Source organism: Vulpes vulpes, chromosome 11 (genome assembly GCF_048418805.1).
Source record: "Vulpes vulpes isolate BD-2025 chromosome 11, VulVul3, whole genome shotgun sequence".
Lineage (NCBI taxonomy): Eukaryota > Metazoa > Chordata > Mammalia > Carnivora > Canidae > Vulpes > Vulpes vulpes.
Window position 1 is genome coordinate 17,458,570 of NC_132790.1, and position 491,431 is coordinate 17,950,000.

The 491,431-nt window shown below is 43.7% G+C and overlaps 4 protein-coding genes and 2 non-coding genes across 29 annotated transcripts; 3 read left to right on the forward strand and 3 right to left on the reverse strand.

The window, feature by feature from the left end:
* The first annotated feature begins 21,970 nt into the window (after positions 1-21,970).
* Positions 21,971-169,464, forward strand: DENND2B (DENN domain containing 2B). 5 transcript variants are annotated; one of them, XM_072725688.1, is made up of 21 exons: positions 21,971-22,182; positions 67,733-67,821; positions 115,682-115,786; positions 134,412-135,656; positions 139,027-139,163; positions 146,778-146,929; positions 148,375-148,590; positions 149,528-149,624; positions 150,200-150,244; positions 151,249-151,433; positions 152,897-153,006; positions 153,222-153,291; positions 156,049-156,126; positions 156,704-156,844; positions 160,685-160,833; positions 164,546-164,723; positions 165,058-165,099; positions 166,038-166,149; positions 166,897-167,136; positions 167,997-168,083; positions 168,721-169,464. In XM_072725688.1, the coding sequence occupies exons 3-21, from the start codon at positions 115,707-115,709 to the stop codon at positions 168,753-168,755; spliced, it is 3,399 nt and encodes a 1,132-aa protein (XP_072581789.1). In that variant the 5' UTR covers positions 21,971-22,182; positions 67,733-67,821; positions 115,682-115,706; the 3' UTR covers positions 168,756-169,464. The 5 variants fall into 5 exon arrangements, with proteins under 5 accessions (XP_072581789.1, XP_072581788.1, XP_025864086.1 ...); XM_072725687.1 differs by having other exon boundaries at positions 22,144-22,577; positions 67,733-68,590; XM_026008301.2 differs by having other exon boundaries at positions 22,144-22,577.
* A 6,386-nt stretch (positions 169,465-175,850) lies between these two features.
* On the reverse strand, positions 175,851-178,959 carry RPL27A (ribosomal protein L27a). 2 transcript variants are annotated; one of them, XM_026008302.2, is made up of 5 exons: positions 178,768-178,959; positions 178,334-178,397; positions 177,824-177,899; positions 176,971-177,145; positions 175,851-176,019 (listed from the first exon to the last, which is right to left on the reverse strand). In XM_026008302.2, exons 1-5 carry the CDS (start codon positions 178,768-178,770, stop codon positions 175,891-175,893), a joined length of 447 nt encoding a protein of 148 aa, XP_025864087.2. In that variant the 5' UTR covers positions 178,771-178,959; the 3' UTR covers positions 175,851-175,890. The 2 variants fall into 2 exon arrangements, with proteins under 2 accessions (XP_025864087.2, XP_025864088.2); XM_026008303.2 differs by having other exon boundaries at positions 177,824-177,912; positions 178,768-178,792.
* On the reverse strand, positions 176,125-176,253 carry LOC112927119 (small nucleolar RNA SNORA3/SNORA45 family). Its single transcript, XR_003236464.1, has one exon. It is a non-coding gene; the product is annotated as a small nucleolar RNA SNORA3/SNORA45 family (small nucleolar RNA).
* LOC112927120 (small nucleolar RNA SNORA3/SNORA45 family) lies at positions 177,524-177,653 on the reverse strand. Its single transcript, XR_003236465.1, has one exon. It is a non-coding gene; the product is annotated as a small nucleolar RNA SNORA3/SNORA45 family (small nucleolar RNA).
* Positions 178,896-239,234, forward strand: TRIM66 (tripartite motif containing 66). Of its 10 annotated transcripts, XM_072725679.1 has the most exons (24): positions 178,896-179,326; positions 179,518-179,753; positions 181,428-181,612; positions 182,124-182,310; positions 187,030-187,336; positions 203,878-203,981; positions 205,547-205,694; positions 206,523-206,655; positions 206,967-207,083; positions 208,328-208,442; positions 209,011-209,157; positions 211,239-211,356; positions 212,817-213,721; positions 215,104-215,265; positions 226,882-227,403; positions 227,559-227,751; positions 229,683-229,740; positions 230,170-230,335; positions 230,616-230,905; positions 231,400-231,526; positions 231,847-231,921; positions 232,298-232,450; positions 232,864-233,082; positions 233,850-239,234. In XM_072725679.1, exons 4-24 carry the CDS (start codon positions 182,266-182,268, stop codon positions 233,907-233,909), a joined length of 4,164 nt encoding a protein of 1,387 aa, XP_072581780.1. In that variant the 5' UTR covers positions 178,896-179,326; positions 179,518-179,753; positions 181,428-181,612; positions 182,124-182,265; the 3' UTR covers positions 233,910-239,234. The 10 variants fall into 10 exon arrangements, with proteins under 10 accessions (XP_072581780.1, XP_072581781.1, XP_025864089.2 ...); XM_072725680.1 differs by having other exon boundaries at positions 178,907-179,326; positions 179,518-181,612; positions 227,604-227,751; XM_072725684.1 differs by lacking the exons at positions 178,896-179,326; positions 179,518-179,753; positions 181,428-181,612; positions 182,124-182,310; positions 187,030-187,336 and adding exons at positions 196,731-196,778; positions 197,312-197,478; positions 197,699-197,732; positions 198,019-198,067.
* A 14,412-nt stretch (positions 239,235-253,646) lies between these two features.
* On the forward strand, positions 253,647-399,327 carry STK33 (serine/threonine kinase 33). Of its 10 annotated transcripts, XM_072725720.1 has the most exons (14): positions 253,652-254,048; positions 254,962-255,066; positions 333,433-333,817; positions 334,909-335,022; positions 338,817-338,930; positions 343,006-343,110; positions 347,858-347,996; positions 350,766-350,854; positions 352,730-352,814; positions 359,787-359,862; positions 364,446-364,558; positions 364,995-365,080; positions 382,949-383,155; positions 398,520-399,327. In XM_072725720.1, exons 3-14 carry the CDS (start codon positions 333,593-333,595, stop codon positions 398,700-398,702), a joined length of 1,536 nt encoding a protein of 511 aa, XP_072581821.1. In that variant the 5' UTR covers positions 253,652-254,048; positions 254,962-255,066; positions 333,433-333,592; the 3' UTR covers positions 398,703-399,327. The 10 variants fall into 10 exon arrangements, with proteins under 10 accessions (XP_072581824.1, XP_072581823.1, XP_072581821.1 ...); XM_026008308.2 differs by lacking the exon at positions 254,962-255,066; XM_072725721.1 differs by lacking the exons at positions 253,652-254,048; positions 254,962-255,066 and adding an exon at positions 257,643-257,720.
* Positions 399,328-491,431: the final 92,104 nt, after the last annotated feature.

Sequence of the window (491,431 nt, forward strand, 5' to 3'; positions counted from 1 at the left end):
CAGGATCCCCTGGCTGTTACTATAAGACTGATATAAAGTGTTATGAAACTTAGAGGAGAAAGATCCATCTATGGTTCAGTTAGAGGGATCAAGAAAGGCTTTTTAGAGAAGGAGACATTTGAGCAAAGTCTTGAAGTATGGCCCAGGAATTAATAAGAGAAGAGATATTTAAAATACCTGATAACTGCTTTTATAATGAATGTGGTTGAGAGTGAGACAGAATTTGAATTGCTTTTTTTATTTATGGATTTCAAGATCCCGGCTCTATAATTTAGCTGAGTCTATATAACTATGAACAGATTATTTAACCATTCTCTACCTCAGTTTTGTCATCTTTAAAATGAGAATAATATTGTATTCCTCATAGGATTTTGAGGACCAAATAAATTAATACAAAAAGTGCTTTGAATAGTACTTGACACATAGTAAGTGCTCAATAAATATTAGCTAATATTATTTTAATGAGACCTCAGCCTTGTTTTTCAATATGTCCTCACTTGCCTGATACTACATCCATACCTCACGTTACTTGGCTCTCTTCCCCAGGACTCTATTACCACTTCCCATGCCCAATTCAATTTCAGTTGAAGCACTAGTTTCTTCTTGTCAAGTCAACTTTTTAAAACCTCTGTTTCCATGGCTTTTTTTTTTTTTTTAATATCGAGGTACTTATCCCAATCTGATTTAAATTATATGTAGTTATGGTTCATTTTTTCCTAACAGCTTATGAACTCCTTGAAGGTAGAAATAGTTCCTAATTTGTTCCTAAATATCCAGGGCTTGGTAAGCAGTAGGTGTTCAATAGACATTTATTGAATTTACTGACCTAATCTTTTATTTAAATAGATCCATGTAAAAAATAAATAAATAAATAAATAGATCCATGTTAGGTCAGCTCCGGTGGTGCAATGGTTTAGCGCGTTGCCTGCAGCCCGGAGCGTGATCCTGGAGATCTGGGATCGAGTCCCACATCGGGCTCCCTGCCTGGAGCCTGCTTCTCCCTCTGCCTCTCTCTGTCTCTATGAATAAATAAATAAAATCTTTAAAAAAATAAAAAAATAAATAGATACCTGTTAGACCAGATAAGAATTGTCTTCTTAAAAAAAAAGTCTACCTTTTTTTACTTTAGTGAATATAATGAATACTCACTTATAAATAATTTTCCAGAATTTAACATTAGAAATATTTGGGAAAAAAGATGCTTGGAATGGAACTAAAGCCTAAAGACTGACATGAAAGTAAATCATTGCATTTATTTTTACATTTGTATTTATACATGTCTCTTTTTTGGTATAATTTGAAGGATTGAACTGTAAACTACAGTGAGAATCTTTTTTCTCTTTTATAAGATTGGATGGGAATAATGATGGAAACTGCCTACCATCAAGTCCTTTGTGGATTAAACGCAGCCGAAGCCAGCTACTTCTTTAAATTTTTTTTGTCTTGTTTTTTTTTTTTTTTTTAGAGTGAGAGAGAGTGTGTGACTAGGGAGGGGCAGAGGGAGAAGGAGACAGAGTCTTAAGCAGGCTCCACACTCAGCGTGGAGCCTGATGTGGGGCTCGATTTCACAACCCTGAAATCATGACCTGAGCTGAAATCAAGTGTCTGATACTTAACTGAATGAATTACCCAGGTGCTCCCAAGCCAGGTACTCCTTAAAGCCACCAGTGAGACTTGGAAATGGAACAGCAAATAGAGGGAGGGCATATGATCAGAAATGTATCTGATCATCAATGGAGAAAGAAAACCGTTCCTCTAAGTCTTCCACAATTTCTCTCTTCCCCAGGATAGATATATTACAGAGAGCACATAGACGTTGTCTAGGTTATATTTTGGGGAATAAGTGGGTTGAAGGACATTTATATTCCTGAAATCTGAGGAAAGAGATTGGTGCTGTATTTGGACTTCTTGAAAAGAAAAAAAACAAAAACAAATTTAGTCTCTAGGGTCACAACCCCGGGCCGAAGGAGGCACCAAACTGCTGAGCCACCCGGGTTGTCCCAAAAAACAAATTTAGTAAAGAACAAATGCAAGTATTTTTCTCTACGTGAAGAGGGCAAGAAAGGGTTAAAAGCCTATGATGTAAAAGTGGGTATCATGCCAGAGTTAGACAATGATTTATACTGTACATACCAGAGAATGTATAAATCATTTCATTTGACAGGTGGTATTTTTATTTCTTCAGCAGACTTAGGGAGCTTTAGAATCATTACAGCTTTGTAAAGTAGTATTATAGACTGAGTCATTAGATCATTCATTTTGCCTGATTACATCAACTCATTGGGTTTTTGGGGAATGAAAGAAACTCATTATCAAAATTGTCATCTTGATTATATAGATTAAAGAAAATGGATCAAAGTACTGAGAATTAGCTTTCACAACCTGTTAAGAAATTGGAAGTTAAAAAATTGATTGCAGAGCAAGAATGATTAGGGAAAAGTTTTGTCATTTAAAAAACTATCAGAGATTAAAGGCATGACAATTTTGGTAGGTATAAATAGTAGGAATCCATGTGGAGTTTTTTTTTTTAAATGACTTTATTGAATTGAGGGATAATTTATATTACATTATACTTACCTGTTTTAAGTGTACAATTCAATAAATTTTAGTAAATTTATAGAATTTTGCAGACATCACCATGATCCAGTTTTGGAAGATTTTCATTAACTGAAAAAGATCCCTGTGCCTACCATATGCAGTTAGTCTCAGTTCCCACCTCTAGGTCCAGGCAACCGCTATTCTGTTCGCTATGTCTATAATTTTGCCTTTTCTAGGCAGTTTATATAAATGAATCACAATATGTGACCTTTTTTTGTCTGGCTTTCACTTACCATCATGTTTTTGAAGCTCATCCATATTGTAGCAGGTATCAGCAATTTATTCCTCTATACGACTGAATAATATTCCATTATATGAATATACTACATTTTGTTTATCCATTCACCAGTTGATAGCCATCTTAATTGTTTCCATTTGGGGACCATTATGAATAATGCTGCTATGAAAGATTGGATACAAGGCCTTGTGTGGATACAGGTTTTAATTTCTCTTGGGGAGATACTTAGGAGAGGAATTGATGAGTGATATGGTAAATGTATGTTTAACATTTTTAAGAAACTGCCAAACTGTTTTCTAAAGTGGCTGTACCATTTTACATTTCCACAAATGATGTCTGAAGGTTCCAGTTTTTTTTTTAAGATTTTATTTATTCATAACAGACACAGAGAGAGAGAGAGGCAGAGACACAGGCAGAGGGAGGAGCAGGCTCCATGCAGGGAGCCCGACGTGGGACTCGATCCAGGGTCTCCAGGATCACACCCCAGGCGGAAGTTGGCTCTAAACTGTTGGGCCACCAGGGCTGCCCGGTTCGTTTTTCCACTCCTCCTCAATGCTTGTTATTTTTTGTCATTTGAGTATAGTCATTCTAGTGGGTATGAAGTGCTATCTCGTGATTTTAATTTGCATTTTGTTAATGACTATTGATATTGAGCACGTTTTCTTGTAGTTATTAGCCATTCCTATTTCTTCTTTTGTGAAATGTTTATTCAAATCTTTTGTCCATTTAAAAAAAAGATTTTATTTATTTATTCACGAGAGACACACAGAAAGAGAGGCAGAGACACAGGCAGAGGAAGAAGCTGGCTCCATGCAGGGAGCCTGATGTGGGACTCGATCGTGGGTCTCCAGGATCACACCCTGGGCTGAAGGCTGCACTAAACCGGGGCTGCCCTCTTTTGTCCATTTTTAAATTGGCTTGCCTTTTTTTTTTTTTTTTTTTTGAGTTATAAGAATTCTTGTTCCAAACAAGAATTCTTTATCAGCTGTGTGCTCTATAAGTGTTTTCTCCTGGTTTCTCCTGGTCTGTGTCATGTCTTTCATTTTCTTATTTGTGTTTTTCAAAACATAAACATCTTACATTTCAATGAAGCCCATTTTATTAATTTTTTTCTTTTATGGATTGTGTTTTTGATAGGTAGGCAATCTTTGCCTAACCCAAGGTTATGTAAGAAGTTTGCCAAATGACCTGTGTACAGGTTGGGGAACACGACTTCAAGTCTGCCATTACCTTTATTTCTGTTGTGTGCAAGGTCTCGCATTCAGGCAGTGCACACCTAGGACATGTACATACTTTCCAGACCACCAAGGATATGTACATGTGAGTTTATCAAGGTCTGCTATGACTAGCTTGTTCCCTGGATCTTATTGTTAAATTTCTGGCTGGTCTGTTGCTCTTACCAACCACTACTGCACTCTCAGCCAGCTGTGATGTTGATTTTTCCTGATTGTTTACTGCTTGTTTTCTAAGGTCACTTGTTTCCGATCATACCCTGAGCACCAAATCAAGTCATTGCCCTCCAGCAGCAGAACTGCTGGTTTTCATGGCTTGTCTTGTCTTAACACAACTACCGTGTTATGGTTGAGGTCGGGTATAGGAAGTGGAAAAAGTCTCTGAGGTCCCAGATGCCCACTTTTCTCACTAGAGTTTCAGCAGTTTTATTATTCATTTATTTTAAAAATAAATGCTTTTCAATCTGGTCCATTTCTGCCCCCCTCACCTCTCAACATTGCTGAATGCTTATTTGACAATTTTGTATAGTTTTATTGTTGCTTTGGACAGATGATTTACCAACCTCCTTACTCCATCATTCTGGAATTATCCCCTATGTAGAATTTTAATGTCCTAAAAATTGACACAGTATATCCTGACAGATGCAACAGCTTTTTAAAAATTAATATTTAGATCTTACTGTTCCTTCCAATTTTATCCTTCCTAGCCTTTTAAAATACGACTCTTGACTCTCAAGTTTACTTTTTATGTATTCTTTTAGGATGAAATTTATATTTATTCTTTCTATCAGTATTTATTTGTTCAGTGGTCATTTATTAAGTCTTCGTTCTGTATTTCCATTTCAGGAAGCTCTCACAAGTCAAGTAGGAAGCCAGATTTCCAGGGTGAGAATTATAACAGTTTTAGAGTAAACTTTAGCTATATGCTCTGGTCTGTAGTAAGTTTTCCTAATTATAATTATAGGTGTATCCCATTTTAAGAAATAATAGAAATATATTTAAAAGTGTAAGAGATAATAGGGTGATTATATTACTTAAAATATGCTGTTTACACTCAGATATTTGTTATCCTTCAGTTTTGTGACTTTTTTTCCAGTCACACACCATCTTCTTCATATTGTGGAGAGAAGATAAAATGATATACACACAAAGTTTCTGTATGTTTTTTTCCCTGTGAGGTCTAATAGTAACTATGGCAAAGATGTCCTGTTTGGGTGGGAGGGAGCAAACTGGTGCGAAATTGGAAGTTAGGTCTGGTGGCTGTAGAATATTAAGAAGGACGCCAAAGTTGAGGTGGCTCACATTATTATCTGAACTTACTTGATTAAAGGGAAATGTGTTGCAGGGAGAGAGGTATGTCACCTTTCATATAACTTTGTTCCTTGGGTCACGGAAATTTCACTCTATCATGGACTGGGCAATATTGAACATAGGTGAGTGAGGCAGAGGATAACTTTCAGTATGAGAAAGGAGGAAAAGAAGATGGGTGGTTGAAATTGTAGCCAAATAGAACAAGCAGGCTTGTGGAGAGAGGAAGCACAACAGGGTCAACCAGGCTTGACACAGACCAGAGATTTCTCCAGCTAACCATAGGTGTTCTGAGTCAACAACTAGATCCTTATCATCCTTATTTTAAGAAAATAAAAGTCAGGTGAGGCCAAAGGATTATTTTAGTAAATATAATAATTGGATTTGGAAGTTCATTATCTGATGCATAGCACGGACAGAGGGAAATGTAGTAGAAAATGTTTCAGACTAATTGATTTTGGAGTGGTCCTCTGACTAATCTTCGAGCTAATTTTTGTACTAACATCTCATTTTATAAGTCCTAGCTTGGTCTCAATGCTAGCACTTATAAAATGAGATGTTAAAACAAAAATTAAGATAATGGATGTGAAATATTTTGAAAAGTGCATTGCTATATAAATGTAAGAAAATATCATTATATAATGCTAAAATACTAAGAGCTGCTGCTAAATGAAAATTTCTTGTAAACTAAAGCTTCACCAAAATCATAATGAAAATTAATGGAAAGATAAGGTTTAATATATCACAAATTTCAACAAAATTGTATTGAGTCTATGCTTGTTGAAGTGGTGAGGTTCATGTGTGTTAAAAGTGAAGACAGATCACTTCATTGCATAGATCCTATAGATACCATAATTTAAAAATCCTTTTCTGCTTATTGTGTTTATGATGCTAGTTTAAACTCAGCACATGTGCTTTGTAAGAATCTAAAGGAGAAGATTTTTCCAAAAAAAGATGATGGTCTGTTTATCTAGGCCCTCCAAAAGCATTTCCTGCCAGGCAGTTGACATGTAGCCTTGGCACAATTTCAGAAAACTATTTGCTTCTGTTTACTCTTCCAGATACAGCATCTCCTAGGAATTGAGATGAGGAATCTCCTTTAACTCTTTTAAATTTTAGAAGCATATTTTATATAACACTTTGAGTCTACTCTTAATACAATGAAAATTCTTGTGTCTTTAAATTCTTTTAAAAAAATGCATCTGTTTTAGTAATTCACTAGCAGAGACGTCAAAGCCTTAAAGTGAGTTAACCCAATGTAATTAGATATTCTTTTCCCATAAGATTAATCATGGAATAATTGTTAATATTTTCAAAATATTTCATTAAGAAACAGACCCACTGTTGAATTTCTTCTGAAGAGTATGTTCTACTTAGTTTACTTATAATATTTTTCTTTTTCTTTTCATATAACATTTTCGAAATATTTTGTGAAGTGAGGTAGATACTATATTTAAAAAATAAATTACTCAAAACTTTTATTTCTTTTAGGGACTAAATTTGTTTCTAAATGTTTTTAATACTCATTACATAGTTAGGAATACAGGAGCATATTATAGTTTTATTGTGATCCCAGAATGCATGTTATTTCAATTAAATATAAATATCTTTAAGAGAATGTGATGGCAAATGTATTAATTTAAAGGTGAGAAATCTAGAATACAGAAAGATACAATAACTTGAGATACTACAGTTAAGTGTGAGCGAATTTAAGTCTTCTTGTTCTGATCCAAAATCAGAACAAGGCTGTGGATCAGAACACGGTGACTTCTGAGTGGCAAGGATTAGAGTAAGCAACATATCAGAGACAAAGAGTAAAAGAGATTGTCATATAACACCAATGGAAAGGGTAGATAGGGAACGATAAGCACATGTCCAAGGTTTGGAGGCTCAAACTCAAGGTCTGCCATTAGAATTTGTCCCCTTGATACTCTGGGCAACATAGGTCCCTCATTTCCCACCCTCCCTTTCTCTCTGTAATTTACAAGGTTTCAGGCATAGTTGGAAGACATGGCCCTGCTTCTATTCAACTGATACTGAAGGCTTATGTGTTGAGATGAATGGCTCCCTGCATTAAGGGAATCAAAAGTCAACATAGTCCAGAGTCCAGAGAGTTCTGTCTTAGAGGCTGGAGTTATAAGGGCAAAATGATTCAGCAAAGCTGGGGTCACCACTGGTACCATGCACAAAGTGTTATCTTGGTCTTGTGAATTGGTGACATTGGTCCCTTCAATGACTTCTTATCTCTGTCTTGAAACCATGTTGACTCCAAGACTGCCTGGCCCAGAAACAATCTGATTACCAGCTGACGGCCTCAGCTCAATCCTGTGAATCTATACCAGCTTAGTTTTTAGGACTTCCAGCTATATATTCCAGAGGAGTAAAGAATAGGAAATCCAGAGTTGGGTTGAAACAAGCAGAATGACTGAGATAATTCTGTTAGGAAACTAGTAATACTGTCCTCGCAGAGACCTACCTCATCCTCACCTCCACTGCACTGCCTGTCACGGAGTAGGTCCTTAACAAATATTGGTTGAATATCTAGTTATTGCAGGGACCTGCAAGTGATGAAAGTAACTTGGTGGGAGAAGGAATGAGAGAGTTACTCCTGACATAGGCACAGAGCCTGAATGCAGCTTTCAGGTGTGAGAAAGATGGAAGTGCTCAGCTATTTGGGATGTCCTAGAAGTAAACCAAGGCACAAAGAAATTATTGACATATCCAGTTCTATAGAGCCATCTAGGGCAGCATTAGAAATTAACCAAGTGTCTTTGTTCTTAGATTTATGCTGTGCACACTAAACAAATGGTTTGTAAAGATTCAAAACAGTGCTTAGGCTAGCAAAAAAAAATTTCTTTAATTAATATAAAGTTTGAGTAAGTGAAATTTTAAAGATGATGGAATCTAATTGATAACTTCCTTACTCTTTAACCTGCAGATAATCTCCCTTTTTAAAGTGTTGATTATACTAGTGATTATGCAGAGAAGAAGCCTGTGATGAAAATGTGGTATAAAATTGTGTTCTTTGTTCAGCAAGTTAAAACAAGCTGGTCTGTAAGCAATTATTATCTTCATCAAAATTCCTAGCTCTAATGTTTTGGCTTCATTGGCCCAGCACGTATGCCTTCTCAAACAATTGGATGGATTTAAAACACTTATGAGATGTTTGTGCTTATATCTTAACATAGCATCAGTTCAACAGGAAAAGAAAAAAAAATGTAAGATTTGGCATTAGGGCATGGTTTTAAAAAGAAAATCAAACCAAAACTAAAGTAAACAAAAAGCCCATAACAGCGCTTAAATCCCTGTATACGAATGAACATTCTTTATTCAGCCTTGTAATGCCCTCAAGTAGCTGAGCAGTAGTTAGTATTCAGGAGTGTCTTTCTGCTCCTTTCTCTTTAATCACTTAACATTTCTGGAAAAAATTACCATTTTTATATGGATGATACATTTTAAATAAATCTCTTTTTGCCTTTTTTATTTTATTTTTGGTTATTCCAAACAACAACAAATATATTCTGTATTCTAAGGAACTGTTCAGGTGTCTGTTTGAGTTAGCAGATGATTTAAAAATAAATTAGCTTTTTAAATTCTGAATTTGCATATGTGTAAATGACTACAAAGAATGTGCCTTTGGATAAGATTTGGAATGTTTATTTAAAAAACAATCATCTTTTAAGATTAAAAGTATCCACAGGTGTGCTTATGTAACTTTTCCTAGTGGGTTAGGTTTCTGGTTACATTCTTTACTTAGCTAATGATTACATAGTCAAATATTTATGCTCTATATTCTTTTGAAATTACTGTTGGGGCGCCCCGGTGATTCAGTCGGTTAAGTGCTCAACTCTTGGTTTCAGCTGAGGTCAGAATCTCTGGGTCTTTGAGATTGAGCCCCAAGTAGGGCTCTGTGCTCAGTGGAGAGTCTACTTGTCCCTCTCCCTTTCCCTCTTTCCCTCCACCTCTCCCCACGCACTGCCCTTCTGCCCCTCTACTCTCATGCACTCTCTCTCTCTCTAAAATACATGAATGAATGAATGAATGAATAAATAAATAAATAAATAAATAAAATCTTTGTAAAAACCAAGAAATTTCTGTAATGTAACAGCTATTAATTGGGTAATTGCCATTTACTAGATGTTGAAGATGGGTACGCCTTCAAGAGATACGTATTCTAGAAGAATCAACAAATTGGGTTATGGTGAATAATACTCAGGAACAGGTGTTATGGGCTATGAATTGTGCCTTGCGTGTACAGAGAGGGAGTAATTCATTTTCCCTGGAGGTAGGAGAAGTCTTTACTGAAGAGGTGATAGGAGAAGTCTTTACTGAAGAGGTGACCTTCGAATTGGGTCTATCAAAAGTATTAACTTTCTTGACATTTTTGGGAAATGACAAGTTATTTATGAGATTGGAGCATAGACTGCCTGAAGCCAGTGATAAGATATAATGTTTGATAGAAGAGCTAGAAGGAAAAATATACAAGATTTCCCCCATCAGGTAGGAGAAAAGACAATGAGATGAACAATTAAGAGATCCAGGAGGTCTAACATATAAATAGGAGTTCTAGAAAGAGAAATTAGAGAAAATTAGGGGAGGAAATTGATAAATAAATAAGAACATTTATTGGAACTAAATAAAGGATATAAGCCTCCAGATCAAAAGGCCTACTATGTGCCTTAGAACAGTGTTAGAGGGCAGCCTGGGTGGCTCAGCAGTTTAGTGCCGCATTCAGCCCAGGACCTGATCCTGGAGACCTGGCCCGGGATAGAGTACCATGTCGGACTCCCTGGATGAAGCCTGCTTATCCCTCTGCCTATTTCTCTGCCTCTCTCTCTCTCTCTGTGTGTCTCTCATGAATAAATAAATAAAATCTAAAAAAGAAAGAAAGAAAGAAAGAGAGAAAGAAAGAAAGAAAGAAAGAAAGAAAGAAAGAAAGAAAGAACAGTGTTAGAAAAAGTACCCATAACCTAGGCACATCATCATGAAATTTTAGGTAAAAAAGATCCTAGATCCTATGAGCTTCCAGAGTAAAAAAAAAAAAAAAAAAAAGAAAAGAAAAAAAGGCATCCTTAGCTGCAATATTAGAAAGGATGTGTCCGATGCCTTCTAAAATCTGAATTGGGGGATCCCTGGGTGGCGCAGCGGTTTGGCGCCTGCCTTTGGCCCAGGGCGCGATCCTGGAGACCCGGGATCGAATCCCACATCAGGCTCCCGGTGCATGGAGCCTGCTTCTCCCTCCGCCTGTGTCTCTGCCTCTCTCTCTCTCTCAGTGACTATCATAAATAAATAAAAAATTAAAAAAAAAATAAAAAAAAAATAAAATCTGAATTGGGAGTGCCTGGGTGTACCAGTTGGTTGAGTGTCTAGCTCTTGGTTTTGGATCAGGTAATGATCTCAGGGTTGTGGGGTCAAGCCCCATGAAAGGCTCCACACTTAGTGCAGAGTTTGCTTGAGATTCTCTCCTTCTCCCTCCCCTTCTTCCCCTCTACCTACTAGCATGCTTATATGCTTATGTGTGCTCTCTCTCTCAAATAAGCATCTGAAAAAAAACTTTAAAAAGGCAAAATCTAAATCAAAAATATTTTTTAGGGGATCCCTGGGTGGCGCAGCGGTTTGGTGCCTGCCTTTGGCCCAGGGCGCGATCCTGGAGACCCGGGATCGAATCCCACATCGGGCTCCCTGCATGGAGCCTGCTTCTCCCTCTGCCTGTGTCTCTGCCTCTCTCTCTCTCTCTCTGTGACTATCATAAATAAATAAAAATAAAAAAAAATTTTTTTACCTAGAATTCTATATCCAGCTAAACTGTCAGTCCAGTGGGAGAATAGTTTGAAATCATTTTCAGCCTTGCCAAGTATCAAAACAATTTTTACATCCTATGCACCCTTTCTCAGAAAACTATTGGAGGAGGTGCTTACAAAAGGGATAGAAAGGGGGCGCCTGGGTGGCTCAGTCAGTTAAGTGTCTGACTTGATCTCAGAGTTGTGAGTTCAAGCCCCACATTGGACTCCATGCTGGGTGTGGAGGCTATTTAAAAAAAAGGGTAGAAAAAGAAAGAGGAAGACATGAGACACAGGAAACAGAAGATCCAACATAGTGGAGGTTATTCTTATAAAGGAATAGGGAAGAAAGCATAGGAAAGGACATAGGAGAGGAATGTTGAGGGAATCACACCTTTGCTTTTTCAGCAGTGAAGGCAAGCCACCTGGTGATAGTAATTAGTTAGAAGTTTTGAAAATATACAGGCTTGGAACAATTGCTATGGAAAGCAAGAAAAGAATCTAAATCACTAATAATAGTAAAAAGGATTGTTGAGCAGTAGTCAGGAGGGAGGAGGTTTGTAGTGAAGCCTGTCCCTTTGCTTTGCACCTTTCAGTAGGGTTTCAGAAATGATAAGGTACTTTTTGTCATTCAACTTCAATGCTATTTATCAGAGATATTTTTCCTGAGATACTCTGAAGATTTGTTTTTACAAAACTGAATTTTGATTGGCAAAAGATCTGTTTCTTCACAATATCAGAATCTGCATGCTACGGGTGCCTGGGTGGCTCAGTCAGTTAAGCATCTGCCTTCAGCTCAGGTCATGATCTCAGGGTCCTGGGATGGAGCCTCACGACAAGCTCCCTGCTCAGCCGGGAGCCTGCTTCTCCCTCTCCTTCTGCTCCTCCTCCTGGCTCATTCTCTCTCCCTCTCTTTCTCTCTCAAATAAATAAATAAAATCTTAAAAAAAAAAAAGAATCTGCATCATGGAAAGCTGAGGCTCTTAATAAATCATATTTGGTAGTAAATCACACACACAGACACACACACACACACACACACAGACACACACACACACACACAAGTTTAGAGTGACAGCTTCCAATGCATCTGTAACCCAGACTTTGAGCCCTTAAATCTTGGCTCTTGAAGTCTTGATGACTTGAAAGTTGGTTAATGAGTTAAATACTCAGTAAGGAGGAAGGAACTAAAGACAGACCGGAATGCAAGTTTATCCTGCAGGAAAAGAAAAGAGGAAAGAAAGGAGAATAAGATAAATGTGAGTGCTGGGAAGAAGTTGGCTGTCCCAGAGACTGAGGATGGCTTTGTCCTCTGACTCTAGTATGTCAGCCATGTTCCCTACCCTATTAGAGATGCTGGGGTAGGCTACCACTTAGCAATAGAGTAGACACATACAAACTGTCACTCCCATCTTTCTGATGTTCAAATTTTCAAAGTCATAGCTATGACTATTCAAATGTTAATATGAGTAACCTTTTCATAACTGACTATTTTAACAGAAACTCCCTAAATATTTATCATTACAATTGTCAAGAAAATATTATTTTTTAAAAAGATTTTATTTATTTATTCATGAGAGACACAAAGAGAGGCAGAGACATAGGCAGAGGGAGAAGCAGGCTCCATGCAGGGAGCTAATGTGGGATTCGATCTCAGGACTCCAGGATCATGCCCTGGGCCCAAAACAGGTGCTCAACTGCTGAGTCACCCAGGTATCCCAAGAAAATAATTATTCTACTATACTATTTATTTGAATCTGCTAAGTATGTAATATTGGTCATTTCTGAACTAGTTAGTAGACATCTTCTCCTTGACTCTAATCTGTAGTCTAGAATCTCCCAAGAACTTTTTTCAGTTATGAGTGTCTACACCCTACCTCTGGAGATGCTGAATCAGAATCTCTAGAGATATCCTGGACTACAGAATTGCATTTTTACAAACTCCTCAGATGATTTTTCTCCCAAGAACACATATTTTATTGTTTATAGAAATATAAATGAATTGAAAGATGACTAGAGTTCTCAGGTGATTTCTGATAAGCATCAAGGCTGAAGACTACCTTTGTTTCCAACTTACTCTGTGCACTGCATCCAGAATTATTTTCCTCAAATGCACATCATGTTACTCTTTTCCTCAAAAACATGGTCTCTCCATTCCCTTTAGAGTAAGATTCAAATTTCTTAGTATTGCTTTTCTGGTCTTCCTGTGTCAATCAGAATTGGTTTAGCTTACACTGCAGTAACAACCCCTGAAATTTCAGTGGCTTAAGACAATAAAGTCTATTTCTTACTCATACAACAAGTTTGGCATTAGTGGCCTATTCTGCCCCATTGTCTTACATGACTTTAGAGTTTTATGGTTAGAGAAGAGAGGCATACACATCTCTTATTCTTTTTTTTTAAGGTAGGCTCCACACCCAACATGGGGCTTATAATCAGACCCCAAGAGCAAGAGTCATATGCTCTACTGACTGAAGCAACCAGGAGCCCCTACATTCATTCTTAAATACTTTGGCCTGGAAGTGACACGTGTCATTTTTGTTCACAGCCTGTTGGTTAAAAAGTCATATGGCCCTGCCTAACTGCAGGGTGAGTGGAACATATAAACTCCTGGGACTGGGAAAAATATTAGTAAGCATTTGTTGTATCTACCACAGACCCATATCTACATTTTTTTAAAAAGTTGAGGTGGACTTCGTATAAGTTCATAAAAATTAACCATTTAAAAATTTACAGTTCAATGACATTAATTATATTCATGATGTTGTGCAACCATCACTTCTGTCTAGTTCCAAAATGTTTTCATCACCCTCAAAGGAGACCCCATACCCATTTCTCTCTCCCTCTAGCCCCTGGCAACCCTAATCTTTTTGGCTCTATGGATTTACCAATTTTGGATGGCACGTATAAATGGAATCACATAATATGTGATTTTTTGTGTCTGGCTTCTTTCACTTGTATAATGTTTTCCAAGTTCATCCATATTGTAGGATCTATCAGTACTTCATTCCTTTTTATAGCCAAATAATATTTCATTATCTGAATACACTACAATTTGTTTATCAAGTTGCCTGTTGATGGACACTTGGGTTGTTTCTACCTTTTGGTTATTGTGAATAGTGCTATGAAAATTCATATAGAATCTATCAAAAAAAAAAAAGAATCTGCATCATGGAAAGCTGAGGCTCTTAATAAATCACATTTGGTAGTAAATCACATACACACTCACACACACACACGCATACACACACACACAAGTTTAGAGTGACAGCTTCCAATACATCTGTAACCCAGACTTTGAGCCCTTAAATCTTGGCTCGTGAAGTCTTGATGACTTGAAAGTTGGATATATATCCAAATTATTTATTTGGATACCTGTTTTCAATCCTTGCGGTGTATACCTAGTACTGGAATTGTGGGGTTATATGGTAGTTCTATGTTTACCTTTTTGAGGAACCGCTAAATTGTTTTCCACCTAATCTGTCTTCTTAGCCTCTGTTACTCTAGTTAAATGAGGAGCAGTCATTATTCTTAAAGTTAGTATTTCATAGCTCAGACAACCCCTTTGCTTAAGTGACTTACTCTCTTTTATTCCACATGATGTCAAAACAGTTTTTTGCAAATGTTTAATAAATGTTTGTTGAGTGAATAAAGAAACAAAGAGCTATAGCTATTTTTTTTCTCATTTGCTATAGGTTCATTTTTTTTAAAATTAATTTTTATTGGTGTTCAATTTACCAACATGCAGAGAACCACCCAGTGCTCATCCCGTCAAGTGTCCGCCTCAGTGCCCGTCACCCATTCCCCTCCACCCCCTGCCCTCCTCCCCTTCCTAGGTTCATTTCTTTGGGAAGTAATATGGAAAATGATCGAAGGTATCACATTCTCACAATTCTTATTTCAGGGATGCTTTTTTGGGTGAAATTCAGTGAACTTTAGGGACAAAGATAAATCATCCTGTAATCTGGGGATATTTGATTAAAACTGATGTCATTTAAAAAAGATCAAGAACTAGTGTTTCAAATCAGCAAATATTTAGACCTTACTTTCTTCCAACCAAAAATTATCTTCAATCCTCTGAGAGAAGGAAAAAGGACCATTTGGCAATAGATAAACTGAGAAGACCTTCCAGCCTTCTGAGTCTTTTCTTGTTTCCCATCCATCTAAAGAGCAGCTGGCATCTCATCTTATTCTTTATTCTCTTCCAGGTCCAGCCTGCCTAGCATCATCCGTCAAGCTATCCTAATGTTTGCTTTAAATAAATAATAAATAGTCTGGTATTTGGAATAAAACCCCAAAAGGCATTACAGAGCAAAAAATAAATGGATCTAGGTCAGAGCAACCTGGGTGGCTCAGCGGTTTAGCGCCATCTTCAGGCGTGATCCTGGAGACCCGGGATTGAGTCCCACTTTGGGCTCCTTGCATGGAGCCCGTATCCTGTGTCTCTCATGAATAAATAAATAAAATCTTAAAAAAAAAAAAGGTCAGATTGGACCTTTTTGCAAGCTGATTATAGGAAAAAAAAAACTGATTTTATTTCTCTCTCATGCATTTAGGAAGGGGGGGTAGTGAAAGGCACTGCAAGGTATTCTGTGGAGGAAACAGAGTCTGCTCTGAACAAGAGGGTAAGTGAAACAGTTCAGTTCAGTTAGCCCTTCAATACTTTAACAACAACTTCTTCTTCTTCTTCTTCTTCTTCTTCTTCTTCTTCTTCTTCTTCTTCTTCTTCTTCTTCTTCTTTCATCTTCTTCTTTTCTTCTTCTTCTTCTTCTTCTTCTTCTTCTTCTTCTTTCATCTTCTTTCTTTCTTCTTCTTCTTCTTTCATCTTCTTCTTTCTTTTCTTTCTTTCTTTCTTTCTTTCTTCTTCTTCTTTCATCTTCTTCTTTCTTTCTTTCTTTCTTTCTTTCTTTCTTTCTTCTTCTTCTTTCATCTTCTTCTCTTCTTTCTTCTTCTTCTTCTTCTTCTTCTTCTTCTTCTTCTTCTTCTTCTTCTTCTTCTTCTTCTTCTTCTTCTCCAAGGGAGAGAGAGGGTAGAGAGGGGCAGAGGGAGAAGGAGAGAGAGAGTCTCAAGCAGGCTCCATGCCCAGCGCAGAGCCCAATGTGGGGCTTGATTTCACAATCTGGAGATCATGATCTGAGCTGAAATCAAGAGTTGGATGTTTAATGGACTGAGCCATCCTGGTGCCCCCTTTTTAATTTTTTTTTTGAGAGAGAGAAAGAAAAAGAATACTTTAATAAATTAATAACTTATTTGTAGCTTTATGTTAAAATCCTAATTATAACACTTAAGAAAATAATAATCACTGAAATTTATTTTTTTTAAGATTTTATTTATTTATTCATGAGAGACATAGAGGCAGATACATAGGCAGAGGGAGAAGCAGGCTCCCATGGGGAGCACAATGTGGGACTCTATCCCGGAACCCCAGGATCACGCCCTGAGGTGAACGAAGGTAAATGCTTAACCACTAAGCCACCCAGGTGTCCCAATCACTGCAATTCAAATGAGATTTACTATCTTGACAAAAATAAAATATATCTTAAAACATATGGTTCTTAAGGTCTTTATTAATAACTTTGTAATTTATATTAATTATTCCTATCAGGACTACTAAGTTACTTTTCCTTCTTAAATTCTATGCATATATAAATATAATCGTTCTTAGATTCCAAAAGAAAATTTTCAGGTTGTGAGAGAAAAATGTCTACTGTCTTTGGAGAGTTTCACTGTCAGTCTGTTAACACAGTAACAGAAGGAACTATTCATTGGAGGGTTTGTTTAAGAAAAACATAAAAAGGAAGTTATTTACAAACAGATGTGGCATTTCATAACCACATCTGCATGTTAACCAGCATTGTTTGCTGAAGCTATTTGTAGTCTGGAATTGTGCATCGTAATACTTGTAAGCATACTGAAGATTGCAATTCTGTTAATCCTACCAGTGGACTGGAGTAGAGGGTGAATCCTTAGCCTTGCTCTAGAGTGGTGATTCTTATCTTTTTTTGAGAATACAAATCTCTTTGATAATCTGTTACAGGGTAGGGACCTCTTCTCCCCAAAATGCATTGTGCACGTATAAATAATTGTGCATTCCCTTTGAATATCTCTGGAAGAATATACAAGAAACTATAGTGATTACCTGAAGAGAGGGCAATTGGAGGACAAGAGTGGCAAGGAAGACTCTATATATCTTTTATACTGTTTTTTGTTTCCAACCAGGTACATATCTTACATGTATATCTATATATTTTAATGTGTTTTTAAGGTCACAGTGTCAAAAAAATTTTGCACACAATTTGAGATTCTGTGCTTCTTATTCCCTACAATTAAAAAAACTAAGTAGCTTTTAACAAAATATACATTGAGCCAGTTGTTATGCATTATTTTACTTGATTACAAAAGATAGAAATGTAATCAATAGTTTCAGTAGCCTATTAGTACCGGCATTTTGTTATACCGTATTTGTATAACAAAACATGTTGATTCCTCAATAATATGTTTTAAAATCTTGTTAAACTTTGGTTAGTAGGAATTATTTTTTTAAACATTCAGTTTAAGGATTTTTTTTCTCTTAGAGGTGGGCTGTAAAGGCGACTGTGCCTAAGGAAGGTTGCTTATTATGAGGGGAAGAGCTATATTATGTCTCAATACATGTAATATCTTGCTTGATTCCTTTTGGGATGCCTGTGTGAGTGTGTGGTGAGAGAGGGGCTTTCCTCTAAGGGAAAATTGGCCTATGTAGAACTGACAGAAAGCTTACAATTAATTTAGTGTAGTGTTTCTTAACCTCGGAGATTCTAATTCAGTAGGTCTGGGACTAGAGCCAGAATCTGTATTTCTGACAAGCTTCTTAGATGATTTCCAAAGGGCTCTCAGCATCAGGAACTAGTGGTCCAGTACATGCTCTAAAGCTGTACTGATTGCAAAAACCAGTTACAAGCATTCATACTACTACTGTTACCTTTTTTTTTTTTTTAAAGATTTTATTTATTCATTCATGAGAGACACAGAGAGAGGCAGATACATAGGCAGAGGGAGAAGCAGACTCCCTGCAGGGAGCCTGATGCTGGACTCGATCTCAGGAGCCGGATCACGACCTGTGCCAAAGGTAGATGTTCAACTACGAGCCACCCAGGTGCCCCTACTGATGTTGCATCTATGTGACTGTAAGCCACATTTGCCTTTTGAGGGTCTTGGAAAAGAGGAAAGTAAAAAGCCAAAGGGAATGACAAGGTCATCCCTTTTTATTTTTTTTTTATTTTTTTATTTTTTTTTTATTTATGATAGTCATACAGAGAGAAAGAGAGAGAGGCAGAGACACAGGCAGAGGGAGAAGCAGGCTCCATGCGCCGGGAGCCTGATGTGGGATTCGATCCGGGGTCTCCAGGATCGCGCCCTGGGCCAAAGACAGGCGCCAAACCGCTGCGCCACCCAGGGATCCCAAGGTCATCCCTTTTAAGTCATGGTAGCTACTTCTGAGTCATGCTGGGCTTCTGGAGATTACAGATCAGAGTTGTTTTATGTTGAAGCTGGCCGTAAGTCTTAAAGGTTATAGAAAAAGTAAAAGGGTAAATATGGGGTGCTTTAGAAATGAGGTTCTCCCCAAAGTAGGGGGAATGAAAAGCAGGATTGGATTAAATAGTATTTGTTGAGGTTATGGATTAATAATTAGTAATTAGTTTCTCTAAAAGACATCTTAGGATAATTTCAATCTTTAGCACTTAAGGTTAGCTATTTAAGCAAAATGTACTATTTTTATTAATAATTTTAAAAAATGAAATGATATATGGAAAAGCTTGCCCTAGAAAACTTAAAGGTAATTTGGGCCACCATTCTTGCCCACTTGCCTACTTTAGAGAAACCTGGTTCTTTGGATCATGAAGCATAAATGAGCCCCCCATTGCCCCTTTGATTAAGACCACTTAGAATATTATAGGCAGAGTACATTACATGGGAGGAAATAACTGCTTCATGAGTACTAGACCTGCAAACCTGAAAGACTTCCTCAAAAATCTTAACCACTTTGTCCCTCAAAGAATAATAATATTAAAAAAAAAAACACCCAAGCAAAATCTATGAACCAGAAAACCCAAAGTACTCACTATGTTTAAGTGCAGGATTTAAAATAGAAAAAGGAAGTAAAGTCCATCTCTGTGATGTCAAGTGCTATTTTGGTATATAACAAAATAGTTGAATCATAAGTCCCTCAAAGTTAAAATATTAAACAGACTCTTAGCTATAAGATGTGTTGCCAGGCATCTGTATGGAATATAACCATGTAATCAGAGCATATTGTATTTCTCCACACAAAGAGAAGCAAAGCTACTGCTTCTAAAGATTAGGAAACTTTCATTAGACTGACAGAAGACAGTACAGAGGAAATGGCTTGGGGGTGGAGGAGATGTATGAGAGAGGATGAAAGGAACAGCATTCATACTCTCCAAATTAGAGCCAGGATGTTTATGCTCAAATCTTGTCTTGGCTCTGTGTTGAGGGGACTGCATAATGGGGACATGGGAATGTGTATCTGTGAGATCCCTAAATTAGGCACTAAATAGACCAAATTCCTCCTATAAACGCTTTTTATTTGTAGCAGTCTCTGAACATTTCTGAATATATACTGTGAGTAAAGCCCAAAGCCAGCTAATGCTAATTACCTCTTCCTCTTTTCTGTTGCTAGTATCCTTCCTTAAGGCTGTTATTTCATTCTGTTGTTTACAAGTCACATGCCTCTAAAGGATTGTAACCTTATGGGGAGTGGTTTTATTTACCTCTCATTTACTCAGGCAGCATCTATGTATTACTGTGCACCTATTTCATGCTGGGCACTGTGCTAGGCACATACGGTATAATTATTGGCAAGACAGACTGGTCCCAGGCATCACAGAGCTTACGTCTCCCTTGGCTTTGTCAAGTGATGTGGAATTAGATTAATGCAAATTACTTAATTAGCACCATTTAAAACAGCACTAAAAACGGTTCAGATGTCAGTGTCTCTAATAAAATTTTGGCCAGTATTAAGATTAATATATCAGTGGAGTTAGACTCAAGATAGTATTTAGGCTGTATTTAGAAAATTTAAGGGATGTTAATTTTCTTTCTGAAAGAGCAGATCTACTTAAAGTTTTTCTTAAGAATCAAACAAGTTCTATGCATAATTTGCAATAGTACTGGCAAGCAAAAGGAACCGCTATTTGCGACTTGTTATTGCTCTCTTACATTGCATTAGCGCACAGAAGGCAGTGGCAGCGGTTGTAGAGGTGAAAAGAGTTACTATCCTGGCTCTGCTGGAAAGAAAACCTTGATGCTTTCTTTACAGATGTCAGTCACAAGAAAAACAGGATTTTGATAGAATTTTAATAGTTTTGCAAGTGGGAAACTTATGAACGAACCTCCTTAAAGAGCTTAGGGAGCTGCAGGTGGAATTTGCCTGGAAGGTTGTTAAATTCTGTTGCTTGTGTTCCTTCAGGATTCTTCTCCATGAGTTCTCTTGTTGCTTGTGGAAGATAGAACCACCCTAATTTGAGACTGAAGATTGGAGAAGGCTGAGTCCATTTATATATGGCCTTGGTTTCCTGAAGGGGTTCAAGTGCTTCACTGAACTAGAGGAGAAACTCATTGCTAGATTTTGAATTTGGAGTAAAACTTGTTCTGATTTACCCCATTTCAGGTTGTCACCTGTATTTCTTTTCTTTTCTTTCTTTTTTTTTTTTTTTTAAGATTTTGTTTATTTATTTATGAGAGACACAGAGAGAAAGAGACATAGGCAGAGGGAGAAGCAGGCTCCCTGAGGGGAGCCCAATGCAGGCCTTGATCCCAGGATCCTGGGATCACGACCTGAGCCAAAGGCAGATGCTTAACCACTGAACTACCCAGGTGCACCATCACCTGTATTTCTCAGTGGGCCTCAACAACAGAAGTCTTGGGTTTTCCTAGTGGAGAACCAATTCACTTGGCCAAGTACTAATGTATTTTTCACACACAGACAACTGTGTCACGCGGTGTAAAAGGCCTTCTGCTAGAAAGGCCAAACGTATCCTCTGGTACCACTATTACTAAGATAAAGAGTTAGTACTAGTAATTTATGTTAATATCCTTTTTGGGCAAAGGAACAATAATAGCCTTTATGAGTTTGTTTCTTGCCACTATTTCTCTTCTATCATGAAGAAATTCAGTTATTTCCAGGTGTCTCTTAAAATCCCCATTATTTTTGATGCTTGTCCTGCAGCTGAGTAACTCCCTCTTTAGGATATGTGATAATTGGCCTGGCTTGGGCTTTGAAACATGTCTCGGCCATAGCCTGTTTATGTTCATTCACGCGCATTTGCTCCTTCAAATTGTAAACTAGGTTTGTGAAAGTCAATTTTATGCATTACAATATCAAGGTCTATTTTTAGTGGTTCATGGGATGAGAAATTGGGTTACATGGCTTCCTAACATCCCACCAAGTATGTCTGGGTTTGGATTTTAAGTGGTTTGCGTTATTCTTTTCCAAGTGGATTGTCACACTGAGTTAACGATGTCTTTCAGAATTCCACTAATAAATCACAGATTCTCACTGCTAGTATTCCATTGCTTATTTAATGACACCCTATTCTAGTTTTGGGTTTTGCGAGCTAAATGGAGTATTTAAAACAAAAGCTCCGAATGCCCTTGGAACTTTCGGTGCAGATCAGACTCCTCGGAACCCTGGCGCTTTCAGAGTGTCTCTGCCACTGCTGCAGTTCCAAACGTAGCTTCTCGTGATGTCTTTCTGGGTTTTGCAGGGCTCCCCCAGGCCGAGGGCTGGGAGAACGGAAAGAGCTCATCGGTTTGTTTGAAGGCAGGCAAGCTGTACAGGCAGCTTTTCCCAGACTCTCCCAACTCCGGCTTTTCATGCATACCAGCAGAGCCGCTTTTTTCCTCCAGTGATTGAAACCATCTGGACTGCAGGGGGGTCACGTGTGTATGAGAAAATGACATAAAGTTTCAGACCCCCTTGTGCTTTGCTCCAGATCCAGACAATTCTTGTTCGGATGGTGCCGAGGTGAGGGCCGTCCAGCTTGAGGCCAACTCCTCAGCCTGCCCCCCCACCCCCATTTCCCCAGCCCGGGTCGCCCCCCTCGCCCCCCTCGCCTCCCCTCCCCGCTCCGTACGCTCGGCGCGGTTTCCTTGTTCCCTCCAGGGCCTCGGAGCACACCCCTCCGCCGGCTCCGGCAGCCCACCCTCTCCGTCTCGGGTGGAGGCACACCCCCTCCACGCCCCCCTGCACTCGGATCCCTGCTCCCTCCCACCCGTCTCCCTGCAGCCCGGCCACAGCCCCGGGCGCGGATGCCTGCCCGACCACCGCCCTCTCTCCCGGAGCGGCTCCTCCCCCGGGCTGCGCGGCTCCAGACAAGCCCCCGTCGGTGCGAGCGCCCGGGCTGGCTGGGGGGCTCCGAGGTAGGTGCGCCCGGCCGCCGCCCCGGCTCTCCCAGACGGTCTTCCCGCGGGGGCGGGGGCGGGGGCGGGGGCGCAGGGGTCGGTGCCCTCTCCCCGGGAGGGGCGCCGGGGCCGCCGTGCCGCGCCCTCCCGCCGCTGCCGCCCCAGCCTTTCCCCGCCGTTGGGCGCTCGGGCCCCGGCCGAGGTCCAGCGCCGTGAGTATCCGCGCGGGGCGCCCACGCTCGGGGGGCCTGTGCGGGCGCCGGGGGCAGGGCGGGGGGCAGCGCCGCGGGGCTGCCGGGGACTGCCCCCCGGGCGGTGGGCCGCGGCGGGCTCGGCTTTCCGGCGGGCTGGGGCCACGCAGTTGGGGGTGGGGAGCAGCGAGCCCCGGGTCAGGGGAAGCGCAGGGCTGCGGGGCGCGGAGGCTGCGGGCGGGGCGGGCGCGGCGGGCGCGGCGGGCGGGCCTGGGACTCCCCGGGGTCCCCCGAGCTGCGCTGCCGCCGAGCCCTTACCTGGAGCCGGGCTAGCCTGTAGGCGGGCTCCTTGAGGGACGGACACACACACACACACACACGCACACACACGGAACTCAAACAAAGGAAAATTAACTTTGCATTCCATCACTTCAACAAATTAAACTGAGACTATTGGTGAACGATTAGCTCTCCTTTTTTTTTTTTTTTTTTTTTTTTGCCCTTCTCCTAAAGTGCACCAAATATTAAAGATCTATCTTTAAGGGACTCAAGACTAATGGAATACCCTTTAGCCAATGTTTGTGCTACCTTATCCAAGAATTTAGTAATTTAGTAGAATTCAAGAGACTGAACATTTTCAAGTGTTTCTGAAGAGATTACTTTCCCGGGGTCTTTGTATGAATGTGGTTTACAGTTACTTGAACATGAAGAAAACAACTTTGTCACCTTCTTCACGAAGTGAGAAAATTTGCCTGAAAGCTGCCTTAGTCTAGTTCTTGATTTGATCCCTATGCAGGTGTTTCTCTTGTTTGGGAAGTGGGTCTTGGGAATGGGAAAGAGGTCATTATCTCATCTACAGGACAATTTTGAGCTCTTACCTGCACACACTTGGACTGGCCATCTTGACCTGGCCACAAGATTAAAACCCAAATGACTACATTATTGTTTTTTCGTTTTTGTTTTTTTCCCTCCAAGTAATATTTTCAGAGGGTGACTCCATTCACAATAATGAGATTTTTCAGAAACGGGGGCTTCTAAAGAATCAGAAATGGTTTAGGTTCCGGAAAGCTGATCAGAGATAGAGACCCAATTGCTCCATAGTCTGTCTCCAGGGCTGCATTAAGGACCGCACAAAGCAAGAGCTCAAGAGGAGCCTGTTGAATGCAGGGAGTGAAGTAAAGGCCTCCTGGACTCTGCTGGCTTGTCTGAGAGTTGCCCTGTGACTATGTAGATACAAGCTTCCTTTTTCATTTATTCAGTAACGATTACCCTTGGGAAAAAAACTCCTCAAGATATGGGGGAGATTTGTCCAAGTGTATATGGGAAGTGGTATTATCTTCAAAGTATTTTTTTATGGAACACTTAGCGATTGGCTGATAATTAGTAAAAACTTTGCTCTTGGGTTTGTGGACTCATTGGAGATAGAGGAGTGGCACATAAGAGAAGAGTAACAATTTTAGATCTGTTGGCTTAGATTATCAGAATTAATTATAGAAGCTCAGAGGGGAAAATAATTACGAGCCAGAGTGGCTTCATGGTAGAGAAGGGATTTCAGTTAGGCCTTAGAGCAAAGTGTGGCCCTAAAACTGGCAGAGAGTTGCTGGGGAGAGTTTCCAGGAAGACAGAACAGATCATGTGGATTGGAGCTGGTGAGGAAAGCAATACGTTCTGAGCATCTTACTCTGTGCCACAAGCTGTGCTCTCTCTTTCATTCTCTAGTGATGCAAAGTAGGTGTTGTTATTCTTGTCTTCAAGAAAGAGAATTCTTGTTTTAAAGACAGAAAATCCAAAAGATGAGTAACCTGCTCAAGATCACATAAGTAGTGAGTGGAAGAGCTGGAATTCTGACTCCTGATTGCTTCTAAAGCTTGTGCTTCCACAGCTTTCTTCCAAAATGAGTAGTGGGTAGTTCAGTTGAAGCCAACTAGTGAGCTTGAATCCTGGCTCAGGAGCTGGAACTTTATCTTATACACATTGTCTGACTTTAAAAGGTTTTTGAGAAGAGGATGATGGACAAAGCAATGTTTTTAAGATCAGTGTGACATCAGGGTACAGCAATGTGATACGCTTAACATAGGTAAGGTACAAGATGTAGTTCTTAATTAAGGAAGGTTAAAAAAAAAAAAGTGAAGGTAGCAAAGATACTGGGTGTTTAAATTCCTGCTCCATATACCATACCCTCCAATAGCTTGGTTCACTGGGGAAGAACTCATTGCACTGACCACAGGGCTGTCGGGGATCTGGAAAAGAGCTGAGCCTGACCAGGCAAACATTGAACTGGAATGTGTATGCGGAGCAACATGGCTGGCAGTTTATATTCCCCACATGTGTTGCAATGCTTTGGTGAAAGTTTTTTGTTTTGTTTTGTTTTGTTTTGTTTTTTTTTCTTTTACGACTATCCCAGGACAGAGATCAATGTCGTAATTTGTTTAAGAGCCTTTACTAAATGGTGAAGTTAAGCTCCCAAACCAGGGTCTGCCCTAAAGATCTCATTTAAATTGAGGTGTCCTGATATCCTCCAATATTCATTTGTTTCTTTAAAAAGGCTGAATTTTAAAAATTTGGTACTGGCAAGATAAAAATGAGTTGAGGTTACCTTTCTTAGTAAGACCAGTTTAGAAAAAAATGCACATTTATTTCACTTATTGTTATGGAGGAGCAATAGATACCTTTGGGGATTTAACTGTGTAGGAATTTCGAAAGGATAGGAAAGCCCGGATTTAGAGATGTGCAGAGCTCTTCCACCGCCCTCTACATTTCTTACCAGTTAATTGTATTGTTCATATACACAACCAGGGAGCTTACAGGGCCTTTGAATACCCACATTTATAGCCAGACCCTTTGATTCTCTGCAGATAATGGGCTCAGGAAGGGCAGTGGTGGGTGGAGCCACTTTATTAGAATTGTCTCCCACTTTGAACACAATCTAGATGTCTGGTTCGTCCTTGTGCCACCTCTAGGCCTTTTCCTCTGAGCTTGTCAGTGCTCTGAAGATTGGGTTTTTAGGCAAGGAATATCAGATAGTGGGCGGGGAAGGTTGTGCCCCCCCCCCCCAAAAGGCAGAAAAATCAAGTTTGTCAACCAGAGAATTTTTATTTTAATTAATGTTAGAGTCAACCATAGTTTTTCGTAACATACAAAATATAAACCCAAAATATGATCTCCATTCTCTATACCCATTTTTACCTTAAAGAGCCTCTAACTGGAGAGTTTACTCCATTGAATGGGGCTTTGATAAGTAAAATTCTCACCAGCAGTTCTAATGGTGTGAGGACAGGACTCACACCGTTTGGATTTTGGATCTCGGAAGAATGTGACCTCTTAAATGTAAGGGATTTAGACTCCAGAGATGTAGGTTGAATAGTTCCAGCTTTGCCATTTTTATTTAGAAGTGTCTGGAGTTTGATGTCAGGGGGATCTCTTAGCTCAGTTACTTTAATTCTTCTAGATGAGGGTGATCCCCAGTCCAGGCAGAGTTCATGCCCTGATTAGTCCCTTAGTTCCTTCTCGTAGTTTGTTATCTTGTGTTACCTGAAAGCCATTTTGTTTTATCTGTAGCCTGTGGTTATAGATCAGAAAGGAAAATCAGTTAGGAATCCCTCTAGAGAATGGCAAATCTCCTTACTAGTTGACTGGTGATCTTTTCCTTGGAGTTTTTGTGAGAATGCTCTTAAAGGTTAGCTTTGAGAATTGGGGTCTCAAACAGTCACTTTGGCAGTGCTCTTATTTAAATGTCAGAGATGTTGGTTGCATTTTTTGGTTCATTGCTTACTCATATCGTTGTTAATGTTTTTATATGTGGTAAGCATTTGTTATTTTTATCGCTTATTAAAGGAGTGATTTAGGTTTTATAAGGTAGCTGAAAGCTTAGAAAAATAGGACTGGAATATCCTTTTGATACTCAGATATAATCTCCTAGTAGAGTAGAACCATTTGACCATTTTAACTTGCTCTGCCTTCAAATATCCTTAAATCTCTCTCAAGTGATTTGCTGTCTCTCAAGAGGTTTCACAGCCTCTCTAGGAAACATTTTCTGAGCTTTCCAGACTGATGATCACAGATTATCTCCTTGTAGTTAGGCTGAGTTTTCTTTTAATGTTTCTTACTTTCAGTTTTCCCATCCCTCTTCAACACACAGATGTTCACAAAGTGAACAAGTTGTCTTTCCTGGTCTCCAGTGGCAGCTACCAAATGTGCAGATTGCCCCTCTGGACCCATCCTTTCTTTCTCTTTGTCTGGCTAACCAAACTGAGCACTCTATATTTTTCTTTATACATCTCTCTTTTTAGACCTATGATTATACTTGTTGCTTTGTTTTTTGTTTTATGCAGGAAGTCAATATCAGATATGTTAGCAATTACAGCTTTCGGTGAAAGGAGCCTTTTGGAAATAAAATGTGCTTTCCCCCCTATCAGCATGAATCATTGTGTAACATATGTAAACTCTGGAGATGATTTAAAAAAATTATCAAAAGAATTTTGCCTAAGTTCTTTAAGAGCTTAAAAAGAATCTTACAAAAGCCTTTGTAAGACTATGCTAAAAGTAACAGACTAGCCCAATCAGGACCTTTCCAGAAGTGTGGGAATCATTTGTTTATACCAGAATTTAGGATCCCCAAGCAAATACGATAGAAAGAACCTACCTAACCCTTGTTAATAGCATAAGAAATAGCATAAGAAATAAAAACCCGTTTTAATGGTTAAAGGGCCGTGGTGATTAGAATATGCTGAGAACCCTGATTGTCAGTGTTCTGGAAACTACTTTGAGTGGATAGGTATAAATGTAGGTAGCTTTTTGTCTTTCTTTTGATGTGAAGTTGGCATCTTGGATGTTAATTTCGTTAAGGACAACTTTGAATCTAGATATTTATGGATGTCCCCCTCCCTTATCCCTATTCTTCCTCATGCCAAAGGCTAATTGGAGTGGAGCAGAAAGTACTTCTCATCAGGGAGTAAGCATCTTGGAATGTTTTGTCGGACACTCGTCTATATCGGTATCATTCATACACTCTTTCTTGTGTTCACCATTTATTGAATATCCACTGTGGAAAAAGCACCAGGTTAGTGCTTTCAAGCATCTGTTTGTTCTCTTACTACCCTTTTTTTTTGGTGAACATGCTTCATGTTAGGTGTTAGATGATGAATTAGTGAGTGGGTAAAATTAAGAAATCAGATGGGAAGTTATCTTTGGATATTGGATAATGGAGGTAGTGGGTACCTCCTGACTGGAATGTTGCTGTTGGGAAGTGGCTATTTGCATATCACTCTGCCCTTCCTTCTAGGTGCTGTGATGATCCTTGACTAGGAGGCTGAGCATGTGGGATATATTTTTTAGTGAGTAAACAGGGCCCAGTTACTTATTTTTGCTATCAGTTGTGTTAGATTATATATTTTTAAAAATTTATTTATTTATTTGACAGAGAGTGTGCATGCATGCACACAAGCAGGGGAGAAGGGCAGAGGGAGAGGGAGAAGCAGACTCACCACTGAGCTGGAAGCCTGGTGCAGGGCTCGATTCCAGGACCCTGGGATCGTGACCTGTGCTGAAATCAGACAGTTAACATACTGAGCCATCCAGGTGCCCCAGATTATATTTTCTGTTGCCGGGAACTCCACTTAGCATAATATTCCCTGCATTAGGAAGTACCTAGGAAAGGACTATCTGGAGAAGGTTTTCCTGAAGGTCTGGTTTGGCCAACGGTGGATTCTAGGTGCTTAGGCCCAAAGGGCTTCTACACAAACCAGAGTAATTCTAACACTGGGATACAAGGGGAATGGAAGTTCTCTTAAAACGTTGCACTAGTATGGGACAGATGTCAAAGCTTCGTTTCTCAGTGGACACCAAAATCTGTACAGAGACCTAGAGATGAAGAAAACCCAGCTTTCAAATAAATATTTAGTACTCTGTAGGGTTAGGGAGAGCATGGAAAAATGGAATTTAAGGCCAAAGTGTTCATTTGTGTCCATAATGTCAAAATAATCAGAAATATCAGTTGTGAGGGTTTTGTTTTGCTATTTTTTTCCACATCTGTGTTTTGACAGGTCATTGTCTTAAATTAGAATCATATTAGGACCAAAATGTTTTTTTTTTTAATTTTTTTTTTTTATTATTTATTTATGATAGTCACAGAGAGAGAGAGAGGCAGAGACACAGGCAGAGGGAGAAGCAGGCTCCATGCACCGGGAGCCCGATGTAGGATTCGATCCCGGGTCTCCAGGATCGCGCCCTGGGCCAAAGGCAGGCGCCGAACCGCTGCGCCACCCAGGGATCCCCAGGACCAAAATGTTTTTACAGAAAGTGATAGAGTTAAGGGAGGTGGGCAGAGGCTACCTTGTATCTTATTTCAGATGGACCATTTAAGAAATTCTCATGAGTAGCTCAGTGGTCAAATTAGTTTGAAATAACTTTGCTGAAAGGTATTGGTTAAAGAACATTTATCGGCTTTTGTTTAGTCCTGGTTTAGATATGAGCAAGAAAGACAATTTGGGAGCAGTATCACTTGCCCAGCCCTGCCCGCACTCAAGTTCCTACTTAATTCCCATGTATTTGTCACTGTTACTGATCCCTGGAGGGCCAGAGGTAGATCTCAGGACATGAGACTCAGACGTGGCATCAAGAGGTGCTTGGCTGGCTCAGTTTGTAGAGCATTTGATTCTTGATCTCAGGGTTGTGAGCTTGAGCCCCACATTGGGTGTAGAGATTGCTTAAAAATAAAATATATATTGAAAAAAAATGTTGGGCTTGGTAGGTCACTAGGATTATAGGTGTGGGGAGATGGGTGAATGGGACAGGGAAGAAAAACTGAAGAGCGTATAGTACTATGGAAATTGAATAAAGAGATGAAAAAGTTAGAATTCTTTTTTTCCCCCTCATTGACTTAGACTTTTGTTCCATTGGAAATGCTTTATCACTTGAGGTCATTTTATGAATATTCACTACAACTAGCTGAAGGCACTGTGACTCCTGTACATTGATGGGAAGAACCCTCCTAGATGATTCTCTGGATGTGTATTTGGATTATTTCTATTTTCTTTTTCTCTTTTTCTCCTAAGTTGTGATGCTACTTGTTTTGTTTTGTTTTTAAGGAATATTCTGGCTTTAGTGTCTGGACATTTTTAGGACTATGGGCACTGGGGGCAAGGGTCCCATGACATGTTGCCAGGTATGAGAGGCTTTTACCCAGGCAAATTCCTAGGAAAGAGGGAACAGAAAAGTTTATATACAAAGTCAGAAGGGAAAATGGCATGGTGGTGGTGTAACTGCTTTGGCCATTGTGACTGTCTCTGCTAAGATGAGGCTGATGGTTGGATGATGGAGTGGTACTGAGAATATTTTATAGTCCACATCATTCCTTGAAGATTTTTTTTCTTTTCTTTTTTTTTTTAAAGACATTATTTATTTATTCATGAGAAACACACACACACACACACACACAGAGAGAGAGAGAGAGAGAGAGAGGCAGAGACACAGGCAGAGGGAGAAGTAGGCTCCATGCAGGGAGCCCGATGTGGGACTCGATCCCAGGCCTCCAGGATCAGGCCCTAGGCTGTAGGCGGCGCTAAACCACTGAGCCACCGGGGCTGCCCGAAGATTTTTTTTTCTTTAAGAAAAAGCGTAGTGCATTATATTGATTTTGGTTTTGAAACTTAGATGACATATCCCTAAGTAAGCATACAGAGAAGTGAACTTCCTTGAGATCACATAGTTTAAAAGATGAAGAGCCAGGATGTGAATCTAGACCGTTAGAGACTGAAAGCCAAGCCCTTAACTGTGTATAGCCTCTAACTGGTCCTGACTCCTCTACTACTGCCCTTTATTTTATTTTAATTTTTTAAGGTTTTATTTATTTATTCATGGGAGACACAGAGAAAGAGAGACAGGTAGAGACACAGGCAGAGGGAGAAGCAGGCTCCATGCAAGAAGCCTGATGTGAGACTCGATCCCGGGACTCCAGGATCATGCCCTGGGCCAAAGGCAGGTGCTAAACCACTGAGCCACCCAGGGATCCCCTACTACTTCCCTTTAGAGTCTCTTCTTCACGTAGCAACCTATTATGCCTGTTCCCTACTTCAGCCCTCTCCTATGGGATCCCACCCATCACACTTAGAGTCCCACTTGCCAAGTCTTTAGGTGCTTTAGCCTCTAGTCCTCCGACCTGCTGTCCACTGTCCTCCCCATCTCTTGTGTCTCAGAGTCTTTGTCCTGTACCTGGGATACTCTTCTTGAATATTGCTAGTTTGTACCTTCCTTCATTCAGGTGTCAGCTCAAATGCATCTCCTTGAGGAGGCTTTCTCTGACCATCCAATGTAAACTGCTCTTGATAAACCTATAAATCCTTCCTTTGTTTTCCTTCCTAAAATTGTATTATGTATTTGTGTGTTTTTCCTGTTTGCTTTCACAAATAAATAAACTCCATGAGATGAGGGAGTTGGTCCATCTGTTTACTGATGTCTTTACTTTTTAGACAGTATGTGGTTAAGTTTTCTTTAAATATTTGTTAAATAAGTAAGTGGTGTCATTTGCTTTTGACTTTCATGTTTAACATAACTTCACCCGGATAAAAATAGCAGAGAAAAGGGATACACAGGTGATACATACCAGATCTGGGATATCTATCTATCTATCTATCTAATCTAAAAGATGTTATTTATTCATGAAAGACATAGAGAAGCGAAGCAGGCTCCTTGCAGGGAGCCCGATGTGGGACTCCATCCCTGAGCCAAAGGCAGATGGTCAACCACGGAGCCACCTAGGCACCCTTGGTTTTATATTTATTACCAAGGCTTTGCCATAATATTTGGCCAAGAAAATGCTTAGGAAAGCTGAGTTGAATGAATGTACTGTTTGATTTATTTTGGATTCCAGATAGGAGCTCAAAGAAGGGAGAGAATAGTGTGGACTGGAGTGCTTAGAGAAAATAACTGAGGGCCTTTAAGGCAAGATTGAATTTGGTTGCGAGTATAGGAATCGTAGAGGTGGGTTTGTTGTTTATTTTTTTAAAGATTGATTTATTTCAGAGAGCATGCAGGTGTGCATGTGCAAGTAGGGGAAGGGGCAGGATCTTCAGGCATATTCCCTGATGAGTGCAGAGCCTGATCCCAGGACCCCAAGATCATGACTTGAACCGAAATCAAGGGTTGGCTGCTCAATTGACTAAGCCACCCAAGTGCCCTGTTGTGTTTGAAAGCTGGAAGGATTATTAGGATGACCTAGTTCAATCTTCCTGGCTATAGACGGGGACACTGAGCTCAGAGGGGCAAAGGACTTGTCCAGAGGCACTTATGGTTTTGTTAGAACCATATCTGGAATCCAGGTATTTTGATTCCTGGGTCAGTTCTCTTTGCTCCATACAGTGCTGCCTTCAGAATCAAGGAAGAGCTTTGGGGATAGGAAGTGACTAGGAATAGCTCCAACAAAGGCCCAGATGCAGAAAAAAATGTTGGCTGTGTAGGATAGAAATTAGGATGGAAATTAGGTCATCCTAATTGAATCAGCAAGTTTATGAAAGAGATCCATGGGAGATAGAGTAGGCTGTAGAAGCTGGATAAGACCAGGTACTGGAGGATTCTTTTTTTTTTCCTTTTTTTTTTTTTTAAGATTTTATTTATTTATTAATGAGAGACGAACAGAGAGAGAGAGGCAGAGACACAGGCAGAGGGAGAAGCAGGCTCCATGCAGGGAGCCCTATGTGGGACTGGATCCCGGGTCTCCGGGATCAGGCCCCAGGCTGAAGGCGGAGCTAAACTGCTGAGCCACCCTGGCCATCCTCCTTTTTCTTTCTTAAGTAATTCCTATGCCCAATGTGGGGCTTGAAGTCACAACCTGGAGATCAAGAGTTACATGTTCTACTGACTGAGCCAGCCAGGTACCCCAGATTCTCAAGGATCTTGAATGTTATCTTGAAGACTTTAAATCTAGAATGACAAGGAGGCAGGCATGCTTGCTTGCCTGCCTGCCTTCTTTCTAGATTTATGTATGTATGTATGTATGTATGTGGGAGGAAGGGCAGAGAGAGAGAGAGAGAGAGAGAGAGAGAGAGAAAGCATCCCAAGCAGACTCGGGCTCCATCCCAGGATCCTGAGATCACAACCTGAGCCGAAACCAAGGGTTGGTTGTTCAACGACTGCACCACCCAGGCGCCTCATGTAGTCCACATGTTTTCAACTGGAGCTGATGAGAATAGATTGATACAACCCTTACCAGGCCAGTAAATTGGCATGGGGTATGATACTTTAAAAGTTTTTTCCATCCTCAGGAATCTTTTTCCATCTCTAAGGAAAAACTTCAAGTCAGTATGTAAGTGAGAACACAGACCTTTAAATAATATCTCCTACTGGATCTGAGAGTTTGGGTTGCAGAAAAAGCCTGGAGCATTTAGCATTCAACCAATACTTATTGAGCAGGACCTGTTAAATACCTAATACTGTGCCAAGTATTGGAGTTTTAATCTTTTGGTCATATTGCATCAAGTGTTACAGATAGGATATGAACATTTGGTTCTAGTTCATATTAAGTTCTTTTAGCACCTAAAGCTGTATAATGGGTCCATAAGCCCTCAGTTCAGCTGCTCACTTATGCCTGCATTCATTTGTTGAATGTTCACCACGTAAGAGGTGATATGCTGAATGCTGAGGTAGTTTTGAAAATGATTGAGGATTGGTGAGGGTCCTCAACTGGTCCGTTGGTAGGTCTGGTAGCTGACCAGTTTCCTTGGGTTCCTATATAAGAGGAGAGTGTATCAGCAGTAGTGCATCCGTCTTCACTTGTTCTGTCCACTGGGCTCTTGCCTCTGTTTCCTAACCCTATCTTGAAATTTAAGAGAAATAAAATTACCTTCTTTGCATTAAATTTGGGAAGTTCCACTAAGGGCGGCACTTCTCTGATAAAACCTTTTTTCTGTTGTTAGAGATTTTATTTATTTATAAATAAATAGAGGCAGAGACATAGGCAGAGTCATAGGCAGAGGGAGAAGCATGCTCCCTGAAGGGAGCCCAAAGCAGGACTTGATCCCAGGACCCCAGGATCATGACCCGAACCGAAGGCAGATGCTCAACCGCTGAACCACCCAGGTGCTCCTCTGATAAAACCTTTAATATAATTTGAAATCTTTCCAGGAAAATCTCTTCTGTCTGTGAAATCCCAAAGTAGAGGCTTCTCCATAAGAACTTTCCTCCTTCTGAAAGTTGCTTTGCCTACAGAATGGACACAGGGTATGCAGTATTCAGTATTTCTCAGGCTCTTCACTTCTGTCTGCTTCATTGGCTCTCTGTGGGGAATGCCAGGAGGGGCACGTTGTTTTGTTTTCTTAGAGTGAATGACACAAATGAGAGGGAGGCAATTATGCTAAATTTTCCCATCATTTGGAAAGGCAGCTGCTTAAACAAAAGAGGCAAAAGAAGATGGATACAGAAGAGTGTTACATTGAGCCTTTGCATTGCCAACTGGAGTGAGATTGCTTTCCCCTCCTTTGCTTGGCATCTGGAGCCAGCTTGTCTACTGTCTGAGATTTGCTCTGCTTATTCGTATCTGTGACCTCTTTTTTTTTTTTTCTGTGACCTCTTTTAATAGAAAATGACAAAATATAAAATTATCTTTCTCTTCAACTTTAAATTGGTTTTTTTAAAAAAATATATATATGGGCACCTGGGTGACGCAGGTGGTTACCCACATCATGATCCCAGGGTCTTGGGATTGAGTCCCATGTTGGGCTCTCTGCTCAGAGGGGAGTCTGCTTCTTCCTCTCCCTGTGTGCTCTCTCACTCTTTCTCTCTCTCAAATAAATAAATAAAATCTTAAAAAAACTAAAAAATATATATAATATGTACATTGTAGTACATATAAAAATATTAAAAGCTTCACTTCCCTATCACCTAGAGATCACCACTATTAATATCTTAGTGCACCACCTTCTTGAACTTTCTCCAGGCACATATGTACATATTTGTATTTTGTCTTTTGAGTAAAACCAGGTCGTACATACTGGTTTTCATTCTATTTTATTTTCAATTTCTTCTGCTTTTCCAGGTCAAGGCATTTTTATTTTAACCCAGACCATATTTCCCCTATTGCCCCTACATGTCTTCATCATCATTTAATCTAACCTAGTCTCTTTTGTATGATACCATTTTGTCAAAGAATTATCCTTAATAGGTTCCCTCAAGTGAATGCTGTCTCTGTTACCTGTGTATTGCTAAGAGGTTTGTAGGTGTCATCTCATTTAACCCTTGCAACAGCACTGAGCACATTTTATCATTCTAGTTTTTTGTATACTCTCTTCCTGTGGGATCTTAGCTATTTCCAGGGCTTCAACTATTTCCTTTATGGCAGAGATACATTACTTGTAGCTCAATGGTTACCCTGAGAGCATGAGTTCTTGAGCCAGATGGCCTGGGTTCAAATCCTTTTTTTTTTTTTAACCACTTACTATATGTGATCCTGGATAAGTCATTTAACCTTTCTGTGTTTCAGTTTCCTCATCTGTAAAAGGGCTAACAATAGTGCCTCCCTCCTAAGGTCTTCGTAAGGATAAATGAATTAATACATGTAAAGTACATAGATGACTTGGCATGCAGTTAGTGTGTATAATCATTGCTACTCAGCAGCTGGATGATCCGCAGGCCCCTCAAATTTTCCCTGTTCCATACTTACCTCTACAAAGCTGCTCTTTCTTCTTCTGTATTCACAAGCTTCTTTAATGATATCCGAATCATCTCTGATTTCTCCTTTTTTCTCAGTAATCAAACTGAAAGTCTTGTCAGTTGCATTTCCCAAAAACCCTCCTCACTGTCTCGTTTCCAACTGAGTTAGAGATTTTACCATCTTTTTTCTGGAATACATCCTCAGTGTCTCAGAATGCCTGCCCCTGGACGTTCCTGTCAGTTCCCGGCCTGCTCCCAAGAGTGATCATTCTAAAATAGTTTCATTATCATAGTTCTTTTGCTAAAAGCTTTTCCTTTTTTATGAGGAATAACATAGAGTAAAGTGCACAAATATTAAACATATAGCCTACTGGATTTCAACATTTGTATTCACCCATGTAACCCCTGCTCAGATCAAGATATAGAACACTTCCAGCACTCTGGATGGTTGCCTTATGTCTCTTCCAAGATAGTATCCACATTCCTACTCCCAACCACTCTGCTATTTGTTATTGTCTTTTTTTTTTTTTTAACATATCTTTACAACTACTTAAAATAGAATTCCTTTTTCTAGTTTTATTATGAAACCATTGCTATATGTCACTGTATGAGATTAAGGCATACAACATGATGGTTTGATTTGGGTATATTGAGAAATGATTACCATAGTAGTTCAGCTAACATCCATCATCTCATATAGATACAATAATAAAAAAAAAACAAAACACAAAGAGAAACATTTTTATCTCCTCCTGATGAGAACTCTTAGGATGTACTCTCTTAGCAACTTTCCTGTATGTCATGGAGTGGTGTTAGCTGTGGTCATCATATCATACATTATGTCCCCAGTGGTTATTTATCCTACCTTCTAGAAGTTTGTACCTACTCCTGACCACTCTTGTATATTCATTTGTTTTGCCTTTTCTTGATCTTTGTGTAAATGAATCATAAAAGCTCTTAATTGAATCTTCTTTGACAGGGTAATTCCAAGCTAACTTAATGTGACATTCAAAAATGTTTGTCATCTGGCTTTTACTTAAATCCTTCACACTTAGCCTTCCCTTCCTGCCATGCCAAAATTGCATGTAGTTTACTACACAATAGGCTCTTTTTCCCTTTCATTTCTTTGTACTTAATATTCTTTTGGCCTTCTACTTCATTCCCTGTAAATTCACCCTCAAAACTCAGCTCCAGGCCAAATCAAGCCCTTCTCTGTACTCTGGAAGCATGATTATTATTGTCAGTTACTTATTTACATGTCTTTCTCCTCTCTTCATTTTCAAGAGCCCATTGATGGACCATTTCCCCCCCTAATTTTACATAAGTAATTCATGTTCTCTCCAGGAAAATTAGAAAACAGAAGTAAAAAAATAACCCCAAATCCCACTATACAGAGATGACCATTACTTACACACACACACACACACACACACACACACACACACAATACCAGAATATATACACCAACACTGTACAACAAATAAACATATATTCACAAAATACTAAATAGTTGTTTAATCTATTACTTACATTTTGTCCCCCCCAACACACTTTTTGTTGTAAAAACTCTGTATTATGTCTGAATTTTAGTGCAGTTCCTTTCCCTCGTTATTTTTGGAGGATACATTTGTAGAAATAAGATGAGTAGATGAAAGAGATCAACATTTTAAGGGCTTTTGATATGCTTAGCCAAATCACTCTCCAAAAAATCTTTAAGCTTCATTTCTGCTAGGGTGACAGTGCCCATTTTTTAGCTGTCCCCGCCAAGCTAAAAAGAAGGAAAATAGTATTTGCAAATCTGATAAGATAAAAATGGTTTGTATCTCTGTTTTAATTTGCATTTCTTTGATTGTTACTGAGGTTGAGTATTTTCTCATATGCTTAATGGCATTTAATTTAAATTTATTATATAATCTGTATTTCTTTTGTGATTTACACGTTCATGTATTTTTATATTTTTACTGATTTTATCAATGTTTTTAAGATGAAAGATGTTAACTCACCATATATTTCCCTCACTTTATCACTTATCTTCTAACTTTATTGTTTTCCACATGTAAGCATTTTAAATAATTTGTTGTGCCAAAATTTATTAGTCTTTTAAATAATTTTCTTTACCTATGGTATTATTCTTAGATCTTTCCTTAGCAAGATTAGATAAATATCCATTATATATTCTTGTATCCCTTTTATAATGTCATTTTTTGCATTTAAATCTTTACTCAATCTGGAACTTCTTCTGTTATAAAATAGTAACACCAATAAAGCTAATATTTTGAGCGCATATTATATGACAGGCACATGCTTCATTTGTACTGACTTATTTAATACTTTGAACAAACCTGTGATGCAGGTACGATAACAACCAAAGGTTGCTCAGCTAGTAAATAGCAAAGATAGGATTCAAGTTCAGGTAGTTGATCCCTAGAGCCCATGTGCTTACCTACTCTGCTAACTTAATTTTTTCCCAGTGTTTTAATGTCATTTGTTAAGAAATCCATTATTTTCCCACTGTTTTGAAATTGCCAGTTTTAATCATATGCTAAATTTACATATACACCTAAGTATGTTACTAAACTTTTGTTCAACTGAGCTATCTGTCTGTTCCGGTGATAATGCCACACGGTTTTAATTTGTAGAGCTGAAAGATGGTATTCTTCTCCCGTGTGCATCCCCAGTGCCTAGCAGTGACTGTTGCCTTATAGGTATTTAATGAATATTTGCAGAATGATGTAACTCTTGGAGGTTCATGGATAGAATTCAGAGAGTCTGCAACTTGGTTAGGAAAAAATTACATCATCATTTTCATTGATCCCAGACTGAAATTTAATATTTCTTTCAATTATGAATATAGGCAATAAAGCATAGGAGTAATAGCACTACCTGTGACTTCGTCATGGATATTTGCCAGGGTGAACCTTATGTTAAAAACTCTTACTTTACTGCATTTCTTTCTGCAGGCCATCTTATCTTTGTGTCTAATACCTAGACAGTGCCTGATACTTGGTAGATGCCCAATAAGCCTACTAATTGGAAAAACTTTTAATTTTCTTTCTTTTTTTATTAATATTTAACCATTTATTTTATTTTTTTAAAAAGATTTTATTTATTTATTCATTCATGAGAGACACAGAGAGAGGCAGAGACATAGACAGAGGGAGAAGAAGCCTCCTTGCAGGGAGCCCGATGTGAGACTTGATCCCAGGACCCTGGGACCACACCCTGAGCCTAAGGCAGATGCCCAACCACTGAACCACCCAGGTGTCCCTACCCATTTATTTTAGAGAGAGAGTGTGCGTGTGCATGGACAGTGTGGGGAGGGACAGAAGGAAAGAATATTCTGGCTTGACTCCCTCCTGAGCACAGAGCCTGACTGGGGCTAGATCCCATGACCTGAGTGCAAACCAAGAGCTAGATGCTCAGCTGACTGAGCCATCCAGGTGCCCCTTAATTTTCACATATGCACAAAAATCAGAGAACTGTATAATGAACTCCTGTATATTCTTCTTCCAGCTTCAAATATTAGCATTTTGCCAGTTTTATCTATTTCCCTTCATTTCTAGATTATGTTATTTTACCCAATAATTTTTCAGAAAGCATAACTAACTGATAAAGACCTTAAAACATATAGCCACTCAGAACACATTTAGCAAAAGTAAAAAACAATTCCTCAATATCATCTGTTACGCAGGTGGTATTCAGATGTCCTCAATTGTCTCAAAGGTATCTTTTACTTAAATTGAATTTTTGGGAATTGGGATCCACATAATACCCACACTTTGATTTGGTGGGTATGCCTCTTCTTACATGTCAAAGATATTGTATAAATTACTTGTTAATTTATCTTCATGCTCTGATACTGCTCTTCTCCTGCTTCTCTATTGCCTCTTACTTTGGTATGTTTTTACTAGTAATTTACTCTTGAGAATTGTTCTTTTCCCTATTTAAAATTTTATTTATTATTTTAATAAGGAATTGTTGATTTTGGTTATTTGGTCTTATTTTTAAAACTTAAATACTTGTTCCATGTAAAGTTGTTCCTTCACCCATGTTTTGGACTGAAGTATGTGATGGTAAATTTCTTAAGATCAAAGCTCTAACAGATATTTCTTTTTCATTTTCTTAAGAAGTCTCACCTTGTAAAATACTTTGATGTAAAAAAGAATCTTTCTCTGAGATTTTTATATGCATCTCTTGGTCTTAATTGAATCATCTTCAAAACTGAAAGAAATTCAGATTTGGGTCTTTTTTATATGCAGAGGTTTTTTTTATATTTCAAGAATATGAGAATGTCATAGTGTTTATCTGTGTTTGTTGATTTTGTTCAGGATTCTATAAATCTTTTGTATTTAGACTAAAATCCTCTTTTCTGGACAGTTTTGCTTCCATTAGACTTTTAATTATAGACTTGAAGCCATTTGTTCAAAGACTTCTATTATTTGCAGGGTGGTTCTCTGAGCTGCATTCTTTCTTATGATTTTTCAGCTTGTACATTCTTGAATCTCTCTTTTTCTTTATTTGCTTTTGCATGTTATATCTTTTTCTTGATTAGTTTTTTCTGTAGCATCACTTCTGTTATACTCATATTTATTTATTACTGTAGGATGGACCTTCTATTTTTACATCCTGGACTTGTATAGTCATTATGATGGTCTGTTTCATCTCCTTGAGAATCAGTGCCAACTGCTCTGTAAATTTGATTGATTGATCAAGTGTTTACTGTGGGGGAGGCAATCCATTGCAGGGATTAGTTTTGTTTTTCTTTCCTACCATAAGGTTTTTTTTTTTCCCTTTCTTACATCCTTTACCTGTTTATTCATTTTTCTTTTTTTTTTATTTTTTTTTTATTTCTTATTTACTTATGATAGTCACAGAGAGAGATAGAGAGGCAGAGACATAGGCAGAGGGAGAAGCAGGCTCCATGCACCGGGAGCCCGACGTGGGATTCGATCCCAGGTCTCCAGGATCACGCCCTGGGCCAAAGGCAGGTGCTAAACCGCTGCGCCACCCAGGGATCCCTGTTTATTCATTTTTCTAAGTTTACTTGTTGATTCCCCTTTCATAGTTTCAGACTATTTTGCTTACACTGTATTTACTGAGATTCGTGAGGAGTCCTTTTCCATATATTGAGATTCCATTTCAGCCTCATTATAAAGGGTTAAGGAATTTAGGCATTTTCTATTTTGTGATGGTGAATTTAATAATCATCACCCAATTACAAATCCCCCATTTTGGAAAATGACTTTGTAAAAGAGAAACGACATTCCAAATTCCCAGTTCATCTTTGTTAAGGTGAACTTGAAGGAAAAGCCCTATGATGATGGGAGAAAGCTCTCTACCAAGACATGGTTTGTGCCTGAGAGACGCATGGTTTGGATATGCTTCTGGAGAGCTTGCTGACTGCAGTAGCCTCCCGGTCAGTGATGGCCCTGGTGCTCATGCTGTCCCCTTTCTCAGTCACTGTTCTCCCACTTGGCCATTACTGTTATTCATCTGACTCTTGCTATTTCTGTATCTGCTGTTTAAAAACTCTTGAGGGTACCAAGCAAAGGAACAATTGGAAATATTTTTTTTAAGAAAATGAATGACTCTTGAGTAACAAATCCTTTCTCCAATGAGATGGTTCCAGCTTTTGCTTTCAACAAAATTGAAAAAGTTTTCAGCTGGTAGAGGATTAAAAATAATTTTTGATAATTTTGGCATATAATTTGGAAGGAGTGCAAAGATTGATATTGCTACAACAAAATTTCTTTCTTTTTTTTTTTTTTTAAATTTTATTTATTCATGAGAGACAGAGAGTCAGAGACATAGGTAGAGGGAGAAGCAGGCTCCCTGTGGGGAGCGCAGTGTGGGACTCGATCCCAGGACCCTGGAATCACGCCCTGAGCCAAAGGCAGATGTCCAAACACTGAGCCACACAGGCGTCCCAACAAAATTTCTTTCATTCCTCTCTTGTTATTTATGTGAACAAAGTTTCTTGGCCCTTGCAACTAATAGTCTAATAATGGAAAAATTAATGCATTTTTAATAAAATTTTATTGTTTTATTTAATACAAATTCATAATATGATTGTTTTAATCAGTTGCATAATAGCAATAAAGATAATGAAAGCCCAACCCAAAGGAAAAGATTTTTTTGAACATTGAGAGTTTTTAATCATGGAATTAAAAAATATATGTATAAATATATTTATATGTAATAGTTATATTGCAGAGAAGTATCAAAATTTGATCAGAAAAGATTTCGAAGCAAAATATTAGGATAGAATTCTGAGAAGGAAGTAAAAAGGAAATAAGAGTTCACAGAGAAGAAGGAATGATACAAAATTTCATGTTTTTTTTAAAATGGATCATGATGGATTGTAAATCACTATGGTATTTAGACTTCATTGGATTAATTTGGACTCCTGTTAAAAAGAGAATAATATAGTAGTTTTATTTAAAAATGTCAATATTTACAAAATGCCAATATTTATAATATGCCGGAAAGTATATCTCTACTATTTATGATGCAAATATGTAATTTTTCATTTAAACATATGGGAAGAGGGATCCCTGGGTGGCGCAGCGGTTTGGCGCCTGCCTTTGGCCCGGGGCGCAATCCTGGAGTCCCGGGATCGAGTCCCACGTCGGGCTCCCGGCATGGAGCCTGCTTCTCTCTCCTCCTGTGTCTCTGCCTCTCTCTTTCTCTCTCACTCTCTCTCTCTCTCATAAATAAATTAAAACAATTAAATAAAAATAAACATATGGGAAGAGTACTTGTTTTGTAAAATTCATTTACTGCAATATGACAAACATTTATAGTAGAGTATGTAAGTGATTAACCAGAGGAAAAGGAAGAGTAATAAGGAAAAGATGTAAAGGATGCGTCAGGATTAGAGAAAGTAACCAGAGAAACTGCTATTGGAACTGAATCTTGAGCGACTATGGGAGTTGGCTAGCAAAATAGAGGTGGAGAAGAAGGGAGAGCAGTGTATGCAAAAGGCCTGGAGGTCTAAAGGAACATGGGGACCTTAGGGATGATGGCAGGATTGGCATGAGCAGGATGGCGATTTGCAGCCAGCCTGACAGTGTACTTTGATGGCCTGGAAAGGAGAGGCAACAGGGCAGGAAGTAGTTAGAAAAAGTGAGATCCATTATTTGTGGTTTTTCCCAGTGGATATATCTTCTGGACATTCTTACAACTGTAGAGATTTTTTTTTAAAGATTTCATTTATCTATTTGAGAGAGAAAGTGCATGCACACAAGTAGGGGGAAGGGCAAAGGGGCAAAGGGAGAGGGCCGGATGCAGGGCTCCATCTTAGGACCCTGGAATCATGACTTACCATGACCCATCATGACCTGAACCTAAGGCAGATGCTTAGCCAACTGAGCCACCCAGGTGCCCCAACTGTGGGATTCTTGTTTATATTCTGCTAGGGGAGAAAAGAGAGGCCCAGCCAGGGTCCATGCATCTTACAGGTTTTGTATCCCAGTAGTGATGGGCAGGCTGAGATTAGTGCTAGAGTCCAAGACTTCCTTCTACACACTGGCCACATGTTTGGTTGAGGCCTTCAGCTTGTCATTAAAAAGGGTAACTACATCCTTGGGCCCTGGAATTGAGATCCTTGGGCCAATAAAGGATCTCTCTCCCCCAATTTGTGAATCTATTTATTTTTTTATTTTTTTTAAATTTTTATTTATTTATGATAGTCACACACAGAGAGAGAGAGAGGGGCAGAGACATAGGCAGAGGGAGAAACAGGCTCCATGCACCGGGAGCCCGACGTGGGATTCGATCCCGGGTCTCCAGGATCGTGCCCTGGGCCAAAGGCAGGCACCAAACCTCTGCGCCACCCAGGGATCCCTATGAATCTGTTTATATGTGAAAAACTTTTACAAACTTCTGCAAGGTAAATTAAATTTAACATATAAATTTAACTAAATCACCCTTATTATAAAGAATTCAACCGTGTAAAGTTTCGCTGGTCCCAGAAAAAGTAGCACATAAGGTCATTATTCTGGCGGATCTGGTACTGGGAATTCTTTTGCTTTCATCATAGAGAGGCTTTCCATTATAGGGATCAAAGTATGAGCTCTGTAAGAGAAGACTATATAATAGTCCTGAAAAAAACTGATTATACTTTTTGCCTTTTTGGAATATTTGTTCCACAAAGTGGTAGAACCGTGATTCAGTATTTGGGTAGAACAGATTGAATGAATTCCAAAAGGAAATCATCAAAGGGTTGATTTGATACCACACAGAAACACGAGGTGGTGAGATGAGTGGTTTTTCCACATTTTAATATTTTCCAGGATGACACTGAAAGCCTTGCCCTTAGAGAACCCCGAGCCACCTAATCATTCTTCCAAGCTCTTGAAAAGGAGAAATGGAAGATTTATACCATTTAGTAGATGCCCTGGGCCTTTTGTAGGAGAGCCTGGAAAGGAATTGAGGACAGCCATGGGAGTATAACCAGCAAGGCCTTGCACTTGTTTTGGGTGCAGGGTGGGGGGCGGGTGTTGATAGGAGAGAATGCTGTCAAAGAAATACTAAGTCAGTTCAGGAGACCCATTCTGTGCCATTCCCTACTTAACACTTTCATAAATCTCACTGATTGTCTCAAAGAGGAGGAAGTCAGGACTTGGAGAAACCAAGTAATTTGCCCAACATTCAGAATTTGAATCCGGGTTCATTTCATTCCAAAACCCTTTCCACTGCACTCTGATGCTTCCTTGTGCTGAAATCATGGCAAATGAACAATATTCTGGATTGAATTAGGGAACTCATGGTGTCTGGCTCACTGTTCTGAAAAACTCTTAGCAGGCTTTAGTTGGAGGCATTTGGGAAGAGGCATAACACTGACTAGGAGAGAGGAATTGAGGGGCAATGCTAGGAGTTTCAAATGCAAAGGGATTTTGGGGTCGTGGTGTCTTGTCCTTGGCAGTGGCTTGGAGGAAGTGGCTCCTGAATTCATTTGCCACCAGTAAGCCCTATGAAAGCAAATGTGAGAAGACTAGCATACTCTAGGGATCTGGAATTTCACAAGACACAGTTTTCATCTGTTTGTTTGTTTGTTTTTTGAGACCAACATGAGATTCCCAGATTTAAATTTTTTTCTCAGGGAAAGAGGCTAGAAATAAACAAAAACCCCAAACCTAATATTTTCACATCATCTAAGAAAGGGCATTTGAAAACCAGAATAATGAATAAATTAAAAAACAAACAAGCAAATAAAATAGGATAAAAGGGCAGCCCTTTCCAAGAAAGTACCTCATACTCATCTTGTACAAAATTTGGTTAGATTTAAAATATTTTGAATTCAGAAAAATTACAACAGAAAATTTACTGATGTGTTTGTCAGTTTTGGAAGTTTTATTTGATGTACAGCATTAGGAGAAGCTTGACCAGTTGTTTCATACTTTTTTTTTTTTTTTTTGATCATAGTTACTGGTGATAGTCCATTTCAACAGGTATGTTGATGAAAACAGTTTTAGTAGTCAGTGTAATTCATTCGATATGGAATATTCTGGTGAATGGAGAGAAGAGGAGTAAGAACAGTTCTCAGCTTTCAGTTCTGTGGCCAGGCTAGGATGAAAGCACAGTGGTGGTTCTGGGTGAAGGCCTGGGGGAGAGTGCTGGCCTTCCCTTGCAGAGTGGGGGCGAGGGGTGTACTGGCCCCTCACTGCCCAGAATGGAACAGTTAGGAATTTATTTGAGAGAGATGCTGTAGAGATGGTAAAAAACTTATCAAGGCCTGGACCAGTATTTAAGAGAACCACTCCTCTAAAGGAATTATCCTGTTTGGTTCTCCATGATAATCTAAAAGCAGAGGCATAGACAAAGGCCCATTGTTTTCTCCAGGGCAGCTGTTTATTGCATTGGTGCTGAGGGGTGTGGGAAGCCCACAGGACTGTGGCCTAGGTGCTCAGATTTGGGGGTGGTCCTGCTCCTCTGCCTGGTTGTTTTCTTCTGAGTCTCTCTTGTGGGAACTTGCGGCAGACTGCATTTTCCCCCAGGCAGGATAGTCTTAAGAGCTTCACCTTCTACATGGTCTCCGTGCCCTGAAGTTCTTGTGAATACTGGGTGCCTGGGAGGAGGAAAAAAAGCCTAAAAGCAGCTTGGGAATTCCCCAACTCTCCTAGCCTTGCCTCTCTTGTCCAAGGGAATACTTACCTTCTGCATTTCCAAGGCCATGCTGGGGGAAGTGTGTGCTTTGGCCTCTCTGGAGAAGGGCACATGAGCTTCCCTGGCCTGTTTACATTAGTTTGGTCCTTTCTGCCTTTGATTACAAATGAGGCCTTGGATGGGGGACTTCCCTGCTTCCATGGAGGTCACTCCTTCCTTTTGTCTGCTTTCTCAATTTTTCCACCTGGAGAAGAGCTGCGGCCTACCCCCATCCTCCACCCTCGTTATTAAAATACTGTCCTTGGCTTAACTCTTTGTGTCATAGACTTGGCCCAGTGAGTGGGTCAGTTCACAATCAGGAAGCAATTAATCTGTCTCCTCAAATTCTCTTTTGCTGTGTTCTTTGACTTAATCAGATCTTTTTTCATTTGCCTGTCACTGAGTTGTCAGTACTCTGCCCTAAGAAAGGGTTGTCTTCCAAGCTCAGAGGCTGGACTGCTCATTGGTTCTTGTTGTATTGATGCAGGATTTCCTGGTTCTTTGGAATGTCTTGGCTGCTCTAGTAAAATGTAAACTCTTTCAGGTTAAGAGCTCCAGGTCCATTCTTTCCCTTTTCCCCAGTCTGTAGTATGGCATGTGAGAGGAGAGGTGGGCCCTTTGGGGAGGGTTACCACCAGTGACAGAATTGCCGGTGGGGCTACCTCACCCTTGCTCTCAGTGTCAGTCTTTCCACCCAGAGCACAGACACAGCAATACTCTCTCTGAGGCTGACTTCACTGTGTGCTAGTCTGTGGCTCACAATAGGTACATGTGAAAACGCTTTGGCCCTTAGGGGTGGTGGTAGAAGGTCTGCCTCAGACTTCTGTGTTCTTTTGTGCTAACTCCCCTTCTCTTCTTGTTCATTTGAACCATCCTGATTGCAGAGTTTCTGATATAACTAGGGGATCTTATCTGCCCATTGAAGCATTTTCTTTCTTAAAAAGTGCCCAGAAAGCTCAAGTGAATTTTACTTGGTGGTAATAACTTTTATACTCTGTTCATAGCTTTCACACTTTGGGAGACTTTCTCTCTTGGGTAGTTGGGGTAGGATTATTTTTTTAAATCAGTGGACCTTGTTCTGTATAGTGACTTCTGTTACCCCAAGTCTTTCTTCAGATTGATCTTGGGTCTTGTTCTCCTTTTGGAAGAATCTTGTTTGGGTCCCATGAGTCCCCTTCCAGTTCCACTAATGATGCTCTGTGCTAGTGTGGTTCTTTGGCTCTAGCCTGTTTCCCTCTCCATGAGGTCTCAGTTCCTATCTCACACGCAGAGATTCCTGTCTATACTGCTTGGTACTGTAATATATTTTTTTCTGGCTTCTGTTTGGTCAGTTATTAGATGACAGCCTATTTACATTCACATTTAGACCTAGGATCCTATTTTTAAAGCTCAACTTTTTGTTTTGTTTTGTTTTTTAAATCTGATTCCCTTGCCCCTAGTTTGTCTTCAGTTTAAGTTTGGGTTTTCTTCTTGTGCCACCCATCTGCTGGTCTAGCAGTGGTCTTCCCTTCAGTTTCCCTGTGTGCTGCGCCTACCTCACTCCCACAGTCTTCCCCTCTGGCGTAGATCACAAAGGAAATATTTAGTTAGTCTCTGCCAAACATTCTGGCTGTGTTGTTTTGCTTAAGAAGACATGCAGATAAACTGTTTTGATTCTTGGTCTTGGTGCTCTAGGGCAGATGTTCCTCCTAAAGCGGAGGTATTGTGGTCAGTGGAAAGAGTGGGGGACTAGAGTACAGAGAAGTGAATTCTAGTCCCTGCTGCACTGCTAATTTGTGGTGTGATATTGCGCAAGGAACATGTCTATGTCTCAATTTCCTTTTGTCAAAAGGGACCTTATGAAAAAGAAGATTGGAATCTGTGGACATGAGATGGGAACCCAGAGAGTAAGTGTGGGGGTTCAAGGAGAGAGTAGATAGGCTAGAGGTGGAGAATCATTACTATGAGTATCACTTGTGGAACCAGAAGGAAATGCAGATTCAAATGCAGATAAAATTATTGTATATAATCACTTTGAAAAAGTATAAAATGTGATAACAAAATGGTAGAAATTTCTTGATCAGGATGACTTCAGGAGATAATTGCCTTGTCCATCCCCAGGCTTGCTCTGGGTCCATCCCTATTGCTGTCACCCTTGGGATGTGGAAGGCTCAGCCTTTCTGCAGATTCAGGTCCAGAATTCCACCTCCCATCTTCTACCTCCTTTTATAACCCCAGGAATATTTGAAACTCAGCCCAGATCCTCACCTGGATTTGATTTCCTCATCATGTGGCAAATGGTCCTTGGAAGTTGTAGTTTCCAGAAACCTTCAATGTTTGCTAACATGTCCAACTTCTGCGTTTGTTGATCACTCCTTCTGTGCATGGCTGTGTTCCAGTTCTTGTGCCCTAAAGGTGATTCCAGCAAGGAAGGGGGAGCCTGGGGGATCCTATCACTAGGAACTAGGAAATAAAAGTAGACAAAAGAACTGAGAGATGGCCTCTTGGTGTTCATGAAAGGCGAGTGTTGAAGAAGAATCAAAGTGATTTAACATCTTCCTGTATAAATCATAGCGCCCAGGTACACAAACTCAGATAGGCTGAGCTACTTTTTTTTCTTATCTCTACCTGTCCCCCTCTGAAATAATTCTGGGATTTTATCAGACCTTGCCTCGTTTATACTTTTTGTTTGCAGTTAAAGGTTTGTACTGATTTCTTCCAGTGCAGAATGAGTTGGACGAAGACAGCCTCCAGAGTCTTTTGCTGTCCTGTGATCCTTTATCAGACATAATCAGCAGAAACTTTCCTAAAGGAGTACAGAAGATACTTGGCTCTGTGGGGTTAGTTAGTTGTAAGTCCCTGTACTCACTATTGCTGTGCCCAACACTGGGAGGTTCTTGGGCTGCTGAAACATAGTGGAATAGTTCTGGGAGTAGAGTTACTTAATTGACTCTGTACACTTTGAACTGGACCTTCTTTGCCCCTCTGCAGTTCTTTATTTATCTCCAAGTCCTTGTGTCATATACCGCAGTGCCCATCCCATATTTTTTTGTATTCTATAAGCTCTGACTCCATCTCGACCCTACACTGAGAATGAGGGTGTCTTCTATTTTACGGGGACTGTTAGAGGTGGATGACCTAAAACTCTGGGATAGTTTCTGTTCTTTAGATAGCTAGATACTCCAAATCATCCAGCTCCAGAGGAGCAAGCAGTAAGCATTTCCTGTAGACTGTAGACGTGTTCATTGTGAATGTCAACATTGTCTGGGCAAAATAATTGTTTGACTTTGGGCTTGATAAGGGTGGTGAGCCCGTGTTTGGCTATTTGGCTATTTGGTATTTTTACCCCATCCGGTTGGTCTGAAACCAAGTTGTCCAAGGCAGATGGGCCATCTGGTAGCTGTTAGTTGATGGCCTGATGTGTCCTCCCTTCCACCCCAGTTCTGGATCCTCATGAGCCCTTTTGGCTTCCATGTCTCTCACCAATCATAGCTCATACTATCACCCTTAGGCAGGTGTTTTTAAAAGCCTACTCATCCTCTTTAACCCTCTTCTATCCTCTTTCTCTCCTACCTATTTTACTTCATTATCTCAGGAAATACCCTCCTTGTCCCCTTGCCTCTTTGAGTGTGAGTAAAAGCCAGTTCTAATCAAAGCTGAGAAGCATGACATCAGTACACTTTACAAAGGAAAGTCAGACATTTGGGAATGAAATTAGATGGTGTGAAAAATCAGTGCTACACATCTTGTCCTTGTGAGTACCGTTTGAAATCCCCCAAATACCCATCTTGTAATTAACCTATCCTTTTTGTAGGACCACAATTTTGGATATGTAAAAATTAATTTTATTTCTCTTATGTTTTGTTTGATTCCTAGTATTTACACAGGTATTTTTTGTATGCTTATTATATATATCAGCAGTATTTTGGCCATATTATTTAGTAATGAGCTTATCTGGACATTCAACTACCATGTCTAATACTGTTTCTTTAGGAAAATGTCTTCAACTTATAAAAGTGACTGATAAAGGAGTGATCATAGTCTTCACTATTTAGCCCCTGCTGGAACTTGCCTTGGAAGGGGCTACCTCTATATTCCCATCCTATGGAGAGGAAGAAAGGTGCTGCCAAGGCATGCCTGGAGATGGATCAGGAAGATGTGGTCTTGGTCTTGCCTTTTATCTGAGTCTATAGGAGGTAACTAGAGGTGCCAGAGTGTCCATGCCTGCCTTCATGTAAGCTCTTTTTCTTCCCACCATGTGTCACTTCAGGAAATACTTTAGCTTGAAGACTGAAGAGGTACCCCTACTTAGAAAATCATGACCTAAGTATGACAGGACCACATTCTTTAAACATTGTTTGGTGGAATTAATTGAATCATCTCCTCCCATTTTTGAGTGGGAAATAATACATTCTTGTTGTGATGATGTATCAGGTCTTAAATGGAAGGCTTCTAGTTTGAAGCCCTGTACATTTCCAGTGGGAGAAATCTGCTGCCAATTTATGAAAACCGAAGACGTCCCTGTGTTGTATGTGTAAATTGCAGCATCTCCTTGTGGAATGAACACTTCAGGAAATGGAACAATTTTTTGAATAAAATTCCAAGCTCTACTAGGTTCCAAGTGACTGAGAATTTCCCATTAGAGTGGGAAAGCTTATCCATGTATTTTTGCTTGGGGACAGTGTGTATCACTTAGTTACAGAGAAGTTCATCCATAGCTGATTTCCTCTTTCTTTGTCCTTCTTTCTCTGGTGCCCAGGGGTGGTTTGAGCTCATCTCTAGTCTCATCTCTTAAAAAGCAGCATGCATTTTGATCATGGTTTGAGAATAAAATTTGTAGCCTCAGGGCAGGGTGAAACTAATGGTTCTTGTAAGCAACAAATCTTTCACCTTTGCTTCATTGGTACCAGGGTGTAAGTAACTGAACTAACCAGCTACAGACGCTTATTGTGCAATTTTGAGGTGAGTATGGGCAAAATCCCAGGGGCTGGGAGGCAGACATGTGGCTTCCAGAGAGATGACATCAGCAAGTTTACTGGTGCTGTGGAGGAAGGGGAGATTCCAGGTGCTCAGCTGCCTTCCCGCATGTGGGGGTGTCTCATGCCACCCCCAGTCCTGTCGGCGGCCAAAGCCTTTGCTTGGGAAAAGCCTTCATCTAATTCTTGCCCCACTCTTGTTCTGGTCAGGACCTGAAATTGGAAAGGGTCTTGCAGCCTTGGCTGTGGGAATAAAGCTTTGAGGAATGAATATGCACGTGTGCTTCTGTGTGTCAGTGCATTTTGTGTTAATGCTAACAACTGATGAGGGTTTCCAGACTGAGGGTTGGATATGAGATGGGGAAGCATTATCTGCATTTTTTAGAGTCTTTATTAGGAATTGTCCTTTTCTTGGAAGGGAAAGCATTTTATGATTTAACTTTTCGTATTAAAATTACCTATTTTCTTTTGATAATATGGACAGTGTACAACAGGAAGGCATTTCCAATTTCCAATTTCCTTTCTATGTTCTCCTTCCCCATGCTTATCCCGGAACAGACCCTCACAAAGCCATAATATGTGAAAATTGTAAAAAGTACTTCTACAAGAAAAATCTTTCTCTTTGCTTAGTGTTGCCTTGCATATGGGCTTCTGGGAACTGCGGTGGGGCTTCTTGGGAAGCCTGTACCTCACGGTAGGAATGAAAGAAGTTTTATGACCGCTGAAGCATGACAGAGAGGGTAGAGAACAGGGCCGGGAGCCATGGAGGCCTGTGAAGCCCATCGGCTTACTGGCTTTACTTTCCTGTCAAGATGTTGGGTCCTCAGTCTGGTTCCACTCTCCTCCCCTAAGATCGTGGGGAAAAATGAAGCCTCTACATGGAAAGCAGGTGATAAAGCCCTCAGCAAAAGCTTATACTAGGAGGTTTATACATCCCCACCCCAGGCCTGCCTTGGATTTCTTTGGGGCTGTCAGTAGCTTAGGGTTTGTTTCTAAGTCTCTTGTTTGCAGTCAAGTGTAGCCACTGCTTCCTTGAAGGCATCTGGGGCCAGCCCAGGCTTGTTGTATCTGGATGTCTTCCCACAGCTGTACATTTCTCTTTTTGGGGCTTTCAGATATGAGGACCTTCAAGGTCTCTGAGCTGCCAGAGTCTTTCTTCTGAGAGCCTGTATCCTCCCCTTCTGGGCCCAGGAAGCTGTGGTAAATTTTTGGTTTCCTTCTTAGCTGGGTACTTCTGGGAAGCTGTCTACATTCCTTTCTGCCCAACTCTCTGCCTCTGGGGCTCTGTGCAGTGCGGTTGCTTCAGGTCTCTGTGATGTGGAATACTAAGGCAGTTCCACTGAGGCCAGTCACTGGAGATAACCAGAAGCTTGAAAGTAGAACTGCCCTTTTTGGCCATCCTGGAAGTGGGAGCTCGCTTTTCATGGAATGAGGTATGATTCTGAGTCTTTTTAAAACTTTCTCCAACTTGCTTCCCTGTCTCCTTGTGACTCTCTAAGGGAGGGAGGGAGGAGGGAGATTGGTGCTGTTTCCTGTGATCTTGGTGTGGCACCGGAGATGGGTGCAGCAGATGTCTTTTGAGAGGAAGGAGCTTAGAAGCAGGTGAGAGAATCTGTCTTCTGGTTGCCATAGAGCTGGCTCTCTTCCCAGACAGGGTATCTTGACACTGAATGGTTTGTGTTAGTATTTCCTCATCCTTAAAGACAGGTGCCACCTTTACCTGATAAAATCCTTTACTTGTTAAAATCTTAACAGGGAACATCACCATCAGCTCCTATAAAGTAAAAAGGGCCCAAGAGAGCATTAAAAAGAATGAACATGCTGGCCAGAAGATGAGCCTGAGAGAGAGGCTCCTTGTCCAGTACTATCCAAGGAGAGCTGTGTGTGTGTGTGTGTGTGTGTGTGTGTGTGTGAGAGAGAGAGAGAGAGAGAGAGAGAGAGAGAGAGAGATGGCTGGAAGTAGAGGGTGGGAATGAATACTTCTAGTAAATAGGAAGGGGTGGTAAATCTGGAGAATCTGGAGAGGGAATGGAGGAAGCTGGCTGTAGTGAACATGAAAGTGGAGAATTTTTGCAGAGATGTGTTCCAGAGTAGCTGGAGGCCAGTAGTGGTGGGGAGGTGGTTGGGACATGCTCAGTTGTGATTGCGTTGCTGAATTCCTCGGGTATGATGGCCACAAATGCTTTCCTCTGGGAACAGAGCTGGTCCCACAATAGCCCTTCCCCACTCTGCATCTGTATTATACCCATGTGATTCTTGCCAATCATGGGTCCTGATCTAGAGTGTTGGGAGGAGCGGGGGAGGCGCTGGGTCTGAGAGTGGGCTGGCCAGTCAGAGTCTCTGCCTTCCAGTTTACTGGCTTCCTGAGAATGAGAAGAGCCTGTTTGTAGCTGCCAATCCTTTCTGGCACAGCTTGTAGAGGTGTCTGTGCTCTGGAAGGTTACAGAACCTTTTCATGGATGCCCTGCCTCTTTGGGATTTGAGAACAGATGGGCTTAATTTAAGCAGAACTACCTCAAGGGTCCAAATCTGAATTGCATATCATAAAATTATTTCTAGTCTTTGCTCTTCTTCCCTCTGTGTCTCTCTCTTCCCATCACTGTCAGGGATTGTGAGCAGCTGCTGCCGCACATGGACTGGTCAGGACGTTAAGAATGGAGCTGAATATAACCGTGCACACTGCCCTGATGTGCTCAGGCTCATCTTTAGAGAAGACGTTGATTTGAACCTGTGATGATAGAGAGAGCCTTTCCACCCCAGAGTGGGTGAAAGTAGGGAGGAAAAGATGGGAAGTACTACAGGAGTTGGGAGAGACTATTGCTTCTACCCCTTCCTTTTCCCCTCCTGTGCCCCCAACATTTCCTGTGAATGGTCAAGGGCAGGAAGAGAAAACCAGGATCTTCCTTTTCAGCCATTAGGCAGTCATCAAGTACTTGTGGAATTTTTCAGCTTAACCAGCATTGTGATGCAAATATATCATGCTTGTTTGCTGCCTGAAGGAACCTATAATCTCTGAGAGAGATAACATTTGTTAAACAATTAAAGGATATCATAGATCTTAACTGGGTTTGGTTACTAACTGACTAAATTTTATAGTTCAGGAAAGACAGTTGTGTCTTAAAACTATAGGAAAGTTTTCTTGAAGGAAGCAGAATCTTTTCTGGTCTTTGAAAGCTAGATGGACTTTTATATAAGCAGAGGAGAGGTGGGAAGTATGTATTCTGAATGCAGAGAAGAGCAAGAACATGGAAAGAATGCGGCATGGTCAGGGTTAGGGTCACTGTGATAATCTGCCTTGGGAGTGGTGGGTCTGGTGGAGCAGAGCTGGAAATTTGAACGCTGGAACTTCTGCATTGGTGCGTAGGAGATGGAATTGATGCAATGGAGGCGGGGTTTTATGGAGATCACTCTTGTAGAAGAAAGTAGGGTAATTTTGGAGAGGACAGAGACTGGCAGTAAGGAGACCTACTAAAAAGTATAGGACATTGACAACGAGAATAGAGAAGAAGGGGGTAAATCCTAGAGAATATATAGAACAAATAGGACCTAGACATGAGATGTGAAAGATGAAGTTGAGGGAAAAGCACAAGATGTTAGTTAAAATGTCTGCCCTCTCAGAGTGAACTGTTACTGGTAGCTTATGTTTATGAGATGCTTTGCAGTTTTCAAAGCACTTTTTCATTCAGTAAGTATCTCAAAATTATCTGGGCACTTACAGTTCATCCAGTCTGGCTTCATTTTCCAGATGGGGATTAGAACCAAGAAAGGGGAAAGTGCTGTTCAGAACTCACACAGCTATTTAGTGGTAGAACCTCCAGCCTCCAGTCTCAGCCTTCTATCTCCTGGGGAAATTTTAAGAGAAGAATACATGGAAGAAGGAGTATGGGATCAGGGAAAAGTCCTGTCTAGTTGGGTGACATTAGGTGATTTACTAATCTCTTAGCAAAATGAAGCTTACTCGGAATCATTCAGAAGATGAATGATGACTATTGAGAAGGTTTTTTTTTTTTTTTTTTTTTTTTTGAGAATTACTAGACAAGGAAGATGGATTCCTTGGGTCCTTCTGGTTCTGAGATTCTTTGTTTGTTTGTTTGTTTTGTTTGGTTCTGAGATTCTTAAGAGTGCACAAAAATGTTTTTTTTTTTTTTTTTTTTTTTTGTGTGTGTTCTATGCCCTCCCTCTAGTCATTTGGCAGTGTTAGCCAACAAGTTACAGGGGCTTTGGGCAATTGTTTTAACCCAGTGTAGGGAACCCTGACACTGAGGGAATAATAGGGATTCTGAATTTTTTTTTCCCCTTCAAAAGGCTAAGTGGTACTTACATATGTTCCTTGACATCCTTAGGAGTAATGCTCAGGAATTCCCCCAAATATGCTATTCTCAGACTTCCAAAGGAGCTTGCTCCTGTTTCTGTCCTTCAGGGATCTTAAATTGCTCTCTCCTCTCCCTTCACATTCCTCTGTTTTCCTTCTCACCATCTCATCTATCTTCCCTTCCTTGCATCCTGGAGTTTAACTTTTTTTCCCTGTGGCATAGGTCCCTCTACATTGATCTCTAAGTGAATGAACATTTGAAAGCACCTCTTTGTACACAAAAGGCAACCAGCTCTATTTTACATAAAAATGGGATGTACCAGTGCATGTATTGTTTTTTTTTTTTTAAAGATTTATTTATTTTAGAGAGAAAGAGAGAGAAGCAGACTGCCCACTGAGTGTGGAGCCCAAGGTGGGGCTTAATCTCACAACCCCAAAATCATGACCTGAGCTGAAATTAAGAGTTGGCAGGCATCCCTCCTAGTGCATGTATGGTTAAGGACCTATTCTTTCTAGAAACTTCTAGGTTCTTATTTTTGGGAAAAAGTGAATGGTTTAAAAAGTGGCATCTTGTACTATAGGATATTGAAGTTTATTTAGTATGACACTTATCTGCAGACCAGGGCCACCTTCCATGTTCCTAGGATAAGGACTGGGTTTTGAGGGGCCACTGCTCTTCTCTCTTGTTGATTCTTCTTAGGTACCTAGAAGAAGCATCGTAGTTTTCCATTATGGGAGATAAGCTGGTATGTTTATATCCCGGCAATACCTAATGGAGCTGAAATGCTGCATTCCTAATGTCTAATGTTTCAGTTAGAATAGTCAAACCCAAGTCCTTGTTCACCAACAGCTATCAGATGACAGCTTAGTATAGAAGGCCAAAGATCCACAAGAATTCATTCCGATAGTTAAAAATATCACTTTGCAATTCTGATCATGATGAACCATGATTTGGGGAGATGATGGGTAAGAATTGTTGAGATTCCTGAGCTTCTTTGTGTCCTTACTAAAGCTTGGGTGGTCAGAGCCCCAAATGGGAGGTTTCAGTGTGAGTAGCAACAAGGACAAAGGGCCAACCAGGCAGGGCTCAGCTGACCCTTCTTTCTGTGAACTTTCTTAACCTCATCTAGCCATGAGTCCCTTAAGGTGACTCCATAGGGATAAAAATGGTATCTTCCTGTTCTGCAGAAGGACTTGAGAACCTTACGAACCAGACATTTTAGCTTACTTCTCAGTTTAAGGGGCTCCATAGACTTGATTTTCTTTTTTTCCTTCAGTATACTTGCCTGAGATGTTATTAAGACTCCATTTATCCCTGGGACTGCAAATACACTGTGTGTTCCCCTGGATGTACTATTGTTCTAATGGGAATGGAGCAGAGTAAGACGTGGACCTCATTTGATCTGGGCTTTGTATTTCAGTCAGTGAACCTAAAAATCACATCGACTCATCAGTTGACTCATATTGAACCATTTCTTAAGTCTATCCTTCATGTCTATCGTCTTCATCCTATTGTTAATGTAGTTTTTTTCCCCCTAAACTTAAGAGTAAAATAGTATCTTTTGTCTTTTTAAAATGTCATCTTGTTGTATTTAACCTGTGGTTCCAGTTTGTGGAGGGCTTTCTTCCTTATTCTCTCTAATACATTAATTATCCCTCCCATTTTGTTTGTCATAGGCATTTTAGATAACTTTATCTTCCCCAAGTCATTGATAAAAATGGTGACCATGATAGGATCTGTAACAGATGGGAAGTGGCCAAACTTCTAGGAGTTCCTAGTTGATATTGATCCATTTTGCAGCATCGTTTGGGCCCAGCTGTCCAGAGTTACCAGATCATCCAGCTGCCAGTGTATTTCTGTTTTATCCTTAAGATCACAAGATGTTTTTCTGAAGTCCAGATAAATTGTGTCTCTGGCATTCTTTGATATATGTGTGCTCATATGTATGTGTTTATTTATGTGATTTATAACTTGTCATATACAAATACATATCATGGAAATATTATGCATATTATTTTTTAAACCCCAAACTATTATTTATAGACCACTTGCTATCTATCACAGCGTGTTTTACGTATATTGTCCCCTTTATTCTCCTTTATATTTTATTAAATGAAAGTAATAGTATATTTTAGTAGGGCTTATATATATTTTTAAGATTTTATTTATTTATTCATGAGAGACACAGAGAGGGAGAGGCAGAGACATAGGCAGAGAGAGAAGCAGGCTCCGTGCAGGGAGCCCGATGCGGGACTTCATCTTGGGACTCTAGGATCAGGCCTTGAGCCCAAGGTAGGCACTCAACTCCTGAGCAACCCAGGCGTCCCATATGACTTGTATTTAATCTCTGGTGGCTGGTACTTCCTTCTCCATTCCTTGCCACTTTTCATATTTCTTTGTTTTGGAGTTTTGCCCATGATATTGCTTATTTAATAAGTACTGACTACTTGCTATGTGTAAAGAAAGCACAACATTATAGCCTGTTGGAAATTCAAAGGTTAATAGGAAATGATCCCATTGCTCAGAAGAGTTTATACATAATCAAAAATATGAAGGGATGAATAATGGCTTGGTAGGGGAAGGAGGGAAGGCAAAAGAACTCAGAAAAGAGAGTCCTGAGTGTGAATGAAATGCTGAGCCTAGCCCACTTACCAAGCTCTGAATGGAAAACTCTGGAAACCGTAGTGGTGGTATGTTCCATGTCAGAACCTTTTCAGAAAGATGGAAGGTGTCCAGTTGACTGTTTTAAATCCTATCCCAGCACTTGAGTGTCTTCCTGAGTTTGAGGGTGGGAAGAGGCAGGCCTGGCAGGAGAAACCTTTTTTTTAAAGGTTTTTTGAAACCTTTCATTTAAAAAATATTATTAAAAATATAGAGTAGTTTTTTTATATGTACTGTTTAAATGTAAATATTCATATACCTATCACTCAGCTTAATAAAGAAAACATTACCATTAGTTTTGAAATCTCTTATGTGCCTTTAATTCTTCGGGTTTTAATTTAAGAAATATGTATGTTAAAGTGAGGAAGTAAAATAGGGTAGAGTATTTCAAACAGTGAAAAGGAAAAAATTGCTAACTTGTGATTATTGTTTTGGTATTATTTCCTTTTTCATTTGTGTCTGTTTTTGTATTTTAGTGTAGTTACAGCTTTGTTATGCACAATTAGCATTGTCTGATGCTGTTAAAGTCTTCACAGTCACCACTTAAAGTTAATTTTCAAATAAGTAATACATGTATGTGTTATAAATTCAAAAGATGCAAAAAAGTGTACCATGAAAGCAAGTCTTCCTCCCACCTTCTCTTCTCTTTGCTTAGAGCCAGTTGCGTTGCCAGTTGGGGATTGTAGTCATCTCTTTTAATGGTTGCACAATAGTCCGGTGCAGTGTTTCTCAGACTGCCCATCATAGTTAGTGGGTTGGAAAATCAATTTAGTGAGGGCTGAACAAGTTTTGTTTGCTTTCTTACGAAATAGATTAGTACAGAAAATAGCAGAGAGCATCCCTGAAGATAAATACCATTTTGAGAAAACTTTTTGGTTTAGTTTTATACACACACACACGTGTCCTCTCATGCATACACATGCTACACTTCTATGTTACATATATATTTTTTACTCTGGGTCTTTGTCAAAACATACTGGAAATTTACCAGTCTAGTAATGATTGACTTGGAGCTTGTTCCTAATTTTTCATTATTATAAATAATGCTGGGAGGAGGCATTTTCCCCCTCATACTTCGGAATATTTTTCTTAGGATAACTTCCTGAAAGTGAGGATACTAAATCAAAGGATATGAGCATATTTTTTAAAAGAATATGAGCATATTAATTGATCTAGCCAAGTTACTTTCTAAAAGCAGTGTCCCATTTACTATTTAATAAATGCTGTCTGTATTTTATTTAGTATAGGTTATTTTTGTTTTAACACAGACATTTTTCTATGTTATATATATATATATATATTTTAATAAAATGGGATAATTTATTTTTTCAAAGTAATGTAAAATGAACATTTTCCTATTTTACTAAATATTCTTCTATAGCCACAATTCTCATTCTGAGGGCAGCTTTTCTTGGATGTAGGGTGTGAGGGATGACTGCTCTAGTGCTTCTCAAACGAGCTATTCTTACCCATTCTTATAATTTGTATTACATATACTTTTTTTTTAAGAAGATTTTATTTTTAGAGAGAGAGGGAATGCACAAACAGAAGGAGGGGAAGAGGGAGTGGGAGAGAGAGAAACTCAAGCAGACTGCTTGCTGAGCACAGAGCCCAGTATGGGGCTGGATCCCACAACCCTGAGATCATGACCTGACCCAAAACTGAGTTGAATGCTCAATCAACTGAGCCACTGAGGTGCGCCTGTATATACTTTTACTTCCTGATCTTTATTTTTTTTTTTATTTTTTTTAAGATTTATTTATTTATTTATTCAGAGAGAGAGAGAGAGAGAGAGAGGCAGAGACACAAGTAGGCTCCATGCAGAGAGCCCAATGTGGGACTCAATCCTGGGTCTCCAGGATCACACCCCCGGCCACAGGTGGTGCTAAACCGCTGCAACACTGGGGCTGCCCACTTCCTGATCTTTAAATTGGCTTTTTTAGAGCTTTTTATTTTTAAATAGTTTTAAACTTACAGAAAAGCTGCAGAGACAATACAAGTTCCCCTAATCTTACAGAACTATGGCACATTTATCAACAAGAAGTTAATAGTAGTGTAATGTAAGCTATAGACTTAATTTGGATTTTATTAGTTTTTTCTATTCCAGGATCTAATTCTGGGAGAGATACTCTGAGGCTGTGCAAGTCTCCTATTTCTCCTTAAACTTATGCCCACTAATTTTAGCAAAACAAAATGAAAAGCAAACAAAAAAATACACAGCTGACCTTTGAACAACATGGGTTTGAACTCTGCAGATGCATTTATACATGGATTTTGGGATAAATAAAATATAATACTGTAGATGTATTCTCTTTTCCTGTGATTTTCTTTTTTTTTTTTCCTGTGATTTTTCTTAATAGGGTTTTCTTTTTTCTAGCTTACTTTATTGTAAGAATATGATATGTAATACATATAAAACATGCAAAATATGTGTTGACGACTATTTATGTTATCAATAAGGCTTCCAGTCTGCAAGAGGCTATTAGTAGGTAAGTTTTTGGGGAGTCAAAAGTTATAGGAAGATTTTCAACTGCACAGGAAACTAGCACCCCTAACTCCAAAATTGTTCATGGGCATTGATCTAATCAATAAGATCAGTGAAAATAGGGTTAATAACTGATTATGTTTTTTTCTTATGCATATTAAAATAAGTATTAACCATTTTTAAAGGTTTGTCCACATACCACTTATAATCCATCTTGTATACACAGCAGATCTTGGGAACCCTGGACCTGTCTGAAGTGCTAAGCACCAAATGGTTTAGGTTTTGTGGTAATATTTTTGATCCCTTATCAATTAAATTGATTAGTTGGTTGGTTGTTTCATTAGTTCTTTTTTTTTTAATTTTTATTTATTTATGATAGCCACACAAAGAGAGAGAGAGGCAGAGACACAGGCAGAGAGAGAAACAGGCTCCATGCACCGGGAGCCCAACATGGGATTAGATCCCGGGTCTCCAGGATCGCGCCCTGGGCCAAAGGCAGGCGCCAAACCGCTGCGCCACCCTGGGATCCCTTGCGCCACCCAGGGATCCCGGTTTCATTAGTTCTTATATTAAACATGTATTAATTGGCCTTGGTATAGAGTTCTAAACTAAAATTCAGAGTTAAGACATAATTCTTGCCCTAAAGAATATTATAGGTTTATTTTTTATGTATTTATTTTTTAAAGATTTTATTTATTCATGAGACACACACACACACACACAGAGAAAGAGAGAGAGAGAGACAGAGACATAGACATAGGGAGAAGCAGACTCCATGCAAGGAGTTTGATGCAGGACTTGATCCCTGGACCCAGGGATCACACCCTGAGACAAAGGCAGATGCTCAACCACTGAGCCACCTAGGCGTTCCAAGAATATTACAGGTTTATAGGCTAGTAGGAGAATTAAGTTGAATAAGCCTTGGTACACTAAAACACGAGGCAGTGAGCATGGCTAACAACAGAGCAATAGATGGTTTCAAGGAGTGTAGGGACTATGGGTAGAGAATCCAGTCCAGGGAGAGAAAATCAGGGGAGATAGCATTGAGGAGGTGACACAATCTGAGCCCACATTTCCCACAACTTGGCCCACATTTTATACTTGTTCTTTCAGGCTTAAGGTATTTTCTTGGTTATATTAGGGAAAAGCCATTTGAGTCCACATTCTCCTTATCCTCTCAACACCTTTCCCCCCACTTTGTCCTCTACCTCCCCTATCCTGAAGCTTCTGTCATGGCAGGTTAAGATCTTGGTTGAGCTTTGAGTTCTAAGGCAAGTAAGCATGAGAAGCTCATTCTGGAAAGGTAAAATGGTACTTTTAGAAGGGGTCTGGAATATTGCCTCTTCAGTCTGGTCTTTCCTGGCACCAGACTGTGTTTATGTGGCCCAGTGTTAAAATGCTCAGAATAACAAGGGACAGTAGTCAGTGTCTGTGGAAGTGAGAGATTCTAGGAAATTAGCCCATATATGAGCACTGTGACAGATACTCCAAGATACTGGATCAAGCCACTAAGTATGCCCTGGGGATCTGAATTTTGACTTTCATATTGAGGATTGTGAGTCGAGTAGAGGTGAACCAGGGCTGCAAGGCTGACCAAAGAAGAGTTGCCCAACCCAGTATGAAGATGTCCAGTAGTTGTTTCACCACAGGGCAGTGAGATCCAGGATAGTTACAGGCTGAATCCCACAGTCTATTAGTTTAGAGCCTTAGTGTTGGGTGGGAGGCAGGTGGGATAGGACAGAGTAAGGACCCCAGGATCCATAAAATGCCAGGACTTGAGCATAGAACGGCTGTTTCATCTGTGCAAGCAGAAGCAGAGTATGTGTAGCAGTGGCCAGCACACAGGAGGTCCTGCTGGATGTGGCTCCTGACAAAGGCAGAGGAGGACTGGGATTGCCATCTGGAGGGAGATACTTGTTTTGTTGGTTCAGAGGTGCTGTAGAGCCCTTGAGGAGACTGCTTGATTTGCAGTAGGCAGATTGCCTTTCAAGAGAATTAGATACTGCATATTCTTCTGCTTTGTAAAAGTGGCTTTGTCTCAGACCAGTGGCTAGGAATGAGTCCCTGGCAGAGGCTCAGTCTCCTTCCAAGGCACTTCCCAAGTCATTTCCAAGTTTCTCCATCCCGTGTTTGCCATCTTTCTTCTCTCTCCAGCCTTCTTTAAGCAAGAACCCTCAATCTCCCATCTTCTCCTCCAGGAAAGGCTGCCTTTCTGTTTAATCCCAGGCAGATGACTCCAGAGTCCCAAGCAAGGGGCTCTGCTGAAAGGGTTTGATGGAAACTCTGTAGCACAAGAATTCTTCCTACTGCTTTAGATGCTTCAGAAAGCAGTGGGACTAGGTGACTAGGATAGAACAATTGGACTTGGCGACTGCAACAGAACATTGAAGTTACAAGAACTCTTCGAGAACAGCTAGTTATATTCAGGGGAAAATAGAGGCCCTAAGCAGGGCAGGGAGTGGCTTAAGGTCTCACTACTCTGGAAACCAGGATCTTACTCCTTCTCTACTCCTGCATTTAAAATTTTCCCCTATTTAACTACATTACCATTCAGAGGTGGAAGAAGAAAGCTATAGAGCCCTAAAGGGCTCTTGTGTAAACCTGTCTGCCCACACAGCAGCCAGAGCTCAGTGTAGAACTGGGCAGGACACATGGTGGATTCCCCTGTTAATTGGGCAGAACTAGGTGTCCTCCGTGGATATGTGGCTGGACTCCACAGTTTGGTGGGCACTGGGAGCTCGGCTCCCAGAGGCAGCTGAAGTTACACTGTTATACTGCATCTCTTAGGCATTCTGAGATCCAACAAGCACTATCAAACAACAGCTTACTTTTCTTGAATTCCTTTGATCCCAAAGTAAGGACTAACTTTTTTGTTTGTTTGTTTGTTTATCTATTCGTGAGAGACACACAGAGAGAAAGGCAGAGGCACAGGCAGAGGGAGAAGCAGGCTCCATGCAGGGAGCCTGATGCGGGACTCGATCCCGGGACTCTAGGATCACGCCCTGGGCCGAAGGCAGGGCTAAACCGAGCCACCCGGGCTGCCCAAGGAGAAACTTTAAAAAGATTTACTATATGCTTCTGTATTTTTAGGTTTGGAATTCCAGTTGTTTTTATTTTTAATTTTATTACTATTAAATAGAGAGTTTATCTATTTAAGAGAGAGAGAGTGAGAGAGAGAGAGAATGAGCGGGCGTAGGGGCAGAGGGAGAAGGCATAGCAGACTCTCCTGCTGAGCATGGAACCGACATGGGCCTCAATCCCAGGACCCTGGGATCATGACCTGAGCTGAAGGCAGATGCTTAACCGACTGAGCCACCTGAGTGCCCCAGATTTTCAGTTGTTTTTAGAGACAAGAAAATATTATAAACTCTTCTAGTGACCAAATATAGAGTCTAATTATCACACACACACACTCACACACACACTCACATATTCTTGGTACAGTGTAAGTCTATACACTCAGATTCCTCATCTTATGGAGGGGATAGCTTCTTTCTTTCTCAAAGATTGATTTATCCCATGAACATGAATAGATTGCCCACTGTGAATGAAATAATAAAGTTGGTAGACCTCATGGGGCTCATGGCTGCTGGGGAGACAGGTATGAGTGATGGTGACAAAGTGCTATAAATACCATGAATAAAGCCATCTTTAAACTGCTGTGGGATTGCAGAGTAGACCAATAGATTTTGCTAAACGATCAAGAAACATTTCACAGGGGAGGTGATAAGTTGGCCCTCGAAAGCACTGAGATTTTGCTTGTTGGGGAGGAGGAGGTACTAGGAAAAAGGTAACAGCATGAGCAGTGGGGAGGGAGTGGTAGGAGAGGAGGAGTGCAGTTTTCAGGGTACCAGGTGGTGTGCTGTGGCTGTGCCTGTAAAGGGGTTGCGGCAGCAGGGGAAGCCAAAAAGGATTTCAGAGGTTGGTGCTAATGTTATCTTGTGAGGGGATTTAGTCACCCACTGCTATTGCTGTTCTTTAGACCTTCCATATTTTTCCCGCAAATAGTTATTTCCAATTTTTTTTAGTAATGAAAAATTTTATTTCAAAGCATTTTATACCCATCTCCAAATTATAAAACATAAGATGACTTTTTAAGGAAAAATGTATTTTTGTAAGCACAGTGACCTGCACGGTGGAGATAAGAGAAAGCGTTTTTGTTCCCAAATAGAGCTGACCTGAGAGAACCTTCTCATCTATGGGAGTTGGGCCATTCCTGCACCCCACTTGGTTTGGCAGTGATACTGGTGGGGGAGTGCCTGTAATGGGTAATGGGAGAGGCTATAAAACCCTGGAGCGCATCCCTAGAAGAGTGACCTTACGAGGAAATTTCTGGGAAACAAACCACAGGGAGACTTTACAGGAATTTTTGGTTGAGCCCACAGGCAAGACACATGAGGAGAAGGGATGTAATTATAGTTTAAAGTCTATGAAACGAAACAATGAGTGGCATGAAATAGCTGTTCTGAGTTTCTTCTTCCTGTAGGACAAGACGAAATGGGTTCTTTGCACTCATTCAGCAGATACTTAGAGTGCCAGCTGGGAGTTGGGCCCTATGCTAAATGCAGGGAATATGGTGGCAAAGCAGTCAAGGAACTCCTCAGGGAAGACTGGCATTAAGAAAAGGATAATGATGGGATCCCTGGGTGGCGCAGCGGTTTAGCGCCTGCCTTTGGCCCAGGGCGCGATCCTGGAGACCCAGGATCGAATCCCACGTCGGGCTCCCAGTGCATGGAGCCTGCTTCTCCCTCTGCCTGTGTCTCTGCCTCTCTCTCTCTCTCTCTGTGTGTGACTATCATAAAAAAAAAAAAAAAAAAAAAAAAAAGAAAGGAAAGGATAATGTGGGCAGCCCGGGTGGCTCAGCGGTTTGGCACCTGCCTTCCACCCAGGGTGTGATCCTGGAGACCGATCAAGTCCCTCATTGGGCTCCCTGCATGGAGCCTGCTTCTCCCTCTGCCTGTGTCTCTGTCTCTCTCTCTCTCCCTCTTTCTCTGTGTCTCTCATGAATAAATAAATAAAGTGGTTTTTTTTTTAAAGAAAAGGATAATGTATTTTGGTTGGAGATTATGACGGATGAATCCTCATTTTGACTTCTCTGAGGTGGTGAGAGGCAAGGCAAGAGCCGGTTAGGCAGACCAGGGGCAGACGGAGGGTGGGTGGGTGGGATGTCCCAGGATAATGGGAACAGCCTGGGAAAAATCTGGCCCTTTTGGAAAACTAAAAAAAGGCTGTGTAGCTAGCACATGCAGGTGGAGGGCAAGAAGTGTGCTGAGAGGAGGCTGGAGAAGGATCAAGCAGGGCCTTATAGGTCCTGGTAAGAATTTAGGTTTTGTCTGAAGTGCATTGGGAAGCCATTGAAGTGCATTAAGCAGGAAATGATAGGATCGGATGTAAAAGGGTGATTCAGACAGCTGCACAGAGAATGGAGCTGGGAGGGTAAGAGTGGAAGTGGGGGCCATCAGGAGGTTTTTCAGGAATCAAGGGAAGAGACTGAGGTGACAGTAGAGGGCAGAAAAGTAGACAGACACATTCTGGGAATAGAATTATTTGGAATCAGTAAATGGATTGGATATGGGGAGAGAGGCAGGAAGATGCAATGGTGTCTCCCAGATTTCTGGCACAAGTTTGCATGCATACCTTTCAGCAGATCCTAGACCACATAAGGCTGTAAAAGCGCTGTTGTTTGGGAAAGGTCGAGTAGGATTGATCTGAATCCAGCCTTGCAGAGGCAGCGGAGGGATGCAACTGTCCTCTTACCTTGCCTAGTTCAAAGAGCTTATTATACCCACAGCAGCACCCAAGCCAGGGATTCCAGTTCTCCCATCATGGGGCCCTTCCTGTCTCACTTCCCAGTGAGGACAAGGCTCTAAAAAATTCCAGTGTGCCACTAGGGGGAGCATGGCCTGCATTCTGTGCCTGGTCTGGAGGGCTTTTTGAAGTCTGGATTGTTTTAGAAACTGACTTGTATCTGCTTCAGTACTCAGCCCTGGCCCGTCATAGCGCTTAGAAGAATGCCTGACATATGGTAGGTGCTCAGTAAATATTAGTAGGTGCTAATATTGTAACTGTGAGTATTCTCTTGTTGTAGCCGTGAATTGGCATCACCTCTTCTTTCTCAGTATGGAAGTGGAGTGTGCATTTTCAGGGTCAGGAGGAGAAGAGAGGGATGTCTGTTGGAAATGCTAAGAGGGAGAAGTTTAGGGACCTGAAGATGTTGCACTTGCCATTTCATCCTTCTTCTTTTGCAGACGTGGGACACTAGGGCCTTTGAGGGATTCCTGAGGTGGTGGTTGGCATCTGGAGTGGGAGATTGAATCTCTGATTGCTTCACTCCGGCACCAGTGCCCACTACTTAGTGTCTATGCCATACCATTATTTTGTGTTGCATTTTCTTGGCACTTTTCCTACTTTAGCTCCTGACCTATATTTACCCCCCCCCCCTTTTTTTTTGTCATATTTACCTTTTAAACTCAAGTCAAAGTCTTGTTGTGAGAATTTTGTGATAGAGGTTAATATAAACGCAAGGATTCTGCAAGGGATCACTGCATTAAAGGTTCTACCAGGGCTGCTCTGGCACTGTTTTAGGAATCAGCATTGAAAAATGTCTTCCTCGAGCCCCGGTGTCCTCCTCTTGGAGAGATACCAACTGCCTTGGATTTTTGTTTGTTTGTATGTGGTAAAAAAAACAAAAACAAAAACAGCTGAGATGAATGAAGTTCTTAGCTCAGTGCCCAATTTTAGGAGAATGCTTTCCCACACATCATTTCTTTTTATGGCCATCCCAGCCCTATCATTTGACCACGGGATAGGTTTCATAGGTGGAAACTGGGAGGTTGGTTAGTGGTAGAGCCAGACACTGCCAAGGTCTTCTGACTCCTGCTCCATTGGTGCTCCTGCAGCTACTCTGCTTAATAAACAGAAGAGAGTTGAAAGGCCTCAGTACTATTTCTAGATCTGTTATTTTCTGCTTCTGTGACCTGGGGCAAGTCATTTGACCTCTCTTTGAGATTTTTCCTTAATTTGTTGAATTAGTATGATAGTACCAGCCCTAGCTTTTAGGTCAGTTGTGTTGAACAGATGAGCCAAGATTTATGAGAGAGCTTCAGAAAAGTACAAGGTAACTTATAGCTATGGGGCAGGACTTTTTCCTCTAATCTGTGCACCATTATCTTCCACATCTCATAGATGCTATGGTAAAGCCTTCAGACCAACAGGATGGTAGTCAGGTCTAACTCACGATGACTCAGAAGGATTCCCCACCTTCCCCTGGGAACTCAGCCTTGTACCTTGATACTGGCTATCAAAAAAAGTTGTTTGTTCTTAAAATCAGGTGGTAAGTATACGTTAGTGGAAAGTGCACCAGGCTAGAGGGTAGTCTTTAACTGTCTAGCTAGCTGTGTACCTGTGGACTAAACATTTGGTCTCTCTGGGCCTCAGTTTTCCCATCTGTAAAATGGTAAGACTGTTATCCAGTGTATTTCGAAAGGCTTGAGGATCAGACAAAATAATACATATATGAAGGTCACAAAGCAGAAATGTACATGGGGAGGATTGAGTCAAGAGGGCCTGCTGTGTCTCAGGCACCAGGCTAGCTCTTGGATAGGAGTGACAGTATTCCTGGCTGTGACAGCAGCTCGCAGACAGCCGGGGCTTTAGCTGCAGGCCCCGAGCAGGCCAGAGACATGAGGCTGTGTTTGTATCACAATTGTTGCTTGGGCTGTGACTCTGGACTTGCCCGGGACTCTTACTGGTCCTGACCTAGTGTCTTTCCTCTCCATTGCAGGAAGATGAGAGACTGCTTGGGCACCAGCAATAGTACCATGAGTCCCTGCACTGGTTAAAGGGATCGCCACAACCTGAGCAGGCAGCAAGGTAAGCAGAGGCCAGTCCAGGCGAGCTCCTGGGATGTGAATGCATTTCCGCCTCAAGTGCTGCCCGGAAAATCCCAAGTGCACAAACAAGTCAAGGCAATGCATCTGGGTCCTCCTACCCGCACGCCAGGACTCAGAGGAAGGGCTTGCTTCCCCTCCCAAGTGCTCCAGCTAGCTCCCTCCCCCCCTGGCCAGGATTCCTCCAAGTCAAGGGGAAAAAAAAAAAAGAGAGAGAGAGAGACACTGGAGGGGAGGAAAACAAGTCCACTCACTGTCTTTCCCTTCTCCCATCTGAACTGTTGAAGCAAGTTCCCAGGAGCTGCCCAGAGCCCTTGTTTGACTGGAAGGGAGGTAGGAGGAGTGGAATGTGTGCAAAACCCGAGCTGATCAAAAGACAGTGCTGTTTCATGGAAGCCTCCCAGAACTGAGAGCGGGAGAGAAGGGGGGTGGAGGGGGAGAGAGGGGAGAGGAGACAGAGAGAGAGAGAGAGAGAGAGAGAGAGAGCGCGAGCGCGAGCTTGAGCAGCGCAGGAGCACGCTGGCTGGCGAGAGCAGGGTCTCCATGACAACTGGCCTGGCCAGCTAGAAGTGCTCTGCTCATTTGGCTGGAAGGAGCGCCACGAAAGGTCAGAGGAAGGAGCTGTGGGAAGCTCGCAGCAGGTATCGGAGCTTAAGCGAGTGGATTTGGGGGCCCTGGGCTCCCTTACAGACTGTGGTGTGAGCCAAACTCTGCCGAGAATGGAGTGGGCAGGAAAGCACCGGGACTTTCAGGTAAGGTCAGCTCCGGCTTGGGTTGTTTTTTTCTCCTTTCCTGGCCATAGTCTTGGGCTGTTTTCTGGGAGGCAGGCAAATGTCTGTACTCTCTGCTCGGGGTTTGGGGCTCAGGAATGATGTCATGCTTCAACAGTTGGATTCTATTAGCTTAAGGAGGAGGGAAACAGCCAATTTTCTTGACTTTGCAAATCTAGCTGATCTCACTCTCGCTGAACCTGAGGTGTTTGGACTTTTCTGTAGAAATCATCATCTTTTATTTAGCACAAAGGCTTAGGATATTTTTACAGAAAGAATCTTTTATATGGAAAAGGCGAGTTATCATCACTCCAGTATTGTATTTGAAGTTCCTACACGGAAACTCCAGTGTCTTTTGAGTGGCTTGGTTTGTTCTAGTGAACACTGTCGGTTTTTGTCTCTTGGTGCTGCTGTGTCTGACCTATAGTGGGGGGGGGGGGGGGGGAAGCCAATTAACTTAGCTAGAAGCCTGTGGTGAGTTCCCAGTTTTTGAGCAGTTATTAGAACAGAGGGACCATCGTAGGGATATCTGAGCTAGGATCACACTCTTGATCTCTCAACTAGGTAACTTGGAAGGAAGCATGCTGTCCTGTGTTAATAAGGCCCATTGCAGGCTTTCGTAAAAAGCATATGGGGTGGAGGCTGACAGGTGTGTGTGTATGTATTTTGGGGTTGGAGGGCCTATGAAGAGGTTTACCCTACAGGTATCTCTGAGTGAGCTCTCAGTGGCTGCTGTTTAGAGCTAGCTTGCTCGTGGAGACACAAGGTACTGTGGTTGTGCCAGATGGCTACTCTGGGTTAATATTTTAACAAAATTTCAGGGCATGCACTGTCCACGCTGTGTACTCTAATTCTGTTTATCCTATGTTTTTGTAAAACTTGTTCTGACCTAGAGGAGTGGTGTGTGGTGATCTCAGCGTGGCCTATGAGAGGGAACCCTACCAGAAAGCCACTTTATAGGTGATAGGACAGCTAGGTTGTTAGTAATCTTATTTGGAGGGTTAATGCAGCAGACACCCCCTGCAGTGGGGACCCATCAGGAGATGTGCCTCTGCTTCAGCCATGTTATATCTCAAACTTACTCCTGGGCCTCAGGGAACATTGTGGATGCCTTTGGTTTCTCTGTAGGATGAGGGAACAGCTGCTGTCCTGGCTCTTTAGTTTTTCTTCTTGGACTTTCTGAACAGAATGTCTTTTGTATTCTGGCCGACAATGAGGGGGCCTTCTGATTAACTTTGGGTCAGCTTGCCAATAAAAGTACCGACCATGTCCCCAATTTAGGCTCACTGAATGTGTCCATAATGTATCAGTATTGTGGCCTGAGGGTCCACAGGGTGAACTCCGTGGCCCTGGACCTCAGATGGGCCACTGCTAAAGTGATACCCCCTTTTACTACCCTCCAACAATCCTCCGCTTGGTTGAAACCTCTGTTTTGTTGGGAGGATATGGAATTGCACTGTTGGTTGGGATTAAATTTGGGGGGTGTGAGGAGGAGCAGTGCAAATCCAGAATCTCGGTTCTTCTCTACTCAAGTGGCTGTGGTTGGGGCTCCTCTAGTTTTATCACCGCCCCCCCCCCCCCACATACATAAAGAGGGCTAGTAGGTGATAATTCTTTTGATACAATAGAGTAAACACTGGATTTTGGGTGAGGAGACTTGAGTCCATGGTCAGGTTCTCCTACTTGCCATCTAGGTGGCCATGGGCAAGACCATTATTAACCCCTGTGACCTTTGGATTTATTAGCTGTGAGATGGGAGGTAATGTTATAACTACTTCAACAGTTCTGTTGGGAGGACCAAAAATGTGATAATTTCCATGAAAGTTAATTTTAAGCATGTTCAGCGCTATATAATGTAAGATCTTGCAAATTAAAGCTTGGATGGCCCCACTCTCTTCTCAAAAGTCATTTTCCCCTCTGTTCTGGTTTCCCAATTTATAAAGTGCCTTTTTCTTTTGCGCATTTATAAATAAAAATGAGAAAAGCCTTAAAAAAAGGTCTTTAAGATACAAAAGGAAACAAAGCAAATAGTGCTTTCTTTGGGTTAGGAAATAGAGTGATGTTCACAGTAGGCGTTGAACCTCCTAAATGATCCTTCAGAGATGCAGCTTTCTTTCCCTTAGGTCACTTGACTTGTGTATTTAATATAGAAGAGAGGGATTCCAATAGACCCTTTGCTTTTCCAGTGTCCCACAGATAGCTACTTCGCAGTTCTGGTATCATAAATTTCAGTAGCTGGAAGAGAGGCTTCTGACTGTCAGTTTTGGCTCCTTCATTCTTCTAGGTTGTGCTGGGGAAACTGTTTTGAGTGGGCAGAGAGGCCTTTCTCCTGTTCTGGATTTGAAAGGGTATAACGGGCAGGAAGAGTTACTGCTCTGAAAGGCTCCTTGGGGGCTGGGCAGCTCTTTCAGGAACCTGTGTGGCTACAGCTTAGGGAAATAAGAAAGAAAGAAAGAAAGAAATGAGGAAGTGGGAATTTCAAGGGCAGAGATTCTTGATATGCAGTGGGACTGTGCCAAGGAACAGAATAGCAGGGATGGGGAGACTCCAGGTAAGGACACTGGATCTGTTCTCAGGGAGTGTATAGGGCTCGTGTGTGGTATGCTTGGTGGGAGAGAGGGACCCAGCACCCCACCTGCAGCCCCAGCTTTTGTCGTAGGACAGAGGAAGCTGCCTGCCATGCCCTAGTGTGGGATCTGGGAGAAACCCCTGGGAAGACCCTAAGGAGGCAGATTTGTTGTTGTAGTTCAAGAGTCCTTTTTCCAGGCGAATCCCATCCCAGCAGCCTCTATTGCCTGATGGCAAAGTAGTCCATAGCTTAGCTTGGGGCTGCAGCTGTTCCCCACTCCTCCTTAGACCAGCTTCCCAGAGCTGAGTCACACATTGGATGGATCCCTCCGTGTTCTTTAAGGATTAAAAAGTAACATTCCTGTTCTCACTCCCTCTCTCCCCCCTTCCTCTACTGCCCTTCCTGCACAGTCTCCCTCAGGGCTCCCTCTCTCTAAAATTAGAATAATAAGTTACCCAAGGAAGTTGAAATGTTGAAATGCCTTGGAGGACAGGCCGAGGGCATCCTGAATTCCACTGACCATACCCTGTGCCTGGAATGGAGGGCTTGGGTATAAAGTTTATAGGGGTACCCCAGACTCCAGGTGTTATGGCCACACCGCTAGCCTGGAAGGCAAGAGAGGCTGTGCTCCATTTCCCACCGAATTTGATTCTCATAAATGCTTTGGGGAGCACCACTGGGCACCTGGGGGCAGCGGGAGGGTCCAAATCTGGGACTGCCACAGCATCTCCCTCCAGGCAGGTGGGGCACAGAAGCTGAAGAGCATGTCTTCTTTTGCTTCTCTTGTTTTGTACCTGTCACTGCCCTGGAGTCTCCTGATTTCCAAAGTTGGACCCAAGAGAGTTTACTGAGGCAGCCAAGCAGAGGGAATGTGTATCTGAGCCTGGAGGAATAGAGGCAGCAGCCATGCAGAGCCCTGGCTTGGCCTCCCTTCTGGGCCTCTACATTAGCTTGGAAGAAGAGGATATTTAGGATGGGCAGGGAGAGAGAGAGGGGAAATCTGTCTGCAGATAATTGAGTTCTTTGAGTTAGAGGAACATGGAAAGTGGACAAGGGGCCAGGAGGGCATGAAAGAAAAAAATTACCATCTGGCATAGTTTGCAGAGATTTCGCTATAAACCCTGAGGGAGAACTTGCATTAGTGAGTGCCTTCTCCTTGGGGATAGGGAGAGACATTCTAAGCATCTATGTTTTTGCTGGGGAAATGGCATTGTGTGCGTCTGTCTCAGTAGGTGGGTGCAGTCAAATATTTGGAGCATCTGTCTTAGGGGAACATGCCACGGAATATTGCTTGATAGAAAAATCCCCTGTAAGACCTAGAAAACTTGACTATGTGTATATGTGTTAAGGGGAAAGGAGGATGTTAAATGAGTCTAGGCTACCTTATTATAGGATTTCTTCAAAGATCCCTTCTCTTATTATTTTTGGCTCCGATATACTGTTAAAATTATCACAATATTATTTTCATCTAAAAACTGTGTGTTAGATTGCACTGTCTCTATAAAGGGTCAATTATGTTCAATATCTTCTTAACCAAAGCTGACCTGTTTCTAAGGGTTTATCATGAAACCACCCATTTCTCAAGGATGCAGACTCTTCTTGTGCATGACTTGTCACTGAAGGGGTTTATAAGTGAGCTGGAGGTTGACTAATAGGAAGCAGCACAGTGAATGAAGGACTGTTTGACCCTGGGGAAAATGAGAAGAGGAGGGGGTTACGAGAGACTGGGAGGAAACAGGAGAAAGGCTCTGGACAAGGGGATGGTGTGTGTGTGTGTTTGTGTGTGTGTGTGTGGGGGTAGTTCTGAGGGACAGCAGGGGGGATAGGAGGTACCTGGGCTGCTCTAGACCTTCGCAATTTAGCAGAAGGCTGACCTGCCCCCAGAGAGCCTAAAGAGACAGCTTTGTGTAGGTTCTAACAACCCAGGAGGCCGGCATTGGAGTTGACACCCTATTTGCTCCTGGGCTTGGAGGCATCTCTGGTGCCCATGTGCCCTTTTGGTCTATTCACCCATTTTGCCAGTGAATATGAAGGGTCTGGGCCAAGAGCTGGGGAGGGCGTAATAGTACCAAGTATGAACTTAATGTTGTCACTAGGTGTTATATTGTAGTTATTTCCTTCCCAAAGTGAGCCCCTGTCTATGTAATTAAGAGAGAAGAAACATAGGCCTGCTAAAGTTAGGGTTTTGCAGGTAGGGTTAATGACCATCTCAGGCTTTAGGCTGGGAAGAAGGAGGAGGGTCCAACTCTTAGACTTTGATATAAGGCACTGTTTGAATGATGGAAGAGAGCCAACTCTAAAGGACTGGAAATTAGAGGGAGAGGGTTCTAGGTCTCTGTTGAAGCTTCTCTGAGAGCATCAATGGATAGGAAGAGGGAAAGGGGAAAATTGGAAAGGAAACGATATAGTCAGCTAGTTTTCAGAACTCTATAGCCCTGTCTGAGGAAGTGAATTTTGGTGTACTCACTTGTGTCTTGGAACACAGGCTCCCTTATGCAGTTCTGACAGCTGAGTTTTATAGATTGCTTTTAAATGAATCAATCTGTGTTTGTTCAGCCATCAGCGACTCTTGACACTCAGTGTGAGTATGATAGAGCGAACCATTTGCACTTACTGTGAGCGTCTCAGTGCTGTGCGGTGCACCTGCAAGGATCTGGCCCTTGCGGGTCTCACCCGTCTAGGTTTAGAACTCGACTTTACAGTCACTAGCTGTGTGACCCTGGGCAAACTGTTTAATCTCCCTGACCCTCTGAGGTATCTGTAAAATGGATATAATAACAGTACTTAGCTTGTGACAGTTGTGCTGAGGATTGAATGAAATGATATGTGGAAATCTCTCAGCCCAGTGCCTGGCACCTAGTAAATATTCAGTGCTTTTCCTTATTGTTATCAACTTAGAGCAGCATTTCAAAAAGTAAGGCTGGCATCTCTTAATCAATTTGGGATTACTACGCAGGAAAGTCAAGTCAGATTCTTCTTTTAGAAGCTTATATACTTTGTGTTTCATTCACCTTTCTGTCAAGACCTTAGGAGAGTCTCCAAGGTGATCCTTCTCAACCCAGGTTCAGAGGCTCAGCTTCACTGTCCTGTAGGATGCTTACCCCTCACTGTCATGGGAGACTAGAACTGCTTCCTATAGGCTGCTTTCCTGCAGGCCTACCCAGGCAGGGCCATAGGTCCTCCTTCAGCCAGCATTGGCCGCCCCTCACAGGCTCCTGTCGGTGCTCTGGGTGTAGGCTATCCCAACACTCCTCACCTCTTCTTCCATGAATTCTGTGTGTCATCCTCTAAGACCTGGCCTAGAGCTTAGGCTTTGCAGCCAGCTCTGGAAGTATGCAGTCCGGCTCTTCCTTTAATTATCTGTGGACTTGTGGCAATTTAACTTTTATCAACCTTAGTGTCTGCATCTGTAAATTGGGGGTAATGTTACCTCAAAGGTTTGTTGCAAGGGTTAAATGAGTTTATATAAAGCACTTAGCTTTATATAGCTGCTGGCACAGTATGCTCTCAGTAACTGCTAGCAGCAATTGTTGTTCGAGATCTCTCCCTCCTGTGAGTTGCTCTGCCTCTCCATACAGCAGTACAAAAGCCCTTGGCTAGGTAGTCAGCAGATCTGAGCTTTAGTCCAGGCTCTATCAGTGACTTGTCCGGTGACCTTGGGGAAGTAACCTTGGCTTCTCTAGACTTCAGTTTCCTCTTCTAGAAAGTGGGAGGTTTAGATTGTTTCCATTGACATTCTGACTTGACTCTTAAATACATGTGTCTTGTCTTTCCAACAGATTCCCTGAAGTTCTATAAAATTAAGTATAATATTTTATACATTTTATTTCCCCAAAGTGGCCAACATATGCTTGAAAAATATTTGAGTAGTTGTTTTTTTTTTTTTTTAAATCCTGTCAGCTGGATTCTAGGAAGTGTTTGACTTGATTCTTATAACTTGGAGCCTGGGATCTTGTTCTCAGATGCACGGGGCTTGGTTGTAACAACTTGCAGAGTCTCCAGCTGTTAGTAAGTTAGAAAGGCTACCAGGTTAGTAAGAAAGGGGATGGGTTTTACTTGGTGCCCGGGGAAGATTTTGGTTGACAGATGTTTGGGGTACTTCTTTGTTGTGCTGTGTAGGCTCAACTCAGCCTTGTGAATAAATACTGCCGTCACTGTTTCCTTCTCTCCGCAAAGAAAAATGGCAGTGTTTCCTGGCTGACCCTCTCTCTCCCTTAGAGTTTGAAGTGAGTCAGTGCTGCTCAAAGACAAACCCGTGTGTTAGGAGAAGAGCCGTCTAATGAAAGAGTGATATTTAGAGCCTGGCCTCTGGGGTCAGACAGTTGGGGTTCATATTCTGGCTCTGCCATTTAACTGCCTCTGAGAACTTGGGTAAATTGTGTAGGCTGTCCATGCCCCAGTTCCTTTTCTGTGAAACAGAGGTGCTATTAGTGCTATTTCATGTGTTGTGGTAAGGCCTAAGTGTCAAGTGCTTAGGGATAGTACCTCGTATCTGGTACTAAATGAAATGTGAGCAATGACTGTTATAGTTCTAATTCCCTTAGAAACCAAGCAGAGCTTGTTTCCAAGTGGCTGGTTGGTCTGGTTTGTTCTGCTGAGAAATGTGGGGCAATATCCCCTTCCTTCATGTCTTGGGCAGACATCTAGTGTCAGCAGAGTAGCAATAAGCGTCCTGCAAACAGTACATAGATCATAGCTCTTGTACTTTGCTTTTGTGAAGAAATATATAAACCATAAGGGGAATCTGAGCTAAAAGACCATGTAGGCTGAAAGGACCCTCTCTGATGAGTAACCTGTTATGTGGCACTGGAGTTAGGGACATGTTCTTTTACCCAGAATCCCTGGGTAAAGGAACAAGATGGAAAGTGGGCTGAGGGACAGTGTAAATTCAGAGATAGAACTTCGTAATGGAGAATGATGGGTATTTCTGAGCAAGTGGTAGTGGCTATGACAGTAAGCCCTATGGAGAAGCTCCTGGCACTTTATCTTCCCAAGGGGCACAGTTTCTTCCCAGCCCAGGTGAGACTTGCCCTTAAAGTGATCACTCAGACCAATCTCAGAGGAGTGGTGGATTGGGATGAGGTGATTCTAATCTGTTCCTGACCAGAATAAGTAACATAAGTAGCTTGGTGTATCTTATCTACAAGTGTAATTATAAAGAGATTTCCTTTTCCAACTGCAAGAAACAGGAACTTTTGCTGCCAAACTTAGCAGCATGTTTTAAGTCCCTCAAATCTCCTCTGAGTGCTACCAAAGCTCTCAGCTTTGTTGTTATCTCTTGTTGAAATATCGCCTGAAAAGGTCATATCAACAGTGCCAATTTATGGGCCTGCTGAACCCAGGCAGGCCTAGGGCAGAATGAGGAGTTCCTGGGAGTAGGTGCTTCACAGATTTTCCCTTTGAGTCAGGCTGTTTATAATTTAAGGTTCCTTTTGCTTTAGAAGACCAAACTCTGCAAAGTAGGGTCAAACATTTTATTTCTTCTGCAGTTTTACTCCTGTAGGCAGGAGCTCAGCTCAGACTCTACAGTAGCTCCCTGTACAGCTGGGAGAAGCTCAGCCTTGATGGTACTGATGGCTGCTCAAACTATGCCTGGCACTCCTTAATGGAGGTGAGTTTTCTTGGCACAAAATTATGCCAGGATCCTTCACCTCATTTAATTTATTAGGAGTTTTTGACCTACTATGTGCTCTCTGAAGGAATGATTAAAAGAGGCGAAGACTGCATGGTGTAGAAACCACACATAGGTATTTGCATTCATTCGTAAAGATCTGAGGAAAAGATTAGACCCGTGTGTACATATATAGTACTCTTTCACTTGCCAAAGCGGATGCAAATAGGGAGAGGAAACTAAAGAATGTAACCCATCCCAGCAACTATAAAGAAGTGTGGTGCTTGAGTGTGGGAGAAAATACCTGGGACAGCTGAGGTGAACTTGGCAATGGCAGTGACCTTGATTGGCAGTCCATGACTTGACTAACTCAGCTGCTGTGTTTGGAGAATTGAGGTTTTGGAAGCTAGGAAGGAAGGAAAGCATTGAAATTTTTTATTTTCTTTGCCTCCCTCTAACCCCCTGATTCACTCACCCGTCTGGGTTCAGACGTCCATGGAAAGACTGCCAGATAAATTGCTGTTTTTAAAGTGGTGTGGGCAGCACTGTCCTCTCCGGGTCTCTGTGTCTCTCAGTGTGAGTCCTCACTGCTGCCCAGGAGTGAGTTACTAGTCATTTGTGCCCAGAGAGCAGGCTGGGAGGAGACTGGTGGTAAGAAGGGCAGTGAGTTTAATGCTGAGGAAGTGCCCAAAGGGAAGTGGCAGGGATCATGTTAAAAAGAAAACAGTAAGGAACAACTGGGAATTTTTGTCTTATTTAAATCTCATCAAACAGAAATAGAAAAGCTCCCTCCATGCCCCCATCTCAAAACCCACATCTGTTTGGCAAACCCAGGTGGGTTTCAAAAACAGTGCTATCCAGGCTCCCTTTCACCTGAAGAACACCCAAGGTCAGATGTCTTACATGGCTTACTCAAAAAAGTTGAGCCCTGGGAAACTGTAGAAACTAAAGGGGAAAACCATAGAGTTATGTGTATTTACCACAATAAGAAAAAATCAGAGTTGGGGGTGGGGAGCAAGCCATGGAGACTGTAACACCTGTGACATCATCCCAGCCCCTGAGAGCAGTTCATGTTTTGTCACCAGGGGAGTTGGGGTGACTGTTTGCGTTCCCCAAGAGTTTATTTCTCCTCAGCCTTAAAATTTAAGTAATTAATTGAAGTGTAGTTAACGTACAGTGTTATATTATTTTCAGGTATACAACATAGTGATTCAACAACCCTATACATTACTCAGTGCTCCCCACGTTGTGCAGTCTACCATCTGTCCTCATACAACGTTATTACAATATTAGTGACCATATTCCCTATCTATTTTTATTCTGTGATGTATTTATTTTATCACTGGAAATTTGTGCCTCTTAAATCCCCTTTATCTATTTCACTCATACCCCCACCTGACGGTCAACCACCAGTTTGTTCTCAATATTCAAGACCTTTTGTTGTTGTTGTTGTTGTTGTATGTTTCTTCTTGTTTTGTTTTGTATATTCCACATATAAGTGAAATTGTATGTTATTTGTTTTTCTCAGACTTATTTTACATAGCATAATACCCTCTAGGTCTATTCATGTTGTCCCAAATGCCAAGGTCTCATTCTTCTTTATGGTATGTGTGTACCATATCTTTATCCATTCATCTATTTTTTAAAAAAGATTTTATTTATTTAAGTGAAAAAAGAGCACACAAGCAGGGGGGAGAGTCAGGGGGAGCATTAGGGGGAAGCAGACTCCCCACTGAGCAGGGAGCCTCACTTGGGTCTCCATCCCAGGACCCTGGGATCATGACCTGAGCTGAAGGCAGATGGTTAACCAACTGAGCCACTGAGGTTCCCCTATCCATTCATCTATTGATGGACACTTGGGTTGCTTCCATATCTCGGATATTATAAATCAGTGCAACCACTGTGGAAAACAATATGGAGGTTCCTCAAAAAATTAAAAATAGAAATACCATATGATTCAGTAATTCCACTACTGGGTATTTAAAAACACTCATTTGAAAAGATATATGCACCTCTACATTTATAGTAGCATTATTTACAATAGCCTTTCTCTTTTTACTTTACACTCTTTCCCTCAGATTCCATCTTCTGCTACTAGGTAGAGACGCAGGATGTGGGGGTGTCAAACTCTGCATCTGTTTTATAAACTTTTAATTAATTAATTAATTAATTAATTATTGAGAACCCTATTCTGGTCTAGGCACTGTTCCATATTACTGGGAATATGGAGATAACTAAGATAGCAAAGTCTGTATGTCATGGAACTTAAGAGTATTTGGGGTAGCAGTAAACAAGTAAACCAATAAATGAGATAAAGATAGTGTTATGAGCTATGAAGGAAATAGGAGTGATGTAAAAGAGGGAGAGTAATAGGAACTTGAAAGCTATTAAAAGAGAAATTACAGAAAGTGTCTCTGAGAATGTGACATTGAGCTGCAAGTTCAAGCCCAAGAAGAGCTGTGAATGTGTAGGTTTGGGGAATGTACATTTTTGGAGGAGGGAACAGTAGGGGCAAAGCCCCTGAGGTAGGAAAGAGCTTGGCATATTGAAAGAACATGAAGAAGTTATCATTGTTAGATTATAAGGAGCCAGTGGTTCTAAGGGTATAAGATATTGGTAGAGGTGAGGTCAGATACAGCCTTTTGGCTGCAGTAAAGAGTTTGGAGAACCAATGTGAGGGGCATATATTCTAGGCCTGTGTCACGACTAGGGAAAAGTCAACATGTGAGAGGGATGATTGGCTAAGAGCAACACTGAATTTGATTGGGAAGAAACAAGGAAAAAGAATATGGGGAAATAGAGGGGATCTGAAGTGGGGATAGGGATAGGCATAGCTAATTAGCTAAGAGAAGTGGAATAAGTATAATTCAATTCTGCATAATTCTTTGGATCAAGCAATGTATGCTTTAAAAATTGCTATAGATTTTAGGTTTGTGGTGTATCATTAAAGAATGCTTTCTGTGTTCCAGGCATTGTATTACACTAGGCATTTTCCCTTGCATCATTGGAGTAAATCCTCACAATAATCATTGAGTGAATTTATTGATATTCTGATGTCTACATGAGGAACTCAGAGTGGCTAACTTGCTTAAAACCCAAATCTAAGCTCTGTATGATTCCAAAGAATGTATTCCTTTTACATCTCCACTCTGATTGGTATACCAAATGAACTGTTTTAGATAACTAAGAGGAAGTACATGTGCATTCCCCCCCCCCATCGGGTTGTTATGTGTTATTGACTGTCATATTCTCCCTTCTATCCATTGGAAGCTAGAATAGATTTTAGATGTTTGTGGATTTGAATGAGTTCTTTCCAGCTTTCCTGAAAGGAGTGCATGGTTAAATATGAAGAAATGGATTTGGATGCCAGTCCAAATCAAAAACCGGTGTAGAGGAGGGTGGGTGGCGAGACTTGGAAATAGATAAACTGAATCACATCTCTGTCTGGGTAGGAAGAGTTATGGTATCATGTATTCTCATGAGTGATACTCTACAAGTAGCCAGATGTCTTAGACTATGATTCCTTCTGTTTTACGGTAAAAAGAGAGAATTTATTTTTGGAAAATTTGAGTAATTTTCAGTAAACTAGCATTTGTAAATAAACTATGATTTCTTAGTTTACAGATCTCTTTTAGAGTCTCAAAGTTTATTGGAAATGTTTGAGAAAAGAAATTTATCAGGCCACAACTTGGACTTGCTGGAAATTGAACACTGACTAGTTTCTATTGGTGGCTACTTCTTTTTTTGAGGGATTGATCCTGTCTGTAAAGGAAGGATCAGGATTCTGAAATAAAAATGTGTGGGCTGTTTGTAAACACTCATTCCTCGGTGTTCACGAGACCTGTGTTCAGCTTAGTCAGCCAGCTTAGATGGAATCGTTTGTGGAGGGCAGAGCAGGGTGAGATTAAATTTCAGATTTTGCATAGATTCTTGACGCACAGAGGAATTTCCTTTTGTAATGAGATTCTGCTTTCCTGTCTCCCCTGTCCCTGTCTGTTTTAGTAACTATTTTGCTAGGAAAGATTCCTTTAGATGGTGTTTTTATCCTTAGTACTGATTCAGTGAGAAGACCTGAGATGGTCACCTACAATGAGCAGGTCCGTACCATGAGCAGGGACATACGGATGAACTAGGGGTGCATGAACTAGGGGTGCGGCTGAGAAGATTGCTTCGGTCTTAATCTCAAAGGGCTTTGACCCCTCCAGGCACTGGGGCGGGGGAGGGGGGTCCTTCTTTTGAAAATAGAAAAGGAACACAATTGGATCTGATTGGTAGAAAAGACACCTGTGAGACCATGTGGAAGATAGATTAGGGGAAATGGGGAGAAAACTTCTGTTACCCGGTGTAACCAGTGAGGTGGTATTCCAGTCTCTCACAGTTCATTTAAAGCAGAGTATAGGGAAGTCTGGAGGGTCTGAACTCCAGGTTGCAGGTTTTCAGACCTGAGCAGGCCCTAGATTCACCTGGAGAGCTGGTTTCCAATTCAGTAGGTCTGAAGTGGGGCCTGAGAATCTGCATTTTAAATAAGTTCCTAAATGCTGTTGGTGGTTGGAAACTGCATAAGAGGCTCAGCAGCTGAGCTTCAAATAAGGATGTAGAGGGCCAGATGTAATCCATATGCCTTCTTTCAGTGACCTAGAATTTCATGTCTATACTTTGGAATCTCTTGGGTGGCTTACCACCACAATGTCAACAAAGCTCGGTAAAGGCCCGTGCCCATGGTCACAGTGACTCTTCTCACGATATTCATATCACTTCCGGATGAGGTTTCCAGCTGAGTGCTTGTCTCTAAACAGCTGTTTGATTTCTTCTTGGAAAATACCCTTCCTGGGCACTTGATTCTATTAAGGATAGCTGACATTTATGCCAGGATAAGCTCCCACCTGCCCTTTAGCACACCCCCTGGTTGACAGGACTGTTTCAGGGACTGCAGGCAGGCTGAGCACTGAGTGTGTTCTGTTGGTTAGTCAGGTTTACACAGGACATGCCTGGGAGATTATCTCTTTAGCCCAGGAGTTGAATTTCCAGGGCAAAGTCCACATTTGGCAGCTGAGAGGCTGAGAACACCTGGGAGAGAGGATTTCACTTGGCTTTCACTTAGCCAGACCTTAGTGCCTCTTCCTAGAGAGGTCAGGTGTTCTACTTGTCTGCTGCCCAAGCAGGTATCTTTGGGATGCTTCTCCCAGAGCAGTGTGGCTCCAGGCACTGCCCCCTTGCTCTGTAGTTCAGGACCCATGGCTTCAAGGTGAGACACTTGAGTGAATAAAACTTAAGCTGCCCTCTCTTCCTTGGTGGTCTCACTTCTTGAATCACTGTCTGTGCTTGTTTCTCTCCTTGGGGGAGGGTCTCCTAGGGCTCCCCTTTCCTTAGCTTCACTCATGGGTTCAGCACAGTTATAGAATTCTGTTTCAGTGTGGGAAGAGATACTATAGATTACCAGGAAAGAGTCACTATATCTGCACAGCTGTAACCCATTCTTGGCATTGTGGTTGGGAACTCTGGTCCTGTCCCAAGTGCGTCAGAGTTTAGAGGTGAGAAAACAGCGTGCCCAAGGTGGCAGAGCTAGGACAGGGAAGGAGGTCATTTCACTTTTGATTCAGGACCTTTCTGTAAGCATTTCACAAGGGCTGTAATGTGTTGCAATTTCAGATTAGTAAGCATGGCATGAAACTGTCTCAGGCTAATTTTTGTTTAAGATTTTTTACTTTTTTAATAACAAAAGTAATACATCTGTTCTATAAACTTTTATACAATAGGAAAATATATGTTGGAATATGAGCCTCTCCTATAAACCAGCGCCCCAGGAGCATAATCATTATTAACAGTTGGGTAACTGGATTTTTCCCCTTATAGTACATTTATATATACATTTATTTTATTTTTACAAAAAAAATTATAGTCTAATCAAAAATGGAAAACAAAAATTTGTGTTGGCAAGGATATGGAAAAATTAGGACCCTCATACACTGCTGGTGGGAATGTAAATGGTACAGCTGTTGGAGAACTAAATTCAAAAGCTAAAACTTACTGCATGACCCAGCAATTCCACTCCTAGGTATAAACCCCGCAAAATTGAAAACAGGTACTCAGATACCTATATGCCAATATTCATAGCAGCATTATTCATAGTAGCCAAAAGATGGAAACAACTCAAGTGTTCACCCACTAATGGATAAATAAACAAAATGTGGTGTATCCATACGATGGAATATTATTCAGCCATAAAAAGGGATAAAGTTCTGATACCTGCTACAATGTGGATGAACCTTGAAAACGTTGTGCCAATTGAAATACATCAGACGCAAAAGAACAGATACTGTGTGATTCTGCTTATATGCGATACCTCGATACCTCTATTTGGCGACTCATAGAGACAGAAATAAATTACAGGTTCCCAAGAGTTACTGGAGAGGGGAAAATGGGGAGCCATCGCATCATGGTGTTTAAGAGTTTCTGTTGGGGGTGATGAAAGAGTGTCAGAAATAGGTAGTAGTGATGGCTGCATAACATTGTGAATGTAATTAACATCACTGAATTGTAAACTAAAAAATGCTTAAAATGGCAGACTTTATATCTATTTTGCCATAATAACAAAATGAAAAAATAAAAAGCTTATACTCTCCTGAAAATGTTTTCACTTGGTCATTTACATAGGCTATTTTTCCTTGTCAGTAGTACATTACTTTTAACGGCAGCACTGGGTTTCTTCAGGTAGATGTAGTATAATTTATTTAACACAGCCACTATTGATGGACACTTGAGTTGTTTCCAGTTTCTCCTGTCCTGAGCCAGGCTGGGCTGCAGTAGCCAGCTGTATACAGCTGTCTCTGCCCAAGCTTTGTAGTACTTGTATTACCCTCGGCAAAATTCCTAGAAGGGAAGATTTGCTGATCAAAGGTATACTCATTTAGAATACATTTAGAATGTTAGTAAACATTGCCAAACCTCTTTCCAAAGAAGTTGCACCAATGTAATTCTCGTCAACAGTATGTGAAGGTGCCTGTTTCTCCTGCACCCTTGCCAACACGGCTGTTATAAATCTTAGAATTCATTGGAATCTTTGCCAGCCTGATAGGTGAAGAGGATTTCTTTTTTTTTTTTTTTTAATATTTATTTATTTATGATAGTCACACACACACACACACACACACACACACACACAGAGAGAGAGAGAGAGAGAGAGAGGCAGCGACACAGGCAGAGGGAGAAGCAGGCTCCATGCACCGGGAGCCCGACGTGGGATTCGATCCCGGGTCTCCAGGATCGCGCCCTGGGCCAAAGGCAGGCGCCAAACCACTGCGCCACCCAGGGATCCCGTGAAGAGGATTTCTTATTGTTACTTTATTTAGGATTTATTAGGGAATTGAACAACTTATATGCTTTCTGGCAGTTGTGCTTATTCTTTTGTGAATTTTTGTTTCAAATACTTTGTTCATTTTTCTGTTTGGTCATTGTTTTTTCTTGTAGATTTACATACCTGTTACATTAGAACTTTTTGCCATGTAAGTTGCTTATATTTTTTTTCTCTGTTCATTTTTCATTTTTGACTTTCTTAGGCTAATTATTTGCCTTCCACGCATTTAAAATTTTTCTTTAGGGATCCCTGGGTGGCTCAGCAGTTTAGTGCCTGCCTTTGGCCCAGGGTGTGATCCTGGGGTCCCGGGATCGAGTCCCACGTCAGGCTCCTGGCATGGAGCCTGCTTATCCCTCTGCCTGTGTCTCTGCCTCTTTCTCTCTATGTCTATCATAAATAATAATAAAAAATAAATCTTAAAAAAAATAAAAATAAAAAATAAAATTTTTCTTCAGGCAAATGTATGATATTTTCCTTCAGGGCTTGTTTCTTCTTCCCTTAACGACTTTTGAGTTGAATTTTATGTCATACTTTTCAAAATTTTCTTCACTTATCAGAATTATACAACTCATTGATTTTTTTTCTAGTGTTTTTATGGTTCCAATTTTTACATTTGAGCTGTAATTAAGTTTGTAATAAGGATTGAGATAAGAATTAAATTTTATTGGTAAAAAAACTAAAAGTAACTGTTCTATTAAATCGGCTCTTTATATAAAATTTGTTAATGTCTATTTGCTTTAGTGTTTTTCATGAATGAGGCTACCTATCTTTAAATTTTTGCAGAATAAAGGTCTTCAGTGAGAGAGACAGATCAAGATCAAGGAATTGTGTCCAAGTCTTCTGATTGCCAGTTGTGTTTTTTTGTTAGTTTTTTATTATCCTTACACAATGCAGCCGGATTCCTTTTCTTGATGTTTGGGGATAATTCTATCACTCCCCTCATGAAGAACTTGACAGTGAATCCTATGTGCTATTATATTTGACACATTAGACCTATGTCGTATGACATGAAAGCCTCTCTCTTATGCTATGCCTGGTGAGATGAGCTCAGCCTGGGTGAGGTGGGAGCAGAGAGGCAAATGCATGTTTGGTGCTGAGGAGACTCAGGGCCAAAGTCTGAAGGGATGGTAAGACAAGACCCAGGAAAGGTATGATTCTGGGGGAGGGGAACAGCGGAAAGAAGCGTGAAGAGACTTGGCTGCTTAGAAGATTAAGAAAGATTTTTGAACTGAGAGAAAGAAAAGGAATAATTATTTATGTCCCAATTACTAAACTAGCAGGTCCCACCTAATTGTATTTTAAAAGTGACTTTTCCTGAAATGCTGGGTCAGCCAAGTGTTACTGCTCCTAAGGGTAGTGAACCCAGAGGAGAAAGCCTTATTCAAGGGTCAGAGTAAGTAAAATCCTGCAATCAAAGAAGTTAGGGTTTGAAAGACCCAGGAGAGCAGCAGCGACCTGGCATCATTTCTGCTCTTGTCAGCCAGGAGCTTAGACGGAAATGTTTGTAGTGGGAATAGGCTAAATAAGGAAGCAGGAGAAACGACTTCAGACCAGCAGACATTCATTAGGCTCCTGTAGGACTGGCTGCATATATACATTCAATCTCTATCTTTAAGGAACTTAGTCAGTGGATAAAACACATAAAAAGACATGGTAGTGTGACTTGTGCCACCATATAAGTGGCAGCAGGAGGAAAGGGTTCGTTTTTGTCAGTGGTGGGAAGAGAGTGAGGAAGATGAGGGCAAGGTTTCACATGAAATAATGCTGATTCACATTTTGAAGGATAGATTGTGTGTGTGTATATATGTGTGTGTGTGTGTGTGTGTGTGTGTGTGTGTATGTTTAAGTTTGACCACCATGAATTATTTTTTCAGTGGCCAAACCAAAGGAAGGGCATTCCAGGTAAAGGGATCAGTATGTGCAAAGATAGAAGTGAAGCAATATGTGCCAAGTTATGTGCACATAACTACCAGTGGGTCATTTTGGCTCTGCATAGTAGGGCAGGATGAGAAGTGTCAAGATGATATTGTAGAGACAGGTCTCAGGAACTAGGCCTTCAAGGGTTGGATTACCCCAAACATAGTTGTTTAAACAACAATAATTTTATTATTATTATGTCTCATGGTTTTGGGGGTCTTGCTTGGGGTCTTCTTACATCATTTTAGTCAGATGGTGGTTGGCTCTAGAATCATCAGAAGACTCACTCCCTGCCTGAGCTGGGACAATTCAAGCCATTGGGGTTCCTCTGCTCTACTGCTCTCACTCCATCTTCCTCCCAATCCTCCATTATTACTCCTTGTGGTCACCCTAGCATGGTGGTCTCAGAGACTTCTTATTGGGTAGCTCAGGACTTGAAAGCCAGTGCCCCTCGAGAGGATGGAGGAGGTTGCGTGGCCTTTATCTTACCTGGCCTTGGAAGTTAAGCACCCTCACATAAGTTGCATCCTGTTCCTTGAGGTAGTTACAGGGGCTCTTCTGGTTCAAAGAGAGGAATATCAAACAGTCCACAAACTTGTTTTGAAATCACCACAGTCATACAAAGGAACTTGAATTTTATGCCATAGGGCAGTCTTTGCCAAACTTAATGTGTTACTTACCTTCTTCACAGTATTACCATGGCCTCCTAATACCTGAATTGATATTTACATAATGTTTAATTCAGCCCATGTTCACACTTAAATTGATTTTAAAAGGAAATGTTATCTTACTTTCTTAAAGTGGAAAACCAGTATTACTTGCCATACACACAAGATAACTTTTATTTATTTATTTATTATTTTATTTTATTTTATTTTATTTTATTTTATTTATTTATTTATTTATTTATTTATTTATTTATTTTTTACAAGGTAACTTTTAAAGTAAATACAGTGAGAACACAAACTTTTAGCCTGGTACTGCTACCTATGAAAGTCTCTCTTAAGAGATCAACTGTTAGAGCTAGAGACAGAAGCAAGTGGAGACTTTTTTTCTGAACTGAGTGAGAAGGTTTGAAAGGACTAACAGATCAAATACTTGATCACTTTGTAATTGCCTGCCTTGCAGTTTTTTACACCACATTCTGGGAAGCATCCTGGTGGGCCTTGGGCTGTGGAGCTGCTAAAAGAATGTGAGCCCTGGAGTCATCCAGAGAAATTTACACTGTAGCAGGATCGCTTTGGCTGAAGTGTAGAAAGTAGACTTGGAGAAATGCAAGTAGGAGCAAGGTGGTGGTTTCTTAGGAGATGATGGCTGTAAGTCAAGCAATTGATAATAAAATTGGGGTGAACAAGTGGCAGGGGAATGGAGGAGTTGAATCTGAGGCATTAAGGAGGCAGCGTTTTCAGGGCTTGGTGACTGTCTGACCTGGAGTGAGAAGGAGAAGGAAAAGTCAGAGGTGACTTGTAGAGCTGGGAAAAAGTGGAGAAAGTATGTGGAAAAATTATGAGGTGGGGGGAAGTTTTTATTAGACGTGGAGTGGAAATGATGAGTTCTGTTTTAGGCATTCCTTTTTCTTCAAATTTTAAAAAGATTTTTTTCCTTTTTCTTAAAATTTTTTAACATGAATTCACTTGGCACTCTGTGGATTTGTCTGATTGTTTCTTTGGGGTATCGTGTAGGTTATTCCCCTCTCCTCTGTATTTTCTGTGAACTGCAGATTAGATCTAGAGGCTTGATTAGATTTAGGGTAAGCCTTTTTTTGGGGGGAGGAAACCCCTTTATAAATGATGCAGCAGACCAGAGGCACATAATGTCTGGTTTTCCCACTAGTATTGATGCTAAATTTGGTCACAACTTAAGGTAGGGCCAGCCAAATTTCTCCATTGCAAAATTATAGTTTTCATTTTATAACCAGTAGATAATCTGTGGGTAACCTTTGGCACTATTCCCCATCAATCTTTCACTTAAGTGGTTTTACTTTTTTAAACTTTTTATTGTGGAAAATGTCAAACATACACAAAAGTAGAAAGATTCAAAGATGAACAGCCATATATCCATCATCCATCTTCAACTCTTACCAGTATTTGGCCTAGCTTGTTTTATCTCCATCCTTGTCCAGTACCCCTCCTTCCTCCTTCTTCTCCACTGGATTTTGGGAAGCAAATTCCAGGCATCATACCATTTCATATATAAAGACTTCACAATGTCTCTCTAAAAGACCTTTCAGACATGTTGATTTCTTTTCTTTTTTAAAGATTTATTTATTTATTCATTCATTCATTCATTCATTCATTCATTCATTCATTCATTCATGAGAGACACAAAGAGAGAGAGGCAGAGACACAGGCAGAGGGAGAAGCAGGCTCCATGCAGGGAGCCTGATGTGGGACTCGATCCTGGGTCTCCAGGATCATGCCCCTGGCTGAAGGTGGTGCTAAACCACTGAGCCACCAGGGCTGCCCGACATGTTGATTTCTGACCAGTAAATTGTAGCTGCCCTTATGAAAGAGGAAAGAGTGCTGATGGTTGAACTGATACAAAGTTAGGGCTTTAGGTAAGTACAGTGGAAGGGGAAGGGACTAGGGATTGGAGGGGGTGATGCATTGTGGATTCCTGGTTGGAAATTCATACTGTGAACCCTTCAGCCCTCAGTCTTCTTAGCCTTAAAGCCTTCATCTTCCATCCTCTTACGGTTTCATCTCGTAGTATGACCATGCCTTTGGCCTCATCACCTGGAGCTGTTACACTTTCAGGATCCTAAGCTCTGAAATTCCCTTCTCTCCCCCGTCTTCTGAATGTATATACCCCCCACTCTTCATTGTCCCCTCTAGACAGCTGATTCTCTGGCCTTTCCCTGCTTGTGGAGCCTCTTAGCAACCTCAGGACTGCCCACTTATTTTCCTATTCAGTCCATACCCAAAGACAAAAATTCCATTCATGCACTGGATTACCTGAATCCCTCCCCTCTCTTCTTCCTGTGCTCTTCTGTCCTGGCGGGCTCCATAATCAGATCTTATTGCTACAGCCCCTAGATTTCTGAAGGCTGCTTCATTTTTCAGAAGCACAGTTCCTGACCCATCATTCCTTTCTCAAAAAAATTTATATGATTTCCCAGAGAAAAGATAAGACCCTTAATTTGGTTCTCAAAGGCCTCTAAGATCTGACATTTCTGTCTTTCCACTTTTTTCTGGTCTACTTCCAGTTAAATTCCTATCAGACTCAACATCTTCATATGTCTTCTACTTCTCTGCCTCCAAGACTTGGCTCATGTAGTTCCATACACCCAGGATCGCTCCTTTATTTTTTGCCATTTGACCTTCCGTGCCCAGTGCAAGGGCAGCTTGCTCTATGAATCCCTCCTGCTTCTTCAGTTGGAAGTAATCCCTCTTTGTCTAAATCCACAGCATTTCATCTCTCCAGTGGCCCTTAAAATAGTCTTCCTGGTATTTATTATATTTACGTTTCTATTATATCCACCTTACTGGAATGTGAGCTCTTTGAGGATGGACCCATGCCTGAGGCATTTTGGTGTCCCAGCCAGCCCTAAGCACATTAATTTACACATGTTGGTGTTCATTTTGTATTAATTGAATGCACATATAAGTGCGAATGGAAGGAGAGACTATTCCCCTGGCTTACCAGAGACTGTACTTAAATTTTCCTACCCCTTCTTCTCTTCTAGTAAGTAAAGAATCGGACTTAGCTTGACCTGGCCCTGTGCAGGAATAGACCAAGCTCCTGACCCACATTACAATGGGTGAAGCACAAAGTTTGTCCCACTGTGGGATCAGGAGCCTCGAGTACCAAGAGTTCCAGCAGGATGTTTCGGGTTTAGGGAGTTAGACTGGCTTGGCTACATTCTGTGCACTGTAGGGGAGAGGATTTCAAAGTAGTACAGAAAAAGGAAACACTGAGAATGCTCTTGGCAGAGGTAGGAGCAGAGGGTTTGGAGAGCATGGTGACCCTGAGGTGAGGGTTTTATTTTCATCAAGTCAGGCCAGTCCTTTTCCTCTGTACCTCCCAGGGCTGAGCCTCAGTTGAATATGGGAAAACATGTGGGCATGATATTTGCCATTCTTCCTGCCTTGGGACCTTGAGTCATAGTCTAACTGTTCATCTCAAATAGCCTCCTGTCTCTTTCTGTCCAACTACTGTTTGTCCTTTAAGGTCTGGCTCACATTTCCTCTCCCACAGAAAACCTGTCTTGAGTTACTTACTCTAGCCCCTCCACTCCTACCCATTGTACTGTAGAGTACTTTTACTCTGTATCTCACATTTTAATTATTTCCTACTGTTACCTCGTCTCCCTAAGTTAGTCTGTGAGCTCCTTGAGTGCAAGAATCTCATCTCATGGTTTGCTTCTTTTTTCTCTGCTGAAAACAAAGCAATGATCAGTAATTACCATTGATTTTATTGAGTAGCCGGATTTCTGGAACTTGGAAGATTGGCAGTAGCAGAAAGACTGAAGATGGGAAAGGGCATGAATGTCAAACTTAGTCATGGGCTGGTTCTCCAGAGTTTGGGTCTAGGGAGGCATTGCCTGCTTATCTTTACAGTCACCTAGTGTACCAGAGAAGAGAATGGGTTTCCTGAATTCTGGCTTTTGAAGCTCTGAATTCGAATAGTATTCAGCATCCAGGCAGGTGAGGGCAGGAGGTGTTCAGGGGCCTGGTCTCCAGGGAAAAAGAAGGAAGGCTGATGGCTGAGGCCCTGCATAGCAGTGGCCAGCTTGGAGTAAGCTGGCACCATGCCAGTTCCCTTTGTCTGTAGGAGCTGTAGGCACACATGGTAGATTGGAGCTTGAAGGATCCTTCACCAGCCTTTTCCCTGAGCTGGAAGCAGAACAGGGAGCAGCAAGCCAGTTGGCTGACTTGCCTTTTCTGCCTGAAAGTACTTTGTTTCTGTTGCTAACAACAGACATGGGTAGTGTAAATAAAACACAGACACACAGGCACATAGACACATATGTAGAGACTGAAAATTTGAGTTGTCAGGGCCGGGAGGAGGGGCTGAGGTAGAAGGGGACTGGAAATGTGGAACTGAAGATACTTAGTGTGTGCTGGATCCTCTTCCAGCCTTTGGCAATAGGGTGGATGAGTTGGGGAGCCTGGGCAGTCGAGTAGGATAAGATACTCCTTGGATACCACAAGCATCAAAGACTAGGTGCTTGTTACACTTGGATGCAAAGCTTCACTCAGGCAGACACCCCTCCAAGTGAGATGCTGGTGATCTGAAGCCTGGTGGCAGCTTCTTCCTGTCTGTCCTGCCTTTCTTTTAAGGCTTTTTGCTCATTTGTCCCTTATAGTGCTATATCTGGTGTACATTGATCAGCAGTGGCTGTGGCCTTTCTGATCTTGACCTGTCAAAGCCCCCTGAGGTCTGCACACATAAATATGTGACTAGAGTTTTGGGTGATGTCCTGAAAGCTGTGATCTTCCTTAGAATGGACTGAGACCCATTCAGCCTTGCTGGGGAGGGTAGTCCTACCAGCAGGATGCTGAACGGTTAGTGCCGTAAGAACTTAACAGTTGTGTCTCATGTGAGATGAACTTTGACTCTTGAGGTCCAGAGAGATTGTGATGAGAATAGGTAATAAGGACTATGAGTCTCCATTGCTGGTAATGTAACTGGGGGTGGGTTAGGTGTTCTTTCTTCTTTATTCCTGGATCCAAAAGGTATCTAAGATTACATCCATAGAACATTTTCTGTTTCTGTTCAGGGGGGAAAAAAAAGACTGAATTGATATGATATATCTCATGGAGTTACTGCATTTGTTCCTACAGGAGCTAAAGGATCAAGGTACATGTGAATGAGCTACCCATTTTTAAATTTAGAAGATCTGCAAGATTATCCCTATAATAACAGCAATCTGACTTATATACTGATAGACTTTCTTGAATAGGAGAGAAAGGAATAGAGCTATGATTAGGGTCTGAGAATTGTAATTACCCTGAAAGGGCCTCAAGAGGATGCCTCCCATGTAACCTCCACTATCCGTGCAGTTCCTGTGGCATAGAGCCTACGAACTCTTGAGGAGACTTGGTCACTTTTTCTCCATTCCCTGGCTTAGAAGGGGTAGTCGACCAGGGCTATTATTGACTGGGGTTGTATTCAGCCTACCTCTGAAGCTGATAAAACCCCAAAGCAGGAGGCAGTACTACTCTAAGTAGTCAGACGGAATGATGGTTCTTGTAATAAAAACTGTGTTCTAGACCACCAAGCCTGAGTGGCTTCTTAGAGAGGCTCAAGGGGGAGGCATGAAGACCTCATCCAGCTGGACTTCATCTCTCACCCTCACCTCATCCCCCACGAATATCACAAGTTGCCAGTGAGGTCTGGTCATTGACTTCCCTACCTGCACAGTTGAAGTGAGCAGGGAGGTTTATGTTGAAGCCCCTCCCACCAGTTAGAAGCATGTAGGACTCATGTTGTTTCCTTACTGTGTCCTCAGTGTCTGGCTTAGTGCCTGGCACAGAGGAAGTGCATGGTCATTGTTTGTGGATTGAGTGGTTTCCCAACCTAAGCTTGAGAGGAACCTTTAGACTGGGCTTTGGAGCATGGATAGGATTTGGATAATAAACAGAGAGGAAGGAAAGTACTCCAGGCTGGAAGGGGTTTGAGCACAAACACATGGAGGCAGAAATGGACATGTTTGCAGCAGGAGGTATTCCCCTGGAGAGGGAGGTGCATGTGTGTGTGTGTCTGTGCAGGTCTGTGTATCTTTGCATGGAGGGGAATGGAGGGTGTGGTGGTGTGATGTGGGATGGTTTAAGAGGAAGAAGGAAGAAGAGACAAGTATGATTGGTCGGTAACATTTGACAAGGTTCTGGAGGACCTGGAAAATTCTGAATCTGGTATGATTGGCAAGTAAGGAGCGCAGAGGAATGACATGATGAAATTGATGTTCAGGATGCTTCGTCTGTCGTTTATGAGCAGGGAGGACTGGACATGGAAGTATAAAGGGAAACTAGTAATGATAAGAGTAATACTTCACATTTATTTAGTGTGAGGTGATAAGCTGGAGAAAAATTGCACAGAAGATGACATGTTAGCTTCTTAATATTTGGCTATATTTGGCTTTTATTTGGTTAAATACGAAATGGCTCCAAGGACATCTTCTTCCTGGGCTCTGCTTCCCAAAACATGTCCTTGAAGCTGCTGGAGCTGGGGCTCTTATCTGGCTCAGCTGGGCTGCTGAATTTCTACATACTCCCTGCCAGGAACTAATGTCCTTTGGCCTCAGCTGGGGTGTGTCCCCGCTCCAGCCATCTGGAAGGTCAGAGAAATTAGCCACTAGAATGTGCCCATTAGTGCTACGAGGGGTTACAACCTGTCACTGGAATCTTAAGCCTGGGAACTGCTTCTCTCACAGGGCTTTTCCAAGTTGGAACAGGCTTACTGTTCTAGCACTGACTGCTCCCTTATTTGGACACTAAATTTTCAGGGTGAGATTGGACTTCTTCTTCGGTTTAGGAGACTTTTTAAAGGATCTGATATCCTTGTGAGTGAGTTTCAGAGATAATGTGACATTGGAACCATACCTTTCTTCTCTTGGTTCTTTCCTTGGCCTCTAGCCCATCCGCTTATATTACCACTTTCCTCAGTCTTCCTAGAGGAAAAATAGATAACACATCATGAAGCCAAGAGGCAGTGTGACTGAGGCTTGAGAATCAGGGCTTAGGGGTGACTTCATGCCCAGCCTTAGGGCTTATCTCGTGGCTTTCGGGAACTTACTTTGTGCATTGACTTGGTAGATTTGACGTTTAGCAGCCCAGCTTCTTGTGGGGTCAAGGTGGGGAGCAAAGTACAGGGGAGGTATGGAAGTGGTGGTGGTGGTGGTGGTGGTGGTAATGGATGGTAGTGGTAGGTGTGGTAAGGTATGGGAGTGGTGGTGATGGGTGGTGGTGGTAGGTGTGGTGCTGCCGAGGGTAAAGAATCTTTTGTGGTAACTTGGAGAGCATACTTCTTTCCTGCCCACACACCATCGTGGACAGCTAATTATACTAAAGCTCAACCCCTTGAACTTCTGTGGTTGACCTCTGTGAGCCTCTGGAAAGTAACTGCGCTCATAAAGGTGACATTGGATCCCACTGGAAGAAGGAAAAGCCGGAAGGAGAAGAACTTGTTTCTTGTGGTGTGCTTTCACTAGTTGGAACACCCTGTGGGGCAGCCATCAGCCTTTGGGCTATTACTGTGGGCTCAAAGTGTAATACTGTATGTGGAAGAGGCTGTAACTCCTAGGGACAGGTATGCCTGTGGAGTGGAGGCAGGGCCTCCCACCCAACCCCCAGGTGGAGGCTGACTGAACTGAGAAACAGGGCCCGCCCAGAAAGAAAGCAGCTTGGGCAGCGGTGAATTCTTTTTGAGCAATGCCTATAAACTTCATCTGCACAGCCACACTTCATGGTGGGAACTGTCATCTCCATTTAATTGAGGAGGAGACCAAAGTTTCTTTTCTTTCTTTTTTTTTTTTAAGATTTTATTTATTCATGACACACACACACACACACACACACACACACACACACAGAGGCAGAGACACAGGCAGAGGGAGAAGCAGGCTCCATGCAGGGAGCCCAATGCGGGACTCGATCCTGGGTCTCCAGGATTACGCCCTGGGCTGCAGGCGGCGCTAAACCGCTGTGCCACCGGGGCTGCCCGAGACCAAAGTTTCAAGAGGTTAGGCAACTCCTAGCTAGTAGAGGCAGAGTTGGAATTTATATCCAAGACTATTCTTTTCCATTATTCCTTATAGAGGAAACCATGACAGGCCATTAATTTTAATACACTTTTTATTTTAGAATAGTTTTAGATTTACACAAAAGTTGTAAAGATAGTACAGAGAGTTCCTGTAGACCCTGCAAACTGTTAATTTTTTTTCTTCCCCTTCTGGTCCATTTTATGAGTATTCATGGGGTGGGGGAGTGGGGTAGTAGTACATATTTGGAGATTTGGAGTAAGGACATTTTTCCCAAAGATCCTAACTTGGAGATTTTTCAGCTAGGAGTTTTGAAAGCCCCATCAGAGTACATTATTTCTTCCCCAGTCCCACTGTGTTTCAGCTCTGCTGAACTAGGCTAGACCTGGCCTTGACATCTGGTATCGGAGTCAAATACCCTAATTTCTGATGCTCTCAGTAGAGAAATAGATAGCAGCTGGGTTTTGGAGTTAGGGAAGGTGGGTCACTATGGGGAGGAGGGTCCTTAGCAGCTTACCTCCTGGATATTCTTCTGTCTGATGGGGCTGTAGCAGTGGAGTGTTAACAGTTTGAGCTGGTGTTTCCTGGCCTGGAGCTAGAGCCCTCCTGAAGGACACAGGGAACATCAGTGTGGGGAGGCCCATTTGCCTGGATGCTCTCTTGAGTCTGTCCGTGCACAGTGCAGTGTTCTGTGGCCATTGCCTCTCTGGGCCCAGGCTTCAGTCTGCAAGCAGGCAGGCTGGCTGTGGGCAGGATATTGTCGTGGGCAGCTTGTGTGCTTTGTTTTGGGCCCCAGGCACATTCTCCATTTAAGGGAAAGGGGTCTGCAATCTCCTTGGCTCTGGGTGTGAATGGGCTGGCCCAGAGTTTGCTCATGGCCTTTGCTGGATGTGCTTTTTCAATGAGATCATTTCAGAATTACATTCCTATGAAATTATATTTCACTCAGGACGTGAAACTGGATTTGTGTAAAAGCATTGGCACTAAAACTCAGGGCTCAGAGCAGGGCAGAAACGAGAATAGGGATAAACAGCTCTTCTTTAGGAGGAGGAGAAGACAGAAAGAGAGAAAACAATTGTTAAAGGATTTTGCATTGAAAATTGGTACACTGTGAGCGTCCCTGGGGAGTTGGGTTTGTCCCTCAGACCCTGAAAGGCAGACGTGATATTTGTTATCCCAGCTGCCTGCCACCCCCAGGCAGTATGGGCTCCCCCCTCCCACGTTGTTCTCTCTCATAGCTTGTTCTGTCACTGTTTCTTTCTGTCTCCATCTCTGTTTGTGTCTCTCTCTGTCTCTGTCTCTCTCTGTCTCTCTCTCTCTCTCTCACACACACACACGCACTCATGCACACACAGTCCTTCCATGCTGACAGTATGAGATTATCATACTCTCTATGATTCTGATTTATATTTCTTTTTTTTTTGATTTATATTTCTATGTAAATACTGTTCTCTTTACTCAGAATACTCTTCTCTCCCCTTGTCTGCCTAGAAAAGTCCAGTCATTCTCTGAAACTCATTTCAGCCTTGCCTTCTCTGAACTCTGTTGTGCTGCCCTGAGACAGAGTTATTTTCTAGTACCTCTGTGCCATCATCCCCTCATGTGTCCCACTCTCCTGTACTTCTCATCTGGTGTATCTGGAGGGCAAGGGTATTTCCCCCAGTACTTCGTACTGTGCTTCATAAAGAGTAGGTGCTCCTTAAATGATTGTTGAAGGAAGGAAGTGAACAAATGAGGACTTGGATGCGAGTGAAAGTTGGGTACTGCGGGCAGGGTGAGCCACAGAGCGGTGGCTCAACATAGCACAAGTAATGTCAGAGGCCCTGAAACTATAGAGAGTCAGGTTTGCAGAAAAAGTGATGCATGTGTGTATGCACAAAAATATGGAGAAGTTTGAGGACTGGTAAGGTAGAGAGCCTAGTGAGTTCTAAGTTCCATAGGCAGATTATAAGGATTAGGTCTGGACTCACTCCAGGTTAGATGACGCTACTTCCAAGTGATCTGTGCAAAGCTACGACAGGATAGAGAGGAAAGAGCTCTAGATTTGGAAATGGGGATTCTAGTGATGGTGGGGATAATACTCATAATATTTATTAACAACAGCAATAATAATAACATAACGTAATGGCAACTTAATCCTTACTGTGGACTGAACACCCTTCCAGGCACTTCATACAGAAGTCCGTTTATCCTTACAATAAGCCCCATGAGGCAGCTGTAGTATTGATTGTTGACATATGAAGAACTAAGGTCACACAGCTACAAAGTAGTTCTAGACCTGCTTCTGCATTTACTAGCTGTGTGACCTTGGGACAAGACCACTTCCCTGAGCCTCCGTCTTCTTTGTAAAATGGAGAAAATACTGGTGCCTGCTGGCTTAGCCTGTAGAGCATGCAACTCTTGATCATGGCGTCTGGGTTTAAGTCCCACATTGGGTGTAGGGATTATTAAGTAAAAATGGAAAAATTACCTACTGCATTTAACCTCTGAGACTTGTATGGTAGGCTCCACTGAGATAACATGTGAAAGTGGTTTTGAAAAGTATAAAGCTCTCTACAGTCCTTTGGAGCCAGTCCTGGGGAAGAAGGAAGACCTGCACGGTAATTGTGGTGTAGATATTGGGCTCACACTTAACGTGTGTGCCGCTCTGAGTGTGGGGCTGCACTTGTGCTTCACAGCTGCCCTGGGCTGGCTGGTGGCAGTATCTCTGATTATATTTAGAATCAGGATTGAGCTGTCATTAATGAATCCAGAAACCAGTTTTTATTGCAGCCAAATGTATATATGAATAGTCACCAGAAACAGATTCTTAGGGCTAACCAGCCCTCCTTTCGTAGTCAGGGCAAGTAGTGTGGAAGCAGGGTGGCAGACATTTGCTCAGGGGGAGAGGTACTCTGTTAGGCCCTCAGGAGCAGCGAGACCACTTCAGCCAGTGGTAAAGAGGCTGGATCATAGAAGAGGCCTGTGTCAGCTCCGACAGTCCAGCTGCAGGTTTGTGACTGCAGGATTCTTTGGGCTGGTGGGTGTGACCTGGTTTTTTTCTCAGGAGAGAAATTTGTGGGGAGTTTTAGAAATTGATTTACATTGCTATTGCCTTGATAATGGAGACTGTGTCCAAGAAAATGGTCCATTTTTGTGGACAATTGGACCCACCAGTGTGCCAATACTTAGGCTTAAGAGTGAGCTGTGCTGAACCAGGCAGTAGATAAGGAAGAAGGGTGAAGGGTGAAGGGAATGGAGTAGAAATGTCTCCATGTGCAGCCAGGGAAGAGCAGTGTGGCCGCTCCAAAGCCTGTTGCTAACCATTATTCTCTGGACATCCTTAGAGCCAAGCGGCTTCCTCCATGAGGTCTGAGCTCAGAGTGCCTCCAGCCTAATAGCAGCCTGGTTGGGCCATGATGCCTGTGTGAATAATTATAGGTCACTGAACAGAACCACTAGTCAGCTACATCCCTCAAAAATGCATAATTGTAGGCTACACATATGAAAATACACAAGAGATTAGATACATGTCATACCTCATTACAGAGAGCAATGGCATGAGTCAGATGTGACTTGGGTGGCTGTTAGTATGTGAGAGCTGCTTGGTGAGCACACTGGCTGCCCCACAAGGATGCAGGCAGTGTATTCCCTGTGCCTCCCACAAGGAGCCTAGGGACTTAGAGAAAGGGTAGAGAATACATACTGGGCCATAGCTTACTCTTTGTATCTGCACTTAGGAATAAATGAATGTGACTGCCTGAAGGTAGATTTAATTCCTCTTTAGGAACTGTCTCCGGCACCAGTTTACAAACCACATTAGAAAATGTCACATTTGAGTCCCAGGACGCTTGGCATTTGTGAGTCTTTAACGTTTTTGGATTTAACCATATCTGACACTCCTGAAAGTCCGGTGAAGTATAGTAGTTTGTAGATTGTGAATTGTCAACCTTAAAACTCATTTTACCAGCAAAATGTTTTTTTTCCAGGAATAGCAGAGAATTGCAATTCAAGACAAGCAAGCTATGGTAAAACCGTAGACAACTCCAAAGGAAAAAGGAGAGGAACATTTTTTTTTTTTTTTTTTCTGAGAGAGAGAGAGCATGTCTTCACTCTGAGTAGGGGAAGGGCAGAAGGAGAGAGAGAAAGAATCCTAAGCAGTCTCCACTCCTGGCTCCATCTCACAACCCTGAGGTCATGACTTGAGCTGAAATCAAGAGTTGGAGGCTTAACCAACTGAGCCACCAGGCACCTGGATGCTCTTTTGAGAAAAAGATGAAGTTCAGGGCTATTATAAACAAAAAGTCCATTGAAGTAAACTGGGCAATCAAAGTATAGTGGCTTTTTATTGGCTGAATTGTGACAGTCTCTCACTGGCTGGGCTGTTGCTGGGGTAGGAGAAAAACCTTTTTTCCTCCTGCTGGGATAGTAAAATAGCTTAAGTAGTGGGGATTTCCTGTTGGGCCTGCAGTTGTGAGAGCTCCCCCTTCTGGCCTCCTGACTCCATTTTATTTTTTTTTATTTTAAATTTTTAAAAATTTTTTAAATTTATGATAGTCACACACACAGAGAGAGAGAGGCAGAGACGCAAGCAGAGTGAGAAGCAGGCTCCATGCACCCGGAGCCCGACGTGGGATTCGATCCCAGGTCTCCAGGATCGTGCCCTGGGCCAAAGGCAGGCGCTAAACCGCTGCGCCACCCAGGGATCCCCTCTCCTGACTCCATTTTAAATGAAGTTTCTTTTTATTAATTTTCACCCTGAAGTCTTGAGTTTGAAACAGGGTACTACAAGGACTTAGGAGAGAAGGGTACTTTATTGCAGGTGAGTCTTTCTTTGTGCCCAGCATTGGCATATCTGCTAAGTTCTGTAGATCTCCATTTAGAATTATTCTTGCATTTATGAGGAAGGTAAGATGGGTTAGGAGAAGGATTCATAAAATGAGTCTGTTGAGTAGCTTGTGAACCTCCTAAAAGAAAATCCCTAAAATGGTAAAAAGAAGTTTACATTCTTACAAGCTTTCCATGGAGATTCTTGGGGTTCATTAGATAATCAGGGCAGCCCGAGTAGCTCAGTGGTTTAGTGCCTGCCTTCGGCCCAGGGCCTGATCCTGGAGACCCGGGATTGAGTCCCACATCAGGCTCCCTGCATGGAGCCTGCTTCTCCCTCTCTCTCTCTCTCTCTCTCTCTCTGTGTGTGTGTCTCTCATGAATAAATAAATAAAATCTTAAAAAAAAAGAAAAAGAAAAAGATAATCATAGGGCTCTGGGACCTCAAAGTGAATAACTGCTATACTGTAAGAAGTGGAGATTTGGAACAGTTTCAATATGCATCCCCCTTGATATGAAGGCTCTATAGTATACTTGACAGTTACTGTTTATTCTGACCTAAGATGGTTTTCTCTAGTTTGTGGGGTTTTTTTTGTTTTTTTTTGGTCATATGGCTCTGAATGAGTTTTAGCACCCTTGAAGAATGCAAATTTTCCTTCAGAGAAGATTCAAATCATGGTTCCAAAGCCTCTAAGGGCAGTTTCCAAATGGGAGTTTCAGAAATGTTTTGAGAATGTATTGGAATAAACATTCAGGCCTCTAAAGACGACCTAGAAGAAGATAATGTCTGTATATTGTATATCTTTGTATCATTATTGTTAAATAATCTGCTTCATTACCTGTAGTTACAACTGTCTTGCCCTCAGCAGTTGGAACCAAGTCTCCAGCGCTAGTACAAGCTATGCAAAGATCTTAGAATTATTTCTTTGAAAATTGGTCTGTAGTAACTGTGTTGTCATTACTGGATGGATAATAAATTATCCTGCTGGATAAGTGCCTGAAGCTGATGGGGAAGTTTTAAGCTCCTTGAGGGAAGTGAAGGCATCTGAAAATACCTCATGTTACCTATCTGGACCATACTTACCTACTCCTGGGCTGAGGGAGCCCAGGGTTCACATAAGACCCTACTTTGTCTGGTGGGTGGATTGGGGCGGGGGGCTTACTAAATGCCCAGTCGGTTGCTCTGGTCTGGTCTGGTCCAGCATTCTACTACCTCAGCATGAGGCCTCTCTGTTGCTGAGAAGGCAGCCTGAGCTCTCTAGATTTCTAGGCTTGTAAGTAACAGTAGAGGTGGTAGGTGGGTAGGGTTCATCTGTGGCCTTTCCTCTCAGTTTCAATTGTTTTAGTCAACTCTAAAACCAAGGAATCTCAGTATGGAAGGGACTTTACATGCCATCTGTGTTAAACACAGAGGGAGAGGGGAAGTAGACTAACCTTTTCTACCTCATTCACTGCTGTTATCCCCAGTACCTTAACTGAGTGATGTGTGGGTAGGGATTCAAAAAACACTTTTTGGAAGAGTGAGCCCCTGTGAACACCAACAACTTCAGCAGACCATTGCTATTGCTTCATTTGTTCATTTATTTGACAACTATTAATAAGTACTGTGTGCTATTTACTATATGTTCTGGGATATACTGCAGCAAACAAGACTATGCTCTTGTCCTCAATAATGGAGAAACTGGGAATTACAAAGAACTTATAGTCTTTAATGGGAATTTAAGAATAACAAATTCTCCCTCATTTTGTCCATTCTGGATCTTCTTGTGTCTGAGATCTCTTTGGAGGCCACAGAAAACACATGTCCTTTTTTCACATGAGAGCCTTTCAGAATTCTCGAGGCGATCACCCGTTTCCTCCATCCCCAGCCTTGTCTTCTCCAGGGTAAACATTCTCCATTCCTTTAGTCATTTCTCTCATGGCATGCCTCTGAGTGCCCCCTCCATCCTAGTCTCTATCCTCCAGGATTCAGTCCAAACCAAGTCTGTCCCTTTGACAGCGTGGAGTCCAGAACTCAACACAGTATCTCAAACATTAAGTTCCAGGGAATGTTCCAGCCTAGAGCCTTTCCTGCGTTTCCGCTTTTCTCTGCTTGCTCTGGGCCCAAGCAGTGGATGATGGAAAAGAATAGGACTTGAAAAGGTCTTCATATTTGGCTGGCTAATCCTAACAGTGAAAACTCCTTTCTTTTGTCTCCTTTCTGCCTTCTCGCCCTTCACCCCTACCCCTCTCCCGTTGATACAGACAGTCCGCATACAGCCTTGCTGCCAGTGGCTTGCCTTTCCTTTTCTGAGTCACTGCTCTTCATTATGGGAGGGGGGGTAGGAGGGAGGAATTAGCATGAAAAAGCAAATTCCAGTTCTATAACTTTATTCTGTGCCAGACCTTTGTCACATTCTCTACCCCAGCCCCCACCGAAAATGACAAAACTTGAGTCTGTGACATCACAATAGTTAGCTATTGTATCAACCACAGTGATGTTACCAACAGAGGATTATGACTTCAGGGAAGATGGAGGGAGGGAATGTAGCAGGCAAGAGACTCCTTGGGAAGAAAGGAGTTATTTTCATGCAAATCTTCATCCAAAAAGCCCAGTTGGCCTTCCTGTGGATGGGCTGTCTAGTGGAAGCCCTCGCTCAGAATCCCATTGCTTCCTCCTCCTGTGGATTAATGGTTTGGTTTGTGGACATTGCCCAAGTCTGAGCATGTGTGGAAGTCCCCTGCCAGTGGCCGGCTGGCTTCTGAGCTGGCTTTGGGTTTTGTTCACAAGGTCAGTGCTGAATAGAGCTTTTTAGGGAGGGAGTTGAGAGGAGAGCCTGGGAAGCTGAGGTGAAGCTGACACAGATATGCATAGGCTCTCGACTGAGAGGGAGCTAGTGTGCAGTCACTTCTCTTCAGGCTAGGGGGCAGCTGTTCTGACAGCCTCTGTGTGCCTGAGTGTGCCCTCCATAGACCTGAGAGCTTGCTGCCCGCCTCCTTCTGCGGCCCAGTTGGACCTGCCCTGGGAATTCCTCTTTGGCTCCTTGATGCAGAGATGTAAAAACACCTGCTGCGGAGGTTCCCAAACTTTCTCTGTTCCTGGGCCCTTAGTGTTTCAGTAATTTTTTCACAGTGTCCATAGGCCAAAATAAATACCTACATTCCATTTGTGAAGCATTTTAAGTCTAAGCCATGTGGTAAGTGCTCATATCCTAACAACTGAATAGCCATTTGAAAAAATTATACACTTAAACTGAAAGGAAAAATATTTGTATTTCATTCTTAAATAGTCATAGTTATGACTATTGGGATGGACTGGACCCTTACAACATCTCACATCTTTGGTATGGGGACAGGTAGTAGTGACACTTATAGTGAACACAGCATACTGTAAGAATCAGTATGTTGTACACCTGAAAGTAATACAACTTTGGGTGTCAACTCTAGTCAAAAAACCCCCCTCACATCTTGGAATCAGAGTGAATATTGCCATCCTCATTTCCTGTTCTACATTGCTTCTCACGTGGTATTTGGTTTTGATCAACTGTAGCTGCTGAAAACCCATCTTCACCAAGAAATAACATCACTGAAAAGAACATAGTGCAATCTGATGTTAAAAGTGTGATCTAGTGGGGTGTCTGATAAATGTTGAAGATTGCTCTGTTTCTCTCAAAAAAGCAAACTATTTTGCAGCACCCCTGTGAGTTCACTGCAGTGCTCAAGGGTTGCTCGGCACACAGTTTGAGAACCGCAGACCTGCAGTCTCCAAGTAGCAGTTGCTTATTTAAAGCAGGAAAAAGAGGCAAATTCTGTCTCCATCATGACTCTTAAAGAAGTTGGACAGACAGATGGACAGAGTCCCCTTACTTGCAGAGACTACTCCAGCAGGACTGCATTTTTAGGGGAAGGCCTTTCTTTGACCAGGGTCTGTGTTTGTGAGAGCTTCCATCCCTAGGTGGTGAAGAATGATGAAGAGAAAAGGCCTAAAGAGCAGTGATAGAACAGCATCTCTGATATTTATTTCACGTTGATTCTGGGTTCTCCTCTAGTTCACTAGATGGCTTAAAGAAAAATGGGGTTTTAACACTAAGAATTTGGGGGCCATGCATGGGACCTCTGCTAAAATCCTTTTTTTAACTCTATCCAGTTAGAACTGGGCTGCAGGGATGCACTTGGGATGGAGGATGGTTTCCTGCCACAAGACACAACGAAGACCAAGGGGCTGATGTGCCCTGGTATCAATTATAGAGCTCAGTTGGCACTGAGTCTGGCACCTCCAGACTCTGGTGTCTGCCGCTTACTATGAAACCCTGGGCAAATTACTTAACTGAGCCTCAGTTTCTGCATCCATAAAATGGAGGTACTGACAGCTAGGTTAAATGAGATAGATGCATGGGGCACCTGGGTGGGTCCATTGGTTAAGTGTCTGACTTTGGCGCAGGTCGTGATCCTGGGATTCTGGGCTCAGCAGGGAGTCTGTTTCTCCCTCTGCCCCTACCCACCCCACTCATGCTGTCTCTCTCAAAAAATAAATAAAATCTTTTAAAAAATGAAATAAATGCATGGATAGAGCCAGCAGAGCCTGGCTGCATATGTGCACTTTCTTCTACTACCTTCCAAAATGAAGAAAAAGAGGGCTTTTCTCCAAAGGGAAATATAGCCCTAAAGATCTGGCCAAGATCTGCACTATGAGAGTGACTCTACTTCTTGGTAACTTTGTGTATCTAATGTTCTCAAATCTGCTGAACCCAGGTTACAACCTGTGTGCCCACTCTGTAGGTTCCTTTCTCACTCTCTAAATGGCATTTTTTTTGATGAACAGAGTTCTTACTTAATGTAGTCGAATTTATCAGTATTTTTTTTCATTAGGCTATTGCCTTTTGTGTCCTGTTCAAGAAATCTCAGCCTGCTCCAAGATGTGTCTCTTTGGCTTTTGCTTATGGTTTTTCTTCTGCTCTCAGCATTCCTCTTCTGCCTTCTTTATCTTTCCCAAAGGCCACAAGACTCAGCCCAGTGTCACTCCCTGTCTTTTCCGGAAGCCCTCCCCGAAATCCATTCTGTCCACCTGATTAGGTGTCTTTCTCCTTGCTCCCAGAGCTCTGTGTTCATGCTTCTTTCACAGCTTTTGTTACATTGTACTAGATCCTTTTTAGTCTAACTGGGGCAGGATGGGGAGCTGCTCAAGGGCAAGGACCAGAATAGAGGACTGTAGCATGGGGGCCTGGCTGAGAAGACGTTTTCAAAGGGTGCAAGGAGGTAAACCAGTGTAGGTGCCCACACCTGTCCCTCTTCTCTACCTCTCTGACAGTATTTCCTAGTGTTTCTCAACCTGTCCCCCCTTTTGATGAACATAAAGATCTTGTAGGCAGATTGTGAATCCCCCCATAGGTTGTGTTCCTGATTGAGAGTTAACTACATTACAGTGCTTCCGAGGGCTGATAAGTAGTATCCAAAACAGTAGACATCAGAAAAGGACCCACAGAAAGGACCCTTGCATTTTGCAGTTGGGAAATCATTGCAGTCTTTGCAGAGTGCAATTTCAGGTGAGTTCTTGGGCTAAAGCCACCCATGCCCTGAATTTTTTGGGTGCTCAGAAGGCTGGCCCCTTTTGAGTTTTCTAAGTGGGTGCGATTACTGCAGGTAGGTAAGACCTTGAACTGGGAAGACTGGTGGGGTTGGAAGATGGGCCTGGGTAATGGAGCCCAAAGCTGCTCACCCTGTCCAGGAAGGGCCACCCTAAGCTGGTGGCAAATGTTTTGTCATTCAAAAAATATTTATTGAGGGCCTGCTGTTTAGCCACTGAGGATACAGCTGTGAACAAATACAAAAATCCTTAGCTTATATAAACATAATAAGTGGAAAAGAAAAGTAGTATTTTAGGTGGTAGTAAATGATACGGAGAAAAACAAACCAGAAAAGGAGGAATAAGAGTGCTGAGGGCAGCAGGATGGAGGGAGGTTTTGTTTGTTTGTTTTCTTTTTGTTTGTTTGTTTGTTTGTTTTTTGAAGATTTATTTTAGAGAGAGCACAAGAGAGCATGGGAGAAGGAGGGGCAGCAGAAGACGTAGGGAGGGAGGCTATAGAGCAGACTCCTCACTGAGTGCAGAGCCCGATGCAGGGCTCAATGTGGGGCTCAGTGTGGGGCTTGATCTCATGACCCTGAAATATGACCTGAACTGAGATCAAGAATCAGATGCTTAACTGACTGAGCCATCCAGGTGCCCCTGGTCCTTTGGTTTTTCTTTCCCCAAAGATTTTATTTTTAAGTAATCTTTATATCCAATGTGGGGCTTAAACTCACAACCCCCAGATCAAAGGTTGTGTGCTCTGCTGACTGAGCCAGCCAAGCACCCTGAGGAAGGTTTTTTAATAGTAATTTTGTTAATACTATTTTTTTACAGTTGGTCAGGGAAGACCTCACTAAGAAGGTGATATCTGACCAAAGTCCAGGGAGAAGGGGGAGCAGGCTCTCTTAGAGGGTGTGCTTGAGTTACAGGTACAGCAGGTATAAAGGTCCTGCACTATACCTTGTGTGTTTGAGGAAGTAACGAGGAGACCATGTGATTGGTGTGGAAAGAGTAAAGGGAAGAGTAGTTGAAATGAGGTCAAAGAAATCATAGGGCCCCAGCTGATGAAGGCCCTTGTGAGTCATTGTAAAGACTTTGGCTTTTACTTGGAGTGACTGGGAGTCGTGTCAGGGTTTTTAGCAGAGAAGTGACAAGATCTGCACTAATGCCAGTGATAGCTTATTGAAGGTCTGTTCTGTTAGTTTCTGTTTTCTTAGTGAAACATGAAGCAAAGTCAGCTAGAAGAGTAAGGACAAGGGAAGAGGTTTCACAGTTGAGAGTTGGAGGGAAGCTAACCTGTTGGTTAGAGACCTCAAGTATGTTCCCTCTTGGTTCTGAGCATCCTCTGTTTTTTGTAGATGGCTTCTCATTGGTATCCATGTTCTCATTATAGAGGTGGGGTATTGTCCCTATACCACAGATAGGAGAATGGCGGCAAGGAGACTTACCCAGTTCCTTTGGCCCTTTCTATTTCCTAGTCCTTTTCTGAGAAAGTTGGCTTGTGGGCAGTGTGGTTTTTTAGAGGATGGGAGGCATCCTGTCATCGGTCAGGTTGAGTTCAGCTAGACTAGAGAGCATGGGAAGGGTGAGAAGAAGGTCAAGATTTAGGATCAGGAAAGGCTTCAGAAAGAAGTTGACATTTGAACTGAATATTTAAGAAAGAATGGGGGAGGAGGACATCAAGATACAAGGAATTGGTTGAACAAAACCTTGAAGGCATGAACATTCTTGGCATGTGCAGGAAATGGCAACTAGTCTGCTGTGGCTGGCCAGAGGGAAGGCACTGGTGTACAATAGGTCTGTGGCCTTTGAATCAGCATCATGATTACAGGAACCCCAGGCTCTTCTCACCAAAGCGAAAGAGGGCAGTGGTTAGCCCTCAGGGGCAGGACTCTTTGGGGGCAAGCCTCTGTTCTGCTTTCCTTCTCTCAGTGTTGCCAAGTCATTGGACAGAGCAGGCTCCATAGTCCTGGCAGAGCTAGGTTCAGCTGCTTGCTGAGAGGCCGAGTTTCCAGACCATGTCTGGGTTTTTAAAACTATCTTGGAAGCCACCAGATTTCCTTTGGCTTGGAATTGCCTAACAAGCCCTCACCCCTTTTCAGGCTTTCAGGAAACATTTAAACGCAGCTTCCAACCTCCACAGAATCTGTACTGAAGTAGAGAAGGACCATCTGGCAGGAAAAGGGATTGAAAATGATTGAGGTTGAAAACCCAAATTTATAGGCCTCTTTGAGGAGGAGGGTTGGGAAAAAGAATGTGGGAGTGATAAATGGACAGTGAAGAGATGGAAAGAGCTTGATTTTTTTTCCTGATTATTATTTAACAACAACAACAAAAAAAACCCTCTATCTTTTCCCATGGCTGGTTGAGGAGGATTTCAGCCTCATAGGGACCTGTTAAAACTGACTTCCCCGCAAAACAAATATCAGTTCCTCCCCACTTAATCAGGCTCATAATCCCCTGGATGTTTTTGCCTGAAGGGCTTTCTGAGCCTAGAATCTCAAAACCTGGGGCTGGAATAGAGAGGCTCTAAGGTATAAGGTATGTAGAAGTAGTGGCAGAGAAAAAGGGTCTGGCATTTTGGAGGGAAGTATGGGATTGAGTGGAGAAAATCATTCCTGGATCCCTTTCTAAAGCTCCTTTGCCCACCCACCCAACCCCTGAGCCCACTTGGTTGCTTGCCCTCAGAAAGCCTTGCTTTTAGGCACAACAGAGCCAAAGACAGGCTGTGGGCAGAGAACCAGAGAAAAAATGAATCGGGAAAGGAGGGGAGGAAAAGGGGGATGAAGAGGAGAAGCCAATGTGTGTCAAACTGTCCATGGCAGGCCTCTTCCTCCCACACTCTTCCTCCCACCCTCAGCCAATGTTGTGCACCTTGGGGCTTTTAGTCTTCTCACAAGCATCCCTATTATCTCCCGGCACGCTGCTGCGGTAACAGGTTCTCTCCCAACACACCCACAAGGAGAGGCTGTTCCTAGGAAACCTGCCTTCCTCTCCTTCCCACCTTACCTGGACTAGTAAAGCAGAGTGCTTGGCAGGGTCTGTATTTCCTCCACTTGGCAACTGGAACCCCAGCAGAATGGGTTCCTTCCAAATGCTTGCAACTGTTCCTTATCACTCTCAGCATTCAAATGTCTCCTCCTTCAGGGGCAAGGCATATTGTCATGTCCATGGTTAGGTCCGTGAAAAAATATCACACAGATGTTTAGAAATATCCACCTAAACAAGGGAGAATGGTTTTGTTTTGCTCTAGGATAGGAAGGTTCATTCTTAGAGGTTGGGCATCCCTCAGAAGGAGCTCCTTTCAAAGCCTGACCTGATGGGTCCCTTCTTGGACCTTAAGCAGAGTATTTGTGGTCAAAGGATTAGATTATAGAGAGAAGGAGTGGGAGACATTTGCAAGATGAAAGCTGGCCTGAGCAAAAGCTAGGAGCCTTTCAGAGGTCTTTCCTCCAGTGGCAGTGAGGAGAATAGATGGGGAGTTTCAAGTGGCTAAGAGGTGTTGCCTTGCCCCAGAATAGGCTCCTCTTCCTGGCACTGCACAGGTCCAGCTGTCTAGAGGCTTCATGTGGATTCTCATCCACAGCATCCTCTTAACCCTTCCTGTGGGGACTCAGGGCTGCAGCACTCACCTGCTGATGGAGAATCAGGTCAGAGAGCTGAGTAAAGCTGACCAGCTGCAGGCACTGGATGGGGAGGGACAGCTGCAAACTGGAAAGAACCTACTGCATCTAAATGGGCCACTTTCACTCAGTCTAGTCAACTGTGGCCGCACAGAAATGCAGACGGTGACGTCAGATTTTCTAATTTTTCAAAAGAAAGGCCAGAATCTGACTTTTTATTTGTATTTTATTTGTACCCACCCACTTTTTAAAATGTTTGATAACTAATACAAAAATTTTTAAGAAATAAAGGGATGGCCAGATGGGACATGTTTTTGCTCTTGCAAACCATCAGTTTATGTCTTCCAGTATGAAGTGTTTTTCCCAGGAGTTGAAAGTGAGGTGACAGTGAGGGAAGTAGATGTTAGCTACCAGAGGTGGGTGGCAGAAAGAGCTAGTCTGAGATACAGGAACACTAAGCACACCTGAGAATTGAGGAACTGTTTAGAGGAGACATTGATAATGCTTTCCCTGGACCTCACGCTATACTTGCTCCTTTGTCGTTGAGGGGCAGGGAAGAAGAAGCTGAGGGCTGGGAGGAGGAGGAATGAATGTGAATGAACATCCATCTTTTATTTGCTTACAGCTGGGCAAACTTTAGGAGAAGGGTCAGTAGTGACCCTTTGTACGTTTCCAAGTCCTCAGAAAGCAATAGGACACAAGTTTTCACACTTACAGGTATATAAACTAGCTTAAAATGTTGGGATCCCTGGGTGGCTCAGTGGTTTAGCACCTGCCTTTGGCCCAGGGCGTGATCCTGGAGTCCCGGGATCTCAGGCTTCCCGCATGAAGCCTGCTTCTCCCTCTGCCTGGGTCTCTGCTCTCTCTCTCTCTCTCTGTCTCATAAATAAATAAAATCTTTTTAAAAAATCCAAATTCCCAGTCCCCACCATTATAGATTCCCATCAGGAGGTGGAGGTGGGGCCTGGGACTCTATTTTTAACAAGCATCCCATTGACGTGAAGGAGAGGAAGTGGACAGTGGAGTCAGACAAAGCTGAGCCCACATTCCTGCTCCATTCTTTCACGGGGTGAGTGATCTTGGGCCAGTTATTTAATTTCTCTGAACCTAAATTTCCTGATCGGAAAAATGGGTCTGTATTGTTACTACCTTGTAGAAGAGCTGAATTAGAAGATGATTAGAGGTAATACAGAGTCCTGGCTCTGTGCTGGGGCACTGGTGCAGGCTAGCTGGGCTCAAATTCCCGCTGGGCCACTTTCCTCTAGCCAGGTGACTTGGGGCAAGCCATTTAACTGCTCTGTATCTTGGTTTCCTTGGTAACATGTAAATAATAATAGGACCTACTTCTTAGGCTTGTTTCTAGGATGAAATAATTTAATATATGTGAAGTGTTTATAACTTCAGCTATTATATAAAGAATGTGGGAACATGCCTTAATAAATGTACCTTCGCTTTTCCTTAAGTCCTCTTACTGTGGGTGACAAATAGGTTAAGGCTTACTTCAGATGTCACCTCTCTATGAGGCATTCCTGGGGTCTACTTTTTACTTGACTCTTCTCCCTTAATAGTTATATCCTCCAGGGCAGGGACTGTGTCTGTCTGCTTTTATATCCTAGTACCTTGCACAGTGCTTGCATAGAGCAAATGGATTGAATGACAGTAACAGGGAGTCTGAGAATGACTCAAGGCCGGGAATGGAGTGGTTGCTTTCCAGATACCTAGAGAAGCATGATCTGGATGAAAAACTATTTACTAAGCTTCAGTGTGCCAGGCAATCATGTGAGGTAGGTCATGCTATTATTATTGCTCTTAAAGTGAGAAATGAGTCTTTGAAACTCACTTGTGTAGTGTCACTTAACTATTGTTGATAGAGGCAGGGTTGGCATTAGTTATCTGACCCCGAGTCAGGTGTTCTTCCCACAGCACCTCAAGGACCTGGGACTGATTTCTTTGTCTCAATGTAGAGTTTGTAGAAAAATTCTAGAGATACCTTATTATAGTCCTTTCTCTGGATAGTCCTGACTCTTCAGATAGTTGCCTATTTGTCAGAGATGGGTTTTTTGAGCAACTCGTGATTGGTTGTAGATGCTAATTGAACAATTCCATTTTTTAAACATGCAGTTTCTGCCTGGACTTTGCCATCAATGAGCCTGGGAACTAAACTAGTGAAACAGCCTCTCAACCCAGTGGGTGTTTCTTCCTTTCTGCTCGATACCCAGTGGGTGTTTCCTCTAACTGGAGTATCTTCTCTCCTTGCAGCCAGACTAGCCAAAGGTGTCAGGGTGAAAGCGTAGATGAGAGCCTAGAGTTGTTCTTAGGGCCCTGGAAGAAGCAGTGCTCCCCAGGAAGCCAGCCATGTGGAATGCTCAAGTCTGTGCTTTAGGTGTAAAGGGTTAGCCTGGTCCTTAGTTCCTCAAGCCCCTAGATTATTCCCTGATCTGATAGACCTGGCGTAGAGAGAGCAGATAGGAGGAAGGATGATCAGTTGGCATCTGTGTTCTTCTGACTGAGTGGGCCTGTCTGGGGTTCTCAGCAGTGCCTGCCCAAGATGCCTGAACTCCTAGGCTACTTTTGAGAATAGCAGCTGTGCTCTTACAGACGCGTGATCAAGAGTCTTTGCCATGGGCCTCATAGAAATTTTGATCCATTCTTCTCTTGGTTACTTCTTCACAGGATTTTTCTTCTTGGCCCAAGCAAGTGTCAGAGTCATCTGACAATTTTCCTTCTTACTAAGTTGGCTCTGTTCTCATATTCAACTACATAAAAGCATTTCTGAGCAGCAGGCCCACCCTCCTTAGATCGGAAATTTGGGGAAAGAGAGAATATATTTTTTATCATGTTATTTTAATATCTTTCAGTTTCTGGTCTTTCCACAAATCTTTTGCCCTTTCCCTGAGGACTTGCCCTGGAGCTGCTAGAGCATGTCTAGTGTTGTTTTGATGGGTTATGATGGTTATTGTGACCATTGTTACCATGGGCACAGTTGAAAGCTAATGCTTAGCATGTTGATTCCTTGTAGCACTGTTCCCTGAGGACCCTGGGAACTGGCCTGGAAAAACTTCCAGAGGCTGCCTCTTTTCTTCCTTCTTTCGTTGCACATACAGCTATATGCCAAGCACTTAGCTTGGCACTGGGCTGGGGCGAATAAAGAATATCTCATGAGAGCCAGTGTGCACAGATGCTCTGGTGGTAGGATTGACTTCTCCTTCCCATCATCATCATCATCATCATCCATCACTAACATGCTGTATACTTAGGTATATAAAGATTTTTCCCCCCAGTGTGTAGAGAAGGCTTTTCTCTACTTTATGAAGGATAACAATGAGGCTTAGATCTGGTTTTCTTTTTCCAAAAGCGTCTTGTCATTGAGACCAATCACTTATTTGCACCAAGGTAATAAGTAAGATGGCCTCTAGGATTAAGGTCTTTAGTGGCTGTAAATAAATGTGTAACTTTCACATTCAAATATACTTCATTTTGGTCAGTGTGATGTAAATGCCAATCAGAGTGAGAACTACTGTTCAGCATCTGTGGAGGGGTGTTAGCCCAGGCCAGAGCGCACATACACGTTGGAAATACGCTTGGAGTATCCATTGTATTCTCTTTAACATCCACTCTCCATGGCACTTAAAAAATGTGTCTCTCATGAATAAATAAATAAAGTCCTTAAATAATGTTTTTTTTTGCCCTTAAGTTTTATTTTAACAGCTATATTGAGAGAATTCACATACCATAAAATTCACACATTTCAGTTGTTTTTAGTATATTCACAGAGTTGTGCAACCATCACCACTATCGAATTCCAGTACTTTTCTTTCACCCCAAAAAGAAACCCATACTCACTATAGCCATTCCCTGTTCTGTCACTCTCAACCCAGCCTAGGCAACCACTAATTTACTTTCTGTCTCTATAGATTTGCCTGATCTGGACATTTTGTAAAAATGGCGCCAGGGTTCATGCATATTCTAGAATGCATCAGTACTTCTCATTCCTTTTTATGTCAGAATTATAGTCCATTGTGTGGATATACCACATTTTGTTTATGCATCCATCCATTGATGGACATTTAGATTGTTTCTACTTTTTGGCTATCATGAATAATGCTGTTATGAACATCTGTGTACAGGTATTTGTGTGGACAGGATGCTTTTATTTCTCTTGGATATAAACCTAGGAGTGCATCATGCTGTGTCATATGGTAACTCTGTGAACAACTTTTCTGAACTGCCGAACTATTTTCCAAAATGGCTGCACATTGTACGTTCTCATTAGTGATAAGTGAAGGTTCTAGTTTCTCCACAGCCTCACTAACATTTGTTTTTCTGTGTCTGTTTCATTACAGTCATCCCTGTGGGTGTGAAGTGTAATAACTTATTGTAGTTTTGATTTCTAATTCCCTGATGACTAGTGATATTGAACATTGTTTCGTCAGCTTATTGGCCGATTTTATGTCTCTGGAGAAATGTCTATTCAAATCCTTTGTCTAGTTTTTAATTGGATTATTTGTCTTATTGAATTGAAAGAATTCTTTATACATTCTGGATACAAGCTCCTTAGCAGATACATGATTTGCAGATAATTTCCTCCCATTTGTGGGTGTCTTAAATTTCTTGGTGTTTTTTTTATAGCACAAAATTTTTAAATTTTGATATAATACAATTTATTTCTTTTTTCTTGCTGGTCATTTTGTTATATCTAAGAAACCATTGCCTAATCTGGTGTTATAAAGATTTACTCCTGTTTTCTTCTAGTCTTTAATTTGTAATTTTTAACTCTTATATTTAGGTCTGTGATCCATTTTTACTTATTTTTTTGTGTGGTATGAGGTAAGAGTCCTACTTTAGTTTTTGCATATGAATATCCAGTTATCCCAGCACCGTTGGTTGAGAAGATTTCTTTCCTATTGAATAGTCTTGGCATCCTTGTTGAAAATCAATTGATCGTGAATGTTTAGGTTTATTTCTAGACTATCAATTTTCTTCCCTTGATCTCTATTTCTATTCTTATTACTGTATACACTGTCTTGATTACTGTGATTTTGTAGTATGTTTTGAAATTAGTCTGAGTTCTCTAACTTTATTCTTCTTTTTCAACATTGTTTTGGCTATTCTGGATCCCTCAGATTGCAATGAAATTTTAGGACCAGGTTGTCAGTTTCTGCAGTTGATGGATGTTCTGTTCAATTTATAAATCAGTTTAGTGGATATTGCTGTCTTAACAGTTTTGAATTTTCTGATCCATGAACATGGGATGTCTATTTATTTATGTTTTCTTTAATTTCTTTCAATGATGTTTCATAGTTTGCAATATACAAGTTTTACACTTTTTTTGTTAAATTTTTTTTTAATTTTTTTTTTTTTTTAATTTATGATAGTCACATAGAGAGAGAGAGGCAGAGACACAGGCAGAGGGAGAAGCAGGCTCCATGCAGGGAGCCTGACGTGGGATTCGATCCCGGGTCTCCAGGATTGCGCCCTGGGCCAAAGGCAGGCGCCAAACCGCTGCACCACCCAGGGATCCCCTTTTTTTGTTAAATTTATTCCCAAGGGGATCCCTGGATGGCTCAGCAGTTTAGCTCCTGCCTTCGGCCCAGGGCTTGATCCTGGAGACCCGGGATCGAGTCCCACATCGGGCTCCCTGCATGGAGCCTGCTTCTCCCTCTGCCTGTGTCTCTGCCTCTCTCTCTGTGTCTCTCAGGAATAAATAAAATCTTTATTTAAAAAAAATGTATTCCCAAGTATTTTTCTAAGTATTCTTAAAAATACTAAAGGATTTTTTTTGCTACTATTAATAATGGAATTGTTTTTCTTAATTTCATTTTCAGATTTTTCATTGCCAGTGTTTAGAAGTAAAACTGATTTTTAAAATATTACTCTATCCTGCAAACTTGCCTGACTTTTATATATTAGTTTAAGAATTTTTTAGTGGAATCTTTTGGATTTTCTATATACAAGATCATATCATTTGCAAATAAGAGAATTCTATTTCTTAAGTTTTAACCTTTTTTTCCTTTTATTATTTTAACATAAAGTAATGCTCCCTAAAGGATGAATGATATATATGCTAACTCTATATGGTACATGAATGGACATTTTTCACTTCATCGGTACTTAAATACCATAATGTATATTAGTTTTATTTTAATGGGTATTAGAAAAAATATGATAGCTCATAATTTTATGGTATTGGCTCAAATATTACTTTATCAGGATATTCTTCCCTGAACCTTTCTATTTCAAATAACAGATCTTCACTCTCCCTTTACCTTGCTTCATTTTCTTCTTCATACCACTTATCATCACCCTATATATTAAACATAAATGTACACTGATGTATCCCATACATGTGACATGTACAGCCTTGTTGTCTGTTTTTTCTGAGATGTGATCTCTCTGAGGGCAGAGACTTTGTTTCATTCTTTGTTGGGTGGCAGTACCTAGGACATAAGTGCTCAGTAAATATTTGTTGAGTGACTAAATGATTAATTGTATAGAACAAGATTAAATCTTTTAAGACAAGCAAGTCAATTTCAAGTTGATTCAAGAAATATACTGAATAAATAGTTGTTCAGGAGGTATGCAAATTGGATGGAATTTGTCAAGGCTCTATGGCATACTAGAAGTTTGGAGAAGAGGTAGAATGGAAATGAGAAGAAATGAGAAGAGGTAGAATGGACATGAGAAGAAATGAGAAGAGGTAGAATGGAAATGGAGTTTTATGATTTTCTGTGAAGTGATAAGTTATCTGTTAGTTCATTGCCTAACCAGGATCAGGGGTCCCTCGAGGCTCTTAAACTATAACACATGGAATTAAATATATGTGGGAAAGTGGTTCCTGCCACCCGCCACAGAAACTCTCTTGGCAGTTTTGGAGGTCATCTGGAAATGTTTGAGGTACTTTTGGCTACCCATGGAAACTTGGCTAATAGGCCTTGTCTTTTTTGTAGGGCTCTGGGTTTGCAGAGAGCAGAAATGACCATGACTGCCAACAAGAATTCCAGCATCACCCACGGAGCTGGAGGCACTAAGGCCCCTCGAGGGACTCTGAGCAGGTGAGTAGGGGGAGCACTGCTGGGGGAATGGGGTTCACTGAAGGATGCCATCAAAGGACAGCCAGATGGCTTGGGTCCAGAATATAAGTGATTATCATCTTGACTCTGATGGTTATCCAGGTAAATGATGTGGTCCCTACTCATGCTGACTATGAGCAGAAGCCATCTCTAATATACATGCCGTTTTTTGCTTCTATAAGTGTCCATAGCAGAGAGCAAAGAGAGCCCAAAACAGACTTTGGTTTGTGCTATTGGAGGAGCCTAGAGCTCCAGGAATGAAGCCAGCATTTTCCTGGCTATATCCTTTTCCTAAGATGGGGACAGTTTGGGGCCTGTGCCTGAGCTAGGCTACACTGTAGTGAGGGAGGTTGACCACACTGAGGGTTGGGGTGGGGAGACAGTTACGCATATTAACACAGTTTGCAAGCAGAAGTCTAGGTTCTATAAAAATTTAGGCTGGGCTGTAAACAAAGCAGCTTGGGGATTTTCAGTCAATGTAAGCTATAATCCACTTTCCCGATTTTGTCTTTTTAAAAGTGGAATGTAGAATGATAGAAAAACCACAGATTTTGAAATCATATACAATTGGCTTCAAATCTAAGCCCTAACTACTAACTACCCTCCAAATAGTGAGATCTCAGGGCATTTTCCTAAGCCCTCCAAAATCTTGGATACTCCTCTATGAAATAATAATAATAGTAAGTATCTCACAGAGTTGCTGTGAGGATTAAATGAAATAATATATGTCAGTGCCTAGCATAGTGTCTGGCATAAAGCTTCTCAATAAATGTTAGCTCTCTTCCTGTGATGAGATAAAAGCTTCCAGAGCTGGAAGATCAATGTACAGCTCTCACCAGGGCTTCTCAAGTTTTAGTCAAGGCTGGATGCTGATGTCTTAGAAGAACCTCTGGGCTCTTTTATTAAAGCCATGTATGTACCTTTTCTAGCCCCTTCTGTTGAATCTAAGGTGGATAAATGTGGCTTTTGGGACCTTAGCCACTAGAATAGATAGCTTTGAGAAGGATGCTCAGCTTAGGTTGGGATAGGGCTATTCCTTTCTGGGTATCCGGGCTGTGCAGTGCCAGGCTGAGTCCGTGGGATGTGGCACACTCAGGTCCAGAGGTGGTAGTAGATGTTTGGTTCATTCAGAGCTGGAATCAACATATGGTTGACAGAATGGAGCTCTGCGCTGTGCTTCTGAGGAGTGAGTGGTGTGAATGAGGCACACATTCAGGAAACAGGAGGAATTTCCTACACCACACATTCCAGGTTTGGTCCTGGTGGAAATGGTCTGGATGGACTGTGTCAACCAGACAGAGGTTCTGAAGTGTTAAGTACTTAACATCTTAGAACTTAGGTAGACAAATTGGTTAACTACTCTGCAGCAGCAAGACCAACAGGAACAGTCCCTACCTCCTGCCCTTGGACCTCCTCTAACCTACAGTTTCTTGCATACTTGCTTCCCTGAACTGGGCAAAGCAGAGAATGGCAGGGACCAACAGCTTCTTGGGTAAAACAGGTAGAAAACCTGAACTCTCCCAGGGCATGTTGGTGGGCACAGCAGAAACAGATCTAGATCTCAGTCTTTGTCTCCCATTGTCTGCTTCTGGGAACCACTTTGCTGGGCTCTTACCAGTCTGATGGCATGTTTTACTGTGACTTACTTGGCAGATGGAGACTGGGAACTAAGGTTCCTTTTTTTTTTTTTTATAAATCTGAGATCACATGAGTAAAATAAGCATTATTTGTGATTGTATAGTTTTATTCTTTTTTTTTTTAATTTTATTTTATTTATTTATGATAGGCACACAGTGAGAGAGAGAGAGAGACAGAGACATAGGCAGAGGGAGAAGCAGGCTCCATGCACCGGGAGCCTGACGTGGGATTCGATCCCGAGTCTCCAGGATCGCGCCCTGGGCCAAAGGCAGGCGCCAAACCGCTGCGCCACCCAGGGATCCCTGTATAGTTTTATTCTTAATTGTAAAGAAATAGTATATTTAGAACCTGAATTAGAACTTACCATACTAGGGGCGCCTGGGTGGCTCAGTCAGTTGAGTGTCTTGCTTTTGGGTCAGGTCATGATCCCAGAGTCCCGCTTTGGGCTCCTTGCTCAGTGGGGAGCCTACATTTGCCTCTCCCTCTGCTATTCCCCCCCCCGCTTGTACTCTCTCTGTCTCTCTCTCAAATAAATAAAATCTTAAAAAACAACAACAAAAAAGAAATTACCATACCAGCAGCCCTCAACTCTTTTAAATATTCATTCCCCCTGCAATTTCCACTATTTGAGGGGGTAGAGTGAGAGATGCAAGTTTTACATCAAGTCACAAAGCTAAATCAGGTCCACCAATGGGTACCTGTTTTTATTTGGAATATGTACCTATGTGTTTTAAATATTTTTAGAAATTGCTCCTCCTTTAGCTTCCGAGTGATGTTTGTAAATATCTGAGCCTCTGATGTGCCTAAAAAAGCATCCTTCCAGCCTCCCCTTTAAGTCTTCACTTCCCTTGCTTTTTGCTATATTTCTGCTTCCCTTCTGTTCTTTCATGGGCTGGAGTCACAGGCCTCCAGGGATAGCTATACCTTCTCTCAGAGGCTACTGCTGTACTGTAGGTGTTATTTTGAAATTGTTATCTAGTGGGTTCACTGGCTGTCTTTACCCCAGCCATCTCTGGAGGGTGTTCTTTGAGCTGAGTAGGGTGGTAAATTAGTTCATTTACGAAGTCATTGTCAGTGGACTTTGGAGGCTTTCCTCCCAGATGCCAGGCTCTGTGAAAGACAATGGGGGAGAAAGAAGAAATATCCATTCTTTTTCTTCAAGGCATTTTACAACTTGGATTAATGACCTTGGCACCTGAATCTCTTAGACCTTTTAGTAGATGTTTGGCAATGACCTGAGGTCCCCCCCCCCCTTTTTTTTTATCATCACTAGCCCAGGGATCTCAGTGGGAAAAGACTCCTTGGTGTGTCAGGGAACTTTGGCTGAGGAGTGCAAGGGTGCTAGGGCCTGGAAAAGCCGAGTGTTTAATTCCTTGGCTGCTTTGGGGTCCCCCATGTCATCCATATAGAGACAGAGGAACCTAGTGATACTGAGGCATTTGTATCTCACTTGGAGGCGAGGAGGTCCTCTGGGGCATGGGAAAGGACAGCTGAGACCCTGTGGAACAGGCAAGATAGGTATTTGCAAGTTTGTGTCCTTAACTTGAATGAGACTTCACCTGAGCCAGTATGGGTTAAAGATCCTGGATTCCTTTTTTTTTTTTTTTTTTTTTTTTTTTGGTTCTTATGGCTATTTTGCTAATTTATTTCCTTATTTTTCCTCTGTAACCCAGTCTTGATTGGCAGGATATTTAGAAGGAGGAAATCTAAGCCTTTTCATTTAACCACCAAATGAATTTTATTCTTTGCTAGGTTTTGGTCTTTTGGAACAGGTTTCCCTTTCTCTCTATTGTTGAGGCAAAATGGGCACGTTGCTTCACCCTCAGCTGCCAGAGGTACCCTCCCTGAATATTGTTCCCACTCCAGCTCAGAAGATTTGGCTGCATCCAATTCTGGGGGTGGGAGGTGGAATTCTCAAAGCTCCCCTGGATTTCAGAGGTCGGGCTTTATGATGTTGTTGTTGATGACCTGGGGTGAGACTAGAAGTGGTCTGGTGTGGTGCCTTGCAAACAAGGAAGTGTTATGTTTAAAGCTAATTCAGCCACCTAAATGGGGCAAACTTCGCTGCTTCTTGCTCTCAGGAGATTAAACTTGTGCTGTGAGGCCTGGCAGGCAACAGGGCCTGTTCTCAGAAGACTCGTCATGCCTGCTGATTTCCTTGACAGCTTCTTCACTGTGAACCTCCAGCACTTGGGTCATTGCCCCATGGAAATACAGGCTATCAGTATCATGTTTGGGAAGCTTGCCTCTGGATGTAGGTGTGAGAAACTTGGGTGCCTATAAAAATGTAGACTTCTTAGGGTCACAGACTTTGACTTCTTTCCATCTCTCTTGAGCCTGGAATAATGCTTGGTATGTGGAAGATGATAACTATTTATTGGCCTTTTGATTAGATGTCTAAGAGATGAGTCTCTTCTAACATAGGCTGCTGTGCTAGTTGAGTCCTTGTAGTACTGTTCTAATAGGTCTTACCAACTTTGGGCTCCCTTTCCATTCAGTTCCCAAACTCTTAGAAAGGCAGAATTGAAAGAAATCTGAGAACTCATTCAGTCTAACCCACTTGTTTTGCGAAGTTGAGATGTAGAAAAAGAAGAGGTGCCCTTCCGAAATACAAAGCTAATGGGAGAAAGAACTCAAGCCTAGCTCTCTTGATCCTTCTGTCGTTTTATTGTACCACTACATTCACCTCCCTCTAAACATTCCTGGGATCTTCTTTCTCAGAAACTATTGTCAAGTGTGATATGGTCAAATTTGGCCTGGCTTGTAAGGCTTTTATAAAAGCTGTGGTCTTTCTTTCTACTCTTAACTCTTCACTGTTGTCTAATTCAAACCTGACATTTCTGCCAGTCTAGGTGCAAATATTACTTCCTTCCCAGTGCTTTTGTTAACCACCCAGTTAAGAAGGATTTCCCTCCTCTCTGTATTCACTCTTAGAACCTTTGGTTTGGAGCCTCCAAGTGGCACTTACCATATAGTACCTCATGGGGGGATTTTTGTGGGGGTCTTATTTCCCCTACTCAGTTGGAACTCTTTGGAGGCCCAGCACATACTCTTTTGGAATGTAAGAGTTGGAGGGGTCTTGGGATTCTTTTGGCTCAGTTACTTGTTGCATAGGAGGAAGCTAATACCCACGTAGCTAATTGACAGTGGAACCATAATTTCAACTCACATTTGCAGATTTCTGTGCAGAGGAAGGCATTGGTTTGTAATATGGTGAAATCCAGAGAGGTCTTGGGGTCCCATTGCTAAAGTGGACACAGATCTGGACCCTTTGCCCTAGATTTCAGGAGGAGGATAAGAGCTAGCAAATAGGGAAAAGCTCCTGGGAGTGGTGGCTGTGGGTAAAAGATAGTGGTGCAAAGCCTGCCCTTGTGTGGCAGGCCACCTCTCAGGAGGACCTGTGGCTTTAGCCCCCTGTTACCTGAGATTCTTCCTGGAGTCCAACCATAATGTCAGTAGTATATGGTTATTTATTGCTGCATAACAAACAGCCTTAAAGTTAGTGGCTTAAAATATTAATAGTCATTTATTTTGCTCACAAATTGCAATTTGGCTAGGGTTCATTAGGGAAAGCTTGTCTCTATTCCTTGAAGCCTTGGTGACTCAGTGGCTAAGGGCTGGAGTCATCTGAAGACTTGTTCACTTACATGTCTGACTGTTGATGCTGGCAGTCAGCCGGAACCTCAGCTGGAAAACACCTACATGTGGCCTCTGTGTTTGGTTGCACGCTTTTACAGCGTGATGTCTGGATTCCAAGAGTGAGCACCTCAAGAGATCTAGGCAGGAATGCATGACATTTTAATACCTAGCCTCAGAAGTTGCATGGTGCTGTTCTGTTTTACACTGTTGATGAAGGTGATAAAAGAGCTCTGCACCTAGTTCCAACTTGGTAGTGTGTGTGAGGGCGCTCCCCTGCACCACTAGGCAGTTCTCTGACCACAGCTCGGTGCCCTACAATTCAACTTGTCTGAGACTATCTACCAGAGATAGCATCAGATCCCACAGGTTAAGGATCTCTCAGTCCTACAGACTGCCCTTTGCCTCAGATGCTAATCTCAAGCCCAGGTTGTTACCTGTGTTTCTGACAGACTGGCTAAACATCAGAAATTCCCACGAACCCCTCCTTGGTTTCATGAATTTACTAGAGTGGCTCACAGAACTCAGGAAACCCATTTACTCATGAGAATATTAGTTTATTACAAAGGATATTAACGGATACAAATCAACAGCCAGATGAAGAGATACATAGGGTGAGGTCTCAAACAAAGGCTGTTCTGTCCCTGGGAGCTCGGGTCTGGCATAGTGGCATGTAGAAGCATTCTGATTCATCAATCTGAAACTTCTCTAACCCCTGTCCTTTTGGGTTTTCATGGAGGCTTCAGTTACATAGTCATGATTAATGAGATCATTGGCCATTAGTGGTTGATTCGACCTCCAGTCTATTTCCCCTCCCTGGAGTTCTGGGGAAGAGAACAACAGAAAGTTCTAACCCTCTAATTACAAGGTTGGTTTTCCTGGTAAACAGAGGCCAGGCTTAGGTGTAGTCCCACAAGTCACTTCATTTACATGACAAAAGACACCTTGATTGCTGTTATCACTTAGGCAATTCTAAGGGTTTTAGGAGACCTGTGCCAAAAATGGGTCTAAGACCAATTCTGTATTTCTTATTATAAATCACAATATCACACAAGAGGAGGGAAGATCAGTCCCACTTGATGAGAGGACTATCAACTTCACATTTAGTAGAAAGCCATGTGAGATGGGATAGGAGTTGTGGTCACTCTCTTTAGAAAATGCATTCTTAAAAAAGAAGAAAAGAAAAGAAAAGAAAATGCAGTCTGCCGTAGTCTGCCCTCTGATCACAAAAATTCACATCCTTCCCGAAGATGAAATACACTCAGTCTCTCCCCTAAGGTCCCAAGTCTATCTTATTAATGGCATCCATGTGAAGTCTAAGATCTCATCATGTATGTCTGGTTTGGGTGTGGATGGAAACTCTTTGGGTACAGTCCCTTTCTTTCAGTGCATGAAGCTCCTTGAGCACTATTCCTCTTGGTGTGAAGGTCTGTAAATGAAAGAGAATATGTACCTGCGCCCGGAATAGCTGGTGGGACAGGCCCAGAATAACTGTTGTAGATACTCCTTTTCAGAAAGGAAAACTGGAGACCACGCAGCTGTGACTGGCCCATTGTAATCCGTACATGCAGTGAGGCACAAGTTAGCAGCTCCTCGGTGAAGTCTTGGTTTTACAGCCCGGGAGGCATTTACCTTGTCTCTGGCTCCACCCTCAGGGCTTTTGGTTCTGTCCTGACTCTGACTCCCTTTCTCTCAAAAGTAGCCCATTCTTACAGGTGAGTACTTTTCTCCATCTGCTTCATGTCCATAATATTTCACGTGTCCAGATGGTCCGCACTTCATTTCAGACCACCTCTGTGCTTTCCAGTCCCAGCTGATATGCTCCATTTAAGAATTTGGTGGGTTTCTTCTGGATCACTTTATTATCCACCGCAGTAGACAGAAGGCACAGGTACAAATCACTTCACCGCGAGCCCCTTCCCGCTTTAGGTTCCCCGTGAGAACCCTCTGGGACCAGGGGTTCTTAAGAGTCTCCGAAGCCTATGCCTCTTAAGGCCACCCTTAAGATCATTAGAAGGCCTTTGGCCTGTCTCTCCGTACAACTCTCTGAGGCAATGCTTGAAACCATTTGTTTAGGTCTTGACAGAGGATTTTTTTTAGGACTAGACAGAGATCTAGTCCTACTCTAGATTTTTGTTAAAGAGATTTATTGAAGGATAATGAGAGTACAGTAAATGGAACAATTTAAAGTGTACCATCTGATTAGTTTACACACCAGCATGCACATACACACACAATAAAACTGCCACCACAGTCTGGAAGCCATTTCTTAATTTGAGAATTTTGTGCTGTCTAGAGAAACAGAAGCTAGTGTTTCTTTCTAACGCAGAAAGCCCTTTTTCATTGCTGTTTCCTTTCAGTGTTGCTTGACAACTAAACAGGCCTTTTTTGGCTCCTCCCTTCTCTCCTTTACTGCAGGCAGCTAAGATATCAGACAGCACCTGGAGTGCTCTGCTTTGAGGTGCTTTAAGCTGGGTCACTGAATTAGGTATATTTCCTATTTTCCATGTCACTACTGGTGACAAAATTACCAAACTTTTCAGCATTTATGAGGGTCCCCCTTCCTCTAGCTTCTACTGACATTCTCTTGATTTCCCTTAAGCCCCTCCTGACAGCCTGTCGCTCAGTCCCGAAGTCAGTGACTTAGGATTTTGTTTCAACAGCCCCCCCTATTCCTAAATGCCAAAAACTGTTCTACTTACCTAGTGCTACAGAACTACCCCAGAATTTATGGTGTCAATAACCACTTTATTATGCTCACAGACTCTGTAGCCTAGGCATTCAGAGAACACTGCAGAGATGGCTAGTCTTGCTCCACAGTGTCTGGCACCTTGCCTGGAAAGACTTGAAGGCATAGGATGACTCACTGACTAGGGGCCAGTATCACCTAGAGGTGTCTTGTCTCATGTCTGGGAGTTGATGTTGGCTATTTTTGGAACCTCAGCTGAGACTGTTAAACACCTATAGGTACCCTCTCTGCATGATCTGAGCTTCCTCACAGCTTGGGAGATAGGAGGTAGAAGCTGCCGGTTTCTTGAGGCTCGGGTCTGAAAACTGGCACAAATTCATTTCACTTGTGTTCTATTGGTCAAGCATTGAAGAAAAGGGATGATTTTTATAGGAGGCATGTCAAAGGATTGGGGGACCATTTTTTTTTTAAGATTTTATTTAAGAGAGAGAGAGAGAGAGAGAGAGAGAGAGAGGTGGGGAGGGGCAGAGGGAGTGATAGAGAAAAGCAGGCTCCCTGCTCAGCAGGGAGCCTGATGCAGGGCTCAATCCTAGGACCTTGGGATCATGATCTGAGCAAAAGGCAGATGCTTAACTGACTGAGCCACCCAGGCGCCTCCAGGAGACCATGTTTTAAAACCATCACAAGTATCTTTAGTATGGTTTCCTGGAACATTTCTCTCCCTGTTGGCTTCGCATAGTACCTGGTTCTGCTTTATAGAGCAGTCCCATTTTTACTGGACTAGGGTATTGGGGATATCCCTGGAAGGTATCATTTTTTTTTTTTTTTTACCAGCCTCAGGGAAGACTTCCATCTTTTAAATACTCTGAGTTCATTGTGGCTACTACTTAGAGGTCTCAGAGGACCCACAGAAGAGCTCACTCATCCTCTTTGTGCTTCCCTAGAAATCAGCGGGAAGGCAGGCAGGTATAGCTTTGGTAGATTCTTGTTTGGAAGTGGAAAGGTGACAATTTCTGCTCTGACCCTAGCTACCATACTACTTAATCTGACAAGCTATGCTTGACCTCAAGAGTCTCTGTAGATGGTGGCCCATAGGTAACCTCACTTGCAGGATGAGGTTATCCTGGATCCATCTGAGATGAGGTTGCTTTGGGAACAGGAAGGCCAAGTTGTGAGTGTCACCCCATCCTTTGGCTTTTTTTCAGGACTATCCCAGCATGGGATGTCAGTGGGAGTTTTTGAGCTGAGCCCCTCCTCTGGCCTGGGGAAAAAGCTTCTGGACTTGCCATGGGACTCCCGCAGCCTTCCTGTCCTTCTCCTTCTTGTGTGCCTCAGAGTACAGCCTTGAGGGAATGTAGTGAGAATGTTGGGTTCACTGTTGGGGCAGTCACTGTGTGGTGGGAGGATGCTGATGTCCACTGAGTCAGCAAGGGCCCATCTTCATTGAACAGCCTTAGAATGGTGAATGGCCAACTCCCAGGCAGTTTCCCCGGGGAACAGGCTAGACACCTGTTTAGTAGAGACTAAGCATATTGGAAGCTGGGCTCTGCGTAACCTCAATCTGCAGACAAGCTTGCTTCATGGCATCCACAGCCCATCTGGTTACCTCTGGGACTATTTCCTAGACCCATGGGAGCCTTCCCCAACTGGCCCCAACTTGGTCCTCTTCCTGATACTGACACACTCAGAAGCCCTGTCACCAGAGCATGGTGAGTTCAGAAACCTCTCATTACCAAGGACTAAAATAGTCTTCCTTCCCAGATAGTTTTTGGCTGTACTTGGCAGTATATGGGGCATCCCTTGGCATGAATGCTTACTGCTGTGGTCCTGATCACTAAGTGAAGGGTTGTGTTGTGTTCTTATGAAACAATACCAGAGGGAGGGGCACATACTTGGCATTTTAATTCTCACTTTCTATGTATACACATACTACACATGTTGCTTTTTCTTTAAATTTCTCTTTTCAGGGCAGTCCAGGTGGCTCAGCAGTTTGGCGCTGCCTTCAGCCCAGGGTGTGATCCTGGAGACCCGGGATCGAGTCCCACGTCGGGCTCCCTGCATGGGGCCTGCTTCTCCCTCTGCCTGTGTCTCTGCCTCTCTCTCTCTCTTTTCTCTATGTATTCTCATGAATAAATAAATAAAATCTTTAAAAAAATTTTTCTCTTTTCATACCCTTAGTTCATACTCTATTTCCTACTCACTTGTCTTATATATTTGTCTGTATGTGAGTGTTTATTCTCCTCTGTTTTACTTAAATTTCCTTTGCATTCTCCCCTCCCCCTTTCTCTTTTTATCTGTTTATCTTACCCGCCCCCCCTCCCCCACCTTTTTTTTTTATACCTTACTCCCTGTCCTATAAATGTTGATTTTGGCCAGTCACGTGCTGCAGTGTTGGCATCCATGCCTGTGCTGAGCAGCAGATCTGGCTGCATGCTGACAAGGCGGTGGTATGAGTGCCCAGTTTCAGAGTGTCTATTTCCCCAGAGGCAAGCCTGGGATTTTAGAATAAAGAGCAAAAGATGATCAGAGCACAGTTTTAGGTGTCTTTTCACTGTGCTATCTTTACTTTTATATTTCTTTTACCTGCCTGGAGCTATTTATGGTATTCAAGCACTTTTTAAATGTGTATCATTTTAGCCACACAGCTAGTATGTAAGAATACTCAGAGCAAGTGTTTTCCTGCTTTTATGGATAAAGAATTTGAGGCTCAGAGAATTGAGATGACTTTTCCATGAGGACATTCAGAAAGTGAGGGAACCAGGACCATAGGAAACCCAAGTTTCTAGACTCTTGGTCTGGTATATGAGTTTTGCCTTATGGGAGGGGGCTTTGGGAACCAACAGCCATGCTAGTCTGTACTAAGTGCTTTGTGTAACTTTTTGTGTTGTTCTTCAGGTCATATGTCACAGGGGGAGGCAGGGGAGTCTGAACAATATCCTGGGAAGGCATAAAGAGACCTAGGTCTTAACCATTTATTTTATTTTATTTTTTTAATTTTTATTTACTTATGATAGAGAGAGAGAGGCAGAGACACAGGCAGAGGGAGAAGCAGGCTCCATGCACCTGGAGCCCGACGTGGGACTCGATCCCGGGTCTCCAGGATCGCGCCCTGGGCCAAAGGCAGGCGCCAAACCGCTGCGCCACCCAGGGATCTCTAACCATTTATTTTTTATTCGTTCATTTAGCATTCAACATATTGATTCCTACTAAATTCTAGATGCAGTGCAAAGAGTAAGGGATATCAAGATTAATAAGACACCATCACCACCTTCAACTAGATCCACTCATAGCCTAGTAAGGGAGGCAAGTGAGGAAACAATATAGTCCAATAACATGTTACAAGTACTATAACAGACATTTTTCTTGGTGCAGTGGAGGCATCAAAACTTGGCCATCTCCACCTGGATGAAGGGGGTAGGGTCAAGAGAGATTCCAGAGCAGAGCTACAGAGATGTGTAAGTGAACAAGCCAAAATTCTAGGAAAAGGAAACAATGTGTGAAGGCCTAGAGGCATGAAAAACAAGGATTTTGATGTGGGTGGGTTTGGGGATTATATGTAGGAAAAGAATGAGATGACAAAGGAAAAATAGGGACCAGATCATGGGGAGCCCTATCCTTGCCAGAGAATTTGCACTTCCTTCTGTGATCAGTGGGAAGTTTCAAGCTTGAAGAGTTTTGTTTGTTTGTTTGTTTGTTTATTTATTTATTTTTGAGTTTTGTATTTTAAAAACATGTCAGAAGGTGAGAAGGTGAGAAGACTGACTAGAACTGGGTTAAGATTGAAGGTAGAGAAATTAAGAGATCATTTTAATAGTCCTGTTGAAAGATCAGATCTGAACCAAGGAAGTAGCAGTAGCAGTAGGTCCTCTTCCTGATACTGACACACTGACACACTGATGAGGAAGGGGACAGATCTGAGAGATGTGAAGGTTATAGAATTGGTAGGACTCAGTCATTAAGTAGATCAGTGTGTTTAGGGAAGGAGCTGAGTACAGATGCTTGAAGGAATGGGGAACCAAGAAGAAATCTGGACCTTTTCTCTCCTCTGTGGAACAAGTTGGAAAACATGAAGTAGGGGTATCTAGGTGGCACAGTCAGTTAAGCATCTGACTCTTGGTTTTGGCTCAGGTCATGATCTCAGATCATGGGATTGAGCCTCACATTGGGTTCCACACTCAGTGAGAAGTCTGCTTGGGTTTCTCTCTCCCTCTCCTTTTCTCCTCCCCATCCTGCTCTCTCTCTCTTTCTCTCTCAAATAAATAAATTTAAAAAAAGAAAAAGAAAACATGAAGCAGTAAAAGCCAATGGTGGAAGCATATGATGAGACCATGTGAGAAGACATTCAGCCCAGGTGAATGGGAATGAGAGCAAATGGGGTTCTTCTATCTAAGGCCAACCCTCTAGATGGGCATTGGATCCCCATCCCCTTTACCGCCTGCTTAAGGACATTGCTCCTACATTTGCTCTCTCTCATTCTGCATTGATAGCTTTTCTCTCTACTGGATCATTCCAGTCATCATTTAAGCATGCTGTATCATATCTCCTGGTTCAAGTTAACCAACAAAATGCTTCTATTGTACCACGTTCTCCTCTACCCCCCACCTCATTTCCTTGTTCCCCATTTTAGGAAAACCCTTTGAAAGAGATGCCTTGTCTCACCTTCTCATTCCACTTTCTTCAATTCCTTCCACGCAGGCTTCCCTTCCTACCTCTCTACCAGAATCTCTTTTCTCAAGGTCATGGCATCCTCTGTGTTGCTAAATGTAATGATCACCTGTTTCTCAGTCTTCCCCATACTCTATTGTTAGTAAATTTGACTCAGTTGATCACTCCCTATTTTTTAAAGGTCTCAGGGAATGAGTCTTTATGAATTTCATTCTTCCTTATTACGTGCCCTTCTCTGTCATTCTCCACTGGTTCCTCCTCCCTCTACCTGACTTTGAAGTACTGGAATGCTCTATTTCAGTCCTTGAGTTTCTGTAGCTCCTGACTCTAGATGAGATCATACAGTCATAGAGTTCCATAGTTCAGCTGTTGTGAATAATGCTGCAGTAAACATAAGAATATATATTTCTTTTTTTGAATTTTTGCTTTCATTTTTGTTGGGTAAATACCCAGTAGAATTACTACATCAGATGGTATTTCTACTTTTCATCTTTTGAGGAACCTCCATACTGTTTAACCATAGTAGTTGCACCAATTGACATTCCTACCAAAAGTGCACAAGGGTTCCCTTTTCTCCATATGCTTGCTAATGCTTGTTATTCTTTGTCTTTTGATATTAGTCATAGTCATATAGTTTTAAATAATATCTATATACTGTTGATGACTCCTAGGTGGAGATTTATAACCCTAACTCTATTATTTTACTACATGCTCAGGCTGAAAACCTTGACATCACCCTTGACTTCTCTTTGTCTCTCATCCTTTTATCTAATTCATCAGCAAATCCTATTGGCACAGCTCTCAAAATAGATTCATCTCTTCTGCTCCATTCTAATACAAGCCATAATAATCTCTTGCCTGGATTATTGCAGTACACTTTAGGTAGTCTCTTTGCTGCCATGCTTGCATCCCTGCACTTCGTTCTCTGATGTGACATCAGAGCATATCATTTTTCTGCTCATACATTTCAAGAACTTCCTTTCTCTCTCAGAGTAAAAGCCCAAGTCTTATTATTGGTCCATAGGGTCTTTTGGTGCCTCTCTGACTAATCCCCAACCCTCTCCTCTTCTCTCTCCACTCTGACCACACTAGGCTTTTTGCTGCCCTCAGAATACAGTAAGTATGTAGTTGCCTCAAGCTTTTGCCCTGCTGCTCCTTTGCCTGCAGCATTTCTCCCCTGAGTAAACACAGTGTTTACTTGCTTAAGGTTATATTCACATCATCCCTGGCAGAGGGGCCTGCCCTGATCTCCCTTACTGTGAATCTCTCTCCTTTTTCCCTGCTTTATTCTTCTGCATTGTCTCCATATCCATCTCTCAGTGTTGGTTTGTTTGTTGTCTGTTCACTGTAAACAAGTAAAGCCACACTGCCTCTCTCCACCAGACTATAACCTATAGAGAGACTTTGTCTAATTTTAGTCTCTGCTAATCCTTGATGCCTAAAATAGCACCTGGTATATATTTGGATCCAAGCACCACCATTCATGTGGCCACAGTTTCCCATTGCCCATCAAGGGGGCGGGATTATTTTACTTTCACTGCCAGGCTGCATTTGAGAAACTAGAAAGTAGTTAGCTGGGACTGGCTCCTACGAGTGAATGAGCACCCATTCCCATCCATGCCCAGGAGATGCCACCTGCCATGTAAACACTGCCACGAAGAACCATGCATCCTCATTGCCATGTCCCTCCTTAAGCCTCCTTGTTTTCTAGGTTAACAGGTTGTTCTGAGCCCTCCTTCAACTTGGGGCAAAGACTGATGGAAGCTGATTCTATTCTTGGGATTATGGAATTAGTTCCATTTGCAGGGAGTGCTTAGAGGAGATTCTCATGCCAGAGGTCCTAGTAGAGAGAGCGAGATCCAAATATCCAGACCATGGAAGCTAGTCTGTGGGGAAGCTGAAGAGACAGGCACTGGGGATAGAAGATCCAGGGCAGTGTGGTTCTGCAGTGGGATAGGGCAGGCCAATTATGCACAAGGCTGACCTTTCTCACCTGCATCATTTTACTATTACAGCATAGAAAACCACCCAAAAACTTAGTGGTTTAGAACACTTTATTACTTCTCATGCTTCTGTGCATTTACTGGGCACTCCCTCTACTGGTTTCCTCTGGAGTCTCTCATGTAGCCAAGTTCCGTTGGGTCCAAGGTGACCTCACTCCCCTGTCAAGCTTACACTGGGGCTGGCTTCTGGCTGCGGGGGCCTCAGTTTAACTCCACATGGCCTCTCATCCTTTAAAAGACTAGACTGGCTTCCTCACATGACAGTCTCAGGGGAGCATTCCAGGTATATGAAGGAGGATTCTGCAAGGCCTCTTGAGGCCTCAAATTTGAGATTTAGCTTAATTTCTACTTCATTCTGTTGGTCAAAGCAAATCACAAGGTCAACCTAGACTTGAAGGGCAGGAAAATAGAATCCACCTTTTGATACCATGAGCCACAAAGGATTTACAACCATTTTAAATTTATTCCTTTCTCCTTCCACCCCAGATGTTCAGAATCCAAGGACAAAGATAAGCTCTTTGTTCTAGGTGTTAGCCACCAAGGTCAACACTTGATGTGTTTTGTGCCTATTCCTTATAATAACCCCCTGAAATGTGTGTTCTTTTAACCTCCATTTTAACAGATGAAGATACTGAGGTTTAAAGAGCTAAAGTTATTTGCTCCAAGTCACAGAACTTGTTGGTGGCTACTCTGAAACGTGAACCCTAAGGCTTTATAATGTTCTTACCCTCTTTTGAGAACAAGTGGCTTAGCATTCCTGGTGAAAAACTTAATACTAATGATACTTAACAGTCATAGTGAGTTATAGTATATGATATCAGTTCACATCCATAGTCTCATTTGCTGATTATGACAACCCTGTGATGTAGTCAGAACAATTTTGAGGAATTGAAACTAAAGGCTTCAGGGCAGCCTGGGTGGCTCAGTGATTTAGCACTTGCCTTTGGCCCAGGGTGTGATCCTGGAGACCTGGGATCGAGTCCCACATCGGGCTCCCTGCATGGAGCCTGCTTCTCCCTCTGCCTGTGTCTCTGCCTCTCTCTCTGTCTCTCATGAATAAATAAATAAAATTAAAAAAAAAAAAAAAGAAACTAAAGACTTCAGAGTGAGTGGCTTTGTCTCTGGTCACATTCTTAAAAAGGTAGAATCAGAAACATGGAGAGAAAGTGGTGAGTTCTACCATCAACTGAGTATCACATGAGGGCTAGGCCTTATTTATGTTGTTTATGAATTTATCCCTAGGACCTTGGAGTGAGTGAATGCTGCCTCCTCTGTGAAGAACCTGGGGTTGCCTGGGCTCCGTGTCAGTCTGGCCAGGCCCGTTCTTCCCTCCCGAGCTGCTAGAGCACACTGGGCCTGGCCCATGTGGGGAGGTGGTGCAGGGAGCAGAGCACCTGTAGCCCTGGCCGCAAATCAGCCATGATACAAAGACCAGAAACTTTAAGGAGAAGGGCCAGGCTCTTCTCTTCATGAGAGGAGAGAATGTAAACTCCAGTTAAAGCAGGCTAGGTATTGAGGCATCGAGCGAATTTCTTACCCAGTGTAGATTTCTGCATGTTGGAACTACTAAGGGAAGTTAGAGAATCACTTGTTTTGAAAGCATGCTGGAATCAGACAGGCCTTACCATATTTCTTTCCCACCTGTGGGAGCCATGCCTTACATACCTGTCTCCCTCCCACCACATAAGTACAGTGCCTTCATGGCCTAGTGAATTCTCACCTTGGGGGTTGAGGAGACATGTTCCCAGGGGAACATATATCAAAATGTCTAGAGAGATGAGGCATATGCAGGAGGCTTCCTTTAGATGCCTGTGCTCGCCCACTAGCATTTCTGTTTCCTGAGGACATGAATTTTTGTCTCTTTTATTTATTCTTGTGTCTAGGGCCTAGAGCAGGCCCTGGCACATCGTAGGTGCTCACTAAATACCATTGAATGAATAAACACATGTTAAGGTTGTTTTCTATTAAAGGCATCTTCTCCCCCCTCCAAAAGAGAATAATGGAAATTTAGAGTCCTTTGTGGAGTCCAGACACTTCTGGCTTACAAGGCTGGACTAATGACCTTTGGCATCCATGTTTCTGTGAAGTAAATGAGGGACTTAAGGCCTCCCTTGATTGTGAGTAGGTTGGGATCTCCCCAGGCTCAAGTTTGGCGCATTGCCCTGTTGCTGCCTACCCTAGGGAGTGCTGAGGCTTATTCTTTTCACACATCCTTGCTAAGCAGAGTCTCTGGTCATCGGCTTGGCTGGGCACTGAATTTCTCTCATCTGTGCCCATGTACACGTGGGATGGCTCTTGTTTGACTTGCCCTTTTAAAAACAACTTAAGCATGTTGAGGTTTCCTGTTGATCGGGGGCAGCCAGAGGCTATGACCCAACAGGGAATTGTCGGCCAATCCCTGACTCACCCAAGCTCCAGTTTTCTGTGTGTGAGCAAGCAGTGACAGCAGGCTGGCTCAAGGGCAGCTGGCTGCCTTCCTGTGGGTGGCATGGCACTCGAGCCTGTGAGGCTACCGCCCAGCTTTAAGGGCCATAGCATTAGGGTCAGGTAGGCCTTTGTAGCATGCGGTGTTGGCAAGACCCTGCTGTCTTTGAACTGAAACTGTTCGAGAAGAGCACTGAAAGTTGACAGTGGTTACCCTGGCAGACAACTAGAAAAGTGCACTGCAAGGGAAGTCTGCTCATGGTTCTTGTCAATAAGCTCACCTTTACATTTTCCTTTCTTATTTATCCTTCATTCACTGAGCACCTTCTAGTTACTGAGGATGTGTCTGTCCTCCCACCTGGAAGAGACTGTGGACTAGTAAGGAAGAGGTCTAGAGGTCTCGAGGGGGAACAGTTCCCTGATACTTATAAATGCTACATTTGGGACAGGGCTGTGCAAAGTTCTCTGAGAACTTCTCCTGGGTTATGTCCAGGAGCTTAGACATTTCACAAAGATGGCAGAGGCCACTGCCCCCTCTTGAGAGGGGCAGCATAATACTCTGTAAGTTCCTGTCCTGGCTTCCCCACTCACCAGCTGAGGGACCTTGGATGAGGTATTTAGCCTTTCTGTGGCTCACTGGTTTTCATTTGTAACGTGGAGGCAGTGATAATAAACAATAATAATTGTGTAGAGTTTTTGTGAAGACTAAATGAGTTCATAATATGTGTAAAACCAGTTATTTAGAACTCTTCCGCATATGCACCAAGACCTATATGTGGATCTAGTGCTGAGAAGTGGCTGGTGCTCATTTGAAGGGGCGCTGCCACTGGAGGGTGGAGCCGCCTGAGGAGGTGGCCTCTGCTCCACAGAGGCATCTTTGCTGACAGGGCAGAGAGGACTCTTTGTTGAGGGACCCTTCTGATGCTTTTTGAGACCTTCAGGGATCTGAATTCTGGTCAAGACAGTATGTTGTGCTGCTAACAGAAGTTTCAGGGGAGATGGGGAATTAATTGTTCAGATCCAAGGGCTCAGGTGTATATTTGGGGTGCCTCGGGAAGTAGGTGTCAGAGATGCTCTCTAGCAGCTCCTGAGAACCCAACACCAGCATTCCTTCCCAGTGCCGTGTTCCTTGAGGCTACGTTGGAATATTTATACCGTGGAGTTTGGCGCATGGTACAGATCTGTGCTTTCTCTTTCAGAGGGCAGATCGCTAAACATTTCGCAGCACACCCCTGGCCTTACTGCTTCCCTAGCTGGCAGGGGTTGCTTGTTGGGCTTCTCTCACCTGACACAGAGCTGGCCTCTGTCCCACATGGGGCTCAGGGCCTCTGGGATTGAACTGGGCAGAGAGACCCATTGAGTTTGCCTTGCGGTGGATACAGAGCTGTTCCTCTCGTTGAGGATGGCTTCAAAAGGTGTATTACTTGGAGCTTGGGTGTCCTACAGGAAAGAGATATGGAGTGCTCCAGAAATAGAACACCAGGCCTCTGGCTGTCAGGCCACTCACTGCCATGTTCTCTTCTTTTCCTGTTTTCATTTTTGCTGCTTTTAGGTCTCAGTCAGTCTCTCCACCTCCAGTCCTGTCCCCACCGAGGAGTCCCATCTACCCGCTCAGTGATAGCGAGACGTCTGCCTGCAGGTACCCAAGCCGCTCCAGCTCCCGGCTGCTCCTCAAGGACTGGCACCCCCGTGATCTTTCACCCCCAGATCCTCAAGCTCCCTCCCCAGACACTTCACCACCCGTCTGTCCCCTCAAGACCACCAGCTTCAGTGATTTGGACAGAAGCCCTTCGGTGTGCAAGAGAGAGGACCAGAAGGACGGTGTCCCGGGGGCAGCCCAGGATGTAGAGGGAGTAGCTGCTTGCCTCCCCCTTGCCCAGAGCACCCCATCCCTAGGGCCAACAACCGGCCCACGGAGCTGCTTTCTGAACCGCACCGGCACCCGTGCCCACAGCCTGGGCATCCGGGAGAAGATCTCAGCATGGGAGGGGCGCCGAGAGGCTTCGCCCAGGATGAGTGTGTGCGGGGAGAAGCGGGAGGGCTCCGGGGGCGAGTGGGCGCTCAGTGAGGGTTGTCCCAGCGTGGCGCCATCCCCCTGCAGCTCAGAAAAAGCCTTCGATTTCAAGGGCCTCCGGAGGATGAGCAGGACCTTCTCAGAGTGCTCCTACCCTGAGACCGAGGAGGAGGGAGAGGCGCTCCCTGTCCGGGACTCTTTCTATCGGCTGGAGAGACGGGCAGGCCGGGGTGAGCCCGGCGCCTTCCTCAGGGGGCATGGCAGCAGGAGAGAGAGCTCCGCAGTGCTGAGTCGGATCCAGAAAATTGAACAGGCCCTGAAGGAGCAGCCGGGCCGGGGCCTGCCCCAGCTCCCCAGCAGCTGCTACAGTGTAGACCGAGGGAGAAGGAAGACTGGGACCTTGGGCACCTTGGAGGAACCGACGGGGAGCACGAGTGTGAGCACTGGCAGCCGGGCAGGAGGAGTGGCCGGAGTTGGGGGGGAGGCAGGCCCACCCCTGGAGAGGGAAGGCAGTGGCTCCACTAAGCCAGGGACCCCTGGAAATAGCCCGAGCTCTCAGCTGCTGCCATCCAAGAGCTCCCCTGATCCCGCTGTGAACCCTGTCCCCAAACCCAAGCGCACCTTTGAATATGAGGCTGACAAGAACCCCAAGAGTAAGCCAAGCAATGGTCTACCTCCTTCGCCCACACCTGCTGCTCCACCCCCACTGCCCTCCACCCCAGCCCCACCAGTCACTCGGAGACCCAAGAAGGACCTGCGTGGTCACCGCAAGTCCCAGAGCAGGTAACGAATGCTCCTCCAGTGTCTCAACAGACGGGCACAGTGGCTTTCTTTTCAATGGAAGATGCAGAAGCAGACTGTAACTGTGGGTCGCAGCCAGGACTGCTCCCTAGGTCCTGAAGCAGTGAATAATTGTCAGGTGGTAACATGAGTTAGGTGAAAAAGAGATCACTCTACCCTTGCAGGATAACGATACATAAATGTGAGTGCGAGGGTGAAAGCAGTTCTTTCAGATGCTGTCTACTGAAGGTGTGGGCTAGATTTGGCCTTTGGGGGATAGTCGGGCTGTGTCTTGAGCCCTGTTGGAATTTCCTTCGTCCCTGTGGGAGGGAGGGGTTGGGCCACCTTCCTTTTAGATAAAAGGACTACTAGTAGGATCTTAGCCTCATGACCACCTGAAATGCCAGCATTAGAAACTTATTTCTTTGAGGGAAGCACCATCCGAATACTGCATGTTGTCATTAACATGGTAGATTGATATATTTAAGGTGATTTTCTCTTTCCTGAGGGCTTCCTGGCATTTAGGGACCCTGGCCCTAGAGGGAGAGGGGATCCTTGGATCCTGAAAGGGGAGACTGGTGGAAAAAGGAGTCAAAGAACATTCTACTGGTTTCTTGCTCATGTCTGAGATGACTTGTCCTGACACTCTCATTGGCTTCCTGGTCAGTCTCAGCACTCCTGACCCTGGACTACCACAATTATAGCTGCTGGAGTTGGGAAAAGTTGACAGGTGTCTTTTTCTCTGAATTGAGGTAGGCTGGGGGCCTGCCTCCTTGGGAGAACCTATCCCCTTCTCCCTCACTGCCTTTCTCTTCTAAACCAAAGTCAGATGGCATTTGGGTTTATTTCACTTCTTGGGATTCTTCCATTGGACCCCAATTTCAGGCTGCATCCAGCATAACCCTTCTCATATAGATAACTGGAATGAGAAAAAGTTCAGCCATGAGAAGAAAACATCAGAAAGTTTCAGATCCATGGGCCAGAAGAGCCCTTGGCTAAGGGTAATCCGATGTTTTGGTTCACCCCAGTGTGCTCACTGGCTTTTAAGTCTTTAACAACCTGCCAAGAGTGTTTGCTTTGTTCTTATTTATCCATTTTTATAAACACCCATAGAAAGCCTGCCATGCACCAAACCTTGTACTGGTTAAGGGGACACAGGGTCAAATAAGATATGGTTTTTCCATTCTTCCATTCTTGATGTGGTACAGGAGATAGATACACAAATAAATCCTAGATGCTGCTCTGTGTGATGTGAATCCCTGTCAGCGTAGGGTGCTAAAGAGACCCAAAGGAAGAGGCAGCTAAATTAGGCTGGGGAGTGATGGAAGCCTCCGTATAGAGGGGGTTGCTGAGCTAAATTTAGAAAAGCAAAAAATTTGCACTTAGCTAGATGGAAAAAGGGAGTGCAGGAGAGTACATCAGCCTGAAGGTTTTATACATACTCCCCCACACATTACATTTATACATAACATACACACACACACACACACACACACACACACACCCCATATATGGTAGGGTCACTTCACATAAGAATTAACTTCGCAAATTGAAACATCTGTGCTCTTGGGGTGGGGGGAAGACCATTCAAAAAGTGCAGGGTATTTTATTTGCCTGTTCAAACAGTGGACATATTCCCTTGAGCATGAGATGGTGAGTTTGTTTCTATTGTGTAAGGTATGAATCTTATATTTAACATACCTTATTTTTAAAAATGCATGCCAAATGTTTCTTCAGGTATTCAACAGAAGGGAAAGAAATCTGTTAAAAAGTCCGGAGAAACTGACTGTATTAGTCTTAATCAAAGACACCGTGTTGGTCTTCAATGTGGTGCCTACCTAAGGGATTTTCAAGGGTAATTTGGCTGAACATGATTTGTATCTCATTTACTGACTCAAGAACTGTATGTATATCCATGAGAGCTTCATCTCAGACCAATAGTTTCTGTGGGCCCACATTCAGGAACCACTGCACTCAACCATTGGATATTTAACTCAGTGAGAAGTCTGGGTCAGAGACAGATTTGTGACCCATCATGGTAAGAATGGTAGATTCAGCGATGGCCATCAGTATTTGGCCCCCAAAAGTACATAGTGAGAAAGAGAATCCTGAAGACAGGACTCTGAGAGACCCTGGCATTTAAAAGACAAGTAGAAAAGGTGAATCTCTCTCAAGATCCTAAAAAGTAATTGCCAAAGAGGCTATTGACTATGTCATAGAGGCGAAGGAAGGAGAGTGCCAATATAGAGTGTTCAGCTGTGTCCAGTGCTCCAGAGTAGCCAGGCAAGCTGAGAACAGAATGTGGTTTTAGGACACCATTCGTCCTTGACTTGTACCCTAAGACTCTCGTGAAGTTTTCATTAAACAAGAGAGAAAGGCTGAAATGTCTAATGGTACCCAGAAGAGGAGGGAGGTGTTAGTGGGTGGGAGGAGGTCTTTAGTCCGTGCCTCTCCTTCCCCCCCCCCCTCCCCAGGAGCCTGCTGGCAGCTGCCTTGGAGAGAGAGAGAGGATGCAGCAGGGGTCAAGTCTTAAATAATGGAGGGGAGGAGTAGAGAGTACAGGGGGCTCAAGCTGTCTGAGGTGCTAACAAGCTGTGGTTTGGAAATTTCTGCAGTAGAGGGGATGGCCATTTGCAGTATGGAAAGGAGCAGGTGACTAGCTGAAGGGAAGCTGGGTCTTGGAAGTAGCTTGACTAAAAACAGTCCTCCTAGTTCCACCTCAGAAGCACTGTGATTTCTTTGGAGGTCTCAGCCTTTTTTTTGTCCAACAACCCATCTACCACTAGCTGCTTCCCGAACCCCAAACAGCCGTAGGCATCACCCGGCCACTGTTGAGCCCTTACCCCCTGTTTAGATCAAGAGCCCTTGCCAGGATGCAGGCATGATGGGGGAGTCCAGAGGCAGAATGGGTACTCCATTCTTGTGGTACTGGCAGGTGCTTCTCAAGGATGATATGCTCCAAGCCTTGGAGGCCCAGGTCAAAAGCTGACACCCTGGAGCCAGACAGCCTGGGTGAATCCTGCCTCTTATCACTTCATCTCCCTGAGCCTCCGTCTCCTCATTCATAAAATGGCACAAGAGCTCGTAGGAATATTGTGAAGATTAATGAGGTACATGTGTGTTTGCTACAGCATCTGACACATAACACCCTTCTTAGCTGTGGGAGTTGTTACTGGCATTATTTGCAGGCACCCAGTCTGGGGCTTCTCAGACCATTTTCTCCTCATTTGAATGGTAAGTTTTGGTCTGTCTTGATGCATTGCTTGGTATCTGGTTGATGAGGAGGACCTCTGGTCTTTGCTGTTGCCCACTCCCCCAACAAGGGAGTGGAATCTAGTTTTGATGGAATGACTCCTGCTCTTGTTATCCACAGAAAATCCTTTGAGTTTGAGGATGCATCCAGTCTCCAGTCCCTGTACCCCTCTTCTCCCACTGAGAATGGTACTGAGAGCCAACCCAAGTTTGGATCCAAAAGCACTTTAGAAGAGAATGCCTATGAAGATATTGTGGGTAAGCTGTGGCTGAGGTGGTGGGGTGGCTCATCTCTGGAGGCTGCAGGACAGGAACAGGAGGGACACTCCCAGCTTCCGCTTTATTCACCATAGGCAGATTTGGCCCAGCTTCTGGAACTTCTCGAGAAAATGGGCACCAGAGGAAGCAGCTTAGCAAAGACTGAGCAGCTAAGAAATTAAAACCTGACCTTGAATGAACTGAAACCCACAGGGCTTCTGGGACCACAAGAAAAGGGAAAAACCACACCATCCTTTTTTATTTTATTTTTTTTAATTTTTAGAAGGCTTCCTTAGTTGTGTGTCCTTCCTTAGCTGTGTGTCCTTAAGCAAATCACTTTTCTGAGGCCTTTGTCTTCTCTTACGAAGTGATGATGATGATGTTAGAGTGTTGGCGATAATGGTGATAATAGTAATAATACTTCAAAGGATTATTCTTAGGACTCAATGAAATAAAATGTTTATCCACATACCTAGCACAATGCCAGGTCCTTGGTATCTCTCTCTCCTACTTTCTCTTAAAGCAAGTGGTGTCGAGAAAGCATCTGCTTGCAAACAAGCTTAGACCTCCTCAGTTTCACAGATGCTGACAGAAGACACAAGACTCTTGGATTGGAGACAAAGGACTTTATTACTCACGACACAGCAGGCAGCATGAGCTCTGTGTTCACGTGGGTTCATGCCAGGTCACATGAGCACTGTGGAGGAGGTCCAGGTAGAGGCTGTACATGCATTGGGTCTGTGTCCAGCTGAGGAGCTCCAAGCTTAAGGAACCCAGTCTTTTCAGGGAGTGGCCAGCAAATGTGCCCAACCTTTGCCCCACAAAGAGACATTATCTTTGTCCTGGTCAGAAAACAGATCTGCCTCTACCCTGGAGAGAGACACTCTCTATGTCTTCTGAGGTCATTTGTTATACGTCTGTGAAATAGTATTGCAGATAGTTCATTCTTCTTACTCACAAGTCAGAAATGTAAGGTGCTGTGGAGGATTGTCCTTCAACAACTGGGAGGACTCAGTATTGGCAAACTTGTGTTCCAGAGTCCACGAAAAACCAACAGACTGGGGTGGGGTGCATTTATTTGGGGCTTTTATTTTAACCCTGGCCTCATTCTCTTCATGGGGTACTTCAGTTTTGTTCAAGTAATGTGTGTGTGTGAGTCGGTCACTGGAGAAGAGAAGCGATGTATTTGTGCACTTGACCCCTCCTTTCTCATCTCTGTGTTAGGCCTTGAGGCTGGAGATGGTAGTCTTAATGAACACATTAGAGAGAGAAATGGCCCTGTGGAGAACCTTTCAGATTTTCCTAAGACTGGGGAATCTTTGGAAGGAGAGATCATCTATTCCCTCATTTGCTCTGAGACACCAGTTTCATCATTTTCTCTTTATGACTTGCTGGGCCAGCATTTCTGGGGAAATAGCACTGCTTTCCCCAGGAACAGAGTGTAGGATATAGCCATCCAAAATGAGGTCATAACAGGAAGACTGTGGGAGTGGGATCCCTAGAATAGAAAAAGTGTTTAGGGAGGGAGGCATTTTCCCTTAACACTGGGAAAAAGCTTTGTACACATGGTCTCCAGAGTTGAGGTCAAGAGCCCTGGGGATGGATCCGAGGCACATCCTCATCTTCCTCCCCACTCTCGTTGCAGGGTACATTCCTGTTTCCTCTAGTTGAGAAGAAATTGGAATGTATTCTTGCTGCCCGGGGCCCTTGGGAGAACCTGGTGCAGCTGCTGCAGTGGACAGAGGAGGCTCTAGTTCTGAGCTCCTGCCCCCTCCCCGCAAGACAAGCTCTGCCCACGCTGTGAGCCTCTTCTCTGAGAAGGCTCTGCAGCCTGTCTGGGCTGTCCAGGGATTTCAGGTGGGGAGATGAATGTTTTTATATCAGCTGAACTTAAATAAGAGAAAGAGATGCTTCAGACATTATAGAAATGTTTCTCCCTGTCCAGAGTTCTGTGATCCCAGGCTCTGTTTGGGCTTGTTTGGGGACCATGTCTGGTGGGGTGGAGGGAGATGAGAATTGGGGAGGGCTCTGTCCTGGGCAACAGAGTTGTTCTCTGGGCCTTCTTTGGTCAAGTTAGAAGAAGAGGAGGGAGGCAAGGATATCTGGGTCTCATCCTCCAGACTCAGGAGAGGGGTCTTTCTACCATGTTGGGATGCTGCACGAGGAGGGAAGGAAATACCAGAGCAGCGTAGATGCTTCCTGAACGGATGAGCTAGAGCTAGGGGTAAGGGCTGGGATGGGATGAGGCTGCAGTGGGGGCGTGTTCCTTAGCTGCTCACCCAGCTTCTGGATCTTTGGACCATTGTGCAGAGAGTAGGGGAGGAGTACTCAGGAGGATGTTGGAAGGAGAGCAGAGGAGTGACCCAGGCATCTGGGTTTGCTTCAGCTTTGTGGGGTAGGGGTCTGGGGGTGTTCAGCATTTGTAGCTAGTTCAGTGCCTGGATACGGCTTCCTTCTTCATATCCCCCACAACAGTGCTGACTGAATTTCTAGACCAGGGATGCTAGAGGTAAATATAAGAGAGAATATCTCTTCCTCTTAGATTCCAGTTGATCTATCCCTTTCTCCTTCCCTGGAGATAGGCCCAAGAATTTGGACACCCCCACCCCCACCCCCAGAGGCTTCACAGGGCCCTTGTTGCTGAACTGTGAATGTCAGTTTCACTTTTGTCTGGGATTGACCAGTACCTCGGACTTCCCAGGAGCCTTCTTTTCTTTTCTTGGCTTAGCCTGTGCACTGTGAGGTTAAGGTTGCTTCTGGTTCTGTTTGGATTAACCAACTCTTATGCTGCCTTGCTTGCACAGGACAGACAAAGCTTTGTTTTGGGTGTGTGATAATAGGGCTGTGGGGGGCAGGGAGCACCCGGGTTAAATCTCCACCTTGGGGACCAGCTGATTGGATTGGAGTTTCTGGTCTCTTAGAGGCTGAGGATCATTTGGCCCAGAAACTAACATGTCTTCTCTGTGAGCAATGGACTTGAACGAGGGGCCCTGGGGAATTTGTTGGCTTCCTGCCTACACCAGGCATGACGCCTGGGGACCTGGGGTGGGATATTCCGAGACAGGCTGAGGTTTATCCTGCTAATTTGCAATAGAGGGGTTCAAATATAAAGTTACTGCTTTGCCACTTCCTGGGGGCTGTTAATTCTCGCCTGTCCAATTTGACATCTGCCCCTGGAAGATGCTGCTATCCTACAAAGCCTTATAATCATTTGCATTTTGAGCCTGACACTTAAAAATGCACCCGAGGAAGCAGCTTGTTAGGGAGTTATGTGGAGTGGCCTCGGCGCCTGACCAGGGAGCCTGGACTGCATTCCTGCAGAGATTCCCACTCCCATCAGCTAGTTGGGGCTGAGGGAGAGTTTCCAGGAACTTGAGCTGGATGGGAGCTGGGGACAGGGTCAGTCAGCCTGACTGCAAAGCTTTTTGAGCAGCTTGCTCTCTCTGGCTTCTCTCATTTGTCCCCAGGCCGGAAAGTAGTAAGGAACAGAGGGTACCTAACAACACTGAGGCTGCAGCCCAGAGGTGCAGCCCAGGGGACGGTGCCTGGGCAGTTGGAGAAAGGTGTTTAGGCTTGGAGGGTGGGGAATAGTTGACCCCTAAGAGCTCCCTATGTGATGTGCTGTGTGTCATGGAGGTTGGTGGGGGGGGTGGGAGTTGGGCCTTTATCCTGGCCCTCTCTCCAATGCTTGAAGGAGGGGAAGAGGCTGAGCACCGGCAGAAACAGCTGGATGGAACTGGGAGAAGTTTTGACAAGGAAGCTACAGACCGGGGTGGGGGTGGGGGGCTACCAGGGTGTGGCCAGGGAGCTTAGGATTCTGGTAAGAGAAGTTCTCAGAAAAACACCCAGTGCTCATGCCGTTTTCTGTATGTTGGTAAATTGAACACCAATAAAAATTAATTAAAAAAAAAAAAAGAAAGAAAAGAAACAAAACCCAAATAAAAAAAATAAAAAAAAAGAGAAGTTCTCAGTGTCTGTGCACACACACACCTTTCCTCCTAACTGGTTCTTCCAGTTGTGTGTGTGGTTAATGACCAAAAGAGCTGTGGGGAGGAGTGGAGGCAGGGCTGGTTTCTTCCTTCAAGAGGATCAGTGTGATAAGTTTGGGCTCTGACAAGCCCCTTTAAAAGAGTGCAAAGCAGAAATTCTTGGCGATGCCCTTGTTCCATATCTCATCAGCGAAGCTGGGAAGGGTTGAGACCTCTGGCTTCCCCAGCTGGGCTTGATGAGATGGGGCTGCTCAGGGTCAGGCTGCTGGAGAAGAGGGCCTACCTCTTCTCCCTCTCCTCAGGCAGCCAGTGTGGATCGCCCTCAAGGTATCTGTGCATGCGGGAATGCAGGTGACAGTCTGGTGGCCTGCCAGGCTTCTTGTCTCCCTCTCTGCCCCTGCTAAATCTTCACCATGTCTCTCCACTCACCTGTAGCTTCGCCAGCCTTGCTGTAGTCCTGCTTCCCCCCACCAAGCCCGATTCCCCAGCCCTCCTCCTCTCTTGACTCTGAGCCATTGCTTTGGGATTAATTTTCTCTTAGCAGGTTCAGGTGTGGTTCTCCTCAGGGCCCGCTTGGCCTCTGCCTATTATTCCCATCCCTTGGGCATCCTTATTTCCTGGAAGGATGACTGGGAGTATGTCCACGAGACAGCTCCAAAACGGTGGCCAAGAACAGGAGAGTAGCAGGTGAACTAGGGCTGTGAGGGCCTGGCTAAGGCTGCGGAGACAGGACTTGGGCTGGGGCCAGCAGTCATTTCCTGGAGCAGTGATGAGTGGCCTGGTTCTATCAGAGAAGATTTTAAACATTGCTGAAAAAGAAAGAGGCTGGTGTTGAGGCTGAGAAGCAGGGGAAACAGGCTTTTGAGGCTTTCCTGAATTTCATTGCCAGAGGCAATATAAGAGTTGAGATCCTGGTGTTCCCAACTGTTCTCTTTCAGGTTGTCATTGATGTGCCTCAGTGTTGCATATTTGTTACTTCCTGGGCCTCAGTCTCCTGCATCTGTTTCTTGGAGCTTTGGACTTTGTATCAGTGTTCAAAGGTCTGATTCTTGGGAAAGAAAGAAGGAAGAGAGAAGGTAGGAGGGAGAGAAAGGAAGGAAGGAAGAATGGAGGAAAGAGAGTTTGCCTTGGGAGTCATGTCACGGCACTCAGAATCTGTTAAGAAGTTTAGAAACATCTATCTAAAGCAGTGATTCTGAACAGGGCAGGGGGTAATTTCATCCATCCACCCATTTGTATTTCCTTCCTTCCTTCCTTCCTTCCTTCCTTCCTTCCTTCCCTCCCGCCCTCCCTCCCTCATTCCCCCCCCCCCCAACTCCATCTATGTATGCATTTATCCATCTGCTCAAGGGACATTTGACAGTGTCTGGAGACATTTTTGGTTATTACAACTGAGGGGATGCTACTATCATCTAGTAGATTGAGGCCAGGATTGCTGCTAAGTATCCTTGGAATGCACAGAAGAGCCCACCACAAGGAGAATCATCCCAACCCCAAATGTCAGTACTTTGGAGAAACTCTGATCTAAAGGAGTTGAGACAAGGTCATCCTGTTGGTTCAGGAATGATGATAAGGACTCTGGCTGGTCATCCAGCCCAAGGAAGTTTGGATTTGATGAGCTTGGAATAAATGTTCTTTCTGCCTTTCTCTGAACAATGATGCTCTAGTCCTATTTTCCAGGATCAGGAATATTGTGTCCTGGCACTCCTGATCCTCCCACCTCATCAGTACAGGTTCTATATTGGAGAGGGACCAAGAAGTACTGAGTCTATCCTGTATCGTCCCTAAGTACCCAGAGTGGGGTAGGCTGGCTGCCAGTTTTGTTGCTTGGCTTCTTGAGGCAGGGTTGCTAGGCCGGCTCTGCTTAGTCAGGACTCTGGAATGGAGACCAGTCATCTTTATAGCATGACTGTGTTACAGGAAAACGTCTGCTCAGTTGCTGGGGACTCTGCTCAGTGCTCGGAATCACTTCATCTAGTCCTAGTTCCAAATCCTATCTTGACCCATTCTTGACTCAGACCTTCAAGAGATTTATGTTGCTCCTCTGGCAGCCCGATGAGCTGTGACAGAAATTGTCCTTCACACCTTCTCCTTCCTCCTACCTCTGTGAATTTATTTCCTAAATTCAGTGTTTCTTTCCATGGTAGTAATGAGTAGATACTCCCAGTTTAGAGGGGAATCTTGACTCTGGAAATTGAGAATTCTGTAAGCATACAGGGGTTTGTTTTTCTCCTGTGTCCCATCCTAGGAAAGCCTACACTCCCAGTGGCCTTATTTCTAGTCCTGTAGCTCTTTCTTCTGCTTGTTCCCTGAGAACTAGTATCGGGATTCCTCTGGGGTACAAGGCACATCTAGGCGTCTGTAGGGCTCAGCAGCTACCAGGCTCCATCCTGCTGCTGAACGGAGAGAAGAGGAGTGAGCCCTGTTCTCTTTATGTATGCTGCCCCCGAGCAGAGGGTAGCATACATGTTGGCCACTGGTGCCTAGGTCCCACGTCCCAGACAGAGACATTGATTTGCAGGGAGGATATGGAAAGACAAGGGAAAGGGGAGCAGAGAGCTGTATTCACTCACAGTGCCCACAGATCTGCTGCAGGATTGAGCCAGGACTGCCTGGCACCTGGTGTTCCTGGTGTGTAGGGAAGTCCAGGTATGTGTTGCAGGGAAAGGGGCAGACAGGTACGGCTGTCTGGGAAGGAGTGGGAAGGAGTCTGATGGGAAGGAGTCGCTTTGACGAGCGGGGACCATGCCTTTGACTTCCTGAGGTTGGCTGGTAGTGCCCATCTAGTGTCTCCTGCCAGGCATTTTAGGAATCAGTCCCGAGAAGCAAAAACTCCCCTCCTCCCCTCTTTGGCCCTGATGGCTATCAGTCCTGTCACACAGCCCCCATGTCACAGCAGGAGGTCTAAGTCCAAAAGGGGAGCAAAGACTGGTCTCTTCTTGCAGAAGAGACCAGTGGTGGAGGAAACAGAGTGACACCTGGAGGAAACAGAGTGACACCGTAGTGAGAGTGGTTCATGGAGCAGATCATGACTGAGCTGTCACTGCTCCACTGACCCCTGGTCTGCTGTGGGGTTACCCGTGTGCCAGATAGCAGACCTGCCCTGAAAGAATGGGTGCACAGTACAGTAAGGGAGAGGGAGGCCCGGGAGTGCTCTTTGTAGTTGGTTAGTGTCCATCCATGCCCATCCCCCAGCGTGGGTCCTCAGGGAGCATCAGTAGCAGGACAGTGTGTGACCTCTGGAAGCCTTTCCTACCTTGTGCTGTATATCTCTGGGGTTTTCACAGCAGGAGGACTGGAGCCAAGGAATGAAGCCTGGTGCTGGCTTTGTCCCCTGGCTGGGCACAGGCAGGGGTAGCTGAGCCCGTCTTGTGCAATCTCTGAATTTATAAAGCAGAGGCCAGACGAGGCTGAACTGAACAAGGGGCGGGGGGTTTGCTTCTGGACTTGGAGCCGGGATCTGTTTGTAGCCTCCCCGCTGCAGACGGGCAGCTGTATGACTCACGGCCTGAAGGGCCAGGCAGAAGGCATTCTCTCTGGTTCACAGGAATTCTGCTTGTTTATTTGTGAGTGCGTGTATTTCCTCCTTCCCTTCTCTCAGTCTCTAACGTCGCCCCTTCTGCAGGAGATCTGCCCAAGGAGAATCCATATGAGGATGTGGACTTAAAGAGCCGAAGAGCAGGACGAAAATCACAGCAATTGTCCGAAAACTCCTTGGACTCTTTGCACAGGATGTGGGGTCCTCAGGACAGGAAGTACAACAACCCACCCACTCAGGTAATGGCAGCCCCGACGTGGGCCAGTGCGAGGGCCGCAGTGGAGGCCTGTCCTACTGGGGCTCTGGTCCGCTCCCACTCCCACTCCTTCCCTCACTAGTGCTTGGCAAAGGAGGTGACCTCAGGAAAGAGCTCTGCAGGCAGGGACTTCTCCCATGTTGAAATCCTTGTGGGCAAGCAAGATGTGCTCCTGGAGCACCCCGCCCCTGTTCTTCCCTTTACTACTCGAGCTCTACGCTGCAACACTGAGGCATGAGCCCTGGCTGCCTCCTGTCTTATCATTGCTCCTGCTCCCCTTCTGTGGGCATCAGGAAGATGGGGCCCTGCTCCGAGTCTTGGTATTCCTCAGCTCTGGCCCCACTTGGGGGCCAGGCCTAGGCCCAAGAACCAGATTTGGAGAGCTAGACAGGTGTCCACCAGACCTGGAGCCACTTGTATTGGAGGAAATAAGACTGAATCTTCAAGGAATGGACTGATAGAAAGAGTCCAAGGAGACCATTAGACTTCAGCTCATTCCAGCCTTGTCCAGGCTGGACAGGAGGCAGGAGAATGGAGGCGCTCTCTCCGACCTGCCCAGGCAACTCCACTTCTCTTTGCAAATGGGACCTGGACATTTTCTAACATTGGCTGGAGAATATAGAAATGATCTGGCTTTGGAATGATGTAACATTTTTATTTTTATAAGAGATTCACCTTTCTCATGCGCTATATTCAAACAGGCTTCTGCTGAATTTGTGTGGCCAGCGTCATTGGGAAGTGGGAAGAGGACTCTGGGGGACAGGAGGAAGGAGGGCTGGCCGAAGAGCGATGAGGGACGATGCCAGATGCAGACAGTGGGTGGGAGGTGGGCTGAGTTGGCAGGGGTGCTTCCTTTCTAGCAGGGAGCAGGATCTGTGGAGAGTAAGGTGCCTGTGCAGAAGGGTGCTGGTGCAGACCCAGGGAGCAGGTCAGGGCTAGGAAGGGGCAGCAGTGGCGAAGCAGCCACCTGGCTGAGAGGCCCGCCTTGCTGGGCTTTGGGAGTGAGAACCCAAAACCCTTATGTTCTGCCTGGAAGAGGTGAGCAGGGCCAGGCTGCCATGTGGTTATAGCCCCTGCCAAAGAAGTCTTTTAGGACTGGATTGGGGGCCAGGCTGAATAAGGAGTGAAGGCTAAGCCTAGTCTCAAAACTCAGGAAGAGCCCCCAGAATTCCCTCTTGTCCTTCTCTTTCCACTCAGATGAGAGCCCAGTTTTCTTAGCCTCTGTTTTCTGTTTTCTGGCAGAGGTGGTTCAGCTTCCTTTGTGGAAGCACGTATCTCATCTAGCCCTGACCTGCTGATTAGCAGTTGAGGTCTTAGGAGAGGAAACACAGGCAGAGGGAAATTCCAGGGTGGGATTCGGGGGAGCCAACGATGCCAGCCAAGGCATCTGTGCTGAAGCCCTCTCCCACATTTTCTCCCCCATGCCAGCTCTCTCTGAAGCCCAGCAGCCAGTCCTTGCGCAGTGGGAACTGGTCAGAGAGGAAGAGCCACAGACTGCCGCGATTACCCAAGAGGCACAGCCATGACGACATGCTGCTGCTGGCTCAGCTGAGCCTGCCGTCTTCACCCTCCAGCCTCAACGAGGACAGCCTTAGCACCACCAGCGAGTTGCTGTCCAGCCGCAGGGCCCGGCGCATTCCTAAGGTAGCCTCCCTGGAGGGGCCGCCCTGGGGCTGGCTGGGCAGGTGGGTGGGCAGGTGGGCAACTCCCTCTGGTCCGTCCTTCCCTCATCTGGGGCTGCTTCCTCAGTTCTCCTTGAATGAGTTTTGGATCCCTGCACTGGCCTTTCTTTTTCATCTGGTTAAGTCCCTGTCTTATTAGCAAAGATGGATTAAGTTATTCGTGGTTGCACAGATGTTAGGGAAAGGACAGGCTAGCCTCTCCCCCCAGGGAGCACTCCATGCCATTGAGCTACCAGAAACCAATCCATCAGGAGACTCCCCATTAGTGAGTGCGAGGTGTACGTGTGCAGGTCTCTCTGTGCCTACACAAATACTTCCAGGCTTTGAAGGACCTAGGACTCCAATTTGGGTCTTCCTTTCTCTGACTTTCAGAATTGAGTTTTCAGCAATGATTTGCACACACAGGCAGTCAGACCCAAATCCCCAGCCCAAAGTGGCAGGATTTAGCCAAATGGTATTTTTAGCCTACAAACAATGCTTGGGTATATTGGGAATTTAGCTCCTTCCTGTCGTGGCCCCGGGTTATAGCCTAGAGGGAAAGGCTCCAATCCTTGTTCCTGTTATTACGTCTGAGGAGCTCTTTGTCTCTGTTGGTTCAGTGACTCTGGGGACTCAGAAGCTCCCATCCTGTGTAGTTTGATCACAGTTCCTTCCTCTGGGGAGCTAAGTTTAACATCCTTGTTTTGGGGCAGGAGACCACTTAGGGGTGAGGGAGATAGCCACCAGCCAGTCTGTACTCTGGGGCAGTGCAGCATGGAGACTAGTACTGGGCCCAGTGTGTGTGTGGAGGACAGTTCTGCTTGCACCTTGAGGGAATGAATGGACTACTAATCAGCCTTCTTAGAAGTAGGGGCAGCTGGTGTTAGGGTTGCCTCACCCTTCCTGCTTTTCTCACCCAGCTTGTCCAAAGAATTAACTCCATCTACAATGCCAAGAGGGGAAAGAAGAGGTTAAAAAAGCTGTCTATGTCCAGCATTGAGACAGCATCACTAAGAGGTAGGCCTTGATGTCTGACCTGGTTCAGGTGTCTGGGGCCCTTGGGCAGTAGGAATGGGGAGAGGCACAGACTAGCCTCAGTTTACCCTTCTGTGGGCCAATCATAGGATCCTCCTGCCTTCTAGGAGAGGAGAGTCCTCTCAAGAAGTGGCACATGGAAGGGGAGGGCCAAAGAGGGAAGGGAGCCTGAGCTGTGAGGCCCTGATTAAGGAGGTGGGTGTGGGAATCTGCTTCTGGCAAAAGGAAAGGCCAGACTTACTGAGCACTGTGGTCTGTTTCCCATTTCAAATCTTGGCATCCTAGAGGCAGGCCCTATGATCCAGGCCTGTAGGCCTCACTGCTGGCTCAGCCTCCTGCTCCGGCCTTTAGCAGCTTCCCCCAGATCAGAAGTGGATGGATAGGGGTTTGTATAGTAATTAGCGCCTATGGTTTGAGCTCAGAGGGACCTTGGGCCCATGGGGGCCCAGAAGAGTTATGATCCATCCCTGGTGAGGAGACCTGGGAGGGGGGCACAAGAAATGTTGGGTGTGGGGCAGTGGCTCAGCAAGCATGCACTCCTGCTGTTACTTTTCCAGATGAGAATAGTGAGAGCGAGAGCGACTCTGACGACAGGTTCAAAGGTGAGGCGTGGCTCCCCAAGAGCACGGAACCCCTTCCCGGCCCTGGCTGTGGAGTTACCCCCTTCCTCTGCACATATAGTTCCAGTGTCCCCCATTGGCCTGCTCTGGAGAGGCAACAGGCAGGCGGGATAGCAGGCGATAGAGCAAGGAGCTGTAGGGGAATCCCCTCCTACTACATGCAGGGCAGCCTTGTGCAGGTTGGACTCACATGTCCCCCCCTCATTTGGACTTCCCCAAGGTGTTGTCCATGAGAATTGGGGGTTAGACTTGCCTGGTAAATGCTGCGAATCTGACAGGCCAGAGGTGGGTTTAGAAGATCACAAGTACCTCTTCTGGTTGTGAGAAATGTGCCACAGTCTGAGGAAACTGGTCCTCTGGAGGCCCTGAGGCCACTTACCCCCCATATCTCTAGAAAGGAGGACTGACCCCCTCCCTGAAAAGGTTTTGGGAACTTCCCATTCCAGCAGCCTTGGATAAATCTGTTGCTTCTCTACTGGGAAACCTACAGACTTTCCTGGATGGTTAACGTATGTGGGAGCTGGCTCCCTCCTTCCTTCTTCCACCAGTCCCCCAGGCAAGTGGGCAAATGGCCTTTGGGCCTGGGACAGGGACAATGAATCCAAGTCCAGGGATTCTGAGAGAGGCCCAGGATAAAGCCTTTGTGGAGGTTCTTATCTTCTCCTCCTGTTGGTACTACACAGGGGTAGGTGGGTGCCAGGCATCCATGTCTGGGTTTACCTGGCTTAGACAGTCCTGTCAGCCCCAGCCCAGCCTCCAGAAGCTCCTAGAAGGCCCAGTGCAGTAGCTTCCTGTGGCAGGGTAGAGCCTTCTCACAGGTGTAGACACCTTGCTCTTGCCACGTCAACCCCCAACCCAGCTGGGACCGGGCTTCAGCACTCAGAGGTGGTCCACAGTGGCAGAGCCTGAGACTGGGTGGAGGGAGGCTAATCTGGGGTCCGTGCAGATTCAGCCTGCCTGTCCCCTGACCTATGACCTGCCCCCAGCCCACACGCAGCGCCTGGTCCACATCCAGTCGATGTTGAAGCGTGCACCCAGCTATCGGACCCTGGAGCTGGAACTGCTCGAGTGGCAGGAGCGAGAGCTTTTTGAATACTTTGTGGTGGTGTCCCTCAAGAAGAAGCCATCTCGAAACACCTACCTCCCTGAAGTCTCCTACCAGTTTCCCAAGGTGAGGCCATCTTTCCCCATCCCACCCCTCCTCTGGCACATTCTGTCTGCCTGGCCCATTTGTGGAGCAAGAGAGATCCTTTACCTGCCACAGCCACTCACCTAGCTGTGGCAGCCTTGAGCTTGATGCCTGCTGGTTAGCAGGGAAGAAAGGGTTGGCTTCAGGGGCATGGGTTTGGGCCAGGGCTTATTCACAGAACGCCTCCCAGTAGGCTTAGAATAAAACCCAAATTGTTTATAAGGATGGCAATGGGCCTGCAGGAGGGCCCCCAGGTACTTCTACTTTTTTTTTTTCTCTTTTTTTAACAACTTTTTTTTGAGACCTGAGTCATATACTTTATAATTCAGCTATTTAAAGCGTACAATTCAATGACTTTAGTATATTCAGAGTTGTACAATCAATGTTAGAATGTTTTTAAAAAGGATTTTATTGGGGATCCCTGGGTGGCTCAGTGGTTTAGCGCCGCCTTCAGCCCAGGGTGTGATCTTGGAGACCCGGGATCGAGTCCCACATCAGGCTCCCTGCATGGAGCCTGCTTCTCCCTCTGCCTGTGTCTCTGCCTCTCACTCTCTCTGTGTCTCTCATGAATAAATAAATAAAATCTTTTTTTAAAAAAGGATTTATTTTCTAGAGAGAGTGTGCATGCAAGCAAGCAAGGGGAAGAACAGAGGGGAAGCCAGAGGGAGAGGGAGAGAGAATCTGAAGCAGACTCCATACTCAGCGTGGAGTCCGACACGGGGCTCAGTCTCATGACCATGAGATCATGACCAAGAGTCAGACGCTTAACTGACTGAGCCACTGAGGTGCCCCTAGAACATTTTTATCACCCAAAAGGAAACCCTGTACCCCGTTGGCTGTCACTCCCCATCCCCCCTCCTGCCTTCCCTCTTACCGCACTTTCCCTGCCCATCACCAGCCAGCCAACCTGGCCTCCTTGCTCTCTGCCTCTGCCTGGAATGTTCTTTCTTCAGCTCTGCACATGGCTGCCAGCTCTTTTTCATTCCTCGTTCTCTGCCCAGATAGTACCTCTTCCAGGAGATCTTTCCAGATACCTAAAGTATCCCTCCCCCTGCCCAGTTCTCTGTCATAGCACCCTGTTTATTCCCTTTGTGGTACCGTTGGAGATTTTGTTGTTGATTGTCTCACTCTCCTGACCAGAATGTGCAGGGACAGGGACCTCGCCCACTTTGTTTTCCATCAGCAGCCGCAGCGCATGACACAGGGCCAGGTGCCACATAGAAAGCACTCATTTGGCACATACTCAATGAATAAATGATGACTCAGCTCACACCCAGGCCTCTCTGTAAGAATCCAGAATGCGGACAGGATTGCTGAGAAGCATGCCAGTTGGTCGGATGCCATCTAGAGCTCTCAGGGGAGGAGATGCTTCTCAGCTACCCCCTCCCACCCCCAGAATCCATGTCTTCTCTCGTCTATTTCTTCCCATATTCCTCTCCCTGCAGCTGGACCGACCCACCAAGCAGATGCGGGAGGCAGAGGAGAGGCTCAAGGCCATTCCCCAGTTTTGCTTCCCTGATGCCAAGGACTGGCTTCCTGTGTCAGAGTATAGCAGGTGAGGCCTGGCCTGGTCTGGCTGGAGGCAGGAAGAGGGCATAGCTCCTTTACTCTCACAGCGGGAGCAACTGCATGGGACACACCCCAGTCTCTGCCTCTGCTTTTACAGCAACCTAGCCCTTCACCTCCTCCCTGGGAGGGATTCCCTCTCCTCGGGTGCTGTTTCCTGGGTTCTCTGATCCTTCTCTGATGCCAGACCCCTCCCCGTTCCAGTGAGACTTTCTCTTTCATGCTGACTGGGGAAGACGGCAGCAGACGCTTTGGCTACTGCAGGCGCTTACTGGTGAGTAGGGCCACTCAGTCTTTGGGGGGCTGGGCTGCAGAGCGTGTGAGTGTGTGTATGTGTGGGCGCACCTGCACTTTAACTCTAGCTTGTGTGAGATTCTACATTCTGCTTCCTTGTATGCTCTTTGAGGCCACCCTGACACATATACACGCACACATGCACACACGCGTGCACACACACACACACACACAGTTAAGGCACTCCTGGGATGGCAGGACTTAGAGTGACCCCTCTGATCAGGCCCCAGGATCTAAGATAATCTGCAATGAGAGGAGAGAGTGGATCATCTTCTACTGGGCTGTCATATGTGTTTAACTTTCCTACACGTTTTCATCTCATTCGTTTCTCTCGGACTTCTGGGCTCTGGTTGCTGATGCTGGATTGCAGGATCATATCACCCCAGCAGTACGTGTGTGCATCAGACAGGGGTAGAGGCCAGCCTTCCTCATGCCCTAGCCAGCTATGTAAAGGGGCATCCTGTCTGTGGTCTGCTAGTGTTGGAGGCTGAGGAGGGGCTGAGCAGTACCTTTTATGGGATTCTGGAAGACAGGCCTTGAACAGAGGGGAGTGGGAGGGTTTTGAAAATCTAAGCCATGTTATATAGAGAGGAGCCCTTCCTCATCTCCCTACCACTAGTCCTGGGCAATAGATTGAGGTAAGGTAAAGAGAGAGTCCTATTGCACTCTCCCCTGGAGTTCACTTGGGATGTTGTTGGTTTGGGGTGTGAGCAGTGTTTCAGGGCTCCCATGCCTTAGTGGGACAAGGACTCACTAGATGCCAGTCTAGGGACAGATGAAGCAGATCCTAGCTAGGCAAGGGTCATAGCAGGGATCCCAAATGAAGGATTCTGGGCCATTCATTCATTCATTCATTCATTCATTCTGAAACCCATACCATACTCCTATTTAGGGTCAGGCAACATGTTAAAGGCACATAAAGAGGAGTTAGACATGAATCCAATCCAATCCTCAAGGAATTTTCGATAGTCTAGTAGAGGAGGTTGGGCTTTGGATGTAGAAGGGAAAGCAAAGGGAATAAACTATTATTTAGGACGTATTATGTTCCAGGCTGGATGCTTTTAAGTATGTCATCTTCTTTAATCCTTGTAATGGTTTATGGAGTATTACTATGTCTGTTCTTTCTATAGAGTAAGAAACTAAGACTTGGATCACACAGCCAGTGAGAGACAGAGCCAGGATTGACTCTTAAGTTCTTTAACACCAAGTCTCATGGTGTTGGATCACCCCAAAGAGTAGTCTGGAGAGGAGGAATATTTGGATATTGAATGCCCAGGGAGTAGGGCCAAGGGAACATGGAGCAGGACGGACGCCAGGTGGAGAGCCAGGCAGAGGCCAGCAGCCCCCAGGTTAACCTGGGCCCAGAGAGGAGCATTCTGAAGGCTGGCGTTGCAGGAACAGTGATGGAACAGAGCTGCTCCTTTGCAGCGGGCCTGCTGCCCCCAGGGAAGAGCATGTTTGTCCTGGCGTGCTTGGAGAGGGCCTGGGCTGGGCCCCTGCCAAGGGGGCTGGCACTAGCTCGGCATTCCTGCAGATTGGACACAATGATTCTAACCCAAATCCCACATACTTGATTTAATCACTTGGGGCTTTAGGGGAGGCGGGGGAGAGGGAAAGAGAGAGGAGTGAGTTTCAGGCCTAATATGGACAAAACAGCCTTCTCTTTAGATCTGTGACGTGTGGCCAGCAGGTTTGGAAACTGAAATAGACCCATCTGCATTTGCTTAGCAGCCTGCATGAGGGGCCAGCACCTGCTGCTCTGCTCCCTCCCTACTCGGCCTTGCCAGGCACTCAGGCATCGGAGCCAGAGGCAGCCACAGGGCCCTGCCAGCCCCTGGCTGGAGAAGTAGACTCCTGTGGACTCACCCCAACCCGCATTTGGGGGCTCCAGGCCTGGGGAGCTCTCAGTGCACATCTCCTCCAGCCACTCACCTTTTCAATGCCCCTTCTCCTCTGTTCTGCGCTCCTAGCAAACCTCTGGTCTGTGTCTTTGCCTCCTTTTATCTTCTGTCCTGTTGGCAGGCAGCAGACTCTACCTGTAAGACAGCACATCAGAGTCCAAAACAGAGTCCTAGCTCCACGACTTTTAGATGCATGCCCTTGGGCAATGTCTTAATATTTTTGTGACTCAGTTTACTCACCTGTAAAATGCAGATGATAGTGTCTGTGCCTATCTCAGGCCGTTTGCAAAGTACCAAGCCCAGGACTCAGATATGATAAATATTCAATAAATAGTAGTTTGCTGTCCCTCTCTGTGTTCATTCTGTCTTACTAGAATGGGGTGGATCGAGGAAGGGAGACAAGGGGAACCTAGAATGGGAATGTTTTATAGAATGTCCCCTGTGAGTGACAGACTCCATGGCTTGCTCCAAGGAATGTGCACAAGGCCCTCTCGTTACCATTGCATCCCCTGGATTCCCAGCTTTAGCCATGTAAATCCACAAATCACCCTATAGCTTCTGCCTCTTTTGCCAGCCTCTGTCAGCATCCTCCTGGGAGGAGCTTGGCAGGAGCCTGGCACCTCGGGCGGGAAGACCCAGCAGAGGCTGACACCTGCCCCTGAAGAGTATCAGCCTTTCCTCTGGGGGGCCTGGTTGAGTTGCGATGTAGAAGGGGCTTGGAGTTGTCCACTAGAAGATCAGTCCTTAGTCCTCAGTTCCCAAGGAAGAGGAGCCAGGTGTGGTAATCATGCATTCTCTGTATCTGTCTGTTTCTCCTCTACCTCTTCCTGACCCAGCCAAGTGGGAAAGGGCCCCGGTTGCCAGAGGTATACTGTGTCATCAGCCGCCTTGGCTGCTTCGGCTTGTTTTCCAAGGTAAGAGGGCTCTGGCTTACTTCCCTCCCCTTTTTCCCAGCTGACAGCTCCCTTAGGATTATCTGTAGCCTGCTTAGATGAGAAAACCACCTGTGCGCACAAACGAGCAAGCGGGTGTGAGAGAGAGAATGCAAGAGCAAGTACAGGGAGCTCTTGGACTCCCTCCTATTCCCAAGCCTGACTCCCCATCTGGCCAGCTGGCAACTCCCCAACTCCTGCACCAGCATGGTCCGCCAATGTCACAGTCTACTCTGGGCCATGGGCAGAGCCAGAGTCCTTGGGGACAGAGACACCAGACCCCCTTGGAGAAGCCAAGTGCCCAGGGACCCAGCTCTCAACTAATGTTTCCTTTGCCCAGCTCCTGGGTGTGAGGCAAGGACGAGTTAGAGAGCAGAGCAGTCATCGAGTGCCAAGGGAAGCAGGCAGGGTAGAATGTAAAGCTGCTGGTGGGACAGTCCTCCTGTCCCCCTTGACCCTTGTTGGTCAGAGGCTAGGCCACCCTCTTCTTTGCCCAGGAGGGTAGGGAAGGGCAGTGCCCTGACACCCTTCCTCTTTGGGCTGCTGGTGGTGGGCACAGGTCCTAGATGAGGTGGAACGCCGGCGTGGGATCTCTGCTGCCTTGGTCTATCCCTTCATGAGAAGTCTAATGGAATCGCCCTTCCCTGCCCCTGGGAAAACCATCAAAGTGAAGACCTTTCTTCCAGGTGCTGGCAATGAGGTAGGGATTTCTGCTGCCTCTTCCCTCAGACTATGGATGGGGATTGGAGGAATGCCTGCCTCGCCAAGGCTGCAGCCCCTGGGAGGGGCAGAGCACGGCCCCTTCCTTGCTCACCATGTGTGTGTAGCTAATCAGTAGGGACTGGAAAAGCGAATGATAGAACTGTAACGGGGGCCCAACTCCCTGCAGCTCCTGGGGGGCCTTCCCTGACCCGCTTGGACTTAGCTGCTTTCCACCTGCCCTCCTTCATTCATTCATCGGGTATTTCCCAACAGTACTCACAGTCAGTCAGGGATGGCACCAGACCCCTGAGCAGGCATGAAGTTGCAGTGGGCCACAGCTGTTTTGTGGAGTTCACGATCTAGTGGGAGCAACCAATATTAAATACATATGTCTGCTTCTAAGTCGATAATTCCTAAATGCTTCAAGTGCCAGGTGTAGGCACGGGAATGAGAACATGAAACAGGGGATCTGCTTTAGGTTCGGGCCCCAGGAAGGTCTCCTCTGAGGAAGTGACTAGGGTTGAGTAGAGTCAGCTCAATGAAGAGGGGAGAGAGACTGAAAGAGGAGGGTTTAGATGGGAAACCGTTATTCCAGGTAGAGAGAGAACATGGCATAGTGACAAGCAGCTGAAGAAAGGCGACGATGGTTGAAAGGGGAGTGAAGCATGGTAGACAGCAAGGGCCACATCACGGTATGCCTGCTAGGCCAAGGTAAGGATTGTGGAGTTTATCTAAAGCAGGGTTAGAAGATGGGAGATGTAGTTTTAAAAACTCACTTGGACTGCTGTGGTGAAAACAGGGAGACTGGCTAGGCTCTCCTGCAGTAGTACAGGCAGGAGATGATAGTAGCTTGGATTAAGGTGTGCTGGGAAAGGTGAGGAGAAGTAGGTGGATTTGAGATGTAGTTTATTTATTTTATTTATTTTTTTAAATCTTTTTTTTAAAGATTTTAATTATTTATTCATGAGAGACAGAGAGGGAGGGGGGTAAAGACACAGGCGGATGGAGAAGCAGGCTCCATGCAGGAAGCCTGATGTGGGACTTGATCCTGGGACTCCAGGATCATGCCCTGGGCTGAAGGCAGGCGCTAAACTGCTGAGCCACCCAGGAGTCCCAGAGATGTAGTTTAGATAGAGGATCAGAAGCACTTTGTGTTGAGTGGAAATATGGAATAAGTGTTCGGGAGATTTTAGGGCTGGCTCCTAGCTTTCTGGCTTGAGCAATAGGATAGCTGCTGGAGCGCTGCCTGTAGAGGGAGCAGGCTCTGAGGAGGAGGTGGGGGAGGCGGATTTTGTATGTGTTATGTTTAAGATACCTGTGTGGCACCCAGGAGAAGACATGTAGTAGCAAAAGTGTAGCTGGGGAAGAGAAAAGAGCCTGGACCCAGTCCTCCTTGGACCTGGGGAACTCCAACATTGGAGGATCTTGCAGAAGAGGAGTAGCAACCCTCAGGAGTGAGAAGACAGAGGAATAGCAGGCTGTGGCTTGGAAGGCAAGGAAGGGGGCATTTTAAGAAGGAAGGGGTGATCAGGTGAGGTCAGAGTGAGAAACGGTAAGATGCCTTGGCAAGAGCGGATCTCAGTGGAGCGGGGACCAAGGTCCCCAGATACCTGAGTGGAGTGAGTTGAGAAGTGAATAGGGGTGAGAAAGTAGAAACAGCCTGTATGGACTTCTCTTCCAGAGCCTTGGTTGTGAAGAGAGCTAGGGAAAGGGGCAGTGGTTGAGAGGAGGGAGTTTGCTGAAGGTGATTGTCTGAAGGCTGGTGGGAGTGGTCTAGCCGAGGGTGAAAGAAGCAGGAGAGGGAGCGGAGGAGAGTCAGACGGTGGTCCAGCAGGCAGCAGGGTGTGGGATCCAGGGAGGGACTGGTTTCTGTTGGGAGAGACGGGCAGTTCCTTGTGTGATGGCAAGGAAGGGCCAGGGCTTCTCATCTGATAGCTTTGGCTTTCTCAAAATGGAAAAGAAGGTCATCCTCTGAGAGTGGGAGGTTGGTGCTGGGTTTTAGGAGAGGGAAGAAGAAAGGACTTGGTTGTGGCCGAGAGAGGGAGAGGGTCTGACTAAGGGGGCACTGGGGGTGCTGACATTGGCATGGTTGCCATTTCTGGGCTTTCTCTTGGTCTCTCGTCTCCCACCCTCCTTTGGAGGGACTTTAGTCTGCTTGAGAGGCCTGGTGCATGAGGGCTGGCCCTGCCTGAAAGCCCAGCAGCAACCTGGGGGCTCTTCGGGATGGCCCCACCCTCACCAGCCTCACTTCTCCTCACTCTGACTTGAATTACTTGCTCTCCTGGAACCCTGCTTCCTTTTGCCCCGAAGACTTTCCCCTTCTCTCCTCGGACAGCCCAAATGAAGCATCTTGTGCTCCAAGCCTCTGCCCCAGCCCCTCCCCGCCTCAGCTGGGGTTGCTGTCCTTCCTCTATGTGCTCGTGGCCCCCTGTGCAGATGTGAATCGTGGCTTCCCTGCCTGACATCAGTCTCACAGCTGTGGTTGCTTAGACTCAGGCAGCCCCACTGGACTGCGATCCTTGAGGGCAGGGATGAATGCAACGAGGCCCAAGTCTCACAGGCTGCTTCTGTGAATTCTCATACCTAAAGGGAGCCTGGACCCCAAGGGTAATAGGCATGTGGTGCTGTGCTGCAGAGCAGAGCCTGGTGGACTGCGGGCAGCCTGTTGGAGGTGGCGGGGTGTGAGGGAGCATCACTGTGACTTCTGGGGGCAAGGATGGGAGGGGGGACAGAGGCCTTTTGTGTCATTGTGGTATGGGTTTCCTTCAGGCCACATTCACTGAGTGTTTTGTGTGCACAGAGTACTGTGCTCATCACTGGGCCTTCTAGGAGTTTCCCACCAATGGCTGGGAAAGATAGTGTACACTGACTGTTAGGGCAACTTGTACCCATTTTGCTGCTTCTCCAGGAGCCAGAGGGATGAGTATTGAGCTAGGAGTTTGAACTTCTCTTACTTAAACTCTGAGGAATAAGTGAGATGATGTGGAGTAAAAGCCCCCAGAAAAGAACTCTAGGTAGGCTCCGATGACAGCTGCTTCGGGATGGCCTGAGCATCAGCAGTACCTCCTGCTCTCACTGCTACGGTCAGTTGCTACCCTTCACCCTCAGGACTGCCCCGGGGAAGTGGCTTTTGTGCCATAGCGCTGACCTTGGGAGTGGCCTTGCCACCCCTTTGGAGGGAGCACGGCTAGATCTGGCCCTGATAAAGTCCTGCGTCCTGGCACGGCTGTGGACTAGCCAGCCCTTTCCTTGTGTTTTCCTTGTCCCTGGCACAGAGATTAGACAGGCTGACAGAGATAGAGGTCAGAATGGTAGGACAAACACAACCTCTGGAAGGAAGCTCGAGCAGGAAAGGGAGAGGACACGGCAACAAGGGCACTGGCGTTGCCTCTCGAGAGATGGCAGTCAAGGGATACGGAGATGCTGCTCTTCCTATGGCCTGGGGAGCAGCAGTTATTTGTGGGGTCTGGTCAGTATGGGTGCCAAGACCTTTGCCCCGGGGAGATGGGCCAGGGGGCAGGGAGTACCCCATAGGCAAGCTGTGTGGTCTCCTCACCCTTGTGATGCAGATGGCTCATCGACTGCTTCCTTCTAGAGCCTCCCCCACATTCTGGTTACTCCTCTCACTCGTAGCCTAGGTGTCTGAGTGCTGTGGGCACAGGGCTGTGGTCTGAGGGGAGAGGGAGCCTGGGTCTCACAGCTGTGTAGGGTAGATTAGAAACCTGGGAAAGAGAGGGTGGGGAGAGAAGCCTATGGCCCGCCTGTCACTGTGTGTGGGACCCAGCAGTGATACCCATTTCGCCTGTCTTGACCCACTTCCCCCCTCGCTCTCCTGCAGGTGTTAGAGCTGCGGCGGCCTATGGATTCCCGACTGGAGCATGTGGACTTCGAGTGCCTTTTTACCTGCCTCAGTGTGCGCCAGCTCATCCGAATCTTTGCCTCGCTGCTGCTGGAGCGCCGGGTCATTTTTGTGGCAGATAAGCTCAGGTAAGGCCCAGCGGGGCAAGGTGAGGAGGGGGGAAGGCACGTCCACTAATTAGTCTGACATGTATTTATGAGCCCTGGTATGTGCCAGCTCCTGTAGTATTGGTGTGACAGGACTGAGAACCCAAGGGAGGACTTGGCCTGAAGGAAGACATGGGACATTTCTTCTTTCACTCCAACCGAGAGTGTGCAGATGCAAATATGTTGATGTGGAGAAAGGTGGAGTAAGATTTCTGGCTGATGGCTGCACTTCCTCTGGAGGGGGAGGCAAGGCCATCTGTGGGATGTTGAGTTCGAGGAGAGTGATGAACTCTAGGCAGAGCCACGTAAGGAAGGGGCAAGAGCACTGACTAGGGGTCAGAGGAGCACTGAGCCCCCAGGGAGGAGCCAGTCTGGGTATCACCTGGGGAAGGCACTGGGAGACTTGTGGAGAAGGACAAGGTGAGGCATTGAGGGTGCCGGGAGGAGACTGGTTGTGGGAACCTTGGCCAATCAAACTAGGAGAGGGAAAAGATGTCCAGGGACAGGAGGTGCCCATGAGGTACGGGAGCTGGTGTAAGAGGAATGAGAAAATCGCTGGCTGGATCACAAGTCTTGGTCCAAAACGTTGGCATTTATGACTTTAGAGGAGTCCCAGATGCCAAGATCTGGTTGTGGCTGTGAGAAGGGGGTAGAAGGGTCACAGAGCATGAGGTGTTGTGGGAGGTGTCGAGCTCTACTAGGCAGTCAAGATTTAAAAGAAAATGTCTCAGTCTCTTCAGGAAAATACCAGACTGGGTGGCTCGTAAGCAATAGAAATGTATTTCTCACAGTTCCAAAGGCTGGACATCCAAGATCAGGGTGCCAGCATGGATACATTCTGGTGAGGGCCCACTTCCTGGTTCATAGCCAGTGCCTTCTCGCTGTGGTGGAAGGGGTGAGCAGGTCGGAGGATCTGTTTCTTTTCTTTTCTTTTTTTTTAACATTTTATTTATTTATTCATGAGAGACACACAAAGAGAGGCAGAGACATAGGCAGAGGGAGAAGTAGGCTCCCTCCTGGCAGCCCGACGCGGAACACGATCCCAGACCCTGGGATCACACCCTGAGCCAAAGGCAGACAGAAACCCTCAACCACTGAGCCACCCAGGTGTCCCTCGGAGGATCTGTTTCATAAGAGCATGAATCCCATTTACAAGGGCCCCACCTTCATGACCTAAGAATCTCCCAAAGGCCACACGTCCTACTTGGGGTTTAGGATTTCAAGATAGGAATTTTGGAGGGCACGAGTATTTAAACTGTAGCATGGAGTATGTGTGGGGGGTGGATAGGCAGGTAGAGGATGAGCTCTTGGCAACATGTATATTTTTTTGGTCAAAGACTCCATCACAGGAAGAAGTGGTTTCTTTCAAGTGGTAGAATTAATTCAGTCATGTGGACATTCATTAGCCTGGCTGCTGTGTGCCAGGTGCTGATAGGAGGGGCAGAAAAGGAAAATCCTCTTTCAGGTTGGTCCTCAAAAGGCCCAGGCTCCCTGGAGTCTTTCTTTCTGTGTGAGGGGCTACTGAGAGGAGCAGAAGGTGACTCCTGAATGCTCTCACAGAGCACTGGGGTGGAATACCAGGCCCATCCTTGGCCAAGGAGAAGGAAGAGGAAGAAATGCCAAGGCTGCTTTTTCCAGAGAAGGCCAGCTTTAGAAATGAAAAGGGCCCCTTACTTCCCACCCCAGCCTCAATGTTTCTGTATCCCACAGTTCTGTGTATCTTGTGCTTCCTCAGGAAGGGGCCGAGCCTGGCAGCTGGAACCCGCCAGGTACAGCAGCTTCATGAGGCCCGTCTGCTGCCTCTCCTCCACCCGTGTTCACCATCCATCAGCAAGTGTGGCTCTGGTCTGACCAGACCATGGTGTCCCTACCAAAGCCTAAACCCTGAGGTTCCTTTTCTGGAAGGTTCCATTCCCTCACTCCTCTTTGCTACCCCCACCCATAGGCCAGCTCCAATAGGTCCCTTGATACAGCTGAGCACACTCTTGCACCACTCTGGAAAAAAAGTACCCCAGGGCTGTGTTCTTTGCTGGGCTTAGCATTCAAGTTCTGCCTCTTGTGGATCTTAGAAAAGATATCCACCCTGCTCAGGATCTGCCTGTGACTGGAGAGGGGCAGGGTGGGCACTTCAGTGATGGCACACAGGCCTGGACTGGGTCAGGGCTCTGCGAGTCTGGCCAGCCCATGTTCTGTTGCTCACGTTAGGTTGTCCACAAATCCCTTTGTCTCTCTAGGTCTAGCTTTGATGCCTGTGGGGAGTGCACCGTATATGTGTACAGGCTCTGCATTGACAGCCCTAGGGGTTATACAAAACTTCCTGTCTCCAAACAGCCAGGCCCATTGGAGGGGAAGGTGGAGATCAGTGTGTCCCTCAACCCTGAGACAGCCCTTTTCCAGATATTTTCCAGATGGCTGTCCTCTCAGTGTGGGGAGCTGCTGTTCCAGGGGAAGGGCTGTCAGAGCCAGGACATCTGTGTCTTTGCCTTAAGGCCCAGAACTATCTTAGGTGTCCATAGGGTGGCAGGACAGAAAGGGGGTTTGCTTCTGACATGGATTAAAACCATGTTCTCTGGCTGGTGGGGCATTAGTCAGGAAAGGGGGAGAATCCCTGCTGGAGCCGATCTAATAAAGTCTCCTATGGCTAATAGATGGGACCAATAGAGGCAGAGGGTCAGAGTGGGAAAGTTGAGCTTAAAACTAAACTTGACTATGGGCCCTGCTCCTCATCTGTAATATGGCCCCTAGGAGAGGGCCGTTGATTCTCCTCCCAACAGATGGGTTGTCCAAGCCGGGTGTGCCACCTGTTTGCCAGTGCCTCACACTGCCCTCAACACACGTGGGGAGTCTACATTCACTTCTGCACCTTCTAACCAGCACCCTAGAGGTCCTCCTCCCCTCTTGCACCGGTCATTCTGCCCAGATAGCCGGCACTGTAGTGCTGCTGGGTCTAGAGGCCTGGAGCCTCCTCTAGGCTGAGACACAGATGACCCCACTGAGACCTGAGGCTGTTTTTTGGAGCCTGAGAATAAATATGGGAGTGGGCACTTTTTTCAGCTTGATAGGAATGGTGCCAGGCTCCTCACCTTGGTCAGTGGTCCTTAGACCACTTTTGGGGAAATTACAGAGAGGAAAGGTTGGATAGAGGCTCAGAGTAATCAAGTCACACTGGGCTGGGACACAACTGGTTGTGTCCCAGGTCAGCCATTTATGAAACTGACCCTTCGTATCTGTGGCCCCAGCTATAAGATGTAGAATCGATAAGACGACCTCTGAGGGCCTTTCAGCTCTTACACACTACAAATTTGTGATCAGCTCTTGCTCACCTTACCTTCATATTTCCTGGCTTGAGCTGATGCTTCCCCACTAGGTTAGGCCTGTCTGTGCATGAGGGTGGCCCTTGGGGGTACATATGTGAGTTGTTTGTGAGTTAAAGTGTTGCTGTGTACCTTCATGTCTGTTCCTAGGTTGAGTCCCAAAGAAGGTTGGTACTAATGTCCTTGAGGCCCTGAGCAGTGGGAATGTGGGGGCTTCACCAGTCTGCAGGGTCAGATCCAGACCTGAACTCCAATAGCACTTTTGTTGTACTGGGAGGTGTAACCTATAAAAGGATGTTCTGAGGCCTCAGGGCTCTTACACCCCTTCCCCAGAGGTGCTGGGCCTGGGCTCAGGTGCTTTGTCTCTATCTATCTACCAGTACCCTTTCCAGCTGCTCCCATGCTGTGGTGGCCTTGCTCTACCCCTTCTCCTGGCAGCACACGTTCATTCCTGTCCTTCCGGCCTCCATGATTGACATCGTCTGCTGTCCCACACCCTTCCTGGTTGGCCTGCTCTCCAGCTCCCTCCCCAAACTGAAGGAGCTGCCTGTGGAGGAGGTGAGCCATTATCTGGGGGAACCAGGGGGGTGAGGGGTAGAAGAAGGAAGGAGGAATAGGTACTCCCGGGAGGCAGGGCCAGAGGGGGAAAGGAATGGACAAAGACCACTGGGATCTTCTCACTTATGGCCCCTGGGCCTCTCTACCCAGCTCTTACATTTTTCCCTGGGGGCTCTATGCCTGGGTAAGATTATTCCTGTTGTCTGACTCTGGGAATCAAGGAAATGTGGAGGCCTAGGGAGGTCACTGATGAACTAGATGTAGAAGAACAAGAAGCTGTAGCAGGTAAGGGCTCACCTCCTGCACCACTGCCACTAATGACTCTTTCTTGCAGGCACTGATGGTGAATCTAGGATCTGACCGATTCATCCGACAGGTAAGAGCAGGGCAGGACATCACAGAATATGGCCTGCCCTAGAGTAGGTACTTGTTCGATGCAGGCTCTGGAGCACCCGACACTATTATACACATTGCTCAACCTTCATAGTTGGTTTGGTGAGCTCTCTGGTTTCCATATTCACAAATAGACAAAGTTGGGGAGAAACTGATCTAAGAAGCCTGGACCCCAGCATGTTCTGCCTTTCTGCTTGGGATCATCTGTTGGGAGTGTAAAGAACACAGCCTGGAAGTCTGAACACTTGAGGTCTGGCTCTGCCACCTTTGAGCCACATGATGTCAGACAGGCCTCCAAACTTCTCTGAGCCAGAGTTCTCATCTCTAAACCAGACAACACCAGCCTTGAAATATTGCTGGGGGGCAGAATGTGATGGAGTGTCAAGTTTTGCAGTCATCATTGTCAACTGCAGGAAGCCTCTGTTAGTCATGGAAATCCTGCTGGGTCTCGACTAAGGAGCACAACCCACTGGTACCCTCTGGGAGTGTACATCATTGACAGGTGCCTTCCTGGGTACAAGGCATCAAGGTACAGACATAGAACCAGAACACAGAGACAGGAATGATAGCCCAGCCTCATCCCTGAGACACAGGCTGGGCCACAGTTTCCCTACCCTGAGCCAGCTCTGCTTTCCACCTTGGAGCTGGAGATGGAGGAGCTGGGGAGATTTCATCAGGGTGCTGGTCCTGGGCAGTCAATGCCATGGCCTCCACTGCTTATTATCTGTGTGACCTTGGACAAGTTTCTTAACCTCTCTCTGTGTTCAGCTTCTCATTGTAAAGTGAGGTTGATAATAGTATCAGGATTTTGGGGAGGAATGAATAGGATTATATACTGAAGGTCTTCAAACAGGGCCTGGTACACAGTAAGTGCTCAGTCAGTGTCACCTGTGATTATGATGACCGTGTGTTTGCCTGTAGATGGATGACGAGGACACGCTGTTACCGAGGAAGTTACAGGCAGCTCTGGAGCAGGCTCTAGAGAGGAAGAACGAACTGATCTCCCAGGACTCTGACAGTGACTCCGATGATGGTGAGTGAGGCTTGCTTCTGCCACAAATAGGTCTGGCCCTGACTCCCTCTACTCTGGGTCTGGGCCTCATGGTACCAGGACCCTGTTTCTACACACCAGACCCTTCTGGTTGACAGGGCTCCAGGTATAGAACTTTGGTCTCCGTCTAGCCTAGAATTCTCTTACCCCACTACTAGTGGGCTCAGGGAGTAATGGGTCTGAGGTATTGTGGTATTTTTGTCAGAGTGAGTTCAGAAAGATAAACAACATTGGGGGCACTTCTTTGGTGGCCCAGGCTATAAAGCTGCCTTCTTCCCTCTAATTCTTCTCTACTTCGGGAGGTTTGGGAAGGAAAACCCAAAGACATTTGACAACCACCAGACTCTTCCTGCTGATAGGAAACTAGTTATTCCTCCCTCAGGGGCCTTGCCATGAGCCCCTGCAGGAGATGGAGGAAACTTCCTCTTCTTGTGAAGCCAAGAAAACCACCAAGGGTGAGGGGTGTGGAGAAAGTGATCCTCTGGTCTTTGATTTCCACTCTCATTCACCCAGTGAATATTTGCCAGCTTCCATGTGCAGAGCACAGTTTCTGACCTTCCAGCTCGGAGGCTAGTTACCATGCCAGGAACACAAGAGAAAAAGTTTCGGTGTGGTTCTGCTAGAAGTTCTTGGGGGAGAGGGAGACTATACCAGCTAGAGGTTGGGGTTAGACATCGAAGATGACAGGTTCTTGACCTGAACCTCAAAGATTTGTCTTTTCTCTTCCAGAATGTAATACCCTCAATGGGCTGGTGTCGGAGGTGTTTATCCGATTCTTTGTGGAGACTGTTGGGCACTACTCCCTCTTCCTGACTCAGAGTGAGAAAGGAGAGAGGGCCTTTCAGCGAGAGGCCTTCCGCAAGTCTGTGGCCTCCAAGAGCATCCGCCGTTTTCTTGAGGTTTTTATGGAGTCTCAGATGTTTGCTGGCTTCATTCAAGACAGGGAGCTAAGAAAGTGTCGGGCAAAGGGTAAGGCCAGAAGAGCTTGGGTCTGGGAGCTCTGGGCCCTCTTCTATAAGTTGTCTGCTACTCGCAAGGCTGAATAACTAGGCACCGTGTAGAAGTTCATAGGTATTGGCTAGGGCCAAGGCCTCCTAATATCCCTTTCTTCTGATAGAAACTGCTGAGGGAGCTTTCTTCTCCTCTTGGCCCAATAACTGCCTTCACGAGGCTGTGCACAGGCTGGAGCCATGTGGCTGGTAGGGCTCATCTCCACCCAAGAGCAGCATGCCATTGGTTGCCAATCCCCTCCTCAGATGCGTTCTTATTCAGAGAAAAAGAGCAGACTTGAGAAACTTAGGGGGTTCTGAGAACCACAGGTTGGAGAAACCCTTGAGAAGACTGAGCCAGCTCTGAGGTTGGTGGAAGCCTCCATACAGAATAGAAGCTCACTTTGTCTCTAGTTATATCATCAGCTCAGCTCACTCTAGGACTGTTTTTTAAAAATCATATCAAGATCTTTTTGTCTAACCCAGGGTTATTATGTCTTCTGTCCACTAATACAGTCCATTTAGTCTAACAAACCTTTTGGAACAACATGATAGAGTGATCTCGGAGGAACTAGAGAAGGTGCCCAGCTCTGAAACAAGGAGTAGCATCTTTGCCTCAGTGAATGCAGCAGGGCCACACAGGGAGGCAGGGTGCTGAGGGCCTCTTGCTTTAGCAGTGAGCACGGTGAGATGTCTGATAAGACCATGAATTCTAATACGATGCTCCCATAAATTGTGACAACAGATCTTTGATTTCTCTGAGCCCATGGTCCCCTCCAATAGGCCTCCCCTTCCCTTCATGCGATAACTATTCTCTTCCCCCTTCCTCCTCTTCCCCAGGCCTCTTTGAGCAGCGAGTGGAACAGTATTTAGAGGAACTCCCAGACACTGAGCAGAGTGGGATGAATAAGTTTCTCCGAGGTTTGGGTAAGTCACATGGTCACTGATGAACTAGATGTAGAAGAACAAGAAGCTGTAGCTGAGGTATCTGTACCAAGACTACTCTCAACCAGTGCCACTGGGTATTTATATTGGGGCTGTAGACAGAACTGTAAGACATCCCCTGGTGAAGAGGTTCCCAGCTTAGTGCTCCAAGAGCATTTAGCACAGTATTTACCAAATTCCAGAACTATGAGAAACCACAGATCCTTACATAAATCAGATCTTTTTCTGTGTGCTCCTTCCTGAGTGAAGATGAGGATGCTAGGGGCAAGTGAGCTTTTCTCTAGGCATAAAGGGGTCTACAGAAATTGCGGTGCCAGAGTGCCTTTTTCTGAAAACCTCTACTCCCTTCAAAAAGCTCAGCCAGCTAAATCATGGAATCGTAGCATATCTCAGTTTAAAGGAAAATTGAGGCCAAAGAAGTTAAATAGCTTGCCCATAGCCCCAAAACGATTGATACCAGTCTCCTAATTAGAGCTCTAGCATAGTTCACTGCCTCAGATCAGATCTGTCACAGCTGAAATCCACTCTTTCTAACCCTGTCTCTCGCTGAGAGTAAGGTTAGGGCTGTTACAAGAGTTGATACTGAAACCTTCTCACTCTTGCCCTCTCTGACCCACAGGCAACAAAATGAAGTTCCTCCACAAGAAGAATTAAGCCCCTTTCCCAGTAACGGAGTCCAGTGCCTTGCAGAGCCTGGAGCCTGGGGAGGGGCCAGCTTGGAACCCTCTGGGCTGCTGTGGCTGCTCTGCCCCCACAGACCCCACCCTCCAAGCCAGCCCACCTCTGCCTTCACGATATCCCAGGATACTGTTTGTAAATAATCTGCTGTAAGCTTTCTTATCTCTTTTTGTAACAAGCAAAGAGAATCTGGTAAATATTTGTATATTCCCAAGGGGCTGGGTGCTGGCGACTGGCCAATTATGTGCAGCTGACTGTCTCAGCCGAACCACTGATCTTCCCCTGGAGGCTCCTGGCCTGCCTGCCTGAGGCCCCTGCTGCCAGTCTTGGGCCCTGGAGAGCAGATGCTGTCTTGTTATGTACAGGAGGACTATTTTTTTTTAAATCTTAGAGTTTCTATTTTTTTCTAGTAGTCCCCATCCCCTATCTCCCTGTTTTTGAAAGGCAAAGGCCAATCAATCCCCATGTGCAGCATGGTACCAGGCTTTCGGGCCTGGCCTCTTGTTCTTCCCACCTTTGTGATGGTCAGTGAGTCATGGGAAGCCCACTCCCCACCCCCAGCTGTGCCAGTGCTCTCCGGGCCCAGCTCCCAATCAGTGGTGGCCACGATGCGGTACAGGGCATCCCTCCTTCCCACCATCTACGGGTGTTCTCAATAAACAGTGTACAGTTGTTTGGGGCCAGAGCCCTGTGTGTTCCTTGGCTTCATTTTCTACAGTTCTCTCATCTGGGGGATGGGCTGAGATAGGCCAATCAGGAATGAAACATCATCATGCAGGGAATTGAGTACTTCATTAAGAGTTTAGCTTCAGTGTGAGTCACTTACCTCTCCTGAAATCAAGTTCTCCGCCTTGAACCGTATGACTGGTCTTAGAAGATACCTTGTCATTGTTCTTGTTCAGCTTGCCTCTTGTTCAGACTCTATGCAAGTGTTCCCAGCGATGGCAAGAATGCTCAGTGCTTTTGGCTCCACCATTAGGTGAACTTAACATTTGCCTGTTTAGTATGAAGCCCTTAAGATATCATTGGGTATCCTGACATTGGTGAGGTGAAACTCAGCAAAAGCCAACCCAGGCTTGCTCATAGCCCTGGCCCATTGCCGATAGGTCTTCTCTCATTCTGTGGATAGTCTTCTCCTGTTGGAACCCCAGGTTTGCACGCAGGAAGTTCTGCTATATTCCCGGGAAAAGCAAGAAGAGAAGCAGGGCAGGGAATATGGATAGTTTAGGTTTCTCACCTACCCAAGGCCTTCACAGAACAGAGACCTTGAATATTTCCAAGATGAGAGATGAAGCAATATGCTAGAACTCTCTTCATTGGAATTCAGTTTGGGGCTGGCAGGATTTGAACCTCTACAAGGAGTAAAGCTTTCCTATCCTTCCACCCTGGCCTACTTAAACAGTAGGATAAGAGTCTTATCCTGAGTTTCCTTCCCTCCTCCCCTCTTCCTGTTGAAGCCCATATAGGTCTCAGCCTGTCTGTGGTTTGGGATTGCTATCTGCCTCCTAAAGCAAAGTTAGAGGGCTTGTGTTCTGGGAAGACAAAGTCGTCTTCTCTTCTGAAAACGCCTGTTACATAGTTGGCTTTGGCATCTTCCAGGAATAGGGAGGTGGAGAGTGAGGCCTCAGGAGTCTGAGTTTTCAGCTGAGGTAGAGAGAGAAGACAGTGCTTATCACCAGGAAGTCCAGAGTTGTGTGTAGTTACCTCCAGGACTTATTACTGTTAACCCAGCCTGGGCTTCATGATAGTCATAGAAGTGGATTCCTTAACAATAAAATAATATAGTTTCCAGAAGATGACATTTCTTGCTCCTTTCCTTTTCCCACTCCCCCTCTCTTTTTAAACTTGACTTCAAAGAATCCTCACAGACATGTGATCAGATCACAAGAGAGATAGATATAAATTCTTTTTTAGTAAAATTTGAAAACTTTATGTATCTTTAAAATCTTAAGTTACCTAAGATTAACCCGAAGGACTCCTTCCTCCTATGGTGGCCACAGCTTTCATCCTAATTCAGAAAATCAGTACTGGCACAAAATGGGTCTGGTTGGGCTGCAAGGGTCCATACAGTGAGTACTATGGGTAAGGCACAGAAATCTTGGGGGGGAACATAAGAGGAGGGTGTGTTCAGGGGGCCTGGTATAGGGTTGACAAAAAGCAGTCAATACTTCTTTCCAAGTTCCATTTTACATGATCTCTCAACCTCTAAACAGTTCTCAAACGTATCAGATCCAACATTCTCCTTTTCCCTAGCAAATACTCTCACTCCCCGCTTTACTATCCTGAAATGAAATTTGTAGATAACATAACCTACCTAAGCATGCCTTAACTTTAATATAAATGGGGAGAAATAAAAGGAAGTATTTTGTTATAACATGCATTTAAATATGTAAATGCTTGGGTACAGCTATACTAGATGATATAATGAGGTCAGATGCTTACATTTGTACATAGAGTTACTGTGAATGCAGTAGCTACACATGCACAGATAAAAATGTGTTGTATTAGCAACTCAGATTCTCCTGAGTAGGTGTTACCATTGTTAAGAACGTTGAACAACTTTTTTGAGGGGTGGGGGCAGAGGGCAAGGGAGAGAAAATCTTAAGCAGACTCCACGCCCAGCATGGAGCCCGATGAGGGGCTCAATCTCACATTCCTGAGATCATGACCTGAGTTAAAATATGAGTCGGATGCTTAACGGGCTGAGCCACCCAGGTGACCCAGAGAACTGAACAACTGGCAATATTCTGAGCAAAACACAGTGAGCTTCCCCTGATTTAAACAGCATTTGGAATCCTGGAAAACTGAGAAGTATATGAAAACTGGGCCGGGGGGGGGGGGGGGTCGTTAATCATGTGTAAAATGGAGATAGATCTAGATTTTTTTGTTGTTGTTTAAAATCAACATATTGCAGGATGTCTAGCAACCTTGGTTGCTTCCCCTCCATGATTGTGACAAAAACTGCCCCATTCATTTCCAAACTACCCCCCCTAGAGGATGGTTTTGCAATCATTGAGAACAAGTGTCTAAAAACTGCGTTTCTGACATCCCTTGGGCCCATAGGGGCAACAATGCTGTCTCCTCTACCAGAAGCCCCACTGTCTATTGTCAGCCCGTCTCTATTCTGGAGTTAAGGCCTTCGGTTTTCTCCTTAATCCGTCTTGTAACTTAGAGCAGGGCAGGCTGCCCCATTACATCTTCCTAAATGCTTTTTAAACTAAATAACCATGCTCTGTTAAACTGTCCAAATGAAGAGCCTGGGCTTCTTGAAGGCAGTATTTTGAAAGAATGCCCTTGGAAAGCCATATTATGGAAAGCCATATTATATTATACAACTCCAGCTTATATTGGATGGTGTATGGAATTAGGGATCCCCCCCAAATCATTCTAATTATATTTACAGCTCAGTTAAATTTTTTGCTAAAAATAATATCCTTTATTTTACATGGAGACTTGTAACTTGTACCCAAAATGACTTCTTTATAAAGATACATAAACGGAGTCTTAAGAAAAGACCAAAGTGGGGATAAAAGTAAAACAAAAAACGCGCTGTAAAATAGAGCCAAGGGTGAAACATAACACCTGAACTTACATTCTAAGGGTGACGCACAGCACGTTTCTAGAGCCTAAGTGGTCGTATGCATTCCAACACATCTTAATTCATTTGCCTATGGAAGTGAGGGCAGAGTCACGTAAAAGGTCACGAAAACTCTAGATCAAGAGAAAATATTACTTTTTCGGTACTGGCAAATTACTGGTAAATTTGGAATTATTTTGTCTTTATATTCCCTTTTAATATAAAGTAATATGCATTTGGTTAAGCAAGAAACTCAAACTACAAGAACAGACATCTCCCTCACCTTGTTTTCCCTTCTTCCCGAACGTTTCCTTGTGTGTACGAGCAGGTGAACGCAGTTGGCGCTCATCTTCTTGACAAGGGAAGCTCATTCTGAGAAGTCTGGAAATTCCCCTTTTACGTGTGTATAAAGACCTCGTTTCCGTCAGCGCGGCCTAACAAGCACGACCTCGGGGCTGCAAGGTCCGCCCGGCCGCCAGTTCCGCAGCGGCCCACGCCCACGGCCGCCGGCCGAGTTGAACCTCCCGCCTCGCCGGGGAGTCTCTCCGCCTCCCGACCGGCCCCGCCCCTTGCCGGAAATGACTGAGCCCCAGGAGGGAGCCGGAGCCGAGCGTGCTTCCGGTCGCGGGAGTGGGCAAGGTCAGCGTGACCCCGGAACCAGAACCTCACACCCTCCGGAAGTGGCCCTCCGCGAGGACTGACCCGTGTGGCTATTGTGTGATTGCGTCCCGAGGTGGGGCCGGGATAGCGCCGCGCTCGGCGGGGTTCTGGCCGCTGCCGTCCTCGTGGTCTTCCTCTTCCTAGCGGAGGCCGACTAGGAAGCGGATGAGCCCTTAGGTTCGTCCAGGGCCGGGCTGCGTTTGGTCTAGCCGTCAAGTAAGAATGCGTGTATTTGAATTGAAACCCTAAGTTCGATTTAGCGGATTTTGATAATGGGGTCGGGTGCGATACCTCCAACTGCTGTTGCAGCTGCAGCTCCGAGGTTTGGATGAAAATTTAAAGCACATGTACATTAGGCCAGTTCTATCCTTAGCATTTCAAGCTTATAGAAAAGAAGCACGTCAGGCTGACGTGCTCAGTGACATTTTTCAGTTTGAAGAGGCAGGTAGACAAATGGTTGAGGACCACGGAGTTACGGGGAATCTAACAAAAGCTCCGCTTCCCATACGTGGGAGGACTTGCATTAACCCGGAGCACGTATCACCCACTAAGAGATGATATAGCACCGGCCTGTGCCTACAGGACAGACTACTCAAAGCTTGGCAGCTTCAACATTGGATTCCTAAGCGTGGACTGTCTCATCAGTGGCCCTTTCACCCAAATATATTAAGTTAAAATGTAAGGTTTGTGTTTGGTCCCATCAGACAAGCTAAGTGGTCACAAAAGATCTGTGCCCTTCATTTGCAGCATGGAAGTAGGGCTTTTCATCAGTCACCTGACTTCCCTGGCAATATTAACATGTGCATCAACGTGTGGGTCATATGAGCTATAGACCTGAGTGAGCAAACTGGAAAGAGGCTGCTCAAGCTGCCCTTCCCAGGCCAGGTGGGATGGCATCACATCTGGATTATCTTCTATTTAAAATGAGGGACTTCCACATTCAGCATGCCCAGCTACACCTTCATACAGGACAGGAATGTGTAGGATCCCACTCAACCCCATCCGGTTTATGGATACTCCTGCTACATGGTGGTAATGAATTCCTGGGAAAGAAAGTAGCTATTAAGGGGCTAGTTTTCACAAATGGTCCACTATACCCCACCTGTCCAGGCCTAACTATTTAGGCCTCAGCCACACCCCACTTCACCCAATTGCCAAGTCCTGTCCATTGAATCTCCTGAATCCTTTTGCTTTCTCCTTCCCATTTTGTTTTACTTCCCACTGTGGCCCAGTCCCTAACTATATTCTCCACAGGAAGTTTACCTCCCAAGTATAACTCTTCCAAATTGGTTATTAGCGTGTTTGCTCTTCCCTCTGCTTGGATCATTTTTACCTTGACTTAATCAGACCAAGGGGATTTTGTCTGCTCCCATATCACTCACAGTTAAGTCCAAATGGTTTAGTAAATGCTTCCAGTTTGCTTAATCCATACAATCTTCAATTTTTTAAAAAGAAAACCGGACTAAGGTTAAGCCACACACAACTGCGAAGGTTTCGATCAAAAAGCTCAAACCCCATCTGAATCTTAAGATACTCTATACCACTTATTCTCTCAATATCAACTATAACCCATTTCAGATCCAGGACCTCAGCTTCCATATTATGTCCTCCAAAGACTATAAGGACAACCCATTTTATCTTTCTCTGTCAGGACCATTAACAGAGATACAACTTCAAATGATCCAGTTGGGTATCCAACTGAGCAAAGCCTTCCTGGCACCTTCTTAACCCAATCAGCGAAGTTTGCTCTCCAGTTTCCTTATACTCGGATCTGCAAAATCCTCTAATGGTTGTCACAAGAAATTTGTCCAATAGAAAGCTATGATGCCTAGCCCATGATCACCCCAGAGCACAAAAGAAACACGCTGCCAAGCTAAACCTAGTCATATTTTTAGTGTCATCTTATTTCTTCGGCCAGGGTTCTAGACCGCAACTTTCATTTGGGGCCTAAAAAAAAATTTCGTAATTTTTGGTAAGAACTAGAAAAACTAGTAAACTGTAATTTACCCGGAGATCTGAAGGTCTTATCTGACACAAGCATGGATCATCATCAGTTTTGTAGGAGATAACAAACCCTAGAAAACCTGATTCCAGCCTTTTAGGTCTAAATTCTATGCTAGATACATTTCAGACTAAAATATTTAGCATTTCATGATGTATTTCTATGAACATTATGACTGCTATGCACAGGGATACATAAATCCTGACAAATGCTTTTTAGATTCCAAACCACTTTCACGTGTAAAAGCCCTGGTGTTTAACATTCAAACTGCTGGGCCCCATCTAAAATTTTTGGTTACGACTAGAATAGTATGATAAAAGATGGAGTCAAGGAGGAAAAACCTTCAGTTCAGGAATTACATCTTTCACAATTGCTTCAATCCTTCTCACTGTCCATCAGATCATAACCAAGTCTTCCATTTTGCGGCACCTGACTGGCTTAGTTGGTAGAGCTCTAACTTGATCTGGTTGAGTTCAAGCCCCATGAGCCCCATGTAAGGTACAGAGCTGTACAGCCACACATTGCAGTTAAGGGTGTATTCTCCTACTCATTGTATAGTCCGAATTTACAATGCAAACAGGCCTTTCAACTCTAAGATACATCCAAGTGCTATCACAGGTATCACTTTCACATTCTAAACGAAAATGTTCAAGTTAGGTACTGGGCCAAATCCTTTATGCGCTGGTGTCATCTCTCGCACACTTTGAGGGGAGCTGGTAGAGAAGCTCAGGCCCTCATATCCTTACTCCTAAAAATCTGTTTAGGCATGTTTCTGATGTATAGGTAGGGAGGTAGGGGTGCTAAAGAATTTATACTCAGACCACAAGAGAAAAGCACTTGTTAGCATTTAATGAACCTCCCCCTATGTGGCTTCAAGCTACTAGAACGCAGGCGCCCCCCACACCCTTTATCTTCTCCTCAGCTCTTCTACTGAAGAATTTGGCCTTCACGATGACAGGCTGTTTTGGGAGCTTTCCCTTTCCCAAAACTTTGTAGTAGCCCTAGAGGAATAGAAAAAGAGTTTATAATACACACCACAGCAGGTACCAACTCCTTGGTATGAAAAAAAAATGACTGCCAATCTACTCCATCTAGGAGCTGGGGGGACATGTTTCTGATCTGGGCACTACCGGGGGCACCAACTGCCCTCGCCAGTGAATCAAGACCAGCAGATTCTCTCTGAGGACTCTAGCACACCAGGACAAGAAATGTCAGGATGTGACTCTAGCCTCAAGAAAGCACAACCCCCGCAACCCCCACCATTCAATTACTACCTGATAAGCAAAAGACCACATTCCTAGCAATGTTCCAAGAAGTCCTACCAAAATTGCTCAAGGAATGTTACCTAGGCTGAGAAAAGGGATTTAAAACTTCACTGAAAGCCCCTTCAGGGTTTAAGACTACCTCCACACCCATGGGAGGTTAAACTGACACAGGACCAGAACTCCAAAGGATAGGCAAAAATGCTTTGTCGTCACTGCTTTGCAGGGGTGGGGAGTGGAAATCTCTTCCGATAATGCAGATCCACAATTAACAAACATATTAGTATTTTATTCTGTAAGGGACATAAAGGGCCAAGAGTGCCCATGTAAGCAGGGTTGTATTAAAAGAGACCAGAGCCAGCTGAGCTGAGATACTGCTCAAAAGCTCAGGCCAGAAATGCAAACCTGTACAAACCAAGACAGTTAAGAGTGGGAATGAGACTACTGATTGGAAAAACATTCAAGAAATAACAAAAGTAACTGAATGAATTAGAAACTGGAGAGAGCTGAATGCTTTGCATGAATCACAACTAGAATGCAATTTTGGTGAGTTACCTGTTGAAATTCTGTCAAGACAGTAGTCTGGTAGGTAACTAGCTATAAATTCTAGGAAGAGCATCAGTAGATCAGATTATCCAGAATTTTGAGAGACAAAGACCTTGTAAAGTCAACAAATATTCCTTCACTCACCGATCGCACCACATCGATAATAGGAGCAGCTCCAGTCTTGTTTTTGGCAGCATTTACCCGTGTCTGCTCACTGACTAAGGTCCACAGTTTATCAAGGTTGACAGTTGGGCAGAAGCTCTGGTTCCTCTTTAAGTGGTAATGTCTCATACCGACTTTTCCAAAGTAACCTGGGTGACTAGGAAGAGAAAGATAATCACTTTCATAACCTGATTCCAATTAAGAAGTGATGTTTATTGTCTTCATAGTTCACCTCCCCTAGTTATAGTGTAAATTGTTCATCAGTGCACAATAGTGACATAACCAGGACTCCATTCATTGTTGCATTAAAACAAGTCTTTAAAAAAAAAAAAAAGCCATGGAAGATGTTCAGGAGACTACCGTTACTTCATGGAACCAGGATAAATCACTGAAAAAAGTCAAGAGGCAGAGCCAAGACTAGAGATCTTCCGTATCACCTGACAGCCACTCTATGGAAATTCCACACATTCTTGTAGTAGAGATTTTCTAAACAAATTTGGGGGCACAGTGAAATCTAGCAGGTTATACACCTGACGCATGTCACTAACCTGGTGACTGACTATGCCATAAGGGTCACAGCCAGTGAATAAGGTCAGCAATTACTCTTCGAGGACTCTAGCACACTAAGGCAATAGCTGATACCCAAGCGTGACTCTAGCCTCGATGGCAAATTCTCGGTTCACATCAAATGTTAACTTGCTAAAACCCAGCAATATACAAAGGTTTTCGAGTGGTTAAGAGGCTTGCTTCCCACTGAAGGTGTCCTGAGCCAGCCCTTTACCCATCATTCCAAAACTGTCAGTGCTGGTGAAAGTACAGGTCAAGAAACACTCACTATTTGTCAAAGTTGATCCTGTGATGATGCATGCCACCAGCATTACCCCGGCCTCCTGGGTGCTTCCGGTGTTTGCCTGCAATACAAAGCTACATGGCTAACGTAGCCTTCTCCAGTTCAAGTCTTCTTGCAAAAGCATTTCCCCACACTTCTGCGTTTCATTTTTTCAGTCTACAAAACCTCTTTAAACACTGCTATTCCCTCAAGACTCTGGGTCAAACTTGTCTTTGCAATGTTCCACATCACAGCACTATCCACTGCTGGATAGTGTACATGCCTTCGACAAATGAACACTTTGTCCCAATTTAAACTACCCCCCCCCACTGATGTGAAAATGTCTTTAAATGGAGCACCGTAGAGAATTCTAAGGAAAAAACCAACAGCTAACAGCCAAGCTTACTCCGAATGACCGCACAAAGCTTACCCACTTCTACCCTACCCACTTCCCGGCTAGCTAAGCACCCGGCAGGGAGAGCTCCAAGCCGGCCAGGATGGGATGCCGGCACTTACCGATGCGGCCGTGGCCATGGCTCACGTGGCCCCGAAGTTTCCGGGTCTTCCTCAGTCTGGATGGCTGTATGGAAAAAGGTGCTTGGTGATAAAGCCAAAGGGAGGTGGGGCAGAGGGCGAACTTGGCCGTCTGAGAAGGGTCTGTAGGTCTGCGGGGTCAAGGATCTGCTTTGGGCCACATCAGCAAGGGTGATGTTACGGACCGGTCGGCCCGGGGCCCCGTGGCCTCATCAGGGCGGCGCCTGAGCGCGCAGGCCCGCGTGTCTCAGAGAGCCGAACCCTCGGGCCCACACTCGGGGGCCCACACGGGCCACCCTGCCCCGAGCGGCCTGGAAGGTCGGGCCGAGGCCGGGAGTTGGTGGTTGAGGTGCAAAGCGAGTACAGCTCGCGGCCTGAACTAGCAACGCAGCGGAGAAACGAAAAGAACCACCTACCATGTTGGCGGCCCAGAGGAAAAAGGGAGGCGTCCGCGAAATCTCGCGAGCTACCGACAACGGGGGCGGAGCCAAGAGACTCACTTCCGGCCGGATTAGGCCGGGCCTAGGGCGGGGTCTCTGGAGTCTCGCGGGGTTCGCGGGGCTCGCGTGACCGCCAGGCCGGGCGCCCTCCTTTTTCAGCTCGGTGTCCTCTCCTTCCACGGCGAGGCCGGGTGACGGCGGCCGCCCTAAAACTGCCTCCGCGTCACCTTCGTTCGCTCAGGCTCGAAGGCTGAGACCTGTCGCGGAGTCTGCGGCACGGGGAGCTCTGTGGTGCCCGCCGCCGCGGCCCCGTGTCCCCGGAACCCGCCGGGCTCCTGGCCGAACGCCCCGCTGCTGAGCCGACGCGCGCGCCTCGCTCGTCCTCGCGGTCGGCTCGGCCCCGGCGGTAGCGGCTGCAGTGAGGATCCGCGAGGCCCTGTTCGACCCGCCGCGAGCACCGGCGGTCTGGCTCTGCTCCCTTTGAAGCCCTTCCCTACGTGTCTGCCGCCCACCTGATCGCCCACACTCCGAGGAGGCGCTCGGTCTTTTTTTTTTTTTTTTTTTTAATTTTTATTTATTTATGATAGTCACAGAGAGAGAGAGAGGCAGAGACAGAAGCAGGCTCCATGCACCGGGAGCCCGATGTGGGATTCGATCCCGGGTCTCCAGGATCGCGCCCTGGGCCAAAGGCAGGCACCAAACCGCTGCGCCACCCAGGGATCCGAGGCGCTCGGTCTTAATTGCTCCTTTGCCCTTGTGCTGTCATCCTGGGCGTCCATAGTTTGAACAATCCAATATACTTCAGGGACCTGTATACCTGGTTGCTTTATGTTTTTTTTTTTTTAATCCAGACTCTAAATACTTTTTGTAACCACCAAATTTTTTCACCTGAACCTACTTGACAAGGCTGTGAACCCCTCTCCTGGACCAGAAAACCCCTGCTCAACCTCGATCTTTGCAATGCAAGTGTCTCCTTTCCCTGTGGGACTTCTCTGACCCATACGGCCATTGCTGCTTCCCCCCCTTGTGCCCCCCCACATTCTAGTACATAGCTCATATATAATTGTTGATCCACATTTGTCTCCCCTACTCGACCAAATTCCTTAATGGTTCAGGAGTATTTTATCCCTGTACTCCCAATTCCTGGCATGTAGTACATGTTCAACAAATCAAGTGGTTGAATGTACTTTCACATAGTGGAAGAGCCATCTCTCAAGTCTCAACCAGTGTCTAAACTCCCGTTCTTCCAATTACTCTGTGTGTTTATTTTCCTTGCCTCGTTCCTATCAGCTAAAATATATTTTACTAAAATGTCCTAGATTCTCCCTACTTTCTCCCTACCATCCTAGCTCTTTCCTTTACAGCCACGCTCCCCAAAAGAGTAGTCTGAATTCTATCCATTTGTTCATTTCCCATTCATGTTTAATCAGCCACACCACTCTTACTCAAATCATAAATGAATTGAATGGACTCTTCTCATTCCTTTTACCATGTGTTCTCTGTGGTACCTTACCTCTTTCACTTCTTCATAGAAACTCTTGCCTTCTTCCTACCTCTCTGGCCATTTGTCAGTTTTTCCAGGTTCTTCTAACTCTATACACCATTTAACTGTTGATGTTTTTTAGCCTCCACTTCTTGCCTCTTAACTTTTCACAGTGTGCAGTCTTCTTGGGTGAGCGTATGTTGGGAGGCTTCAATTCACATCTCTATTGCTGAGCTCCACATTCATGTACTTACTTAATTTCTGATTATTATCCCTGGGACATTCTACAGACAAACTTGGTAAACATATTCAAAGACTTCAATCTTCCTTGCTCACTGGTGCCTTCTCCTTTATACTATATCTTGGTGAGTGGCACCCTTGTCCACTTAGATAGTGATGTCATGGAGACCTGAAAATTGTTTCAAAGCCTTCATTTCTCCTAATATACTGTCACTGTCACCATAATCTTTTGTTCTGTATCTCAAATCTGCTTCCTCCTTTTAAGCCCCCATGCCACTGCCTTCCTTAGGATTCTCATCATGTCTCTTATCTTGAGTTCAACATCCTTCTCTAGTCATCCTGCCTGCATTCTAATCCTCATCCAATACTTTCATCCATCTCACCTCTGCCAGGTTAACCTTCCCAAAACATGACTTTCACCTTCACTTACTTGATCAAAAAGTTGGATAACTCCCTTTGACCAACAGAATACAGCCCACTTGCCTTTCCAAACCAACCTCAGCTTCTCGTTTTACACTAGCTTCCTACTGCCGCCAGACTTGATACATCCCTGCCTTTCTGCCTGTGCTGTGCCATTTCTCATGCCTGTAGCGCTCATCTTCCTATCAGATATCCTGAATTTTCCTCAACCTTTAAGGCCCACTTTATATTCTGCTTCTTCCCAGAACACTGCAATCCACAGTGATAATAGCCAAATATACCTTGAAGTTTACAAAATGCATTGGCCTGAGAAGTCAACAATACTAGCTCCATTTTATGAATAAGAATATGAGAACTGAGGCACAGAAGGTTGAGTGACTTGCCAGAGGCTATAAGTGCTGCCAAGATACAGGGCGTGGGCCTACCTAGTCTTCAGTCTTCTCTTTCCAGATCTGTTTTTACCTCAGTGACCACTCCCTTTCTGACCTCACAGCTTTATGGTCTTCATCAGTCCTTCAGTCCTTGATCATATACTGCCTGGGACCAGCGGAAAGAGGGGCTATGAGAGTGGGAGGCAAGGTCTAAGAAGAGATCACCCTCTATTTGATGTCAAAGCTGACCAATAAATGCACAAGAGATGAACTGAGCTACCCTTGGGAACATGGTCTGTGAATGGAGGTAAGCTGGGCAGAGCTTTGGGAATGAAAGGTAACCACTAAGTGTTTTGTAAGGAGGGTCTAGAGTAAGGACCAAGACTAAGACTGTTCAGAGGGTAGAGGTAGGGTTTTGGGTAATGGGCACTGCTTTTGAATAGTTTTGCCAACTTCCATGATTATAGAGGAACTTCATCCTATCCCTCAGGTCATCCATTGGAATGGAAATTCTCCCTGAGTGGACCAGTACTCTGTGTTGGGTTCTGTGTTCACCTAACATTCTTCTCATTGATGGTTTGATCTCCAGGGTAGAGGGAGTGCCCTGAGCAATTGTGGGCTCTGGTTTCTAGCAGCCTCCCTCATTCCCAGGACAATCATATGGGTTTAACATAAGGCTTATGTGTGGCTTGTCCGTGTAGGTCAGTTTCCCTAGGTTGACTAGCTCTGAGAGAGCAAACAAAGTTTGAGATCTGTATCTGCAAAGTTGAATAGTATCCTGACATTAGGCATTTGGTGACTTGTCCTTCTCCACTCAGGCACATGGAACATGACCCTGAGACATGACCTCTGAGAGGCCTGCTTCTCTGTGACATCTCTTCTGAAGTAGAGTGTGGCCTTGTGACATCTCAGGCTTTTGGGCTCCCCCAGAGAGTCAGGGCCTCAAAAAATACCTGTGAAATGAGCAGAAGGGAGATGATATCAGGCAGCAATCTGGCAAGACAGGTAAATGTGGTGCTGACCTTTTTGGTACCACACACCTTTCTCCAGGGGACCTTATGAACATACCCCCAACCCTGAAGAGGGCCCTGTGGTCCCTCTTTCTTCCTCTCCTCTCTGGGTTCCCAAGTTCCTCAGCAGTCCTTCATATAGCAATCCACATGGGTGGATCCAGCCTTGTTTGCTTGCTCTCCATCTTTAGGTTTGGGCATTTGGAAATAATATGTTGTTTTCATTTTTCAAGCAAAGGATTGTTAATTTGGGGTGGGAAGAGCCAGGGTTTCTGTTCTTTTTAAGTGAGAATTCTAGAAAAATTCTAGGAATCTAAATTTATTTCAGAAAGGATTTTAAAAATTGCATGTAATAGAAAAACAAGTGGAACATTAAAGAGAATGTTAAAAAAATATAAGTATAAACATCTCAAATCATAATACCTTGCAATGCTGTTTTTATGTCTGAATATTACTTTTCAGCTCTTGTCTACATGGAGATATAGCTACGTACAAAGCTAATGGTTATAGCAGATGCATCCTTTTTATTCTGCTTTTCATTTAATACCGTGACATTTTTTCTGTATCACTACCTAGTCATCATAATCATTTTTAACAGTTTAATACTAATTTGTTTTCAGCAGGTGCTATAATTTACTAAGCCAGTTTCTCCTGTATTTTGGGTTTTGTTGTTGTTGTTGTTGTTGTTAGTCCTATTGTGTCCTTTGCTAATTAGTGATGCAATGAGCATTTGTGTATATGTGTTTTTTTCCTTCTATTGAATAATGTGTCTAGGGTAAATTCCCAGGAGTGAGACTGCTGTATTATAAGGTATGAACATTTTTATGATTCATTTTATGCTGTTTTTCCACCCAAATCAATTGAACCAATTTATGCACAGCAGCATGTATAGTTACCACTTTCGACTATACCAGGTTCAGGGTTTATCGTTGTTATTGTTGTTGTTGTTGTTATTGATTTCATTTTCTTTTGTTTTTGTTGTGGTGGTTTTTTGCCTTTATCAGTAGTTGTTGATATATGGCAATATGGCATTTAGAGGAAAATCCACAGGGTTGTCTTCAGTACAAAGTAAAAATAACCTAATTTTCAGGAGTCTTTCCTCACTGTGTTGAATAGATTTTTAAAAATATCATGGTAGTACATGGAAAATGCATTCCTAGAAGTTTTGTTGGAAGCTAGGATGGAAAACCTTGCTGCCATTAAACTCAGAATAGCAAAATATGAAGAGAGGAATTCTCTGACCTTGGAGGGCAGTTTATCCAATAGCACCACAAGGAACGGCTTAAATATTTGGGTTTTCATTTAATTTCACAAGATAAAATTAGCAGAAAGAACACAGAAGTTTCGGTTCATTTCCCACTAGCCAAATGATACTGAACAAACAGCATATTCTTTTTTGATATTAGTTTTTTCTTGTTTGTATAATGAGAAATACCAAAAGTCACTCTTTTACTTTAGAAATATTTGTTTACGTTCCTGTCCTCCACCCCTTATCCTCAAATCAGAGACTCCATTGCTTGCCTGTGCCTTTAATTTAGCCTTTACCCTCATAGAGTTACTTTAGTTGCTCTTCTAAGACAGAAATGAAATATTTATTTATTTATTCATGAAAGACACACAGAGAGAGGCAGAGACATAGGCAGAGGGAGAAGCAGGCTCCTCGAGAGGAGCCCAATGCAGGACTCAGTCCCAGGACCCCAGGATCACAACCTGAGCCAAAGGGAGGTGCTCAACCACTGAGCCACCCAGGTGCCCAAAATATTTATTATTCATATATTCATCCTGAGTAGTTCCCACTGGTATCAGAAAGCCAGGCCACTTCCTTGAATCCCCAGAGTTGTTATTTAAAGCCTAATGGAGCAGTTCTCTAAGTGCTATCTGTAGACCTATGATCAGGGGTGGGGAAGGCCTGGGGATGGTTCCTGAGACTCTTTCACAAGTGTCCATCGGGTCACAAGTATCCACAGCATCATAAGCATCCACAGGGTCAAAACCATTTTCATAATCATACTAAGATGTTATCTGCCCGTTTCACTGAGTTGGCATTTGCCCTGGTGGTGCCAAAGCAAAAACCAAAGATGGTGTGTAAAAAACTGAAGATGCTGGTATAAGTCATTGTATTCTTCACTGCCAGGCATTTGCAGGAAAAGAGGAAGGGAGGGAAGAGAAGGAAAAGAAAAAAAAAAAAAAAAGGAAGGAAGGAAAAGCCTTAGAGCCTTAGTCTCACTTAGGAGTGTCTGTAATGAAGCAGTAAATATTTTATTACATTTCAGTCCTTGAATACACGTTATTAATATTCTGTATGAAGAAACTGGAAGTACGCATAAAGCACATCTACTTATCAAAGTAAGGAATTGCGTTTGTGCTCTTATTTGAGTTGCAAGCTGAACTAGCCTTTTTTTGTATGACACCAGTTTTACTTAAAAGAACAACTGACAGACTGAGGTTATTTATTCAGCCTTGGGAATTTGGCAGATATTTTTTCAACAATGAAATGAACCTGTCATTCCAAGGAAAAAACTGATAGTATTTGTTGCCAATGATTAAAATTAGAGTTTCCAGCAAAAATAGAATTCTGGTAAAGGTATAGCTGAGTTTGATGTCTTTGAGTCTGACATCTTCCTAATAATTTTCCAATGAGATTAGAGGTGATGATGTGAAAGAGTGTGATGTTTTATTATTGTCTAATGAAAGGTCAATGGTTGGAGCATCTGCATAAGTCCTTGAACGAATGTTTTCCAAATGGCAAATGCTTGGTGTTATAAAATGATGCCTGGGTAAAAAATCAGTACAAGATAGCCCAGTGGATTTTAATGTAACAGGGTAAGAAATGTTCACTGATATAGTTACAGATTCCACATTACAGCCAACCTTTAGGAAACTACCACTTGTAGTATCAAAAAATGTCCACTATAACCTAATACGACTATTAAAAATAGTCTTATCTTTTCCAACTGTACAACCCCATGAGGCTGTATTTTCTTAATTTACTAAAACAAAACAACATCGAGTGGATTGACTACAGAGGCAGGTTCAGGATTCCAGCTGTCTCCTATTATGACAGACATTAATGAGGTTTACAAAAAGGAAAAACAATGTCACTCTTTTTACTAAATTTATTTTTTTGAAAATAATTTTTTTCTAAAAAGTATGTTATTCAGGCTGACATGTAATAGGTTTATTGTTTTTTAATGAATTAATATTTTTAAATTATCTCAGTTTTCATTTTTAATATGGCAAATAGTAGTAGACAGAACCCACATTAATAAAATCTAAGGTCCTGAATAATTAAAAAATGTGAAGGATTTTGGGACCAAAGAGTTTGATATTCTCAAAGTCTAATGAAATAAACTCAGGCACACTTAAACCTTCTAAGACAGACTGCCCTTACCGCCACAGGGCTGCCATGCTGCCCTCTGGGAAATAAGTGCTCTCAGAGCTCCAGACTGAATTAGAGGTATAAGTCTATCCATTATTTCATTTAGTGGCATCTTGTTGGGCCCCCAAGCAGGCTGGCCTCTCCTAGCTTGTCACTCTTTGTCCCTAATGGGTTTGGCTCCCAGAGACCATGGACCAAAAGGAAAGTTCTCTCAAATCTGCATAATGATAGAACTCCAGATTTGATGAAATGATTTTTGTTTTCTTTCTTGACTACAAATATAAAACTAGATACATTTCTTTTGCTCTTATACAAGTATAAGACTGAATACAATTTACAAGGTATAAAAAAACCAAAACAATAAAATTAATGACATTAATTTCATTTGCAGATGATGTGTTGCTAAATTACTGGCATTAAACTGCTAGTACACCTTGAATGTGGTGTTCACCATTGGTCAGGTTTGGCCAACTTATGCCACTATGATCATGGCTTAATTTCCTTACCTCCTTCCTCTGTTCCAAGTGCCATGAAACAGGCAGTACCAGTGTGCCACATTGTTCTTGAGACTTCACGTGGCAAGAGTACATCGTTTACATTTAAGGCTGCCCCTTTCTCTTCTAATTAGCTCAAGACTAAGTAATACTGTATGGTGTGAATTGGATCCTGAACTCTTAGCACTGCCTCTAAAATCTCATTGTGGTGGATATGTTTTTGAACTTGAATTGATAGATTTAAAACTTCTTATTAGGATGAATATCAATTAAAAAATATTGGAGAGAACCCATGAAAATATGTGTGTGGACTTCAGCTTAAGAAATATTTCAGTAGTAATGGTATGAAGTCTGATTTTGAATTTGAATTTGAACTTTGCTATTTACCATTTGTCTTTGTACAATTACTCAGCCTCTCTGAGCCTCAGTTTCTTTAGCCTGTCCCTCATGGCTTTATTTAATTTGTAAAAGTATCATAATGCCTATCTTCAAGAGTAGCTGTGAAGACTGAGATAAAGCATAGAAAGCACGTGGCATACACTGGGCTTTAAACAAATTTCCTTCTCTTTTCCAAAATGAAATCTAGGTTCAAGCTTGTCCACTAATAAAGAGAAGCACAGGTAGATGTTGGACACTTTTGCAGGCAACAAACTCTGTAAGAAACACACAACCTCTGCAGCAGAGATGCTGGACTCCCTCTTTGGGCTCAAGTGAGAGTTTGAGGCTGAGGCCTGCTGGTTGCAGGGCCTGAGCCTCCAGTTCTCTGTGTCCTCTCTGGCCTTTCCAGGAACATCCACAACCCTAAAGGAATTAATCACTCTGTTTTGTGCTTCACTTACAGGGAGTGGAGCTTGCTCGATCTACACACTGCTGCACACCTGAGGATATCACGGGAAGAGCCCCGGTCCCGGTCACAAGCACTGCCACGGATACGGGCTTGAGATTTATGGGGCTGCCACTAGTTGACCAGAAACACAGGAATGGTCAGATGGAGGCCATGATATTGACCTGCTCATTGTGCCAACAAGACCTGCAAAATGTGGGTGCCCGGTTCCTACCCTGCCAGCATTTGCTCTGCAAGAACTGCTTCCAGGGCTTCATCCAGGAGCTGAGACAGGTTTCCAAAGCTCACAGGACCATTCCACCTGGTAAGTACAAAAGAACCACAGGTTCCCCTCCTTCCTTATAACACATCTCTTCCTTGTTCATAGGAACTGAATTTCAGGTAGAAAGAATCAGAATTAAAATGCCCAAGGGATACTCATTGCCAAACACAACTCTTTGGGGAATATGAGACAAAGCAAATCCTCTTGATGCCTCCTATATCTGGAAAGCTGGGACTTTCCATGTTTGGTATTTCCTTGAATTGGTGGCAAACTGAGAAACCTGGGAAGGTATTGATTCAAGGTTTCACAGACTCCCCAGATGGAGAGGACACTGTCCTGACTCTCTAAACTTCTGAGGCGAAGGGAAAGCTGCTGCCCCCATAGGAATGGTTGGGACCTGATTTTGAACAGACTCCTACTGACTAGTGAACCATTCACCATTTAAGTCCAGCCTGGTGGGAGGAGCTTGTGTCTTGCTGGTGAATGTCAGGTTTCCTAGGGAACAGTCTCATTGAGGACTGTGAGTCCATGGAGACATGAATCAGGTCCCTTTCAGCTCAGCATTCTAGCACAGACCTGTAACAGAGGTGCAATCTCTCTCTGTTGGATGAACTTGGAGGATGAGGTCAAGCAAGTTGAGAGCATTTAGAAATATCATGTCTGTTTGTTTTGTTGTCTGCAGTATTATTAAAGTGATCTGTAGCCCAAGGCTAGGTGCTTTGAGGCATTAGAGAAGTGCAGTTGTCCTTAGCTATGAATTTTGAGCTCTCTAAACCCTTGGGCAAGCTGTGTAACCTCTCTGAGCTCTTTTGTGAGTTTGGAGCACAGAAAAAATGATCTAGTTTGATTTTTAAAATTAATGTCTGATTTTTAAGCTTAAATTTAGTCCTTAAACTTTTAATTTTAACTTGTAAGTCTTACACTATTTATAAATGTAGCAAAATTTAGCAATTACTTCTAAAGGGGTTTTTATTAATATTTGAACATATTTGTAAACTTGGATAATATTTGCTTTTATAAATTGAATATATTTTATTTTCTTTTTAAGTGTTTCAGTTCTTTAACAAATAAATGTTCTTAAAGGACACTTGAAAATCTAGTTAAATTTACACACATGGTGGATCTTAAATATGTCTTAACAAGTTCCAGCATTGTTGGGTGAATATCCAGAATATATAAAGACCTTCTCCAACTCAACAATTAAAAAAACCCCTAATTTAAAAATGGGCAAAGGTGGGGATCCCTGGGTGGCTCAGTGTTTTAGCGCCTGCCTTTGGCCCAGGGCACGATCCTGGAGTCCCGGTTGAGTCCTGTGTCAGGCTCCCAGCATGGAGCCTGCTTCTCCCTCCTCCTGTGTTTCTACTTCTCTCTCTCTCTATGTCTATTATAAATAAATAAATAAATAAATCTTTAAAAATAATAAAAATGGGCAAAGGACTTGAATAGACATTTCTCCAAGCAAGATATACAAATGGCCAGTAAGTACACAGAAAGATGCTCAATATCACTAATCTTTAGGGAAATACAAATCAAAATAACAATGAGATACCACCTCAAACCCATTAGGATGGCTACTATTAAGAGAAAAGAACAGAAAATAACAAGTTTGGTGAGCATGTGGAGAAATTGGAATCCTATACATTGTTGGTGGGAATATAAAATGGTATAGCCTCTGTGGAAAACAGTACGGCCATTCCTTTAAAAATTTTAAAAATAAAATTACCATGTAATCCAGCAATTCCACTTCTGGGTATATGCCAGAGAGAATTAAGGAATTAAAATCAGGAACTCAAAGAGAGATTTGTACACCTGTGTTCATAACTACATTATTGACAAGGAGAAAAGGTGGAAGCAATCCAAGTGTCCATTGACAGATGAGTGGATAAACAAAATGTGGTATGTATATACAGTGGAATACTATTTAGCTTTAATAAGGTAGAAAATTCTGACACATGCTACAACATGAATGAACTTTGAGAACATGATGCTAAATAAAATAAGCCAGTTAACAAAAAAGACCAATAGTCTATGATTCTATTTACATGAGATACTCAGAGTAGTCAAATTCGTAGAGACCAAGAGTAGCATGGTGGTTGCCAGGAGTTGGGGGAGGAGTGGGAAATGGAGAGTTGTTGTATAATGGTATAGATTTTCAGTTTTGCCCACATTTTAATTGTTTTCTGTTATTGTTGCTGAGTTGTAGGAATATATATATATATATATATATATATATATATATATATATATATTAAGATATTATGCCCTTATCAGATATGGGATTTGTAGATATATTCTCCATTCCATGGGTTGTCTTTTTGTTCTCTTAATAGTGTTCTTTGATGCTCAAAAGTTTTTAATTCTGCTGAAGTCCGACTTACCTACTTTTGCTTCTGTTGCCTGTGCTTTTGGTGTACTAGCCATGAAATTATTGCCAAATCCATTGCCGTGAAGCTTTCCCCCTGTATTTTCTAAGAATTTTATAGGTTTAATTCTTATGTTTAAGTCTTTGATCCCATCTCGGCTTTTTAACATAAACTATGCATGTCTCAAGGCTTTGTATGGCTCTAAAAAATCAGAAAACTAAATCATACTAATGACAATTATTAGAATCATAGTGTTCAGGACGCCTGGGTGGCTCAGCGGTTGGGCGCCTGCCTTCGGCCCAGGATGTGATCCTGGAGTCCCCTGCATGGAGCCTGCTTCTCTCTCTGCTCATGTTTCTGCCTCTCTCTATGTGTCTCTCATGGGATAAATAAATAAAATCTTAAAAAAAAAAAAACAGTAGTGTTCGTTTGCCAAGTTATTCTGAGTGTAATGGAGAATGAAAACATACGCTTTAGTGTCAATATGTCTGGCCATCTGAGTGTGAGTTCTGTTGGGAGCCGCATGCCAGGAAGGGGTTAATGGATCGAGCAATGGCTCTCTGTTGACTCTTCCAACCACGGCCCACCTGTCTCACCCTTGTTGTTGAAGGCTTGTGGCTCAAGGACGCATACTATAGCTATCTATTCAAGGGCGCATACTGTTGCTGTCTACTGTGAAAGGACATGTCTGGAGAACTAAGCTTAAAATATCCTGCTTGTTAAACAACCCTGCTTTATAAAAGAGTGAATAATACAAATAAAGTTGGCATTGTGGCTGAATCCGGCCATATGTCCCTCCTGCTCCCACTCTGTTTATGTCTCTTTTCTTTTCCTCATTCCCTTACCCTCATCCCTGGACGGTTGTCGCCCCCAGCGCGCGCGACAGAGTTCTAATCTGCCTGCCACTTAGTAGTTGTATAGTCTGGGCAAGTCATCTCACCTATAATGTGGGGATGATGATAGTAGTAATTAGCTTATAGGATTGTTGTGAAGATTAAATGATGATGTACATGTAGAACATTCGGTACTGCTCATAGGAGGTAGTCAAAAGCTGAGAAACACACAAAAAATACTGTTATTTAGAACTTTTGAAACTGAAATGGAAAAAAAAATCTGTCAGATATGAACATGCTTGATTTGGAACAAGAGAGGTGATTTCTTAAATATGTGGCATCTTATATTCTTTAGTATGTCCTATGGCCTGGCTGGGCCATGTTTTTACCTTCCATATTTGCATTTATGGGTGAAGAGTAGAATCAGCTTCCATGACTACTTGGGGATTTTAGGACTCTGTGCTGTGTGGGTATTTGTTGGTTTGTGTGTCTGTATGTGTCTGTCTGTCTCCTTCAGACTATTTGACTTCTGTGTACCAGGATCTTTGGCATTTAGGGTACAGAGGCGAAAAGACAAGGCCCTTGCCTTCAAGGGATTCATGTTCTGTTGAAGGGCAGATAACTAGATAGATGATAATAATATGAGAATATGGTGTGGATGGATGTGAAGGCAAAGAAGGCAAAGAAGCAGTACCTTTGAGAGGTTCTCCGTGGACCAGGACTGGTGGATATCAGTTGCTGAATGCTTTTGGAAGTACTGAAAGAATGCTACCCAAGTGAGCTGTCTTATTAAAAGGAGAGCTGTCATCTATCTCTGGTAAGTCTGGTGAGAGACCTAATACCTGAACTTGATTTCTGGTCTAAATTTGAGAAGCCATGCTTTGGGATTCTGGTTCTTGGGAAAGAGATTTTAGTGCTGCCACTTTATCCAGCTGAGTAAGGGTGCAGACTTACCCCATTTCTGCCAATCTCAGGTTTTCAAAATTAAAATATGGGTGCAGCTAGAGGGAGATGAGTAGGGGCTAAAGAATAAATAGGGTCCCTGACATCAATGCCCCCAGCCAGGTGGGCCACCAGTGCATGGGGATAAGCCCATTTCCATAAATCTAGGTCCCAGTTGCTGGGCAGAGCTGAGCATGGCTGTGTTGAATAGGCTGTGTGCCTGGGCTCAGGGTCTGTCTAGCTGGTTTTCAACTTTGATCCTTTGGTGGAGCCTCCCCAGGCCTGCACTTCTGGTGCTCAGCACCATAGGAGGCATATGATTCAACTGGGCTGGAGGCCTTTCATCTCTACAGCCCTATAGCCCAACACAGAACCTGACACAGGATGGGGGTTTAAGTGAATATTTATTGAACAGATGATTTAACCAGTGAATCCACAGAGATCTCCATGGCTCTTACATGGAAGGAAGACTTGCATTTGTGACACTGCCCCTTTGTATTTCTCAAGCTGCAAGGTGCAAATATATTTATCAAGCACCTGTTGGTTCGCAGACACTGTACTGGGTACTTGTAGTTATCTTTTTAAAACTTGACAATCCTAAAATTAGCTATTATTCCCATTTTACAGTTGAAAAACCTGGGTATCAGGCAGCCCCGGTGGCACAGCGGTTTGGCGCCGCCTGCAGCCTGGGGTGTGATCCTGGATACCCATGATCGAGTCCCACATCGGGCTCCCTGCATGGAGCCTGCTTCTCCATCTGCCTGTGTCTCTGCCTCTCTCTCTGTGTCTATGAATAAATAAATTTAAAAAAAAAAAGAATCTTTAAAAAAAAGAAAAAGAAAAACCTGGGTATCGTGAATATGTAAGATCTAGGGCCCAAAACAACTCATAAGTGGCAGATTAGGTCAAACCTGTCTTCAAAGTTTCTGGTCTGCACTCTGCTCAGGGGAAGATTTCACCTGAAATGTCTGAACTGATGGGGAGACTCCATGGAGAATTTTTCAGGAAAGAACCCTTGCTGCAGCCTGAGTCATCAGGTGCACATCTTTAATGTGGCCACAGCTTAGCTGAGATTCTCCCCAGCAACTCCATCACACTTGGAAATGTGTCTGTGTTAGGTCTCTGCTTCTAACGAGACCAGCTGGGCAAGGTCTTCAAAAGCTAGTGGTGGGGACCAGAGCAAAGGCAGCAGTGTGCTGAGTACACAGTGGCTTAGCCATGCAATAGGATGACTGTGAAGCTGCAGGCTCTGTGCAGAAAGGTTGGATATTGGAAATGGATTTACTTAGCCAATAAGAATATATTCAGGGGATTGTTTGCTTTTAAGCCTAATTGAAAATTGTCCTAGGTCAAACTCTGAGAAATCGGCCAGTGAGTCACAAAGTGATACTTTAAGTTAGCAAGCTCTGAATGTGCTGCATTTGTCTTCAGAATTCTCTGGACTCCTCTGGCTCTAGTTGTTTTAGGGGAGAAGGGCCATTAATTGGATATTTCCTTTCCCATATATGTAAAAGGAACATTATTTTTTTCTTTTCAAATCTACTAAAAGACAAATCCTAGCTGGGAGACATTGATTCTGATATCAAAGTTTTACAATCTACCTGTTTAGTATTTTACTTTTCCCATTATCAGTGTGGGTGATTGATATGCAAGACGTGGGTGAAGGTCATGGCCCTTAGAGCTCAATCTGGACTCCAGCACTAATTGGGCAATCCCAGGTCTTCTCTGGCTTTCAGGACTGGACTTGAAGAGCTCTAAGAACACCAAATAACCACCATGGCCTCCTGCTTCCTGAAGCTACTAATGTGTGGCAGCCTATCCCTTGTAAACTACAGATGCTGAAAGGGGGAGCAATCTCTGTCCCTCAGTGGGCAGGCCTTGGGACTTTGGGAAGATCCAAAGAGAGGGAACTGATGCAAGATGCTACAACCTCAGAGTCAGAGAAAGAAATGAGGATCTTAATGAGAGCTCAGCTGGAGGGGCTCTAATGGCCTGGGCTGAAGGTGGGAGGTAGGGGGCTGGTGAGATCTCAGCTACAGGAGACTGGAAGGCGAGGTGACTGCTATTTGCTCAGTCCAGGTGCTGAACAGTGTGCCCACTCATCGTGGGGTCTGTTGTGGGCAGTGACCCAAGTATCCTAGGTGGAAGGCAGGCAACTAAGCTGGACTGAGCTGGGTGTGCAGCAGGTGCAGAAGCTGGAGCTCTGGAGCCCTATCAGCGGGATGGTTTTGTAGTTCATGAACAGTTTCCTCACCTTAATTGGCTCTCTGGGGCCCCGGGAGTAGCACTGGCACCTCAGAAAGGTACCCGTTACTGGGAGAGCAATTCCCCTGCTAATGGGAAGGAGGCAGGCTGTGTTTCTAGGGGGTGTACTAGCTGCTGCCAGTGCTTGGAAGGATATGGCTAGAGCAGATTTGCTAAAGCTTCCCTCAGTTCAAGGTGGCTATGATTGATGGACAGGGTCTTGGAGGGGTCCCTTGGCTACTGGAACTCTCTCATTCAAGGGGAACCAGTCATGGTTGACTGTTGTGGTGGCCAGAGAGCAGAAAAGACTCTTGGAGCTTATCTCTAATCCCTCACTGCATAAATGGAGCGTCAGGAATCCAGAAAGCCTTAGAATCCTGCTGAATGCCATAGTTATTACAGAGCCTGGAAAAGAAATTCATCTCCTTTGCCTGCCAATCCAGGGCTTGCCTGGGCTTGTGGGCCAATAGGAGCTGCAGACCTAGAGTAGGCTGCTGCCCTTGGTTGTCCCACTGTCTCTCTGTCCAGGAGCAGTTGGAAATGGGAACAAAGCAGTGGCTTTGCATAGAGTATGTCAGTGCAGTCCTTGAATTGACTCTTGAGATTTGATGTAAAAAAAATAGAGGTGCCAGTGTATCAGATGAGATGAGCCTAGATTCATCCTTAACTGTATCTTCTGCATTCCGCGCCAGGTTCTTTCTTGGTACCAAAAGCTTGTTTCACAGTCGGGTGGTCCTAGGAACATGGGCTCTGAAAGCTGTGGATCATCACCTGCCTCAGCCTATCACCTTGCTCTCATGCTCGATTTCTGACTTGGCTTCTGATGGGCCACCTGGCCCTGTCCCACACTCTCCAGATCTCCTTGCCTGACCTCACTTTACCTCTTGCCTCTGTACATTATGCTCCTGAATCCTCTAACTTCAGCCCTGATCTTTCTCTTCTGTGGTGGGCCTACAGTTCTAGCTACCTTAGAGGCTCTCAATTGCTTACCATTCAGAACAGAAACTTAGGCCTTCAAGGCCCTTCCCAATCTGACTCCAAACTAATTTTATTTTTTCTTTTTTAAAGATTTTATTTATTTATTCGTGAGACATACACACACACACACACACACACACACACACAGAGGCAGAGACACAGGCAGAGGGAGAAACAGACTCCATGCAGGTAGCCTGACGTGGGAATTGATCCCTGGCCTCCAGGATCACACCCTGGGCCAAAGGTGACACTAAACCGCTGAGCCACTCGGGCTGCCCCAAACTAATTTTAGAGCCTCATCTCTGTTACTCCTCTCCATGAATCAGCTTTACCAGTCTTTCCCCTAGAGGTCTCACAACTTGACATCTATAATCCTATAGTTTTGATGTTGCCTCCTCCTGGAATACCCTTTGCTTGTCTGAAACATCCGATCCCAAACTGGAGGTTGGCTCAAGTGTGACCAGCTAGAGCACAGATGGATGGGAGTTGACTTGGAAGTAAGCAGGATCCTCATTACTAGGATTGAACCCCAAAGGATGAGGCTAGAACAAGTGGAGTAGCCATTGCTTTAGGCCAGGGGCCAGCAAACTTTGTAAAGGTCTAGGTAGTTAATATTTTTGGCTTTGTGGGTCTTACAGCCTCTGTTACCACTACTCAGCACCGCCACTGCAGCACAGATAATATGGGAATTGATGGACGTGACTGTGTTACACAAAAATTTTATTTACAAAAACGGGCAGGCTGTGGTTTTCCAACCCCTGGTTTAGACTCTGCCTGGGGAAATTGGATAGTTTTGAACCTATGAATGGCATCAGGCAGGAATATCTGTGTAGGAACCAAGCAGGGCCAGACAAATACAGAAGGGAACTATAGGTAGGGAATAGTGTTAGGCTGAGGCATATGGAAGAAAGGGCAGGAGGAAGAGGATGGAGTTAATTTTTGGCTACAATATAGGATTGTTTGAAGGCAGGAAGTGGGAAGTCTGGAAGGGAAATTTGGGAACACACTGTGAAGGGTCATGACCAATTCAGGCTTTTCTGTAGGCAGTGGGGAGACATTGGATATTTTTGGCCAATGGAATACAATCAAATATGTATTTTTACAGAGTTATTCTGGCTAGTGAGAAGAATGATTGGAGGAGACAAGACTGGATGTAAAGAGCCCTGCTAGGAGGTTACTATAATTGTCTTGGCCACTGGTTCCAGCTTACTGGTCCTTGAGCCAGTGCTGGTCTGAATGCCTAAGAATCACTTGGGTAACTTGCTAAAAATATAGATTCTTGGTCCTATACCCATTCCCAAGAGATTAGGATTTGATAGATTCAGGATTTCTAACAAACCCTCCAGATTTGTGAATCACAGGTCCAGCAAAGCAGAACCTAAAGAGGCTATGGGTGTTAGAGAAAGTAGGACACATGTAAGATGGGATTTGGCAACCACCCTCTCTTCCCTCTTACCTCTGGTCCTGACAGCCCCTCCATTTAACTTTTTCTTCATACACCACCACTCCCTCCCACATCCTATTTTGGTCATGCCCTATCAGTTCTCTTTGAAACAACTCTTCTGTCCATTTCCATTGCTACCCTTGTTGGGGATTCCATTACTGCTAAACTGGACAAGCCTTCTCCCGGACTCCAGTCTCCAGTTCATGAAGATAATCATAAAGCCCAGCTCTGTCCCTCTCCAGAGCCTTTGATTTCAGGATATAGGTCAAGCTCCTTAGCTTAGTATTCAGGGCCCTTCAGGAGCTGACTCTCCTGCCAGTCTTTCCAAGTCTATTATACCCTGCTGCTCCCCATCCGTGCTTTTACAATTTCCCTGTGCTCTGTGCTTTTACCATTATCTTGCACTTGTAGTTTTGCCCCATCCTACTGTCTTCCCTTCAACTCAACTCTGCTTTTCCTTGCCTTTTCTCCCCCTGCTTGTGTTCGACTGTATCTCCCTGGGGGGCGGGGGAGGGGTAGAGTTAGCTGCCAAGGGGTACCTCCCAGGACCTTTGTGCATCATAAATGTGTGTCTTCCCCATCTGAAGTCCTAATCCTCCACTTGTGACGGACAATTGGTCACTATGGCAACTGACTGTGACGTCACAGGATAAGGACTTCAGGTGAAGTGGCAGGAGCAGGTGAGTATGTAGGAGATAGATTTTAATGTCTGTCGAAGGTTCCCCCCCCACACCCTCCTTCAGTGCCGGGGGCATGGAGGGATATCTCGGGCTCCTGCTGATTTTTAAAATGATGCGGTGAGAGCGTGTGCCTGGCATCTGCGTGCTGCAGCAGTGTGGGGCTGACAGAGTGTGTCAACTTGAGCTCTGGTTGTGCAGGCACTGCTGCTGCGTGAGCCTGTTATTCCGTTCTGGATTGCTATTTTGATACCCAGATTGCATCATTCTTCCTACGTATAAACAGGGGGTCCCCAGGGCCCTGCAGCTACTCACTTCTCCACCAACACTGTTGTTGTGATGAGCTCTATTTAAATGAGCTGCCGGATCGGGGCAGATTCCAGCCATACATGAGCACTGTCATTTTGGGGAACATGGAGGGCTGAAGGATTTTTGGATCGAGTCCTAAAAGGCTGAGAGTGATGGCCTCCTGAGCTGTGCAGAGGGCGGCAGAGCTAGTTCCTGAAAGTTGAAAATCTCGTTTTCTTCCTTCTGAGCTTCTATTCCAAGGCACCCAGAGGATTAGGAAGGAGATGCAGCTAGGAAGAGAGTCGCCTCTTTGAGGTCTCCCTCTTGCTGTTCAGTTTGGGAAATTGCTGCAGAGCCTTCAAGATAAACAGGAACAGGAGGAGTCAACCAACCTTTTCTTGCAGGAGCGTCTCAGGTGAGCTGGAGAAATGCAGCCCTGGCTGAGGATGTATCAGAGAAAGGAGAGGACCCAGGGTGCTCCCCTTACCCTACCCAGGACCCAGTTCCCCAAGGGTTAGGCCCTGCAGCCCAGCCGGCTGCAGCACGCAGTGGGGGGTATTCCTGGGCACTTGGTAAGCACCATCCTCTGGGACCCGTGGTGGTCTCACCTGTCGCTCATCTGACTTCTCTCCCAGGTGTTGCTCTAATCACGGGGCAGCAGGGCCACAGGTAAGCGTACTGGCAGCCAGGGGCAGGAGCAGCATTCCCCTTAGTATCAAAGTCTGTCTTTCTATCAGGGACTAGGCATCTTGGAAGTGGGTGCAATGTGTTGTTGTTGGTGGTGGGGTGCTGCTTTGAGTTATGGGCTAGAGGAAGGCTGCAGGGGCTTGTGTGTTGGGGGGGGGTTACCAGATGCCTAGTACCCTGGGGCTGCCCTTGGGTGGGAGGGCAGGAATGGGTAGTGAGGATGGTCAACATGCCAGGTTTGTTTGTTTGTTTTTTCCTTCTTGTCTAGTGACTGACAGAGGCTAAGGAGGTAAAATGTCTTACTTGTGGATACAGAGGTAGGTAATCAGGGACTGCTCAGTGGTTCAAGGTAGCACCTGTATTTTATTAGGGCTCTGTGGTTTTCAGCTAAGTCCCTCCCTCTCCCTGGGCTTCCACGTCACAATCTGTATGGTGAGGGAATTGGCTACATGCAGGAAGCTAGGTCTGTTCAGCTTTGGTTTTACAGGTGATAGCTGGCAGAGGAGCATCAAGCTGCTTCAGAGGATGCCACTGCTCTGTGGGAGTCAGAGCTCGGGCCCCAGCTATAACGTTCCTTGGAGCCATGGACAAGAGCTGTAGAATGAAGGGCTTCTTAACCCCAGGGGGCTGCGTAGCCCTGGACTCCAGGCTTATGCACCGGTGGTTTATGTGTCCCTACCTGGTGGGCTGAGCTGACCCAATGCTGGCTTTCTTGAGACTTCCTTGGGATTTCTTTCCCACCCTAGCCTCCTGGTCCCCAGGTTGCCTTGGCGTTGCTGTTCATGTCTGAAGGGTGGACCACCCAGTCTTGACTCTCCCTCCCTTGCTGCCTCACTAAGGCCTGAGCTCAGCACACTCTAGACTCCAGTAGCGGTGGTTATAGTGCCAAAGCTCAAGCAGCACCCTAAGGATCCACCCTTAGCTCATGGGTCCTGCAGTGGAGCTGGGAGTTAGGGGAGGCAGGATGTGTCCTCCAGCTTACCACCAATCCCCAGGGTACCTAGGTATCAGAACACCCTGCTGTCTGCTGGGGATCTGTCCTCTTCTCTTCCCTGCCAGAGGGGAGATACATCATAGCTGCATTCAGTATGCATTCCTAACTTTGTGGACCCTCTTTAAAACTAGGTGATTCTGCCCTTTTCAGCTGTGTGGTACAGGGAAAGAGCTATCAGGCTCAGGCACAGGGGCAGGAGATGCTCTCTCCAAGGTGCTGGTTCTCAAACATGGTTGCATATTGTAATCACCTGGGGAATTTTTTTTTTTTTTTAAGATTTTATTCATGAGAGAGAGAGAGAGAGAGAGAGAGAGAGGCAGGCTCCATGCAAGGAGCCCAATGTGGTACTCGATCCTGGGTCTCCAGGATCAGGCCCTGGGCTGAAGGCGGCGCTAAACCGCTGAGCCACCGGGGCTGCCCTCACCTGGGGAATTTTAACAAATATTTATGCCTGGATTCCACCTCCTAAAACTTTGATTTAATTGATATGGAGTGGACATCAGGATGTTTAAAGTGCCCCATAGGATTCAAATATGTAACAAAGTTTGAGAACCACTAGCTCTACAATATGAAACTATCCCCAGATATATTACTGGACAGAAAAAGTCATCTTCACCTGCCTTTCCTCAAAGATCATATTTCCTAAAACTTGAAGCACAAATGAGGCTAGCTCCCAGCCTCTTCCTTCTGGATTCCCCTAATCCAAAGCTGGGTTCAGGGCATCATTAGAGTCTGATCATTATTATGGAATATTCTACTTATAATAAAATTATCTAATTAATTAAAACAAAATTACCTTGTTTACACTTGAATTAGGTATAGCATAATGGAAAGGGCTGGATTTTAGAGGCAGAGAGACTTGGATTCCAATCATAGCTCTGCCTCTGTTTTGTATGATCTTTGCCAGGGGCAACTTCTTGGAGCCTCAGTCTCCCCAGCTATCAAATGGGGATAATGCTTGCCTCGTAGAGGTAATTTGATGATTCAATGAGATAACATGCATAAAGGTCTGGTGCAGGGAGTGGTGTTAAGAGAATAATTTGCCCCATGCCTCCTAGGGACCAAAGTGCTCACTCTTATGACAGGTGGATTGAACACCTTAGACGTTTCAGAGCTTCTCTCCCAGGCTCATAGGTCCCCAGGAGAACCTCTGGTACCTGTGACTTCTTCATTCAGGAAGCAAAAGCCCCATTTCCCCTAGGGATGATCGTGTGTGACCTTTGGGTCCTGGATCTACATTGCTCAGAATTGGTATTCCTGTGTATGAAATAAAAACTTAAGGCTATTACTTGAATAATCCAAATACAAAAAAATGTATCTAAATATTTTATATAACATGTGACTTAAATATATATTAATAACTAGGTATTAAATATTAAATGTTAAGTATTATAAGCATATGTTTGGTTATTTTGTATATACATCTGCAGCCCTATGGGTTCATATATTTCAGTTGTCTAAAATAAAACTTTGGGTGTGCCTGGGTGCCTTAGTCAGTTGAGTGTCTGACTCTTGATCTCAGCTCAGGTCTTGATCTTGAGGTTGTGAGTTCAAGCCTGGCATTGGGCTCCATACTGGGCATGGAGTCTACTAAAAAGCAAAAAAATAAATAAAATGAAACTTTGTTTTGGTTTTCACATTGAAGAATGGGGGAACCCTCTTGGAATAGAAGTTCAAGGTTGACACAGCTTGATTTGGGCTAGGGACCTTCTGAGTGAAGATGAGAATTTCTGGACAAAGATGTTGTGACCCAAGGCACCTGGGTAGTGCAGTAAGTTAAGCATCCTACTCTTGGTTTCTGCATAGGTCATGATCTCAGGACCCTGAGATTGAGCACCGCATCGGGCTCCGTGCTCAGCATGGTGTCTACTTGAGACTCTCTCTCCTTTCTCTGTCTCTCCCGCTTGTACACTCTCTTTCACTCACTCTCTCTCTCTCTCTAATAAATAAATCTTAAAAACAAAACATATATTGTGACCCAAAGAGAGCACATGTCTTCTGTGTCTGCTCTGCACCCCACGGCCTCCCTCGGACCTGCTTGTGAGATTGCTGAGGTTTTCCATTTCTGTTGTCTGCCACAGCACCCCTTCTTCAGATGGGATGAGTTTTTAGATGGAGACCTCCTCTAGGCCATAAAGCTGTCCCCTAACTTGCTGGCAAAGGTGAGAGAGGCAAGTTACTGGCTATCTGCCCCATCCAGTCTTGATCAGGGGAATATTTCTGAAGCTTGGGTGCAGGAGGCAGAGGAAGAGGGTTGGATAATTAACACTTCCCTACTATTCCTTATTTCCCTCATTTTAAGGATCTAGAAAATAAGGTTCAGAGGGAAGGGGTCACTTATCTAAGGTTACACAGATAGTGCCATCCCTGGACCTGGAACCCACATTTCCCAATTCACAGCCTTTCCCAAGCACCATACCTCTGCTCTGGATCATACCTGATTCTTTTATCATCCTTTATCATTTTTTTCTCATCACACTGAAAACTTCCAGGTGACTTCTTACTACTGTTCAGTGGCTGTGAGTGCAAGGAATATGCATGGGATACCCAAACCCAAAGAAATTTAATTGTCCAATCTGCTAAAAATTATGCAACATCCTTTAGTGCCAATCGTGGATTATTTTTGTATGCAGGCATATGAACAGATAGTTAAAATGCAATGTGATATTTGTCATACTAGAAGGATGTTCGGGGTGTGTTGGGACCCAGAAGAGGGAATAATTAACTCATCCTGAGGGAAATCAACCCTGCTTCTCCAAGGTAGAACATTTAAACAGGTTTGAAAGGATGAATAGGAGTTGAAAAGGAGGGGAGTGAGAGTACTTCAGGAGAGGGGACAGCACTTTCACAAACAGAGGTTCGGTATTCAGAAGACAGCAGAGATATTTGCCCTGGCAAGGACACAGGGTGTGTGAGGCTGAAGGTGAGACTAAAGAGAGGTAAGGCCAGCTTGGAAGGAGATGTAAGGCTGAAGATGATAACTTTGGCATTTAAGGCCAGGAATAGTAGAGGATGTCCTATGAGGCCTTGTCTGATCTCCTCAGTTATTTCTCTTTTTTCATGATGATAATGAGACTAATGTTTGGGCATCTGTTGCTAGGGGCTTAGAAGCCTTGTGGAAATCATTTTCAACAATTAGAGAAGCATTTCTGACCTGGGGATAGATGAGAGGGTCTCTCCAGGATGAGTGAAGTGGAAGAGAGGGACAGTCCCCTGGATGGTGACACCTGTGAAGAGCATTCTTCTTCACCTCTGGCCACTGTGTTTGACAGGCAGGAAAATATTTAGGAGATTGCAGATCCATGGCTCTGTGAAGGCTGGGGGAGGGTTTCTTCAATGGGGGACTTGGCAGGGGGAGGGGAGAAAGAGTATTGAATTATTACTTTGCATGATGTTGTGGATTTTGATTTTTCCGAGATAGATCAGTTAGCTTTTGCTGCATTATAAGACACTCAAGACTTAGTAGTTTAAAAAAATTGTATTTTATTGATGATTCTATAGGTCAGCAATTTGGACTGGGACTCTCTGGGTGGTTCTTCAGGGCTTGGCTAGGCTTGGCTGGGCTTGGCTAACCTTAGCTGTGCTCACTCCTGTGAGCTGTGTTCAGCTAGGGTGTTAGCTGGGGCTAACTGGTTTATGATGGCTTCTAGTGAGCCCCTGAGACAATGAGGCATCGATCTGCATGGCCTTTCATCTTCCAGCAATGTAACTTGGGGTTGTTCATGTGGTGATCTTAGAGTTCTGAGAGCAGAGCGGAATCCTACAAAGCCACTTGAGGTCTAGGCTTGGAACTTGTTCATTGTCACTTCTGCTGCACTCTGTTGGCCAGAGCAGGTCATGAAAACAGCCTAGCTTCCGAGGGTGGAGAATAGACTCCACCTTTTAATGGTTAGGAATGCGAGAGCATGGATGCAGGGGCAGAAGAACTTGTGGCCATGTTCTCACTCTACCTCTCAGACTCTCTGACTTCCATCAGCTGGGAGAGCTGATAATTGAGATCGTTGCCTTGCTGTGAATGAGCTATGAGAAATCTTTTGAATTCAAAGTCAACATTCGTGGGGGATCAGGTGCTTTCTCAAGTATTATTTAATTGAAACCTCATGGCAACTCTTATTTTCCTTTCCTATTTTACATATGAAGAAACTGGAGGAGCATAGTGAGATTAAGAGACTTGCCCAACCCGGGTCACTGGGTGGTAAACCTGGTATTTAGACTGTGACTGGTCTGGCTGCAACTGCCATTGTATCATTTCGATGATATGAGGCTGAGAAGATTGTGTTGGTAGTGCTGCATTCATTGCCATAGCCACCACTTTGCAGGTGGCTCTTATGCTTGTGCACAGGCAGCCTCATTTTCCTGCATCCAGTGGGCTTCCTGCTCTTGGGGTGGGCCTGAAGAGCACTAGAGTCTTCAAGGTGGCAGTCTCATGATGCTTATGTTGTTCAGGAACCTCCTAGGCTAAGGAAAGTATTGGAGACTGTTACATTTCTCTCGGGAAAGGGTAAGACAATGTGGTCATGTTCACATGTGAGACATGTGCAGGGGATGCAACATGGATAGATGGAGAAGGCCCAGAAAAAGTTGAGTCCCATGGGCAGACTGGTATTGGCGGTAGTAAGAGAAAAATACCTCCTAGATGAGCAGGCAGGGAGGTTTTGCTTTCTCTGGGGAGAGTTTGCTTGAAGCTCTAGCTTTGAGGTCTTTAAAATAGTTTTGCTGTGTGATAACCTTAGTTCTACTGAATCTGTGCACTGGGCTAAACTCACCCCCTGGATCTTATCTGGTAGCAGGAACTGGGCTCTCAGACCCTGGGAATGAGGAGTGGGAGCAGCAAGAAGGCACCCAGTTATCAGAACCATAACAGGGTTGGGCCTTTGATGGCATGGCTTGTGAGGAGGGCAGGAAGGTAGGACCAGACCAGATGTGAGTAGGTCTGTAGGGCTGGCTCCCACTGGGATAGTTCTGTCCAGAGTACCTAGATGAAAAGTGCAGGCCATGACATCAGACGTAGTTCATTTTGACACAAGTGCTATTGACATGTACCTTGGTGTTGTGTATTAGGAAGTCTCATGTCTAGGCCTTTTGTATAATCTGCCATGTTGCCCTGACTCTGTTTTTTTGTCCCCCTCCCAGAGCTCATCTCCTGTCCTGGGTGTAAGCGAGTGTATCTTACCAGGGATGTAAATCAACATTTTTTTCTGCAGTGCTTCTCTACAGGGCGATCCAAGATGGCCAGGGTAAGTTAGGACAAAGAAACACCTGATCCTTTTCAGAGATCTGTGGGACCCCTGTCCATAAGTTCACCTGTTCACCCATCACTTCACCTGACTTGTTACTCCTTCATCAATTTGCCTAATCATCTATCCACCCACCCACCCATCCACCCACCTATCCATCCACTGACCTACCCACCCGTCCATTCATCCGTCCATCTGTTCATCCACCCATCCATCCACCCATTCTTCTGCCCTTCTATCCAAAAAGTATCAAAATATTTGAATTGGGGAAAGTAAAATGAAGGTATCTTTCTTATATCTTTTACTGGAAAATATCAGTACTTTTTTCTCCCCCTGAGTTGAAACATATAAACCAGCGTGAACTAAATGGGTTCATTGGTCTTGCTTGTATTTAGCAACTAATACCCTTTTCCTGAGTTTCTGAATCACTTTCTGACTAGCACCTCCGTTCCTCTCTTCTCTGGGGTACTCTGAGAGGTGCCACTGCATTTGATCCATTTGGCCAATGTATTTACCCAATCCTGTGTCTAATTCTTATTGAATGTCTGGCACATGCTGGGCCATCTGTTGGATGCTAGGGAGAGAGATACCCATGTTCTCTACTCTCAAGGAATTCATAGTTTAATTACTAAAACGTGTGTTTCTCTCCCCCCCCCAACCCCCACTGTGGGTTTGTCAGATGCCAGTAAGAGAACAATGCTGTCAGAATCCACATCATTTTCATGGCCTGTGATATTCAGGCACAGACAAACCAACTTTTTCCAAATCTCCTTTTTTACTCATGTTTTTACATTAGCCCTGCAAGATTTTTGCTGACCGAGTGAATGAACGTTTGGACCAGGAGAGGGCTAGGTTTCCTTGGGCCCAGCAAGGAAGCACGGCTCTGAGGATTGGTCTGGACTTGTCCTTTCTTGGCTGTATATCCTCCCATATCTGTGGCTTCTCCCTTTCTTCAGGCATACTGACTTTTCGGCTTTTGCCCGTGCTCTCCCATTTCACTCCCTACTTGTCATTCTACATCCAATCAGAAGTCACCTCCTTGTGAAATTTTTCCTGGCATCTCCTCGGCTGAGCCCCTGGAAGTCCCCCTCTCCTTCCTTAGCACCTGGTGTGGCCTTTTATCACAGGATCACCCTCTGAATGTTGACCACCCTGTGAGGGCTGTATGGGCCTGGGGAACATGCCTTTGCCTTACTCATTTGGGTGTCCTCATCTGTAGCATGGGACTTGGGGGAATAGTCCTTGAGGTCACTACTGTTTTATTTATTTATTTATTTATTTATTTATTTATTTATTTATTTATTTATTTAATATATTTTTATTGGAGTTCGATTTGCCAACATATAACACCCAGTGCTCATCCCATCAAGTGCCCCCATCAGTGCCTGTCACCCAGTCGCTACTGTTTTAGTCACAAAGGACGCTTTCCTTTGTAAGCCACCATGTGTCACTCCCAGGTGGCTCCCCAGAATTAATGGCCCTACAGGGAACACCCTATAGGATCTCCTATAGAGGCAGCTCCAAAGGAGGACATTATCAGTAACTCCAGACCTTTGTACTTTCAGAACTGCTCCGAGTGCAAGGAGAAGAGGGCAGCGCACATCCTGTGCACCTACTGCAACCGCTGGCTGTGCAGCTCATGCACAGAGGAGCACCGGCATGGCCCCGCCCCTGGGGGCCCACTCTTTCCCCGGGCCCACAAGGGACCACCAGGTACCTCTCCTGCCATCCTCACTAGCTCATGTGCACCAAAGTGGAGCTGGACCCTCAAAGTTCTGGAAAGCAACTCTTTCTGACCTTGTTTCCCTACTGGGGGTGAGGGTTGGGTGGTCTCAGAGCCTTTCCTGCAGGAAAAAACAGTTCATGCCAGGCTCTCCCTTATTGCGGTGCTTGGGGGGAGGCATGAGTGTGAGCCAGTTGTGCAGGGAGGAGTAGTTGTGAATTATCATGAGAGCTAGCTGAGTTCCCTACCTTCACCTCTAATTAGAGTAATCATGCCTGGCTTCTAGTTACTTACTTGCCTAATTAACCTAGATTAAGGCTCATCTCTGTGTCCATCCAGTGCCACTTCTTTTAAATGACAATCTGTTGACAGTCTTTGCCCCCAACTTGAACTATGGGAGGGGGTTAACCTTTGTCACACCCATAGGAACCAGAGTGAATGATCCATGTGATCTGGCCTGGAGCCCCCGTCCCCCTGCCAACAGCATCCTGGTTAATGAAGAGGTTTAGGTTGAATTTTAGAGGATTCAGCACTCTGTAGGAAATCCATGTGCTACAGCAGCAAGCACCCTCCTTAGCCTTGGGCAGGCAGTGTGTGATTTCTGGACAGCTGGACAAATCTAGCCAGGCTAAGCTCGTGTTCTTCCTTGTTCTCCTTAAGCCTCAGTGGTCCAGAGAAAGGCCTCTTCTATCTGTACTACCTTTCCTCCAAGCCCTGTGTCTCCCCTGTGTCCATTGAGGGCTGAGGGCTGCTCAGTGGAGCTTAGCTGAGAGTCTTCCTGAGCAAGAGAAGTCCACCTTCTCTCTCTTCTCTGACAGGAGTGAGCAGTGGTTCTGGGGACTTCGCCTTGTACTGTCCTCTACACACACAGGAAGTGCTCAAGCTATTCTGCGAGACCTGTGATGTGCTCACGTGCCATAGCTGCCTCATGGTGGAACACAAAGAACACAGGTGGGGCTGGGTGACTGCTCACAGGGTGCTGGGGTGGGCTCTGGACCCCGCTTTGCTAGCTCTGGGCTCCCAGTGTGTCAAAATCCTCTCTCTGCCCACGCCAGTCTGGGGCCCTGAGGCTGGAGATTTTCCTCTGCTCCCGCTGTGGGGCTTCTCTGGAGGTCTGAAGGGCCAAGACTGCACCTTTCCTATATATAATCCTATCTTCCTTGGGCCTGGCTGAGAAAATACACTGTGGGTGTTCTTGCTTGACTGGCTTGCTCAAAAGAAGACAGAGCCCTCCTCAGGTTATTCTCTGCTTCCTCCTTTAGGTGCAGACATCTTGAAGAAGTTTTGCAAAACCAGAGGATGCTTCTAGAAAGTGTGACTACACAGGTGGCTCATAAGAAATCTACTCTACAGACATCTGCAAAGCAAATTGAGGACAGGTAACACAGACTAGCCCCTTGCCAATGCTCGAGATGCTGTGTTTACTGACATCCTGGATCCTGATAACAGGCTATCAGATATAGTACTTATGAAAAACACTGGTTTTAAGCAGATGTAGGCATATGTCCTGGAACTTAGAAATCTTGTGGCCAGTGAAAGGGTTTTGGGTCATCACTTGGTAGATGGTACCAAGCTAGGTCAGGATAATCAGTGTGAGTTTGGGCCTAAGCACATACCTTCTGAAGATGGCCACAGCATGGCCAGAGGTAGGTGCTTGAGACCGGGGGCATAAAGCAGATCATGGGTTTATCATGAGGATGCAGTAAGTCAGTGGCAATCTGCCTTTTATACTGCTGTCCCAGTGTCTTCCATATAAGTCTACAAATGATATGGGATCATTGATATTTAACGTGGGAAGAGAAATTAGTAGGTATTAAGAACTCATCATGTGGCAGGCACTGGGTTAGGCATCTATATGCATTATTTTGTTCAATTCTTATAGTTCTTTGAGTTGGCTTATCTCCATTGTACTGATGAGGAAACTGAGATTCAGAGAGGTTAAGTGACTTGTCTAAGATCACACAGCTGGTCAGTGACTCAGCTGGATTTGGAAGTTAGGTCTGTGTGACTTCAAAACCCATTTTTAAAAAACTTTACTGAGGTATAATTTATATACCATAACCTTGCCCTTTTAAAATGTACAATTCAGTAATTTTCAATATATTCATAGAGTTGTGTAAATCATTATTATTGTCTACTCTTAGAACACTTTTATCATTCCCAAAAGAAACCCAATACACATTAGTAGTCATCCCCCATTCTCCCCAGTATCCCCAGCCCTTGGCAACCACTAGTCCACTTTCTGTCTCTACCCATGCTCTTTTTATTGCCTGGCATTGTTTAGGGGATATCCACCTTTCTAAGAGAACAGATTACATGACTCACTCTCTGTGCTACTTCCAGTGCTGTGTAACTGGTGAGCTGCTAGGTTGCCCTGATTATGGACCTGACGTTTCTCTAGAGAAAACCTGGCTAAGCTTTAGGCCCATTTAGATCAAGTGGGCTGGGTTGTCCAAAGGTTAGAGGGGTGGAGGAAGGTTCTCATTTTTTTTGTTTTTGGTGCCTACTGGGCCCTGATATTCATAGACAGCCTCTAAGTTGTTGGCTGTTATATTTGCTGTGTCTAGGGCCTCATGGACCTGGAGGGAGGGGTTCACCATGTTCTGTCCCCTTCTGTTTATAGGATTTTTGAGGTGAAGCATCAACACAGGAAGGTGGAAAACCAGATCAAGATGGCCAAGATGGTTCTGATGAATGAGCTGAACAAACAGGCCAACGGGCTCATAGAGGAGTTGGAGGTATATATGGACAAATGAATCACACGATGGGTCAGTGTTCTCTCTAAGTAAAAAACCAGGCACATATCAAACTAGTCCTAGCATTCAGAGCTGCCTGAGCTGGAATTAAGATATGTAGTTTCCTTAGCTTTCTACAGTTCCCTGTATCCTAAAATGTCCAGTCTATTTTGGGGAGTATGGCTCCTTAAGGGCTAGAAAGTCAGTTCAAACTCCTATCAATGCTATATGGCTTTAAGGCAATTGCCTTCCTGGACTGTGCAGGCTTATAGCCTTAGAAGAGAGGGTCATGAAACAAGTTATGCCTGAGAGATCTAGACATTTGTTTGTGTCCTCATTCATTTATCACCCATTCCCTGTTTGCACTATAAAATCCACCCACCTTCTCCCTCCCTCCCTGTGTCTCTGCCACCCATGGCAGCACTCTGTTGTTCTGTCATCCTCTTGGGGGCTCAGTCTCCTCTGACCCCATAAGGGTTCACACTGATACACGGGCCACCAGACTCCCCAAACAGGTGGCATCAAGTCCAAGAACAGGAAGAGGGACTCTTCCTTCTCTGTCCATACTCAGGGTATTACTAATGAGAGAAAGCGGAAGCTGGAACAGCAGTTACAGAGCATCATGGTTCTCAACCGTCAGTTTGAGCATGTGCAGAACTTCATCAACTGGGCTGTCTGCAGCAAGACCAGTGTCCCTTTCCTGTTCAGCAAAGAGCTGGTAAGAGCTCCAACTCATCAATCACTGCTTTGGGGTTAGTAAGTGAAAAGTATCTTCTACCAAACCCCACGTGCCAAGGACAGGTGCTGAAAGGGTCTTGCTTTCCTCTGGGCAAGTCAGGTGGGAAATTCTGTAGTTCTGTGTTAGGTCATGGATTCAGACATGAGCCTGGCCATTAGCAGTGTTCTAGACATCCCAGAGACACTTGTTTGGTTTTAAATGGGGTTGGAGGGAAGGAGTATGATGTTGAGGTATTGGGTTTGTGAGGATGGTGAAGACTAGGAGAAGGAGCAAGAATTTTGAAAGAAGTTAGTGGGGTTTATATTGTGATATGTTGAATCTAAGGTGCCTGTAGGGCATCGCAAAGGAGATGTCTAAAATTTCTATCAATTAATAGGTCTGGAAGTCAGAAGGAAAGTCAGGGTTGGAGATAGAGAGGGGGAGTCACTGAGGTATTGGTGGTATCACCTAGGAAGAGTTTGTGGAAGGAAGAAGAAGACATCTGAGACTGAGGAAAATACTATAATTCTCAACATAGACAGAGGAAGAAGAATGAAGGAGGGTGAGAAGCACAGTCCAAGATGGATTGCAGGAAAAGTAGGAGGGGGTGGTACACAGAAATTAGCAGTTTCAAATATCAAGTGATCAATTTTATCATTGCTATCTAGGTGAAAGAGGATGAGCAGTGAAGAGAATTCTTGAGATCTGGGAATCAGGAGGTCCCTGGTGATATTTTGAAAGAAATTCCAGCAAAATGGGAGGGTGAAAATCTAGAATGAGGGGAGGAGGGGAGGAAGTAGAAACAGAAGTGAAAAGAAGGGAAATGAGGTAGCTTGAGAAGAAAACAGAATTGGGAGATTGATTTTAAGTATGGAAGACATTTGCACAAGTTAATTTGGGAGAAGAGGTTGATGATAGAGATATGTGGTGGAGTGAGCATACTGAGAAGGCATAGAGATGTAGGATGGAGAGTGAACTAGCTGACCCTACACGTAAAAGGTACTTGCTCTGAGGAGGGAGGACAGGAAGGTCTCCATATGATGTTTGGAGGTAGGCAGCGTACCATTTTGCAGCAGTTTGTCTTTTGGATTCCTTTTATTCACTGAAGTAGGAGGTGATAAGAGAGCTAGGCACTAGGTAAGTGGAATTGAGAAGAGAAGTGAGGACTTTAGTCGTCAAGGACAGTGGAAGAGGAGGAAGCCAGGGAGAAAAGAAGTGATAAGAAAAAGAATGGTGCCCCCAAGGTTAGTGATCACTGAAGCAACTCCAGATAAAATGGCTTCGGGATGGCTGGATTGACTTTAGGCTACCAGACCACGGTGAGACAGAGGGGCTTAGGCCCTAGTGATACTGTTACAGCTCATCAGGCCCCAGGGGGCTTGGGGAGTTCTGTAAGGCTGGAGAGTGCACTCAGAAAGAGCAAGAGCTAGTTGGAGCTGGGGGCAGTCGTTGCAGACGAAGGTCTCTAGATGAAGCAAAGGTCTGGGTATGGTACCTGAACTGGAAAGGGAGATGAAGGTGATTGACACTAAGGAGATGCAGGAAGGAGAGGCCAAGATGGTGACCAGGACATTGGTAAACTAGGCTGATGGCAGGGTGAGTTGGATGCTTGCCAAAGTCCTAGATACAAGGGAGAGTTCATGATAGGAGATGGATGCAACTGATGAGGGAGGAAGAGAGTGGTGGATGACAAGGGCAGTTTTACATGTGGGCAGAAGGACGGAAGTGGGGAGTTCTGAGAATGTCTACCACCGTAGGCTTTTACACTAAGGTTTTGGTAGAATGAATGGAACTCCTGAGAGGGCTGCCAGGTGATAGCCTGAGAATTATAGACCATTCAAGGCCCCAAAAAGATAAGGGTCTAAACCTGGCTAAGAGGAAGGGGATCACCTGGTGGGAGGAGGGGCAAGAGCAGGGGAAAGGATGTGAAGCTACCAAGGTGCAAAGAAATGAACATATGAGGGACCTGAGGCTAAAGACCCGTGGCTCTGAGCCCTTCAACCTGCCTGAAGAGTGAGGGAGAGGGAGTTGTCATTCAGGTGCAAGATGCCCAAAGAAATGACCTTTGGTGCTGTTATCAGATTGTGTTTCAGATGCAGCGATTGCTGGAGGCAAACTGTAACACAGATCCTGGCTCCCCCTGGAGTATCAGATTCACCTGGGAGCCTAACTTCTGGACCAAGCAGCTGGCTTCCCTTGGTGAGCCAGAGCCCACCCTGTGGGCTTTTACATAATTGCAAAAAATGAATAAAGCGTGTCTGCTTAGCTCACTGGGTGGGTCAGCATATGCCCAAGAGAAAACACCCCCTGAGACTCCCAGTGGTCATGGAGTCATTCCTGTGTGTGTGTGTGTATGTGTGTGCATGCATGTGTGGGGGGCGGGGGGTTCGGAAGGAGGGGACAACTTAAATAGCAATGGCAACACAGGACTTTTGTAACAGGACCAGTTGAAATCTGAGCTTTCCATTCTGCATGAATGCCCTGTTACCTTGGTTTCATTGCTGGAGAGGAAACAAGATAGAGGCCCTGCTCTCCAGAATGCTGGATGGCAGTGCAGGTGAATCTGTGTCTCTGTGGTCCTACAAGGGTATTCGTGTGTGTAGGCACAAAATGGATATCAGCATTGGGGTGTGGAGTGGGGAGGGAGGCAGAGGGGCAGTGTCAACATCTCTTCTCTGCCCGAAGCTCAGATGCAAGCACATAATTCCTGAGCTACCCTGCTGCAGTGATTTCCTGGTGTTCAGTCTTCAGGTGGAGTGTAGACAACTTGTGGCTGTGCCTGTGTTGATGGCCCCATGTAGGTTTGTTAAGCTAATGACCAACTGCTGCCTTGGTCTGTGTTGTTAAGGTCTAGGAAAGCTTTTTGAACTTGACAGAGTGAAGAATAAAATTTAGGTTGAGGTTTTGCTCCCCTTTTCCCTTTAATTTAATTCAATAGACTTTTGGTGGGCCCCTGCTGGGGGTCAGCACCCCATGCTGGCCACTGAGGGACTTAGGTGAACAGAACACACCTCTGGCTCTCGAGCTGCTGAGTCTTTCCCTCAGTAAGCCTCATCAAAACAAGCAGCTGAAGAAGCTGTGAGACTGAGCTAGGGATAGATATTGTCTACTCATAGGCCAGGGTCTGGAGACCTCAGGACAGTGCTAGTATTGCCCCTGACCTGATGTTGGAGCTCCCTTACTCCTTACATCCTCCTGGTCCAAAACACAACGCCTCACACATATGTTTGGAGACTTGGTCATTTATCCCAGGGCCGGCTCTCTTTCCTTTGTGACACTCCAGCATGCTACCTCCCCACACCCAATGTTGATTTTTTTTTTTTGGTCTGAGTCTGTGTTTGAAAGCAGTGGGTACTATTTAAAGGAGCCTATGATTTCTCTAGTGGGATACAAACAGTGAGGACTAAGCATCTGGAGAAAGCTGAGCTAATTTCTCAAATGTCTCTGGTCCCCAAAGGTCCATGCGAGTTCTATTGCTGGTTCAGCGTTCTAGACTGAATCTTGGAGATCAGGGGTGGGATTTCCCAGTCAGGAGTTGAATTGCTAATCGTAACACACCTGGTAAAGGTTTATTGCATGGTGTCCTTTGGTCCCAGGAGCAGGAAGTGGGGAACAGCTGCAGATACCTTTGGAAAACACTCTCTCTTCTGAATTTTCAGGCTGTATAACTACTGAAGGTGGACAGCTGTCCCGGGCAGACACTCCTGCTTATGGAGGCTTACAGGGACCATCATCCTTTTATCAAAGCCACCAGTCCCCAGTGGCTCAGCAAGAGACTCTTAGCCACCCCTCACATAAGTTCCAGTCTCCAGCACTGTGTTCTTCATCTGTGTGCTGCTCCCACTGCTCCCCAGCCTCGCCTTCCCTCAAAGGCCAGGTCCCCCCACCCAGCATACACTCAGCCCACAGCTTTAGGCAGCACTCAGAGATGGCACCCCAACAGCTAGGCTCTCTGCAGTGCTCTACTCTCCTGCCCAGGGAGAAGGAGCTGGCTTGCAATCCGCAGCCACCAAAGCTGATGCAGCCCTGGCTGGAAACCCAGCCCCCCGTGGAGCAGGAGAACACATCCCAACGGCTGGGGCAACAGCCGACTTCCCAGCCAGTATGCATTGTGCCCCCGCAGGATGTTCAGCAAGGAGCCCATGCCCAGCCCACCTTACAGACACCCTCTATCCAAGTCCAGTTTGGCCACCACCAGAAGCTGAAGCTCAGCCACTTTCAGCAGCAGCCACAGCAGCAACTGCCACCTCCGCCACCTCCGCCACCCCCACCCCAGCAGCAGCCACTGCCACCTCTACCTCCATCCCAGCATCCAGCTTCTAGTCAGCATGGGAGCCCTCCTGGGCCTGCCTGTTCCCAGAACATGGATATAATGCACCACAAATTTGAGCTGGAGGAGATGCAGAAGGACCTGGAGCTTCTTCTTCAGGCTCAACAGCCCAGCCTACAGCTGAATCAGACCAAATCTCCTCAGCACCTTCAGCAAACCATTGTGGGGCAGATCAACTACATTGTGAGGCAGCCAGCACCCGTCCAGTCCCAGAGCCAAGAGGATGCTGCACAGGTGAGCCTCGCGGTGGCTCAGGGCATATGTTCTCCCTGTCCTGGGACCACTCAGCAAACAAAGCTACTCCCCACCCTCCCCCAGCCACAAGGGAGGCACAGGAGGGTGGCCTTGAACTCAGAACTCACATTTCAAGTTCTTCTGGGTTCCACTGCCCATCTCAGGAAAGCTCCAGAAATCACAGTACTTTGTCCCAACAGGGATCTGGCTCCATACTCTCCAGAGTGGCCTGGCTTAGCCATGTCCTTCTAGATGACACTAGGGACCTTGTCCATCAATAGAACCTTCTGAGCTGTGTTAGACTCCTGCCACTGCCAGGACAGAAGGGAGGCTGCCTGTTATCTATGTAACCTCTCACTTCCCTTGCTGGGAACTTATGAATCTTAGATGGGAGGGGAGAGCTTAAGGAGTGGAGCAAAGGTATACATTAGATGCTAGTGGGTAACATCTTTATAACACCACACAGCTATAGACTTAAATTTTGCTTCAAACCTCCTAAGCTAGGTATGTTTTATATATACTATATATAGTATTTATCCTATCAATAGTATTAGATTAGGCTATGTCATCTGTTATTTATAGGCACAGATTTGGGGGTCTGGGAGGGCAGGCACTTTGCCTAGAGGTCATAAAACATTGAGTGACAGAACCAAGACTTCGATCTGGGTCTGCTGACTGTAATTCCACAGGAGAGGCCTTGTTTTCTCCCTGGAGGGGTGATGAGTGCTGCTCCTCTCTTCTCTCAGCTAAGAGCCAATTGAGGAGGTACAGATTGTACCTCTGGGATCTTTGCTGCATTCCATGTCTTCATCTGTAACTCGTGCCTTTCTTTTTTTTCCAGAGTTTCTCATCCTAGCCCCTTCTCCCTATCCTTTCTCACCTTTCCCCCCAGTGGTGTCTCCTTTAAATCTGTAATCACATTTATATCTTCAAAGCACCTTTATGGACTTTAACTTTATTATAAAATATAAGGCCTCACATTTGTGCTTTAGCACTGACAGTGTCAGATCATGCTTCAAATGTCTCCCTCTGAGGCTCAGTTCCTTTGAGGAGATAGCAAATCATCCTGATGATGGCAGAGAAAGGTCTAGGGTTCACTGAGTCCCACAGGCAAAATGTATGTCAGAAGTGTTAGGATTGCTAGGGTGAATATGACAGTTAGCCCAGAATTCTTGGTTTCGGTTTTATCCTAAGACTGTCATACTAGGATGTAGTTTCCTGAAGAATTTATATAAGAGTATCTTCCTTTCTGAAAAATTTTCTAGCAGTTCACAATGTGTATGGAGTTGGTGACAATGGGCAATGAAGGATGGGCATCCGTCTTTGCTGCTGCTACTGCTCTTTGCCATAAAACCCACCCAAGTTCTTATTTTCTCCTTCAGGCTTCGGATGAGCACCCCACATCTGAAGGTCCAAAGCCGCCTCTCCCACTTGACAAGAATACTGCTGCTAACTTGCCCCAGGCGTCTGGGGAGGAAACCCCTCCTGGTGTCCCCCCACCAGACAGCACCATCCCGCACTCCTCTCCAAGTGTGGTGAGAAAGGTACTAATGGAGCCTGCTTTCCATGGCCATGTGGGACCCACTGCCAGCCAAGACCCCAGGGAACCGGATGAGGATGACTGGTGGGGGGGCGGAGTGTCCCTGTTCCATCCCTGGATATTACACAGCCCTGACTCATGTCTTTTATCCTAATGAGTCAGCAACCTAGGTCCTGCTTCATGCCCAATTCCCATTCCCACTGAATATGGGACCGATTGGCCTTCATTTAGAATGGAAGGGGAAAGTAGAAGGGAAAGAAGCCAATTTATTACACACTTGCACTGCACCTAGCATGGTGCATGGGGCGTTGCGGTTTTGTGAGGTGGCTGTCCCCACTTTCTAGCCAAGGAAACTGAGGTCCAGGGCCCTATAGCTAGTGGATGAAAGGGCTGAGGGTTATTTCAAATGAAATTTGTCAGAATCCAAAGACCAACTGTTTTTTCTCTGCAACAAAAATGGGGAAAATATTTTATGTGACTGCACAATCCAAAGGTGATTGGTTTTAGAATTTGAATCAGTGGGGTTTGTTGGGTGAACAGCCTGCAGGAATGTCCCTCAAAGGTAGCTGAGTGGCTAAGGATACTGAGAGCTCTTGAAGAGAAGCTACTGGAGCCTTTCCTGTCCACCAATGCACTTGCTTGCTAGAAATATTAATTTACTTGGCAACAGCTCAGAATGCCACAACTCCTTGGCTGTGCTCCCATTATCCCTGCCCTTCACCCTTATCTCTGTCATCCTCCTAGCTGGAACCTCACTGATGTGTTATGCCCTTTCTGTATCCCTTGGCCCTGTCCCACTGTCCTGTTGCCTTCTCTGGCTTGGTACCCTCAGGCTGTTGGGCGCCTCCTATCAGCCCTGTACTTGAAGCTGTGTCAGCTGTTTGATGCCCCCCAGCCTGCACACTCAGCTCTGCACATGGCTCTGGCTCTGCATCCCTGGTTCTGCAGCTCTTTTGTTTATCTGCCCCTCACCATGCTTCCCCTAGCACCATTGCCACATATCTTAGATCAATCTATCCCAGTGATACTTGAGAAGAGACTTCAGAAAAGTAGGGATGGCAAAAATGAAATGGTAACTTGGAAATCCCTGGTGGCTCTTAAAGTCTGGCTAGGCCTCTGGTATTAGTGGATTTTGGTCTGTGCTGGGCCCATCTGGCCCTGTTGAAAGCCATTTGGTCTAGAGGCCCTAGAGATGCTATAAGTAGGCCCTTTGTGGCTCTCAGGGGGTTTAACTTTTTATACTTAGGCTACTTACTTATTCCATCCATCCAGTTATTTACTCACTCAATGTTCAAAAAATATATACTCATATCCTAGTGTGTGCCAGGTGTTTTGCTAGGTGTCAGGCACATATCAGCAAATAACAGTGTGACATTAGAGCCTATGGTCTAGTGGGAGAGACAGTTAAATAAGCAATGACAACAGATGTGATAAAGTGCTGGGATAGTCATTGGGGTGCAGAGAAGGAGCGGGTAACCTAGAAGAACCCCTCACAGAGGACTTCCCAGGGGACCTGATTTTAAGCAGAGATTTGAAGTAGTTAGGCTAGTGAAGAGGGATGATGAAGAGGGCTAGAACGAATAATCAAAGGGAATGGCTAGTAAGAGGGTCCAAAAGTGAGAGAAAGCCTGGGGCCCTTAGAGGGGTTTCAGATAACTTGGCATGGTAGGAACATGAGGTGTACTAGGGAATGGAGCCAGGGTGCTTGGAAAGCCTTGTAAACGATGTTCCAGAGTTTAGCATTTGGTCTTGGGGGTTGTGAGGAGCAAATGAAGGATTTCTAGCAGGGAGGGACACGGTTTGAATTCAATTTTAGAAAGGTCACTTCAGCTGTAGGAAGGGAGACCAAAATAGTACAGACGAGAATCAGGAGTGGTTGAATGGAATCAGTAACACTGGGTTTAAGGAAGAAGCATGGACTTCAAGAGATCAGATCACAGGAGTTTTTGGACTTGGAGTCTGATTGGTAATGGGAAGCGATGGAGAGAAGGTCCTTTGGCTTGACACCCAGGTCTGTCTTGCCCACTGGGTTGCCATTCATAGAGATGGGAGCGTGGGAAGAAGGGCCTATTTGGGGGGAGGAAAAAGTTAAATTTGAATTGTTGGTGGTCTCCTGTGGAAGCTACATAAGAAGGTGACCAGAAAGCAGCTAGCTCTAGATGTCAGTAGTTCAGAAGGCACCATGGGGATTGCCAGTGCTCAAGTGGTAGTAAGAAGCGCTACAGAAAATGCCACTGCTTGTTTCACAGGTCTTGATTCTGTTCCTACACACATTACAAAGGAAAGGAGGTGATCCATGTGCAGGCATGAAGTCTGTGCTGCCTGTGCAGGTGGCCTACAGGGCTCTCTAAGCATCAGGGGCATGCTGCCCTACTGTGTGGCTACAGGTTGGCAGTGGGGCTAGTGAAGGTCCCAGGAACTCTTATCTTCTCATTTTGAGCTGGCCCTGGCCCTTACTAAACTGGGCTAATGCAGAAGTTCAGAGGGGCAGGTGGCCTGGCCTTTCCCTGATGTTTTATAGGCTTATTCCTGGCTTGGACTCCCCTAAAAAGGAACCCCAGTGTTGCCATCCTGGCTCAGAGGATCCTTTGGGTCTTCTTGACTAAGAGAGGTACTGATTATACACAAAGCTACTGAAATAAGAAACAGGGCTTTCTCAATGCCTTGAAGCTGGGATTGGGCATGATGAGGGTGTGAAGATTAAGGACACTGAACAACGTTTTGAGCAATTTATCATTGAATGATAACACTTTGTGTAGTATTTTTCTACCTGTTTCTATAGGTTTTTACATGGATTATTCCATTTTATCTCTGTTTATCCTAGAAGTACTATGAGGAGGCCACTTTCTTATTCCCTTTTGAAAGATGTGGAAACTGAGACACAGAGAGGTTAAGTGACCACCTAAGAGCTATACAGCAGAGCATTGGCAAAGTTAGGACCAGAGCACGGGTTCTTGACCCTGCTCATGTTCAGGGGCTAGGTTAGATCGCCTCTCCTTGTGCTCTGCAGTGGGAGAAGCAAGACTCCATCTGGCCTTTCACTTGCTGGATTTTCCTCTTTACAATCATTGGAGTAGCCTGAGGCCCTGCCGGGGAGAGGGCTTAAAACCCAGCCTCTTCTGGTTATCTCTATCTGGTAAAGATATTTTAGCCTCCAGCCCACTCCTAAGCCTGTGACGGCCTACTGAGTACCGGGGAAGTCAAAGGTCTACGTGAAGGCCATGGACCAGAGGAAGCTGTGGCATCAGGTGCTTCTCTGCGTTTCACAGGGACTCACTCACACTCTGAGCTGCAACTGACCTTACATCGCCATGGAGAGAACTTTGGTGATAGCACAGCAGCTGTGCACATATACTTTCAAGTTGATGCTAACTGAACTGAAAGTGAGATAGGAAAGTTTTTGGACGGGCTTGAGCTCTGCAGTCTCAGAAGCAGCTTCCCCTACTACCTTCCCTACATCCAGCAGGGTGTTTGGAATGAATTTTTGACGTCTGTCTGTCCCTCACAGTTGCCTAATCTTGGCTTAGCCACTCTGAAGAGAGACCACGGTTGCAGCACTACAACAGGATGTCTTACATCCTAAGTGAAACTGGAAAACAGTTTGATGGCTTCATTTTGTACTTCTGAACAAGTCAACTGATGAAAAACACACACACTCTCTTCCTCAAAACTCTTGTGGAGGCGAGGCTGTAGGCACCACAGAGAGCCTGTCGAAGCCCTAATTTAACTGCAAGGGGGACCTCTTTTCTGCTCACATGTCCACATCCTCCACAGAGCACCGAGAGACCACCAGGATGCTTATAGCTTCAGAGGAGTCTGAGATATATTTTTAGTAAATGATGTCTAAGCATAGGCATTCCTGTGGTCCACATTAGTGAGAATGACGCAGAAGAGGAAGAGATAATGACTCACATGAAAGAGCATTTACATCATTATCCAAGCCCTTTGATGCCTGAGCTTGTAATTTGATTCTTACAACTCAGATTTACATTAACCTGTGGAGGAGGAAATTAAAGCCCAGAGATGGGAAGTATCTTGCTTAAACTCCTACCCTAAATCTTAGCTTAAGTAAGGAAATGCTGGGCATCCTGCCTTCACAGTCTCCAGATCCACAGCTGTGGGCCAGATCGTGACTCTCGACTCCAGCAATGATTATGTCCTCATAGCCTGGCCTCAACAGCAGAATTTGCTCAGAATCTTCCCAGGGCCTTGAGAGGCTTTCTTAGGGCATGTCTGTGTTCTGGTCAGCAATGACAGAGCTGTACAGAGATCTGCTCTGTCCTCAGGAACCAAGCCAAGTATTCCCCAGGTCTGGCTCCCTGAATTTTACAGCCTCTAGGAAGGCTCTTTCCTCTGTTCTGGCCTGATTTCACTCAGACCAGATCCAGGATCTTTGTCTAAGTCTCCTGGTTCATGAGAAAATAGGACTCCTGGGCCTTAAATTTCCTTACATTGCCCTGGCCAAAATAACTCTGGCCTGCGTCTCCTGCGTCTCCAAGGCTTGGGTTTTCAGGGTTCCACTCATTCTGGCTTTTACTTCAAAGTTACTGGAATCCACTTATTCCTTTCTTCTTCCTTCCATCTCAGACTCTGGGATCCTCTTTGCTTTTTCTGTCTTTCCTGAATCATCAGGGCACTGGGCACTCTAGTTCTCTCTTCACTACCCATGAAAGTTTTCCCATTTGACTCTGGTCAGTTAGCATATATTATCATGGTTATGTGCACATGGTTAATTTGTACAAGAACTTTCCATCGAGGTGGGGGAGCATTTGCTGTTGTCAATAAGAGCAGCGAGTTTGCTATTTAAGATCAACGTGGGAACACATTTGCTAGGAAAGCTATCACTTCCTCGGGTATCTGATTCGGTTGTTTGAAGATCTACTACTGTTCAACCAGTTTACCTGATGTGCAGTTATTGAAACACTCAAATCTGTTTACCTCAATCCTTGTCTCCTTATCTGTTTCCTTCAACCAGAGTGGAGGCCTTCAATGTGTTTCCAGGACACATTTTTGATGTCATTGCTCCCTTGTTCTCTGTACATTTATAAGGGTAGTCAGTCTTTGACAATTCTAACAATGGGGCAAAATCCTAAAAGCAGAAGTAAGCAGCTGAAGCCTTGGAGCAGTGGCAAGAACAGATGTCATAAATCCTACACACTGTTCAGCATGAGATCACAAGTCCACACTCAGGTGTCTAGCCAGAGGTCTTGACTACAAGCTTAGTTGTATGGTTTCCTTTGGAAATTTGGGTTGTTGTACCTTAGAGCAGTAAGCAGAGTAGAAGCAAGGAGTCAGGACTTCTGTAATGGCAGCTGTTAACAAGGGAGAAGACAGGAAACATCACCTGGAAAAGTGCCACATTGCGAGGTCATCCGGTGAAAGGACAGGCTAAGCTACGGTCCACTCCAGCGATAGAGGTCCATCCAAGTTCCTTTATGTTACTAAAGAATGGTCTCATTAGGCTCCATATACTCTGTTTATTATGGCGAGGTGGTATGTGAAGTGTTCTAGAAGTACTCCCATTCAAAATAATATTTTAAAGTCAATTGCCTTTTGTTACCGGAAGAGGTATGTTTCAGATATTTGGAAAATTAATTTCTGTGGAACACCACCATATTTGTGCTACATTATCCCCAGAAATATTATCTGGCTGTAAGAACCTGAAATTTATATTAAACTCAGGGCATGTGCATTAAGTGTCTGTTTATTGACTTCTCTATCATGTCTTACTAGAGCACTAGCCTTTTAGCTAATGGCACAAAATCAAGACCAGCCAGCAGATTTTTAAGGCTGGGCCCAGATTCCTAGTCTTGGGCCTATATAAGCTTGGGAAATCTGTGTCATCACTCTGTGTCTCAGTTTCCTTTTCTGCTGGATGTAAGTGCTTTCTCAGAATTTTGACAACACTGTGTAATAATCATTGCAGTAATGTAAGCACATCAAACTCTAGTACAAGATCTGAATGGCAAGGATGACGAGGGGGGTGGCAGGTAGAAGAGCTTAGGTCAAATAGAAGACAGGTATGTAGGTGAAGAATTGCATAGATGACTAGTAGAAGAGGCTGAAGGTCAGACAGTTCAGAGAGGTTACAGGTCAGGCAAGTTGTGGAGGCAGGTGGTTCAGACAGATAGATTCTATACGTCCCAGGTGAGGTGATTCAGACAGGTCACAGATCAGGCAGGTGGTAGAAATAAAGGGAGAAAAACAAGAAGAGGAACGAGACAGAGATAGGAACATACAATATGGGGGAAGGAGAGAAAATTAGGAGCAAGTGAGGAGATGCTAGGTAAGAGAGGTAGGAGGCTCAGCATCTCCCCTCTTACCCCAGAAATGGCCTGAGCTTATTATCAGAGTTAATGCTTTTGGCATTTTTTACTTCTCTTCCCCCCTGAACTAGAAAATAGTTTATTTTCACTCACAAACCACAAAATACATATTTTTCCCTCATGAAATCTGTAGGTTTTGTATGCAAAGAAAGCAAAGTATCTGTTATGTAGCTGACAGCTTGGAAGTGGTTGCCCTACACCAACCTTACAGCTGGCCATATCATTTTGCCTTCTCTAATTTGACCCCTGAGCAATACTGGGTGCTAGAGAGGGCAGTCAGCATCATCTCCACGGACAGATGAGCTCCTCCTGTGTGTGTGGCACCAAATGTCAAGCACGGTCACACTCCCAAGCCTACCATGCTCTCAAGAAGCTCTGTCCTTCCTTCCAGGCCCCAGTGACCCAGCCTCCTTTCCTAGCTGGGAAATTTGGCCCTTCTTCCTACTCACCTTGTAGCACCGGCAGCAGGGTAGGATGTAGGTTCTCAATCCTCTGTTTCTTCCAACACAAGAAATAGTTCTTTCTCTTTTAATATTTTGTACCTCTTCACTCCAAAGAGCCAAATGAAGTATCAAAAATACTAACACACAGTGTACATATGTTCCCAAAATGCCATTGTGTTTGTATAGCCTGTAGAAGAGGGATGGGGCTGGCTTCCTCACTGCACTTTCTCTGAGATCATACCCAGAATTCTCCCATGAACATTTCTCAGGTTCTTTTTACCACTTCCAGAGCTCCCCCCCGCCCAACTCCCTGATGGCTTTGGCCACCTTGACATTGGCTATGGATGTGGACATGAAGGAGACTAGTGTAGTCTGCAGTATCATAGGATATGTTATTGGTCCTGTACTGTGTGCTGGGTATTATAGGAGCAGGTTCAGCAAGTCCAGATCAAAATAAACTGATAGAATTTCCATAATTCTCCTGTGGCTCAGTCTGCATGCCCTCCTCAGTTGTTGTACTAAGTCACACTTCATGATATGCAATAAGTAATCAGGACAAGGGAATTGATATCCTATGAAGATATCCTACCTCTAATCTGGAGATAGAGGTGGAGATAGCCTACCTCCAATCTGGGGAGTTTTATCTTTGGGGATTTAATGTTGTGCATATTTTGTGACAGATACAGCACCTGATCATTGTTACTTGGGATTGTCCTGGGTAGATTTTGGTGTCCTTAATGCTTGGCACCAAGGATCTCATAGAGAGAGCCATCTATGTCATTGGCAGATGAGATGACCACTAGAGCTACAATAAATATACATGTCAGATGGGGAAAAGGTGAAAGAAACCAGGTCAAAGGATTAGGCTGTCATATATGACAAAAAGGATCGCAACAATCATTGGGGATTCTTGTCCATAGATAAGGAAAGATAGAACCTTAGAAAGCTGTGGTAGCATATAAACAGGACAGTGGGGATGCCAAGGGATGCAGGCCAGGGCATGTTTGAGATAGCTTTTCCATGCTTAATCTACCCAATTTGCTCTGAGTATTCTCTCCAGACCTCCTTCTCCTCAATATTTCCTATCTTGGGACTTAGACTCTAGAGAAAATTGAAGTCTTTTCATTGAACACTATTGAACTACCAAGGAACATATAAAAAATGAACTTTTCTATGGGGAAGACAAAAGGCATTTATATTTAGCTCATCTGCTTTTAAAATTGAGAATTAAAAACAGAACGTATAAGCTTTACTAACACAGTTTAATAATAGGGGGAAGTGTTAGGAGAGAAGAGAAAGAGATGATAAAAAAGAACAGGAGAGAAAAAGAGAAGGTTGAGGAGAGCAGGAGAGGGAGGGACAGAGAGTCTGAAGTGCAGAGTGTGTGAGAGGGAAGGATGATTAAGCACAGAGAACAGACCCAGACCACAGTCAAAAGTATGGCTTCAGCGCCCAAGCTCTGGATTCTACATCGGTAAAAATCCCATATCACATATCATGCTTAGTTGGTGAAATATTGAAAGGATCTCCCAGGATCAGGAATGAGACAAGGATGGCTACTATCACTCCTTCTACTTGACCTGGTCTTCCTGTACTTAGCTGGCAGAGTGAGGCTGGGAAAACAAATGCAGGGAAGAGAAGTAAAACTTAACTGGTCAAGGATGACATCATTTGTGTGCACAGAAATCCCCCAGGTGACTTCAGCAAGGTCTCTGGGTAACAAGGTCAATCCATAAAAATCAATTGCATTTCTGTGTGTGAACACAAATAAAGGGAAATGGAAATTTACAAAATGATGTGTTCAATAACATAAAAGACTTCAGATGTCTTTGCTGAACTTCATTTTTTTTTCAAGTGTAAAGTGCAGGCCACGAGAATGATGCTAACAGTCATAGTACCAGGGCAGCAATAGCAGTATCTGGGAGTTGCTGAGTACCTGCCATGTGGCAGACACTGTTCTAAACCTTTACCTGTATTTGTTCTTGTTACCTTCACAATAGCCCTTTAATGTTTGTGATGAGGATTCGGTGAGGAAATGTATGTAAGACATTTAGCAAATTTCCTCACATAGAAGAAATGCTCAATAACTTTTAGCTACATAAAGACAATCAATGCGTAGACTCAGTTGTTAATATTACAAAGCTGCTATTTATTTGGTTTGAGATTAGTAGAATACACAGTCACATATTACTGTTTTAAAAAGTTTTAAATAGGGCAGCCCTGGTGATGCAGCAGTTTAGCGCCGCCTGCGGCCCGGGGTGTGATCCTACAGACCTGGGATCAAGTCCCACATCGAGCTCCCTGCATGGAGCCTGCTTCTCCCTCTGCCTGTGTCTCTGCCTTCCTCTCTCTCTCTCTCTCTCTCTCTCTCTGTCGCTCATGAATGAATGAATAAAATCTTAAAAAAAAAAAGTAAAAGTTTTAAATAGCTAATGAATTCATGTACTCAGGCAGGTACTGCTCCTGGGTCTAGAAATATAGTGGGTAAGCAAAATAGGTACAGTCCATGCCCTAATGGAATTTAGGATTTATGGAGGAAACAGAGATTAATCAAATGGTCTCACAACTATGAGAATACAGTAAAAAAAAAGGGGGGGGTGGTGGGGGATTTATAAGAATGTAAAAGGAGGGGAATGAGGTCTGGGCTACAGAATGAAAAGAGGCTTTGATGTAAAAAACTGCAGGGATCCCTGGGTGGCGCAGCGGTTTGGCGCCTGCCTTTGGCCCAGGGCGCGATCCTGGAGACCCAGGATCAAATCCCACATCAGGCTCCCGGTGCATGGAGCCTGCTTCTCCCTCTGCCTGTGTCTCTGCCTCTCTCTCTTTCTCTCTGTATGACTATCATAAATAAATAAAATAAAAAATTAAAAAAAAAAACTGCAGGTGAGCTGAATTTAGAAGAATAAGTGGTACAGGGGTAGGGATAGGAGAATGTTCCACGGGGAGGAAGCGGTCTGTTTGAAGGGGATGAAGTTTGTAGGTGGAAGGAAAGCTTGGCATGTTTCAGGGATTGAAAAAAAATATCTAAGTGGCTGGAGCTCAGAGAGTGGGAGGGTTGTTGTAAGAACTGTGGCTGCAGAGTAGGACCGGGGATGGGCAATCATTTCACAGTTGTCCTAAGAATGGTGGAATTGCACTGTGGGACTTTATGCAAAGGAATGATGTGGTCAGATTTGTGTTTTGAAAATATTTCTCCACTGAGGAGGCTACTACTGTAGTCTGGGGAAATATGGGAGTATAACCCAGGCTAGGGCACCAGCAATAAGAGAGAGGAATTAGTGGGAAGATGTGTGAATTGCTTAAAGGGGAGAATTGATGAGGTTAGGTAGTAGCCTGAATGAAGGAGGGGGGAGGTCCCACAGATGCTTCCTTCCTAGCATCTGACTTGAAAAACTGGGTGACTGGGAGTGAGATTCACTGAGGTAAGGGCAGCCTTTTCTTCACTGTTAAATGGCTTTGCTAATTTTATAGTGAAACTTGAGACGGTATTTGAAGTATTTATTTTCCTGTGGAAATTTGAGTATCTTACTCATGGGGAAAGGCTTAAGACATTGATTTTGGAAGCTTAGAGATGTTTACTCTTTGCTTCCCCTTTGACTTTCAAAAGATGTCAAATTGTTTTATCTTTAGTCTTACAAAAAAGAGCAGGGATATCAAACTTATAAATTCCTAAAGATTACATTTAAACCATTCGCCCCCAGCCCCCCAATGAAAGGGTTTCTCCAGTCTAAGATATGGAATGCATCCAGTGTAGAAATCTCTATGTCTTTAACTTCTTTTGTTAACCTTTAGGTCTCTTCTCTCTACGTCATCAAGCAGTTAGGAGAAAACAGTTCTTGGAGTTGGGAAGTTACTACCTCATCCAATGATTGTCTAGACTGGGTCATATGAAGACCCTGCTGCTCTGATGTTCTCTGCCTCTGGTTCAGAATGTCTATGGAAGATAGAGTGGGGATAGGAAAGGCTTTCACATCTTTTGGTCAAAGCCTTCACTTAATGCTGGTGTTCTGGAGTTTATCTGAATGAGCCTATTCAAAAGGGCCTGGATGGGCAGCCCCGGTGGCTCAGCGGTTTGGCGCCGCCTACAGCCTGGGGTGTGATCCTGGTATCGAGTCCCACATCGGGCTCCCTGCATGGAGCCTGCTTCTCCCTCTCCCTCTGCCTGTGTCTCTGCCTCTCTCTCTGTGTCTATGAATAAATAAATAAAATCTTGAAAGAAAGAAAGAAAGAAAGGAAAGAAAAGAAAGAAGAAAGAAAAGGGCCTGGAGTTGGCCCAGGTTCCCCTGGACTGATTGGGTCTCCCTAGGCCTTGGCATTATCTCCAAGAAGGCCTAGGGCAGATCAGAGTTTGAGCCTTCTGAACTTCCTCCCATTTTTATGTAGCAGAAACTAGCCCGCAGGAATGCCAGAAGGGATGAGAAGGCCCTAGTGGTTTAGTCAGAGGGGAGTGTGAGGTTGGAAGTCAGTCCCAAGTCTGACCCTCTGCCTGGGTACTGGGTGGGAGGCCAGGGGTGTGGGCCGATGGTGGCTCGGTGTGTGTGTGTACTACCCTCAGGGCAGGTGGTAGGCTATCGCTTTCATTCCCCCACACTATTTTGTCTCTGTCTCTTTCACAAACATATACACATGCACACCAGTGTCCTCAGTCTGTGCCTGCCTCTCTCTCAGAGCCTGCCAGCCTCCTTGGCATAGGGGAATGGGAATAGGACTTCATGTGCGGAATTCCCTGCAGCTACTAGACTCTGAGGCCAGAGTGAAATCTGAGCATAGGCGCTCTTGCGGGTCACAGGTCTCCTCCCCTGCCCCCATTCCCAACTAACAGCTGGCTCTGCCCTGTCTTCTCTCCTGCAGCACTCCACTTCAGTGAGCATCATGGGCTTCTCCAACACGCTAGAGATGGAGCTGTCATCTACCAGGCTAGCCAGGACCCTGGAGCCGCAGATCCAGAGCGTGAGCAGCCTGACTGCTGCCCCTTCCCATATGGTCCCAAGCCTGCTGAGTGGCACCCCCACAACTGTGTCCAGCCTGCTGAGCGGTCAAAGCCAGGCTGTGCCCAGCCTGACAGTTAGTCCTCTGCAGACCATACCCAGTCTTGTACGTGGCACACCCCAGACCGTGCCCGGTCTGATGAGTGATTCCTCCCAGGCCATCACAAGCCTAGCAAGTGATCACTCACAGGCCAGGCCCAAGCTGATGTCTGGTCCCACCCAGACTCTGCCAAGTCTGGCTACTTGTCCACTGCAGAGCATGCCTCCGGCTTCTGACACGCAACCGGAAACTGTATCCAGTGGCAGTCCTGGCTCTGGTGGAGCTGTGGGGAGCCTGTGCCCTGGAGATGGGGCTGACCCCTCTCTTGGGAACGCCCTGTGTAAGGTAAGTCCTGGGGAAATGACATTCAACTCCTGCTTATCACCGGGCAAGGGGGTGGCCACTGAAGGGCTTATCCTGTCCTTAGCTTCATGGCTCTGTCATTACTAATGCAAAAAGTCTGATTTCTTTGACTTTTGTTGGCCTTTCACTTTTGAAAGATGGAAAGTGAGGATTCTTCCCGCTTCACTGACTCTCTGGGACAGGACCCCACAACTCCTGGTCTGGAGGTTTCCAAGGATTTGGCTATCCCTTCAGAACTGGAGGAGCCAATTAACCTCTCTGTGAAGAAACCTCCAGTGGACCCAGCAGTCAGCACAGCCATGGCTCTACAGCAGTACCAGAACCCAAAAGGTGAGGTGCAAGTCAGAAGCAAGTCAGAAGTATTGTGCTGGCATAGATGTGAGCTCAGCACTTCCAGGTGAGACACGGGTCAGGAGACAGACTTTAGGTGTGAGGCAGCAGTGCTTCTCCCTCTGGCACATTTGCTTCTTCCCTCCAGAACTGACTGACAAGTGCCTGTTCTGTCTCCTTCACTGTGTGTATGTGTATGTGTGTGTGTGTGTGTGTGTGTGTGTGTGTGTGTGTACTAGGACTGATCCAGGCCATGATGTAGGCTTGTGTAACGTATTCCCATGCAAAAAGTTCTGGAGGTATGGGTTAGCAGTGGGGGAAACAGGAAGAACTCATCCCAAAAGGGCTAGCCTTGGCAAAATATTTTAGGGAAAAGAGCATATCTGTCTTCAGAGTCGAGTATCTATCTCTAACTTAGAAAATGAGCTCTGTCCTTTTCTGTTTGACTTTTCTGAGCTGGTTTCTTTCTCTGTCAATGGGGGTAATCAGAGCTCCTTCCTAGACTCCTGGAACAAATAACTACAGTGAGATCATTTGATGACTTTCTCTTAGTAACAATAATTTGCCTTGCTTTGCCTTGCACCTGGCAGTCATCTGAATTTGTGTTGTGCCTCAGAGTAAAGGGAATTTGGACTGGTGGAGACTGGCTCTGATTCTCTTCTCAGCTACCCACACACCTCTAATGGGGCTTTCTTCTGTATAGGTGAGGGCTAGTTGGGAAGTTTGAAAGCAACCACCAAGTGAGTATTTGGGACTTTTTCTGTCTAGCGTAGGATATGTGTTTAGTTTGTAATGATCACTCTATTTCCTGTACATTTAATAAATTAAAATGAAATATTTTTTCTCCTTGTTTTTTTCACACTGACTGAAAGACCCAACTGAACATTTATTGGTTCTTATTGACAGCATAATAATGGGACCCTGGATTTTAAGCAATTAAATATTTTGGACCCTGCTTGCCCATGGAAAGTGCCTAGGACAGTGCCTGGTGCTAAATGGGTGCTCAGTAAATGCCAGTTTCCTCCTCCCTCCCCATACTGCCTCCTGCCCATCCATACAGGCTCAACTGCACTACTCAGGGTAGGGCTATAGCCTTTTGCCTGTGGAGTATGAACTAGATTCTCAGGCAGTACTAAAATCTCAGTGCTTGGCTGAAAAGGCAGAGGCTATACAGAATGACTACTGAGAGCACATATATTTTTTTTTAACTTTTAATTTAATTTAATTTATTTTAATTTAAGTGATCTCTGTGTCACATGTGACTTTAAGTTCTTGAGATCAAGAATCACATGCTCTTCTGAGTCAACCAGGTGCCCTATATATCTGTTTGTCTTTTAATTAATTTTAAAGATTTTATTTATTCATTTAAGAGACAGAGAGAGAGCATGAGTGGGGGTGGGGAGGAGAGGTAGAAACAGACTCCTTGCTAAGCAGGGAGCTCAAAATGGGGTCAGGACCATGACCTGAGTGGAAGGCAGATACTTAACCATCTGGGCCACCCAGGCACCCCTGTATTGGTCTTTTTAAATATTTTATTTATTTATTTGAGACAGAGGGAGAGAGAGAGAGAGCACACATGTAGGGAGAGGCAGAGGAAGGGGATTCTCTATTTCCCACTCTCACTGAGCAGGGAGTCTGATGTAGGGCTTGATCCCAGGACACTGAGATCACCACCCGAGCCAAAACTAAGAGTTGGACACATAACTGAATGAAACAGCCTGTTTGTCTTTTTAAAAGAAGGAAGCCTTCTTCTCATCATTAGGAAGGAGAACCATGTTAGGATTTCCACCATTATGAATGATTACAGTGTGGGTAACAATTGTGTGACAAGTATGTGGCTAAAGGTATGAGTAGCATATATGAGTGGAAGGTATGGGTTATAGAGCATGTTGTCACAAATGTATGTCACAGGTAATTATCTTTTGCCTTAGAGTATGAGAATTTTGAAGAAGCCCTGGAGCTGAATGTAAAAGAGAACCAGAGTATCAGGTAACAGGCTCTTGCCCCAACCTCCCTCTCTCACCCTCCAACTTCATTTATGTCCTGGGAGGTTGGCACAAGAAGTCAGCATCCTTGATGACTTAACTAGAAGCAGAACTTTACCTATAACTGTCTTCTTCAATCCCAGACCTTGGAGTAGGATCTGTGTGGTTGGGAGTCTGAGATGCTTGTGGGAGGGTGTCCTGGCTCCGGTGCCAGGAGGCCTGTACTCTGTGTAAGGTCCTCCGTCTTTAGGAATTCCCTTTTCTTTGAGCAAAGGGCTCTGGGGATAGGGCTGGGGAGGTGAACCGTGGGCCTGCACACAGTGGGATTGAGGTCTGGAGCAGCAGTTCAGTTGTGGGATCATGGATGAAGCTGACAGAGCCTGGGGGCAGAGGAGGCCCCTCCAGAGACCCAGGGGTGTCTTTCTTGCCGCAGGCGAGAGCCTAAGATTCCCTATGTGCGGCTGGAGCGGCTTAAGATCTGTGCTGCCTCCTCGGGAGAGATGCCTGTGTTCAAGCTGAAGCCCCAGAAGAATGAGCAGGATGGGAGCTTCCTGCTGATCATCGAGTGTGGCACAGAGTCCTCCAGCATGTCCATTAAGGTATCACTCTGCTCTGTCTTGTCCTTGAACTTGGCCCACCCTAGGAGCCTCTCTTCTCTCTGCTTCTGTCAGAATTCTAGCTGTGGGTCTGGCCCTGTCCAGAGTCTGGTCTGAGTGGGGCTGCAGCCTGGCCAGACTTACCCTTGGCTGTGAGGGACCTGTGAGATGTATATTAGAAGGAGCTGTCCCAGCATTCACAGGGTTCAGCTGGCCTGGGGGCCTGGAATAAGCTGGTGCAATTCACTGGTGCTGTGCTCTGCCAATGTCCTTCTTCTTCAAGGTCAGCCAGAACAACCTGCCTGATGCCATCCAGGCCCCAAGTCTGGGGGGAAGAAAGGTTACTGTCACTTCTCTGGCTGGACAGCAGCCACCAGAAGGGGAGGGTGCATCTCCTGAAGAACAAAGACTCATCCCTCGGACCCTTGGAGCCAAGAAGGGGCCCCCAGTACCAATAGAGAATGAGGACTTCTGTGCTGTGTGCCTCAACGGGGGAGAGCTACTGTGCTGTGACCGCTGCCCTAAGGTGTTCCACCTCTCCTGCCACCTGCCGGCCTTGCTTGGCTTCCCAGGGTGAGCCATGCCTGTCCAGGCCTCCACCTGCCTAGCAGGGTGGTCTCCAGGAGGTCTGTTCCCAGTCCACACAGCTCCCTGGGCTAGGCTCCCTCCCCCTCTGGGCCTGTGTGAATTGCAGGTTTGTAAGTCAGTGGCCCAACTGCTGTGTGCTTTCTGCACATGGATGGGTAGATATTTGATATTTGAATGGCTTTCTTTTTTTGTCTGTTCCCAACTTCCTTCTACACACACAGATTTGTCCCCATACTCCCGTCACAGCCCCTTGCTGAGTCCTAATTTTTGTCTGGATTCACTCTACCCCAAGTTACTAAATTTCTTTCAAGCTTGTTGAGGTTAGGAAGCCATTCCCTACAGGGCTACAGGGCTACAGACCGAGTCTCCCAAGCCATTACTCACCTCCCCTCTCCCTCGGGTATCTTGGAGCAAAGCAACAGAGGAGGTGACTTTGGGCCACGTGCTGCAGCCTAACTGGGCCTCACCTGCCTCCACAGGGGAGATTGGGTGTGTACCTTGTGCCGCAGCCTGACCCAGCCCGAGATGGAGTATGACTGTGAGAATGCCCGCTATTACCAACCCGGGATGCGGGCCACCCCTGGCCTGAGCATCTATGACCAAAAGGTAGGGAAGGGTCTCTGGGAACAAGGTTCTTTGCCTAGAACAGCCTCCCTGTGCCAGGGCTGAGGCCTTTCTGAGGGGATGGGAGGCTTCTTCAGGTACCTCTCTGATGGGCGATGCCTGTCAGGCATCGCCCATCAGGGGGTTTACAGTAAATTCCCTCCTGCCAGCTGTTTTCCTCTGGCCTGGGGATGGGGGGGCTGTGCTCTGCCTTGAAGGCATGGTGGTCCACACCCCATGGGACAGAGCTGATCCTGCTGGAGTCAGTTCTTCTGCAGGTGAGGCCAGGGTGGAATAACGTGCTGCCACTCTGGTTTCTGCAGAAGTGTGAAAAGTTGGTTCTGTCCTTGTGCTGCAATAGCCTCAGCCTGCCCTTCCACGAGCCTGTCAGCCCGCTGGTAAGGAAAGCCATCTGTCTGTGCCAGCTCCCAAGGTCCTGGGCCCGGGGTGGGTCCCAGGGGTACCCAGGGCCGGCTCGGAGCATGGTTGCTGGAAGTTGGGTTGATATGTGTCTGGGCTAGTGGACCCAGCTGTGGCCACCACAGCCCCCCAGCCCAGCGACCAACTGCACCATGCCTGACTAGATAGTGAGCTATTCCTCTTTTTCCCTTTCCCTTTGTCCTCTTTCTCCACTTTTCTTCTTGGTGCCGTTTGTTCTTGTTCTTGTGTTTCTTCATTTCTGTTCCAACTCATTCTCCATCTTTCCCTCCTCCTTATCTGTACCTCTACCCTTTCTCTCTTCCTGCTTTGCTTCCCCTTCTCTTCTGCCCCAAGGCCCGGCATTACTACCAGATTATCAAGAGGCCCATGGACCTGTCAATCATCCGGAGGAAGCTGCAAAAGAAGGACCCAGCTCACTACACCACCCCAGAGGAGGTGGTGTCAGACGTCCGCCTCATGTTCTGGAACTGTGCTAAATTCAATTATGTATGTCTTGCCTGTTTTCCCCCTCCTGTATTTTCCAGTGACCCCAAGACTCATGGCTGGATGGGAATAATCAGGTTTGGTCCTGAGTTGCCACGAGGACCTGGGAACAGACTTTCTGGGGTCCCCTGTAGTGAGTGTTGATAAGCTCTCTCCCACACTTGGGCCATAGCATGGACTTAGGAGGAAGAAGGGGGGAGTGCTAGTGGTTGGCTGTCTGTGGGTAACTGTCAGGGTCACTTCTGCTTTAAGAGATTATACTAAACTGGTTATCGTGAGTCTTCAGGAGGAAATGTCACATTTTAGACCTCCAGGAAACCTAGCCAGGCTTTGTACTCTGTATAGCTCTTGAGGGACCTGGAAGAGATGGGCTGGTGGAGACAAGCCAGACCATCACTGTTCTCCTTCCCCTTCAGCCTGACTCAGAAGTTGCAGAGGCTGGCCGCTGCCTGGAAGTTTTCTTTGAGGGCTGGCTGAAGGAGATCTATCCGGAAAAACAGTTTGCCCAGCCGAGGCAGGAGGACTCAGACTCCGAGGAGGTGTCTAGCGAGAGTGGCTATTCCACTCCCCAGGGCTTCCCATGGCCTCCCTATGTGCAGGAGGGCATCCAACCCAAGAGGCGGCGGCGACATATGGTAAAGAGTTGCTGCCAGCTGGCAGTCGGGTGCGGGGGATGGTTGAGGAGGCAGGAGGCACCCAAGCAGCATGTACAGAGCAACCTAAAGCAAAACTGCTCAGGAGGCACAAGAGGCTGGTGACAGTGAACCCTTGCTCCCAACCCCTTAGTCTAAGAGGAAGGCAAGGCAGTGTGGAGCTCATTAAGTCTAATTATCACTGAGGCTTAAAACTCAGAGAGGTGGATGTACCTGCCCAGGTCACCCAGCAAGTTAGCAGCAGAATCGTGGCTCCCAGTTTGCAGCTCAGTTCTGGTTGTTCTGCACTGTGATCCCCTGGAAAAGAGAAATACCTGGTCTCATTGCCTGATCTCAACTTGGGCTTAGAAAAGAGAAAGGGATATTTTCAGCCCCTTGGTGTAGAGAAGGAGGGAGAGGTGTTGCTTGCAGCAAAGAGAGCTCCTCTGACCTTGTGTCTGGTCCCACATACACAGACTTGAGACGTCAATTCAGTGTTGTTTCATTCCACTGAAATGTACTGCCTGCCTGCTGTGTGCCAGGGCCCGACCAGCCACCGCCCACCCCCCTCACCCCCCACCCTGGGTTATTTACTGTACCTGGTACACCATAGCGCTTAGTGGACCGTAGTGAGTTTTGCTCTTGTGTTCCTGGGGTAAAATAAAACACTTTGGCTCTGGGGAGTTCCAATCTGGACACTTTGCCTTTTCACATTGATAAGTGCTACATTTGGCCATGTTGATTCCACACATTATTTTTTTTTCTTTCAGGAGAATGAAAGAGCAAAAAGAATGTCATTCCGCTTGGCCAGCAGCGTCTCCCAGGTGTGAGAGATGGCAGTAGAGCACCCTGGCAGCTGGTGTCCCATCCTGTTGACCACTCCTCCCCACCTTTCAGCTCATTCTCTTCAGATTGTGGATATGAGACAAGTCTTGTTGAGCTGTGTAGTGCTCTTCTTTGCCGTTTGCATTTTACAGCATTCATTTGGGAGCCATAGTGCATCCACTACAGAGAAGATTTCAGTAATAAACAGCGAAGAGGGAGGTGTTCCCGATTACCAGAAAAATCAGATGTGTAGGGTCCCCTTGATGAGACCAAGCCTGGTCGGGCTTGGAAGGACCTAACTTCCTTGGTGTCTTTTCTCTGCTGAGGAAAGCAGACTTTTCTCACCTATCAGTGTGCAGGGTTCAGGAGCAATGTATATATATGTATATATACATATATATCTGAAGTCCTCCTGGACCCAGAGGGAAGCAAAAGAAGTGAGAGAGGTTCTGACATATGGCAGGCCTGTGATCCCTGGCCTAGCACAGCCAAAGACTGTCACTGTTTGCCTTTGCTTGGCCTGCCGGGACAGGAAGCTGCCCTGTGCAGGGTAATGGAGGCTTCTAGAGGCCTTAGGTCTCAATTGGTGCCTATTCGGGTTCTAACGGTTTTCAGGGTATTTGTTTCTCATGCCCCCTATACCGATGTTGACTTAGGTGGCCGCTGTGAAAGTGCTCTAGGTGATATGGCATTCTCGATGGGGCCAGGTGGCTGTGCAGGGACTGCTGACAGCTTCAGGCTCATATTTCACCTTGCAGGCTTAAGGAGATGTCAACCTCAGAGCCTGTGCTCTGTGCCACTTACTTTGGGTTCTTAGTTCTTCCTTGGTGTCAAAGCTTCCTAGAAGTGATTGTCAGTGGCCATCTCTTCATTGCCTCCACTCAAAGGTCTGGATGCTGAGTTCTGCCTGGGAAATCTGAGAGGCAGGGGCTGGCCAAGGAGGTTGACCCAGAACCAGCTCGCCCTGCTGGGTTCCTCCTCTCTCTTAGAGATCCTAGTCCTCAGCTTCTCCACTTTTGCAGAGCCAAAGATCAGAAGCAAGTTCTCTGACTTGCCTGCCTCCAGGCTGCCCACAGCCCAGAAAAAGCCAAGACTTTACTGGCAACCCTTTTTTGTTGGAGGCTGGAGAAGGCCAGAGGACTGCCAGGAGCCCGAGCTAACCATTCATGGGGATGTTCCATCTTGGATGGAGAAGGGGAAAACTGAGAGGTGAGGAGCCAGAGTCCTTTGTTGACCTTGAAGCAACTTAAGGATTATTTCTCTGAGAATTCAGAGGGAAGTGTTCTGGAAGCCACAGGAACAGGAATTCCAGATCACATCTCAGATGGAGATGGATCTTCATGGTCTGTGCAGGGTGTTTGGGAGGAGGAAGCATAGGAGATGCTGTGGGTCAGGGTGTTCCCCAGCAGGAACTTGGTTGAGAGGGAACCTACTGCTGCTGATGATGGGGGAGCTGTGGACCTAGCACTTTGGTGGCCCTGCCTGCAGACATAGCTTTCTCTGGTCTGGTCATGTCTTTGCTAATTTCAAGGGAGTCTTAGGTCAGGGCTTTATTTTTTGCTAAGAGATGAAGTTTAAGGAAGTTCTTGTGTGTAGGGCCTTTGTTAATGGGAACATTCTGCTTGGGGAAGACATTTCTTCTCTCCTTGTGAGTTTGTGGTATTGCTCATTTCCTTTGCTACTTAGGCTGAGAGGCTATCTTCGCTTCAAAGCCAACCATGCTCTTGGCCTGCCATTCCTTCACCAGCCCTTGCCAGGCTCTCCTGTGCAGACAGACTTCCATAGTCCAAACAGGGGTAACTAAGTCTTTTTGCTCCAATAGCCAGGCAATCTTTAGACCTAGCCCCTCTGCTCTTTGGGCCTCACACGACTCTCTGGATTGGGCTTTGGCCACTTTCCTGTCAATTTTTTAAATCTTTTTCTCTGTTTAGTTGACTTGGCAAGATTCCCTCTGTAGTTACCTCACAATTCGTGCCCTTGTCATCTTTCCTTTATTGTGGGCCCCACTCCCCCTCTCCTGAGTGAGCATTATGGTGCTATATGTCGGACAGCCAGGTGAGAGCTGTGACAGGCTCAAGCCTGGTTGAGATTCTTCCACAGGACTAACTGGAGACCACAAATATGAAGTAGAAATGCCTGGCTTCCCTTCTCTTAGTGAAGCTCCCAGCTGGATATAGCCTGCTGGGCCAGGAGATCTTAGTAATGTAGAAGAGAATCACATACTCCTTTCCTGTCACAGAGACCCTGCATGCTGCTGCGAGGCCCACTTTTGGCACCTGAGCAGACGTAAGGTGTCCTTCCCTGCAAGGGTGTGAGGCCCTGGCCCACAACGGCACCCCTGCCCTGGTTACTCCACACCACTGCCCTCTCCCAGGCTTTTCCTGTGGACTTAGCACCAACGTTTTGAGTCATAGTTTTGTTTCGTTTTGTTTTTGCATGCAGAAAACAGGATGTGACTTTTTAGAAATTAAAAAAACAAAACAAAACAAAAAATCCCCAAAAGCTGCTAGCTGAGTGACTGACTCCAGGGATTCTTGCTGACATCTGAACTGATCCTGCTTTTGACTTACTCTCCTGATGGCCTCTTCTAAAGTCCGTCAAGTCCTTTGGCCCTTGACAAAGTCGTGAAATGAAAATGCAGTGAGTTCTGGGTCCTCACAGTATAGAATGCAGTCCCAGAGGAGAAATTGGACTGCTTGGATGTTCCGGGAAATAGGAGAGTGGAGGGGCTTCAGTGGATGCGAAGGGGATTTTATTTTATTTTATTTTTTTGCGAAGGGGATTTTAATGTAAAAATTGGTGCAGGATGAATTACAAAGGACTGTTCCAGAATGTGGGGAGGCTGGCACTACTTGACTTCTAGATTGCTGACTGCATGCCCTCTGCGGGTACCCCTCCTGACAGTGGCAGCTGCCTGACCCTCTGCAGGTTCTGCTCTCAGCAGGCCTCACCATCAGGCTCAGCCGGTTCTGGCTCCCTGCCCCCACTCCTGGCAGCAGGTCTTTGCCTTGCTTCCTAGACCTAGACCTCTCCTTATCTTTCCCAGACTCTGCCCTGTTTCTTCTCTCACTCCATGAGGTCACCTGTAGTCTTCTTTTCTGAACTCCTGAACTGAGACCTTGCTCCTTCTGGATCACCATCCCCGTGCTACCTCTTCTCCCACTTCCTCTCTGCTGTTTATTTAAATTGCCTGCTCCTTTAGCCCAGTTCCTTATCAGGATTCTGAACTTTCTTATCCCCTCCAACTCAAGACTTCCCCTGAAGGTGTCAACCATTCTCCATTTTTTGCATCAGCTTACTTTCTGCTCCCTCCTCCTGGGTGGCAAAGAATGGCAGCTTCATAGTTGACACCCTCAGATGGGCTGTCAGCATCAATCGGTGTATCTTTGACTTGCAGCTACACTGCTGTCTGCCTGTGCCCCTCACCTTTGCTCTCAGCAAATGACTGACCCCATTGCCTGCTTCACAGAAAAGGGTCCCTACAGTGAGAACCTCCTTGCCCATTTGCTCCTCTCTCCCTCCCTTCTGTCTGTGTCTACATCTCTCCTCAGATCCTTCCCGTTTGCTCCTGTTTGGTGCTCCGTTTCTTGAATCCTGCTTTACGGCCTCCAAGACTTTGCTCTGTCCCTTATCCCACTGCTTCTACTTCCTGGGTCTCAACCTCCCTCTCTGTTGGTTGTTCCACAAAGCATACAAACAAGCACAGGTCTCTGCCAGACTAAAACAAAGCTTCTTAGAGTCTGTTGCCTCTTATTCATTTCCTTATTAGCCAAGTTTCTTTAAAAAAGGATTTGTTTCATTAATTCTTCTCTGTCACTCTTCAGCCCTCCACAGCTTTTCATAAGAGTCACCAGTGACCACCCAGTTGCCAAATCAAAAGAATACCTTTCAGGCCTCAACTGTCTTGAACTCTCCACAGCATTTCATACCATCCATGGCTTGCTCTTTGAGACAGCCCCTTTATGTGGCTTTTATGACACCACAGGCCTCTGGGTTATCCTCTTATCTCTCAGCCACAGAGGCTGAGCCTTTCTTGAAATCTTGACAAGGGAACACATCTTTTTTTTTTTTTCTTTTTTTTTTTTAATAATTTTTATTGGTGTTCAATTTACCAACATACAGAATAACACCCAGTGCTCATCCCGTCAAGAAGGGAACACATCTATAGCTTTTTGTGGTCTCCCCTCTTTAGGAATTGGGCAGTCAGGAGGAAGCACAGCTGCTCCTGCTCCTTACCCTCCATGTCTCTCTGTTTTCCTTGAATCTGTTTCTTCTGCTGGACTCAGTTCTCCCCATGCCAGTCATGTGTATGAGCTCTCCAGGGAGGACAGCATCCGTGAGCCTTCCCCTGTCTTTCCCAGTGCAGCACGGGGACAGATTTTAGCTACGTTTGCCAGGAGATCCCATCTAAGTCAGCCAAAGAATGTGAATTGAGTCCTACCAAGAAGCAGTTTGGTAAATGGGATTCCCAGGCTGGTGGGCAGCTCATTGCCATGATCCCCATACCAGTTAGAGCCAGCCACAGTTGGTAAGGTGCTTGGGATCATGGTAAAACATGGTTTTACCTAGTTCATTGTGCTCCTAGTCAGAAGGAGGATCTTGGCAGGGGTGGGTGTCTGCCACTGATAACTTTCTGGTGCAGAGAAAACGGAGCAGTGCTGTGACTCATCACTTGCTTGGGGGCTCAGCTGAAGGCAGTTGACTGCTTTTGGTCAGGTCTTTCCCATCTGTACTGATAGCACCACTTGCTTGCTCCTATTGTTCCCAGAGCTGGAGGCAGATATTGGTTGTTTTCTTGGAGATGGGGTGATATCGTAGAAAGTTAACTGATTTGAAATGCTGAACACCTAAATTTTAGCTCCATCAGTTTTGAGCTATGTGACCTTGGGTACAGTTTCCCCCACTTATAAAGTTGGTTGGGGGAAGGGGTTGAAAACAGTGATCTCTCAGAGGCTTTGCTGCTGGAAAAATGGTGATGGTGATTCTAACTCTAAAGCTCAGGCCACACAGGGAGCAAGGGAATGTTGGGGGTAGGACATAGCTGGGGAGTCTTGGCCAAGGCAGGACAAAGGGACTCACAGGCCAGACTGAGATGTTTGGAGAAAGCAGCTTTGAGCTGCTTCTTGAGCCATATGGCCATTCATCAAGCTGTACTTCTTTTCTTGGATATCTAGGGTGAGTTCCTCTTTGGCCTTTTTCAGAAGTGGCCATTGGATCCAAAGCGGTTGGGGGCAGGAGGGAGGAATATTGTAAAGGGAAGTGTCATTAATCTTAAAAGGACCCACACGTTCAAGAACAAATTAAAAGATAGCACTTTTCTTTACCAACAATTGCGTCCTGGAGTGTTTCTTCAGTAACAGTGGTTGAACCTACTTCATGGTCTTCTTCCCCTGGACTCCAACATCATTAAGAACACAAGATGGGGAAGAAGAGACTGGGAAGCCTTCTGTCTAGGGAAGAACTCAAGTCTCTGCTTCTTATTGCACGAACACAGCCAATTCTTCAAAATTCAGGCAATGAATCTGAGGCAGTTAGGGGAAAACCATCTTATGAGTGCCCGCCACTTCTAGGCACTGAATACCTCAGGAATGTCTTTTATAGAGTCACCTAGACTTAGCTCTCCTCTCTGCCCACTCTAAACCAGTGTTTTCCAGTCATTTGGGGTATAAGGACATTGTTTTGAATATTTGTCATTCATTTTGACTGCATAGAATCTGAACTCCTTTCTATTTGGGCAGAATTCCCCACTTCAGGAGTCTTGGGAGGCAGAGCTCACTCCTCACTACAGTAGCTAAATATATTAAAATCTTGATTTATCAGCATCACTTGTAGCTAGGATACAGGTCTAATGGTAGTCACACACACACACACACACACACACACACACACACACAAAAAGCAGAGACTATAGAGACTTCTTTGGTGATGGTATTGGTTGCAGCGAGGTGAGGTTTCCATGGTAGCAAGAGCTGCAGAACAAGCTGAAGCCTGTGGTGCTTGATGGCAGTGATGGTTTCTACAGCAGACCAATTAGCTCCTAATTCTCTTGCCTTTCTTTCAATTCTGTGAATTCTCTAAACAGATATTTTATAAAATCATTTTCTGCTTAAATTAACCAGAATTGGTTTCTTTCCATTGGAACTAAGCACCCTAACTGATGCGGAAATCTCCGAGAATCTAATAAAGTCAGGGGCCCACTCTCTGAGCTCCAAGTCCTGTGGTCTATTGGACACCACTTTGGCATTTCAATGTCGCCTGACATATTAGCCAGTCCCTGGCACTCTTAACATATTCTTCCATACATATTCCTATCTTGGAAGCCAGGGACCTGAGAAGAAAACCAGGGATATGTGGTGTCAGAGAAGTTTGTGTTTCAAGGAAGGGTGATCATCACTTTTAATGCTTAAGACCTGGAAGTCTTTCTAACCCCCATCCTTTCCCAGAGTGGCTCAAGTACCCAAAACCTTACCCATGCCTGCTCTGAGCTTTCTGCTGTGTTTGTCCTTACTAATTTTATTTATGCTATCCTTCTTCAGGTCCAAGAAACATACAGCCTATCTACTCCCCACTCCTCAGTTTCCATGGTAAGCTGCTATAGCAAGACTACTCTCCATAGCAAGCACTGCCCTGGCAGATAGGCCTGCAGTGGACTCCTTCCTTCTACACATGTGGCCTGTGGACTATTTTATCCAATAGGCAGTGTAGGAAGAGTACCCAGGGCCTGGTAAAAATAAGTCCTAAAAAAATTAAAAATAGCAAAACCTAAATAAATATTCAGTGTCTAAATGTCAAACCCATTAATTGTTAATTTCATAATATTTCTCCATGAATGCTGGGCCTACACAGCTGGAGGCTAGAGGTACAGCAACGCCCAGGAAGCTTAGGAATATCTTTTCAGTCCAGTGTACAAATAAAGCTCTGTTTTTGGTATAAGAATCTAGGCTCAACTGCCATAAAAACAACAAAAAAGATCCCAAAACAAAGGGGCTTAGGAAAATGGAAATGGATTTCTTTTTTAGGTAGTAATCCCAGAGGTAACCAAACAGGTTATGGTAGGTAGATGGCTCTGCTCTGTGAGATTGTGAGATAACCCAGGTTCTTTATAAATTCTGGTTTTACCATTCTCTAGGATGTCACTTTCATCTACAGGATTGAAGTGGTTGACCAGTAGCTTATCTGTGTTCCTGTCTGGAGGAAGGGTAAAGAGAGGAAGAAAGGAATAAGCAATTTTATTCAAAATCTGTGTTTTGGACATTGTATACATCACTGCTTCTGAAATGTGAATTAAAGGAAGCATTCCCTATTTTTAAGTCTGAGCTTTGAATCAAGATTATTGTTAGATTTCTTCCATGCATGTATGTGTTCCAGTAATGCTAATTGGATGGCATTATAATAGAGTTTCATGGATAAAACCTTGTTTAGAAAACAAAAACAAAAAGCTTGTGTCTTGGAAGTTGTATATACGTATCACTGTTTCCCAAAATCAGTTGGTTAGATCTTATTCATAAGGCAACATCCAGCTATAGAGGAAGCTTGAAAACACAAGCACCATAGTCTCAGCCATGCCCCAGCCAAAGGACTAAGGCCTGGTGCTGGTAGAAGCAGTTGTCCTTCTCTAGGGCTCTACTGTACATTTATTTCAGTGAGTACCAGGTATGGCCCACTGACAATGTCACTTCATGGCAAAGGCTGTGCCAGGGCAGTGCCTCTGTGACTTTTTTTTTAAGTTTATTAGTTAGCTTATGGAGCATTCATCCTCTCTTTTCTACATGAAATGTGTATCTGGATAACCAAATATTTGATGAGGGGCAGTGTCTCTTGCAGAAGTATTCCAGCTAATAATTGAAAGGTTGATAGTTTGGAATATCAACATTTTCCAAAGCCTAATGAATGGATGAATCTGGTAATGACCATGCATGACTACCCATATCACTAAAAGAAAGACATCCAGACATTACATGTCTCCTGATTAAAGAACACAGTATCACCTATGAAGTGCTTCCAAACAAATAGGAGCTGACTTTAATCAGACCTCTAGGTCTAACTACAAATTAAAAGATAAAGCTCTCAAGAAAAAAAAAAAAAAAAGACATAGCTCTCAAATGACAGGAATTGCAAAAAATAGAGGAACACCTTTAATGACATCACAAGGATATAATCAGTAAAATCTAGTCTGTGGAGCCTATAGGAAAAATGACCTGGTTCCTTCAACAGATATATTATTGTAAGGGGGATAGAAGTGGGATAGACAGGAAACATATAAAGAGACTTAAAATGCCAATTTTACACCAATTGTAAAATATGGAACTTACTTACATCCTGATTTAAACAAACTAAAAATATAAGACAATTGGGAAAAACCAAACACTAACAGGATATTTGATGATATCAAAAGCTTATTTTTTATGTCATTTGAATTTGTTATTTTAAATTTTTATGGTTTTTTTAGATATGATAAAAGGCTTGTTATATAGAGTGTTAGAAATGACGAAAAGCCTGTAGAAGATGGTTAAATAATTAATAAAATGGAATTTTAAATGATATTTAAGGAGTCTATAAGGCATACTTTAAATGAGACAAAGGTTCTCAAAATCTTTGTTTGGATTAAGAATCCAACAGAGTAATGAGATGCGTAAAAGGAGAAGAAAATTCTGCAGTTCTTCTGACTTGAGAAACCTCTCAAGTATTTCTGAAAGCAGAGATGTCAGTTAAAAAATTATCAAAAGAGGAATAAATTATTAATACAAGCAAACAGATTTTCAGATTTGATTACCTTTTATAGAACATCATAACACTCTGAAGTACAGGCCTCTTGAAAGATGCTTTTGTATGAATAACATTTCCAAGGCTCACTGAACAATCCTGCTTTATTTCTATTAGAAATTTTCATGCAGTCTCCACACTGGACAGGAGGGTAACATTGTCTAGTCTTTTTTTTTTTTTTTTTTTTGTACGTTGTTTAGTCTTTAGTGTTAGACTAGGCTGATTTTCCTTTTCCTTTTTTAAATTATTTATTTATTTATTTATTTATGATAGTCACAGAGAGAGAGAGAGAGAGGCAGAGACACAAGCAGGCTCCATGCACCGGGAGCCCCACGTGGGACTCGATCCCGGGTCTCCAGAATCGCGCCCCGGGCCAAAGGCAGACGCCAAACCGCTGCGCCACCCAGGGATCCCCCCTTTTCCTTTTTTAAAGTTTATTTACAAGAAACACAGAGAGGCAGAGACATAGGCAGAGGGAGAAGCAGGCTCCCTGCAGGGAGCCTGTTGCAGACTCAATCCCAGGACCCCAGGATCATGACCTGAGCTGAAAGCAGATGCTCAACCGCTGAACCACCCAGATACCCCAGACTGGGCTGATTTTCACTAGCAGTTAGAATGGCCTAAATTTTCAAGACTGAGCACTAAAATTCTATCATTTCACTTTAAGACAAAATTTCCTGGGGCACCTGGGTGGTTCAGTGGTGGAGCATCTGCCTTTGGTTCAGGTCGTGATCCCGGGGTCCTGGGATCGAATCCCACATCAGGCTCCCCACAGGGAGCCTGCTTCTCCTTCTGCCTATATCTCTGCCTTCTCTCTGTGTCTCTCAAGAATAAATAAAATCTTTTTAAAAAAGGACAAAATTTTCTAAGAAACTTTAAATGTATAATATAGAAAAGAACAATTACATAAAATACCTAGTCCTTAAATACTAGATACTAGATCAAAAAACAAACTCACTTGTAAAGGACATAATTGGGACAAGTGGGAAAATTTTAATATGGGTCCATAATTTGCATTAATATGGAATTTCCTGAGCATGAAATTTGAACTGTGATTACAGGGGATAATGGCCTTGTTCTTGGGTGATACATGCTCAAGTATTTAGGGATGAAAGATCATGTTGCCTGCAACTTTTAAGGGTTCAGAAAAACTATGTGTTGTATTATTATAGTAAAAGGAAATGTGGCAAAATGTTAACAATTGGTAAATGTAGATGAAGGGTATATGGGTGTTTGTTACACTGTTCTTGGGAAGTGAAAGGCAAATTTAATAAATGAAATATGAGGCATGCATCTGGAACAGCAATATGGAAAATACTTATGAGATGATGCCAGTTTTTAAAAAGAGAACACAAAATTATATGTAAAATAAAGGAAAAAAGACATAAATATATTAAAATGTTGCCAGTGGTTGCCTTTTCTCCAAACTTTGCTCTAAAAAGTTTTACTACTTTTATACACACACACACACACACACACACACACACACACACACACACTTTTATCATGGTATGTTTCAAATATCACCTAGTGTGAATTAGCTCAAAGCTCCCTCCTCAGCTTGTCCTGATCACCCAATCTGAAGTGGACCCCCCCAGCACTTTCTCTCACAATCTTGTTTTATTGTCATCATAGCACTTACTACTATATTATTTATCCTCTTATTTTGTTTTTTTATTGTATGGATCACCCGTCCTATGATATAAGCTTTCCAAGAGCAGAAATCCTGCCCTGATCCTAGAACAGTGCTTGTACATGCTCAATGGCTATCTGTTGACTGTAACTCAGGTCTTTGGCATTCAATCTGCCATTTTACTGGGCACTCGGAAGTCTTGGGAAGGGGAAGAACATGTCCAAGGTTCCGCATGAGTTCGTGGTGATGTCAGAACTAGAACTCAGGCTTTGTGACTCAGGTCTCTATCTGCTCTTCTTTCAAAATGTCTCAGGCCTAGCTCCTTGGTACCAGAGAGTGGCAGTAGAGGATGCAGTGCATTCCCCTTGTTGCAGTGTGCCGGCAGCCCCATAGGTGGCGCCAGCGGCACTCCTTTAGCTCTAGGGAAAGTCTGAAAAAAATGGGTAAATGCAAACTCCAGAGAGACATTTTGATGAGAAGCAGAATACTTGACAGTCTTAAGCTGTCTCTCTACCGACTGCTCATTAGTTGTAATTATACGGTGGAAAAATCCACATTTTGACTATGTGACCAAAAAATCCATCACAGTGAGGGACAGATGGATGTGTTGTTGAGTCCAGAAGTGATACACTGAGAAGGACACAATATCACTTATACAGTTACTGAAGCACAAGCTGAATCTAATAGGAAAAATATCAGACGACCTTCAAATGAGAAATGTTATATTAGGGTCAGGGCCTAGGGGACTGGATTTTTTAAAAATGTCGTCACTAACAATGAAGAAAGATTGTGAAAATGTCCCAGATTAAAAGAGGCTAAAGAGAATTGACAACAAAAGGCAATACCTGAGAGTAGACTGGGTCTTGTAGTGGAGGGGAGGTGGGAATGCTATAAAGGACATTATCAGTTCAACTGATGAAACTGGAGGAGGGACAGTAGACTACATTAGTGTATTGATGTTTAACATACTACAGCTGATAACAGTCCTGTGGTTATATAAGGGAACATTCCTTATTTTTAGGGAATATGCACTGGAGTATTTAGGAGTAAAAGGCCACAGTGTACGAGACTTCCCCTCAAATGGTGTGGGAAATATACATATATTTCTAATTTCAATATATAAAATATGTATTATATATTGGGAGTATATACTTTACCTATTGAAATTAGAAAAATAAATATTTGCGTACAGAGGTATAAATATAGAGATATAAATAAAGCAAATAGAGTAAATGGTAATAGGTAAATCTGGGTAAAGAATCTTTTAACTATTTTTACTTTTTCACTACTCTTTTTATTATTTTTACCTTTGCCACTTTTCTGTAAGTTCGAAATTATTTCCAAATAAAAATGTCAGAAGCAAAACCAAAGTAAAGGATGGCGGTTCTGGGCACCTCCTCTGCCTGCCCTTCTTTCTGTTGTACGATTCAGAGCTGGTGCCCTGCCTCACTCGTTCCCGTCTTCTGCTGTCCCTTGCTTCAGTCACTCCTCTCCTGAAAGGACTGAGTTTGGCTTCCAGCCTCTGAGGCGGAGGCCGAAACTTTGTCCATGGCTGGGAGATGCCACCGAGGCCTCCATAAGGAGATACAGAGGAGCAGTGGAGGGCTCTGAGTCCTGTCTTCACCCCCACTCGGCCTCTGGGGCCTAAGGGTATCTGGGGGGGTCGGCTCATTGAAGCAACCAGGCTCAGGCTGGGTTTCCCCAGCCACTCTGAAGAGGTGTCCGTACCTGGCAGGCACAGCTAGGCTGGGGGTGGTAAGAGCCTTGGCAGTGTTGGGACACTGAGGGCTTCACTCTCCTTTCTCTCTACCTATAGTTTCTTGGAAGTGACATAATCCGTTTTCTCTCCTGAGTCTGGCATCCTGGAGGGGCCTGACTCCTTAGGAGTCCTTCCAGTCTTCCAATGATCTCTTTTGCATTAGATCAGCAACAGTGGATGTCAGGTGATAGGGAGGTAAGACATTTACCCCCCCCCCCCCATTGGACCCCCTGCACTTCTTCCTGGAATGACTTCTGGTGGCGTTTTCCCAGGCTCCATACACTTCAAGTGTAAATAAGAAGAACTTCATCCTCCATCACCATGCTGGGACCTCACTGGGCCTGCCTCTCACCCTTCCCGCAGGAGAGGGGAGTCAATCTCTGCAGTCAACTGGGGGAAAATGGGGACAGTCTGGACTAAGGCTCCAGCTCCTTTTACTCACATTATAAGCCAAGCAGAAAGCGATTACTCCTTCTTACCTGAGCTCAGGAAATAAAGTTCTGGACTGTGAAATCCCCTAGACATAGCCAAAAAATGTCTGAATGAACTAATCAAAACACCAGATGATTTTTAAAAAGATTTTATTTATTCATGAGAGACACAGAGACATAGGCAGAGGGAGAAGCAGGCTCCCCACGGGGAGGCTGATGTGGGACTCAATCCCAGGGCCCCAGGATCATGACCTGAGCCAAAGGCAGATGCTCAACCATGGAGCCACCCAGGGGTCCCAAAGGGTGTTTTCATCATTAAACCACAAGACTGACTGTCAGCTTTAGTTGCTCTTTTGGCCAAATTTGCATTGGAAAACTTTAAAGACTGAGGTAATGGCTGACTCGCATCTGCAGCGTGCCACGGATAAGAGAAGTGAAGCATAATGGTTAGAGCACAAAGTCTGGACCCGAACAGCCTGGATGGCATTCACCCGTACTAGCTATGCAGTCTTGGACGTGCTTGGACATATTTTATGAAAACGAAGATGCTGGCACTCTCTTGGTCCTTCAGCAGTGTCAATGGAAGACTTTTCCATAATTTATCAGGACTGCTATCTGGCAGACAGCAATATGTAATCAATTATAAGCTACTGCAAAATTTGAAAAATGAAAAAAAGTGGGGTTTAAAATTCATGAACTATAAAGCATTATTTATTTTAAAAATTGAGATAGAATTCATATATCACAAAACTCTTTTAAAGCGTTCAATTCAGTGGTTTGTAGTATATTCACAAAGTTGTACAACCATCACCACTAATTTTAGAGCATTTTCATCACTCTAGAAAGAACCCCCATACCTGTTAGCAGCCTCTCCCCATTCCCCAACTCTTCACAGCCCCTAATCTATTTTCCCTATGTATATAGATTTGCCAATTCTGGACATTTCACATAAATGGAATCATACAGTAGACAAACTTCTGCATTTGGCTTCTTCCACTTAGCATAATATTTTCAAGATTCATCCATGTTGTACCATGTATCAGTACTCCATTCCTTTTTACAGCCAAACCAAATTCCTCTGTATGGATATGCCAATGTATATGGCATGAAATATAGATCCAAATTCACTCCTTTCCATGTGGATATTCAGTTTGCCCAGCATCATTTGTTGAAAGGATATTCTCCCTATTCCTCCTCCCCCCCACATTGAATTATCTTGGCACTCTTGTCAATTGACTGATGATGCATGGGTTTATTTCTGGGCTCTCAATTCTATCCCATTGTTCTACATGTTTATCCTATGCCAGTCAAGCAGTCTTAATTAGGGTAGCTTTCTAGTAAGTTTTGAAATCAGGAACTGTGAGGCCCCAACTTTGTTCTTCTTTTTCAGGTTGTTTTCCCTGCTCTGGGTTTCTTACATCTCCCTATGAATTTTAGGATCATATTGTCAATTTCTGCAAAAAAAGGTAGCTGAAATTTTGATGAGGATCACATTGAATTCATAGATAAATTTAGGAAGTATTGTCATCTTGACACTATCAAGTCTTCCAATCCATGAAACATTAGTTTAGTTTTGGTGTGCACTAATCTGACCTTTAATTAGTTTTATTGGATAAAGAGGCTGGATCAGACATCCTTAGTCTATCAGAAAAACTGAGTTAGCTGTCTAATGTTTCATTTTGAACTGTGATGATAAGGTACAGTGTTACTTTTGTCAAGGGAGGAGAAGAGAAAAGATGGAAAGACTTGCATACATTGGTTGAGCCTACCAATAATTAAAGATATATCTCATTTTGAGAAAGTTACATTTTGCATTACATGCTTTTCAAAGACATGTCCCTATTCAAGAGATCTTAATATAACACATAATGACCTAAACATCTCTGAATTTATCTTCTAGAAGAGAAAAATTGTGGAATGGTTTTTGTGATGTCAAGTGTCTCAGAAATCTTTTGAGTAACAGAAATAGATTTTAATTAATGAATAAAGCAAGTCTTCTTAAGAAAACTGAAGTCCATCCCATCCCCCCAAACTTTGGACTTTTTCCTGACAGGGCCAAAAAACCTGGGACAAACTGTACTAATTGCTTCTATGTTTTGTTACAGTGACAAACTTCAATTCTGATCCTTGTTCCTTAAATGACAAGCAACTTGATATCGCACTTTAACAATGACGTTACCACATGGAGTGTTTAAGTAAACAGCATATAACACTTGTGGCCGGCCGTGACATTAATAATTACTGGAATAGAGAGAAGATTGTTGTGTAGTAATGACCCCTGCAACAGATTCAGTTCCCTTGGCAGGATCGAAAGTTTGCCTGTGTTGGTGGTCATGGTGTTGCAGTCCATTACCTCACCGAGAACTGATGACTTCAGCTATGGTAACTAGCCATAATATTTAATGTAGCTGCCTTGAGCCACTTGAAAACTTCAAAAGAATTTTTTGTCTAAGGCATTTACATCAAGTGTTCCAGGGAAAGCCTAGTACCTCTCTGTACACATTTTAGGGAGCTGTGTTTACTTCCTTAAGTAGTTTCTCTGACTCCTCTCTACAAATGTTGGTGATATTTGCACACTAGAAGTGAATATTTGTCTTTCTGTCAGGCTACCTATCTACCTATTTATCCGTCTATATTTTGCCATGTTCTACAAAGTCTTCCTCCCTCCCTCCCTTCTCTCCTTCCTTCATGCCCTCCTTCTTTCTATTCTTTCATTGACTAATACCATGATATTTTAATAAATAACTATTAAGTGCCAAGGACTGTCCCTGGGACACTGGGAATAAGGAATAATCAAAGAAGCCAGAGCTTTACTTTAGGTACAGGGATCAGGGAAGTCTTCCCTGAGGAGGTGGCAAGTGAGCTGAATTCTGAATGATGAAAAAGAACCAACCGTGAGGGGAGGTATGGGAGCAGAACCTTATAGGTAGTAAGTACAAATAGTAAGTACAAATTATTTGAAGCAGCTTAAAAAAATACAGTCAATACAATGACCAAATACGAAAAGAGTAGAAATGAGGAAAAATGGAAGAAAAAGAACATGAAAAAGTCGTAATGCTGGTATGCAACAAGCCATACAGTTCAGCAAATTTATCAAAGTTGAGCTGTGACTTTGGTTCCCATCTTGCTGGAAACCCAGGTGAGAAGGGCAGTATGACCAATTTCATGATATGGTTTCTTCATAAGGAAAAGAAGTGTCAGTTTCTCAAGGGGAAAAAGATTTTTTTTTTTCTGGCACTCAGGATGGAAATGCAATTCTTATGTGGACTTTACTATAAGAGACAGAGTGATTGTATCAGTCACCAACTGTATGATAATTTGTTACAACAGCCATATAAAACTAGTATAATTAGATCCATTTTGGATGCAATAACAGATACTTAGCCACTTGAACTAGCTTAAGCAAAAGAGGGCACTGTATTACAAAGATTTGAAATATCCCATGGAATTCCAGGAATGCAGTTCATTTCAGGAAATACTAGGATCAGGAATAGAAAGCTGTCAGAAGCTTTCCATCTTTTTAGCTTTCTATCTTTTTCTTTTGATCTCTTTTCCCTTCTCTTTGTGGATCTTTTTCATACTTCCTGTTCTTTGCACATTTTTCCTGCAGCATGGTCTTTTGCATTTCTACAGACCATGTGGTGGGAAGCATGTCTATGGACAACTGATTTTCTATGTTTCCGTGTTAGTTACCTAGAGAAAAACTGAAATCTCACAGTCCTAATTCCAAATTCCTGGGAGAGAGAGAGATGATTGGCTCAGCTTGAGTCCGGTACCTACTTGGAGCAATTGACTGTAGCCTGGTGGCCTAGTTACCTTGTCTGAGGATCCAAGGGTAGTTTCCAGAAAAAGACATCTATTCTGCTGTTTTTAAAATACACTCATGTAGGGGGTCATGACACTGTTTAATGGGTTTAAACCAACATTAAAAAGAGATAAAAATATCAGGGTGCATAGTATGTGGTATGGATAATATTTTATAAAACTTGTTTCAGTTATTAAAGGTATAGGTACACGTGTATTGGGTGATAACATTAAACATATTTCTTTGGGTGGATTATGGTCTAAAAAGTTTGGGAAACCCTGGGATGGACAATCTGGTAGGATTCTGTTACAGAGATATAAAATAATGTATTTCTTTTTAACAGCATTTCTTAATAAAAGCAGATGGCATGAAGATATAGGATGACTTGGGGAAGGTGATTTTGCAAGGGTGAAGATAAAGTAGACTTTGTCTGGCTTAATTCAAAATAAACTATAGTTCAGTAGTCTCCAATCTGGCTTTGTATCGTACTCACTTGAAGACTTCTTAAAAATGATTTCATGCCATCTTTCGAATCAGAATTCCTGCAAGTATAACCTGTGAATCTGTATTTAAATACAAGATAAAGCAAAACAAACAGAATTCTCCAGATGTCTCTGATATGTAGGCAGGTTTTGGACTCACTAGCCCAGAGACTACATAGAGGAGGGGTCATTCAATTAGTTCTCCTTAACTGCAGTTTCTCTCAACTAGGCTTTTCACAGGCATTAAGAAGTAAACATTTCAAATTTATTTCTTGGTAAAGATCTGGAATATAAGATTTCATAGCTGAATAAAGACAAACCTGGGGATGCCTGGGTGGCTCAATGGTGGAGCATGCGCCTTTGGCTTAGAGTGTGATCTGGGGGTCCCTGGATGGAGTCTTTCATGGGGCTCCCCATAGGGAGCCTGCTTCTCCCTCTGCCTATGTCTCTGCCTCTCTCTCTGTATCTCTCATGAGTAAGTAAAATCTTGAAAAGCAATCTGTACACTTCATAATCCAAGAAGCAGATGGTAAAGTTTCTCTCGGATTGTTGGACGTTGCGGCACTACTCATACTTGGATGAGGGAGGGGCAAAGAAAAAATTCTTGCAGGCTATTCCAGACCCTTGTGAAACAGAACAAGACTCCAAAGTTCTACAGTTCAGGATATTGTGGGGATTATTCCCGCTCGGAAAATTTGCAAAACTGAAGTTACAGTTAGTTACCCACCCTGGCTGTTCTGGGTTTTCTTTTCTTCTTTTTTTATTGGAGTTCAATTTGCCAACATATAGCATAAAACCCAGTGCTCATCCTGCCAAGTGCCCCTCCCTCAGTGCCCATCACTCAGTCATCCCAACCCCCCACTCACCTCCCCTTCCACTACCCCTTGTCATTTCCCAGAGTTAGGAGTCTCTCATGTTTTGTCACCCTCACTGATATTTTCACTCATTTTTTCTCCTTTCGCTTTATTCCCTTTCCCTAATTTTTATATTCCCCAAATGAATGAGACCATATAATGTTTGTCCTTTTCCGACTGACTTATTTCACTCAGCATAATACCCTCCAGGTCCCTCCACGTTGAAGCAAAGGGTGGGTATTTGTCGTTTCTAATGGCTGAGTAATATTCCATGTATACATAGACCACATCTTCTTTATCCATTCATCTTTCGATGCACACCGAGGCTCCTTCCACAGTTTGGCTATTGTGGACATTGCTGCTAGAAACATCGGGGTGCAGGTGTCCCGGCGTTTCACTGCATCTGTATCTTTGGGGTAAATCCCTAGCAACCCTCTTGCGTTCTGAGTTTTCTGACGAACCCTACAGCATGAACCAGTTGCCAAAGGCAGCCCCACCTCTAAGCAATAAAATGAATGTTCCCGCTGTACCAAGTTACTGGCTAGTAATCAAATACATTTTAGAGGCTATCGGCCCGAAATAATCAGGCCAGCGTTAAGAGAGTTGCACTTCTGCACCGCTGCTCGAGAGCAGGACCCACGTGCACTGGAGCTACTCCTAAGCAGGTCCAGAAGGACATTAGCGACCAGAGGGAGCCCGCACTTGTAGCCCCTGCTGCGGGGGACGCTGCATTCTCAGGGCTCCACGGAGGCTGGCGCCTAAAACTCGTTTCTGGGGATTGCCGTCGGGTCAGTGAAGGGCGCTACTACCACCCGTCGCCCCCGACCCCGCGCAGCCTCGTCTCCGTCTCTCGGGGCCGCCGCCGCCGCCGCCGCCGCCGCCGGGCCTCCCCTCGGCCCTGGGACGGCACGGTTAGCGGGCTTTCATTTCGGGTGACGTGCGCCTGCTTCTCTGTCCTGGAGCCGGGATCCTCCGGCCGGTCCCAGAGAGGACTGCTCGTCCCGGCCAGCCCCGCCCCGCCCCGCCAGCCCCGCCCCGCCCCGCCAGCCCGCCCCTCCAGCCCCGCCCCGTCTCGCCAGCCCCGCCCCGTCCCGCCAGCCCCGCCCCGCCCCGCCAGCCCCGCCCCGCCCCGCCAGCCCGCCCCGCCAGCCCCGCCCCGCCAGCCCGCCCCTCCAGCCCCGCCCCGCCCCGCCAGCCCCGCCCCGCCCCGCCAGCCCGCCCCTCCAGCCCCGCCCCGCCAGCCCGCCCCTCCAGCCCCGCCCCGCCAGCCCGCCCCTCCAGCCCCGCCCCGTCCCGCCAGCCCCGCCCCGTCTCGCCAGCCCCGCCCCGTCCCGCCAGCCCCGCCCCGTCTCGCCAGCCCCGCCCCGTCCCGCCAGCCCCGCCCCGTCTCTCCAGCCCCGCCCCGTCTCTCCAGCCCCGCCCTGTCCCTCCAGCCCCGCCCCGTCCCGCCAGCCCCGCCCTGTCCCGCCAGCCCCGCCCCGTCTCGCCAGCCCCGCCCGCTCTCTCCAGCCCCGCCCTGTCCCTCCAGCCCCGCCCCGTCTCGCCAGCCCCGCCCTGTCCCGCCAGCCCCGCCCCGTCTCGCCAGCCCCGCCCGCTCTCTCCAGCCCCGCCCCGTCTCTCCAGCCCCGCCCCGTCTCGCCAGCCCCGCCCCGTCTCGCCAGCCCCGCCCTGTCCCGCCAGCCCCGCCCCGTCTCGCCAGCCCCGCCCTGTCCCTCCAGCCCCGCCCCGTCTCGCCAGCCCCGCCCGGCCCCGCCAGCCCCACCCCGTCCCTCCAGCCCCGCCCCGCCAGCCCCCCCGCCCCGCCACTCCCGCCCCGTCCCTCTAGCCCCGCCCCGTCCCTCCAGCCCCGCCCCGTCCTTCCAGCCCCGCCCCTCCAGCCCCGCCCCCCCCGCCCCGCGCAGCCCCGTCGTGGGGCGAAGGGGCTTCGCCGCAGCTGCTGCGCTGTGTCCCCGCGCGGCCCCCGTCCACCTCCCTGCGGCCGCCCCCGCTCCCCTCCCCTCTCCCTCCTCTCCCCTCTCCCCTCGCCCCTCCCCTCCCCCCACGGGCCGCCGAGTTTCTCCAGCGGCGGAATTCCGGGCTCGGCACCCGGGACACCCCCGCCCCAGCGCCAGGAGTGCGAGCCCGTCTGCCGCCCGCCGGCCCGCGGGGTGGGGGGTGACTGGCCCCCTGCGCCGCCGCGCCGCAGGGCCGGGCCGTTGCTGCGGCAACGCGCGGGCAAACGGGCCGCAGGGCCTCCCGCTGCGGGCGGGCCCGCCTCCCCTCCCCTCCCAGCGTCTCCCCCGGGCCCAGCCGTTGGGACCCCGTCCCCCCCCGCCCCCTCCCCAGGGTCCCAGTCGGCCCCGTTCAGCTCCACCTTCTCACCTCATTCATCTTGGGACCTGACCCTTTGTGGAAGTTTAAAGTGAACTTACTGTAGGGTAAGTGGGATTTGGGAAGAGGAGCACGTCCTTTAAAAGTTCTGAACTTGCGGGGTCCCCGCCCCCCGGCCCCCTAAGTCTCCTAGCGCCTGGCTCCTGGCAGGGCCTCCTTACGCGGTACCTCGCACAGCTCTCGATCTAGTCCCGGGCACACAGCGGGTGCAATCCGAGTTGCTGCTGTGGCCTCAGGGCAGCCCTGACCGCTCCTGGCAGGTGCCTCGAGCACTCCTCCTCCTTCCTCGTCCGGCCGTGCAGACTCCTTTCTCACAGAGTCCGAAGAGCGCTGAGAAGTCATGATGGATTTTAGGCTGGGGGCGGTGGGGGAGAAGAGGATGTAAAGCCCTGGAGAGTAAGGTGGAGAACCGTGAATGGGAAGCGCTGGAGAATTAGTCGTAAGGGGCATTTGCGTGCTACAAGTGCATTCATACTCCTGGTCCCACAGCACCAGCCAAGACAGATCTTTTTCCTTTGACCACCAAACAGCTCCAGTATCCAACTGGCCAATAGGGTGGATACAGAGCCTTGGAGGAGGGCTCTGTGAATGGAAAGAAACACTAACAGATTCTGAACCTAAACTGCCCCCCCCCCTGCTTTGTGCACCCCCCCCCCCCCCCCAGGCCGAAGGATTCAAGTTTCGGCGGGTGTGCAGCTCTTACCCACATTTCAGTTTCTTTTTTTTTTTTAAATTAATTAATTAATTTATTTATTTACGATAGTCACAGAGAGAGAGAGAGAGAGGCAGAGACACAGGCAGAGGGAGAAGCAGGCTCCATGCACCGGGAGCCCGATGTGGGATTCGATCCCGGGTCTCCAGGATCGCGCCCTGGGCCAAAGGCAGGCGCCAAACCGCTGCGCCACCCAGGGATCCCCACATTTCAGTTTCTAAGGCCCCGTAAATCTCTCTTGTTTCTAGCTCAAGGAATCACACCATCCTCCACCTAGTTTGCAAGCCAGAAATCTTGGACTCATCCTTCACACCTGCCACTCCCTCTCCTTCCATCTCTAAATCATCATCAAGGTCTGTTCATTTTATCTTCAATCTCAACTCCATCTACTTATTTCTGTCCCTGCCGCTGTCACCCTAGACCAAGGTACCGTTATCTCTTGTGGGGTCTCCTGTAGTACCCTCCTAACTGGTCCAAAGATATTCATCCTGTCCTGTTATTATTTTCCATCTGTTCTTTGCACTGCAGCCGAAGTCATCTTTTAAAAATTAAAATTTGATTATGATACCTCTCTTCTCCCCCATTTGCTCCCTACTTTAAATCCATCGTTAATTCTCATTGCTCTTCGGATAAAGATGCAACTGCTTAACGCGGCCTACAAATTGTGTGACTGTATACTTTAACATCCAGACCAAGATACTTTTGAGAATAAAAGTGCTGTTATTTATCCTGGGACTGTTCCTCGGCATTCTGGGGCAAATGGTTTGTTACTCTCCCAATAAGGCTCTGTGGTACCTTCCTCTTCTCCAGCCCCTGGTTCTCTGGGTTCCAATTACACTGGCTCTTTTTCAGTCTTTTGTCATCATTTTCCCTCCTACCGAGGGCCTTTGCATGTGCTCTTCTTCCTGCCAGGCATGCTCTTCCCTCTTTACAGTCTAGTTAACTCTTGCTCATCCCTCACATCATAGATCAAATGTTTATTCAGGAAAACTGCCTCTGACCAGAGGGACTGTACCCTGAGGGTACAGTCTCTTCTGACACCAGTTCTCTTTCCATGCACTTGTCACAATTGCAATTTTGTCTGTGTGACTGGTACATGGCATGTAGTTAATAAATACTTGAAGGTTGGAATGATCAACATTTCCCACGTCATTAGTTTCTGGAAATACCATGCAGTGGTTAAGAGCACCAACTGCAGAGCTAGACAGATGGATGCTTAGATTTGAATTTCAGCTCCCCCACATTTCCTTATCTGAAACCCGTAGGGCTAGTTGTCTTTTAAAGTTCAGAGTGTTTCTGATTATAGAAAGATAACATGGCATATATATACCGTATCCATTCTAAGTGGGATGTGGGGCAGCACCATGTAATCAAACACACTGATTTTCTTTAGTGAGATGATGTCACTCTAAGTGGAGTAAAGGCTATACATAGTTTTGCATTGGTTTAGGTCAGGTTTTGCCAACAAATGAGTTGCTCCAAATTGATGAGAACACTTTGGATTTTAGTATTTCAGATAAAGGCTTGTGAGTCTGTCCCAGTATAATCTGGAGTCAATCACTTAGTATCCCCGTGCCTCAGATTCCTTAGCTATAACCTGGAAAGAGTTAGAGCACCTACTGACCTCATAGGTTCAGGTTCCATTCATGCTGTTGTGAGGAGTAAATGTGTTAACACAAGTTGATCCTTGAACAATATGGGGTTTAGGGGCGGCAATCCCCCATGCAGTGAAAAATCCATGTATATCTTTTGACTCCCCTAAACTTAATAGCCTTTTATAGCCTTTTAATAGCCTGCAGTTGACCTGAAGCCTTACTGATAACATAAACAACACGTATTTTTTTTTTTTAACAACACGTATTTTGTATGCTAGATGTACTGTATTTTTATAATAAAGCAAGCTGGAGAAAAGAAAATGTTATTAATAAAATCATAAGGAGAGAAAATAAATTTATAGTACAATACTATACTTATTGGAAAAAATCCATGCATAGGTGGACCTGCACAGCTCAAACCAGTGTGTTCAAGGATCAACTGTACATGCTAACTGCTTAGAGCAGTGAATGGTCTTTAGTGCTATAGCAAGGTCAACTCTTATATCATTTTTATTGACTTCATTATAATCCACATTGTGCATGAACCATTATTTATTTATTTATGGCAATTTACTTATTGTTATATATATATATATTTCAGGTATAAAAATGAAGAGAAAGTCTAATTAAATCTTTTTTTTTTAAGATTTTATTTATTTGAGAGAGTCAGAGCACAAGCAGGGGGAGGGGCAGGGAGAGAGGGAGAAGCAGGCTCCCCACTGAGCAGGGAGCCCCGATGGATGGAGGGCTCTATCCTGCTCTAGGAGCAGGGCTCTATCTCAGGACCCTGGGATCAATACTTGAGCTGAAAGCAGATGCTTAACTGACCGAGCCTCCCAGGTGACCCATATTTAAATCTTTTGACTAGATTTTTTGATAACTAAAGATCGGTTCCTAACATGCAATTAGAGTCAAAGTGCAGAATCATTGTGACTGCTCTTGAAACATACAGTTGCCCTCAGAAAGAGTATACCAATTCACCATCCTGTCATCAGTTTTATGATTACCTGTGTTAGCTTTATTGTTTTTAAAAATCTTTGCTAATTTCACAGAAAATAAAAAGAGTACCTACTTATTTTAACTCACATCTTTCATTATTGATGTTTTCAAGCGTTAAAAAATCTTGTTGGTTATCAGCTATTTCCTTTCTGTGAATTATCTGCACAAACCCTATGATGGCTTTTATACTGGAATCTCAGGGTTTTTTTTTTAAATCAGTTGTTTGTGTAGTTTCTGCCTGCCTCGAGCCTGGGCAGGAATCAGTATGCTGGGCTTTGGTTGGAATTAGTTGGCTAGGTCTCCCCAGAGTCTGGGGCCAGTTGTTACTTGCCTGTGAACTACGGAGCAACGTGGAAAGCAGTGTTTCAGAGGCTCTGTCCTGGGGAAAATCTGAAACCAAGACCAGGTTGCCCGTATGTGTATCTGAACCTTTGGTCTAATAGGACTTAGAAGAAAGAGGGCAGGAGGTAGGAGGCAAATGACCAAGGCAGAAGAAAGAGGCAGAGTGATTTTGAAAGCTGGGAGGGAGAAGATGTAATCTTCTTTTTGTAGGGACCGTGCAATTTCTTGTGAGGCTGAGGGAAGGAACGCTGAGGGTACTGTCTTGGCCAGACATGGATTTGTGTGGATTCTTGATAGAGTAAGGATATTAACCCTTGCTTGTCATATGAGGACATCCCCTCCCCCACAATTGCCATTTTATTTAATTTATGATGGTTTTTGATTTCTAGAAATTTCAAAAAAAGTGTTGTCGACCTATTAATCTTTTCCTTTTTGATTCATTGCTTTTGTGCTTTGAAAGTCCTTTCCATGCAGAGACCAAATAACTCTCTGCATTTTCTTAAAAAATGCTAGTTTGTGATATCAGCGTATCAAGGAAGAGTCAATGCAAGTAAGTAAAATAGAGTTGAGTGTGTGATTTCCAACCAGTACCTACCTAGAAGATACTGATACAAAGGAAGATACTCATGTCATCTTCATGTCTCCTTGAAGAAGAGCTTACACAGCTCCAGGTGAGCTGAGGAAGACTTTTTCTGATGGGATCTGTCACACATTGTGAACTTAGAGAATCATATCCTAGATACTTTTAGAAGTGTTCTAGAAAGAAAGTGTGATCTCTGAAGATTCTTTCTACTTCTTTTGTCCTATATGTGATCCAATATTTCAAGCACTTATAGTTATTAGATGCTGAGAAATAATTTCCCTGTTTTTAAAAGAGGCTTCAAAAAAGGGAAAATGTCATGTAAAACTAATTGCTGACCTTCTTGGTGCTGGTAAATTAGTATGTTTTAAGATGTGTTTCAGAAAGAATTTTCCTTCCTGCTGAGCTTCAGTAGGCAAATAGGATTAGTGAGGCAAATTGTGGCTTGCTTGGATCTGTTTTAGGGTTCCAGAATATGAAGAGTGGACAACTTATTGTTACACCTTATTGATACATCTTTCCTTAATTTATTAATGAAAATAAACCAGAGAGTATGAGAAACTAATCACCTCACAAAAACTCCTGCAATTTTTCCCATCTGAAATTATTTCAGAGAAGTTTATTATTTCAGAAGAACTTTTATAACTAATCAGAATATCTTTTCTACTTACAGTGAACTGATTATCTTTCTTAATAGCCATTGATGTGTCAGACAGTGAACTGATTATCTTTCTTTTTTTAAAAAATTATTTATTTATGATAGTCACACACACACACACACACACACACAGAGAGAGAGAGAGAGAGAGAGAGAGAGAGGCAGAGACACAGGCAGAGGGAGAAGCAGGCTCCATGCACCGGGAGCCCGACATGGGATTCGATCCCGGGTCTCCAGGATCACGCCCTGGGCCAAAGGCAGGTGCCAACCGCTATGCCACCCAGGGATCCCCTGATTATCTTTCTTAATAGCCATTGATGTGTCAGTTTGAGTATCAGTGAGAATGTGGTATGACATGAGAAATAGAAAGCAAAAATAAGCAGCTTTGTATTGATGAAGATAAGTTAATTTAGAAATACTTTTACCATTTGCCTTACTTTCTGATCTAGACTATTTGGTAAACATTACTAACTCTTATAATAAAACGTTCACTCAACAGTATTTATTGGGTGTGTATGATGTTCCAGGCACAGTTCTGGAATATTGCACTATATTTTCACTTTTACATAGTGTGTGTACAAAGTTTGCTTGTGATTCAATATTCCTCAGATGAGCTGTGCTTATTTGGAAAAATTGGCCATTTGGACTCACACCTATTCGTTCAGGGAATCTAGGAAAAGCCTTATAGAAAATGTTCATCCCCTCTGTGAGGTGGTGATGCTGGTAATTGAAAGGGCTACTGTGTTCCATGGTCGATACCACAGTGGAATGGTCATCTGTGGCAACAGAGCTTGCCGGGAGAGAATCCGTTTACGGTTTACCAAAGGCAGTGCATCTGAGGCTCGGGTTCTTCTACCTGAATTCTTTCAAGTCTGTTTGCTGTTAGCAGATCTAACATCGAGGCTCTTCTATCTGCTCGAGGGAGCTCAGCTTGCAACCAGCTGAGATATTGGGAAGAAAGCAAATATTTATCCTTGGACGTTTTTCGCAGAAATCAAATTAATTTTTCCTCTCAGCCTTCTTTATGTTGGTGTTCAGTTTATGGCAATAAAATTCAATGTTTTTCATATTTGTTATTATGAAAATAAACACCAATGTGCAGCAGTGATTTTCAAGTTAACTTAATTGCTTCTCTGTTTTATCTCTTTGATGGTACATATGTTATAGTGTGTACACTTAGCTCATTTTTATAGTTGTGCCTTTTTTATTGAGATATAATTAACATACTATAAAATTCACCCCTTTGCAGTGTACAGTCAAGTGTTGTGTGTATCACTAGGGGTTGCAGCCATCACCACTATCTAATTCCAGACTGTTTCATCACCTAAAAAGAGAAATCCCACATCCACTAGTGGTCAGCCCCCATTCTTCCTCCCCCAGCACCTGGCAAACACTAATCTAATTTTTCCTCTCTAGTTTGCCTATTGCACAAATGGAATCATATGATATGAGGCCTTTTGCATTTGGCTTCTTTCACATAACACAGTGTTTTTCAGAATCATTTCTGTTGTAGTACAAGTCACTACTTCATTCCTTTATTTACTTGTTTATCTTTTTAGTGAGGGGTGGGGCAAGCAGGGGAGAGAGGCAGAGGGAGAGAGAGAATCCCAAGCAAGCCTCCATGTTCTGCGTAGAGCCTGATGTGGGGCTCAATCCCACAACCCTGAGAACATGACCCGAGCCAATATTAAGAGTCGAACACTTGACCTATTGAGCTACTCAGGCACCCCTTCATTCCCTTTTATATGACTGAGTACAATTCCATTGTATAGATGTACCACATTTTGTTTATACATTCATCTGTAGATGGCCATTTGGGTTGTTTCAGTTTTTGGCCATCATGAATAAAGCTGCTGTGAATATTTACATACGAGTTTTTGTGTGAACATGTTTTCATTTCTCTTGAGTATATATACCTGGAAGTAAAATTGCTCATCGTATAATGCCTCTGTTTAACTTTTTGAAGAGTGCCAAGGTGTTTTCCAAAGTAGTTGCACCATTTTGCATTCTTGCTGGCAGTGTTTAAGAGTTCTCATGTCTCCATATCATCACCAGTGCTTGTTTATTGTCTTTTTTTTTTTTCAAGATTTTTAAGTTTATTTGACAGAGCATGAGTAGGGGAGCAGCAAGCAGAGGGAGAGGGAGAAGCAGGCTCCCCGCTGAGCAGGGAGCCCCATGCAGGGCTCCATCCCAGACCTCTGGGATCATGACCTGAGCCGAAGGCAGTTGCTTAGCCAGCTGAGCCATAGGCACCCCAATTGTGTCTTTTTGATTATAGCCATCCAGTAGGTATGAAGAGGTACTTCATTATAGTTTTGATTTGTGTTTTCCTGATGACTAATGATGTTGAACATCTTTCCATGTGTTTGTTGCCATTTGTATATCTTCTTTGAAGAGATATCTATTTAAATCCTTTGCTTAAAAAAATAAAGAAATCCTTTGTTTATTTTTTGTTTGGATTGTCATTTTACTGTTGAGTTGTGTTTTTTACATATTCTGTATACTAGACCCTTATTAGATAGATGTTTTACAAATATGACTTATGTATATAGTCTTTTATATTCTTCGTAGTAGCCTTTGAGGAACAAAAGTTTTTAATTTTATCAAGTCTAGTATATCTGTTTTTTCTTTGGTTGCTTAGCTTTAGATGTCATATCTAAAAAACTAATGCCCAACTCAAGGTCACAAAGATTTACCTGTATGTTTTCTTTTAAGAGCTTTGTAGTTTTAGCTCTTACATTTAGGTCTTTGATTCATTTTGAGTTAATTTTTGTATATATGTGAGGTAGGTGTCCAAATCCATTCTTCTGTGTGTGGCTATCCAGTTGTCCCAGCACTGTTTGTTGTACATCCCACTTTTTTTTTGAGTCAACTTGTGAGTCATGTTTTGGGGAAACAAAATTTGGGTGATTTCTTGTCATCTCAATTAGGTGACACATTCTACACATCGGACATTTGAGGCAAAGGAACATCTGTATTGCTAGCAGGGAAGTAGGACTTGAGCCCCACATTTCTATGTAGGCTTATCATTTGGTGAGTTGATTTGCAGAAGATGTAATAAGCTTTAGGGCTTCTTCCCTCTCTAATCTACCTTCAAGCCTCTAAGTGGACCTATGTGGCTGCTTCTTTGCCATATTTTCCCCTGAATCATAACCTGATTCCTATTTGCCCTTCTGGGGAAAAGAGAAGAGTCAAGGAGAAGTTGCTTCCTCCCTTCTTTGGAAAGGCCCTACAGTTGTCCTTCCAGTCTCATGGGAGAAACAGAAAAGCCATGTGAACCTTTCTTCAAAGAAAGGAGGTGATCCTCAAGGGAAGACAGAGCTTGTCACCTCTTTGTGCCTCCTCTTGCAAGCTCCTCTCTCTGATTATGACCTAATTGAGCATTGGCTGATTTCAGAACTCCTTTTCCTTGAAACAGAATGATAAGGAAGATAGGTTTGTGTTCCTCCCAGAGATTCAAGTGGTACTGTGGAAAAAGCTTAGGCTTGGGGTCATGCTCACCTGAGTTCAAATTTTGGTTCTGCATCTCAAACTTGGGTTTCTTTATTTATAAAATGGGGTCTATAATCCCAATTTCTCAGGATGATTATGAAAAACAAATAGAATATCATGTGTAAAATACCTAACAAATTGGTAGCCCTCAAGTAAATACTAGTTTCCCTTCTCTCTTTTCCAAAATTTCTGGGAAATATCTGTATGAATACAGTTTTTTTAAAAAAAACTCCATAGAATCTTAGAGTTGGAAGGGGCCTTCATACTTGTGACTATAACACTTTGTTAAACCTGTCAGAGCTCTTTTCATGTTTATTGATTTGTTTACTTAGCATTGATTACTTGCTGTATTTCAGACATTATTGTCTATGTGTCTGTCATCAGTCAGTGGAGGAGAAATGACAGACATACATGACACAAGCCTGATGCATGGTTGTCACTTCATTCATCCTCACTTCTCTCATTTGATTCATTCACTTATGAAATGATGAGCCAGACACTATCGTAGATTCTTGGAATGCAAGATAGCTCATGGTCTCTTGTGGGGGGAAGTAAACCAAGAAATTACAATATCCTGTGGGAGGTACTCTCAGAGGCACATGGGTAGTTGCTATGGGAGTTGGAGGAGAGCGCTCCCCAGTATGCTTAGGGGGGTCAGGGAAGGATGAGCAAAAGGGGAAAGGAGTCTGAGGCAGGAGGATAGCAGACCCAAAGCCTCAGGGATAGGAAAGAGTATTCTTTAAGGAGGTTGATACCGAGGGAAATAATCAGAGAGACAATAACTAGATAGGATAGTAGTGCTCAGCTTACAAAGAGCCTGTTATACTGGGCTGAGATTTGAGTCCGTTTTGATGGAGAAAACAGAAGCACAATTTGTAATTAAGAATTAACATCTGTCTTAGCTTTATTCTTATTCTAAGCCTAGCTTTAAAAAAATCTTTTCTTTATCTTTTGTTTTTAGCATTTTCCCCAAGCATCTGCTATTTTAGGCTTTTGCCTTGGTGATTCTCTTCATATAAACATCTGGCCACTTTTTCAGTCATCCTGGGTTACTAGCTTACCTACTTTGGGGTTAGCTCATGGAGAGCTCCCTCTGTGTCTGTATACTTTCTCTGGAAGAGTCTATTTCCTGTTTGCCCCAGGACTCAGTCAGTAATGGGAAAGACCCATCACGTTGGCTGCGACCTGGTAGAGAGAGGGCTGTTGGAGGAGGGCCAGGTATGTGGGGAAGGCTCTTGAACCAGAGGTACTGTCAGCTGGCGTTTCTGATGTCGGCAGAGCTGTAGCCTCTCTCCTGTTCTTCTCCCATTGTCACTGATGGACTGCTCCAGGGCTGTGTCTCTTGGGCCTCTTTTGCTTTGCCTTGAGGGATTGAGGAGTGGCCCCAACGCTCAGGAATCTTAGCTTTGTTAGTGGCAGCCATCCTCCACACATCCAAACACCTATCCCCTCAAGACACAGTCTAAGCTGGCTTTTCCAACATGAGAGACCCTGTCTGAATTTCCAGAGATCACTTATGTAGGACTTTGTTCAGAGGTCTTCCCGACATTATAAATCATTGAAGAAACTGGCCTTGGAAAGATTGGTTAGGGGTGGGAAGGGAGAAGGGAGGGTATGCTAACTTTTCAAATCTCAGAAGGGTTGTTTAAGTATCGTGAACAAGGTGCCAGATTTTGGTCTAGAATTCTGGCACTACCTCTTACTAGCTTTGCTTTTTTAATCTAAATTCTTTTAAGCCTAAAATAATTCTACGATTTAATAAATGTAGCAGGCACTGCCTCTACTGATTAGATCTGGATTCTTGAGGCAGATTGAGTGGCAGCATTTTAGCATTTTGAGCTCAGCCACTAGTGAATTGAAGTTGTAATAGCTGTATTTATTATACCCAGAATTGAATGAGTTATTAATAAACCATTCCTTAGCCCCATATTATCTCTGTTTTACAGACTAATTTTTTTCAATAGGATTTCCTTAATTGTATCAAATGTTTCATTCCTAGAATGCTTAACACGTCTGATTGGTATAATCTCCAGGGAAACTAGACGGTCTTAATTACATCTAGTGTTTTGATTTCATTTGATTCTTTAGATGAGATTAAAAGTAATTTATTTTAAAGGCTATGACTACTCTCTGTGTACCTATGCTTATTGCAGATTTAGAAAGCTTTGGCCATATTACATTAGCATTGCCAGTATATCAGATAATTTAGGTTGTGGACTAGTATATAGGGTAGTTAACTTCTTTCAGAACAATAAGCTTGATGACACTATTTTTTTCACTACCCTTCTCCCACTTTTCTCATCACTGTCTTTGGATAATGTGGATTTATATTTTCTATTCATTTAGCCATTTCCCTAGTTTATGTCAAGACTTGCTCCCGAGGGAGTAGAGCGTTCTTGGGTTTGACTCTTTCTGAAACATCTATTTCCTAGTGAATAAATTTGGTAATAATTTGTAGAGTATGGCTTTTAGTTCTAGATGCCATGTTTCACCTAGAGGAAGGTGAGGGTCTGAGGTGGTTCATATCTTTACATGATATGAAGGGCAGCTGAGGATATTGGAAATATAGAAAAGATGGCTTGCCTCTAAGAAACATGATCAAAGGGACATGTGCTCTTTTTCTTCCTATCTAGAAGACTGAGACCTATTAAACAGGGACAAAACATATCTGTAGGAAAGAAAGACCAGGAATGATATGTAGGAATATTTATATGGAAACCATTTTGGCTCAATATGAGGAGAAGCATTCCATCATGGGTGTCCGATGAAATGAGCTTTTGGGGGAAAAGTAAAGCATGGGTTCTGTGGTGTTGGAAAACTTTTAACAGTGTCCATAATCAGCATACATCAGATTTTCCATGGAAAAGAAAATTTCATGTACCAGATTTCCTTTGGTGTTCTTTCTAATTCCTGGATTCTGTGGTTGCTTCCCTACTCCTGATACTATAATGTGGCTCCTTCATTCTAGGTTTTGCTTTACTGGTTTATGTGGTTGTGTTTATATTCCTGAACAACCACAGCACAGAAGGCTAGTGTGGTGGGTAAAAACTGCCTGATATGAAACCTTTCTGTAGATAATTCACAAAGTGAACACATACCATGTGCACATGTATACTTATACACATAAGCATGTATATGTATAATGGAGAGTTATTATACTTTCAGGGTTTTGTCTTCTGTTTCTGTTGTTATAAAATATCATGTGGCTTTAAATACTTCTGAGTGTCATAAGAATTTTTTTTATTTTGACATTGATTTTAAAGAATATAGCTCTGTTAAGTTTTCAAAATAGAAGCAACAAAGAGCCTTTGTGGGAGTAGGAATTAAAAACTGGTGATTTTATTGTGAGACCATTTGAGAAAGATCTATAAATAAAATAGTATAGACATTCAATTAGTGTGCTAGAAATGTAAGAATAGGAAGTGAGAACACTACAGTCATTTTGGAAAATTGTGTTTTTAGACTCACTTATTAATTGGATTGTTGAGTGCAGTATTAGTGGTTTCAAAGGGCACCACAATTCATTACAGTTCTGACCTGGGGTAATAAATATAAAGATAAAATGAAATCCATTTTCCTTAAGAACTACTGGTTTTATGAAATGATTAAATCTGATTTTAAAATAAAGCGTTAAGTGCAAACCACTAAGAGTTCAAAAAATACTTACGGGTCCCATGAAAGAAGATTTAGTGCATTTAGCTTTCAAACAGTTTGCTCATTGTAGATGAAATGCCCTTAAGTTGATGCAAGTTATCATGCCAATAAATTAATAAACTATGAGAAGATACATATTTTCTCTTTGGAATGGGCCCATTTGCTGGGGACAGATGGTTCTCTTTCAGACTACATTTTCTTCTGAAGTGGTAAGGCATTAGAGAAGTCTGCTTTCTGCAGGAACTTAAGCTCATTGTGGGTGCTATTAAAGCTTTGACTTGATATTGTGCAAAAGGAAGTCATAATGTCATAATACTGGGAGAATTTACCCACTCAGAAAGATTTACATTTTAAAAAAGATTTTATTTATTTGAGAGAGAGAGAGAGAGAGAGGGAGGGAGAGCATGAGTGAGAAGAGAGGCAGAAGGAGAAGCAGGCTCCCTGCTGCTTCCAACTCAGAACTTGATCCCAGGACCCTGAGATCATGACCTGACCTGAAGCAGACACTTAACCAACTGAACCACCCAGGAGCCCCAAAGACTTACATTTTATAGGACTTTTATAATTATTTTAATATTTATTAATGTATCTGAGAGAGAGTGCTTGAGCAGTGGGGAGGGGCAGAGGGAGAGGGACAGGCTGACTCATTGCTAAGCAGGGAGTCCAATGTGGGGCTCCATTCCAGGATGCCAAGATCATGATCTGAGCTGATCATCAGCTAAGGCTGGTGCTTAACTGACTGAGCCACCCAGGCTTCCTGGACTTTTAGAATTCTTTAATACTTTTTATTTAAAAAGCCTAAAGCATATTATTATGCACAAATACATCTCTCTCTTCCATGAACTCCTATGCAGCCCAGGCCATTGATATTAGAGAATATGAGGAATGTCCTTAAGTTCATTGGGGACCAAGGTAGAGCCTCTGCAGTCCTGGAGAATGAACAAATCCTCTGACTCTGCTAAATCCAAATCTTCCAGAGGGTAGCCTCTTCTTCTAACTTTAGCCTGAATATTGTGCAATATAGTGATATTTAATATCAAAATCATGATTTTTCAAATATTTGGATACATGATACAAATAGTGAACAAATGAATTTATCCTTTTATGTTTTGAACATTTTAGAGTCATGTTACTAAGGAATTTCATTGAAAATAAAGGGAATATAAAGGAAGGGAGAAGAAATGTTGGGAAATATCAGGAAGGGAGACAGAACATAAAGACTCCTAACTCGGGGAAACGAACTAGGGGTGGTGGAAGGGGGGAGGAGGGCGGGTGTTGGAGGGGAATGGGTGACGGGCACTGAGGTGGACACTTGACGGGATGAGCACTGGGTGTTTTTCTGTATGTTGGTAAATTGAACACCAATAAAAATTAATTAAAAAAAAAAGAATAATGAAAAAAAAAAAAAGAAAATATCCAACATTTTTTCTCCCCTTAATTGCAAAATATCCTCATGCGCCTTTCTCAAAATATTATTAGTAATATTGGCCATGATCAACCATTTTTGAAGTATTCAAATCACTGTGGCTTTTTAGACACCAAGCTGGGGCACGAGGCAGCTTTTTTCTTTTCCTCTTCCCTTGTTGGCCTGCCCCCTTTTTATTGCCTCCATACTTTTATACAGGATATATAAAGAACTCTCTACGGAGGTCCTTATTTCATAAACTTATTCGTAGCATGCCAATGGGGTGAGACTGAGTAGTCATTATTGCTGTTATTCCTAGTAATGACTTAAAAAGTATGCTGAATTATCTGAATGTTAATGCTCAGCAATTTCACCTCTTTCAGCATTCTTTTCCTTTTCTGTGGGACTTTACCACTCCAGGCACCCCTGGAGATGTGTCTTTGAATAGAGGGACATCTATATTAAGACTTAAGGATGAGTTGGGGCACCTGGGTGGCTCAGTCGGTTAAATCTCTGCTTTTGGCTCAGGTCATGATCCTGGAGTCCCAGGATTGAGTCCCACATCTAGTTCCCTGTTCAGTGGGGGAATCTCCTTCTCTCTCTGCCCCTCCCCTGCTCGTGCTCTCTCTCTCTCAAATAAATAAATAAAATCCTTAAAAAAAAAAAAAAAGACTTAGGAATGAGTAGAAACCATCCCGGTAACAGGTACAGTAATAGCGATATTTCAAGCGGAGGAAATAACATGTGGAGTCTGGGTGGACCTGAAAGATATAGGGAGCCTAAAGTACAAGGCGGAGGGAATGGATAAGAATGAGGCTAGAGACCATATCATACATATCATGTTGGGTTTGGTGAGCCATATTAAAGAATTGACTTTAATTCAAGGTAAGAGGGAGTGATGGATGGGCTTTGAGTAGGGAGGGGGATGGTGTAACTAGATACATGTTTTAGAAAAATAATTTGGTTGCCATTTGGTGAATATACTGGAGAGAGCTCAAGATGAAGAGACTGGTTAAGTGGAGGCTGGGATAGTAATTCAAGTACAAGATATTGGAGTGGCAGAGGTGAAATAGCCACAGGCATTATAACATGACTAAAACTTAAGTGAGATGAAGGCTCAGCTTAACTGGACATTGGACTATGCTTTGATTTCCTGTCTTGGTGAAGAAGTTCTGGATTTTTAAATGTATTTTTTAATTTTAAGTTTTTATTTAAATCCCAGTTAACATACAATGTACTATTAGTTTCAGGTGTACAGTATAGTGATTTAACACTTCCCTACATCACTTGGTTCTCATCACAAGTACACTCCTTAATCCTTATCACCTGTTTCAACCCCCACCCCCACCCCATTCTAGTAACCATCAGTTTGTCCTGTATAGTTGTCTGTTTCTTACCTTGCCTCTCTTTCTCTTATTTTTTCCCTCTGCTTGTTTGGAAAAACTTCTGGATTTTAAACTGTTTTAGAACAAATCTCTTACACCGTTTAAAAAATCATGTTACTGTTAAAATAGTAGCACATATTATAAAGTGAATCACATTATTTTAAGCACTTTACATTACTATTAATTGATTTCCACTTTACAGCAATCCTATGAGATAGCTACTAGTTTTATCTCAATTGGACAGATGATAAAACTGAGGTTTTATGTAGGTTATGTAATATGCCCAAGGTCAGATAGCTAGTAAGTGTCTAAGCTGGGATTTATTTATTTTTTTAAAAGTTTTATTTATTTATGATAGTCACACAGAGAGAGAGAGAGAGAGGCAGACATAGACAGAGGGAGAAGCAGGCTCCATGCACTGGGAGCCCGACGTGGGATTCGATCCCGGGTCTCCAGGATCGCGCCCTGGGCCAAAGGCAGGTGCCAAACCGTTGTGCCACCCAGGGATCCCTAAGCTGGGATTTAAACCATGCCAGTTTGGGGCCAGGGTCAGTACTCTTAATCACTGTTCCCTGTTCCTGAGAGTTTGGAGTATCAGACATGAGACCTCTTCTCCAACTCTGTTATTCTATATCCATCCTGAAGAGAAGCAGATTAATTCCAAAAACAGTTAGAGGTAGAAGCAGGATTTATGAATTTAGAGAGAGGGAGGAGAGTAGATTGACTCTTAGATTTGTGGTTTGGCCTCTTGGGTGACCATAGGACCATTCAGGGAAACAGGAATCTGCAGAGGTCGAAGAGCAAGTCCAGGAAAGGGTTGAGTGTGAAGGAGGAGCAAGGGGAGGTAATTATTGCTGCTATAAACATGTTGGACTTGAGGAGCTGGTGGCCATCCTTGTAGATATGCTGAGGGGGCAGTTGTATGGATCTGGTTGTTTGCTATCACAGTAACTAGAATTGAGAGAGAGAGAGAGAGAGAGAGAGAGAGAGAGAGAGAGAGAGAGACACCTGTGAGTCCCAGATCCAGGACAGTTTCTGTGAACCAAGTCTTGATTTAAATAGGTAGGAGCCTTCTAGGTGAGGGAAGTACAGTATACTTGATGACTTCCTGGTAAGAATGTGGGTGAAATGAGAAGATCTGAATTCTAGGCTTTTTTTTTCTTGTAAAGCATTTAATCTTTGGCAAGTAACTGCTCTTCATTGGCTTTCATTTCATTTATTTATTTTATTATTTTAAAATCTTTAAATTCTTTTAAAAATATTTTATTTATTTATTCATGAGAGACACACAGAGGCAGAGGGAGAAGCAGGCTCCCTGCGGAGAGCCCGATGTGGGTTTTTTATCCTAGGACTCCAAGATCACGACCTGAACCAAAGGCAGACGCTTAATAACTGAGTCACCCAGGTGCCCCTAAAATATTTAAATTCATAGGTGCCCTTCAATTGAAAATGTTCATCTACAAAAGAATAAAAATATCTGCTTTGCTTGCCTCAGAGTTGTTGAAAATTAGAATGTCCTTAAATGGACCTTCTGTCTCTGAGGCTCTTATTCCAGGAATTGAATTCAAGTGTTTAAACATTCTTTTTAAATGATAAAGTAAGAGTACAAATATGAATTAGTGGTGCTTGGTATTTTGTAGAGATTATGTACATGAGTCTATAGATAGTGGCAAATGTGCAATGGCTCTTGATTGTCTTGCTTGTGAAATTCAAACTCGTTAGCTGATTCCTTGGGGTCTGGGCCTATCTCTGGTGGCTATAAAAAGAACAGAGATGATTGAATGTCATATCTTTTTTGAAAGAAGAACTAGCAAAATTTGCCCACTGAAAATAGGAAAGAGAAAAAGAGATTGGTGATGGCTGTAACTTTGTGGTTTCCAAGTCCACAGTACCATTTGAAAGAGAACATTATATAATAATAATTTCCAGGAACTATGCTAAGTGATTTATATACTTGATTTGACTTAATTATCACAGTTAACTATCATTACTCCATTTTATAGATGAGCAGACTGGGATGTAGAGAATTTGCCTAAGGTCACACACTGGTAAATGGCAGAACTGGGATGCAGGCCCAGGTCTTCAATCCACAGGGCCTCTGCATGTAACTGTCACATTATATATTCTTTTGGTTTAAAGTTTAATTATTTTTTGACTAGATTATACTTATACATGGTATAATTTAAAAACAGAAGGGCATACAGTGAAAAAGTCTTCCTTTTGTCCCTGTCCTCTTGGTTCTCACTTCCCTAAAATGAGAGTCCTTTCAGAGATGTTCTGTATGTATGTGTGTGTAATTGGAAATTAAAATACACACATATAATAACTGTGCAGCATATTATACACAAATAGAATTTCACCTATTTTACACAAATAGTATACTATAGGCCTGCACCTTGATTTTTTTTTTCTTTTTGCCTAATGATATCTAGGAGATTATTTCGGTTAAAAAAAGTCTCTTCATCTTTAAAGTTGCTGTATAATATTCTACTGTACACCACCAGTCCCCTACTGAAGAGCATTCGAAAGTTTGCCAATATTTTGCTATTAAAAATAATGTCTAATAAATTAATTTGAGTTATTTTGTGCATGTGTGAATCCACTGTATATGCTAAACAAGAACCTAGGGGGTTGCTCTGAGTATGGTGAAATTCACTATAGGAAGCGTTCTATTTTATTTAGTAGGTGTTTTTTATTCCAAGCATACAGGTGTGTGATAATCAACAAATATGTAAGTGCTTTTCTGTCAGCAGGACTCCACAACAAGCACTGTAATCATATATATGTAAGGGCTTGTAGACTTCAAAAATGAGAAAAAAGAAGGTTATGGCATAGTTGACTGACTCAGAGTGAGTGATGCCTGCATATGAGCAGACATTTACTCAACAGAGTGAAAATTTCATTCCTAAAGAAAAATGACTCATTACTGCATGGAAGAACTTCCCTGGAGATGCCCGGATGCATTTGGCCCTGGGTAGGATCATAGTACGATTCTTGTTTAAGAAAGTTGCCATATAAAAATGGCTGTAATGGCTCTGTTGCCATTGAGTAAATCCAGAAAATGGGCAAAAGGGAATTTTTAAGATGTATATGTAAAGTGAAGAAAACCGAAGTAAGTTTGTACCTAAAGAACTGCAGAGCTCTGGGTGGAGTGGAGTGCAAGTGCTTTACACACTTACATCTTCATAGCGTGGGCCTTAGTAAAATACACAACCATGGAGGTCCACCGTAATACAATTACATAGTACTTCGTGTTTTTCTGCATCATTGAGTGGACGATTAATATTTTCAGGAGTGGTTTAGATTTTCTAAAGTGTACCTGAAGCATATAGAAAAACAATATATTTATGTGTCTGGATCAACAAATTTAAGGAGAGTGAAATGGCAGACTCAAGGAACATTTAACATTATTCTGCAGATATAGCACATTACATAACTAGCGAATAATAAATGAAGTTTGCGAAAAGCCACATGAGCTTTTGAAATTGGAGTCACGGTGGTTTTATTTGCTGTCCTAGGGACACCCGGGTGGCTCGGTGGTTTAGCCCTGCCTTCAGCCCAGGGCGTGACCCTGGGGTCCTGGGATTGAGTCCCACAGTCGGGCTCCCTGCTTGGAGCCTGCTTCTCCCTCTGCCTGTGTCTCTGCCTCTCTCTCTGTGTCTCTCATGAATAAATAAATAAGATCTTAAAAAAAAAGAGATTTGTTGTCCTAATATCCTAATTTATTAATTATGCATTCTTAGAATATCTTTGTTGGTTTTTCTTTCTATTTTCTGTTTCATAGTTATTAGCTCTAGAATCTATAGTTAATGGGCAATAATGAAATGCAGACTAAAGTCACTTTAATTCCCAAAAATGTGAAATCTCTTACCCAGAAATATAGCTTCTTAGTTTATTGGTATAGTATTTGGAACATAATCATTACATGTCAAAGGGTGATACTGCTCTATATTGGTTGTTGTGTCATGTTAGCTACTAAGTACCACTCTGTACTCTGTACTGGGTATGTTTTGGGACTCCTGTCCTGCATTTTCTCCTGAATAAATCTGTTCTGGCACAGCTCCTCCCATGGCCAGTTTGAGGCTTTCCCTCCAAGTCTGATTACACCAAATTTGGCTAATTGATAGGTGGGCTTTTCATCAATTTGTCACTCATGTTGCGTGACTTGTTCTCATGTGTAACACTTGGCTGTCAGTGTCTAGAAACTCCTGTTTCCCACAGGTTTTCACAGTTTGCTGATAGACTCTGGGGTTACATCTGCACCTTTCTTTAGCATTAAATCTAGATCAGCTGGGCCCAGAGTGGCTACATCCTTTTTTTGGTCCTACCTTGTTTGTTTGCATCTTCACTTCCAACTTTGTTCTGTGCGTTCTCTCTGCTGGAGAAGAAAGAAACAAAATCAACACGTTTTTAGGATGGAATCCTGCATGTAGCTCATTACTAGTTCATTCGTTCACGGGTTGTGATAGTTTATGGAATGTTTATGTTTATATTTAGTTTGATATCTCAAATTAATCCATTTATGAAAGCACCATTAAACCAACTACTCTCACAAAGTTACCATGCCTCTGAGTCAGGCATCACTTTTACATGTTCTAGTGATAATATTGTGATGGGGTTTGTCAGAATTTCTGATGGTGTTCACCCATAGACTTGGATATAAAGTTGAAAGCAGTAAGAATTTGGGGTTTACTTTAGCCCCTTGGGGAGTTTTGCTTGACCAAGAACTGCTTAGAATCAGTTGTGTTGTAGTAGCCTAGAGGCAGCATCTTACATGAAGCTTCAGCATCCTTGCATGGTAGTTGGTAGGAACCATGATTCTTATTTTACAGCCCAGAAGATTGAGATGTGGAGGTTAAATAGCTTGCATGGGAATGCTGGATGTTCAGTAGTAGTGTAGGGGTGGGATCTGAGCAGTATTCCACGCATGGGATCATTACTCCTCGGAGTCTCTCTGATTAGGTAGTTTCAGATAATATTAAGGCAGTCTGTTCTTTGTTCGTGATCATCAAGGAGTGGGAAGGGATCATAGTGATGTATAAAAATAGTTGATCATTTAGAGTTATACCATATGGTACAGTTTACTTCGGTCATTTCTCATAAATTTGTCAAAATAGTGTGGTAGAGTTCTTTTAAAAACAAGAGATTCTAGGCTTGTTTAATTTCTGTTCCCCCCCCAATATTTTTTTTACACTATTTTTACATATAAATCGACTCAAAATGAATGAAAGACCTAAATGTGAGACAAGAATCTACCAAAACCCTAGAGGAGAACACAGGCAGCAACTTCTTTGACCTCAGCCACAGCAAGTTATTGCTAGACACATCTCCAAAGGCAAGGGAAACAAAGGCAAAAATGAACTATTAATGTAGAGTGATAGTTTACACATTCTGAAGCCCAGGAAATATTTTCATTTTACAATTAAATTAGCATCTTTGATTTCTGGTTTCAAAAATGTATCCCCCCAAACATATTAGTAACATTGTTTAATTATAAAATACATACAGAAACACTGAAATTCTTGTTGCTTGTATTTACTTAGTATCTGTGACTTGCTTCCTTTAAATAGTATACAGTTATTTCCTGGGTCCTAGTTTGAAAGTGGTGAATGTTGAAGTACATTTACAGTTAAGTCACAATTTGAGATTATAGATGCTTCTTCTATGAAAAATGCATATTTTCTAATTTTTTGGTTTATAAGCTTCAAAGTCTATTTTACTCTTTGATGAGGACTAGTTCTCAAATTAAACCAATGGATTAGAGCATGACATTTGTTGAAAGCTGTTTCTTTGCAATATTCTGATGCTTCCTAAATAAGTATCTGGTGTTCACCCTACATTTTGAAAATAACTTTTTGTTTTGAGATAATTGTAGAATCGCATGCAGTCATAAGAAATAATAGAGATCCTGTTGGACTCTTCATTCAGTTTCCCCCAGTGGTAACATTTTACATAACTATAGTTCAGTGTCACAACCAGGAATTGCCATAAGCACAATCTGTATACCTTACGCAGATTTCACCGATTTCTACTTACGTGCACGCATGTGTATGTGTGTGTGTGTGTGTGTGTAGGATCTCTCATGCCACAACTGCCTCCCTCTCTGCTTACCTAACCATTGGGCTCATTTCCATGTCCGTATAGTTTTATCATTTCAAGAATGTTATATACATGCATCTTACCTTTTCCCCTCCATATGCTGAAAGTAAGAACAATTACAAGAAAAAGGACACAGGATTCTTAATGTTTGTGTCTATATTACTAGGTGTTGTAAGGTTTTCTTTGAAAGAAAGGTGAAGTTATCACCTTAATGTTCACTAGGTAAATTATTTTCCCTGAGCATCAATTATAATTTCCAGATACTAAAATGCTGAGTTACTAAACCTGTGTAGTTGACATATTCAAAAATGCTTGCAATTCGGCCTTCCCCTTAAAGATCACCTTTTCAGAGATTGTTTTGATGATTCAAACCACAGCAGTTTCCAAGTAACTCTCAACCTCATTGTCATCTATTTTCATAATAGCACATGGGCATTTTATGATTTATTTGTCTGTCTCTCCCTCTTTACCCTCTTAAAACATAAGCTCTATACCCTCTACATGAGGGTAGGGACCTTATCTGTGTTTTTCATCTTAAATTTCCAGGGCCTAGAGTGGTGCCTCTGCATAAAATGTTTCATGAGTGGTGCCTCTACCTAAAATGTTTCATGAAATGCATTTCGTAGGTCTGAATACGTATCTTCTAAGCCCATGTTTGTTTGTTTGTTTACTTTGATGATAAATTTTAATTTTTAATGGTGCCTCAAACTGCGCCTGAATTTTGATATATAGTGCTGAAATGTTTGGATCATTTTCCTATAGTTTAGTCAGCTAGTGACTTGTTTGGGAACATTACATCCCAGGGAGGTAGGACAATTCTTGCATTCCCTATTCAGGACTGTTTGAAGGCATCCAGTAGTCTTCTGTGAATTGACAGGACACTAGAACATCTATCACTTGCTTCCTTTCATAGCGTTACTCTTATGGGTTTGGTCCAATAGTAGATTTCCCAGGTTTGAAGCCCGTCTCTAGCATTTATTAGCTGTGTAGCCCTGTGCAAATTGCCTAACCTCTCTGTATCTTGGTTTCATAATCTGTTAAATAAGGATATTAATAGGATAGGATGTATTTTATAGAGTTGTTATAAGAATTAAGTGAGACAGTGTCCTAAACGTACTTAGACCACTTCCTGGCACATAAGAGATGTTTAATAAATGCTGGCTATTATTATTCAGTGTGAGAGAGTTAGTAGCTGTTTTATTCACACATCAAGCAGTTGAAATAACACAATTTATGGCATACATCTAATCAGATAGTAGTGTATCATAAGAGTTTTATCTATAATCAGAAAATGGATTTCAGGTTTATTTATTTCCTCTTATTACATTAGATGGTTTTGTGAACATCAAATAGTTTGGAAAGTGCTGAAAGGAAATGAAATCTGAGAGGCCTGGAAACATATTCTCTTGATTGTTGGTTGTAATTCTTGCTTTGAATGAGAGAGGTCACCTCAGAACATAGACTGTTCTTTTGCTGTCCATGCAAATTATGATCACTAATACGAGTTTCCCAGACATTGGTTAAATGCTGGTAGCGAGAGGCAGTCATGAGAAGATTAGAAAGCTGCTGCTGTTTGTTTTTAGCTCATCTTCACTCCTCTTAGAGCTCTCTTTGTTCTTTTTGTCTCAAAGCCTGGTCCATGCTTGCTGCCCTCTGCACACCATCCTATAAACCTTTTCTGTACCATCTATGAATGTAAGTTTGCTACTGATTGGCTAACTCCTTAGACTGAGTTAGTCCCTGTAACAATACGTTTACAAGAAGTTGCAAAGAAATGGACAGGGAGGTTCCATTTACCTTTTATGCATCCTCCCCTAATAGTAATATCTAGAGTAGCTGTACTAAAATGTCAATACAAGGAAATTGACATGGGTACAATCCACAAGGCTTATTCTATACATTTATTTGTGTATGTGTGTGTGTGTGTCTCTGGTTTGTGAAATTTTTTTTTAATCACCTGTGTAGTTTTGTGTAACCATCACTACAGTCAAGATGATGAACTGTACCATCACCATAAGGCTCACTGTGCTACTCCTTTATGGCTATACCCATCCCTCCCCCCTGTCTGTAATCCCTGACAATTTGTTCTCCTTTTTATAGTTTTGTTATTCTAAGAATATTATGTAAATCAAATCATAAAGTATGTTACTTTTTGAGATTGGCTTTTCCCACTCAGCTTAATTTCCTTGAGGTTTGTCTATCAAATTTGTTGCATGCATTAAGAATTTGTTTCCTTTTTATTTTTTAGCAGTATTCCTTGGTGTGGTTGCATCACAGTTTAACTACTCACCTGTTGGAGGATGTTTCCAGCTTTTTAGTGGTACTAATAAAGCTGCTGTGAACATTTATATACAGATTTCTGTGTGAACATACATTATCATTTCTTTGGGATAAAAGCCCAAGGGTACAACAGCTAGGTTTTATGGTCAATCCATTTTTTAGTTTTAAAAGAAGCTGTCAAGCTATTTACCAGAGTGGCTGTATCATTTTATATTTTTCACTAACACTTTATGAAGCATCTAATTTTTCTTTCTTTTTAAAATTTACTTACTTATTTAAGTAATCTCTACACACAGCATGGGGCTAGAACTCATAACCCTAAGACCAAGAGTCACATGTTTTTCCAAATGAGCCAGCCAGGCACCTCTATGAGTGATCTAATTTTTCATATCCTCACTATTATTTGGTAGTGTCACTATTTTTTTATTTTAGCTGTTATGATGGCAATACATCATTGTGATTTTAATCTACATTTCCCTAATCACCAGTGATGTTGATCATCTTTTCATGTGCTTGTCATTTGTGTATCTTCTTTGGTGAAATGTCTGTTCATGTGTTTTGCCCATTTTCTGATTGGATTTTTTTAATGTTGAATTTTGAGAGTTCTTTACTTTTTTAGATTTAAGTTGTTTGTCAGATGTGTAATTTGCAAATATTTTTTCCCAGTCTGTATTTCGCCTTTTTAACCCCTAACAAGACCTTTCACAGAGCAAACATTTTTAATTTTGATGAAGTTAACTTATCAATTTTCCCTTTTTATCTATTTTGTTCTGAAAAAAAAAAAAAAAAAACCCTGGCATGCAGTTTGGAATTTATTGAAATTCTTGGATCTGTGGGCTTGTAGTTGTCATCATGTTTATAAAAATTCTAGCCATTAGGGGCACCTGGATGGCTCAGTCAGTTAAGTGTAATGCCTTCAGCTCAGGTCATGATCCCAGGGTCCTGTGTTGGGTTTTCTGCTCAGTGGGGAGATGCTTCTCCTTCTCCCTTTGACCCTCCCCTACTTGTGTGTTCTCACTCTTTCTCTCTTGTAAAAATAAAATCTTAAAAATTAACTCCAGTCATTATTTCTTTATTTTTTTCTACTTTCCTTTTGATACCGTTTATATGTATACTAGATGCTTGCTATTGTCCTATAGGTCACTGCAGCCCTGTTTACTTTTATGCAGCTTTTTTTTCCTCTCTGTGCTCCATTGTGGATAGTTCCTATTGCTATGCATTCAAATGAACTGATCTTTTCTTTGGAAGTGTCTAATATGTTGTTAATCCTATCTACTCTATTTTTCATTTCAGATAATGTATTTTTCATCTGTGGAAATTCCATTTGGATTGTTGAAAAAACCTTCTGTTCTCTCTTAATCACACTCATGTATTTCTCTCTCCTTTTAAACATGTAGAGCATATTTATAATAGTTGTTTTAACATTCTTGACTGCTAGATCTATCATCTCTGTCATTTGGAGGCCATATGTCTGGCAGCTTTTAACTGGATGTCAGACATTGTGACTTTCATGTTGTTGGTTGATGGATTAAATTGACTTTCTTTACATAGTGTTAGATTTTGTTCTGGCATGCAGTTAAGTTGTTTGGAGTCATTTGAAGCCTTTTGAGACTTGCTTTTAAGCTTAGTTAGGGCAGTCATTTGCACAGCATTTGTTGGAAAGAGTTTTATAATTTGTTGAATTACTTTGCCACCTTTGTTGAAAACCAGTTGACCTCTGTTCTGTTCTATTGATTTGTTCCTTGCCCCAGTACCACAGTACCTTGATTATTGTACCTTTATATTGGGTCTTGAAGCCAGGTACTGTGAATCCTCCAATTTTTTTTTCTTTTTTAAGTTGTTTTGTCTTTTCTGGGAATTTTTGCCTTTATAAATACACTCTGGAATCAGTTTGTCAATTTCTATAAAATGTGCAGTGAAGTTGAGAATCACAAAATAGATCTTGGCAAAATCCATGCCTTCTGATATTTCTTAGAAATTGTTTTGTGGGCCTTCTCTAGAAAACACCCCTTATGAAGTCTAGGCTTCATTCAACTTGAACTTACATATCTTGTAATTTCTAAAAATTACTGCAGTATATATACTATAGTATATTATTATTATATATACTAATAAATACTTTTCTTTAGGTCTTTGCCTGGGTATATTTGTTGCCTTGTCTATTTTAGTGTCTTTGGTAGTACTGAATTGTTATTGTTTCAATTTTAAGAATATAAGTGTTGATTAAGTACAAGAAAAACAAGAAACTAACATAGCACATCATTGATTAAATCTGTCAACAAAGGATGTGTAAGAGAATTGAGCTTTTTCCTCTGTAGTATCAGAATTGACCTTCCTTCTGCTATGTTATAGTTTCTAGACAGATATTAGGGAAATATTCAGGGACATAGTTTTTATGATACTGTACTTAGTGAAATATCAATACTATAACAAAGTGACATTATTGCTTTTATATTTCCAAATGAGCTTGAGTTTTCCAGAAACTTCAAATAGGCTATTTTTTTTTTGCTACTATCTTGCAATGTATGCTTTAATAGCATTACATTTCTTGGTTACTTTAAATGATTTTTTTTCTAGAATTTACCTAACCAAATTACAGTATTCATTTTCACAATTATTTCTGAGTTGTGGTTTTACATATATGAAACATTATCCACAATTTATGATTCCAGTTACATAAATTGGTCCTTTTAGTCTCTTGTAGTAAATACATGTAGATGTTATGAATAAGATCTTACAGGAACTTTTATGTCATTTTAATGGGTTCATGTTTGTATTGAATAACTGAATTGCAACTTTTAATTTCAATTTAGAGTGTTCACAGAATAAAATATTTGAATTAACTGAAATGAATTAGGGTACCTCAGAACAGTGATGGAAAGAACTAAGAACTATATTCATTTTATTAGAGTGATCATATTGTTTTATGAGAAAACAAGCCATTTTGCTCTGGATGGCAATTATTTGCGGTAAAGAAGTACCTTGGAATTATAGATAATTTTTCAGTTTTATGGGCATTTCTGTCAGCTGAAAATAATTGCTGATTTGGGCTTTCCTTGGAGCAAGAGGTGGAAATTATTTTATTAACTTTGTACGGAGGCATCTTTTAGTCATTAATTAGATATATTACTCTGGAAGCAGTGGAATATTGTTTTTTTAGAAGTTTAGAATTCTGTAATAGAAGCCCAATAAAAGAATAAGCCAGCTGCAGAAAAGTGCTACATATGTGATTCAGAGAATCTGAGGCCGATGATTTAGAATGCAGCAAGGTGCTAACTGTATGTCCTATAGACATTGGATAAAAAAGAGTTCAAAGCCTGAAAGATCCTGATAGACTTGGTTTTTGTTTTAAAAGATAGTATTTGGTGTTCTTCATCATGTCCATATTGAGATCACAAAATGTTAAGCAGGTGTAGTTCCCTTACTTCTGATCCCCCTCCCCTGTTCTGCTATATACAGGCGTAACACACATTTCTGCAAATGGGAGGGATAATGGAACTGGTGGTATATTGGTTTGTTATAGCCTAAACCCTAAAGGAATGTGCTCCAGCCAGGACTCTTGGTTTTCTTTATATCCTCTGAAATTATGCTATGCCTCCAACCATACCTTGTTCCAGTTACAGACTATAATACGCAATAATTTTATGCCATCGAACTATGTACCACACAGTGTTCTAGATATTTTCCATATATTGACTCATTTGATCCTCATATCAATTCTATGAGATAGGGTAATATTACTTTTTGCTATTTTACAGACGGAAACTAAGACAAAACACTGTCAGCTAGAAAGTGATAGAAGTGAGATATCAACCAGATTCTCTGCTTCTAGCCTCTTCTTTTCTGTATAGCTTGAATTTATTAAGAAATCCCAAGTAAATTCGTATTATCACTGTTTTTCATATTATTAACAATGTCCTAAATTTGACAGCTCCAACTTTGTATTAGATACCACTCCAAAAAGCTTGTTTGTAATTTCTCTTAATTTCCACTAGAGGTCAGTCTATCACCTGGCAATGTCAATATTGTCTGCTTCCTGTTCTTTGGAAGTGCACAATTTCAAGTATACTGAGTTAAAGAAGCATACAATGAGAGAGTCTTGGGTAGCAGAATCATTTTTGAATTAGAAACATAATCAGAGAGTGATCCTTATCGTAGTTAAGGCATATATAACTATTATAAGACCCAATATTGGCTCAATAGATTATATTTGCAGAATTTAATCAAGATATCTATCTATCTATCTATCTATCTATCTATCTATCTATCTATCTATCCTGGGAGATGGTAACTGATGTAGAAAAGGCTAACGACCTTGACCTTTCTTTACTGCCTCTCAACTAACCACACATTAAATATTTTTTTTTTCCACACATTAAATGTTAAACCAATTTTGGGTTGCTGGTACTCCAGATCCCACTTAATTCATTCAAGGAAGTAGAATATACCCTGAGAGTAATGAAATAGTGAAATTGTTTAGTGTTCACTAATAGATACTCTCTGGTAATTTTAACGCAATGTGGGTCTGAGAATTTTTTTAAGTAGCCTAGAGACTTATTTTGCAGATTTCAAGTTTTCGAAATAACAAGGTATTGAATTATGATGCAGAAACCAAGAGTCTTCATTTAGAAACAACACTTTGAGGCAACTTCTGTGGTTGTAAAAGAGGAGCATCATATTTTAGAGGTATCCACATAGTTATTTGGAGATTCTGGAACAGTCCTGAGTACAGGAATTTAACCAGCAATGTTAGTTATACGTAAGAAATGGTCCTGGCTCCTGTAGGTTAAATAAAATCTTTTAGGCAGCCTTCAAATGAATGGAAACAATCTGACTTGACTTCAGATTTGTCACACTGGTAATGAATGGCAACACACAGAGGAGGCCAGGCCAGTGAGGAAAGCACACAGGAAGGTGGGTCAACAGAATTTGTAGGTCTGGATAGGGAAAAAGTTAAATCCGGAGGACTGTTGGAAGAGAGAGGAACAAGAGAGTCCTATATGTAGAGAGAGATAGGCAGAATCAGACAGGGTATTGGGCTTCCAGGGAGACTAGTCACATCTAAGACCTGAGATGCTTCAAGGGCAGCAGAGAACTACTGGGCATGAAGGTAAGAACTGGTGATTCCTAAACAGTGCTTTTCCCTTGCTATGTATTTAACACATGCTGGGCAATGTGCTAAGACACTTTGTGTATATTATCTCCTTTTCCTCTTATCTTATAAGGCAGATTGTAATCCCCTTTTACAGACAAATTAACTGGGGCCCAAAGAGTTTCAGTAACTTGCCTGGTGTCGTATAGCTTATGAATGGCTGAACTAAGATTTGAACCCGGGGCTTTGTGACTCCACCTATGAAGCTGTGCTTCCTAATGCAGAAGGTATTTCTTTTCTGCCTCAGTTTTATGCTGCCTGCAGGGTAGGGATAGTTATAGGCTTACATCCAATGGGAAATTAACCCCATAGGTAAACCCCAATTACAGCAAAAGTAAGGGGTTATAACTTTCAGGGAGGCGGGAGTGGGGATATTTTTGTTAAAAATGTGAAGTTTCTTCACCTCTGCCTATATTCACAGTAAAGACCTATATTCTCCATGTAGCAGTGATTAGGTGGTGGTGAATCTATCCCTTGTACTTCTCACTACTTTGTTGTTTTTTTTTCCCTCTCCTAAAATCCACTAATTATCTTACTAGGTGTTCTCTCTGTTGGCTTGGTTTTTCATAAATGACACTACTGGAGGTGCCCTCTCAAGGACTTTCTAGAGTCTTAATAGGAAGAGTAGTGGGCCAACCTAAAAGGAAGTTTAGGGATCACTAATTTGGTCTGTCAGTATACTTTTGTCACTTTATTTTTACACCTGCAGGCAGCAGTGCTTCTGAGATCTTTTGGTCCTTTAAAGATAGCTTTGATCCTAGATCTCTTTCTGCTTGGGATATGTTTTTGAAGGGCTGAGGACAGAATGTCAGCTTTCTTCTCCCAAAGGCACCCGTTGCTGAATTTCCCCTATAATCTGGGGCTTTCATCATTTCTTCCATGTTGATGGTGGCACTAGACCTGGGGAATAGCGTTTATCTTTTGTTTTTTGACCCAAGTGACTGGTTAATGGTGAAAGGGCCATCAGCTAAGAATGCTTTTAATAAGGCCCTCTTTTTTGTGGCCTAGCCAGGGTCTATGTATGGTCAACCGCAAAAAGTATTCCCCAAGTTCTCTCACTTTTTTCATCTGAAGTTGCTTGAAGGTGATACTTAGGAAGAGTACATCCACATACTGTACAAGGGCAAGCAGAAGCTATATCTCTTTATATAGCTTTTAATCTCTTGGTTAAAACTTTGATTTATTTTGACAAAATAATATAGAATTCTTAACCTAGCAGTCTAATGTAACACTGGACCCACAGGAGCCAGATTCCCTTCTAAGTCTTGAGCAGAATTCTATAAGGCCAAAGTGCCTACTTTCTTCCAAGAGGCTTTTGGGACAGAATTTCCTCATCCTTTTTCAATCCATAAATACCCAAAGTGAGTTCTCCCTCCTACTTGCTATTTCATAGAGAAAGAAGACATTTGATGGGGAATTTCCCTACCAACCAAATCTATGAACCTGCTTGCACCCATCCACTCTTCCTCAGAAAGGTTCCCAACTCTCTTTCCTACCCATTTCCATTCTTGATTCTTTTATATCCTACAACTAAAGTCATATTTTACAAATACAAATCAGATCATGTCACTCCAAAGGAGTGTTAGTTTCATGTATCAGGTAGAGAGTGGGCTGGAAATCAGGTAAGTACAATATAGCTGTATATAGATTTGCTGTTAAAGACTGATGCTGCATAGCCCAAAGGGGCAAGTTATCTATTACATTGTGATGACTTGCCCAAACCACAGAAGATGTCATTAGTTGATACTTAGACTCTAAGTCCTCATTCTTCAAAACATAATCTTGTGTTATGGTGGTTATGGGCTGGGCTAGAATCACTTATCACTCTTCCTTCATGAGCACTTGGGTTGGGTTGAGCTTGAATCAGCAACTTAGATACCTCCTGCCTAGCAAGAACTCATTCAGGGACGTTTGCATCCCTTCTTGCCAGAAGACTTGGGTCACGGCTGTGTGAGGTTTACCTCAACAGGTTTTCCTAACTTTGAATCCCAAGGAATACTCTAACAAGGCCTATGGGCTTTGCATTCCAAGAAAAAAGGTAGTTATTTTTAGGTTCTACAGCTAAAAAAAAATCTATTACATCCAGATATAGGGTGCTTATCTTGCAGTCTGTTACTAAGGGAGGCAAGCCTAAGCGACTCCTTACAAAATAAAGAAAATTAGCCTCAAAGACACTTTTGCCTCTTCCCATACTGAGAAGCACCACAGAAATTTCTGGCTAAAATAATTTAATCCATACCTCTTGGGCACTCTGTTTAATCTCTGCTTTAACAACCATCCCTTTACTCACGTATTGATTTGTTATCCTTGTGATTATTTGTTTAAAACCTGTCTTCCTCATTATAATATAAATTCCTAGAAAGTAGGAACTATTTCTGCCTTCTTCATTGACACATCCTCAGTGCCTTTCAAAGTGCCTTGCACACAGTAAATATTCAATGATGAGTGAATGGATTGTGAGTTTTTCAAAGTAGATTTTAATAATAACAATGACTTCTAAAGATTCAGGAGATATTTTAAAAAGTAAAGTCATGTTAACCACATTCCCCATCATGGAACTAACTAAAATTCAACAAATATAGTGCAACACAAAGAAAAATTCAATGAAACTAGGAAATGGCTCAGTTCTAGGTTGTGGACTGGTATTTAAGAAGTATAGTGAAATATGGATCAAATCTAGGAAGAATGCTAAAAGCTGATACACATTTCTGTGGATTGTAAACAGAGAGTGAATTTTACTGCAAGGAAGTGGAAGGCTTTGAGTGCGCATCTTATGAAGCTTAGGAGTTGGAGCAGGCTATGTGAAAAATTGGAAAATCTCTAAGGAAGTCAGTTCCCTATTTCAGAATAGCAGGAGAGGTGAGGATAAGGGAACATTTTTTTTTTTTTTAATACTCAGCTTCTAAACTATAATGAAATGAGGGGGAAGAAAGAGGAAGAAATGAGCTTTGTAGAAGTTGACCAGAATCAAGTGAATAGAAATGAACAAACAAATTAGCAAACCAAAACTGGCTAAATTGCTTTACTCTAAATTATACAGATGAAGTACATTTCACTGAAGGCAGGTGTTCAACCACTGAGCCACCCAGGCGTCCCTTATGAAGTGCATTTCAGGTTAAAAATTATTTCAGGAAAAAAAAGATTATTTCAGGAAATAGAAACTCCAGAAAAATATATCTATGTTCACTCTAATAATATGAAGGGAACATAGGATTTTTAAAAATTGAAATTAAGAGAAGGAAGGCAATTCCCTTCTAGTGGTGAGAATCATTGGATGTGAGGCTTTGGAGCTGTTGTCAGTTGCATCCCTGCCTCATGAAGGAAGTTGTTCTGTCTGTGATAGAAAGAGCAAGTCAACACATATAAGCAGAAATAAAAGACAAGAGAGAAACCATGCTGGTTAAGCTAAAAAGGCATGGTGATAGTGACATTCAAGTGTTATCCCTGAGGTCCTGATGCTCTTTATACATTTTCTAAAGATAGATGAAGGACTCCAGTATCTTTCCAATACATTTCTTTTATCTGAGCTAGCTCAAGTTAGTCTTCTATCATATGCTTGCAACTAAGAGTTTTGTAAAATATAATATAGATAATAAAGACAGGCAGAGAAGATCCAACATATGCATTATTGGTGTGCCTGATAAAGAGAGCAGAACAAATGGACAGAAAAAATTTAGACAGGTAATGGGGGGAGAAAACCTTTAGAAGTCAAGGAAATTTGTAATATGTAGAATAAAAAAGACACATGGTTCTAGGAGAAACTGCAACAGGATGATTAATACCAAGTAAGCACATGATAGTAAAGTTAGTGTGGTTTAAGAAAAGAATCTAATGGGCATCTGGGCAGAAAAAGCAAGTCACTCAAAAGGTGGAAAGGCCTCAAACGTCAAGGCAACAGTGAAATCCAGGGGGGCAGTGGATTAGGGTTTCTAGAGCTTTGGTGGGGTATGTGTGGGAAGTCTTGATACCTAGTCAAGCTATGGTTTATGTTTAAAGATATCAATATTCTCAAACATTCAAGAACCTAGTTCCTGAAAAACTACCTCTTGAGTCAAATTAATCATCTATGTGACAAATAAGGAAAAATAACTTAGGAGTAGAGAAGCAGATACTCCTGGAAAGGATTGGCAGGATATGTGAAATCCACTTAAATATTGAATTAAGTCAAATCTAAATTTATTTTACAAAAACAGAAGAAAATGTAAGGGCTATACAATTAGTAGTGAGAAAGGATTTATAACAAGTATAAGGTGGGGAAAGATAGAAGAGGTAAAGGTATATATAAGTGTGTGAATTCATTTTTCCTAGTGGAGAGAGAGTCAGTAGATCCATCCTAAAGTTGATGAATTTACTGGTCTGAGGTGAAATCTTGGCACTGCCACATACCAGCTGTGTAACTTTAGATAAGTTTAAACCTCATCTGTAGTCACAGAATCTTCATCTGTGTCATGGAGATAATAACACTACCAACCTACAGAGGTTGTGGAGAGGATTAAAGGCAATAATGTATGTGAAGTACTACAACTGGTGCCCAGCCCAGAGTGAGCAATCAAAATGACTATTATTCATTATTATTATTTCAAGGAGAAAATACAGATAGTTTTATGATCTTAGGACAGAAGGGGTCTTTCTAAGTATAACTCTAAGCTCAGAGACCAGGAAAAGATTAAATAATTTGACCTTACAAAATGTAAAAGCTTTTGCATGGCAATATCACTATGATAAGAATCAGTGAACAAATACTCAAGTAGGGAAGAATAATTGCAATATATTTGACAGACAAAGGAATGATATTGTTAATATTCAGGTTCATTGAGAAGTCAACAAGAAAATATGAACAATGCAGTGTAAAAATGCATAATCTAAATGAACATTTTGTGGAAAAATAAAAATGATAAAAATTTGAAAAATTACTTAGTCTCACTTAAAATTAAAGAGGTAGAAATTAAAATGAGATGCCATTTTTCATTTATCAAATTGACAATGATGAGAAAGTTTGAAAATATTTAAGGATAGAGTATGGTGAGATGGGCATTATCATATCCTTTTTTGAGGGCAATTTGACGTTTATTGAAATTAGAAATGTTCAGACCTTTTATCTCTGCAGTGCTACTTTTAAGAATATATTCTACAAATATATTTATTTTAGAGTACAAGGATATATGTAAAATGATATTGTTTTATAGCATTGCTTTAAAGGGAAATGATTTGGGAACAATTTACTTGACTACTGATAGGAGTTTGTTAAATAACTTAAGGTGCTTATAGACCTTGGGATATTATATAGCCATTAAAGCAAAAGATGAATATATGTACTGATAATGGAAAAGTAACCAGGCTATAGTGTTTAGGAAAAAAGGTAAGTAACGTGAGGTTAGATACAGTATTATCTTATTTACTAAAAATAATACCTAATTTATTCATATAAATGGATGGAAAAGTTCTAGAATGTTACATAAGAGCCATTAAAAGAAGTTGTTTCTGAGATGGAGAGTGGAGATATTATGAAATTTCATTTTCATTTTCATTTTACACCCTCTGAACTCTTCCAATTTTTTTTAAAAAATTATTTACTTATTACAGACAGTATGATCAGGGAGAGGGGCAGAGGGAGAGGGAGAAGCAGGTTGTCTGCTGATCAGGGAGCCCGATACAGGACTCAATCCCAGGACCCTGAGATCATGACCTGAGCCAAGGCAGTTGTTTAACCTACTGAGCCACCTAGGCACCCCTAGACTCTCCCAATTTTTATTGCAGTGGTCATCTATTAATTTTATGTTAATTAAAAGCAAAGAAAAATAATCTTCCATTCATGATGACTGGTGACTATGATGATTTTGAAAATGGAGAAATATTTTGGGAATACAATTATGTGGGGTAAATAGCAAAACACATCAAGTAAAGCGAACTAACATTTATTCAACAAAACAAAAATTAAGTAAGTCCCAACTTTGCATTAAGCACTGAACTGACTTTCCTTGATGCTTACAATCCTGTGGAATAGATAATGCTTGATAAATGCTATAAATAGAGATTCAGACATTTCTCCTAGAGGTTGTGTTTTCCCAATTAAAACCAGATGAAATGAGATCTGTTCACAAACACTATTTTTGCTACATGACCGTTGTTGTGATTCCAACGTAGAAAGTAGCACCAAGGACGAAAGCAGTACTATTGCTAAGCTTTGTGAATTCAACTATGCCAGTATGTTGGCTTTGGGTTTTAGTTATCATAATGGCTGCTGATGGGGTAGAGAAAATGTGAGCAGGTATGCTAATGATAATACCAATGATGATAGGAAAAGAAAATCCAGTATTCCTGAGCAAAAACTAGGTTTGATTAAATCCTTTATTTACCAGTGATGTTATGATGTTAGATTTTATGTCACTATATACTTACTGTTATAAAAGCAACGATTTTATGAAGCCAAGTAGATCCCAGCATTTCCCAGAGTTTGGCCATGTAATTTATACAAATCTATTTAGAAATTGTGACTCTTTTCTATTAGAGAATCTGTGGTTTTTCAAAATCTCATGACTCCATTGAGCTCAAGACATTTAAACAATGGTAAATGATTGCATTATTCAGTTGACATTGGCTATTTGATTCTAATACCCACATAGTTCTGCTATTTTTAAATTTTTTATTTTATATAAATTCAATTAATTAACATATAGTGTATTATTAGTTTCAGAGATAGAGTTCAGTGATTCATCAGTTGCATATAATATCCAGTGCTCATTACCTCAAGTGTCCTCCTTAATGCCCATCATCCAATTACCGTATCTCCTACCCTCTCCCCTCTAGCAACCTTCAGTTTGTTTCCTATATTTAGGAGTCTCTTATGGTTTGTTTCCCTCTTTAATTTCGTCTTATTTTATTTTTCCCTTCCTTCCCCTATGATTTTCTGTTTTGTTTCTTAAATATTACATATGAGTGAAATCCATAGTTCTGCTATTAACAGTTGTTTTGAAAACCTGAATTTGCTCCAGTGCCGTTGATATATTAGGAAACAATCTGAGCGTAAATGAATTTTGTATTTGCTTATACACAATTTTGTCAGCAGGAAACACCATGTGAACACAGAATACTGCACCTAGTATAGGAATACACAAATATAGGAATACACTGAACAGCTCATGCACAAGCCTAGAATATCTACCAGCTATCTCACTTAGAGTGTTATGAGCCACACCCACCTGCAGCTGGTGTTACACTCTGATTTCTGATAACCTTCTTTTGACGACTTAGCAATTAGCTCATAATCTACAGCCTTTCCAGACACTCACATTCACAAGCAAACTTCAGGTCTTTTTTAAGGTAACATATTTCTGTATTTTTTAACCTTTTAACATGTATAAAGCCATGCTACCATCTTCCTTAGGTCCCCATCTTTTGTATGTGTGTGTCACTGACAAAATTTTTGAGTATTGCGTCTCTAACTACATTTCCCTCATAAGTCCTGTGTTTTCTATTGTGCAATTTTTACAGTGTAGTGATTTTTAGGAACTTAAATGTCTTTTTATAGCAAAAATGACTACCTCCTTGAACAAATCAATGCTGATCTTTTTTCCTTTTCATTTTAAGTTTATATAGTACATCTGATTTGTAAAATTTACTTGCACAAACACCCCCTAATGGGTGATGGAAATTGTATTTTTTCTTTTGTTGCAGGTGTTCCATTGTACCAAGTGAGCTCAGCATTTCCAGGGTTAAGCCAACTTCTCTAATTCCTTACTGACAATTGGTTAGGCCTTCATAGTTCACATATACTAAGGATTTAGGTAACTTTTCTAAATTAAAATTTTCAAAGGGCTTCATCTTGGAATAAGATCTCAAATGAACCAAAGGACTTCTTTAGACCTCCATAACTTAAGTTTCATTATCCTGATTATTTTCCATACATTTATTATTATATGAAAAAACTATCATACCATGTTTGTGGTATGAAATACAAAGGTATAAGTAGCATGTAATTGAAAGCCACATATTTATTATTTGGAAATGAATTATTTGTGAAGAAGCTTAGCCATCTTCCTTTGAGTGTTTTGTCTACTTCAATGATGATTTAAGTTAACATAAAATCTTCATGTTGAATGTTGAAGTTATTTTTGAGGTTGTAACATGATATGCATAGATCCAAGGAGTCACAGCAAGTGTAGAGTGACCTTCTCGACATCTGACTTCTTGACATCTTACCCTGTACTCAGATGCTGTTCCTTATTCTAGTTCACTCAGTAGTTGCCTTATGAATTGTTTCTGTAAAAATATGAGAAGTAGGAATGTATATTTTGGCTTGAATACTTGGTTTAAGATTTACTTTGTTGAAGTATAGACTTTTACTCTAATTTTAGAAGATAAGAATGTGGCCTTAAGTTGAAATTTAAGAATTCTTTTCATTTTCTCTTTGAAAGAAAGTATCTTTGCCAGTTTAGCAGAGGGGCATTACAATCATGACCTTAAAATCTCTTCTTCATTCATTCTTCAGAGAACAAATATTTGTTAAGTGCCTACTATGTGTTGTAACTCTTTTATATCTAGAGAATATGAGTAAAAATAGTATTACCCTTCCTCCCTAATCAAGTGGGAGAGATAAACGTTAATCAATTACTGACCAAAATATGTAATTACAGATTGTGATAAGTGCAATGAAGAGAAAAGTACAAGTTCCTTTGGAAGAGAAAAAAATCCAGGGGCCTAATTTGGATAAGTGATTAAAAAAGGCCTTTCCGTGGAAGTGACATTTTAACTGAGACCTACAGGATAAGGAGTTTACCGGAAGGGAAAGGGGGTGGAAGGATTTCCAGGCAGAGGCAAGAGGTTTTGTGATATCATTTTATAGTACTTATGACCTTTTTAGATGCTTATATAATTAGGTACTAGTCTATGAGCAAGACAGTTTATAGAGCTGTGTTACTGAAAAGATGCATATAAATTACATTTTTATAAATGAATTCCTGAATTCCTGCAGGCTTACATTATACTCACTGTGCTATATCATCTGCATTTGATTGATGTTCAGTTACTTCAATTACTGCTAGATTGATCTTTCTAAAGCGCAACTTTGATGATGCTTTTCCTGCTCAGAAATCTCTACCAGCTCCCCAATTACCCAATAAAGTCCAGACTTCTCAGCCTTATGGCCAAGCTATTCCAAATTGGTCCTAGTCTCAATGTTCTCCTTCATCTTTAATTGTTCCTCTTTGGGCAGTACTCTGTGTTAGCCAATAGAATTTCTGGATGAGCAAGGATGTTTTCTTATCTATCCACCTTCACTTGTGTTTTTTCTCTTTCCTTGCAATGAGCTTACCTTCTTCCAAGCTGGTCCAAGTCCCAGGCATATTTCTAGGCTCATCTCAAATGTTATCATCTAATCTCAGCATTTTTCTCTGATCACCCATCTATGTCACTTCTTTCTCTTCTTACTTCTTATGACATTTTATTTTTTAATTTTTTAAAAAATTTATGATAGTCACAGAGAGAGAGAGAGAGAGAGAGAGAGAGAGAGGCAGAGACACAGGCAGAGGGAGAAGCAGGCTCCACGCATCGGGAGCCCGATGTAGGATTCGATCCTGGGTCTCCAGGATCGCGCCCTGGGCGAAAGGCAGGCGCCAAACCGCTGCGCCACCCAGGGATCCCTGACATTTTATTTTTACTGCACGTTGAGGCACTTCTCCCTTCTTACTTTGTTTTGGAGTCATTTCTAGCCATGTCTTATCTTCCCAGCTAGACTGGTAAGCTTCTTGAGGCCAAAGTCTGTGATGGATAAGCCTTTGCTTTTCTTGCTGTGCCTGACACAGTCCCTTGCAAATGTAGGCTCCCAATAAAATTTTTGGAAGGAGTTTGTAAGTTAATTGTTGGTTGCTAGATTGTTTAGAAATCATTAACTACTTTTTGAAGGGCAGATGCATCCGGGGACTGATATATATGAATATATGAATTTTGGTAATGTTAGTAGTCCTAAATTCAGATTTTCTTACAAAAGGATGCCACTTGTTTGGGATGTTTATATGTCTTTTTCCCCATTTCAGTGACATTGATTCACAGAGATTATTTTAGATTCATAAGTGGTGCTGTCATTTCCATTTTTGCCTCCCTTTTGAAGGCTTACATGCTCATTTAGCCGTAAAAAAGAATGAAAAGAACAAATCAGCACCCTCTCTGGTTGTTGATACCCAGCGGGGAGAAATAGATTTGAAAGCATGTCTATGTAATGTATTTATTTTGATTGTTTTGAGTTTTCCAAGTGAATGTGGCTTTAAATGAGTTTGGAATAGTCCCATATAGAATTTTGTTATTCATTGGTTCATTTGGACCTATATCTCTGGTAAATAACTTCCTATTTATAACTTTTTATTAAAACCCATTTACCTTTGAGAAGTTGTGCCCTTCACTTCTATCTGAATAAACATTTGAACAGCTTTTGGCTGCTCTTCAACATATGACTATAAGACCCATGTCAATGGCTTTAGTTAATGTAATTCTTAGAGTATTTTTAAATTGAAATAACATTATCTCAGGTGATATTTAAGTATACAGGATGATCGTATATTTATCATAGAAACATTTGTCTCTGAGGACAATTAAAACAAAGTATAGTTGCAGAATAATGTGTAAATATTAATAATTGATATAGTATTTGTAATTAACATTATTATTTTGGCTAGAAGCATTTCTTCATAAGTCTCAATTATATTCATTTTTCCCTTTTATAAGTGGTTATTAAAAGAGAAATCACTTAGGAATTCCACATCTTTATAATTAGCTCTATTCTTAAAATTTAGCTCTGGAATAGTATATGATCTTGTACAAATTAATGGGTATATGTGAATTATCAACAAATAATTGATTTATCAACAAATGTGACCAAGTAAAATAATAGTGTTTTAATTCCCATAGTTCAAAGCCATATATCCCTGAAGGCATTTGAAAATGTTTTCATATGCTAATTTGAGTGAAAGTTAAATTATCAGTGTAGTGTCCCTCTCTTGGGTTCCTTGGAACCATGTCATAGGGCAAGATCCTTGGTAAACATGTGATTTTCACTTGGTCAAGTTTGACACCATGGCAAAATCTGGTGAACGAGGTGAATGACTAGGTAAAGATCTTACGACTAGACATAGCATCTGTATTAGGCAGCATCAAATTGAAGGAGGTAATAAGCTACAGGAAGTATAAATCATTTCATTCATTAAGATTCATTCATTCAGAAATTTGATTTCATTTGATTATGTACTTGATATTGTTTTAGGGTTTCTCAGCACTTGGCACTATTGATATTTTGGATGGGACAGTTCTTTTTGAGGGGTTGTCCTATGCATTGTAGATGTTTAAGAGCACCCTTGGCTTCTATTCGCAGATGTCAATAGTGCTCCCCAGGTGTGACAATTACAAATGTCCCCAGACATCGCCAAATGTCCCCTAGGGGGCAAAATCACCTCTGGTTGAGAACCACTGTTTTAGATGAACATTGTAAAAGCATTTTTAAAAAAAATGTATTTCACATTGTTTCCCTAATTCAGATGTTGTATGTTCCATGTGATTTGCTCTTTCAAGATATTCCAGGTAGTGCGCTACCTGAAAAAATGGCGTAGGTGTTATAATAGAATATGTAACTAGCCATATTAGCTATAGAAATACTGAAAAACTGTACATTTGAAAATTAACAGTTGATTTAACCATGATTCTATAGCATTTATGACATCCTGGATCAAAGAGTCTCCTATTTCTTGATCTTTTGAAAAGTACTTTGGAGCCTAAGAACAAATTTTTTATAAAGAAACCTTCGAATGCCTGTTATTTTTCCTCCTTTAAGAATGATCCTATTCATCTTTTGTTTTAAAGGCTCTGTAACTTATTGGTACTGCATAAAAATTACATTATTATAGAGACTGTTCTCTTTGCTTCTCTGCTGCATCCTTTTCTGAAGTTATGAGAGATGTGAAACATATTCTGAAAATTCATTCAAAGCTTTAAAACTTATTATATCCAGGAGAGACAGATTTAAGATTGCTGAGGTTTCTGGTTGAGGTGCTTCAAGTAGAAATCCATACTCCATTAGGTTTTCTAACATTGTGACCTTAATTTTCCAGATATTCTGCCCTTTAAATTGAAAGCAGTATTTTAATACGATTTAAGTCTTCTGGAGGGGCTTGTAGTATCACAGACTTAAGTCGTGAAACATTTGAAACAAATGAAAAGTAAAATAGCAAGTGACTTAGGCCTGTATAATTTTATGTATTTTTTATTCCAAAATATACAATGATAGAAAGATATGTATGGAATATACTTAATGCACTGAGGTTGATGAAAAAAAAAAGCTATTTAGTAAGGGATTGTTCATACTGTACTTGAGCAGAATTTCTTTCACGGGTTTTTTTCTTGGCATTGCCTAAAGAGTTTCTCATTAGGAATAGTTGTTAAGTTCTCTGAAGTTAGGAAATTTACTTTGTATAAAACTATGGTCTGGGTGAAATGAAAATCTACTTGGACAATAGCTACTGAGTTATCTTGCTTCAGCAGATAAAGCAGAAAATGTAAAACTGTATTATACCATGGAGTCAAGAAACCGAGAACTATTTAAGAAAAAAAAAATAAAACCTCTATGGAAAAGGAGAGATGAAAAGCCTCTTGTTCTTTCATTAGTAAATTAGGTCAGTTTTTAAATAATACACTCATTGAAAAATGTACACATTTCTCAAGTAATTGATATAATTTAATCCAATTCATATCTTAAGGTATAAAACTGAATTCTTTAGGGGCTCTTAATTGCTTCGTCTATTTTCCATTGTGAAACGTTGTTTAGAACCTAAATTGATCATATAATCTTTTCTTTAGTTTGTGACTCACTGAAGGATGATACATCAAATATTCTTTATTAATCTATAGAAGCTTAAAATTTATTTTACTTTCTGTTTGTGTGTTACTTTAGTTCGGAGTTAGCTATTAAGAGGATATGATAACCTCTCTGAGTTCCTTTTACACATACTCGTGCTAGTTAAATGCCAAATAAATTACATGATTATATTAATGCCAAGTAATTATTCCACGAGTTGCTAGGAGGCATTCTTTAATGTAAAGAAGCAATTGCAGGTAGATTCCCCAAATCTCTTGTTGTCCTGTTACAGTCCAAAATTAGAGTAGTTTACCCTTACTGGTATTGATGTTTTATGGGCGCAACATTGCTTTAGGCTAAAGGTGAAAAGATTCCTGCCTGTTTGTAGGATATATAGTCTGGTTTTTTTGCTGATAGTTTGGTTTACCAAGACTCCAGGTCAATGTTTAGTCTCCGTCTTACTCCTTCACCTTATTCAGATACACTATCTCCCAAATGATTACTCATGGCCTCGTCAGACCAGGGCAAGAGAGAGCTATCGCTCCTGCCAAGAGAACAACTGTTAAGGTGCAGTGCAGTGTCCCGAGATGGCTCATAACACACCCCCCCACCCCCCGCCCCTGGAAGATTGGCTTTAGTATCAATATATGAATGTCTTTTCTCAGGGCACCTGGGTGGCTCATCTGCTAAGCGTCTGACTCGTAATTTCAGCTCAGGTCATGATCTCAGGGTTGTGAGATTGAGTTCTGAGTGGAGCCCTGAGCGTGGAGCCTGCTTAGGACTCTCTCTCTCCCTCTCCCCACCCACCACCAATTCCCACTGCTTGCATGCACCCCCCCCTTGCTCTTTCTCTCTCTAAAAAAAAAAAAAAAGTCTTTTCTGGTCAACTTTGCAAATCATTCAGTAGCAAAATCCTTTTAACTAGAGACATTTCTTTTTTTTTTAAGATTTTATTTATTTATTCATGAGAAACACACACACACACACACACACACACAGAGATTGAGAGAGAGAGAGAGAGAGAGAGAGAGGCAGAGACACAGGCAGAGGAAGAAGCAGGCTCCACGCAGGAAGCCCGATGCGGGACTCTATCCCGGGACTCCAGGATCACGCCCCTGGGCCAAAGGCAGGCACTAAACCGCTGAGCCACCCAGGGATCCCCCTAACTACAGACATTTCTTGGATAGGCTGAACATCAAAGGGAGAACTGATTCTAGACAACTCTTAAACTTACACATCTCAGTTTATATCATCAACTCCTGAGGGCCAAACTGGAAGCAGAGAGTACTGTGAGGGGTCACGCCTGACGTGATGTACTTCCCAGGGGCCGTTTGTGCTTTGTTCCTTCCTTTTTGTTAATTCCTACAAAGATAGACCAACTTTTTATGTCGGTTTAAGTGTTTGTGAGTTTTGGGGGTGATTTTTATAAAAGAAAAACTATATTCTCTTCCTAAATGAATTAACAACCTGGTTTGTAGTTTATTTCACCAATAACCTGGAATAACATTTTTAAGCTCACAGACCCTGCCTTTTTCCAAACTTGATGGCGCCCAAGTGCTTAAAAAAGTTAATGAAATCGAGTGGTCTATACTGTGTAATACCTATGATTGAAAAGCCAAAAAAGATTATAGTGTTGAATCCCAGCAAATGATGTTTTTAGAAATGCTTTTATAGACAAGCATATGTGAATGATTATTACACAACCATTATTTATTTTCTGCAACAAAAGAAGGAATAAAAACTTACGTTGTGTGTGTTTTAAAAAAAAAAGGGGGGGGGGGGAATCTTCCCCTCTTTAGCACCTTTGAAAAGAGTAGACATTCTTCTTGTTCAGAGTTTGTAGAGACATGCATACATGTGTATTTGTTCATTCATTCATTCTGCATTTGTTGAACACCAGATGCTAATGTAGGACACATCTTGTCTGTTTGGTCACTCAGCAAAATTCATGGGAAATTGCCTATGTTCCTGAGCAATTCATTTATCCAGAAAAATTCCTGCTATTGGCTTATTTCTTTAGTTAATGGCAACAAAGAAATCAATAAAATTATGATTACTAAAATGCCAAAATTCACCTTTAATATTTCCCTTAATAGAATATTTCAGCATAGAGGACATAAAAAAAACTGAATGAAATTTTAGTCCTGAAAAATAAAACAATTGAAAAAAAATCACTAGTGGTTAGACCTAGGCTTAATTAAATTCTAGTTCAACTGTTGAATAGTAATACTTCACAGGCAGTGCTGTGTATTTCCTATTGTATCACATAATGAGCATCACACCACATTGTCAGACACATAGTGTCTGGTTGTCCCACTTTTGGTGAGGCTAGTACTGATCAGTGGTCTCAGGTGGCATCAGCCTGACTCTCCCCCGCCCCCCCCCCCCCACCATTGTGGAGTCCCTTTACCAGCCTTTTTTTAGTATTCTTGGTGTTCTGAAATTTTATGATTATTGATGTGGATCATTTTTCATTAATTTTGCTGTGAACTCTGTGGAGCCTTTCAATTTTGAAATTCATGTTCTTTACTCCTGAGAAGTTTATTTGTATTATTTCTTTGATAATTCTTTCTCTTTGATTTTCTTTATCCTTTTTCACTTGAACTCATTATTCAAGTGTTGGACCTCCTGGACGTATCATTTAATTTTCTCATCTATTCACTCTCATTTTCCATCTTTTTGTCATTTGGTCTATTTTCTAAGGCATTTCTGAAATTTACCTTCTAACTCTTCTAATTTTTTTTAAAGGTTTTTAAGAACTCCCTCTGATTTCTGAATGTTCTTTTGTTGTAGCTTCTTATTTCATGGATATGATATCTTTTAACTCATGGGGAATATTATAATATGGCATAATTCTGCTCCTGGCCTTCCCTCTGTTTTCTTTGAGTTCCTTTTCCTTCATTTGTTTTTGTTCTCTTTCACTTTTGTGTCTTTCATAAGATGTCTAGCTATCCTTGCCTGTGTTTTCCTATTTAAGAATGTGGTTATCAAAATTGCATGACAGGCTCTGTGTCAGCTAGTCACGGCGACCTGGTGAGGATCTAAGCCTTTTTTTCTGGGGGCTGCAGGAAAGGAATCCTCGTATGTCAGTATCTGTGCATCTTTTGTGTGTGGGGGTCAGGCAGTTTCTCCAGTGAGGCGGCTCTGGTCTCCTGTGTGGTAGCTATAAGCCTGGCTCCCGGCACTCTGGGACAGTAGCAGGGGATGACGACTGGGGAAACTCAGTATGGTGCTTCACTTTTGATCTCAGATATACTTGCATCCCAAGCCAGAGAAGGTACGTGCCTGGGAGGGTAACTTCTGGTCTTTTGTAGGTTGGGGAGGAATAGTGGTCTGGCTGTGTAGAATCTAGGGATACTTTTGAAAATTTTGCATTGATTGGGACAACTCAAATCTGTAAAGTGTTTTAGCAACATTTTAGACAATAAGCCAAATAATTCAGTCCCTGGGCCATCTAAGTATTGAGGCCTAGAAGAGAATAGAGAACAGTACCAGAGACTGGTCGAGTCTCTGAATGGGACTAAAGTGACACCCTCACACCCAAGCAGTCTTGGCAAATTTACTATATTTTTCTGTTTCTTTTGTGTAAAAGAAATAACATTTTTTTCTAAAACTTATTGCTGTACCAGGTTTAGGGGTGAATTTCCACACTCTTCCTTTCCTGAATATCTTTCTAAGGTGCTTAGAGGATTCTATCCTCCCAGGGAAATATTTGTATTCTTCTTTTCAAAAAAATATTTTTGTTCAGTATTTTACATTTTCTCCAAGATGCCCAGTGTGCAGGGTCCTTTCAAAGGCAACTTCTTCCTAGTTGTTGGTCTTAAGATCAATAGGACCTTACAGAGACATACTTTTATTTCTGAGTATTGCAGATTGCAGTTCTTTAATAATAGCAATTTCATTTTGGTGGATCAGGTGTCACTCAAAACAGTAGAATGCCCACTGGAACCACAGATCACCTAATTGTTTTCAATGGATGATGATTTAATATGTTACAAAATTGTCTATAGCCATTTCTCATGCCTTAGAGCAGTGGCTTTCAAACATTTTTAACCCTGACCTCAGTAAGAAAAAAATTTACCTTGCTCCACACACACAGACACACATACACATTCACACATACACCTGAAGCCAGTTCGAAGAAATCATACCTTTATGACAAGTGTTAGACTCTCACATTTTTCAATTCTATTTAATTTTGGAATGTTGTGCCACACAAATGACTTACAATTTGAAATCACTGTACTTGTGGTTCTTAAGATATGAGAGGGGGATGACAGATTGTGGACCTTTTTGGCACTGTGATGTAAGCATTGGTATCTCTTCTCAGAAAAACGCACAAACACACATTTTTTTGCACACATTGTCAGGAGACTCACAGTGTTTAGGCATAAACATGGACTCCCTAGTTCTAGAAGCTTCTATGCTGGGTAAAATTTGGAATTATCTTTTTTTTTTTTTAAGATTTTATTTATTTATTCATGAGAGACACACACACAGAGAAAGAGAGAGGCAGAGACACAAACAGAGGGAGAAGCAGGACCCGGGCAGGAAGCCCGATGTGGAACTCGATCCCGGGTCTCTAGGATCACGCCCTGGACTGAAGGCTGCGCTAAACCGCTGAGCCCAAAATTTGGAATTATCTTACTTATCTGATAGATTTTACCCAGCATGCCTGGAAAATATCAACTGCACAGCTGGTATTCTGTACTTCCTCCCTTCCTCTTTCTAAATATTATTAATATAGGCTTGTAGACCAGAGAAACTATGTGACAAATAAAACTTCCTCTTGCATATCAAGGTTAAAAGTCTCCGAGGAGCCTTATTCTTCCTGGGCACAGAGTTAGTTGTCTTTATAGTATTCAGAGTCAGGGCACCAGGACAGACACTGGTATCTGATAAGTCAGGAGCCATTGTGTCCTCTACAGAGCTGTTCCTTCGCTAGGAACTTAGCCTAGCAGTCCCCTAGCAATGGCAGGCTCCTTTCTGGCCATCTTCATTTCTGGTGGAGAAACTTATTTACTACCAGTCACCTTCCCCAACTGTTCTTTATAACCACCATCTGGTCATTAGAATGGAGCCACGTCTTTGTGGTGTCAACTGCCTTCTCTCCCTTTCACCTTTCATGCTTTCTATCCTTCCTTCCACAAGTGTGTTTTGAGTTCTTTCTATGTGCCAGGTTTTGTTAGTGTGAGGAATAATACAATGGTTAGAAAATCTCCATGTCTGGGTGTGCTCAGCTGACCCTTGCCTCATTCTCCTGTGGTTCATTCTCTTGTGCCACCATTCTTGGACAGCATGGTGGCCCTGCTCCTTGCTTCCTGCTTTACTGGGGTTTGGCATTTAACCATTTCCTGCTCACACTGGAGATTTTCATATCCAAGTTTTCTTCTGTCTATAACAACAAACATATATATATATTTTTTTTTTCTTAGGCAGTTTATCTTTTGCCTAGCACAACAAATGCATCTTTTCCTTTTAAATAATTATGTAAACATGCAAATCTTAAAAATATTTCTGTTATTAATATGTTCTGGGTCACTATTTTGGAAGTAACATCATGGGAATATGGTGTTAATATGCAAAAATCACCCCCTGGGTTGAGAGTTAGGATCTTTGAAAGATGTCTTAATAATGGGGGCATTTTCAACTGATAAAATATAAGCTCATAGCATTTGAAACATTATTAGTATTCTTTCAAGAGCAGACATCAATCTCAGAAATCTTGTGTACAAACATGACAAAATTGGTCTGTATTACACTCTGATAAAATCACAAAATGATTTTATTTTCTTCACTTGTTTATGAATGTGAAATATTTGCATATTATTACAATAACTTCCAGAGCAGTTGGAATGAAATCTGATACATTGTTAATGGTGTAGTTAAAAATGTGTGCATTACATCCATATTTTGTGGCAGTTTTCCAACAGTTTTTTGAAAAGATTCTTAAACCCTCTATGTTTTACAATCAGGCTTGGCAAATAGACACCATCTGTGCTTCAGGTTACTTCTTTCAATGCCCGTGGTAGACATCTCTGATTGATCACGATGTTTTTTCTCACTGAGATTAGACAGTCTTGCATCCCTTTCAACGTAGTGATCCAGGTTATTGCTAACTAAGTGAAAATAGTAAGGTGAAATAGTGAGATGAGAGCTATTTGTCATATCAATTTTGCACCCTAACCATCAAAATCAGCAGAGTACTAAAATGTCTGCTGAAGGCGAGGGTTGGCAAATGTGGGGGGCAGAAGGCCAGAACAGTAAGTATGTTAGGCTTTGTGGGTCATTTAGTCTCTGTTGCACCTGTTCAGCTCTGCCATTGTAGTGCCAAAGCAGACATAGACAATATGTATATGAATGGGTAGGGCTGTATTCCAGTGAAACTTTATTTATGGGAATAGGTGGCAAGCTGGATTTGGCCCACAAATCATAGCTTGCTAGTCTCTGGTTTAAATCACTGCTACTCAAACTGTATTCTGCGGACAAGAGGTATTAGCACGATCTGTATGCTTGTTAGAAATGCAGATCCTTCTGTGCTCTAGACTTACTGGATCAGAATCTCTGGGGATGGGGCCCAGGAATCTGCATGTTTACTACCTGGCAAGGTGATTGTGATGCCCACTAAAGTTTGAGAGCCCCTAGTTCAAATAACATGGCACTTCTCTTCTTTAAAAGCTTCGTAGAAGTCAGCCGTGAAACCACCTCATGCATTTAGATCTTTAACCACTTTTCCTGTCTCTTCTATGACATTTGATCTATTCAAGCTTTCCACATTTTGGGTTATTTTTTAGGAACCTACATTTTGCTAGAGATTGATCAGTTTCCTCTTGGCTTCAAATTTGTTGTTGCTGGTGGTTTTAAAATATTTCTGTGAAACTTTTGACATTCCTATCAAGACATGGGTTTCTGTTCACTCCCCTTGGATCTAGGCAGGCTTATGACTGCTTCAACCAATAGAATTCTGGCCTAAGTGATGCTATGTGACTTCCAAGGCTGATTCAGAAAAGGCCACGCAGCTTTTTCACTTCTCAGAGATGCTCACTGTGGGGGAAGTCTGCTGCCAGGTAAGAAGTCTGATGATCTCTCTGACTCCACCCTGCTGGAGAGGCCACATGTAAGCTCCCAGCTATCAGCTAGCACAGTTGAGTGAGCCATCCTGGACACACAGTCTAATTAAACCTTAAGATGGCTGCAGCCCTGCTGGCATCTGAGTGAGGTCACATGGAAGATGTTAGTGCAGATGAGCCCTTCCTGACTTCCTGACTGATAAAACCTGTGAGCATAATACCTGTTGTTTTAAGCCACTAAGTTTTGGGGTAGTTGTTATGCAGCAATTGTAGCTGAGAGAGTTCCCTAGAATTATAGGTATTATTGTTTTATAAAATTATCTTCATGTCTTTCTTATCTGTGCTTATGATTTCTTTCATACTCTTAATCTTACATATATTTTGCTCTCAGTTTTCTTTATAGAGTTGAAGGGGTTTTATTTTATTAATCATGTCAAAGAATTAAGTTTTAAATTTTTTATTCTATTGGGATATTTCTGTTTCATTAATTGAAGTTTTACCTCTATTCATTTCTTTATTCCTACTCTTTGTTTATTTAATTGTCCTTTTCCTAGTTGCTAAAGGTGAATATGAGGTTACTTTCCTTTTTCCTTTTTCTTCTTTCATAAGAACTGCATTGAAGCTGTAAGATTTCTTCCTGGGTATAGTTTTCACCTGTGTCCCATAAGTTTGGCAGGAAATATTTTTCTCTTCATAGTTTTCTGGAGAGTTTATAATTTCAATTTTGATTTTCTTTTTATCAAAGCATTTTAAAAAGTGTTTCTAAATTCCTAAGTAGTCAAGTTTTTCTTGTTTCTAGGTTAGGGGGAGGATCTCTGTCTTTTCCAACATCTATAATAAGCACATATTTCTCTACTATAAGAAAACAAAATTCCAACTATTTTCCCCAACTATTTTCCTCTCTTCTTCCCTTACCAGTAAGTTTGCTTTATGCTTTGGAGTGCTTTTTACTGCCAGACTGGAGTTTGAATCCTGGCTTTGCCTACTGCTGGCTGGATAACTTTGGGAAAACTACTTACCTTTTGGGGATCCCTGGGTAACTCAGTGGTTTGGCGCCTGCCTTTGGCCCAGGTGTGCGATCCTGGAGTCCTGGGATCAAGTCCCACGTCGGGCTCCTGGCATGGAGCCTGCTTCTCCCTCTGCCTGTGTCTCTGCCTCTCTCTCTCTCTCTCTCTGTGACTATCATAAATAAATAAATAAATAAATAAATAAATAAATAAATAAATAAAACAAAAAAACTACTTACCTTTTTGTGTGTCAGCTTCCTCTTCTATAAAATGCATGCTTTGAATAGTACCTGGCACATAATGAGTTCAATGAAAGTTAGCTACTATTATTATTATTATTATTATTATTATTATTTTACTCGCCATGTGAGTGCTTTAAATATTTTTTGCTTCTGCTGTTTCCCTGTGCCTGGTTTTCCCCCCAATACTTTAGTAATACTTGTTTCAGACTATGATTAGGTTCTTATTCATTATTTAGCTCTGATAGTGTACGTTCTCACTCCATTTCAAGGTACTGTGTGATGCCCCCCCCCCCCCTTCTTCCCTCCATAAATGTAAAGGCTTTCTTGGAATCTAAGAAACAGGCAGGATTTAGGACACCTTTTCGTCCCACCAGCCTCAAAACCTACTGGAACATGCTTAATAAATAATATGCTTATTTTAATTCTACTCCTAATTTAGTTGGGTGTATTTTCATTACCCAAATGTGTTGATTTCACAAATATTGTTCACGTACAAAGTTACAGAATGGAAATCAACTACAGTTACATGGAAGGTTTTCATTAAAAATGTCTCTTCCTATATACTTCAAAAAAGTAAAGATTTAATAACTGAACCCTTATCCTTTAAATGAGAAGTATACCTAATGTAGATTGGATTATACTATTTAATGCTTGAATATGTTGTAGTAAGTGCCATGTAGAATTGTTTGGGATCTTGATGGTCACTCATTTTAAGCTCCTATTTGGGGAGAAATCCATTCTCCACATTTCCCAACTCCTGTGTAATAACTTCTGCCCTTTTATGGAGTTAAATGGATTTTCTTCCTGCTTCCTTGGGCTACCATGCTTTTCCATGTCTTATAATATTTTTCCTTAAGTAACCTGCTGAGACATTTTGTTATCCAATTTCAAAGGTATATCAACAATTTTGATGCCTTTGCATCAATAATTTTAATTGAACATGATCTAAATTTTGGTAAACCAAAATTTGGGATTAATAGTGTTTTTTCTTACCTAATTTGGAAAAGCTTGTTCTTTTTGTTTTGTACTTTATACCTTTTTCTGCTTTGCATTAAAATTATTTGTATTTGTGCTATATTATTTCCTTTTATTTAAGGGATCAAGGACCTTACTATTTGTTTCCTTCATAGGTTCCACAATTCCTTTTTTTTTTTTTAATTTTATTTATTTATGATAGTCACACACAGAGAGAGAGAGAGGCAGAGACACAGGCGGAGGGAGAAGCAGGCTCCATGCAGGGAGCCCGACGTGGGATTCGATCCCAGTTCTCCAGGATCACGCCCTGGGCCAAAGGGAGGCGCTAAACCGCTGCACCACCCAGGGATCCCCAGTTCCACAATTCCTTACACATAGTAGGAGCTTGATCAATATTATTAAATAAATGACTGAATCAAAACCAGTAAATGCCATTGTGATAATAGTAAAGTGATTTTAGTAATTGTCCTATAATTTTGCCATGGTAACTTTTTTATTATTAAATGGAATATCCTGTTGCAGCAAAATTATTTTCTGTATATAATCAAAATATAGCACATAGCACATATACATAGAAGGCAAAATTCTGGAAAGCCTGTTCATATATGGATCTCAACGTCTTTAGATACTTGATGGTTCATTCTTCTACTGTCTGGATGTGGCAAGATAAATGAGTTAAGCAGTAATTTAGCTATTCAGTGCAGATGAAACATGCATATGTGATATACTACTACTTCTTTTACCTCTCCAAAGCATTTAGAGCTAATTTTGACCAAGTTTTGATAATGCCTACCAATGCCATACATATAGTGTTGGGGAAGTGGGGAAATTTTATGACAGACATGGGGCAAAACTGGAGACTGGAGAGAACTCAGGTACCTTGGAAATCTGAACAGAGGCAGAGGCAGGCATTTTGGACAATAAGTGGATTTAGTGACTGGAGATTCTGTGGGACTGACTGTTCATCGCAGAGGAAGGGAGCAAACAAAGACAAGAGAATAATATCTGTAGTAACAAACTGGATAACTTTTGAGTTTATGTCTAAGCTTTGTTGTTAGTAGGTGTATCAAATGTTTCAGCAGCTTGTCTTTTACCCAGACTGGGTAAAGAGTAGTAAAAAGGAAACTATGACTAATTAATAATAATAATAATAATAATAATAATAATAATAATAATAATTCTCTTCCTCCTTCTTCTTTGTAGTTTTATGGTTTTATTAACATAAATACTATGTTTATATAAGCTGTCTATTTATTTTTTTGCTGTACAGCCTGGCATTGGGATTGGTGACTCAGATGGCCAGTGGGGCTGCTCTTTACACAATGGCTTTGTGGTTCTTAGAGATCTTGTGAGCAATCTCTGTACCATGAGATTTGTTGCACATCAGCAGCACTTCAAACTCCTTGACTTTGTGGCCTGGGAACTTCTGGAAGCCACCGGGCAGCTTGGGCTTTGTTTTCTTGTTGCTCCTGTAACAAATGTTGGGCATCAAAATCTGGCCCTTGAATTTTCTGTGCACCCTACTGTCAGTGCCTCTGAGTTTCTGCCAGTTGCACTTAATTTTGACATACTGGTCTGATTGGTGCTAAATGAACTCATTGGTCCTCTTTTTAACAATCTTGGGCTGCACCAGAGGTCTGAGGGTGGCCGTACTGCCAATTAGGAGATGGCTACCACCTCTGAGGGCAGTGACAAGGAAGAGAACTATGACCAATTCTTAAATCGTGCTGTTTGAATTTCCATTCATGTTTATATAGTTGTATGCACTGGATCCTGGATACCCTAGTCAAAAGGATTAACTTTTTCTGTGTTTCCACAGTATCAACCTCTACTGAGCATTTAATTATTCTGCCTTGTGTTACAGTTAGTTGGTCACATATCCAGATTGGCATTTTTCAATACCATTTTGGTCAGACTTGGGGCCAAGACCATTCCTGAGTAGTAAATCAATTTAGTGGAGTGGTGATAGGGTGTTGTGACAAGAATTTTTTTTTGATGGGAATAGAATAGATAGGAATAGCAAATAGGGTGTATTATAAATACTAAGGATATTTTTTTTCCTAACGATATTTTTTATGAAACATTTATTTCAGTATATGTATATATGTATGTAAAAATGTATTTGTTATTGTGGATAAGGTAAAACCTTTCTGAAAAAATTCTTGACTAGACTGAAAAATTCTTGTATTAGGAGTCTGATTGATCTTTGCATTCAATTAATTTTATATTATGAGTACTCACTAAATGCTCCTGGAATGTTTATGGTATTTGTCCCAGTAGTCACTGTGTTAACAAAGAAGAAGGACTTGTTTACTCAATCAATTTCTGATTTGGCTTTTATGAATGTAGAGATTTTATATCAGGAGTGCCTTTAAGTCTACCACCTGTTAGTCTCCTTTAGTTAAAGGAGTTTGACAAGGGTATATACTGTCTTTCCTCCTTTACCTTTAGCACAGGACTCATCAAAGAATCTTTGCTGGGGCATAATGTGAGGGGTGTGGTTATGACTTAGACTCATTTCCCCTTCTATCATCCCACAACATGTATTGAGTGCATACAATTGATCAGGCATTAGTGTAAGCACTTTACATGTATTAATTTATTTACTTATAGTAACCCTATGGAAGGTGCTTTGTTATCCTCAATTTCATGATGAGAAAATTAAAGCTTAGAAGTAGATTGAATAGATTAAAATCAGATTTGTAAGTGGCTGAGATTTGAATCTGGGCAATCTGTGGGTGCAATGGAAAAAATCTAGCACTGTTGCAGGGCAGAGAACTCGGCTAGTGCACTAGTTGGCTCGGAGATTTCTCAGTCAAGACTCTGTTGGGGCAAGGCTGCTAGACAAAAGGCCTCAGAAGGTTTGTTTGTTTCCTTCTTGGTATGACTGGGCTCTGAAATTATGTAAAGTGAAAGATAGACTGAAGTCTCACTTTTCTTTTTTTTTTTTAAGTTGTCTCTTCAGTTAATATTTTGAGGCTTTGTGGACAGACTTTGAGATAGGTAGCAGATGCCTTGCCATGTGAGACAAATCCATATTTAGTGTGCTCCTCCAATTTACTTAAGTTAATTGGCAAATTTTCAGGGACAACTTAATTTTTTTAATTTAAATATAATTTGCATACTATCAAAGTTACTACTTTGAAGTGTGTAACTCCAAGGTTGTACAATCATCACTACCTTCTAACTTAAGAACATTTCTTCTCCCAAAAAAGAAACCCTGTAAATTAGTAGCCATGTCCCTTTTGCCCTTTCCCTCCAGCCTCTGTTGTATACAAACTTACTTTCTGTCTTTATGGATTTGCTTATTCTGGACACTTCTTAGCAATAGAATCATACAGTATGTGGCCTTTCATCTGGCTTCTTTTACTTATCATGGTATTTTCAAAGTTAATTCACATTGTATATATATCAGTGGCCAAATAATATTCTAATACACATGCCACATTTTGTTTATCCATTTATTGGTTGCTGAAAATTTAGATTATTTCCAACGTTTTGGCTACTGTAAATAATGCTTCCATGTTCATTTATGTGTAAGTTTTTGTGTGAATATATGTTTTCAATTCTCTTAGGTCTATACCTAGACATTACTGGGTCATATAGTAACTTTATGTTTAACTTTTTGAGGAACTGCCAAATTGTTTTCCAAAACAGCCACACCATTTTATGTTCCCAATGGCAATGTATGGATGGGAGTTCTAAGTTCCAATTACTACACAACCTCCCCCACACTTACTACTTTTTGTTTTTGTTTGTTTGTTTTACTGTAGCCATCCCTGGTGAGTGTGATGTCTCATCATGGTTTTGATTTATATTACTATAATGACTGAAGAAATTATGCTTATGTTCATTTGTTTATTGGCATTTGTATATCTTCTTTGGAGAAACTTTTATGCAAATCCTTTGTCCAATTTTTTTTTTAAGATTTTATTTAAGAGAGAGAGAGCATGGGGGGAAGGGAGGAGGAGCAGAGGGAGAGGGACAAGCAGACTCTGTGCTAAGCATGGAGCCTGATGCAAGGCTGGATCCCAGGACCCTGAGATCATGACCTGGGTGGAGATCAGAAGTCAGACACTTAACTGATTGAGTCACCTAGACTCCCCTGTCCACTTTTGGTTGGGTTGTCTTTTTATTCTCAAATTGTAAGAGTTCTTTATATATTCTGGATATTAGATTTTCACTAGCTATATGATTTGCAAATAGTTCCTCCAATTCTGTGGGTCATTTTTTCACTTCCTAGATAATGCCCTTTGAATTATAAGTGTTTTTAATTTTTATGAAATTCACCTATTTTTTATTTTGGTTGCTTGTGCTTTAGGTATCATGTCTAAGAAACTGTTGCCTAATCCAAGGTCACAGAAATTTATTATCACTATGTTTTCTTCTAAGAGTTTTACAGTTTTAGCTCTTACATTTAGGTTTTTGATCTCTTTTGAGTTAATTTTTTATGTAGTGTGATGTAAATGTCCAAATTAATTCTTTTGTGCATAGAGTACTATTTATTGAGAAGACTGTTCTTTCCCCATTGAATTATCTTAGTACCCTTGTCAAAAATGACTCAACTACAGATGTATAAGTTTATTTCTGGACTCTCAATTCAATTCTACTGATTTATATGTTTGTCTTAGGCCAGTTACACACTATTTTGTTTAGTGTAGTATCAAAATAAGCTTTGAAATTTTGAAGTACAAATCCTCCAACGTTGCTCTTTCTTTTCTTTTCTTTTTTTTTTTTATTTATTCATGATAGTCAGAGAGAGAGAGAGAGAGGCAGAGACACAGGCAGAGGGAGAAGCAGGCTCCATGCACCGGGAGCCCGACATGGGACTCGATCCTGGGTCTCCAGGATCACGCCCTGGGCCAAAGGCAGGCGCCAAACCGCTGCGCCACCCAGGGATCCCGCTCTTTATTTTCAAAATTGTTTTAGTTGTTCTGGATCCCTTGAATTTACATATGAATTTTAGGATTGTCAATTTCTGCAAAAATGGATGATGGAATTTTGATATTGAACTGTAGATAAATTTGGAGAATACTCCATGTTAATATTAATAGGTCTTCTGAAACATGAAGACAAAGCTTATTTTCATTTGTTTCTTTAATTTTAACAGTTTTTATAGTTTTTAGTGTACAAGTTTTGTATTTATTTTGTCACTCTTGTTTTTTGATTCTATCAGATTGAATTGCTTTCTTAAGTTCATTTTCAGATTGTTCATTACTGGTGTATAGAAATACAACTGATTTTTGTTTATTAATCTTGTATCCCGCACCCTTTCTGAGCTTGTTTTTTAGCATGTGGGTATGTGTATTCCTTTAGGATTTTCTTTCTTTTTTTTTTTTTTTTTTAAGATTTTATTTCTTTACTCATGAAGGACACACACACACACACACACACACACAGAGAGAGAAAGAGAGAGAGAGAGGCAGAGAGGCAGAGAGGCAGAGGGAGAAGCAGGCTCCATGCAGGGAGCCTGACATGGGACTTGATCCTGGGACTCCAGGATCACGCCCTGGGCCGAAGGCAGGTGCTAAACCGCTGAGCCACCCAGGGATTCCCCCTTTAGGATTTTCTATTTCTAGGATCATGTCATTTGCAAATAGGGATAATTTCATACTTCTTCCATTCTAATTTGGATGCTTTTAATTTTATTTTCAAATTTAGTGGTAGAATCCAGGCTAGAACTTTTAGCGCAATGTTAAATTAAAGTGACGAGAGCAGATAGCTTGTCATATTCCTGATCTTAGGGAGAAAGCCTTTAGTCTTTTACCATTAAATATGATGTTAGCTATGGATATTTTGTAGATGCCTTTTGTCAGTTTGAGGAAATTCCCTTCTATTGCTAGTTTGTTGAGTGCTTTTATTATGAGAAGATGTTGGATTTTGTCAAATATTTTTTCTGTATTGAGATGATCGTATGTTTATTTTTCCTATGTTCTACTAATATAGTGCATTACATTGGTATTAAACGCGGAAACAACCTTGTGTTCCTAGGATGTCTCCCTTTGTCATATTGTGTAAACCTTTTTATATGCTTCTAGATTGATTGTTTTGCTAGTATTTGCTGCTAGTCATTTTGTTGAGGATATTTGAATTTATAGTAACTGATAAGGAATATTGAGCTGTAGTAGTAGTACTAGTACTAGTAGTAGTCAGTAATTAGTAATAGTAGTAGTAAGGGTGTGGTGTGTATATGTGTGTGGGTTTGATAGCCGTGTAATACTCGCCTCAGAGTAGTCACTTCATTTTTGAAGGATAGTGTTTGCTGGATTTAGAAACCTTGGTTGACAGGCTCTTTTTTCTTTCAGAAATTTGAATGCGTCATCTCTGTTCCTTCTGATTCCATAGTTTCTGATGAGAATTCAGCTGTTAATCATATTGAACATCCTTTGAATGTGATAAATCATTCCTCTAACCGCTTTCAAGATTCTTTTTGTCTTTTTCTTTTGACAGTTTGATTAATATGTGTCCATGTGTAGATCTTTTTAAAGTTATCCTACTTAGAGTTTTTTGAGCTTGTTGGATATGAAGATTAATGTTTTTCATCATATTTGAAAGTTTTTGGCCATTATTTCTTCAAATATTCTTTTTGCCCCTTTTCTGTTTCTCTTCTTTTTTTTGAGACTCCCATTATGCATATATTGTACATTTGATGGTGTCTTCACAGGTATCTAAGGCTATGTTAATTTTTGTTCATTCTTTTTAGTCATTTTGTTCCTTGGACTAGAAAATCTCTTAACTTATCTTCATTTCACTTTTTCTTCCTTCTCTCTGCTCATATCTGCTATTGACCATCTCTAATGAAATATTGATTTTAATTATTATACTTTTCAACTCCAGAATTTGTATTTAAACAAATAGTTTATGCATCTTTTTGATAATCTCTGTTTGGTGAGATATCCTTATACTTTAGTTCCTTAGACATGGTTTCCTTCAGTTCTTTGAACATATTTAAAATAGCTCGTATAGGGACGCCTGGGTGGCTCAGTGGTTGGGCGCCTGCCTTTGGCTCAGGTCGTGATCCTGGGATCCGGAATTGAGTCCCGCATTGGGCTCCCTGTTGAGGAGCCTGCTTCTCCCTCTGCCTATGTCTCTGCCTCTCTCTCAGTCTGTGTCTCTCATGAGTAAATAAATAAATCTTAAAAAAAATAGCTTGTATAAAGTCTTTGTCCAACATTCTGGCCTCAAGGTCAGCCAGAGATGAGAGCTTAGGGGCTTCTCAGGTCTTTCCTGTGCATAATACAGCCCTATGTGTTTGTGTGGCCTCCTAGGTCCCCAAGAATATGTTGGAGTTTTTCAAATCACTTATGGACATCTTATTTCCCAGCTTTTTCTTTAAGCTTTTTGGTTAGCTTTTTGCCTATTATTGCTCCAAATATTAACCACTGCATCAGGCAGCTGTGAAGTTACAAACTTGATTGTAATTGTTTTCAACAAATGCCCTGTGGAAGAAGACACTCTGCAAGATGAGCCCTGATTCAGGCCAAGTACAGACTAACTTAAAAGTGGAGTCTCCTCAGAATCCATCAGAAAGATCAAGTAGTGAGAATTTCTTGGTAATGAGGATTCAAAAGAGCTCTAGCTCCATCCCACAGCACTTCATTTCACTGCTCTCTCCAGCAACCACTGGGCTGTCCCTGGAATGTAGGCTAGTGTTTTGGAAGGCTATTGCAAATATAGAGTGGGGGATGGAACTAAGGGAAGTTAAAATATGACAAAGCTTCCTGTTCTTGCTTATATAAAACTGTTTATTTATTTAAAAGTAAATGTTTCCTGTGTTGTTGGAAGCCTTTGGTTAATTTCCATATTGCTGAAAAAGTTTATTCTAATAATTTTGGTCAGCTTTCTCATTGTTTTTATGCAAGAACAAATTTGGGAGCCCCTAATCTGCCATTTTGCCAACAATACCCCCATACATTACATTTTAAATATAATTTTTTCAGCCCTCATTCTCTCTTGAAAATCTTGAGCCATTTGACTTTTGACCAGTCTTTCCTTCATTAAATACCCTCCTTGCTGCCTCTGTGAACACTCTTTTCCATTGTTTAGTGTACTCTCTTTCCCTGATTATCCTTTAGAAGTTGATGTTCCTGAATGTTCTCTCCTTGGCTCTTTTTAAAATTTTAATTCCAGTGTAGTCAATATACAAAGTTATATTAGTTTTGGATGTACAATATAGTGATTCAGTAATTCCATGTATTACTCAATGCTCATCAAGACAAGTGTACTCTTATTTTTTTCACCTATATCACCCATCCCCCAACAGCATCCCCTCTAGTAACCATCTGTTGGTTCTTTATAGTTAAGAGCCTTGTTTTTTGCTTTGCCTCCTTTTTTACCCTTTTGTTAATTTGTTTTTGTTTCTTAAATTCCACATTTGAGTGAAATCATATGGTATTTGTCTTTCTCTTACTGGCTTTTTTGCTTAGCATTATACTTTCCAGATCTGTCCATATTGTTGCAAATGGCAAGCTTTCATTCTTTTTTTATGGCTAAATAATATCCTATTATATATGGTTAGTTAACAAACAGTGTAATATTCATTTCAGGTATACAATATAGTGATTCAACACTTCCATACATCACCTGATGCTGATCATCCTCAATAATCATTGCCTATTTAACCTATCCTCCCACTCCCCTCCATTCTGGTAGCCATCAGTTTGTTCTCGATAGTTAAGAGTCTGTTTTTTTAGTTTGCCTCTCTTTCTTTCCCTTTGCTCATTTATTTTGTTCCTTAGATTTTATTTATTTTTTTAAAGTAATCTTTACACGCAATGGGGGTGTAAAAACTCACAACCTTGAGATCAAGAGTTGCATGCGTACCAACTGAGCCAACCAGGCACTCCTGTTTTGTTTCTTAAAGTCCACATATGAGTAAAATCATACTGTCTTTGTCTTTCTCTGACTTTTTTCACTTAGCATAATACTCTCTAGCTCCATCCATGTTGTTGCAAATGACAAGGTTTTGTTCTTTTTTATGGTTGAGTAATATTCCATTACACACACACACACACACACACACACACACACATACCCCACATCTTCTTTATCCATTCATTAATTGATGGATACTTGGCTGTTTCCATAATTTGGCTATTGTTGATAATGCTGCTATAAATATCAGGGTGCATGTATCCCTTTGAATTAGTATCTTTGTATTCTTTGGGTAAATACCTAGTAGTGCATTGGATCATAGGATAGTTCCATATTTAACTTTCTGAGCAACCTCCATACTGTTTTCCAGAGTGGCTGCACCAGTTTGCATTCTAACCAATAGTGTAGAAGGGTTCCCTTCTTGATTTTAGTCATTCTGACTGGTATAAAGTGGTATCTCATTTTAATTTTGATTTGCATGTCCTGTTTTCTTGATTTTAGTCATTCTGACTGGTATAAAGTGGTATCTCATTTTAATTTTGATTTGCATGTCCTTGATAAGTGAAATTGAGCATCTTTTCATGTGTCTATTTGCCATCTGTATGTCTTTGAAAAAATGTCCATTCAAGTCTTCTGTCCATTTTTAAATTGGATTCTTTGATTTTTGGGTGTTGAGTTTTATAAGTCCTCTATATATTTTGGATACTAACCTTTTATTGGATAGGTCATTTACAATATCAGTAGGTTGCCTTTAGTTTTGTGATTGTTTTCTTTGCTGTGCAGAGGCTTTTTATTTTGATGTAGTCCCAATAGTTCATTTTTGCTTTTGTTTCCCTTACCTTAGGGGATGTATCTAGAAAGATGTTGTTGTGGACAATAGGAGAAATTGCTATTTCTGTTTTCTTGTAGGAATTTTATGATTTCAGGTCTCACATTTAGGTCTTTAATCCACCTTGATTTTATTTTTGTGTGTGGTGTAAGAAAGTGGTCCAGTTTCATTCTTTTGTATGTAGCTATCCATTTTTCCCAACACCATTAGTTGAAAAGACTTTCCCATTGCATATTCTGGCCTCTTGTGGGAGATTAATTTACCATATAATTGTGTATTTATTTCTGGGCTTTCTGTTCTATTCCATTGATCTGTATGTCTATTTTGTGCTAGTATCAGACTGTTTTGATTATTATACCTTTGCAATGCAACTTGAAATTTGGAGTTGTGTTACATCTAGTTTTGTTTTTCATTTTCAGGATTGCTTTAGCTATTTGAGATCTTTTGTGGTTCCATACAAATTTTAGGACTGTTTTTTCTAGTTCTGTGGAAAAGGCTGTTGGTATTTTGATAGAGATTGCATTAAATCTGTAGTTTGCTTTAGATAGTATAAACATTTTAACAGTATTTGTTCTTCCAATTCGTGAGCATGGAATGTCTTTCTGTTTGTATTGTCTTTGATTTCTTTCATCAATTTTATAGTTTTCTGAGTACATGTTTTTTACCTTTTTTGGTTAGATATTATTTGTAGTGCAGTTGTAAATGGGATTGTTTTCTCAATTTCTCTTTCTGATGCTTCATTTCTAGTGTGTAGAAATGCAGTGGATTTCTATACATTGATTTTTGTATTCTGTGACCTTACTGAATTTATTTATCATCTCTAGTAGTTTTTTGGAGGAGTCTTTATGGTTTTCTATATAGAGTATCCTGTCATCTGCATCTGAAAGTTTTATTTCTTCCTTATCAATTTGGATGTCTTTTATTTCTTTTTGTTACCTGATTGCTCTGGCTAGGACTTCTAGTACTACATTGAATAAAAGTGGTGACAGTGGACATCTTTTCTCTTTTCTGATCTTAGGGGAAAAGTTCTCAGTTTTTCCTCATTGAGTATGATGTTAGCTGTGCGTTTTTCCTATAAGGCCTTTATTATGTTGAAGTATATTCCCTCTAAACCTACTTTGTTGAGGGTTTTTTTTTAATCATGAATGGATGTTGTATTTTGTCAGTTGCTTTTTGTGCATCTATTGAAATAATCATTTGGTTTTTATCATTTCTCTTATTGTTGTGATATATTACATTGATTGATTTGCAAATACTGAACTACCCTTGCATCCTGGGAATAAGTCCCACTTGATTGTAGTTAATGATTTTTAAATGTATTATTGCATTCAGTTTGCTAATACTTTGTTGAGGATTTTTGCATCTATGTTCACCAGAGATATTGGCCTTTTCTCTTTTTTAGTGTCTTTATCTGCTTTTGTTACCAAGGTAATGCTGACCTTACAGAATGAATTTGGAAGTTTTCCTTCCTGTTCTATTTTTTGGAAAAGTTTGAGAATAATAGGCAGAATCACTTGTGAAACTGTCTGGTCCTGGACTTGTTTGTTTGGATTTTTTTGATTACTGATTCAATCTTGTTGCTGGTGATCAGTCTGTTCAAATTTTCTATTTGTTCCTGCTTAAGTTTTGGTAGCTTTTGTGTTTCTAGGAATATATCCATTTCTTCTATGTTGTCCACTTTGTTGGCATATAATTTTTCATAGTATTCTCTTACAAGCTGTATTTCTGTGGTGTCAATTGTTATTTCACCACTTTCTTTTCTAATTTTGTTTGAGCACCCCCCACCTCCAAGTCTTTTTAAAGAGTTTGGCTAGAGGTTGTTGATATTTTGAAAGAACCAGCTCCTGGTTTCATTGATCTGTTCCATTTTTCTTCTAGTTTCTATGTAATTTATTTCTGCTCTTAATCTTTATTATTTCCTTCCTTCTGCTGGTTTTGGGTTTTGTTTGTTCTTTTTCTAACTTTTTTAGGTGTAAGATTAGGTTGTTTATTTGCGATTTTTCTTGCTTTTTGAGGTAGGTCTGTATTGCTATAAACCTCCCTCTTAGAACTGATTTTGTTGCATCCCAAAGATAATGAACCATTGTGTTTTCATTTTCATTTGTCTCCATGTAATTTTTTTTTATTTATTTGTTTTCTTGGTTGACCCATTAATTGTTTTGTAGCATGTTATTTAACTTCCATGTATTTGTGCTTTCACCACATTTTTTTCTTGTGGTTGATTTCTAGTTTCATAGTATTATGGTCAGAAGAGATACATGTTATGACTTTGGTCTTTTTTAATTTGTTGAGACTTGTTTTGTGGCTTAATATGTGATCTATTCTGAAGAATTTTCCATGTGCACTTGAAAAAATGTGTAAAAAAAAAAAAGAAAAAAAATGTGTATTCTGCTGTTTTAGGATGGAATGTTCTGACTAGATCTGGTCCAGTATGTCATTCAAAACCATTGTTTCCTTGTTGATTTTCCATTTGATTTGTTCATTGATGTAAGTGGGGGTGTTAAAGTCCCCTATTCTTATTGTATTACTGTTGATTAGTTCCTTTATGTTTGTATTAACTGGTTTATATATTTGGGTGCTCCTTCTTTGTCTTTTGTTATGGTCTTTGTTTTAAAGTCTGTTTTGTTCGGCATAAATATTTCTATGCTGGCTTTCTTTTGACAGCTATTTGCATGATAAATGTTTCTCCATTCCATTACTTTCAATCTGCATGTGTCTTTTGGTCTGAAATGAGTCTCTTGTAGATAACACATAGATAGGTCTTGTGTGTTTTTTCTTTTTACGAGTTTGTTTATTTATTTATTTATTTGAGGGAGATAGAGAAAGAGAGAGGAAGAGGAGCAGAGGGAGAGGGACAAGTAGACTCCATGCTGAACATGGAGCTCAGTACGGGGTTCAATCTCGTGACCCTGAGGTCATGACCTGAGCTGAAATCAGGAGTTGGTGCTTAACTGACTGAGCCACCCAGGCACCCCAGTAGGTCTTGTTCTTTTAATCCATTTTGTCACCCTATGTCTTTTGATTGGAATGTTTAGCCCATATATATTCAAAGGAATTATTGATAGGTATATATTTAAAGCCATTTTGTTACTTGTTTTGTGGTTGTTTTTGTAGTTCTTCTCTGATCCTTTCTTCTCTTGCTTTGTTCTCTCATGGTTTGCTGGCTTTCTTTAATGATATACTTGTATTCCTTTCCTTTATTTTTAACATATCAATTTTTGTTTTTTGTTTTGTGGTTACCATTAGGTTTATAATATAACATCTCCTGCATATAGAAGTCTATATTAAGTTGATGGTTGTTTAAGTGTCAATCTGTTCTTAGCCCCCATATTTTAGGTATATGGTGTCAAACTTTGCATCCTTTTATTTTGTGAATGCCTTGACTGATTTTTACAGATATGCTTATTTTTACTGCTTTTATGCTTCCTACTTTTCTTCTCTTACTTATAGTCTTTCCTTTCCACTCAGAGAGTCACCTTTAATATTTCTTGTAGGGCTTGTTTAGTGGTCATTAACTGCTTTAGCTTTTGTTTGTCTTGTAAACTCTTTATCTCTCTTTCTATTCTGAAGAATAGCCTTGCTGAGTAGAGTATTCTTGACTGCAGATTTTTTTCCTTGCAGCACTTTGAATAAATCATGCCACTTTCTTGTGGCTTGCAACATTTCTGCTGAAAAATCTGCTGAAGCCTTATTGGGTTCCCTGTATATAACTGTCTTTTTTCTTGATGCATTAAAATTTCCTTCTTTATCATTACTTTTGGCATCTTAATTACTATATGTCTTGTTGTAGACCTCCTTGGGTTGATTTGAAAGGGGGGATTATCTCTGTGCTCTCAGGATCTAGATAACTGTTTCCTTCCCCCTGATGAGGGAAGTTTTCAGCTATTACATCTTCACATGAATTTTCTGCCCTTTTTTCTCTGTCTTATTCTGTGCTACCTATGATGGAATGTTATTAGCCTTGATGGAATTACTGAGTTTCCTAAGTCTCTTTTCATTTTGTGTAATTTTTTTTTTCTCATCTGCTCAGCTTGATTACTTTCCATTACTGTATCCTTCAGGTCACTAATTTTGTTCTTCTGCTTTCTCTAGCCTGCTTTTTATACAATCTAGTGTATTTTTCCCCATCTAGTATGTTTTAAATTTCATTTCTTGTGTTCTTCATTTCTGATTGGTTCTTTTTTTGCCTCTTTGTTAAGGGTCTCACTGATGTCTTCCACTCTTTTCAAGTCCAGTGAGTATCTTTATGATCATTACTTTAAATTCTCTACAGGCATATTATCTATATCCATTTTACTGTGGTTATGTCCTATTCTTTCATTTGGAAAATATCCCTCTGTTTCCTCACTTTGTCTAACTCTGTGTCTGTTTCTCTGTGTTAGGAAAGTCACCTGCCTCTCCTGCTCTTGAAGATAATGCCTTATGAAGAAGAGGTCTTATAGGGCCCTACAGCTCCATGTTCCTTGCTTACCAGAACCTGGCACTTCAGGAATGTCTCCCATGTGTGTTGTGTGCACCCAGCTGTTGGGTACTGGCTACTTTCCTTTAGGCCAATCATTTGCAGTGGCTCTGTTTGCCTGTTCTGGGCAGTTTTTGGTCCTCAGCTGGGGTAGGATGCACAGTTTTAACAAGATTTGCCTCCATCTTCTGCAGGGCCACTGTCCTCACCGGGACTGAAGCCCCTAAAGTGTGTGGGTTGGGAGATGTGGTATTGGCAAGTTTTGCTTCTCGGGGAGGGGACCCACAGCACCAGGACTGAGGCAAAAGTGACTGGAAAAGGCAGATCTTGGTGTAAGCAGGTTAGGTCGTGAGTTCTATGCCCCACTGCTTCCTGCAGATGGCTGTGTGTTTGTGTTGGGGTGGGTAGGGGAGGGAGATAACACCTGCCAGCCTCTTTGTTCCTAGAGGGATCTCCCTGCAAAAACTGCCCTTTCAGGGCATGCTCTAAGCTGAGTAAATAATGGTCCCTCCTGTATGCCCCAGCCAATTTTCTTCTTTTTTAAAAAAAAATATTTTATTTATTTATTTATTCATGAGAGACACAGAGAGAGATTGAGAGAGGCAGGGATACAGGCAGAGGGAGAAGCAGGCTCCATGCAGGGAGCCTGATGTGGGACTTAATCCCGGGTCTCCAGGATCACACCCTGGGCTGAAGGCCGCGCTAAATTGCTGAGCCACCCAGGCTGCCCCCCAGCCAATTTTCAAACTGCGGCTTCTATATTTTATCTCCATAGGCTGTTTGTCATGCTGTCTTTTTAAGGGTGGAGACTCAGCTTCCTGTCACCTTCTGGCTCTCCTAGAACCAACCTTGCCGATTTTTAAAATTCCAGGCTTTAAGTCCTGCTACTTGTAAGAACTCGTGAAATTTGGCCTCTGTTGCTTTCAAAGCCAAATGATTTGAGGATTCATCTTCCGTGTCTGAGCTCCCTGTTGTGAGAGTCTTTTTCTTTCCCTTCTTCACACCCTTGGCTCCCTCCCTCCTGTGAGCAGCCATAGTCCTATGTTTATTTAGCTCTCCTCCCCCCATGTCTCCTACCCTCTTTTCTCTAAGAGTTTGTTCTGCGAGTCTTTGGGTCATTTTCTGGGTTAGTTACACTGCTGTGAGTGTTATCTAGTTGCATGTGGGGTATGAGGTGAGCTTAGGGTCCTCCTCTACCATCTTCCCAGCCCCTCTTCCTGCTGTTTTCTGTCCTTGGCTTTCCTGTGTTTTCATTCCACACATCCTTCTTGGGTGATCTCACCTACACCCATGATTTCAGTTTCCTCTTCTATGATGTAAGTCTTAAATCCAAGTTTCTAACCTAGGTTTCTCTTTATTTCTGGACTTATATATATCCACTACCTCCTCAGCATCTCCCTTTCAGTGTCCTAAAGGCAAAACTAATTTAGCATACCCCAAACCAAACTTATCATCTTACTCCAAATCTATTCTTTTTCCTCTCTTTACTATCTCAATAATTTGATCATCATCCACATCAGTATTCAAGGTATTCTTGACTTCTTTCTTTACTTTTGAAGATTTATTTATTTTAGAGAGAGAGAGAGAGAGAGAGACAGAGAGAGATAGAGAGAGAGCACCAGTGGGGAGAAGGGACAGAGGAAGAGAGAGAATTTTCAAGGAGACTCACCACTGAGTGCAGATGCCAATGCAGGGCTCAGTCTCGACTCTGAGATCATGACCCGAGGCAAAATCAAGAGTTGGATGCTTAAATGACTAAACCACCCAGGTGCCCCATCTTTTCTCTTTCTCTCACTATGGTCATAGCTAATCATTTACCAAGTTCTGTCACTCCATTTCCTAAATTTCTCCAGAATCTGGCTATTTCCCCCATTCCTTATGCTGCTTTTCTAATTAAGACCACACTTAGGGATGCCTCGAGTGTCTGCCTTTGGCTCAGGGTGATTCTGGGGTCCCAGGATCGAGGCCCACATCAGGCTCCCTGTGAGGAGCCTGCTTCTCCCTCTGCCTATGTCTCTGCTTCTTTCTCTGTCTCTCATGAATAATAAATAAAATCTTTAAAAAAACCCACATTTATATCCTTGCCTAAACTATTATAATACTTTCTTGTTTTTCCATCTCTAGTCTTGTCTTGCCTTTCATACATTTTCTATACTACAGGAAGAATATGCGTTCTAAAAAGCGCATTTCCTTTTGTCATTCCCTTGCAGGTAAGCAATAGCTAGGAATATCAATTTCATCCCTGCATTCAGGGAACTTGGGTATAGTGAGGGATACAGATAAATAAATGACGAAGTACAATTCAGAGTGTGATAGAGCAAGTATAGTACACTAAGGAGATTGGCAGACACTCAAGTGAACTTGACTCAAAATATCAAGAAAATTTGAGAGGAGATGATGTCTGGTCTACGGCCATACCACCCTGAACGCGCCCGATCTCGTCTGATCTCGGAAGCTAAGCAGGGTCGGGCCTGGTTAGTACTTGGATGGGAGAGGAGATGATGTCTGGATTGAGATCTGCAGGAAGAGTAGGAATTATAATGATGAAGGGAAAGAATGGGAAAGAGAGTTCCTGGCTGAGAGTGCATGAAGGAGGATGTAAAGAAGGCATAGGATTGTAGGAAATGAAAGAAATTCTGTAGGTTGGAAAACTTTATGTTGAGGAAGTAGTGTGAGATAAGACTGAAAATGTACACCAGGGCCACATCACCTAGGCTTGTTTGTCATGTTAAGGACTCTGTGCTGTTGGGAACCACTGAAGTGATTTTTGCTGGAACAAACATGAACAGATTTACATATGAGAAAGAGCACCCTGGTTATAGTGAGGGGAATGCTTTGGTTGAGATGGCTGACTTGGAATCAGGGTGACTAGTGAGCAAGCTCTTATATTAATCCAGGTAAGAGATAATATTGATGTGGGCATTTGGAATGGAGAAAATTGGATGGATTTGAGAATTATTTTGGAAGTAGAATGGACTTGTCATTGTTGAATATGGAGGGAGAGGAAAGAACTGGGGAAAATTTTGTATTATTCAGTTAATTAAATTATCTATTTCAGTAGTTATCCCTTTAGAACATAAAGCTATTATGTATTTATGTAAGTATGTATGTACATTAATTACAAGAAAGTATATGGTGTTTTGTAGGTTTTTTTTAATGACCTACATCTGATGTAGGTCTAAAGATCTAAACTCCCCTAAACAGACTTTACTGTTCATTTGGTAAAAGCTAGTAAATGTAGACCTAGTGCCTGGGTCCATTTATTTCTTCTATGAGCCTAACTTCTTATTTCCTACTGGGATTCATGATTAAAATATCTTACTTCTTCCAGTCAACATTTTTTTTCTATCCTAAGCATAAAGCCATATGGTTGATTCTATCAGCTTTCCTTAGCTACCTAGCTACATAAGGATATTTCTACTGTGGAATTTGCACTACAAAGCAATTCAAAACTTTTGCATTTTCTGTTTGTAGTGTAGTAGAAGATCTCACTAGGGTAAAAGGACTTGCTGATTTTGGTCACTTTTTGTCAAAAGAATTTATATCTACATGACTAAGTTTGCTATCTGACTAAAAAGCATACTGTGAAATACAGCATTCTTTGAACTTGAAGATCTGTTTAAAAGTTTATCATTTCTTTACTAAGACATGAAAAGAAAATCATTGCTCATTTTTGCAGAAGAGGTTGGAAACTCTTATTTTTGGGCTTTCGTATTCTTTTATACGGACTTTGCAAAAATAATAATCTTACAGTCACTGTTTCCTGAATTATTTCTAGTATTTGTTAAATTGATATGTGGTTGGATATAGTATTGTTAAACAAAAAGTAGCTTTATTTTAGGAAATAAAGAAAAATTTAATGTTAGTATTACTTTTTATATATATTATAGAGGACATTTTAAATCTTCATCATGAAAAATTTCTTTTTATTGAAGAGAAAAATTTCTTCTCCCCCAAAAAGAAATCCTCTCTGGTCTCAGCTGCTTTTTAAAATCTTGAACCTGTCAGTGAAATTGTGTAATCTAGTAATAACATGCCTAAGGCTTATTGCCTTTTCTTGGGCAACACAGTATCAGCAAATGATGTGCTCTATCGATTTTAATCACATTGTTTTTACAGTTCCATTGCAAGGTTTTGAAAGCTCACCAAGTAAATATATCTGTGGCTACAAACACCTCCTTTCTCTGAAAATCTAACCATTTACATATTATTCCTTTTTGATCAGTTGTTAAGATAATCTATAAACTAGTAATACTTTGAGAGAGTATTTGGACTTTGCTGGTCTAAAACATTCTTGATATTCAGCATTATTTAGAATTTAAAAAATAAAATTCTTATAAAGGTGATATTTGAGTGCATGTAGCATTCAGAATTTTTTTTAAGCTTTTATTTATCCATGAGAGACACACACAGAGAGAGGCAGAGACATAGGCAGAGGGAGAAGCAGTCTCCTTGAGGGGAGCCTAATGTGGGACTCCATCCCAGGCCCTGGGATCATGCCCTGAGCCAGAGGCAGACACTCAACCACTGAGCCAACCAAGCATCTCTAGCATTCAGAATTTAACATATAACAAGTTGCATATGGGCTACTCCAGCAAGCCATTCACTCAACAACTCAGCTGCACACATCTAGAGCAAGCTCTTGTAATTATATTCTAACTAGCTATGAGCTAATTAGATGACAGTTTGTATCTTGGAACCCATGTAGAACAATATTTGGAGCATTAGACTAAGAGATTGTTACTGACAGATAAAATAATTTTCTGATGCTACCATCCATTGGGTTTTGACAGAGTTTCATAATAATAATAAAAACTTCCATTTATTTAGAGCTTACAAAGTATCAGTATTTACATACATTATATCCTATCCTTATAACAGTTCTACCTTGTGGGTGTACAGACATCATCTATGTATATGCTTCGCATAAGAGGAAGCTGAGACCAGATGGGTTAAGTCACTGGTGGGGAATTTGAACATTGGTCTAGCAGTAAAGCTTGGGTTCTTTTTCATTACTAAGGGCAAACACATTTCATGTGAACTGTTCTGTACCTGTAAAATGGAACCATTCTGATAAGACTTATGAGATTTTATTTTATTTTTTATTTTTTTAAAAGATTTTATTTATTTATTAGAGATGGGGGCACGGGGCAGAGACACAGGCAGAGGGAGAAGCAGGCTCCATGCAAGGAGCCTGACGTGGGACTCGATTCCGGGTCTCCAGGATCACGCCCCGGGCCGAAGGCGGTGCTAAACCGCTAAGCCACCGGGGGCTGCCCAGCTTATGATATTTTAATGCTCATAAATTGTTTAGAAATTTGGTAGAATGGTAGAATACCAGTATCTTTTTTTTTTTGGTCTGATACAGCTTTGTTTGTAATAGTGTTAAGATAGGAGTAGAGGTGTGTGCGTGTGTGTGTGTGTATGTGGGTGTGTGGGTTTATGTGTGTATAAAATAAATAATATTTTACGTGGGATTTATAGTGGGAAACTTTCTTTGGTATCTTTTGTTACTTTGGAACTAATTAGAACTATGCCATTATGTTGCAACATTGACTCTAGTGAATTTGTCACTAAATTCTAATTTGTTCATCTGGCAGTAGATTTTGATTGATTATACTGGCTGGAGTCTTTTCTTTATACTTTGGAGCTTTATAGTTTATATTTTCAGCATACACTGAAAATATATGTGTCCCCTCCACTGCTGATATTTCTGATATAATATACTTACTAGGCCAAGTACTAAGCATTTTATAAGTGTTATCTAATTATTCCTCACAAAAGTCATTTAAGATAGCTAACCACTATTTTTTCCACTTTACATGTGAAAGAACTGAGGAGTAAGTGGTGGAAAGTAGAGTTTGAATTCTGGTCTCTCTCGTTCTAAATTTTTTTGTTTCCCACTAGACTATGATACTTCCTTGATCACTCCCTCTCTTTTTTTTAATTTTTTAAAAAATATTTATTTATTTATTATTTATGATAGACATAGAGAGAGAGAGAGGCAGAGACACAGGAGGAGGGAGAAGCAGGCTCCATGCCAGGAGCCCAACGCGGGACTTGATCCCAGGACTCCAGGATCGTGCCCTGGGCCAAAGGCAGGCGCCAAACCACTGAGCCACCCAGGGATCCCCTCACTCCCTCTTTTGTATCACTTTTGTACTTTGTACATATCTATCATTATCTTAATCATAATAATTCTTAGGTCTAGGTCTTGATAATATCTTTATTTCCAGCACTATGTAACAGATATTCAAAAAATATTTGCTGAATACATACATAGACTATTAGATGACTAGATTCTCAGTTGGCCGGTTCTCCTACTTAGAACTCTGGTCACTCTTTTGGCCAGACTTACAGAACCCTGGCAATTAAGTACCTTTTAGGTCTTATTTCCCCAACCTCTCCTACCTTGCTGAAATTAACAGCCATGACACATTGATTCCTGAGATACGATATTCTAAATGCTTTTGTCTGGTTATGAATCTGAGCTTTGCGTGTTGCAGATAAGTGGCTCATCACTAGGAGTGAAGAAAAGATACTCTTCCAAAAAATAAGTATCCTTACTTGAGGTCATTTGGCTAGGGATCCTGAGAAGGTTAACATATTTCATATGATTTGTTTGTTTGACTGTGACATACGTATTTTAATATAAAGGAAAGAATGAGTCAGTTATTGCTGTTTATACTATCTGCCAAATAAATGATCTTTTGTTGAATATGAGGATCTTAGTAATAATAAGGTTTATTATGACCAAGGCTTATAGTTGTTGGGAACTGGCCTTAGCCAGCAGAAACCCTTTGAATTTGGTAATATGGTCCATCCCCCAAATAAACTATGTGCTTATATCCTTTCAGACTCCTGGAAACCACAGTCTTGAGTAGAACATAAATATGGGAGTACAGTTATAACTTCTTGTTATAGGGGAACCTTTCAGAAGCAGGTGGAAATTTATAGAGGATTGGGTCAAGCCTGCTGTGGGGGTTTTGGCATTCTGCTCCAGAAAGAGAGCTTCAACGTAGAGTGAGGGTTTGGTTGTAATGCATTTTTTTGGCCAGGAGACTTCCACCAAGTTTTTCTAATTTTGTTTACATGACAAGCCACTGGTTCTCTACACTAGGTAACTACATTGGATATTCCATTTAAGACTTTGCTCTAAGACGTTGTCTCCATCAATTAGTAAATCAATCAATAATCCTTTTTTAATGAATACCTTCATTCGGACACAAAATGATGAGGTGAATAGAATGTAGTTCCTACCCTGGAGGGGTTCACACCTAAGAGAGGTAGCCTTTGTTGTTGTTCTCTGTTATCAAATTGTTTCTGCAGAAACTCGAAAATAGGGATCATAGAATCTGCTCTTGGTGTTTTGTTGTAGACTGTTTGGAGTTGCTGAGTTTGCAGAGATCTGGCCACAGGAGGAAAATTTCCTGGATACATCTAAATTGTGCTTCCGGTGTTTGAACGTGATCTTGAGGGTCAGAATATCTTTTCTAATATTGTATGAAACATCTGGGTTGGAGCATTATATCATACATTTTCTTAGCTAACTGAATAGTTCATGGAAAATTGATGGCTTTGGAAAATTCCTCTTTTTTAATACTTATGGAAATATTTGACACAAGAAAGGCACTCTAACCACACAATTTTATTTATATTAATATATTCTATTAATGCAAAATTATTAATTAGTGCTTGATAAATGAAGCTAGCAAACCTTTCACATTTACCATCAAACTCCTAATCTTGGGATCCCTGGGTGGCGCAGTGGTTTGGCGCTTGCCTTTGGCCCAGGGCGCGATCCTGGAGACCCGGGATCGAATCCCACATCAGGCTCCCGGTGCATGGAGCCTGCTTCTCCCTCTGCCTATGTCTCTGCCTCTCTCTCTCTCTCTCTGTGACTATCATAAATAAAAAAAATAAAAAAAAAATAAAAAACCAAAAAACAAACTCTTAATCTTGGGCAGCCCAGGTGGCTCAGTGGTTTAGCACCACCTTCAGCCCAGGGCGTGGTCCTGGAGACCTGGGATCGAGTCCTACGTCAGGCTCCCTGCATGGAGCCTGCTTCTCCCTCTGCCTGTGTCTCTGCCTCTCTCTCTCTCTGTCTCTCATGAATAAATAAAATAAAATCTTTTAAAAAATTCTTAATCTTATTGCTCCATTGTTAATTGGATTAAGACTGCTGAATACATATTTACCTTTTTTTTTAAAGCTCTACTCTCAGGAAATTTCAATTATATAATACAACATTATCAACTCTAGTCACCACGTTATACATTAGATTTTCAGACCATATTCATCTTCTCAGTGAAAGTCTGTATCCAATATGTGAGGTGATGGATGTGTTAATTAACTTGATGGGAGAACCCTTTCATAATGTATAGGTCTATCAAATTATCACATTGTACACTTTAAATATCTTACAGTTTTGTCAATTGTACCTCAGAAAAGCTGGAAGAAAACATTCCTGAGTACCAGAAGACTATTTTCTTTTAAGCATGCTGGATGGAGCACAGCTAGCTGGGTGTTCATGTCACAATCCTCAGTGTGGTTCTACTTCTCTTCTGGAGTCTATTGTCAGTGTTGTATATTTTGACTGCTTTAGCTACATGTGGGCCCAATTGCTCACTCTTCACCTGTTATTCTCTGATTTCCTGAGTGAGAAGGAATTCTTATTTCCTTTTTCTTACAATGCCTTTTCTTCTATACTTCATTTAGCTTTTTCTTTTTTAGCCAGGGCCACTACGCCTTAGCACATCCAGCCTTCCAGCTTATACCCTTCTTTTTCATTATCATCCTGCACCCATGGTAAATTCTAACAATGCTGCTTTGTTACAGGTGAAATTCAGATTGGCTAAGGTGAATTTTGAGGCTGTAACTAGTTTGTCCTGGTGTGAGGTAGGAAAACCAGATCCCCATTATAATATTGAAACTCCACAGTGGAGGTGAGGTCAACTGCCTCTCAATTCCTTTAAATGTCTACTTCACCTCAGTGGATCATTAGGAGTGATTCATCTTTGTAGAGTTTTAGGGCTAGAAGGAACCTGAAGCATCCTAGTCTATGCTTAAAGACCTTAAATGGGTTTCTGCCAACTGACCTTCTGGTCTCTGCCTGGACATTTCTAGTGACTGAGAGATAGTCTTTCCTTTTATCTTTGACAGTTCTAAATGTTAGGAAGCCCTTTTATATTAGATTGATGTGCACTCCCTTTTTGAATCACACAGAAGCCTAATTCCTATGGCTAATCAATCCTCTTCATATGTATGAAGAGAGCCCTCACATTCTTTTAGAGATATCTCTCTTTCATATGACCCATCTCTTTACTTTGATGACTCTTCCTATACATCTGCCTATTTTTCTGCATAAGTGATTTGTGATTCTGGCTCTTTCCCACAAAGTGAACGCTCAGAAATTTTCATTTTGTACAGGGATGGGTCCGTGCTGGCAGAAAGGTACCTGACTTGAGGTTGCTTATAATGTACAGGGAAAAAAGACACTGGATAACAACAGGAGAAAAATCAGGGAGAGGTTTCTTGGTTTTCTCCAGTCTCTTTAAGCCAAAGTTTTTTAGTGAAATCTCTGTTCATATCTTAAACTGTCAGTGAGACCACATTTAAGACCGTCCCTCCAGATTATGGCTCAATCAGTGAGGTATATTATGCAAATTAAAATAGGAAAAAATGTAATAGCACACATCAACTATTAAACATTTTTAAACATCTCTGTAATGATGTAAATTTTAAACAACTGTAAATTCTCTTATAAGACAACATAGACTCATTTCCCTAATCATGCCCTTAATGGTTAGAATAGTAAATAGTTAGACTTTTGCTAGTCTCCTTTAAAATATAACACTATGATCTAGGAAGCTCATTTGGCTCTTCTTTAGGCTCTGTAAGCATGTTGGGAAAACAAGTAGTTGAAAGTGAATATACAGTTATTCAGCTTGGTCTGCATAATGTCAGACAATCCAGTTTTTTTTTTCTTCACTTGAATAGAACACATTTTTGACTGAATTGACTGACTGTTTAGGTTCCTTGTAGACACGGTCTTAGCAAAGAAAACTAAAAATTGCTTTTGGGGAAGAAAATTGTAGCTAGTTATATCTCATAAAACCATTCTTGTGTTCATTTTCTTGAGGAAATTGCCGTGAGTGTATCTTCTAGGGCCAATATGTAAGAGACCTTTTTATGCTTAAATAAAAGCTCAGAGATTTTCTGTATCAGAGTTGTTCCATTGACTTGTTTTAGTTCTGAAAATAAAACGAAAACCTCTAGTCAAAAGAAAGCTCATACTTCAGTTAAATAGTGACATAATTTGAACTTATTTGTTTACGTTATGTCTAATGCCTGTGTTGTCCAGTCTTTGGCGACTGGCAGAAGCTTCTTTGGTTTTCTAATACATCTTTTTGTACCTCAAGTCCTGTTTGAACATAATTCCATGATTCTGTAGAAAAAGAGTTATTCATCTTTGAGTTTACATAAAGATAGGTTTGCAATGCTTGATTAATTTTATGCCTCTAAAATATGAATGACATCATTTGGCCTGTGAGATAGTAGATTTATTTTTGTAACAAATCTTTCAGATCAATTCATAAATGAGAAGGAAATAAATGTGAGTAAACATTTGTTCTATTTTGGTTTTTAAGCTAAAATGATTAGAATTCAGCCAGCCAAAAAGAAATTAAATTTGAAATCTAATTCTTGTCAAGAAATTTTGCATGCAGCTATTCAACCCATTGTTTTAGAATCGCTGTGGTGAGAAAGTAGAACATTACTTTGGCAGATGTTGCATTTGGTAGGTTGGAGAGTGGAAAAGAAACTCAGTGAGTAATAGGAACTTCTGTGCATTCTGAGTATAGCTCCTAAATACATCTAAGGTAATGGATAAAGCAGAAACTGGAGCAAAAAAGTACTCAGAAGTCTACATCAGTGTCAGTGATATGATGAAAATATGATTTATTTTGAGAAATTGATGGAAAATTTAAGGAAATGCTTTCTGAGCAGAGTTAAGAAAAAGATAATTGTTTTTGGATCCCCCAAAAAACCATCTTGAAAATGGGAAATTTAGTATGTACCAATTCTGTTGAAAGTTTGTAGATAGACATATAGTAAAACTTGAAGGATATGGTAAGCATGCTTTTAGGAGTACTGTTTATAAAGAAGGAACTCAGCTACACTTGAAATAAACCTTCACATTATGAACTCTTCTTTCAGTTTCTTATAAAAAGTACTATAAAGTCAGTATTCTTAATGCATGCATAAAATAATGCCTTACACATCTTGTGTGGGACTTTTCTGCCCCCACAGAGAGAAAACGTTATTTTTCCTACACAGTAAGGCTGTTATTTGCAGATCTACTCGACTGCTCTGAGTCATTGATGGTTACAGGCTTTATATTTAACTTGAAATGCAAATTGTTTTCTTCTAAGGCCTAAAGTTAAATCGTTTTGCAAAGTGTTTGTAGGTACATTCTGAGTTTTCTTTGTCTTGCCACCTATACTTGAAAAGCAGAGTCTGACATTTGTAAGAGGTGTGTGTGTGTGTGTGTGTGTGTGTGTATGTGTGTGTGTTTAGTGGCCTCAGTTGAATTCCTTTTTCCCTCCACCTGTCTGGAAGGCACTTTTTATAAATCTTTTCCAGTGCTTGCTATTGCGAGTTTTGATCACAGCAGGAAAATTTTTTCACACAACTTTGATGAAAGGTCATACTTATTGGGATGACTTGCCCATTTTTTCTATCTAAAATCTTAGAATATGCTGTCGACACTACCTGGGATAAATATAAGTATAGCATTTAAGATTTTTGCATTTATTCACAAATAAGATTGGCTTGTAAGAATGCCTTTCCCTTTTTTGAGAACACTGCCCTGGTCAAGTTTTGATTATTCGTGCTGAGTAAAATGAACTGGATGGCTTTTTATTACTCTGAAATAGTTTATATGGGAATCATCTGGTCCCTGAAAGTAGGAGAGAACTCTGGTAGAGAACTTCTTGAATGAAATGATAAGTACTATGAATAAAAATGAAGCAAGGTAAGAGGACAGGTGAATGGGCCTGCAGTTTCAGATGAGGTGGTTAGAAAAGTTCACTCAAATGAGCAGAAACCACCCTGAAGAGAGGGATAAAGTCATGCAGATGTCTGTAGGAAGAGCATTTTGGGCCAAGGAAACAGAATAGCCAAAGCCATGAGAATGGAATATGGTTGACATATTTGAGGAATAGCAAGAATGCTAACATATCTAGAGCAAGAGAGATGATGTAGGATGTGAAATCTGAGTGGCAGTGAGGAGTCCATGTATTTGGGACCCCATAGGCAAAAGTCAACAGAAGTACAGTTCTTTGTCCTATTCATCTTAAATTTTATTCTTTAATCATGCTTTTCCATTTTTGATTTGACTGCTCATGTATATTTTTATTCTTTTTTGTTTTTTTTAATAAAGGTTTAAGAATATACATTTTTTTAAAGTACTGCTTTGCTTGCACTCTACAAGATTCATGGTCATAAGTCCCATGGCCATCTCTAAGCTACAGAAGAGGTTGGGAAATGGAGGATTTTTGATGAGTACATTGTGGCCCTGGTCAAAATTAGGATTCTGTTAAGTAAGGAACAATGGAAGAATAAATATTAGATAAACTACTAGTCATATATTTAATAAAGTCCTATTGCCTTGAAGATTTTCCTATAGATTCTATGCTATGCAAATTGTTACCAAACATTGTAAGATGGAAGATATCCAACTTGTTTTATGAAACCAGCCGGAAGCTTGTATCAAAACCTAACAAAGGAAAATTACAGACCAGTTTAACTTAGAAATATAACTGAAACCTCAAAATACAAATGTATCCATTTTCTAGCATTAAAAGAATCATCCATCAGGATCATGTACGGTTCATACTGTAAGTGCAAGAATGCCTTAATATTGGGAAACCTTTTTAAACAATGCAAAGTATCAAAAGATCCAATAAGAAAAAATATGATAGGGGAGCCCAGGTGGCTCAGCAGTTTAGTGCCGCCTTCAGCCCAGGGCGTGATCCTGGAGATCTGGGATCGAGTCCCACATCAGGCTCCCTGCATGGAGCCTGCTTCTCCTTCTACCTGCTTCTCCCTCTGCCTATGTCTCTGCCTCTCTCTCTCTCTCTCTCTCTCTCTCTCTCTCTCTCTGTCTCATGAATAAATAAATAAAATCTTTAAAAAAAGAAAAAATGATAATCACAATAGATTAAGAATTGATAAAAGGTAGCACTCATTTATGATTAGAAAACTAGTCTTCTACAACTAAAACTAGAAAGACATTTCTTTAAGGACATAAAGATATCTAACTTCCACTTCTGGTCAAATTTATTCCAATTCAAAAGGCAAAAGTATGTTCCATATGTGCCTAGCCTTATCAGTCTGTGACTGCATAATATACTTTTATGTAATATCTGAAATATTATGGTAAAAAACCATCATAATGTACTCCTAGTTACTTCCATAAGTTTGTCAAAATATTCTCTTATATGTACTGCAGAACACATTTCTCTCTCCTTTCTCAGCTCATGTCTTTCCAACTTGCCACCATATAGCTGCCAATAACTTTAGTTCGCCAGAATGTTAGGCATACCTGTTTCTATGCTGAGGGAAAAATAACACTCAATAGTTCCCCAAAATGAAGATACTTCTAATATTGACTTTGAAATTTTAGGAATAAGTAGTTTTATAAAAATCAAATTATCTACTCCTTTGTCAAAGGTGTTAATATGAATTACTCTAATAATAAGCTGAGTGAGGTTTAAATTTTGAAACCACAGTAATAAATGTTTTACACCAATATTTTTAAGCCTTATTTATTTATTTATTTATTTATTTATTATATTTTTGCCACAGACCACATCAAGAAGGGAGGTGGTGGTGGATAGGTGAAATAGGTAAAAGAGATTAAAAAATACAAACTTCAGTTATAAGTCACAGAGATATAAAAAGTGTAGGATAAAGAAATATAGTTAATAGTATTATAATAGCATTGTATGGTGACAGGTGAACTAGACTTATGATGATAATTTTGTAATATATATAAATGGTGAATCATTATGTGATGTATTTATTTTTTTTAAAGATTTTATTTATTTATTCATGAAAGACACAGAGAGAGAGAGAGAGAGAGAGAGAATGAGAAAGAGGCAGAGACACAGGTTGAGAGAGAAGCAGGCTCCATGCAGGGAGCCTGATGTGGGACTCTACTCCGAACTCCAGGATCATGCCCTGGGCCGAAGGCAGGCGCTAAACTACTGAGCCACCCAGGGATTCCCTTATGTGATGTATTTAAAACTAATACAATGTTGTATGTCAATTATACTTCAATAAAAATGTGTCTTACACTGTGACTGAGTCCATATACATACACAAACCTTTTCTACATATATATCTGTATAATTAGAAGTTTCATAGAAGTTACCAAGGATCTATACAAAATACTCATACTATCCTCTTAGAATTTAAAAAAAAAATTGATGTCAGCCCACCAAATTGATTTCCTTAGACTGTGCGTTTCAACAATTTTATGGTTCTGAACAGAGATGATTGTTTCAATTGTTAGGTAAATAAAATGTCTGGAGTTCAAGAATTAAATTTTGAAGGATGACAATCCATTGGTTTTTAGAAATATGTCCTAATTTTGCCATAAATAGTAACTTTTCTTGTATAGACAGGATGCTTTTGGTGCTTGTTGCTTGTTTTTCTCTGATTTATAGGAGGGGGTAGAATAAAAAAGAACTTTCTAAATTTTGATTTCTTTTCTTTCTGCAGCTCTCATGTGTGAATGTAAGTGCAGTGCATCATTACTCTAAGGACCTCACCAACAGGAAGTTACAGTTTTCACCATCAGCTGACCTTATCCCTATTGATCTGGTTTTGTTCCTCAGAGTGGAAACCCCTTTCTTTCAACTTGCTTTTGTTGCAAAAGCAAATGGCCAATAGTGGCTTTGGCAGAAAATCCACACAGTGCCCCAACTGTTCATCTGCTTCTAAGAAAGGTGGACTTTGTGTATGTGCCTGTAAAACAAAGCTTTCTCCAATTTCTGTGGTGGAAATGTCCCAAGCATCAAATATTGGCAGCTCAGAATTTATGGTTTTACCAGAGAGAATAAAAGAAAACCAAACCAGCATAGATATGGCCTCTGGGAAAGATATGGTAAATATTGAAGATTCTCTATCCCAACACAAATTGATACTCCATTTCCTAATCCCATCCTTAGCTTCATCTGTATCCCTTGGGGTTTCATCAGCTAAATTAATTGGCTTCTTAACTATTAAAGGGACATTCTTTCTTACATAAGAGGTGAGCAAAATTGGTTAATAATTTCTTTTATGGTATTTCCATCCACTGCCAAATTAGTTATTTGCCAGGATCATTAATAATTTGGAATGTTATTCCAGCTTCTTTGTTTTTTAATGGCTTATCCAGAAATGAATTAGTTTTCAAGTTGGATTAAATGTGAATTTGGGGGCATTTTCTTCAATAGATGCAAAATGGGATTTATGGTTGTAGTCAAACATAGGGTGATTATTATTTAAGACAATTCCTGGTTATCTAGATGGAATATCAAATATACTTTGTAAAACCAATTTGCATTAATTACAATCTATGAATGACTACCTGGTTGGACTGCTTTGGGTGTATTCTACCTTTATAAAGAAGCAGTGTGGAAGATTGTAGTTGATACAGAACAACTTTGGTAAGTTTTTAAAAAGTTAGGTTCTCACTCCTCAGAGTTGCACCTTTGTCAGATTTTCTCCATAAACTGTCATTTTTGATTTGTGTTATGGTATAGTCATTGCCGTATAGGCATCACTGAGTGTATTGTTACTATATTACCTTCGTTCAAAAGATGTTTTGTGAATGTTTGGTCAATAATTTTCTATATATAACCTACCTGAGGTGACTTTAATGTTTTGAAACAAGGGTGATTGAGAAAGCTCTAAAGTTTCCTTCTCTTGTGATTTTAAACAATCATCAGGTAAGTTCTGTTAGATTTGTGAGACAGGTTATCATATGGACTTGCCTGGATTCAGGGGATTAGATTAAATGGCTGACTTCATGTGGTCTCTTAGCATAATGAGCCAATGAATCATATAGGGCTTAGAATTTGAAAAAGATGATAAATATCATAGCACACATTAAAGATTTGTGATTATTTAAATTAGGGTTCTTATTTTGTCAAGATACAAGCATTTTATATTTATACTGAAAGCATATCTTAATATTTTTATTCTTGGTGTAAGCCCTCAAAAACCTCAAATATGGAGAGAAAAACATCTCAACAACAATGGAGTCGGGGCAACAATACAGAAGGAAAAGTTCCTCACATTAGGATGGACAATGGAGCTGCTATTCAGGTATATAGAAAGCAAGATGAAACTGCTAGGAATGTCTAAGTCAATAGTTAATGGCAAAAATGATTTAAAAATTAGTCTCTAAGGAAAGGAAAGAAAGAAAAGAGGAAATTTACGTTTCAAGTATGTCAAACTCTTTACAAAAGAATATGAAAACTAATGATTTCTTCTGTTTATAGAGGACCAACTAGCCTTTAATTAAAGCAGAGGGCATTTTTATTAGCTAAAATGAGTACATTTTGGTCTTCAGCTCTTGCCTGTTGCTGAGAGCAATCTTGGAGTCTTTATGTAGACCTCTTCAAAACAGAGAGACCAGATGACTTGAGATGGTTTGGCTGTTCATTTCTTTGATGACTAGTAGTGAGGCCAGAATTTCCCTTGTGGACCCCTCCATTTTTTCTAGCTTGTGATTGAATGGATACCATTGTGATTCTCCCAAGGACTCTAATTATTATGGATTGGATATTCTTATTACCCTTTTAGAAATTAAAATGTGTTCCTTTAACATCAGATTAACAGAACCAATAAGAACAACTACAAGAAGAAAATTGCATTGATGTTAAATAACTTAAAAATGTTCCAGGAGGTATTTGGCATTTTACTTGAAACAATCAGAAAAACTTCCTGAGTACTTCTAACTTGAAAAGTTTAATTTTCGCGCTTTAAATAAAAGGCCTGTATTTTTTTTAATCCACAAATTTACTGAGTTTCGAATTTAGCCATAAGAGCTTTTATAAAAGCAAAATGTATTCATTGTAAAATAGTAGGAAAAAATAGAAAAGTGAAAAAAAAGTAAAAATCATGAGCCAGATATAACCAATGTTAACATTTATAATCTTAGTTTTTTTCGGTGCATATATTAAGTGTTATTTTATTTTTATTTTCAGTTTTTTCCTGTTTTAAATTATGAAATATTTCAAATATATACATATTTTTAAGAAATAACCTTAACTGGTATAATTGAAGTTTTTCTCCTCCCATTAAATGGACAGGTTCGTTTTAAAGTTTTTAAACACTTTAGAAGAGTATATAAAAAAAAAAGAGTTATACTCATCCAAAATTCTACTATCCGGAGATAACTACTCTTAATATTTAGATGACCATCTCTCCAAATACCAGTATTGGCACCCTCACATGCACACATTTTCATAATGGGATCGTATCATATGTGCTTTTTCACACTCTACACTATATCATGGATTTCTATATCAATAAAAATAGACCTACATTACCATTTTTAAAACATCCTCTTAAAATTATTATCAAGAAGTCATTTTCTCCTTATTTTCACAGATGTAATGATGTCAAAGCAGTTAGTTGAAGAAAAAGATTAGTTTATGAAACCAGTTGGACAGTTGGGCTGCTTCTATATCGATTCCTCATTTAAAAAATCCCATTTAAACATTATTAAAATACTGTGTCCAGGTTGTAGTTCTATATGTTTAAAGAGCAAATGGAAGTTCAGTTTTTAAAGGGTAAGAAAAATTGGGGAAATGGTTATAGAATTTAGATCATTTTGTTTGTGGAAAACAAAAAGGATAAATGACCATTTAAATTGAAATTTGACTCATTTTCATAATAGGTAGTTGGGACTTGCATATAAATATGATAAAAAATAAAATGTTTTGTCTTATTTTAGTCATCTTAGTTTTCTGACTGATTCTCACTATTAAGTGGCAGTAGGAAGAAAGAGGAGCCAAAGTAATTACAAATCATTGCAAGTAGTGCCTTGGGGACCATCCCTTGGGCAGAATATACCCTGTATGAGTCTAGGAGTTGCCATTCATGACATTCAGGACTATAAATCCAAAACTTTTCCTCTAGAGTTCAACTCTACATAGCTGTCTGTCACTTCTCTTACAGGTGTATATATGTGGAAGGTTTCTGACTTGGCTTGCTGACTGGATTTATTGATTGACTCATTCATAACAAATTCACTCACTCATTCCATATTTGCACTACTGGTCCTTTGGAATGCCTTCCTTGCTTTGCTTGGATTATAGAAAAAAAGTTCTCAATTACTTGCCTTTGTTCCCTCACATGCCAATCTCAGAAGCTGCCTCTTTTATAATGTTTTCCCTTATTCTCCCAGTATTTTAGCTCTGGTCTCTGGCCCCAATGTTGTTTTGTTGTTTGTTGTTTTTTTTTTTTTTTTAATTTAAGACTTTACAATTTAAGTGATAATCTTGTCTCTTGAGTAGATTACAGATTCTGAGAAAACAGGAATTGTGTTTTATCCCATTTTTGTTTAAAATATGTGTCACAAAAGAACTATCTGAACAAAGTCTAACATATTGAAGCTAAACAGTCCTTCCTTCCTTTCACTTTTCCTCCTATGTGCTAAGCATGAATATTTTACCTACAAAGTTTCAGGGTAGGCTTTTTAAAGGAATCAAAAGGAACAGCTTCTTAAGAAGTTTCTAGACTTTTTTGGGAGAAAAACACGAACCAAAGTGTTTGTAAGAAAGAGAGTAATAGTGCTTGAGGACCAGTGCATATGTGCTGAAGGAAGTCAAAATAATGGAATAATCACCATGGTGCAGTCGTTCAGGGAACCCCTTCACGAAGCAGGTAAGTAATTAGTTGAGCATTGAATCTTTCCTTATACGAGTAAGACAGGAATGTAAGCAGCAGAAAGTGAAGACTAGCAGCTAATTTATCTGGTGTGTGGTAAAGGTGAAAGTGGTTGCAGAGAGATAAAGTAGCATCTCCAGAAAAGGACCTGGCTGCTGCACCAGCAGAGGCTTCACTGAGTGGCGTTTCTTCAGCTGTTTTGTCATGTTCTAATCCCCAGGCATGATATGTCCAGAAACTCTTAATGCCTTGATACTGATTTAGATCAAGGAGACTGACTTCCCCCTCAACCAAATTCACAAGAAATGGAAATATAAATGAGTAACTTGTTTGTTATTTTACAATGTGAACCAGGATGCTGGGTGTTCACAAAAACAGTGCATTCTTTTAAATATATGTATATATATTATATATCATATAATATTATACATAATATTAACTTTTATTGAGTGCTTACTATGTCATGCACTATGCTTTTTTAAAAAAGTTGAATTGTAGTTGACATACAATTTTATTAGTTTCAGGCATACAACTCGGTGATTCAACGTTCTGCTCATTTCACTGTGCTCATGATGATAAGTGTAGTTACCATCAGAAGTTAAATAGTAAGCAGAAGGATTCTTGGTCCGGATAGTGTTACTATGAATGGTTTTTATTTTCTTCACAGTGCTGACTTATATTAAAATTTCTGTCAGATATTGCTTTTTCCAAAACAAAAGGAATAAAACAACAAAAGCAATTTTTGATAGAAATAATGAAGATAAAGTATTACTTGATAAACAGAAAAGCAGTATTCAATGGTTAATATGTGTTGATTTTATAGTATAGCTCTCAGAATTTGGAGATAATTTCTCTAGTGTATGTGTTTTATACACACACACACACATTAATATTCCATTCCTCCTTTTTCTTACAAAGATGTTTCCATAATATAATAGTTTGTAAGAAATTCATTTTTATACTTTTGAGGTTTTTCGTATTTCTCCATTAGGATTTTTATGGTTTTCCACCAAAGGACGTTTAATGAAATTTGTCAAAATTTATTTTTGGTTAATTAAGATGTGTTTATTAATATTAAAGCAAATATGTGGTATCTTCTATTTGATTTTACCCTGGAGCAAAAACTCTCTTCCCTTGGGTAGATATCTGTCAGTATTATGTGTTCATTTTTAACACCTGATGAGTGGCAGAAAGAGACAAAGGAGCTCTTATTTTTTATCCAGGAATTCTATACCTTTGGAAGAATATTGGGACAGGGGAGCTTTGGAATGGTCATTGAAGCTATAGACAAGGAAACAGAAACTAAGTGGGCAATTAAAAAAGTGAACAAAGACAAGGTAAGAATTATTAGCAGCAGGACACTGAGGACACAGTGCCAGGGCAGGGTGGGGTGGGTGGTATAGTTGATACAGCTGACCCAAAGGGCAGGCCCTGGGCTATTGCCCTGGAGAAGTGTGGCCATTTCCCTGGCCTTCTGGGAAGGGACCAGTTCTTGAACTCAAGAAAACAAGTGCTATCTGAGAAAAGCAACTGAAGGATTAACTAGCATAACCAATATAACCAAATCAGGGTAAAGTTTTCTTTTTTTTTTTAATTTTTTTTATTGGAGTTCAATTTGCCAACATATAGCATAACACCCAGTACTCATCCCGCCAAGGGTCCCCCTCTGTTTCAATCACCCAGTCACCCCCAAACCCCCGCCCACCTCCCCTTCCACTACCCCTTGTTCATTTCCTAGAGTTAGGAGACTCATGTTTTGTCACCCTCACTGATATTTTCACTCATTTTCTCTCCTTTCCCTTTATTCCCTTTCACTAATTTTTGTATTCCCCAAATGAATGAGACCATATAATGTTGTCCTTTTCCGACTGACTTATTTCACTCAGCATAATACCCTCAGGTCCATCCACGTCGAAGCAAATGGTGGGTATTTGTCATTTCTAATGGCTGAGTAATATTCCACTGTATACATATACCACATCTTCTTTATCCATTCATCTTTCGATGGACACCGAGGCGCCTTCCACGGTTTGGCTATTGTGGACATTGCTGCTATAAACATTGGGATGCAGGTGTCCCGGCGTTTCACTGCATCTGTATCTTTGGGGTAAATCCCCAGCAGTGCAATTGCTGGGTCGTAGGGCAGGTCTATTTTTTAACTCTTTGAGGAACCTCCACACAGTTTTCCAGAGTGGCTGTACCAGTTCACATTTCCACCAACAGTGCAAGAGGGTTCCCCTTTCTCCACATCCTCTCCAACATTTGTTGTTTCCTGTCTTGCTAATTTTCCCCATTATCACTGGTGTGAGGTGGTATCTCATTGTGGTTTTGATTTGTATTTCCTTGATGGCAAGTGATGCGGAGGATTTTCTCATGTGCTTGTTGGCCATGTCTATGTCTTCCTCTGTGAAATTTCTGTTCATGTCTTTTGCCCATTTCATGATTGGATTGTTTGTTTCTTTGCTGTTGAGTTTAATAAGTTCTTTATAGATCTTGGATACTAGCCCTTTATCTGATAAGTCATTTGCAAATATCTTCTCCCATTCTGTAGGTTGTCTTCTAGTTTTGTTGACTGTTTCTTTTGCTGTGCTGAAGCTTTTTATCTTGATGAAGTCCCAATAATTCATTTTTGCTTTTGTTTCTCTTGCCTTCATGGATGTATCTTCAAGAAGTTGCTGTGGCCAGGTTCAAAAAGGGTGTTGCCTGTGTTCTCCTCTAGGATTTTGATGGAATCTTGTCTCACATTTAGATCTTTCATCCATTTTGAGTTTATCTTTGTGTATGGTGTAGGAGAATGGTCTAGTTTCATTCTTCTGCATGTGGATATCCAATTTTCCCAGCACCATTTATTGAAGAGACTGTCTTTTTTTCCAGTGGATAGTCTTTCCTCCTTTGTCAAATATTAGTTGACCATAAAGTTGAGGGTCCACTTCTGGGTTCTCTATTCTGTTCCATTGATCTATGTGTCTGTTTTTGTGCCAGTACTACACTGTCTTGATGACCACAGCTTTGTAGTACAACCTGAAATCTGGCATTGTGATGCCCCAGCTATGGTTTTCTTTTTTAAAATTCCTCTGGCTATTTGGGGTCTTTTATGATTCCACAGAAATCTTAAGATGATTTGTTCCAACTCTGAAGAAAGTCCATGGTATTTTGATAGGGATTTCATTAACTGTGTAAATTGTCCTGGGTAACATTGACGTTTTCACAATATTAATTCTTCCAATCCATGAGCGTGGAATATTTTTCCATCTCTTTGTGTCTTCCTCAATTTCTTTCAGAAGTGTTCTGTAGTTTTTAGGGTATAGATCCTTAGGGTAAAGTTTTCAGCGTGAGTTGAAATTAAGGGCTGGTTCTCAGTATGTGTAGTTGTAGACCTGTGGGCTAGGGATGGCTTAGCTAGGTGTAAGTCTCAGTACTGTCTCCTGATGTATGCGGTTCTGAACGACTTTTCTCCCATCCTTTCCTTTCCTTTGATTCTCTATTTCCTCCTGTGGTTGTTCATCCTACCTGCTCTTCCAGTTTGAACCACTTTTTCAACAACTATGAACTATACTGTTCACTTGTAGTCACTCTGTTCCTCACCAGGTTTCTCCTGGAGTGGACAATGAGTGGGCTTCTATTTAAGGGTTATGCAGCCAGTTACCTATAGATAGTCATAATCTTGTCCACACATATTGATGATGAACACTTACAAACACCAATATAGTAAAATAAATTTATATAGTCATTATATGAATTGGACAATATATTACTGCATTATATACAGGTCAAGCCATTTGGGGAAGGAGGTGAAGCAGAGTTGAGACTGATATTAGGAGAAATTGTGGTAATTTTCCACATCTAGTCTAGGTAAGAATTCACTCCTCATGGTTACTTTTTCTCTTGAACCTCTAGGATAAACTTAAAATGTGATTTTCATCCTACTTCGATAGGGCATAGTGGGCAGGTGGTTTCCTATTCACTCCTTAGATTAGTAATGTTTGAAGAGTAGAGACAATCGGAAGCAGGGATGGCCCTAGATAAAATTTTAACTAGGTAAAGTTTGACCTGTGATACAGGTCAGATACAGGTCTTTCCCGTACTTTAAGAACTATTATGTATTCTCCAAGCTTGCTGGGGGCATGGGGAGGGGTGGGATAAAATTTTTTTTATCCTTTTCAAGGATATATATATGTTTTTTTTACGATATTCAGATCAATTTCTTTTTTAATTTAAATTCAATTAATTAACATATAATGTATTATTAGTTTCAGATGTAGAGTTCAGTGATAAATCAGTCTTATGTAATACCCAGTCCTCATTACATCATGTGCCCCCCTTAATGTCCATCACCCAGTTATCCCATCCCCCCACCCATCTCCTCTCCAGCAACCCTCAGTTTGTTTCCTATGATTAAGAGTCTCTTATGGTTTGTCTCTCTTGCTGATTTTGTCTTATTTTATTTTTCCCTCTCTTCCGCTATGATCTTCTATTTTGTTTCGTAAATTCCACATATGAGTGAGATCATATAATTGTCTTTCTCTGATTGATGTATTTTGCTTAGCAGGGATATTTTTATGTGGAGGATGGCAATACTTTTCTTCAGATAAGGATAGTAATTTAGGTATCAATAGAGATGATGATTGGAGTGGTGCTGAGGGTAGAAAAAAAACCAAAAAACCCTTCCAGAATTTTTTAGATGACTTCATAGAAAATCAGTCGCACCCTGATTTGTGCTCCCTGGGGTGTGCCTGCTTTTGCCTTTTGCCATCAGGTATGGTTAAGGGTTACATGTAAGGAGATAAAGCTAGAGATAGATTGGTCTGAAGGAAAGATACCTCTCTCTTTCTCAGGTAATTTTGAAGCCGAGGGTATCAGGCAGTGATATATTGCATGGGTAGGTATAGAATCTCACTGCCTATTATTTCTTTTATATATAAATATATATACTTTATATATAAGTATATATAAGGTATATCAAAACAAAACAAAAGAAAAACATTTTGTTTTTATCTTTTCCAAATGATGCCCCTGCCAAGTAGATTTTGGTTTTATTATGCTAACATTAAAGGATTAACAGGAGTTTGAAAGAAATACCAAGAGGCATATTCAAAATTGGAATAATTCTGTCAGGAGACAGAGACCATGTTGTAGTTAATTTAGAGAAACAGTCCAAGAAACAGATGTGGCTTGAGGCCAAATCATATATAACTTATAATTGGACAAAGGAGAGAAAGACCATAATTTAATCTAATCATGGGAATAAGTTGCATGTGATCTTTTGAAAAAAGAACTTCTCCAGAAAAGTTAGGAAAAAAGGAACATTCTCCAGAAAATGTAGGAAAAAATGTAAAACTAACTGTAACTTTTATAATGAGAGATGTAGTAGTGACATTCATATGTGAAGTCTCTGTGTCCTCATTATTAAAGGCTGGAAGCTCTGCTGTGAAGTTACTTGAACGGGAGGTGAACATCCTAAAAAGTGTGAAACATAAACACATTATACATCTGGAACAAGTGTTTGAGACGCCTAAGGTAAGGCTTAATCAGGTGCTGCATTTTGAAAGTTGTCATTGTCACAAATGAACATTATTCCCGTCTGAAGTAACCCCTGTCGGGCACAGTTGCTCCTGTCCTTGGCATGTGTCTGTCACTGGAGATTGGTGAGGGCATTCTGGAGGACTTTTATTATTGATTATATAATTAAGTGTCTGATGATTAGATTGATGTATTTATAGTGATATTTCTGGGTGGCTTGTTACAAACAAATGCTTGGAATTGAAACAATTTGTATACTACCAGATAGTGATTAGAGCTTTCTTAGAGATGGCTTTCCTTTTGCTTTGGTCTTTGGTTTCTCCATTACAATCTTTTGGAATATTTCACCATTTTGCAAGGTTAGCTTTCTAATAAAGTTAGCATGGATATATTTAGCACTGTGTAGAAGATATTTATCATCTGTATTTTACCAATGTGTTTAATTTTCCTTCTTCCCTAGATATCATCATTCTCCTCTTTAAATGCCTTTAATTTTCATTTTCAGTTGTTGTGAAGCCTGAGTTATTTGCCATTCTGTCTCCAGATTATTTAGTGCCCATGGGTTTGGGTGTTTCTCTGCTCGGAGGCAGTAAAATATGTGGTCAGGCATGTGGACTCTGACATCAGATTTGCCCGTGCCTTTAAATCTTGGCTCTACTACTCATTAGCCATGAGATGAGATGATGATGTTACTCTACCTCTCTATGCTTGAGTTTGCTCATCTGAAAAATGGGTTTAATAATAGTATCGACCTCATTTTGGTTGTTGAATGATTAAATGGGAAAATGGATATAAAGCATCTGTCTCTTTAGTTTAAGCTATTATTCTTTGTTTCCTTTGCCAGTCTCTAAGGCAGAAATAGTCAATTTGGGTTATGTATTACACTTGATTAATTAGGAGTGTTTAAAAATTGTGAAAGACCAATTATCCTTTATGGGAGCAATAGACAGTAATGGGGCCAAAAGTCTACTCCGTTCAGTCATAGGGTTGTTATTTTTTTTTAATCCCCAACTCTTCTTAGAATAGTTTTGTTCCCCATCGTCAGTTTTAAGCAATTTGGTTTCATGTACCTTTCTATTGTTTTCCTCATATTTCTGGTGCTTGGGGTTCATGAAGCCTCTTGGATCTGTGAGTTTATAGTTTTTATCCAATTTAGGAAATATTTGGCCATTATTTGTTCAAGTATTTTTTTCTGCCTTCTCCCACTGTCAGGACTCCAAGTGCCCGTGCTAGATTGCTTGATATTGTCCACAGTTTACTGATGCTCTATTCATTTTTATCAATATTTTTTCTCTCTTTGTTTCATTTAACAGTTTTTGTTGCAGTGCCTTCAGATTCAGTCTTTTTCTATAACATGATGTGTGCTGTTTCTCTTTTCCAATGGAAAATATGATTTGATTCTTTTGTGTATCTTTCCATTTTGACTTAACATGCTCAGTATTTACTCCTCCTTCTTAAATATAGTTATAATAGCTTTTAATGTTCTTTTCTACTAATTTATCATGTGTGTCATTGCTAGCTCAATTTTGATTAACTGTTGTTGTTTTTTTCCATTACCAGTTATATTTTCCATTTTCTTTATATGCCTATTAGTTTTTGATTGGACACTAGATATTTTTATATTCTTGTAACTACCCCTGAGCTTTATTGTAGGACATAGTTATTTGTAAACAGTTTGATACTTCTGAAGCTTGGTTTAAGCTTTGTTAGATGGTACCAGAGCAACATGTGATCTAGGACTACTTTTTTTCTTACTAAAGAAATAAGACCCTTTGAAAGTACTCTACCTGATGATGTCCTGAATTATGAGATTTTCTACTCTGACCAATGGGAACACAAGCTCTTTCTGGCCATGTGTAAGCTCCAGTGGTTGTTCCCTCTGTTCCTCTTGCATGGTTCTTTACCCAGGTTTGGGTAGTTCCCTCATACACATGAATTGAGAAGTACTCTGCTGAAGACTGGAGGGTGAGCCTCTGCAAATCTCTGGAGCTTTCTCTATATACAGCTTTCTCCTCTTTGATACTCTGCTCTGTGAATTTAAGTTGTCTTGTGCTTTCTGGACTCTCAGCTCCATTTCCTCAGTTCACAAAGACTGCTGGGAGTATTCCTTCTCACTGCCCCATGGCCTAGAAACTTTCTCTGTACAGTAAGCTAGGATGATTATGAGCCTTGCTTCATGTGTGTCCCCTCTTTCAGGGATCATCGCCCTTTGCTGCCTGGTGTCTAATGTCTGAAAATTGTTGTTTTATATGTTTTGTCTCTTAAATTGTTTTAGGAAGGAGGGTCAGTCTAGTCTCTGTTACTTCATCTGGCACTTCAAGTGGGAGTCCAAATCTTGAATAGTTTGAAGGCAAAGGAAATCATCATCTGTGATTGGTTTGCTGGTTTGTTTGTTTTTTAAAGATTCATTTATTTATTCATTCATGAGAGACACACACAGAGAGGCAGAGACATAGGCAGAGGGAGAAGCAGACTCCTCGCAGGGAGCCTGATGCGGGACTCGATCCCAAGACTTGGGGACCATGCCCTGAGCCCAAGGCAAACACTCAACCGCTGAGCCACCCAGGTATCCCTGGGTTTTCTTTTAATGTATTGCTGGCCCTTGATTTACACAGGTCAGATCTACTTCCTCCTATCCCTAACTCACTAGACCTTCTACAGAAGCCATCTTAAAGATGAATGGAAATTGTTACTTGATGGGTAGGCCTTGGTATTAGTACTGTCATCTAGTCAGAGTTTGTTATGGTTTCTTGTGAGTCCAAATGTTCTCCTGATCTACACAATTATTTCTAACAATTATAAAAATACTTCTCAAAAACTTTTATTGATATGACTTTTATCAACTTACATATTTGAAATTGACATCAATTTATACTGTAGGCACTACTAAAGTCACTTTTCTTTCCAAATAGTTCATTCACTATTTTATGTACCCATGATCCCTATAGTGCTATCAGTGGAAAAAATATGCCATAGTTCAAAAGCTTATTTATGTGTTAGACTTTGCACAATCCTTTAGATACTTTTGAAATTCCAAAGTATCCTGAGGTTTGGTGAATCAGAATTTTGATTGTTGGAAGAAAGGGTGTTAATCTTCTATTCCTCTTTTCATGCTTTCTGATTGAACACAGAAGTTGCATTAGTAGTGGCTATAGAATAGAATTAGACCCCGAAATCTTAAAGAAACATTTACAAAAATTTAGCAGCAGAGGATGAAATGGGATGTGGAGGGTAGTCTATGAAAGGTATGAAATAGGTATGAAAAAGGCTTGTATTTTAGTTGACTATGAATCTTTTTTTTAAAAGAATTTATTTATTTACTTATACATGAGACACACACACACACACAGAGAGAGAGAGAGAGAGAGAAGCAGAGACCTAGGCAGAGGGAGAAACAGGCTACATGCAAGGAGCCCGATGTGGGACTCGATCCCGGATCCTGGGATCACACCCTGAACCAAAGGCAGACCCCCAACCACTGAGCCACCCAGGTGTCCCGAATGTGAATGTTTTTGACTCAAGAAATGACTTGACTCTTGGAAAATCTAAAGTAATGTTAATATACATCAACAAAAACAGCAAATATTGGAAGAGGCATTTCATCCATGGCTTTTCCCCACATAGACCTAATTAGTTGCTAAGTCCCACTGTTTCTTCTCGTAGCTTTTTATACTCCTTCTTTTGTTCATTCTTTACTTCATATGTACCCTCCATAAACAGAGGTCAGCATACTACAGTGTGCAAGCCCAATAGGGTGTCCTGCTTATGTTCATGGCCCACAAGCTAAGTCTTTTACATTTTTAAATGGCTGAAAAAAATTTTAAAGTAATATTTGATGACATCTGAAAAGTATGTGAAACTAAAATATCAGAGTACATAGATAAAGTTTTGTTGTGTTGTTTATGGCTGCTGTTATAACATAACAGCGGAGCTGAGTAGTTGCAAAAGAGACTGTGTGATCTATAAAGGCAGGAATATTTACTATCTGGATCTGACCTTTAGAGAAAAAGTTTGCTGGGTCTTGCTGCATGTTACTGTTAAGAGTGTTCATTTAGAAATGCAAAATTGGTCATAGCACACACCTTTCCCCCTACTCCAGACACCAGAAAGAAACTTCATATGTTCCTTGTTGCATATAGGGAAAAAATATCCAAACTCCTCTGCATGACATCCAAGGGTCTTTACAACCTGGCACCAAGCTGTTTTTTCTAGCCTCACCCCTCAGCACTCCACTCTTCTCTGCCCCACCAAACTCCCAATGCTGTTAACACGGAGATATTTGTTATTCTTTTAATAGCCATGTCAGTCTTTGGAATCTTTGCTAATGCCATGTGTTAAGCCCATTCTTACCCGCATCCTCTACCCATAAATCCATATTCAGTTATCTAGACATGCTCTTAATATCACCTCCTCAGTGAGCATGCTTTAAACAGAGCCTTCTTTCCTCTCTAACCTCATGCCATTTTGGTTATACCTCTTATATTAGCACTCACCACATGATATTGTATTTATAACTACTATGTATTGTATCTTAGCTCCTTGAGGCTAAGAACTATGCCTTTATGCCTCCTTGCTACTCTAGTATCCTGCACAGTATCTTGTACATGATAGATAATAATTTGAGTAAGTAGATTGATGGTTTAGATTGTGATCATATTTCTACGATATATGTGCAATATATATTTTAAAAATCCTCAACTATATAATTTGCTCTCTCTTTCTCTTTTTAAATATGTAATGTCAGAAAATGTACCTGGTGATGGAGCTTTGTGAGGATGGAGAACTCAAAGAAATACTGGATAGGAAAGGGCATTTTTCAGAGAATGAGACAAGATGGATCATTCAAAGTCTCGCATCAGCTATAGCCTATCTTCACAGTAAGGGTAAGAAGAGGGTCATCCAGCTCATTGACTCTGTGAATGCAGATAGGCACTTTTGTTGAAAGGTGATTGTATTCAGGATTCATAGTCACAGAAATAATCCCTACTAAAATAGAAGATTTTATTGAAAAATTTTTAGATTTTTTTATTCTAAAACTTTAATTAAATATAATAAATATATTTTAATTAGAAACAAGGCAGGTATACAATTACATTGTACACAGACGAGGATGAATATTTCTATTCAACAGTTTGAAGAACAGCTCATCTTGTCAAATCAAAAGTAGATGAGTCAATAATAAAAGTGAATTTCAAAACACTTATATGGAAGTGTTGAATCACTATATTGTACACCTGAGACTAATATTACACTGTATATTAACTGACTGGAATTTAAATAAAAACTAAAAAAAAAATCTATATATTCTAGGCATTTTTTTGTTTTTTGTTTTTGTTTTTATTTTATTTTACTTTTTTAAAAGGAATAAAATTTTATTTTATTTTTTAAAATAAATAAAAGGATTTTATTTATTTATTCGTGAGAGACACACAGAGAGAGGGAGGCAAAGACACAGGCAGAGGGAGAAACAGGGCCCACGCAGGGAGCCCAATGTGGGACCTGATCCTGGGACTCTGGGATCACGTCCTGAGCCGAAGGCAGATGCTCAACCACTGAGCCACCCAGGCATCCCTGGTTTGTTTTTAGAGTTGATTTTTAGAGCAGTTAAATTTGCAGCAAAATTGAGCAGCCATTACAGAGATATCCATATACCCCTGTGCCATACTCACACAGCCTCTGCCTGTTACCATCATCCCCACCAGAATGATACATGTGTTACAACCACAACCAGTGGGCCTACACTGACACATTGTTATCACCCAAAGTCCATAGTTCACATGAGAGCTCACTCTTGGTGGTGGATATTCTGTAGGTTTTGGCAAATGTTTAATGACATGTTTCTGCCATTATAGTATCATACAGAATCGTTTTACTCCTGTAAAAGCCACATTGAAAAATTACTGTAGTTCCTTTTCTGTTTTTTGGTGTAACTACGGCTGCTTTTCCTCAAGACTCCTTTTTTTTCCTTCAAGGTTAGTTTGTCTTACATGAGGACTTCACACCTTCTCATTTTACACATGAGGAAGAAGTTTTTTCCAGAGAGTTGAAGTGACACAGGGAGGTGTAGCAGAGCTATACTAGAACCCAGCGGTCCACTCAACAGATATTTCCTGAGCACCTCCTGCTTGTGGTCGGTCTTAGAATTAGAAAGATAAAAAGACCAGGCCCCACCCCTCAAGGAATTCAGGCTGGTGGGAGATGGAATATAGAAAGTAAACTGTAATTCGGCATGATAATTTCTCTAATGGAGAGCCATATGGAGCATAAGGAGCATTAAAAGAAGTGCCTCATTTGATTTGGAAAGTCAGGGAAGGATTCATAGAGGAAAATAAAATTTGAGCTGAGGAACCCAAACTCAGACAAAAAAGAAAGGAGGGCCCTGCACGCAGGGGCAGCAATTTTTGCAAGGGCAGGAGACCAAGGGCTTCCTATTATGCTAATGTCAGTTCTCCCACATTAAGCTATAAATTCAGTATGATGCCAACCATAATGTTGGCAGGGTTTTTCATGGAACTTCTTTTTTTTAAAAAAAAAAAGATTTTATTTATTTAATCATGAGAGACACACAGAGAGATGCAGAGACACAAACAGAGGGAGAAGCAGGCTCCTCTCAGGGAGCCCGATGTGGGACTTGATCCCTGGACCCCAGGCTCACGCCCTTAGCCGAAGGTAGACACTCAACCTCTGAGCTACCCAGGCGTCCCTTTCATAGAAATATTCTGAAGTGGGTGAGAATAGCAAAGAAAATTTGAGAAAGAACAATGAAGGCAGAAGGGAGACTCACTCTGCTGTATTTATGTATTATGTCAGTGGAGTGAGGGAAACACACAGTCCACAAACACAGGCCTGGAGCTGTATAAGGGAACTGTAAATGGTTGGGTGGGGCCTCCAGTTCAGGGCTCTTCAAATGCAATTTCCCAGCAGTTATACACATACCAGTTTAAGTCAGGGAAAATGACTGCTATGGGTATGAACTGAATAGTTACTGCAAAGGAAGTTGATGATTATTTGCATGCACATCAAAATCCTACCTGATGTCTGACATGTTCAACTGAAGATTCTGTGTCTCAAGGCTTTTGTTTGCTTGTGTTTTGTTTTGTTTTAACATATAAAGAATAGGAAAGTATGTGCTCATGATGTAGAAAGTATGGGCTCATGTTGTAGAAAAATATATTGAAATAAGTGTAGTTTATATATATGTTGTCAAGTTGCAGTATGTTAAATGTTTAGATTGGCAATAACATGTGCATGGAAGTAAAGACATAATCCTCTGTTTGAAGATGTAAGGATATGGGAAACCTTACTGTGTTTGTAACTACTTTTGTCTCCCTCCACCTGGGAATGCCTGACCTTTGGCAAGATCCTCCTCCCCACTCACCAGGCCACCAGTCAGGAAGAGAAGCCTCTGGGGGCAGCAGGGAGATGGGGAGAGAGAGGGGAGCCAAAGAAAATGCCTCCTTAAGGATAAACATAAGAAGAAAAGGGATTGGAATATAAGGGAATGGAACAGGGCAGAATTATGCTTGGCCCTCCTCGAAGTTTTTAACAGTGGGATGTTAATTTGTTAAATATATTTATTTGTTCTTTTTATGTCCTCTCTATTTTTCCCATTATTCACTATTCATTTGATCTGTTGTTTATTTTCTTGGTAGATATAGTACATAGAGATCTAAAACTGGAAAACATAATGGTTAAAAGCAGCTTTACTGATGATAACAATGAAATGAACTTAAACATAAAGGTAAGGTATCATAAATTGTGGTAAATATTTGCCTGTAAACAGTTTGATAGCAAAGTGGCAGAGTACATCCTCTTTTTAGATACATTTTGGAAGCTTTTGAGCAGCAAAATAAGTGGCTTGTGCTAAAAAAAAATTAAAATTTTACAAAAGAGGTTGTAACTGACAAGAATAATTTTACAAGTTAAGTGGTGCTATTGAATCTTTTTTAAAGTACATATTCATTTGGATAGTTCTAAATCATTAGTTAATAGCAAGCAAACAGATGCTCTGAATTCTAATTAATTTCAAAATTATGCCTGGTAATTTGATGTAAATGTGTTACAGATTTAGAAAAAAAAAAAACACCTTGGCTATGCCTTTGATTCTAAATTAACGCTAAAGTCTGTATTTCTCATTGAAAATTTTCCTGGGTATTAATATTTATGTCCTAAGCACAATTAATGTGCCAAGTGTTTATTCTTCAAGATTTTATTCAAATTAAGTGTTCCTTAATGTCAAATAAATGATAGGATACATTATTTATTACTTAGCACTTTAACAGCGGCTGCTTTCAAAATATATGAATGTGTTAATTTAGGAATAAAATGTTGTCTGTGAATAACTTGCTCTGTTGTAGAAGCTAAATCCCTGTGTAATGTAAGTTGGCTTAACAGCATTGTTGTTTTACCAAAGTAAATAAATATTCTTGAATATTTTTATTTTAAACTCTATGAGGGCAGGAATTACATATGTTTTATTCACTGTTGGTATCTGCAGAAATGCCTGAAAACATAGTATGTGCTCACTTAATATTTGGTAAATGAAGGAATAATTGCTCTCTAAAGAACTGAATTGACCGTGAAACCTTTTGTTTATTTGCTATTTATGTAGATTTTCTGTGGAGAAAGACACATATTACAATGTTCCAAGTGGGATAATTGTGAAAACTCCTGGAGAAATTGATTTTTCTATTTAGAAAAATAGTGCTAGCACATATTGATAGGAACATTTTTTTATTCCAGAAAGCACTGGAAACTTTGCATTCAGTGTCTGTGGACCAAGAGCCTGTCTTTGGTTGTATGATCAATAAATGTGCCTGTTTTTCTGCTTTCAGCCCAGGGCTGTTCCAACTTGGGAGACAACACCAAGGGCACACACTGAATATTTAATAACTGAATGTATACTGGCCCCGATTTGGAACTAAGCAGAAAGAGTGCAGTTGCAGCAGCAGGCCTCCAGTGGATTTGTAGCTCCACAGTCGCTTTTTTCCCCTGTTAACTTGCTTCTTGTAGTTTTTAATAGTGTAATAATTGTTTTAATTAGTAAATTCTAGAAACACAAAGGGAGGTCTAAGTAAAGAAAAGATAGTATTTACCAGAGAGAGTGTCTTATAAATAATCATAAAAAGGGGCAGTTTCTGTGAGTTTTGACGAGGATAATGATTGCATTTATAACAGTTCTTTCAACTGGAACATAACTTGGGTGTCAGAAAAAATAGGTAATAAACATACTAAGGCCAGAATGTATTTTACGATGAAAGAGGTTTTTAAAAATAACTTTTTTTTAATCTGAAAAGGCTAAATGCCTTCTTTCAAAATATAACTTCTTGTGTTCAACTGGTAAATTTAATTAGAAGGAATGAGCAATTGATATCATGGGTGTTTGCTTCAGGTAGGAGAAACCATGCTTCTCTCTACCACTGATTTGCTTCTTCTTCACGAAGAGGGGGGTGGATGGGAAGTGAAAGCAAGGTCCTTAGTAGTAATACAAGCAAAGCCCCTCCATCCGCGAGAATCTCTGAATTAAATACAGTGAATGACAATGTGGTGGAACTCTTACCTTCAGAATGAGTAAACTCTGGGACAGGAAAACAGGTCACTGCGTTTCTTCTTCCAGGTGACTGATTTTGGCTTAGCAGTGAAGAAGCATGGAAGGAGTGAAGCCATGCTTCAGACTACGTGTGGGACTCCTATCTATATGGGTAAGTTAGTAGATTTAAAATGATCTCTCTATATAAAGAGGTAGAACAACTAATGTAGATTAAAACTTGAGTGGCTTGAAAGAACTCCTAAAACTCAATACCCCCCAAAAAAAATCCAATTAAAAAAATGGGCAGATGACATGTATAGACATTTCTCTACAGAAGACACATAGATAGCTAACAGATACATGAAAAGATGCTCACTATCACTTATCAGAGAAATGCAAATCAAAACCACAAGGAGATATCACCTGTCAGATGGCTAAAATAAAAAACACAAGAAATAGTAAGTGTTGGCGAGAATGAGAAGAAAAGGGAACCCTTGTGCACTGTTGGTGGAAATGTAAATTGGCACAACCGCTATGGAAAACAGTGTGGTGGGATCCCTGGGTGGCGCAGCGGTTTGGCGCCTGCCTTTGGCCCAGGGCGCGATCCTGGAGACCCGGGATCGAATCCCACGTCGGGCTCCCGGTGCATGGAGCCTGCTTCTCCCTCTGCCTGTGTCTCTGCCTCTCTCTCTATCTCTCTGTGACTATCGTAAATAAATAAAAATTAAAAAAAAAAAAAAGAAAACAGTGTGGTGATTCCTCAAAAAGTTAAAAATAGGAATACCATATGATACAATAATTCCACTTCTGAGTATTTATCTGAAGAAAACGAAGACTACTAATTTGGAAAGATATGTGTACCTCCATGTTCATTGCAGCATTATTTACTAGCCGAGATACGGAAGCGTCCTTAGCAATAGAGAAATGGATAAAGTGTCCATCAATAGAGAAATGGATAAAGAAGGTGTGGGATGTATGAGTGTATGTTACTACTCAACCATAAAAAAGAATGAAATCTTGCCTTTTGCAACAACACAGATGGACCTAGAGGGTATTATGCTAAGTTAAATAAATCAGACAGAGAAAGGAAAATACCATATGACTTCACTTAAATGTGAAATCTAAAAAAAATAAAACAAATGAACAAACAAAACAAAACAAAACAGAAACAGACTCATAGATACAAACTGGTAGTTTTGGCGGGTGGGGGAAGATTGGGCAAAACAGGTGAAGGGGAATAAGGGGTATAATCTTCCATCTATAAAATAAACAAGTCATGGCGTTGTAAAGTACAGCATATGGAATATAGTCAATAATACTGTAATAGCTTTGTATGGTTAGTAGACTTTTTGTGGTGATCATTTAGTAATGCATATAAATGTCAAATCACTATGTCCTATAACTGAAACTAATATAATATTGTATTCAACTATAAAAAGCAAAAGAAAAAAACTTGAGCAATTTGATTTTGCCATAATTTTACTTCATGGCCCTAATCAAGCTGCTTCTTCTTTTCTTATGTCAAATAGTTCCATTGTTTTAGCATTTTTTCTCACAGTTCTTATCTTTAAAGATTGTAGTTTTTGTTGGTTTTCTGGACTCTTCTTATAGTTGTTTATATCTCTTAGTTAATCATACCCCAAACTTAATTATTGGTTTTGTTAATTCATGCTGAAATCATGTGTGTGTTTTGCTTCTTTCCATTTCTTACCCAATTTTATTACCATCAAATGGTACATCCTAAGGAGTACTGATTAAATGTATTTTGTAAAGCAACAGTTTACCATTTTTCTAAGTGGGACTTTTAACAGCTTTACTGAAGTACAATTTAAGTGCCATAAGAAGTGTACCATTCGGTGATTTTTCCTACGTTCATGGAATTGTGCAGCCATCACCACAATTCAGTTTTAGAATAATTCTGCCCCAGAAAGTTGTTTCATGCCTGCTTGTACTCCATCTCATTCCCATCCCAGTTCCAGGCAACCATTCATCTATATTTACCTTTTCTGGACATTTCATCTGAACGGAGTCATACCCTATGTTGTTGTCTTTTATGTTGGGCTTCTTTCACTTAGTGAAATGTTTTTGTTTTTGTTTTTGTTTTTTTTAATTTTTTTTTTTTTAGTGAAATGTTTTTGAAGTACCTTCCTGTTGTAGCTATAGTCTGACCCTTTATATTTCTGAACAGTTGTCTGTTGTATGGAGATGCCACATTTTATTTGTTAGCTGATGGACATTTAGATTGTTTCCAGTTTGGGGCTATTATGAATAATGCTGCTGTGAACATTTGTGTGCAAATTTTAATATAAACACATTTTCCTTCGGTAGCTATCTAGGAGTGAAGTTGCCCTGTCATAGATTATTTATATTTAACTCCTTTTTTTTTTTTTAAAGATTTTATTTATTTATTCATGAGAGACACACACACACAGAGAAGCAGAGACACAGGCAGAGGGAGAAGCAAGCTCCATGCAAGGAGCCTGATGTGGGACTCCATCCCGGGACTCCAGGATCACGCCCTGGGCAGAAGGCAGTCACTAAACTGCTGAGCCACCCAGGGATCCCTTATTTAACTCCTTTTTATTTTATTATTATTATTATTTTAAATATTTATTTGTTTATTTATTCATGATAGACATAGAGAAAGAGAGAGAGAGGCAGAGACACAGGAAGAGGGAGAAGCAGGCTCCACGCCGGGAGCCCAACGCGAGACCCGATCCCAGGACCCCAGGATCACGCCCTGGGCCAAAGGCAGGCGCTGAAATGCTGAGCCACCTAGGGATCCCCTAGATTTTATTTATTTATTAAGGAGAGAGAGAGCACAAGCGAGGGGAGGGAGAGGCGGAGGGAAAAACAGATTCCTCACTGAGCAGGGAGCCCTATGTGAGGCTCTATCACAGGACCCAGGACCATGACCTGGCTGAAGGCAGACGCTTAACCAACTGAGCCACCAGGTGACCCTTTGTGTTTGAGTTTTAAGAAACTGCCAAATGTTTTTTCAAAATGGCTGTAGCATTTGACTGTTCTTTGAACAATGTGTGAGGGTTCCAGTTTCTTTGTATCCTTGCTGAGTCTTGATAATCACCTTTATTTTTAATTATAGCCATTCTAGTGGGTGTGAAGTAGGATCTCCAATGATTTTTAATTTGCTAATTTTCCTAATGACCAATGATGTTGAGCATCTTTTCATGTGCTTATTCATCATTCAAAATCTTCTTTGCTGAAATGTCTGTTCAACCCTGGACATATGAGATGATTATATATTTTTCTTTTTAAATTTATTAATGAAATAATTACATTAATAGGTTTTGAAAATGTTGAACCATCCTTGCTCTTTTAGATTAAGCTCCACTCGATTTAATATACTGCTTTACTCAATTTGTCACCACTTTATTTAGGAGCTTTGAATGTAGCTTGCTTTCTTTTGTGCTGCCCTTGTCTTTTTTGACAAAAAAGTTATCAAAATGATTCAAAAAGGTGTGGAAAACTTGGATAATCCAGTATAAATTTAAAATATAATAGAAACAATCTATCAGAAGGTACCAGGGCCAAAAATATTTTAAGGGGAAATTTCATCAAACTAGTAATAACAGATAACTTCTGTTACTTAAGTGCTTCATGAACATAGCATTTTATTTTTTAAATAAGGCTAGCAAAAATTGATAGATAATTTATGTTTTTCTAGAAACTTGTTCATTACATTGAGATTTTAAGTTTTATTGGCGTAAGTATGCATATTATATTCACTTATAATTTTCTGATTCTCCTGTGTATCTGTGACTCTATCCCCCTACTAATTACTAATATTTTTTAAGATGGTCGTAATAATGTAAGATTAGCAAAATTTTTGAGGATCTACTTTGTGTAAGGACTAGACCGGGTTATTGAGAATACAACTGTGAACAAAGTATAAAAATGTAATGTTGGTGCAAACATTAAACAAAAAAAAAGTAAAATGTATGGTATTATCTGGGGTGTTAGAAGTTCTAAGGAAGAAAAATAAAACAGGGAAGGGGAGAGGATATACTTAGGATGGTAATAGTAAGATCTTTCTTATTTGGTTGACATGATAATTAAATGAGAAAATATATGTAAAATGCTTAGCACAATACCTAGCATTTAGTGCTCAACAATTTAAGCTCTTATAATAACATCAATCATTTTTTTTTGTGTGTGTGTGATCAAATTTGTTAGTGGTTAGGAAATTTGTTGGGCTTTCAAAGAACCAGCTCAGGTTAAATATTATTTTGTTGACTTTTTCATTAATTTCTTTTTTTATTTTTCTGAATTCCTTCCTTCCATTTTCTTTTGGCTTATTTTTGAGCTTCCTACGCTAAATGCTTATTTATTATGTTCAGTCTTCTTATTTTCTATGTATTTTCCTCTGAGTATTTCTTTGACCATTTCTTTAGCTAGACAGTGTTCTAACTATTATTTATTTCTTAATAGTCTATCATTTTAGTTTTAGTCCTCCTTAATCTAAGAATTATTTAGAAGAGCTTTTAGAATTTTCCAAGTGGTTGAGATGCATTTGATGTTTATATGAATATGTGTTAGTTTTTCTAGCCTTTTGGTTTTTCTGTCTGGTTTTCTTCATTGTCCTAGGCAATTGTGACTTAAAGGTTTTCAACTTCTAGGAATTGTTTTTTGTGATTGAACACATGGTTAGTTTTTGCAAATCTTGCATTGAATGTTTAGAAGTATATTTCTGGTTTTTTGACCACAGCAATTTCTCTCAGTGTGTATTTATAAAATCAAATGAAATACCTTTGTGATTCAGACTTTCCATATTGTTAAATTTGTTTTCTTCTGTTGATTTCTAAGAGAAAGAGTTATTAAAGTCATCCACCAAGATAGGGCTTTGACAAATCTTTTTGTGCCCTTTATGAATTTCTTTAGAGAAATCTTACTTTATTGAAATATAATTTGCTTACAATAAAATGCACAAATTTTAAGTATAAAGTTCGATGACTTTTGACTTGTGCATATGCTTATATAATTACCACTCCAATGACGGTACAAAACATCTCTATCGCCCTAGAAAATTCCTTTGTGTCCCTCTGTCAGTCTCCCACCCAGACCACTGATGATTTTCATCACCAAAGCTTAGTTTTGCCTGTTGAGAACTTTATTTAAATTAAATCAGACAGTGTATCTTCTTGTGTCTGTCTTTGTCTGTTCCATGTCATGATTTTGAGACTTACCCATATTGTATCAGTAGTTTATTCATTTTCACTGCTAAGGAATATACCTAGTTCTGGTTGTTTTTTTTTTTTTTTTTTCCTACTTGATGTATAAAGTTTTGAAACTGTTTTATCTTATTTGGGAAAAGGCTACTTTAGATTCTGTTCATATCCTCCTGTTGGCAAAAGACATCTGGTCTGTAGTTACATGGGGAAAATATATCCAAGCACCCTGAGTTTTATGCCTGCTTATTAGCTGTCTACACTGATAACAAGTGAGAGAACAAGAGAGAAGACAGATGGTTTGTAGAGCTTTGCTGACTTCCTAAATGGCTCCCTGGCACCGTTACTCTGGCCCCTGCCTCCCTGTGAGAGCTGTGATGGCAGTGCAGGCGGAAACGCCCTGGGTCATTAAGATGGCTCTGAGAGACGGAGGAGGAGGCCACCATCCTGGGCCCCTGCTGTGCAGGGCACCCAGGGTGGAAGCCAGTCACAGACTTGCCCTTGTCAGAGACTCGCTGCCACAGAGCCACTTGAACTCTAGTGATTCAGTATTTAAAGAGTTTAAGTAGAGGTAAGGAATAGTTGCTTAGAGGAAAATACTGATTCATATTCAATGATATAGAAATGAATTATGCAGTTTTGTTAATTATGTATGGTTGAGCCTTCTCGTTCTTTCTTCTCTCTACTTTTTGGTTCCTTTTTGTTGCTCAATAGTTCCTTTGACAATAGGCAGAGGAAATGAAATTCCATTTGCTTTTAGTAGTTATAAAAGGGCTGTGTGTGTATGTGTGTGTGTGTACGGCGGGAGAATGAAACTTTTCTTAAACAAAAACACTTTTTACGTGGGAGGCACTCTGTAGCTGTGTAACTTGAGGCAAGTCACTTCATATACCCGAACCTTAGTCTCCTCACTGGCAGAGTGAGCCAAATGCCTACATGCTCATCTCACAAGACTCTACACAGGATTTACACAAATAACATAATTTAGACAAAAGTACTTTGTAAATATTAAAGTTCTATTGAAATATATATATATATATATATACACACACACACACACACACCTAGATTTAACTTTTATATTTATATCTGTTTTATTCTTTCTTTTTCCTTAAAGAAAGGTATTTGATCCTTAGCTGCAGAGACACAATTGATTATTCCTGAAATATCATATGTGACATTTTAAAATCCATTTAAGAAGCCAGCCATTATAAAGTAATCTAATCATTAAAATGTGCTACCTTAAAATAAAATAAAAAGCCAAAACCAAAAAACAAAAGTACCACACAACTACTTAGAGAAGATTGTTTAAAGGAACCCCATTGTGAACACATTGTAAAGTATGGAGCACAGAGCTGGGGAGTCAGGAGTACCTGGATCCTAGTCCTAGTTGGCTTTTTGATCCAGGTATGTTGTAGGAGCTCTCTCTTTGTCTTAGTTTTCTCATTTAGAAAATGTGGAAAATAATTTATATTCCATCATAGGAGTACTGTGTTATTGTTATTATTATTATTTTACTAAAGTGATTTATAACCATTTATATTAGTTTCTCTGTGAATCCAGATTTCCACATATTGGGCTTGCTTTAAATTATATCCACTTAAGGCATGTATTCAATTCTATTTTTGGAAAAGAACTGAGATATTGTTGTCTTCTACTATAACTATACAATCTTTGCAAAATCATTTCTTAACAATTTCAAAGGAATGGAGAGTAGTCCATTTAGTTACACAGTTTATGCCATCGTTCCATTAGAAGCTAAATGACAAGAGTGAGGGTATAGTGACATCAATTGTTAAGGCCTGTACATTATTCATTTAACATCTGCTGTTGGTTCTCTTTTTCCCTGTGGGGGAATAAATTACAACACATCAGCACATTTTTCATGCTTTGTGTTTAAGCGTTTAAACTTCATTTATTGTATTATTAATATAATTTCATTTCTGCTTATTTGGCAGCCCCTGAAGTTATCAATGCCCACGACTACAGCCAACAGTGTGACATTTGGAGCATAGGTGTCATAATGTACACTCTGTAAGTAGCCTGTGAAATGTACAGTTTAAAATGAATGGGTAGTCTCTAACAGTAGACCAGAATTACATATATTTTATTCTATTATTTTTTTAAAAAGATTTTATTTATTTATTCATGAGAGACCAGAGATAGAGAGGAGAGATACAGGCAGAGGGAGAAGCCGGCTCCCTGCAGGGAGCCTGATGCGGGACTCATTCCAGGACCCTGGGATCACAACCTGAGCCTGGGTGGCTCAACCACTGAGCCACCCAGGGGCCCCCAATTTTAAATTAAAACTTGACAATATTGTTTTTAAAAAGTGACTGAAAAAACAATTTGGAAGCCATTCTGAAATCTCTCTTGTTAGTCGTCAGCTACATCCGTTAGATATTTTTTAGTACTATAAATTTTATAACATAAAGGTTTGCATTTTATTGACCTATAAATGCTGCAGTACATGGTATAATCTGAGCAAAAACTTGCTTAACACCTCTCTGATCCTTTGCTCCAGACCAAAAAGACTTTTGTATTTTCTTGAATGATTCACTTATAGCCCATCGGGTAGAGAGAGTGCTGGGACCTGGCACTTAGCTGCCCTGTGGACAGGACATATGTGAGAAGTGAGCACTAACTAGACAGGTGTTCAGCCCACGATCCAGAAAATACTCTACAGTTCCCAATCCTCTTATTGCTACTGAAAACATTGCTGTTTCTGGCTCTTCCTTCTGTCTCATTCTCAAGATTCCATCAAACTCCATGTCCTATTAATTTTTCTTTTGCAGTGTTCTAACCTATTTCTTCATTTCTCTTCACTTGTATGATTTCTCCTTATGATCCATTTTCTAAAACATTACAACGTCTGTCTGACTGTTCCCCCTGCCTCTGGTTTCCCTCCCCAGTTCATCCTTCACATTGCTGTCAGGTTTGTCTTTCTAAATCACAAATCTGATTGTACTACTACTTTTCTGATTCACAACCTCTGATAATTCTCCCTGGTTATAGAAAAATGTCAGAACATCCCATCATGGCATGACAGCAAGTCTTTCATGCCCTAGCTCCAGAATGCCTTTCCAGTCTTGGGCTAGCTGTGCATTCCCATGCGCCTACCATATGCCGTAGCCACTCTAGGCCACTCTTTATGATTCATATACGCAGCATCACATGTCTCTGGGTCTTTGCCCATGCAGTTCCTTGTGCTTACAATGTTTTTTTACGTCTCTACTAACCTTTCTCCTGGGTCCTTCAGCTCAAACATTAACGCCTTCTGTTTCCCTAACTTGTATCTACCCCAGTAGAGTTACTGCATTCATTATGTATATCCATTCCCACACTCCACAGAGGATTTAAAGCAACATACAAAAATGCATGCAAAACAATAACATTGAAAGAAAAACAATAGTATTTCATCAGAAAAGTGTGCACCTGTGTGAATTTGATAGAATTGTTCATTTTCCTGTATTCTCATAACACTTTTTAAAACTAGATTATACTATTGTAATACAATTATTAGAGTATGTATTTTTTTTCCGTTTTTGTTTTCCTTGTTCTAAATTCCATGAAGGACAGAGATCTTATATTATTCCTCTCTCCATCCTTAGTATCTTGTACAATAGTAGACATGTAGTCAGTGCACAATATATGTTTGTTAAATTGAATTAAAGCGAATTGTCTAAGAGGTGTTCTGAAAAGTTAGTGGCTATTGTTCTGCCTCTTGGTGAGCATGAACATTTTTATGCTGATGCAACATTAGTTTTATGGTCATGTTGAAGATTTCACTGTGCACTACCTCTTCCAGATCATTTCTAAATATTGACATCACAGTAGTTACATTTTCACAGTGCTGTGAAATGGAATACACAGGCAGTAGAAATTGGAAGATGTGATTGTAGCTGTAACTCAGATGGCCAACACACATTGCTGCTTAGATTGCATAAAGTATAAACGTAGTCACAAAGTTTTTGATCATTATTTTATGCTAATTAGCATCATACTGTAAAAATTCTGAGCCTTAGTTTTTAATTAAAAATATCACTATTTTAAATTAGTGTTTTATACTTGTAAGAATTTCCAGACAACTCAGACATAATATATGTAATCTATTATTACACAATTCATGTGGTGTCTGCTGCCTGCTTAGTTTGAATTTGTTGTTAAAGAAAGTGATAGTGTAGTACATATCTAAAATTTTTTCTCCTTCTTAAAGATATAATTTTAATTTTTCTGCTTCAGAGCATGGCTGCATATCATCCTAATGACATCTTTTTTTCCTTACAGTAGTCTCTTACATAGCTAATCAGTGCCTATTCATTAATTTGCCTAAGCCTGGTGTTCTTATAGATAATTTCTTTCACCAAGGGCACAAACATATTACCTTCTCCAAGGGGGTTATTTTCTTGTTTATCAGTTACCCCTGATTCATTTCTGCTTAATTGAACAATGATAACATACTTTCTCAAGGTGAAATTAACATAAATACTCTTCACGGGTACTATCCTCTGCTGTTGTGATTCCTATGACACAGGCAACAGAAAATAATAGAAAGGCTTTAAAAGGCATTTTTCATGTCTTGGATTCCCTTTTCTGGATGTGAAGAAAATTGCTGTCATAAAATTTCATATGCTGCTGATTGACCAACCATTAGATACATTTTGTGTAAGTAAAATTGCAAAGGACAGAAAAAAAGTGGGATTTTTAAAACATAGCCCTTAAGCTATGGTTGCATACTTGTCAGGCAATGCAGGAGCAGCTAAGAAATTGGTGAATGTGCATATCATTGGTTGTTAACAGACTCAATGAGCTGGACTTTTGCTGGTGCATACTTGTTACAATAGATAGTAATTGTCCATAAGACCATTTTTTCTGTTTTTTTTTTTCTATTGCATTTTAAAACTGAACACTAGAGGCAAATAAGATCACAGAGAGGAGGTTCAGAATGAGCTGGAGAAATAAAAAGTATTAAAAAAGGAGATTGCAGAACAAGTTGATAACTACTGATCTCTTAACAAGAAGCTATTGCAAATGAAAAGCTCTGTTTTCTAGCCTACTTTGACAAACTACAAGGATGAAAACAACTTTTTTCCCTAGGAAATTAGCATTGTCATTCTCATTATCATGTAAAATATTTATTAAATTTAAATTAATTCAAAAAATGTTCATGGCAAAGATTTTTAAAAGAATTTAAAAATAGAACTTTAAAAATCAGGAAAAAATCTAACTGCTAGGAGACTTGGAGGTCATTATACTTATTTACATAATAGGCTTTTGGGAAGTATAATGGAATTATGCCAATTTATTCTTTCAGTAATAAAGTGGAAAAATAGAATCCTGAGAGTTGAAGAACAGACATACAGTGTTGCCTCTGTAATGAGTCCAGGTCCAGCTTCTGTCTGGTTGTCATTGGAAAAATCTGATTGTTGACTACAGGGTTGTACTCAGCTGTTGGGGTTGACATAAAGATGATGGCTAACATTTTTGAGAATGTACTATAAAGAATTGAACTCAACTTTTAAGCAAGTTCTTGTAGTTTTAGACTGGATTACTTACTGAAGGAGAGGTTTGCCTTGCTCTTTGTAAAATATAGTACAATACTTACTCTAAAAAAAGATTTTATTTATTTATTTATTTATTTATTTATTTATTTATTTATTTATTTGAGAGACAGAGTGTGTACACAGGTGTATGAGCAGGGTAGGGGCAGAGGGGGAGGGAGAGGGACAAGCAAACTCCACACTCAGTGCGAAGCCAGTCTCTGGGCTCAATCTCATGACCCTGAGATCATCATCACCTGAGCTGAAATCAAGTCAGACACTTAATGGACTGAGCCACCCAGGCACCCCAATACAATATTTCCTTTTAATAAGATTGTCAAGACACGCAGTCTCTGTTTTACAGAATGTACATCAAGCCCGTGTTTACTTTATATATACTGCCAGTGGTTTTACTGATGTTGGTCATTACATATGCTCAGCTTTTCTTCCAGACGGAAGGGTCAAATCATCATCATCATCTGATTTTCTTCATGCAGATTGTCTTCATTTTGTATACCATCTTTTGAAGAGTTGTGGCCATTTTAATGGATTTTTGGTTTTGATTCAAAGCCTTTAGTCCCCAGGGTTATTCTTGGTTTATTCTTACTAACATTCGTGTAATATTTTACCACACATAAAGCCGTTCCATGGTCATTTGACTCTGAAGACTCTCCTTGGACTCTGATAACTCAGTATATTTCCCCTTAAGTTCAGTTTGAATTATGTAACTTAAGCATTGCTTTACCTTTGCTCATGTTGAAGTGTATCTTCACTATTATTTGTGCACTTAAAATCATACTCCAGCTTGTATTTTAGTCCTATTTAAGCTTAGTTTTCCCCATCTGGAAGACCTTTGGGTCATTTGCAAATCTGGAGATTTCAACGTATATAAGGGCCTATCACTGATCTTGCAAAACCCCTCTGCTTCCATTTCTACATCCAGAGAGATGCCCACCTCTAGATCTCTTTTACTTAAATTTGAAGCACCACTACTTCCAAGTTCTAAGGAAACTTAATTTTTGATAGCCTCATTTTGATTATTAAAATATCTAAACAAAATGATTGCCTTTATTGTAGATTATGTGGAGAACCACCCTTTTTGGCAACCTCAGAAGAGAAGCTTTTTGAGCTAATAAGAAAGGGAGAACTACATTTTGAAGATCCACTCTGGGATTCCATAAGTGATTGTGGTAATTATAGATCTATTATTATTTACTAAGGCAAATGTACATAAGAAACTTGGCCAGTAATTTAAATACTCTAAATCTCTATTTCGTCATTAAATTTACTCATAGAAATAAACACTATTTACTTGTAGAAATAGTGATCTCTTCACTATGGTTGTAGTCAAAACTTCCAACAAAAACAGAAAAATATATAGTAAAAGTTGAAGGGGAAATTTCTGATCATCCAGCTCATTTTTGCTGTAGAACATAAACCAGCTAATCCAGGCAATGAAATCTCACCTTAGGTCCAAAACTTTATTTATTAGCCATTTTTTTCTGATGATTTTTATTATATAGTTGGAATCTTCCCCTCATGTCATATAGATCTAATCCTAAATAAACTGGAAAGTAAATGGTATTAATTATAGCTAAGATTTTCAGGATTTTCCCTTATTTGCAGCTAAAAGTGTTTTGAAACAGCTTATGAAAGTAGATCCTGCTCACAGAATCACAGCTAAGGAACTACTAGATAACCAATGGATAACAGTAAGTTACAGGATGACTTCTTTTTTTTTCTTTTTTGACATGCTACCATTGTTTTATTTTTATTTGGTCTTATAGTTTATGTACAGTCTTAAAACAGTCCATTAGTTTCATCTTCTGACAAGTTAAAAAAATTATTGAGTCAACACATTTCTGAAATGGGTATTTTAAAACTATTACCACAATTGTTTATATATGTTTATAGAGGTTTGAATGAACTCTGTTTTGCTCCATGCCATGAAGGTATCAAGTCTGGTAGAAGAGAGCTGAGAAATGCCCGTTACGAAAACTGTAATATTGAAACAGTCTGTATATTAAGTGATGTAAAGCCCTGGAACAGTCCACTACTCTTTCAACTCTTTGGATGCAAGGAATCTTTGGGGACTGAGAAAAAACAAGATTTTCTAAGTGGCTGTGACCTGGCCTGAAATCTTGAGTAATTATCCATTTACATGTTGCTTCCTCCCATCAGACTAACTGCCTTCAGCATAGACCCTATGTCTTACCGAGCTTTGTATTCCTGTACCAGAACATTACCTGGCCACATAGGACCCTTGGAAGAAGCTGCTACTTACCTTTCAATATTTATCCTCTTTTTGTTCTCTGGTAATGAGGATCCTTGCTTGTAGCTGGAAACACTGCTGTTTAGTCTTCCTTGCTGGTTAGCCCTGGTTTCTGTTAATTATCATGATGGCAGAAATAGGAGCAATTTTCGGAAAGTGCCCTTAAATGGAGAGAGTACGGCCTTCCACAGGTCCATCTCCTTTCCTGGTGAATGGAATGTAGATGTGATGGCTGGAGTTTGATTAGCCATATTAGACCATAAAGTGGAATCCGTAAACTGAGGATGGTAGAGCAACAAGATGCGAAGATCCAGGGCTCTTAGCTCACAGAGCTGCCATGCCAGCCCTTGACTGCCTACTTCCAGACCTTTTCAAGTGAATAGCAAACAACTTCTGTCATCCTTAGGACATGTAAAAATATAATATTGAGCCTAATACCAATTAATACTCAAATAATTGCTGAATGAATGATTCAATAAATAAATACATCTGTAAGTATCTTTTAAAAAGCCCAAGAGGGGCACCTATAGTGGCTCAATCACTTAAGCATCTGCCTTTAGCTCAGGTCAAGATCACAGAGTACTGGAATAGAGCCTTGCATCAGGCTCCCTGCTCAGAAGGGGTCTGCTTCTCCCTCTCTTCCCTACTCATGCTCTCTCTCTCATGCTATCTCTGTCAGTATCTCTGTCTCTCTCTCTCTCTGAAATAAATAAAATCTTTAAAAAAAAGGCCAAGAGCTGAGATTGGATATTTCTAAAGACACATTGCTAAGCATTATTCATCTATGAAAAAATGGTTGTACATCTATTATTTGCTAGACACTGTGCTAGGTACTGGAGATATCTGATATGCTTACATTGCGTGGCATTGTTGCAAGATAATGGTGGCTTGGACAGGGTGGTAGCAGCAGAATTGGAGAGTAATAAATGCAGTATGTTTTTTAGGTACAATTGACAGGACTTGGTGGTGGCTTAGATGATAAGTGAGGATAAGGGAGGAATCAAGGACGACCTCCAGATTTTGCTGTAATGCCTGGTCAGGCCATGGTGGTGCCATTTACTGAGATGTGGAATGCTGTGGGAAAAACAGGGTTTTTTCCTGGGTGGAGGGTGGTGGATCAAGAGTTCCATACTAGATATGCAAAGTCTGAGATGCCTATGTGGCATCCAAGTGGAGATATTAAATAGATAACTGAATATATGAGCCTGCAACTAGAGAAGTCCAAGCTGGAGATATAAATTTGGGAATCATGAGCGTATAGATGCCATGTAAAGTCAATGTGCTGAAGAGATACATTGGGAAGAAAATACAGACAGAAAGAAGAAGAGGCCCCAGCACCCAGAAGACGAGAAGCCACCAGTGGGGGCTGAGAAGGGATGGACGATGTGGAGAGAAGAAAACCAGAGGAGTGGTGCCAGTGAAGTTAGGTGAGAAGAATGTTTGAGAAAGTGAGAGCAATCACCTCACAGGTAAATGCTGCTGAGAGGTCAAGATGAAATGAAGAGTTTCCATTAGACGGGCCAACAGGGAGGATGATGGTGGCATTGAAGGTCCAGGTAAATTTAGATACATATCAGAAACTTATAGTGATATCACTCATGTTTTCAAGTCTCTTGTTTTCCTTTGGAAATTTCTAATCATTTTTCTGAATTATATTTTTTCCTTCAAGGGCTAAAAAACCAGTCTTCACTGAAAGCTGGGTTATATCTGCCCTCTTCTGTGAATGTGTTGATCTCTGAAATGATTCTGTGCAATAAGTATTTCTGGCCTAAAGTAATTGTGCAAATGAGCTAGCAGCTACATCATTGCAAAACTTTTCTGAGTAGATTTGTAGTACAGCAAAATCAAAAACTGTAAAACAGATGGTGTGCCTTAGAAATCTATCTCTTTTCAGCATCACACAACATTCGGGTTTGGCCATTTAATTATTTGTTTTCTAATTAGTACAACTTTATTTCTGGCTTTGGTCATTTTTCCAGAAGTCTCCATTTTTGAGCCTCTGTAACATTTGTCTCTATGTAGTGTTTGCCAAATGGATAGAGAAGTGACAGATAGCGTGTACTATATCGGACTACCCTAAGGAGTTCAGTGTATGAAGTTTAGAATACTGGCATTTTATAAACTTCTGAAAGGCAAAACTCTTTTCTTCCTAACCACTTGAAGTCTTCCTGTAATTCCTATCCTCTGTTTGAAATAATCTAAAAAGAATACGTTACTTCTCTCAGTACCTGGCTGCTTTATAACTAGAGCTTATCTTTTGCGATATCTAACATGTAGTGACATTTTTTCAAAGAGCTTTATTGGATAAAAAGTTTTTATGGTTCAGCCTATGTATTGTGCATTTTGAAATATGGTATATACCTGAAAAGTGATCTGAGAAAAACAGAGTTCCTCTATGTACATTTAAGTGAATGGAACTTAAAATAAACACATTTGTCATCCTGATTTCAAAAGTTGAAGATTAGATGTAAGGAAAACCAGCCAAAAAGTGACTTTCCTACAAAGGAAGAGTTTGATGATGACTCCCATTGCCAGGAGTGTGCCTGTGATCCTCTTGTGTCTGTTTCTTCCTTTCTGTCCTCTTTCGTCTCAACAGTGGCTCAGGAGCTTTCTTCATCCTATTATTATTTTTTAATTTAAATTCAATTTGCCAACTTATTCTATCTTATTAGGCAATTACAGTTGCTTCTTGGTCCCCTGATGACAACTAACACCAAGAATTTGCATGTTTAACAAGTTTCCTAGATATTTTTAATCCTTCCTTATATTTAAGAACCCAGCTATAAATTAAGGAAACATTTTTCTTCTATGGCTGTTCTAAAGTAGTTTCCAGATCTGAGTTCTGTTGGTTCTATTCATACATTCAGTAATTCTTTTGACAGATTTTGTCTGTGTGTGTGCCTACCAAGTTGTACTAGGTAATAAATAAAATATCATTAAAGACATATAGGATATGGTCTCTGATATAAGGAACTTATGACCTGGTAAGGGAGACAGGCTATGTAGAAGATACAATGCAGAGAAGATGATAAATGACATAAGAAATTGCCAAATGACCAGAGGGATGGAGGCAAGCAGGTATAACATCAGGAAGTTCAATCTGACTGACAGAGAAAATGCGTGAAGGAAAGAGGTGGAAAATACATTCCTTTTCCTTAAAAATGGAAAGAGAATTGTGAGGAACCTGAATACCAGGCTAAAAAGTTGTAACTTGCTCTCATAGATGGTAGAGAACAATATACACTCTGAAATGAAGGAAATTATTGTTGTAGTGCATCAGTCTTGCAAGGGGGCTTATTTTAAATGGGACAGCAGTCATTTAAATATCTTTATTGATTTTACAAGTATCTTTGGATTTTTAATCCATCAGGCATTCTAGTGGTCCAAAAAAATGAATAAAACAAGGTCTTTCCCCTTAAGTAAGTTACCACAAAGTACAAGGTACTTTAGTTTATGGTCACACTTTCCTTTCAGAAGGCACTTTTCATCAAGGCATGGGGTCTGATCTCAGAACGGTCTTTCCTAGTGTGTGAACAAGGCCCTTCTTCATTAATTTACAAGTTATTATCTGAGTTTTGTTCGTTAGCTTTTGACCATTAACCTTAACATACACTTTCTATACAAGAGAATGAAACTTTTTTTTTCTAAAAGATTTTATTTATTTTTTCATGAGAGACACACACACACAGAGAGAGAGAGAGAGAGAGAGAGAGAGAGACAGGCAGAGGGAGAAGCAGGCTCCATGCAGCGAGCCCGACATGGGACTCAATCCCAGGTCTCCAGGATCACACCCTGGGCCAAAGACGGCGCTAAACCGCTGAGCCACCGGGGCTGCCCGAGAATGAAACTTTTCTGATGCCTAATTGTTAGGCATTTTTTCCAACTGTATATTTTCATCCTAAATATATTAAGACTCTTACTTTATTATATTTAGCTATTCTTAAATTGTGAGTTATCATATGTGTATGAATACATCAAGTTCCTGTTTAATGAAGGTTTCTATAAAAATTATGTTACAAAGAAACCCAAGAGCCAGGAACCTTAGGGATTTATTCCATATTCAGTGATTCATAGACTTAATAATCCAATAAATATTTACTGAATAACTACAATGTGCTGTGGAAGACACAGGAATGAGTCTGACATAGTCCCTGCCCACAGATTGTGCATAGACTAGTAGAGGGTTTAAGTGAAAATATAGGCAGTGAATGAGTATATAATAATGTGTGTGTCTATATATACACATATATAATATATAAAATACACTATATATAATATATAATAATGTGTTCTATAAATATACAAATATACTCTATATTTTTATATATAAAGTGATATATAATATGGTATAATACAGTGTGATAATGTGTACTATATAGTGCTATATAATGTGGTACTGTATAATTTAGCAATAGTACTAGATTTTCAAGAAGAGAGCTATTATTCCCTTTAGGGAATTATGAAAACTACTTAAAGTGAAGGTAATATTTGATCTGGCTCTGAAAGAGTGGATAAAAGTAGAAAGCAGTGTTACAGTCATGGTAAGAAGGATGGGGATTCTAGATTGGAAGAACTTTACAAAGATATATAGATTAAAAATGTGCAATATATTCAGAGAATATGAAGTAATTCTGTTTTTCTAGAACCATAGAAGACATGTAGGGAAGTAGTAGGAAATTAAACAGTAAAGGCAGGTTAGAACTATCTTACTCTAGACTTTGACTTATCTGGAGGAGACTTTATATTCAGCTTGTTTGATGATGCTACTGGAAGGCACTGAAAGACCCTGATCACAGGTGAATCTATGCAAGTTTTTCCTTTGTCCCTCTGACCCTTGCAGAGTGATTTGGGTAGACTTGAATGAGTTCTGTGGGTTAGATTCTGAGGAGAGAACACCTATTCTAATGGAGTGTCCTGGCTGAGAGAGTAAGAAGCTGGAAAAGCCCTAGGAATAAATTTTTTAAAAAATATTTTATTTACTTATTCATGAGACACACACAGAGAGAGAGAGAGAGAAAGAGAGAGAGGGAGAGAGAGAGAGAGAGGCAGAGACACAGGCAGAGGGAGAAGCAGGCTCCATGCAGGGAGCCTGACGTGGGACTTGATTCGGGGTCTCCAGGATCACGCCCTAGGCTGAAGGCGGTGCTAAACCGCTGAGCCAGCCGGGCTGCCCCCTAGGAATAAATTTGAGTTGAAGGTCTTGAGGGAGCCTTACACACATGGCTAAAGGGCAGGAACAGGATCTTGTTGGGGAGATAGTAAACTAGGAGTCAGGGTCTGAGTGGAAGCAGGATGGGTACTAGAGCAGGTTGGGGATAAGTAGCAAGTGTCTGAGACTCCTTGCAGCTCAGATCCATCAGTTAGTAGCCTGGTAGATGTATTGCTGGCAAGAAAGAACTTCAGGAAGAATAATCTGGCAACAGTGTATGTGCTGCATCTTGCTTGGTGGCAAACAGCAGCTGGAGCTTTGGGGTGCCTGGGTAGCTCAGTCAGTTGAGCATCTGATTCTTGATTTTAGATCAGGACATGATCTCAGGGTCATGGGATTGAGTCCTGAGTTGGGCTCCACACCCAGTAGAGAGTCTGCTTGAGATTCTCTGTCTTCTCCCTCCTCCCCTCCCCACCATGTGCACATGCATACTTGTGCACTCTCCCCTCTCTCTCTCTCAAATAAATAAGTGAATCCTAAAAAGAAAGTTAGAGCACTGAAATAGGACTTGAGTGAGATGATGAAGATTGGAACTCGGGCAAAGAGAGTGGAACAGAGAGGAGGGGACAAATCAGACATTCAGAAGAGAATCAACACAATTTTTCAACTAAGTAGAAATGTTAGATAAAAGAGTACAAGGAATCAAACTGTTTGTTACGTGCCTGGGGAAGTGATATAAAACAAAAAGAAAGTCTAGACAATTTCTGGTTTCATAGATTAGAAAAAGAGTGTGACATTTTTTGGAACATTATATCTACATTTTTATGCTTGAGTAATCCAAAAAGAATATTTTTAAAAAATGGTGAATCTCCTAGTGTATTAAGTTTAAATTTTTTTCATCCTAAATTTAATTAATTGCAAAGGATATAATTTCCCATATTTTGTAAATATTGATAATTAAACATAAAATTAGTATTGTTTTTACATGAATAGGACATTATCTATTTGTAAAAACTTATGAACAATCTCTTCTTTAACAGAAACTATAGGTTATTCATTCTTTTCTTTGGATTTCTGTTTCTATTCTACATCTTTCACAGAATTTTATCCTAATATTTATTTTTGCTTGAAAGGGTTTTATTAATCATCCTATCATTTATCTCATATTGCAAAAAAAAAGGTTCAAATACATATTTAAGTTTTGTTTTTATTTCCTGTGATTTTAAGATTCTAAATGTTTAAAAATTATTTAACAATGACTTATCATTATGATTATTAGTATGTAATTGATCAAGAGAACATTATTATAATTTGTTATAATTATTAAGTATCACAAGTACAATTATATTGGAAATGCATCTCTTTAGTGGATGTATAGGGCTACATCCCACCCCCTCCCAAATAGTTTATTCATCCATGATTGAATATTACTTATTGTTAGAAAGAGATAGCATTTAGCATCAATTATATTGATGTTTTTGTTTTTAAAGATATAGGCACTGAGAACCTTAAATAAATAAGTAGATGAGAAGGGAAGGAGTTTCAACATAGCAGTGTCCCTCAGTTCTTTAAATCTGTCTGAGTTAATTGTCAGAAACCACTGAGGGAAAGGCCTGTTAGAGAAGACTCTGGTTCCTGCCAAGATGCTGAATTAGCACAGACTACAGCATCTTCTCTGATGATTAAACCTAGAATAACTTTAGAGAAAAATCTCATGATACCAGGATTCAGATAAAAGTATGAGAAATCTTTGGGAAGATAAAGGATTTATTTTGAGTTGGCACGTATGGTGGGTGAGGTGACAGCCAGGAGCCAGGACAGGATGTTAAAATAGGAAGACAAAAAAACCGAAGTTCCCCTTTTGCTTATCTTCTTTTGCCTTGGGACATTGATGCCTTTCCCCTCACAGGGGTCTGAAGAAATAAAATCAGAGTAGCACTGAAGTCCTATTATGAATGAGAAGCTAAGGAAAATGGATAGGAATTGACTGGTTTTTGGCATTGACTCCTTACCTGTTGAACTCTAAACACTGGGACTGGTGGGTTATACTTTTAGGAGTGCCTCCTCCTAAAATGCCTTCTCCTGAGAGAAGGTTGATAAGGATGAAACCCTGGGCTGAGGGGTAACTTGGAGGGGGCAGGTTTTTGGTGCCTGAGGTTCTTACCCTTTATTCTTCCTTGAACTCCTGGGCTGAAGGCCTTGATCTGGCCTTAGAACCATATCCCGTCCTCCCAAGGAGCCAGTACTCCCTGGGGAAGATGAGATCACAGACCAAGTTTCAGACACCATTAGGAGCATTTAGGATAGATAGTCCAAAATAACCTGAGAAATGGTATATCAGAAGTTGACAAAATCACATGGAGAAATTGGCAAATTCACATCATAGTGGGAGATTTTTATGCACTGCTCTCAACTGCTGATAATGTAAAGCAAATGAAAACAAACAAAGGTATGGAGATTTTAACAACACAATCAAAACCTTATCCTAGTAGATGCATATATAATTCTACACCCAACAATTGGAGGACATATAGTTTTCTTAAGCCCATGTGGAACATTTATCAAGACTGATCTTATGCTAGTCCATGAAGCAAACAAGCTTCAATGAATTCCACACAGATCATGTTCTCTAACAATACGCAACACGTTAGGAGTCAATAGCAGTTAGATTAAACATCTGCATGTGTTTGGAAATCATATCACATGCTTCTAGAGGAGTCGTGGGTTAGAGAATGAATACAAGAAAAAAAAAAATCCAAAATCCCTAGAACTGAATGACAAAGAAAATACAACATGTCAAAACTTGTAAGATGCTGGGAAGTATATTTCAGCAGAATTTTTCAGCCTAAAATATTTATGTTAGAAAAGAAAAAAGAAAAAAAAAAGGTTAAAAATTAATTAACTACCTATCCAACTTAAAACTTCAGGAAAAAAATCCAGCAGAATATAAAATAAAGGAATAAGAAAAAAAATCTAAGTGAAAATAAACTAAATAGAAAGCAAAGTAGAGAGGAGAAGATAACAAGACCAATATTTGAATCTTTGGAAAGACCAACAAATAGAGAAAACTTGGCAAAGTAATCAAGAAAGAGAGAAGACAAAAAGAATATTATATATGAAAAAGAGAATACAGCCACAGATAAAGCACAGAAAAGGGTTAAGATTTAAAAGATAAGAAATTTAAAAGACAAGGGAATCCTACCAACAACTGTATAGTAATAAATCTGAAAACTTTGGCCAAATGGACAAAATTTCTTACAGCTTCATAAAACTCTCAAGGATAAGTGGAAAACTTGAAATGATCTTATAATTATTAAAGAAATTGAAGTAGTAGTTTAAAAGTCCTCCATAAGGAAGATGATGGGATGATGGGCATTAAGAGTACACTTATGATGAGCACCGGGTGATATATGGAAGTGCTGAATCACTGTATTGTACACTTAAAACTAATATAACACTGTATGTTAACTATACTGGAATTAAAAGTAAAAACTTTATATATATATATAGTATATATAAACTATATATATACTATATATATAGTTTTTTATATAAAATATAAAAAACTTTATATATATATATAAACTATATGTTGGGTGTAGAATTGTATATGCATCTACTGGGATAAGGTTTTGATTGTGTTGTTAAAATTATATATATATATTATATATATATATAATTAAAATAAGATCTTCCATAGGGAAAACACCAGGCCCAGATGATTTTACAGATTAGTCCTACAAGACTTTCATCTCAAATTTTAAATCACCTCCCACTCCCAAGAGGGAGTTTTTTCTTAACTTATTCAAAAAGTCTATTATAACTCTGTATACTGTAGTATAACAAAATTAGACCACTGAAAACTAAACCTTTGATAAAGGAAAATGACCCATTTCACTTATTAATATAGATGTAAAATCTTAAACAAAATATTAGCAAAGCGGATCCAATGTTGTATATAGAAGATAATACATCATCACCAAGTTGGATTTTTGCTAACTATACAATGATGGTTTAATTTTAGAAAAACGTCTATAAATATAAATTCCCACATTAACATATTAAAGGAGGAAAAGCATGTGATGATTTCAAAGGAAACACTTAGAAGACTCAATGTACATTCATAATTTAATTAGGAATAGAAGAAAATTTCTCTAACCTGATATAAAAGATTATAGGAAATATCATTCTAAAAAGGAAATATGAGAACTTCCTTTAAAATAAAGTGCTAGTCAAGGAAGTCAGCTTTCGATATTTTTTTCCAGCATTGTTGTTCTTAGTTAACTTGAAACAAGGAAAAGAAATTAAAGGTGTGGAAATTGGAAAGCAGAAATAAAACTTTTATTTTTTATTATAATATACAGATTATTAGACATATTATTGGAAATAATAGGAAAGCCACTTGAGTAAGATAGCTGGATTTAGTATTGATATATATTTGATCCTTGAACAACATGGAGGTTAGGGGTATTGACCTCTTGTGCAGTGGAAAGGCCACCTATAACTGACTTCCCAGAAACTTAACTAATAATAGCCTGCTGTTGACCGAAGCCTCACTGATAACATGAGTAGTCAATTAACACATATTTTTTATGTTATATGTACCATATGCTATATTTTTCAAAACAGTAAGCTATAGAAAAGAAAATGTTATTGAGAAAATCATAAAGAAGAGAAAATACATTTATAGTTCTGTACTGTATTTACCAAAAAAAAAAAAAAAAATCTGCGTATAAGTGGACCCACACAGTTCAATCTCATTGTTCAAGGGTCAGCAGTATATTAGTATAGAAGTGTATCAATCAACACATCTACGCCTTAAAGTTACACAGTGTTGTCACATGTCAATTCTATCTCAATAAAGCTAGAAAAAAAGATTGGTGTACAAAGGTCAATTACATTTCTATTCACAAGCAACCAACAACAGAAAATGTAATAAAAATAAAGACATGTAAAGCAGTATCCAAGAATATAGAATATCCAGGAATGAATCTAACATAAGATTTCTAAGACATCTTTGGGTAAAGTTATGACATTTTATTGGAAAACATTGAAGAAGACTTCAATAAATGAATAAATTCTAGTATGGTCTAACAATGGAATATTATATAGCAGTGAAAGTGATTAAACTACATGTAGTAATACCTATGAAGCTATGAAATTTATCTTTAAGCTCATCATAGTTTTGTTAAGATATAATCTCACTATAAAATACACTGATTTTAAGTATATAGCCTGATGAATCTTTGTATGTGTATGTATCTGTGTAACTACCACCCAGAACAAAATATGGAACATTTCTATCCCAACCAGAAAGTTCCATTGTTTCCTTTCCCAGAGTGATTGTACCATTCGACACCAATGTGTGAGTTCTAGTTTGGCTCCTCATCTGCTCTAATGCTTGTTATTGTCAGTATTTTTAATTTGGAACTCTGGTAGATATATGTTTTAGCATCTCACTGTGGTTTTAATCTGCATTTTCTGAATGACAAATGAAATCGATCACCTTTATTTATGCTTATTGGCCTTTTGGATATCTTCTTTTATGAAACACTTGTTCAGTTTTTTTCCCCTGATTTTTCTATTTGGTTTTATGTCTTTTACTTATTGATATGTAGGAGTTCATTATTTTAGATCAGTGAGGATCTGTGACACACAAATAAATATATATACAATAACAAGAATTAGAAAAAGCTGACTTAAGAAAAAGAACATCAAAAGGATTACTGCAAATCTTTGCTTAAGGGGATGACTTTTGAAAAAGAATAGATCATTGGAAATTGGGGATCTTGAAATGGATTCCCTGCAAACTCTATCTGTGCCGACACATCCCTTTGAAAGTCTTCATGAACAGCCAGATGTACACAGTTTGAAGAATGTTGGTTTGGAATATATTGAATTTTTAAAACTTTTTCCAGCTTTATTGAGATATAACTGTATAATGTATAAATTTCAGGCATAAAACGTAATGGTTTGACATATATATATTTTGTGAAATGAGTAGCACAGTTAAAGCATCCATCAGCTCACATAGTTACAATTATTTTTCTTTTGATGGAAACTTTTAAGATCTACTATCTTAGCAACTTTTGAATATAGAATACAGTATTGAGAAGGCTCCACAACACCTCTGGCTGGAAATTCTTGGCAGACAATTGGAAATAGTTCTGGAATTGGGTTAATTACTAAATTTCTCAGCCTGCTTCCCCCTGAAGAACAGGAATATCAACACTAACGTTGTATATTCATATAGTTGCTATACTTGTAAAAGGAAATCACCAAGATGACTTGTAGGAAAAATGTTAAAGTGGCATGCAGTTGTTTACTTGAGTGGTCATTATTACCTTGATATGCTGCCACCTTGGACTCATCAAGGCCCGGTAGGGTGAGTTGGGTGGTTTTACTGGGTGCTATCAGTTCACGTGGGGACCTGCACTTTACATTATTTCTCTTCCTACTGTAATTTACAATTAATTACTAGTCATGTAAAGGTAATAGCCGAGATTATCTATGGTAAATAATTTAAATGGTAAACAAAAAAGGAAGAATAACTTTTCTTCCTCCATTCCCTCATTGCCTCTTACTAAAGATAGCCATTAAGTATCTATACATTCTTTTTTTTTTTTAAGATTTTATTTATTAACTTGACAGAGAGATAGTGAAAGAGCACAAGTAGGGGGAGCAGCAGAGGGTCAGGGGAAGCAGGCTCCCTGCTGAGCAGAGAGCCCTATGCAGGGCTCCATCCCAGCACCCTGGAGTCATGACCTGAGCCAAAGGCAGATGCTTAGCCAACTGAGCCACCCAGGCACCCCTATATACATTCTTTCAAAAAAGCTCCATACATTTTTATATATGTACCTTACACAAGTGGGTTCATATGCAAGCTGTTCTTTTCTACCTAATATATCTAGGAAATATTTTCTTATTTTTAAAAAAGAAGTATTGTATCCCAAATTATGGATACACTATTATTTTCTAAATATCCTATGAATATGGAACATTTAAATTGTTTCAGATTGTTTCTGTTACAGCAGTGGTGCAACAAATGTTTTACAAATATATGTTTGCATGCTGTGTTATCAGATAAATTCTTCACAGTGGACTCTTACTTGTCAAAGAGAATATGCATTATACATTTTGTTAGGTTTTCGCTAATTTACCCTCCCATAAAAAGCAAGTAAATGAGAAAGCTTATTTCCCCACACCCTCACCAACACACAGTATTCTCTAACTTAAATTTATATCCATCTATTAAGTGAAAATTGGCATCCCATTGTTTTGATTTGGGTTTTCTTAATTTTGTGAAGTTGAACATCCTTTTATGTTTTTAAAAATAAAGTGACTCTTCCATTTTCCTAATGAAAAATTTTATTCCTAGGTATCAACTATACTCAAGTGAAAAAACAAAAACAAAACAAACTTACTCTGAGGAACATTACAAAATGAAGAGTTCTGGCTATTTACAAAAAGTAGAAATGATAACGAAAAGCTAAAGATCTAGAATGTTTCCTTTTAGCTTTGCTTATTTATTTATTTACTTATATTTATTTATATATTTATTTGACAGAGAAAGAGAGAGAGAGCACAAGCAAGAGGAAGAGCAGAGGGAGAGGAGGGACAGAGGGAGAGGGAGAAGCAGGCTGCCCACTGAGCAGGGAGCCCAACATGGGGTTCGATCCCAGGACCCTGAGATCATGACCTGAGATGGAGGCAGGTGCTTAACCAACTGAGCCACCCAAGCACCTGTAGCTCTGCCAATTTTATGTGTCATACCACCTCATTCCAGCTCATAAATATCATTCATTCTTTGGTTCATTCAAAAATACTCATTAAATACTTATTGTTTATAAAATATGATAGTCATAGTCTAGTATGACAAAGTATGCTAGAGAGGGACCTATATTTAGGTCTCCAATTGTGGTCTCCATTTAATATTAAGGTATTACATCCAAATCTAATTTTTGGCCAATGCTGCTTCTCCATGAGTATTCATTTTTCTATTTTTCAAAATAAAATAGCCTCAACCATCCATTAGTTAAATAAGAGGAAGAGTTTAGTAACCAAGGTTGCTGTTCTACTATTGAAAGCCTCAGATTATTGGCCTGTTACTGCTGCCTTCTTGCCATTTACTACTTCACAGTTGTTGAGTTCAATGTCTGACCCCTGATTATAGCCAGTAAAGAGAATTCAGAAGTTAGTGTCCCGATAGTGAAATGACAGTGTCTGTCTTAACAATTCTGCCCATTTTTGTTGGTTGGTTCATTTATAATTTCTGTTGAGCCTAGAAATCTCATGTCACATAGCCCTGGGCCACCTATTCATTGGTCAGTCCAAGCATTTGATGCAATTCCTCCTCCAGCCACTGGCAAGCAAGAAGGGGGTAGTCTAGTAAGTTATTGACTGGACTTTAGACAGCAGGGAAAGTCTGAAATTGGTATCACCATTTGTACCCTGTTTGATATCACACATGAATGTAGGAAGCAAAGAGTTAAGGATTTCTAAATAGTAGGGTATTTCTTAGGGGATAATGTCCTATTCTGAATCCTTTCTCCTCTTCACAGTCTCTTTGGAATGAGAAATAGGATCATTTCTTTGAGTACAAAGGCACTCTACTTTAGGTATATAGAGAATCAGTCATCAAGCTCTTAGTGTATTACAAGCATTTGAAAACTTGCTAGAGATGCAGATTCAAGATAATACAGAGAATCCTTGCTTTGTATAGTAGTGCAAGACCATAAAGAATAACAATGCAGGTTGAAACTGCAAAGTGATCTTAATAATCATTGGGGGAAATTATAATTGTTCCATGCCCTTAAAATTTTTTTTTTAGATTTTTTTATCTACTTATTCATGAGAGACACAGAGAGACAGGCAGAAACATAGGCAGAAGGAGAAGCAGGTCCCTTGTGGGGAGCTCAATGTGGGACTCTATCCCAGGACCACCAGGATCACAACCTGAGCCAAAGGCAGGTGCTCAACCACTGAGCCACCTAGGTGTCCCTAATTTTTTTTGTTAAATGATAAAAACTAACTGTTGGTTATAATACTTAGAAAATGAAACAAAAGAAAAACATATTTTTCTTAGTACATTGTAAATTAAAACATTAGAAATATCAAGAATGAAAGTATCTTATTTTTTCAATAAAAACTTAATCAAAATTAGCTTAAATGGTGCTTACCTTCTTTTGCTTGTCATATAACTTACAATATGGAGAGGAGCATCTTTTTTATGCTTTGCTGAGTTATATAATACTATTTTCTAAGTTTGGATCGGCTTCCAACATTTTATCCTTTGTGCTTTCAGTGTAATGAATTATCTTTGAAAAGTATTCAAAGAAGCTTGTCACCTTCTTTGCAAGCATGGCTTTCTCTGGAGCACCTCTGTCCTTTCTGCACACCACTTCTCATTTATGTTTATAAATTTGCCTTTGCCAAGTTCCTTTGGTTAAATATCTAGGTTCTCTCAAATGGTGGCAGTGTCACTGTTTCCAAGGTCAGCTACTTCTTTTATTACTCTATTGACATTTGATTTAAATATTTCACTTCCAGCATGATCACTTTTAACTTATTTGCTGCCCTTTCATCTTAGCTGGCAAATTCCTGGGGAGGCAAGGAGGCAACACAACTGCATAGTTTGCTGCCTGTGTGTGAATTGAATAGCAGATGCCTAGTGTCCCATCACCAAAAGACTGTGAAAGAAGTGACATGTTTTGCCACTGATCACCATACAATCTGTAATTTACATAGTGATTGTGGCTTGAAGAGCTAGCAGGGAAATTTGAACTTTATGTAATTATTGTTAGTTTACCATGATGACTGAAATTTGAACTGTGTTGTTTGGGGACTGATACTATTTATCTAAGTCATGATGATTGAAATTCATATATTGATATATGCTGTGCAAAGTAAGGACTGCCCAAATAAATGGGCTATCAGATGGTACTGATGGGATGTGATTTCTGTACAATTTTGTTGGGTATGCTGGTTGTATAGTGGGCTCACTCTTTTTTTTTTTTAAGTTTTTAAAATTTATTTATTACAGACAGAGAGAGAGAGAGAGAGAGAGAGGCAGAGGGAGAAGCAGGCTCGCAAGGAGTCCAACGTGGGACTCGATCCCTGGTGTCCAGGATCACGCCCTGGGCCGAAGGCAGTGCCAAACCACTAAGCCAATGGGGCTGCCCAAGCTCACTCTTTTTAAGGCTTTCTGGAAGTGACTTAAGAATGCAAATGTTTAATTTGCTGTTTATATCAGGATAGGCCAAATTATGCTTTGATTAAAAATGACCCCCAAACCTCAGTGGTCTTGATGCTTTCCATCAGACATTGGCTGGGAGGAGGGGAGGAGGCTTTTTTTTACTTTGTCCTCACTCAGGGACCCAGGCTGAGGGAGGCTCCATCTCTATGCTTCTATAGTTACTAAGGTAGGAATTGGGAACATGATAAATTGCATGCTATCTCTTATAGTTTCCACTCAAAAGTGATATATACTATTTCCAATAACATTTCACGAGCCAAAACAAGTCACATAATCCTATCCCAAAAGGGATAGAGATGCAGAATTCTATAACATGCCTAGAAGAAAGGAGTGTTAGGTGAGCAGCACTAGTGACTACTACCGTCTTCAACGAATTATAGAAAGTTTATTAGGGAAGAGCATTTGTGGACTGGAAATACAGACGTAGATAATATCAGATTGTCTGCTAGTGAAAGAATCATGCTGAGGCAGAGTTTTGTGTACTAGCATTCGAGGAGCCTGGATATTGTGATTACATGAAAATTATGGTTAAAGGTCAGGATGAAACCAGAAACTTGTAATAGAGGCTAGATGGATCATAGGGATCAAGCAGGGCTATTGGCAAAGTCCTGGAGGCTAGAACTCTTTCAGATGAGAGATCAGAGACTCTACCATTCTAGACAATTCCAATTCTTTTATGGTGTCTGAGACTCCATCTATACTTCTTCTAAGTTTAAATTGACAACAACTTTTGAAGTTCTGAGATGCTTGACAGAGATGACTCTCAAATTCTGCCTTGGAGGAAATGTATGCTATTGGTTGGCAGAAGGCATGGTAAGGGCATTCTGGGAGTGTACTGGTAGAGGATACTATGAGTAGAGTATAACCAAAAGCATGATGTTATGAAAGTGGTAAGAATGTAGAACTTCTCAAAACATGATGAAATAGAAGAACCACAAGGAATTAATTGCATAATGAGCCTCAGTTATTACCTTTCCATACTTAATGTGTGTCTATGTCTTTAACCACAAAAATGTTAAACTCTACAACTCCTCAACAGTGTACTCAGATGGCTGCCCTTAAAGTGCACTGTTTCATACTATTCTGTCACTGATGCTTAATCGTTTAATCCACCCACATTCCAAATTAATGTAGAATCACTGCATAGCTGTGCCCACACCTAAATTTCCCATTTTAATCTAAATGTGATCTAAACTTGTCTAAACTTTCTCTACTAGTCTGAATTAGGAGAAAAAATATTTAAGGCATACCTACTCTAATAGGAGCCATTTGAGACTGTATTCATGTATTTTTGGCATTTAATGGAATATTATATTTGAGAAAAATATTGTTAATATAAAAATCAATATTTGGGATTAATATTGCTGAATCAGTTATAATCATGATCACTTTATATTTAAATTTTCCAGTTGACTAAAAGCTTTCAGATCAACTATCTTCTTAGGCACAATGTTTAACTACTCAATGGGTTTAGCTTTCCTACTTAAACATTTTGATATTATATAAGCTTGCCGTTAGTGTTGGACCCACTAGACTGGGGGTGACTTTTTTCATTCTTACTGCTTCCCTGTTGGTTTTCTGAGAATGGCTCTGTAAGGGGATCTTTGGATTCCAGGGAATTCCCATGTCTAGTGTTCTTTGCATGAGCATGTTGCATTGTTCTTTCAAATTTGAATATTTCCCCCAAAACCCTACCATGTCATATATGATCTCAGTCTAGAAGCATGAGCCATGTCAGTGTAGGGAGTATGCTCCAAAGGGTGTCAGAAGTTTTGCTGCTTATTCAGCATTATAGTCATTCCATATGATTTACTAAATTTGGGAAAATATATTACTAGAAGATGTAAAAATCTTTTCAATTGTCTAAACTGTTTTTAACACTGAAAATTCATTGTTAATATTAGGGCAATATGCTTTCTTCAGCAAGACCAACTAATGTGTTAGAAATGATGAAAGAATGGAAAAATAACCCAGAAAGTGATGAGGAAAACATGGCAGATGAGAAGAACAACTGCTCCATTCAAGAAAAGTTCAAAGGTTATCAATCCAGCAGGCCCAGCAGAAATGTCCAGGATAATAATAGCACTTCGGATGAAGAGGAGGAAAAACAGGTAGGAGGAACCAACAAAGCAAGAAGGGAGACCAATTGTTTCATTTTTCCAAACTATAAAATACCCTCACAACACTTAGAAGTTATTGCAACTCTACAGTTTTTGCATCTCTGTCTTTTTTGTTTGTGGTTTGTTTCTAAAGAAGGACCTACACAACAAAGCAAGTAAAGTCTTCTCCTCCCTTGAGACTATCATGATTTAGCACTGTAGCCTACATGTTTAATTTAAGATCTCTGATTATGTAGGGCAGGGGTTGCAAACTGTTCCCATAAAGGAACAGAGAGTAAATATGTTAGGATTTTTGGGGCCATAATAGTCTGTGTCACAAGGTCTTAACTCTGATGTTATAATATGAAAATAGGCATAGGGAGCAAATGAATGAGTATGGCCATGTGCCAATAAAACTTTATTTACAAAAACAGATGGTGTGCAATATTTGGCCCATGGGTCAAAATTAATAATTTTTGTACTTTATCAGGTTATACAATTTGGAATGAGTTTATGTATTACATAGAAAAAGATCTATTACATTATCCAGTTATTTGCTTCCAATTTTATGATAACTAAAACTGTTTATATAGGTTTACCATTTTGCCTTATTAGATCTGAATAGAGCTTTATTCTTTTTGGTGAATAAAATTTAGTAACATTTTAATTAATTCCAGACAGTGTTCTACTAACCAGATACCCTAACAATTTACCCTAACCCTTTTCTCTTTTGTTTTATGTTTGTGGGACATTTTTCCATTGGTTTGTTCTCTTACTTATCTTGGAATCTAATGAATATATTTGAATTCTTTCTCAGTAATTGAATGTCCTGCCAGTGGGGGCTGTGTTCACCTCAGGGTAGCCCAGAACCCTGTGAGGAGCTGTTACTTTCTGGCTCTCTGAGGCTTAGCATAGGCAGAATGCAGAGGTGGCCTGCCAGGTTGGGTTCTGAGCTGCACCCAGGGAAGGTGCTGTGCTGGCCTTTCCCTCCCAAGCTAATAGATCCACTAGAAACCAACAGAAAGAGACTCAGTAGAGTGATCTACTGGTTGATTTTGACTTACTGGTTGAGAACTTCATCTATTTAATAGCAAATGTCTAGATAATGTTTACCATTTAATGACTCAGAAATTTTGAAATAATCATATTTTACTATAATATAAACGTGTTGACTTCCCTTCTTCCTCTTTGGTCTGTACATGACTCTTGAAATGCTTAGCAGCTGTTTATATTTTATATTGTTAAAAACAGTACCCTAAAAACCCATGTTTGCCTTCCTTATTGAATACGGTTTGAAGATTTTTCTGTTAGCCGACTTGGCGTATGATACATACATATTCATATGCACACACACACATATATATATATATACCTTCTCACACACATGCACCTACACCATATACGTATATACAGTTGATCCTTGAAAAACAGAGTGGGTTTAGGGGCACTGACCCCCATGCAGTTGAAAATTTGCGTATAACTATTGACTCCCCCAGAACTCAACTACTAATAGCCAATTGTTGACCAAAAACTTTCCAATAACATTAGTACCCAATGAACACATATTTTGCATGTTATATGTATTATATGCTGTATTTTTACAATAAAGTAGGCTAGAAAAAAAGAAAATGTTATTAAGAAAACCATAAGGAAAAGACATTTACAGTGCTGTGCTGTACTTATCCAAAAAGATCCATGTATAAGTGGACCTATAAAGTTCAAACCCCTGTTGTTCAAGGGTCAACTGTATATAGGGTCAACTCACACTCAGACATATGTATAACACATATATACTCACATGTGTCTACATCTACATATGTATATACAAACACAAATACTTATACATACACCACACGCATTCACATTATCTTTTATATTTTGTACTCTTGGATTACATCTGTGTTTATCACCAAATCTGACCTTTGTGAACCAAATATTTGGTTGGTTGTCTTCCATCTCCTTTTCCATGGCTCTGTCACACCCCTTCCTTCCCCACTCCCTCCCTTTCCCCTTGCGAGTCATAGAGTGATGGGACTTACAATGCTGTTCTCAGCTACTACTTCCAACCAGGGAACAGAAGAATTGGAATTTGAAGTGTTTATGGATGCTAAAACCATAACCAGTGGTATATAAATTTTATACCAGGTAGGTTGAAATTTTAAGAATATAGATTTCTACTCATTAGCGGGATGAACTTTTCTATAGTCAGAGCTCACCTGCAATAAAACGTGCTGGACCATGCATAGTAAACCTCACCTCCCAGTTAGTGGAAATATTCATGGAGATTCTGGAAAGCTACTTATTATAAATGCTGTAGCAGGAATTCCTGCAAGATGGTTAGGAGTTTGTCCTGCATGGCCTCTAAGGAACTTTCCCATGCTTAGGTTTTGGGTGTGATGTCTTGGGAGGAATACATTACCTCGTGTGAGAGCTTTTCTGAAAAATGTTACCCCTTAAAAGAAAGACTTCTCATATATTTAACATATTAAGTTTTTTCTTGGACTTCTATGAAAAAAGTACATTACTTTGTTAATTATATTGAAGCTGAGCTTGTGCTAAGAAATTACTTCTTTTCTTTCAAATCTTCATTAACAACAGTAAATAGTGGAGTATAAAGTTCTCAAGTGATAACTGAAAATAGAGCTTGCCATTTATTCTTGAGTCCACACAGGATTCATATAATAATTAATATTCTTAAGAGTGAAATTTTAATTTTATTAAAATTATTCTATGAATATTAAAATAGTTCCCATGGGGAAAATTTTGTTTGTTAAAATTAGATTATATGAACAGTTTGATGTGATAATATAAATAATTTATACCTACTAAATTAAGGAAATTCTTTTCCATTAAAAATTTTGAAATTTGACTTTAAGTGGAAATCTGCTAGCAGTTTTCTGTTTTCTGTTGTATCATTGTTCTCTCTTTTGGGGAATCTATAAATCCATTTAGAGCTCTGATTTTATATTTTTTATAAGCCAGGGTAATCATGCTTTTTAGTTAAGTGGCAGAGCTCTTGGAAGACTAGCAGAGAAAGTGAAATCAAAACACTTGAACTAAGCACTCTCTTTCACTGAATAACCATCCTTAGTTCCAAATGCCCTGGTCATCATGGAAAAATATAGTATGCATCTCCTCATTGTTCATGTTTGGATTAAGTTATCACACTACACTTTTTCAGACTTGTCTTCAAATAGTTGACATTTGGCCATGTCCTTTTTTTTTTTCTTTTTATTTCCAAATTTTAGCCTAATTTGGGTAATCATGTTCTTTGAGGATAGAAATGTCCTCTTGTATATATCTCATGTTTTATAAGGCTGAGTACATCTAGGTAATGTTTTGTGTTTTTAGTAACCATCTAAATTCCCCGTAGTGGGTTCTTAATCCCTTCTATCAGGTAGACCCAAGGCTTCAACTCCTACGACAGCATTTACTCATCTTCAAATGAGATGCTTGGCAGACCATTGCTTATTGCAGGAGCATGCCTTTTGACATTATGTCCTTAGTGATTTCTGATAAGTAGTACAATACTTTCATTATTTGTTAAGCTCAGAAAACAATTGAGAAATGAATATCTATAATTAAAATGCATTCCCCCATAACCATGGAGGAAGGGGCTAAATATTATGGATGTATATTTGCATTACAGAATTCTTGTTTCATAAAGGAGATACTTATTCATTGTTAAATTATTTATCGAACACAGTCTTGAATGTACTTGTCTAGTGAAAATGGAAGATTTTTCTGATTGTCTTCTTTAATGATAATTTTTCTTGACTGAAAATATGGCCTTTACAGTGTCACAGGAGATGGTACATGTAGCAGATACTTTAGTCTAGAAAGTAGAAATTCAAGGTTGCTTAGAAATTTTGAAAAGTTATTTTGATTAATGAAATGTATTCATGTAGCAGTTCTTCAAAGACAAGAAATGTTTGAATTTAAATAACATTGAAATTAAACAGTTGAACTGTGGTATGTTGATACATTTCTATGAGAAAGAGTCAGGTTGTCTTGGTATTTTAGTAGGATAAAAATTTTCTTCTCTTGACAAATTAAACCTTAGCTTTCTGAGCCCATGTGAATCATGTGCAAATTTGGTGGAGCTTCCACAACTTTGGCATATTTTTTCAGCCTGATATTGAAGCCTTGCAGTCTGGCATGCACTGAAAATATAACGGTTAAAAGCATAAGCTCCAGGGCATCCCTGGGTGGCTCAGTGGTTTAGCACCTGCCTTTGGCCCAGGGTGTGATCCTGGAGTCCCAGGATCGAGTCTCACATCAGGCTCCCTGCATGGAGCCTGCTTTTCCCTCTGCCTGTGTCTCTGCCTCTCTCTCTCTCTCTCTGTCTCTCATGAAAAAAGAAATAAAATCTTTAAAAAATAATAATAAAAGCACAAGCTCTGGATGGAGGCTGCCTGTATTCAAATCCTGACTTCACTACTTATAAGTTTTATGACCTTGGACAAACCTCTTGGCCTCAGTTTCCTCATCTGTAAAATGGGAATAATGATGGTATCAACCAGGGATTAAATGAAATAATGCATGTGACACTCTTGATACATTAAGAGTTCATAATATTAGCTTTTATTACTTTTATTATTATCTTGCTAAAGAACTTGCATAGACAATTACTAATATTCCATGTTTTTGTCCTGTGAGCTTCAAATCTCCTTTGGGTATAGGTCTTTGAATAAACTAATGAACAAACCAAGAAAAATCATTTTCAAAGGTGATAAGGTGATGCTTCCAACCTAATTTGCCCTCTGAGTTTCATGAGGCCCCTAGGATACTGTGATAGATTAGATTCTTTTTCCCAATTATTTAATTTCTCTCTGTAAGTGATTTGTACATTCACATCCTATGTCATGTGACATTGTGGTTCTCCCTAATAGAGTAGATGAAGGATATTTTCTCATCTCACTCATGTTGGTTTTAACTATATGACTTACTTTGGCTGATGCAATGTTGAGAGGTGTGATGTAAGTAGAGACCTTAAAAGTGTTTCCATGATTTAGCTCGTTCTCTTGTATTTCTGCTATCTGCTCTGAGAAGCACATGCCTGTGGGGAGCCGCAGTTCTTGAAACTATGAAGATTTGTGGAGCAGACCTGAACCCAGTACAAAACCTGAAGTCTGGTCTAGCTTTGCATGGCCAACCCCTATAGCTAACTGAGACTTTTATAGTTATTTGTTATGTAGTTGTACAGAAAAGAGTTAACATGGCAAATCTAAGCTGCTGTCCTTGAAAAGGTCTGCTTGCAGGCTTGGCCCTTGGCTGGCCTCTGGGAACTCAGATTTGGTTGCTATCATTATCTGGTAAGAATGATTTATTCTGCCTAAACTGTGCAAACAATACAGTGTTTGCTGAAACCTGCTTTTCTTCTTGGGGTCTGGGATTTTGGTAGGTGCTAGGCAGAGAATGCCTGCATGACCAGTTCCCAATAAAAACCCAGGGTGCTGTCTCTAAGACCTTTCCTGGTTGGCAACATTTGACACATGTTGTCACAGCTCATTGCTGGGGGAATTAAGTGCATTCTCTGTGACTCCTGAGAGAGGACCCTTGGAAGCTTGAGCCTGGTTTCTACTGGACTTCATCTCAAGTGCCTTTTACCTTTGTTAATTGTGCTTTGTAATAAATTGTAGCAATGAGTACAACTATATGCTGAGTCCTGTGAGTCTTCCGAGTGACTCATGGAACCTGGGGGTGGTTTGGGGGACCTCCCAAACACAGTAGCATAACTGTAGCAATAGATGACTAATATAGGTACAAATAACTGTGCTAATATGAATCTTGACATGTTCTTTGACCCAATGCTATTATAGTGTCACTTGCTAGTTTGGATTCATTGGATTTTGTCCCTACTATTCCCACTAGAATGTTCTATATAAGGCTTAGATTTCACCACAAGCTTAGCCAGACTTCCACAGTTGAAGGGATGTATTAGAGAATCCTTTCAAATCATTTCCCTCCTCTTCCAAGCCTGGCTTTTGCTCAGCTCCTCTTAGGGATTGTAGCTGTTAGGATATGCTATGTATCTTTTCCATATGGAGAACCAATACATTGGTTCGGGTTATAACAAATATTGCTTTAGTTCCACATATATTAATTTGGATCTACTCATCTGTTATACTGCCTTTAGGCTATAATTGTTACATGTATTGTAGCTACAGAATATAAGCCCCACAAAACAATGTTTTAATTTTTGCTTTAAATAGTCATATATATTTCCAAGAAATTAAGAGGACAATTTGTCTTTTATATATACTCAGGTATTTACTACTTCTGATGTTCTTTTTTCTTTTCTGCAAATCCAGTTTTCCATCTGGTATCATTTCCCTTCAGCTTGATTCAGTCTCCATTTCTCTGTTAAACTTACCTGGTGAATATTTGAATTTTAGGCATTTTATTCCAAAATTTCCACTTGATTCTGTTTTATTATTTCTTTTTCTCTTCAGAGATCTCCTTTATTCCTCAAAGAATATTTTCCTTTATATCATTGGTAATTTATGATACCTGCTTTAAAATCCTTGTTTGCTGATTCCAACATCTGGGTCACCTCAGGGTCTGTCTCTGTTGTCATTATTTCTGTTGCGTAGTTTGGGATTGTATCCTGGACATTGGACGTGTGATGTTGTGCTGACTTCAGATTTGACTGTTTTCCTACAAAAAGTGTTGATGTTTCTGGTTTAGCAGGCGAGTAGTTGGTTGGACACAAATTGCAAATTGTCTTTTAGCCAGCAGTTCGAATCATAGGTCAGTTCATTTCTCTTTATCTGGGCAGAATTTAGGATGCCCCTTCTCTGGCTGTCTCCTTCCAGGGATTCCCTCATTACTTTCTTGTGTCTGATTGCTTTGAAGTCTGCCCTCTAATTCTTTAGACTAGAGAGAGAAAATTGTAAAAGTGTCCAGGGTTGGGAGGGTAGTAGTGGGGAACACATTGCCATCAAAGGAGTAACATTTGATCTACCACCAGAAATAATGGAAACCAGGAGACAATGGAGTGATTGTTAAAGTGCTAAGAGGAAATTAACAAAACTAAGAAACTGCCAACTTGGAATTCTATATGTAGTGATAATTTTCTTCAAAAATAAAGATAAAATTTAAAAATGTTTCCAAGTATGTAAAAGATGAGAAAGTTTGTTACCAGCATATCTTACTGTAAGAAATGCTAAGAGAACATTCTCAAGGTAAAAGAAAATGATCCCAGTTGGAAATGCTGACTACAAGAAAGTTCTTGAAGGGCATCAGCAAGGGTAAATACATAAGTAGATATAAATAATGTTGACTGCTTGAAACAATAGCAATAATAATGAATCTAAGCTTTCATCTCAATAAACTAGGAAAAGAACAGCAAATTAAGCACCCTTCCTATAAGAGGATATTGTGAATAACTTAGTGCCAATAAGTTAGAATATTTATATGAAAAGGTCAGATTTCTTTAAAAAACATCAAAGCAGATAGACAAAAATACAAAATCTGAATAATTCTATATTTCCTTTAAAAATTGAATCTGTAATTAAGAACTTTCCAGTAACAAAAATTTCAGTTTCAAATGACTTCAGTTAATTCTGTAAATATTTGCAGAAGAAAAGAAAGCTAGTTACACAAACTCTTGAGGATATTGCCCAATTCATTTATAAAGCAAGTATAACTTTAATACCAAAACATGACAAGGATATTATAAGAAAAGAAAATTGTTAAAAAAATTGTTAACAATATCTCTCATAAATATAGATATAAAAATCCCAAACTCAATATTGGCAAACTGATTCCAGAAATATTTTAAAAAAGAGCACATTCATGATCAAGTATACAGTATATGCCAGAGATGTGTGTTTGGATTAACATCCAAAAATCAAGCCTATAATTTACCATATTAATAAGTAAAGGAAAAAAAAATAAGTAAAGGAGAAAAGCCTATCTCAATAATTGTGATAAAAAGCATTTAATGAAATTCAACATTCAAACACGAGTAGTAGACTAGGAACAGATGGTAAGTCCTTTTGACATATTAAGGGATTTTTATATTTAAAAAATCCCCTCTAATGCTAAATATCATTCTTAATGGTGACATATTGAACACTTTCCAACTGAAGGTAGGAGAAAGGCAAAAATGCCCCATTCTACTTCTCTTTAATATCATACTAGAGATCTTAGTCAATGCAACAAGGCACATAAAAGATAATAGATTGGAAAAGAAGAATAAAAGGGTCTCTATTTGCAGATGACATGATTGTGTACCAAAAAAATCCCATGGAATCTACAAAAAGTGAATTGAACAATTCTCAGGGTGCAAGATCTGTGTATAAAAATAAAGTATATTTTTATATGCTAAGAATGAATAATTAGAAAACAAAATCTTCAAATACCATTAAAATATCACAAAACATAAAATACTTTGTCTTAACTCTAATAAAATATGTGTATAATACTTATACCATATCCCATGACACACTGAAATTGTGAAGACTGAAATATTTGGCGAGAAATACCATGTTTATGGACTGGAAGATTTGATACTATTGAGATGTCAGTTCTCTCCAAACTGAGTTATAACTTTAAAGCAATCCCAATTAAAATCCAGGGCGTTGCTTTTCTGTTAGAAATTGACAAAATGATTCTAAAATTTGCTTGGAAATACATAAGACCTAGACTAGCCAAAATAACTCAAAAGTACAAAGTTGGAGAACTTATATGGCATAGTTTCAGCACTTACTATATAGCTATAGTTATTAATACAATGTGGTATTGATGTAAGAATAGACAAATCAAGGAAACAAAATATAGTCTAGAAATAGACTCACCCTTAGGTTGATTTTTGACAGAGATTTCAAAGCCATTCAGTAGGAGAAAAGATAGTCTTTTTCAGTAAATAGTGCTGAAGTAATATGTTAGATATCTCTATGGGGGAAATGAACCTTGACCCCCAGGTTACATTGTACACAAAAAATAGTTTGAAATGGTAGTGGACCTAAATCTAAAAGCTAAACTGTAAAGCTCATAGGAAAAAACATAGGACAATATCTTCCAACCAGAAAGTAGTCAAAGATTACTTAGAATACCAGGCAGCATTTTAAAGTCAGATCAAATGGACTTCTTCAAAGCAAATGTATCTTCTCATCTTAAGGAAAGGAATAGGAAAGCCACAGACAGGAGAAAAAAATTGTAATAGATACATCTAACAAAGGGCTTGTTTCCAAAATATTGAGACAGTTCCTACAACTCAATAATAATAAGGCAACCCCACTTTTAAAATACACGTAAGATTTGAACAAACATTTCAGGTATGAAAATATACTAATAGTCAATAAGCATATGAAAAAGTATGCAACATCACTATTTACCAAGAAAATGCAAATGATAACAGGAAAAGCCACAATAATATATGATTATATCCTTTCTAGAATGGCCAAAATTTAAAAAGGCAAGTTCATATTTTAGCAAATATTAGAGCAATTCGGAATTTTCCTACATTGCTTATAGATTGCAAAATGGCTCCATTTCTTTGGAATAGAGTTGGGCAGTTACTCATAAGGTTAAACATTTACTGGGCAGCCCGGGTGGCGCAGCGGTTTGGCGCCTCCTGCAGCCTGGGGTGTGATCCTGGAGACCTGGAATCGAGTCCCACATCGGGCTCCCTGCGTGGAGCCTGCTTCTCCCTCTGCCTGTGTCTCTGCCTCTCTCTTTGTGTCTATGAATAAATAAATAAAATCTTTAAAAAAAAAAAAAAAGGTTAAACATTTACTTACCATTTATCCAGCAATCCCAAATTTGAGTTCATATAGGTACTGGTAGAATATATTTATAGCAGTTTTATATATAAAGAGCCCTAAACTGAAAACAGCCCAAATATCCATGAATAGAAGAATGGATAAGCAAATTGTGGTATATCCATACAATGGAATACTACTTGATAATAAAAAGGAATGAACCACTAACACATGGATGAATCTCAAAAACATATGTTGCGATAACACGAGACTCTAATTATCTCAATAAAAGTTTCTTTTTTAAATCTCAATACAAATTTCAATTTAAAAACAGGTTAAGCAGAAAAAGTCAGAAAACAAGAGCACATGCTGTATGTTGTTTCATTTACGTGAAGTTTTAGAGAAGTGATTATGTTGAAAAACATCAGAATGCTGGTAACCTCAGGAAGGGAGGGAGTTGAGTGGGATGTGGCCCCAGGAAAATTTGTGGGGAGTTCTATTTCTTGATTGGGCTGTTGTTTATACAGGTCTATGCATTGTCAAAACTCTTCAAATTGTACATTTGAGATTTGTACATTCTACTGTATGTAAATTGTAGTTTAACTAAAAAAGAAAAGAGGAATTTATATCGCTCTCTAATTTGCAAGTTAGATTTTATTTTCATTAACTCCATACAAGGCCCAGCTATTTATGTAGGTAGCCTTATAAAAGAAATCTATATATTTGGAAGTTAATTACCCTTCTTCCCTTTGGTTTTTCTTTCCCTTCCTTCTTCCTTCTGAAAACCACAGGAATGTGAGAGAAAGTGGGTGACCATTGCGAGCAAAACTGGAGCTGAAAACTTGTATCAGAATGTTCTGTCACTTGGACCTTGTGCAGGCCTATAATTTGAATGTGTGACTCTAGAAATGGTTGCTATGGTGATAAACCACTTTACTTAAATAGCATGTATTTTACTCAAAATTCAGAGAAATGGTAACAGTTTCTAGTAATCATGTACTGGTATTAACTTGCAGGGATATGCCTAGAGCTTACAGGTTTTGCATCCATTATCACCAGATGAGTTCATCAGGTTAAAGTTACGCCAGTGAATAATGAAATATGTATATTTAGCCCAATTTTCTTGTTACATATCTCCCCTTGCACACATGGAGCCCCTTTGCAAGATTAATAATATGAGCTGGGGAAATCAGGCCAAGGGTGTTGACTTACTAAAAGATGAAACTGGAGGGAACTTGTAAGGTCATCTTTTCCATCATCCCGCCTACAGTAGGACTGACTATTCTTCAACCGTCCCAAGCGGTAAGAATCTGTTAAGGATGAGAAACAATTGAAATGCTGCTTGGGCCAGCCCCTGGTGTAACCATCCTGATTGCAGCACTCACAGCCACTGTCTAGCTCCACAGAGCTGAGATCTTTCCCCTTCTGCATTCTACAGAGTGAGATTATATATGTCCTCTATTCTTTATATTTCTAGACTGAAGATCTCTCTTGTAAAGAAACTTCCACCCATTAATCATATTAGTAACCTGTCTGTAAACCTTCTCTGGTTCCTTTATCTCTGTTCAAGCTGATTGCAGTGTTTCAGGTATGAATTCTTCATGATTTTATATAAGGATAAAAGGAATTTTTTTTGTTTCTAAGATGCTTTCTGATGATAGCCAGGTTTTCTTGATCACTGTGCAATGGTATGTTGCGCCAGCATCTTCAGAGAACAATCTATAATGATTTGTAGATCCTTTCTTGGACTGATAATGATGGCCAGCTCTCTCATAATGATCATTTAGACTCTTTTCCCCTAGAACTGAATATTGAAATTCCCCTCTCATCTTCCTCCCCCTCTACATAATCTTGTGGGAGATCATCACCTTCTATTTGCGTTTTATAAAGTAGAAGATCTTAGCAATTCCTATAGCCTTGGCAATTTCATTTTTCATTTCTCTGTCATGTTACTTACAAAACTGTAAAATTGCATCAGTGACAGCATAGATCCCTGAGGAATCCCTTCAACTATGAGAGAAGAAAAAGAGAAACCTAAAAATTTAGAGAACCCTATAAACCTACAAAGGAAATCCCTTAAACATTAAGATTTGTTTATATTCCTAGAGAAAAGGTTGGAATCTGGAATTTGCCTTGGCCATTTGTGTCCAAGGAGATGAGAGGCATGGCTCTTGGTGAAGAAAGCTACAGCTCAATCTGAAGGATACCATGAGGGTCAGCCTGCATCCATGTTTTGTTAGCATCAGAACACAGTTTCAATGAGGTGATATTTCAGAGAGGAGTCTCAGAGTCTTCAGGAAAGCTCTTACAATTCTGACTCCTGAACAGTGGCATCCTAAACTTAATGCAACTGCAAATTAGCAAAGAGAAATGGTAAGGTGTACACGGGTACACACACACATAAAGCATTTTACGAGGTACACATATAAACACAGAAGCTTCTAAGCATTTGCAATAAACATTTGCATAAAGATGTGTAGATTTGCGTTAATGTTACCAGAGAGTAAAAGAACAAATATTGAGATTTGTGTCAGTGTAGCCAGTTTTAGGCCAGCTTGCAGTTCAATTAAAATCTAGCTGACTATTTTAGTTTTAATATGTATTAAATACCAAATTGAGAAAGAGAAGGCGCTCATACGTTGCTGGTAAGAGTATAAGTTGATACAACTGCAGTGGAAGGCAATATGGCAATAGCTTTCCAAATTACAGATCCATATACATTTTGACCCAGGTGTCCCACCTCTAAAATATATACCCTGGAGATATATTACACATACACAAAATGACACAAGTACAAGATTATTCATAGCCTCACTATTTGTACTGGGAAGAGAATGGAAACAACCTGAGCTCTCTTGTAAAGAAACGCAAGAAGCCACAATCTCCACTGTGAAGCGAGCCACTAAATAAATTGTAGTACCTTCAGACAAGAGAATGCTGCATAACCAAAAAGAAGAATGAGCATTCTTTTTACATATGGACATGGAAGGATCCTTAAGACAATCATTAGTTTAAAAAAAAATCAAGGTGTGAAAGAGTGCTTACAGTGAGCTACCAATTGTGTAAAAAAGGGAGAAGAAAGCATGTCAATACATGGATTAGACTGAACCATATGAAATCGCCATTATTAGGCAGTTTTTGACCTGCAGAAATGACTAGCAATTCTATTTGGTTCCACTTAATATTTGCTCGAAGATGCATGAACTCTCTCTGGAAATGTACACTGTAAGTTGATAGTATTGGTTGTCTTTAATATGGGGCAGAACTGAGTTAACTGGGAGATAGGAGATTTTTAACACTGCGAATATGAAATCATGGGGGTGTGCCACCTATTTTAAAAATACATCACTAAAATTAGATATGAATAAATAAAATAATGTAGCTGAAGAGTATCATTTTCTCATCTTGCTCTAGAATGAAACCGAGAAATATTCACTGAAGCAAGCAAACATTTTGGTTTAGTTTTCTCTTCCCTTCCCCTTTGCCAGAAAATTCTGAGGATTATCTTATGGTATCTTACCCAAGAAGAAAATACCAGAGCGTCTTATGATTTTGGAAAATCTGACCTACATCACCAGCCCCGCCCACAGAGACTGTTTTTGAGTATTTTTTCCTGGTGACTGCAACTTCTGGTCTACTTTAGTGACTCAAGTCCATTAACAAATGGAACCCTGGAGAAGAAGGGAAGGGTTAAACCAGATATGAATATGCACACTTTAAAAAGAAAATGCCAGAGTCTCTGTTCTATTCTAGAGAACAGCAGTTGTAGTGGGCATGTTGAAAAACATTTCCTCAACTCCTTGGATGATAGCTCAAAAGGTGGAAATGTCAAAAGGGAGAAGGTTACACTTAGATTCACCTTTTAATAGGAGTTGTATGTCAAGTGAATTAAAACTTTTATGAATTGAAATTTCCAAGATAGGTTTCCTGTCTTAGGGATCAGCACTGTACTCAACAAAGCAGCTTCTCTCCAGGCGGAGACCTGAACGTCAAGGGAGTCTGCGCTCACCCCACTGCTGCACATGGGCGTTCTCAGTGAGGGTACCAGCTGTATTACGGAATGCTGATGCATCTTCAGTATTTCCTATTTCGTGAAAGAATCCACAGAGAAGCAACCTAGAAATTTTGTTGGAAAAAAAAATCGATGGAGGAAAGGACTTTCCTACATTTCCAGATGTATACAAATTAACTTTTCAATGTACAAAATTAGGAGCTCAAGAATTAGCAGACACAGTTAATGAAGGCATACGTGAGTGACGTCTGAAGAGACATATTTAGCAGCTGTCTGCAAAGGTCAGGTGAATTTTCTCTTTCCCTAAATACAGCTACCAAAAATCCTAAGTGCCTGGAAGTTCTGCTGCAGCCCAGGGAGGTCATTGGTTCATCGCGAATACATTAAGTGCCCACCACCGTGCACGAAACCCGCCACTGGTATCACAAGAGCCCGAGTGATCAAAGAAACACCAGGTTTATTTGTAGCGTATCACCTGTAATCTTTTCACATTTCTTTGAAAATTGTTAACCTGATTATTAACTCATCTGTAGAGTAACTCTGTGATGAGCCCTTTCCAGAGCATTCTGTGTGCACGAGGGCCGCGGCATCCATCCTCCCGTGCCCCGCCCCCCCCCCCCCCCCCCCCCGCGGCGCCCCCTCCTCCCAAGGGCTCTGCCCTTCCAGAATCCTGCCCTCAGCTCCCGCCTCCAGGAGTGATCCCTGCTACTTCGGGAGGGGGGCACCCTGGAGGGCCGGGGTGAGCACTGGGCGGGGCGGGGGCGGGGCGGGGCGGGGAGCCGGGCGCCCCGCAGCCCCGAGAGGTGAAGAGCGCGGGAACCCTGGCCCACTTTGCGCTGCCCGGCATTTATTTTCATTTTGCGCCGCAGACAATGGGAAATTGTGCCTGTAGTTTGCACCACACCAGACACTGAACGGTTCTCTTTTCTTTCTTTTCTTTCTTTCTTTCTTTCTTTCTTTCTTTCTTTCTTTCTTTCTTTCTTTCTTTCTTTCTTTCTTTTCTTTCTTTCTTTCTTTCTTTCTCTTTCTTCTTTCTTTCTTTCTTTCTTTCTTTCCTTTCTTTTTCTTTCTTTCTTTCTTTCTTTTCTTTTCTTTCTTTCTCTCTTTCTCTCTTTCTTCTTTCTTTCTTTCTTTTTTTTAGATTTCATTTGGGGATCCCTGGGTGGTGCAGCGGTTTAGCACCTGCCTTGGACCCAGGGTGTGACCCTGGAGTCCCTGGATCCAGCCCCACATCAGGCTCCCTGCATGGAGTCTGCTTCTCCCTCTGCCCGCGACTCTGCCTCTCTCTCTGTGTGTCTCTTATGAATAAATAAAATCTTTTTAAAGATTTCATTTATTTATGAGACACACAGAGAGAGAGGCAGAGACGTGGGCAGAGGGAGCCCTAGGTGGGACTCCATCCCGGGACCCCAGGATCACACCCCGGCGCTGAACCGCTGAGCCACCAGGGTTGCCCCCTCCTCTTTTCTTGGAGGCACTGAAGGAGCTTCCTCTGGCGTTTCGGACTGCCCTGCAGCGTCCTCAGTGCCTGCCCCCCTCGGGAGAGGACTCAGGCTTGTGCCTCCTGGGCCACTTCCCAGTCCCTCGCTTCCTTGAATGGCTACATACCACTTCCTGTCTGAAAAGTGATCCAGGCCTTTTCTTTTGTTTCCAGCCCACTGCGACCAGTAAGAAGGAAAATGTGGACAACTTGGACGCGAAGTGCACAGCTTCCCCCTCTGGCAGACACCTTCTCGCTGGGCTCAAAGGAGAGCCCCCCACGACTGCAGGCCAAGGAGGGGCAACCAAATCCACTGCGAAGTCCAATGCCCTCCCCAGAACCAAGAAGAAACTCTAAGTCGCCTTTACCAATGAATAGCACCAACCCAGAGCTGCTCTTCCTAGCGCTGGATGAGGGGCCGGGAGGGGAGAGGACAGGACTGTCAGCTCTTTTAGCCTTTCAGCCCCACTGAGCCCTGCCCTGTGTTGGCACCGGTTCAGACCCGCAGCCTGGTATCTCCAAGGCGGCTCAGGGTGTGGGAGGACCACCACTCACCTGCTTGATGGCCGGCTGCAGCCTCAGTCAACTCCAGAGGCTTCTGAGAACTATTTAGAGGAGCCTGGGCCCTCAAAGCAAGGTGGTGGGCAGACTTGTTCAGTTTTACTTCAAATTCTTATATTTAGGCACCATTATTTGTAGGAGAAAATGAGAGCCAGGCATGGCGATGGAGGTTCCAAATAATTATGTGCACTTTGCACTAGAAGATTTTGTTAGGAAATCACTAATAAACTTGCCATAGGCATAACAGCAGAAGTGCTTCAGCCATTCACATGTGTTCTTGTGATTTGAGGTTGCTTATAGATTATTTAAGACCATTTATTTTAAATGTAGAAAAATAGGTTTTGTAACCGCTTGCCATTAACTTGCTGCTAAATTCCCAATATATTGATTGAATCAATAAAAAACAGATGTTACCCATGCACGTTAATTTTTATGTTAACAAGAGGTGGCTATAATAGGGTCCTTTAAGCCCTTATGCAAATTATGAGTTTGGGCTGCTTCTGCAAAGGTGGGCACCTATCTTTGGGAGAGGTCGTGCAGCTGGACAAGGGGAGTGCCTCATTACTCTGGGCGTTATTAGGTATCTCCTTTCCACCTGGGCAAATCATCTTGCCATTCGAGGTCAAACCGGGTGAATAGATGCTTTGCTTGGCCCTCAGACAAATCCTAAAGAGACAGTTTGCATGTGCTTTTACCTGTGTCAAGCAATAACCTAGCTTCAGCCCACCTCCCCCACGGGATCGTTGTAGACCTCCAGAATGACCCTCGCCTGGCCTGCTGGGCTTGTACTACTGGCATATAAATCCACTCAGTGGCTGGGGGTAATAGAAGTGCTTCTCGGGCTTAACGTGAAGGCCCTGTTGTATTTGTGAACCCGGCAAAGACCTCACTCGTAGGTAGGGTTTGGCCCTGGCTGAGCAGCTCGGTCGGCATCTTCCTAGGGCCTTCAGTGTGCTTCCCTGGGGGATCTGCGAGCTGAAGTGTACCTGATTTAAATCGCCTAGACTTTATTGTCAAGCTGGAGTTGGCACAGCTCCTTCGAGTTCTTTCTCCCCTTACTGATTATTACTTCCAGTCCTGTCAGGAGTCCATAAACCATCTCCTGAGCTTTATGCCTTCTCTCAGGGTTTAGCGAGCCAGTCTTCGAGGATCATGTCCTATTTACCTGTGAGAGGCCCGGCCTCATTGACTAAGTGGAGGTTTCCCTTCCTAGCAGTCCTCCCCATGGCAGGGGTAGAAGCTGGCCGCCTGGTCTCCTTGCCTAAAAGCCACCTGGGACAGTGGCTCTGATTCTGTCCAACCCCTGAGCCGGAAAATGGAATATTCCCTGTATCTAAAATGCTCTGACTTTCATAGTAACACAGTCTTTAGTATCATGCATTGGAGAAGTCTAATGTTAAATTTAAGATGATCCAAATTTCTGTCCACATTTCCTCTCTTTGGTACTGAATTAGTGACTCTGCTCTGTAAACTTGACCAAAGGTCCAGAACTCAGCACTTAGTGACAGGTGAAGTGGACTAGTAAGTTGGGATCGTGTCTGTACCTTTTCTCTGGGCAGCCATCACCTCATCCTGTCAGCTCTCATCTGTCCACACCTTCGTTTTATTTATGTAAAATCATTTTGATAGAAGCTTAGCTCACTCTTTCTAAAGGGAATTTTCAAATAATTGGGAATTTTGAAATAATTTTCAAATTATTTTTATTTGTTATTTATTTGTATGGAACACCCGGGCCAGACCATGTCTGAGCTTTTCCTCCCAACTGTTGTACCTCTTTACCATCTGGGGGTATGTGGCCTTGCTCCCTCCATTTGCTTCCATGGCTATGAAAAAAGTAGCTCTCCTGCTTCAGAAGGGTTTTCAGTGACTAACAGGCCAGCTCCAGGGCATCGGTGGCCATTGCCCTGACACCTCTGATGCCTTGCATGGAGGGATGGGCTTGGCATGGCCTAGAGGGACACTGGGACAGTACAGAGCAGGTGTTCTTGCCAAGGCACGCAGATGCTATCGCTCTCCAACTGAAATAACAGACAAGTTGAGGCAGGAGATAAAATTGATAAATGCAGGCTTGGGGCTGAGGAGAAGTTCAGCTGAGAAGAACAGAAGATGCTATTAGAGAAGGGCTGAAATCAGAGGACAAAGGGAGATGGGTTGAGGGGAAGGGGGCAGAAAGAAAACAAAGTATAATTACTAAAGAACATGGGGCGCCAACACACAGTTCCGCCAAGCTGGGGCCCGGCGTCAGAGGAGGGAAGCGCTGCAGAGTGCTGGCCCTGGGCCCAGGGAAAGCCTACCCTCCAGGGCCTGTGCCCAGACACAGCCAGACCAGATGAGGACCCAGGCTGAGGAGACAAAGACCTGGGTGAGGGCGTGGGGGATGGAGGCTGAGAGAGAAGCTGTGCTGGCGACCACAGGACAGCCCCTACCTCTTGAGTACAAATCTTATGGGGTGTTGGGAGGGAAAAGGAGAAAAAGACCAGAACATGTTGTGCTTATCACTGAACTGCTTTGTTTAAATAATTCTATTTGACTCCAAATTGTAAGTTCCAGGTTAGACACATCAAAAAGCAGCCAGTCTTGAAAATGAAGCTTTTTCAATTCCAGCCCTGCTGTTGGAAGAGAGAGAATAAAGGCTTTGTTCAAACATGCATTCCCAGCAGTGAGCAGAGCTTTGAAATTGGCCAGGGAGGTTGTGTCCTGTAATGGTTGCACTTGGCTGGAGACCAGGAAGCTGCGGCCTCTGGGAAACGACCCTGTGCTGGCCATTTCCCATCTGCCCCTCCGGAGCCACCCTGCCCCACGCTGCCCTCCCTGCTCCGAGAGGCTGATCTTCAGGGACTGCGTTCACCGTCTCCCTGGGCCTCTGCCTAGGTTGGGCTCCTGTCCATGGGAGGCACCCACGGGACATCAGGGGGTGGGAGAGCTGAGGGCCAGTCACCCACTCCCTCGGGGCAGGGCAGCTGGGAATTCACTGTGGTCTCTCATGTGCTCCCGCCAGCAGCACCTCTGGGCCAGGACCAGGGGCTATTGTCCTGGGTACTGTGTCTTCCTTTGTGGGTTCCCCTCACTCTCTCAAGTACCTTTTTCAATAGTCTCCTCGGTAAACTCTCAGCTACCCCATTTGAGTGGACCATCTGTCTCTTCCTGGGACCCAGAGTGACCCAGACCCTTTCCCTGTGTGTTCTGCTGTGGTCTTTGATCTGGGGCAGTTTTGTGTTGCTACCAACCTCCTGCCAAATAGCAGTCAGGTGAAGAGCGGAAAGCCGGGTTGAGTTCTTCCCGAAGCCAAGTGGTTCGCCCAGGTGGTTACTAGGGGTCGAGGGAGGGGACAGCAGAGGCGACTCCCCAGGGTGGCCCTGGACAGAGCAGGGGAAGTCTAGCATTACCCAGCTGGGTCTGAAATTGTCTCCACCCCTTCGGGACAAAAACCACATTAGGTTTAAATTCCACCTGTGGCTTTTGAAGCCTAAAGAAAGTAACACTTGTGACGCCAAGGGGGGGTCGCCTGGCCCGGGCCCAGGGCTGCCACCGCCGCCTCCCGCAGGAGGAGGGCCGCAGGGCAGAGGCTGGGGGGGCGGGGGGGCAGCAGGAAGCGACGGCAACCTGAAGACAAGCCTTCTCCCGGGCCCGTGTTTCATCTCCGCGAGCGCTCAAATCACTTTACAAAGCATTTGAAAGTAAAATTTTCACTCTTCAAAGGTCTCATCTAGTTCAGTTTTACTCTTCAGGATCCTGTATTTTGTCTGAGTGAGCTGGCTTAGAATTGGTTTGGATTTCTGCGCGGTACATTGTTATCACTTCATTCTCATTGGTGGGCCAATTTGCTTTGCTTTTGTTCTTCAAAGGAAGGCCATATTCAGTGTCTGCCTTGGATTTTTGCAGCTTCCTTCCTCAGTAGCCAGTATAATCAGCTCCAGTCTGTGCCTTCTGTGCCAGTACTTCGCGTGGCTCTAAAGACAGTGGGGCAGCCGGTGGCAGCGGAGCGGTGGGGATTCCTGGGGGTTCCTGCTGCGGCCCCAGCCGCCTCACTGCAAGCAGCGATGCACACGGGACCGGGACATTGGGATGACTCTCAGGGCCACTCCGGTGTCACCACCTGCCAGCTCAGCGACTCTCCTCTCCGTTGCCTTGTGCCATCCCAGTCACGTTAGGAGGACCCAGTGAACCCAGGGTGAAGACCTCCCCAAAATATGTAACACTGCCTGGCTTGGCCCAGAGGACAGGGCCTTGGACCAGTGCAACTGTGTTCCCCTCTCCTAACAGGTTCTATGGCCTCTTGGGCATTCACGTCCCTGCGGCTGATGCAGAGATTGCACCTTGCCCTTGGGGGACAGATGCACAATCTTTGACCCTCACCCATGATGGCCTCTGCCAATGAGATCCTGACATCAAGCTGTGTTTAGAAGAGATTTTTCTCATCGGGACAGGAAGTCATCTCTGTCCCCCGGGCAAGTGCAAGGTCCCAGAGCCGGCATCTGCAGTCCAGCCCTGGGGTGAGGCAGGTGGAAGATGAGCCAACGGACATCTGCCCTGGACCCTGAGGAAGAGGCCCTTGTTTGGAGGTCCCTGCATTGATTTATACCCAGTTTACTAGAAATCAGAGTCCTCTTGGAAGGAACCAAATTAGTGGAAGGGATCTTGCCTTTTAACTAAAGCCCATCTTCAGGGTAATGATGTAGAAGTAGCAACATTCACAGAGCCCTTACCACATGCCAGACACTCCTCTAAGTGTTCTTTTAATCCTTACAGCAGCCTGTGACCTGGTACTGTAGATGGTACCTGACATCTCCAATGTACTGTTCGTACATTAAGGCACAGAGAGGTTGAGAGTGTCCAAGGTCACCCCACTTAGGAAAAGCAGAACAGAGATTCGAACTCAGCCAGCAGGCTAAGTATGCCACTGTTGCACTACCTGCCTCTCAAGGTCTTTGCAGTTTAGGCTGAGGCTGCTGTCAAGTTTGATCTCAGAGTTGCAAAAGGCCAGTGGCTCATGATCACGTCCATCTCTCAGCAAAAGCCTAGAGTAGTCATGTTGGCAAGTTGGGGGTTGAGGTCTCAGAATGGAGTCGGGTTATTTGGCGTGTTTATGAATTTGAGTAAGGTGCAACCACACCATCCCAGGGAGAGCTGTGTTCTGAAGGACCTTGCGGAGCGAAAACCAATTCTGAGTGCTTTGACCGGTCATTGTCAGGAGCAGTCTTTGGAAACTTTTGAATGTGTTTTTGACTGAAGAGAGAAAACAGGCCCCATGGCCGCCCAGACAGCCCTGTCTGTATAGACATAAGAGACAGACATCGCGGGGGCTGGGAGCTGTAATTCCCGGGGCTAGGGGACATAAGAGACAGACGTCGCGGGGACTGGGAGCTTACCCGTGGGGCTAGGGCTCCCTACCACGCTTCCATTTGCCCGCATGGCGTCACCAGTTAGCGGGCGCAGCTGTGCAGCAAGCAGGTGTGGAAGTCAGCGCGGGCACACTTTCAGCCCCCCTCTCTCTCGTACTCTTAGCTTTTGCCATCCTTCCTGCTCTCAGCTTCTGTTTTCCTCCTCACACTGACAGCACTTGGTTTGGGGAGGACAGACTGTTTCTGGAGGCTGGAGCCCACTCTCTCGTGCAGGACAAGGTCAGACCTCTGCTCTGGAAAGAAGCCCAGCAGCCAAGGATGGCACCTGCTGCCCCGGCTGCCAGCTGGTCTGCTGCTCACCGCTTGGTCCCAGGAGAAGAGAGGCACTTCTTACCCTGGGTGCTACTCGGAGCTTTGGAAGAAAGGCTTCTAGTGCAAAAGCTCCCAAAGCCCACTGACATGGGTGATTTTTTTGACAAGAGTGTTTTCCCTCCAGAAGAGTTAACCAGTTGGCTTAAGTCCCTTCCTCCCGTCAGTGGGGACTCAGTCATGGGACCTTGGTGTTTCAGCCTCTGGGACCTTGTCTGGGCCCCATCCCCCCAGTCTGGAATCTTGGGGGGATATCTCACCTATGGTACACTCTGCTTGCCTGGAGGGGAGCGACAGTCTCTCCACTGCTGATGTCTCCATTCACGTCCAGGGTGACCAGCCCCACACTCTGCGGCAAGGACCAGGAGTTACCCCCAAAATTTTCACTACATAGAATTGGATTGTGAGGGGCAGCCCGGCTGGCTCAGCAGTTTAGCGCCACCTTCAGCCCAGGGCCTGATCCTGGAGAACTGGGATCGAGTCCCACGTCGGGCTCCCTGCATGGAGCCTGCTTCTCCCTCTACCTGTGTCTCTGCCTCTCTCTCTCTCTCTCTCTCTCTCTCTCTGTGTCTCATCAATAAATAAAATCTTAAAAAAAAAAAAAGAATTGAATTGAGAGACTCAGTTGGTTCGTTCAAGAAAAATACATACTGACTGACCCTCCACTATTGCCAGGCACAGTGATGGGCGCTGGACATAAGAGGAGGTAAGAGACAGCCAAGGTCATTGTCCTTGAGGAGTTTGCCACCTTGGTGTGGGGCAGATGACCAAGATCTATACAAATATGTAAAATAATTATGTACCGTGATTAGAGCAAGGATGGAAGTAAATAGAAAGCTAAAATGGGTCGGGATCCCTGGGTGGCGCAGCGATTTAGCGCCTGCCTTTGGCCCAGGGCACGATCCTGGCGACTCGGGATCGAATCCCACGTCAGGCTCCGGGTGCATGGAGCCTGCTTCTCCCTCTGCCTGTGTCTCTGCCTCTCTCTCTCTGTGACTATCATAAATAAAAAAAAATAAAAAATTAAAAAAAAATTAAAAAAAAAAAAAAGAAAGCTAAAATGGAGCATGACAGGATAGGAGTCTTCTTGGGAGCCTTTCTGAGCTTTAGCTAGAAGGCTAAAGGGAGGGCTGCTTTAGGCCGAGGGAACTGGGACACAGCTGGGTGGACTCCAGGACCTTGACCACAGGCCAGGAGGGTGGGGTGGTGGGGAGAGGCTGGGGCCAGGTCCTGCAGGGCCTTGGGGGTCACAGGAAGGAGTCTGTTTATTCTAAACACAACAGGGAACCAGTGACAGGTTTCCAGCTGAGGAATGACATCTGATGAACACTTCGCTCTGTCTTCTACGGAACAAATGACGCCGAGTGGAGCAAAAAGAGAAGCAGGGAGTTTGGTTAGGAGACTTGAGTAAGATGGTGGCAGAGAAGATAGGGAGGGATGGTTGGAGGTGAAAAACAGTCTGGGGACAGATCGATCGGATCCAGTGAGGGATTAGACACGGAGGGTGAAGAAAAGTGGTCCGAGACCATGAATGACTTTCAGCCTCGGTAACCAGACTGATGGTGGCTTTACTCACTGAGGAAAACCTAGCGGGGGGTTGGCAGTGAAATGAAGAGCTCCTCCAGGTCATCCTAAGTCGCAGTGCTATCGGACTCTGAAGTGGAGGTGGCCTCTTGAGGTGGATTTAAAGGCCAGAGTGGGTCACAGTGGCAGGAGAGGAGGGGAAAGGATGTGAAGAGAGATCCAGGGCCCTGGGGAGACGGAGGCATCGCAGCATCATCTCTGCTGCACCCTCACTCAGGGACCAGGCATGGCCGTATCCGGGCAAGATTAGCAGGAACGTGGTGCGGGATGATGTGAGAAGCCGTTTGGAGAAGCGTCCCTAGGAGATGCAGCCAGACCTCCTTCTGGTTGATTAATCACATCTGAATAGTGACAGGTAACAGGTCTTCACTGGCTCAGAATTCCACAGCCTCCCTTCAGCATAGACCAGGAAACAGTGGCCCAGATACTTTCCCGCAGCCCAGATTTGCAGAATCGTGGACTGTCCGCAGCGGTCCTTCAGCCTCACTCCCCCGGCAGAGGACCCCACACACAGCCGCTGATGAAACACTCCCCGGGAGGGCAGGGGGGCTCACTAGAAAAGTCTCCCTGTTAGCTGACACCTACTCCTCGCTGGCCACTCTGGAACAATTTAAAGTCTACTCCTGCCACGTGATGGCCCTTTGGGAGCTGGAGGCGACCCCCACGTCCCTTTGAGCCTCCCCTAGCTTAAACATCTCTGCTTCCCTCCGACTCCTCCTCAGATGTTTCTCAGGCCTTCATTCTAGTCCATCTGGGTCTTTTTCCAAAATGAACCTAAGCCCCCAAGTGTGGCCTGCCACCCCTGTCCTCCGGACACCGGTCCCTGTCCCCCGGGGCTCATCATGTTCCTGTTAGCCCGAACTTGTGGACAGTCTGGTTTGAGTTTACTAGCACAGCATTTAATGATTATGCAGCCCTGAAGCACATTTATTTTCCTATCGATGTCCTTGTGGCAGACTCTCAGGGACCACCAGAGAGGCCTCTCCCAGTGTGGTGCCAGCAGTGAGCCGCAGAAGGTGCCCGGGTCGGATCTGAGGCCCCAAGGCCTGAGATCCCCCAGGGAGACAGACACATTTTCCTTTAGTATCTGTCTTGCTCACCACCACTGAGATACACAGCAGGGAAGTCACGAATGGAGCCAGACCTGCTCACCAGAGAATGTACTAGTGGCTTAGCTACTGCCGGGGGACCACTAAGGAGCCACAGGCTTGGTGCCCCTCGGACCAGGCCTGTCCTCCAAACAGGACGAGCATGAGGTGTCCTCTGTGTCTGTGCACCCAAATGTCTCCTGGCCTCACTGCCACAGGGACACATCAGCATCTGGGCCTACACTAAATGGCTCTGAGCCATTTAAGCATTGGAGTCTTGTCAGCAGATTCCGTCCCCAAAGCTCTCTAGACTTCCCAGGAGGGCTCACAAGCATCCTTGTTCCCGTGCTGCTCCTCGCCAGCCAGCAGAGGCTCAGATATGACACGTAAGACCAAAGCATCACTTTTGATGTCCTCGCCTCCCACCTTTATCCCGAGAGCTTCTGCTTCCCCAGCTTCTGTACGGCGCCTGGTATGCATGTGTCCAAAGCCATGAGGCTTGGGCCCAGGTCCCAGGATCCACCCGGCAAACACAGAGCAGCTAGGCCTCGGGTCCTGGAATGTCCCTCTCTGTGGGGCACCCCCTCTTCCGGCCCCTGATGTGGGCTCAGCTTTGTGTTGTGGGTGGCTGTGGGTGGTGAGGGGGTGCTAGGTGCATGAGATGTAGGGTGGGAGATGAGGGTGAGTGGGTGTGTGGGAAGGAATGTCATATGCACTGGAGGAAGGGTGGGAGGGCCCCTGGGGGATCTCTCAGATCTTCCCTGGTCTGCTCCCAGGTCTCAGAACACCCAGGTAATCCTGACACACGTAGAGGTCTGCTTCCTATCTGGGCCTCAAAGCAAGTAATGGGATTTGCAGGCAATTTTTGAATGTCAAGGAATGTTATGGAAAGAGCATATGAGTCCGTGATGAATGTCTCTGACCACATACCTGAAGTTATTGGTTGACAAAATCTTTCAAAACACAGAGCCCACAGAAGCAATTTTATTTTTTAAATTTTTTTAAAGGTTTTATTTATTTATTCATGAGCGACAGAGACAGAAAGAGAGACACAGGCAGAGGGAGAAACAGGCTCCATGCAGGGAGCCTGACGTGGGACTCGATCCCGGGTCTCTGGGATTACGCCCTGGGCCGAAGGCAGCGCTAAACCGCTGAGCCACCCAGGGCTGCCCCACGGGAGCAATTTTAAAAGGCATCTTTGGGAGTGCAGAGGGCAGGATGTGGCCCGACCCCTCGCGGCGCAGCAGGGCCCGACAAAAGGGCTGTTTGGGCTACTCGGTGCCCATTGGACTGATAGCCAGGAGGTGGATGCTGAAGTAGTCTCTTGGGACCCTGTGCTCAGGATGCCCGCCGTGGGACAAATCTTCTGGATTCCGTGTGAGGGCTAGGTGGGTGGCGCTCCATGACCTAGTCACCCACAGCCCTAGCGGGCCCTCACCCAGTAGCTGGCCCCCTGCCCTTCTGTCTGGGGTGGCAGCAAGAGCCTAACCCTAAGCCACGGTGAGGGTGAAGGGCCGGGCAGGAGACCCTCAGCCACCTGATGTCTCGGAAAACCCTCTATCAATCATGTAGAGGTCCATGTCACTGCCTCTGAGGGATAAGAGAGCTTGAGATGTATTTTAATTGGACAGTTTTTCTGGGGTTTGTTGACCAACGTGAAGATTGAGGGCTCTGCATTGCTCCCACATAGGCAATGAGAAGAACTGCATCCATCCACGACCGTGGGCATGTTTATTGGTCATTTTTGGTTAACAAGGGCACGATCTCTAGCTTTTAGCACTGGCTTGGGCCGTGACATAGTTGAAGGGAAATGGGTCTATTTTATAAGGTGCACAGAGGCACAGTCAGGTTACTGGCTCTGATGAATGGACAAGTATGCAGGATACAGGACACCTGGAAGGAGAGCTCAGATGCTGGCAGATGTGGCTTCAGATTCGGCCACGGACGACACTTTCCTGCCCGGGGAAGAGTGTGGGGAGCCTCAGGGATGGCAGGAGCCAAGTGCAGCAGCTGGAAGGTGTGCTGATTTAAAACAAATGCAAAATGAAGGCGCCCAGGAGAGACAGGAGGAAGGGGAGCTCCGGGAGCCCAGACTCTGCCTCAAGCGTCCTCCCTTGTTCCAGCTGCGGCCGAAGGCTCTAAATAACATACACACGTGAACACACTCGTGTGCAGCTTCCGAGCCTCACTGCTGCAGGGGGTAGATCTGAGCTTGCCCGCGTGACGTGTCCAGACATATAAAACTCGGAGTTGCTCTGTGCCCCTCCTGCCCAGGACCCAGATACCCCGGTCTCCTGCCTCTGCTGGGTATCGCTCAGGAACCACAGCTCCAACCTCACTTCTCCTCCTGGGGTCTCTTGGGAACATTCCATGGGTGGCTGGCATGAGAAGCAAAGAATGCAGGAAGCAAGGGGATGCACCTGTCCTTTTGGAAATCTGAAAATCCCAGTGGCCCGAGTGCCCAGAGAGTGGACTGTGTTCCAAAAGCTGAATTTCCCTCCAAGGCTCACTGATCCGCTTCCACTCTCTAGGTAAAAAGAATTCACAAATTACGTTGCAGACAACTCGCTGTTGGCACCACGTATGAACTGCGGTGTTTTGTTGTTTTTTGTTTTTTGATATTAATGAATATAAGTTTGAACACATTATAAAACAATTCTATGCATACTTGAAAATCCTTGGGAATCCCTGGATGGCTCAACAGTTTGATGCCTGCCTTCAGCCCAGGGCCTCATCCTGGGGACACGGGATCGAGTCCCGCATCAGGCTCCCTGCGTGGAGCCTGCTTTTCCCTCTGCCTGTGTCTTTGTCTCTCTTTCTCTCTCTCTCTCTCTCTCTCTCTCTGTCTCTCATGAATAAATAAATAAATCTTTTAAAAAAAAAAAAAAGAAAGAAAGAAAATCCTTCAGTGGTTCTATCGTTCTTACCTGATGGTGCAGGGTCAGCCATTCAAGGAGCACACATTCTAGGGTTTTCTCACCAGTAAGGAGTTTCTCTGGGAACAGCAATGTGGGGAGGGAGTGGTGAGTTATACCTCCACGGTAGCCACGGATAGAAACGTTTCACATCTGAACCAACAGGAGTGCCCACCCTCGCTGTTAGGTGGTGGGAAGTCCCACTCTAGAAACCCTGTTGTCGCAAATATGTGTCACAGCGCATCGTAGGGTTAACCAACAATGATGAAGCTGAATTGATAGAAGTCTGCACTTAGTGGCAAGACTAACACCTAATTTAAACTACTGTGAATAGTGTTCTTCAGCCCCTGCAAGGGTGTGTTCCTATGGGAGCTTTGAAGCCTCGGCGGTCACCAGACTTCTCACCCGGGCTCAGCATCCGAATCCTCCATAGGCTCTGGAAGCACAGTGATGACTTCAGTTTGTGATGCATGATGGGAAATGTTATTGGTTAAAATTCCTCCTGGGAAACATACTTCTTTGCAAAACATCCCTTGGTGAGTCCCCAGTTTAAAAGCCAAGCTGGCCAACAGGCCTGAGCCAGGTGGAAGCATCTGAGGAGAGATAGGGCGGGTGACAGCGTCTGTCTGGGAGAGGAGACAAGGGAGGAGCAGTCAGATGATCCAAACCCCCCATTTGGAGTGTGATCTCTCTGCGACGACATCCCTGTTATGGACTGCATTGTACACCCCCTCCCCAGATTCCTATATTCAATGCCCCACAGCTCCTATAACTGTATTTGGAAGCAAGGCCTTGAGGGAGGTCACTAGGTTAAGTGAGGTCATAAGGGTGGGGGCCTGGTGTGGTGGGGTTGGTGTCCTTATAAGAAAACACACCAGGGACGCCTGGGTGGCTCAGTGGTTGGGCGTCTGCCTTTGGCTCAGGTCCTGGGATCGAGTCCCACATCAAGCTCCCTGCATGGAGCCTGCTTCTCCCTCTGCCTATGCCTCTGCCTCTCTGTGTCTCTCATGAATAAATAAATAAAATATTAAAAAAGAAGAAGGAGGAGGAGGAGGAGGAGGAGGAGGAGGAGAGACACCAGTGAGTGAGGACATGGGATGTAGTAGGCTGCTGTCTGCAGGCCGGGAAGAGCGCCCTCACTAGCAGCCAGGCCTGTCGGACCTTGATCTTGGACTGCCCAGCCTCCAGAACTGTGAGAAAATAGTATCTATTGTTTGAGCCACACCCTCTGTGGTTTGTGTTAGGGCAGCTGGGGCTGGCCATTCAAGCCCCCTGACTCTACCAATCTCCCCCTCCTTCTAGCTTCCAAGCACCTGAGGGCAAGGGGCAGGCAGGGCTGGGCTCTGGGCTCTGGCCCCTTGGCGGGGACCTTGGTGGGCCCCAGGGCAGTGTGAGAGGTGGTGCGAGCTGAGAGGCAGAGAAGCACCAGAAGCCCCGAGAACTGGAGACCCTTTGAGGGCTCTGGACCCCCACAGGAGGGTAAGTGATGTCGAAGCAGCAGGGGTCCCGGCCGAGACAGGGGGTGGGGATCACACACTAATATGAGCCTTAGTAAGCAGGGGGCTCACAGCAGAGAGGGTTGGTGGGGAGGCCCCGGGATGAAGGAAGACAGGATGCATGGACAGGAAGGGCAATGACCTGGGGAAGCCTGGGCTACACTGGGCCTGGGAGTGAGAGGAGGACCCCCCAGGCCCCCGGAGCAGCCGCAGCCCAAGGCAGAGTCCCCAGAACCAGCTCCCGGGGGGAAGCAGCCTGGGAGGCTCCAGCGCAGGACTGGAGCTGTGCTCCCCCAGGACTCCAGGTCCGACTCCCTGCCCCTGGGGGGCGGCTGGGCTGAGCCCCCTGGGAGAGGGTTCCTGTCCACAAATCCCCGAGTGTGGCATGGAAGGTGAAAGGGTGTGGACGCTTCCTGTCTTAGCCTGACGGCCTGACATCTTGGGGCGGCAGGGCCTCCCTGGGGCCAGGGTGAGTTTTCCCTTCAGATGAATGGGAAACTGCTCAGGGGGGGGGATCAGCAAGAGCTGGACTGGGCCCCCCGAGGGCGGGGACCAGGCTCCCATGGGGGACACAGGGCTTCAGAACTGGAGGGGTTAATTAAAGAGGGCTTGAGAAATCCATAAACACCCGGCACTGACTGGCAGGTGCTAATTTCTTCTTTGGTATTCACGATGACTTTCTGTTAATTAAGCAGAGAGAGCGCCCAGGGGAGGGGCGGCCAGCCAGACATCCTGGCACAGGCGGGCCAGGCAGGCTGCCCAGCCGGGCCTTCGAGGGTGGGGGTGGCCGGGGCACAGCTTGACTTTGAGGCTCTGAGGCTGGACAGCGAGGCAGACCGGACCCCAGCCCAGGGCAGCCTGGCCCTCAGGGAGCACCTTGGGCGACAGGCAGCATTGTCTGTCCATGGGCAGGCTGTAGCCTTAGGTTCCCTTTTGAGCCCTCTTAGGAGGACTGGCTTGGGTGGGCACACACGAGGCTTGGGTGGGGGCTTGGGTGCTCTCATTTCCCAGAGAGTCCTTTTCACAGGCTCAGGGGGTGGCCGGGGGGGCAGCATTCCCCCTCGTGGAGATGGAGACATGAGGCTGCACCGTCTACGAAGCAGTGGTGCGTGCTTGGTGTGCTTGGTGTGGGAGCTCCTGCCCTGCTGGGGCTGCGGGGGTGTGCTTACAAGGTGGAGCCCGCCCCGGCTCCCGGCTCCCCTTCATCCCATGCCCACCGCCCTCCTCCCTCCGACCGCCACCCGAACCAAACGGGGGCTGAGCTGGAGTGCTGGGGTGGGTCACTCCTGACAGCTGGGGCACCTGGAGACAGCCCGGGGGTGTGGAGGTGTGTGGAGGTGTGTAAGTGTGTGCTCAACATGCCTGTGTGATCAGGAGTGTGTGAGCGTTGCCTTGTCTACGTGTGCATCGTCTATCATCGTGTGTGCAGACGTGTGTGTGAACGTGAGTACCTGTCTGTCCAAATCCTCAGTGTGCCACTTTCAAGCTACAAGTCTCTGGGCAAGCCGCTGAACATCTCTGACTCGCTTTCCCCATGTATGAAATGAAAATATGATAGTGCTCACTTCTTGGGCTTGCTGAGAAGATTATATGAATGTGTAACCTGCTTGGAACCTTCAGCCTGGAACGCCCTTCTCTCCTTTACCTCTCCAATTGCTTGGCGAACTCCTACACATCCTTCAAAACACGGATGAAGGTCCGGCAGCATCAGGTCCGTGTCAAGGGCAGGATCTACTCTTAAAACCCTGGGCTGAAGGGCAGAAGGCCAGTCCCTGGAACAGCAGAGGGACTGCTCCCTACCCCACACCCATGCAGCAGAGAAAGGGCTCTGCTAGCCAGAGCTCCTCGCGCTCAGCACACGTGTACAAGTGAGCACACTTCCACCTATGGGTCTCTTGCGCACACTTTGCCGTGATACAGGTAGATACGGGATGGTGCACCCACATATGCACATGCAATCTACCTGGATACAGGAGGCACAAATTCTTAGTGTCCTCAGTGTTCACAGACATAGGATGCACATGATCTGTGTGTACACACACAGTGTACATAGTGTAAGCTCTCTGCTGTGTACAAACATACAGGTGTAATTTATATGCACACGTGTTGTACACATATAAGGCACATAATGAGGGCACAGAGTACTTTGTTCACATATATACGAGGTTTATACTCTGTACATGTGAGGTTGTGCATACGTACAACACAGATGTACACAGAATGCACACATGGGTACACGTACACAAGGGCTATACCAGCAAAGGATGAACATGCTCTTTAGACACAAGGCAATGCAAGGACTATATGCACACACAAGCTACACAAACAAGCCTGTGACTATCATCCTGGGGACAAACCGCCCTGAGCCAGGGCCCCTCCCTTTAACCTTCAGCACTGAAAGCTGCATGGGACCCACAGATGGGGAATTAATTGGTGTCATTAACATGTGGCGATGATAATGACTTCCCATCGATCCCGGTGGCAGACGTATGGTCACCCCCAGGTGGAGTTGGGAGCCCAGGACTGGGGGCCAGGCCTCCCTTGCGGAGCCCTGACCTTTGGTGGCCATGCCAGGAATCTCTGTCCCTCCACCCAGGCCACTGTTCCCAGTTCCCACCGTTCCCACAGAGAGGAGGGGAAATGGAAATCCAGGGGGCGGTTAGCGACTTGCCCAGAGGTCCCCTGGCCTGCTGGAAGAACAAACAGACCAGCAAACTGCTATTCAAAATCCTCCTCAAAGATGCTTCCTCCTCCAGGAAGCTCCCCTGACGTGCCCCACATCTGAGATCCTGGGGTCCCCTCTGCTGCTGCTTGCTCAGTCTTCCCTCCATCCCATCCCTTATCTCACAGACATGTGTCCGTCTACACAGTTCGTTCATTGCTGTGGCATGAGCCACTTACGGACTTTATCTGACCTAGTTTGTAACTACTGCAGGCTTAGTCCAGAATAGGCGAATAGTAGATGTTAATGAGTGTTGGATAAATGCAGACATACTGAGACAGGCAGACATAAAGGCTGAGCCAGCGCTGGAGAGACAGACAGGGATAGTCCAGGACACACAGATGGACAGGCAGGCCCTCAGATGTTTGACCTTGGACCTCGCAGGCTGGCCTGGGGCCCAGGGTTGGGCAGAGAGCCTGGGCTCTCTGGGCCCCCTAGAGGCTTTGGGGTCCCCCTTGTTATCTTGGAGCCAGGCTACCTCCTCTGTCTGGACCTTGAAGGAGAAGAGGGTGGCCTCGCGTCTTGCAGCTGGGGGGAGGGGCTGGGGTGCCATGGTGCGCACTGGGGCAGAGGGCATTTTAATGGGATCCGATGACTGGGATTCAGACTCTGAGGACTCAGGCCTGGGCGGTGAGGCTTGAGCTCATTCCCAGTAGCCCCCCAGAAGCCCAGCCTGGGTCAGGCCTCCAGGGACACCCCAGACTGCCTGGTTGCACTGAATTTGTTACTGTCACTGCATTTCCAGGGTTTCTAATGAGCTGCTAATGAGCTGTCAGCTAATTATGAGAATTAAATGGGGCAGCCAGGCCAGGCTGATACTGAAAGCTTCAGGAGTATCAGGAGGAGGGAAGGTCCCCGGACCGGCCTCCTGGCCCCACATGCCTGATTTGATCTCAGCTCCTGTGTGGAGAGGCTGGAGGCATTTGCCCATGGAGAGGGAGGGAGAGCCCAGCAGACCCAGGATAAGGCCAGTTCCAGCCTCACAGCTGGGAGGGGCTGTACCCTGGACGCCAGCCCTCTGCAGAGTACGCAGACTCCAGAGGTCTGTGTGTGTGACCTCAGGCAAGGCCCTCTGGGCCTAGTGTCTATCTTCCTATCTGTGAAATGGGTTTGGGGAAGGGGAAAGAGGTAAATTTGATGATCCCTGCGGGCCCTTCCTACCATCTCAGTCCAATTATAACCCTGTGAATCCTCTTCTTTACAGATGTGGCCCTCTGACAGTGGGGTCTTGCCTGGGTCAAGTGGAATCATTAGTGAAGCTGAATAAAAAAATCTTTAGGGGCACCTAGATGGTGCCCTGACAGTTAAGCATCTGACTCTTGGTTTCAGCTCAGGTTGTAGTCTCAGGGTCATGAGATCGAGCCCTGTGTTGGGCTCTGTGCTCAGTGGGGAGACTGAGGATTCTCAATCTCTCCCTCTGCCCCTCCCACTCATGCTCTCTCTCTCTTTCTCTCTAAAATAAATAAATATTTTTTTAAATAAATAAATCTTAAAAAAAAAAGAAAGAAGCAGAAATCTTCTCATTTATCCAGCTGAAATGAGTGTGTATATTGACAGGAATGTCCCTAGCAGCCCTATTCATAATAGAGGCAAACTGGAAACAACCCAAGTGTTCATCAACAGAAGAAACAGTAAATAAATTGTGATGTAATCATACAATGGAGTAGTACACAGCAACGAAAAAGAACAGATTCCTTATACAGTCTTTATTTTACATGGTTCTGACATGCATGGATTTCAGTTACCACAGTTTAGTTAAATAATCCTAGTTTCCCAAGAATGCTGTTCAAATTTTAGTTATCATGGTATATTAACAGTAATTGCATAAAATTCAAACTAACCTACCAGCTTTTCCACAAGTCACTACATAAACAGCAGATGCGCATCATGATCTGTGACCAATCATGTCACTTCTTTCAAAGTCCATTGGTGACTGGCCCCTGAGCACCTGCTGTTCATGCCATGCATGGCACAGACAGCAAAGGGTGCAGTTGTGTTGCCTCCTTATCTCCAAGTTATAAACCCGTGTGACATTTTACAAAATTGATAAGCAAAAAAAGAAGGAAGTAGTCAATGAAGATGTGAGTGCAACAATGAACTAAAAATCAATAACGATAACATCGAAATTCAAATCCAATATAAATGGAACTGCAGAAGAGCTAACCGGCACTTTGTGACCATGAACTTATCAACATGAATGAGGCATGAGGTAGTCACAAAAAGGATGAAGACGTCTCAGAGAAAGTGATGCTCAGAAAATAACCTCCTGTGAAAAGAACTTTCAAAGATATTTCACAACATTGAAAGCACAAAGGATAAAATGTTGGAAGCCGATCCAAATGTAAGTTCACCGCAGCACAGAAAAGACCAGAAAAGATGCTCATTCTGTATTGTAAGTTATATGATGAGAGGAAAGAGGCAAGCACTATTCCAACTGCCCTTTATATGTTTTTACAAAGAAATAAAACTCTTGAATTCTTAATATTTTAAATTACAGTATGCTAAATTAATATTAGTGTTACTACTTTTTAAAATATTTATTTTTTAAGAAAGAAAGGTAGCATGAGCAGGGAGAGGGGCAGAGATAGAACCTCAAGCAGACTCCCCACTGAGCACAGAGCCTGATGCAGGGCTTGATCTCATGACCCTGAGATCATGACCTGACGTAAAACTAAGAGGTGGATGCTTAACCTAATGAGTCACCCAGGTGCTCCAGTGTTACTGTTTTTAAATTTCCCTATATATATTAAACCAACAGTAAGAGTTTTTACCGTTTTGATTTCAAAATTTTAAGTCGCAGAACAATTGTGATTTCCCCTACTGATTACTAAGGTCACTTTCCATGATTTTGACCTACACAGTATTAACAGTTGCTCACTACCGTGCAAAGCCAGAGCCCTGCTGGCACCCGCAGTGACATGGATGACTCTCACAGACACGAAGTTAAGAGAAAGGAGCCAGATGTAGCAAAGTACAAACTTCATAATTCCATTTACATGAAGCACAAAAGTAGGCAAATTCAACCACAAGGATAGAAGTCAGAATAGTGGTTACCTATGGGGCAGGTGGGGCTGTTAACTTGTAGAGGTCATGAGGAAGGCCACGGGGTGCTGGAAATATCTCAATTTAGGTGGTGATTACAGGCATGTATAAATTGATAGGAATGTTATCAAGCTATATGCATAATATTTGTGTACTTTACACAACATAAGATAGTTTTAAAGAAATAATTTTTTATTGGAGAAATTCTGTGAGTGCCTTGCAGTTTTCTGTGGCTCCATCTTCTAGAATGTGATGGTGTTTGACACAACTGATCATTTTCTCTTCCTCAGTCTTTTCTGCCTGACTTCTGTGCCCCAGCCCTCCTGGTGTTCCTCCTTTCTCCCTGGCCACTCCTTCATGCCCACTCCCTGGCTTCTTTTTTTTTTTTTTTTCACTCCCTGGCTTCTAAGTGCTGCTCTTCACCAGCTCTCACCCTGCTCTTCACCTGCTGCACTTGTGCTACACAAGGGGCACTGCCTGCCACCCTGGAGCTCAAGGATACCCAGAACCCTCCTTGCCCTCTCTCCATCCAGTGTGGTCAGTGGTTTAACCCTGACACCACTATCTCCTCATCCTTTCCTAGGAGGAAGGAAGGAAGGAAAGAGGGAAGGAAGGAAGGAGGGAGGGAGGAAAGGAGGGATGGAAGGAAGGAAGGAAGGAAGGAAGGAAGGAAGGAAGGAAGGAGGGAGGGAGAAGAGGAGGAAAGAAGGAAGGAAGGAAGGAAGGAAGGAAGGAAGGAAGGAAGGAAGGAGAGAGAAGGAAGATAGGCTTCGCTGCTGGGTAAGAGGCAGTGTGGGGGGCGGTCATAAGGAGCAGGAGTTGCTCAGGAAGGATTTGAGCCTCATCCCAGCGCTAAAGAAGTGATGCCCCATTAATGCCTTCCTGGCCACCGACATGTCTCCCTGATTGAGCCTGGAACTCCACACTATTAGCCACAAATGGCATTTTGAAATGGCCTTTTTTTTTTTGGGCGAACCCCAAAGACATGGCTAAGATTTACATTTTCAAATATATGCTGACCTTTTTTTCCTCTTTCTTTGAGTTCATTTGTCATCAGTGTATAATTGAATCAATATATTTCCTGATCAGCCCCAAGATTGAATAAGGTCACGGGGAGCCGTGTGTGGGCATTAGACATCATTATTTCACTCTGAATGAGCGGCCATGGCATGGAGCATTCCAGGCGCCAAATGAAATTCTATTAGATTCTATTACACTTTTACAATTATAGAGACGTTCCAATATTACAAGGGGAAATGAAGTCATAATAAAAAAGCCCAGAGGTGTATTACAGAGAAATGGGCACACTATTTTTCTAGTTAAAAACTTGATGGAAGGAGCTTGACTGGTTTTCGGTTGCCGAGATGTGACCTCGTTCTCCAGAGCCCGTCAGCCGCCTGCTGGGGCCCTCCCTCCCCGACACTCTGCCAGCCTGAGGATGGCTGGAGCTAGAGCCTGGGGAGCCAGCAGACCTTCTCTGTTCAAACTGAATCCAGCTCCTGGGCCCTTCGAGGCAGAGACACGCTCCCGAAAGATGTCACACCGGGGGAAACAGGCAGCCCAGATACTGAGCCATTCTTGGGAGGGTGTCCAGTGTGGGAGGGGAGCGAAGTGGCCTGGGTGGGTATGTAAGAGGGTGCCATGGGACCCTGTGAGGGCTTTGGGCTGTGTGGACTTGGGGGCAGCTTCCCCTACCGGAACCCCTTCACATAGGACTGGGTATCCCATAGTCACATGGGCAGCATTGGTATTTTGGGGTGCTCCCTCCCTCCCGTGGAACACTCCCACACACAACCGTGCTACAGCAAGCTAGGGTTCCCTCCGCCTTATCCTGACTCTTCCAGAGGTAGTTCTGCTCAACTCCCAGCAAAGCTAAGACAGAGCCCAGTGGGTAGTCTCGTTGGGCTTCCAGAGGAGCCAGTAGACAAAGGAGGCCTTGAAGCTTTAGGAGGACATGAACAAAGGTGTCAGAGAGGAAAAGCTTGCAGCTCAGTGGGGAGGAGGGCCAGTGTGATGGAAGGCCTAGAAGTTGGCCGGAGCAGGCGCCTGGGGAGTGAGGGGTGAGAGAGTGGAGGGCAGTGCAGAGAGCCCAGGCTGGAGAGTGGGAGCAGGCCCGGGGTCCTCCTTTTCTCTTGGGCCCTGTCCAGGTACTGCTGAACATTATCTGGTGGAGAGATGGATGGATGTCAGGAAGGGTTTCTGGAAACACTGTGATAATGGTCTGGTAACTTTTCACTGCCCCCTCTCTGGGGAGATGCATATCTTCCCACCCGTACACGCTGTGCTTGGCCATGTGCGGTCAGCAGAATTCCAAAGGTGGCCCCTCAAATTCCTGACCCTGAGTTATTCAATGAACACTAATCCAGGTACCGCTGTGAAGGGGTCTGCAGATATAATTAAAGCCCCGAGTCAACTGGTCTTCAAACGCAGAGATGATCCAGGTGGGCCTTTTAAAAGGTGAGCCCTTTAAAAGCTGAGTGATTGCTCTCGTTAGCAGCAGAAAGGGAAGCCAGGAACATTCCAAGCCTAAGAAGGATTGTGGCACCACTGCTAGCTTGAGGATGGAGGAGGCCTCATAACTAGGAAAGCGAGCAGTTTCTAGAAGCTGAGAGCAACTCTGGCTGAGAGCTGGCCCAGGAAGCAGGGCCTTTAGTTCTAAGGCACAAGGAATGATCCTACAACTGCAATTGTGGGCATGAGCTTGGGGGAGGAGCCCGAGGCCCACTCACGTCAGCCTTGACTTCAGCCTGAGGGGAGAATCTATCACCCCAAGCCTGACCTCTGACCTCCTGACAGTGAGCTATTGGTGCCTGTGGTTTTAAGTTGCTAAGTCTATGGTAATGTGTTATGCAGCAGCAGAGGACTAACAAGTCCTGTGACTTGCCCGGATGGTGGCAGTGACAGAGTGTGGCTCTGGGACAAGGTGGTGTGATTCTGCTCAGCCTCTTGTCTTTGGTGGTGTGAGAAGCACATGCCCAGGGAGGCACTGCTCTTCCAGCTGCGCCTGAGGGGCAGGCCCTAACCCAACAAAAACCTCTAACCGACCAGCCAGCCTGTGTCCTGAAGTGGTCACCCACCCACCCTGCAGACCTGGGTGTGAGAGAGAGAGTGGCTGTAAGCCATGGAGTGCCGGACTGGTTTGTTACACAGTCATGTCACAGCAATAGCTGACTGTTACACATGTCTTCAGCTCAGCAGCAGCTGGGCACAGGCTAGGACAAGAGGCAGAGGCTATACTGGGGTCCTGCGTGGGCCCCCTGTGCAGAGGCGAGTTCCACAGTCCACATATACGTGCTCAGTGCATGCTGGCTTTGCCCTGCCTGGGCCTCCAGCACTCAGTCTGTTCACTTGTCTTTACAAGCTCTCTGGGCTTCTGCGTGCCCGTCTTATCAGGGTCACCTCCTGAAGTCACCATGCCCTGCCAGCCCCCTTGGATAGGGTTCTTTCAAGAAAGCTGCAACCCTGTGTCCTTTCCCTGGCTCCCAGAGACACCCTTACTTTGCCCACTCAAACTGCCAGCACAGAGCACCTGGACTGGTGGGTTCTCTTCTCTCTGCAGCACAGACAGCTCCAAGTGGCCTCTGGCCTTCAAACTGCCTGGAAAGATGTCCATCAGCTGTCCCCAGACTCTGGGGACACAGGCCATGTTCCCTTAAAGAACTCCGTGATGCCCTGGCAGCCCTTCCCACCACTGGGGAAGGGAGAGGAGGTGAGGAGCACTGTGCGATCTCTCTGGAGGAGTCCTGGCTTCTCTCTTCCACCAGCTGGAGGCAAGTGATTGGCTCAGGGGCCTGGGCCACCCTGACCTTCTCCTCACGAGCCTGGCCTGGAGCATCCAGCACCTCCCGTGGAACATGGGTGACGGTGCTCTGGTTTTTCCCAGCTTTGGGCCTCCGCCTAAATCAGGACCTCCCCCTAAATCAGGACCTCCCCCTAGCCTTTTAAATCTTATTTTTTACGTTGAGGTAACTTGAACTTTACAGAAAAGCAGCAAACACCCTACACACAACTGTCTTTATTGCTGAACCATTTGAAAATAAGTTGCCTACATACTACCTCATCACACATCCCCATGTGTCAGACTGTATTTCCTGCAAAGAAGGGGATCTCCTTCACGTCCACCGTGCAGCCAGCAAAGTCCCCTGGACACATAACCACCTTTCAGTCCTCCACTCCCACCTGAGTTCACCAGCTGTCCCAGTCATGCTCTTTATAGCACAAGGATCCAGGGTTTCCCACCATGAGTCTCACTTCATCATTTATTTCCTCCCCTTTGGGAGGTTTCTTTCTTTCTTTTTGTTTTTTCCAGGAGGTTTCCCCAGCCTCTCCTCACCTGGTCACTTTTGAGACCACAGGCCCGGTATTTGGCAGACTGTCCGTCAATCTGGGTTTGTGCAATGTTTCTCAAAGTCCGGTTCAGGCTGGGCGCTTTTGGCAGGAACCTGAAGGAGCAAGGCAGGACTCCCCTCCTTGAGTCCAAGCGGGTGGTGCCCAATTTTGACTGGTTCCATCAACAATATTCACTCGGGTCCCTTGCTGAAGATGCCGTCTGCCAGGCTCCTCCACTGTAACATGACTGCTTTTTCCCTTTATAATTAATAACTGTGTGGGAAGGTACTCTGAGACTATGTAAATATCCCATTCCTCATTAAGTTTCCAATTTATTCATTTATGTCAGTATGGATTCATGGTTTCCTATTTTATTCAATGGGTTATAAACTGCTACTATCATTATTTATTTTGATGTTCAGATTGCCCCAGATTTGGCCAGTGGGAGCCCCTCCAAGCTGGCTTCTCGGTCCTGTTGCTATATCCCCGTCACGATCTGAGCACATGTTTGCTTTTTGGCCCAACCGGGTATCCCAGGTTCACCCTGTACTTTGGAACCTGCCCCCACCCTGGAATCAGCCGTTTCTCTAAGAAGCGGTGCTTCACTTAGGTGGATGATTCCATCTCTGTCTCTATTGAAAACTGCAAATTCACATTGATCCTTCCAATTCGATCCCAGGGTTCGTTCCAGTTCATCCCTTCTTCTAATTTTTACCTCCCTTTCCCCAGTCAGCCCCCCTGTATGCAGGCAGCCCCCTCTGCCACCCCATGTTACTTTTTTAAAAGATTTTTATTTATTTATTCATGAGAGACACACACACACACACAGAGGCAGAGACATGGGCAGAGGGAGAAGCAGGCTCCAATCAGGGAGCCCGATGTGGGACTCGATCCTGGGACCCCAGGATTACGCCCTGAGCCGAAGGCAGACACTAAGCGGCTGAGCCACCCAGGCGCCCCACAACCCACGTTCTGACCCATGTGGCAGCCCCCCTTCCTCCTGGGAGTCCCGCTCATCCCACCTCTGCTCTGGGCCACCGAGACTTCCCCTGACCTTGTCTGGCCCCACCTAGTGGCCTTTAGACAAAATTGCTATGAAAAGAAGGGGGAGGATGGGGGGTGGGAGACGAAGACGAGGAAAAAGAGTGAAAACCTTCCTATGATCCTTCTCCCTTGCCCGTGATGGGAAGCCACCCCCTTTCCTGTAGGTTCCACGGGGCACTGCCATTTTGCAGACCCTGGGTGCTCCCCAGCAGATGGGGGAGTGGCTTTGTGCTCAGCCTCCCTCTCTATTCCCTCTACTTAACCTCTCTGGGCCTCAGCCTTCTCCTCTGTGAAATGGAGGGAGCCTCACACGTTGTTAAGAGGATGCAATGTCCGAGGCCCAGGACACACCAGGCCTTCTGGGGGGACTGGCCCACAGCCTTGTCCCAGCTCCTGCCTTCCCCTCCCTGTCCTGCCAGCTCCTGGCCACTGCTCAAGCAGAAGTGTACCTGGGCAAGCCTCCAGTCCACCCTTTTGTCCTCCAGGCATTGTTCAGCACCCCTCAGACCACTTCCCACCCCCCACTGGAGCCATCAAGGTCCTGACAGGCTTGGGCCTTGGCTGGAAGGCGGAGGCAGCCCCTCCGCCCAGTGGCAGATGCTGGCTCCTGCCCCTGACTGGGGCAGACCTAGGACTGAGGACTGAGCCAGTGACCTCCTGGTGCCCCTTTTGGCTCAAAGGGAGTCTATATAGGTGTCCTAGGTGTGTGCTCATTGCCAAGGCCCAGACGTGCCCACACCACCCCAGGGCTGTGGCTCCTCCTGGTCTCTGAATCCTAAAGTCTTTCCCGGTGTTTCTGAGATGAGAGTGCACAGCAGGAGGGGCCTGTGCTCAGCATGGCCCTACAGCCGCTGGCAGGCGGTCCGTGATTTTTAGGGTATGGAGAAGGTCTGGTGGCAGCGGCATCATAATGGAGGACATCTGGACAGAGTCCGGGGAGGCAAGGGAGGGCTCAGAAGAGAGGCTCAGTGACCCTAGGAGCCCAGTTGGAGCAGGGGCTGGAGTCCCTCCGGCCGCAGAGGCTGGGCCCTAGGAAGCCAGCCTTCGGGTAGAGAGCCACCAGGCAGGCCAGAGTCCCTACACTTCTCTGGCTTCAATCCCCTGTATCTCTAGACATCTCGTGGCACGAAGTTTGTTGACAGACTGCGTGTGAGCCGTCTGAACCGAAGCCCCAGATAGGCCCCATGTGGGTGGTTCCGATGTGACTTGGGGATCCCCCTGAAGAATGTGGGTCCCCGTGATTCCTGTGGGCTTCCTGGAGGGGACTGCGGCCCCTCACCTCTTCCTGGCCCTCTCCTGGTGGGGAAGGGTCTCAGGGCAGACGCACCCTGAGATGTGCGGGGCCTTCCCTGCGGGCCGTCCCCTACCCCCTCTCATGGTCCGGGGCCCGGGTCTGGCTGTGCAGAGGCCTGGAGCTCGAGGCTAATTGTGAATTAGGAGCCCAATTATGCCCTGCAGAATTGGCTCGGCGCTGCCTCCTCTTCCCGACAGACATGTATATTAATAGTTGGCACTTATTGAACCAAATATGAATATTCATCTTCATTTATATTTCAAGGCCTTTCCTCCTGGAGGCCCGCGGGGCTGCGACCAGCTCCAGCCCCATCACGGAGCTGACAGCTCGCACTCCTGGGCCCTGACTCCTGGCTCGGCGGGGCCGCGGTGGCGGGCCTGGCTCCCAGCTGTCCACAAACACTCATTAGGGGGCCGGACCCAGCGAGCTGCGGAGAATGTGTAATCGCTCCGCGCGCTGCTAATTAGGGAGCTGATGGGGCATTGAGGGCGAGAGGACGAATTCTTTAAACAGAGGACGGGAAACTTGAAGAGCTGTAATTACTTGGAGCAGAGTTCATTTCAGAACTTGGGAGCCAATGAGTCTGATGACAGCCCCGCTCGCAGGAGGGCCGGGTGGTGGGGACGGTGAGGGGGAGGGAGGGAGGAGCAGCTGCCCCACGCACCCCAACTCCGGACCTCCTTGATGTATTTTGTTCAATGCTGTCCTGCTGGATGGGTGCCTCCCCGTTTGGGGACAGCTTCCTCCCCCTGGGGGGCTTAGGGTCCTGGCCGCTGGCTCTGCAGAGTGCTCCCCCGGGGTGGCAGGTTGTCAGGCACTCCAGCTCCAACGTGGGCCTCGGGTCTCCAGTGACAGCCGCCAGAACGGTGGGTCACAGTCTAGCCATCTGATAGACCATGTTGTTCTTTCCCGGAGCCAGGAGAGAGTAGCAGGGGAAGTAGGGGAATTCCAGGTCACCCTGGGCCTCAGGGCCTTGTGGAAGCTGGTGATTTCTGGGTGTTCCCCTACTCCTCATCGCCTTCCCCAGCTCCAAGGCCACGGCCCCGCCATGGGTCTCCTGCAAACCTCTCTGCCTAAAACCTGCCACCCCCTTTCACCCCGCTCTCAGGAAACCTTGCCCATGACCAGCAGGACAGGATAGCTGGCCCTGTGCCTGTCCTTCCACCCTAGTGCAAGCACCTCACATCGGTCATTACTTTGGAGCAGCTCAGAGGGGTCCCCACTCCTCCACCTCCCCAGTTACTGTCCACCCCCACCCACTCAGCTGTGGGCAGGGAAGGGCCAGGCCCATGGTCAACGGTGGCCGTGGGAGCTTCGGGGTGATTGTCCTGCCTCTGCTCCCCCTGGGCTGAGCTTAGTGCCTGACTGTTCCCATAACTACTGACAGATCCCAGCCATCATGTGCGTACCCAGCCCCGGCCCCCACCCGATTGGCAGAGATTCTTAGGTCTGATCCCTACTCTGAGAGGACCCATTTCTTCAGCTAGCAACAAGTATTATTGCCTCCCGCGCCCCACAATTGCTTGTGCAATTTCTCTGCTGGCGGCCTTTATTGTCACTTGAGAAGCTCCAGACTTAGACTGCGTTTTCAGGTCTGCAGCCTCCTTCCAGAGGACAGTCGTCAGCCCTCTGTCCACACCTAGCGGCTGCTAACCACAGGTTAGCTAGTGAGGGCAGTGGTGATGACTGCGGCACAAACAAAATCCTCTGCTTCCGATTGCTTCCTGCGGGCCAGGGGCGGGCCTCAGCGCCTCACAGAAGGCCGCACAGAAGGCCCCAGAAGAGAGTAGTAGTATGTATTCCCCCCTGTTTTACAGATGAGAAAATGGAGGTTCGGGAAAGCTCATGGCTTATTGGTAAGTGGCCAGAGCAGGGGTGATTTGAACTCCAGCCCCAAAGGCTCTGCTCCTGGAAGCCCAGGCTATGGGGCTTGGGGCTCCCAGGACACAGGCCCGATGTGGGGAGGAGGAGGGGCTTGGGGCTCCCAAACACAGGCCTGTTTGGGTGAGTGAGAGAACAGGATCAGGGGAGTCATGTCATTCCTCAGGTTCCTCTCAGAGACCTGGGGGCAATCTGGGTAACACTTGCCTCACTTCCGTCTGAATCTGTGCTTCCCTTACGTGTGCTATGTATATGAACTACAATTAAATGACACGTTGAGCTCCTCAGTCATGCCAGCTACACGTCCGTGTTCAGTAGTCAGATGTGGAGTATTAGCCTCCGCTGTCATGCACCGCCCCATGCCAAGTGCCAGTGGCTTTCCCAGCCCCTGCTGGAAACCTTCCGGAATCTTCTCCCCCAGCGCCACCCTTCAGGGCCTCAGAGCAGTGAAGCATGCCCAGTGGGGGCAGTGCGGGAAGGGGCTGGGGCGAGAAGTGCCCCGCCTTCCACCTGCCCCCCCTTCCCACCTGCGCCCCCTTCCCACCTGCCTCCACTGCCCCATTCAAGCATCAGAAGCTGCAATTAGCAGGTGGCAGCCACTGCTTAGACCCGCTGTTCCCCTCCTCCCGGGAGCTGGGCAGCTCACAGCGGCTTTGGAAAAACCTGCACGAACAGATCAGAAACAGAAGCGTTCAGGCTGTGCCGGCTCGCTCCTCGCTCGGCGTGACGCCCGCGCCCAGCCCTGCCAGGCCGGCTTCCAATTAGAGGAGCGAGGCTGTGGCCACGGGGCGGCGCCCAGCCGGCACCCACTTGGCCCCCTCCCGGCTCATGGGCGCCTAACTGAAGGGTGGGGGCTTGCTCGGCGCCGCTCCCCTGCTTCCGCGGGCCCAGCTGCTGCTCCTCAGGAAGGGGCTCAGCCTTTTGTCCCAGCAAGTTTGAGACCATCTGGACAGAAGTTGGCAGCCCCGTGTTCACAGCATTCTGGACTCTCTTCGCACCCCCAGGCAGATTGCTGGGAGGGAATGTTCCCGCAACCTGTGCTGAGCTGGGTAGGACTGCACCCCCCGGGGCCTGTGCTCTGTGCCTGAGTTCAGACCTGGACACATAGGTACCCTGAGGCCTGCGCCTTGGGCTCTTCTATCTGGGAAGGAAGGATGGGACAGGGGTAGGCAAATTGTCCACTGGGGAGGGCGTAGAGCTCAGGCTGGGCCTGGCAGGGGGTTTTCCTCACTGGTGATGCCTTGTCTGCCTTGTCCGTGGAGCCGATCCACGTGGAGGAAAGGCAAGGAAGGGAGTTACAGACCACTCTCACCTTGGAGGCAAGGAGGAAAGGCAAGGAGACGCAGTTACAGACCACTCTCACCTTGGCATCTCAAGCTACAGCTTATAAAGTGCTTCTTCTCCATTTATCCCCACAGTTCTGGGAAACAAGCAGGGCAGGACCATCATACCCATTCTGCAGAAGGGAGAAACTGAGGCCCACAGTGGGGAGCTGATTTGCTTAAGGTCACACAGGGTCTCAGTGGAGTTGAAACCTGACCCTCGCCCTTTCACTCCCTAGCCCAGGGCTACAACATCTGGCTGTGGTCTCTGGCTGCCCCTAGAAATGTTGGAACTTCACTTGGCTTAGAAATGTTACTTATTGCTGAAGTGGCCACATTTGGTTCCAAATGGCCTGGATGTAGCGCTGTGGCTGTTTTATTTGGAGTCTTAAGGAAAATGGCACAGATGAGAGAGCTCAAATTAGCTCTATGAAACTTTGAAAACCACTCCAGAGGAATCTGGTCCAGGCTGCAAGGATAAAGAAGTAGTAGTACCCTAGGTCCACCCCCACCCCCCCACATTCCCACCTGCTGCCACAGAGGCCTCCAAGGAAGGCCCCTTCTGTCTGAGACAGCCAAAAAGCAACAGGGAAAGGAGAATTCTGGACATGGAGTAGCATATGGAAAGGGATTTCATTTGGGGCATTAATTTCTCTCTACGAACTTAATGATGGGAGCAGGGTGTGAGGTTCAGACTCGGGGGATTTTTCTGTTGCTGCCTGGGCCTGTGCTGTCTGTGGCACTCCTTATGCGGTCCTCGGATGAACTAGCTGGTGAGTGTGCCTGGTTATAACTGAAGGTGGGGAAATGGAAGAGAGGGTGAATTTTGGGCCTAAGTGTGTAGGCCAGCCTTGGCTTAGCCACTTAAAGGCTAGTTCTAACCTATTCAGAGGCCTTGGGTGGGGTGGGGGTGGGGGACAGGGCTGTGCTTTCCAGGAGGTATTGATGGATGAGCCAAACTAGCTAGGAATAGGCTGCATCTATGGGATGGGCTGCAGACTGTCCCCCCGTGGAGGCAGCCCTGACCCTGCTAGGCAGACCAGAAAGAGAACAAACACTAGGTGGCTGGAGGGAAGGAGGTGCTTTACTTCCCCTTCTCTCTTCCCAGGCCAGACCTTCCGCTGAGCACTGTCCTCCTAGCTCCTTCCAAAGGAGGGCTTTGCCCACCTGCTTGGTCAGAACCTAAGGCATCCCCGGGACCCTAGTGGGCCCCACTCAGGTTCGTGGCATCTTGCTAACCCAGGCAGGGCATGAGCCCTGAATCCCACCTCTCCACTCATCCCTTCTGGTTCCATGTCCCAGGAGGGAGGTGGACCCAGGGCCTCTCCCGGGGCATCCTTCTCACTCCACAGGCCCTCCTGAGGTGCTGATGCCACATTTACTTTAGGGGAAATGATGGACCCCTCCGAGGACCTTGCGCTGATGGTCCATGTTCCATCGTGCTCCAGAACAGGTGCTCAGAGCACTGCGCTGGGGCGGGAGGCCTCACAGAGCTATTAACAAAGCGGGGCTCTGACTTCCATTCTGCTTCTGCTCCCTCAGGAAGCCCTCCAGGAAGAGGGGTGTGCGGGGCAGGATGCGGGAGCTCCTGGGTCCCTAGCAGAAACCTTTTCTGATGGTACCACAATCTCCCCCTCAACCTAGAATGATTATTAACATATTAATTAATATTTTAAAACTCATTACGCCTTGATGATGGCTTCCTTAAGCTGCTTTTATATTCATTGCAGCCACCCAGGAGCAATAACCATACTTATGTGGCAAAATGGAGTCATTCTACTTAATTACCAGGGAGGTTTTACAGGCAGTCTTCTCAGCCCACAAATAATCAGAGCGTTGATGTGATGTCTTCTTAGATTTTCTTTTAAGTCAGATGCCGCGATGGTTGGAAAGTTGTTCTTATATTGAGATTAAATTTTCCCATCGATACCCTACTCTTCTCTCCTTGTGCCAGGCTGGAGCCCCAGGCCTGGGGAGAGCCTCTTGAGGCTGGGGACTCACCCCCACCCCCTCCAATCTCAGGGCTGCACCGCTGGACAACTCCACAGGCCGAGGTTCCAGGTCCGGAAATGCTTCTGCATCTCCTCTTGGCCTGGGGCTCAGACCCTAGGGCTCGGCTGGTGGTTAAATCAGTCTTCTGGGTGGGCCATGCCTTCAACAGTTGCAGTTCCCTGGGGGTAATCCTGCCAGGCTCCAGCCACAGCCTCCCTCCTGGTTACCTGCAGGCTTTTCCTGAACCACTTCTCCCCAGTGCTCTGCTCTGCGGCGGCTCAGCCAGCAGCCACCCGCCAGCCTGGCCCCTGCCCGTGGGGTCCCTGCCCGTGGGGTCCAGCGACAGCATGAGGCAGCTCGTGTTCAGTCTGTTGGGACAGTTGCCAATGGTTAAGGTCAAGGCCCTGCTTACATCCTTCCTGCCCAAGCACCTCTGGAGTTTTAGGATTTCTGTCGTCTTCCAGAGCGGCTGAAGGCACAGCTTAGCAGGGAGCCCTGGTGGCATTTGCCCTACCTGCCGCCTTCAGGCCCCAGGGAGGTGCTCCTGGTGGCATCAGGCCTCAGATGAGCCAGCAGTGGGTGCCAAGGCCAGAGCAGAGGGGGCCCAGTGTGGCGCCTGTCTCGGAAGCCAACAGAATGTGTGACTGCTGGAGCATGGTGCCTATCAGTGTCTGGAAATAATCACACTCGCGAGCCATCTCTTCTGGGTCCTGGCCCCAGGGAAGCCTTCAGAGACAGGGATGGAGTCAAATGGTATTGTGAGGTGGAATCAGCTTACTGGGCCTCAGAAATCATAGTAAAGTGACAGGCAGGGAGGTCGGTGAGTCCCTCCCATGGTGCTGATAACACCAGAGCCCATCTGTCACCACTCGATGGAGAGAGCCATGCAGAGCCCAGCGCTCTAAGAGGTCCCCCCTGACCCTCAGAGCAAGGTGGGCAGAGGGCTGCAGCCACCAGGGGGCCAGCAGGGTTCTTCTGAATGAACAGAGCTGTGGCCCTGGGCACACAGGTCATGCTGCCCGGTCACAGCCAAGGTGGCAGGGTCACAGCAGGCATTAAAGGTAGAGGTAGGGACACCTGGGTGGCTCAGCAGTTAAGCCTCTGCCTTCAGCTTAGGGTGTGATCCTGGAGACCCAGGATCAAGTTCCGCTTCGGGGTCCCTGCATGGAGCCTGCTTCTCCCTCTGCCTGTGTCTCTGCCTCTGTGTGTGTGTGTGTGTGTGTGTCTCTCATGAATGAATAAATAACATCTTTAAAAAAAAAAAGGTAGAGGTAAGGTGAGAGGGGGATTGATAGTGCAGCCTGGGGTCAGTCAGGGTAGGTTTGAGGGAAGCCTGGATTTAAGTCGGGGTCAAGCGAGACTTTCATCTGAGTTTAGGAGAGTGCTCAGGGTCCAGGGATAGAATCGGAGTTTGGTTTCAGGGGGATGGTATTTTGTCCCAGGTAGAGGGTACAGTTGGGGGTTACATGTGCATCAGACTGTGGGGGTTCCTTATCCAAGAGATCCTTATTTACTTGTCATTGTATCTGGGGGCCCAGACAGAGGATAAGACCAGGCATGTCAACCCAAGGTCCAGTCCAGCTCCCCTTGGGGAACACCCAGGGATTTCTGTCTCTTGTTTCCAGTCTAGTGTCCTGTCTCTCCTTCCCTTGTACCAACCCTTCCTCTATCTCAACTATTTCTTGAACAAAGGGGGCTGGGTAGTAGCCCATAAGCCCTGAAACTGAGGGTCCTCAGTCACTTATACTGCTGCCATTGTGGGCAGTGTGTGCCATCTCCAAAGCACAGTGATTCTTGGGCTTCCTCTTCTCTCTCCTTTCCTGCACACAGCCATGACCACCAGGCCACACCTGCCATTTAGCTGCAAATCCTGTCCCCAGCTCAAGTGGAAGTTTAGCTCCAGATCTCAGGAAGGGGAAGTCTGGACTCCTGGTTGGCCACACTCGACTTAAAGCCACTCCTGCAGCCTCCCAGGACTTAGGCAAAAGCTGCTCTGTGACAGGTCCCAGATGCTGCTCCTGTCTGCCCTCCCCTACTGACACCCCCAACACCCTCCCACACCGTCCAGCTGAGGCCCATGCCCTCCCCCCAGCTCCCCCATCAGTAACTAGAACAGGGTGATCCCTGAATTGAGATCAAAACTTGTCACTTAATGGTTGTGTCTCCCAGCTTGACTCATGACCCTCCGTGACCAGATCACTCCTGCTCTCAGCATCCCACATGGGCCTATTCCGTTCTTCCTAAAGGCTGGAGCATGCTGAGAGTCTTATGGTATAAGATAAGGTGTTTATAGCCGGGAGAGCAGCATGGGGCAGACCAGAGTCCCCGCAAGGAAACAGTGAGATGTGAGCTGTAACCCCCCGGGCTTCCCCGGTATGTGCGCATCACTGTGGCAGGTGCACATGCCTATGGGCTGGCTCAGCCCCGCCCATTCCCAGTCCCATGTCCTAATCCCAGGTAGGGGTCCACTTCTCTACACATATTCCCACTTTGAGCTCTTTCCATGATTTCTCCAAAAAGGATTTTATTCCTCCCCCATACTCCCTGGCCTCTTGCCATAGGAAATCTGGGCCCTATTCGCTCATTGTACATCCTGGGGTAGGGTGGGCATTGGGAGGGTGGCACAGTCCTGGATCCAAATCCCACTTACCTGCTGGAAGGACTTCAGTGAGTCAAATGACCGCTGTAAGCCTTGGTGTCATCTGTAAAGTGGGAATAATAATGTGTCCTCTCTGGCAGCTTGGTTCTGGGGATTAAGTGAGACCAGGCATGTGAAGTGCCATGCACAGGGCAGGTGCTCAGCAAAGAGCTGACACTCTTAACCTGCGTGCTCACAGCCTGTGAGGCACCTGGCGCCTCAGGGCTGGGCTCTTGGCAGCAGCCCCCGGGATGAGGATGTGTGCTCACACGGTTTATTAAGGAGGTGCTTCCAGAAGAAGCCTGTAAGGAGTGGCAGGGGGAAGGGGAAACCTGGTGTGTCAGGGGATGAGGCCTAGAATTTCAGTGTCAATTCCCCAAAGGGCAGTGTCAGTCCAGTCTGTGGGCGGGGGTGGGGGGAACTCTGGGGTGAAAGGCTGCTTCTGGTTGTCCTGACCCAGGTCAAGGGAGCTGGGCTTTCATACTCCAGCCCCTGCTGGGCCGAGGCCCATGTGATGGTTCATTTTATGGGTCACCTTGACTGAGCTGATGGATGTCCAGAAGGCAGGTAAAACATTACTTCTGGGTGTGTCTGTGAGGGTGTTTCCAGAAGAGGAAGGGTTTGAATTGGTGGACTGAGAAAGAAGCCTGCCCTCACCAACGTGGGCGAGCATCTTTGAATGTGTTAGGGCCTGAGTAGAACAAAAAGGCAGAGGACAGGCACATTTGCTCACTTACCTGAGCTGTGGCATCCATCTTCTGTAGCACGGGGACCCGATGCCACCGTGAGGGGTGCCAGTGGCCCTCTGCAGCCAGCAGCCATCTTGGGAAGAAGGAAGAGACAGTCATGATGGCTTCATCCTGGAAAACTGAGGATTTATGAAAAAAATCATTGAATTAACCTGAAGAGACTTTCAAGCTGGACAAGGCTGGGGTGTCTTTAACTGGGAAGCCAAAGGATGCCCCACCCTCCTCTCCTCATCGTCTGTGGGAGTTCGGGCTGGACAACAAGATGAGACAGTGACAGAAACGAAAGGCCTGTGATTTTGCACATCTGAATGTATAACGTCCTGCAGTTTTGTGCTTGCTTAACTCGGTTCTGTCTACCTGGCCTGTCCCTCGCTGACCCAAATAGCTCAGGTTCCCTAAAATGCTGCCCCGCATGGGGGAAGGTTCTCCAAGGGGCCGTGTGCCTGGCCTAGAGTTGTGGCGGCAAGAAAGATGGCAGCTGGGATAGGGGAACCCGAGGAGGCCATTTCACGGAGCTGGTTAAGTCCTTTAAGAAATAGATAAAGGACAAGATGAGGCATGTCCCCCAGGGCATGGAGCCAGTGCTGGCCACATGGGAGCCTCAAGGCGGAAGCAGGGGCCTTCCCTCACTGCTGTCCTGCCCTCCCTTGTCTCTGACTCTATCTCAGAGCATCATGCCACCAGCTGCCACCAACGCTGCCACCAGACCTGTGTCACCCTTGACGACTCCTCCTCCCCTGCACTCTGGCCCACCCTGGGCTGGACCCTCCAGCCCCCACCCCCCCCCCGTGCTCCCCAGCCCTGTGTCTCGGCCTCTGGCTGCATGGACTACCTTCATGCCCTCGCCATTCTTCTCCCACTCCAGTCCCTGCAGGGTCACCACAGGCTCACTGTGTCCTTTAGCTGAAGCCCAACACCTCCTGGGTGGCACCTCACTGCTCTCCTCTCCCTCTGTCTCCTTTCTGGCCTAGGGTGGTCGCAGCTGCAAGTTTAGGGGCCACACCATTCTTCAGACCCTGTTCCCCTGCTCAGAAAACAGCCATCAGGTTAAGCTATTGTCACAGTGCTCAGTTCGGGGGCACCACCTGCTTTCCGCCCGGATGTGGCCAACAGGACCTGCCTGGGAGGATTCCTGTAAGGATGGAAATAATTACATCAAGCACAGAGATCCAGCACCTAGGACAGTTGTCACTCCATACTCAGACACTGTGATTAACTGTGACCTACTAAGTATCTCTGAAACATCATTGATCTCTATCCCCACTGCCACTCTCCTAGGCCAGCTCCTGTCACCTCACCCCTGACCATCTGAGGCGTCTCCCTGCTCCAGTCTCACCCTCTTCCTCTCCTGCAAGAGCTCCCTTTCATTGCGACACCCTCATATAGAGCCTTCAGCCCCTGGCTGCTCAGCCTGACCCACAGGCCCTTCCTGGCCATCCCTGCCTGTCACACACACATGAGCCCTCCCAGCGGGGACTGTGTCCCCAACTCGCTGGGTTGCCCTCTGCCCATGCTCACAGTCCACAGATGGGTTTTCTGGGCCATCTCTCTCACTAGACTGTTAACTCTATGAAGATCAGTATTGTGTCTTTCAACATTTTCCCAGCATCCAGCATTTGCTCCATTAAGTGTTCAAAACATATTTGTGGAAGGAAGGAAGGAAGGAAGGAAGGAAGGAAGGAAGGAAGGAAGGAAGGAAGGAAGGAAAGAAGGAAGGGAGAAGGAAGTTTAGCAGCTTCTTCTCTGTGCCAGGCCCCTGGCACATTGTCTTCTGTTTGCATAAGAGTTGCCAGCCTTTAATAGTGCTAACACAGACACAGTAGTCTTATGACTAATATAGACCAGAACTTTCTAAGTGATGTTAAGATTAGAAGGTTGGGATTGTCAACAGAATTTGGATGCTAGCAGGACAATTTTAACTTGGACTCTGCAGGTCCTCTTAGGAAAGCTCTGGAGGTGCCTGGAGTCCTGCAGCTCTACCCTCACCCATCTCTGAAGCCAATTGTGGTGGAGGGTGGAGGTGGGGCAGTGAGGGATTCGGAGGGGCAGGTCTCCAGATGGGCCCTTTTCCTGTGGATCCTGAGCTGATTAGGGAGGTTATCATGTCCAACCAGGCAGCCCAAAGGTACATGGGAGATGTGACAAGCCAGGTGCTAGGTGAGAAGGAGCAGAGGCCCCTAACCCCAGAGGCCTCAGCCACCTGTGGGATTTGACTCCAAGCCAAAGGGGTAGACAGTAATGTGGACTTACGGCCTGAGCACTCCTGTCCACACCCTGGAAGGAAACAAAGCCTATGACTGACCCACAAACCTGTGAGAATAAAATAATGGTTAAGACTCTGGAACCAGACTGTCGAGGTTTGAATGCCAGCTCTAGTCCTTACTAGCTATGGGATCCCGGGCATGTTTCTTAACCTATCGGCGCTCGGTCTTCTAGTCAGTGAAATGGGGCTGACACAGTACGTACCTCACACATCATAAGGGTGAAAGGTGTAAAGCTCTTGCAGTAGTGTGGGCACAGAGTTAATGCTGTCAAGGGCGGTGCTGCTGTATTTATATGTGTTGCCTGGTTGCTCAAGAGAGGAAGAAAGGGGACTGCAATGGGCTGCAGGGAAGACGGGGCCATGGACTGCAGCTTTGAAGGAGTAATACAATGACTTGTGGAGGAGAAGAGCATGGAAGGGTATTCAAAGCTGAGGACACTGCCTGAGTTTGTAATTGGGGTGCCTTTGGGGATGGTAAGGCTGCGTGGTGATTGGGGCCCAGGCAGCAAGAGGGTGTGTGGTGGGAGATGAAACCATATCTCCCAGGGTTGGGAGTGTTGGGCTCTGTCCTCTGGTGCTAAGAAGCCTCCAGAAGGCTGTTACCAGGGACAAGGCGCGGGTACCACGGTATTCTGGAATCAGTCTGGAATAGCAGAGAGGATGGGGCCATGGGTGGTGGGGACATTCCAGAAGGAGGGGGGAGCAGAGAGGCCAGTTAGGAAGTGTGACTCCCAGACTCAGTGGAGGCAGGCCCAGGAGTGAGCGAAGCATGCAGCCTCTGAGCTCTGATCTGGAGGGTGCCTGGGTGCCCAGGCCTCTCTCCTCTCCCCCTGCTTTCTCCCTTTGTCCGGGGCCTGCCCCAGGGCTCCACCCCCACTCTGGAGGGTGTCCCTCAAAGGCCTGGGCACTCATCCCTTCCAGGCTTGCAGAGTGACAGGCCATCTGTTTCCTCAACTTTGGCTCTCATCACTGGCCCCAGCAAGGCCCCTGGCTCAGTGTACCCTGAGGAGTCCTGCAGACGGCAGCAGAAAGCACAGCCCAGGCGGAAACAGGCTCCCAGAGCCCTGACAGGGCAGGTGCCCAGCTACGGCTCTGACACCCTCTGAGGTGGTGGCTTGGGTTTGGCTTCTGCTTCCCTCAAGAAAGGTTAGGACCCATCTTACTGAGACACTCCTCTCTGACCCACTGTCCCCCCTGACCTGACCCATCTTACAGAGGGCCACAGACCCTGTGTCCAATAGGAGGGGGCCGTCTAGTCAGGACAGCAGGGTCCTTCTTGTGCCCAAGATGGTATTCCTGATGGCCCCACCTCCAGGCTGGGCCCAGCTATGAAAGAAACCATGGGTGTAGTGGCCTATGTGGTGGGAGGCAGCACAGAATGGGGGCTCAGCCTGTGGACCTGGGATAAGCCGCCTGATACCACCGCTTCCCGATAGTGTGATGCTGAGCAAAATAGCCTTGCTGGGCCTCAGCTTTGCCAGCTGTAAAATGGGGATAGCAATACCTGGTTAATCTGCAAAGTTGTGGCACACGCCATCCCTATGTAAGTGTTAGCTCATCTTTACCATCATCTTTTTGTGCTCCAAGGACCTACATGTTCCCAAAGATGTGTGAGCAATGAACCTTGGGGACAGAAGAGCATTAGGTGGAAATTGGGCGTATCTGAGCAGGAAGGGGAAAAGAGAGGAAGAAGCAAAGAAGAAAAAGAAGGATGAATCAGGAAGGCTCATCTCACCCCTCTCAGGATAGGACACAGAGACTTTCTGCAGTATCCCTGGCAGGCAGGGATTTAGAGACTTGCATCCTCACAGGGATGGGGAGCTCATTCCCACTCTAGTCTGTTTGGTTTGTTGTTAGACCTTCTGAAGTTAGCAAGTCCATCCTTATGTGACCTGTGTGTCTCAGGCATTAGCAAAACAACTGACTCTCCATGGTCTCAGCCCCAGCTCAGGTCTCTGTAGGCCTTCTTTCCCCGAGTGTTTTGGGTGATTACCAGAAGTAGCTTCTATGATTCATGCTCACAGGGGCAGCCAACTGAGCCAGAATCCTGGCCAAGCTTTCACTGTTACTGCCTTTGCCACCACCTGGGAGCTCATCGTACCAGGCGTTTGCTGCTGCCTCTACTGCCAGTCACATGGCACGTGAAGCCCATGTCTTCAGGGCCCCCTTTCAAAGTGAGGGGCTGCCTCTCCTCCATGCCATGCCCAGTTAGAGTCCCACAGCTTGGTGGCTTCAGAGTATGCATATAAAAGTGACTCAATCTGTGATGGTTTCCTCCCTGCAAACATGTGTTCCCAGGATGACCAGCCCCTCCAGCTGCAGGGCCATACCCCACTTTCCTGCAGGGGCTCTGACCTGGCTGGGTTTGCCTGCCATCTCAGCCATTATCACCCTTTGGATGAGCTGTTACCTGGGGCCTGTTGTCCATTGGGGCCCTAGCACCCATATTAAAGGATTGTATGTGGTTCTAAATTCAAGTCCTTTCCCAGTATATTTCTTGGCTCTTATGTAAATCTTGGATGTTGGATGTAAATGGTTGCATAGGGATGGGCCTTAAGGTTTCCATCAGAAGTTACCACAGGCAGAGATGCCTGCGTAGCTCAGTCGGTTAGGCATCCGACTCTTGATTTCAGCTCGGGTCACAGTCTCAGACTCATGCTCAGCATGGAGTCTGCTTGAGATTCTCTCTGTCTCCTGCTCCCCTCCCCGCTCCTGGCTTTCCCCCGACTTGTTCTCTAAAATAAATAAGTCTTAAAAAAAAAATAGTATGGGAGGTAGCCCTTGCCCCTACGTTCCTGCTCCATTCACTCTCTCTAGCACATAACTTGTCCCCTTGATTCCCCCCAGTGGGCCTCATTCTGCTTTTTGGACTAGCACAGGGAAAATTGAGTCTAAGTAACAAAAATGACAATATTTATTGAGTTCTCACGTATGCCAGGACTGTGATATCTATTGGAAGAATGCCTATTAGCTGTGGCAAGTATTAGCAAGTATTTGGTTTTTTAAGATTTATTTATTTATTCATGAGAGACAGAGAGAGAGGTAGAGACACAGACAGAGGGAGAAGCAGGATCTTCACAGGAGCTCGATGCGGGACTCGATCCCGGATCCCCATATCACAACCAGAGCCTAAGGCGGTCACCCAACTGCCGAGCCACCCAGGTGTCTCTTGAGCAACTATCTTAACCTCTGTGTCTCATTTTCCTGATCTGTAAAATGGGGAAATGATACCTATCTCGCAGGTTTGCAGTGCAGATCAAAAGAGTGTGTGGATGTAAAGTGTTTAGAATAGTTATAGCAGTGATCCAAATGCGTTAGGTCTCATAATCATACAACTTAATGGCTCTGTTGTTCCATTTTTCCGGACAAGGAAACCGTCTGTGAAGGTGGTATGACTTTCAGGCCCCACATAGTTGGTTAAAAGAGGGGCAGCAGTTACAGTCCGATCTGATTTTGGGGCTCACCCTCCCAAGCCCCAAATGTTCTGCTTCCCCCTGGCCCCTCAGGACACATTCCTCTCCATCTCCTTCCTTCTCCAGTTCTTCCAGCTTATAGGTTATTGTTACTACTCAACGAGGTATTATTTCTTCTCCTGTTAAGGCAGAAGGCAAGGCCACAGTCACGAAATCAAGAAGGAAGTTAGTGGGTGGGGAGGCGACTGTGGGCATGTGAAGAGTTGCTCTGGGAGCCCAAGGATAGGAGCAAAGCAGAGGGTTTCAGGGAGACAATGGGAGTGGTGTGGGAATGGCCCCCCTGGGAGGCCCAGAAACTGCCTGCAATGTGTTGGGGGCAGGTGAATGAGGAATTAGAACCCCACAGAGGCAACTGCCCTGTCCTAGAGGGTCACCGTCACTGCCTCCAAGGCAACGTGGCCTCGCCAGATACAGCAGCCCGAAGCCCTGTGGCTCCCAAGAAGACCAAAGGTGGTGATGGGGTGCCTGGCCCTAACTCCTAGGCTGCTTATTAATGCAGAGCCTGGGAAAAGCCCCCTCTAAATATTACATGGGGTCTCTGGGAGCCTCAGTTTCTTTGTAAAATGTGTAGCCAGAGGTGCTCTCTGAGGACCTACTCACGGCCAGGGCTCTTCTGAAGGCGTTGCCTCTCAGACTGGAGCTGGAGCCCCCCTGACTTTGGGAGACAGCCTGGACTCAGGGGAGACCCAGGTGCCACCTCTGCTTCAGCCTGGGACCTGCTTTGTAGTTGGGGCACACTGCCTGGTCTCTCGGTGCTTGTCTCCCCAACTGGAAAAAGAGGGAAGAGGATAATTGATCACAGTTGAGGGTCTTTCCAACTGAGGTCCTGTAAGCTTTACTTTACTCAAGGTCTGAAGAAAGATCGTAAGAAGCAACTGAGGAGGCTTCCCCAGAGGACGGGTCCTCCAGGAGCCACACTATTGGACACCACCTCGGGGCAGGCACGGTAGTTGGCACTTGGGTTCACCAGTGATTAAAAACCAAGCCCCCTGGGAGTTGCCCGGCAGGCCAGAGAGAGACGGGAGGGCACCGAGGTACACTCCGCCTGGGAGGCAGGACCCCTGTCTTCCAGAAGAACTAGGATCCCTTTGCAAATCCAGGGAAGTCCCTTCATTTCTGTCCTGAAAAAAAGCCCCCAGTTTTGTTTTGTGTTTTATAAAGTGTGTTTGCTTAAAAGGAAGCGATCAGAGACCAGCCAGTTTCCAGGCTGTCGGAGGTGCTCATTTGCATATGGATAAGCTATTTATAAACGTACTTCTATTCATTAAAGCAGGTTCCCCAGGGCCCTGGGCTGCTTGACAAGGTGCGGCGGCGCGCGTGCGCCTTTGCCGGGACGGGCCGGCTGCCCGGGGCGCAGCTCCGCACCAGCCCGGCGGAGGGGGGGGGGTCAGGCCGGGGACGGGGGGATCAGGCCGGGGGGCGATCAGGCCTGGGGGGGTTATCAGGCCAGGGGGTGGATCAGGCCGGGAGGGGATCAGGCCGGGGGGGGGGGGTCAGGCCGGGGGGGTGGTGCAGAGGGCTGTCCGCTGGGGATGGGGGAGGTGACGGGGGCGGGGGTAGGAGGGGCCTCGGCGCTGCGCTCTGGGCCCCCGCGGGCGGGGCAGGCGGGGCGCAGGGCTGGGGGGGCGCGGGCCGCCCGGTGGAGAGCGTGGGCTCCGCGGGTGCTGCGGCCCCGGGGCGCGCGGGAGGCTGCCCGGGCGGCAGGGGGAGGGCGCGGGTGCGCAGAGCCGGCCTCCCGGTGCGCCGCGCCCCACCCTCCACCCTCCACCCTCCGAGCGCGCATCCTTCTAATGGGATTAGGCTTCACACGGGTCAGGGAACAATTTATTATTCTGCTGGCTAGAGCCAAGTTTCCCTTTGAAAAATGGTTACTCCTGGAGTCGGCAATTACTTCAAAATAAATTTACCAAAGACAAAATTGTGCCTCTTGGGTCAGTAAACGACTTGCCTGTTTGGGGCTGAGGAGACAAGGTGTTTATTAAGGACCGCCTTCGTTTTCCGTGCAGGTTTTTCAGTTTGAATAATTGTCCAATTAAATATAATTTGGAAGTCAGTGCTAACCCAGTGCCTGGATTGCAGGAGGAAGAATCACTCGGAGGCGTGCATTAATAAATCCCTCGGAGCCCCATCGCTCCCCAAACCCCTCCTTTGGTTTAATTTTGAGAAATTTTTTTGTCTTCCCACGGCCTATATGCCTACCGTTTGGAAATGAGCTTCTTTCCCCCAAAGAATTCCTAGGCCTGCTGGCTTCCATCTGTCTGTCTGCTCCCCAGCAAGCAGATGCATGGGGTTTCTCAGTGGGGCCTGTGCGCTGGGGCTGGGGCTAACAGCCCGTTCTTTGATGAGCCTGCGCACTTGTGGGTTCTTCTTTCATCCATCTAACACCTCCGGGGAGCTTGCTCTGGGCCAGGCCCTGAGGTGGGAAAGGAGAAAAAAAAACAGACATGGCTCTGGCCCCCAAAGATGACTCCGCCCATTGAGAGAGAGGGACAGGTTAAATGGACAGGTGTAGTGCAATGTGGTTAGTGCCGTGTCCTCCTCCCATAGGGACCCTGGGAGCAGAGGAGACCCCTAGCCCACGCTGGCCAAAGGAGGCTTACCTGGAAAAGGTGACAGCCAAGGGAAGACCAAGAGGAGACAGGCCCAGGAGGAGACGGGGTACAGAAACCCAGGAGTGGGGGGGGGGGGTGGAAAATAATGACCCCAAGTGCTTTGTTGGGGGGAGGCACAGGGGCACTGGGGATTGGGTAGGAGACAAGGCAGGAGAGGGCTGGGGCTGAGGTGTGGTGGTACCTTGAGCCAAGTGAAGGAATATGGAGTTTATCTGGATTTAAGGGTGATGCAGGGCTGGGACTGGGACAAGTCCAGCAGGGCCCCAGATTTCCACAAGGTTTGGCACAAGATTTACAGAAGCACTGCTTTTTTAAGAATGACTCTGCACTCACACAACTCTCGGAGTGAGTGCCTTCTTAAATTTTGTGCCCTAGTCTGGGCCCAAGGGCAAAGCAAGCTTTCCAAGAGGTAGATAGGGGACCAGATTTTTAAAGAAAGCTCATTGGCAGCTATATGCTAGAACCCATCCTCCCAGCCCAGTGCAGCCTAAGGTTTAGGGTCAGGGTCAGAGAGGCCAGTTGGGAAGTGACTGCAAGCACCCTAGAGAGAGGAGGGCCATACTTCACTCAAGGTAAGGACTGGGGGAGGATGGGGAGGAGCTATATCTGGCATCATGGCTAGGCAGACCAGAAAGGCAAGAATCACTGATTAGCCTCACTGGGTAAGTTCATAGACTAAGGGAGAGAAACTGGCCTCTTGGAGGCTGGAGGGGTCCCTGTGGGTGGAGATGCCACCTGCATGGACTGCAGATGAACGTGGTGGAGACAGATGCAGCCCAGCAAGGAGACTGGCAGCCCTGAGAATAACATGTCCACTGAGGCAAGAGGTCTGGGTTGGGCCTGGTGCCAAGGTCACGGTCAGCCTCAAGGCTGAGCTAGTGACCAGGATTTTGCTCAGCACATTTAAGCTGGGAGAAGCAGAGATCACAGAGTCATGTGCCCTGAGTCAGAGACTCTTAGCCACTAACTCCTCACCCTGACCCCAAACATGAAGAATTGATCAGTGTAGTCTCCTTGGGGGCTGAGGTCAGGTTTGGTAGCCTTCTGATCCTCATAGCTGGGCACCGGGCCTGTGGCTTACTTTGGACCCAAGAACAGAGGGAATGAAGTAATGACTTGGGGTGCTTCCTTCATTGCCACCCTCTTACCTGTCTCTTCTGGGCCTGGCCCCAAGGTTCCACTCTATCCCAGGCTCTCAAACCACCCTCCTGGCTGAGTGAAGCCCAAAGATGAGAACTGACATGAGATCAGTCTAGCTGCTGGGCTTGCCTGCCTGCAACCGCAGCACCTCCAGCTGGTGGTTATGATTTCCCCCAGAAGGGGCCAGGGGCTCTGATTATCAGGCCTACAGTGGGGTCCTTGGGTTTCATGTTGCATGTGGGAAGACTGAGGTCAGGAGACTGAAGGAGAGTCACTTGGGGACACAAACTGGGAGAGCCAGGCCTAGCTCCAGGGCTCCCATCAGCCACCCAGGGTGGTTTGTACACCGCTAGGGCTGCTATACCAAAACCCAAAGACTGAGCAGCTTATAATCCATAGAAATTTATTTCTCACAATTCTGGAGGCTGGGAGGCCAGGATGGGGGTGCCAGCATGGTCAGGTTCCTGGGAAGGCTCTCTTCCATGCTCTAGACTGCTGACTTCTTGCTATGCCCTCACATGCTAGAAGGGGCCAGGGAGCTCTGTGCAGCCTCTTTTATAATCACTTCCCAAAGGCCCCATTTCCTACCAGCACCTTGGGAATTAGGATTTCCACATATGAGTTTGCGGTGGGGTGGGTAGGGAGACGTGAACATTCAGACCATGGCGTTTAGTAATTGCTGTACCTACTTCCCAGCCTAGAAACATAATGAGGGAGGTGGGCGGCAGCCCTGGGGTCCCCACAGGAGGATCCATCCTCTGGGTGCGGCTTGTAGAGGGCAGCTGGGGACCCAGAGCACTTCTGTGGCACTGTCCTGGCCAGCTGGATCGGACGGGGTGAAACACCTTCACACCTGGGCCTGTCCTGCAAATGTTCCTGCTGATGGGGAGTTTTGATTTTAGTTGGGGGGAGATAGCCACACACGCAAGTAAAACGTACAATATGTCAGTTATAATATGGGCTATGCAGAAAAATAAAATGCAGGAGGAAGCTAGGCAGTGGGGAGTGCAGTGTGCCATTTTCAGTGGGCCAGCCACTTAAAGGAGTGGAGGACTGAAGGAGGGTGCCCGGGGGAAGAGCTTTCCGGGTGTGAGAACAGCACTGCTAAGGCCCTGAGGCAGAAGCATGTGTGGCCTAATGAGCAAGGTCGAGGCTGGAATGGGGTGACCAACGTGGCAAGGCTTGAGGGTGGGACAATCGCAGCAGATGAGCAGCAGGAGGCACAGGAAACGGGAGAACAGGCTGAGGGCAGAGATGGACAAGTTCAAGGGTCCCTGGAGTTGTCCTACTACCCAGGAAGGGCAGGCAAGGCCCTGGCTGCCAGCTCCCCAGCCCAAAGCCTCCCTGCAGGCTCACGGTGCCTTCCCTCCCCCGGGGACAGGGCTGGCTCTGAGCCCTGTGGGAAGGCACACAGTGGGTGGCAAGGAGGGTGCAGCAGCTCCCAGACACGCCGCCCCCATTCTTCCGCAGCCCCACTGGCGAGGAAGAAGTGGGATTTGTCTGCCCATATTCACAGCTATGGAGGTGATCCAGGTTGAAAGAAAATCAATAAGATGTGTCCATTTATGTGGCACAAAGGAAGAAAGGTCTGCAGACAGAAATAGGCCGGGATTCACACGCAGGTGACTTAATAAGACTTTTCCCCAGTTTGAAGAGGACGGTAATTTAGATTTGCCTTTGAACGTCTCCTTTTTTGTGCCTCAATAACTCTCAGGATCAGCCTGCTTAGGAAGCAAGGGAAAGGAGATTGGCCGCCTTCTTAGAAGACAGGCCCGTTTGGGAAGGCCGCTTGCTCGGAGGAGTTCAAACACCGGCCTTGAGAAAAGATGAAAGTGCCTTGTCAGCACATCCTCGGCCCATTGATCATGATTGAGGCCTGGGCCTGGTGCATTTGGGCTGGAGCAGGACAATGAGAACAAGGCTGGGCTGCCAGGAGGCCTCCTCTGAGCCACGGTGGTGCAGGAGATGCTCATTACCAGCATCGGGCTTAGTGGCCAGGTGGGGGCAAGAGGCAGATAAACCCTGGCTGCAGAGTGCAGGCCCCACAGGCCCTAAGAGCTACAACTAACTCAACCTTGGCCTGGGAGGCAGGGCAGCTCCCACCTCGGGCTGTGGCTCCCTGGCTTCAGGCAGGCAGGGCTCAGGCTGCCTCTCCTGCCCAAGCGTGGCCCACAGGCAGACTCGGTTCATCCCCAGGAAGTCCAGGAATGCCCAAAGGAATGGGGGAAGAGCCGAGGTGAGGCTCCTTGGGGCTCTGCTGAGGAGGACGCAGCAGCAGCCTCCACGGAGACGTGCTGTGGGCAGGGCTGGGCCGCCCACTTTGTGCTTCCTTAGTGGGCTCCCCGCACTGAGCTGCTCACCGTTCAGGGATAGCTGGGGTCCTGGGGTTTTAAGAAGCTGGGTGGGTCCCAGCTGCAGAAAGAGGCCTCTGAGCAGATTTCTGCTCCAACTCAAGTATCACCTCTCCCTTCTCCCCGTGAATCCCTGTCCTCCATGGCTCCCCAGTGCCATATGCTCCCCTCTTATAGGCCTTGCCACACTGTGCTGTCCTTGTCACATCCTGACAGTGAGCTCCTCCAGGTAAAGACCGCCCCCCCCCCCCCCCCCCCCCCCCCCGTGCACAGCATGGCTCCTGGCACACATCAGGTGCCAGAAATATCTGCCACTCTGCTGTCTTCACTTGACCTTCTTGCACAGTTGACAGGATGAGAGGGCAGAGCCAGTAGGGGCCCCAAGTTCAGTGCCATCCTCACCTCCCCATTAAGGCCATATATGGGGAGGTTACCAGTGGACCCAGCACATGATCCCAGGCCCAGCCCCAGCCTGCACCCCCAGGACCCAGTAAGGCTGTGGGACAGCCAGCGACTGGGTTCAGGGGACTTCATCCTGAAGTTTGGTTTGCATTTGACCCCAATTAAGTCTGTCTCAGTCAGTTTGGGCTGCTATCATAGAGTGTCATAGGCTAGGTGGCTCATAAGCAATAGAAATTTATTTCTTACAGTTCTGGAGGCTGGAAGTTCAGATCATGGCGCCAGCATGGTTGGGTTTAGGGAGAGCCTTCCTTCAGGAGTTAGACTGCCAACTTCTCAGTGTGTCTTCACGATGCAGAGAACCAGCTGAGAAGAAGTTAGCTCTCCCTCTCTTCATTGAGGGCCTGGGGACCTGGGCTAGGGATCAGGAAGGGGTGTTCTAGTTGGTTGAACTGAGAGTCTCTCATTCCCAGGCTTCTCTGGCCTCCCTGCACTTGCCCACTGCTCTTCTGGATGGCTCTGTTCTTTCCACCCCCTGGAGACTTCCTACTGAAGCTCACTGGCACCTAGCTGCTCAGAAAGTCCCCAGATGGACTCTGTGACCTCCCTGTCAAATGCTCACACCTTTTACACTTTGATGGACCTGCCCTGCTGCTTGACCTCTCATCTGGCTGGAAGCATCCTGAGAGCAGCATCTGGCCCCTGGGGGTCAGTACCCATGTGGTGTCAGGCACAGAGCAAGCCTACATACTGAGGGGGACTGTGAGCTACTGGGCAGAATGTGGTTCCAGATCAGCCCTGGAGCAGGGCGGAGGGGCTGCTGGGGACTAGGCGGATGAAGACAGAGCTCAGGAGGGGGACTCAGAAAAGCAGCCTGTACAGCAGCAGGGGAGGAGAGGAACACTGAGGGCTTCTGGGAACTCCCATGCCCTACCCCGAGACCCCCACTAACCCTCTTCAAGTGTGAGATCCTCCCTGCAGGGAGCCACACCAAACCAGGTGAGAAGGTGAGTAAGAGGGGAAAGGTCATTGCCCTCTCATCCCCTACCCCCCACCCCCACCCCACCCCTGCTTTCTGGGAAGCTGGAGCCAATAGAGCAAGTGGGGGATTGGGCCCAGAAACCAAGGGAGCCACTGGGGGACTTCAGACAGGAAGAGGCTACAGAGACTGGGAGAGAGCGGTGCCCTGTCTGGAGATGAGGACTCTCTTTGGCCTGGGAATTTGGAATCTGGAATAGAAAGGTCTCTTGAGAGATGAAAATGCCCAAATGTCAGGTGCCAGAGGACTAAAGAATCTTCCTGGACTGCTAGGGCAGGCCAGCATGAGGCTGAGCTGGGGGAAATGGCCCAGCAAAGCAAGAGGTCAGGCCTGGAGGTGAGAGGAGGCTCAACTGGGAGGTTGCTGGGAGCGCTGGGATCCTGCATGGCTTCAGCCACCATGTGGGCAGGTGTATTGGCAAGGCTGTGGGCTCTGCGTCCTATTGCCCCACTGAGCTGCCCCAGGACACTTGGCAGCCTCTCTGTACTCCTGCAGGTCCTGTGAGCAGAGAACATCATTGTGGCCTTCAGGCAGGCAGCCCCGAGGTGTCCCCGGACCAAAAGGCTGGCTTCAGCGGCAGCTCAGAAACTGATGGCCTGGGACACCATATCCCCTCCCTAAGCCTTGGGCTTCTCCTCTGTGCGGTCCCTGGGGGCAGCTGCCACTTCCTGTCCACCCTGGAGGGTCCAGGCTAAGGTCCAGCCTTGGCCTCTTCGTGGAGGAGGGAGGTCAGCGCCTCAGCCAGTGGGGGCAGATCCCCAGAGCCCCTCAGGGTGGGCAGATGAAAGGCGCTGCCCCTCCTCCCCCAGCCCCCTGGCCAGTCACTTCCCCTCTCTCCTCAGCAGAACTGTAAGAATTATTATTTTTTAAATCCTCATTGGAATGCTAATTTTGATTTTGAGTGTCTGTCATGGGCTCTTTGAAGTTTTTCAGACAAAATAAGTATCTCCTTAACAGAGGGGATTAGCGCCTACTTGTTTAGAATCCTCTGACTGAGAGTGACAAGCAATTTCAGAAGCTGCGGGCTTTAGGGAGGCTGCAGGAAGAGGGGCCGCCTCCCTCCCTGGTGGTCAGCTTTCCATAAATGGCTTAATGGGGTTAGAGTTTAACCCCTCAAACAGGGATCAGAGCCCCCAGCTTGAAAGCCAATGAAGAGTGAGGCAGATCTTGCTATTTAAATCCAGTGGGACTTGGTTAGAACTCTTTTATTCTCTTGAGTTTAAAGAAAACAAACCCACTTCCCTTGCAGGATGTAGGGCCTGCTCCAGCCAGCAGCTCCCGGCTTCCTCCCCAAAATGCAGGCCTTCCAGCCAACAGGTAATTCATGGCCCAGGACTCAGCTCAGGCTGAGATGCTCCCGGCTTTATGATTCTGCTCAATTCGAGAGTGCTAATGGGGCAATTTGTAAAGAAAGAAATATAATGAGTTATCACAAAGCTCAGCAAGGACTCGACAAGCCGGGCACTTCCCATCCATCAAGCATCCCAGCGTGGTTGCAGACCAGCGGGCCGGGAATCTTGGGGGGGCCCCTGGGAATCTAGCCTGATGTCTGCCTGGACTTCCAGAAGCCCACTTCCCCTTCTCTAGGCCAGTAGATATTGGCCCTTAAAGGCCAGATGGCTGGGGTTGATGGTGTGGGGTACGTGGAGGTAAAAGGGGGAATCCTTAAGGATTTATTTGCTGAAGCAAAATTATCATGCAGGCCATTTTTTAAAAGAGCATTAATACGTGTGACGGCCTGTGGAGCCCCAGGTGGGCTGCAGCAATGCTTGGTCTGTCATTAAGCCTGAGGTCATGGATGGTGTCGGGCAGCCAGTCCATCCAGCATGTCACATAAAGCCAAACTGCGCTCAGCCTGGACCTGTGAGCCCTCCTCTGCAGAGAACAGGTGAGTGACATGCTATGTCCATTTGCTGAGATAACAAGCCATGAACTTGAATCACAGACCCCTAGACCCTTCTGCTCGTCTTTCAGAAGTGCAAAATGAGGTCCAGAAAGGGGAGGTGAAGAGCCAGAGGACTCCCATTAGGCAGCTTGTCACCTATGTACATGACGGCCAAAGACAGTACTATTGAGTCTGGCTGAGGGCTGTGGGGAAGGTGGGCTCAGAGCCATAGTTCTGGAGGCATAGAGTGAGGCATCTGGGCTCGCCTCGCATCCCGGGATGCCTGGAGGGGCCCCCACCCCTCCCTGGCCACCCACTCCTCTGGTCTAGCTCAGATCTAGGGACAGTGGAGGACATGGATCTTGGCCAGCCTGGGAAGGAGGGCTGGCCCACACAGAGGGGCTCTCTGGGCTGCTGTGTCCCTGTGCCCTCTCTCCTGTTCCTTGCGTCTCTGCTGCCTGCATGGCTGGCCTGGTCCCCAGGGATCTGCCCCTTCAGGTGCCTCAGGAGCCCTTCCAGAGCTGCAGGTCACAGGAAGGCCCCATGGCCCTCAGATGGGACAAGTAGAAGTCTGACCACTGTCAGGACGGCTTGCTCCCAGTCAGAGTGATGGAGTCCAGATAGTCTTCAGGAAGGTTCTAGGTGGCCTTCTTCTGCCCATGCAGATCCTGCCTCTTTTCCTCCTATTTTTGTGGGCAACCTGGAAATCCCTGAAGCCCAGGAAAGTTGATCTGGAGCTTTACAACACGCAGATTCCACAGAAAGGGCATCAGTCCCCTTCCTTGTAAGGACAACAGATAAAAATAATGGCCACCACTAACGCCCACCGTGCGTAGGTGTCTTTCTGAACACGGTACATTAATTAACACACAAAACCTTATTCACAGCACAATGATAAAATTCTATTGCTGTTATTCCCATTTTGCAGATTGGGAAACTGAGGCATGGAGAGGCTAAATAACTTGTTCAAGATCACTCAGCTAGTGAATGACAGTGTGAGAGTTTGGACACAGCCAACCCAGCTCCAAAGTCGCTGCCCTAGTGGCCACCAGTGCCTGGACCAGCAGAAGCCTGAGACCCACCCCTGGCACCCACCATAAGGCCAGGCTGAATGGCCAGAGGCTGAGAATTCCCTGTGCTATGAGGGATGTGGCACAGGGAATGGGCAGTGAATGCAGGGCGTGGACTCAGGTTTGGGGAGACCCCAAAGAGCATGGAGCTGACCCAATACACCTGCCAGGTGCCAGTCACCTTGCCTGGCACTTCACCCATGGTATCTGACCAAAGTCTGGCTGTCCTAACGAGGTAGGAATTGCTGTCTTCATTTAGCGGAGATACTCAGAAAGGTTAAGTAACTTGCCCGTGGTCACACAGCTCTCAAAGAGCATACCTGGGTTTCAAACCCAGGTCCATGTGGTTTCCAAGCTGGGTCCTTGGCTACCCCATTTGAGAGAGGGGACTGGGATGTGGATGGAGGAAGAGGGGGAAGGAAGGCAAGGAAGGCAAGAACAAAGAGTGTCGGACCTGGGGGAGTGGTGCGGGCCATTCTGCAGCTCACTGGCACAGGAAGTCACGGAGAGCCAGGGAGCTCTGGGTTGGACTGGCTCAGGGCCATGTGGGGATTCTTGAGCACGTTCACATGCTTCCGGCCCAGGGTGCTGGCCTGAGAGCAGGCAAGGGCTGCAGGGACGGACCTCAGCTCCTAGGTCCTTGCTCCAAGCCGCCTCTGGGGCGATGGGAGTTGAACTCTTGCTAATCAGAGGGAGGCTGGGCCTTGTGGCCAGACAAGGGGAGGAGGCCAAAGCCCCCTGCTGTCCTCCCTCCCAGGCCCTCTAACCCCCAGGCTCCAGCACTGTTTCAGCTCCGCTGCCCCCTGGCCTTTGTGTCTCCTGGGTCACCGTCCCTGTGTCCCAGGTTCCCACGTCCTGGGAGCGGAAGGGTTACGGCTTCTGCTGCTGAGTGGAGGCTGCTGTTCCCCAGCGTTAAGCAGCTTTAGTGTCTCCTACCCCAGCCCTGATTTAAAATTCATAAATGCTAATCCTTCATAATTTACGGTTTAAAAGCAGCCCCACTCCCAGGCCCCGTGGCTACAGCTCTGTCAGAGTAATTATGCCGCCAAGCTGAAATTGGACTACTAACTGAGATATTAAACAGGGGGGGAAATCCTCGCGCTGGCAGCCGACCCAATTATTCCAAATAAGCAAACAGATTAGTGAGTAATTTTCCAGTTAAATTTGGTGATTGGTGCCAGAATTGTATGTTAAATATTCAGAAGTAAATAGATTAAAGATGAAATGTGCCCCCCTCCCTTTTTCTGGGCTTAATTTACTGTGTATATTAAAACTTTTTCATGAGGAGAAAAAAAGTAAAAATGATAATTAAAAAATCCAAATAAACCCCTCTGGGCCTCACCGGTGCAGTTTGGCAGAGGCCAGAGCCGGGCCCAGGCCTCTCCAGTCTCCTTGACTTCCCGGCCCTCCTGGGCAGGGCCAACCATGTCCCCTAAGCCCAACTCCAGTCCTCCCCGGGGAAGCAGGCTGTAGGATCCTGGGCATCTGGGTGGGCTGAGGAACCTCCCCGCCCCATATGCTGGGCTTAGATTTGTCTTTACAAAGAGAAATCCCAAATCTATTAGTCCTGAAGTCAGACAGAGCTGAGCGAGCCCAGGAGTGGCGGAGGGAGAGGCGATTGGTGGGCACGCAGGGCCCCTCCAGGCAGGCAATGCTCTCTGCTCTTAGGTACAGGGCCTGGAGTAGGTCCCTGACCACCCTGCTCCACCACCACGCTCCCCTGGCCTGAATGTAGTTGCTGGTCTGCTGTCCTGGAGGTGGAGGGGTTCGGAGCCATGCACCCTTACCCTAGGCACACAGCTGGTGCACCCCTCATCCCGCCCCTTAGCCTCCAGCACTCCTTCCTGGCAGCTTGTACACTCACTTCTCTACCTCCTCTTCGGTTCTCTACACAGCTCAGCCACAGCAGTATGTCTGACCGGGAGTCATCTCCCCAAAAAGCAAATGGAAAAATGGAGGCCCAGAGAGGGCAAGGGACTGTCCCAGGGCACCCAGCATGTCAGGGCGGAAATGCATGGAGTACAAGGCCCCGTGGCTGCTTAGCCCAGAGTCTCTCTGTTGCCCCCTAGAGGATGCGGGCTTCGGGCACAGGCTCATCTGAGATAGCAGGTGGGGAACAGAGGAGGAACCCTAGTCCCAGGCCAGGAGGGAGCTGGTCTGTCCGTGGAAGGGGTGCAGGGTGGAGGGGAGAAGATCATGGGCCCATCCTGGGAGCCCAGCGGGGAGAAGTGGAAGGACGTGCCCGGGGAGCAGGGTGTGCCTGTGGGGAGGGGCAGGTAAAGCTCGGAAGCCCTGGGAAGGGAGGACAGTCCTGGGACTAGGGCCTTCACCCCTCACCCCCCAGGGTACCAGTTCCAGGTGTGGGACTGACCTAAGACACAGCCTCCTGCCTTTCTCTCAGGGAGCCCCTTTCATTAGGTTCCAACTCCTGAAGCACTGAGAGGACAGTTGGAGGAAGCTGGGGAACCCTCTCCAGAGGCGCCCTTCTTCCCTTGTTCTGTCAGAGGAATCTCCATGCTTCAAGTGATGCGGAGAAGACTCCCTGTCCCCTTGGGTGAAGGGGGCCTCCTTTTCTCTCTTGCAGCTTCTTGGAGGCACCTGAAGGCACTGGGGCTGGGGTGTGGCAGGTGTGCAAACACCTCTCCCTGGCACAACATACTGAGGCTGTGATCGCAGGAAGGCCTGGCCCAAGCCACCAAGACAGCACCGCAGGTAAACACAGGATAGGCAGGCCTCTGGGCCCATGTCCGGTTAGAGGAGGGACACAGAAAGGACATGATTTATCCCATCTATGGCATCTGCCTGGCTAGGCCTTCTCTGACCCACCCACTAGGCACTACTGCTCTCAGGCAGAGCAAATCAGAACCCCCAAGAATCTTTCACCAAATACATGCAACTCCCTGCCCCACCCACCATGTGGAATCCCCTCAGGGTTATTCACCAACCTACCCAATGAAATGACTGCTCCCGAAGCAATGATTTGCAATTCTTAAAAAGTAACTGAACCCTTTTCTTCAGTCTTTTGTACAAACAAGCCTATTATGCAAAGCAGATAACAACAGAGCTTGGCTTAAATATCTTCATTTGCCACTCCCCGCCCCCCCCCCCCCCATTCTGAGTCATCTCCAGGGAGCCCCTAGAATGCCACCAGAGGGCAGCCAACCAGGCATCAGGAAGCTGAGCCTCTAGTCTGTGGTTCCTTCGGTGCTCCTTTGGGGGGGTCCCCCTCAGTGGGTGCAGCCAGCTGAATGTAGCTATGGTGCTTGGGATGGTCAGGACTTGGGGCAGAGCCAAGTCCCCTCCAGGTGCTGCTGACGTCGGCCTCTGTGGCCAGGAGGGCCTGTCCAGCCAGTGGTGAACTGCAGTCTCTCTCTTTTACTCAGAAAGTTTACCATCCATGCCTCTGAGAGCTCCGCAGGAGGAGGGACCAGTTACAACTAGAGTGAGTGAGTCCTGAGGTCCTTTCCCTGTCACCTCCAGTGCAGGCAGAGGCCTTCTGCTCTGGCTTCCTCCCTTCAGGGACATGGCAACAAAGTGCTTCCCTCTCAGACCTTCATGGAAGACGAGAGGAAGAGCCTGGATCATTATCTTCACATCCTAGTCTCTAACCAGTGTCCAGAGGGCGTTATGCAGACATCTCTAGTGCTTACCTAGAAAAAAAGGGTAGGAGGAAGGAGAGAGAGAGAGAGAGAGAGAGAGAGAGAGAAGAAAAGAAGGAAGGAAGAAGAAAGAAAGCAAGAAAGAAAGAAAGCAAGAAAGAGAGAGAAAGAAAGAAAGAAAGAAAGAAAGAAAGAAAGAAAGAACCCTAAATAAAAGGAAAAAACACACCACTTACCGAGCACCCCGGGTGCATGGCCAACACGGGGAAAGTGACAGTATCACGTAGTTGTCAGTCCTCTCATTTTGGGTGCACGCCCATCTGCCTGGGCTGATGACCTCTGTCGATTGAGAGAAGTTTCGACTCCTTCCACAAGTGCCTAGCCCAGCTCAGCCACAGCCTGTTTCCACAGCCTGCCTTTTCCCTCAGTTTGGAGTTGCCTTAGGAACCAGCCCCCTCCGCTCTACCCTCTAACCGGTCTCCTCTGGATTTGGTGTGAACAGTATTTGACACCAAAAGCTGAAGATGATCTCTTTACTAACCGCAGGTAATTTGTTATTGTTGTTGCTGTTTTAACTACTTCACACTTAAGAGTTTTCAGTCACCGAACTTTGTTTTCTGGGAGTGTTAAAACAAAAAAGAACCACCAAATGAATCAGAACGCAGTGTGTGAACAGAGCTAGCCAGTGGCTGCCGGACCGCTGCAGGGATTGTGGGGTCACCAATGGGCTTATCAGCCCTTTGCTGTAATGCAGGTGGGCCTGAGGCCCCTGGGGTTGGGTGGAAGAGCCTGCATGGTCACGTTCTGAGCCTCTTCTGAGACCTCTGGGGGACATTTTTCCTACCATGGGAAACTCTAGTTCCATGGGTAGCTTTGGTTGTCAGAGAACGCACTACCAGGGAAACGCAGAGGGACACGCCAACATGCATCTCATGCCTACACATGCATGTTTCTACAAACACATACAAGGGCCCCACAAGTGCAACATGCATGCATATATGTACATACATGCACATATTTACACACACACACACACACACACACACACCAGGAATCCTCTGGCCTCTGAGAATCCGGGCTCTCCATGTCAGGGTGTGCTAGTAAATTGGCTCTCCAGGGGGAAAACAGGCCTTAATTTGTAGGATTTACCAATTTCCTTGGTGTAAATACTTCCACTGTGGCAGACTTTAAGCTACCAATAGTTTAGCGAGAGACTTGCAAAATTCCTGAATATTTAACAAATTGACTCTTACTGACACAAACAGACCAGCGTCTCGGGACCATCCCAGGCCTGGTTGCTGTAGGAGTGACCTGAGGTGGTCTGAGTGGATGCAACAAGCAAGGGTCTTGGCCTGGAGTGAGCTCAATCTCCGACAGTGGAGTCCTTGAGCTCCCAGTGTGTCACAGAAGGACCCCAGTTAGGCTCAGAGAGGGGGGAGCTAGAGGCAGGCAGGTGAGCTCATCTCAGGAGGCAATGAGCTTCCCCCTATGTCCAGAGGTATAGAAGCAGGGCCAGAGGACCACTTGGTGGGGACACAAAGAGACACAGGGACACCTCCTTTTCTTACTACCTCTGCAGGGCCCATACTCAGTGCTTTTGCCCTGAATCACAGCACAGAGTAATGAAGGCTTAGGTTGTTCTTGTCTTCCTGGAACTAGGAAACCCACTTCTCACGGATGGGAGACCCCCCCTGCCCGAGCCGGAACTCACGTGATACCACTCAATATGTTCAGTGGGCTTGGCTGAGAGCCCGGCCCCAGCCTCTGTTTTCTGGCTCCTGTTCATGCCCTTGGTTGGCCTGGTGGGAGGCGGCGGGCATCCTCTGGCTGCATTGGTCTGGCTCTGTCTGTCCTGATTTCCCTACAGGGTCCATCCATGCTCCCCAAAAGTGACCTTCTGGGATGATCCTGGGGCCCCGATTTTCCACTGCCCCAGCAGGTAAGTTCTCATCTGTGTGTGTGTGATGTTGATAAGGATAGGAGCCTATGCCTGTGTGTGAGGAAAAATGCTTGTAAAAAATAGAAAAATAGCAACTATCATCTTATTGAGCACTTATTTAAACAAACAAGGCCTTGAGTAGCACTGTGGCTATGAGGCTATGAATACAGACCCTGGAACCTGCAGTTGAGGACCAGGGGTTGTAAGCCTGCTTCTTCCACCAGCTGTGTGATTTGGGACAAGTTCTAATCTCTCTGTGCCTCAGTTTCTTCAACTGTAAAGTGGACCTGACTTACAAAGTTGTGCTGAGAACTGAGCTGATAGGCGTAAAGCCCTGAGGTGGTGCCTGGCACACAGTAAGTGCAATACAAGTGTCCGTTATTCTTATCATAGTAAGACTATTATTCTGATTGTTTAATAGCCCGTTTAATGTCAAACACTCTACTCAGCAATTTTTTGGATTTATCCCATTTAATCCTCACAATGGTACCATGAAGTTGGTATATTCCTGTCCTCCTTTTACAGATGAGGGATCTGAAGTTCAGGGAGGAAAAGTAACTTGTCCACATTCCCAAAAGGGGTAAGCAGCAGAGCCAAAGCCCCAACTCTTAATTCCTAGGGGTGCCTTGGTAAAGATCCTTATAGCAACCTAAGCCATGGGCAGGCTCAGTTGTCTTTGTCAACAAACAAATCCACAGAAACGGAGTTATAAAGAACCCCCCTGAAATCTGCAATAAGTAGCAATGATACATCTTGTCTTTTGATCATCCCATGGCAGCCACACCAGGAAGATAAAGCCAGAACAAATGGTGGGATGGTCAGGAAAGGGCCTGCCTTGTTTTATACCCCACGTGCCTCATCTGTTATCTCTGCACAAACTGAAAAGGCCCTTTGCCACACAACAACGCAGGGAGGGCATGTTTAGGCTGAGAACCTGTCCCTGCACGGGGGCTGGGTGAGAGGCCCCGATGGAGCGGACTATAGGCCTCTTCTTGACCCTGGCAGACGAGGGTGGGCAGGGATGGCTGCAGCCTTGCCCTGCCCAAGAAGCTGTGGGCTGTGTCCCTGGCCTTCCCCAGGTCTGTATCCAGACCCCTGCTGGGGTGAGGGCCCATGCAGAATGAGGATTCCCCCTCTGCCCCTGGAGTAGAGGGAGGCAGCAAGGGGCCATGAGCAGGGCAGTAGGAGTAGGAGCAGGAGCCCCAGGAAGTTTGGAAATAGGACTGTGCTCCAACCCTTGGCACATGCTCCATTGTCCCCTCGGGCTTCACCTACAAAATGCAAATTCCAAGATAAAATTCTAAGAATTTCTAGAAAGTAACAATGGAGCATTAAACCATAAGCTTGAAAAAAAAAAGAAAGTAAGCTCGGGGCCCTTCTGAGCATGGGCCACTGCACCCAGGCACAGCCCTCTGTTCGACAACTGGGTCCCACAGATCTGCACCCAAATGGCTCCTTTTCACCAGGATCTGCCTGGTCATTTCCCCCCAGACTGTTGGAGGAGCCCCATTCACCTTCAGGGGGAAGCATTGCTTCCTGCACTCTGTGACAAGAGCCAGCTTCCCCCTGGCATGTCTGCCACCTCCTGCTCCCCATGCCCTGTGCCCCGGCTGTGCCAATCACACACTCGACTGCTCCCTTTTGCTTATCCTCCGTCTGTTCTGACATTTGCTCAGTGTCCTTCCCTGGCACCACCTGTAAGCTCCTATTCAAATCTTGCAGGTTCATCAGGTTTTCACCAGCCTCATGAAGTCTTCCCTGATCTCAGGAAGAGGAAAGTTTTCTTTTCTTTCCTATCACTGTGCCTTACTCCGGTATAATCCATTATCACACTCACTAAGTTTGTTCCCTCATTTATTCAGTATATATTTATTGGGCACCTGTTATGTTCAGTGACAGCCTGGCTGATCCTCTCTTCATCTGACTCTCTGCTTTGAGGGATAACCAACCCCCAGAGGTCACTGTCTGAGTTCTGTTCATCTTCGTATATTCAGATCCAAATAAATATTTGTTGAGTTAAAGAAGGTAGGGGAAGAGAGGGAAGGAAGGAATAGAATGGATTGGGCATGTGTCGGGGAGAGGGGCAAGATGGTACCATTCACTCTGATGCTGACAAAGGTGGGAGGAGAACAATTTGGAATCAGTAAGGTTAGCTGCCAGGGCACTAGAGCTGCAGGGTGAGAACATTCCAGACTCGGGGGAGGGAGCACTTTTTACCAATTACTCCCCTGCCTCATTCCCGCCAATGAAGCACCAGAGGTCCTCTCTCTCTACATTGCTTCCAGAGTTCTTTGGCTTTGAGAAATAATCGGGAAATGGGATGGGATGTCTGGTTGTATCTTTGAGGGATGTGAACCTAGTTTCTGATTAAATACTCAGTCCATTCTGTGGTTTTAGAAAACATAACATTATCCAAAATATGCACACATGTGCCACACATACGTGTCACACACATGTGCACACACACACACACTCATGCACACACATGGGGGTGGGGCAAGGGGTAGAGCAGCTCCCATCACAGTCACCTCCCAGGGTGGCCGCTCCCTCCTGTTCTGGCCGGGGGCCCATCCACCCTGACCCCACCTGCCACACCCAGTTCCCACTGGCATCCCAGGCACTGGATACCTCTGTAGCCTGACCCTCCAGTCTCACCCCTCGTCTTCGTCTTCATCTGATCCTGACTTCACCTTGCACACCCAGTGACTGCACCCTGACTCCACATGTCATGACCCCACCTCGACCTCATCCAATCCTGATTTTGCTCTGAGCTCATGGCTGGGGCCCCTTGCATGGTCCCTGCTAAGAGGGCATCCTCAGGGCAGCCCCTTCTTCTGAGTGAACTGTGCTGTGGGGAATCATGGGAGAAGCAGGCCTGGCCCCACTCAGGTGTTCTTCCCTGACTCTAAATACAACCACATTTTCCTCAGCTGCTTTACATTGTTTGGGAAAGGAGGCAGGATAGAGAAGTTTAAACCTGTAGGTAGGGGATCCCTGGGTAGCACAGCGGTTTAGCGCTTGCCTTTGGCCCAGGGCATGATCCTGGAGGCCCAGGATCAAATCCCACGTCGGGCTCCCGGTGCATGGAACCTGCTTCTCTCTCTCTCTCTCTCTCTCTCTCTCTCTCTCTGTGACCATCATAAATAATAAATAGAAAAAAATAATAATCCTGTAGGTAACTGTATATACTCAAGTCTCCCCAGTGGTTGCCAAAAAAGAATCTTATTCAAGCCCTGGTTCCCTCCCAAGACATCTTGAACGTCTCTTCTTCCTGCTTAGTCTCTGTGGGCCGCAGGACTGGCCAAGCCTCTGTGAAGCCTTTTACTCCTGTCTTCTCTGGACCTACAGTCCTCTACTTTCTCCCTAGCTCACCAGCTGGCCTTCCTCACTTCCTTCCTTCTCCCCTTCCTGCCCTGGCCCCCTGGATATTGGTGCTCTCCAGAGCCTTGAACCAGTCCTCTTTCTCTTGCTGAACATACCCCCTTGCAGCCCAGGATGTGCTTTCTTCCACTGTGGCATTTTACACCACGGCCCCTGCATCTCTGTCTCCTGCCCCAAGCTGGCTCCTGGCCCCCCACAGCCAGCAGATTCCACACATCTTCCCTTGGGTGTCCCCTGTTCAGAATGGAGGACAAGACTTTCCTCCCATCCACCCCTCCTGGCCCAGACTGTCCTTCCTCCTGGATTTAGCATCCTGGTGAATGGCACTACCATCACACAATGGCCTGGGAATTCTCCAGAAACCTGGCAACCTGCTAGGTCCTCTACTTCTCTTTTTCTCTTCCCTCAAACTCAACAGTCACCAAAGCTATTAATTTCAACTCTTTTTTTTTTTTAAACATTTTATTTTTATTTTTATTTATTTATGATAGTCACAGAGAGAGAGAGAGAGAGAGGCAGAGACATAGGCAGAGGGAGAAGCAGGCTCCATGCACCGGGAGCCCGATGTGGGATTCGATCCCGGGTCTCCAGGATCGCGCCCTGGGCCAAAGGCAGACGCCAAACCGCTGCGCCACCCAGGGATCCCTCAACTCTTTTTTTAAATTAAGATTTTATTTATCTGTGAAAGACATACAGAGAGAGGCAGAAACATAGGCAGAGGGAGAAGCAGGCTCCCTGCAGGGAGCCAGACACAGGCCTTGATCCCAGGACCCCAGGATCATGACCTGAGCCAAAGGCAGCCGCCCAACCACTGAGCCACCCAGGTGTCCCTAATATTACCTCTTTAATGCCTCTTGAACCTGGTCCCCTTCTCCACTACCATCACCACCCTGGCTGGCCACTCTCAATTCTTATGTAAACGACTGGCAGGCGGTTCCTGTCTGGTTTTCCGGTCTCCACTCCACATTCCTTCATTCCAGAGCAACCTTTCTAAGAAATCAGATCATGTCCTCTAACTTCCTGAAACCCTCAAGGGCTTCCCCAAGGCCCACAAAGTAAAGTGCACAATCCTTACTAGACATCCCAAGCTCTTCACAGCCTTGTCTCTGCCCACTGTTTCTTCTTCCTCAGCCTCTGCAGCTCTGCCCCCATCAGCCCATTCCTCAGTGTCCACCCACCTGCCATAGGCCACCACTTCATGCCTCTAACATGTTGCAGTTGGGTGCAGGTCCAAAGTGTTGACTTCAGGACCAGTAGCCTTGGGATGGAGGAGGGCAGAAGGGCCACTGGTATATACCATGTACTCAGCAATCGTTCAGTGAGCCTGTTCTGTTCCAGGTACTGGGGAGAGAGTGGGGAGAGTCCAAGGGTCATGCCCTGGACTCCCGGGGGTAGGGGGGCAGGGCGGGCAGGTACAGAACACAGAGGAGCAACTGAAGAGTGTGATGACATCCTGCCATGCTTTAGACGCAGGTATCGAAGGCAGTGGATCAGGAGAGAGTGGACCTGGGGAAGCCGATCTGGAGCCACTGTGATGGTCCAGGAGAGAAACTGCAGTGCCTGGAAGGAAGAGGAGGCAGTGAGAATAGAGGGATGTTCGGAAAGTGGAATGTACAGAACTATACAACTAAGTCACTATGGGGTGCAAGAGAAGATTCTAGAATGACTTCAAGGTTTCTGCCTCAGGCAAGGAAGGGATGGTGGTACCATCCATGAAATGAAAACAGAGGGCATGGGGAACAGATGTGGACCCCAGCTGCCTTAGGTCCTTGTTTTTTTTCGTTGTTATCATTGTTATTGTAGCTAACAATCAGGAGCACCCTGTAGCCAAGCAAGTGCTAAGTCGTTTACCTGCAGGCTGCAGTGGCTGCAGGGCTGCCAGTCCCTGTGCGGAGAGCCCAGCCCGGCTCGGTGGCTGTAGCCTTTGGGGTGTCTGTCCAGAGCATCCTCCTTGCAGGTTTGCCTGCTTTATGCAGTGGTACTCTCACAATTCTCGCCTCCCTTGAGGAGAGGATTATTATCCCTGTTCTGCAGATGGGGCTACTGAGTCTCAAGAAAGCTCAATAATTTGCTTAGACTTACAGAGTGGGAAATGAAGGAGCCAGGATGCCAGGCCAGGCCTGGCTGACGCCAAAGCCCCCTCTTGTAACAGCAGCTCCGCAGGAAGTGGCCCCTTCCTGGGGGTGTGAGGCTCTGTGGAGCTGCCCTGGCCTTACATCCAGGGCTACTTTTTGGAGTTTCTGCCTCTATTCCCTGCTTCATGCTCACAGGTGTAGCTTGCTCTTTTTCATCATGGCTCTGGATTCCTCCAGTGCCTGCTGGTAGCGGTGAGTGGTAGGGATCCGGAGCTGGGGCCACAGCCTGGCCTGTGGACAGTGGTCTCACTTCTCACACACATCAGAGCCAAGAGCTGTACCCTCCGAGGCCTCCTTTGCTCCTCCATGACCTGCCCTTCCACTCTGAGCTACATGGCTGGGACAGAGGTCAAGGACTTCATGGGGTTTGCAGAGGCTGGGTTGGGGAGTGGGCTTCCGTGGAGTTGAGTGGAGTGGAGAGGAGAAGCAAGGCAGGCAGGGGGCGCCACGGGGCCCTCCAGGGAGGCAGATGAGCTTGTGAGGTTGTACCTGCTGAGCTCCCCTGAGCAACCAAGCACTGGAAAATCAATATCGTTTTCCACTTTCTGTGCTGGGCGACTCATTTTCATTATGTCTCACGCTTCCTCTGTGCTGCTGGGGACTGAGACGGTTCTCTGGCCATGGTCCCAGCCCTAATCTCTGTACAGGATGACAAGCTTGGTGAGCACATGGCTCTAGGACCCATGGTCTGTTTCACACTGCCTCAGAACCTGGGGGCCATCCCCAGGCCTGCCACCCTTAGCTCCACCCCTGCCCTTCTTAAACACACACACAGACACACACACACACACACACTCGACTCTAACTCATCACCCACATTTTTCAGAGGGTGGAATATGTGACCATTGAAGCACCAGCACTTCATCATTTTAACCCTTATGGATGAAAATCTTGCCCAAATGTTCTCAAATCTCCCCTGACATTAAAAAAAAAATAAAACCTGTATCTTTATCTCTTTTTATTAAAATAATAAATATCTGTTATATACAAAGTTTGGCAACTATAGGCCATTAGGAGGAAAAATTATTTCATGCAGGAGTCATTAATGAAGAAGAAAATGCAGACAGGTGTGCAGGCATATGGGGTCTGTAAGGATTTGCGGGTATGCACCAAGAGGGGGATGTGTTTATCACCCTCCAGCATCATCTCCTCAGAGAAGGAAGGAGACTGATCCACAGCGCTCAGAAGTGCCTAGACCACAGCAGGTGTAGACATGTAGCCTGAACTTGCGAATGTGCTTCTGCATAAGGATACAGCTCCTCCTAGCCAGCCTCCGGGCCCTCCAATTCAACAGAGACTCAGAAGGAAACAAAGAGCTCAGAGTAAAATACACATCCCGACTCTTACTTTGAAGAGAGGTCCCCCACACTCTTAGCTAGTCTATTTTATCTTTTTTTCACGAAGAATTCACAAAGTTTGGCTATCTTAGTCCTCGTACTCCAGAGTTGATTTCCTTGCCTCCAAGCTCACCAACAGTTCAGAGCAACACTAGGAAGTGAGGATGCTCTGGACAGACACCCCGAAGGCTACAGCCACCGGGCTGGGCTGGGCTCTCCACGCAGGGACTGGCACCCCTGCAGCACCGCAGCCGCAGAGCAGAGCGCATCAATATATTACGCTTGCAAACGTAACCAGGATGGGGGCCATCTCAAGACAAAACCCTGTCTAGGATTTCTTTAAGAAGGCACAGGAGGCATATGGTATTCGTGTTTTATTCCGTTCTTCCGTGCAGCCCCCGCCCTAGCCATCCCTCACTCTGCTCTACAGGCCCACACTCAACTATTCTGAAGACGAGAGAGGAGCACACTTGTATTACCTCCAGCGAGGGATGATCTGGAAAGCCCAGCCCTGTCCCCTGCACCCTCCACCCTCTACTTAGCTCTCCCCCTACCCCACCTCCCTCCCCAGTAGGGTGGATTCCGGCGCCCCAGGAGCAGATCAGCCTCTGCAACAATGATTAATTGACCCTAGCAGTTTAAGAATGCTTATTTGCACACAGTTATGAAGTGTCACAATATGTCTCAAATGCAAGCGGCTTCCATTAGAAGCGGAACGGCGGAGCGGGAAGCGCCAGCAATATTTCCTTAAAAGTTCATCGTAGGCAATGGGGTAGTGTGCGGAGCTAAACAAATCCAGGCAATAATGGAAATGTAGCATGAAATTACTTCTGTAAACAACAACCATTCATTATTTGAACATTTTTCATAAGCGAGCAGGCAGGGAGGGGGCAGGGGCCGTGGGTGGGAGGGGAGGGGGCTTCAGCAGGCAGGGCCCGAACACCCACTGGAGTCTCGGGCGCAGCTTTCTGGGGGCTCCCGGTGCCCATCTGTCTTCAGAAAAATGCCGAGGCGAGGCTCCGATCTGCCCAGCGCCTGCCGTCAGGTTCCCTTTCTTCATTAAGCGGGATTGGCTCAGGCAGAGGGAATGTATGATTTAAGGAGGAAAGAGAGGCCCACTACTTAATGTTGATTTGGCGGAGTGTATAACCCCGGAGAGAAATGTAAATAGCAGCCTGCAATAACATGACAGCCCACTAATCATATTTACAAACGATATTAAATCTGTCCGCACGCAGGCCTGCCTGCGGATTGGCCCGGCCGTAATTGTCATTGTAACCAGCGCCGGCTTATGGGAGGATTTAACTGCAGTGATATAAGGTGAGTTGCGGGCTTATTATGACTTTATTATTACCCGGTTTATGTTTATTAAAACAATTTGTCATGCAGAGCAGGAATGGAGGAATGGGAGCATTAAATCGTGCCATACTCAACCTGGAGAGATGACTCCGGGGATGAATGGCAGCAGGCCCCCAGGCTCCACTCGGTCTCCTCCGGAGCCGGGCCCCAGGGGCACCAGCCACCTGGAGCCTCGGCCTGGCCCAGCAAGACCGCTCTGCCCAAACCACAGAGCCAGGCGACACCTAGCCAGAGGCTCTTCTGTGCTTGTGACTGCCTTTCAAATAGGAGTCAGCTCAAGACAGCCCTGGGCGGGATGATGGCCGGAGTTATCCCCGGGCTTCTGCAGGGGTGACCACGAGGGCCCCACGGAGGGCTCCCCTTGCCGGCAGGGACAGAGCCAAGCCCGCCAAGGCGGCACCGAGAGAGCCTGCAGAGGCTCAGCACAAAAGGTCTTGGAAGAAGTTTAATAAAAGCTGCTTTATTTTCTCTGGGGGTCCTTATTGGTTATTATCAAATTTATTTCATCCCCAATCTTTGTTCTTTGGCAAGACAGAGAAAAGGGAGGGTAGATGGGTCTGAGAGGAACAGGTCCACGCGACTAGTAAATAACACTCCCTTTCCCCAATCCAATTACCCGAGGAAGAGAGGCGCTGGGAGGTGGGAGGAACGAGGTAGCAGCTCCCAAGACGGAACTGGGGCTGAAGCCTGGTGTCGCAGGCGCCAGTTCTCGCTGCCAGTCCCAGGAAAGACCCCACATGCTGGGGATGGACCCATGTACGCACTAGAACTCTCTCTGTGACTGTCACCAAAGTTTTGGAAACGTGACCCTTGGTCAGAGTGACCTGAAGAGGGAAGAGCTGAACAGTGGCAAGAATAGCCCTCATGAACCAAGTGGCTGCATTTTCAAGGTCTCTACTGGCCCTTATTGTGCCTCTGTGCATATTAAAATTAGGAAAACGTTCCCCTTCCTCCAGGCAGGGGTGAGCATACAGGGCCAGGGTTTGGAAAGCAGAGCAAAGTCGGGATTCCAACTCTCATTTGCCCCCTTAACCCTTGTGCAGTGAACAACTTACACAAGTGTACATGATGGCCGTACCTGCCCCTCTACCCGCAGCCTTGTGGCCTAAAATGCCATTATTTAGCAACTGACTACCTGCACAATGTCTCCAAAGCCATTGATGTCCTGGGCAGAGAAGTAAGGAGACTCTCCAGAGGAGGTAATGGACAGCAAGAAAGGACGTTCCCATCATCACTATCTACCAGGATACCCACAGGTATCAGGCCTTCTCGTAGGTGAGGGCAGGCAGAAAGATAAACTGTTCAGGCTCCCTTCTGGGCTCCTGAGCCATGCTGCCATGGGATATAATACAAGGAACTTCCCGCAAGAGCTGCTCTGGGACATGGTGCCTCTTTTCGATCTATATTCTCCAGGGGCATGGGACACCGGCTCCCAGGGGTACAGCACCTGGTGGCTGCCTCAAGTGCAGTGTCTTTGAAAAGGGTCACCACATTCCTCTGCTCCCCCCGTTCCTGTCTGACCAAAGAGCCAGCTTGGAGATCCTGAGCCTGGCATTAGGGCACTGGAGATGACCTCCTCAGCCAGAATTCAGCCTTTGTTCTGGGCCCCCTCCTGGCAGGTGGGCTTCTGGCCTCTGCTCACACACCTCCTGTGGTTGGGAATTCACTCCCTCCTGAGGTGGCCTCTCTGGCTTTTGGAAACCTTTCCTGGGATACTCCCCTACTTTTCACAGAGGACTCTGAAAATGAGGCTCATCCCCTGGTCCCTCGCACCTGCTTTTCTTCTGGCTGCATAGCAACCCTACAGCACGACTTCTGGGCCCCTCCCTGCCGGCGTCCTGCCTCCTGGTGCTCTGGGGTCCTCCAGAGTCCCCCATGGACTGTGCCCCCCACACCCCCACTTGAGCATTCCTGTGGGTGCAGCCCAGATGGAGGTGGAGTTGGACCCTCCCCACAAGGCCTGGTTCTCGGGTGGCTGTCTGCTAATTGTGGACCCAACTCTCCAGGCCTGGGGAAGCCTATGGGCCTTGGGTTCCCTTTGTCTCACTTAAGAAAGGAGTCACCAAGCAGTGGCTCAGAGGAAGAACAATAAGCCTTTATTGCGGCTGCCCTTCTCCATAAATGCTCAACCCGCTGGCCAGTGGGAGAGGCCGAGCTGGCAAATTAAAAGTCTCTAAACTTTCTTTATGTCTCCTTGGACACTCCAGCGACTTTAACACTGAATAGGCTGGCCTGCCTCAGAGACAAAGAGGCAGCCTGGGGTTAAGGAGGATCAGCAGGTGTGGTCCCTTCCCAGCCAATGGATGATGGCTGGGTGGGGTGGGGGTGGGGCCTGGGGGTCTCTGAGACCCCAAGGGCTCTTGGGGCCAGACCCTGCTTCCCTGCTTCCTGACAGCCTTCACTGCTGTGGATGGTAGACACTGAATCCCCCCTGGCCGTCTCTGTGGTCCAACCTCAAGGAAAGTATAGGCTGGACCCCTAGAGAGTTTTAGCTTCCCACCTACCCGCCCCATCCTCACTGTGTCCTGAGGCTGGTGTACCCCCAGAAGGGGTTGTGGGCCAGGTCTGGTTCTGCCACAGGGGAGGCCCTCCAACAGCTCCCACCAAAAACTTTGGCTCAGAGTCTCTGAGCTCTGACACCGGCTGAGAGGCAGCAGGTCCAAATTAACAGTCCTGTTAACACCTGTAGTTCCCACATTATTAAACTCTCTTCACTCCCCAAATTGCCAGGGTTTCCTCCTATGTGCCAGCATGGTGCTGGGTCATGCCATCTTTCCAGTAACAGCTTAGTCATAGGCACCTGGGAGAGCCCCATTCTCCTGCAAACAAGTGCCAAGATTTGTAGAATAGAGATTACCTTTGTGGGAGGGTACTGACTGGGAGGAGGCACAAAGGAGCCTTCTGGAACACTGGAAATCTAGGCTTTGGGCTGGGTGTTGGTTACACGGGTATAAGCATGTGTAAAAAAAAATCATTGCGTTACACCCTTTGCTGTATGTAAAGGTAAAATTGTAGTGATAGCAAAACAAACATAGGCTCATCCTTTAAGGGCCTCAGTTTTTTTTGGGGGGGGGTTGAAACTTTATTTTTTTGAAGTATTTTTTTTTGAAGTGTCCAAGCTAAGGGCGTCAGCTTGGATCCCAGCTCTACCACTCCCCAGCTGAAGGGCCAACAGGACACCTTACCCGATGTTAGGGCTTAGTCTCTTCGTCTGTAAACAGGGAGATAATCACCTGCCTCTTTCCCACTGGCCCTCGAGCTCCATGAGAACAGGGGCCACAGAGAATGTTCCAGTAGACAGCAAAGACTTCTGTCTGTGACTCTCTGGGCTCCACTCAAGGACCGTTTTAAGAAACTGCCAATAGAGGAAGACCCTCCTCAAGTGTTGGCCAGGGGAGGTCTGAGGGAAACCGTGGCTCCCTAGGAAGCATCTTACCTTGTTTTACCAACTTCCTGGTTATAATGTGATTTTTGGTGAGGCCCTGTGTGCCTCTAGCTGCTCTTCCATAAGGGGCTTGGGGTCGCCTGGCTCTCCCATGGAAAGGAGGACCAGAACTGGGGTGCTGAGGCTAAAATGGGGCCTGGACTCTGGAAATTAGGAGCAGGAGTCCTAGGAGGTGTTGGAGCAGCTGGCTTTGACTTGGAGAGGGGCCGGAGTGGGGTTTGCTCTTCTGGGCAGGAAGGGAAGCTCTCCAGAGAGAGCGGAGGCCCAGCGATGAAGCCCTGACTCCAACTGGCTCTCTGGGGGAGGAGGGGACCTGGAGTCTCAGTCGGGGATGGTGGGGAGGTGACCCTGCCCCTGCCCACTGGATTACCCCATCTCCCTTGGGCCCCCACCAGGCCGGATGTTCCAAGCTGTTTTGGGAGGAAGGGTCCCTTCTCTCCATCACTCTATCTGATCTTCTGCTAGGCTAGTTCTTGGCAATTTCTTGCTCTGTTTCTTTAATCCCTGATTCTTCTCAAGCGCAGAGGGAATAGGAAAAAGCTGAAGGCCTGTTGGGGGGGAGTGGGGGAGGGGTGAAAAGAGGTGAAGGAAGTGGCTCCAGCCCCAGGCACCCAGCCTCCATACAGGGTGGCGATAGCAAGGGCCCCCGAGGGTCCGGACCAGGGCAGAGACTGCCTCCTCCTTGACCTCCCAAGGACTGGCCGGGTCAGTGTGAGTGGCCCGGGGGGCCGATCCTGCTGGGCTGCAGTCATTTTTATAGGTGAAGACCAGAGGGCCAGGGTGCACAGCACCAAAGGCAAAAGCCAGACCATGGGGTAGAAGATACAGTCAACTCACTGCTGCTCAGCAAACTCCCGGACGCAGAGCTGGGACTCAGGTAAGGCTCGGGCCATGGCTCAGACACAGTCTAGGCCGGTGTCGAGGGTTCCCAGGCCCCAGAATGGCAGCTTCCCCACTGGATGCTGTGGGTGTGGGGGAGAAGAGGGCTGTGTGGGTCCCAGTGAACCAGCCGGCCAGTGCTCCCCTCTGTGGCTTGCCCTGGAACCCCCCTCAGGCCTCAGAAGCCCTCCTGCTTCTAGGGGAGGCTGTGGGGGACTTTGACATAGGGCAGGCTCTGGAGAACAGCGTCCATGTGGTGTCTGCAATTTCTTAGAGGAAAAACCTATTGAGAAGCTCAAATCATGGCAGTAATTAGGCCACTTATTTTGCAAAAGTCCAAATTAAATGGAAAATTTGGTGCTAATGAAAATGTTTCATTTTCCCCTTTTATTAAATCTAGCTCTGTGCCTTCTAAGAGTTCGGGAATAGCCAGCCCCTGATGGCTTTCTCACAGCCAGTTCATATCCTCCTATTGTAGAGTTGCTGAGATAGAACATGCTCCCAGGGCCTCTAGTTACTGGCTCAATTGAAAAATGTCCTTCATAAGGTAGCAGCATTAACCCACCCCTAGCCACCCACTCCTCCAGCCATCCCCAACCTCCACCCCCACCACTCCTGGCCTTCTGCTTGCCACCGCCAGCTGGGCTGTGAGGGCCCCAAGGACCCCAGGCCCCAGGGGGCCGGGCCAGTGTGCTCCTTAAAGCTGGGCCTGCTCCCTTTGGAGCCCAGGAAAATCCAAGTTCAGCATCTTCTTCCAAGAGCCCTGTGGCTCTACCTACCACTGCAGGGTGCCTGCATCCTGACCACAGTTCTGGAAAGTGTTGCCAGGCCTGAGATTCTGATCAGACCTGTGCTTTGATCCACCACTTACCAAAGAGAGGGCTCAGGCAACTTGATTTGCCTTACTGGGCTTCAGTTTACAGCCCAACGGTAAATTGAGGGTGCTGCTACTATCTGCCTTGTAGAATATTGTGAGAGTGAACAGGGAAGAGATATTGCAGAGCACCTGACAGGGGTATGGGTAGAGCACAACTCTCTGGAGCCTGGTCCCTCCTGGAAGCACTCTCTCTGGCTAGGGTTAGGACCACGGGTTTGATCACTCCCTTCCCTGGGATTTCCTCTGGCAGGTTTGACTGGGGTGAGAAGAGACACCCCCACAACAGGCTGGATATTAGAGCTGGAGTAGCCCACTCTTATCCCTGCCAGCAGAATGCCTGGCCCTAGGCACCTGGCCCTCAGGGATGGGGAAGTTGGGGGGTGAGTGTAGTAGGTGGGAAGGTCATCTCACACAGATAGACAGACAGACAGACAGACAGACATGTACTGGCTCAGCCTCAGCCCTCCTCAGTGGGACTGTCAAGGACTCGTCAATGGGTCCTAAGGAGACCTATGCCTTGAAGTGCAGGCCTCACTTAAACCTACAATTCAAAGCAACTCTTGATTGGTCTCTCCACAAAAATTTGTCAGAAGCCTAGGGGCACCTGGGTGGCTCAGTTGGTTAAGCATCTGCCTTCTGCTAAGGTCATGATCCCAGGGTCCTGGAATTGAGCCCCGTATGGTCGTATGGTCCGTTGGGCTCTGTGCTCATCAGGGAGTCTGCTGCTCCCTCTCCCTGCCCCCCCCCCCCCCGTTTGTGCATCCTCTCTCTCTCTCAAGTAATAAATAAAATCTTTAAAAAAAAAAAAAAAAGGCAGCAGCAGAGCCTAGAGTGTACCCAGCACCCGGTTAGAGGACGCTGAGTAGAGGTGCAGAGCAAACTGTCATAACATAAGGAGCCCATGTCTCTCAGACTCCCCCTTCTTGGTGATGAGCACCCCAACCCAGATACCCAACACCCAGATGAGAAATGTGGCTGCACCTTGACTCCTTCTTCCTTATACCCCAATGTATAGTCTCCACTTGTTGATCAGCTTCCAACTGAACGTTCCCTGCTCCCTGTCCCACACAGCTTCCTTACGCCGCTCACCAGAATTATAATCACAGTCCTCCCTCTCACAGGCCCCAGAGGGATCCTTCTAAAATGGACATTCGAACTCCTTGCCCTCTGCTTCAACCACTGTGAAGCTCCCATTACATTCAGGATAAGATACAACTCAGTAGTCCACATGTTGTGCCCCACCCTCACCTCCCAGCCTCTTTCTGGCCACGTCCCCCTTCATCAGACCCTCCACTCCTACCCGACAGCTAGCAGGTTCTCAAATGGAGAGCAGTTTCTCATGCTTTGAGTGAATGCCGGTTGTTTTTGCTCCCTTAGGATTTCTTCTCATTCTGAGAATGGAATCCTCTCTTGTGAGGAAACAGGTCTATGTGGTTGGAGTGAAGCTGGTTGGTGACCTAAGTTGGTGATCTAAGATAATAATACCCCATCCTTTTAGGCTCGGTGGTTAATTCAAGAATGAGAACATCACCCAAACAGGTCCTATTAAGAGTCTTCTCTGGGAGTATTGGCTGGAACTTATGAAAGAGACCACCTCCTAATGATATTACTGTGCTGAAAGGAAGTGAGTCTCGGGCTCTTGAGGACCGTCTGATGCACTATGTAGGGAAAGCCTATCTGAAAGATGTGGAGAGAAGTAGTCTGAAAATCTATTAAATGTCTGGATCCAGCCATGCCTGAACTCACTCACCTGGTTTTCAATTATGTAAATATAAATCTTGTGTGTTTGCCTAGTTTGAATCTTAACTAAGACAATAGCTGAATTGCTTCACACTCTGTTTAAACTGTCAGCAGGTCTCACCTCCCTTGTCATATTGGAAAATAAGACCACTAATTTCAAGACTCATCTCAAATGTCAACTTCTTTAAGAAGTCTCTTTTCCCAGGACACCTGGGTGGCTCAGCGGTTGAGCATCTGCCCTGGCTCAGGGCATGATCCTGGGGTCCTGGGATCAAGTCCCATATTGGGCTCCCTGCATGGAGCCTGCATCTCCCTCAGCCTGTGTCTCTGCCTCTGTGTGTGTGTGTGTCTCTCATGAATAAATAAAATATTAAAAAAAAATCTCTTTTCTTTAGTCTGATTGTGATGATACCCCTTCTTCATGCTCCCATAGTTACTTCATCCTGGGTCACAAGGACCCATCGCACAACCAAACGCGGTCCTTTAGATGACAGGATCCATGCGTAATTCACCTCTATATTCCCTTTGCCCAGCATATGATTAGATACAAGGCAGACATGCAGATACCATGCAGAATATAGATCATTTTAATAGAAAAAGAACAGGCAAAGAACCAATATTGTTTAGGGATGTACATATAAGTAACAAAACAGTAAGAAAAAACAAGAAAATTATCTTCCTAAAAGTCAGGATGGCAGTTGCCTCTGTAGAGCGGAAAGAGAATGCAGATGGAGAGGGGTGCACAGATTTCTGAGATTCTGGAAATACACTGTTTATAAATCTGAGTGATGGTACATAGATGTTTACTTCATTGTATTTCTGTGTAAAATATGTATACTTTTTTATACATATAGTATAGTTCACTACAACAACAAAAAAGTGAGATATTTTTGGACCTAACTTTTTTTATTGTTTTCTAATTTTTTTGAACTGGAGTCATAGAACATGTGTCATTAATTATATCAGATTTCTAATATCTGTTAAGATGTCCTTTGTGGCTTATTATATGGTCAATTTTGTTAATGTTCCATGTGTACTTAAAAAGTATACTCTTTATTGGATATGGGGTTTTACATACATACATTAAGGAGGAGTTAATTGTGTAGTTTGATCACAGGTAGTCAGCTGTATATATTCTTACTAATCATTTGTTCCATCAGTTTCTGAAGGAGCAGTGTTAAAATTTCCCATGATGATTGTAGGTTTATCAGTTTCTCCCACATTTTACTATATAATTTTGTTTAATATACTGTTCATTTTTCCCTCAAAAATCTGTCATTTTAATAGTTACGTCATTAAAAACAATCAGGTTCAGCATCACTATAGATTCCTATTGAATTGTTTCTCTTATCAGTAAATATTCACCTTTTTACAATCTCTGGGTGCCTGGGTGGTTCAGTCACTTAAGCATCTGCCTTCAACTCAGGTTGTGATCCCAGAATCCTGGGATGGAGCCTCATGTTAGGCTTCCTGCTCAGCAGGGAGCCTGCTTCTCCCTCTCCCTCAGCCCCTCCTCCTGCTTGTGCTGTCTTGCACTCTCTCTTTCTCAAATAAATAAATAAAATCTTAAAAAAAAAACTCAAAAAATTTTTTGCCTTAATTCTATATCTAGGGCAGCCCCGGTGGCGCAGCGGTTTAGTGCCGCCTGCAGCCCAGGGCGTGATCCTGGAGACCCTGGATAGAGTCCCACGTCAGGCTCTCTGCATGGAGCCTACTTCTCCCTCTGCCTGTGTCTCTGCCTCACTCTCTCTCTATGTGTGTCTCTATGAATAAATAAATAAAGTCTTTAAAAAAAAATTCTATATCTATACACATATAGATACACATATAATTCTATATTATATAGAATTCTATATCTATATATAATTCTATATTATAGGAGAACACATAAATACTAACTACACATATAATTCTATATTATACGTGTAATATAATAATAATTATTATAATCTTATAACATTATACTATTACTATATCTCCTTAGTTAGTATTTATATGTTCTCCTATCCTTTTACTATCAAGTTTTCTACACTGTTATGTTTTAGTTGTTATATCTCTTATAAACAACTTATAACTGGAATTTAAAAATCTCAGACTATCTGGCAATAAGTGAGCTTAATCCATTGAAATGAATTGTGATTACTGATAAACTTGGTGTTTTTTATAGCATCTTGTAAAAATTTCACCATGTATTTTTTTCTTTGTTTCTTTTCCTCTTCTGCTTTCAACTGAATTTACTGAGTTCTTTTAATTACCTTTTTTTTCCCCTCTATAGTCGTTTGGATGTTACACTTTTTTTTAAGTCTAAATGTAATTAATATCTTTAATTGCCTCCTACAATACAAAGATCTTTAAATGTTTTAACTCCAATACCTGCTCCCATCTTCATGTTATTGTTATAAAGTACTTTAGTTCTACTCTGTTCTTTTTTTTTTTTTTTAAGATTTTATTTATTTGACAGAGAGCACGAGAGAGCACAAGTGGGGTTAGGGACAGAGGGAGAGGGAGAAGCAGGCTCCCCACTGAGCAGGGAGCTGGACACGGGCAATCCCAGGATGCTAGGATCATGATCTGAGCCAAAGGCAGACGCTTAACTGCCTGAGCCACCCAGGCACCCCATTTCTGTGCTGTTTTTAACTCCTCTCAAAGGTTAATCTTTATTTTTTGTAGGTGATGCTTGTTTAGATTAGCCAACCATGTTTTCTACTATATTTGCTCATCATTTCTACTTTTTGGTCTTGATTTCCTTCTAAGGTACAATCTTTATTTGTTAGTTCAGAGAAGATTGTGAGTATAAACTCTCTGACTTTTCCTGACGTGATTTATTTTGTCTTGATTCAGGGTGAATTATACATTGCTGATTATTTTTCTTTTAGTACTTTAAAGATGTCCTTCCATTGTCTTTTGAAATCAATCTGGCTGCTGAGAAATCAGCTGTGAGCCCAACTGTTGTTCTTTTCCAGAGATTCTGCTGTCTCTTGTCCTCTAGTTGCTTTTCTCTTTCATTTAGCATTTTAAAGTTTCCTGATATTGTATCTAGGGGTAGATATGTGTTATTTGTCCTTCTCAGGACATAAGAGGTCTAATCAGTTTGGGGACTCATCTCTTTCTTCAGCCATGGAAAATTCTTAGCCATTTTCTCTTCTCGTATGGCCTCACCATTCTTTCTGCTTTTTTCTCTGGGACCTATCAGGAATCTTCAGATGATCTTATTTGTCCTGTTTCTCCCTCATGGTGCCTCATTTCCCCATGTAGTTGGTAACTTTTCTGAGCTTATCTTTAGAAGGGGTTTTGTTTCTCTTGGAATCTCTTGTGCCTTAGTTGTCAAAATATTCTTCCTAAGCAGTTTCATGGTTCCTGTTTCTGGCCCCCCAGACCCATTTATTCTCTTAGCTCATGGATCTTACACCCTACAGGCAGTATGCACTGGGGACTTCATACCTTCTTCCATTTTATTCCCAAGTCTTTACCTTCTCATGGGCTCTTTCCCCCTCTCATCCACCACCCCAGGCATATAATATGCTTGCTTGTTGCTTCCTCAGCTTGTGAGTTCAGTTTTTTTTTCTACTTCCATTTTCATATAGATGGCAGCGTTTCAGTGCTTCCAGCCATTTACAAGGGACTTAGTTCCAGCTCTGTGCTTTTCATGGGCAAGAGGCTAAATCTCCTGTCCCTGCTTTGGTGTTAAAACCCTACGACCACCACCATGGGACACTACAACATCACTTCCTGCTTACTGTCCTAGCAATAAATACATTCTTTCTCATCCTGGAGACCTTTCTTTTTTCTTTGCTTTGCTTTTCCTTCTTTCCTTCTTTCTTTTTCATGTGATGCTGTATTGAGCATCCCTATCCGTTCAGTAATCTTCATTTAGAAGTTGAGTTTCACCTATTTTAAATATTCATACTATGGGTATCATTGTTAATTTTTATAGTCAACACTGAATTGAATTTTCCAACACATGCTTATTATTTCTTGTGGTCATCCATGGTTTCTGCACCCCATTTGCTTTTATTTTGTGTCCACTTTTCTTCTTACTAGGGGGACATATTTATTTCAGTAAGAGGCTATAGTCTTTGAATGTCTATAAGAAGTTTTATTTTATTTTGTCAAGGCGCCTGGGTAGCTCAGTCGGTTACATGTATAACTCTTGATTTTGACTCAAGTCATGATCTCAGGGTTGTGAGATGGAGCCCGATGTCAGGCTCTGCATGGAGTCTGCTTAAGAGTCTCTCTCCCTCTCTGCCCCTCTGCATGGAGTCTGCTTAAGAGTCTCTCTCCCTCTGCCCCTCCCCTTCTAAAAGTTTTATTTTGCCTGCACTTTCAGATAAGGTTAGCAGGGCATAAATTTTTAGATCGATTGTCATTTTTCCTCAGCACCTTGAAGATATTATTTCATTTTCCTCTGGCATCCACTATTGCTGAAGAGAATCCTGCTTTGGTCTAGCTGGATTTTTGTCATGATCTGTTTCTACTTTCTAGTAGCTTTTAAATGATCTCTTGACCCTTGATGTTCTGAAGTTGCACTATGATGTATTTGGATGTGGATCTATTTTTATTTTTCCAATTCAGTACAATGAGCAGATTTTTAAATCTGAAAACTCTTGGCTTTCTTCAATTTTGGAAAATTCTTGACAATTACACTTAAATATTGCTTTTCTACTATTGCTTTCATTTTCTTCATATGTTGCTTTTATTAGACACATGTTGGAGCTCTTCAATCTAACTTCCATGTTTCTCCATTGCTATATATATATATATATATATTTTTTTTTTTAACTCTGTCACTTTCTGATGCATTTTCGGTGAATTTCTCCAGTTCTAACTTCCAATTCAATCCTCTGGTTCTCTCTTTAACTATGCCCAGTATCGCATTTATTTTGTCTATTGGGACATTTAATATCAGTGACTCTATCTTTCATTTCCTAGATTTCTAATTTGTTCATTTTCATATCCACTTGTAATTTGTGCTTGTTTTATATATATAGTTTTCTTTTATTAAGAGTTTATCTCCTTGAACTTCTAAATGTACTTACAGATACTTCTGTCTAGTGAATTTTATCTAGAGTGAATTTCTGTTCAGATTATGGATTTTTTTTCTGGTAATAAATCTCTTCATATATCTTGGAATATTGATTCATAGATTCACTTTAAGTGGGGACTTCTTTTTTTCTTTCCCTTTCTCTTCCTCCTCCTTTTCTCCCTCTTTCTCCCTATCCATGTTTACCCATTCTTATCCCAAACCAACTCTTATAATAGTAGTTTGCGTGGGTGTAATGGTGTGTCCCAAACATAATCACAGAGTCAGCCAGTCAGCTGGCCTTCATTCCTGACCACAACACTGCTTCCTACCCCTAAAGGACCATTTGCATCCCCTTAACCTACAAGGGTTGAACTGCATTGCTTGATGCCAGACCCAGAACCCAGCAAAAATTATGACTTTGGTTCCATCTACCATTTTAGATTTCTATTCCATTTCTGGTTCATGGAGATGTTAATCTTATTTTTGAAACTGCCGATGAACTTTTGGGTTTCTTTCTATAAGATTTATAGTCATTGCTCCTTGTATAGGCCAAATTTGGCAATCAAAGTGTGAACCAACTTCATTCTGAAGTTGACTACCCCTCCACCTCAATTGAGAAAATCTGGATAAAGAGAGTGATGGGCCCAGCTATGTCATGGGGTCTAGGATGTACAATGCAATGACTGCTCCCATTGTATTACATGCTTACCTTGTGGAGAACGTGGTACCAGATACCTGGACTGAGAACCTCATTATGGCCACATGGGACAGAAAGAGGTGTTCTCCAAAACAAAAAGAAAAAAAGAAAGAAAGAAAAAAAGAAAAAAAAAAAAACCGTTCTCCAAAGATGGGAGATGAAATAATGTGCTAAGCAGAACACAATCATCGCTACTACAATCCACCCTGGGAGCCCTTCTCAGGGTATGGAGCACCTGGAAAGCTTAGACTTACCTTTATGCTTTCACCTCAACACTCCCAGTGCCCAGCAGAGGGCTGAGTGCAAAGCAGGACCCCACTGATGTTAGTGCAGCACAGGAGAGAACCAAGCTGGAAAAGCCCTCCTTCCCCCAGGCTCTTCTCTGAGAATGGCAGGGCCTGAGAAGCAGGGAAGCAGGTTTGGTCAGTGTAGGATGTTCCTTCATTTGAGACATTTGCTTTATTCTTCCTCAAGCCTCAGAAGTATGTAAGTGGGCAAAGAGGCCCATAGCTCCAAAATTAAGAGAAGTCTGGTACTGAGCTGGCATTCAGATGCCATCTTGCCATCATGGGGGGAACAATCATTTGCTTAAACCCTAGCCCGAGTAACCAGCCCAGAGTCATGGGATGTTGGGCATGTGGTCATTCCCCCCAGGGGCTCTGGCAAGAGGACAAGTGGCCATGCGCCTTGGCTAGCCAAGGCACAGACCCAGTCTCCCACAGGAGAGCTCCAGCCTGGGGTAGGAGCGAGGTCAGCTGGGATGGGTGGGTTCCTAGGCAGGGCTGCTGGGTCAGCTTCTACCCTGCACCCCCAGGCCCCCATTTCCAGACCTGCTCAGCACTGCCACTGCTGCAGTCACAGTTAATGGCATCTTTCATTTCATTTAGAGCTTGATTTGTTTACAAACTAATAAATATGATTTATAAAATGTGCCCGTGGTTTGCTAATTACTGCACATATGGCGTTTTCATTTTGTAAAACTGGCATTTGCATTCTTTGTAGATTATGACTTTGTGTCCCCAGTGCTAATTAGTCTGATTAGGCAGCTAACTTCCCCGTTACTGGGCTGAGAGGCCGAAGGCTGTGGTGCTAGGGGCAATGGGGCTGGGGCTCTGGCCAGCCTTGGGGGAGGAGCCAAGGAGGTCCCAAGACTTTGCTGAGGACCCTGGAATGTCAAGCAGCCCATGTTGTGTCCTTCTCCAAATCCAATTAAGCACAGTGCGTTAGCACAAATTTCTTAATCAGGCCTAATCTTCCCACCAAATGTACAATTTCTGAATTGTCACAGAGCTGGGTCAGCTTGCAGGGAAGGGAGAGGCTGGAAGGGCCTTAAGCGGGACAATGAAGGGACTGCAGCCAGACTCTTCCAGTGGCCATTGAGGACACAGGGTGAGGCTTGCTGAAAGCCAAGACCTTGGGTGGCCAAAGGAGATCCTTGGGCACTGAGCCAACATATGAACCTCAGGTGGGTCCTCCAAGAGGTCTACTCCATGGGATACATCCTCAGACCCCAGGAAGACCTTGGAGACAATGTTTTTGGGTCTACCTGGAGGAGTGGGTGTAGGCTGAACAGCAGGACCCAATGCTTGGGAGAAGGTCCCAGCTGAGGGAATGGGCCCAGGTCAGGAGCAGAGGCAGCCATGTCTGAGGATGAGGGCTTCCCTGAGTCTCTGGGATGTGTAATCCCTGAGGTGCTTATAAGATAAAAAGGAGAAGAGAGAGCCCACTACAAATAGTGGACATGGGATCTCTCACCAACATTGGTGAGCGTGGACTGGCATCAGATTTGTGTTAGAAAACGTTAAAAGTGTGCCATTGCTTGCATCCTGAGTGTCACAGAGGGCTCTGTGCTTGCTTCATCACCCCCAAGGGAGTATAAGCTGTGGCACATGTCTTTGGAGTGCTTGTGCCAGAGCTAGTTATATTTTAAGCAGTGCTTTGAGAAGAGTCCTCTCACCCCAATTGGTCAATGTGCAGTGGAGAAGTTGCAATGGATGTGCAGTGGAATCAGAGTCTGTGGGCTCCAGGTGAGGCCAGGCAAAGGCTTTATGGAGACTCTATGGACACTCAATAGAGGCAGTCCTGGGCCCCAGACCCCCACCTCTCTCCCTTTGCCCTCCCACCAAACGTTTGGAAAGGTCACACATGGTCCAAACTCCTTCCTTCCCTGATACCCATGGCTGGCTCTTCCATCTGTTGTGGCTCAGGAGCTGAATAAGTGGCATCTCTCTGCTACCCCAGCTCCCCGTACTTTTCCTGTCACAACACTTAACATTGGGTTGACATGATTTTCCTGTCTTCTTACAGACCCCTGAGCAACTGGAGGGTAGAATTGTGGTAACTTTACTTCCTGCCCTAGCCACAGTGCAGCTGAACTGCTGGGTGGATGGAAGGATGGATTTCTATAGGTTCTGGAATCCATCTCCTCCCTTCCAGGCTTTCTTCCTGCTTGATCCTGGGACCTGATGGTGCCAGTACAGAAGGATGGTGTGGGGGTAAGAGTAACATTTACATGACCTACTTCTTTGTCTCTTGGGGCAGGAAGCCCTATAGACTCAGCAAGAGAGGAGCTGGGGTCCTGGGATTACCTTCCTCATGAGCCTTCCTCATGGAGTCAGGAACCTGGCAAGGAGCCTCAGACCTGTGCTTGGAAGTCTGGGACATTCTAAGGGGAGAGTCCTGACCTTGAAAGATCTGGTCCTGGAGGACCCTGGAAGGGTCACTCCCACCGTCCAACATCGGAGTTTCCTTTTTCTCCTTTCAACAATAGCGATTAAATAGTCTTTTCCTTCCTCCCTGAACAATATAATGACTCAAAGAAGTAATTGTAGACAGGGAAGGACCAGTGTGTACATGAGTGTATGTGTGTGCATGTTTACATGAATGTGTATATGCATGGTGGGGAGGAAAGCGAAGGTGGATGAGCCCAGGCAAGGCCGGTGTGGTGGCTTCCAGGAGAGTCGTGCTTTGCTCAGTGGTCCAGTTCTCCAAAGACTCAATACTCTGAGGGGTGGGCCCAAGCCCCCTCTTCCTCTCCCACTTTGACGTGAGGGAGGTGCTCTAAGAGGATTGCTTTGTCCCATCCATTTGAATTTCATAACCAGCATCCTGGTGTAGGGATATGATTCTTTCTCTTTCTTCAAAAATCTTAATGCATTCTGCTTTAAAATTTTTTTGAAGTAATAAAGGGATTTTCACAGGCAACAAATGAGTCTCTGGACAGACTTAATCTGAGGCCAAAAGCCAGAGACGGGGATTTACCTCCCATAACGGCTCCTTTCAAGTGAGACAAAGCGGAAGCCCGACTTCCACTCCTGAAGGGGATCCACAGAGAGGCAGGAAGGAGTGCCCCAGAAACCCCTGCTTCAGGCCTAGAAGCCTTGTTTTTGAGCACACCCAGGCCAGCAGCTCCAGGAACCCCACTTTAACCAGCTGCAGGGAGCTACCTGGGCCACAGACTGCCTGCCTCACCTACCTCAGAGGTCTGTTCCATGTGCCCCAATCTGTTCTGATCCTGGCTGCACGGCCACAGTCAAAGCCAGGAAGGACACTAAGGCGGAAAGCCATGGCATGGACATTGAGGGCACATGGAAGAGGGCCAGAAACCATAGGCCCAGCTCAGACCTTCTCCCCAGGCTCCAGACCTGCACATATAAAGGTCTGGATGTCTCATAATGCCTCTGACTCATTGCGTCCACACCTAGACTCATCCCCAACACCCAGGCCTGCTCTACCTCCTGTGCTCACCATCCTCAAGATCGTGTCACCTTCTCCCTGACCAGGGTACGGAGCCGACTCGCATTCTGGAAGAGAGTGGCATAGGAGATGCTCATTCCCCAGAGACTCTTCAGCTTCAGAGAGGGGCCAATTGGTGTACTTAACCTGACCAGAAGTCAATGCCCAGCCCCCTCTGGGGACCAGGCTGATGGGAGCCTTTACCACAGAGTTCCAGGAATAGGATGATGAAGGGTCCACAGACAGCCCCCAGGGGACCAGGCTTTCCTCTGTCCTTCCCATTTTCTTCAAGGCCTTCCCGGAGGGACTGAAAGTGAATCTTTCATGATTTGAGTACACATCACTTTGTGCATTTGCTTTGGCCTTCTGCTCTTTAGATTCCATCCGATGGGCTGGGGTAACAACGCATACTTTGGGGCAAAGTATCCAGTACCTACTGTGTTCAGCACGCATACACACCATGTTGTGTGCAGGGGACCACACCACGACCCCAAACATGTAGACATCTAGCCACGCATGTAGCTGAGCAATTGTATGTCCATGGGTGCACACAAAAGTCCTACTTTGTGGCCCAGGGATAAAAGGGTATGATACAGGCCAATCAGTGAACGAAACTCCCAAATTTCTGGGTAAAACCCTGAGCTGGAAGGAAAAAGAGGGAAGGAAATGATGGTACCTCTTTCATGAACTGGGGCCACAGTAACTGATGTTGACCGCATACCTGTAGGTCATGGGCACATACTCCTCTGAGGTTAGTTCAGAGCTCCTGCCATGGGAGGTAGAAGGTGCCCTGAGGGCATCTCCCGTGTCTCAGGTCACCTCTCTGTCTTTGGGACAGCTACTATAATGTGGGAAAAGAATTCACTAGGTGGGACCTGGGTGTTGTTTTCTAAGACCCCTCTTATAGGCTGTGTGACCTTAAGCAAGTCACTTAACTTCTCTAGGCATCAATGTCCCCATCTATTAGATAGGGATAATGATACCTGCCTATCTATTGCTAGGAATGAGATGAATCAATGACAGTGAAAGTTCTTCAAAGCTGTGAAACCTTGTATATTTTTGAGGGGTTATTAATATGTTCTTCTGCCTCCCAAGCTGGCCTTCCCTGAGGAGATGATGCAATGTTTTTGAACATGGAGCAAATTCCTAAACTGTGCCCTCCCCCTCTCCAGTATTTCTGCCTTGGATTGTCAAAAATGGTAATCTTCTCTCAGGCCTGAAATTATGAGCCTGCTTTATTGGTCAAAGGCCATAATAATTTGAGCTCTTATTTTATAAACTCATTTCTGCACAGTGATATCCTGATAGGAGCAGGAATAATAAATCACAAACATGTCCCCCAAGATTGCATTGTAAATGTCAAACTAGACAGGAAATTGTAATTAAAGAAAGGAAATTGCTACAAAGAAGCACTTGATTTTAAAATGAGCCAAGCATAGAATTTTCTAAGCATTTAATTATAGTCCAATTTCAACTGACTTGGCTTTTGCAGTCATATTTCTTATTATAACTCTTCTACATAATAACCCAATCTCCCTGCTCACATAGGTCCGGCCCGTCGAAGGGTAAGGACAGTGCATAAGTACAGGGATTAGGAACTTTATAGGGATGGTAATCACCATGGAGGCTGCGGTGATGGACACAGGTGTCAGCTTTTAAATCAGCCACAGTTGAATTTCCAGCCAACAAGGGAGCAACCTAACACCTGTGAGGAAGCAGATTTGGCCTGGCTTCAGCTCAGTGAGAAATCTGTACAGGGCCTTGCTTCTGTCAGAAGAGAGCCCAGGCTTCCTTGTTCTGTTCCTCACAGCACCCCCCCCCCTAATTTTTTATGGGAACAGCCCACACACAACCCACCCACCTATGGGTCATGCTTTACCTCTGACTGGGTACGGGCACAACATCCACATCTCGTACCTGGGCGCTGGGGGCTTTGTATGTTTATCCAACCAGATGTCCGGTGTCCTGAGGCTCGAGAGGTGAGAGAGCAGAGTGGCTGAGAATGTAGGACATGCTGCCAGACAAGCCTGGGTTCAGATCCAGTTCTGTCACTTAGGGAGTTGGACTAAGTCACATAACCTCCCTAGCCTCCATTTGCTCATTTGTAAAATGGGCATCATGATAGTCTCCATCTTGTCTGGTACCTGGTTAGCAATCATACATGGAAGCGATTATAATGGTCATTATGGCCTGAGTCTGTGTTGTGCCAAAGAGGAAGATGGGGAAACTGATGGGCTATCTTGATTAATGTGGGCAGCCCGAGTAGATGGGGCTGAGCCAATGCAATTAGTGGTGGATGTGGGGTGTGGAAGTGGTGAGCAGTGAGCAGGGGCACTCTGTTGCCACCCTACGTAGTAAGGAGGAGTGATCAAACCCTGTCAAGAAGTCTTTGTTGGGACGCCTGGGTGGCTCAGCGGTTGAGCGTTTGCCTTTGGCCCAGGGTGTGGTCTTGGGGTCCCAGGATCGAGTCCCACATCGGGTTCCCCACATGGAGCCTGCTTCTCCCTCTGCCTGTGTCTTTGCCTCTCTCTATCTCTCATGAAAAATAAATAAAATCTTAAAAAAAAAAAAAAAAAGAAGAAGTCTTTGCAGGCCCAGAAATCATCCTCAAAGTAATCTGCCCATAGGATCTTCTTGTCTCTCCATAAGTTCATAGGGCCCAGAAATTGGTTGGCTACTGGTTCATGAGGGCTGCTGTTCTCAGCTGGGATTCCCTATGCCCTCCTGCAGGCTTAGCTTATCCCACAGAAGGAGACAGGAAGAACCAGGAGATCCTTCAGAACCAGGAGATCTTTCTTTCTGAAGTCTTTCTCTCTCTTTAGATAATTCAGCTAGGTTGTGGGCAAAAGGGCGAATGAAGTCTGACACCAGTAGAACAGAGCAAGGCCCCAAGAAAGGCCCGAAGACTGCCATCTCAGTGGAAATGTTGCCCAAGGAGGTGCTGTGAATGAGGGCCCCGCAGGTCTGCTGGTCTGGTTGTGTGATTTTGCACTGCACAAGCTCCAGGGAGCGCTATTTACAAAGACCACAATATGAATGCCCCATCTCAAATTGTGCAGTGTACAACCTCTATATCCGAACATAATGAAGCTAGTCTCTGGGCTCTAGGATGGAGCTAGATTGATAGAGAGATGAGAGTCAGATTAAAGAGAGGTGCAGAGCAGTTTGCAGATGAGGACTTGAAATGGAGCGAAGAGTCAAAGGTCTTAGGATGGCAGCAGAAACCAGAGGAGCAAAGTCCCAGAGAACTGCAGAGGCCTGTCTGCAGGGAAGGCCAGGCTGATGATACTTCTCCCCTGGTTACCTCTGCTCCATGCAGTTTGCCTCAGCCCAATCTCCCAGGTGGCAGGGAAGCATGGCATCGGACAGAAATGCTGAGTCAGACACTAGCCACCCCTCGCTCCTGCCCCAGCAGAAAATCCTCATCGCTAGAAGTAATGAGTCAAATGCAGGATCACCCACACATAGGGCAGTGTGTGTGGTCAGTGACATAGGACCAACTTTCCGGGCTGTGACCATCCAGGAGCACTGGCTCTACCTGTGAGAACTGGCTTCCCCCGAAGAAGCACTGCCTTGGAGGGCCATAGGGAGAGCGCATTGGAGTTTTATAGGTGCCTCTGGGGAAATCCATCCAGAGGAGATGGAACAACCTGAGCCAAGATGCAGAAGGGTAAAGATGTTTTTAATTCATTAAAAAAATATTTATTTCACCTGCCGTGTGCCAGGCACTACTCCAGGCACTAGGTGTGCACCAATGGACAAAGCAGATAATAATCCTTGTTCTCGTGAAGTTTCCATTCCAGTGGAGGAGAAGATTAATAAATAACCATAATAAATGCATTATGCAATAGGCCAGCAGGCCATTAAGTGCTACATAGAAAAATAAGGCAGAGGAGCACCTGGTGACACAGTCAGTCAAGCAACTGACTCTTGGTTTCAGCTCAGTTTATCATCTCAGGGTCGTGAGATGGAGCCCAGGGTCCAGCTCTGTGCTCAGCATGGAGTTTGCTTGAGTTTCTCTCTCCCTCTCCCCTGCTCTCTCTCTCTCTCTCTCTCTCTCAAATAAATAAATCTTTTTTATAAACAAATACATAAATAAATAGAGCAGGGAAGAGAAATAGCATTGTGGAGGACTTGCAATTTTAAATAGAATGCTCAGGGACCTTCCTGGGAAGGTGAGATATTTGAGCCAAGACATGAAAGAGGTGAAGGAGCAAGACAAGCAGACAGACTGAAGAGCATTCTAAGCAGCAGGAAGAGGCAGTGCAAAAGCCCTGAGGTCTGGCATGTTTTAGGAACAGCCACGAAGGCACTGTGGAGTGAGGAGGGGGACACAAAGGGGGCAGAGAAGTAAGTACGACTAGGTTACCGAGGGCCTTGGGGAGAATCGTAAGGACTTCAACATGATCACAGTCTTTCTGACTACATCTTTGAGAACAGGCTGAAAGGGGTCAAGGGCCGAAGTGGACATGGTCTGGGGTCAAATCTTGGCTTGGTCCTCCTACTGGCTGTGTAACCTCAGGCAAATGACTTCACTTTTCTACACCTCGGTTTCTCAAATGCTACCCAGGGTTTGATAACAGTGTCAACTTCATAGGATTGTTACGAGGCCAAAAATAGCTACTTCACCTAAAATGGTTAAGGAAGTACCGGGCTTGTAGCAAGTGCTGCGTGACTGTCAGCCACCAGAGTTTCAAAGGGAATACAGACAGATCACATCTCCATCTCATAAAGCTCACCTGGGCCGGTGTGAGGAGGTGGGATGTGGGGGCAAGCCTGTAGGCTGGGACAGTGGCTTTTGCTATAGTCCCGGGGAAAGGTCCCGATGGCCTGCACTGAGGGGTCTAGGCGAGACCTGGAGGACCGTTAGTCAGAACTGGGAGGGTTTGAAAGAGAGGTAGGAGGGAAACATGGTGATGGTCAGAGGGGGGATGTGGAAGGAGTCAGGCCTTCCTCATCACTGCTGGGGTCCCTGCAGCAGCCTTCTAATCACCCCACTGCTGAAGCCCCATTGCTCAGTCCCCTCTGCTCCCAGCGGGGTCTATTCAGGCAGGCCTCTCCCTCCCCTGCCTGAGCTGCCTGTCCCCCTGCACCCCTAGCCTGACAGAGTCCAGTCCAGTTTCCTTGGGCTGCTTGCTAAGGCCCTTTCCCCTCTGACCCAGGCTGGCTCCATTGCTCACTGCCCCTCCAAGCCCCCCTGTGCTCTTTCTACACTTCTGGCCCTGCATCCTTTTGCTGGATCCTCTGGTTCAGCACCAACCGCACCCCCCACACACACACCCGCACATCCCCACCCTACCACCTCCCCACGCCTGGGAGCCAGCTCCCCAGGAGCCAGATTCCTTGCCAGAGACTCAAGTCTGCCTCCTGGCGGCCACAGGCCCCTCAACAGGGCAGTGGCTCCTGTGCATCTCTGCGTCTGTAAAGGGCTCTCTGGCCAGCATGGCTTCATGAGTGATTGTTGACCTGTGCCCGGTGTCCTCAGTGGCTGTATCTTGGAGGGAGTGTGCCCCTGCCCCCCAGCACCTCTAGCTGGCACAGCCAGGGCCCATTTGTAAAGGAGGCAGATGTGTGCTCAGGACTCTACCATCAGGCCCCATGCCTGGTCACCTTTCGCTCAGGGAAACCCCAAAGGTTTCTCCTGTGGAGACAGAGCTTCAGGAAAGGCCCTCAAACTCCCAGTTCCTTAATAGGCAACTTGAGGCCCTCTGGAGGCAGCCAGGCCAACCAGCAGAGGCAGCCAGCCTGGCCCGCCCCAGGACACCCGGAAGCTGTTCTTTCTTGCAGAGAGAAAGTGTCCTACAGAAGCCAGACTCTGCTGTCACTCCACGACTCCACCTCATTCTGGCCAAGACACAAAACCATATCCAAATGTCTCCTCCTGGCCTCCAAGCTTCCCTGCCACTCCACCATTGCCCATGGAGAACTCTGTGGCCCGGCCCTGCCCTACTGCTCCTCCTACCCCAGCAGGCTAACCTCCCTGCCCTGCTCACTCCTGTCCTCCACCTTCCTAGCACCCTTTCCGGGGAGCAAGGCTCCCTGAATCCCTTCACCCATCTCTGCCTCCCTCACCTCTTTGCTCCAGAAGCCACCATGTTTGATTACCTCCATCACTGAAAGCCCCCTAGGGCCAAGAGCACCTTGTGCTCCAAACACCAGCCCTGCCTGCCTGAGGCCTTCCACAGATGCCTATCAGGCTCCCTCCAGGCCATGAGCCCTCCAGGAACAGGGCCCACCAGTCTTTGTCTTCTCTGTGTCCCCTCATGGGACCTAACTTAGTGGGAGCCGGAAGTAGGTACCCTGATCCACACCCACAGTGGTCCCCTGGGGCCCCAAGCCCAAGCCCAGGGCTTGCCAGAGAGGAACCAACCTGGTGGGGGCTTCAGGAAGCAGAGGCTGATGACAGAGGATTCAGAGGGTCCAGTGGAAGCCCCTCGTGGTACCTCAGCAGGGAGCCCCAAGCCGCGTCTGAGGGAGAAGCAACGTCCATTAAGTCCATTAACTTTAACACTGAAATCAATGTTGCAGCCACCAGAAGTAATTAGCGTAATTCACATTTCAGATCAGGAGATTTCTGAAAACCAAGTTTAATTATGTTGAAAAATGACAACTTCATTTTCCCTCCCTGGATAGGTTCCCCTGATGGTCCCCATACTTTTCATTAAAAAGAGGACTGGGGATCCCTGGGTGGCGCAGCGGTTTGGCGCCTGCCTTTGGCCCAGGGCGCGATCCTGGAGACGCGGGATCGAATCCCACATCGGGCTCCCGGTGCATGGAGCCTGCTTCTCCCTCTGCTTATGTCTCTGCCTCTCTCTCTCTCTCTCTGTTACTATCATAAATAAATAAAAATTAAAAAAAAAATTTTTAAAAGAGGACTGGTCGCAGGGTTTTTTGTTGTTGTTTTTTGGTGTGTGTGTGTGTTGTTGTTGTCATTGTTTTTAATGCCATTAAGCAAAAACAGTACTTTGGCTATTTCAGAGCTAATAAATCAGCTTGGATGCCCACACAGAGTTCAGCTTTGAAAGGTTTCCTTCCTCTTAGCAGAGCAGGACATGTGGTGTTCGGCCTGAGACACTCCAGTTGGGGCTCTCAAGTGGCCAGAGTGGCTCTAAGAGATCATCAAACCCATTTTACAGATGAGTAAACTGAGGACCAGCCAAAAGTGGAGACCCATTCAAGGTCACCTTGTCATGCCCCAGGCCAGCTGCCAGGCATGCAGACATGGCCCCTGCCATCAAGGAGTCGGGGAGATAGGGACGTGGGCTGTCGCAGACCAGCCTGGGGAGTCAGGAAAGGTGGAGGTGACATCAGATCTGAGTTCTGAAGGTTCTAGGACTTAGCTGGAGGAAGAAGAGAAGGCTGCCATTCTAGGTGGAGGAGAAGATAACAACCAAGGCCAGACAATGGGCAGGAGACTCAGGAGTCTCTCTGGACATAGGTAGAGGATGGGAAATGAGACCTGGGGACCCTCTTTCTCACCTCACTGTAATTCCCAATAAATTGAAGATGGCAGCCTGGAAGCTATCTGACCACCGCCTCTGTCCACTAAAGCCCATTCCACTGACACATCATGCCCTGCTCCCACCCTCCCCTATTCACTGTTCCTGCGGAACTCAGCCCCCACCCCAAACACTGATCCTACCTCTCTGTCCCCACCCTCAGATCTGTCCCACCTCCACATTTTCGCCTGATCATACTTATTTTCAGCTTCGCTCAACCCCAGCCTATGTAGCCTCTGGCCCCTCTGACAGATGCATCTGAACCTCCCCCACCCCATGACTTGGTCCCATGTGTTTGTTTAAGAGGCTGCCATGGTGCTAATTGCTGTGTTTATTCCTGCTCGCCAAATGCGCTCTGTTTTGCAGGCATTTGCTTGAGTGGTTCTGGATGCCTGGTCTTGCTTGGTTTTCTTTTTTTTGCGGGGGGTTGGGGGGGGTGGCGGTGCGGGAAGGAAAGAGAAGCATCCTTCTCAGCACTGCCTTTCTGGGACCACAGGCCAGAGCCAGTACTAGGGCCTGTCCCCTTGTCCGCCTCCACCCCTCCTCTCCAGGGAAGGGGCCCTGGTCTCCCAGTTGGCCTCCTGGGTCAGGAGAATTTAAGTTTGCTGTCGTGGTAGTGGGGAGGGGGGTGGGGAGGGGTGCGTGGGACTGGGGGTGCTGGGGCAGCATTTCCCTCCCTGGGAATCACGTCTGTTTTCCCAGCAACCCCCACGGCCAGAAAAAGCAAGTGTTAGCTCATTGGTTGTGCAGTCTGGCCTGGCCTGTTCTCTAAGTAAAGGAACAACCTAGATGAGAATGTTGTGCTTCGCTAGATCTCAGAAGATGAGGCAATAAATGTGAGCCATCCCAGCCTCCAGGGATCCCCACGAGGGCTGCTCAGCCAGGCAGGCCCCCGCTCCCAGCAGCCCCCTTCCTGTGCCAAGCCACACCATTGTGTGGGCTTGAGAGGGGTGGGGGAGCTGGGGGGGGGGGCTTCAAGCTGAAAGCCACCCCCCCCTCCCCTGGGCCCCACCAGCCAGGCCAGGGTCAATGGGATTAAAGGCTCAATTCACGCCAGTCAGTTCTCTGGTAACACGATTTCATTTAGAGGCAGGCAGGGAGGAGAATGGACGGAAACAGCTGGTGTATAAATTATAAAGTCTACTTTGTACTGAGTGAGCACACCTTTCCCCAGCCACATGACTAATTAATGTGGCGGGGAGTGGACTTGAAGTCAAATTGCCTTCCCCCCTCTCTCCTGGGGCTTGGTTAACAACAGGTCCCCGCAAAGCTGGGAGAAGGGAAGATTATGCAAAGCTATCATCATATGAAAATACCGTATTAACATACTGCCTGTGAGCTGTGTCCAATCAGTTCCCTCCCAGTGGCGTGTGTACGAAACAATTAGAATGGCATCTCTACCACGCTTCTTTAATACATTTTGGCATTAATATAATCAAGGAGCGGGGGCCTAGACATCTTGCAGGCACGGTTTTCTGTAACACCCCTGGGATGTTGGAGGGGGGTTGGTGGGATCCTAGGGGGCGGGGTGGGACGCGGCTGCGCTCCCCTGGACCAGAACCTCACAGGCATGGTTTTCCCGAGACGCCCTGAACTGTGCCAGCCACCCACAGCCTCCCCCTGCCTGCCTGGGAGCCAAGCTGCCTTCCCCTCGGGCAGGGGACCCCAGACCCCCATGGCCCCTCTACTGGCAACAGCAAGAAGTTTCAAAGTCAGAGGGATCCTTTAGGTCCTTTAGAAAGACGCTTCGCATCTTTCAATCATGGGCTGAAACCCCAGTGACTTCCCATCCTGCTTCCAGGAAAATGCAAACTCCTGAGCAAGGAGTTTAGGGCCGAGACCTACCCGCCCCCCCTCACAAGAGACCCTCCCAGGCTGGCCTGGGGGCCGTTGTACTTGCCATTTGCTCTACCTGCTGTGGTTTTCCCTCTTGTCCTCAGAGAGGCCCACCCCGACCCACCCCAAATCAGCTCCACCCCAGTCACTGTCTGCCTCTTTGGTTTCTGTCCTAGGTCTTGTCCAGATGAAAAATTGTCTTGTGTATGGATTTGTTCCTTGCTATTTGCTGCTTCCTGCTGGAATGGAAGCACCTGAAGGCAAGGATCTTGTCTGGCGTGGGCACTGCTTTCTTCCCAGTACTATAGTGGTAACTGGCACATGGTAGCTGCTTGGCAAATATCGTGTGGATGAATGAATGAATGCATGAATGAATGGCTTGAATCCTAGCATCTAGAGGTTCCAGGGGAACCAGTGGACATGGTGGGAATCCTGCTTTGTTGCCATCTCCCTCCGCGGCCTTGAGCAACTCGGCTTCATCTCATTCACCAAGCCTTCATTCAGCACCTGCTGGTTGCCCAATCTTGAAGAACTGGGAGAAGCAGGAACCAGATGTGGTTCTGCCCCGAGGGGCTTGAAGTCTAATTGGGAAACAAGTCTAGATATGAGAAAAGGCCGGCTCTCTCAGTCAGGATTTGAGCACAGGGGGTGCAGGGAGATGAGAATGTGGGGGTGAAAGACCTGGGGCCAGTTCTACTAATAATGCTGGTGTGTGACCTCAGACCAGTCATTTAACCTCTCTGCATGTCTTTTCCCCCCTCTGTAAGGCAGAGCATAGCCAAAGTCAGCCTGAGTCCCATTTTAGAGGTAGGCAAACTGAGGCCTAGAGTGGGCAAAGCCTAACCTAGGGTCACAGGATGAGTTAGTGACAAAGGCAGGACCAGCACCCTAACCAGAACCTATGCTTCAGTGGGATACCAGGCCCTCGGCTCCTCTTTACCACCAGCCACCTGCATAGTTCCAGCTTCTCTGGGGGTCTAACTGGTACCTAGCCCTTATCCTGTAGCTCAGAGAAGGAACTGAGAACCTGAGTATGCTCCTCCTACCTCACAACAAGTGAGACCATAGCTGAGTGGCTGCATCTCCAGACCAGGAGCTCCTTGGGCCCTGCCGTGAGACATCTGGAAAGTGGCCTGCTGCCGCTCCCCGGATTTGATATGAACACGGTCTTATTTTGTGGGAAAGAATCAGCACGAATAAGCCCAGCTCAGGCCCTTTCTCCCTTAACCTTCCCTGACACCCCTGGGAGTTGGCCCCAATGAACTCTTGTATCCATATTCAAAGTAACCAATAAGTGTTTAGTGAGAACCTGTCCTATTGGCTGGAGATGCCTCAGTCACAAAAACAGAGTTCTTCCCATGGATCCTACACTTAATGGGAGAAACACACACACTAGTACTACTATGTAACATTTGGATAATAAGTACAATAAATACACTTAGCAGGGGAGGAAGATAGTAACCAGGAGGGAGGGCTCATGGATAAGGGGCCGGAGGGTAGAGACCCAGATGTAGTGATAGATCATGGAATGAATGCACCTATCTGGGGAAAGCATTCTAGGCAGAGGAACAGAAAGCCCAATGGCCCTGAGGTATGAGGATGCTTGGCATATCTGGGGAACAGCAAGGAGTCTCATGCATGGGAATGGAATTATCTAGTAAGAGAATAGGAAGGAGACCAGGTTGGAGGGGTAAGTAGAGGGGCGAGGAGGCATGGGACTGATCATGTGATGTGAGGAGCCATTAGGGGATGGCATGATCTGGTGTATATTTTTCAAGGTTACTGGCTGCTGAGGGAGAAATGGTCTGCAAGAGAGACCAGCAGGAAGAGGACTACTGCAATGATCCAGGCAAGGCATGATGGAGTTTTAGATTAGAACATCCATGGTGAGAAGCAACTGAATTCTGCACATGTTTTGAAGATAATGCATTCCCTGAAGGCAATGCTTTTGAACCAGACATGGGGTCCAAGAGGCTGAGAGAAACTCTCATGGTCCTGAAGGCAAAGGTCTCCTTTGGAGAGAGAGAGGCTCCTTCTGGCCTGATGCCTGGGAAATGGGCCCTTGGATACTGTCCCCTCCAGCCTTCACCCACCCAAGGATGGTGGGACAGGGCCATGTTGTTGACTCGCCCTTGGCAAACAGAGACTAAGAGGCCTCTTCAGGATGCAAATCCAAATCTCCTGGGTCATGCCCTCTAGAGTCAGCCCATCTTCCCAAGGGCATAGTCAGTTCTCATTCTTCAAGCCTCTGCCCTTGTTCCCTCTAGGGTCCTTCTTAACCTCTCTTTTTAGGGGTACAGGGGCTGAGGGCTGCTTCCAGGTGGGGCTAGTGGTCTCCCAGAACTGAGGAGCATGTCTGGCCTCTTTCCTCTGAGTGGGGACATTCCCACAGATGCCAGATGTCCATTCCCTGGGTCTCAGGACATTTCCCTGCCCTCAGCTGGACACCTAACCCTGAGGCCCATTTTGCGGAGAAGGAGACTGGGGCTCAGAGGAGTCAATAACTTGCCCAAGGATGCAGAGCTGAGTGAGAATTTGAAGCTGTCTGCTTCAGGCCCCAACAAGGGCTGAGGACATTCCCATTCCCCCAGCCTGACAGAGCTCCTGACAGCCTTCCCGTCACTTGGCCTCAGACTAGGAGCTCTCCAAGTACCATCACTGAATTTCTTCTTGGGACTCTCAGCACCCAGTGCAGGGCCTGGCCCAAAAGTTACATGGACACAAGCATAAGGCACTGTTCTAAGCATGTTTTCTGTATTAACTCACTTAATCCTCAAGACAGGGCAGCCCGGGTGGCTCAGCGATTTAGCGCCACCTTGGGCCCAGGGCCTGATCCTAGAGACCTGGGATAGAGTCCCACGTCAGGCTCCCTGCATGGAGCCTGCTTCTCCCTCTGCCTGTGTCTCTGCCTCTCTCTCTCTCTCTCTCTCTCTCTGTCTGTCTCTCATGAATAAATAAATACAATCTTTTAAAAAAAAATCCTCAAGACAGCACTATGAGGCAGA

Excerpts from the sequence above, each read along its gene's own strand:
- TRIM66 (XM_072725679.1), top strand. The coding sequence starts at position 182,266 with ATGAGCAGAAGGGAGATGATATCAGGCAGCAATCTGGCAAGACAG. Across the intron at positions 205,695-206,522 it reads GGCCCACAAGGGACCACCAG|GAGTGAGCAGTGGTTCTGGG; the intron begins GTACCTCTCCTG and ends CTTCTCTGACAG. Across the intron at positions 233,083-233,849 it reads AGAGGCGGCGGCGACATATG|GAGAATGAAAGAGCAAAAAG; the intron begins GTAAAGAGTTGC and ends TTTTTCTTTCAG.
- RPL27A (XM_026008302.2), bottom strand. Across the intron at positions 177,900-178,333 it reads CCATGGCCACGGCCGCATCG|GCAAACACCGGAAGCACCCA; the intron begins GTAAGTGCCGGC and ends TTTGTATTGCAG. Across the intron at positions 177,146-177,823 it reads AGGATCAACTTTGACAAATA|TCACCCAGGTTACTTTGGAA; the intron begins GTGAGTGTTTCT and ends TTCTCTTCCTAG.
- STK33 (XM_072725720.1), top strand. The coding sequence starts at position 333,593 with ATGGCCAATAGTGGCTTTGGCAGAAAATCCACACAGTGCCCCAACTGT. Across the intron at positions 343,111-347,857 it reads AAGTGTTTGAGACGCCTAAG|AAAATGTACCTGGTGATGGA; the intron begins GTAAGGCTTAAT and ends ATGTAATGTCAG. Across the intron at positions 347,997-350,765 it reads AGCCTATCTTCACAGTAAGG|ATATAGTACATAGAGATCTA; the intron begins GTAAGAAGAGGG and ends TTTTCTTGGTAG.
- DENND2B (XM_072725688.1), top strand. The coding sequence starts at position 115,707 with ATGACCATGACTGCCAACAAGAATTCCAGCATCACCCACGGAGCTGGA. Across the intron at positions 156,845-160,684 it reads TTCCAGGTGCTGGCAATGAG|GTGTTAGAGCTGCGGCGGCC; the intron begins GTAGGGATTTCT and ends GCTCTCCTGCAG. Across the intron at positions 168,084-168,720 it reads TAAGTTTCTCCGAGGTTTGG|GCAACAAAATGAAGTTCCTC; the intron begins GTAAGTCACATG and ends TCTGACCCACAG.